At 42.3% G+C, this 575,544-nt stretch overlaps 15 protein-coding genes across 31 annotated transcripts; 10 read left to right on the top strand and 5 right to left on the bottom strand.

The window, feature by feature from the left end:
- Positions 1–14,967: 14,967 nt before the first annotated feature.
- IREB2 (iron responsive element binding protein 2) lies at positions 14,968–35,698 on the top strand. The gene is made up of 22 exons (XM_058811169.1): positions 14,968–15,163; positions 15,763–15,852; positions 18,854–19,019; positions 20,183–20,320; positions 22,382–22,594; positions 24,171–24,240; positions 25,257–25,440; positions 26,006–26,145; positions 26,517–26,688; positions 27,755–27,855; positions 28,290–28,406; positions 29,562–29,721; positions 30,533–30,668; positions 31,235–31,319; positions 31,919–32,075; positions 32,341–32,465; positions 32,768–32,872; positions 33,131–33,273; positions 33,721–33,868; positions 33,958–34,080; positions 34,597–34,782; positions 35,287–35,698. The coding sequence occupies exons 1-22, from the start codon at positions 15,145–15,147 to the stop codon at positions 35,395–35,397; spliced, it is 2,889 nt and encodes a 962-aa protein (XP_058667152.1). The 5' UTR covers positions 14,968–15,144; the 3' UTR covers positions 35,398–35,698.
- HYKK (hydroxylysine kinase) lies at positions 35,594–45,322 on the top strand. Of its 5 annotated transcripts, XM_058811170.1 has the most exons (7): positions 35,594–35,638; positions 37,085–37,273; positions 40,702–40,781; positions 41,077–41,414; positions 42,143–42,285; positions 44,088–44,271; positions 44,813–45,322. In XM_058811170.1, the coding sequence occupies exons 2-7, from the start codon at positions 37,160–37,162 to the stop codon at positions 45,274–45,276; spliced, it is 1,323 nt and encodes a 440-aa protein (XP_058667153.1). In that variant the 5' UTR covers positions 35,594–35,638; positions 37,085–37,159; the 3' UTR covers positions 45,277–45,322. The 5 variants fall into 5 exon arrangements, with proteins under 5 accessions (XP_058667153.1, XP_058667157.1, XP_058667156.1 ...); XM_058811174.1 differs by lacking the exons at positions 35,594–35,638; positions 37,085–37,273 and adding an exon at positions 38,868–38,909; XM_058811173.1 differs by lacking the exons at positions 35,594–35,638; positions 37,085–37,273 and adding an exon at positions 38,868–38,912.
- A 501-nt stretch (positions 45,323–45,823) lies between these two features.
- Positions 45,824–53,767, top strand: PSMA4 (proteasome 20S subunit alpha 4). 2 transcript variants are annotated; one of them, XM_058811205.1, is made up of 9 exons: positions 45,824–45,954; positions 46,152–46,229; positions 46,439–46,481; positions 47,260–47,422; positions 48,740–48,817; positions 49,049–49,137; positions 49,973–50,103; positions 50,322–50,445; positions 50,881–53,767. In XM_058811205.1, exons 2-9 carry the CDS (start codon positions 46,227–46,229, stop codon positions 51,033–51,035), a joined length of 786 nt encoding a protein of 261 aa, XP_058667188.1. In that variant the 5' UTR covers positions 45,824–45,954; positions 46,152–46,226; the 3' UTR covers positions 51,036–53,767. The 2 variants fall into 2 exon arrangements, with proteins under 2 accessions (XP_058667188.1, XP_058667189.1); XM_058811206.1 differs by lacking the exons at positions 45,824–45,954; positions 46,152–46,229; positions 46,439–46,481 and adding an exon at positions 47,627–47,827.
- A 3,439-nt stretch (positions 53,768–57,206) lies between these two features.
- On the top strand, positions 57,207–74,016 carry CHRNA5 (cholinergic receptor nicotinic alpha 5 subunit). Its single transcript, XM_058811204.1, has 6 exons — positions 57,207–57,312; positions 65,971–66,122; positions 66,412–66,456; positions 67,709–67,818; positions 68,753–69,584; positions 71,555–74,016. The coding sequence occupies exons 1-6, from the start codon at positions 57,207–57,209 to the stop codon at positions 71,714–71,716; spliced, it is 1,407 nt and encodes a 468-aa protein (XP_058667187.1). The 3' UTR covers positions 71,717–74,016.
- A 736-nt stretch (positions 74,017–74,752) lies between these two features.
- CHRNA3 (cholinergic receptor nicotinic alpha 3 subunit) lies at positions 74,753–82,366 on the bottom strand. 2 transcript variants are annotated; one of them, XM_058811276.1, is made up of 6 exons: positions 82,297–82,366; positions 80,142–80,281; positions 80,030–80,074; positions 78,730–78,839; positions 76,662–77,673; positions 74,753–75,220 (listed from the first exon to the last, which is right to left on the bottom strand). In XM_058811276.1, exons 1-6 carry the CDS (start codon positions 82,349–82,351, stop codon positions 75,092–75,094), a joined length of 1,491 nt encoding a protein of 496 aa, XP_058667259.1. In that variant the 5' UTR covers positions 82,352–82,366; the 3' UTR covers positions 74,753–75,091. The 2 variants fall into 2 exon arrangements, with proteins under 2 accessions (XP_058667259.1, XP_058667260.1); XM_058811277.1 differs by lacking the exon at positions 82,297–82,366 and having other exon boundaries at positions 76,662–76,723; positions 76,862–77,673; positions 80,142–80,226.
- Positions 82,367–88,269: 5,903 nt separating this feature from the next.
- CHRNB4 (cholinergic receptor nicotinic beta 4 subunit) lies at positions 88,270–100,744 on the bottom strand. The gene is made up of 6 exons (XM_058811246.1): positions 100,690–100,744; positions 95,966–96,111; positions 94,173–94,217; positions 93,938–94,047; positions 90,507–91,479; positions 88,270–88,476 (listed from the first exon to the last, which is right to left on the bottom strand). Exons 1-6 carry the CDS (start codon positions 100,742–100,744, stop codon positions 88,336–88,338), a joined length of 1,470 nt encoding a protein of 489 aa, XP_058667229.1. The 3' UTR covers positions 88,270–88,335.
- A 63,738-nt stretch (positions 100,745–164,482) lies between these two features.
- UBE2Q2 (ubiquitin conjugating enzyme E2 Q2) lies at positions 164,483–210,457 on the top strand. Its single transcript, XM_058811798.1, has 13 exons — positions 164,483–164,906; positions 180,451–180,555; positions 187,080–187,184; positions 188,764–188,820; positions 190,862–191,002; positions 197,237–197,321; positions 202,601–202,661; positions 204,718–204,808; positions 205,135–205,193; positions 206,456–206,504; positions 207,336–207,431; positions 207,866–207,932; positions 209,676–210,457. The coding sequence occupies exons 1-13, from the start codon at positions 164,721–164,723 to the stop codon at positions 209,705–209,707; spliced, it is 1,134 nt and encodes a 377-aa protein (XP_058667781.1). The 5' UTR covers positions 164,483–164,720; the 3' UTR covers positions 209,708–210,457.
- Positions 210,458–211,419: 962 nt separating this feature from the next.
- Positions 211,420–221,782, top strand: FBXO22 (F-box protein 22). Of its 9 annotated transcripts, none has more exons than XR_009275136.1 (10): positions 211,420–211,561; positions 211,651–211,783; positions 212,547–212,634; positions 213,040–213,135; positions 213,992–214,156; positions 214,485–214,650; positions 216,167–216,236; positions 217,762–217,800; positions 219,408–220,923; positions 221,469–221,782. XR_009275136.1 is itself a non-coding variant. In XM_058811772.1 (10 exons), exons 1-9 carry the CDS (start codon positions 211,458–211,460, stop codon positions 219,453–219,455), a joined length of 909 nt encoding a protein of 302 aa, XP_058667755.1. In that variant the 5' UTR covers positions 211,420–211,457; the 3' UTR covers positions 219,456–219,468; positions 221,469–221,782. The 9 variants fall into 9 exon arrangements, 6 of the variants coding, with proteins under 6 accessions (XP_058667755.1, XP_058667752.1, XP_058667756.1 ...); XR_009275135.1 differs by lacking the exon at positions 217,762–217,800 and adding an exon at positions 215,696–216,077; XM_058811772.1 differs by having other exon boundaries at positions 219,408–219,468.
- On the bottom strand, positions 219,956–266,596 carry NRG4 (neuregulin 4). 2 transcript variants are annotated; one of them, XM_058811776.1, is made up of 7 exons: positions 266,528–266,596; positions 237,109–237,269; positions 236,087–236,141; positions 232,052–232,145; positions 224,387–224,536; positions 220,600–220,679; positions 219,956–220,507 (listed from the first exon to the last, which is right to left on the bottom strand). In XM_058811776.1, exons 3-7 carry the CDS (start codon positions 236,094–236,096, stop codon positions 220,491–220,493), a joined length of 351 nt encoding a protein of 116 aa, XP_058667759.1. In that variant the 5' UTR covers positions 236,097–236,141; positions 237,109–237,269; positions 266,528–266,596; the 3' UTR covers positions 219,956–220,490. The 2 variants fall into 2 exon arrangements, with proteins under 2 accessions (XP_058667759.1, XP_058667760.1); XM_058811777.1 differs by lacking the exon at positions 266,528–266,596 and adding an exon at positions 241,374–241,504.
- TMEM266 (transmembrane protein 266) lies at positions 242,363–323,974 on the top strand. Its single transcript, XM_058811767.1, has 12 exons — positions 242,363–242,502; positions 268,351–268,451; positions 269,416–269,521; positions 271,562–271,750; positions 281,676–281,830; positions 285,936–286,009; positions 295,016–295,072; positions 296,746–296,884; positions 298,328–298,443; positions 305,558–305,744; positions 315,755–315,805; positions 322,967–323,974. The coding sequence occupies exons 3-12, from the start codon at positions 269,508–269,510 to the stop codon at positions 323,524–323,526; spliced, it is 1,542 nt and encodes a 513-aa protein (XP_058667750.1). The 5' UTR covers positions 242,363–242,502; positions 268,351–268,451; positions 269,416–269,507; the 3' UTR covers positions 323,527–323,974.
- A 171-nt stretch (positions 323,975–324,145) lies between these two features.
- ETFA (electron transfer flavoprotein subunit alpha) lies at positions 324,146–353,585 on the bottom strand. The gene is made up of 12 exons (XM_058811775.1): positions 353,531–353,585; positions 347,772–347,921; positions 345,886–345,967; positions 345,696–345,778; positions 344,134–344,233; positions 342,831–342,941; positions 341,196–341,297; positions 340,332–340,400; positions 339,262–339,344; positions 328,490–328,555; positions 325,056–325,136; positions 324,146–324,243 (listed from the first exon to the last, which is right to left on the bottom strand). Exons 1-12 carry the CDS (start codon positions 353,567–353,569, stop codon positions 324,205–324,207), a joined length of 1,005 nt encoding a protein of 334 aa, XP_058667758.1. The 5' UTR covers positions 353,570–353,585; the 3' UTR covers positions 324,146–324,204.
- A 9,103-nt stretch (positions 353,586–362,688) lies between these two features.
- Positions 362,689–365,263, top strand: ISL2 (ISL LIM homeobox 2). The gene is made up of 6 exons (XM_058811239.1): positions 362,689–362,746; positions 363,745–363,934; positions 364,106–364,365; positions 364,476–364,759; positions 364,845–365,015; positions 365,147–365,263. The coding sequence occupies exons 1-6, from the start codon at positions 362,689–362,691 to the stop codon at positions 365,261–365,263; spliced, it is 1,080 nt and encodes a 359-aa protein (XP_058667222.1).
- Positions 365,264–367,527: 2,264 nt separating this feature from the next.
- Positions 367,528–503,864, bottom strand: SCAPER (S-phase cyclin A associated protein in the ER). The gene is made up of 32 exons (XM_058811238.1): positions 503,809–503,864; positions 501,970–502,045; positions 499,453–499,570; positions 493,749–493,819; positions 489,287–489,484; positions 481,547–481,647; positions 480,982–481,098; positions 478,961–479,121; positions 472,667–472,929; positions 472,027–472,245; positions 470,284–470,454; positions 469,750–469,825; positions 468,812–468,929; positions 468,382–468,493; positions 467,800–467,940; positions 465,243–465,398; positions 464,965–465,107; positions 461,400–461,481; positions 461,133–461,285; positions 459,864–459,971; positions 446,654–446,790; positions 443,458–443,523; positions 434,898–435,024; positions 418,194–418,309; positions 410,505–410,628; positions 403,247–403,476; positions 399,477–399,632; positions 390,051–390,288; positions 386,941–387,090; positions 372,030–372,221; positions 369,470–369,521; positions 367,528–367,899 (listed from the first exon to the last, which is right to left on the bottom strand). The coding sequence occupies exons 1-32, from the start codon at positions 503,862–503,864 to the stop codon at positions 367,805–367,807; spliced, it is 4,323 nt and encodes a 1,440-aa protein (XP_058667221.1). The 3' UTR covers positions 367,528–367,804.
- Positions 503,865–508,074: 4,210 nt separating this feature from the next.
- RCN2 (reticulocalbin 2) lies at positions 508,075–519,229 on the top strand. Of its 2 annotated transcripts, none has more exons than XM_058811388.1 (7): positions 508,075–508,212; positions 508,328–508,433; positions 511,184–511,380; positions 513,884–513,985; positions 514,714–514,810; positions 516,478–516,620; positions 518,427–519,229. In XM_058811388.1, exons 1-7 carry the CDS (start codon positions 508,111–508,113, stop codon positions 518,577–518,579), a joined length of 900 nt encoding a protein of 299 aa, XP_058667371.1. In that variant the 5' UTR covers positions 508,075–508,110; the 3' UTR covers positions 518,580–519,229. The 2 variants fall into 2 exon arrangements, with proteins under 2 accessions (XP_058667371.1, XP_058667370.1); XM_058811387.1 differs by having other exon boundaries at positions 513,872–513,985.
- Positions 519,230–525,509: 6,280 nt separating this feature from the next.
- PSTPIP1 (proline-serine-threonine phosphatase interacting protein 1) lies at positions 525,510–574,450 on the top strand. The gene is made up of 15 exons (XM_058811385.1): positions 525,510–525,780; positions 541,662–541,762; positions 545,726–545,800; positions 555,239–555,273; positions 556,212–556,318; positions 558,193–558,255; positions 559,251–559,349; positions 560,994–561,039; positions 561,842–561,921; positions 564,236–564,334; positions 564,824–564,920; positions 568,133–568,214; positions 569,709–569,779; positions 570,988–571,085; positions 572,562–574,450. The coding sequence occupies exons 1-15, from the start codon at positions 525,748–525,750 to the stop codon at positions 572,691–572,693; spliced, it is 1,218 nt and encodes a 405-aa protein (XP_058667368.1). The 5' UTR covers positions 525,510–525,747; the 3' UTR covers positions 572,694–574,450.
- The last annotated feature ends 1,094 nt before the right edge of the window (positions 574,451–575,544 follow it).

Below are 575,544 nucleotides of genomic sequence, written 5' to 3'. Positions count from 1 at the left end.
TCTCTGAAGGAAGCACCTAATAACTCTTTTTGCAGGAGATTTTAACACTGAGCTTAGGCATGTGGCAAGGCTAGAGACTGGGAACATATTGCAGTTATTACAGAGCTTGAAGTCCAAGTTCCTTTTAAGACACGTCACTAGTAATGTGTTTTAATCAGAAGTATTTTAGTGAAGTAAATTGGAAGCATCTGGACCTGACTGGTATCCTGTTCTTTCAAGTGTGATTTACTCCATAATTCTTTTAATGATCTGGATATCAATACTATCTGATGAACAGGAAGAAGAAACAGCAAGGATCTGTAATGTTTTCCATTACAGGTTATACATTTCCAGTACAGGCTATACAGAAATGTTGCTGTTGTTAATTTTGTTGCAGCAACAAAAGAAATCTTTAATACAGGTCACAGGGCAGCTATGGGAATGGTCAGAGTGCTGTAAAAGGATCTTTTTCATGGATAGAGCTTTCTTCCTTGACATTGTTTAAGTAACAAGAGAATTAGTTAATCCACTGGTTTGCTGCCAATGTTTCATTGTGCTGGAACCTAAGAATATACTCCAGGACCTGGGATGGGGGACACCTTGCAATGTTTCTCCTGATCTCATAGTCAGGGTCCCAGGTGGTATGGGCACAAAACTGTGTTTTCAAGAAAGGGAAGGAGGAGGCAAGAGAGGTGTAGTGTGTGTTTGTCTGTGTGAATTAGCCATCATGCCACAGGACCTGATTTTCACACAGCTCTAGTAGCCCTAGCTAACGATGAACCTAGTGCTTGCTTTCTTTATCTTTCAGTTCATTGGAAAGTGACCCATTTTGTTCAAAAGTACCTAGTGCTTGCTTTCTTTATCTTTCAGTTCATTGGAAAGTGACCCATTTTGTTCAAAAGTTACTCACTTCTCCCTGACTGAAAGACAGAGAGATGGCATGACTGAAAGGCCTCCTCCCAGTCTTGAGAAAGTGGGCTGAAATACAATGAGACATGTACAGGTGACACAGTTTTAGTGACAGAAGGAACACTGGACACTCCTGCAGGTAGGGTTAATGGTGCTATGAAATGAATCATTCCATTATTCTCCCAAAGCTTTTTGATTTTGCCGTGGGGGTTGACACTGTGGCACACAAGATTTTCCATGTGAACACAAATAGCTCTTTCCCCTCTCACCAGAGCTAGCACTTAGTGTGTTAGTATGTCAGTGGGGAACTCTCTGCACTGTAATCACAGTCTAATAAATCTCAAATATAATACTTGGAACCATAGAAGGATCTCAGCATAAAGCCCTGTGTCTGTTCCAAGATAGGGAGGAGGAGGAGAGAAAGGGAATTTATAACTTCTTCTATAACTTTTTCCTTCTTGATTTTGTCTGAGAAACAAAATTTAAGAAAGAGTTTGGATACTTTGCCATAATTAAAAGCCTGGGAAGAGCTTCTTTGTAGGCTTTTTAACTTACAAGCATTTGAACAAATTGCTGTATAGCTCCCTAAACTGTTTGACATTTGCTTTTGTTAGGGCAAATTATGGCTACATCTACTTCTGACCCGGATATTTTTTGAAAGAGTAAGTTGCTTTCTACTAAGTTTAAACAATTGGATGTGCTAAATGCTTGTAATAAGTGCAGTGGCCTGTTAAATTAAGCCTGAATTTATTCAGAATATGTTAATTTCATGAATACTTTTGAATAAGTAATTATCATTTTGCCTGAAGCCTGTCATTTGGATGCTGCAATAATTAGGGTGCCCATTAGCTGGATTTCATCATTTAATAACACAAAGTAAATACAGAGGGAAATTGAGGAGAGAAAGTTGGTATGTTGAAGAAGAAGATATTGGGATAAGAATTTAAAATTCATTTCTCTATAAACAAGACAGGAGTTAACTGTTAAGTTTCTGGAGCCGATTCAAGAGAGCCGCAGTGCCAGCGTTCCTGTGGCAGGCAGCAGCGTCACAGCTGGGTGGCTGGAGGCAGGGGCAGCCCCTGGGGATGGCAGGGGGCCACCACTCTTTGTCCTGGGCACAGCACCAGCCTCTGATGGCAGCCCCATAACAGCCAGCTGGTGAAGAGAACAGTTCTCGTAGCTGGTCCTAAACAGGAGATCAAGGAAAAGATAAGAATCTACAAACACCACGGTGCTCAGCAGCTGGGAATAGTGGGAATCTCCCCCTCACTCAGCAGTCCTGGAGGCACATAATCACCCTGTCGTACTGCACTCTGGGCAGCAATTTTGAACTTATTCCTATGAAGTTGCATTGTTGCTTTGCAAGAATTTTATTACCATAGTTACCCACATATATGTAAAGGTGCTTTTTAAAATGAAGTTTTCTCTCTGTAGTTTGGACAGAGGTTCCCAGTGGAATCCACTGAGTTTCTGCACTGTCCAGAGTTAAACAGAAGATGGAAGGAGCTAGCTGGCTTTGGAGGGTTATCCATGGCAACAAAATGTGAGAAGGGCTCATGGAGCAACAGGGATGCAATACACAGAGCCAGTGCCTTTCAGCAGCCCAAAACTTGCTTTTGGTCAAGGAAGCAGCTCTTGCTCCTCCTCTGCCCCTGCCTGATCAGAGTCAAGATATGCCTTTCTGCCTGAGTGGAGGAATGAGGCTCAGGAATGGAGGAGATGAGAGGAAGGTGCATGGTCAGGAATTGCAGCCATGAACAGAGGGTGTTTGTGTGGAATACACTTTTAACCCTTCAAAATAGATGCAAGGGTGTCCTTACATTTAAGGGCGTCTTGCACAGCTTTTTCACTGCACCTAGCTGAGGTTTCAGTCCTGCAAGTTTTGTTCAGTGCTGCTCACCTGAAAGGAAGATGGTTCCTTGCTCAAAGCTGCCCAGCACACACACTTCAGCGCTAGGAGATCTCAGTGCAAGGCTGCTCAGGGAAACCATGGGTGTAGGCATAAAGGATTTCTTTCAAAGTCCATTTGGAGAGTGCCAGCTGCATTTCTAACTCTAAAAATAGCAACAGTGCTTTGTCTTATATATGACTTTTAGGGCATAATTTGTCCTATATTGGTATAACTACTGTCTTCTCATGCATAGTGTTGCAAGAATAGCCAGAAGGCATTCAGCCTGCATGAGCCTTCACCAGAGATGTTTTCTCCACAACACATGGCAAAGTCCTCTATTGTTTCTGGGAATCTTTGTAGCTCGAATGCATTATTCTGCTGTCTTGTCTTCCATGTGCATGATAAACTGGGCATTATTGTTTATTGTTTTATGAAACTGTGGCTAAGAAAATGAAATGGCCTTTTATTTTATTTAGGCAGCAAAGTGATTTATGAAAAAACTCATCCACTTCCCTGATGGAAAGTCCATGTGTGCTTTAAGCCCCCAAATGGACTGGGCTGAGGCCATGCCTTTGCCATAGTTGTTACCATTGGTATTACTGAGTGCACAGGAGGACAGAACCCCTCCACTGCCCCCAACTCCACTGTGCTGTATGCTGAACAAAGATGGTTTGAGGCCCTCCTAAGCTTCAGCCTTTGTAAACACTCATACAATAGTCCTGGGGACAGAAAGACACGCTCCTCTTCCCCATGGGGTTCAAATGACCCACACGGAGGTTGTCATCTCTTGAATTTCAGTGGTGAGCTGGAAGGAAAGGAGGGGGATTTAAGCAGCACAGAAAAATCATTCACACAGCCTTGCTTCAGTGCCTCCCCTCTCAGCTCTCCCCGGAGCAAGGCCTCTCCAGAGCCACACCATTTTCACTTCACCAGGTTTTTGGCCTCAGTCTGTGTCTGGGAAACATTGTCCCATCTGTTGGGGTGTGTGTGTCTCAGGCAAGTCTCACTTGCATGAAATGAAGCTGTGCTCAGCTTTATCTGCAGTTACAGCTGGGTGCACCCACCTTAGCTGAGCAGCCATTGGCTGAGGTTGGCTGAGCCTCTTGGCTTCATCTGGTGAAAGGTAAATGACTGAAAGGATGAAAACAGGGTTTTTAATTGCCAAGCCACTTAAATCAATAGGGAACTCTGCCTGCTTCTACGAGTGGTCTCCATGGACCCCACATGAAAGATGAAGGCAGCTGTGACCGTGCTTCATCACCCTTGCCTCAATCAATAGCTACCAGCTTTTGAGGTCCCAAAAGGTGTGAGTAAATCTCTGCTGCACAAAGTTAGCATTTCCTAGCATATAGCCCATTGTCCTGACTGAAAGGATCTAAAAGCCCTTATTCTGTGAGGGTTAATGACCAGATGTCCCTGCAAGGAACCCCATCAGCCCTGGGCCTCAGTGCCAGAAATTACTACAGCTGATTTCATTTCCCTGTGCATCCATGTTGCAGCTTCAGTGGCAGCATGAAGCATTTCACTGTGGGTGCAGGGATAATCCCAGTGATGTCCTGGGAGAAGACTGGAAAGAGGCTGGTGTTATTCTATTATGTTGCTCAGTCTATGAGAGGATGCTTCAGAGGGATGCAAACTCACATCCTTCCACAGCTGAGGGTGTGGTAGTGCATGGTTCAAATCCATAAGTGTGACACTTTCTCTGCAGCAGTCCCTCTTATGGAGTGAGTGCTTGTGTAAATGTGACAGTGCCAGCAAAGTCTAAATCAGACTGTCCCCTTGTAATAGCAAGGCTTTAATAATGCCTGAACAGGACAATTGCACTGTCTGTGTAAAAACAATAAGGACAAGTTCATGGACTGCTGCAGTAGATGCTTCAGCACCTTTAACAGGAAGGGAATGGGCACTGTAGTTTGGAGAAATAAATAAAGAAAAAGTTGCCTCATAGGGTGTAGGTATATGACACATTTAGGAGACTAATATTGATCCATTGTTCTCAAAGGGCCATTTCAATGTCACCATTGTCACTCAGAAATCTAAGAGTACATTCTTTAACTTAAAAGAGCTCCCTGAGTAGGTGCGTTTCTTGTACTTTTCTTTCACTCTGTCTCATTGTTGATCCCAGAGCTCTGGAGGCTGTGAGGATGCTTCACTTCAAGGAAAACATTCACACTGGTATCCTGCTCTCCACGTGGTGTATTATTGACAGTACAACTGGATAGGGAATTTAGTTAGCACAGTATAACCAGGGTATGTGGTAATTACTGGAGCTTCATTATTAGTCTTTTGGCATGTTTTTAAAGTTACTAATTAAAGCTTTTATCTTCCTTTGCACATTTAGAATTTTGAAAAAATATTCAATACCATTAATAAATCTTTAGTCCTTGTAGCCAGCAGCAGCTTAGCTTTTGGAGAAAGAAAAGCCCTGGAAGTTCCTTCCAGGCTGTTGTGCCTTGCAGGTGAGCCTGTGTGCAAGCACAGATCATTAAGAATTTGCTGCTCTGGGATGGAGGCAGAAATAAACTTACATATGCACCGAATATGGAGCACAGATCAATCCAGCCATGATTCAGTCTGAGTGCAAGATTAGTTTCTTTTGAAATGCCATCAGAAAGCATTTGCTCAAAATGTAGGTCACAGCAACAAAGGCTGTGGGAGGGATTGACTGAAGGCAAAAGGAGTGAAGCTGAAATTGCCTATGTTCAACAGCTGTCTAAGTCTAAGCCAGATGTTTGCAGCATTAAATATTCTGTGGCAACAGAGGTTTGTAGCAATGTAGACCCTATAGTGGGGAAAAATTGAATTGTGCATTTCTATAAGTCCACACAGTGACTTCATAACTCTCTTACTTGTGCTAAAAGTCTCTGCTTCTCTTCATGCTGAAAGTGTGCCAAACACTCATTTTCACAGCTAGCTCATATTAAGTTTTTTCTAGTGCCTCTTTCCTTACCCTGAATAAAATAATTGCTCTTTGAGCTCAGTACCTGAACCAAACATTGAAAGAGATTAAGATGACCAGCCAGTACCTGAACCAAACATTGAAACAGATTAACATGATCAGCAGATGATGGGAAACAGAAAATGCAGCTAGACTCACTCCACATAAACAAATATTTTGAGGTGCACTGCTCAGGCAAACTGATTAGTTTGCCAGCTGTAGGTAGAGCTACAGAGGAAATTAAAAAGGTGGGGTATGCTGACAACTGCAGAGGGAAAGAAACTGCAGCAGGGTACACTGATTCATAATGCAGCAGGGAAAGAATGAGGTTTAGACATGAATCTGCTGGGTTTTAGGATTCTTGCTTCTTTGAGAGACAGTCTGTCTGTGAGACACTTTCTATACTGTCCCGCCAGCAGTGGAGCGGAAACTTCTTTTTTTAACAGGCAGGAGGAAGGGGGAAAGCCCTGCATAAAGCCCAAGCTCCCATAAGTGGAAAATATCATATGTACCTTTTTTAAATCCTTCAGGATGCAGCTGCAGATAATGAAGACAAATGATTCCTTCAAAATAAAGATAATAATGGAAACAGGCTCTGCCTAGAATTCACCTCAGCTTTAGATTCTGATGGCAACAAAGGTAAGAGTATAAAGGAGCCTATTGATACAGTAAGAGCCATAAATAGACAAAAACTGCAAGGATGAAGGGTTACTTAAAATCTCCAAGAGATGTATACAAAAGAGTCTGAGGCAGGAAATCATCACTGAGATCATGAAAGCATGAGCAGTCATGATGAATATCAGAAATACTTTATGACCTACCTTTATTTGCAGATAGAAGGAGTAGCATCTCTAGTGCCCTCTGCAAAATGAGATATTTCAGCAAACAGCATTAAGTGGAAAACAGTAAGAATGTTTTCAGAAACACATTTCTCTTTGTCAAGAAACATCAGTCAGGCCCCAAACTTCTCCTATCAGCAAGGAAGATTTACTATGAAAACTCAGTAGGTTTAGGGTAGTATTTCTACTGAAAAAGCAGCCAATTACAGAAAACATCCCAGTAATTTTGGCACTCAACAGTATTACAACAGACACAGAAAAGTTTGTTCCAAGTTCTCTTCCTGTTTAGATGATGCCATGAGCTTCAGTTGGATGATACAGAAAATGCCTGCATTTGATAAGAGCTTTTTGGCAGCCTGGAGATTCTCCTAATCCCTGAAAGTGATGAAAATGTCTGAGAGAAAGAAATCTAAACTATATGCACTTCTAAAACAGAATACTAGTCACCTTATCAGTTCACACTTAATGCTATCTGATAACACAGCAAGGCTGGAGTGTCTTTTTGTGTTACTTCCTCTGAGTTATAAGAAAATTTGGGACATAATTTAAATTAAACTAAATAGAAAAAAAACCCACATTTTGAGCCAAAAAGGGAACTGAGAAAATTCAAGGATGGGGTGAACCATCTGGGGAAGTAGGAAGCCTGGTTCATTTCTGTGGAACTCCTCACAGCATTCTTGGATGATAAGGCAGGAACCGAGGCCTGGTGAACCCTGAGCTGCAGGGCAGGCCTGCTCTATGTACAAAACATACCAAGCTGTCACTAAGGTCTGGTATAACAAGGCTCTAGGTGTAAGGGACACGCACCATTGGGATAGCTGTACTTAGAGATCAGTGCTGAAGAGCAGCTGGCAGCTTGTATTAATAAGGTTTAATCTGTTATCCAAGGAGAATGTACATATATCACAGGAGCCTGTGACCTCCCAGAGGGAGACCGAGTGCCAACTTCACTAGGATAGTTAGAAATTAGGCCCTTCAAGGTCTCTCCTCTACTGATTAATCATTTTAATCATTTACTTTTGAGAATCTATTTCACACTTGACCTTCAAACCTCAGCCTGCTCCTTTTTAAATTTGCCCTGTTAGCTCTCTTAGACTTTCACACATTTGCAAAGACCCCCAGAGCCACAGTATCACCCATCTTTAGAAAACCTGCCTGTACCAAGCAGTCTCTGACACACTGGGCAGTGCTGTGGAGGCAGAAGGGCTCCTGATGGTCACTGGTACTCTGAGCTCCCTGCCAGGTATCAGATGCTGAGGCCATTGCAGCAGGAGCAGTCTCTGTTCCATGTGCACAGTCCATATTGCAGTGGGCTCTGGGACTGGAGGCAGCAGTACATTTCTGCTAAACAGAAAAATACTGCTACTAAGAGAACAAAGACTTTCAACTGTGATTAAGATTTTATTGCCTGGGTGGTGGGTATCAAAGGGCTTTTTGGCTCTTCTGGAGCCACTTCAGCCCAGTTGGATTAAAATCAGCACAGCTGTTCCCCAACTGACTTTAAAAATGCTTCCAGTAAATGCCACTTCCTGCTGTTGCTGTCCCTCCTTCTGGAAGCTGCATCATCCTGCTTAGCTTAGCTCAAATGCCTGCTCTTCTACTCCCTCCTCCCCCTCCTCTTCCTCCTCCTTCCCTGTGTGTTTGCTTTGGACCCAACAGTCTCCATCCCTATACCCCCTGCACTTCCCAGCAACAACCTTCAGTACAATGATGAGTGGGATGGTGGGGGATACTAATAAGGAAATGGAATTGCTCACAAGAACAAGGGGGCTGTGAGTGTGAGAGATGCCAGGTTACTTCTGCTCTGCTCTCCCCTCTTACACTGGGCTTGGGCACCAGGACTGGATGCTCTCCTTGGCTCTGCCTGCACTGATAGGTGAACTCTGCTGGAGCCAGCAAACCCCCTGTGTGCCAGGGAGCTGCTCAGCAGAGAAAGGACAGCTATTTCCTTGGACATGCCATGTGGAGGTGAAACTTTCAGACAGTGAGGAGAGTAAAACCAGAAATAACAGGTGTTCCTGCTGTGGACAAAGGGGTGCAGAAATCTCTGGCAGCAAAGTAGGGATGAAGAGGGGCAGGAAGACTCTAACTGCACTTGGAAGAGAGTGTAAATTTAAAAGAAAATAGTTCAGAGTGTCTGTGCAGAAGAAGCCAGGCCAGCAGAATTGGAGCAGCTCCTCTTCTGCTAAAGAACTGCAGATGGGTGATCCCAGTGGGATGCTGAACAACAGAGTGACAAAAGTAGGGTTCAGAGTTGTCTAAGCTCCTTTGATATCTCTCTAATGTGCTGCAGCCTAGATTTCACTCCATCCCTAGGATGCAGATGCCATCTGCAGGAGCCACTGGATCCAGCCTCCTACAAGCTCCAATAGCTGTGAAGGGAAGGTCTAATTCTAACAGTCTAGTCTAGGTCTAATAGTCAAAGAGATGACAGAAGAGAGACTCCACCTGCCTCCCTGCCTGCACCCAGGAAGGAAGCACAGCCCCTTTTTGTGAAGAGAACTGCCATGGTGGGTGGCATGAAAACTGCCTCTCTCAGCCAGGGTCCAGGGGTGGGGGAGATCAGTTTGCTCAGGTACCCTGCCTATTTTAAGTGTAAGTTGAAAGTCTCTCCTTGTACAGCTGAGGGCTTCCCACCTCCAGTAAAAGTGTGTTTGACAGTATTTAGGCAGAAAGGTTGGGGTTGTCTGCTCCCACAGCAGATTTCTCTCCCAGTATGCCTCATAGGTCTGTGGGACTCTTACCCAGTGCTGACTTGAGGACCATTTTCTTAGACAGAGGATACAATACCTGGCTCACACTGTTGGCAATTTGTAGGAAGGAGGGGTATGGTTTTGAGTGGTCATTAGCTTCAGGAGTTGGGGATTATCTTGCTAAAAGCCTCAAACACTTCACTATATTAAGAAGTCCTGAGTACACCTCCAACACCTCTCTATGCTTTGGGTCACAATGAATGAGCTCAAAGCACAACTTGCTGCAAGCCACATTCCAGGTCTCCAGAAAACAACCACAGGAAGTGGCTTGTCCTGCTGTGGAGGTTTCCATGGATGACTGAGGACTGTCAGGTGTGGATGAGCTGTCATCATATTAGAAGCAGTTATTAGCAATCAGGAGTTAAAAAGAGTTTTAACACCATCTATACTTCCCTTGTGCACTAGGGAATTGCAGTGCCTGGTGCTGAAGGGTGTTACTTAATTATAGTTCTTGCCAGCTGTCACTAAATTCCCCAAATTTCTTTCTTGTGGATGAATGCAGTGTGCTCCCTGCTGCCATCCCTCCATGAGGGGATGGAGCTCATGGCCTCTGCAGCTGGGATACACCCAACAGTGGTGCCCAGCATTCCACCTCTACTCCAAACCTCGGCCCCCATGTCACCTTCTTCCCTGCAGGTGTGAGAAAAGCCCCTAGTGATACTTGCCTAATGGAGCTTTCTCCTGCAGTGAGTGAGGAAAGAAAGCAATTTGGCTCCCCAGGGCATGTCTGAGCACATGGCAGGTGACCACTACCTTCCTGAGAACGAAAACAATTGTTCCCAGAGGTCAGCAGTGCCTGAGCTTGCAAAAAATCCTGAAGTAAGAAAGCTGAACTGTGCCTCCCATCTCCCTTTCCAGCAGCGTTGGGGAAAGAAGGCAACAGATGCCATCCATTTAAAACAAGCATGTCAGTAACAACCACAGCCTGAACCAAACCAGATGTGATCTCTAGGGCTGTTAAGCCTGATACTGCACAGACTGCTCTAAGAGCTGGGCAGTGTAGCTTGAGGCTCCCCAGTTGCTTGTTGCACTTCCTGAAATGAAGACCTCAGGCTCTCAACTCAGAGTTCAATTGATCTGCCATCAGCACAAAAGAGTCCTTCTTCTTCCTGACATCTCTGGGAAAAGACTTTGCACTCACTTAGACTCTGTTGAGTAACTAGAAAAGGCAAATTTTCAAGCTCCCTAATGACACAGAAGGCCCAACAGTGCTGCAACCTGAAAATAGGTGCCTGGTTTCAGATTAGCAAAGGTTCAGCAAACTATTCCTCTATTCCATGATGTAATTGGAAGTAAGCACGTTTACTGAATTTCACTTTTGGTCCTAATGAACTCTTCACAGCAAGGCTGTTCCCCCAAACACAGTTTCTTCAGGATCCTGTACACAAGCACTTCTCTCACATGTGAAAATCATCTAGAATACCTTTCCTCCACCTGGAGAATAAAATGTACTGAGCTCAAGTAATAAATTTTGAAAAGCAGCTTCCATGATACTTGAACCTGTTCATACATCCAACTTAAGAACAGTTCATGTGCTATCTCTAGATATTCACGAGACAGCATCATCATCTGATTTACTAAGAGTCTGCTGAATGCTAGAGAGGGACTTTTAGAGGGGTGTTAGAGTTGTGTACTTCTGTTTAAATGGCAGCTCTAGTAAAAAAAGACTGATTTTTAAATTTGTGTCAGCATTTTAGTTGAAAAATTATGACAACAACTTGAATTGCCAGCAGTGAATCAATTAGTAAACACCAGTGTGAGATAACAAATAGTCCAGGTATGAGAAATCTAGGTAGTTTTATTTCTTAGTGGAACCTTAGCATGAGTAAGAAACCTGGCTTTTAGTGTCTTTCATGACATGGGCTCAGACAGCACAGACTTGTTGCCATACCCTTGTGTCAAGAAGAAATGCTTTTTCCTCTGGCAAATATGAATCTACTTACTTTGACATAAGGGACAAAAAAGCAAAGCTTACATTCATATTCTTGAAGATAACATGGTAGCACTGAGGATACTGTATTCAAAAAAATTAATTTACAGAAACAAAGATTATATCTCAGACTATGTGGTGTCAAAACTTAATATTCAGTCATGTTCCTACTGAAGTATCCAGTCTGCCATGTTCTCAGTTTACAGCCTAATTCCTGTGGCTTTGCTGCTGTGGCACAAGACACAGGAGAATGTGACCACTTGATTTTCTTCTTACAGATTGTGCAATCTGAATTTTACAAACCCTTTCTTTCAGTTTGTTACTGAAATATGACAAAGTCAAAATATCTTTGTGATCTTTTTAATCAGCTGCCCCAACTTTGATTATGCATAGATTGCTGTGTGTCTTACCCGCTCTGTACCTTCACCTGTGGCTTTTAGACTCAATTGATTGGACTGACCTAAATTTCTTAAGTAAATATTCTAAAGAGGTTTCTCAAATTTTCTTTCTAAACCTCATGTATTCATTCAGTTGGAATAAAACCAGGCTGCTGTGTTATTTTTTCCATCGATGGGTAGTTAGGAACAGTTTTACTCCTTCCTTCTGAAGATCTCTCACTGCCTCACAAGAACAGTGTAAGATTTAGTGCAGCTGAGCTTCAAGTACAGCAGTCATATGGAAGCCAGGATTAGAAGCGATTTTATTCAAAGGGCTGTTTTTCAAACTCCTGAATCAACCTGCTTCTCCTGCAGAGGAATGGATGCTGTGGATGCTGTCTGGTTGTCACTGCTATTGCCTTTCATCTGTCTTTATGGGGAAAACAGAGGAAGACAAAAGAAGGGCACAACTAGAAAAGTGTCTTGCACTGCACTGTGTTCTCTCTGGCTTGCTGTGGAACACAGACCTGAGAGCAATATTTGGCTCAGCTTTTTCCACAGCAAAACTGCCTTCTCTGTTTGAAGCCTGAAATATGGTGAACAGCAGTATTGAAATTCTCTCTATGGAGTGACTGCCTTTCACACAAGTAGCACAACATAATTCCCTCTACTCGCATTCTCTTCTTCACTAAGACTCTGCTTAGCCTGCTTCTGTCAGCTCTAATTACAAACCAGCAATACCCATCCCTGCTTTCTTCTGGATAAGCTCTCCCTTGAATTTGACTTATTTCAGGACATTGGATGCCAGCTGGGAAATGGAAAATACATTCTGGAAACTGCAAAACCATCTTTCTTCCTAGACAGTTACACATTTCCTTAAGGGACTAAATTCTAGAAGAATCACATAAAAAATTAGTAAGCAGAACAGTGCAGTAGCCCAGGTGGTAATAAGCAAAAAGAAAGAAAATGTTCAGTATAAATTGAAAGCCAAACATTGTGTTAAAACCAAATATATATGCAATTTGCTTTCCAAGAATCTGTCTGGTGTGTAGGAAGGGCACAAACCTCTAAATATTTGGGGTTAAAGGATTTTACATGTGAGCAAGAAATACTCCATGCTCCCTAAAATTCCTTTCCCTGGATGTACCTGATACACTGAAGTCAGCCTTCAGCCAGCAAAGGGAGATAACCACCAGCTGTTTATTCACTGGCATCCTGAGGACTGAGCCCTGCAAGACTGGGGTGTCTTTGGCAAAGGAAAACGACCAGTGAGTGATGATGCAGCATATCCCTGGAGATGCTTCTTAGTGGAATTTGTCAAGAGACAGAGCTCCAGCATTTGTCTGCCAACACTTCATTTGCTTGTCACCACAGCTGCCAGCACCAGCCCCAGCCACTCCTGCCCGGTTCCCATGGAGCTCTCATGTGGCCAGCATGAGAGGCAGCCTCGTGTGCTGGGGTCTGGGCTGGGTTCTGTCATGGGAAAGGGCTGCACTGATCCAGCCAGGGTAAGCTACCTCTGAGATGTCACACATGAGTGATCTCTTCAAAGACATTCAGCTTTGGGCACCCTAAACGTGCTTTACACAGCAGAATTTGGGGAGCCCCTCTAGACACATCTTGGCCACATTCTGCACCACCTTCCCACCCATCCCATCTTCCTGCAGTCTGTCAGAGATAGGTCAGGCATCATTGCAACATGGAACAGGAAAAAAGTGGCCAGAGTTAGGGTTGCTCATGTAGTTTTGAGCATAACTATTGCAATCAGTGTGTCAAGTCCCTCTGTCACTATTCAGGAAGGCAGTGGCAGTTTAGGTCAAAAGAGACACAGGCATAAAGGAAAATTGATTGATTAGAGGCTGAGATGGGGACATCTTTTTTGTAATCTTCTTTTCTGCCTGAGCCTGGTGATGAGTTCTGGCTGCATTAGTGTCTAAACCCCAGGTATTATCGATGTCTTACAGCCTGGAGAAATGACTATTGCTTGACTCATTCACCACTGGGAGTGTGGCCTCATGTACTATTGCTGCTGTGCTAAAGATGAAGGCAAAAATAAAATTCCACCATCCAGCAAAGAAAAAACCCTTTTATTTAAGAGAAAGAAAAGAAGAAAGATCACAAAGGAAAAATTATTATGAAGGAATCTAGCATCAGAGACTAAAAGCAAGAGCCAGGTCAGGCTCAGCTGTAGAAGCCTGAGCACACGTTCCTGCTCTCCAGCTCATGGAGACTTCTAACGGCGTGCCCTGGGACAGCTGTGCTAGCACGAGTTTATTTCCTTAAGGACAACCCTTTGCCTTCGGTGCAGGGCGAGGCAGGAGTGCCATGAGCTGTGCCGTGTTCCGGGCGCTGCTGCTGGGCCTGCAGGGCTCTGCTGGGCGCTGCCCACAGCCCCGGCTGCCCTGCCCTCAGTGCTAGGTGCCCACAGCTCCGGCTGCCCTACCCTTAGTGCCCGCTGCCCTTAGTGCCCGCTGCCCATACCCCCGGCTACCCTGCCCTTAGTGCCCGCTGCCCTTAGTGCCCGCTGCCCATACCCCCGGCTACCCTGCCCTTAGTGCCCGCTGCCTATAGCCCCGGCTACCCTGCCCTTAGTGCCCGCTGCCCTGCCCTCAGTGCCCGCTGTGGGCAGCGCCCGAGCTGCTAGAGCAGCTGCGGAGGCGCCACGGGGGCTGGGAAAGCCGCGGCCCGGGAAAGAGAAGGTTGTGTGGGAGCTCGCAACGCGTTCCAGTACCTGAAAGGGCCCTACAGGGAAGGTGGGCAGGAGCTATAGTGATGGGACCAGGGGGAATGGGTACAAATTGAAAGGGGGAAATTTAGATGAGATTAGGAGGACATTCTTCACTGTGAGGGTGGTGAGGCACTGGAACAGGCTGTCTGTCCAGTGTATGCCTCATCCCTGAAAGCGTTCAACGTCAGCTCAGATGGAGCTTAAAAAGGGAGCTTATGATCTTTAGCGCCCATTGCACCCCTCAGCCTCTCACGCTGCGCTGGGCTGCGGAGCCCCTGCGCTGGGGGACCGCGCCCGGGGAGGGGTCAGGCCCGGGCAGGGGTCAGGCTCGGCCCCGGGGGTGCCGCCCGGGCCCGGGACCAAGCCGTGCCACCAGGCGGCGCCACCGCGCGGGCCTACGGCCCCGCCCCCAGCATAGCCCCGCCCCCAGAATAACCCCGCCCCTTACAGCACCGGCCCACCATAGCCCCGCCCCCAGCCCGACCTCGCCCTCAGAGTGGCCACGCCCCATCGTGGTCCCGCCCCCGGCGCGTCCTGACCGGCAGCTCCGCCCGCGCGTCCGTCATTGCTATCGCGAGAGCAGAGGCTGCCCGCTCCTGGCTACTTCCGCCCTCTCCGCCAAGCCTCGCGCGATCTCGTGCCCTTTCCTCCCCGGCAGGGTCCTCGCAGTCTCGCGAGCGCGGCGCGGGGTGCAGTCTCGCGAGAGCCGCGCGGGGGCGGGGCGCGGTGCAGTCTCGCGAGAGCCGCGGGCCCGCCGGCGCTCCCCGGCCCGCTCCCTCACGCTGACATGGTCGCCGGCGATGGACCCTCCCAGGACAGGTCGGTCACTGCGGGGACGGGGCCGGCCCGCCCGCCGGGACACCGCGGCCCGGACACCGCCGAGCCCTGTTCGCCGCCGAACGGCACCGTCCCGGGCCGCGGGAGTTCCTCCGGGAAAGAGCGGCCCCGTCCCCGCCCCGCTGTCCGCTCCCTGCCGGGGGTTATTTATTCCGAGCGCCCAATGGTTGCTACGAGCTTTATTTTGGTGTCTTGTTCCCTTGGCGTTGGCTTGGCAGTCAATGCTTTGTGCTTCCTGCTGTATTTAAAGCCGTGTCTCTTATCTGCGCTGGTGTCTTATCCTGTGTGTAGATGGCAGACTGAGACAACAAAGGTCAGGTGTGTTCGGGCTGTGCTGGCGACCTGCATTGACCTACATGTATTTACTATTAGCGATGCTTTTAAAGTTCACCTTAGTCACACATCTGCATCACGAGATGTCTCAATCCGTTTAGAAACCTTTCCGTGTTGCATCTAATTACAGTCTAGAGGAACGTTATTTCTGGCGGAATCAGAAGTAAAATCTCTTTTTGTGAGTCCTCGGTCAGTGCTGGAAGGACCCGTTGTTTTGTGGCTGTAACTTTGTTTGTTTCGTCCCGCAGGAAGCCCTTACCAGCCCGCCATTGAAGCTTTGGAAAGCCACCCAGAGAAAAAGTTTTACAATGTGTCGAAGCTCGGAGGCGCCAAGTATGGTATGATGCTCTGCGGGGGTGGTCGGGCGGTGCCCGCAGCCGCTGCACCTGCGGAGCCGGGACATGCAGCTGGAATTTCTAATGGATGTGTTGGGAGGCTGATGAGATCCCAATTCCTTAGTGCTTTATGGAGTTTGCAGGGGTAATACTTGTAAGCGTTTTTTACTAAGGGAGAAAGTACAGGTGTTTCTGTAGTTTCCAACAGTGTTCCAAATCAGAAGAATTACTCACTTTTGGAAAAAAAAAATGAAGTGACAAAGAACTCCTATTTAATGCTTCAAAAATAAATACAGCTTTTCCTGTATTTCTGTGCAGCTTCATGGTGTTGTAGCTTCCCCTCCCCAGCAGCCTCACACCGTGGGTGACTGTTTGCCAGAACATGGCTCCTGCTGCAGGCTGAGTGTTTGTGCTGCTCACGCTGTTGCTTAATCTCAGCCTGTCATTAGTATGCGGTGGCTGTCTGTGCCAGGGGACCTTCCTCGGGGCTCTGTCCAAGTGCCTTTCACAACTTGCACGTGTGGTGGGAGGGGAGTGCACGCAGGGGAGGGAGCTTTGCTGGTGCCAGCTGGAACAGCCTTCAGTCTTGCAGGTAATCAAAGCATGCTGGCATTGTTCTCTCCCTTTGTCTTCATGTTCAACTGGAATACTTACATGGGCTACCAAGTAGCCTTGCTTAGTTATGCCTTCCTTAGTAAAAGATTTGGGCTATTTTTTTCAGTTTTGCAAGGTCTGAATTCTTCTGTATTCACAGAATTCGTAGTATGCTTCTTGAATAAAAAAAAATCAGTGGATATTTCACTTTAAACCCATATTTGACCACAATTATTAACTTCATGTTGTTTAAAGAGAAGAGAGAGAGGGGCACAGTGTGTGCTGAAACTGTGCAACGGCTGTGTGCTCTTGCAAATTTCCCCTGCTTGTAGTAACAAAGTCAGTTTTTCAGATAAGCACACAAGGAGGAAACGGTGCTTCTGCTGGTGGGTTGGTCCAGGGAGGAGCAGTGCCCTGCTAGTAACAAGACCAGGCAGTTCTACAGCAGTTTTGTGAAAAACCTTATGACAGGAGTGAAAATAAAACAACAATATACAACTTTCTGCTAAAATGTGCCACAAAGCTTGCAGCAGCAGTGATTTCCTGAACATATTCTCAGGAGTCTAAACAGGCTACACTAAGAGGGTCTTTGTCTTGCAATAGAAACTTCTGTGCAGAGGCTGGAAGCCTCATGTCAACTTCAAGGTAGAAAAATGCTAAATAACATCTAGACAGTCTGGGACAGCACTGGTAGCAAATTGAGCATCTGGAATTGCTCACTGCATTTGTTGCTAGAACAGTTTGAGTTTTACCTGTCTGGCTGTAATTTGATATTAATTGCCAGCTGATATTAATCAGATTACTAATGTAAATGTTCATTGGTTTAGATATCAGTTTCCTAGTGTTTTACTGGGGAAATGAGAAGAGTTCAGAAGGATTTAGGGCAGACTCTAATGTGGAGATTCAGACCAGGCTCTTGCTGGGGCTGGAGCTCATGTGGGGAAACTTCCATGGTGAAGCTGTGGCGGTGTGGGAGGACAGAGATGGCACTGCCTGCCGTGATGCTGTGCTTACCCTGTGAGCTGCTTTCCCCTTGTGCCCAGCCCCGTGTCCCTTCCTGCAGCCTGGGGCATTGCTGAGCCTGGCCTCCCTGGGCTGCAGTGCCCAGGAGGTGCCAGCCCTGCCCAGCCCTGCCCACAGCCCCTGAGGCTCAGGCAGTGCCAGGGGGCCCTGTAGTCTCATTGCTGGAGCTGTCCTGCTCCCTGGAAGCCCCAAACTGCAGATGGGAGCTGCTGGTGCCTCATGGAGAGAAGCAGCTGCTTCTCCAGAGCTGGTGCTAAGCAGCCCCTGCCTGGGGCAGTGAGATTTGTAACCCACAAAGCAAACAAGTTCTTCTCTGGGAATCTGGCTTTTAAATCAAGGGAGTGGTGGCATGAAGGTTCATGAGACCTTTTGGATGACATCTTCATACTCAAATAGTTTATTAAGTTTATTCAAATCTTAAAATAGTGGTTTGTCTAATTAGACAACAGTGGATATTATCTCAGAAAGACAGTGAGAACAGAGTCAGCAAGTTCTGTATTAGTAGTTTGTGAACAAACCACTGGATTTGGTTGAGACCACCAATTTTTTTTATTAAAGCCTGAACTTAATTGTTTCACCTTCCTCCAGCTAACTTTTTTTAGGATTTCTCACTGTTCTTACAAAGCTAGCTGCCTGCTTGAATTATGCTGAAAATAGTGGGAATTGAGCAAGAAATGTCAATCAATCTTGATTTTTTTTTCTTAAGTGGTTATTTTGTTTTGTTTGCAGTTGGGGAGATTTTTCTCTTCCCTCTTATTTAATTCTCATTTCCATTTCCCTTTTTTTTCTGTGAAGGAAACTGCTGCTTGTCTCTACCTTTATTCATATCAGTAGCAAACTAACTCAAGCTGTATTTAATGAAATGTTCTTTATATTTTAGGGAGTGTGTTAATTTTAATTGGGGTGCATGGCAGAATAGTTTCTGGTCTTTGTATCAGTGTTTATTGATAATAATATTCTGGCATTGGTTGCTTTGGCTCGATAGCTTTAGTTATGGAATGGCAAAATTTGCAGTTAAAATGGTTTTCAGTATTCCAGGAGTTGTTGCTTTTGTCCTGCTCTCATCAAGAATCCCAGGTCTATATTCCTGGCATCTCTCCCCTGCCAGGCTCACATCCCTTATTGTCACTGAGCAGTGTACACAGGCCGCTGCCATTTCCCATTAGAATCCCATAGCACAACGCATCAATCTGTACATTTTGCAACTCTCTGTTCCATATTGTGTAGGGAAGATCAAACCCAAAGGCAACTGGAAAACAGGCTCCTGAACCTCTCATCCTTCCAAACCCTAGAAAAGTGGTATTCCTCTGAAATGTGAGATTGTAATTTTAAATCTGTGTAAGCTGCAAGTGCTGCCCTCACGGTGTGTGTCCCTTGCCTCACGCAGATACCCTGCCTTACTCCATCCGCGTGTTGTTTGAGTCCAGTGTCCGCAACTGCGATGGCTTCTTGGTGAAGGAAACGGATGCTATGAACATCTTGGACTGGAAAACAAAACAGAACCATGTTGAAGTGCCCTTCTGTCCTGCCAGAGTTGTTCTTCAAGACTTCACGTGAGTGTGTGGGTGTGTGCAAACCCCCAGAGGAACCCGTGCAAACTCACTGAGTTTGTGTTGAATTCTTTGGCGTGAGAATAAATCACACTTCCCCTCTTGATACCTAGGTAGAAACCTCTGCACTGCCTCTGCTGTGCAGTGGATTTCTCATGATAATTCTGCATGATGTGAGGGTAGGAGTTGTTCCCTAGGGTGCTCTGGCTTCAGGACAGGTTGGTGAGGCTGAAGCTGCTGGCCTGCAAGGAGCATCTTACAGGATAAGAGCCAGAATACAAAGGGAAGTGGTGATGTTTTGGCTGTAGCCACATGGTTGACAGTTCACACTGTCACTGACAGTTCTTCCTTGAGATAATTGAAGATTAGATATTGCTTAGTCCACAATGACTAATCCAGTCGAATCCATGAATGATACTTATGTAGAAAAAGCAGCTCTTTGGATGTTAGCTTTCTTAGTGATTTGACTATGGCATAGCTAAAAGGACAGTCCTTCAGCAATTTGCAAATATTCAATTTAAGCTGTCTTGCTGACTCTGTATATTTGTTGAGATAATTAAGAAGGAATTATGATGATAATAAAAATGAGGTAACATTTGCTTAGCAGGCAAAGCCAATAAGATTTATGTGCTACTGTGTTCCATAAACATTGCCTCTGTTTTGTACAGCAGTATGAATATTGTGAAATGCTGCAAGCTTCAGAAATAGCTCTGTCAGACAAATGATACAGGCTGAGGTGTTAAATGTATAGCACAAGCTTTGATTGCATATCAAGGTTCTGTTGTAAAGGTAAGGAGTACCTAAAGATCACTTCTGTACTGAAGTACCATCACACCTGAGAAGCAAAGCAAGGCACAAGACAAGTGTGGTTATCTTTGAGATAGTCCCATGGTACATGGGACGAGACAAGTGTGGTTATCTTTGAGAGGTCCCATGTTCTTCTTTGGTACATTGCCTTCAGACATGCTGTTGCTCCTTGAGAGGGTATACCAACTCCAGTGGCTTCAAAACTGGTTCAAGTCCTTTAAACTTGAGAGAATAACAGGTATATTTTCTGAAATAGGATATAGCTACTTCTAGACTTGGATAAAATGAAAAAGAAGTTTTTGCCTCTCAGTGAGTTAATGTCTCATGATGTTTTACTATTTTGTTTTTCTGTCCATCAGTGGAATCCCAGCAATGGTGGATTTTGCTGCCATGAGGGAAGCTGTGAGAAATGCTGGAGGAGATCCAGTGAAGGTCAATCCTGCCTGCCCAACTGATCTCACTGTTGACCATTCTCTGCAGATTGATTTCAGCAAATGGTAATGTACTTTTTTTTTTTAATTTTACAAGCCTTACATTTCTGTCTGGCACTGAAGTGTGGATTTGTTCAAGTGTTGTTACTATCCCATCAAATCATTTGCCATATGTGGATCCCTAAAACAAGATGTGGTGGCATATGAAAATGGGCTGGATAAAAATGGATAAGCACTCTTGGGGGAGAGAAAGAATGTTTGTGAGGCCTTAAGGGTGAAGCTGACTGATAATCCAAATTCTGGGCAAGATTTTGCTGAAATAACAGGATCTGGCATGGTTTCCAGAAAATAGCATGTATCAAGAGAATGAGGCAGAGGGCGTTTGTTGTTTTGCTTTGCTCTGATTTCATTGTTCAAGTTAAACAGAACTTTGTTTCCAAACGTGGCTGCCTTGTCACAGCTCCAGAGAAGGGGCCTGCAATTCTCCTAGGCATTTTGAAAGACTGTCATTGCACCCCATGGCTTGTGACTGGTCTGGGTTTTTATGGGCTTTGCTTTAACACCAGATAAATAAAGCTGTGGATATTTTCAGAGAGAGAAGTACACTTGGAGAAGTCTGGAAAAGTAAGGGGACTGGAAAGCTACCAGCATGGTTTTCTTTGTCTGACAGGCAGTGATGTGATTAATACAGCCTGGGGCTGCCTTTGCTAGAAACATAAATACTACACAAGAGGAAAAACTTGGAGCTTTTGTTTAGCGTTTGCTGAAGTAAATACTAAATAATGCAGCCTCCCTTCACCTTCTCCCCTGCCTCTCAATTGTGGAACCTTCCAAAACCCATGCAGAATTGCATAAACTGTTCAGGCTCTTTGAAAATTTTAAAAGTTTATGGAGAAAAAGCCTGTGGTCAAAGGATATGGATGTGTGAGTCATTTCTGTCAGCCTTCCAAATACTCACAGGGTTTCAGTTTACTGAGTGTCAGAAGAGCAAGAAACTGCAGCTGATGTGTTGTGCTGCATATGTGTTGTGTCAGTTCTGTGCTCTGTCCATTCCTGTGTCCAGAGGGACAGCTGATTCCTTTGCAATTAGGCCAGCCTAAAATTATCAGGCAGACCAAGTGCTGGCAAGAGGTCTCTGTGTGCTGCTTTGTAATGATAAATCCGCCTCTGGAGCGTCCCTTTGGAGAGCTGTGGGGGCTCAGCAGCTGCTGGCTGTGATAAGGAGCCCTTGGCTGCAGGGTGGTTTGTGCTGCTTTTGTAGAGAGCTCCCATCTGTGGGTTACAGCCTGCCGTGGGATTTAGACAAGGTATCTGCTCAGGCCAGGCAATACCCTGCCCTTGGGATAGCTGAGGGTCTGGCTGTGCTACTGAGGCAGAAGAAAGCAGTGGCTTTAATTGCAATTTTGTGATTTAATAATTAGAGAGGTGAAAGTCATTCGTTTTTCACAATAAGCTTTTTTTGCTCTCCTGCAGAGACCCAATGTTGTACAAATAGAAGTTAGTGTGCTGTGTGGATTTTATTTTTTAAAAAACCCTGGCTTTTCTCTCTTACTTCTGACTGGCTTGAATAGTGTATACAATTTATCTGTGCCTTCAAGAATTTGTAAAAGAAACCTAATTATGATCAGGTTATGTTTATTCCTTGAGAAAGCTTTGCCTGCAATCATTCCTCTGTGGTTTTAATAGAACATGTACAGCACTGTCTTAAAAAAAAGGAAGTAAATTCAGTCTACCATTTGGATGAGGGTCTACCATTTGGATGAGGGTCTACCATTTGGATGAGGCTGTCCCACAACTTCCAAGTGTAAAACTCAGAGTTCAGCCTTTACAACTCTGTTTAGAAAGATTTCTGGTCTGTTGCAAACAAAGGGAAGGAGTTGTTTGGTGTTAATCTTTCAGACAATCCAGTTCTGGTTACTTCTTACCACACCACACTACATTACTTAACTAAGTTTATCCAGCGACAGTTTACTTTGCAGCAAGGTTGTAATAAACGAATTTTCTTTTTTCAGATGCTATTTTATAATCTGTTGAAGGGGTTGCAAAAAGCACAAGTGGGGGGATGCGGGGCGTGTACACAAAGCACAGTTGGGCAGTGTCTCAGTGGTGCCGTGTTTGATGTTGCAGTGCAATCCAGAACGCTCCCAACCCCGGCGGGGGCGAGCAGAAGCCGCTGGCCCGGCTGTCCCCGCTGAAGCCGCCGCTGCGGAAGCCGCCCCCGTGCCGGGGCCACAGCGGCTGCCGGGGCCCGTGCGAGGCCGGCCGCAGCCCGGGGCCCTTCCCTGCGCAGATCGAGAACACGCCCATCCTCTGCCCCTTCCACCTGCAGCCTGTGCCTGAGTAAGGAAGCGCCTTTGCTGAATTGCCTTGTACCTTTGTGTTGTGGAACGCTGCCTGTGACAGCGCAGGGAAATGGGATTTTTATTTAATAAGCATCCTTCTGTAGTTTTCACCCATGCCATGGATAAGTTGTTTCAGTATCTAGAACAAGGTCAGATGCAGCAGATAAAATTAGTCTACAAATTTTGCTTTTTACACTCTGCAGATGGCCACCTATTGACTCGTGGCTGTGACTTTTAAATTAAATATTGCTACTTCTCTCATTTCTTTACAACAACAACTAAGCATAGGAGTAATTCTCAGTCTGTTGCAAAGCCAGCCTGATTGAGTAACTCAATGAAGCGTTAATTAGTGTCTAAAAATAATTAATAGATTTTTGTAATAACTTTTCAGAAGTCTCTTGCTCTTAAAGAACTAACCTGGACATCATCCCCCAGCCTGTACAGGATCTGACTGTCAATCTGTCAGTGATTTGAAATTCAGTAAATATCCTGCCTGTGTGGTAGCCCAGGGGAGCCTCATGTCTGTGCCTCTCCCAGATTTCTGTGTTACTAACACAGGTCGTTGTGCACTGTTCCACCGGTGCCAATTAGGTGTAATTGTCCTCCTGATTCAGCTGCTGCCTCTTTGTCTGCTGGGCTGTTGAGATCCCTATCTGCCTGTGCTGGACAGGTGGACAATTAAAGAGCTGATCAGATGTGTATGCCCCAGTGATATTGTGTGAATGCTGTGGTATTGTTATGGATGTGGACTGTTCCTGATCAGCACAGGTGTAGGAGTGCAGGAGCAGTGATGTTTCCAGCAGCATTGGTGTTTGACAGCACACCAGCCGTGGAATTTATGAAGCTGCAGGTGAACACTGACTGTCCCTTGGGGCTTGGTGAAGCAGGAGAGCTGCTGACCTGCTGCAGAGAAGAAAGGGAAGGGTCATGACTTCCAAGTGAAATACACTTCTAGGAATTGAGGACTCCCTTTCTGGTATTAAGCAAGTGTGTTCCCTTCCTTGTTAAGCTGCTCAAAGCAGAGGTTATTCCTCTTAAATTATGGATTACTCTGTTACAACAAGTATCACTATCTTAATAAATAACACATGCAAAGAAAAGATAGTTCATTTTATGAGACTGTACTGATGAGTACTGGTGAAGAAAAACTTGTGGCTTGGAGGGAAATACAAAAATGGAGGATAGTTACAATTGAACTAGTGAACATCTTGGTTCTTTAATGTATGGAGTTTTGAGATGTGCAGCCTGTGAGTTAACTGCTAGGGAGCAAAACTTCTGTGTACTGTAGTACATGCTTGGAATAGATCTCTCCAAGTACTTTTGAGATCACACACTTCAGATGAACCATACCTAGAATAAACAGGTTCTCAGACACAGCACATATGAAATCAGCTGTATCTCATTGTTTACAGAAAGCTTGCTGCAGGGAAGCAATTGTCTTTGTTCTAATAAACCTCTTCAAAGAGTTCTGCAGGCTTAAATAAGTCTTTCATCAAACAAACTAAAACTACAACTTGTTCTTCAGTAATTTGAAATAAATTATAACAGTACTTGTAAACTTGTTTTCCTTCTAGGCCTGAGACAGTATTAAAAAATCAAGAGATGGAATTTGGCAGAAATAGAGAGAGGCTTCAATTTTTTAAGGTATGTCTGTGTACCCATAGGTTTTGTGGTTTGAGCTTTTTTAAGAGTCATTTGTATGTATTCAGGTTTTAGATGATAAATGTAATCATTTGGAAATGTCAGGTTTTCAAATCTGAAATTAAACAAAAAAAGAAAATTTGCTTTCTAACTTGAAAAAAGTTTACTCTGATTTGGTTCTTGTCAGTGGGGATTTATGAAGCACTGGTGTTTTTAGTGCCTTTCATGAGCTCAGTGCCTTAGGTCACAGTGAGTTTCTGGCTGAAAGGGTCATTTATCCATAACTGTGTTAACAAAAGTTGCTGAAGTTGGGAGTGTTGAGTGGAGACCAGTGTTCAGCCATGGCTGCTCGCTGACTGGGCAGCAGAAGTCCTGTGGTGAGCATCAGCTTCTGTGCTGCTGGGCAGGGCTCTGCCACATTCCTGTTTGATCCTTATCCTCTGTTTTGGAATTCACTTCAATGATCTAGAACTCTTTTCATGCATATGGACTAGAGGTTTCTTTCTGAAAGTTGCAAATTAGCTTTTACATTATTAAAGAAGGAAATGGCCAGGCTGAACCTTGTTAGAAGTTTCTGTGTCAACTCTGTTAAATGTACCATCCTGAGTTTGCAAGTGGTTTCACCCTGGAGTGTCAAACCTAAACTCAGTTGTGCTATAAATATAAATTCTGCTATAGATACAAGTGCTTAGATTTTGTTGTCTGAATATCAGTCTTAGGTGGGCTTGTAATCAGTTGTGTGAACTGGAAGGTAAGAGATTTCTGCAGCCCTGCTTTTGAAAGGAGCATGAATTACTGATTTCAGTCTCCAGAGGAATTCAGTGAAAGTTTTTGTTGATGACTAAGAATGTATCCAAGGAGATGACACATCTCTGTTTGACAAAGGGACAAAAGCCACTTGGGTAAATAGCAAGGACTCTTTTATTGTGTCTTCATTTTGTCTTTTTAGTTATGTTCTTAGAATTGAATATAGCTTTGAAAAAAATGCAACTTTTATTCTCCTTTTGGAAAAATTACAGTGGAGTTCAAAAGTTTTTGAGAATGTTTCCATAATTCCACCTGAGACTGGAACAGCACATCAAGTGAACTTAGAATATTTGTCCCGAGTGGTTTTTGATGTGAAGGATTTCCTGCACCCTGATAGCGTGGTTGGCACAGACTCACACACAACCATGGTAAATGGCTTGGGTATCTTGGGCTGGGGTAAGTATGCTCACAACTTCATTGCTCTTGGAAAGGCAACTAAAGCTTCACTAAAAAATATTTCTTCCTACTGGGTGTTTGTATCTTAAGCATAACAGACTGTCTTTAATTATTCTTCTGAATCTTTTTTGTCTATTAGTAATCTTGAATAACATTTCTTTCCATTCAGAATTGTAATTAATCCCTCGTAATTTAAAGAGAAACAAAAAAACAGCTGATATTCAAATAGGTGGTTTGTACAGCTGAAATTTATGTGAAGGTTACTTTTCTCGCAGAAGATTAGTTATAGATATAAAATATTTTCTGGTTGACTGTGATGTTTAACTTGAGCAATATTTTGCTTGATTCTATTTTTGATGTGCAAATGTTTAATGGAACTTGTAAATTTCTCACTGTGTCCTTGTTGGAAATGGAGCACTGCCCTTCATTTGGGAGAGAAAAGCAGCAATATGTTTATTGTCATGAGTCTTTAGGCTTTGTGTGAAGGGGTTTATTATTTTTTGGGACCTGAGCACACGGAGGGAGGCTGTGAAGGTGTGACAGGCCTGTCCCCCTGTCCCTGCAGGCGTCGGGGGCATCGAGGCGGAAGCGGCGATGCTGGGAATGCCGCTCACGCTGCCCCTGCCCGAGGTGGTGGGCTGTGAGCTCACAGGCACCGTCAGCCCCTTTGCCACTTCCATAGACATCGTTCTCAGCATCACCAAGGTAAGAGTTCAGTGCCTTTCCAAACAAAAGAGGAGAGATTAATGCAAGTGCTACCAGTGTTGCTTGAGAAATGAATTAAATGAGGGGAGTGTTTTTAGTATACCTTTATTTGTACCTTTCTGCACTGCCACAATTAATCTCTAACTATTTTTATTTGCTAGTCCTTTGAAGTGTTTTTTTTTCTTTCCCCTCTATAATGGTTTGCTTATAGACCCTCTTTAACTAAAAATAATTCATAATAATTTTTTTTTTCCAAACATAGGCATTAGGGTTTCAACTTTGTTTCAAATGCTCGTGACTTGTGAATTATGACAAACACAGCTTGCAATGTACATCTTCATATACCAGGTATTGTGTGTTCTTTCCAACAGCATCTTAGACAAGCTGATGTCGCTGGAAAATTTGTTGAGTTTTTTGGGAGTGGTGTTTCCCAACTGTCCGTAGCAGACCGAACCACAATAGCAAATATGTGTCCTGAATATGGTGCTATTCTGAGTTTTTTCCCTGTTGATAATGTGACATTGAAGCACTTAAAGCATGCAGGTAAATATTAAACTAAAGCAAGGATTTGTTGTAATTGTGGTTTTCAGTTGTGGTAATAGATGTTTTTTACTCTGCAGAAAAGCCCAGTGCAAGAACTACTGAGTTTTTGCTTAAAGCTCCTTAATTCTTATCTGGTGCTTTTCTTCAGAGTTCTGATGTGGATTTAACATGTAATTAGACTTGTGCTTGAGGTTTGTGTCCAGTCTGGCCCATTTGTCTAATGCCTCATTTACCAACATGACACTGCTTTTCAGCGTCCAGAGTCTGGTTTTTGGAAGCATATGTAAGCCTATAAAATACTAAGGAAGTTTTCATTTATTTTGAAATATGTATGGAATATAACTCTTCTTGATTTGAAATTAATCCCATAACCACCTGGAGATTCCCTACAAAATCAAAACTAGAAATAAGTGAAACTGCAGAACAAATCTGAACATGTCTCTGATTTTTCCCAGTGGTTTATGTTTCCCTTTGAAGTGCATGATTTCACTGGCATCTCAAGCTAAGCAAGGAGATGTCAGTTCCTAATCAACCTACTGCAAACAGGAAACCACAGGGTGACAGATGCCAAAAAAAGCTCATTCATGAGTGAGACTTTCTGAAACCTGTCACTTTCAAATAAGAGTTAAATGCTTTCAATAGCAAATGTTTTTGTCTGATCAGTGCAGAGCAGATGAATGGGTTTGGAAGAGTAGCCAGCAGTACTGCCTATTGTCAGCTAAGCACAGGGTCTGTATTACACAAGGAACCCTAACACAGAAAAGCCTTATGGACTTCAGGGACACAACTGTCAATTTAGTAAGTTACCACTGCTAGAGTTGGAATAGCTTATTTTATTCCTTGACATAAGAAGACAAGATAATTTAGGAAAAAATGTGATGATTTATAAATGTTTTAATTAGTGTGTCATTCCTGAATAGAAGTTGGGATATGGAAGTGGTGTACTTGGAAAAAAAAGTACTTTAGATATTACACTTAAAACAATCTGAGTGTCTGTGAGTTGTGTGATTTATTTTATTTATGTCTTTACTGTGACTCCTTTCATGTTTGACATGACTTTCCTTAGGTTTTGATAAGGCCAAGCTTGAAGTCACAGAAGCATATCTTAAAGCTGTGAAGTTATTTAGAAATTATGAGAGTTCTTCCAGAGAGCCTGAGTATTCCCAGGTATGCTTGAAAGGAGTTGTTTGATTCTCATAAATAACTGCTGATGATTTCACAGTCTTATCTCCCACTGTAGCTTTCATTGCTTTCAGCAAAGTTGTTTTTATTAATTCAGAGTTTCGAGAAAGCAGAGTTTGTAAAACATAGAGGGGGTGGGATAAGAAGGGAAGCACAGTAACATTATGCCAGTACAGAGACTGAATTCCAGTCATCCCAAGGACTGTGAATGGTAGAAAAGTTGTGGATTATGTTAAAACATTTAGAATAAGAGGAATGGCCTCTTGAGTGAGTGGTGTTGAAAATGGAATCCCAATGTTCTAGATGTCTGAGAGCATTCAAATTTGGAGCAAGAGTTCCTGGGTGTCTTGGGAATAAATTCCATGCACTGCTGGGCTGGGGTTGTAATGCCTGCACTTTTTGTTTCTTTGTTTCTTTAGGTAGTGCAAGTTAGTCTAAGTTCTATAATTCCATATGTCAGTGGCCCCAAGAGATCCCAAGATAGAGTGGCTGTTAATAACATGAAAAGTGACTTCCAAGCCTGCTTAAATGAAAAGGTTTGTATTGCTGATGCTTGCTTCAAAAGATATTTCCTGTCATTCACATGAATAAATAATATTGTGTTACCTATTCCTTGTGTACCTACTGAGACCTCCTTATTGCTACACAGCTGCTTATCCAGGGTGTTCTGGGCTTGCTTGACAGGCATCCCAAGAGTAAATCATAGGTGTCTTTGGCAGGAGCATGAGCTTCCCAAAGTCCTTGATTTCACAGTTTAGATTGCTAGGGAGAAGGAACTTTAGGTAATCCATAGTGTGAGCTTAGCAAACATTTTCACTTTTTCAGGGTTTTTTTAAACAGTTTTATATTACTTTATTTCTGAAACAGAATTTATCCTAGGAAGACTCATCAACCCTTAAAGGAGATGCAGAAAGACTGCCAAGATTTGTAGCTGAGTGTTCTGAGTTCTTACATTAGCAAATGATTTTTCCTTACGGCTTAATTTGTCTTCACAGAGTGAATGTTTTTACTCTGAAGGTTCTGGTTTTGGTTAGGGGTATCCATGGGTATCTGAAGAGTGCAGCTAATGTAGAAATGTACCTTCATTTTCATTTCATTTATCATCAATGTTCAAGACTTACAGCAGTATTCAAAACAGCTTCTAATGAGGCCTGTGGTACCCTGTGTTCAGTCTCATCTGTGGTACTGTGGTTCACTTGTGCTGGAGGGAAATCATAGCTGATGGTGGAAGAGAAAGGGTGAGGTTGAAAGGGACCTCTGGAGGATGTTTGAGTGCTGAAGAGCACTCAGGTGAGTGGGGAAACTGCTAATGGACCTACTCTGGTTTAGTTACCACGCTCTTGCAATTAAAATCTTGGACATGCTTCTAATTCAGGAACAAGTATTGTGTAGACTAGACATGTATGCTTAAGGAGATGTTCTTCCATATATACAAGGAAGGTGAGCTGTGCAACAGCCACACACAGACTGACCTTTGTTCACAACTGCTGCAGAGTTAAAGCAGTTGTGAAGGAAGAGGGCTGAGACCCATGTACAGACAAGGACATGAACTGAGTGCTGCTTTTAAAATCATGTAAGAGTTCCTAGTGGCACAGCTGAGTATTATTTGAAAACCAGTGTTCACTTGGTCTTGTTGTAATGTCATCCTTTCTGTACTCTAACAACTGCTAACATGAATTTTTGTCATCCAGTCTGGTGTTAAAGGGTTTCAGATTGCAGCTGAGAAGCAGAATGACATTGTGCCTGTTCAGTATGAAGGAAATGAATACAAGCTGTCCCACGGCTGCGTTGTCATTGCTGCAGTCATCAGCTGTACAAACAATTGCAATCCATCTGTCATGCTTGCTGCAGGTATGTTGGGACCAGAGAGCTCAGCGCCTTAATGGTGCTCCCATGCTTCACAGCCCTCACCTTCACTTTTGTAGGCTCTCCTTACAGGTTTGAAACTGCAGACTTGTAGCCTTAGCTTGTAGGTTCTGGCTAGGTTATGTAGGGAAAGTTGCTTTTCCATAATACATTTTGAGTTTGTCCCCTAAAGCAGTATTAAGGAGAGCAATTATAAAATCTTTACACTTGGTAGTATGACAGCAAGTAGCCAGTTCTAGGGCTCCTGTCAGTGCACAGTGCCATAGTGCTGCAGGAGATGGGCTTTAGCTTCAGGCCTGTCCTGGATGATGAGCTGTCATCCCCAGCCAGCACAGGAACTCTGTATTGCTGAGCAGTCCTTCTGTCATTGCTTGGGGGTATCTGCCACACCTTTGCCAGCTGCAGATGGTTTTGCTGGAACAGCTCATCTGTCAGACCTTGCTCTCCTCTTTTTAAGATCCTCTGTGGCCAAGGTGAGCATCCTCTTAGGGCTGTGTGGCCTGTCTGTGGAGGCTGAATGGATTGGCACTGTGAGCTAGAACATGGTAAAGAGATTTGTCTTAGAGAAAGTAAAATGGGTGTCTACCTGCCAGGAATGGGAATAAAATAATGGTATTGTTCTGCATTAAGAAACTTTATTCAGGCCAGTGATTGCTTGAATACTTTAATAAACTGAAAGTTGTCTAATCCTCAGGGGGTTTTTATGCTTGATTTAACTAAGGTAGAACCATACAGATGTCCTATGAAGGGATATACAAATCATAATCTGTGTCCTTTTTTCCTTTTTGTTTGGTAGGACTGCTGGCCAAAAAAGCTGTTGAGGCTGGCCTCGAGGTGAAGCCCTACATCAGAACAAGTTTATCCCCTGGCAGTGGCATGGTCACACATTACCTCAGTTCCAGTGGAGTATTGCCATACCTCAGCAAGCTTGGGTGAGTCTGGGCAGGTGCTGCATACAGGGGTTGTATGGGCTGATCAATAGGATTGCTGTTCATTTGGGGCTGGCTAGTTCCTAACTTCATAGATTGCTGGTTTGCTTCCTTGCTGACTTAAAATTATTCTGCTTCATTGTATTCCCACTTCAGAATTTATTACATGTAGCTCTAATACATCAGAGCTGTTTTTCCAGTCACAAATTACTTCATTTTAAGTGATTTACAGGACAGGATGTACTTGATGATGTATTCTGAAAGTGGAAGCTGGATGCAAATTTGTCAGGACAGTCTGTATTTGTCTTCTGTTATCATTGCTGCTGTCAGGGGTTGTTTAGTTAATGGTTTTGGTTGCTCTGTAGCAGTGACAGAATATGTTCAATATTCTGTAACAGTGCCCAGCTGTGGTTTGCATCAGTGACATATAGTGCCTGTTGTTAATTTTCTAAAAAGTCTTAACTATCAAGGGACAAAAAAATTCTTGGAGATTGTTAATAAAAGGAAAAGCAGTTATGTTAACAGATTCCCCATGACCATGTGTGACTTGATTGGTTTTTCCCATGCAGGTTTGAGGTTGTTGGTTATGGGTGTTCCACCTGTGTTGGGAACACGGCCCCTTTGCCAGAAGCCATCAGGAATGCAATAAAACAGGTAAAGTTCTGGCTGGCTTGTTGAACACAGAAATGTATTTCTCACCCAGTTAAGCAATCAAGAAATACAGCAATCCATGCAAAGTACACTTCAATTTTGGTTTGGGCTTAACATGATTGTGTTGGTGTATTTGCTTGTTAGAGGGAGACCATGCCAATTCATTGCTGTGTAAAATAAATGTAATAAGTGGTATTTCTAAAATACAGTTATAAATTACAAGATAAGTTCATATGATCTAATCTTGCAGAAGATGCATTGTGTAGATTTTGTATCATAAGTGGAGGGTTTTAGAGACCTATTTGCTTGAATAATTTTAACCAGCACTTTCTAAACAGCTACAGCTTTTTCTCTTCTGAAGCAGAAGGAAAATAAATAAATGGCAGGAGAGGAGTTGAATGAAGTGACAGGAGAGCACATCAGAGGGTCAAAAAAGAAAATGAGAAGGGTAGTGAGAGAGAGCAAAATGCCTTTCAGTTGTTGTGTCAGAGTAAATATTTGAAGTGCAGTGCTAAAAGCACATCTGACCTAGTCAATAGAAATAGCATAAGCTGTTGAAGCACTCCAAGCTCTGGAGCAGTGTGTGTGGGTCTGCCTTTCAGGGAGATCTGGTTGCCTGTGGGGTGTTGTCTGGCACCAAGAACTTTGAGGGCCGCCTGTGTGACTGTGTCCGTGCCAACTACCTGGCGTCCCCGCCGCTGGTCGTGGCCTACGCCATCGCGGGCACCGTGCACATCGACTTCGACACGGAGCCCTTGGGTGAGTGTTCTCCTACAGCTTCTGCTTCTGCAGCTGCTGCACATGGGCACACATTTCTGCACATGATTCCAGCACCCAGAGCCAATACATTTGAAGAGAAAGCACAGCCATATTTGGTTTGCTCATGGCTAAAGCAAAGCATTCACTTAACCGATCAAATTCTTTGCCTATCTGGTACCATCTCTGCAGGCCTGAATATATACACATCTATATCCTAATACAAATCTCAAGTCTAATAGCTTATTGTGTTTAAAATCTTACTCAGGCACTGGCTTTAATGGCAAGAGTATTTACTTACGAGATATTTGGCCCACAAGACAAGAACTTCACACAGTGGAGGAAGAGCGAGTGATATCATCCATGTTTAAGGAATTGAAAGAAAAGATGGAGGTAAGGGTGGTCTGTTCTACATAATTTAAATGTTGCATTTCATTGTAGCTGTAATATCTTGCAGTTGAATGTGATTGGTTTGCCATTTATTTGTTATAGTAATGGAGGACTTAACTGAAATGGGTACTTGTATTTAAAAGCAATTCCTAAGTAATGCCCAGTGATGTAACCTGTAATAAGTAATAGAAAATTATTTACTAAATAATAGTAATTAATAGAATCACCAGTATGTCTTTAGTTTTTGACTGTAAAAATACAATAAACTAACTTCTGTTCTTCTTTATTAATTTTCTTTCTTGTAGAAAGGAAACAAACGATGGAATTTACTGGAAGCACCAGAGTCGACTTTATTTCCCTGGGATTTAAAATCTACTTATATTAGATGTCCTTCCTTTTTTGATAAACTTGTAAGTTGAGTGGATCTATCCACTAGATTGTATGCATTGCATTTAAGTAAAGGAATAGCTATTACATCAAAGCTTCAATGTTGAACTAACAAATTTAATTATTGCTCATATTTCTCAGTTTTTTTGAATATTTGTGTCTCTGGAATGAGTGGGGCCTGTCCATCCAGGGGCCTTCCTATACTGCAGATATGTTTTATGTCTGTAGTTCCTGGAAGAAACTGTTTAATGTTCCTTTTGTTGTTCCCTCCCACCTGCCAGGCCAAAGAAGCAGCTCCCCCGCGGGCGGTTGAGAACGCGCACGTGCTGCTGTTCCTGGGGGACTCTGTCACCACGGATCACATTTCCCCTGCTGGGAGCATTGCCAGGAGCAGTGCTGCTGCCAAGTATCTGACCAGCAAAGGGTGAGCCCTGCTGAATAACTGACCAGCATTGCCATCTTCTCTAGAAAGGCCTGTCTGCAGAAAGGGGAGACTGCACGTGGAAAAGCAAAATACTTAATCAATGTTAATAAATATGCTAGTAATGGTAAGAGGATTAGTAAAGTGGGTTGTTTCCTACAGCAGTCTCCCAATAATTCTTCTGTAAGTACCACACTGCTTGCAGCACTTCATAAAAAATAGTAGAAAATTAATTAAAAATTGTGGCTTTCCTCATGAATAACCTAGCAGTGATTTGCACATCGTTCATGATTTTGTTGGAGGTCCAGTTCAACATTTGTTGGAGGTCCAGTTCTTTACATCTTCCACTGAAGACTTTGATATGCTGCAATAATTATAAGAAAAAATCATAATATCCTTTTAAATCAGTTCATCTTTAACTGATTTCTTTCAATTTTCTTTTTATTTCAGACTCACACCTCGTGAATTCAACTCTTATGGGGCTCGAAGAGGTAATGATGCTGTGATGACAAGAGGTACCTTTGCAAATATCAAGCTTCTCAATAAGTTCATAGGAAAACCAGCTCCTAAAACAATTCACTTCCCATCAGGACAAACGGTAGGAATATATTTGTTTGCACAGCTATTCTTGAATGGGGAGTGCAGGTTTAGAACTCACTCAAAATGTGTCATTTTATCATTCCACAGCTAGATGTGTTTGAAGCAGCAGAGCTGTACCAGAAGGAAGGCATTCCTGTCATTATTCTAGCAGGAAAGAAGTATGGACTGGGTAGCTCAAGAGACTGGGCTGCAAAAGGACCTTTTCTACTGGTACTGCTGGTTTGTTTGGGTTTGGGGGTGGTTTTGTTTTTTCTGGAAATACCTAAAAACACATTGTATGATTTCTTTGTTGGAATCTTCATGGGACAGAATCACTAGTCAGGATAGGTCAGAATTTCCTCATTATGTAATTTACTGTCTTGGATACCAGACTTTGAGACAAATCAGGCATTTGTCTATGCTGACCTACCTCTGTTGGGCCTCAAAGGGGTGTTCAGTATCTCATTGTTGGAGGCTAATTTCCACTAATACTGAGAATATATTCCAAGTCAGCCTCTGATTCATGTCCCCTTAACCCCAGCATGGTCACTGTAACAAACTCCATTTCACACTGCATGGGCCTGCTCTGGCTTGTTTGCTTCCATCTAGCTGGGAAACTACTAAATGATGTTACCAAGGTACTTAAAGGACTCAGTGCAAAGCACTCTTGAGTTTGAATTGTGAGATGTTGGACATATCTGTGTTTGAAGGTTCCTGCTGTGTTTCACTGTGCTTGTATCCTTGCAGGGTGTTAAAGCTGTCCTAGCAGAGAGCTATGAGAAGGTTCACAGGAGTCAGCTGATTGGAATTGGCATTGCTCCACTTCAGTTTCGTCCTGGGGAAAATCCAAGTACTCTGGGACTCACTGGCAGAGAGCAATTTTCTATATTGTTCCCTCCAGACTTGTTGCCCAGAATGACATTGGATGTTAAGGTATCTTTGCAGTGTTTTAAATTTCTCTGTTGAATGTTCTGATGCAGAGAAAAAAACTTTAATTCTGATGATAGAAAGCACAGCGAGAAAAGACAGAACTAAATTCTCTTGGAAGGTAAGCTTATAGTCCTGCCTGAAGTTTGTCATGGCTGTTGGAGTTTCCCAAAGTAGATAGACATGTGTTCTTTGTACACAACTTTGTATGCAGCCTGATATTCTTGATCATTCTTAGGGTAGAATTGAGTTTGTCTCTCATAAGTGTGATGATTTGAGAGAGGCTTCAGCTCTCCATGCTCTGTAAACAAGCCCATAACACAATTTGTGCTGTGCTCCCAGCTGCACCACAACAAGCCTGCCTTCCATCTCAGCAGGCTTGGGGCACATCAGAGGGCTGAATTTGCTTGTGTTCAACACTACTTGGGGTTAGAATGTTGGCTGAGAAATAAGCACGGGGAAGTGAAAGCAAAGCTTAATTGGTTTCTCTTTTTTGCTTTTCTTTTGAAGACAAGCACTGGAAAAGTATTCAGCGTGATTGCCTTGTTTGAAAACAGTATGGAGATAACTTTATACAAGAATGGTGGAAGTCTGAACTTTGTGGCTCGAAGATTCTTATAGTAGCTACTGACTCTCTGGGTACCCTACATAACTGGTAACTCAGCAAAGGCCTTGTGTGAACCCAGGAATCTGTACTGTGGAACTGCAAACAGTCCTAGTGTGCTCAAAGTTACTTCGTCCATGGATGTAAAAGATTGTGAATCATTGTAACTGCAACGAGATCCTTTCTGATTTTAAATAATATTCTAATGGTGCTATTAAACATTGCTAAAATCAACATGTGTATTGTGACAAGAGAGCTGTAAGTATGGAGGGGATGTTTTATCAGACCATTTTGTAAATAAACTATGCGAAATTGAAACTGATTGTGCTGAAGATTATTATGTAAGAAGATTTTCTGCAGTTGTTTCCACTCATTTTTTGCAACTGTAAATCTGTGTACTGCTGTTTGTTGGTTTAAGAGTAGCAGATGGCATAGAATTTTAAAGGCCAAACAGATTTTTTATTTTCCTCAACCAGAGCTTAAAAAAGATACCGAGTTTTCAATTTCTTGAGGTTATGGGCTGAATAAAAAGCAGTCCACATGAGGCTCATGGTATCCTGTATCACAGATGTTGACTTCCTTACCTTTATGGGATTATATTTCCTCTGGATCCAGATTTAAACTGCTCAAGCTATGAAATATGTGAAATTCTGTGTGCTTAGAAATATGGGAAACATTTCTGCATTTAAAGACAAATCTCCCAGTTGTATCATTCATGCAGGTTAAGCTATGTTTCTTCATGCTCTTCAATTGAAGTTTGTCACATCTGCTTCAAGGGATGCACTTGTCATTTGTGACATCTGTTTTTATTGTGCTCTCTGCAATATCATCAAAGTACCTCCTTGTAATGTTTTAACCTTTAAAGCCTTTTAAAACATTTGCTAGGGCTGTTTAAATTCCTCTGCTTTAAATACAACCTGTCTAATACATGACACGTGTCAGATGTCCAAGAGCCAGATGGCCACGCTGCCTTTGAGTGCTTTCTCCTGTGCTGGCAGCTCCCAGCTCTCACAGAGCATCCCCTCCTGAGGAGGAGCCTGGAGCACTGAACAAACCTGGCTCTCATGGCACTGCAGTAGCTGTGGCTGGGATTGTCAGCCCCTGTTCACAGCCCTTATTGGAGGAGCTGCAGCATGGCTTGTGCTCCCACTTGCCAGAGCTTTGGTGCTGTCTGAGCTGTGCAGTGAGTGCAGCTCCAGCGGGCTCTTCCTGTGCTCCTGTCTTGAAAAGCTTCATAACTCCACTTACAGTTTGTGTAGAGTTTAATTTCTGCTGAAGAACAAAACTGCAATATTTGCCTATAAATTGTCAAGATTTTGCTTTAAGGATTTTTGTTGTTGATAAATATTGTCTTAAATATCAAAACATTCAAGAGGACTATATTAGCTTTATTTACATGTACTTTTAATTTATAACCAGATACTGAAATAGTTGACTTGTGAACTAACAGATGAACTGTTCAAATCTTTAAATAGTATGTTTGACATTCCTTTAAAATAAGCCCTGAACCCAAAATACCCCAAACCTCTTGCATAATTATATCAATACAGTGTATTAATTTTTTGACATTTCAAAAGCCAAACTAATTTGATTGACATAAATTTAATACCTATTTTTCTGTTTTGTTAGACAAAGTTCACTAAAGTTTGAAGTTCTGTTTAATCTGTTTTTATATTTCACTAGTTTGATGTGATTTTCTTTTAGGTAAGATGAGAACCATTCCGGTGACTCCTACCACTCCTAAGGGGGGATAAATCAATGAATATTCTATTCAACTGAATGCTGAACGAGTTCCTGTTCTGTGGTACACTTCCATTGATTCTATCCAGAGTGACTGGGCAGATCCTACTTCTTGTACAACAGTGTCTAATGCTATTTTATCCCAGCTCAAAGGTATATTCTTGATTTAGTTCAAGGAAATGTTACTGGGGAGAAAATGGAAATTTAGTGCTGATACATAATGGTGCCTCATGCAGATAATACAACTGCAACTCCATGCCTATTTACTAATGCTTGAAGGAAACATAGCCCCCTGCCCTTTCTCCATGCTTCAGGAGACAGGAATCCAAGCCATGTCAAGGCAGATTGATGAGGTGAAATACAATTTCAGGGCACGTGACTTACCTGCAAGTTGTCACCAGTAAAGCAGGTCAGTTCCTTTTAGAGAAATGGGGCTTCATTACCTTAGCAGCTGCTTTGATTCTGCTGCACTAATGTCTTGTAGTCCATGAGAGAGAAGTTCTGAGCTGTGCCTGGGCACAGGGGCTGCCCAGCTGGAGGCTCCTGTTGTAGCTGCAGCAGGTGCAGCTCTCCACAAGCCCAAGTCTGGCTTCTCTGAGGTGTGCAGGCTGGCTCCTACCCTTGGGCCCGTTCCCTGTGGGGCGGGGGGGCTCTGTGGGACAGCTCTGCCCATGCCCCATCTGCTGTGAGCCGTGGGAACAGCCCTGCTCCCTGTCCCCTGTGCAGAGTGCAGCTCAGGGGGCCAGCAGCCAATGAGGACATTTAACTCTGGACACATTGCTGGGACCCTGAGGGCCAGAGCTGGGCAGGAGCCCTCTGGCAGGGCCTGGGACAGTCAGGATTGCTGTGCTCACACACCAAACGTTCACTTAGACCTCTCTTTAGTATCCTGAAGTGTAGGAGGATGTGTACCTGTTTGAGAAGTGACTCAGTGTGTTAGATGTATTTAACCTAGACCTCTCTCCATTTGGATTTGGGGGGAGAATCTTGTTGAAATTTTTGTAAATGTTTTCTCTTCTTGCTTCCCTCTTCCTCCCCATCCCAAACTACAAAGCTTTGGGATAGTGTTGATGTTTATACATTTTACACCTAAGTATGAGGACAAGAAGCTATGTATATTAATCCTATTTAAGCAACTGCAAATCATTGTCTGCTGTTTAAAGCCAACAGAACAGTCTGTTTTAAGTTCAGTAAGTATTGCATAGATATATCTTAAGTTTAATTGATGAAAATTGTGCATACAATGTTACCAATGTTGTAAATTATTTTTAATAAAGAAAATTATATGACAGTTGTTGTATGTTACTGTCTATTTTGAATAGATAGTAAGAAATACACTTAAAAGGGTACTGTATGTGAAGGGGCAGGGTGAATAAAAGAGGGATAATATTGTGTGTTATATCATAATGCATGTTCCATTTACTTGTTAGGAGTGAGTGTGGGCTCACAAGCACAAAGCATGCTTAGCTGCTGTAGGAGGATGTTCTCTGGCTTAGCTGTGCTCTGGACACCCCTCTGGATGTTATATCAAATGCTTTTTAAATAAATTTTTGTAGGGGAATACAGTATGGGTAAATGAATGTGGTACAGAATGTAATCTTGTCTCCTAAAGAGTTGCAGCTGAACTAATTACCAAAGATTAGGAGCAGGCCTGATGTTAACAGGCCACACCTGTAGCCAATAAGAGCAGTGGTATAAAAGAGTGGGTTGGTGGCATCTGCAGTCAGTTGGCTGCTGTAAGGACAGGAACAGTCCCTGCTTAGAGGAGGTGCCTACGAGAAACATCGAGGTGGTATGAAACTGGTGATATGGAATCCTTGCACCATAATGATAATAGACCTCTTGCTATATAAGACAACAACTTTTCCTTTCCCTTCTGAAAAATGTCTCATTTAGAATCTAGATTAAATTCTGTATTAAAGCAAGCTGTTGCCCAAGGTTGCAACTCTGATAAGATCCTCACAAGCGATTTGGGGTTGTCCACCACTAACCTACTTCAACCCTCACTTTCAGCACAGGCATTAGACTGTGGAGTTCAACTCATGGATGCTAAATTATTCTTTCTTCAGATAATAAGACAGGCCAAAGTACAACCTTCAAACCCTGCCTTGCCTCACAACCACAGTGAGCTCCCCCAGAGTACCAGGCAGGCAGGAGAAGCACAGAAGTTTATGGGTCTTTGCTTTTGCAGTTTAGGCTGGCAACTGAAGCAAGAGTCAGGAGTACAGCTCTGCAAAGTGCATTGTTATCTTGTTTGCAGAGCTCAGGAGTGCATTTCTGTAACCAGCTATGTTAAACACAGCAAGAATGCTTTCCCGCTGTATGGATTTTACTCCAATGAGCTAAAGCTTCAGGGCCTCAGATATCAGGAGAGGGAACCCTAAATGTTTTACAGAGCTCTATTCTTTGTGGAAAAAAACCCCTTAATTTTGTGATCTCTGGTGAGAAGGGTTGGTCAATTACTTTTAACATCTGTTCCGAAATTGCAGAGAAAAAAAATTGTTTCTTGGGAAAATAGTTTCTGTTTTCTAAATTCCCTATTTGATTAAAATAAGCATTTGATGAAGATAATGTTTTCAATTGGGGGTCCCTAATATTACAAACAATACTGAAATTTTGTGATAGAGGCTTTTTAACTGATTTACCTAAGATACCTTAGGTGTTGTTTGGGTTTTGGGGGGAGGCGGTTTGTTGGGTGTTCTTCAGCATGTCTTTCCTAAATTCCCTTTTCTTTAGGTTCCTGATTCTGTCACAGCAGGACATCAAATATAGCAGATTACCTTTGTTTTTTAGGAGTTTCAGAAGATATTTCTATATTAATCTTAAGGTTTGTCATTATTTTCATTAAGGGTCAAATTTTCTAGGAGTAGACCTATTGCCCCAGTAAAAACTTTCTCTGGGACAGTACAAAGGACATCCTGAGCAAGATGCCTCAGGTTTGTTATATATATTTATATGTAGTCGTCAGTCTAAGCATTTGGCAGAGATTTTGATGTGGTGTGATGATAAAAGGGTTTAAAGAAGAATAAAGCGGACGTCTTCCCTCCTGCCCGCTGCGGATACAGGATTTTTTAAGCGTTTCGCCTTTGTGACAGGAAGTCGTAGCTTTCCTCCTCTCTCGTGCCGTGGAGACAAACAAAGCTCACGGCCTGGGGCGGCGCTCCGGCGCTGCGGGGACGCTCCGGTGCCGCCGGGAGGCGCGGCCGGGCCCGGGTGCAGCGCGGGAGCCCCGGGCGCGCTCGGAGCGGGCGCAGCCCCGCGTTCCGCGGAGCACGGGGCGCTCCGGAGCCAGCGGGGCAGGCGGGGGCCGGCCCGGTCGGGCCCCGCTGCTGACGGCGGCTGCTGCAGCCCCTCGGCCTCCCCGGGCTGGGCAAAGGTTGGCGCGGCTCACAAGGAGTCCAAGGGTTGCGCTCGTCTGGGGAGACTCGAGATTCCTGCAGCTGGGCAGGCGAGAGACGAGCGAGCGTCTGCAGGTTTGTGCTGCCTGTCTCAGCACAGGAATTTGCAAGGCCGTGACCAAGCAGAAAGATTTAATCAGCTTTAACGGTATGATTTACTAAAATAATTCTTGCCTTTTGCAGGCACGAATTGAAGACCGCCTGATCAGGGATTCAGCAACTCTGCTCCTGAGGGAGTCATTCCTAACCATCAACAATACCAGGTTAGGCTGCTGCTAGAAATGAGAATAAAAGCTTGGTTAATAAGCACTTCATGTCTGCTATTCTGAACAGATTGAGTGCATCTCTCTAGCAGTCTTTCTTTGGAGGGGTTGCAGCCTAAGTATTTGATAAGCTATGATGTAAGAAACCTGAGCTGGCACAGGAGGTTGGTTTTCTTTGCTTGTTTAATAAATGAAGGAAAGTCTTCCCCAGTGGCTGAATGCATTTTGTTACAGTAATTACTGCTTCTGGTGTCAGAATACAGATCAGATCATCCAGCTTTTCTTTTTGTCCTAGAGACACAATGTCTTCTGGAAATGACTGTCAGCCCCAGACCTTGACCAAGCCCACGTTTGATGAGAGAGGGGCAGCTGAATTGGTTGACAGGGTGTTTGGCTTGAAGGTATCTTGGATCAGCTCACTCCCCAGCTATGACGATCAGAACTTCCACGTGCGTGTCTCAGCTGGAGGTGCTGATGAGTATGTCCTCAAAATCACCAATTCAGAAGACAGCCAGGAGCCTGAGCTCATTGAAGTGCAGACCCAGGCCATGATGTTTCTCAATGCTCAAGGCTTCCCTTCAGCTACTCCTTATCTGACAAAAGATGGTCAAATAATGTCTCTGGAATCGGGAGGTGAGCCACCGTGGGCACCTGTACTGCCCCACTCTCACCCTTAGCTGGCTGTAGCTTGTCATATGGCACACCTTGTGTATGCTAAAGGGAACTCTGGGCTTGTGTTTGAATACCAGGGATATGCATCAGGTGACCTGGATTCCAGCCATAACAGTCCAAAGTTAAATACCTGAAGCAAAGTAACTCAGAGAGAATAATAATTAACTAGGAGAACACTTAGGAAAACACTTCAGCTTAAGGAATTGGAGAAAACATTTATCTGACATGTGTCCATGCACAGGAAAAGTTAAAAATGCCTCATTAACTACATGCTGCTTGAAATTATTAGCATTCAGAGTGGTGTAAAATACAGTTCTAGCCCACCTCTGAAGCCAGAATAAATTGCTTAAATAGTGCTTGGAAGAAAAATTGTGTTGGCATTTAGCTTTTACTGTCACTGTAACTTCTGAGCAACATTTGGGATTCCTGAGACCTGTTCTGCTGCAAAACTTTATGTGGGAGTGTGCAGGCACTGGAGCAACCCTGCTTGGTGCTGAGTTTTTCTCAGCATAGATTTTCTAAGTGTGTTAAGGTTTGTACATTATTACACAACATTCTGGTAAATGAAATCTTTGCATTTTTATGAGTTACATCTGACAACTTCTACACTGGGGTACACCTTTTTTGCCTCTTGCATTAACTGTTACTCAGCACACAGCAGAGTGACTAACTGCATCTCTCCTTGTCAGGTACTGGACTTGGGAGCAAGAAGTACATGGTCAGACTGCTGACTTACCTGCCAGGCACACCAGTAGCAAAAATCACTACCAATGCTCAGATTCTGTATGAGATTGGGAGGCTTGCTGCCAGTGTGGATAAAGTGCTCTCAGAGGTGAGTTCTCGTGCTTTAGCCTCACACTTCTCTCTCAATCCCTGTCTCTGCAGCATTTGCTCACGTGCTTGCTGCCTGCCTTCAGACCTGCAAAATGCAAGTTGGTGACTGCAGGTGTCAGTGACCCATGGCTCAGCCTCCAAGCTGGCTAAAGCCTTTCCCCAAGTACATGACAAGTGACTGGTACTGGTGATCCTCCTGCAGTGCATTTTTGTACCACGAATAGGGAGATAAGGAGTTGTTTTTATATATGCAGAGCTCACCTGTTAATGTTTCAAACCTGGCAAATAAAGGAGAATAACCCTAGGGTGTTTGAATTAGAAGAACAGAACACCAAGCTTGTGTTAAAGGATGTTTGTGTAGTGCTCAGCTGGCTGGCTGATCTATTATTCTGAATTCCTTTTGACTTGCTGACTTTCTTCTCTTCGTTAGCACTGTGACTGTTTCACATTGGTACCCTTCCTACAGTGCCAGCAGAGATCTGTGACACTTCTCATTTGCATCACTTCCACTCAGTCTTAATGCAAACTAAGTTATTTACTCTGTAGTTACACAGGATAATAAAGCTGATCAATCAGCCAGTACTGAGTTTGATACATGAAAGACCTCGCATTACTTATTAACCTTTCATTAACCTTTCCTTCTCATGTTCTGGCTGCCAGCTTCAGACAGTTATGAAATGTGAATTGCCAGTTTTACTAAGCACATTCTTAAATTACAAGAGCATTTTCAATTGTGATAGATAACTTACTGTTGCCTTCTGACACACTGGTCACACTCTTAAAATGTGGTTAAATGAGCTAGTCTCAAAATATGCTGTGACTGATCCTGCTAAGGAGGAAGTAGTTAATAAGAAGAAATTCTGATAGAAAAGGCTCTTTATTCTCTTAACACATGGATTATCATCCACCAAGGTGGTTTAGGCTTAGTCTTGTTCTTTACTTGTTCATACACCATCAACTTTTGACTGTCATTTAGTGATCTTTAAGAGCTCTAATTTCAAACATAGTTATTGTAGTTTTTTTCTTAAAAGGAAGCCAGCTACTCTTGTGGGAATTATTTTTTTAATTTGCCCTATGCACTGATGCAGCCTGGCCCAGGGTCATCTTAATAAGCATTTGAGGAGTCCAAGATAAGCATGGCGTGGGAGAGATGCTTTTCCTCTTTGAATGTCATGTTCCAAACCATTTGCTAGGGAGATGGGGTTAAGGACCTTGTATGTTTAAAGTAGTGAGGCCTGGATGTACAAAAGCAAATTTTCATGAGCATAAAGCCATGGTCAGTGTCTCCATAAACTGCTGTGCTCAGGATTTTCCACACACCAGCTGTTCCCAAGGCTTGTGCCCCAAAGGTCCCACCTTAAAGCACAGAGTGTGCCTGCTCCCAGCATGCTGGCAGGTTTTGTGTCTCTGCTGCTCCCACAGCTTTCTGCAGCACCAGCTGTGCAGGCTGAGCACAGCTGAGTGGGACTCTGGCCTTGAGAGAGTCTCAAAGTTGCCACTCTTACGTCACCCTATGGACAGTTAACAGCAGTTTTACATTATTCAAATTACTTTAGATAACCTTTATACCTAAACCATGGGGAAAAACCATCCAGGCTGTATGTAGATATTGAGATGCTTGCTTTAATCATTCTTCAGGTTATTCTTTTACTTGATAAAAAACAACAGTCCAACTCATGGTGCTTTTCAGTGAGTCTTACTAGAAACCTGTTAAAATTAACAGAGGTTTTGAATCAAGCCCTTTAATCATATAGTCTGCAATTTTTCTTATGCCTATATTATTGTGTGCTTTTTCCAAAGAAATTCCAGCATCCATCAGTAAAAAGTCTGCATCGAGGTCAGTTCATTTGGAATCTGGCAAATGTTCCTCTTCTAGATCAGTACATTTATGCCCTGGGCCAGAACAAATACCGTGCAGTGGTGGAGCAAGTTATTGAGCAGTTCAAAGGCAAAGTAATACCCAAGCTCAGCAGTTTCCGAGCATGTGAGTATTTTATTCTCCTTGTAATTATGTTGAACGGAGACACAGAAATTTCATACAGGAGTTTGGCTCTGTAGAGAAGGAAAACAAAAACAGCAAAAAAAGTAAATCTCTTTTCCCTAGCCTTGACATGGACACAGCACAGAGTAAGCCAAGAGGAATGTTCTGTCCAGTCAGGGTCAGTTCTTTATTTTTCTGATGAGTTTCCTCCCAGTTAAGTTTATGGTTTTCATGCTGTCATATCAGCTTACTAAATATATTTGGAGTACAGTGCTACCTTTCATAAAGGCCCACTTAATCAAAATTTTGGAATTCAAATGACATTGATACTGATGATGATGTGACAGTTTTTCTAGTTGCTGCTGTCGGTTATCTGGCAGTGCAGGAGTGCTTCATGGGAAGCAGTAAATGTGTGACAGGCAGCACTTGCTGCAGGGGACTAGTGTGGTTTTGTAGCTGAGTGTTAGTTTGACATGCATCTTCCCAAAGCTGTTTCAGCTGTTTAATAATTATTAAATACTGTTTCTGTTTCTTCTGTGTTTAGGTATCAATCATGGAGACCTTAATGACCACAACATTCTAGTAGACTCCTGTTCTGCTTCCCTGGAGAATCCCCAGTACAGAGTGTCTGGCATCCTGGACTTCAGCGACATGAGTTATGGTTGTTACGTGTTTGAGGTTGCAATAGCCATCATGTACATGATGATTGAGAGCCCAGACCCTCTGAGTGTTGGGGGACATGTTCTCGCAGGGTTTGAAAGCATCCTGCCGCTCACTGCTGAGGAGAGAGGTGCCCTCTTTCTCCTGGTGAGTGGGAGGTTTGCACAGTCCCTCGTCATCGCTGCCCACACAGCTCTTCTGTACCCAGAGAACAAGGCGTACCTCACAATCACGGCAAAAACTGGCTGGAAACACTTAATGACAATGTTCGAGGTGGGCCAGGAAGCTGTGGAGAAGAAGTGGTTTGAGACTGCCCAGGCGTACACGCACCACGCACCTGCCCCGTAGGTCCGAGGCTGCTGAGGTTCTGGGGATAAATAAAGCAATAAAGGCGGCGCTGTCTGAGCTGGATGTCCGCGGGCAGGGCGGGACTCCGGGAGAGAAAGCCCCGCCTCTTTTCCCCGGGAGAGAAAACCATTACCGCCCCCACGGCGGGCGCAGGGCTGTGGCCATTACCGCCCTCACAGCGTGGGGAGGGTATGTGGCCATTGTGCACCCTCATGGCAGGAGCCGGGCTCTTTCCCGCCTTCGGGCAGGGGTGCGGTGTGGCCATTACCTGCCATCACGGCACGGATGCGGCGTGACCGCTACCGGCCCTCACGGCAGGAATGTGCTGTAACCGTTACCGGCCCTCTTGCCGGAGGGGCGGTGTGACCGTTACCGGCCCTCACCATCGTGCGGTGTCACCGTTACCTGCCCTCGCACGGCGGGCGGGGCCGTTTCCCGCCCCTTTCGGCGGAGACCGGGCACGCGCACGTGACACTGCGGGCTGCGCGCGCCAGCGCCGCCCCCGGCGGCAGGAAAGGGCGCGGGCCCCGCCCCGGGCCGGCAGGCGGCACCGCGCAGGCGCGGCGGCCATTTCCGACGCAGCGGTGAAGGTTCGGGCGCGGCCGCAGCGCCCGGTTCTTGCCCGCCGGCCGGGCCTCGCCGCCCCCCGCCCGGCCCAGCGGCTGCCTCCGGCCCGCCGTGAGTGAGGACGGGCGGCGGGTGGGCGGTGGGGCGCGGGACGCGTCTCTGCGCGGCGCGGGAGGCGGCGCGGCCCTCGCTTTGTGCCGCCCTGAGGATGACTGTGCAGTGCGGGCGCGGGCGGCAGCGCCCCCTGGGGCCGTGTCGGGTGCGCTCGGTGCCGGTTCCCGGTTCACGTGCCCTGTGCTCTGTTGCAGGCCCGGTGCCGGTTCCCGTGCCCTGTGCTCTCCTGTCGGCGCGCTGCCCTCTGCCCCTGGCGCGTCCCCGGCATCATGGTGAGTGAGCCGCCTTCCCCGGAGCTTTGCTGAGCCGCGGGTGCTGCCGAGTCACGGCCCGGGCGGGGGCGGCGGTCACACTGCAGGGGCCGGGCTGCGGGCACCAGTGACCAGCCCGCGGTCACCGGATGGCTGGGTCTGTTATATAGGGGCTTTATGGCGTTGGTGACAAGAGACTGGTGATACTTACTGAGCTATTCCTTTTACAGTCTCGAAGATATGACTCCAGAACTACCATATTTTCTCCGGAAGGTATTTTTTTAACCCGACACTTTCAAGTCAACTCTGACTGTTCTGTCTTCTCAAAACTATGAAAACATTTGCACAAAGGGTGGTTGTTAGTAGCATGCTTCTCTCTGAATATGAATTACAGATACCATATTTGCCCACACCCAGTTCTGTATGGACAGCAAGGGTCCAAAGTGGACACTTTCAAATTCATTCTGATGGAAGCAATAATGAGACTGAGTCCCACTAGTGAGTAGTATCACGTGCCATGTTTTTGAAATAACCATTTGTCTCTCGTTTGAGCATGGTTAGATTTTGTCACTGTCCCCTGAGAATGGATAATGTCCTGCACGTGCAGTCACGCCTTTCCTTGTTATTCTTGCACATGCTGAAACAAGTATGTACAAACCATGTTTTCTTACTTCTTAGATGGGAAGAACCCAAGAAATCCAGTATAAAATATTTTCTTTGTTTATTGAAAATTTGTCTTGGGTTATTCTACTGCAGCACAGACTTCTTTAATTTTTTTTCTTTTTTTTATTAGAAAGGTGTGTTTTTATTTTATAGAAAGGGCTTTTTTTCCCCCAGTGGCCATGTCCAGTATTACCTTATTTTCCTTCTTTGATTCCTTGCTCCTTTCAGCCAGTTAATTTACAATTGACTGGTAAGAGACTGAAGGAGTCGGTGGGACAATGAGCACTTGTAACTGATTCTTGTACAGATTCTTGTAACTGTCAGTCACCTTGTGCAGTTGGTGTTGTTCAGTGTCACTTTGATGACAGGAGCTCCAATCCTTTCCCAGGTCGCCTGTACCAGGTTGAGTATGCCATGGAGGCCATTGGCCATGCAGGCACCTGCCTGGGGATTCTAGCAAACGATGGAGTCCTGCTGGCAGCAGAGCGGCGCAACATTCACAAGCTTCTGGATGAAGTGTTTTTCTCAGAGAAGATATACAAACTTAATGAGTAAGTTGAAATGGTGATTAAATGTCCTGTGATGTAATTAACAGCAAAGTACTGATTAGCATATAACCTGGTCTTATTTTATTTGAAGTGTTAATCTTTTTGTTTGGTGTTTTAGACAAGTATGACTATTCTGTCATTGTTCATTTTAGTAGTTCCCCTTCTAAAGTAGAAGTATTGCTGATTTGGTTTTTTTTTAATCCCCAGGAGAATTTTCTAGGTGGAATAGCCTGTTTGTTGGTACTACACTATACAAGATAATGGTACTGTAGCAATTAAGGAAACTGGGAAGTCTCAGCTTTACAAAATACCATTGGAGGGCAGAATAAAGAGTGCACACAAAAATTACCAGGCTATTTCAGCTCCTTTTCCACATCTGTTTTTCTTTGGTGGCTTGAAAAGTCTCAGGTAACTGGGTAAAATGTGCCTTAGGCTTCTTTGTCACAGCTGTAGCAGAGATAATATCTGTCTATTATCATTTTCATTCTAGCTCTTGGAAGTTAAATTTGTGATGTCAGAGCAAAGAGTTTTAAGGATTATGCTTTTTTGTTGCAAGGGAGGTAGAGCTTCATCTATGACAAAAGCTGCAAAGGAACACATAGTTTTTTATCCTGTCTTCCTCCCATGCCATGTTGATCTTGAAAGCACCTGGAATGGTAGGAAGTACTGGATTTTCAAGGAGGCAGTGTAACAGCACACTGGAGTAGTCACCTAGAACAGTGCTTCCATCTTTTGAAAAATTGCTAATTTCACAAATCTTTTTTTGTGTAGCAAAAGGTTTGTAGCACATCAGATTGAGCTAAAGAGATACTAAATTAAGATCCAACAAAACAATCAAGGATTAAAGTGCTTATTTTTGTTAGGGCCCTACCAAGACCATGAAGTTTCAGTTACTCAGATGGCACGTGTCAGCCAGCAGCCCCCACTGAAGGCCTGTCACATCTGTGTGCCTCCTTCTGAGGTGTGCTGTGGCAGGTGGCCTCCTGAGAGACACCTGTGTGGATGTGCCTAATGGCTCTTGTAAAACCTCTCAGAGCTGAATCATCCTGGCATGGCCCTCTTCTCAGAACTGTATGTACAACTAACATACTGATTTACTGACTTTGGCTGTCTACCTCTGCTCTTAGCAAATGGTTACTGATATTTTTGGTGCACCCTGAAGGCAGGAGCTGAGGAGCCCATTTTGTATGGCAGCTGTGTAGCTTTGATGAGAAAAGCCCAACAGCAGGTGCTCTGCTTGAACCTCTGTATGAAGATGTGAGTTGGTTGCTTAGTTGGAGATTGACAGGAATTCAGTTAATTTGTATGCTTTTCTTGCAGGGATATGGCATGCAGCGTGGCAGGAATAACTTCAGATGCCAATGTTCTAACAAATGAGCTGAGACTGATTGCACAGAGGTGGGTCTGCTGACAGCTAACATGGTTTTACTCACCTGTGCTGCCACATTCAGCTCTCTTCATGCATTATATCAGAATGAACATGCATTTAGTAGATCTGAAATAGGTTGAAATAGAACAGCTAGAGCACAGATACTCTTAACTTGAGAACTTGTTTCCTCTTAAATGTTGTGCAGGATATGGTCAGCAAAACAAGTTTTGAAAACTGTTTTTTTTCCTCTTTGATATTAGGTATTTGTTACAGTATCAAGAGCCCATTCCTTGTGAACAACTAGTAACAGCACTGTGTGATATCAAGCAGGCTTACACACAGTTTGGAGGTAATGAAGTGTGATGAATCATTGTGTTACTAAATGTCTCAAGAACAATTCTCTTACATAATGTGAAGGATCTAAGTCTGTGGACAGTTCTACTGAATTCTCTTAAAAAGTTATACTTAGGAAAAAAAAATTCTAATTTAAGAGGGGAATGGGTAGTCATGGTTACTGTTTTTTGCTTCTGAGGCTTCTCCTTTTTATGGCTTGGGAAGTTGATGGCTGAGATGCTGGCTCATTGCATAGAATGCCTTGAGTGCTCTTGCATTGAATAAAAGCCATCAAAAGACCAGCCAAAAATTGTTTAGGCAACCTTTCAACATTTTGGGCCCATCCAGCATAATGGCACAATGAATCAAAAACAAGGCTGTGTGTAGGGGTATCAGTGGCTCAAGCAACATGTTAGAAAATGATATTGTGAGTAGTGTTCCTTAGTATGTGAACTGATGATTGTGTTGTTTTATTGTTTTACATATATGTAGTGAGAGAGAATTACCTTTTAAATTACCTGGCTTTTGACTTTGCTAAGTTAAATGCTTTAACAGCTAAGCTACATACTTGAAATACTACATTTTGATTTAAAGTTCTGAGATAGTAAATTACAATCTGTGGAGACACAAATGAACTGCTTTTAAGATTAAATGGAATAAACCTCTGCTGCCTTCCACCCCATGACTTAGGAGGAAATGCTGGCGTGCTTATCTCAAGCAACAGAAGTGCAGAACTGTGTTAAATCCTAATTCACAGGAATAGATTGAAAAATTAAATCAAAGAAAATAATTGTAACTTGTGACCAATCTTGTTACTAAATTTAGGTTGCTAATAGCCTTCTTTTCAACAGGAAAACGTCCTTTTGGTGTTTCATTGCTCTATATTGGCTGGGATAAGCATTATGGATTTCAGCTGTACCAAAGTGATCCTAGTGGAAATTATGGAGGGTGGAAAGCCACATGCATTGGGAATAATAGTGCTGTAAGTTCTGGTTTTTTTCTTCTCAAAAAGACAAGTTAAAAAGTGTAAATTGTACTGTATTAATTAAGCTGAGTTGTTGATTATTAATGCAGGAGAGATTTACAGGTAATTGTAGGAATGCTGCTGTCAGCTCAACTCATGTGTTATTATCTGGCAAAACCCCACACCCTGGCTGTGTGGTTGATGGCCCAAAGTTTTAATTTCTGTGAAATTTACAGGCAGCTGTGTCAATGCTGAAGCAAGACTACAAAGAAGGGGAAATGACCTTAAAAACTGCCCTGGCATTGGCCATTAAGGTTCTAAACAAGACCATGGATGTCAGCAAGCTCTCTGCTGAGAAAGGTGAGCGTTCTCCACACGGGACGGCACCTGCTTAAACAAAGGGAGTGGTGAGTGCACATATTTCAGATGTGGCTCACTGGAGTGTCAGTTGTCACAAAAAAGTGTTTTCAGAAGATGCAGCAGTTGTCAGCCTTAGCCCAAGAGGCATTCAGCTAGCTCAGTCCAGGCTGATGGGCCCTGTTGGGCAGCTCCCGAGGCGAGGCTGCAGCTTGGGGATTGGAACGCCTGCGTGTCTGGGGGCAGAGCCCTGAGAGGAGCTGCCCTGCTGCTGTGCTGTGCTGAGCTGAGCTGTGCTGCAGCAGGAGCTGGGGTGCTGCCTCCAGCCAGGCTGCCTGGCACACAGAGCTTTGGAGCCTTCTGTCACTTGTCATCTCAAACCTTGCCCTGCTGATGATTGCTCTGCCTAAACGCTGCTGTCTGTTCCATGTGTTTCAGTTGAAATTGCAACACTGACAAGAGAGAACGGAAAGACAGTAATAAGGGTTCTGAAGCAAAAGGAGGTGGAACAATTGATAAAACAACATGAGGAGGAGGAAGCAAAAGCTGAACGTGAAAAGAAGGAGAAAGAACAAAAAGAGAAGGATAAATAGAATATGAAATCAAGTGTTCTCTAGATAATAAAGGACCTGCTTCAGCAAAAGATAATCTGGATTTTTGTGCTGTAGAAGCCTTACAGCCATGCCATGGAGGACCCAGAAGTACTTTTGATGAACCAGGTCCTTAGTCATCATTTAGATAATTAGTTTACTGCTCCTTACATCGACCAATAATTGCTTTAATTCTTGAACACTCTTTCTTTCATCTTCTATTTTTTATTATGGAATAAAAGTTAAGAAGAATAGTGATGGGTGTCTTTATTTCCTCAGTAATGCCTGGATATGCACAATCTTGAGGAATTTAATCGCTTTAAACCATTAAAACAAGGTATATGCTAGTTGGTAAAGAACAAATATGGTGTTAGAATTGTTAGAATTTTGTGTGTATGTGTGGGTTTTCCTTTAAAGGTAGTGAAAAGAGCTCCTAAGTTTGACAAAAGTCATTTCACAAATACAGAATTAAAGTGTGCTGGCATGCCAAGTTTTAGTTTTGGCCTATTTTGTTCTATAGCAGGCTCTGTCAAACTGATGGTCTTGCAAGCAGTAGTGTTTTAAAAATGCCCTGTAGCAAATGTGTTCAGTTTATCATAGCCTTCACAAGTGCATGTGTTTTCTAAGGAATTAATCATACAACACTAGTTATATTCACACAAACTAGAAAGACATTTTACAAAGGCCATGTGAAAATGCTTTATCTTGTCAAAGTACAAATAGGTAAGTAAAATAGTGCATGATTTTTAGGCCATGTTGACTACTTCACATTTTATCCTGAAAGGAAATTAAGATGTTTTATGTTTAGTTGAGTGTTGCTGATACTTCCCCAGTGAATTTGATTCCTTTCTCTGACACACCAGTCAAAAAAACTAACCAGTTAACCACCAATTAATTGGGCATTAATTAGGAATCAGTCATTTTTGTCAAGCTTGCCCCTGTACTGAACGCAAAAAAGTATGATTGTCAGATTAGCAAAAATCTCTTCTACTTCTGAAAAAAAAACTGATCTGAAGTGAACAAAGGAAATTAAAGTTACTGAAAATTGCTGTGCACCCATTCAGATATCAAAAGCAAAGTGAAAAGCCTGAGTGCTTAAAAGTGAGGCCTTGCTGAATTTCAAACCATAGCAGCAGTGATCCAGCCCATTTGTGCCCACCCTGGATTGTATTGATCTTGTAAAGTCGGTTTGATTTTCTTACCCCAAAGGATAACTGATGTATACAGGATTTCATATGACCATTTAAAGAAACAGTGTTTTGTTGGTTTATTCCATCTCAGACATTTTTTACTAAAATGTACTTTGTCAACATGGCCAGAAATGACCCTTCCTCCTGACTAAACCCATTTTTGAGTTCACTGCTGTAAGAGTCACTGTGGAGAACAGAGGGAAGGAATCTGACTCAAGATGTCTGTGCTGCAGTTTGTGTAGTTGTCCTGCACTCACTCTGGCAGCCTCTGTTCAGAGAGGGGGGAGGCTGTGGGTTCTCTGCAGGACCTGCTTGCTCATTCTCTGAGCCTTGGTGCAGCCCAACTGCTTCAGTCTTTAGCACTGAACTTGGATAGCACTTTGTTAATACACAAATTTTATAGCTAATGAAAGTTCTACTGACTTATTTACACCTTGTGCTACAGTAGGTCTTCCAAATGACAACATGGGAATGGTATTTCATGTAACAATTCCTGAATAGTTACAGACAACATGCAATGGGTAATATTTAATCTCCATTATAAAGGATTGTATAAATACCTCAAGCTCCATTTTATGTAAAAAATCAGTGCTCAATCTTTCTATTTTTTGATACCATGAATGCAATATATCAGCATCTTTTGCAGATTTCTGGATTGCTGATGATGGTTATACAAGTACTTGGAAAATGCTCTAAAAGCAGCAATGCCAAAATGGAGTTTTTTCTCACTTCTCAAAGATTACTTGCAACAATAGGTGATAGATTCCAGCAATGCTTTCTGTCTTCTGGGAAAGTGTTAGTGCATCTGAGATTGTGTTCATCAATGTATATAGTTCATAAAAGGCAGTTTGTTTGTGTAATAGTGTAAGCATTATCAGGTATCTTAGAATATAGACTAGGTAAAATATTTTTCTTAGAAGCATTTTTTCTAAAAAAATGGGGATAACTCATATATGCATATTTTGGTTGAAAGAATTACCAACATCATTTTCTTGCCAAACATGGCATCATTTGCTGGTAAAGGAGAACTTTTTAGATACTGTAATAATAAAAAGTTGGAATGACTTTAATAAATGTATTGAAGCATTGTAATAAGTTTTAAAAGATCTATTTATTTAAAGGTTTTGTTTGCACAAAGTGGAAGAAGTATTGTCTAATACTTCTTGAGTATAATCTTTGAACAGTAATTACCAATTTCATTTCAAAAACCATTATCTCTCCTGAGTGCCATTAATAGCTGATTGTGAGCTGAGCCTCACTACTGCCTTGGAATGGGCAAGTAACTCTAGCTGGCAGTCATGTCCAAGATGTACAGCCAAGTTCTCCTAACCAAAATTTAATTTGGGATTAGTTTCTGCATTTGAGCCTAGGGCAGTAAGCAGATGCTGGAGATCTTTCTTTATTAGAATCTTCCTGAGCCATCTGGACACTAATGCAAGTTTCTTTCCTGTTCTTCCTAGAAATAAGAGCAGTGTTTGACTGCATTGGCCTGTTGTATTGATTCTGGCTTTGTGTGTTTAAAAAAAAAAAAAAAAAAAATCACCACCAACTGTGCCTTCTCTGGGAGTGGTTTGGGGATAAGTCGTAAGAACAGAAAAATGATTCTGGCGATACATTTGAGGTATCTTTGCTAATCAAAATGATCTTCCTGTTCTTTGTATGTTTTTTTTTTTTGTGTATGTAGTGTTTACATAGAGTTTACAGTGTAATACATAAGTATTTAAAATATTTAGCTATTGCTGTGGATTTAATGTTATTTTAAAACAAGATTTTCATGTGGTGCTGTGGAAGGTGACAGATTTTTCCAGTTAGGTAAAAGTATTTACTTAATATTGTTTGCATAATAGGATGTTTGTAAACTTAAAAAACTGGTTAGCTTATATCTCACTTGAGTGCATGATAGAACTTGTTAGGGCAAATATGCAAATATACACAAATAGATTGTCCTAAGAAATTGTAATGTGGTTTGTTATTCTAAGTAGTTTAGGAGATAATGAAACTACTGCTTCTCCAATAATTACCTGTGCTGTCTCTTGCATCTGTCAGTGTTTAACAATAGTTAGCTTGTTTTCTAGGTGACTGTATTCTGTTCAAATAAAGTCAAATTAACTTCCAAGACTGCTTCTTATATGACCTCCTTTAGGTATGCTTCCCTCTTCATCCAAATATTTTACTTGTCAGTTACAAAAGCATCTGAATTAAGAGACAACAAAAAACTCCTGATGTTAAATTTGACAGCTGCTTCTGCTTTCGTATGTATTTCCAAGGTAATTATTTATTCTTTCTCTTCATAACCTTAGAATTAGGAAAATTTAAATAAAGTGTGTGAAGATTTAATAAAATGTGTTGTGAAAATGAATATAATTATTGAAAGGTGTTCAGTGGTTTCAGAGGCCTCAGGACTGTGATACATGGATAACACAGCTCAGTATACAAGACATGTAAGTCCAAGAAGCTGGTGCACTCAAATACTTCATACATGAGAGAAATTGTTCCATTTTAGACTGGTGGAGATCCTAAGACTTATTTAAACGTCTTTCATTTTCTTTAGAGAGTGTTTTCTGCTATGTTCTTCTGCAGTAAAAATGATCCTAATTTTCACATTTTAATTGCAGTTATTTCTACTACAATATGAAAACCCACTGAAGTTTACCCACTCTGGATCTAAGAGTACCATTCACTGGCTTTAATCTGGAGAAAATTCAGCTTCACTAAGTTTTTAGAATGTTTCTCATTTTACAAATAGAATTGAACAGCTGGCTATTTTTATCCGGGTTTAATTTGGCATTTGGCTTTCCAGTTAAACTACTCTTCAGTGCACAGTAAAAGCTGCCATCAGCCAATTTATTGCAGATTCTCAGAGTGTACTTTAGCAGGGACCTTCAGATGTCACCTCCTGCTGACAAGGGTCCTTTGAAAGGCAGCATTACTCATGTAATTGTTTAGGCTTTCATTTAATGGTAAATAATAAACTTAACATGCTGCTGATACTATTGACATTCTGCTCCAAGTTCAAAGCAGCAGGAAAAACATCTACGTATTTACAACTAGTGTTTTCTAAACAGTAATAATACAACATAATTAACATGTGCCAGATGATGCTACATAAAATATTTAGCAAAATGTTAGGCATGTAACCCAGACAGTTTAATCCTTTTATATCCCACAGCATCTGTTTTGCCTAGTTAGGACCCAGCTGCACACAAATCCACAGTTATGTAATAAAACCAGTTTCCTATGTCCTGCACGTTCTAGTGGCAGCTATGTTCAACATTGGTAACAACACATTATGGCTCTAAAATGCATCAGCTGCACTGCTCAGAAATACAAATTTCACCTGATAATCTCATGTTAGGAACACCAGGTGCAGTGTGGTAGTGAACCAGCTTCCATCAAAACTACAGAGTTGCAATTTTAGTGCAAATATTGCCCAGTAATTCTTGAAGCCCTCAGAAAACAGCAGAACTGGAGTGTCACCAAAAAAAAAAAAAAGTGGGTGTCAGTGCCCTGTTTTTTGGCTAAAATATATTTTTCATTTACTATAAAGTCTTGAGTTGACAACTGCATATACATTAAGCATTTCAAAAAAAGAGCATGCTGCATCCTTTATATGAATACTTTGACTGTAGAAGATATGCCATATACAAATGGATTCTTAATATATAAAATGACCATATTTACTGCAGAGCATTCAAATCAATACAGCCTGTCACTAGAAGTGTGCTGGGAGAAACTCCTGTGTAAGCAGCCTTTTGTGTGTGCTTGTGCAGCCTGCATTATGTCTTGCACAGACATGCACAACCCAAATATGGCTGCAGGAAAAGATAATACACAAAAACATGAGGCTAAAAATTAAGAGAGGGATTGAAATGCTCCAGTATTCTGTTTTGGACATTGAAAAGATTCACTGTTTACAGAGAGATGCAGTTTTTCTGTAAAATAAACAACTGGTATAAAAGAATTTTGAAAATCAACAACATTATTAATGAAATTGCTGTTTGGGTAGTGCTCATTTTAGAAAGGTATAAAGTTGCTAAAATTATTTGAATTAAATAAGGGATATTTTTCTGAGGAATGCGGTATCTAGCACTTTTCATGTACAAGCTGATTAACACACTAAAGTCATTTAGCCCTTCTTTCCACGTCTTTTCTCTCTATGAACTACTAAACACTGTCTTAGATGTAAAAAATGTGTTATTGCCAGCTGCTTCTATTTTTTTGGCAATGTGTACACTATACATTTCCATTAAGACGATTTAGGAAAAATCACTGATTAAATTCCACCGTGTGTGTGTTGGAAGTTGTCTTCTGTAACAGAATTTATTTACCTGATACAGAAAAATTTATTATATATGTTATATATCTGTAATATACCTAAAGATGTGGAAATATCCTATGTCTTTTTAGCCTGCATTAGTTCATCTATTTTAGATTAAAAGTTCCAAAACATTCTAAATTAGAAACTTCTAAAAATCGTACTGATTTAGAAACTTAAAAAAAAAAAAACCTACCGAGTGTTTCAAATGCAATGGAAATTAAAAGATTATTTTCTCGCCAGAGTCACTTACGCTCGCACCCTCCCAGCAGCACAGAGCAGACGCAGCAGGCGCTGCCCGGGCGGCTGTGCCGGGGTTACCGAGCGCGGGTGCTGCTGCAGCGGCCGCGCCGCGCTGGGCGCGCACCTGCTCGGCCCCGCCAGGAGCCGCTCCCGGGCGGCGGGACGGGCACGAGGAGCGAGCCTGAGGGCGCAGCGCTGCCGCCTCCTCCCCGCGGCACTGCCGGCAGCTCCTCCGGCCGCACCGGGGCCGAGAGCGGCTCCCGAGGCCGGGGGGCGGCCGGCGGTGGCGCCGGGCCCGCGCGGTCCGAGGCTCCCGCCCCCCGCGCCTCCTCACGGCCCCCGCGGGGCGGGGCCAGCGCCGCCCGGCCCCAGCGGCTCCCGGCTCCCGCCGCGGGGCTGGGAGCGAGCGGGGGCCGTGCCCAAGCCATGGCCGGGCGCGGAGCGTGGCCGTGCTGCGGCCGTCCTCCGGCCGTGCTCCTCCTCACCTGGCTCTGCGCGCCCCTGCTCGGCCAGCCCGGAGCCTCACACGCGGGTAAGGCGGCTCGGGGCGGCCCCAGGGGTGAGGGTCGGCCGCTGGGAAGAAGAGTGAAGGGTGAAAAGCGCTCCGGTGAGGAGCCAGGAGGGTGGCGGAGGGGAAGGCTCAGCCGGCCGGGGGTTCCGAGCCCTCCTGGCGCTGTGTGGGGCCGCCGGGGACGGGGCGGGCGGTACCGTGGCCCGGGGGTCTGCGGGCGCCGCTGCCCTGCCCGGCTGGGAGCCGCGGGCAGCGGGAGCGCTCCGTGAGGGGAGGGCGTGAGGCGGGATTGTGCGGGGAGGGGGGAAGCTGTCGGAGATGGGCTCTCTGCGCCAAAGCTTCGTTTTCCGCGCCGTCAACTTTTTCCCGGCCGAGGTTAAGGTAAGTCTGGTGCCGGGTGCGGTGGCGGCTGCTGAGGGAGGATCGCGGGGCTGCGCTGCCTTTGGGAGAACGAGCGGGACCTGCGGGGAGCGCTGTCAGACGGGCTCACCAGGGCTGTCCCCTCACCGGAGAGGGGGAAAATGCCTTTGCTAAACTATAGCTTTTCAGGTGTGTTATCAGTCCCGAATGCCTCACATTTCATTACCTTACATTACGTACACTTGCTAAATGTGCATGTATATAACGCTTTAAAGATCTCAGCTGCCGCAGCTTTCAGGTTTTTATCTGCTCACTTTGTGAGGGGAGGTGCAGTTGTAGGTTTGTGGTGCATCCTCTGCATCTGGTACAGAGGTAAACTTGCAGAATATGTTTTAATAACTGTAATTTCGCATAGGGATGTGTCTGCCCATGAAAACAACCCTCTTAAGAATTTATAAGACAACTGAAGAATTTATAAGACAACTGTCTTTAGTTTAGTCATGCATCATTTCTTTGACTTCAAAAGAGGCAGTCTCATAATTCAATCAGGATTTAACTTTCCGAGTTGAAGGATGTAAAACAGCATGTGAAGCTGGATTGTTTATAGAATTATACAAAGATTAAAGGAGCAAAATCACCGCTCTTCCGCAGATTTATTTAGAAACAGTTGCTTCAAAATGTTGCACATACATAATTTGTAAGTACATTCCCAAGAGTCTTGCAGAATGTCTTGAAAACATAACTACAACAATTAAAGGCAGACAGAAAATTAATGAAAGATAAATTTGAACTTTTTTTATACTAACTGAAAATTGAAAAAGTGATTGTAAATATAGTTTATTGAAAGTTGATTGTATCAACATCTAGGTTTTAATTCAGCCTACAAATACTCAGTCTGTTATTGCTGAATGTGATTTAAAAGACTATTCTTTGTCCCAAAATTTGGAAAAGGAGTGTTTTTCCTGTTCTTCATGACAGAAGATGCAAAATCATTATGTGACATTACATGATTTATATGACTGCATGGAATTACCTGCAGTCAGGGTAAGCCAGGTTTTGCCTTTTGGCACAAGCCAGCAGTTTTGACTTCACTGATAACCAGTTTTATACAGTGAGGCTAAAGTTTCTTTTCATAACTTGTTTTTTCTAAAATGAAATGAAATTTGCTATAAAAGTGCTTGTAAATTAATTTAGTGTTTCCTTCAACTAATAGTGAACGAGTATTTTATCTTGGCTAACTCTGAATTGTCAGGAGAAAATACTTGCTAATTTAAAATACAGTCAAAGTATGTCTTGTTCTTGCTCTGAATTTTTAGTTAACAGGTGAGACTCGAATGCCCAAATGGAGCTGAGGTTAACAACAACCTCTAGCCTAGCCCTGCTGTGCTGCAGACCTGTGATGGTGTTTCCCTGGCACTTCAGGCACCCAAGCATTTTCCACTCAGTTTAACGGATCAAATCTTTCTCCCTACCCAACAGAAAGCTGCAAACCTTTCTGCCTGTATGGGTTTCTTGTGATTTTTCTCTTAAAATATTTTGAGAACCTTAAAATATTTTAAGAACCTCTTTCCTTAGAGGTTCTTAAGGGGATAAATGTGAGCATTGATTCGTGGAGAAGTGCCTGTGTTGATTTGTAGAAGGAACTGTGGAAGGAAACACTTGCATAGTTTCCCACTTTTTAGAAGGGTAAAACACAGGGTTTGTGTGATATTATAGGTTTTGAAATCTCCCCATCTGGTTTTGAGCAATGTAGCTGATTTCTGTGAGCTGTAGGATTCTGTGTTCCAGTGTATCCAAGACTGGAATGGAGCTGAGTGTGCAAAACCCTCCTGAGGCAGAAGGTAAGGCTGGTGCCCAAAGCCTGCAGCACCCAGGGCTGCACTGGCAGCTTGTGAGAAGCACTGGCCTGTTTCTTATTTCCATAAGGAATTTTTAATGTACATTTCAGATTTGTGTTTAATTTCATGACACACAGCCTCTAAATTTATAAATGGTTCTACTTATCAGGTTCTACATCTTGTTCTTCCTTGTGCTATCTGCACTTCTGCACACCCTTTTTGCTGCTTGCTTTCAGCATTCCTCGAGGCTGACTTCACAGTCCATCCTCAGTGTCAGCAATCAGTGGAAATGATGGAATGATTAAAAGGGGTACAAAAAGAGATGACAAAATCCTGGATCTGTTACAGGAATGTCCTCCTGCCTTCAGCAGGACAGGGTTTTCCCTGATGTGAAAATCCTGGGAGGAGGATCCCAGTTGTGGCTGTGGAGCTGAGTGGAGCAGGCTGGTGTCAGTGAGCTGGGCAGGAGGGGCTGGGCAGGCACAGGCTGCAGTCACTGCTGCAGGGCACTGTCACTGCTGCAGGGCACTGTCACTGCTGCAGGGCACTGTCACTGCTGTGCCAGCCGTGTCACCAGGGGCGTCAGGAAGCTCTTTGGCACCTGGTGTGGACTTGCCCTAGAATCCATAGCACAGAAAGGAATGGTTGGTGGTCCAATTAGCTCTTAATCTAAAGACTGACTGTCAGTTCACATCTGTTTCTGGTTAGTTTACAAACTACATGGTCTGTTACAGTTATTAACCAAACTTGTAGGTGTATTCAGAAATATGTGCCATAGTTATACCTTGTTGCTAAGCTGTTAGGGGGTAGTTTCATTCTCCTTTACAACCATCAAGTTGTACCTTTAACATTGTAAATTTGAATTGAATGTGAGAAACAGCTTCCCTACTTTCTGTGAGCAGCTCTAGTACCTCTGTGCATATTGGTAAGTACTAAGCAGTATTGCAGTTCAAAATTCCTCACACTTTCATGTCCATTATATGTTGTTTTATTTTGCTCCTGTTTGGCTGGAGGTTGATGTGCTAGGTAAAAGAGAAGGCACATATCTTCCCAGTAACTCTAAAGCCACCTTTTCCATGCTTGTAGGTGTGGTGATAGGGTTTGCCTTTATTTTTTAAACAGGGGAGGAAAAGATAATTCTGGAAAGTTCAGAATGTAATCATTGGCTTTTCCGACTTCTATTCAGTAAATAGAATAAAGTTAGTATTGCTGCTTTGACTTACATCCTAGTTAAGATGATTGTGATCTTTCTGAATGCTTGTTGTTAATTAAATGCTTGACTGTGATTGGATTCTGGGCAATTGCTAATGCATAGAAGGAAAAGTAGGCCAAAAAATTAAAGAGCATGCAGGAAGTGTAACTCATGATCTTTTTCAAAGGGTCAGAGGAATCAATATCAAATAAAACTTCAATTTGATACATTACACCTGTCTTTTCCACCTAATGAAGTAATGATGGGAGATCATCTCAATAGATATACTAGAGTACTGAAGGCAGGGATACTGTGTATATTCCTTCACCTTCCAGATTTTTAAGGAAATTATTAGTTGTTAGATTTGTGGATAAGTTTGTGTTATATACCCCAGAGTTAAAGAATATAAGGTTAACTGCAAAGTATGGATATTTTGCAGCGTTTATTGTCCTTAGTAGTGTTGTGTTTGTTTTTTTTTTTGCTGTAATGGTGGATGATTAAAAATATGCATTAGTAATATGTATTACTTCTGAAAATGCATGTTAGCATTACACTTCTAGAAAGTGACCCTTCCCCTTTCCCCATGGGCCTCCTTTTGCACCCAGTAGTGATGTAAAGAAAACCTGAAATCATTAACACTCAATTCTGTCAATTAGAAAATGCTTTGAGTTACACTGTTTAAATTAGAAAATGCTTTGAACTGCGCTGTTTAATGTCTAAGGACCAGTGTTACACCTGCACTGCCAATCTGGCTCTTAGACTCTCTATCTGAGGAGGTGCAGAGGAATACAGAGTTCAAAGGAAGCTTGTTATTTGGAGAAACATGGACTGTGGTGTTCCCCTATTTAAAAACAAAGATTTATGAAAATACCTCTGGGATCAAGCCTGTAACACTAAGTATTTCCCTGGTAATTCTTATAAAAGGAATAATGTTGCTAAATCATATTAAGATGCTAGGGAATTTAATCCCATAATGATACAGTAAATTACAAGAGTGTTATTCTTTTTTAAAACCCATCTTTTGTTTCTTATCTACAACATTTAAAAAGTTAGCCATTAGCAGCCCACGTGAAATTATGACTTGAGAACGTTATCAAGATAAATGGACATGTACATGTTTCATCATGCTACTCATGCATCTGAGGCCCATGTAATGTTTCACCCTATTTTCTAAATAGTTCTTCCAAAGTACTTTAATAAAAAAGTTTGTTAAATACCTATGAAGGAAATGGTAGAACTGAATTTTTAAATACAATGTTTTCAAGGTCAAGCGTTTCATTAGAATTTTTACTTAACCTTTGTCCTCCAGCTACTTCAGAGTTAAAAAAAAATGGAATAACTTGTGCATAAACATTTGTCTCCTTTGTGCAGAATTAAAATTTAGGCCATCCAACCTCATATGTGATTTAGGTGTAGGTTTTTTGGGGTTTTTTTGTTGCTAAATGTGGACTTACACTGAGGGGCAGTGAGAAGAATTTAAGGTGCAGATAATAAAGCAAATGCTGTCATTGGGAGTTGCCACTGACCAGCAGAGAGCTGCCTTTGGTTCAGCCTGCAGGGGTTCCCTGGCCTCAATAGAAATGGAGCCACACAAATACAGGCCAGCTCAGAACTGCCCTTCAGAGGCTACAGATCTTTTCAGTATTTTTTAGTACTCTGAGCTGGTGGCAGGGGGGAGTGTTGCCATAATCTCTTGCCATCTGATTTAGGATGAGATTGTACTCTGAGTTGTTTGTTTGCTAATCTTGCTAGTCATAGGTTTTAACCTCTTTCTGCTTTTCCCCAGCCAGCAGAGCTACTCTGCTGCCTTAAGCCACTGAAACTGTTTTACTTGTTTTCCTCTCTTTACATTTTTTCCACTTGTCACCAGCTCTTCACAATTTTTGTACTGATGTTAATACAAGGAGTGACTAAGAATCACAGCCCCTTGTTGTAATCTTAAAATCATAGATCCATGGAAAAGAGATACAAAACATACGCAGTCTGTGTAACAAATTGTTTGAATGGCCATGTTAAATAAAATGTACAAGGTAGGGGTGATTACTTATTTTGTCTTTGCCAAGTCTTAATATACTCATACCATTCCCAGCCCCTCATGGAGCTCTCCTTTGTTCAAGAAGTCTTTTCTAGACCAGTTTGCCCCAACGTGTTAATAAAGAGAATAAACTAGAAATATTGAAAATTGTGGATACATCTGTGATCAGACAAAGAAAGAAAGAAAGAATTGAACTATATTGTTAGTAAATAATGGTCGTTGTAATAGATCAGTGAGTATACTATAGGTCTGAGTACAAAATGTTTGAAAAATAATCTAAGTATAGAAAAGCAGTAAAGGAACATGTCCCCTTTGAGCAGAGCAGAGGAGATGCTGTGTTTTAAGAGAAGCTTGATCTGGAAACAACACGTACCCTGAGGATGCTGTGTCGTTGCACAGGAGCTTGTCTTACAGGAACACAGAAATGGTGAAAGTGCAACTTTGCCTCTGCATTGCTTCAAGGTCAATTAATTGAGAGGTAATATCCAGCTGCATAGTCAGTCTTAAATTCAGTTGAGAGTTGTAACTGGAGGAGGGAAATGTAATTAATGCTAATATAAAAATCAAGTATTTATGAAATATTAGGCTGAAATATACACAAAACCTTTCATAATTCAGGAAATAGGGATATAGAAATAGAGAAATTAGATTGTGTCTTCAGGAAGCATTCTTTTGGATGCCTGTAAAATGTAGGGCTTGGCAAATCTGGCTATAGTTACAAATAAGAAAAAATCCTTGGCCAATGAGAATATACTGGACCAGTTAAATATATTTTTGGCACTCGTACATTTACAAGATAACTTGTACATGTGCAGCATTCTGTTGCTGGATCCTTTTTGGCAGCAATTCTTATGTCCTGTGAGTTTTTCTGTATCCACGTGAGCTGTCTCAGTGGTATAGTGCAAGTTGCCCATCAGTTCTTTGCACATCCCACAAGTCAGAAAGATTTGTATTTTGAAACAGAAGGGTGACCTGTCTTAAAACCCAAATGTTGATTTGGCCCACAGCAAGAACCATTCAGCAGCACATTAGTGTGGGGTAAGATTTGTAGGAAAAAGTGTGATGGTGTTCACAGGGGTCTGAGGAAGAGGGAAGGGATGAGGATCTGACTCCATGTTTCAGAAGGCTTGATTTATTATTTTATGGTATATATTATATTAAAACTATACTAAAAGAATAGAAGAAAGGATTTCATCAGAAGGCTAGCTAAGAATAGAAAAAGAATGGAATGATAACAAAAGCTTGTGTCTGGGACAGAGAGTCCGAGCCAGCTGACTGTGATTGGCCATTAATTAGAAACAACCACATGAGACCAATCACAGACCCACCTGTTGCATTCCACAGCAGCAGATAATCATTGTTTGCATTTTGTTCCTGAGGCCTCTCAGCTTCTCAGGAGAAAAAATCCTAAGGAAAGGATTTTTCATAAAATGTGTCTGTGACAAAAAAGGAGTCCTGCTCCCACTGTGCTGATCCTATTTCTTAGGCTACATTCTGCTTTTGCTGCTCCTATGGCACTTCAGAGAAATCTGGTTAGTGTGTAAAATAATGATATTCCTACGGGACTTCCCCACAGCTGCAGTGCCAAAGGCAGGGGCCTGCCTTGCTGAGCTCTGCAGTGCTTTGGCTGCTTTCACCAAAGGACCTGTACATGGAGCCTTTTGTAGCACAGCAGTCACACTTCAATGAATGCAAGGGAACTTAAAACTTGGGCTGCCCATCTCGGTTTGTCTGGGCTGCAGTCATGTGGGACTGGGTTAGGTCAGTTCAGTTAATGGCTGAAGTGGGGTCAGCCTGGCCTCTGCCACCAATGCCAAGTCATGGAAGTGTTGGTCACACTCTGAGGGAGCTTTATCCAGTGTTGTGGGAACGAGAGCTCCTGCCCCGTGCAGGTGTGACACTGCCTGGCATACAGTGTAGTCATCCCAGGCAATTCTAAAATCCTAGTCCTCTTCAGTACCTATGAATTGCTGATTTACTGAATGTTGATGGTAATGAACTTCAAGCAGACATTATTTATGCTGCCTTTAATTGATACTTTGTTTCCTTTAGCTTATTTTATGAGAAAGATTAGATACTACCAATGTTTTTTCTGCTTGTATCATTCCTAGTTGATCTACTTCTGTTATGTTGAGTAAATTCACCTCCTCTCCAAACAAAGTAATGTTAATCTTTTAAATCTCTCCTTGTATGGATGACTGTCTCTGGTTTTAATCTGTTTATGTCATTCTCTGGTGATTTTCTGCTTCTGATACATCTTTTTTTAGATGGATGCTGTTAGTGAGCACATGATTTCTAGAGAGGTTGTGCCATAGATTTATGTAATAGCATAATATTATAAGTCTGCATTTAAAAGAGATGGTGGTGAGCTCCTTTCTTTTGGTTATGCTGTCCCTTAAACTGATAACAGTTGCTAGGTCTTTTTTTTGGCATAGTTCCCTTTTAAATTTCATTGGTAAGTAGTAAAAATCTTTATCTAGAACATGTCTGGTGGTCATTCTAACTTATGTCTGGGGATTGGAGACCCTTCCATGCAAGGTGATGTGTGTAGTTTGTGCTTCTCGAGGCAGCAGCCATCTTGAGGTCTTTCACAACACCTTTGAAAGCTGTTCTTATTCAAGTTCTTTAGCTAGACTCTGATCTTCCCTTTTTTTCCTCCCCTCTCTGTTAATCTTCCCCAAAATGATCCCTTGAGAGCTGTGAAAAAGAACTGGAAAGGTGCATCCCAGTCAGTGTAACATTAGAATGGGTAGAGAGTCAACTGGTAAATAGTTTAGGAAAGTGCTCTACAAGTGCAGCAAAATATATACATGGTAAATGTGCCCAAACATTAGAAGAGATACATTAAACAAAGAGACTGAAGTTTCAAACTGAATTGCAAGTTATGCAGTATTGCACAGGTGTGTAATGTGGATGTAGGTTGACAGAACTTCAGTCCCTCATGATCAGCTTTCTGTTTTAGAGGAGTTCCATAGTTGCATGGCATTGGGTAAATGATATAAGAGCTTTTTGCCTGCTGAGATTATCTTAATGTTCTTGAGTCATCAATTTTAGAAGCGTGATAATGGTATGAGGATGCCAATAAAAACAGATAACTTCATAAAATTCTACTTCCATGACCTTGGTCATGCTTCTAGAGAGAAGGGGATGAGATGAGAAATTGAACTCTGCATAAAAAAACTGTGACTGTTTGGACATAAGAATGCAGATGTACACTGCTCATTTGAATCAATGTTAATATTTTTTTATTTTAGCTGTATCTGAACCTTCTTTTATTGCTAAAAGTGAAGATCGTTTGTTCAAGCATTTATTTGAAGACTATCAAAGATGGGTTCGTCCAGTGGAACGCTTGAATGACACAATAAAAATCAAGTTTGGCCTTGCAATCTCTCAGCTAGTAGATGTGGTATGTATTGCAAATAAGTTGGTTTTCTTTTCCACTAACTTTAAAAGGAACATAATTTCATGTGAAATAATTGAGCCTGTTAAACATAATAGATTAAACATCTTAAATTATTATCTGTGTAATAAAAAATGCCCTGTAGATGAATATATAATGTTCTCATATAAACATACTTAGTGATTAGAATGCTTTCAGCAGTGTGTTTTGTATTTTAAGTTACAGACCTCTGTGAACTAAAGCAGCTATTTCCTATGGATCGATTGTTTTTTGTGATATATGCATTATTTTACAGGATGAAAAAAATCAATTGATGACAACAAATGTATGGTTGAAACAGGTATGTGTAAATATTTATGAAAATTTCTGAAGATTTATAACTGCAAATCAACATTTAGGAGAAACTTTTCTAGTTAATTGTATATTCAAAAAACTGAGCTCTTGCAAGAAATTTTATTTCACATAGTATCTTTATAGAATGTCCCTGAAAATGCTTTAAAGGATTAATTGTGACAAACCTCTTAAGAAAACCATAACAAGGTAAATAAAAGTTCACCAAATTAAAAGTAATATGATATGGCATTGCATGACCATTTAATATACCAAGGTGTATATAACCAACCATAAATTACTGCTTCAGTATGTAAGTTTTTATACAAAAGCTTTATCAAGAAAAGTATGGTTGGTGTATTATTCTGTATAATATTTTTGAGGTCTTTTTCCTGTAGGATATTTGAAATTATTGGATATACATTACTGTGAAATTCCAGTTTCAAAGTTAAATATGCTTGCTAGAAGGAAACACTTTTTTCTCTTAAGAATATTTGGGTTTGGGCAGGAAAAAGCCTCCAGCTTTGTAATTGTCAGAGTCCAGTACTAAACTTAATTGCCACTATTTACTCAGCTAATGCTGCTCACAAATCATTCTTGATTTAACTGAGAAGAATCTTTGCAGATGCTGGGTATACTTACTAGCTTATGGAATTATTTTTGTTTGGGCTAATTCTTTTCTGTTTGTTTATTTGAGTTTTTTTCCTTTTGCTTCCCATTTTTTTTCTTTTTGGTAACTGTAATTTTAGGCCAAGTTTTTATTTTTAGGAAAACTTTGAGATTAGTCAGCAAATATGAGATGGCCACGTGAGCTGATGATTCTTTGTGTCCTCTTTAATAGTTTCTGCAGGTCTTCTTGAAGTTTTAAGAGTTGGAACATGATGAGGTTTTTTTTGTATAATGAAAATGTTTAAATTGCTTCTGATTAGCTTCCAGTCATTGGTATTCATCCAGAACAAGCTTTTTTTCAAATTTAATTTATACAATTAAATTACATTAGAATAGCTCTTACTTATAAATGCATGCTCTGAAAAAGGAACATCATATCTTAAGTTCTGTACAGAAACATTGTCAAGCAGCTCTTAAAACAGAAAACAAATACTGAATGAGGTAACCACGTGCCTGTTCAGCAACTTCATTGTTTGATGCAAATTTTAGTTCACTTTGATTGTTGTTAATTGCCCTGTTATCTGTTTTCATCTGCTATCACCCTGCTGAAATCCACTTCCCAATAATGATTTTTATGTCTCACATATCCACAGGAATGGATAGATGTAAAATTGAGGTGGAATCCTGACGACTATGCAGGAATCACATCTATCCGTGTCCCCTCAGATTCTATCTGGATTCCAGATATTGTGCTGTATGACAAGTAAGGTTTGAATCTTTTCATACAAAATGCATTTACTTCATAACTTCTCTGCCCAAACTGCTTCTGGGAGGCTTATTTAATGGACACAATGTGTACATTTAGTGGGCTAAAGAACCTGTGGAAGAACCTGCCTCTGAATGCAGATAGACTTTGTTGCCATGTTAAGTGCTCAGATGTTTTGCTTTACTTCCAAATGGAATTTCTAGTCCCTTTGAAAAGATTATTTCCATTTTGTTGTGTGAACTTTTTTCTTTATTGGAGAAAAATGTCTTGCACAGTGCTGGGTATAAATAGTGTAGTGTGATGGGAGGGAAGCAACTAATTTATGCTGTTGTAGATCATATTCAGCATGGAATTAAAGTCAGGCACATATAACTGTAAGGGGAGGTTGGATCGGTTTTGACTTTTTTCTTTTGAAAATTAACAGATCTCAGAAACAAGAACTTTTGAATTAACCTTTGTGCACAACCCAGGTGCACATACAGTGCTTTTACATTTCAAGACTTGTTGAGTCAGGAAAAAAGGCTGTAGCAGTGATTGTAAATTCAAGTTTGGGCACAAGTATTATTTTACCTGTTTAGTGACTCTTTTTCTTCAATAATTATAGTTTGGCTGAATTTAAAAGTACTTATTCTGTCTTACTAATAGAAACACCAGAGCTGAGTCATGCTGTTAAAGATTAGGATTTTACAATCTTTTCATAAGATTGGGACCATAGAAAGTTGCACAGATCTTTTCAGGACTTGAAAATATTCTTCAGTCTTCCAAAGCTGTTTACCTATGTTAGCTTCAGATTTGAGGGGGAAAAGTTGACTATGAAGACAATACAAAATTTTGGCTATCAAGGGATAGACAGCTGAAATGACAATAACAAATTCTTTAAATACATCCCCACAGCCCATTGTAATTGGCTGTAATTTATCTCTTCTTTCAGTGCAGATGGACGTTTTGAGGGAACATCTACAAAAACTGTGGTAAAATATGATGGCACCATTGCTTGGACTCCACCAGCAAACTACAAAAGTTCTTGTACTATTGATGTAACATTCTTCCCCTTTGACCTTCAGAATTGCTCAATGAAATTTGGTTCCTGGACTTATGATGGCTCACAGGTTGATCTAATTCTTGAAGATTATGATGTTGACAAAAGAGATTTTTTTGATAACGGAGAATGGGAAATAGTGACTGCAACAGGGAGCAAAGGAAACAGGACTGATGGATGCTGCTGGTATCCTTTTGTTACATATTCATTTATAATTAGACGTTTGCCCCTTTTTTACACTTTGTTTCTCATTATTCCTTGTATTGGGCTTTCATTTCTAACTGTCCTTGTCTTCTATCTTCCTTCAAATGAAGGTGAAAAAATTTCACTCTGCACTTCAGTACTGGTATCTTTGACTGTTTTTCTTCTTGTTATTGAAGAAATTATTCCATCATCTTCTAAAGTGATCCCACTCATAGGAGAGTACCTGGTGTTCACCATGATATTTGTGACCCTGTCCATTGTGATCACTGTGTTTGCCATCAACATCCACCACCGCTCCTCGTCCACGCACAACGCCATGGCGCCCTGGGTTCGCAAGATCTTCCTGCACAAGCTGCCCAAGCTGCTGTGCATGAGGAGCCATGTGGATAGGTACTTTGCTCAGAAGGAGGAAACAGCCACTGTGAATGGCTCAGAGTCATCCAGGAACACCTTGGAAGCAGCTCTGGATTCCATCCGTTACATTACGAGGCACGTGATGAAGGAGAATGAGGTCCGTGAGGTGGGTGTGTCAGTCCTGCTGCCCTCATTTTGTACAAGTGCAAACTAGAAAACCAAGGGCTTTACTGGGCAGCTGCATTTTAAAGATGTGCTGCAGATTTCCAGCTTTTGTACTTCGCTGAAAGTTGTGGAGTTATTTCCACTGGAAAAAAAGTGCAAATATGGTACAATACTGAGACTGTTTGGCTGATACAGTGCAGTACTTGGGGTCTTCAAAAGTCTTTTGCTGTTTTCTATTAGCTCTTATCATTAGTTACACATTGTGAGACACTTGTCTGTGACAAGAGCATGTACTGTAACTGTTCCCTACAGCACTGCTGAGATTACAGAAGGAGCTCTTTTCCACTTTAATGTTGTACCCAAAAGGCTGTCTTGAAAAATGCATTTGCCTTATATTTTCCAAATAAATACTGCCAAGACTTGTCTTGCAGCTTTCAATTTCAAATAAAAACAGTTTGAGTGCTCTAACTTATATTAATTTAAATACAGGCTATAGCCATATGTTGACCATTTTGTGCTCAGATGAAACGTGGACTCAATGACTTCCTAAGTGTTATCTTCTATCCTTACTATTATTTGTCCCTAAGTTTATCAAAAGATGTCAGAGGCTTTTTTTCAGTGTCAGAGTGCATTTTCACTCTGAATTATCCTTCATGAATGTTTACAACATTTCTGTAAGAGCATTAAAATCTGTTTTCTTTACATGCTCTTTAAGCTAGCACCATTGGTACATCAGAGATTTAAATGCTATTTCCAGTCTAACACAGAACTTTGTAGAAGTATAGAAGTCTGTGGTGTACTGTCTGTTCCTGATGGCAAAGGCTGGGGTTCTTCCAGTCTGGGAATTGCTGTCTTCAGAAGGCTCTGGTTGCTGAGAGTGTGTTCTCCCATAGGAGACTAGGAGTAATGTGCCTCCTCTGCTGTGCCTTCTCAGGACTTGATTCTGACATTGTCACAAGGGATGTGGCCTAGATTTATAGTAAATGTATCTGCTGTACTGTTACAGCAGCATCTGCATTGTATGAACAACAGAAATAGAATAGTTTGCTGTTAAATACATAATTTCCTGTAAAGGATTCACTGTGAGAGACAAGTAGTAAGTATTTTGTTTTCCAAGTGTAATTTTGTTACTATAAACCTTGGAAATTAATATACAGCTGACTGGGGATTCAGTTGTTTTGTTATTACTGGGCTCCAGAGAATGCAAGCTTTAATTGTAAAAGTTCTTAATAAACACTAGACAGCTGGTGCTATCATGGCCTTACATCTTAGGAAACATTAGGCTTGGGAAACATGGATAGCTCCAGTTCAAATCCAAGACAATTGTTTGGCAGGGTTTTAATTTGCTTGCACAATTATATCTGCAATACTTGCAAAACTGTGTATAGATAAAAATAATTTTATCAAAAAAGAAAAAGTAGTCTTGAAACTCCTGTGAGTATTCTCCCCAGTGTATAATTCTTTGCAGCTTTCAGCAATTGTTTGTAACAAGACAGCTGCTCTGTACTAACAATTTAATTTTTTTTTTTTTTTATTTACTGCTTGGGAGGTTTGGTTTTGGTTTTCTGGTTAGTTTTTAGTTTTGGGTTGGTGGTTTTGGTTGTTGGGAGTTTTTTTACAACTTTTGCTTCCAACTCCTGCTTGGGAATTCCACGTTATGGTGTCATGTGCCATGTATCCTGCAGTATGTTAGAAAATGGCAGGCCAGTCTCATCTCTATAGATGAGGATATTTGGTGCTTCTCAGGGTCAATTTCTGCATCAAAATCTACATAGCTTATCCATCTTCACAGAGGGAAGCTTGCTTCACTTCTAACTCCCAGTGTAATTATAAAACATTGCTCCAGAGGGTTTTCTAGGGACATGGTTGGATAAAGCCTATCTTGAATTAACTAATAATTGCAGGATTTGGTGCTGTGTTTTTACCTGTTCTTGCACTCACTGACCAACTCATGTGCTCTCTGTGTTTTAGGTTGTTGAAGACTGGAAATACATTGCTCAGGTGCTTGATCGAATGTTCTTGTGGGCTTTTCTTCTGGTTTCCATAATTGGATCACTTGTGTTATTTATTCCTGTTATTCATAAATGGGCAAGTATAATAGTCCCTACCCATATAGGCAGTACAAATGCATAAAATATTTTTGGAGCTATCTCCTACTGATCTGGCTCTAAGTTTTGCAGTAACTCTGTTTCCATGCATGTTCTTTCTAGGCATGTTTCTGGTAGAGTGAAAAAAAAAAATAAATCCAGAACTAGAAAATTAGGTTTATTTAAAGCATGGCATTCCCAGGACACACAGAAGTCAGTCTGCTTATTGCCAGTCTAATGAGTTACTGCCAAGCCAGGTCAGAATTAAAAGAACCTTTTCTAGCCATGGCATGTATGATTTATTAAAAAAGCAGACACTGACAGCTACTGTGATATAGAAGGATTTCAATTTTTAATGATAATCACTGTAGTCCAATTATTAAATTACTATATAAATCATTATACTGAATATTAAATAATTGCATTTACACAGTAGAGTTGCTTATTTCAATTTAGTGCACAAAGGTGAATTTTCATCAGTTTCTCTTCAGTGTGTTGCAGAAGTCTGAAATTTCACCAGAATAATTTAAAATAATAAAAATATAAGTTAAAGCTCCTGTATATATAATATACAACTAAGAACAGAAATTTGGCCGTGTTTGACCTTTATAAATTTTCACTGGAATTTGCTGCTAAATTTTAAAGCTTGTTAATTCTGTGATACCAAGATGAGCATTTAATAAGCCTTAAAATGCCTAAAGGATGTGTGTATATTGATGTCTCCATCAGCTTTGGAAAGGAAGCCAAAGGCAGTTATTCTAATGGGCTGGAGCATTCAGATTTCTTTACTCTTGATGAAGAATTTGATACAGTGTGTGAGTTTGCAGACAGGTTCATTATTTTCTGTGTCTGGATGTTTCTCAGAATTAAGATTTTAAGCACAGGCAGAAGGAATTTGTGGAGCATCTTTCTGAAGGAAATGGATTATAAATTACTATGCTGTGGAACCAAACAGAGATGATAAATGATTTTTACATTTGTTTAATTGAACTTGAGAGCTGCCTTGGATTAGTTCTTTCACTTTAAATACCATATGTAACTCTAAGCAGCAAGGGCTTAGAGTTTTCTGAAATTCTTTTTTCCTAAGATCATTGAAAATGACCTTGCAATTTTTCAATTATTCCATTAAAATGCATTCTTTACACTGATTCCAATGCCACCTCTCTTCCTTTCTTAATAGTTTTATTTCTGGAAAAGACTCTAAAATAGTTGGGTGTTTTCCTACATTAAAGTTTTTTCAGTGTTGTTCATAATATAATTGCATCCTGTAGGCCTAATACAGGAGTAGAGCAAATCTTAGGAAGTTTTTATTTGCTTGAATTACTACATGAATAATAACATGCTTAGGTGAGAAATTTTAATGTAAACTGTGGTATCTTTGATAATTTTAAGTTTTTCTAGTGATTATAAATTTGAACAATGGATACATATTTCTCCCACGCTCCCTCCCAGATCTCCTTTAGAAAATCCCTGCACTAATTATAATAGTGATTACTTATGTCATAATTTATTTATAATTGAATATTTATTTCAAAATGTTTTAATCTGCAGGACATTCTTGGTTTTGTGTAACATCTAAAGGCTCACAGGTAGGGAAATGATATCAGGCAGACCTTTTTTTTCTTTTTTTTTTTTAATAATAGCAGTTAGGGAATTACTCTTCTTCAGTTGCACAATTACATCTGATATTGGATTTCCATTTTTCCTCTATTCCCATCATAACTTTCAAGGTGAATTTGCAAAGATTATCTGTTTTAATTCATTAATATAAGAGCTTTAATTTCTCAGCATTACTGAGGTTAAACAATGCATCAGTGACTTTCTCTGTGTGCAAGTTGCAGAAATACTTCAGATAGCTTGTTTCCTCTTCAAATACAACATTTCTTTTTAAAGTCTTCCATAGGTTTGAATTATTGAAATTTACATTTACCTGTAGAGAAAGCAAAGTGAGTACAACTATACATTAGATATCTGTCTTATTTTTTTAACTCTCCATTTCATCTCTTTCCCCTTGTTGAATGATGTCTCCAGGCTGCCCAGTTACATCATGATGGGCAGCAAGCACATTGTCCAGTGGAGTCACTCCCTTTATTATAGTAGCTCACAGTTTTTGCAAATGCATGAATTTCTTTTAGGGACTTCTAGTCTGATCATGATAGATTCAGGTAACACAGCTGACACTGGAATCCTTGGGGTCTTCTGCTTATCAGGTGTGTCTGAAACAAAAGAATGTTACTGTACTCAGAAGCATGGACTTTTACTTCTGTAACTTACTGCTGAATGTATTGAACTGTAGGTAATACTACCTTATATAGATCTGTCACTCACTCACAATAAATGAAAAAAAGGCACAATTTTCAACAGTTTGATTCTCTTTATTTTCATAAATGTTACATCACTTGATACATTGTATTTCCACAAATCTTTTGGTTTGCTACAGAGAGAACAGTTCGTATTTTTACAAAATATCATCCAATGACAGTGTTTTGTTGCATTCTTTATTCATGCTCTTAAATAATCTGCAGTTACTGATCAAAAAAAAAGAGAGAAGATATATATGCCTAAGCAACAATTTTAGCACACTTTACAGGACTATTTTTGTCTACCTGCCTTACCTTGGCATCAAACACTTCACTACAGCAGGATGCCTCTGTATCCAAACTATCCTGTCTGAGTTTTTGATTCTTTGCATCACTTGCAGACTGTCTTATTGTGTGTTTTACTTGTACACAATTCTGAACATCATCAGGTTTGAGCAGGTTTTTTTCCTGACAGCCTTCACATACATTGCAGTCTAGGGATACACAGAGTTTACTTTATGGCTGCTTTATTACCACCATCTATTATTTACCTGTTTGTTCTCCTTTTGTACTAAAGCCCTCCTCAGTCCTTTCTTGCATTGTGTGGGTCAGTTTGTACAGCAGGTGGCAATGCCTGCACTCCAGCTGTTTGGTACTTGTGCTTCCCACCCTTCTGTCCTTGTGAGGGTATTCATGGAACTCCCTGTGAACTCCTTCCAGAAGATCCTGGCATGCTCTGAGGAAGCTTGGGACCAGACTACAAAACAAACCTAATAGCCCAAAGCATTCAACTCATCGTGACGTTCCAAATACTCATGTAATTTTCCATTTCTTTATTAACCCCTTCCTAAATCACTCCTATAAAATTTCACATACTGCCTCCATCTTCTCCAGTTATTGCAGGAAGTAGCTGTAGAGCATAGCTTGTATTACTTTGAGATTAGCTGTCATAAAGGTTCCAAATTCCTTTTTCTGCATTTTGAACAAAGCTGCCTTGGTCAAGTGAAGTTGAAGCCAAGAGAGATTCTTGTTCTACTACATGGAAGAGACAGGAGGTGCTGGGAGAGGGATGCAGAGTTGATTGGCAGTTTTATTTGATTTCACCATGTTTTAGTTAATTTTTACATTTCATCTCCAGCCATCAGAGGTTGTAAAAACAATCCTGCTGTTCCTAGAATACATACCAGGATGAAAACCCATAGAAAAATACGATCAATTACCATGGCAACATATTTCCAATCATCCTGAATCTGAAAAGAAAAAAGAGAATAGCAAGTTGGCATGTTTATTAGGTGAATAAGTTGCATTAGCAGTAATACCATTTCATATAAGAAGCACAGTTTTTTCTCTAGGTAGATATCCTTATGAATACAGAACTTACACATATGTTTTCACTGACAAATGAATTCATCTTGAAGAAGCTTTATTTGAATATGCTCTTTGGAGCAAAGCCAAAAGCTGCTGCTTCAAATCCAAAAGGTTTGGATTTGAAGACACTGGACTTGAGGAGACACAACTTCTCTATTCCAAAAATGAAAGTGTAAAGCTTTACTTTCTTAGATGAACAGGTTTGTCCAGAAAATGTTCCTGAAACAGACTGATCCTACTGGCCTTTAGGTAGTATGTAAAAAACAAAGATTAATTGGTATATAATTATTTGGTACTTTGTTATGTTGTACTGAAATTTGACCATTTTCATGCATGATGTAAAATGCATCTCTGTACCTTTCATGTAAAGAGGGAACCACATTTCAAAAAAACCCTGATTTTTCTAATTTTCTTTTCTTGCAGTGAATTTTATAGCAAGAGTGACAATGAAGTATTATATTTGTTATATATTAATAGTAATCGGTGATAATTTTTAGTTATTATTGAGATTACAATTCAATTTGTTTTGTTTTTCTTCAAGAATGATAAGAAATGAATTTGTTGGTTTTAAAATTTGTTCTTTTTAGCTTAGAACTTATTTGTTAAGGGAAACTTAAAAACCCAAAGCAACCCTTTATTTTCTGTACCAACTAAATCTAAACCTAAATAGAGTTCTGATTTAAGTATAAACAAAGTGAAGTTAGAATGAAGTGTATAGTTTGGGATTGTAAAAACTGTGATGGTGTGGCTACTGCTCATAGTATGTTTGAGGAATGTGGTAGAAAAAAACCTTTTTATTTTTTTTTCTCCTTTATTGTATTAAGATGCAGCTTTATGAAAGATGCCAGTCCCTGTCTTGCAGCAGTTTCCTCATTTAGCTACAGCACTTTACTCTGCAGCAGCAACAGAGTGAGCACCATCATCACTGTAAGGGACATTCACTCAAATTTCTGTTGGTGATGGTAAGCTGTGGGAGGGAGAATGTAACTTTCTAAAGGCCATAGGGTCAGCAAATTCCACTATTAAGATTACAACTTGAAAAATCCTAACTTCAGCTCTCATGGGATGGGTGCTTTGGTGTGTTCCCTTTAATGTGCCTCACTCAGTATATATATTGTCAATAAAGAGATCACTGTGCAGCAGAACTGCTTCTCAATTATATAAGTTAAAAATTGCACATATTTGTAATACAGCTTGTGTAATTTACTTGCAAAAAATAATGGTTTCTTTTATCTTTTTTGTCTGTTTGAGATCTTTTTCTTACCAAACACTCTAATGACAAAAGGTATCTGCAGTTTGAGTAACAGTAAAATATGTTCTTACCTCTTTTGCTTCATTCTGCATTTTCATATTTTCTGCAATGTATTTCACACTTTCAATAGCATCTCTCATTTCTGGTGACAGAACTGAAAATGAAAGCATAGGATCTACAGACTCAGAGCTTGAACTTCTAGTGAGATTGCCACTGAAATCCGAAAACTTGGTGTGCTGATACTGACAGCAGCTGCAGGCCATGTCTTGACAAGCAAAGCCATCTTTGCAGCATTTGCTTTCAGAGCCGTTGATGCAATTTAAGTTTGAAAACTCAGAAGTGAATAATGGTTTTGGCTTCTGATTATTCTCTTCATCATTGGCGGGCCTTGTCATGAACATGATCCGGGGAAGTAAGTTCAAGAAAATGGTTCTCACCCACACGGGCATTGTGTGTGTCTTGGGTGTTCTGTAGTGCACATTCAGTACAAATACTGTGATGACAATCGAGAGAGTTACAAATATCATGGTGAAAAGGAGGTATTCCCCAATAAGGGGAATTACCAGGGAAGTAGAAGGTATGGTTTCTGTGATAACAAGAAGGAACACTGTTAAAGAGAGAAGCACTGATATGCAGAGTGTCACCTTCTCACCACAGTCTGAGGGCAAATAGAAAACTAATACAGTCAGAAAAGAAATCAGCAGACAGGGAATAATCATATTGATAGTGTAAAATAAAGGTAAACGCCTGATGTAAAGAGAATATGTGATGTCTGGATATATCTCTTCGCAGCAGTTGTATTTGATATCGTGTTTATACCCAGGAGCTTTAATTATAGCCCATTCTCCACTCTCCCAGTAATCTTTGAGGTTCATTGTCGAGCCAATTAGAACTAAGTCAATTTTGGCTTTGTCGTAAGACCAGGAACCAAACTTCATGGTGCAGTTCTGATAGTCAAACGGGAAGTAGGTTACATCTATTTTACATGAACTCTTAAATATAGCTGGAGGTATCCAGGTCACATCACCTGTGTATTTTAAAAGGGCCTTTGTCTTGTCATCAACCTGGAAATCCCCAACTGCACTGTAAAGCAAGTAAAAATAGCAAAAATTAGAATTATCTACTCCAGGTAGTTTCATACATTCAGATCATACACATGAACTCTTTTATCTTTTTTGGGGAAGTCAGCCATTACTTGTTTACTTGGAGCTGAATTGCTCATGCAAGACTGGCTCAGTGACCATCATAAATTCGTGTGGTTAAACTGAAACAAACAGCTCTATAAACTCACCAGGAGGAGTTGAAAGCAAATACTCTCCCTTATTAATAGCATGGCTTGGTGCAATCAATATTCAAAATGGCAAATAACAGTCTGACTAGATGAGTCTTGTAGGGCCCTTCCAACTGAATTATTTCATTCTATTCTATTCTAGATTGATCAAGCACATCAGAACTCAAGGGCTGATAAGAATATTGCTGGTATTTCCACCTCTTCCATGGACAGTGCAGGTAGTAACTATGGAAGGAGGGATTAGGGTTGGGGTGTATCTTTGCATAAGGAGTGTATTTGGTAAGAGGTTATTTTAAGTCCCACTTTGCTAACTTATATGATCCAGCTGAGTATATGAAAAAGTAAAATTAAAGGGTAATTTGAAGTTTTAAGGCCCCAGTTAGGAAAGGAGTGGCATCACTGTTGATCCATAGACCTGAGTTTTGAATCTGTGTAGCTGAGTCTATTTCTATGAGAATTGCATTCTTACAGATCCATTTAGTTATGGTTTGTCTCTTTACAGTCTCAGAAATTGACATCTAAAGTAAACTTTATCTGTGGCTTTTATTTGTCAAAGGTGTCAAATTGTGAATTTGACTGCTAAAAAGCTAGAATTTGCACTCCTTTCAGTTAAAGTTGTGACTCGCAGGGGCTTGTGGAGGCGAAAAGCCAAGTTTACTTTGCCTGCTCACTTGCAGCTCCAGGTTAGAGCTGGCATGAAGGTGAGAACAGCAATGGAGGGAGGCAGGACATGTGTGTTGAAAAGCAGCTTTTCAGTGCATTCTGTGAACTTGCTGCTGATTTTTTTAGAGCTGGTAACATCACCCCTCTCTCCCTGAATTAAGAAGTTAAATACACAAGAGCCTTACTTGTTGTATAAAACAATATCTGGCTTCCAGATCTGGCCAGATGGAACTCGGATGAATTCAGCACCTCCATAGTCTGCTGGATTCCACCGAAGCTTGTAATCATTCCAGATCTAATTATGGTAGAAATGAGTCCATGTTAGGTTTGTGAAGAAACTGAAATTCATTGGACTAGATCTGAACCATGTGCTGTCATATCACTTCTTGGGTTGATTTATTTTGGACACTACAGTGTTTAGATGTTTCTTTAACAAACACCATATGTGTGGTGTTTGTTCATATGCAGATTGTAGGGGGGCTTAGATATCTAGATGTTATATACATTTATGACTTAAATATATGTGGCTGTCCCAGGAATGCCTACCTAGTAGCTGGAACAAGCTGAAAGAAAGAATAAGACACTCTCTTTTCAGAGAGTGTAGGATTGTAATAATAATTTTGATCTCAAAAAAACAGGTATCTATGGGACAGTGAAAATAAGTTCCTGGAGGCCAGTGGCACAAGTTGTGAGCATCAGTTGAGGGTCAGAGAGCTCAGGTAACAGCCTTTGTCACTAGCGCTTGTTAAACCCCATTATGAAGAACTTGAGTATCAAGCTAAAGGTGGGAACTAAGTTGGTTACTAAGCTGACTGCAACAGTGAGTAACTGCATTTTTAAAAAGCCTTTTTAACATGAAGTACACATTTTTCGTTTGTTGTCACTTTACGGGAGCTAACCAGCACCAAGTGGCGCTGTGCGCGACCTCCGAGCCGCGGTGCTTCCTTTGCTTTGTTATCTGCCAAGGCAGCGATTTGGCATCTCTGAGCAAAAATCTTGTATTTAGCGACTGCAGCAAGTGTACCAGCCTTGCTCTCCTCCCGTCCCGTCCCGTCCCTTCCCTCCCCGTCCCCGCTGCTCCGCTCCCGTTCTGTCCCCGCCTGCCGGGCGGGGCGGCGGCCGCTGGGCGGCAGCAGCGCCCCGGGGAAGGGCTCGGGCGGTGCCAGCGGAGCGGGGCAGCCGGGTCTGCTCTGCCGGCATCCTGTGAGGGCTGCTGTGCAGGGATCCTGCCTAAGGATGCTCTCCCGGCCTCCTGTCCAGGGATCCTCCCTAAGGATGCTCTCCTGGCATCCTGTGCAGGGCGGCTGTCCCGGGGATGCGTCTGTGCCCTGAGGGAGCCGAGCCTGGCGCCGACCCCTCAGGCCCGGTGCTGCCGGAGCCCGCGGAGGCCTCGCTGGGCGGGCGGCTCCTGTGGCCCCGGGAACACTCCCGCGGCGGAGGGGCGGTGAGCTGGTGCCCTCTGGGCTGTCACTGAGCGCTACTTACGTGCTTCAGCCACAAGTTGGTTTCCATTATCTGGTTGACTTCGTCCTGGAAAAGAGAGGTGTGTCGGGAGAAGCGCCGGCCCTGCCGCGATGCCCGGCGGGGCGGTACTCACCACCTTCACCAGCTGCGACATGGACACCTCGAACTGGATGATGACGGGGTCTGAGACGTTCTTGACGGGGCGCACGAACTGGTTGTAGCTCTCGAACAGGGCCGCGTAGAGCCGGTGCTCGGCCTCGGAGCCGCCGCAGCCTGCGGATGGCACGGGGTGAGCTCGGGGCCAGCCCTGTGCGGGGCAGGGCTGTCCCGGTCCTGCCCTGGGTGCTCCCAGCCCCGAGCGGGGCAGGGCTGTCCCGGTACTGCCCTTGCTGCTCCCAGCCCCGAGCGGGGCAGGGCTGTCCCGGTACTGCCCTGGGTGCTCAGCAGAGCCTCAGCCCCTCCTGAGCGGGCAGCACTGTGCCATGAGGGCATTCGCTTGGACTGCGAGGAGGAGAGCAGTGAAAGGTAATGCTACGGCGCAGGTTTTCTAACACACGTCTGCAAATGAGTTAAAGTAACAGTTTGGGGTAATTACTAAGGAACTGGGAATGCAAAAGCACTTTCCCCTCACAGTCCCAGTCCCCCAGACCTGGCAAAGCCACAGGGATGTGAGGAAAGTGTAGCCCAACAGACCAGGCCTCTGGTAAGGGGTAAGGAGCATTGCAGTAGGAAATGAGAAGTTTGCTTTCTAGTCTGAGTCATGATTGCGTGAGTACAGTGAGGATAACAGCCTTCTTCTTGAAATATATTTTTAAAAGGATTAAAATTTGATTAACTGGTACATTCAAGGACTTTTCAGCACACTCAAAGAAATCTGCTATTTACCCCTTTATTATTCTAGGTAGTTTTTATTTATAATAGATTCCTATTTGTCCTTTTGCCACTCATAAATTCTGTTCATCCTACCCCGTGGCCAACAAAAAAGCTGCAAACTGAAATTCTTAAACAACAAGGCGCTTGACCTGTTTCAGGATGAGGTGTGAGAACCTGTAGTTTACACTGCAATTTTACTATCAATCTAGGCAATAACTGTCCCGACACTATTAGAAGCCAGTGGCCTTTTATTTTTAGAGGGCTATCTCTTAAACTCTCTTCTGGACAACACATGCTCATGAATTCCAACTGAAACACCAGAAAAAGTGTTTTGTAATTAATGTCATCATGCAAATTTGACGAAGGCACAAACTGAAGTCTGTTGAACATATTCTACAGTTCCTTTGAAACAGAAATATGGATATATATATGAAATATGAATATTTGCAAGGACACATTTATTTTCTACACGTTGTTTTTTAGTAGAGAAAGAGGGGAGGCAGAATTATCTGCAGGTGACAGACTACACAAAGCAGGTGTTACTTTTGAATCTGAGACCTCACGTCATCTCACCCTAAGACAAGGGTTTCCCTCATGTTAAACTATTCAGCTAAAAGGTCTTTTGTTTGCTTTTGGTTTTGTTTGGTTGATTTTAACCCCTTGTGCTTTCCCTTGTTCACTTGGAATACAATTTTGTTTTCAGATTAGTGAAATCATTCAAGACAACTTGCTAACTAAAAAATGAACACTTTTAAACTGCCAGTCTTGCCCATGTTACTTCTTGATATCTTCTATCTCTTAGATGGAGATCTCCTGGAATAAATACCCCCCAATCTTTTAAGTAAATAATTTTAAATCTAGGTCTTAACAACTATTATAGTCAATCCCAAACTGCCAGCCTTTTTACATGGTACCAGCACTCTAATTAAATCTAGCCTCTGCTGTTTCTAGAGAAGAAACAGTGCATTCATGTGGGGTTTTTTGTTTAACTATTTTGTGCTTTCCATATCTGCAGAGATGTGCTGTTTGCAGCACATGCTTAAAGCTCTTTAATGTTGTCACTTTCTTGTCTTCTCTGCAATATGTGAAACCACACCTTTATGTGTGAGGTGTGGTTTCACATATTGCAGAGAACATTTTAACATTTCCTTCATGTTAAAATGGCTTTATGTGTCCTGTTTGGCATTTTTAATCAGGACTACTTAACTACTTTGCAAGGATAAACTTAAACACCCCCTCCCACTGAACAACAAGCTATGTTGTTGAAAGAGCTGTACCACAATTCTGTACATTTGCCCCTTAGGCTGGAGAGCGCTTCTGCACTTCTTAAAAATAATTTGCACCAAAACCATCTCCTGCTCCCCTTTTCAACCCTCCCTTCACCATCAAAGAATAACAGATGAAGGATCACTCACCTTGCCAGAGAAAGCAAACAGCAGCAGTTAGAAGGAGAGTGTTCAGGCTCTTCATGGTGTAGTGAATGACTGCCTGTGGACAGAGGCTGTTGAGGATGAGCTGCACTGCCAGGACTGGAGGAGCAGAGGCAGCAGGGAGGGCTCGGCTCCCCCGATGCATGAAATGCCTGCAAGCAGCAGCCAGCAGGACCCTGAGCACAGCTCTGCGCACTGAGCTCCCATTAGCTTTGCTGTGCTGCCCCCTTTCAAGCTGCCCAGGCTGTCAGAGCTTTGGGAACAGCAAATAAAGTGCAGGAAAAACAGATGTTATTGTAGGCAAAGAGCAGCCTTCTGGCACAGATAGTGGGCGAGAGTCCTTAAAATGGTGCATAAATGAGCTTGGTAATCTGACAACACTGGAGAGTTTTCCAGCCAGCTGCTATACAGGATCTTAATCTAGCAGAAGATCATGCCAACCTGCTAGGGGAAGTTTAATTAATACAAATCTTGTAATTGAATTGTTCTGAAATGAATATTGGCATTAGGGATGCCTGATTTAGCAGTGAATTGAGATCATGGGACCTGATTTCCAATTAGGCTGTTGACGTTTTTTTCCTGCTTGTGTCTCATCTTGCAAGAGGATGTGCTGGGTGCCTGACCATGTGAAAAGGATGTGCTATTCCCAAGAGTAATTAAAGGCATGTACAATTGGTGAGATCTGATCCCAGAGTGGTAAACAGCAGCTGGGATCTGGCAAGAATCTGGGGGCTCTGAATGGAAGTCAAACTTGACCAAACCCTTGAGAGTAACTCTCTTTGGACCATTCCTATTTTGTAGATTAGAAAAGTGAAATTTGAGAAGAGGAATACAAGCACAGGATCCCAACTTTATCCCACAAGACCTTATTGTTCATGGGAAAGGACACTAGAAAGAAGGAGCTGTTTGAAGTTCCATAAAATCACGATTTGCAAAGTGAGGCATTTCCCAGGTGCCCATCATCTTCCTTGTTAACTTACAGGTCACCTTTTGCACTGCCCTCCCTATCTGAAATGGCCAGGGGATGGAAGCTCATGCAGTGGCTGTTGCATGCATCTGTGTGAAAGGAAAAAGCAGGGAGACAACAATATGGGATTCTACCCCCATTTTTAGAACCGTTGGGAAGCTCTGTGGACAAGAGCTGCAGCTATAGGTGCTTCACTGTGTGCCCCTAGGGAAGGATAAGCAATGACCCTGCTTGGTGCTGTGTTAAGAGGAACCAGACTGGGTTCAGTTCTTGGCACTGAGCTTGTTTATCCTGTTAGCCCTATCTCTCAGAGCATCATTCACTTTGTCCCCAGACACATGCTCTTATGATAATTTCTGTAATTCTGTTAGTGTGGAGGAAATAGGCTTTACTGTCCATTTGATTTTATTTCTTTTTTTTTTTTTTTTCTGAGAACTCAGCTGCTTGGTCTTTTAGCTTAACCCTTTGTGGATACTTTTGGTTTTGCATTTCCAGGGCATTGAGGCTAAATGGTTTCCCTTTCTGTCTCCTTGCTATAAGCATCATTATAACTGAGAATTTTGTTTGTTCTTTTTAATGCCAACAAGAAATGAGTTAAAGCTTCAAAGATCAGACCATAATTGGTGTTCTCCAAAAGTCGATGTTTAACCTGAATAATTTGGAAACACTGGTCTGCAGAGGACACGAAGAGCCATAGCATCAAGAGATACAGATATTTTAGCTTAATTTGCCTCGTTACTGACACTTTCAGTGGTATTCTTATGGCACAGATATTTTGTTTCTAACATCTCATGCTGTATCTCCTGGTGAAATCAGCTAGAATTGTGGTAGAATTTTTTTTAGGACTGGGGAGGGAGATGTGATGAGAACACCATGACTGCATTGCAGAACTACACAGAAAAAGAATTTGTCTGGGTAGGGGGAAGCTGATCTACCAGGAAGATCTGAAACAATAACCTATGAAGCCTTTGTTCTTTGACAAACATGCTGCTATTAGGGGGGTTTTGCTAAGATTTGTTAACATCAAATCTTAATCAGTTCAGATGATGAAAAAAAGAACATTTTCCCACCTTTGGTCTAGGGTATCAATGCTCCCAGTTGTTCCCAGTTTGCTGTGGCTGCAGGGGTGCAGAAAGAGTCCCCAGTAAACGTATCTGAGTGCAGGTGGTGCGTGGTGGTGTTGGAATTTCTACATGTTCTGATGGAAGGCAAGATAGGTTCAGGATTAAAGAGTTTTGTAATGGTAGGGAATGGAGAGAAACTAAACAGAGATTTTTCCTCACTTGTAGGGAAGCAAAGACTGGTTGCACAATACCATTAAAAATTTTAGTGTAAAATACATTTTGAATGTCCACTTTTTTTTTTTTTAAATGGAAAGCATTATGGTAAAACCCCTAAAAAGTAGAAATGTTGAAGTTTATTTTGTTCAATGAACTGGGACATTATCATATTCATATTTGCCTGCAAGACATTTTTGATATTTCCTTTTCTCTAGTCTTTTAGTTTTAAAATCTTGCCAAAAAATAAAAGCAGAAAACCCTGTAATTCCTTGACAAGTTAAACTGGGAGCAGTTCTATCTATTATGTAGGTGGTGCTGTCGAGAGTTAGGCAAAAATAGGATTTGCCAGTTGGAAAATGCATTTTTAGGAGGTCAGTTTTTCAGAATTTTAGGAGTTTGGGGGAATTTTTTCATTCTGAAGTTTGCTATGGATTAAATTAGATCTGGAAATGCTAAACCTACAGAGGTGGTTCCCATGAACATAACTAGGAAAGAGTATATTGTTTCACTCATGGTTAAAAAGGAGTAAGCTGGCCACAGTGTATGAAAAGCACCAGAGCCCACCATTTCCTGGATGAGGAGCTTTGGTTCTGCAGGGATCTCCCTGGGGCCAGTGATGTGCCTCTTGAAAGCTTTTTCTGGGTTTGTCAAGTCTGAGGACTTCATCTGCCTGGACTCTGTGATAGCTGCTAACTGAGCTGCCAAATCCTTTCTAAAACTTTTGTCCATGCTGAGGATAATTTAGCTGAAGGCTGCAGTTACAGAGCCAAGCATTTTCAGTCTTTGCTGCTCATAGAGATAAGGGCAGTTCTGAGATGGGAGCACCTGGGGCCTCATCTCAGATGCATTCAGGCAGTGAGGGGGAGGATAGGAGGGAGCTGGCTAGGAGAGTAATGGGGTAAGAGTGGGACAGAGCCCAAGTGCTGTTGGTGCTGAAAACAACAGAAAGGGGTCTGTGCTTTGCAGGGGGGGGGCTGCAGCTGCTTTGCTGCATCCATGGCTGCTTGGCTGGGTGAGTCCCTCTCCCTCCTGCCCTGAGGGAGTGTGCAGCAGCTCTTGCAGTGTTTAAGTCTGCACTGCCTCTTTCAGAGTCCCTGTTCAGCATTGGTTTGATATTTAAAGGGCTTTCACCTTTACACTGCCTGCACAGTGCTGGCAGCTTCTCTGGCTCCCCAGGTGCTTTCTCTGTAAGCAGAAAAAGCTGTTCAGCAGCTGGGGCATGTGTGCACCTGTGGTTGGGATGTAACCTAACATACAGCAGCATCTCCTTGCCTGGGGAAAGCAGCACTCTGCTCCTGGGGCTGTCTGTGCCCCATCTCACCTCACAGCTGTTGTTACAGCTGCCTGCAGAGCAGCAACTCTACTCTCCAGGTCTGAAAAGGAGAAGGAAACATTTGAGGTGGGGAAATGCCGTTTGACCCATTTAAACTTTGCACCACCCAGTGGCCATCATGGGAGTGTCCAGAATAGTTCATGTTTGGGGAGATGCCAGGGGGCTGCCCCCCTGTGCCAGGAGGATCTGGTGATCCCAGGGTGTTCCTGCATCACTGGGGCAGGCAGTCCTACAGTTATCCCTCACCTCCCTGCCCTGTCTGTGTGAGTGACACAGTGCTTAGAGGAAGGGGAATGGAAGGGAGGGTGACAGTGTGAACCCTTCCTCCTTCTAACTTGGGGCTGAAGACAGCCTCACCCACCCCACTTGTGATCCTTCTCCCCATCTGTCCTGGATTGCCAAACAAATTGTATTCTATTTACCATCTGTATGGCAGTTCTCTTCTGTTAAATGGGCAGTTTTCCTTATCTCTTCCACACCCACTCCTCCCTTTCACTGCATGTGAAACACTGCATGGCTGATCAGAACTACAGAATCCCATTGGGAGATGTAAGTCCAGAGGAAGGAGCCAAGCATTGCTACCTGGATATAATCTGGAGATTCTGGAATACCAGCACAGCTTTTCTCCTCTGGATTTCCCAGAGGAACAGCTGCCTCTTCCACTACACCTTTCTACAGGATCCCTGGTCCAACCAACCACCCCTGACACTGCAGGAGGGCTGCAGCCACAATTCCAATTGGACTGCTACCAACACCCTGACCCACAGGGTGTCAGGTTGCGTTCTGACTCTGTCAGGGTTGCTTTGGTTTATTGCATTGTTCATTTTATCTTTTTATTTTCTTCCTAGTAAAGAACTGTTATTCCTGCTCTCATATATTTTGCCCACGAGCCCCTTAATTTAAAATTTGTAGCAATTCGGAGGGGGGGTTAACATTTTCCATTTCAGGGGAGGCCTCTGCCTTCCTTAGCACAAAGCTGGCTTCCAAACCAAGACACCATCTTCTCAGACTGCCAGGCACCCAGCCCTGCTGAAGTGCTCCAAGGGACCCTCCCAGGCCTCAGGGATGGGGTGTGCCACTGGTGCAGGAGGGGTTCAGCCACTTTGGGAGGGAGTGAATGCAGCCCTGCAGCTGCTCAGAGAAATTGCAAAGGTGTGAATACACAGCTAAATCTTTGTACTTATCTGAGGCTGCCTGGGAATGGCAATTCTAGGTAGAAAATGTGGCTTGGTCTTGATGAAGTCAAGTAGGGCTGGAACTGTCTTCAGCTGTGGCTTGTTGAAGAACACAGGTTTAGGTGTCAACTAATTCCCCTGGGACAGGTGAGCCTCAAATCCCCTTCACAAGTAATAGTGGATTTCAAGTTCGTTTACCAGGTGTTAGTTGTACTTACCAATGGTGATACAATTGTTGTGTGTCCACAGCACCCCAAGGAAAAACTGAGATTGATTTCACTTGAAAAGTGCAAGGAGCCCACTTTTCTTTTTGTAGGTTACCTGGAACAAACTGTGGTGGGATTGTCCTGTGATGGGGGTCTAGGGCCTCAATCTGTCCTTTGCCAAAAACTTTACGACTCTTTGTGCTTCCCTAGCTGATTTGTTGAGGGTTATACTTAAATCCACATTAAAATCTCTCCAGAAGAGCACACAGGTCTGTGTGTGCTCACATATCCTCTCATTCTTGCTGCCTTTCACCATTGTCTTCTCCCATTGCTTTCCTGTGCTCGTAGCCTTAGACTCATTAAAGTGTGCTTGTGCCCCAGATACATGAGCTGTTAAACTTGCAGGCAATTTGAGGACTAAATCTATATAAAGGAAAATTTTATGGTTTATTTCTATTTCATCACCAAACAGAGTGTTATATACGTTTGTTTATCATACATTAATTCGGCCTTTGTTAATCCATCAGGTACCAGAGATGGCAACCAGAGAAACCTTTCAGGGCTACCTCAAAAGTGTTTCTGTTTCTCAGTTCAGTTGTAAGTATCAAACCCACTTGCAAGCTCTTTATAAATCAGACAGAAATAACTTTGATGCATTTGAAGAAATTTCATAGCAGTACCTTCTTTGTAATATGGAACTTGCAGTATTCTAAGGAAAGAAAATATCCTTCCTAAGGCAATGTATTTAAAATACATAATAATGTGATGATGATAATGCCAGGATGACATCTTGTACAGCAAAAATCTCTCACTGTAATGTTCAGACTTCAAATAATTGAAAAAAGGGCAAGATATCACCAGAAGTACTGGACTCACTGAAAAAAAAAAGTTTTTTATTTGTTTTGGTTTTTTCCTATCCCAGTAAGTCAAGTTCTATGTTCCTTTTCCCTACTCTAAGGGATGTAAGTGCAACTCACTGGGCACCTTTGTGGAGTTAACAAAGGGGAACTGAGAGCAGAATGAGACCAAATGTCTGTGTAAGTATTGACATTTAAAATAATAGCTAAGGGTTTATGGCAGCAGTGTGGTTTTGAAAAAGTGGTTGCAGAAATAATCCAACAGTCCCCAGGACACAAACAAGGACAAATATCCAGAGAAACAGCCTGTCCACTACCATGGCAACATATTTCCAATCTTCAATGACCTGGAAGAAAAAGCCAATTAAAGATATTAGTAATTTGTCATATTCTTTTGGTCTTCCTCTCGCTAATGCTGAGTTTTTGTTTATCAAAATAAAAGGAAATTATCTCAAAGTTCAGGGAATAAACTGGCTTTAGGCTTGCTAAAGGATTTTTCTCCTACAACACATCTGAGCAGTGGAGAAAAATACAGTAAATATTTCTTAGCTTTCTTGGATGCATCAGATACTGAGTGTGTCTGCCTGGTGTGGTGCCAGCCCTGAAGGACCCACACTATAATCCAATTAAGGAATTTTTTTTCTTCAATTTTAGATTGTAAATGCTATTAATCTGAGTGGGCAAAAATAGATGGTGTTTACTGCTGTTAAACAAGGTTAGCTTCAGAGTTCTTTTCTTATCAGCAGTCATCTTATTCATGGGGTTTAATGCATATTAATACTGTTGCTTTTTTTAAAATGCCTTTTTGCCCTGCATGTCATGGCCTTAGATTCTGCCTCAGACTGAAGTGACCAACTGAGGGAAATATATCAATCTTCATTTGGAATAATTTTTCCTCTCTCATTGATTCTGGTTACACAGGGAATGTCTTCACATCAGTGACTTTATCCTCCTTGTCAGTTGAATCATGTCTGATATTAGACCATTACATATTTTTCCTTCAGTGCACACTTTTAATTCCCACTGCTGCTAATGGGAATTGAATGCTTCTGCAATCAGACCATATAAATGTATATGAACAGTTGTTATCACACCATTGTGATGAGGCAAGGAAGCAGAGAATAAAGTTATGAATCTAGAAAAATTGTATGTAATATCAGAGGACCCCATATGAAAAGTAGTAAGTGGATTTTCAATATATAAAATGCTCTTGAAAATTGTTCTTACTACCAAGTGAAAGCTTTGTAGATCCTTTAGTGTGCAATACATCCTTGCAAGAATTTCTGAGCTACTAGAAAACCTTTTCCTGCACTATGAGTCGGCTTCTGTTCAGTCAGTTTCAATGTTTACAAGCTCATGTCTAATGTTAATAGCTGAACTTCTTTATTTATATTGACAGTAATTTCAGTTAATAGAAAACATGAACTACTCAGCAGCATGCTCCTCTAGGGACTGCTGCAAGATCAGAAACCAGACTTTATTTAATCTGTTTGGCTGAGGGAGGGGAAGCACAACAGGAATAGAGAACCTGGAGTCTCACTGTGGTCTGGATTAGAGAGAGGACAATGGTAAGTATGAGGATGATTTTTCCCAACTGTGGGTGCTTGTCTAAATAAAACCTGTGACCCACCTGAATTTTCCAAGTGTTATTCAGTGTTTCTATCCACTCTATTGTGCTAGTTACAGGCCTGTGAGTAGGGCAGGGGAATAGAGCAGCAGCACAGCTTAAATAAAGCACGGCTTAAAAATAAATTTCTCCTAACCTAATGAGTCTGGTATATATATAAATAATGAAAGAAGTATCAGCTCTGTTGAGGCTTTTAATCCTACCCATGGTGTTTGCCATACACAGGCAGGTATCTTAGTCTAGAGAGGGTGTTTGCAAAGGGCTTCTACCAATTTTGCTAAATTCTCCTTCTGTGCATTCATTAGGTAAATGAATGCATGAGCTGCAGGAACATTGAACATTGTTTTCGGTTAGCTTGGCCTGGCCATGGATCGAATCACAGTCTTACTGATTCACAATGTTGAAAAATGGTCTATTTCTAACCTGGAACTGAATATTGTTTTCTTCCTCTGCCAATCACCACTTGAATGTGACAACAAAGCTTTTTTAAGAGTGTTTCATGACTTACTGGGCAATCAGCAAGCTCTTTTTGTAGAAATAGCCATGTTATTTATCAGGAGACTATTTGCAGTTATCAAATTGCTTTTCATTAATTGCATAAATTATTTCCTCTTATGAGCTATATCTAGAATCTCTCTAAAATCTTGACAATAGCTAGAGGGTTCAAATATGCTTTCTGAGGAATAGCATGTTACAGAGGAGGACAGAAGATGAACTTTGGAAGGACAAGGATTTCTCATTTTTACTTACACTCTGGTCGTTGTCATCGCTTTTCATGTGCTCTGCTATAAAACTGACTCCATCGATTGCTTCTCGCACTTCAGGAGAAAATTTCGCACCTGTTCTTAACCTAAAATCCCGATGACTGCTGACATTGTCGGGTGTCTCAGAGAGTTTCATATCATATCTTTTGGCAGAAGCTGTATTCAAAAAATAGGTAGAGTTCTTGTAGAAGTCAGATGGCTCCATACAAGGATTCTCTGCTTTTGTCTTTTTGCAGTTGCATGGCTTTTGCCGTGGAGAATGATTTTCTGGGCGCTTCATGAACAGGTAGGCCGGGAGCCTTTCAAGGAAAACCAGCTTTACCCAAGGGGGCATAGTGTGAGTACTTGGAGATCTGTGGTGGACATTGAGCACACAGACACTGGTCACTATTGAGAAGGTCACCAGCACCATTGTAAACATGAGATACTTGCCAATCAGCGGAACATCTAGAGATGTTGGAGGGACAATTTTGGAGATCAGCAGCAAGAACACAGTCAAGGCAAGCAACACAGATATGCATAAAGTCATTTTTTCACCACAGTCTGAAGGCAAGTAGAATACTAGGATGGCTAAGGATGTAATTAGCACACAGGGAATGATAAGATTGATGGTATAAAAAAGTGGTTTCCTTTTAATAATGAAGTCATATGTCACATCGACATAATTGGGGTCCAGAGGGTTTACAGTCCTTCTTCCTGGCAGTGCTACAATGTCCCACTCTCCGCTTGGTGTGAAGTCGTCCATGCTCGCCGTGGAAGTCTTAAGCACCATATCAATTTCTGTGTGGTCGTAGGTCCAGGAGCGGAACTTGAGGGTGCAGTTCTGTTGGTCAAATGGGAAATGCTTCACCTCAATCTTGCAGGCACTCTTGTAAATGGCTGGTGGCAGCCAGCGAATGCTTCCATTGTTCAGTACAATGGCATTTGTGTACAGAGAGACCTCGTACGTGCCGTCTGCACTAAGGAGGGGAGAAAAGAGAAAGGGGAGAAAGTGGTAAAATATTAGGAGGAAAAACAGTTCAAACCAGAAAAGGTCTGACATTCTTGATCTTGTGGGCCCCAGTTGTTCTGAGAATCAAAGTTTAGTAATACTATTATTCTGAAATCTATGCTGTAAGGAGCTATAACTTGATAGGGAGATTAATGTATGCATTTCTCCCAATCAGATAGTTGATTTTTGATCCATTACTTACAGAAAAAAACTTATAAAATTATTATTCAATACCAAATATACACCTCTGTTTCATCCAAAGAAATCAATGTGTTTTGTAAATGTTTGCTCAAATAATTAAAGCTTCCTACATGTCTGAAGGCTAAGCAAAAATGAGATCATCCTATGTGAAAACAGAGGTACCTTCGATTTGGAGTGTTGCTGCTGCTAAGAACACAGAACAACATTCCTAAATGACTTGGACAAGGAAATAAGGATGAGCTGCATTAGTTAGAAATGCAGGGAGAGTGTAGGCAGAGGAAATGTAATTATATGGCTTATTTATTACATCACTCCAGTTAATGTTTACTTATTACAAAACCAGAACAGACAAGCCACAGCGTTATTAGTGCCCACAAATAATCTTGGCTTTGTATCTCTTCCAACTGCTGAATTTCCACCAGGGGAGTCTTCTATGTACTGATGGGCCCTTTAACTTAGGGAGAAGATCATTATCAATCAGAAGTATCTTCTGCCCAACAGTGTGGGCCAACAAGGTAGAGCTGTTTAAGCCATTAAGTATCCTGGGGTAGTGTTTGTTGACAAGGCATCATGGAAAATCGTTATTTCAGTGCTAAGGGTGATTTTTTTTTTTTCCTAAGGAGGGAAATGCTACAAATATCTAAGGCTTGGCACATGTGTCTGAGTCAGTTAGGTTTGACTCTGGAAAGGGCTCACCTGGGTGAGGCAGTGAGAGCCTGGCACTGAGCTGAGACCTTTGCAGCTAATTCATGCAGACAGTGAAACAACCAGATGTGGAAGTGAGTGGCTACAGCCACTAATAGGGGTCATTAGTTCATTGCCAATGAGATAGCTGTTTTTTGAGAAATGAATTGTGTCTTAGTTCTGACATATCTGTACTCCCTGAGTTACCTTTGCCATCATGCCATGCCATAGGCTGGGCAGAGTCCTGGGCTGGGAGTATGTGAGTTGTGGTGCTGACTGTCCTGTCTCAGTGGTGGGAAGAGGCTGGGCTGCACCCCCAGAGCCCTCTGCACAGGCCCCAGACAGAGCTGTGGGCATGGGGAGCTTTGTGTTTTCCTGAGCACCTCAAACTGTCTGATGCCTGTGAAACTGTGCTCCAGCAGCAGGAAGTTACATGGGGCTGTCCTTCAGCTAAAATTTAATTGAAGCTTTGTACTAATGTAGAAATCCAATACAATGAGGCTTGTTCCTGTGCATTTAAGAAACCTTTTGAAACTATTCCTTTCTATTTTTACAAGCTATTAAACGGTATCAGTTGGCCAGTAGGAAAAAGAAGCAGAGGGCAGAGGCACAATTTACCAGAACAAGCTTTGAGCAGGCAGAGTACATCCTAATCCACTGGCTGAATTATTTTGTGACTCATACATTAGATTTAAGTGTTCATCAAATCTGGTTTCCAGTAGTAGGATTCCAAGGACTTAACTCAGTTATATATAAACTTCCTGAGTTTCCCATCTGTATATGTTCATAAATCATCGTGTGCTCATGAATTCGTTGGTTTTCAAAGTATTATAAAAGTATAAATTTTGATTATTTAAAAAAAAAAAGTTTATTATCCACTTCAAGGTTTTGCTAGAACTTAAACCAAAGCAAAACAAAATTGTCAGTTCCTTTGTTTGAAAGAGGAACTGAAGTATGATATTTTTCTCAGTACTATAAAGCAACAGGGTCAAATGTTGACAGATTTATTATGCATTCATATAATGGATTTTTTCAATGCTTTACGAAAATGGAATATAATTTGGGTTTTCTACATGAATATGAACTCCTGGAGTTATGGTATGTATGAACTTTGTAACAGATGTGTGTCCTGGGGTCTGTGGTAGAAGAAGGAGTGGGGAAAGAAGAAAACAAAACTGTATCTCAGCCCCTAAGATGTCTGATAGGATTCCAGATGTCTTCTTGCAACTGCACTTATACCTACAATTTATTCTTTCCATACAGTCTATTTTCATAGAAATCTGTCTCAGTTGCGAGCCTTGGCATGGATCCTGTGCTGTAACTGCTCATGTTGCAGACATCTTCCAGCTCTGCTGGAATTTCTTTAACCAGAGCGCTGATGTTGAAAATTATCTTTGAGCCCAGTAGCCCAGTCAGATACACTTGCTACTATCTAAAATTCAGTTTTAAAATTTTACCAGACCTGCTTCATCATTTCTGATGTTTGTTCCTTGGTTAAAATTTTGTTCATTGTCTGTGTAAACCACACCAGTTTTACTTACTTATTGTAAAGCACAATGTCTGGCAGCCAGATGTGCTTTGCAGGTATTCTCAGCTTATTTATTCCTTCATAGTCAGAGGGCTTCCAAGCCAGCCGATAATCAATCCACTCCTAAGAGAAGAATTGGACAGTAGTGATGGGAGTGTCCAGAGCAGCACTAACAAAACAATCATGTGGTGGAGTGAGAGCAGTTGTATTTGTGCTTTGCAAGAGCCATTTCTCTGTGGGTTTGTTACCTGGTTCAGCCAGACGTTCGTAGTCATGATCTGCTCCCGTTCATTCTGCAGGGAAAAAACAGAGACAAAAACTGGCCTCTAAAATGTTTCACTTCATTGCAGTAATAAGATTTATTCAGTGGGTTTTTAAGCATGATTTTGTCTAGTGTATTTCAAGACAGACATTTCTCTGAGGAACGATGGCCAGTCTTGTACACATACTGATGATAAGTAGTAACCCCATAAATGCAGAATTCCACATGCCTTTTAACAACAACAGTTATGGCAGGAGTGCAGTTATTTGGAAACAATAACCACCACCTTGCTAAGCTGGTTTCCTATCCCACCCCACCCCTCTTCTCCACCCTTGATTTGAAGCAGAAGGGACAGTTTAACATCGGGGAGGCCTATATGAGGTTGTGTGAGGTTGGTGTAAGGTTTGCCATGTATACCATGTCTCTAGACAGCAGTCCAGAAGAGAAACCTCTCTGTAGAAGATCTGTCAGGATGATTTCTGCAGGAAAATGAGTTAATTCTCTGATCCTGAAAATGCTGGAGGTTGTTGGAGCCAACAAGATGCCTAATTTTATTCTGCTCAAAGAGTGAGGCTATAGAGGGATAGGGACTGAGCTGTGCTGGTCTTGGTCTTTGCCCATTCATCCACCTTGCTTAGGCTGTTGATCACCAGGGCCTCTGGAACAAGACACCTCCCTTTTTATGCCCAGAATCTGCAGTCTGAGGGGACACTGTGCTCATGGTGGTAGTGCAGGATGTAAGGTGTCCTGTCTGTGTCCAGATGGAGCTCCTCAGGAGAGAGAGCACTTAACTAGATTCATCTGGTATACATGGCATTGAATCCTGAGTGTATATGTATTTACATCTATGACTATCTATATATATTATATCCAGTCTGCATGGGTGTATGAAACTTCAGCTATTTGTACAGTTTCCCTTACCTTCCAACAGAGTCTTTCTCATTTCCTTTTGAATTTCAGAATATGCATTCTTTATGTCTCTAAAAGTTTGCAGCAGCCCAGTCACAAGCCCTTACACAAATTCTGACAGGAGGCAGTCATCTGTATCTTCTCTGTCTCTCTCAGGGAGAGCAGCAGAGTTGAAAGCCCAGTTCAGGAAATTATTCCCACTTATATACTGGCTCTCATTCCCACTGCAGTTAATGCTAACTTCTCTTAGTAAAGATGTGTTTATACCTTGTAATAACTGTCAAACACATACTAACCTTGTGGGTGAAAATGTCTTTTAGACCCACTGAAGTAATTGTTATTGAATATGAGGAGTTGCTTTCATGAGGATTACTTTAACCATGTGAAGCTGTTCCAGCCAGAACTAATGTGTGTTTTTCTTTACAACACTCCAGTGTTCTTTATTAATATGCCTGATATGTCATGTGATTTGGATGTGGCTTTGTAGCTTGTTTTCAGGCCATTGAAGCACTTCAGTAGAAGATGGATTAGCATTCCATGATGGTGGATGGTGAGCACTGTCCAGGATAGGTCCTGACCTGGGGTAACTTAGAGTAGCTGTACTGAAATCAGTGTAATGATTTTGAATTTAGCTAGATGGAATTCTATTGGATGAAGGTCTGGGACTTCAAAGCTTAGGCACAGACTGATTTCCCCATTGTAGCTCCATTGTGAGGTCTAAAACCAGGAAATTGTGTGTATGGGCTCTGCCTATTAATAGTGTTACACAAATGAGAAAAGAGCAGAGATGTAGCAATGCCAGTATAACTATTAATTAGAGAGCTGTGCAGGTAGTATTGAATGTAAAGGCATAGCCTAATTTGAACTTACCACACTGATGAGCTGTGCCAGGGAAACCTGCAGTTCTATGGATACCAACTGGGAGGAGTTGACAGCTGGTCGAATTAACTTATTGTACCTGTCAGGACTCAGCAGGTGGTTCATTAGTTTTTCTTCAGCATCTGCTGCCATGCTTCCTGTAAAGCATCACAAAACAGGATTATGGAAGGGACACTAAAGTGACATGAGGAAGGGCTCACAGAATATCTGTGCATCAGATCATCTTTGGGAAATAATGACAGCTTTTGATTTTCTAAAGACTTGTGTGAACAGGAGGATACAGTGCTTGCACTGATATCTGTTCTGCTGAAGTTGACTGTCTTTCACAGAGCACAGATCAAAGCAGATCCCTTTCAGGGTTTTTTGTAATAAAATGTGGAGCTCAAATTGGTAGATCCTTTTGGGATTACACTCAGAAATAGAAACTGGCAGCAAACTACCCTCTGGATAGCAGGGGAAGAATTATTCTATGATCCAAAGGGGGGATCCAGCTGTGACTTCTCTCTTTAGTGCTGTAGGAGACTGAGTTGCAGGTGCACATACAAATTTAAAGACTCTGCTTTATGTAGAGAAAACCAGGGGATAAGCTTTAGGAGTCATAAAGAACTTTTTAATGTCTGGGGACTCTCTAGTAGCTAGTGATGTTTCTGTTTCAAAATCTGAAAACCCTAGGCAGTATATTAGACTTACTTTGTGTGGAAGTAAAACCTGATTTGTGGACCAGCACAAATACTGTAAATCCTTGCCAAAGCTGGAGTCCAGTGACTACAAAATACAGTATCTACAGTTTACTATCAAACAAGCTTGAACATTCCCTGTGGAGCAGAGCAGCTTCTGGCACAACCCCAGGGTCATTTATTCTGTTCTCATGTTCTTTGTGTGCTTTTTAAAGTCACCCCAGTGGACTTTCAAACCGCTGTTGACCTCCTGACCATGCTGATGAGCAAGGTCCTGGTGACATCCTGCTGACAGAGCTGAGACAGACACCCTGTGCTCTGTGTTGGGCAGGTCTGGGTTGTGATGCTGATGAAATTACTGTGTTAGTGCACACAGGTTCCAATACAATGGATAGAATACCTCTTCCATAGAAAAGGTCACCTAATTCAGCTCACCTAATTCACCTCTAGACATTGTAGAAATCAGGGCAGTGTCCTTACAGCATACATGCTTCATTATTTCCCAAAGCAATTTCACACAGTAAAAAACACTGGCTATGCAAGTATTTTAAATTTGTGGTACATTAATTTGTTTTGGGTTTTTTTTGTGTTGTAGCATATCCATGAAATCTGGGGAAGGGCAGACACCAAAAAATCGGGATCAAATAAGCAGCCAAAGTTGTGTGCATGTCTAGAAGGTGCCACATTTCCTTGAGAACTGGGCTGCAAGTTGAGAGGCTGAACAAGTCTCTCTTTAAACTTCAAATTCTTCTGAATCCAACCTGGGTTCAGAACCTAAATACCCTAAGACCTTCTTGTTTCTGATCCAGTGAGAGAGTGGAGTGAGGCAAAAGGAAAGATTATCAGAGATTTCACGTCTAAGCACAACTTTGACTCAAGCTTTGTGGAAAGGTTGAGGTTAACACCAGGCTTGATTTAATTCTTGTAAGACCAGCATGGACTGTGGCCTGGTAGCCCAAATTCTTCATCTATACTTAACTCTAACATGGTTCTTCAGAATAGGTTTTTCAAGTACTTTCCAAGGCATTTGGGAAAACAAATTTGGATGAATGTATCTGTGTTTGCTAGGTCAGTTTGTTTTTTGATTTATACTTGCTTTGTACCTCCCTGCAAGTCATTATAAAAGCCCTATACCACGTGATATTTTAATATGACATTTGTTCTCAGTGCAAGGTGCCTAATCAAAAGCTTATCAGGCTAGAGCTATGCTGAATCTTGCTAAGCTTCAGATTCTGGGGTGGTTTCCTTGTGTGTAGCAATCAAGAAAAAGCTAAATTTGATACTGTGAAGAAAAGAGGGCCATGTTCTAGGAATGAATCTTGTGGTTATAAGGATAGGTTAGAAATCCTATGGTAGTTCAAGAGAGAATCCCTGTAAAAGTTTTTTTATTGCGTTCTTTGGTGGAGTTTTATGTTGGATTTATTTATAGTAGATTTTTTTTTATTAGACATTCCCACTGTTGCATATGTAAGTGATGCAAACATAAGGCTATAATTCAAATATAAATTGTCAGTTGGTTTGTTTCATTCAGTGGTCACTGAATACTGTCAGCAAAGATGTGAGTTCTTGTTTGAATTGCTAACTGTGTTTTCACTGCATTGCTGCCTTTGTCTGGATATTCCAGCACAGACAGTGTTTGCTAAATGGGGAGTAAGGAGTAGGAACTGTAGAATATTTGCAGAAAGCTAATTCTGGATTTGTAATTAGTTTTTACTCTGAAACGTGCTTTTAGCAATCACAGTCATCTGGTCTACAAATCCAAACATGGTGTGGGGTCTGCATGTCTGATGAGAACAGCTTAGATTTCCAAGTACTCACTGTTAATAAACTTTGTGTGGGTTAATGACAAACCATGACTTTAGTTATAAAAAATATTTATTCAACAATGAATCCCTTTGAGAAATTATTATCTGCTCTTAGTGAAGGCATTCCTTCTCTAGGGATGATCCTCTATAAAATTCCAGCCTTTGTAACTTAGTAATCAGAAATAAAGGGGCTGCTGTCACCTGTATCATACACCACTAGATGTCAGCCCTGCACTGCCTTGAAACGTGTTAAAACCAATCTCTGTAAATACTGGCGAAAAATGAGTGTTTCTTGTCTAATTTTTACAGTCTACTTTCCATTAACAATCTACATATAAACCAGATGGCAATTAATGAGAACAAAATTACCAGGCATCCAGTTTCATCTTTATGTGCATTGTGTGTCAGTAGCCAGGCCTTTGAAACGTCTCTTTTTCCTCTCAGGGTTGGAAGAAATGGAAGTGCAGTTTTCCCCACAAACTGGTTTTATTTCTTTTTTTTCCAAATAGCAGTAATCACCAGAGATGGTGCAGATGGTAGACTGATGCTTTTAGAGAAATTATTTTAACAACAATGATCAAGCAGTCCTAATTTGGGAGTGGAGCATCTTTGTGTACTGAAAGCACTAATAAATAAAGCCCATTGGGGTGAATCCTGAGCTGTGGAAATGATTTTAGCTTCACTGAAGCCACTACACATCTGCTCTGTTTCAGGGAGAGCAATCACCACATACCTTGCAGTACACATTCCTCAGTAAGTTTGTTTGCTCTGTGGGACTATGAGCATTAAAAAAAATTGCACCAAGATGCTTCCAATTTCACAGCAAAAGAAACTAAACTTGTGGAGACTTTCCTTTTTACATAGTCTGATTTTAATACATAAAATGAAATAACTAGACATCCTGTTTGATTCTAGCATAATAACACATTCATTGGAGTGATTTCCAGAGAAAAGAATAAGGAGCAATGCTGAGAGATATAGGCAAGTTCACTGTTGTTACTGTCTACATTTCAAAATGTAACATAAGACGTATTTCTAGTGTTTCTCTGAAGTCAGTTCTCATAATAAATGTTGAAATAATATTTGTTTAGAAATAACACTGTAGCATGTGTTACCATTTTAATCCTTTACTCTCTCACACATAAGTGACATACCAAGTTCCCATCTGTAATTAGTAAAGAACAAGTAAGAAGCAGCAATGAAGCAGTCCCATTATCTTCTCTGAAATAACTTCATGATGTTGTTACTTCTCAACATACTGTCAAGCAAAAAGATTTTCATAATCTCTTAGAAGAACACATGCTGATTTGAAATATTTTTGTTCCAATGGAAGTAGCAGTGAATTTACTGTATTTTAAAGGTTTTTAATTTTTACACTGCAATTAATGCAAATAAAAAAGGAAATACTTAGGGGTTTAGAAATGTATAATTTAAAAATCTAAAGTGGGTCCTCACTCTTCTTTTGTCACAAAGCAGAGGTTTTCTGAAGTTGCCTTTCAGAGACAGAAGAAACAAAACAAGTGTGGAATGAATAGACAAAAATTGGAAGGGTGTGATCTGAGGATCTTGGTTTAGTTTCAGCCAGTTTCTCTCAGAGCACTTCAGAGGAGCCTCTCCATGGGAAGAAGCTCCCATGCTAAATGCACTATTTCATGCTGCTGTCAGGCTGTTGTGTTGGCTAAAACATATCAAAGAAATCCTGACAGACTGAGGGAAATATTCTTGTTTAAAAGGCATAACTATTATATTTTTTGTAGCATATATTTACATATGACAACTTAAACTGTTTCCATTCTAATTTTAAAAATTAGGAAGTATGATCTTGGCAAAATATATGAACTTGAGAAAATAATGGTAGAAGGATGAGATCTGTCATATTTACGGATCATGTCATGGTTCATTTTTTCACCTTCAGTACAATATGCTGCTTTTCCTATCACAGATGATCCTGGGAGCATCTAAAGGGATATTATTTAGTCATTATCATTGTCATGTCCTACAGTTATGTCATTTTATATCCAACCTTTCTGTCCATATTTGTCATAGTGCATGTGCTGATACCAAACAAGCCCAAAACAGCACTAAAATAATCAATTTTATACATCCTCTTAAAGTCAGCAACCTCCTGAGGTGATGGTTATGAATTGTCTGTGAGCTCATGCCACTGCCCTGCCTGTTACCCCCAAAAGCTCTGACTGTTCTGAAACTGTAGGAGAAAGAAAAGGTCACTTACCGTTCAGACAAAAGGAGCCCACCACAAAGAGAACGAGGCTGTACATTTTCCTCATGGCAGTAAGAAGAACTGGATTACTGTTCTTCAGCTTAGACAGCTGGCAATAGGCTCTGTTGGCAGAGATGCACAGGCAAGAGATGTAGAAGCAAACCTGAATCTTGGAGGTATGAAATGCCTGGAAAGAGACAGACAGTAGGACCTGACAGAAGCATTCTGCAAAGTGCAATTTTCGTGAGCATAGTGGTCCCTCCCCCTTTGCAGCTGTTTAAAGAGCTTTGTGAAGAGGAAAAGCAAATAAGAAGAGTGAACATAATGTGATAATGTTGAAAAAGGGGAAATGAAAGAGCAAGCTGAGGGACGTGATGTGCAAAACACAACTGCTTAATTCTTGCTACTAGGTAACATTTAAAAGGCTTTCTGATTAATGAGTGCAGTGGGTGAGAATAGCTGTGTGGGAAGAACTGGTTAAACTTCGTGCCATAAAACCTCTTAGTGTCAATGAATTATAGCCCCAGCAGAGGGTTATTTTCTGTGTCAAGAGAGAAAGTTTAGTACCTACTGCCAGCCCTTTTTGACTCCAAGGCCCACACATGTGATCTCTTTAAACTAGAGCTCCAAAAAGTTTTTGGGAGCACCGGGAGAGGAACAGAAAACTTGTTGTCATTTGCATGCGATATGATTTTTAAAAGAAAGCTAAAGCAATCTGTGGTGAAGTAGCAGTAGGGATAAAGACACTCCAGAGGAGCATTAGAGAAATTCTGTGGAATTAATCTTTTAGAGCTAAAGGGTTTAGGACTATAGAGTGTCATGTATTTTGGGACTTGCAATGGGAAGATTTGGGTAGAAGGAGGGGGCAAGAAGATCTTATGTGCCCTTTGCAAGCACTGTAGGACAGGCTGAAACCCCATGGGATAGAAAAAAAACCAAACCAACTTTGATCCCCTGTAACTTCTAAACTTTTCTATATGTACATGTAATCAATTTTGTTTAGAGGTGCATTTGTTGTATTTATGCTGTGCAAATATCTCAGATGATAAAAAGTTCTGTGGATTATATAGTGGAATTGATGATTGATGACTTCTGTGCACTCAAAAGATTTCTCAGCACATTGTTGCCTTATTGTTAAACATCCCAACATTAATGTGCTGGGTTTGCTGCAGATCTTAGTTAGTAAGTTGAGCCTCGTATCAGGGGTCACCTGATACCAGGTGCAAGTTCCAGCCTTTATTTTCAGTCTTTTTTTCTGCTTTCATCGCTCCCTTTTCTCTCTTATTGACCATCCATTAGCTAGAATTGGTTTAAACTGGGACTGTTTAGCCTGGAGAAGAGAAGGCTCTGGGAGACCTTAATGTGGCCTTTGATACTTAAAGGGGCTTATAAGAAAGATGAGGACAGATGTTTCAATAGGACAAGGGATGATGTTTTTAAACTAAAAGAAGTGGATTCAGTCTAGATATAAGGAATTTTTTACAATGAGGATGTTGAAACACTGGAACTGGCTGCCCACAGAACTGGTAGATGGTAGAGCCCCCATCCAAGGAAATCAAGTCAGACTGGACGAGGCTCTGAGCAATTTGGTCTAGCTGAAGATGTCCCTGCTCATTGCAGGGTGGAGTTGGACTTGATGACCTTTAAAGATCCCTTCCAACTGAAATTATTCTATGATTCTAAATAGTGTGAGACCTAAGAGGGATTGTGAATGGTTTCAGTAAGACAAACAGAACAGTCACGGTGAGGAAATCTACTTGACTTTAAAAAAAAAGTGCAGTCCTAATAAGTACCTGTAAATGGACTAACTGCATGAAAATTTGACACCATTTCTCTATTTTTCTCGTGTTTAATCAACAGCATGTAAAAAGAGGCTATAGAAAATTCTTCTCTTGCAACAGTCAAAAAACCTAGGAGGTGTGTCCCAAGCAAAGTCTTTATGCTGAGCCTTCCACTTTGCTTCTCCCGACAGTGTGCTTGTCAGGTATCTTGTCAGAGGCTTGTGTATCAGAGACATGGCTGCACTCCTGAGCCTGCTGGGCAAGATTGTCTCTCCTAAGGTACAGGGAATTGCTTTCACAGAGCTGAACCTTCACTTAATAAGGGTGTGTTTGAGCAAAGCACCAGTGTGATGGGGAAGAAAGTCTGCATCTGTTTCTGTGTTGTTACATTCTGATACCTGACCTGTTTCTCCCCAAAGGCAAATCTTCCATCTGCCAGCACAGCCTCTGTGCTTTGCAGTGGCTGTAGAAGGAACAGATGTGTGGCCCCTGAAGTCACCATGCTTGTACCATCTTACACTGCTTGGTGCTTGAGAGCTGAGTAGCAGTTCAGGGTACAGCCAAACAGGATTGCTTCTCCAAAGAGCCAAAGGGTCACAGACCATGCACTGATTGCTCGGGTTATCCTGCCGAAGCTGAGGTGGAAGGCAGGAATTACCACAGCTGGTTTTCACACACCTCCCTTTGCCATCCCCTTTCAGTCATTCATTCTGACAGAGCACTCAAGGCCTTCCTTCACCACTCGTGCTCTGCTATTGTTTTCCCCACAGTGATGCTGCAGGATTCCAGTTGTTCATTAAGCTGAGGTCCCGAAATGAAATGCCTTTTTAGCAGGCATTAGCATACGTGCTATTGTGGATTTGCATGTTAATGCACTGTGAAAGCGTGGGAATGGCGGGCGGGGAGCCACCCCCGAATTGGCCGGGGGCTGCTGGTGATGCTTTGCATGCCGTGGGTATTAGAGCTCTCAGATGCATCAGGAATGCAAGATGTTCAAGTGTCCCGGGAAACTGGCAGTCCCCTCATGGGGATTTATCGTGGTGATTTCCAGCTGCTGTTTGCATTAGGAAAGAACCTGTCAGAAATGCTGGAGCTTTCAAAGTGGAAGCAACCTAGGGTAGAGCCAGCTTCCTTAATGACACAAGTACAGGTACAGGGAGTTTGCTGCAAAAATAAATGCTGCTGGGTGGAAGGGCACAGGTATTTTCAACTAGTTATGATGCTGAGATGAAGCTTCAGAAAACATAGAACTGACTTAATGTTGCACTAACAGAACAGCTGTCACTTTCTGCTTGAAAATTACTACAGAAAATGTCAACTAATGGCAATTTCCCCCCCTAGCCCCTTTTAGGTGTGAAGGTAAATGATATCTGCCAAAGTCCTGGCTCATGTCATCAGCAGCAAGGGTTACGTTGCTCTCTGTTTGGTTGAAACATGGAACTTTTTACAGGTAACTTCTGCAAATACCCTTACCTGCAGAGGGTTCTGCAGGTAAAATCCTGGTTTTCCCTACTCACTACTACCTAGATGAGCTCATTAGAACAGCTGTACTGGAGCTAACATTTTGCATTTCTGGAATTTTTTTCATTACAAGTGCACTTACAGTCCCATTAGAAAAGTGGGATGCCTCAGTCATTCTGGTGCTGATGTTTTTGGGTTAAATTGTACTGCTGCAGCTTTGTTTCACAGTGCTGTAGTGTAGCCTGATTTAAAATCTGCAAGGCAAAACAAAACCGTGGCACTGTAGTTCCAGTAACTGTCAGCTGGATGAGCTTAGCTAGGTCCTCACAACTGTTAGTAGAAATTAGTGGGAAGGGCACGGGTATGTGAAACATTTAGTCTTCTGTAATCTAAAGCTTTGGAATTTAGGAAGCTTTTTTTGGATTAGTAGATGCTTTATACTGGAGAACTAGTTTTCATCCAGAGGCTTACTCTACAGTGATGGACTCTGTCTATGTGGGTAATTGTGTCACAAAGTCTGTTTCCCACAGCATTTCTGTTGATGCATTTGCCTTCCCAGATGAGGTCTAACCATTTTGTACAGATATTTGTAATAAGCTGCCTTCAGGCAATACAAAACTCCATCAGGATTTTGCAAAGGGCAGTGCAAAACAGCTGTGGATGATACCAAATGATCAGGTAAATAACACTCCTTTAGGATTTCAAATTATGATACTATATGTTATCCCATCAGAATCTGCTCCAAACCCCAAAATATTCCAGAGAATTGCCATTTATAGCACAGGATGATGTTACTAACAGGAACAACTCAGTAGCAATAGATGCAATTCCAGCTTTCATGGTTAAAATACAAATTATTATGGATAAATGAAAAGCCACCTTTCTGCTCTGGAATATGCCTGATGGCAGACAAGTCACTCCTGAAAAGCAGTGCTTTCCTTTCCTGGTTAATTTTGGAAGTTGTTACCATGTACTGTGTGAGCTACAGGTGTGTTGGGTTGGTAGAGTACTTAGGCAATAATATTAAGCCTCTGTCATTCACTGATTACCTTCACCATTTTAACCTTCAAAGTGTACAAGTGTAACAAGTCCAGAGAGCTCTCCAAAGCAGTGCAGAAGCATCAGCTGGAGGTGGTTATGCTATTTTGGAGCTGATATTCTTATTTTTATTAGTCTTCTTTTTCTTCCTCTTACTTGCTTTGAGATTTACTGCAGGAAAAGCTGCTGAGTGCCCACAACATGACTGGCCAGCAGTCATGAATTCTTTGAAAACATTGGAAATGAAGCTGCAGCTTTTCTTGCAATGTCTGTATTTTGTATGAAGTTAATTAAAAGGGGCTAAATATTTGCACATCTTTGGCAATATCAGTGTGTTCTATATACAGCATAAGCATTTTTGTGTGTTCTTACTTTCTAAAGTAAAAACTCTAAATGTAGGTTCCAGGGAAACTGTGCTTGTTTACCTGCCAAATCAATGTAGTTGCTGTGCAGTTTCCAGCTTTGGTGTAACCACAGAGTGTATTACATCTCTTGGTAAGGTCCATTTATAAGTTTTTAGTATTCACAGTGTTTTCTAGATTCAGTAGAATTGCCTCTTTTAATCCTCATCACTTTCTTTATCAAAGCCTAAGAATCAGTTACTAAGAATTTATTTCCAGCTTTTTTAGTATTTACACCTTTCTACTGAAATATGTGGAAAGCCCTATAGCAAAAACCTACAGCAAAAAACTATTTACCATGGGTGTCAAAAATTGTAATACATATAACATTGCTGTGAAATAGGACATCATGATCCCAAAAGTAAAGAGTAAGCAGCCTGTGCTAAGGCAAATGCACAGTCAACTATGCAGATTGAAATTTTAGTACCCTTTACTACTGTGTTTTCTGCAGTAATTGGTAAGCTATTGAGAAAAGCTCTACTGTCTACCAGAAATAGATTCTATGAATAAATCAAACATGATATTTTCAAGCTATTGTGAATTTATTGTTGCAGGGCCAGACCTGCACATCTGCTTGGACTGTAGAGTGATGTAAATTTTATCCATGAGGTTGGCAGATTTTGTACTGGCCAGACTTGTATTAGAAGGGTAACTTTTTTGGCGGTAAAATGATTTTCCTTCTCAAGATGCCTCTCTGTGCTGCAGGATGTTAATAGCAATAGATAAGTACATACCTGGTCATCTGGAAAAGCCAGCAGTGCTATGGTGCAGAACACATTCACTGCAAAATTGGGCAGAGTTTTACTTGAATTCCTACCACTGCTCTTCAGTGAGACAGACCTGCCCACTGCTGCCTCCTTCCTTGCTTTCATGTTGGGCCCCTGCCAGGGTAGTAATGGCTCTTCTGTACACTGGGCTTTTAGGATGAGACATGGGCTTTTGTGGATTAATCTCCTGTTACTGAGATCACTTGTGTGCCAGGAAAAAAAAGAAACTCTCAGCTGTTTGTGGCACAGTGCAAAGGTTTCTCTCTTGCACCCATGGTGGAGGGAATCATAACTTCTGTATCAGCATATCCCTTCAAATGGAGAAGGAGCAGGAGAGTGAAGGGCAGTTGTACTGGTTTGAGCTTGACCTTTCTATTTAGAACTGCTACATTTCAAAATGAGAAAATAGAAAAAGTGCACTGAAAAAAAGAGGGCTTTAGGATACAAGATTGAGAGCCAAAAGACATGGGCTTTGCTCTCAGCTCTACCATGAGTCTCTGGGGCTGTGTTTAATCAAGTGCCATCCTTGCTCAGAGCTTCATTGTCCCCAGGTGTAAAGCAAAGATAAGGATTTCCAGAGAATTAACTAATGTTTGTAAAGAGCTTGGATGGCAAGGAATGAAAAAGAATCATGAAAACACAGAAAAGCTGTGTAGTAATTTGGCTTTCACACTTCTACTACTAAAGAGGCTTTTGCTTTTCTTAACAAGCAAATGAAATGGACACTGGGCTTGTCTGTTGTGAAGTTAATTTGGTGTCTCTAAACTGATTAATTAAACATGTTAAGTGTAAAGAAATGTGGCTGGGACAGATTATCAGGGCATGTGGTTCTGTGGGAGGCCATTGTACATAAAATATGGCCATTGTACATAAAATATGGCCATTATACATAAAATTACATAAAGTTTTCAATATGAGAGACTTTCCTCAAGGTCACTTGAAAGTGTTTGGGTACAAGTCAGATTGTTCCTGCTGCACTGCAGAGAAGCATGGAACTGAAAACACTGGTGGAAAAGGTCTCACAGCTGGAGAGGCAGGTGCAGCCCTAATTTCTGTCTAGAGAGAAACGCCCAAATTAATTCTTTAAATTTAGAGCTTTTGTACCCTCTCAGTTTGGGAAGCAGAAGGCACTGGGAGAACTGGAACCCAGAGGTCTGATACCAGAGCAGATAGCTGGGAGATGGAACTCTGTGTTGGGTGCAGAGGGTAGTGGTGCAGAGCTGGAGTGGAAGTGCAAGCAGGATCTTTTTAGTTCTGTGCACAGCCAGGTCCAGGACAGGAGCAGGGAGTGCTGCAGTCACAGTGATGGCAAGCACAGGGCTGGCCACCAGGGAAGCAGCCCTGGCAAGGGAGGTTTCATACAATGCCCTGGGCACCAAAGGATCCACAGCCAGTCCCATGGATCTGCTGCTGCCAACCTGCACTGGCCACTCGTGCTGTGCCCTGGGGTTTGGGAGGGCACAGGTTGCTGTCCCTGTGAGCAGCTGGGCCCAGGCTGTGTTGGGGCAGCAGCTGTGCCTGCTCCTCACAGCCCTTGCAGGCTCCTTGCCTGGCCCAGCCTTGCTGGCAGAAGTGGAGACGTGCAGGAGCAGGAACAGCAGATGGCAAGCAAGAGCTTGGCTGCTGGTGCATGCAGGGCAGTAATGGAAGCATAATAAAGGGATATTATACAGGATAACAAAGCAATGCCCAGGTCCTGGATTTGGAAATTCAGTATCTCTATCTCAAGTAACAAAAAAATGTATAAAGTCATATGTCTGACAATGTGTTGGATTTTTTTTGTTTTTGTGGTTGTATCACTTGATCTAGTAAAAGATCTTATTATTGCCTGCAAACTTTGCAATGTATGGAACTTGTGAACCTGCCCTTCCTTCAAGTGTGGTATACTAAGAAAAATTAAAAGAATAGGAGGCTGTGGGGGGATAGAATGTAAGAAAATAAAGATAGTGCAGGAGGCAGTCTCACCTCTGAGGAGTTGCAGCTGTACTCATCACCAAAGATTAGGAACAGGCCTGTCCTTAATAGGCCACAGCTGTGTCCAGTGAGAAGAAGAGTGCTACAAAAGAGTGGGGTAGAGGGGAGGGGTGCTACAAAAGAGGGGTGAGGGGAGAGTTGGAGTTTGTTGGCTGAGCTGTGAAGGAGTTAGTGCTGTGAGGAACTGTCCATGAGAAATCACCAGGAAAGCATGGGACCTTTGCAATAAGATTACAACAATCTAGAAAAACACTCTAATTGCATATTCATTGTTTTTCAAAGCTGGAAATAGAGCTCCTTGGTTTGCTAGATAATACCCCAGTCTGAGTATTACACATCAATATACATTTCATGGAGAGACATGAGAATTAAGCATAGGCACTTCCAATTGATGGGGATTTTGTTGTAATTTAGAGCAAGAATCCAAACTAAATTTTTAAGTATGTAAAGCTTTTGAAGCTCCATCAGTGTCCCAAATTAAAGGTTTTTTCTTTTGCCTTATCCCTCATACCACAGCAGAATTTGTTATTTCCAAGTCAAAGGAAGCAGTTCCTTCTCTCTCTTCACATTTGGCTTTTGTGAGTTTCTTTAATGCCTCTGGTTCTATCATCTGCACTATGTGTAAAGCAGTAATTTGTGCTGACATCATCTAACTGCCCTGAAGAAAAAAATATGTTGCATATCACCAAGGAAAAGGAAAAATTTATCCATAATTTAGGGCAGTAATGGTGTTTAATTCATGGAGTCTCATAGCCTCTCACATACTGACAGACTCTACTATCATTAGCAATGTCTTGGGATGCTGTTGTATGGATTTAATCAGTTATGACTGAAAGGAAATCATTACAAGGGCCTCTGTCTTGTAACCACTTCTGGGCACGTTATTATTCTTTGTAGCAGTTATGCTTATGAGAACTCAGGAGATGTTTATTTTTCCAAGCAAGGAAACCCACATAAATTGTTGATGTTTGAGGGGGCTGGTGGCAGTGAGATGCTGGTGCTGAATAAAAAGCTGGCTCCTCCTCCCCAGCCACAAACTCCTGTGACAGCCCAGATGGATGGATGGACATTTGTTGGTTATTTATAGTTCTTAACCTGCCAGGGCTGTGCTGCTGGCCCTGCCCAGCACACCAGCGTGCCAAGCAGCAGCTGCAGTGCCCGAGGGGGGCACCCTCCTCTCTGTGTGCTGTCCCTGAGCTACATAGAGCTCACTCACCCAGGCAGCTCCACCCTGCAGCATCTGTGACCTTATCCTCACCTTCCATGTGCACCTCATGGCTTTTGTGGCTTTTCTCAGTGGGTGGAAGTCATGGTATATGACATGCAAGGCAATATGTTGCCTCTAGTTTAAGAAACTGTTTCTGTTTGAAGAGATGAGGGGTCTCATCGAGTAGTAAAACATTTGATTCAGCAGGTAATAGATCTGACTCACTGGGTCATTTATTTGTTTCCTAAGTAGTCATATAAAGTGGTTAACAAAACATCTGGCTTACTACGTGTTCTGGTTTTCTTTTTTTTAATCCTGCATAATTAACTTATCTATGTCTGTGTGATTCCTCTCCTCTCTAGCAGTCCATAAAATCTCTGTCAAATTGGGTTTGAGGACATGCCTACTCCAGTGTGTGGTCAAAAACAATAGTGGCCCTGTTGTGACATACAACTCACCAGCAGTCACTCTGAATGTGGCCATGAGCTAAATATAAACATGGGATACATTTGCTTGTCAGTAAAGGTGGGGTATTTTTAGAATTCAACTGGAACCTTACAATTTCTTATATATTATGAGAGGCTTCAGAGGCGACTGTGTCTTCCATAGCCAAAAACCTATTTTGAGTTGTACCCAGTGCAGTCTGTATTCCATCTGCTCCTTATTTATGGCACTCTGAAGCATGCCAGCATGCAAGGGACAGAAGCCATCCTGTTTTGACTAGGCTGGAAGTGTGTCTGTGATATTCTTGTTACAGTCCCATTTGAGGCAGTAGGAGTAATTGATTCAGTGGGACTGGCACAAAACCAGACAGATCAGGTCAGATCAACACTGAACTAATTTTGTGAGGATTTCTCTTGCTGAAAATGTTTTTAAAAATATTTTGTGTTGTCATCATTCCAATCAAAATGTTCTGATTTTGAATAAGCTGTAAATATTGCAGGCACTGAACTGGAGATACCCTGAGGTGAAATGCTTCTGTCTCTGACTGCCACTTTCCCAGAGTCTTAAAAATACTGACATTCCTCTTTTTAAAATTCTTTTCATTTCAATGGCCACTTTCCACTGGGAGCAGGAAGATGCTTGGTTTGAAGCATGTGCACTCATTTGAAATTCTGAGCTAGGTTGGATATTTCTGCCTGCCCCTACCTTGTGTCTGACAAATGTGTCTTGACTTCTTATGCTTTATGTGACTCTTTTCTGCCTAAATACCATTTTGTTAAGATTTCAGTTAGTTCTAAGACCAATTAATTTTTGTAATAGCTGTCAGTGAGGAATTTTCACCTGAAGACAGCTGCTGAATGTGAGCACCTGAGAGAAAGCTGAATCCTTTGTCATTGGAGCTGAGAGATTTGTCCAAAAGAGGACATCCTCCCAGTGACCTGAGTTTCTTTATCCCTGCATTTTGAGAGGATTATGTCCCTGAGGCTGCTGGCATTGAAACAGAGGTAAAGAAGTCTTAGAATGTGCCATGAAAGCAGTTGGAAGTCAAGATGTTGGAAAACAGCTTCTTCAGGGTTCAGTTCCACTGGCTGAGGAAGGGGGACAAACTGCTCAGAGAGCTTTAATGCTTGATCTTTATAAAGGCTAAATAAGGGACAAAGAAATTTGAATTGCTGTTTGTTAAAGATTTATCATAATCCCTTAGGCCTGTGGCCTCTTTATTAACCATTCCCATACACTTTCATAGTGTCTTTAGCAACATCAAGGGAAGATAGCTTTGATAAAGTGTATCATCCCAAGATCCAGAAACTTCTCTTTCAGAGGAATCTCTTGGGTTTTGCCTAATTCTCTCAAGAAAAAGCTCTTTTTTAACATACAAAATTTATGATCCCCTTATAATTAAACTGTCTTGTGTTTCTCTGAGCCTAGTGGCTCTTTCAGGGTTGGGCTCCCAACACTGGGATCAGGGAAGCTGCAGAAAGGGAGTGACTGGCACAGGAGAGCAGAAATGTGTGGATTATGAAGATAGGAATATCTGTGCTGGGAATGAAATTGGATTTTCAAGCAAACAGGATTTCCCCACTGCTCTCAAAGCAGATCTCTAGGGGTTTGTTAACTGGAGCTGAGGGGAGAGAGAGGAAGGAGCTGTTCATTAGTGCACAAGGCTTTCAAGAGGTGGCTTTGGGAAACTCATGGTGTATGGAACTGTTCTCTGCCTACAGAGGAATCAGAGAAATTGTTCCAGACTTTCTGTCACCAGCTGGTTCCCTTGGTAAAACAGTTGCAGAGAAGGGTGATCATGAGGGAGCACAGAATATTTGCATGCCGTGTATTAGCTTTTTTTTCTCTCCTTACATTCCTCTCTGTCTGACTGTAGTCAGCTGCTGTGTGGTGGGTAGGAGGAAATGTCACATCCCCCAGCTTTCCCAAGTTCTGCCTCTGCCAACTTCTGTTCAAAGGACTCTCCTGCCTGATGTCTTACTTCCCACTACCCATCCCATGTCTGAGTGGGTTCCCTTGCCAGGGACACCTCCAAAGGTGGAGCAGTAGAATTGATTTGAGCACACACACCGTTGGTGTGGAGTGCTGCTTGCTTTAAACCAAGAGCCAGGCTGTTTATGTTCCAGTTATACTTTCCACAGCACAGTTGTACTGGAAATGTCAGTGCAGCCCATTTGTCCTGGCTCTTGTATGGTGTTTGAGCAGAGGGGAGCATGAATGTGAGCCTGTAGGAAACTGCAGATCCCACAGGTCTTTTTCTGCCTTATGCTTTGCCAAGTAATTATTGAAGTTTATGTTGGCTTCAGTGCTTTTTAAAAAAATTATCTTCAGGGTGTTCCATATTACCTTATTGTGTACACTTGGAAAATACTTCAATTAAAGCAGATTAGTATTTTATTAATATGATTTGTACAGGCTGTTTTTAGGCAGCTGCAATAAAGAGATAGAATTTCATAGAAGAGAGATTCCAGAGGATAAACAACTCCCAGCTGGGAAGGCTATGCCTGATACTTCACTTTACATTGCAGTCTTCACAAAAGATAGCTTTGAACTAACTAGGAACCACACTCCAAAACTAGAGATACTCTGGAGTGCATCTGTGTGAATGTGTGGTAAGTGCTGGAAAGGATGCTGCACTTGTAAATCCACTTGAAGGGCTGCTGTGCCACCTGCTCATGGCTAAGCTGCCATCAGGAGCACTTTGAGAAACAGGGATCTAAACCAGAAGTAGAGAGGATTTGGAGCTTGTGCTTAGAGCCCTGCAATGCCACGAGTCAGGCAGGTGTCTGAGGAGACAGGTTCCACCAAAGTGCAGCCAGCTCCTCAAGACAAGGAGGACACTTGTGTAGGTGAGAGCTGGAAGCACTGACTGAATACCAGAATGCCTGGGGGATGTCTGTGTGTGCCAATGGGAGAATCCTTTGTCTGCTGTCTGTCAACTCTTCAAAATATCTGAAAACTTACACACTGCTTTGTCTAAGGTCATGCAAAGAATTAAGGCTGTCTGCCCCCCACAATAGGTGGTGGGAGTTTTATATAGAGTAAGATAAGTATTTTATTTGGAGTTAGCACACAACTACATAAAATGTTATGTTGTGCCGTAATTTAAGCAGCTTCTACAGCCTAAAACCACCAAAAACCCCAGAAACTCTGGTACCCAGCCTTATTCTCTTTAATTGCTTGGGTCATTCAAGAATTGTTTGGAGCCATGACCTAGGAATTTCAGAACTGGCTGAAAATGGAGTCTGGTTTGCAAGGCTGTTTCTAGTACAGGTCCCCTGATTAATCAAGATGAGTATATTGGGATTTCTCTCTGCTGGTGGCTGCCTGTCTGCAGAGGTATTGAAGTGGTTGGAAGCTTTGCCCCTCTGGTCAGCACAGCTTTAATCAGCTGTGAAGCTCCAAAGCAACTGGGGCCAACTGGGCAGGAATTTGACATGAATAAGAGCTCTTGTTTTACCAGGAAGCAAGGCTTCGACTGTAAAGCATGAAGTCACTACCCAGAGGAATTGAGGAGATGGATTTGGAGTTGAGATGGGCTTTTCCTTGTTTTATTTGATTTTTATTTGTAGGGTGTTTTTTCATATTAAGATGGTAGTAACATTGAATCTTATTTCCCCAACGCCTCTGATTTTGCTCCTATAAATCTCTCACAATTTGTTAATCCCAGTGTTTTTGTGAATTAACTATTCACAAGACCTCTTTTACTGTTGAATTTCTAGAGACATTTTTTTCCTTCTCTAACTTGACTCTTTGCACCCTCTTATTCCTTCCTTGCCTTTACCCACCTCCTCCTCTTTTGCTTAACACATCAGCTGGTTCTTCTTCCACTTTTATCACAGCACCAGGGAACTGGCAAGTTGGCAAATGCATGAAACCATTTCACTGATGGTTGTTGCTATGTTTGCCAGTACCAGCTGGAGAACTAAGTGCTGGTAAGCCAGATACAGCCTAATTTCACTGAACTTCCTATTATTGTGAGATTAAAACCACCACTGCTTTCTGTGCATCAGCTGGTTCCTTTCTGTTATGGCTCTGGGAGCAGCACTCGAGCTGGTTTGTGCACACTGGGTAGACAAGAGGGGTGGTGGAACCAAGGGTGCTCACTTGTCATGTTCTGCTGGCACAGAATTACAGGGAAATGTTCTGTGGGAGCTTTTCCCTTCTATTACTCACCTGCAGCTTTACAAGTGCTCTTGTAAAGGAGGAAGGAGGATGGGTTCAGAAAGCAGCAGGTGCAGCAGCTGGTAGCTTTCCGCATGAGGAAGGCTGAATTTTACTTTGCTTTACTATCAGTGATTTCTTCCCCCTCTGAGATCTCTGCAGACCCAGGTCCTAACCTGTGTACAATCAGCATCACCTTAATCAGGTGGGATGAAAAATGAGTGCTCTAAGTCTGGCAAAAAGATATTAGAATTCCTTGTTACTTACTCAGTATTTACTGCTCAGTGTTTAAATACTCAGTATTTATATTAGTTTAAATAATTTTAAAAAGAGAAGTCATGTGTTTAATTTTTACTTCTCTCACCACTTAGAGAACCATTTGGCTCCATCACTAGGTTCTGGCAAAGGGAATTTTCTGGTGACTGCAGCACAGCAATAGTTGATTACTTTTGTCAGGCAAACAACAAATATCCCAGCTCCTGAGCTGCTGAGCCCAGGCCAGCTGTGTGTTCTTCTAGAGAAATTGCTGTTCCTGCACAGCTCCCAGGGGACACGGAATTGAGCTGATTCCTTGGGTTATGTGCTTCTGGGGGAGAATATAATGAGCTTCTCTTGTTTGGCTCATGAGTGTGCACATTATTTTGGAGATTTTTTTTTTTTAATCTTGCAGCAATTAAAAAAATCAAAGTAATATACTATATTAAAAAGTATGATTAAATGACTAGGTCTTATTTTTGATCATTTACTTAATAAGTAAATTAATAAGTAAATTAGCAGGAAGATGGTAGCAACTAAAATGTGAGACAGTTCTTAATGATTTTTTTCTATATCCAGTTTTATCCTAGAAGCATAAGAATTCTTTATAACTGAATGTAACAGGGAATAGAGTTGGTTCAGATCATTGCTTGCTCTTTCATTAAGAGCATTTGGAGTAAGCCTGAGCCTTGCTGAAATCACAGGAGCAGGAACCAGCAGTCAGGGAGGAGAGCCATGAAAAGAAACCTTGGTTTTGCCCATGATGCAGGTTTGTGTGTGATATTTCCTATGGTTCCCCTCATGACTTTTCTTTCTGCATGGAGAGTTCAGCAGGTAGGTTGTGTGGCACACAGAGTTCTGGTTTGTCGAGGTTCAATCCATTCCTCATTCTCCACAATTTCTGTGTGCTTGAACAAAAGTCCCTCAGCTTCTCTGTGCTTTCTCACTGGGATGTTGAGAGGATAAGTGACAAAGCTGGAGGCTGCTAAATCCTATGTTAACAGGGATCATATACGTGCACTATATAATATCTTGATGTGAATTTTACCCATTCAGCTTGATTCATGTGCCAGTTGAGCTTCACTTCACCCAGAATATTCAGTTGCTTTAGAATTGTTTCTAAAAATTGCTCTAGTGTTGTCTGCCTTAGGCTAGATTTATGCAAACTACACTTTCTTACGACCAAAAAGAGCTATTTGCAGCAGCTTGAATAACAAAGCAATGGACTAAAAACGAAGATGTTTTGTATTTGAGGAGAATAGAAGTTCCAAATCCCAGTCCCGCTGGGTTTATTGACAGAAGGTTTTGCCATCCTTTCCTGAATCTATTCTGTCAGGATGTGATTGTTTTCTAACAGAAAAAATCACAAATACAGGCAAAGGAATGGAAAAAGAAGTCTGAATTCTGGACAGTATACTTTTCAGTTATGTTTTTGGATGCCTGCTTTGGTAAAGGCCAATTATTTTGCTCTACATGGTTGAGCTAAACTGACAGAAAAGAGAGATAATTAATTCTAGTAAGGTGAAAATACCCAGTAAGTTACAGTATACAGAGCATGAAAAGTGCATTTATGCATAGAAGTTCCTGAGCCTGAATCTGCATGCAGTCAGCCTCTTAGTAGGTCAATTAGCACCTTACTCTATTTGGGCCGTAATAATCAGCTGGCTTCTACAGAAATTGGAAGTGACATTCCGTGCATGTCCCCTTCAGACATTTAGGAGTTCATTACCAGCATAAGGCAGCAGAGCTCACACTGAGCATCATGACCTCTGAGTAATACCTAGATGCAAACATTTTGGCCAATAGTTATTTATTTCAGACTTAGGAAAAGAGGACATTTTAGATTCCACTCCTTTCTTTTATGCTTGAAAGGCTTGTGTAGGTGGGTACAGCAAGGAAAGCTCCTGCTGAGACCTCCTCAGCCTGAGCAGGGACTTCAGCACCTGAACTCCCAGGCTGTCTCCTTTGGAGGTGGAGCTGCCTAGGAAGTCTGGACAAGGCCATCATATTGTTTATCCAGGTCACTGGAAATATGTTTTGGGGCCTTTTTTGTCATCACACAGTGGTTTTTTTGTTTTAGGGTCTGAGAGAGATGTGTAGTAAAAGACATACTGTGGATTTTTATCAGCCAGTGAGGTCATTCTTGGGGAGCACAGAGAAATACATGACCCTGTGGTGTACACAGGAGAGTGAGGTGGCTGGGGAAGTTACCCTGGTTTTACTTAGGCAGTTCTTGGCAAGGGCTAGGTAAGCAGGAATTATAGCTCAAAATGAGTCCAGCCATGCTTCTGGGGACGGGGTGGTTTGGTTTTTCTTCAGTACTGTCCATGTTCTAACAGGATAAAGTCAGGGAAGCCTCTCTGGGCCTGTACACGCTCCAAGCACCCCTCCTTGTTAGTCTCTTCAATATTTCTCTGGCACAGCCTTTTAAAGCCATCACCATGCTGCCTTTAGAGCAGAATTATCTCTGCTGTAGTTTTCCTGTGGTCAGTGAAAATATGAGACTAAATTTCTGGAAATGGATTTTCTGTCCAATCTGCCTGTATTCATTTCTTCCTCTTGCCTTTGTCCATGAGCTCACTCAGAACCAGCCTGGTTAAGTTGGGAGTATTCTGGGACACTAGATTTGTGCAGCAGATGCCATGGAAGGCACTTAATGCTGGATAGATTGTTTTCTCTAACCAGTGTGTACGTTAAGTACTGGGCTAAATCCTTTTGGATTAGAGAAGTGAGAGAAAAAGAGACTATTTCTAGAGGGAATTTTCCTTCCATGCCCCTGATTTTTGTGTATTTACAATATTGCTCTGAACTGGAATCACTGTATTTGGCACACTTGATCTTTTCAATCTATTCCAATTATTAAGATTTGAAGTAGCATCCCAAAAAAAGTGCTGATTCCTTTAGGATGACACTGAGGAGTCAGCCCAGCACTTTGTCACAGCTCCCTTTGCCAGCATGCTAAGTGCTATTTATATCCTTCATATATTTACATACAGCAAGCTGGAATCTGCAGGCAGACCTCACATGAGCCCTGGTGTTCTCACTCACATGTTGTGTGTCCTGTAATTGCAACAATGTCTTTGACACAAATGAGTTGTCATTCCCAAAACCAGCCTTCTGTAATGCTCATTCACAGGTTTCTGCCTTTCCCCTTAGGAAAAATCTTGTTCTTTTGCAGGAACTAAGGACACATCAAAGGTACAAATATGCACTGGGCTTGAGGCTAGTTCTACCTCTGCAAAAAAGAGTTTATTCTGAAATGTTGGATTGGTCCCTGGCCAACAGGGAGTAAGGAATATCAGTACAGAGTGTCAGGCCAAGTCTCTTCTATTACCTTCTTCCAGATCAGTAAAATCCCAGGAGAACTACAACAATTGCTACACATTTCTAATTTTTTTTTTTTTTTAACAGAAAGAAATACTGCTAGTGAGTAACAAGATACAGGTTTGTGAGTTTACTTTGCTGAGAGTTTATTTAGCTTATTTATTTAGCTCCCTTCTCTATTTCTCCTGCTTTCCTAAACAGTTCTGACATGGTTCTGACAGGGGCTTCAGCTGAGATCTGATGTGGGCACTGTACAGCATCCTGCACGAGCTGCAGGATCAGGAGTGAGTCTGCCCTCCCAAGTTCAGTCCAGCTGAGGCTGGAAGCAGTGTAAAAGCAAGGTGTTTGCCTGCAGAGAGGATGAAAAGTGGGGTTTGGATCATGCTTCACTGCTTGCCCTCAGCTGAGACACAGCTCAGACTCTCATTTCACAGCTGCAGGGTGAGCATAGAAACAACAGCTCCTACAGGAAGGGGCAGAGAAACATAAAGTGTTAGGGCAAAAGCCATTGTGTCCAGAGACATGGATTAAAATCTCCAAAGAATATCATCCATCTCTGGTCTTTACTCCACATACTCAAACAGACCCAGATGTGCACGTGCACTCACTGGGAGCCTTGATGCATGAATAAAAGGAAAAAAAAATCAATATGTTGCCCACATTAGGAAGATAATGATGGGTTATACCTCTAGTCCTGGGATCAGCTCTCTAGTGTGTAGTGAGCAGAGCTGTTTCTGCTTTAGAGGAGTAAAAGCTATTAATATTTAAATATATGTCTCTTCTGTTCCACTTTTGCTGAAGGTGTGCTGTTAAAGATCATGCTATCCCAGAGACCAGTAGGAAAATAGACACACTGAGTGTCATGTTGATGCCTTTTTTTTTTTTTAATTCAGTTTCTTTGTCTTTCCTATCCCAGCATTGCTAGTAGAACTGCAATACTGTCCTTGTAAAATTTCTGGAGTGGAAGAACTGACACCAAGAAAAGGAATTGATATCAGATAATGTTATCTCTATGACTGTGTTGCAAGGTGCAGCAGCAGGGAGGGATGCTCAGCAAACAGTGCTTACTCTGCTGCTGTAGCCATGTAAGGAAATGAATTTGCTTCATCCTGAATTGAATTGGTTGCTCTTTACACAATAACTGATTATTCTCCTTGAATCATCAGGCTTTTTAAACTTTTAAACACATCCTATAGGGCAGGAGGGGCTGGGGCAGGGCAGTCCCATGGGCATTCCCCAGGTGGGGACACTCAGGGGCAGGGCAATGCTGGCTCCTGCCTGCTCTGAGGAACAGTGATAACTGCTCAGCAATTTCTGCCATCACAGCTCAGCTCTATGCAGGGGATTGAAAATAGATAAATAAATAATCAGTTCTAGCTTTTTAAACGTAATCCCACCAAAAATGTGACTAGGGAAAGGTGACTGGTAATTTAAAGATGGATAAGAACAATTGTGCTTGAGCAAACAAAGGTCCTGGCATCCAAATTCCTGATCTCTGCTGATGGTTTGGTAATACACAGAATGCTTAGAGAAGAATAAAAGAAACAGATTGGTGATCAAAACTCAGAGACTTCTGCTAAAAAAACCTTCATGTTTTGTTTATGTATTTTTTTTCTTAAGAATTCCAGACACATCTGCCTTTTTACTGCCTGTGAGTATCAAACACTTTCATAAACCCATTCATGATGACTCTCATATTACTTATTTAGGGATGATGAGTATTCTATTAAGAAGTATATTTAGTTAGCACAGTTTTACCCTTGTGTGTATTACAGTGGTTTAAGAATATTGAATTTGAATGCTTCTTCAGCATTCTTTCTGTAACTCCTTAAGTCACATTTAGATTTAATTGCCTGAAATAACTTTCTATCTTTACCAAACCAATCAAGCAAGTTTCTTATTCAAGTCACTTAATTGTGTGACTGTGAGGCAATTTATCTTTGAGACAGACACTTGGAATGTGTGTATGTTTTGAATACAAATACAGATTTTCATGCTGTCATTATTCTGCTAATGATGGTGTGGCATTGCTAATCCTTTTTTCCAGGTTTAAAAGTCTAAATAAAATGACAACGGCTTAAGTCCAGGCCTTTAAAACATACAAGCTACTCAAACTCTCAATTTCTGTTCTTGTTAGTTAATGCAGTTATTATATTTAGAGATGAGTGCATATTTCCACTGGAAATTGGGAAACAATACTGCAAACATATTTATTTTAGATATTGAAGGACAGAAATTAAGTTGCAGTATTGCTTTTTACATCCATAACTTTAGGTTACTATAATTCAATATGTTCAAGTAATCTAAATATAGTAAATCCTGCTGATTGTGGCAGTAGGAGGGGTTTTGGTAACAGTTGATAATATAGTTGCCCTATAAGTATTTATACTAGTAAAATTTATCCAAAGAATCAAACCAGTGCTGGGAGAGCAATCACAAATGAACCTCACAGGGTAAACTTGAAATTTTTAATTCTTTATGAATTATAAAAAAAAGAAAAGTCTTGTTTAAATCATGAGGAAAGTGAAGTCTCCCCTCTGTAAAGATGCAATAAAATAATAATACAGTAATAAGTAATACAGCATTGATAATTCCTATTTCCTCATGGACTATGACCTTGAAATGCTTTCACCAAGTACAAGGGTTGGATGAAAAAGGCAAACTCTTTGGAGGATGAATGTCCTTAAAGAGAACTAAAGGCTCTTACAGAAGGAAATAACTGATATAAAATGAACAAAACTGGATGGAAGGATGCCCCTTGTGGTTTGTAGCCACCTGTGGGTGCTGTGGGATGCTCAGATATGAATCCTGGGAGCAGCCATCCATCCAGTCATTTGTTTCACGTGAGGGAATGCACTCCAGACATGGTACCTGTACCCCAAACACTCCTGAGTTTGTTTGGTACAACGTACTTAGCTGTGCCACGAGTGAAGTCTCTGAATGCTGAGCAGCTCCTGCTGGTAAAAAGCTGCTTTGTTCTTCCCTGGGGGCTGTGCTTGAAGGGCTGTGCCACTCTGGGGCTGCCTGGAGCTGTGGGGCAGGGCTGGGTCATCCCTACATGACAGGAGTTTGTGCCCTTGGGTGAGTTGTCTGAAGATGAAATTTGCATGTATAATAGCTCTGGGTTTTCTTTTTGCATAGTGAGGTTGTGACCTGAACAAACCCAGGAAGGATTCCTTGTGATCATCAAGTTCTTTTTCACTTGATGTGAGAACAAATCCATTTTCTAGGCTATGAAGTTAATTCCCTAAGTCACTGTCTCTGCTTTGTCCTTTTCAATTACTGCATCTGAAAGTCAGCGGCTATATTAAATAAACTCCTATTAAAGGGGTTTGGAATATCTCCTTTCTAGCACATCCCTGGGGAGATAATTTGAGAAAAATAGAGAGAAGATGACCTGGCAGCACTAATTCACCATTAGCTGCCAATTATATTTGTGGATGGTCAATATCATACCTGAAATAATGCAGGATGACTCAATTATCTGCTTCATGATGCTGGCCTATTTCCCTTTCTGGTTAGCCCTCCTAAGAGCATAAAAAAGGAGAGAAGAGAGGAAGATACTAGCCAGCTCCTGTTATGGTTTGGGGTTTTTTTTAACATTGTATGCTTTAACTTAAGAAGTGGGACTTGATTTTGCCCCTCAGGCCTGGTGCAGGCAAACCACAGGCATTGCCTATCCAGAGGCCTTTGACCCACATGAGACAGGGTTTGTAGATGTTGCTTTTAGCAGTGATGGCAGAGTGACAGTGAACCAAGGGAAACTCATCACTGTTTATCCACAGGACCTCACCTGAACTGCTCCTGTGTGTGCAGGGCTGGGAGCAGCTAAGCTCGCTTGGCTGGAGAGAGCCACGGTTCAGTAGTCAGTGTAAATAAGAACAGGATTAATTTATCACTGTGACATGGCCCTGGCCACAGTTCATTTGCAGGGCTGAGCTTCCTGTCAGCTCACTCTCAGGGCTGACGTGCACTTGGCAGTGCATTAAGCTCAAGGGACAAACCAGCTGTGACCTGGGCACTGCCTCTCCCTGTGCCAGGAGCCCAGGGGGCACAGAGCAGCACAGCCAGGCAGCAATCCTTGGCCTGAAAGGGCACTGGGAGGCAAAACTGAACAGGACCTGCCTTGAAATGCTTGAAAGGGCACTGGGAGGCAAAACTGAACAGGACCTGCCTTGAAATGCCTGAAAGGGCACTGGGAGGCAAAACTGGACAGAACCTGCCTGGAAGTGCAGGATGGAGGAAGGCAGTGGTTTGGGAGCAGGTCCCTGTGGGGAATGTCAGTCTACATGGGCAGGGCAGGCAACAGGGAAAGCAAATGTCTCAAGAATGGCAGCTCGATCCACTGCCAACTGCATGGCATTTTAGATGGCAGGGCAGGGAGTTTCAGTAGGAAAATCAGAGGTTCCTTGCATATGGACTTTCACTGTGTGTCTTAGTTAAGAATAAAAACACATTTCTGTTTCTATGGAAGAGAGTTGAGAGTTTTCAGCTGACTGAACATAAGAACATTTAAGTCACATAATCTTTTACAAAGGTAGTTACATGAGTGCTCACCCTGGTATCTAGACCTGTGCTTTATGGAGTTGATGGCCATAGGATTGAAATGAATGTTTTACTGGTTTTAATTTTGTCCATAAATATGAAAGAGCTGTGTTACTCAATTGCTGTGTTCATACTACAACTCTGTTAATTTTCCTTTTTGCCAGATGTGAAAAGAGCAGACCACCCCTGTTTCTTACTTGTGTAATAAAAGGCAGTGAGAAAGGCACTAATGTTTCTTTTTGCATTACTGGTCTGAATATTGGCTCGTTTATTAGTTTGACTCAGTTGTAGTTTCTTTGTGTGTACCATAATAAGGGTTACTTGAGACATGCAGAAGAGAGAACTTAAGTAATTTCAGATAATTCAGCAGCTCCCTAATCCTGATAACTTGAATCATTTCATGATTAAAGGATTTTAGCTTCTATTATTTTTTCTTTGTACTGTATCTGTGTTATGAAAAAAAGTCATAGAAGTAGTAGAGAAAATAAATAGACACGTAAAAACTTACAGCTTATTGAGTATAGAAAGATGTGTGATACATTTCCAGTGCTGAATTTTTATCCAGGTATATGTGGAAGACATTGGTTATATGAAAAAAAAAAAGGAAAAAATTCATTCAGAAATTGTATGCAAGGTGTTTAGTTTAACCCACACATGACCAGCTGAAGGAGGATTATGCAGTGAGCAGTAGCCCTTCCAGACTGCTTGAGCAGAGTCAGAACACCAATTGTAGAACTGGCTCAGTCTGTAGCATGATTTTGGGCACACTGCCTCCACCGCAACAGCTTTTATTTCCCCTTCCACCTTGGCTATATCTTTTCTATTTAGGATGTAGATGCATTATGAGTCAGATTCCCTTTGATGAAGTGCTTTTGCTGTGCAGTCATGATCTCTACTTCTGAAATAATATTTCATTAACTCTGCCTGGGTGACAAGGCTCTCTCAGACTCCTAATTTAGGAGCCATTTGAGACAAGCAGATTTTTTTTTTCCCCAGTGTCAATGATTTTTTAATTGGAGCTGAATTTTCAATGCAGTCAGAGAAATATTGATTTGCTTTGGGATGTTGTCTCCTCCTTATGGTGTATTAATGCTTCTGAAGTAACTACAGGTGACTGAGGTTCCCCAGCCAGGGGCTCTGAACACTGCTCTGGCCCTGCCATGAGGCAGGGGAAGCTGCTGGTGGTGTTTGTTTTCCCCTAAGCAATTTAGAGTTACTGTTAACAAAGATCCTAAAGGGATGGTGAAAAAATGCCACTGTCAGCCATGTGTTGTACTGGCTTGGTCAGGGGCTGTGGGAGGGGAAGGCACTTGGTAATGAGCAGTGGAAGGAGAAGCAAACAGAGGGTGTCTCTCCATTCTTAAAATCAGGTCAGTCCTCATTAGGCAGATTTTTTATGCCACATAACAGGTAACTCCAGAGTGCAATACATCTTCTCTGAATATAAATGGACTTGTGTTAGTTCTGTGGATATGAGAACCTACACTGGACTACACTCTTATTTTAGCACTAATGTTTGCCCAGCTCCTGCAAAATGCTGGTCATTAACTCATTGGAGAAGTTTATGACATGTCCTTGATTTACTGTCTCAAGCACTGCAATCCTGATTAGGTTTTGCAACAAATATGTGCAAATTATGCTGTGTTTCAAATGGCATTTCTATGCTTATAGCTCCTGGCTGCTAATCAACATGCAGAAATGCCCTTACATTTAAAAAACTTTGGCCAACTTCACCAGAATGACTTGCTAAGAGCAAACTGCAGCATTAAAGCTTCATTTCACTGGAGCTGCAGGCTCTCACATGCCCTTTCAGCCCTGGCATGACCCTTCAGAGCTGGAGCTGCACCTGCTGCTGAGATGCAGACTTTTCATCCTGTGCTGGCTTTGTTCATGCAGTTCACTTGAGGGCAAACCCTTGGAGTGATCTTGAGAAGGAAATGTCAGTAAGGCTGGGGTCCTTATGCTTTTAAGCCAGTAGCAATAGAGCTAGCATCCAATGTGTTTGTCTTCATGTGTATTTGTTTTTTGGGTTTTTTTTTTAAACAGTTGGTTAAAAAAAAGTGGGAAAAAAGGTTAAAAATAAAAGCGAGGTTTTGATTACATTTGCGAGGCTTTGAATCTCATTTGCCAGCCCATTTGGTCACTTAAAGGGAGAGCATATCTTCATTTAAAAAAAAATCCCACTTACAGGTTCAAATGTTCCTTACTGTCAAAGTACCAGTTTAAAAACCTCAGAACCCAAATATATAGGCTTGATAAAGGTTCTAATTTCAAAATACCCTGCAGCTCTACATCTGCTTCTCAGAGACCTGTACAGAAAAGACCACAAATAATTGAGTTGTAAATAAATCTGGATTGGCTACTGGCATTAAAATATTGGTCTGTAATTTACAACTTCCAGTGTGCAGTCAGTCCATAGTAATTTGAGAACATGAATTATAGTGTTGTGATTTGTTCCAGCTTTCCTTCTGGATACATGGTTGAGAAGAAACTATGTACTAGCCCTAAGTGAGTGATCTGTCATTCATTCATTTCAATGTCCGACTGAAATATTTTATATTGTTATATTTACCAAGGCACCATGTCTCAAAACGGCCACCTGAAAATAAGAAATTAAGTAGGGAAATACAGAAGGAGAAATTAATCTTCTCTCAAAAGCCCAAGGCTGAAAACATTTGAGCACTCACAGGAGAGTTCTCTGCCCTGCTGCTTGGTGCAGCAGCTCTTGGATGCCCTGGCTGAGAATTGGGCATGTCTGTGCTGAGCCTTTACTCACACATGTGCAGAGTGTCCTTCCCTCAGCTTCTTCCTTAGAATCCTCAGCCCTGTGCTCACAGTTTGTGATGCTGCCTCAGGGCTTGCCTCCCAGCAGGTTCGCAGGCACAGGGAAGGCAGAAAGAGGCATAAAAGCCCGGGCAGGTCCCTATTGATGAAGTTGCTGCTGCTGTTGTTATTGCAGTTGTTTGTCAAGTGCCAGCAGATTTCTTGATGCTGTGCAGAGGGAGGTTGATGTTTCCTGTTGGCTTGAGTTTAAAATCTAGAAGTGCCACCTCTGTGAGCAGAACAGCCTTTGTTGATGCTTTCAGCTGTTCTTTGCACCTGCAGTAACAGCAAAAACCATTGCAGCATCTGATCCTTACCAAGCAGCTGGATACTAATACATTGCAACACTGAGGAAAAGGACATGATATTAGTGTGCTTTTTTAACTTGGGGCTGATCTGAAAGCATTTTCCTGTGATGTATTTGACATGGTCAGTTAGGAAGAAGAGAGAGTAATGCTGGATTTCAGTAGAGGTGAGAGCTGGAGAATGGAGCATGAAAGGAAGTGAATGATAAGAGGACAGCTTTGGAAGAAAGCTGGAGAGGCTTGTCTTGCAGAAGAAAGAGGGTCATAATTAATATATTACCTATAGGCAGGCCCATGAAATAAAGGAAATAATGGAAAGTTAGAATTGTTAAAGGAGGGAGCTGAGCCATTATGCTTCTTTGTGCCTTTGAGAAATATCTTGCTTCATGAGTATTGGATTCCTTCCAGAAAGAATAATTCTGTTACCCCCCAAAGCCTCAGCTGTGCCTGCACTGCTGTGGTGCCTTGTGAAGCTGTGGCTGCCCTGCTCTGCAGCAGCAGCAGGAATTCTCTTGCCCACAAGATGCTTCCTTTGGTTCTGTTCATCCCAACAGCTCTGTAAATAATGCATCAGGACTGTCCATCTTCAACACAGCAGACACAGTGGAAAGACACTTGAGGAAACTGGAAACTTGCTATTTTTTTCTCTAGATCTTTCCAAATACTTCTGAGACTCATGTGAATGTTGCTTCTCCTGTGTGTACATAGACATTAAGGTGGGGAATGGAGCTGATTATGTTTCAGCCTGGGAAGGGTCTCATCTGATTTCACCCACCAACTGCTGCTGTGTTGGGTCCTGTGCAGTCCTGTGAGATGAAAACAGTAAGCAAAGATGGCATTAAATCAATTGTAATGGCCCTTACTGGGCTTTTAAGAGCTTGGGAACAGATTTTCTGCAGTGTAACTCAGCTAAATTTTACACAATATGTTTGCAAATGATTTACTCCTTTTTGCTCCAGGACTTGGAAATCACATCCTAGGGTCCTGCTCCAGTACATATTGATGTACAGTTATTCCAGGCTGGACAGTTTATACCTGCAGAAAGCTTCTCTGCATTAACTTCATTTAAAAAAACCCCACACAACCACACCAAAAGAAAAAACAAAACAAAACAAAACAAAACAACAAAAACAAACAAACAAACCACCAAATAAAAAAACCCTAATACTTTCAAAAATTTAGTAAATGTAGAACATAGTATTATCAGGTAGTACTCTTACTATTTTTCACAGCAACCTTCATTTGAATGCCTTGTGAATATACTTTTTCTGAGGACTACTACAAAGCAAGGTGCAGAATATGATATTAATTATACATGTAGGGATGTAGGGAGAATCTGAAAAACTTAAGAATGTGGGCCTTGCCCGGTGACACCCCAGGGTCTGTTCAGCTGTGGGTGAGCCAGAGGCTCTGGATGCAGTGTTGAGTGTAATCCTGGTTGTGCAGTGACCCCTAGAGCTGGAGGGATGGCAGAGGCTGCTCTGAACTCTCTGCTGCTCTGTGACTGGCATCTGCAAGTGCAACCCACATGTCAAAACCAATCTGCCTAACTGGTGCAGAGAAACCCAAGGGCTTCCCGAAAAAGTTAAACTTGTAACAACCTGTCCCCATTTTGTTATGAATGACAGTCATGAGATAGCTTACATGTGCCAGTGACATCAATGTAGTAAAAATACCACAGATACATTCTTGACAAAACCCAACAAAGGAAACCTAAAAATGTACAATGATGGCAAATTTCTGTATATTCAACATAGAATTCCAAGCACAATTATTTCCAGAAGTTTAGCTGTGGGTGATTTTACTTGAAATTATTTCTAGTTATTGCTCAATTTTCTTTGTTATGTCTTCTTTTATTTCCTGTGCAAAGGTTCTAGATCATGTCTTCTGGTGGGGATGAGTGCTATTGGTAATGGAGATTTGTCAAACAGAAAATCCCCCATCCAGAGGTGATTGTTTTTATATACACCATGCCCCACACTGCTAGGTTTTAAATGGTTTAAAATCAGAGTCCTGTTGCACTGAGTGTATTCTCTGGAACATCCTCCCCACTGCAAGGAGCATCCATTTGTAGTGTCCCATATGGGGACACCAGCTGGTGAAGGAAGAGTATTCTTCTTTCTCTGCAAGTTGGGCAGTGAGCAGCTTGGCCAGATCTTGCAGGAAGGCTGGGCCAAATACAGTTTTAAATCCAGCTGGTAATCTGCATTGGAGTTGGTAACTTCAGCATTGTCCTCTCTTTCAAACACTAGGTTTGCAATTCTCCTGAATTACAAAGTTGGTGTAAATTAAGCCAGGAAAGATTAACGAGATCCTCAAAGGTTTTAGCAGAATTTCCACCATATCCAAGTGAAGTGTAATTATGTTATGCTTGTGGAATAAGCTTCTCTGTTCCAGGCTAACATACTCACATAGATCCTGGTTACAGAAAAAAGAGGTTGAGGAGTGTTACAAGAAATCCCTACAGTAATGGTCTGACTTTCCTGTACCATTACTGTTCTGTCCTCTCAGCCCCCCCTTCTGTCAAAAGGCCTGGTGATGTTTAGCCACAAATATGCTTCTCCCAATAGGTGTGTTGGCTAAAACTAGATTTTTGCTTCCTCCTTTCTTGTTATCTGATCCATTTTGCATGGTGCTAGTGGCACCTTGGTGCCTTTCCCCATTTCACCATACACAGACTATTGTGGCAATCTTTCTGGCAGCTGAGCTGCAGCAGGAGCTGGGGTTACAGCCAAGTGCAGGCAGTGCCACCAGGGCAGCCATGGAACAGCTCAGCCCTGGGGAGGGCTCTGAGCTGGGGCTGCCACACCTGGCCCAGCCTGCTGTGCTCAGACACTTGTGCCTGTCAGACATTAGCTCTGAGCAGCTGCTTCCTAACATCTTTCAAATCTCTTTGGAACAAAGCCTGCAAGTTCAGCAGCAGAAACATGAATGGCACTTTGAATGGCAACCCTGCTGTTCTGGGCTTCTCTCTGAATGAGTAAAACCCAGTCATGATATGCCGTTAATTAGCACTGACAGAGGGACAAGGAAAGTGTCCCTGTGGGACACGTATTCATCAAGTGAAAACATTCCCTCATTCTGCAGGTGGAATAGCTGAGGTGTGTGGTAGGGTGTGTGCCATGGGTGCTGTACAATCACACAATCCCAAAAGGCCCCAGACTGTGGGTTATTTCCCCAGACTGTGGGTTATTTTCCCAAAAGGCCCCCGACTGTGGGTTATTTCCCCAAGAGCAGCCCTGTGAGCTTTGTAAGGTTCACATGATGCTATGGAGTCAGCCTGGTTCTTTTCTTTCCAAAACCAGAATAATTACTGTTTCAGCACAAACGCTAACTGTTTTTCTGCTTCCAATAAGATTTGCTTAAAAACATTTTGTAAAAAACAAAAGGAGTAGCAAAATAGAAATCCAAAGGTGTTACTTGACATGTATCAAATATTACCTACTTCTGCAGGGCTCCAAGCATGCTCAGCACAGCTCTCCATTTTTCATTCCCTAGAATGAAAACAGCATATTTTTCACAGAGCAAATATAGCAAAAGTAAGCAAGAAAAGGGTCTGGTGAAGCAAATGCTTGATATAGTCAAGGGCTCAATTATGCATCAGTGGATTCAATTTACAGAGTAGAGAGCATCAGTCTTGGACAAAGTCAGTCTCCCACACAAAGCACTAAAGTACACGCTGACAGAATGAATTAAGTAGAGTGCTAGCCAGAAGTCACTTCTTCCAAAAGGTAATTTGATTCACTCCTACAGAAATTAGACTCCAGAAGTGGAATATTTACATCTCTTGCTTGAAATCACTTGGAACGTGCAGGAAAAAAACTCCAGCCACACATGTTTATTGTTGGGTGATTTGTTTTGTGGTGAAAACTTTTCCTTGGATACAAGTGTAACTCTTCCGAAGTAACTGAGTGCGTAGACACCCCTGCACACTTGGTTTACAGAATATTGGACTATGTCAGGGATAAATTTTTCCCCAGATGTATTTTGATACAAGTGAGTAGTTTTGTGACATTTGGATAATGCAGGTAGTATGTAGGACTAAAGAGCATCACAAGCCATCTTTATCTGCTTCTCTTCATTACAGGGCCAAGAAAATCTTATTTGAGAGAGTAATAAAGTTGGTCCTTTTGTTCTTGGTACTGTGTGCACTGCTTTAATGCACAGCATCAAGCATCACAAATGATAAATAAACAGTGTTGAAGGCTCAGAATGAGGTCAGTTGTGTTTCTGTTTGCTTTTGTGTGACAATAAAAGCTCCTGTATGACTGTGCTCTGCCTACATGTGACCCTAGGAAACCAATACACCTTATCCTCTGCTGTTGCAGACAACCAAATCCTGGCTTTCAAGCATTCATCTATGGGCTTGTGCATCTGAGCTGGTTAGGTTTGTTGACATTACTCCTATTGGAAAGAGGATTATCTTCTAGAACTACCAGTCAGATTTGGAGATTTTTTCTTTCCTCTTTGAATGCATCAATGCAGAATACATTCAAGCAGCCAAAACTAGAAGATTTTCATATGCAGAGGACTAGAGAGTTGCAACCAAACTGCCTTAGCCCTTCAGTTTGACCAAGGCCTTGAAGTTCCATCTCAGACCCTGGATGATGGGTTTGCTGCCAAAAGAAGGGAAACTTTGTGTTTATCTCTGGTGTGCTCTGCTAGAAAAGCTGCCATCAGCTTCTATTAACTGACACAGAGGTGAGCAGACACAGAGTGAGTTGTCCTGAAGGACTCTGTGTTCTGTGACCTTTCATAAGCCTCCCCACCCATATATAAAAGGCTTGGAGATGGTTTGGATGGTCTCCAAAACACAGTGCCTCATCATTTTCTACCCCTAGCTTCATTCCATGAATGAGTTAGCAGCTCCACCTGAGGTTGGTAACAATGTGTTGGCATCAGAACTAATTCTTCTGTGGCCTGAGCAATCTGCCTGGTCCATGGTGGGATGTCAGGCTCTTGCAGAGAGCTGTACCCTGTGTTTTGTAGCTATTTTTCACTCCATTGTTGGCAGGGCCCCAGGCTGCTGCAGCTTACTCCATTGACTCTCACTTGCATTTCCAATTTTCTTTCATGAAAGCTCAATCTATCACAGCAGCCTTTCCACTGGCCATTAATTCTCACTGCCTGCCTGATTGACTGGGCTCCCATGCTGCATCACTTTGGAAGTTAATAGGATTACTAGAAATGCAAGAAACAGCTCGCATGGTGACTTTAAAAAAGTGCAAAAGGAAGGAAGGAGGTGATAGCCAATTTGTCAGGATTCATGCAGTGAGGGAGTTCACCTGCTCTGAGTTATCCAAAATTGCATTTGACTGGTGGCAGCCTTAATGGACTGATTGTCATTTTGATTGACAACTCTACAGCAGAGTCTAGTGAAGGTGGTATAAATCAAATGAAGTTGCAATGACAGTGGTGGCTCAGGGCTGTCAGCAGGGTACATCCAAACTGCAGAGCCAGTGTGGGCCCAAGGCTGTGCTGGAGCACAGCCCTGGCAGCAGTGGCACCCTGGGCTGAGTGCCCACCTGCAGGGAGAGCTGGCAGGGCTCACTCTGAGGGCTCAGCCTGCTCTGCAGGCAGCAGAACATCTCTGGGGGTCCTGCACTGTGCAGACAGGCCTGGGAGGCAAACTGAGCCTGGCTGCTCCTGTGATACAGCCCATTTGCTGGCTTACACTGACAACATAGAAGCACAATGAAAGATAAGGATTTACTGGGATACAGGCCATGTTTTAGTCTACACAGCAGTCTAAAGCACTCTTCATGCTGTGTTCTTTTGTCTTTAGATTAACAAACTTAAAAGGTGTGTAAATGGCAGGTATGTTTCCCATCGCATTTCTCTTCTGATTGACAATTGTATTTTGCATCAATTTTTTTACTGGATGCTGAGGAAAACTGAGAAGCAGAGAATGCTTACATATCTTCTACCTGGTATTGGAAAGAACCTTATTATTGAACTTTCCTTTAGCTCATCCTTCTCCCAGTGTCCCATTTCTTCTTTTCCCTACCTGTAAAAGCAGGCTTGGGTACTGTATGGTTATGTGCTCTCTACCTGGTTCATTCTATTAGGAGCCTGAAGAAGGTAATGTAGGGGGATAGAACATAAGTGAATAAAGGTAGTACAGAAAGTAATTTTATCCCCTAAAGAGCTGCAGCTGGGTTAATTATTAAAGATTAGGAGCAGGCCTGACTTTAACAGGCCGCAGCTGTAGCCAATCAGAAGAGTGTTATAAAAGAGTGGATTGGTTGGTTGAGGGGAGCTGGAGTCAGCTGGCTGCTGTGAAGACAAGGAAGAGTCATTGCCTAGAGGAGCTGCCTACAAGAAACATCAAGGAGGTACAAAACTCTAGCAACCTAGAACTCTTGCAATGGAATGACAGTAGAACCTGTGTAATGCAATGGCAACAAGGTAAGAAGTGGGGAGGTGGTCTCCAAGGAGGGTATCTATGAAGTGGTTGTAAATTGAAGAAACTACAAAGTCACTGCTCCTGCAGGTTTGACAAGAGTGATAGTGTCTCCTGTTATGTTTGTCTTCCATAAGGTTCTTCCTAACATTTTAGGTACTCAAACTCTTCAAACACTTCTGTTTTCTTTTTCTAACTCTGTGTACTGTAGTCCTCTCGCAAGGCAAGAATTTTTTTAGAATCTGGTCTTCAGCTTCTGAATTGGTGTTGGTTTGGTTTTCTTTGCTTGGGTTATAATCTTGTTTGAAGTGATTGTGGGGCTCAGTATTGCTGACAATAATTTGGATGTGGTACACAGTCCACATCAAACTTCCCTGTGGCAAACTCTTGAGGGTTTGTGTCCTTTTGGTAACACTGGCATTAAGGTCAAAGAGTAAAGCTGAAAGGCAAAATTGCTCACACCACAGCAGGGATGTGGCTCTGTTGGGAGGTTCAAAAGGAGCAATTTGGGCAAAGAAAGCAGCATCTTCTTGTCTTCTGTTGGGAATAAACCAAGGAAGAATTGCCACTGCCACCTTTTCCTCACAAAACCATTCAGCAGCTGAATTTTTGATGGAGGGGAGAGAAGATTGATTATTTCTTTCTCAGCCTTTCCTGTCAAGGCAAGTGTTCTCTCAAGTTAGCATTACTTTCCTTTCTGCACTTGCAGGACATGTTGCCATCAGCTTTTATATCAGTAAGGCTGCTCTAATTCTTTCCTTCTGATTTTATGAAAACAGTTGTGTGATCCCTATGCTGTAACTTGTGCAATTCCAAAGGCAGCAGTATGTGTGAGATTTCCCACAGCCACAGGAACAGAACTGTTTCCAGATCCATCTATTTGTGTAACTCCACATGCCAGTCCCAGAGGGAGTGCAAGCTCCTGAAACTGTGTATCCTCACATGTAAGAGGAAAAGTGGTCATGAGGATGACAGGTGCAGTCTGAATATGTAGATAAGCAGAACTTCTAAGACTGATAGTGGTAGGGGATAATTTGAGAACTGAATAGATCATTCCTCTCAGAACAGCACTTTCAGACTCTCTATATGCATAGGTTTTCATACTGGGAACAAAGTCTGTAGGCAAAAATATGTTGGTTTATATTTTTACAAATACATATGTATGACAAATTGATAGTTATGAAGTTCATAATTAGCCAAATTAGAATCAGATTTTTCTCTTTATCAGATTGGTTTCCTATGCAGGAATAAGCTTTTCTGATTTAATCCTGTGCATACACATTGGGGACAGTTGTATATGAACAAGATAGCTAAAATGCCAAAGCTTCTGTGTGAGAAAAAGGCTCACACTCCATTTTGAAAGTTCTTCTTGTTTTAGTGGAAGTGCAGCCAGTCAGGCAGTTCAGTGTAGATTCCCCAGAGCTTTTCTTTTCCCCTTGGGTTTATCTAAATGCACTGAGGTCAATACAAACAAACCTCATCTGCTGGAGTAGTAATAAGTCAGCAAATGTCTTCTTTTGCCATGCACAGCACTCACAGGAACCTTGTTCTTTTAATTTATGGATGGGCAGAAAAGGATGGGTTTAGAAAAAATGCATCATCTGTAAGGAAGTGAGAGACTCACAGATGCTGAAACTGAGCTTCATTAATATTTTTGTTAGGCTAAAGAGGCTGCATGTAGAAGTTTATACAGTTTCAGGACAAAATGAGGTTTATATGGTTTTCTTTTACACAGAGCAAAAGAGTGAGCTTTTAGTCTCATTAAGTTAACAATAAAGAGGAAAGAAAAGCTAAATCTCCAGGGGGGCACATAATGTATGTTTGCTGTCTGCAGACATGTGCATCTAGCTGAACAGGTCCCAGGGGCACAGTTAAAGAAAAAAGAGCTACCTCAGCTGTGCAGGTTGTGTGGGGTGATGCATTCCCTTTACACACTGATTTTTCACAACTGCATTTGAAATGGAGGAAAATTCACATGGGTAAACCGAACTTTGGAAGGAAAAAAAGAGCAATCCTTCTAAACTGAAACAAGTCTTCTGCTCAAAGCAATAGCTGCTAGTTCAAGCCAAGCATGGAAATGACATGAGAGATTCAGAGATAGTCTGACATTGCCATTTCTCCTGTGGGCCAGACCTAAGTGGGGGGTGTAGGTGCCCATCAGCCCCAGCTGTGTCTGCAGTGCAGCAGAGCCCTCACAGCAGCTGGCACAGAGCAGAGCTGGTGATGCCAGAGCTTGGCACAGCCCCTCTCCCACATGCTCAGCTACAGGCTGGGCTGGAGCTGCTCTGTGCATTCCCCCAGACAGCAGCTGCAGCCTGAGCACTGCAAACCCAGCTGGCAGTTGGACAGTGTTTCCTTCCACTGCTCCATGTTTCTTTTGTATTTATGTTGTCCTTAAGGACTAATTTCACTGCCAAGGGAATCTGTCTGAGGAACTTTCATATGGAAACCTCTGACAAAAAGGCAGGTATTTAACCAGCCTTGAAATGCACCACATTTTGATTTCTGAGACATTTCTGTCCCTTGAAAATGGATGGGGTTTTATTGGGTGTTTTGGATTATAACTTTCTTGGACTCTCATAATCCATCCAGAAACCAATGGAGTTTACTTTTTTTTTTTTCAATAAACAAAGGAAGGAAATGATAACTGTGTTTGCCTTCCATTTGGTTATGGAGTGGGAAGCAGCTGCAGATCTGAGTACAGTGTTCTAACTTCGCTGATGATGATGATTGTATTATGTCTGGACATGCAAGTCTTGCAAATTTTCTATCTGCAGAGCTTCTGGAAATACTCTAATGACATTTTGTTATTTTCTTTTTGCCTCCTTGGCCTTATGAAATATATGTTAATAGTGTAAGAGGATTTTAAAAGGGTGCATAGCACTTATTTAATATCTCCAAAGACTTGTAGAAAAACAGTTCACCTTGACAATGAAGGTTACTTCTACCAAGAAAAATGTATTTGCTTTTAAAGCTGACAAAGTGATTTCTTGGTGTCTGATTTACAGTGATGACCTGTACTTTGAGTTGCTCTTTGTCTATATACCTGTGTGGGGTTTTTTATAAGAATCTTGACATTTTTCTGAAATGAAAGAAGAGTTATGTAAGAAAGGCATCTGTGTGCTTTACTTCTTTGGTCAAAAAAATAACATGGACAAATCTGTTTCTTGTCAAATACTGAGATTTTCTGAGAGCACTCAAAAACTCTGCTCTCCTGAAAACAGAGCAACAGTGAAGAATTTCACATTTAAAAAATTGTACAGTAAAAGGAGTTTTCCAGTCATGACACATGCTAATAATATCTTGTATGGTTTTGAGCAATTCCTCATGAGGTCCTGAATCATGTAATAAAATCATCCACTAGGAATAATAGTACTAAAGATCTAAAGAGTTTATGAGCCATCTAAAAATCTGTGTCCACTTCAGTACCCAGTTTAACTGAGCCTCAGGGAATGCTGGAGGGTTTTAGCTCAGTAGAGGACAGGGAAGAATCTATTACTTCATTGGGACCATTCCCTTAACTGTCATTGTTTCCATGTCCAGTGCTTCTAAATCTGCCTTTTGTTCCAACAGTAGCTCAGATTAGCAGTGCCTTCCTTTAGGGAGCTTTTATATTGCAAAAATAAATTTCTGGTTTGCTATTTTTGCTGCAGATATAATGTAAGCAGAAAATGATGGGGTTTGCATGGCTGGAGTGAGACTTAACTTAAAAATTGCATTCAGTTACACAAAGAAAATCCCAAATTCCATTTTGCCTGCCCAGACAGGAAAGTGCTTTTGTTAATTCTAGTAATTGTTACATCTTTTATTAGCCTATCAGTTTCATCCAGTCTGGTCTTTCCTATTTTACTCCACAAACTCTATAAGGGATAGAAAAAGAGGCGTGGTTAAATCTTGTGCTTGAATGGAAATTATTTATGTGTGCATGTTCTCCCTCCCTCTTGATCCCTCACTTTTTCTTTATCTGAATTGCTATGTGACTGATCTCACTTCTGCCAAAGTCAAGAAAAGTGCTGCTGTTGGCCTCTCTGTGCATTCAGGGTAGGAATGGTCTCCTTCCACAAAGAAGAGTTTTGTTCTGTTGTGTCAAAATCTCCCCAGCCATAAGCCTCAGGGAAAATAGCACTAGTAGCATTTCTGGATGGGTGATCTGTAGCCACATCAGCTGAACGTGTCCTGATAAGCTTCTCCATGGCCCCAGTGACTCCTACAACTCTTTCCTCCTTGTTCCTCTTTCCCTCCCTTTCTCACTTCAGAGTGGGATACTTCAAAGCACTTAAACTGTGCCTCCTGTGGGTCAAAAATAGGGTCGAGGTTTTTAATATTCCTTCATCCAAGAGCAGGGAGTCCTGTGTGGAGGAGTTTCCTGGGATGCCTTGGGTGTATGAACTCGGCTGTGGTGTGGAGCCCTGGGGCTGTGCTGGCAGTGAGGGAAGGGGACACTGCCAGCTCTGCTCTGCCTGCAGCTTGGGGGAAGGATCCTTGTTCTCAGCTCCTCTGACTGCTTGGGCACGTGTTCCTGGGCAGGAGCTGAGGGCTCTGTGGTGCCTCAAGTGGAGGCTGCAGTTTCTCTTTGACTTGGACCAGGCTTCTGTGATGCTTCCCTCACAGTTTTCCATTCCTGACCATCTGTTTGGTCTGCTCTGAGCTCACCCCTCTGCCATGCTGCTCTGAGCTCAGGTTTCCATTGCCTCCACTGAAGCTGTTCCTGACCACACTCACCTGAGGGGAGAGGCCTCAGTGGCACCAAAGTGGCTTAGTAGGGTCAGGTTTGCTCCAGGGTTCTGAGAACAGGACAACATGACCAGAAGCCTTTCAGACTGTAAAGATGCTTATCTGCTGCTTTCTGTACTGCCCTGGCAGCAGGCAGGCAGAGACACTGCGCTTTTTTCTCATATGCAGGCTTGGTTCAGGTTTTGCTTCTCTCTTTTGCACAATCTCTGAAAGATCCAGAGCAGCTACCAGAACCTAGGTCTCCTTAAGGGGTAAATTACTTTGTCCCTATTTTGCTTCTCATCATATCTTGCAATTTCCTGTTCATTTCTGATCTGTGTTGCTGTCATCTTCTTTGTCTGATCTGTGTTGCTGTCACCTTATCTACTTCTATTCTGAATAACCTGAAAGAAGTTAAAGAAAGTAGCTTTTCATTCTTATATTTTTATGCAGCAGTTCCAGCTAGTGTGCAATAGAGCACTTCTGTATCAAAAATAGGCAGGAATATGAGCAATAAATAGCAATGCTCATTAATGCTATGTGTTCTTCTACTGTGGGCATTCGGTCTCCTCATTATTTTTCCTTCTTCAGAGTCAATTAGCTTAATGTGGTAACAGGAGTTTATGATGGTGCTGCCAAACTGTATGTGTCTCAATCTCCATGGATTCCCAGCATGACTTTTTGTTATGCACTGAGCAGTGACAGATGTGTGACACTGAAAACATTATTCAAACTTCTTCCCCTTTTCTCTGTCTTTGGGCCAGGATCAGTTTACAAAAACACATGGCTAGCAATAACAGTACATGAACTTGTCCTTTCTTGGTCCTGCAGAGATTCCTGTGTGTTCTGGTGTTCAGATGCAAACAGGTCCCATGAAGAAAAACACGGGAGTAAATCCTGCAGGACTGGGACCTTAAACCTGAGCAGAACACAAGGATACAGCAGGGTATAGCCCAGTCGAACCTGGGCTCAGTGTTTCTGAGTGCAGGGTGCTCTACAGGAAATTTTGACACATCCATGATGCTCCTCCCAGCTCCAAATCATCTGGAGGCATTTCTGTAGTGACAAATATTTTTCCTAATCTTCTTCCAGCCTGGGTTCTAATGAGTGGCATCTGAGATTGGGCATGAGGTTTTGAACAGACACAGCACTTACTCTGCAGATTGCTGGAGCTGTGATATGATAGATGTTATTATTTTGGCTGTGCTGCACTGTCAGCACTTCCCATACCACAGATTTTTGTATTGTGACCAAGATGTGCAGTGCCAGCTGAAACTGTTGGCAGCTGAATGGGACACACTTGTGATTTTTTGGCACTTGCTCATGATTTGGGGTTGGGTTTGAGCATTCCAGCTGACCTTCTCAGTACAATATTCAGCTGAGACATTATTTGCAATTTTAAACTTTACATTCAACATTTTTTCTTTTTTTAATGCAATAGTGACTACTCAGAAAGCTCAGAGCTGGTGTCTGAAGCTATCTGGGATGTCTAGAGGAGAACACTGAGTGTGATGACTTGCAGGATTTGTGACAAGGACTGTGCTTGAGTAAATTTGTCATCCAGGGAGGGCATTGTTTATTTTTGCACACCTTCTTGGGTTATGTCTTAGTGTATATATTGTATGCACATAGAAAATTCACCCAGAAAGAGTTTGGAAGAGCAAACCTTCATTCTGGAATAACCATTCAAGCTTCAATTGTGTTTTCTATTTATACACCTGCTGCAGATGTTTTATCTGAAAATGCTCAAAGCATTTTCTTAGCAACATTCACAATGCTGTCCTCTCAGGCCTTTGCTGATGTTCTTTTTCTTTATTGATAGTGCTGCAGCTGGGCATAAGCTACATTTTATGGTTGGATGGAAGATTGTTATCTGGGCATTTATCATTTCACGCAAATCTTCTCTCTCTGTAATGAGTGAAGTGAATGTAGCTTTTACAGGCCCTGCTTTGTGTTAGCACCTCCACCCATTTGTAGCATTTCACAGAACTGTCCCAATTCTGCTCTATTTTGGGCCAATGGACGGTTCTGATACATTAACTGAAAGCTCATCTGAGACCAGAAAGAGGTATTAAGAATTAGGTTTGTTTTCAGCTTTGTCTATCTTTGAGGTTTGTCCATCTAACCCTTCCCTCTGCAGTGGCTTTAGCATGGGTTTATCTTTGAAAAAAATATACAAACAACAGATATAGTGTGTTTTATCCTATAATCATTTTAGAGGATCCCAGCACTGAAGAGGAGAGTAGATTATTTGCAAGATTAGTCAAAGGGTGAATGTTAATCTAATGGAAAACTAGGATGAATATTGGGGAAAAAATATTTTTGCTACTGCAGTCCAGTGGGACAGAGAAGAAATGGAAGGACTATTGATTGGTTTATTTCAAAAGGTCTAAGAAATACATTACATCAATAACAATCTTTTCTTGGTTAAATCATCCAAACATTATTTACCTAATCAGACTGAAGAAATACGTAAATACAGCATTTATTCCATCTGCCTTAGGACCTGGCACAAATGTCCACCCACTTTTGGAAAAGTACTGCCATGTGAATGCATGCTTAGAACAAAACATCTCTTTAGAAATTATGTTGAACTGGGGCCTGAGCCCTGAGGTGGTTCATGAGCAGTTGTGGGTGTTGTCCTGCAGATCATCCTTTCACAAGGGTGCTTTGCCCTGGCAGCCCCAGCTCTGCTCTGAGCTTTGCTGCGTTTCTGTGCTGCTCTCCTTTCCTGTGGACTGCAGGGCTGGGACTCAGGGACTCCATGTGCAGCCATGTGCCCACCTCTTGTATTTACAGGGTTCCCCAGATGGAGGAAGGAGTGATGAATCTGACTCCATGTTCTTAGAAGGCTAATTTATTAAGATACTATATAAAATAATAAATTTATATAAAATAATACTAAACTATTATATAAATAATACTAAATATTATATAAAATAATACTAAACTAAATTACACTAAAAATACAGAAAGGATACAGACAGAAGGCTAAAAAGACAAAGATGAAAACTCATGACTCTTTCTACAGCCCCAACGCAGCCTGACCCTGATTGGTCATTAAGTCAAAACAATTCACATATCCAACCACCAGTTGGATAAACAATCCCCAAACACATTCCAAAGCAGCAAAACACAGGAGAAGCAAACGAGATAGTATTGTTTTCCTTTTTCTCTGAGGCTTCTCAGCTTCCCAGGAGAATAATCCAAGGCAAGGGGATTTTTCCAGAAAATGTGATGGTGGCACCCACCTCACACAAATGGGATTTGCTGTGCTCAGGTGTCATCATGCACTGCAGACCAGACACTGAAATGGTGACACTTGGGCAGGCCCAAAAGAACCAGGTGCAAAAGTACATGGCTTGCATGTTGCTGGGCTTTACTGCCTATAATACAGCATTCATTTGAATTCCAGTCTTTAATTCCTTATGTCCTTTTGAAAAGCTGTACAGGCTGTATTAAAACTGTTCCATTTTCTTTGTGATTTAATCTTCAGAGGAAGCTTGTTATAGTTTCATTCTAAAAGATCATCAGTGGGTCTCCACTGCATTGCACTAAAGTTGTTTTTACATTGTAATCTCATATAATAATGGGATTGTAATGACTTTGCTAATAGACATGCAGGATGCAAATTGTCTGTTTCTCAAATTTATAATATTTTTGGTAGAAGGAGCAGCATAATGGAATCATCAAGAGGGTTTTGAAAAGTTCCTTCTCTGTTTTTCTCTGTGTGCTTGTACTTACAATATGAGATCACTGAGACAGTATTAGGACACGAGATTTAGTGTCACTTTACAGGAGCTGTGTACTTCATAGGCAGTGTAATTTGTGGAGCAGTGGTCTCATCCTAAATGGAAATCCAAATGGAATTATGAGCACTCCTGAACTTTCAAAATTGTACACTTAATGATGATGGAGATTAATTTTATTGTCTGTGCTTTGTGGCTGAAGCTGCAGGGTTGGAAGCAAGCATTAAAATTTGATGAAAGATATTTTCCCATGGGGAAGCTCTGTTTCTCATACTGACCAGTCATCCAGATTTGGCCCTAGATGGATTTTTTAGAGCAAGTACAAGGCTGATGGGTTGGAGGTAAGTAGAGGGGGTTGTTAGAAAATAACAGTGGCTAGAGACCACCAGAAATGCCTTGTGCCAGTGTGCTGGCCTACAGGTTTTAGAATATCTATGCTGGATGTGCCTGTAGCTGCAGTGTAGCTAAAGATGATGTTTTTCTGGTATTTATAGGGGCCAGCTACTCCTATCTACTGTGAGGTAGGTAATCCTCTAGTCTAGGTTATGCTTTGTCTAAATCATCCTTTCTATAAGGAGCTCTCACTCATATCACACTTAAAGGGATTAAAGAATCATGTGACTTCAATGTGTTAAAATCACATTAAGTGATTCCTTACCATGAATTTCAACAGATATTCCCTGTAGCCATTTCTGTGTGAAAGTTGTGCATTGGTTCTCCTTGGAAGTCACATGCTTGCTGTAAATTTTGGGAGTTTTCCCTCTCTGTTTCTACTTATCAGCTTTGGCTGAGAACAGCAGCTGCCAGTGCTCTCTGTCCTTGTAAGGCTATTCAGGTGGAAAAGAAATTGTGCTTTCTTTAGTTCCAGTGTCATTTGACTTTCCCACAGTTACAAGGATTTCCAGGAGATTTGTTTCTTCTGCTTCTCCCTATGCCAAGGATTACCGAGGTGATATTTTTTCCTTGGCTCAAGTCTTTCTATTTATTGTGCAAATCTTTCTATTTATTGTGTGCTTAAACTTGTAAGAGTTGCTGGAATGTTCTTCTGTCTCTGGTGATACTGGCCAAATGCCTGAGGTGTGCTGAAACCTGGCTAGTGAATATCCTAAACTCTGCTTGTTAAATACACATTTAACAATTTGAATTTAACAAATTTAACAATTTGGCAGCTCTTCAAGTTCCAGAGCCACTCTCTGGACACAGCTACAAAGCTGTGGCTGCAGGTAGAAAGAACAAGTAACACAATAATGGCTGAGGCTGGGCTTTTCATTGTCTTTGTTTCTAGAGCTACCAGAAGAGCTTGATCATTAAATAAACAAATTGTATTAAAAGGAGAGAAGGCTGGGAATGTTTTGATCAAAACTTCTCATTGCAAAGTATTGCAGCTGCACCTGACTAGAAACATTTCAGTTTGGTCAAAATCTGTCAGGCAATTTCTCAGGCACAAGACAGAAATGATTATAAAAACAAGCAATATTAAATTTAATTTTCAATCGTGAAAAGTTTGGGCTCAAGATCTTTGTGTTTTAGGAGCAGATATTTAATCTTTCTCTCCCAGATTCCCAGTCTCAGCAACTACTTTTGCAACAGCAATGATGACTTGAGTGAGTGTAATAGATTAACTGCCTGCCTTGCTGTGGGAGTGGTGTAGTTTATAATGCATTTCAGAACTGACTAAAAGGGAGGGATCTCTCAGAAGAAATTTGTACAACATTCCAGAATCCGTCAGAATCAAAGGATTCAGAATCAAAGGTCCAGGTTTCCCAGGTCTCACTACCTGTGCAATATCTTTAACATTCATCAGAATCAATGTCCAGTATTTAGGTTTCTGACTGGAAGAGTTAAGAAAAAATGACAATTAGGAAAGTATATGTACCTGGGGATTGGAACAAGATTATTTTTCTTAAGAGGGTTAGAAAGCCCTTTTCTTTCTTTTGGCTATCATGATGTCATCTTCCACTTATGGCAAACAAACATTCTCCTCAATGCTTTAGATAGATAGAGGCTTGAATAATACTTGTAGCAAATATTTTTGAGGTGCATTTTATTAAAAAAAACCAAACAAGACAGTTAACAAAAAACTCACCAAAAATCCAAACCACATCCACCCATGCAGTTTGCCTTCCTGGCTGCATGCTGTGCTTGTTCCAAGCCTGATTTATGAAAGAACAAATACAGCATGCTCAGCAAGAACCCAGGAGGACCTATTTTACCTGTGACCTCTACTTCCACTTGTAGATGCAACAATTGAAATTACAATTGCTGCTAAATTGCAGTGACTTTGGCAATGCTGGGGTCTGTAGGATATTTGTGCTTTTGGCTTGACCTTTCCACAAAGGGTTGAACCTGAAAAGCATTATCATATTAACCTCCCAATAAACTTGAGAGGAACTGTTTTGTCAGCTGGGGTTTGTGCCTGCTGTGCTCAATACTGAGCCATTTCCCTGCTTGCAAATGTCAGCAGTTCCAGCTTATCTGTTACAATGCTTCGCTGAATTCAAACTACTCTGATGAAGTATGAAACTACTCTGATGAAGTATGAAAATACAAATTTATTTTCAATGTGAAGTAGACCATCTGTGCATTGTTCAACTTCTCACTCCTTAGAGTGCTTAAATAGTGTCACAGATGAGTCATAAAAGTGTGTTGGTTCATGCACTCAGTTCTGTAAAGTGTATTAGTATTCATGGTTTTATTAACACTCCTGCACCTTAAAAATGGAGCTGCTTGAATTTCAGTCCAGCTGTCAGTCAAGCAAATACTCCCATGCTGATGTAGTGATGAACTCAAGTGAGAGATCAAAATGTGGAATGCTATTTAAAAACTTTTGGTGAGTTCACTTCTTGCACAGTGCTGGAGAAGCTGAGTGTGTGTGCATTAGATCCCTGCAGCCTGTTCTAAGGGCTTTCAGGAGACCACAGAGGTGCCTGAGCCAGACACAGAAAGAGAGGGGCTCACCCAGGGGGAGCCACATGTGGTTGTTGAATGGGAGGAGACAAAGGGAGCAGCCAGCAGAAACACCTGAGAAGGAAATTTTCGGTGAGGGTCAAGTGTGGGTACAGCCAAAGCTTCCTGGTCCAGCTCAGTTCTCTCCCAGGTTTGGGGAGGTGTGTCCTGGATGTTAGAGAGCCCAATCCTACAGGCTTATCCCAGGGCTGCCTTTCAGTTCTTCCCTGTGGCTGGGGGTAGGACTGTACTCTGGTGTCTCTCAGGTACTTGGCAGCTTTGTATGGGGCTCTGCAGTGCCAAGGAAGTGTGAAAAATGCAGATTTTATTATTGGCTTTTTACAAATATTAAAATGTGGCTGGAGGTGTGTATTCTATTGCCATCTGTTACAGGTGGGGTAGCTCTCTTCTGTTCATTGGGCAGTTTTCTTTATCTCTTCCACTTCCAATGCTCCCTCCAGGAGATCTGTTCATGGCCAGTGAGTGTCCCTGCATGGCTGATCAAATTCCATCATCCCATGGGGAGATGCTCCTCCCAGGGAAGGAGCCAAGCATTCCTACGTGTATCCAGTCTGAGGTTTGGGACACCCCAGCAGCCTTTGCCCCCTGCATTCCCAGAGGAGCAGCTTTCTGCTGCCCTGCATTGCCAGAGGGAGCCCAGGCCCATCTGCAGCAGCCCTGGAGCTGCAGAGGAAAACTCCCCCGTTGTGCAGGATCCCTGCTGCAGCAGAGCCACAGCTGGCACTGCAGGAGGGCTGAGCCACCATGGTATTTGGGGCTGGTGCTTTCTCTCTTGCCTTCCTCCTGGAGCATCTGGAGATCCAGGATAGTGAGGCCAGAGGTATATTTAGTCCAGCTCTGTATGGCTGGACCTTGCACATTCTCAGCTAGAAGGTGAGAAATTAATTTGTTTGTAAATGTACCTAATTGACCTCTGAAGACTCTGCCTCATAAAAGGCACATGAGATGCATGAATGAGAAGCATTATCATGTCAGTACCACACAGCACAACCTCCCTGTACCTGCAGAGCCTGCTCTGTGGAACATCAGGCTGCAGTTTTGAGTGCTGGCAGTTCAGCACCTCTCGTGAACACCAGATGAATTTTTAAAGTGAAAAAGAGCTGAACCATTGCCAATAGGTTATAAGGCTGGTGAAGGAACATGAGACTGGGGAGGAGATTGCACAAAAAGAGCAATAAGTGAGAGATTCTTCTGGACAAGATTTGTGCTCTGAGCTGTATTAACTGCACTGAACTGGAATGTGTTAAATAATTGAGAGGAGATGGAGGCCCTCTCCAAGCAGCACAGAACCCCAGGGACTGGTAAATAATGAATACAATTCTTCTGCTGTTAGTGGGATGACTCATCACTCACTGTCTGTTCTAAGCACCTGCTGCAGGGGTTGGAGGAGGACTGGGCCTCTTAAACCTGTATTGCAAGGAAAAAGCAGCTCCTGGCTGCTATTAGCTACTTCCTTTATCCACCTGTCTATAAAAGATAGCAGCAGCAGTTACTGATAGAGGGAGCCTAAACAAGGAGGACAAATTGTCCTACTGTGTTGTTTGGCAATGGAGGATCTTGATCCACAAGTTATTGTTTTCCTTGGCTTTCCTAAAACCAGGAAAACTGGAAGGTGGCAGCTGACACGAAGATCTCCAGACCTGTCTTGGCGTTTCTGCTGACGTGCACCAAGGGCTTCCCTGTACACAAAAGCCCAGCAAATTCTGACACAGAGCCATTCTGTCAAGGGAAAGCCCAAAATCACTGACCCAGACACCAACTGCTCTGTGTACATTGCTAGGGGCACCAGCAAAAACCTGATACTGTGTCCCATCATTTGTCCATTTGACCAAACCCAGAATAGTCAAATGTGAGATCTTCAGCTTCTTCCCCCAGCCCTGACATGTGGAAAACCAGAAGCCGTTTCCAGCTGATATTTCCACAGGTGATGTCTCTGTCTAAGTTTGTGTCAGTTCCACTGTGCAGGTTTAGGGGTAGCTCAGAATTTCTCAGCAGTGGCTGTAAAACCATATTTTGTTATAGTAACAGAATTGTATTGCAGGATACCCAGACCAAGGAACAGGTCACAGTGTTCCCTCTTTCATGCACCCATGTCCTTTGCTTCGCTGTTGCTGGTGTCTGTCTTTGCTCACAAATGAAGAAAATGAGTGGAATTGACTTTTTCTTTTAGAGGTCTTTGGAGCCAAGAAGACAACAGTTCCTGGATAAAAAAGAAAAACAGGGCAACAGAGAACATCACTTAAAAAACACTACAAAAATCCCAAATTTCTCACAGGCTGAAGAGGCCACTACTAGAAAATACAAACAAGAATCAGATCCCAAAACAGATATAAATATGTCTCAAATCTCACACAAGAGATTTTTTTTTAACATCTCAGTTCAAAAACTCTGGAACTGTGACTTCTTGCTAGTAGGAGTGCCACCACTTCACACCAATATCCTGCCTCTCTTTTCACATCCAACACTGTTCCATATTTATAACCACTACTTATTACTGTAAGTATTTTTCTCTGACATGTATCTGTTTAACCAAGGGCATTGATCTCCCTGTCTAATCCTCCTTTTTCTGCAAAAACATTTTATTCCTTCCTTTTTAAGAAGGTGGAAACAAAACTCTTTTTAGGTCATTGAGGAACTTAGAACAGCCACTGGTATTTATTCGTTAGATGATTTCAGTGACTACACTGTCTGTTCTCTATCCACAACTGTGTGTATCACATTAGTGTCTGCCTCTTAAGTGAATTTAATAGCTGTAATGTGCACATTCATTTGCTTTTAGACATTCAGATGAGCAATCTTCTTTGTTATGAATTCTGCCCTTGACCCACTCTTTGAGAGTATTTCTTAGGCCTCACCATCCTCATGCTGGGCACAGCTCAGACAATAGCTCAGCTCTGCTTTTGTGCTTCCTATTGTGCTGCAGTTGTGTCTAGAAACCACACCTGTGATGCTGAATGAGTTTGTTGTAAGAAGAAACCCTTGTTCTGCAGAGCTCTGAGTCTAAAGAGAGGAGACAGATGACAGGTGGGAAGGAGAGGGAGGCACCAGCAGGCTCTGTGACTTGCTTGACCTCCTGTGGCAGGTGTGAGGTGCCATGTGCAGGGGGTGTGACAGAGCTGGGGCAGTGATTCAGCTGTCTGTGTCCCCATGGCTTTGACACAGCTTCTAGACCAGCCAGTCTCCAAAGTATAAGGTAGTGAGACCTTACCAAGAGTCCAACAGTGCAGTGTGGGTGTAAATCAAAACAATGCAATGGTTTATCAGCCCAGGAAAAATGATCAGGAATAAGTGTATAATCCGTAGAGCCTTTATGTCTGAAATGTGACTGCTAGAGATTTTTTATAGTGACTTTTTTACAGGGCAGTCTTCATGGAGAAATTGTGGAAATAGCAGAAGTGATGCTTCTACTTCTGTAAAGTATAAGATCATTCCCAGAGGCAGTGGTTTCTGGGAAGACAGCAGTAAAGTTCCAGAAAGATGTCTGTGAAATGAAATAGTCTGTCTGGGGATCAGCGGTGCTGCTCCTGCTAATTCATAGGATCTCAGCAAGAATATTCTTTGGCCAAAGCAGGAAATATTCAACTCAACATTCTTTTTAGGTTTCCATCTCTGCACCCAACTGTGCAGGGCAAGCACAGGAGTGAACAAGCTCAGGTAGGAGAGTCAAAATCCACAAAAAGATGGAATAGCTTCTTTTAGAAAGGGAAAACTTGGGGAGACTTTTGCTTTCATCACCTTTCCCTTAGCCTGGTTTACATACAAGCCTCATAGTCCTGGGTGTGTGAGACTGTGTAATATCAAGAGTACACTTCAGACACTGTGGTATTTCTATTCACCTTGGTTCCTATTCCTAGAGACATGCCTGGAGATCATCAGCTAAGAAGTTTAATTTACAAAACCAGTTTTTTGCAATGCTGACCAAGACATGGCCAGTACCTGGTAAGGAACTGTGAGTTAAACTACTTAGGGTAGTTATTCTTTTGTTGTTAGCATGTTAGGGAAAGGGTAATATGGCAAGGAAATACTAAGAAAGTTGGCCAGAGATATTGCTTTGGATATTTCAATATTGCTTTGAATACTGTTTTTCTAACAGTGTTTTAGTGTGCCAATATACAAAACCTATCTCAAATCTAGTTACAAGGCATTTTCTTACCATCCCGTTGATTTGCTACACTATAAACCAGATCTTATATCAAACTAAGCACTTGCAAACAGCTGCTTATCAGAAGCTGTGCTCAGGGCTGCTGGTACAAGGCAACCCAAGATTTAAGGTACCTTGATGCTGCAGCAGGAGGGGTGTGCCTGGTGCAAGCTGCAAGGATGCACTCTTGTGGCAAAGAGGTGCTGTACAGGGAATAGGAGGAGTTGAAATCACCTTCTGTTTATTAGGAAAGTGAAGATTTTTGTACTCAAATAAGATGAAGAAATTATCAGCTATACTAGGGAATTTTCACTGCCGCATCAGTATTTTTTATTAGCTCTCATTATGTTTTCTCTGCTGGAGGATACATTTGTACTTCTGTTTTCTGAGCTTCTGATAAGCAGGTGCTATTCAGCATGCTGCAGTGTTTGTTCTCCTGGGCACATATTTGTAGCTGCCTGTCAGCCAACTCTTTGTCTGTATGGCTGAGAGGAGGAGGAGAGGAGAGGAGCTGTCCAAGGGCAGACCTGGGGGAGCACTGGTGTCCCTGAGGAGCCCACACCCCACAGAACCCTGGCCCTGCTGCCTTGGCTCTGCAGACAGTAAACCCACCAGAGCTGAGGCATGCAGGATTGTCTCCCAGTCCTGCCTTAAAGCACTTCAAAGGTCAGGTGGGGAGAGTGCCAGGACAGGATGGTGGCTGTGGATGCTGTGTTAACCCCAGAGCAGCAAGGTTGGAGCCATGGCAAGGGCTGTGTGTGTGCAAAACCCAGTGACTGGCCAAGAGCTAGCCTAGAGGAACCAGGGGGTGATTGAGGTGAACTGCTGGAAGACTCTGAGCATGTTTTAAAGGGGCTTAGGTGCCTGCTTATATGGATGGAGTTTTGAACTTCCCCAGAGAACCTCCCAGGAGGCTATTTTCAGTCTTTCCTCTATTGGCAATGGTGAGGGAGATGGGGAGGCTGAGTGGTGATCAGAAGCCAGATTTACTGTTGACTACATGTGCTAGATTCTAGATACTATTCTAGAAAGGCTAGTAATTTTTTACTACAATGTTTAGGTTAATCATCACATAAACAAATTTATACATTTTGCAACATCTCTTCCTTGCAGAAGTTGATTCAATCTTCTTTTCCTGTCAGCCAGTCTTCATTCAATCTTCAGCCAGTCCTGATTCAATCCTCAAAGATCTATTTGTTCTTGACAAGGGATCCTGATTATCAGATCTCTTATGCTAATTCGATCCAAAGTATTCTCTGTCTTGTGTGCCCCAGTATTCCTCTTGGAAACTTTGTTCCTTCTCTGTAGTTCACAGCTGATCATGTGTTTTTTCTCTGCCACTGGTTACCTAAGTTGTGTGCTCAGAGAGGTTCTTTTTTAACTGTTTGCTGGTGTACAACTGGTAAAGCTTTAGCATGAGTCTCCCATGTCCACCTCTGTCATTTAGGAGCCCTGTTCCTACAAATAGATGTGTCTACAAGAGATTCCCTGTGGAGGAAGCCAGGGATATTTGTATACTGTTTATGTAAAGTAGCACTGACAAAACCCCCTTGAAATGGGTGTAGTTTTTTATGTCATTGATAGGGTGTTTTCCAAATATTTCTTACTATGTTCTGCAAAAGAAACCACAGTCAATCAGCAACTAAATCAGTAATGCAAAAGGTTAATAGCAAACAAAAGTGAAGAACATTGAAGCAGCCTGCCAAGCAGTTGGCTCTGTTCTGAGTGTGACAGATGGGTGGCAGGTACCAAAGCCAACATTGCATGTGCAGAGGAAAACACAGTCTGTAACGCTGCCTCACTTCTCACAGAGCCTCTGAGGATGAGTGGCTCTCCCTGTTTCCCAAGAGACCCAAGGCCACCCTGGCAAAGTTACTTGGAGTAGGACTGAGCAGGACCTGCCCTCAGGAGGTGCCATCCCAGTGTCAGATGGCTCAGGAATGACCCAGTGCAGAGCAGGGAGCTCCCAGGGCTGCTGGACTTGTTCCTGCAGGGATCTGGGCACCTCCTCACCTATGTGGCCCTGGAGTTCATGTGCATGACTGAGTGAAGGGCAGGGGTCTGGGACTAACACTAAGGCCACCTGGATCTCTGTGGATGTAGAGGGCCCAGATGGAGCACAAAGCCACTGGATGTTTGGTCAGTAACTGAAGTAGGTGACGTTGAGGATTCTAGTTTAACTGATAATGTGGATTATTCCTATGAAGTCTCTTTATTTTGAGGTTTAGGACATAAGAATATACAAGATAGGAGCATAAGGTTGATCAAGACAGATTTGAACAGTTTCTGGTGTTTCTAGTTGAAAATGGGGTGGGAAAAGTGAAAAAAAAGGAAATTAAAAGGGAAAGAAGTAATGGATAAGTATTGAGCAACACTGCTTCTCCAAACTGAGTTTTTCTCCTGTGAAAATGTGGTAGTTTAATAAGATGGAATAGACTAGCTTTGGAACATTGATGTGAGCATACTTTCCTTTTACACTAATTTGTAACCATTGTCAATGGATCTGCACTGAAAGCTGTTCATCAAACTGTCCTGTGCTGCACTCAGATGGTGAAACTCCATCACAACTCCGGCTATCATACAGAATTAACTCCTGCTTGACTTCAGTCTGAGACAATGTAAATACTGGCAAACAGCTGAAGGCTTTATGAACCTCAGAAAAATATATTTCTTTTCAGAATACAATGTTATAGATTCTCAGGAACACTAAAATTACCAGAAACATTTAATCCATACTGGAAATACCATGTGGTTTTGCCAAGACACTCAATAGTAAAATTACCATGACTTAAAATAATAACAACAGTTGTCTAGAAATAGAACACTTTGCTTGAACTTAATAGTTCAGTTTAATTCAAGGAATATTTTCTGAACTTGCACATCAGCTCAGTAGGACAAAAAAATAACCATGGCAACATATAAGGAATTATCTGTGAATGTCCTTTGAATGTTCTGGATGAACACTGACCCATAGTAGCTCCTGTGCTATCATAAGAATGCTCCAGGTTTACCTGAGTGTCAGTGGTTTCTTGTGTGGAGATATCTGCCAAAGAATGTAGTGTCTGCACAGCCTTCTGAGAAAGAGCCATGATGTCTAAAGAATATTAAGAATTATTTTCTCCCCTTCTGCCTGAAAAAATTTGTAGATGTAATTTCTTTTTTTTTTACTCAGGTTTTACAGATTTTCAGAAAATTTTAGATTTCCAGGGCACACGGGATTTGGAGAGCAGAAATGTTCCTGTAATTAACCAGCTCGATAGCTCTCCATCCATCCCTCCATCCCTCTGTACCGTGGGATGGGTCTGGCCCCTCCTCTGCTTCCAAGGGCCCTGCCGAGGGTCAGGCTCCCGATGTGCTTCCAAAAGTGTTCCTCTGTCTCCATCTTCTGGTCAGCTCTTCGGCCCTGCCTGCACATCCTGCTGCACACAGACAGTGTGCATTTATCAGCGTTAGAAATGGCCTTCTCTGGTGAAGCCATGACCAGGCCCTTTCCCTCTTGTTCCTGCTGCTTTCCCTGCCTTGTGAAGAACAACCTGTACCTGATGGGGATGGCACCTGGCTGAGGAGGTGTGTGAAGAAAGCTGCTGATGTTAACCACCAAGTCTACTCACAGACAGGAAAGTCACAAAACATACTATGTAAATAGGAACTCTACATGTCCTGGATGGTTTTTCTTAAAGCAGCTCTTCTGTGAAAGATATTAGCAGCAAGGAGTGTAACAAGGTGTGATAGATGGATAATGAGATTAAATGCTCTCGCAATTAAGGGATAACTCTTGTGAGAATATTAGGAGAAGCTTTACTGATGTGTAGTTATGTTATTGTAGTTTAGATGTCCTCTGTTCTCCCCATCGTTCCTTTTCCCCCCTGTATTGTTGCCATCAGACAGCCAGGGCTGTCTAGGACAGGTAAAGGAAGGCTGCACAGGTGTCCCTTGCATGGGGCAGGTGGGAATGGAAAAGCTTGGGGGTGCTTAGGGGGTGGGCATGGCAACACCTGAGCTCCAATCCAGTTACAAAGCAGTCTCCACTGATAAATGGCACAGAAGAGCTGACTGACAGACTTTGGAGGGGCCAGGGCTGGCTGATGCCACCCCCAGGGGTATAAAAGACTGAACATCCAGCTTGAAGATGAACTGGCCATGTGGGATGCATGAGTTCCCAGCACTGCAGCTTTTTCCTAATGTAGTCCCAGCACTGCAGCTTTTTCCTAATGTAGTCCTTTGTTGTCTTTTTGTTAAGGTTTAATAAACCTCTTTAAATTTTCCAAGTGAGCAGTTGTCTCTCACAAAGGGAATTGCTCTGAAATTGCTTCCACCGAGGGCCGTGGAGCTTCCTGTGCCTCAGATCTCAGGTGCAGCCTCTTGGATCAGATCAGTGTCCAGAGGAGCAGCTTGAGCTGCTGGGACAGAAAAGCTCAAAGAAGGTGCCCCTTCTTGGAGGGTTGCAGATCTTACCTTTGGGGATTGAAGCCCATAACTGGTTAAACTAACAGAAGTAAAAGTAAAACTAAAGATCTGTAAACAATAGAACTAGTTATTGTTTTCTGGGGAGAAAAAATCCAAAACTTCTGGCTTTCCTGCCTTGATAACTATATACTTTTTTCCCATCCTGAAAAGAGCAATGCATTACTCAGCTCGTGTTTCTCAAAATGTTAGGCAGAAGTTGATCACTGACTTCTTATGCTCATTTAACCTACATAGACATATATAACCCAATCAATAGAGATGAAATCGTGTTTCTTCAGCTGATTTTGAAATTGCCATAGATAGGGATAGGCTGATGACTTGTGCTCTTTTGTTATAGAGAGCGAATATATTTTCTACAGATAACTAGGCATAGGAAATTTGAAATGCATTCACTTTTTTCAACAAGTCAGATGAGTTCTTGGTCCTGCACATCCCCCTGCTGGCTGTTTTAAGCGGATTACAATCACATTTTCCTGGAATTTTTTAAGTGTTTTCCTCTTCTGTGTTGTGTGTGAAAAGTCCACACAAACAACAGGGAAAACTGACTGACAGCCTTGGGGAAACAGTGAAACTCTGCAAAATGCTGCCAGGCACACAGAGCAAACTGACTGAAACACCAGGAAAAAAACAATTCTTTTTAGTCTCTAGATGTTATAATAGGAGCCTAAAAGATTCTAACAGATGTGGGATTTTTGAAACAAGATGGTATCCTCAACACAGATGATGCTGTACTGTGAAAAGTTGAATGTAAATGCTGCTTCTCACTTCACCATGACTGATGTGGTCCACTGGAAATTTCAAAACATCAGGGGGTGATGTAGACTCCAGAAGATCTTTCTCTGGAAGAGGCAGCTATCTTTGGCTCCCTTCCCTGGATGGGAACTCTAAGGTGGAGTTCCACAACTGAAGCAATGTAGAATTCACTGCCTCTGGGCACACCACCCTTTCAAAGTAGGCCTGGTGCTTCTCATGAGCCAAAGCCTTTGTAAACAACCTCCAAAGGGATTTTAAACCAAACCAGCTGACAAAACAGGGTACTAGGACCAGCAGGAATGGTGGAGGGCTAAGGTGGCCAGAGGCAGAGGCAGCCTGGAGAGCTCAGTGCTGCACCCCTGTTCCAGCTGCTCCCCTGCAGCTGTGCCTGGTACATTTGGGGCTCCCTGTCTGGGGCTGGGTGACCCTTCTTATCTGAAGAAGGAGAGAGGAGACCTGGGGCCTGAGCTGCAGCCCAGCAGCTTAAGAATTTTCTTGTGTAGGTGCCATCCTGGTATGAAGAAAACTTCAGGAACCCAGCTTCAGGTTATGTATTCTCAGCTGAATCCCATCTGAGCTGTGTGAGCTGCACAAGTCAAATTAGAAATTCAGACAGATGGGAACCCCTCAAAAAATGTATGCTATTTTGTTTCCTGGAAGGATTTTGACAAGTTGTTTAAAGCTGTGCAGCTTACTACCTATCTCTGCCTGGTCTTTGAGACACAATTCAAAATAAACTTGTTAAAGGTTTGTGTTTCAGCAGGGGAAATGCAGGGTTGCCTCTTTGCATTTCTAGTGGCAGCATCAGCAGCAGATAGCACCAAACAGCTGAAAATCTGTTTAGATCACTGCCTTGCCTCCATAGAGGGATGTATGAATGTGATGACTACTTGATGACTACTCTGAGTATGAAAACTACCTCTTCTGGCTCCTCTAGTGCATGTGCAGCGCCAGCCTCAGTGCTTGGTATGAGGCTGCTGGCAGCAAACCTTGAGCAGAGACTGGGCAGTTGCATTTCACACTGTGAAGGTCTCATGGAATGCTGCAGGGATCAGGAAGAAGTAATTTTTTTTTTTTTTTTTTTTTTTTTTTTTTTTTTTTTTTTTTTTTGCTTCTGCATAGTTATCCACAGCTGCTAAAAACCCTTTATCTCCCCAATGGGGCAAGTGCATGAAGTATGTGAGTCAGAAGAGAGATTGGTAGATGAGTAAGTCTGAAGTTCAAGCATTTGCCTTGTAGCAGTTTAACAAAACTTCGAAAAAGCTTTGGCAGTTCAGTTGGGATTTTTAATTGTAGCCAACAACAAAAGCTCCATGCCCCCTAAAAAATGTGTGCAGGCTTGTCTTCCCCACAGTCCCTGAAGCAGGGCAGGGAGAGGCTGACCTGAGAGATTTGTTTCTTCTGCACCTGCAGCAAAGTAAGGCATTGAGAGAGATTTTCTGTGGCTCCTGAGAATGTTTCTAATCTATCCCAGTGAGCAGGGCAGGAACCTGATGGCTGCACCTACAGCCACACCCTTGCAAAAGGATTCTGTTCTCAGCTGCCCTGGGAGCTGCAGAGCTCTTGGCACCTGCAGCCCAGGGCCTGGGGGCCATGGCACCCACAGGAACAGCAGGACTGGAGCCCCAGCTTGTCTCCAGTGCTGGCTGCAGCGTGGCATGGAGGTGAGATGGGCCCTCCTGGTCACGTTGTTGGGGCTGGATTGAAGTGAGAGCTCCCTGTCTTTGGCTCCTGCCCTGCTGTCCCTCACGGTACATCCTGCTCTGCCAATGTGACTGCACACACAGTCACTCCCTAACCCAGTTCTGTCAGAATGATGCAGGTTAGGTTAGCTATTTTTTTAATATGGGAAAAGTAGCCTCAAGGCCAGGTTCTCTTGCTCAACTTCTATTACCATAATAGCATGCAACATTCATATTGTGCTCTGCTGGAGTGTGTGTGATCAGCTTGTGATTGGACTTAATAGCTCTGTAAATAAAAGAAACACAGAACAAAAAGCATGGTAGTCCTCAGAAATCCAGCTGATTCCTGGAAGAGTTAACTCATTTAGAAACCTTTTAGTGGGCCATATTGATTACATGGATGTGTTCAGAGCAGCTGTGGATATTGCAGTAACAATGAACTGAAGCAGTTTATCAGCACATCAATTATTTTACTGGTATAAAAAGGAGATTTAATTGGAGTAATGATGATGGGCTCAATCTTATGTTGAAGCTATCTGGCTATCACAAAATTATATCTCAATGAGCTCATTTGTTTTGCAAGGAAGAAGCTCATAATCTCATAGGATGGAAGATGTTTTAGCTATTTATAGTCACTGATTTTATTTGCAGGGGATATCATGACTTCACAAGTGCAGTGGCACTAATCTCCCTGGTAAAGCATTTATCCTAATCTAAAGGGAGCTGTTTGCTACAAAGCCAGCCATGTACTTAAAAGGGCCATTGAACACATTTGAAGCACTGGCAGCGATTTGCCTGTAAAAGCAGCAGGTGAATCAGTGTGTCCTGAATGCACAGCAGCCCAGAGCCAGGCTGCTCTGTGACAATGAGGCAGTGAGGCAGAGGAGAAGGTATTCCTACCCAAAATGGCTGAAGTGCCGAGATGAATTGGGCAACAGCACATGAGCAGCTGAGAACGTGCTGCAGCCTTCTGGCTACTGGGGACATGCAGGGATGGGTTTAGGCACTCTCAGTTAAAGAGCAGGCTGCTGTTCTTACACGAAGGACAAGGAGAGAGTTTGCTTTTTCTCAGGTATTTCCTACCCTGTTCCAAACTAGCTAGCCTGAGCTAGCTTTTAGCACTAAGTCATATGGAATTACTTTTGGCACCTGCTGCCAAGGGATGGAAATGCCTCTCTGGTTATGTTTGCAGAGGTCACTGAGGACCATGGAGGTAGCTGGAGTATATCTCCAGGAGATCAAACATGTTCCCTACTGAGACAAATGGAGAATAAGTTAATCAGCAAGCAGGGTGGAAGTGGAGTTTCTGCAGAGCTCAGAGCTGAGAGGAGTAGTGAGCCAGCAGAGATCACTGCTGGGCTGGAGGAGGGCGCCTGTGACCTGCTGGGACCAGGCTTTGGTTAACAATTCCACAGCTCCAGCCTTCAACAGGATGTGGAGCCAAGCCCAGGACAGGCTGGGGTGCAGGAAACCATGTCAGAGCTGTGAAGGGAGGGAGTGTGGGTGCACAGCACCTGCTGCTTTTACCAGGCACTTCATTTCTTGCACTGCTGCTGCAGTATCCTCAGCCATCAGCAAGCCCCTGGGCTGCAGCTGTGCCTGAAAGGACAGTGCAGCCCCAAGTCTGAATTTATTTTTTCTCCTCGAAATCTGCATGAATAGAGTGCACTTCACACACTTTCTGCCTGGTCTGCTGAGGCCTGCCCTTCCTGTTTATGGGCTCAGTGATTCCACAAAGATGAGCAGATTTGTACACAAGGTACGTGCAGGATAAGCTGGGACCACATCAGTGGAAAAGGCCAGATGTGTCTTCCTTTAAATCATAATCCTTCATGTAATATCACACTTAGTTGTCATAGAAACCATGGCATCACTAAGACTTGCAGCTCCTGATCCTGCAAAACAGTTGAGCATTTGCTTTTAATATAAAGTATGTGCTTAAATTCCAACTATTTCTGTGGCACTGCTTGTATGCCTAGAACAAAGCCTACACTTTTTTTCCTGTGTGATAGTGATGTGGCCCAGTAAAACCTCCTGCTTTCTTTAGTTAAGCCCAAACAGTATGCATGTTTCACAATCAGAAAAATTACTAGCACAGGAATGGTCTAAAGAGAGTCCAAACAGAACTTTTAAAAAGATGTGTTGGCAATTGAATGCTTGATTAGGTCACATCACTGTCTCTTCTTCTGCAGCCTGAAAAAGCATTAGAATAATGCTTTTCACAATTTCTTCCAGCACTTAGGACAATGCACAACTCTTAATTCTACTGATTGTGTAAGGAGAATTTTTTTCAATGAGTCTAGAACATATAGAAGTTCAATCACAATTTCTAACAGAAACATTCATGCTCCCAAATTAAATAACCTATTTATTGTAGCTGTTCATGAAACATTTCGTATTTTTCTTTGAAAACTCAGTTTCTGATTTAAATGTTTATCACTTTCTGTTTTAATTTTAAGGTATGTTTTAGCATTCAAAGTACTGAGGAAAGTATGAAAGTATCCCTTGTGTCTCCAAGAAAACAACAAGAAAAGTTCTGGGAGTTTTAAAACATCTTTTAGCTGGGTCTTTGAGCAGGTGTCCATGTTGAATATTTAATTATGTTGCAAATGTGTTTGAATGATATTTCACTCATTTACATTAACATGATATTTCACTAATTTACATTTACTACAGTATTTCCCCCCAGATCACACTACAAATGAAATATTTGGGATGCCTTTTCAGGGACTAAATGTTCCCCTGCAGACAGGGCCTCATTCCAGGCTTGCTGGGCTCAATGGGCAGGTTTCCACTGGAGCTCAGAGGGTTCTTTTCCAGAATTAAGTGGTTTATAGTTCATATTTGATCTCATGATAGACATTGACTAATTTCAGCACTTGATAACTGGGCCTACCCACATCTGTTACAGCTGCTCTATATAAAGTTATACATTTACATTTGTGCCAAGGAAACCTGTTCTGTGGAACTTCAGTAGGTCGAGGTGGTAGCAACTCCACAGTAAATTCAGTGTATTTGTAATGCTTCCTGTCAGCAGAAATAAAAAAAGCAGCAATATCCCAAAGGCATCAGCTTTTGTGGAAATTAAAGCAGAAGGTTAATAAAGGTGGCTGAGTCAGAACTCTCTTCCAATTCAGGGGATGTTTGTGGACAAATCTTCCTGCTATTTACTGAGCTCCACCAGCTGGTAAATGACTGTGTATTTCTAAAAGCCCTTCTTGTCAAAAGTTTAAATTTTGTGAATGGAAAAAGGGTTTAAAAATGTTCCTGACTGATCTCTTTGCCTGGAGAAGAAGGTATCAGCATTTGTATGACTACAAAGGTAAATTGATGAGCATGCTGTTGATTCTGCTGATTTCAGAGTACCTGGACAAAAAGAATCTCATCCATAGAAGCATTTTATGAAATAGCATGATTCACACCAAAAACTGAGTAAGAATTCTTAATAAGTAAGTTCCTCCCTCCGGGCCGGGCCCGAGCCGCCCGGGCCGGGCCAGGAACGCCCGCGGGGCCCTCAGGGAACCGCCCGCCAGGGGGCGCCGTGCGAGCGCAGCGCGGCCGTGAGGGGAGAGTCCGGGACAGAGGGACACGGGGGGACAGAGGGACATGGGGACACCGGGACATGGGGCACCTCCTGGACACACCCGGGATACCGGAACGGGGCAGCTCCGGGGCACGGCCGGCACACCGGGAGCGGGCATAGCGGGACCCGGCAGGGGCAGTGCCCCACGCCTGGCGCTGCCCCTCACTCCGCTTGCTCCAGCCCTCCTCGGCAATGGAAAACCGCAGCCTTTTCTCTTGGCCTTCCCTGCCGTGCTCTCCTTGGGCCACTTTGGTGGCCACTCTTGGCAGCTCTTTCGCCCTATGGCTTTACATCCTCCAGGCAGCAATCCTTCCAGGGTCTCTTATGTCAGAGTGGCAGGAATCTTTGGGACAACATTCAGCTCATGTTTTCCTCTTCCTGGCTTAATTTAACTTTCCTTGCTTCTTCTCTGCATCAGAACGAAATAATCCCTTACACAGTGCTCTCAGCCTACAGATTTGGGGAGCCAGAGCATAAAGGCAGGCCTGTGCTACGACTCTCTGTACTTTTGGTTACATGATACAACCATGTGCTAATGAAGGGAGGGGATGATAAAGGTCCTTTAGCTCCTTCCCTCCATCCCTGTTCCTCTCCCCCCATCCCTGTGGGAAGACAGTGTATTTGATGATTCCTGAGTTAAAACTGTTTATATGAGACTGGTTCTTCAAGCCAGATAAATCTTCAGATAGTAGACAAGTTAAGACTCTTGTCTAGAAAAAAAAAAACGCCTTGGTGAGTACATTGCCATACTACATTCTTGCAGGTGTCACACAGATGTTGTTCTGAGGTTGCTCAGCTGTGCCTGGAGCTAAAGTGAGTGCAAGCCAGGGCTAGGATTGGGGTGTGTAAAGGAGTGTCCTGATGGACATTGGCTGCATTAGAGAATCTAGCTCTGGTTTTTAATGCTATTAGAAATCACTTCAGAAATCTGTCCTCCAAGTCCCACACTCTGCTGTGGTTTTTGATAATTTTCTGCCATGATCACAGTTGCAGTGTTCTAGGTAAAGAGCACAATAGAATGTACCGAGCAGGGTAAATTCTGAAACCAGCAACAGCATCTGCTCTGCCTCCCCGAGCCAAACCAGGCTGTAACTGTGGGTGGAAATATGGAGAATCCTCTGGAAAGTAACAAGTGTGGAGGCATGGGAAGGAACTGGGAAGGCGTGTGTGGAGTGTTATAGAACGGGCCCAAGTGAGATCCAATGTGATGGTGGTATAAAAATGCAGTCTATAGGAGAGCAGGAATCACTAGGTTTGTGGCTTTATAGATCAAGGACATGATTTTTAAAATTGATTTTTCTGCACCTGTTGGAATTATTTTCTTGTCCTTATTGCTATTCAAATGTCTGGCTCTGTCATCTGATAATTTCATCAGTTAGAGTCTCTTCTAAATCACACTGAAAGTCTTGATCTGAACTCTAACACAGCACTACCATGATCCACGTTAAACACATTAAGTACCTTTTCCTGCTCAGTTATTTGCTATTTTTATTCCTTATTCACAATTCTTAAGCCAGTTCTCAAATTATGTGGGTGCTGTTATGTCAAAAGAGATGTGAATGAGTTATATTCAGAATTCTGTGATTCAGTCTTCCAAATGTTGGTTTAAAGCCAAGTATGTTGGTTCTGTTACTTTCCTTTTACTCACTGATGTTGTAAATCTGTATGAAGTTCCCTTCCTTGTAAACTCCAGGGCACATATAATTGTTTGAATCTGTTACCCTTCACTTGTTACTTGTTTCACTACCTTTTTTTTTGGGGGCGGGGGGGGTTGGTTGGTTTTGTGCTGTTGTTGTTGGGTATTTTGGGGGTTTGTTTTTTTTTTTTTTTTTTTACAGTGTTGTATCTACCAAACTCAATTTTGTCCATATCACATTTTAAATTTAGCAGATGCAGATTATGTAAAAATACTGGGGTTTGGTAGACCTTGACTTGTGGCCTGTGGACACTTGTGATTTCCAAATCAGGAAATGGTTGAAAAGCACTGGTTTGGCTCCCCAGTCTGTCCTTCCCCACATATCAAATGAGGCTGCATCCTGTCACACCTGGTTTGGTGTGGCAAATGTGATCTGTCTTTTCCATGCTAGGTGATGTAGTTGCAGAATCTGGAGCAATAACTCTGACCTCCCTGTTCACCCCAGTGTCTGCCAACTCAGATGCCCTGTGCTGATATTTTAAATGTAGACAAAGTTAACTGCCTGTCAAAATAAGAAATCAAAATGAGCATGGAGGGGCTGAGTATTCAGCTGTGGCTATGGTTGCATCTCAGCCCTAGAGCACTTGAGCTGAAGGGAACAGTCTGGCTGTTCCCTTGCCCCCCAATCCAGGCAGAAATGTATTTAGCAGGACTGAGCCTGGCATCCAACCTCTGCTCCTGAACATCCCTTTTAGGCTCTGAGAAGGCAAGGGAAGATGAGCTTGCTGAGCCCTGCAAGGCTTCTGAGCCTGTGGATCCCAAGGAATGGGTGCAGGTCCTAGGGAGTCAGGGAAAGGTTGCTCTGCTCTGAACAGTTCCATGGAACTACTTCTTCCCTCACCCAGCTGAGTTTGGAAAAATGATGCCACATTTTCCTTTTTTTTTCTAGCTTGTTCATTTATTTTATCGAATGGAATGCCTCAGATATGGCTGTATGGCTCCTTATTGCTTTCAGAGATGTGTTTTTAATCTGTTTTCAGGAAGCTGTGTGAGCCATTAAGGAGAGAACTAGGTGTGTTCTCTCACTGTGTGCACAAGGAGTTTGGTTTCTGATGTGGGTACAAAGAGGATTTTAATCCCCATCTGCAGCATTGCAAGACTGTGATTAGCATGGCTTGGCTTTCCTGGGGCACCTTTCTTCTAATAAATGAACTCCACAACTTTCATATAGAACAAGAACATATCATTGACCTTGCTTTGCAGACACCATCCAGCTTTTGAGAGTTCAGAAATATTCACTGTTGAGCTATGGCTGTAAGTACAGCCAGAACTACACAGAAATCCACAAACAGTAGTGTGATCTCCACCAACAGGCTATTGCTGTTTCCTTACAGGATTACAAACACTCCTCAGTGGATGAGCCAAAGCACTCCAAAGAAGGGACCTAAATGACTTCATTGCTGACCACCACAGGGATGGACTCAGAAGAACTGGAATTGAAAACTACTCTGATCATCCTGGGTAAAGTCATGCAACTTGGTTTTTTTTTTAAATGTTAAATTCATGGCCATGGTATTTGAGTGCCTGCAGACATCTCTTTGACCCCTATTACTGAACATCTGGGCAACAGTACCCCTCTCTGTCCCAAGCTGCTCTAGGATAGATTGGTTTTGGAATGCCATTCCTGAACTGTTAGAAGGGAAATTGTGTCTGAGGGCTTAATCAATCCCTTAGCTACTGCAAATGATGCTTCTTGAAACTGGCCATTTAATCAGCTTTCATGCACTGATGTATGTTTTTTTCTCAATGCTTTGAAGGTGACTTCATTATTGAAGCAATGACACTGGCGCTGTGAGCTCAGAATGATGTGAAGCAGGACAGCTTGACTTGTATCATGGTAAAGCAGGAACCTCTTGACTCTTCCTGCCTTTGTCCAAAGTTTCAGGTAAGGTCCCTCTCTTGTCCTTCTCTCTATGGGTGTCAGGTATTATATGTCTTTTCTAGTCTCAGGTTCTGCTGCTATCTGTGAAAAAGTTCAAGAGTCTACCTGGGAATCAACTATTATCAAACTGCATCATCCATCAGTAAAATCAATTTACACTTCCTCCTATTTCATTAACTTTATCCTTTACTTTCTCTGTCTGCTGAGGTTCAGGGATACAAAAGATCTGGGCCTTCCCTATTTCTGAAATGGCAGTTCCTTTTTGGTGCCTGACATTTCTTTTGGGAAGGTGACATCAGAATTAAACAGAAAGACCCCTTTCTAAGTGCTAGGCTGTAAATGAGAGAAGTGAGATCAAAAAACAAAACTATAAACTACTCTCAGAGAAGCAAATCAGTCCTCTGCTAGGTACACTCAACTGAATGTACAGGAGCTTCATTCAGGGGTGAAGCTGGAAATACAGCAGACCTGGAAAAGGCATTCACAGGAAGAAAAGGACTAACACAAACTGAAATTATCTGTGCTCTGGAGTATCCTTTCTTTAGACAGACAACTATTGCTTTCATCAAAGCCCATTCATCCTATATTTTACTTCATTTCTTCCTTAATGGCTCATTCTGAGCTCTTCTTTCCTTCAGTTCCCTTTGCCCCTTGCTGCTGGCCTTCTGTCCTGCCAGGGACATGCCTATCTGATCTGCTGGAAACAGTAAATGCTGAGGGGAAAGACAACTTTGGTCTAAACTGTCTCCTTGTTCCACCCAAGAAGGCAGTGAGGAATCTGCTGGGTTTTTTCTGAAAGTTTCAGTTGAAGATTCTTACAAAATTTCCTATATTTAAATAGAAAGAAGGAAAAAGAAACAAAGGTTATGAAGGTATATTATCTTCAAAACAGGGTTTTGGCCAAAGTTCAGCCTCTGGAAGAGGTAACCTAGCTGTATGGTAGAAAAAGGTAATGGTGATGTTGAAGATGCAAGTTAGAAAACAATGGTGCTTACAGGCAATATAGATCAAGGAACTTAAGAGCAACTGTAACTATTGGAATCTGATAGAATGCTCCTGGGGGCTGTACCAAGATTCATGACCTTTATTAACCTGAAATGTCAGGTCCTGCCCTGTATACAATCATTTTGGTCTTTGGCAAACTCTGGGCTTTCCTGAATCATCTTATGACCAACATGAGATTCATGTCAATGTCCCATGGCAAGTCCTGAAAAAAGAAACAGGATGAGTCACACATGTCTAACAGCTCTTCACACCTCTGAAGCAGCCTCTGAATTCCAGAAGAGGAGACAGCCCCAATGTGTTCTCAAGGTCCTATCGCAGAAACTAATTCAGCTTGCACAATGCCTACTAAATACTGAGAAAGGCAGGAGAATTCAGAGGAGTGGTGGCTGTGCAGCTGCATGCTACTTCTTGAGGCCTGCAACAAAAAGGCAGATTGAGTGAGCTGGGGAAAGTTCTAGAGCAGGTTTGCAGAACACACTTGGCAATTAAACAGTTTGTTTGGCCTGCCAGGTGCTCAGAAGACAGTGTGGCAGGGTGTCCTCCCAGCCAGCACATCCACACATCCCAGCTGTGCAGCTGCCAGAAAAAGTGTGCTGTCACACTCAGTGGAGAGGCAGAGGAGAGGGAAGGTAGGTGAGGAGACAAGGAGGATGGAAGAGCAGAGGGAGTGATAGAGGCAGGTCTGGTGGGGTATGACAGAAGGTGCGGTTTGAACTTGCTAAGCCTACTCGCCTAACTGCTGCAGTGAGGCATTCCAGGCCAGAATCCTATTGTACAAGGGAAATTGGGCTGAGTCACCAAATTCATTCCTCTGCTGTTTCATGCATCACACCATGCAATGCCTGACAAAGTCTGCTTTGTTTGGTTTTGTCTCTGGGGTTCCCATAGGGAGGCTCTTCCAGCTCCTCCCTTTCTAATAGGTATAGTCATTTTCTGCTGCTTATTTATAGCTAGTTTGTCCCTGTACTGAAACCATCCCTTATCTCTCCAAGTTCTTTGCCCTGCCTGTTGGTGCATTGACACACAACAGTTATGTCCACTCTGGCTTCACTTTGCAGGCTGTACAGTCTAAGCAATACCTCAGCCTGTCTAGAGGAGCTGAGTTGCACTCTTCCATATGACAGCTAAAAAATCCTGTGGACTTTCTGGTATCTTTCATTCAGGGTATTTAACCAGTGTCAATGCCTCCTGAGTCCTTTTGCAGCAAAGCATGTTCTTTGCAGCTCTCTTTGCTGGAAGGGTAGGAATCTCAAGCCCACAAATCAGTCAGACTTCCATATGCTTGGAGCTGGGCATGTGCGTAACTGTTCTTCTGGATCAAGATTAGAGTTCTCACCACTTGACAAGATTCAGCTTGTGGTTTGTGAAGTGCTGCCAGTTTGTCTGGAATTAAAGAGCTATAAAAATATCAATTAAAAAAAAGGCAATTCCCTGTTTCAGGTTTATGTGTGCATTAATTAATACCTGGTTGGGAAACATGAAGGACACCGTGCAACAGCATTGCTTGTATCACACTTCTCACCACGTGAGAGCCACTCCATGTTCCCAAAGAACTGACAACTATCTCTATGCAAAATCAAGAGGGGAAGGGACAGATAAAGGTGCAGAGATGGTATTTCCAGTGTCAGGAAGGGGCAGCACCCCTTGATCTCTGAATGTAGCAAGTATTCACTTCACTACCGATGCTTTTCATGCATCGTGATGCTTTTTCTGGGGATAGAACTGTTGTACAAACAATTATAGGGGAGCTTAAATGGAGTAGTAGCAATTTTTCTTGGCCTCTGTATTGCTGATTTCCAGCCTGCAGTGACTGACAGCAGATTTTATGGGTATGGATCCGCCAGAAACGTCAGGACAGGAATTCCTGGCTTAAGTCGAGTGACCCCCGAGGAGTATTGAAGGACTGACGGGACTCTGAGATGACAAGTGCAAACCCAATGCTGCAGATTTTTCTCAGCAAAACAGAATTGCGGTGAGGAAGCAATACCGCGTGCCCTTCCGCAGGGCTGAGCGGTGGGAGAGGAGGAGCAGCAGGGCTGAGCGGTCCCTGCGGTTCGGCACAGGGACCGGAGGGCTGCGAGCCGGGGGCAGAAGGCAGTGCCCGGGCGGGCGGGCAGCGGAGCAGGTGCCGCGGGTCAGCCCTGCCGGGCCAGGAGAGCCGGGCGGCGGCCCCGGGGGAGGAGCGGGGCGCGGGCCGGCCCCGGTGCGCGTGTCCCGGGCGCGGGGCCGGGCTAGAGGGAGGAGGGCAGGGCGAGGGCGGGGCGGTTAGCGCGGCTGGCCCGGCCCGCCGGGGAGGAAGGAAGGGAAGGGGAGCGGGCTGCGCTGTTGCCCTTTTAAGCGAGCGAGCGGGCGCCGGAGGCCGGTACAAAGGGAGCTCCGCCGTGCCCCGCAGGCTGGGGCTGCCCCGGCCCCGCCATCTTCCGCCCCGCAGGCGCGGCCGGGGCCAGGGTCGGGCCGGCTGAGTCGGAGGGAGGCGGCGGCAGCGCAGGCCCGGGCCCGGAGATGAGGCCAGGATGTCGGTGTCAGGGCTCAAGGCCGAGCTGAAGTTCCTCGAGTCCATCTTCGACAAGGACCACGAGCGCTTCCGCATCGTCTCCTGGAAGCTGGACGAGCTCCACTGCCAGTTTGTGCTCCTGCCGCCGCCGCCGGGCTCCAGCCCGCAGCCGCCGCCGCCGCTCACCATCCACTGCAACATCACGGTGCGGGGGCTGCGCGGGGCGGGGAGGGCCGGGCACGGCCCGCCCTCGCCATTGTCCGCGGGGCGCGGGGAAGGGGCGCAACCCCGCCGGGGTGACTCAGCACGGGGGGGCCGCTCCTCAGGGGCTCCGGGCGCTCTCCCCGCTGCCACCATAACAAAAGTTACAGGGGCGGGCGGCCTCGGCCTCTCCTCGTGCGCGGCGGGGACTCCTCCGGGGAACCCGGGCACGGGGGAAGGACGCGGGCCGGGGCCGCCGCCGCCGCTTTGGGGCCGGGAGCCGCGAGCCGGAACAAAGGGCGGCCGGGCCCGGGGCAGCGGGCACAGAGCCCCGGAGGTAGCAGAGGGGCTCCGCTGCCCGGCCCGGCCCTGCGGCGGCTCGCGGGTCGCCGGTAGCGCCGTGCGCGGGGCCCGAGCGGGCGGCGGGCGGGCGCTTTACCGAGTGCGCCACACGGCCGCGGCCTGGGGCGGGCCCGGCCTCCCCCGCGGGGCAGCCCCAGGCGGCCGCAGCCACGGAAACTTGTCGGTGTCGCCGTCGTGGCGGGGTAAGGCCGAGCCCCCCCTCTGCCGCCGAAGGGCCGCTTTATCATAACGGGGCGTTTAAACTTGTCCGGGCTGCGAGCAGCCGTGTCCGAGCTGAGGGTCTGCTCCCTGCCGAGGGCTTTGACGGTTCTCCCTTCTGTGGGTTTTATTTCCCCTTAAATTCGTTTGGCTTAATATTTCTTATATGAGTGGAAGGGAAGCTGAATAAAACGTTCAGTGCTGTGTGACGTGGTAACAATCCTCTGGTTCTTTAGAAGTTTAAGGCCTAAACTTGCAGAAGGATCTGAATATGTTGGCATCTGTGACTCATGTACAGGAAAGTGCTGGAGGTTCATTTCTATTGGGTTGGTTGCAGTTCTAGGTGAATTTACATGTCTTATCAAGATTCAGCTGAACAGTGACATATGGAAACACTTCGGATGAAAACAGCACGTTTGTGTTTAAGGAAGACAAATTCTACTGCCTTTTTTTGTCTTTTTATGTAAGTTTTAAACACCGTGGTGGTCAAAACATTAGTGTAAATGCAAATATTGTAGTTCTGAAAGATGAAAATGTGTGTGCAAACCAGGCAAGTCTAATAATAATCACGACCAGATTCTTACTTGCCTTAAAGTAACTTTATTAAATTAAAGGCAAATTGTTAAGTGGTTCTTTCAGTTTTCACAGTTAACTGTTAGGAAAAGTTGCTTCTGTGGTCATGGGACAGGTCTTTGTTTTACTGCATACTTGTAAGAAATTCTGGGGTTTTATGGTAAAATAAGCAAGAAGCGTTGGTGTTCTTGTTTCCAGACATGACCTATCAGATGATGAATTGTGTGACTTCCTAGAAATATTTTTTATTCAGTAGAGAGTGTTCCATTGCAGAGAAATCTGGCTTTTTATTTCCACATAACGTGATCTACTTCATGAGTCTCACTCTAAACAATAAAATGAAAGGTCTGATGATTGTGTACCCTTGGTTGCCAGTTGAATTTGATGAGTTATTTCTTCTTTGTTAAGTCACAGCTACCACGTAAGCCAGCAGTAAGACCTGAAGTTGTTGTGCTCAGGGTTTGTGCTGTGGTGTTTATCTATTTCTGAGCCTGCTTTCATTGCAATTACTTCCAATAGTAATTCTTACTGCAAAGAAATAACCCACCTTAGCTCTAGGCCTTTGGTTGAGGTGAGCAGGCAAGAAACCACTTAGATCACTGTTGTCATGTTTGTTAATGAGGAAACAGTGTCTGCAATCTGCTGTTACAGTCACTTGTCCCAAAGGTCTCTCACATGCCATTGGACTTGTGGCATATGAAGTTGCAAAAAGAACAGGAAAAGTGCTCTTTGAAACCTCAGAGCTGAGACTTCTGCTTTGATGAAAGGCTGTGTCTGAGCTTCTTGAAAGTTCTGTTTACAGTTGTCTGTGAGCAGCTTGGTGCTTTCTGATGTTGACTAATTTCTTGCTTTTCAAGGCAGGTGGCTACTTTCACCATCTGTTAAAAATAATGGGGTAGGACAACCTGAGATACAGACGTGGCTCCCTTGAAACGAATGGGCAGCAGGTGATAGAGCCAAGAAGAGAAAGCTTATCTCTGGGCTTCCATCCTAGTTCTTTGACATACATTTTAGAATTCTCAAGTGTCACAAAAGTGATTTTTTTTCTCCCCCTTCCCACTGAATGGAGTCCCTTGGCCCTGACTCCTGATTGCCTCCAGATGTTTTTGTGGGTACTGTAAACTAGGAGAACCTAAATCTTTTTTTACTGTGCTTCAGTGGCTCTGCAGGTACTGAGGGAACTAGGACTTCAAATAGCAGTAGTAGCATGCAAAGACTGGTATGGCTGTAAAGTTGTTGGTAAACATGTTTTTTTTGGGGAGGCTCTCTACATCAGAAGCTGCTGTCTTAACATTTTGGATTTGCAGAACAAATATGCAATTTTAACTGTTTGCTTCTTTAACCCCCATGACACTGATCCAGCCAGGGTATTTCCTTTACTCAGCAAAAACACCCAGTGGGTTTGTCTGGGCGTTCAAGGATCCTGTTAAGGGGGAAGAGTAAGCACAGAGCTCAATCACCACTTCTTCTCTTTGTGGTTCTGTTAGCATATCTCAATAGTTTATGTAAAATGACAGCTGTCTAGCAGTGAGTAGAGGTGCTGAGCTTATGGGATGGAGAAATATCTGGTAGGGAAGGAAGCTTTCAGTAGCTAAAAAGTGATCTGATAGCTAAGTTGGCTCTGAAATTCCCAACAAATCTTTTTTCTCTCCAGCCTAGAGGGAAGAGGAAATATTCCTCTGGAGATGTGAGGGAGCATATGTGCTTAGGAACTGTGTAGGTCTCCACAGGTTTTCTAGACTAAAATTCAGAGTTTGAGAAGTCTGCCACTGGCATTTCTCACTGAGATGATTTGTTAATTGTCTCTAGTATAAGTGTGTAGAACTGTCAAAGTTCAGTATTGGCTATAGCATCTCAGGGACACTGTACCTCTGACTCTGAACACTGCTAGAAATTAAAGCAAGGTACATTTTACTTGATAGCTCCTCTGTTTATAAAGTGGCAGCCAAACTTTGTCCAGGTCTGTCCTTTAGTATTTCTGGTAGTGACCTGTATTAGAGTTTACATGGTTAATCTGATTATTTTAAAGGAGGCACTTAAGGGTGGAGTCATCCCTGTCAGAAATACTGCTGCTTATTCCTGAGAACTGTCCAATTATTGAACTTGTTCAGGCTGTGTACTTCCACATTCCCATTTTGTTATGCCAACAGCAGTGTCTCCATTTGAGGTTTTATTTCTGTTTTCCTCAGGTTTCCATTTTAGTTAACAGCACTATTCCAGTTGATCAAGTTCAATAAACCTTGTCCTCTTCCTCATGTGTTTTGAAATAGTATCAAGCCTATGGCCTTACTTAGAGGAGGGTGTTTATTGATCATGACTTTAGGTAAGTGTCCTTCAGTACAATCTCTGGCTTCAGTTTGGTGCCTTATCAGACTTAGGTCATAGAATTGCAAAGGGTGTGTTAGAATTATTCTGCACTGAAGTTTGGATTGCTGTAAAACATTTTGTATTTTTTGTCATCTCTTCAAAGAGAAACTGGGTATTTATATCTCACCACCCATATGCAAAATTCCTGTTGAAATTCTGTATCCTCAAGTGACCCTTGCAGGTAGAATGGGGGTTTGTGCCAATTCCATGTGGGAGCAGGTTTGCCCTAAATGGATCCAGGGCTGTCGTGTGCAGGGATATCCTTCATACTTCAGCAGTTCAGTTCAGGTGATGTGGCTGACTCAGTAAACTCCTGCCTCTCTGTTGGAAAGAAGCATCTTCTGCTTCTGCTGAAAAATACCCTGCTGCTAAATCAGAGTTAGAAGCTGCTATGAAAGACTTGAAAAGGTTGCTGCCTACAGATAACTGCAATTGATGGGAGAAGACTTTATTTTTCCTTAAAACCAGAATGGATGAAAAGATATTACCTGTGAAGCTTTTGACAAGTTGGGTGTATAACAGAGAGTGAGTGTATTGGAACCTGGGACAGTTCTTTAAAGATGTAGGATTTTCATATTGAACTCACTCCTAGCTGGTGCCTAGACAGCTGGTAACCTTTTTAACAGGTTATTTATTTGTACACAGAACTAACCGCATAATGGAGGAGGCATTCTGTTCCAACCATGGATTTTTATTTTTTATTTTTGTACATCATTAGGTATTCTGTAGTGAGGTTGAGACTTTTGTCTCGCAGCATGTGGATGTCAGGACTGTATAAAATCATACATGGCTTTATTTTGATAACATGTACTTTTTAGCTAGGGTTAGATATGCTTGCTGATTTTTAAAAAGGCACTCATGCAACTGTTATCAACCATAATATGCAATAGAAATCGACCAGGCTTAGTATTGTTTTATTTAGCAGACCAAAATTAAGCTAACAAAAAAAAAAAAGAGTAGTGAGGGTTTAGTTTCTCCTTTTATGTCAAAACTGTAATTGGAAAAAGAATATCAAAAAAAGGAGTAGGAGGAATCTTTTGTGTCTGCAAGACAAGACCTTTCTGATGCCACAGTCATGTGATGTGTGAAAGGTTGTAACCAGTACTTCAGGACTTGAAAGATGTTTCTGTCTTCCCTACAAGGTATGAAGTGCTTCTAAAATAGCCTAGAAAGCCACAGTGGTGGGCTTCAAAATGCTGGCATGTGTTTAGGTCTTAATGCACAGTAAGTTGTGCTCTTTTCCAATGGGTTGCTCATGAGTTGATGACAGTAACCTCAGAACTGGGATTGTTGTGGTCCTTGAAAGAGCTCTCTGTGCACTTTGGTAATTAAAAGAAGTTTTGTAGAAAGAATTACATTCTTTTCACTCAACATCCTTCCTCCTGTAAGCTGTTCAGGAGGTTTTGTCTGTTGGTGCCTTGTTGATATCCTCAACATGTACTGAAAATTGGAATTTTTAGTAAGAACAAAGTGTGATGGTAATAGTGCTGTTTCTTGCAGACCAACAGAGGCTGTGTGCCTTGTGGCTGAAATTGAGTTTGCTGCATTAAGGACCTGGCTGGCGTGTAAAAATTCTTATGTTGATCTGGACTGTTTCCCAGTCTGGTTTAGCTGCACAAACATCTGTCCTGTCACAGGAGGGGCACAGCACTGAGTGGGAGCTGCTGCACCCAGCAGTGCTGGCAGAGCCCAGGGTGGCACTTGGGACTGGCCTCTCCTGGGTGCAGTGCCTGGGGTGGCACCAGTGCCTCTGTTCTTACACTGACAGCTGGACCAGACTTAACTGCAAGGTGTTTGTTTACTTGAAAAATCTGGAGACTGCAAGATGCAAAGATAGAGACACTTCTCTAAATAGTGTTATTATTAGATAAGAAAAAGAGAAGGTGAAGTTTCTTGATAGGAGCAAATGTTTGTAGAAGTTGATTAACAGAAATTACTGTTATTTTAGTTATGCCTCAGTGTGGACTACTGTTCAGTACTGTCAGGTTGTTTGCCTTTATGTAGTTTTGAAAGGTTGTAAAGGCCTGAATTCTTGTCTGGAGTATTAGGGTTTTTCTTTTTTTCCTTTAAATGGTAATATCCCTTTTTAAGAGACATGATAATTGATGATTTAGTATGTGTTCTACTGTATTTCTTCAGCTACAACCTATGTAGGAGAAGCAAAAATGACCTTTCACCAGCTCCTAGAAGGCAACTGGAAAATCAAATGACTGATTAAAATGGGATGATGCTATTTAGCATTTAGCTCTTCCATCAGTCTGCCTGTGTGCAGAACAATTGAAGCTAATATGATCACAGTAGTTCTGAGTTGATCTCTGGTGGAATCCAGCACACCAGTATGTCTTATTTATGTCTTGTGTCCAGCTGGAATCTCTAAGCATGGTATAAAAATAATGACCTTACATGTGGGGATTTTTTTCTTTATCTCTTGCTTACAAGACATCTTGGTGTACTAAGTGCTGTAAAACAGCTAATACATGATTTCTGAAGATTTAGTATGAACTGTATTCTCCTTTCTCTCAGACCTTATAATCTTTTGTCCCCTTGCAGCAAAGGAATTCAGTACAGTTGGAGATCCTGCAGTAGCTTCTTCAATGTGTATTCAGGAGGGCAGGAGCATAAGCTCTGTTAGAACTTGTATAGTGGCATTAGAAAAAAATCAAAGCGTTCCTGAGCAGTGGTGTTCAAGATACCACAGGCTTCCTTGAATTTTTGAAGTAGGAAATAACTGTGGTAAGAGTTGTGGTATTAAACTTATTAATGGTAAACACTGGTTGAACTTCGTGGTACTGAAATTTTGCATGTGGGGGACAAAGTTCCATCCAAGTGGCTGCAATCTGTGGCTCAGCAGCATCAGGGCAGCTCTGTACATGTTACTGTGAAAGGAGAACTGGGGAGGCTGCTGAGTGGCAGCTGGAATGCTCTCAGGGGTAAGGGGCAGCAGGACCTCCCTCAGCCATGCATGAGAATAAAAAGTTCTTCTGCCTGCAGGTGTGTCTGGAGTACAGCAATTTTGCAAAGGGAAAAGGTGCAAAAGAGGAAGATGACTCTGAGAGGCGAAGGGGCACAGATAGAAGATGATGCTGAGTGGTTTGAATGCTTAAAGGATGTAAATTCCTGAAGTTAGAAGAAGGGGAAGCCTGGATCTTTTGGGTGACAATAGAGGTGATGCCAGAATTTGCATAGTGTGGGGTAACTGTGTACTGTGATAAAGGTGAGGGCAGGTCTGCAAGAAAACTTTCTGGAGTTAAGCTGGTGAGAGAGGGTTGTGTCACAACTTAGTTATAACCAGTTCTTCTGTTCTAGCCATACTAGAAGCCATTTCTTGTTACTCAGGCTTTGTGACACTCATGCTGATGATAACTGGCCTGTATAGTTCCAGAAGTAAGTAATTAATAACTCTTGGTGATTGGAATGTGTTGATAATTTGTTTCGTGTAACTGGACTTCTGCAGGAATTTGGACACATCAGATTCTGTGCTGGTAGTGAAGAGCATTGCAGAATCAGGTATTTTGTAAATCTTTCTCTTGAGCCCATGTGTGTAGCTGCTCTTGGGTAAAGCACTGCCAGCTTGAGTGTGTGTGTAATGTGTGCATTAAAGAGAACCCCTTGTGTCTGAGGGCTCCCAAACAACCGGCCTCTGACAACTGGCAAGCTGAGGGTATGAGCACACAGTGGGGTTTTGTGTGTGAGGAGCAGGATAGCTTCATCCTGCTGCTGTGAGGTGTAGTAATAAAAGCCTGCACATAGTCTCAGGTCTGCAGACGTGTACCCAGTAAGCAAGGCACTCAGTCTGCAGCAGTGCTGTGTGCTTTGCTCAGTTTTGAGTGTGGAGGATGTTTAACTTTAGTTTTTGCTGTTAACATTGGCAGAGCAATGCTCCTAAACTCCCTTAGGCTGGCCCTCCACGATAGTGTACATATTCAGAGACTGTGTGCTTCTCCAGAACAACCGACTTGCTATGCTGTTAATGGAGTCCTGTAGTGTTGAGTTGTGTTTGAGCAGCAGTTCAGTAACATTTGGTGGATTTTTAGTTTGGGTCTGGACAAAAGTGTGAGGAGTGTTTGGGGTTTTTTTCTGTGAATTTCCTTGAGTGGAGAGATTACATGCTGCATTAGGATGATGTGGAGAGTAAAATGCTGCTTCACAGTGATAAACAGTAATTATGTTTTGTCAGAATAGTGCATTTTTTTTTTCTTTTATGCTCCAAATTCATGCTTTAATTCTGTGTAGTTTAGTTCCACTGGACAAGTACCCTCCTGCCTTTTGCTTGGTATGGAGCGAGAATGAGGTTGTGACAGCTGATAAGAGAATCTGATAAGCCTGTTTTTCCCAGGGTTGTGTGCAATTTCATGTATGGGAATTGGCTGTTGGGACATTTTGCATAGATTAAGTAATTTGAAGAACAGCTGGCCATAAAAACTTGACCACAAGAAATGTAAGAATTATAATGCCACATTTGCATTCATGTTTGTGACCATTTGAAGTCATGTTCTGTGCCTTTTCCACTTTGGTTGTAGATGTTTTGGCTTCTTATCAGGTAGTGATGTTTTGAGCAGTGAGAGATGTGTGTGCCTGGACAGAGAGATATGGAAGTAAAACACTTAAGTATCTTCGATTATTCCACAATCTCTGAAGTTACTGGCCTTTTGGATGTGTCTGAAAGCAGCAGTTGCTGAAGTTCTCAGGATTTTTTTTTTCCTCAAAGTGTTATTTTCTGTCTTGGGTATATAAAAATTTTTAAGAAGTTAAAGATTCCTTAATAATTTCAAGAGAATTGTCAGCTTGGGTTGAACTGGAAATTAGTGCAGATGAAGAAGCAGATTACAAACTGCTTGGATTTTGGAATAATTTGTACACAAGTGAATTGCCATTGAAATACTGTCCCTTAGTTCTGTGGTGGTTGTCAGTGAAGATTGGCTCTTACAGATGCTGCTGGATCTGTATATTGCAAAAAGTGTTCCATGCTCTGAGTTGATTCAGATCCATGCTGTGGTCCCTGTGCACTCGTGCAGAAGGGGCTGGAGAAGGTGCAGTGTGAGAGCAGGACACGTGTGCCTGTGACACCTGATGTGACAGCAGGGCAGTGGCTTTGCTCTCTGAGGGTTTCTCCAGAACCATTCTGTGTGCTCACAACAAACGTTTCCTCCTGATTACTTTTGTGGTAGTCATCTGCAATTGGTACAACTTGTCTGTACAGAAACTGTATTTTTATTTGGGGCAATTTATGGCTGCAGAATGAATCTTACTGGCATCTATAGAGTTATGGTTTGTTATGGTCTTTCTGCTCCATGAGACACGTACCTTTGACCCTCTGGTCTCTAGCATGGCTGTGTTTAACAACGTGAACAATTCCAGAACAATGTCCTCTGCTACCCTTGCCTCCTTCCCTGGAGAGTGTGTGGGAGAGGCCAGCTGTGACCCCGTCAGTTGTGTGGGTTTAATGTGCTCCTGGAGGTTTTGGCTTCTGCAGCACTGAGCGTATTACAGAACTGACATAGAACAGGATTAGGGGATTCTTTCGCCTTCTCCTGCAAAGGTGCAGGGTGATTAAGCTCTTGCAATCCCAGGGATCCTACCAAAGGATGATGCTTCACTGGGATTGTCGTGTATAGGCTGTAGCTGTCAATACAGCCATTAAATTCGAGAGTAGAATTGCAGTAATTTGGGATGTTGTAGAGGGAGATGTGTATTTCAGACAGCTGAACTTGGTGCCTTAGTAAGTGCAGGATTTATAACAAGTGTTCTCACTGAACTGAGGCTGTCAGGCTTTAGGGAGGATGGAAGAAAAGTAAAGCAATACAGGCTGGCTTTTGGGCAAGTGAATAGCATGTTACATACAATTTTAAAATTCAAGTAAAAAGCAAGTTCCTCTTGTTTGGTAGTGATGTTTAAAATTCACTTTGCTTCCTTGCTACCACAGATACTAAACTTAATTTTAAACCCTCCATTGCAAACAGTTTTCTTATCTTTTAGAACTCGGGATCACTGACATATTTGATTCTTTAAGAAATGACAAGTTTTTTCATATCTAAAAGTGCAAATGTTTGAGTATTGTAGTGTTCAATGACTTGATCTACACAACACAGCAAATGGTGGTGTCTGAATATTTGAAAATAAAAATTTGGGGGGTTTAAGTCACAGGAGGTTTCTGGGAAATAGTTTGACTTGGATTCCTTTCAATGACAGTGATTCTTCATGATTTCTTCTTTCTTAGTTATTATAAAGGATTAGTTGAGAGGGCAGATGAAAATCTGCTGGTTTTTAAAGGTTCTTAAGCCTGTGGATTTCACTGGCACTTGAGCTGCTAGTAATAGAAAATGCTTGCTGCTTCTTAAGCTGCCTTTGGAAAATTTGGCCTCTAATAATGGGAAACAATCTGTCAGTTGTGTAATCACAACTAATGCTGTTTTAAGTAGCTGTAAGTACTAGTGTTTTATGGTCACCAAGCTAAACTTTAGCTTTAAGAATATCTTCTGAAATCCTGATATTTTTGTTAATATTAACTCTGTGGGTTTTTTCTCTAAAGGCAGCTTGATGCAGATGGAAAAATAAGTAGTGAATAATTGACTAACAATTGCAAATAACATGTACTAAAGTGTACCTAATTGTTGTTTTTTCTTCAGTATTGAATGTTCGTGTAGGATGTATATATGACTGCTAATAGAGATCTGATTCTGCTGTTTAATTAAATGGACAAAGTTGGAAAGCCATCTGTGATTTGTAATCAATTATTTGGCACGTGTTTATAGCTGCAAATGTATTCACCTTGAGAAGATTGTATTAGGCCTCTGAGATGTCTTGTTCCATTAGGATTTACTTCATTACCAAGATTTGGGTGAGCAAGAATGGTCTCTTTCCAGCCTTCTCTGAGTATTTAAGCAGGTTAAAAGACCTGCTTTTTTGTAAGTAAAGGAGGGTGAAGAAAAATTTTGGGACTGAGAAAATAATATTAGAAGGACTGTTAGGAAAATTCCTTAAGTTTTGGCTGTATCTGGTATGAAAAGAATAGAACTAGGTTCTGTCTGTGATGCGGATTTTGTGAAAACTAACAAACAGAAAAGAAACAAAACTGGTTCAAATTTATTCAGACAGTATGTTAAGGATTTTTAAAAGAAACCACCCCCACACTTTTTCCATCTAGTATTATTGGGAAATTAAAGAAAATTAAGAACTGTCACCATGTCATTATGATTTTAAATCATGATGCAGTAGCCCTGTCTTTAAATGTATGTTCCTGCCATTTAGGTGTGATAAAATGGCTCAGTTGTGTACAAGGAGAGATGAGTACTCTTTTGCCTTGTAGCAGACTGCAAGTACAGGTTGTTCTAATGTTAAGACTGAGAGGAAGATGTTTTGTTTTGATTTAGCAACATCACAATTCTAAAAGCATTGTAGTAATTTAGAAATGTCTCATTTAAAAGTCTCTTGCTGATGTCAAAATCGTGTCACTGTAGCTTTAGAAAGCAGGCTGAAGATTATATAACATGGCAAGGAAACGGCCTTATTGTTAAGGATGAGAAAGCTTAGATAGGATATACTTAGATGACAGATCCTGCCCAGGAAAAGCTGTCTTAATGTGTGTGTTCCTGGAATCTTCTGTCACATTTTGCTGCTTTATTTTTTTTTGTCCTTTGGTTAGCAAAATTAATAAATGTAAGTAGAGCTCTTACAGAGGATGTAATGGAATGTCTGAACAGTGAGATCCCGTGTGTATTCTTCTAACACAGTGGTTTTTCTAAATGATTTTGATCAGTTTTGAAATTGTTCCCATGGCAGGAGTGCAGGGCTTTATCCCCTTTGTATTTTGTGTGTTTATTAGCGGGCTAAATTCTTTCACCGCGTTCTGTCACAGAAGCGTTTGCGTTCACAAAGCTCCCAGTCTGTCCTGCTGCTGATACAAAGAGTCTCTAGAAGTGATGATGCCATGAATTGTAATTGTATGTGTGCTGCTGTAAACATCCTGCCTTTGTCCTGCCTGCAGGGAGGTGTGATGTCACTGTCCTGTCACTGCTGTGCCCACAGCTCTGCCTGGGCAATGAGCCCCTGCCTGCGCTTGTGGAGAGCAGCAAAAAGCAGCAGTTACATAAAACATCTCCAGTGCTGAGTATGGGGAGAGATGTGCAGCTGAGAGAGATTATGGAGACAAAACCACTGCAAGGCAGCTCTCTAATGAAAGACCCACAGTAATGGGGCTTTTTAGCCACTGACAATTAATAGCAAAATAACTGCTATTTTAGGGTTCCTCTCATGAAATGTCTTTGATAAGCCTGTGTTCCTTACATGGCACAACAGCTCAAACCCACCTCTTATCTCTGTAGCATGCAGATACAGAAAAAAAAGCTGCCTTAATTCTCTCAACAGAATTAGCTCATGTGAAGTTCAGTTGTTTGACCTTACAAGCCACAAGCTTAGCTGTAAGTTGCCTGCTGTGGTTATTACAAACTCATGAGCCTTTTTATATCTCAAGTTCAGAATGTTGGAAGTTCATGTGTGAATTCTGTATTTCAAAATATAGTGACTCATATCCGCGTGGAAATCAGCTGTTCCAAAAATATGGATTACTTACAGATCTAAAGAAACTTAATTCCATTTATATTTTTAATTAAATGAATATATTTATAAGTAAGTGTGAAGAATTAAGCGTGGCAACAAAACAGGTTTAATTGAATTTGTATTTTAATATTAATCATTTGTTGTGAAAAAGTTGGAATGTGTAATTAAGTAATTATTTGCCAGAAATCTAAAACTTGAAGTATTTTCTGATACAGCTGAGTAAACGTGCTTGCAGTGTTAAAGATGATCCTTTCTGAGAAGTGCGCTCTTTCATTCATGTTTCAAAAGCTCGATCAGGCTAAAAATTTGAATGGCTAATAATTTTTAGGACCTAGTCATTCATGTGTGCTGTACACTAATAATCCAGGCAGTATCGAGTCCTTGTAGGTTTTCTCACCTGTGGGAGGGCAGGGCAGGGCTTGTTTTCAGGGCACAAAATGGAGAGAGTGTAAACCATGAGTAAGAGCTGTCAGCGAGAGCAGGAGGCAGCAGCACGTTCAAGTAGCCACTGCAGTGTATTTAAACTCACAGTGGGATTGCTTGATCATCAGATCTGCACTGTCAGTCATGTCCCTGGCTGATGACAGACATGCTGCAAGTGTTTTGGACAGGCCCACAGACTGCAACAGATACTGGTTGCAATAAAGAGTGTCCTACTGTGGGGTTGTTCCTTAAATTCTTCAGGGGGAGAAATAAAATTGTCAGAAAAAAGGAATATAGACAGGGAAGAGTTGAGTTCCACTTTCTAAGCAGTCTTTGGATTCCAGATACAGTTTAGGAGAGAGGATTAGCAGGTGTTTGTCTTCTATAAATCTTTGCAATTAATAGCATAATTTTAGAAAAGGACTGGGCTAACATAATTTTAAAAATGCTTGATTAAAAAAAAAGCCAAAAATACCTTTTAACAGAATGGTGCATGCACGCACAGCCCAAATGTGACTCTTTCTGGGGAATATTTTTATTCTGTTGAGTCTGAGGATTTTAAAGAAATGGATGACTTGGTGAATCTTGAAGGGGATGTTGCTTGCTCTTTGTGTTTCTTGATGGGAATGTTGGTGTAATCTAAAGTCATGGTAGTAGTGTTTACCCCACTGCCTTTTTCTTAGCTTCATGAGCTGGACAGAGAAGTTTGGGTCTCAGGAGCAGCTGGGTGAAACAAGCATTCAGGCAGTGGGGCCACAGTTAGCAGAGATTCCCTTGTGCTGTTCCCCCTGCACATCTGGATCAGTGTGCAGTGGCAAAGGCTTGAGGTGAGAAGCCTTTGCTTCGGCACAAGTGCAGAAGACTTCACAGGTAGGCTGCATGTTATTAAAAATGAGCGAGATGTTATCAGTACAAAACCTGAAATATCTGTAATGAAGTTTAGCTCCTAAAAATAACAGTTTAGAAACCCAGTGATGATGGGGAATTCAGCCTTGTTTCTCCCACAGACATAGTGGTTAGTCTGTTAAGTGAAACTGAGGAGAAAATACACTCTTCTGAAGCACTGTGTTATGTAAAGGAGGAGGGTGATTAAACCACATTGGTAAGCCTGCCTTAGCTGTCAATCTTGGCAAGCTGGACTTTCCTGATAGGTCTTTGAGATGTTAGACCTTTGTTAATCAAGAATAGATATTCAAAGGTCTCTGCTTTGTGGGGGAACAGCACAAGGGAATCTCTGCTAACTGTGGCCCCACTGCCTGAATACTTGTTTCACCTGGCTGTTCTTGAGACCCAAACTTCTCTTTCCAACTCATGAATTTAAAAGAAAGGCAGTGGGGTAAACACTACTGCCATGACTTTAGATTACACCAACATTCCCAGAAATACAAAGAGCAAGTGAAGTATAGGATAGTGTGCTTTGAAGTGCAGCTGAAAGATGTCTTTTCATAAAGATACTGGGAATATCATGTATTCCTTTAAGGAATTTTTAGCTGTGATTTAGAAAAAAAAGAAAAAAATGTAAACTTGAGGGGATTGAACTTGTTAAAAAATAAGTTTATGTAGATGCTTCAGTTTACAGGTGGGATTTTAGACCTCTCTATCTAGAACTTCTCTGGAGTATGGTGTCAGTCTGTTTTGCCAAAGCTGGTGCCCTTTAGTCATATGGCTTCATTTATGGGGTTCAGCACTTCATACAGAAGGTCAGTTAGGAAATATGCTTTATTAAAAGCCAGTTCTGACATGCTTTCTTCATGTATTTTTCTCGTTTTCAAACCTTGCCTGTTAACTGTTGAAGAATGAAGCATAATTTATTGTCTCTGGAATGAGAAAGATGGGTTTTTTCCCTTTTCAACTGCAGTGAAGGAAATGAATGAAAATTCCCTCATTATTTTGTAAGACCCGGGGATATGAAGATAATATCTGGGTGATAAAACTGAGGTTCAGCAATTTGTCCTCAGCTACTAAAATTTAATTGAAAGAGTGAGAAGTGGAGAATGCCTTTAATAACTAAAGCAAAACAAGTAAAATCCACACACATCAATGATATGAAGGGACACTTACTGTTGAGTTGGAAGCTACATGGTATTTTCCATCCTCACAATTTTACCAAACCTGCATGAGGAGAAAAATTGAGTTGGTTTTTAGAATGTCTGAGCAAAAGCCAAGGGCTTGCTGTTTACCTTTCTGTAGCAGGGATACAGCTTTGGAAGGGCTGCATGCTCTGGCACCCGTGAGCAGCTGTGGGTCACATCTCTTCCATGGGTTCCATGTGCCCAAACCACGGCTTGTTGTGGAAAATGGAGCACACTTGTAATGCTGTGAGCTCATTTGTGTCACCTGGCTGTGTCCTGCCACCTCCTGCCAGTTGTGGGACTCTGGGTGGAATGGAGTTACTCTGTGAGCTCTCCTGGATTCAGGGTATTGCTTGAGAGATCTTCAACAGTGGAATGTCCTCAGTGAGCCTTGGTGGTACAAAGATAAAATGGCACATTTTATCTGTCAATAAACTGTGATCTACCAGTTAAACTGTCCTCCAGGGTAGGGCATTTAAGGTGCATTGCTTTTGGCTGAGGGTCGGTGCCTGAAGAGTTTCAATAATCCTGTTTGAGGAGGAAGTCTAAAGGCACCAACTTTTATCACTTTCATAACTTTCTTTGCAGGCAGCTGTGTTTTTATGAAAAATCAGCATCAATTTTATTCTTTGACATGTACTACTTGTGATTCCATTTTTTGCTAATTATTACCCATACATTCTTAAATTTATCCCTCCTGCCCTACCTGCCCCCAAGGTTTTAAACATTTCAACACTGTTTCTTATGTATATCCATCATCTGAGAGACAAAAATAGGTCGAAATACTAGAAGAACCAGTTGGCTGGATTTCTTTCAATATCTTTTGCATTAGCTAAAGATATGGTGTTAAAAGCTTCTGTGTTACCTGACGTAGAGTAAGATTAAAGGCAATATTAACACTGTTATGAAATTTTGGGGGTAAATTATTTTTAAAGCTTTGGGATTTTTTGCTTATTTGTTGGGTCTTGTGTTTTGTTTTTTGGTTTTTTTTAACAGGAATCTTACCCCTCTTCATCACCAATATGGTTTGTAGAATCAGATGACCCAAACCTGACTTCAGTCTTAGAGCGTTTAGAAGATATTAAGAAGAGCAATACTCTGGTGAGTGAAGTATTTTGGTTATTTTGGACATTTACTTGGGATTGTGGGCTTACTTGGCTTTGTTACGTTAACAAGCAGATCAGCTAGTTGAGTTTTAGGGTTATTTGGGGGATTTTATAAACACAGCTTTCTCTTCCAAAGAGCTTAGGAGCCAAAAGTAATCCAAAAGATTTGAGGCAAGAAGGAAAAGGTAACTTCTTTTAGAGAGTAAGGTTTCAGTCCCAGTAATTAGTGTGATGTTTTAATTATTTATGAAAATAATTAAACAGTGAAGTGGATGAAAGTGTTAAAACTGCTGAATAAGACAGCTGTTGTAGAGTTTTCTTTGCACAGAAAACTCTAGCAGAGGCAAAACTTTGTGCTCTTGAGAATCTATATTCTCCAAACCATGACTCTAATACCAAGAATTCTTGTTTTTTTTTAATCTTTTCCTTCTTTCAAGGGAAACTTGACCTGAGAGCTTCTGGTTCATCAGAAAGTTTCTTAGGTACTGATACATTTAAGCAGTGTTGTGACTTTGGACAATTGCTACTTAAAGGAAATCTTTGTGTACAGATTCCGATGGCTGTGTTGTATTTCAGAAAACTCAAGCATTGTATCTTACTTAAATGAGATCACTTTCATGTAGTGATGGGAGCTCAGAGGAAAGGCACATTAATATAAAAATTAATTTCTTAGTCTCTCTAGGAAACTGCCCTTGGAAATAAATTTCAGTACAAATGCAGTTTGTGCCTCAAAAAGGAGTATTGCAGCATACTGACAAAGTCAGGTGATCTTTATTAATAGATTATATTAACATTTTGTGTTTATTTTGGTGGACATGAATGTAATTCACACTAAACAATCAGAATACTACTTATTGCATGGATTATGTGCTTTGTATTTATCTGGTTTGGGAAAAATTGGGAATGTTCTTTCTTTGGAAAACCCACTACTTGTTATGTTTCTGGGATAATGTTTACCTAGGATACCCAGCCTTACATAAAAATGTACAAGTGTCCTTTTCTGAAGATAGTTTGCATCTGAAGATAGGTTGTGTTTGACTTCTAGCAAAAATAATTAGGAAACTAATAAAAGTGAGTCTTTATGGGCCTTGCCATAATTAAAAATAATTGTAAAGGGACATTAGGGCTTTCATGCATTTTGTTGGATCTGATTGCACAACGTGTACATCTCTGTATTTTCTACTTCAACCTATGATTTGACTGAACTACATTCAGAAGAATATTATAAATCTTAGTCTTTAAGCTTTGCCTGGAAAGGGGCAGTAGCAGAAAATCTGGCTAAATGAGCTTTTTGCTTAAAGACACTTTCAGAAGATTGTGCAGCTTGAAGCTGGTGTGGCTGATATTCAGCCTAAAGGTTCTGAACAAGGTATTTATTTCCTGTGTGCAGCTGCCTGCAAGAGGCTGCAAAGCTTTGTTGTAAACATGCATGGGACTCGCTGTGCTGAATTGCATATGCACACAGACTGCTTATGAAGCTGGTAGGAAAACAGCTTCTGCTATCAAGATTGTACTTGCCCATGTAAAAAAGCTGCTGGGTTGCTGTAATAGACACCTGTGATGGCCCATTGGTTTCTCAGGAATCCACCCTGCTTTGTGCTGTGCCAAAGTGAAGGCAGATGGGAGTGGTTGAGGAAACAAGTACTTGCACTACAGAATCTGATTTCTTTCTTTGCTCCAAAGACATGGCTTATGACTTTTTAATTTGTTTTTTTTTTTTCTCCTTCAACTCTTCCCCATAGAACTCCGTCCCTTTCAGTGGCATGGAGCACTCACACAGAGACTTTGCAGCAAACTAAGAAGGGATAGAGGACTACAAACCCAAAGGCTTCTTATTTATCACAGTCTCATAAAAATTCACTTAGTTTTAGTTAGAATAATCTAGAATGTTTCAAACTAGCTTTCATTTAATTTACTGCAGGTAAAGGATCATTAGTGCCGTGTTGCTCTAAATTCAGAGTTACTGGAGCAGTCAGATTTTGAATGGAAGGAGGCATAGGACTCTTCCAGGAGCTCAGCTGTGCTAAAAGCAGTGCTAGCACATGTACCCTGGTTTAGCCTTTGGTATTCTACTGCCCTTTCTACCTGCTTTGTAACATGGGACATGTGTCAGCTGTTGGGAAACTGAAGAATATGCTCTTCAGGCATAAATGTTTGACATGTGGAAGCCTTGTCATTTGACATGGTAACACAAAAACTGATTTATGATGTTGAAATCCTACATGTGTTTCCTAGAAAATCTCTGTGGGTCTGGAACTGTGGTAGTTATCTTGCCACCAGCATGTTGCTTTTACTATGAAAATTTGTCAAAACACTAAAAATGTTGAAAGGTTATTAAAAATATATAATCTTGGATATCATCAGGTTTGGACTGCTTAGCTGCTTGGTTGTCGATGTTGGGCAAGTTTCAGTCAGCAGATAAAGAGGCTACAGAGTTCTTTCAGCCCCTAGTCTTCTGAATTTCCTTCTGAAAATCAGCCATGCTTTAGATTTCTGAAGTATGAAACTGCCATCTGCCTTCTAGCGGCTCTGCTATGCAAAAGAGAAATCTTACTGTGCTTTCCCTTGTTCTGTTTAATATGATGGAAGTTACATGATGTGAGTCTGAAGCCTCAAACCTTATTTCATGAGATATTAACTATAACTCTACACTATTTGGAGGTTTGCTTTTTAAAGAGAATAGGGAAATGGGCTGAAATTCAGAGGCAGCTTTAATTCTCACACTCCAGACCTTAAATTTGCATGAAAGATGTCAAAAGTAAGTACACAATTCCTGGCATAAGTATGTTTACAGCTTGGGTAAGCTGCTGTCTTGAAATACACTGCTTCTGTGCTAATATTTTAGATTAATCCCACATGGAGGCATTTCAGGGAAGAATGTTGTCTCTTGCAAACTCCCAGTGTGGCAGCAGCTCTTTCTGCAGTGGGAGTTGAAGAGACAAAATGCAGGACTCAGCTTTGCTTTAGCCTGAAGCTGCCCAGGGCTGCTGAGTGTGGGGAAGGCCAGGCTAGGTACTGTCACTGGTACCTGATAACCAAGTAGTGCCACACTCCAAGTGACAATTACTGCTTCCCTCTGTTTCCATTTAAATCCTTCTTCAGCACTTTCTCGGTGGTAGGCTAAGATTTATTGATGCATTTATTTTTGTATAGATATTGTGGGTGTAGGTAGAGACACACAGAATAATTAAGTCTTTTTATGCTTAAACTGTACTTCTTAATTCATTTTTCTTCATAATCAGGAAACAGGGTGCTTCATAGTGAGCCCAGCAGGATATTAATACCATCAAAGGTATCCTAAAATTGTTAATGCTTTCATACTACATTAGGAAGAAATCTTCATACATAAAAAAGCCTCCTAGTGTAGGCTAGGAATTTTTCAGAAAAAATTGTTTTAAACTGTTTTTGGATGTGCAGGACATTAAGATAGGAAACACAATTCCAAGAGGTGTTTGTGTTCTGAACCAGCATTATGATGTCCAAAAGAACCACCAACTTCTCCGAACTCCCGAAGCATTAAAAATTATGGAGGCTGTGTATTCTACTGGTGTAATTTTTGTTATTTTGATATTAATTATAATAATTTTAACAAATTTAGAAATGTGTTGTGTTTGGTCACTTGTGCAACCTATTGACATCACTCCTTTACCCTGTGGGTTAGGAGTTCTGGTTGCTGTTGACTTTGTGCTCTAAGCAATTTGTGTTCCAGAGCACCCACTGCTGTGTGATAGCTCACTTCAGTAGCCTCCAAGTGTGTGTGTGTGTAAAGCATTCATTTTACATTAGTCAAGCCTGTGAAGTTACCCTGGAAATGCATTTAAATTATTAATACATGACAGAAATCTGCTCTCCCTTTTGATAGTCTGTTCATGTACATACCAACACATACCAGATCTTGCTTAGAGCACAGGGCTGGATCAGATGTCTTCCAGACGTGACTTTCAGCTCAAATTACCCTGTGATTTTTCATACAGATGAGCAGAGGATGAGGGATAAGAGTGATGGTGATCCATGACAGAAAGATCAATGGTATTAAATTAATTCCTGTGGAAGAAAAATGTAGCAATAAGGAAGAAGGGTGGAAAGGTTGTACAGACAGGATCTTGCTCTGCCACCACCTTTGCAAATTGTAGACACTGATTGCAAATAAAGCAGCTGGTCTGTAGAAATGAGCTGCAGTATGAGTTCCATTAAGCTAACCCTGCAGTGTAGAATCCTTCCAAGGAAGGAGATCCCTGCTCTCAGCAGGTCTCTGCCTTCCCCTTCATGATGAAATGGTGCTTGTATGCTGAAGCACGCCAGAATTGATCTGCCACAAGGCTGATGAGCTGCCACAGAGTAGAGTGATCTGTGGTGCAGTGAAAATGAGAAGGTGAAGAGCTGCTGGAGGCCCTTGTCAGGCACAGCTGTAACTCAGCCCAGGCTGTGCCAGCACCTTGTTTTGAGGGTGCTCCTGTTCCTTGCTTGTGATGGTGTGCTCAGAAGCAAGGGAAGCTTACAGTGTGGCAGGTCCTGGCTGCAAAAATTCCTTCTGAATTCCAGTTCAGCTGACAGGACTATTTGTGGGGAGGGGGGGGAGTGAAGGAAGCAGGGCAGGAAGCAATTCTTAACTTTCCAGTCATTACTGTTTCTCTGTCAAGGCACATCTAATACTATATTCATCTTCTTTTCCAAGGCCAGTGCTAATTGACCAGCCCAATGGTGGCAGTCTTCCCTCACTGCTTAGATTTATTTTTGTATGATTCACAGAAGATTTAAACAAATTATTTGCTCTGTGAGAAAAATTACAGCTCCTGGAATTGTATGGTTCATGCTCCAGCTCTCCATGAGGCAATGTTTGTGCAGAGAAAAAGTTTCTCAACAAAATGCATAGCAATGCAATTCTAAGTATCTTGCACATACTGAAAATAATAGTTCTAGGACCTGTGGTTTTATCTGGCAACTAACTTTTTGATTGATTAACCTGATTCCTGTCTGCTGAAAGATTTCATGATGTTCTGGATACCTGGGAAGCTTCAAACAAGTGTAGAGTCTTGATGCTGATGAGAAACATGATTGTTACAGAAGGGTTTTTGCCAAAACCTATCATGTCTCATGTATATACTCCTAAGAAATGTGGTGCTGGTGCCCCAGTCCTTTAGGTGATATCTGCTTTATTTTTGAGTTAGGTTGATTATCTGCTTTATTTTGGGGTTGGGTTGGCTATCATGAATGATGCAGAAACAGCAGACTTGGTGTGATATTGTTCTAATGCAGGCTGGTACCTCAGTTCATGGCCTCAGATGGATAAATAACATTCCTATGAAGCACAATGTGGAATTCTGCTGTAGAAGGGAAAAGCACTGAAGCTTTCAGATAACATAAGGGCAACATTTTCCTAGCACTGCTAGTGGTTAGGGCTTGGAAATGAGCTCTTAACCCTGGACAGACTGAATTTTTCACTTCCATTGGGATAAGGTGAGAGCATCTAAACTGGCCAATAGCAAGGCTTTAGACAAGTACTTTAGATTGTGTGTGCAGAAATGACTGTCTTGCATGCTGCTCTTGACAAGTGGCAGGACAAATTCTCCTTGGTTTTGGGAAGAAAAGTCCATAAATGGCTGTATGATTTCTGCAAGCTTCATCTAGGTTAGTATTTTGCAAATCATGAGATGTTGGCCCTTTTACAAGTAGATTTTGCGGTCCTTTTTTGTTTTCCTGACATAGCTGTGCAAAGACCTTGGAAAGGTAGGAAATGCAGCAGTATCTCATGTCTTGGCCTTAGCTAGGAATCTGAGGCTGTCTAGTGAAAGTGAAGAGCTGTAGAAATCACCTTCATTAGTGTGATGACCAAAGAGCAAACTTAATGTTTGTTTTTGCAGAAGTAAATTATTTTCTGCCTTACATTAGTGAGTGTGAGGTGGTGCATAGTTTGCAGCTAATAGAGCACAATCAGTGGAACAGGTTGGAAACACAGATCAGAGATAGTAACAGATTGTGCCTCACCCTGACACAAGATACAGCAAGCAGAGTGCCTGGGCTCCAGCTCAGAACCCTCCTGGCTCCTGGGACTTGGACAGGGTTGGTGCTGCTTCTGCTGCCTCCCTGGTGTGCCCTGTGAAGGAATTCAGGGTATGGGAAACCAGACTGTTCCTCCTTGGTTATTTAAGCTGGGAAATGGGAGTGGGCCATTTTGTCTCATGGAATGTGACCATTTCCTTATTCAATAGTGATGTGTGGCTCAGACACCTATGCTTGGAATAGATGATGCTGTCAGACCAAAAATGGTTTTTCTGCTCATGGCTTTCTCCTTATACATAGGAAGATGAATGGGAGTCATTGCTAACTTGCCATGTCCTTGAGTTTCTGTTGTGGAGACTTTACTACAAAGATTGCAGAGGAAATTTTATTCCAGCCTTAGCAGATTTAAAGGCTGTACACTGACTTTAAGTTCAATATCAATGTGTGAAGAAAATTCTAAATATACTTCTCTGTGCTTTGGTTTAAATGAACTTATCCATGTGTTTTTGTTGTTTTTAGCTTCTTCAGCAGCTGAAGCGATTAATATGTGACCTCTGCAGATTATATAATCTTCCTCAGCATCCAGATGTTGAAATGTTAGATCAGCCATTGCCAGCTGGACAGGTAAATCAAAAAGCTGGGGACACCTTCTTATGCCCATAAAGGAGTTGGTTTTTTAACTCCAAGAAACAAGACAATGGGAAAGATTGAACCCTGTGTAAACCAGAACTGAGATATGAAGCACTTTCGGATTATGGTGTCTTCAGTGTGAATTTTATTTGCAAAATCCTTTTAATAGTGGTGTGATCATATTACACAATTCCCTTTGAAGTCTCTGTGTCACTGCAAGGTGTGTATGTGACACCAGTGGTGTCAAGTTTAATTCCCTCCTAAACACTATTCAAGCCAATCTCTGTGCACTTGGAGTGCTTCCCAAAGTTACTTTTTCTGAAATATTTGGCTCTTTGTTGAAGAGTATGTGTTTCACAGTATGCACTTGGATGAACTACTGTTGATGTTTTCCTTCTTCAATCCCTTGCAGAGACATGGGATATCCAGGCCATATGTTAACTTTGGGAAGGGAGGTGCCTTGCTTATTTCTTGTGCACTTGAAAAATTAAGAATTGTGAAGGCCTGAGGTAGTCTTCTTAGCCAAAATGTTTTGTATTGTGTTGAAAACAGAACTGGTAACTGACAGTAGCTGTTCTTTTCTGTTTTTTAATAAGATTATGGGATCTTCTTTTTTTTGTACACATTAAGATGACAGGATTGCTAAAATACTCCTTTAGAGTAACAGATGCTTTCCTGAGGTGACAGTGCTATAGTAATGACAAATGACTTGCTTAATTTTTGGTCACATGCCAGATTGTAATCCTATAGGTCCTTTCTCTGAGCCACCCCCTCAGCAGTGCAGCTGTAAGGCAATGGGCTGTGCTGTTAGGGTGTAGCTGTGTGAAGGGTCTCACATGTGCTGTGGAACTCAAAACAAGCTCATGGAAAGTGAGTCTGAGTCTGAGCAGAGACTCATCTGGTCCCATAGATTGTCTAGAGCAGTGTCATTACTTCTTTACCAAAGGAAGAGTGAGCAGAGGACAAGCATATCGGAATACTCCTGAGTATTTCTGCAGCTCAGAGTTCTGAGCTTGGAGTGGTATCCTGAAAGAGAGTCATAAAAATTAATAGAGTTGTGTTGATATTTCCTCAAACAGGCTAATAGCAATGGCTACATGATGATACTAGTGGCTGCATGGAAGTTCCAGGTAGTGAGAAAAAGAATCCATTAAGTTCTAGAGGTCTAAAGTTAATTGAGTTTTTATCTTTCTAGGGGTGTAGCTTGTAGATGGATTCTAGTCAGAGCCATGATCTGATTTCTTGCTTAAGGGATGATGGGTTGTAACCCACTTGATGTTTGTTGCATTTGACAGTGTCTCAGAATAGGATGTTCCTTATCTGAATTTAAAGCTTCTACTTAAAACTTAATTGGAATTAATTGAGACATTCTATTAATTTTGCTTCGTGAAAAAGCTTCTTCACTGTCATATACCAGGAAAGCATCTTTATGCATCTTACCCTTATCTGCAAAGGACTGAAGTTTGACATGTCACTTTTGCATTTACTGCTTCTCTTTGAGAGTAGACTTGATGATTTTGAAAGCAAAAAGTGTATGCAAAACTTATGCAGAACTTTCATTGTTGTATTGCAGAATGGAACAACAGAAGAAGTTACATCAGAGGAGGAGGAAGAAGATGATATGGGTGAAGTATGTCTATAAATGAGATTGTTGTCCTAATCTAGTAGAATTTTGTAATTTTGCTCTGCAATGTCTGGCTAATAATTAAATCAAACTGTAGCATGTAACCTCCCTGGAGTTCAACAGAAAAGATAATTAAAATTTGGATGTTTACCTGAATGTCAGCTTTCCCTTCAACCAGAAACCTAGTGAAATTTTCTTCTTAAACCTAGATCTCAGCTCTGAGGTACTTGGATACAGAGAATTGGACATCTGTTTGTGCTTTAGTCAAACAATACATAGCATTGTTTGCCAAATCAGTAAGTTTTTGCATTGTTAACTCCTATTTCAAGCAGCATGTGAACTGGCTCTGATATAGTTGGAAGTGCCTCCCAAACTAAAGCAGACTTGCTAAGAGTAAATCAGTTTGCTGACTCATTAAATGGGTGAGCAAGTTTTTGACTGTAATAAATTGAAGGGACTGGAAGGACATTGAGGCAGACACACTAAACTTTAATGTCCATGTCTGGCAACATGGGGCTCTCTTTATTGAGCTTTTTAGTTGTAAGAATCACCCTTTTTGCTTGCATCTGCTACATGTTAGAATAGCTCCAAGATTGTTGCTTTCTACACTACTACAGACTGCCTTAGTATAGTAGAACTGTTCTGACTACTTCAAATTTAGATTTTTAATTAAGATTTAGTAAGAATGAACAACTCTCTCTGAATAAATGATCTTGCTTTAGAAAATATCAATGCTACCAAGTTCTTAAATTAATTTGTAGCAGCCTTTCTTTTGCCATATTTAGCCTGATCCAGACTACATCTGCTGGAGCTGGTGTTTCTGTAAAGGTGCTGTGTCCCATGTCCTGCTGGCACAAGGCTCTGATTGCTTGCAGACTGCTAGAGTAGCCTTTTGCATTCTGTTTGGGTTACTTTCTAAAAAAGAGAAGTGATCTGCCATCATTTATCAGCTGTCAGGGGTCATTGTGTGTGGCAGTGATATCTGTAACCTGTAATCTAGTCCCAGTTCTACATGGAGAAGCAGTTTTCAATTCCTCAGCTCTGTCATTGGAGAAACATGAGCATTTTGAAGAATACTCGGTCTGAAGTCTGTTACAGCTGAAGGAAACAGTGTTGTCAGATGCACCAGGTGTATTTCTTGTTACATAGGACATCCTTGAGTGTGGGTTTTCCTGCCATGCAAACTGATGGTGCATGGAGAGCAGCCCCAGGTGTGCCAGAGCTCTGCACACTGGAGTGTATCTGGTGGTTGTGTAACCAAAATCTGCTGGTGTGGCTGCTACAGTGCTTCCTTTTTCGTGTCAAGGTGTTTACATGCTTCCCCTCCTCTCCACAGCCAGCATTTGAATCACCTTCAGACAGTTGTCTGAAGCTCAGGATGCTTCTCTGCCACAAAGATAAGCCCATCTCAGGATACAGAGTGGAGGGGTTTTAGTGCCTTGGTCTGGAACATAGAACTGAAGTGTTGGCTTGGGTGATCAGAATGCTTGACCACAGAATTTTGTCTTATGTCCCAATTCCAAACTTACTGCATCTAATCTCTAGCTGAAATGTTAGCCTTGAATAAAATACACATAGTTTTCTAATATTTAACTTTCTTGAAGGGTTGCTGTAGCCCTGCCAGATAGGTTAATCACAGCTTGTGAAGAGTGCAGTATAGCTAGGATTCTAATTGCAGAAGGGCCTTTTAGAAACATCTTGGAGCTACCCTATCTTGGGGTAATTTTGGATTCTCTAGTCCAGTTTGCTGCCTACTTCAGTGAGCTTATTCTCTACAATCTTTATCTTCTTGCACAGGTAATACTTGTTTCTGTGACCAGAAACATGTTGTGAATTTGGGTTTCATTTGTATTATGAAGGTTCCCTATACTTCCAGTGGTTATGTTGGCTGAGGGTGAAGTTGGAACAAAATAGAAATGGGATCCAACAATCACAAATGCATAGTGCTGTGCAGTATGTGAGTGTATCCCACATGCCTTTGGAGAGGGTTTCATTGAATGAAGAGCACAGGACAGTTATTTACAACTAACTTCTCTCTCTCTCGTAGGACATTGAAGATCTGGATCACTATGATATGAAGGAGGAGGAACCAGTTGATGGGAAGAAATCTGAGGATGAAGGCATTGAAAAAGAGAACCTTGCAATCTTAGAAAAAATCAGAAAAAATCAAAGGCAAGATCACTTAAATGTGAGTTAATGATTCCATGCTATGTCTTTGCAATACTTCTGACTTGAAAATGGAGATGATTTTCTGCAAAGAAAGCCCGCTCCTATACACCTAGACATAAATTAGCCTGTAGCTGACTTTTTACCTGCTCATCTCCAGAGGTATCCAGGGGTTATCCCTTTATTTCTTGCTTGGTGCCTTTGTTACAAGCATTAGTTTTCCTTGCAGAATCAGCAGAATGCCTCCAGGCTTTGAGCTTGACTTTTGTTGCTGAACCCTTATTTAAGTAAAAAAACTAAAGCCATAATTAAAAGTGTGTTAAAAGTCATGGGTGACTTAAAATACTCAGCAAACCTGTGCTTTAAATCCATTTTATGCATGAGTTTATTTTTCAGTGGTAGCTGTGCCACCTGGAAGTTACTGAAGGGTGGTGGATTGTTGTGCAGCTTTTTTATTGCCATGCATAAAGTAAAGGGCCTTCAGCAGCTCTGCAGCTTTGTTGTCAGTTTTCTGTGTGATCTTATCAGCAGGCAGTTGTAGAAAAAGTCCTTGTTCTCCAGAGGCTTAGAAACATTCTGTCCCAAGTGCCAGGCTCCAGAGAGGCTTCTGCTTCTCAGAGGTGCATGTAGGAGGGTGTGATGATGTCATACAGCCTTAATTCTATTTACCCTGACTCCTAAAGAAATCAAAGTGTTTCTTTCATAGAGGCTTAAAATGTATAAACCATGAAATTTAATATTTCTGTTTATGATCTGCTTCATCCACAAGATTTTAGTTTTAACACCTAAACCTGATTGGCATTTCAGGGTTTGAAAGCAGGTAAACATAAGGTCCCCAACTGCTTTGGCTGTATAGTCAAGTCCTGTTCTGAGACTTGAGTAACCATAAGCACAACAGTCACTTACTGGTTTTGTTTAAACTTGAATGTTCACAGTTTGAGACGATGCCTAGTGAGGTTTTGTGTGTTTCTGTATGTATAACTCAAACTCCTAATAGTAAGGAGTCTTTAATTGTAAAAGAAAATATAACCTCTTGCAGCCTGAAAGGCATGGCCTGCTTTACAATCATGTAAAATGTGGTAGAAGAGAAAAAAAGGTTTTTGTGGTGTCAGCATTCTTCCTTGGTGCAGAAAGCCTCTTAAAACTGCAGATTTTCTTTTGCTATCTATTCTTTTCCTATTTGGCCAATACTGCCTTTCCTTTTGCTTTTTCCCTCCACATTTAGTGGAGTTGAAATGAACACTGCTGGTTTTCTGTTTGACAACAGCAGATTCAACTTACATAATAGCTGTTTCTCATGCCAGGACACTCTCGTTGATGCTGGTGCATAAACAAGGTCAGCTGAGTGCAGGGAACAGGGTATTCAGCTGCTGCTGAGGAACTGTGGTATTTTTGTGGGTCACCAGAAATAGCTGTGCTGCTGAAATAATTTCTCCAAGGACTTGTGGAAGTTTACTCCTAGGTGCTGGAGAACCAAAAGCTGTAGCTGTGCTACTGACCTAGGAAAGAGCTATCCCAGGAGCACTTTATTGGTCCTCCATGCTGCCAAACCAGGGGGCTTCTGATAGAATGTGTTAACCATGCTCTAAGAGCAGTTACTTGCTGAGTGTCCTAACACAAAGGAAAATCTAAATCTGTACAGCCCTCACGACTATGTTTCTTAGAGGACTCTGAGTTTCACAAACCTGAATGCGGTGGCTAAATTGGTCTGGTTTTTTAACCCTTTTGAGATACTTTGTTTCCTCAGCAGAGGCCAGTAAAACAAACCCATGCCATTTACATGCTGCTCGTTAGAAATGGGAATGTGCAGCATAAAACAGGGCTTTGACTGGTGCCCAGTGCAGCCAGAAGACTTTTCATTTCCTTTCCATGTTCTTTGGCCCAGGTCCATGGGCTGTCCTCTCTCCCCTTGGCTGCAGTGCTCAAGGCTCCTTCATGGGAAAGCATGCACTGCCACTGTCATTTATTCCTGATAGGTTAAAGACATTTTTCTGCTTCTCAAGATGCTGTCATAGGAGTTTTTAGGGTTTATGTGTGTTGTACAAGTTAAGAATGTGTATTTACTATTTTTGTAAATGAGTTCTGTCTTTGGCAGTATCCTTAATCCCTTTCTTCTTGCTGGCATCAGAAAATAAATTTGGCTTTTGGTACAGTATGTAACTTGGAGCAAGAATTAATCATCCTCTTAACATTGTAATAACTTTAAAGAACCACTTGCTTACCTGTATTTAAAATAGGTCTTTGAACTGGAATCATTAACTTCAAATATTTAACAACTTGCTGCTGCTTGCTTTTCAGAGGTCTCTCCCCACATAGTCATTTCAGAGACTAATGCCTTTCTTATTTAGATAATGCTATTAGCTTTTCCTGTTTCATGCTGAGGAGTTTAAGCACTTCCCTTCAAAAGTCTCCAATGTCTGTACTTTCATCTTCAGATTTTATGAAATCTAAGGTGTCATTTCTATTTTTAGTCTAATCCTTGAAGGAAGTATGAAACTACTTGAACTTCTAGGAGTGATTGTGCTTCTGCTCAAAAATGGAGAATGTTCAGTAACAAATGGAACTTATGTTCTTTAGCTCTTTTTGAGTTACTTTAGATTTCAGTTTATTATCTTGGTGGAGTTTACATGTTTTGTTTCAGCAAGTGATTTTTGGTCTTGTGGCTAAATCTCCTGAAATTTATTGAGTGAAGAGGTTTCCTGTTGCATTCTGATGTGTTCACAGTATTTTTCTGATCAGGCAGAAAACAATCAGATCTTTGGATAAAAAACTGCAGTGAGCTGCACCTCCTATCCCCTATAACTTGGGGGGAGAGCAGGCAGTGGGTGCATTTTGAGGGTTGGAAGGGGAAAAGAAACCCCTGATGTCTCTGTGCCTTAGTACAGCAGGGCAGTGGCAAGTGCTGGTCCCACTGCCCCACGAGGTTCCTGTTTCCAACAGTGGCTCATCCTTGAGGGGAGAGTTTGAGAGCAGGACAGGCTTGTAGTGGTGCATCTTGTGAATATTTTTCATGTCCAGCAGTTTTGGCTGTGAGAATTCCTGCATCAGGTATTTCTGTTATGTGCAGCTCTCAGCAGCTGGCATGTTGTCACATAGATGTTTGCCTCTTGCAGCAGGGATTTCTCCAGCTTACCTGCTCATTGCTCTGGAGAGCCACAGTGTAGTACAGGACAGGATGATTAAGTGAGACTTTTTGTGCCTCTTTGATTACTTATTAGAAAAAAATAGTCACTTGGGTCTGGTCCTGCAGCTCATTTAACTACTTCAGATAAAATGGCTTTGCCTTCCTGCTCTTGGCATCAGCCCCATGTGACAGATACCCATCAGATCCCATGATTGACCACTTATGTCTGAGGCAGTTGCAACTATAAATCTTACTGTCACAATTTGAGAAATGGGAACTTTATCTCCCTTGGAGTGTCAAGTCCCACTTTTCCAGAAGGATACTGTTATTTATATCTGGGTTCAGTCTTTGAAATTATAACTTACATGTACTGAGTTATGGAAAAAGTTTTTAATTTTAGTATCACTGTAGTCAAAACTGACCTCGGTGCTCTGTATGGTGCAGTGGTGGGATGCAAGTTGTGCTCTCTTCTAATCTGCACTTTACAGTGGCTCCAAATCCCACAAGTGACACAGAATGAGGACAGCTTCAGAGCACTGGTGTTTGCCATTAGGCTTACCATCAGGTTTAGCTGTTACCTTCCTCTTCAAGTTCCTCCAAGGGTAGTTCAGAGCACATAAAATAAGCCCCTGTGCTAAACTCCTTAAGTTAAGCTTGCTATCCTCTTTCTCCTGATTGTAGATGACTGGTTTACAGTCCATCGATTCTTTAGAGCAGCAAGTGTAACTATGTTTAGTGCTGCTATATAAGGAGTGAGCAGCCCAGCCAGAAACCCCTGGGGGGAAAAGGGTGAAGACAAAGACAAAGTGTGTTGGGGCTTGCTTACACACACTACAGCTAACTCCTTTAATACCACCTCATTTATCAGCTGTTATAATGGAAGTCAGGGGGATGTGGGTGTGTTAAGCTTTGGTTTTTAAATGTCTCCAGTACAGAAGATACTTAAATTTTCATTTGCCCAGATGAACTTCCAACATTATAGAAATTCAGTAGTTTAATTGGATGGAAATAGAGATGCCATGAGAGAGGTAGTTTTCCACAGGATGTCTTTGACCATCTAATTTGTTCTTAAATTGCCTATATTTATAGGTTGACAATCCGTGGAAAGTGTATGAAAATTCCTTCTTTTAGTAAGAAGTGCAGTGGAAGGGGCAAGGATCTGCACAGCTCTGCTCAGAAGAAAGCCAAAGTCTTGACACTTGTCTATGAAATGTCTTTCCTCCAGACTCCACTTATTGATGAGTCCTAATCTTAATGCTCACAGAGCACAGCAACTATGCAAAGAATGGTGATTAACACTGCTGTGTTAATTGGTGAAGTGTAATGCTTCCTTTTTCAGCTAATCTGTAAATAGTTGGCATAAATAGTAGTAATATGCAGATATTGCATATAAACAACCTTTTTCCATAAAATTTCATGTATTCGGTGTTTGAGAAATCCCTTCTTTGTCTGATACTGCTCTATAGAGAGGAGCACAGTAAGTAGAGAAATTACTTGTCTGAAGCCTTGTTTGAATGTAGCTTTTGTTTAATCAAATGAAAGGAGTTGCCTGTTATTTGCATGTTTAATTACAAGGTTCATCCTTCATACCGGTCTGTTAAGAAAAACTAGTGGAATTTCAGAAATCTGCATAATTAAATCCAAAGGTGTATGAAAATGAATTGCCTTGAAAGAAAAGTCTAAGTGTATTATTTGATACTATTAGACAGAGAAGACAGAGGACTATGTGAAGGCTTTACCATCTACTAACTGTTACTGATACTTAATTTTTATTAAGAAGTAATTAGTTCCTACAATTAAGACCTTGTAGAATATAAAACATCACTGTGGACTTCAGGCAAACAGGGAGGATGTTTTGGGTATTAGGTAATGGTCACAGCTGCTTCGTATTCTTCCAGAAATAGTTTTGACACTTGTGTCCAAAAAGGATATGTTTATAGGTGTTCATGGTGTCTGGAAGGAAACTGAAAAAATAAGAATCTCTGAATTTTTAGATGGAGTTAAAAAGCAGCCTCATCAACTTACTTGTTTAGTACTTGATAGAGACTGGCTGAATTATCCTAGGTGGGTCTTTTTTATTTGGTAGTGGGGCAGTTTTATTGTTTGTCATGCTTTCTTCCCCCAGCCGTGCTTATGAGCTCCATATGTTAGCCTGTGTTTCAGTGGCAGTGACTGAAGTGCAGGAGCAGAAGGGAACTGCCAAGGTCCAATGGAACAATCTGCCTTTGGGAACAGACTGATGGTGGAAGCCCAAGTGTCACAGGGTCAGGGTTGGGGTGGTAACTACCTTAGCTCTTTTGGAGTCCTTGTTCCTATTCTGTATTTTAAATCTTATAATGCTAACTTTTATCTCTCTGTTTTTCAAAACTCTTGAACCTAAAGGGGTATTTTGGGTGGGATAAGCAGAGTAATCACATATAGGAAAATTGGTTTGAGTTTTTCTCTCACTTTGAGGTGCTGAGAAGTACAGAACTGAGCTCTAAAAGAACAGAAGAGATTTTGCCATAGTTGCAAAAATCACAAGAACTATGACAAGTCACAAGAAATATTTTGTATTTTAAGGTTTACATACCTTTGTCTTCCTCTGTGTAGATGTTGATTTTTTTTTTCCACTCAATTGCAATAAATATTGCTTTTGTCGTCTTTTTCCTCAGGAAGCTGCTGTTCTAGAGTGGATGCTTGCCAACCCCTGTACCTTTTTCAATGACCAAATAAAAATATACCTCTGAGAAAGCAATAATAGCTTATGTGTAAAAGCTCACTCTTAGGATTAGGTTTACTTTTCTTCTCAGTGTGTAAAAGCAGGATGTAAAATTAAATATTTCACTCTGAGATGTGCATCCATCTTGGAAATTAAAATGCCAGAGATTTAGGTCCTTTACAGAAAAACACCTGTTGTACCTTGATTTAACAGTTTGTATCACCTATAGCATTTAGCAGTATATATTAATGTTCTTTAGAGGGAGGGCCTTGTTTCTTTGGGATAGACTTCACTCACTAGAATATTTAACTTTTCAGAAACCCAGTTCTCATACAGAAATTAATATATTGTTAATACCTTCTAGTTAGTAATGTAAAGTTGTTTGTAAATACTACTTTTCACTTATTTGGAGTCTTTTTTGTTTGTTTCAGGGTGCAGTCTCTGGGTCAGTTCAGGCTTCAGATCGACTTATGAAAGAACTCAGGGATATATATAGATCACAGAGTTATAAAACAGGTAAATGCCTCAGATTTCCCTTTTTGAAATATACTTTAAATGAATTCTCCTGGGAAATACTTGCTGCTAACTTCTCTGTGTTTTGTTGTCCTGTGTTTGTATATAAGTGCATGTTTGTGTCTGCACATATGTAAAAATACATAGATACATCATGTATACTCTTATTACCTAAAGTAGTTTATTTGTGGAGAAAAGTCAGAACATCTATTCCTTGCAATAATGATGTGAATTACAGTGGAAAACAAGCTTGTGTTTTAAATTAGTTGGAGTAATGAGCAGTGATTATCTTGAGGTAGTGGATGGCTGTATCATTTATTCCTTATAGGAGCTATATCTAAAGTAGCTCAGCAAAGGATTCAGCAAATTGAATTGCCTGAGTGTTAGTGTATGAGAAATAGAAATTACATGGATTTTGGGCAAGTTGTATTCCTCTAGGTCTGCCAAATAGACAACTCCATCACTGCAGCCAGGTGTCAGACCCTGGTGCAGGCCAGGGTGAGAGCAGGAGGAATGCCTAATTAGGGAGTCAGTATAAACTTAAATACATTTTCACTTTTCTGGACTTGTGTCCATATTTATTTCTAGTGGACTTAAACCTCACTTGACGATGCCATTTTGATCATGTATAAAAGAACAGAGGTGAGGAGACAATAGGTTCCTGTTTTGATTTGTCATATTTAACTTTTGGGTCAATTGTTTCATGTGTGGAAGTGCTGGAGACAGTGGTAAAATGTCTGGGGTATAAATTTGATGAGGTGACCTAGTGTTGGTCTAATGCAGCCTCCTTCTTTTAGCTTTGTTGCAATTGTGAGCTTGCCAGTGTGCCCCCGTGACCACTATCTGGGAAGGAATGGGTTAGTGTGTCTAGGGAAGAGCTGCAAGCAGATCTGTGTGAAGTCATGGGGGATGCTTTACTGCCCATTTTGACCTTCAGGATTTGTTTTGGTGATCAGAGCTAAGGCTGGCTGTTAGAGTGCTGTGGGCTGCTCAGGCATGTGTGGTACCACTGGGGTCAGCCAGGGGCCCCTGGCTGGCTGTGGTTTGAGGGGAGGGTTTAGGCTCTCTAATAATGCCACTTCATGGCTTCAGATAAACAAGTCTCAATGAGTTGCAAAAGGCTGATCTTGATGTAGAAAGCGTACTCTGAATTATGAGGAAGAGCAAGTCTTGCTAAACATGACAGAAAGATGAGGTTCTAAAGGGTGAGAGCAGTACCTTAGAGCTTATGACTTTGGAAATATGTAAAAACACTGCAGCTGGATGCCTCATGTAGATCTCTAAAATATGGTGATGAAGTAGTGTCAAGTGGAGGTTGACACTACAAAGATGGTAGCAATTCTGCTTTGAAACACAGTCCTACTGACACATTTATTACATTGTGCCAGTAAATTGATGCTGTTTGTTATAAAACTTGCCTGGATTCATTCCTTATGGTTTCATTTATTCTTCAACCTTGAGTAAATTTATGTTCTTGCTTCTTTGCCTTTGCATAAAACTCCTGCTTTCATAGGCTTGTTCTGCCTTTTGTTAGGTAACTGTCACCACATGCACAGGCTGTGGCAGTAATTGGCTGTTTTAATGTCATTTTTGTTAGAGTACTTGCCCCATGGTCCATTTTACCCTAAATTTAATTTCTTCCTACTAATGCACAAAGGGAACCATTGTGAAACTCCCAGGTTCTTGTAACTGTTGCAAGGTAATTTAATGCTGTTTTCATTTCTTTGTAAGACAAGCCAGAAAGGCTAAGGCTGATTTTTAGTTAGGTAAGGATCACTTTATTTAGTTTTCATGAGGTTACATGTTTTTAGGACTGACTGTAGAACACTGGGAGTTCTGAAGTGAATAATACTTGTAGCAATAGTATTTTAATTTTTTTTCTTCTCTTGGACTGTTTTATAAAAAAATACTATTCAAAGACAGTGGCTTCAACTCTAGCTGTGCATTCAAGGTAGTATCTATTTTAGAAATTAATTTCCTATATGAAATGAAGCAGTGCTGCTGGAGTTCAAGCAGAAGATTACAAACTTGCTCTCAACAGCAAAGTTGCTTATCTACCTGGGAAATCTAGGGGAAGAATTGCCCTTAAAGAAACAAAAAATAATTTTCTTATGAGCTGACAGAAGCAAAAAATACTCCAGAAAATTATGATACTCTGTTGTGAATTAGTTTCATTAGCCTGTTCAGATAATGGGAGCCACAAGTCCTGTAAAACAAGATTATCTTATTTCCACATATCAGATTGGAGATTCACAAATGACTTAATGTAATTTAAGGAATTGAGAAAGGAGGGCAAGAAACAAAGAATTTGGGGACATTAAATGAAATCTTTTCTGTTCATATCTTTAGCATCTGTTTTATTCAGATATAGTTAATATGGACTTCAATTCCCTGGTTTTATCTAAAGACTGCGGGATTTACTTTTTGAGATAGCAATGTTGCCCTAAGTAAGATGTTGCCTTTGTTTTGAAAAGAATTGTTTTTCTTTCTACATTTCAATTTCTTACTTTTTTTGCTTGCTTCACGGTTCTGTGGGTTTCTTTTTATTTCATCACCTTTGAGTAATAAAAACCCCACCCCACCTTGTATTTAAGCAAGAGGAACCTACCTTGATTCCTTTCCTAAATTAAGGACTTCTCCTTAATTTAAAACTGTTGTTAGTAAGTTAAATTATTTTGACAGGAAAAAAAAGCACATAGATTACTTCCAAATAGCATCCCCTTGATTATTCAGAAAACCCCAAACACCCTCTCTCAGCTTTGGATGGTGTGAAGTGGCTTCTGTATCAAGATCTGGAGCCCCCTCGCTGCTGCTCCTGAGGACACAGGTGCTGTTTGGCTCAGAACTCGCTGCCTGAGGCTGCTGGAGTGTCTTGCGCTGGTGTTCTGTCTCTGAGAACCCTCCTGCAGCCTCTGCCTCAGATGCAGTACAACCCTTGGGGTACAGCTCTTCCTGCTGGGGAAGCTGGCAGAGTCTGGGCCTTGGAGCTGGACTGGGACAGGAGCTGTGGCTAAGAACAGGAGGCTCAGGGTGGTGAGAGGAGTGCAGGAGTAGGGCTGAAGGCTTAGTGAGTGAACGAAGGGATGGAAGGTTGGCAGGGTCTCCAGCTGGTCAGAGTAACCCGAGAAAAGTTGGAAAGTCTCTTTTCCCAGCCTGGTGCTTGAAGATGGAGTCAGAGCTCTTCATTTCTTGGTCTCAAGGTTGTTTATTGTTTCTTATCTATAAAATTCTTTCTCCTGCCCTGCTGAGGTCAGCTCAGCAAGACAGGCAGAGGCAGTCTGCCTGCCCCTGGGGTGCTGTTATCTTTTTATACTTAAAAACTACATATACACTACTTACAATTACTTTCCAGTACCTGTCACCTATGTTAGACAGTGAGCTTCTACTCTAAACCAATCCAAAAGTGCCAATATCACAGCAGAAGATGGAGGTCAAGAAGAAGAAGGAGAAAGGCTGGACACACCCAGTTCCCTCCATCTTGCCTCCTGAACCCCCATTCTAGAAACCCCAAATCTACTTTTCCACCCTGTGATAAATTCACTATTATTCTGCCTAAAATGTTATGGCTTGCTGATCTTCATATAAGGTTGGTAACTTGCTCCATGGGTCATAATGAAACCCACAGGTATTTTGGGCTCTGTGCCAGGGCTTCTGAGCCCCCTGGCAGGGGTCCTGGACAGCCAGAGGGATGTTCTGGATTCCCACAGAAAGTCTCTTGTGATCTCACATTGTTTAGCACGGTGTCAGGAGCCTTACTGTAACTTACTGCCTTCTCTGTAAAAAGTATTGTTTGCTCCCACTTGGATGCAGGTGGCAGAAAATATTCTGGATACAACAGTGGAATAGATTTGTCATTAATGGGAGTTGACAATGAGCAGAGTTCTGAATGTCAACTCTTTTGTTATTACATCAGAGCAGTACAAATTGAAATTCTTACAGTTTGTGACTTACACTAAGGTCAGTTCAGAAAATAGTATCCTTGGATCTGGGGAATTGGAAAAAGGCCTTAATAGCTCCTTCGGTTGCTCCTCAAACAGAGATGCCATGTCCCTGAAGTAGCTACTGATTAAAAGGGACGTGGATAGCACAGTGAGTATGTGTTCAGGCCTACATTGTCATTCTAGACATAGAAAAATTAGAAGTTGTGCTCTTGGCTGCAATACCCACTTGTTAGTGGCTCCCAGAAAGGAGAACCAAGCATGGGTGCTTTAACCTGAGTTCCAAGTTTTGAAATGCTTTAGAAATTATGGTGTCTGGACAGCTTGAAATGTCACATGTACTCCAAGTACTAATGCTTATAAGCTTCAACTGTAAGAGTATTTTTATGCTATAATAATAAAACTCAGAAATTAATGTCCCCCATTCCTTGGGAAGAATGTGGTGACTGCAATCTGGTGGCTGTATTGCCTTCAGAAATTCTAGGCAAGCTCCTGATTTGTATATGGCTTCCAAATAATTAGGTCAGCAACAAGGATGCTGTTAAATGTTAGGCCAGCTAACAAGTTTAATAATGGTGGGTTAGCCTATATGCATGAATATTCTGTGAAAGAGGAGGTTTCATTTCTGTACATGACTGATACCATGCTCTAAATCTTGCTGGGTGGTTAAAGATTTATTGCTTTTTCCAGAGCTGCTTGTGAATTTATGCAGAGAGGAAGCTTTGAATATACAAGAAAATGGCAGATAATTTCCATCCTTCCCTGGGAAATGAATTGCACAACTGTTGTTTAACATGCTTAAAACAAACAGGCCACTGAAAGTCACCAGCTGGCTCCCACAGACCATTCCATTCTTTAGGTGCATCTTTCTGGCTTCCTCAGTCAGCTGTTGGGAATGTGCTTCATCCACTGCTGTATCTCCTTTTGTTGGGTTTCTACTGCATACGCTGTCCTGGTCTGTCAGTACTGATGAGAACCTGGGAAACACAGTGCAGCACACTCACACTGCTGTGAAGTGTCTTAAAAACACGTTGGTGGTGTACTGGGTGTAAAATACAGTGAGTAATAAGCAAGCTGGAGTTGTTGTTGTTGTAGAAGGTTTGAAGGTGAAATGGTTAAGTATCAGAAAAAAATTATTAATGTGGAATTTTTTAATAGAAGTGAAAACATTTTTCCTTGTAGCTCCTCAGAAGTGCATCTGCTGCTGGAGGAAGGATGTGCCTCAGTGTCCTGCCCATTGCTTACACCTGCTGACAGTATTCAAATTAAAAGCAAAGAATGGTTTTGCTAAGTTTTCTATCTACACTTTTAGTGCATAATTAATTCCATCTAATATCTCTACAGGGATATATTCAGTGGAACTGGTAAATGACAGCTTGTATGAATGGCATGTTAAGCTTCTCAAGTAAGTTAATAAAGTTTTTACATGTTCTGTACAATCTTGTTTTATTATAGAGAGATTCTTTTTGAAAAATGAGTATCTCTAGCCATAGTATATAAATCTCCATTACATTATGTGCCATAGCATATAATCACCATTACTGTAGTACTACAGTAAGGATAATTGTAGCCACTAAATAGTGGCTGTAATTCTGATACATAGAAATGTGTAGAGATGGACCAGTAGTGATTGAGCTGGCAGAAAGTCAGAGCTGCTTTTCCCTGCCAATGCTGTGTGTATTGCATTAAGTGTCATTACTGTTCAATTCTAAAACTGCTCCAAAAGATACAGCCTTAAATGATGAAAAATCTTTTCAAGAATTTTTGCATTGATTTTATTTTTATTTGTTTTGAATGACAGGAAAATCCAGCTTCTAGTTGCACTTAAGATGTAGGAAAGAACATAACTGAGTGTCATTAGTTGTTTATTTCTACAGTTAGACACACAGGACTGAAACTTTTAGCTATCACAAAAAATGTGAATTATATAATTATATGTACCTTGTCTTCTGTCATTGCCTAGTATACCAAGTGAACAGCAGTACATAACTCACCTTCTTACATCCATAGTCCTGTAACTTAAATCCTAGAGGTGTTAGAGTGGAATTATTCCTGGTAACAGGATCCCTATACAGTACCCTAAAATAAAGGAGGAGCCTACCCACTGTGCTGGGTGGTTGCAGCAGCTGGCAGTGGATGGAGGAGCTTCCCTGGGTTCAGAGATGTCCTGGGGGAAAAGGACAGAGGCTGTTTCAGCACAGGAGTTAACCTGCAATTGTTGCCTTGTCCTAGGGGTGAGACTTGTGCAACCTGGGTCACCAACTGCTGAAATAGTTTTGTTTCCTTCTTAGTGTAATCATGGGCATGTGAAGGTTTTGAGGCTGAAAATGGCAGGAATGACACATCAGAGAAATCTGTGTCATGTTATTGGAGGCCTTTCCTATTGAGTGTGTCTGTAACCAAGTGCTCAAACCAAGTGCAGTGATTTGAAACCTCTGTTCAAGTGCTGTGAACAGGTCTCATTTTCTGCCCTCAGAAAAGAGGAAATTGAGTGCATGCAGCAAATGCCTTCCAGAATGTCTAAGAAAAGAAGTGTTGTGTTTGTTTATTGCAGCAAAAAGTGTCTGGAAACAAATGCACAATGTGCAGAGTAGCTGAGGGGTAGATGTTCAGAGGAAAGAGCCCATGTGAGGAAGGAACAGTATTGTTACGTGGAACAGGTCCCTTTGAACTGGCACAGCAAAAGCCATGCCTTGAAATGAGAGGTTCCTAAGCACTGGAAGATTTTTTTCTGAAATAACTTCACACTGGTAGGATGGGGACTACCTGCCCAAGAAGTTCTGAAATGAGATCTTCAACTTTGTAGTTTCAGCTGTAGTAGGGGATTAGGTTTAAGGGCCTTTCAGTCCCTTTAACATCTACTTTTGGCTTGCTGCAGGTGTTTTTGACTGGTCTCTTCTATTTAAAAGTGGATGAGGTGTCAGATTAACCCATTGGGATTAACCCAGTGGGGTCTGCATTAATGGCCAGGCTGCTAACCACCAGCATTTTGAAACAAACAGTTGTTGAAATTCTGCTGAGCAGAAGCTGCTGGCTTTAGTACTTCTGCTGATGCAGATTACTTTTAACAGCTGATGCAGAAGTACAATTACATATTCCATAAAGGATTCACTAACTATGTGCTGAAAACAAGATTACTACAGTCTTCCTGTTTTTCTCCCCTCTTATCTGAACACAATTGAAGAGAATTAAAATTGCTCTTTTCAAATAAAGAGCTTGTTTTGTGCTATGTTTAAGCAACACTTGATAGCATTGGGAATGTTGTATGTTGCAGCAAGCTTTTATGCTGATCTTGTGGCAAAGTTTTTACTTGGTAAAACGAGCAGTAATTTCTAACATTTCACCTTAAACTGCAATTTGTAAACTACAATTACATAAAGGAAGTATTTAAGAGGAACTACTGTTTACAGGTATTGAAATTAGTAACTTGATCCATGGTCTCCCCCCTGCTGCTTTTACAGGGTTGATCCTGATAGCCCACTGCATAGTGATCTTCAGGTCTTAAAAGAAAAAGAAGGTGTAGAATACATTTTACTCAACTTCTCTTTTAAGGTAAGTGTCTGTAGGACAAAAAGCTGCAGTTAAATTTGAGGCTTACTTTAGAAAATTACTGAAATGACCCTCAGCTGTTACTTGGGTAATAATGGATCGATGGTCTTAAAAAAAGGCTGGGAAAAAAACCCCTAACTTTTAAGTTAATCTCTGAAGCTTCCCCAAAAAAAAGCTTTTTAGCCAATACTATGGAAAGTGAATTTTTACATAACTGAAAAATTGTAGTACTTCAAATCTGATTTGACAAATAAGGCCATTGAAATACTTTCTGTTTGGGAAGCAGTGTCAGAGTATTTTCCTTAACCTGTTTTTTTTATTCTTCTCAGGATAACTTCCCTTTTGATCCTCCCTTTGTGCGAGTGGTGTCTCCTGTGCTCACGGGAGGGTAGGTTTGAGCTGCCCTGCAGAAATTGTGCTTTGTGGTAAAAATGTTAAACTTGAAAAACTCTGTGCCTGCCATATGTGTAAGAACTGACCTCTGTGGGGAGTTAACATTGCTCTTCCTTCTCCTCTTTTAGGGTGCTTTGAATGGGTCTTGATCCCTGTGTTGCCTTAAGTTTGCTGTAAAGTCTTACCTGTCTCTCTCTTGCTGGTAGCAGTGCCATGAAGTTTTTGTTTAAAAATCCCTCGAATGCTAATCCAAAACCACAAAATTTCATTGAAAACACGCTCCAAATGTCATCTAAAGCATGTTTGAAGTGCTGTCTGTGGAACTTGTATATACCCATGGAGAGACAATTTCACCTTCCAAGGTTTTTAGGCATCTCCTGTTGACAGGAAATGGTACCTGCTTTTGAAAATGCAGTCTGTGATAGCTGGTGCTGATTCTTATGTGATTTGAATTGTCATGTATTCTTCTTTAATTCATTAAACGGTTAGTGCAGTTAAATAGGGTTCCTGAGGGGTGCTGCTATCTCAAAATTAAACCAGCAGACCCAAACACCAGAAAATTCATTGGATTCTAATTTGATTCTACTCAGACTTCTTTCTAGAATGAAAAAAGGATGGCTTTTCAGTGGTCATTTCCCTCTGAATGTCATATGGATCTATGAGATAGATACAAATGTCTTGATCATAGAGGAGAATACATTTTGGCAGTGGTAAATTCTCTTCCTTCAGTTGAGGTTTTCTCATGCTCAGATGTTCTGCTGAGTCCCAGTAAGCACAATAGATAAAGTATTTTTGAAATTAAAAAAAGATATTTACATAAAAAGAGCAAGAAAATATCTGGTAATCTCATGTTATTTATAAGTGCACCTGCATTGTTTGAAATGGGGTTAAACTTCTTTACACAATTGAATGTTGTTGGTTTCCTTTAGCTATACATCTGTACCATGTATATGTAGAGTAGCCATAAAAAGTAACTTCCCATTTTCCATGGTCTCTGCAGTTGTGCAGAATAGCTCAGTCAGTGGTTTAACCTAAGTCTAGTTAGCAAACAGCTTTTTTTGTCTCACTATGCTAATATTCTTTGCCCAAGTATGACATGGCTAACTAGTTACAATATATTACTGGTTAAAGGGCATTTCAGCTTTGTGAACAAAGAATTGAGCAAACAAGCTGGCAAGAGCTTAAAGTGCTGTGAGCACTTGTGCCTTTCTACTAACTGCTGATGTCAAGTATATTTTCTTTCACATTTGTTTCTAGGTATGTCCTAGGTGGAGGTGCATTATGCATGGAACTTCTTACTAAACAGGTGAATATGAGCTCTGTTATCTGGATAATAAAACGTGCCTGAAAATAATGAAAATAGGTGCTTCTCTTGAGTTGAAGAATCCTTGTGTGGAATAAACTACACATTCCAAAGGAAACATTAAACCTCAGTCCCACAAGATTTGCCTTGCTGATCTTGTTTGAGATCTTCTTTTCTGCCTTGGGTGGCTTACAGGAGATGTGAGGAAGAGGCAGGCAGTGTGAGCAGGTCGGCTTGGAGCTCTCAGAATCCCTGTGAGGAAGGCAGTGTGGGGAGCAAGACAAGTTGTTTTCTTTTCTAGAAGCCTCTTCAACCACTAAAGTCAGCTCTGGAGAAGTGAGGAGTACAGATGATTATAGTCATAGATGATTTGTGCAGACAGAGTGATTTTCTCTTTAAAATCAGTAAATTAATGAAGTAACTTACTTGCAGGCTCTGGCAGAAACTCTTGTGAGCTCTAGAAGGTAAAACAATGCCAGAGATGAGCAGAATTCTTACAGCTTACTGACTTCATTAGAGATCAGTCTTTTCTACTTCTTGGAAAAAGGAGTTGTAATTTCTGTTGTGACATTGCTGAAAATGTGTCAATGGTGTAAGGATGGAGCTTTTTTTGTTCCTGTCTTGCTGTATTTTGGAAATGTAATTCAGTCTTTGAATCCTTATGAATTCTTAGTACTAGGACTGTATATAATTCTACAGATTTTCTGTGAAAATTAGTAATTGAAACTGGAATGCAGGAAAAAAACTCCCAAAGCAAGTGTTCCAAAACAGATTTGCAAGGTGAGCACAAGAAGTGAGTACATGTTGTATGTTAGCATTCCTTTCCTCCTCCAGGGCTGGAGCAGTGCCTACTCAATAGAATCAGTCATCATGCAGATCAATGCCACTTTAGTCAAAGGAAAAGCCAGAGTACAGTTTGGAGCCAATAAGGTAAATGTGCTGTGTTTGTCAACTACACAAATCACTCTTGGGCTTCTGTTTCCTTGCTGACTTGCATAGAAGATACTTAATGACAGAATTGGTATTGCAAATATATAGATGCATTTCAAATTGTCTGGTGCCAATTTTATTGGCACTTAAATATTTTTTATGTAATTACAAGCATATGAGGTGGATAAAGCCTTGGGATGGGCAGGGTAGGCTTTTGCTATCCTTGTATTGGCAAGGGAGGGGAGGGAAGGACAGTTAGAGTTGGGAGGATTTGGAATTTCTGGTTCTAAGAAGGGAATCTTGAAAGCCAGGAATGTTCTAACGTTGTGCATGGACTTTATTTTTAAGCCTACTGTGGAATTTCCTTGCCAGAACTGGTTTTGAGTCTTGCATGTCTAGATGCAGGTTTTTATATTTTTTTTTTCTCCTTTCAGAATCAATATAATCTAGCAAGAGCACAGCAGTCCTATAAGTCACTAGTACAAATACATGAGAAAAATGGTATGTATGATCTTGCCTCTTTGTTCTTGTCTGCACAGCACCCTGGGAATTGGTGTTTGCCACAGAGAAACCTGAAGTGACAAAGTGTCTTATTTTGGCTTGGGAAGACCATAAATGTTTCTTCCTTCTTTTTTTCTTGCACTAGAAAAACAGTAATGCTTAAATAACTTGACTGTGATCATTGCAACTTTTCCAGTTTACTTGAATGCTGTGTGTGTTCCTGCTGCTTTTGAGAGGCAGCTGCATTTCATGTTCAGCCAGTTCATCTAGGAACCTCACTGTAGCTTTAGGGACTCTTAATATTGGCAGTGTATCTGCTGGGAGTTTATCCCTTCCTCTGAAAGATTTTGTTTCAATGTGCCACGAATCTAGTGGAAATAATCATTAATGAAGAGAGAAAGTGGGGAAAAAGACCTGAGACTAAAAAATACAGTAAGTCCAAGTGAGGTTTACTGCCTGGGAAAGTGTACAACAGAATAGGGAAACACCTGTTTCAGTGTAGGCTTTTTTACTCTATTTAAAGTCTCTTTGCTGCATAAAACAAGTGTACAAGTGCTTCAGGTGTAATTGAATTTACTGTGGCAGTATGAGAAGCCTGAGGCTTTAGAAGGTTTAAGTAGCTTACATGTTACATAAAGGAAGTCAGCAGAATTGGTTCTCTGGTCTTGTGATGTGAGGGAGTCGGTGCAGTTACACTTCTGGGGTGTTCAGGGCTCTGGGTTGGACACAGTGTCCTCCAGGAACTGAGGTTATTGTGAAAGTGTTTGTGTGACTGCAGTGAGCACCTCAGTTTCCCTGCTGCTAACACAGAACAGAACACCTGTACTCTTGGGAGGGAGATCAAAGATAATGACTTCAACATCATCTCCAGTTTTACAGTATTTTGATCTTGCTGTTCACTAAGCCTTTTGCTCTTTTTGTTTGCTACAAAAGCCAGCATGGCTGCTTACTTGTAGTGCTACAAGTGATCAGTGCTGCCTCAGGAGCTGAGCACAAAGCATTCGCAGTACTCAGTGCTGCTGTGAAGGGTGGCTTAAGCTTTGAGCTGCTACATGCTCTCTGGGACAGCACGAATAGGCCTTGTAGTCACTGTACACACATTTAAAGGAAATCTTACAAGAGGGGCTGGGAGAATTAAGATTGGAGCTCTGGAGGTCTCTAGAAAAAGCAGTGCACACCTGATCAGGTATGATTCAGCTGTTAAACGTGCCAAATTATGTCAGGAGACCAGTTATTCCAGTGACATTTCTGAGCTTATTCCTATGGTAAGATTTGCAGAAGTAGGATAAAATGTTTGGTTGCTTGTGTATGCCTAACTCTACACAAAATGGGATTTATACAAGTGTGCCACTGCAGTCATGTTTGTATGTCTATGTTTTAAACAGCTTGAAGACTTTAGGGGTTTTACCTCTCTTCTGTTAAGTTTGGTTTAGAGCAATGTTCCTCCTTCAGCAGCTTCCCCTTGTTGGTGTTCAGCTTGTCCAGCTCAGGGTAGCTGCTGCCACAGAAATCTGTATGTGCACACCCAAATACCAGGGCAGATCCTGCAATGTGCCACATGGTTTGTCTCCCACTGCTGACTTACTCGCATTTAGGGCACTGAGTAAGTGTGCTCAGCTCGTGCTGAGCTGGCCTGCCTTAAGAGGGAAGGACTGAGGCAGGTTAGGTTCCATCTCCCAGGTGAAGAGTGGGATGCTCTGGACACAGTAGTGTTGGTACCTAACATGTCTCTGTTCTCCACAGGCTGGTACACTCCTCCAAAAGAAGATGGCTAACGCTGAGGACTGTTGTATACCTGGACCAATGTCAACAAAACAAGCTCTTTTTTATGTTTTCCAACACACAGACTCAAGCTATGAGTGCCCCTATAACAGCTGTACTGAGGACTTTAGCTATTAGATAAGTTAGTGGATAATCTGTCAACTGACACGTACAGTATAAGTTACAGCCTTACCATTCCGCTCTTCTTAGGCATCTGGACTGAGCAGTTTGGGCCTTTACCATATTTGTTCTTATGGATTAAGCAGATTTGGGCCACGCCCTCCCTTCTCCCTTTTTTTATTTGAAAGCATAAACTCTCCCTGCAGCAGGCTATCAATTTACTAAAGATATACAATAGGAGTGAGTTGTTCACACACTTCTGTGTATTTCTTACTTTTTGCAAAATGCAGACTGCAGAGACTTGCATTGTATTGTTTCATTTAAAGCCAAGAAGTTTAATACGTTGTTTAATACTGTTTTAGGAAATGTCAGGTCTTGCAAATCACAGTAGTTTTTCTGGTCTAAAATGACAGCGTTTGTAGTATTTTCCAAATTAATGATATAGGAAAAACACATGTATGTTAAGTCATTAAACATTTTTCATGGCTGTATGAGAATATGAACTGTTTATTGGAAAAGATGCTCTTTGTTTAGATTATTTTAAATTTTTTGTTTGGTTTTTTTTCTTTTTTATTTTGTTCTGGTTTTTTGTTTTTATGCAGAGCAAGGCTGTGCCAATAAAACCTTGTAACTAGTCACTTCCACTGGGGCGTCAGAACTTGCTGGGCTGTTCCTGCTACTTGTTGGCTCAACCTCTTTAACAAGAAGAGCCACAGTATGAAGCTTGAAGTTATTTAAAATACTAAAAACCGTTTTAGGTGTTCCATTTTATTAACGGGTTGTTGCAATCATTTCTAAACTAATGAACTTATAAAGTGATTGGCACAAATTGAGATGAAAAGTCCATGAATGAAAAATTTTTATATAAAAACTACAATAAAGTACAAAAATATGTCATCCAATTCCGAGGCATAAGAAATGCTGCCATAGTCATGACGGTGGTTTTGTTATTGAAAGACTAATGGGAACTGTTCTTTCTTTATTAGGAGATGAGTCTGGGTTTGTGTACTTACACAATTTCATTGCCTTACCGGAATCTACTCTTATTTTGGTTGTAGTGCTAGTCCTGTGCACTCCTCGGGGCCGAGCGAAGGGTGTGTTCCGTGGATTAAGCACTTTCAGAAGTGCAGAAGCATGTTTTTATGGTTTTTTTTTTTTAGTTGACTATCGAACTTGTGCTCTTTTCTCTATCAGGCGCCCGCGGGTCCTTGTGCATTTGCTTCTAGATCCAGTTTTTAGCTCGAAAGAAGCGACCTGGGCGAGCTTTGGCGGCGCTCCCGGTGCGCGCTGTTGCCGGGGCTGTGCCGCTGGCCGGGCACGGCGGGGCTGCGGCGGCCCCGGCCTCCGCCCTGCGGCGCACGCTTCGGTTTGGGTTCCATTTCTTCTGGCAGAGTTCCTTGGCAATGTACAGTAATTTGTAAACTTGCATCAAGTTTATGAATAAAAAGCATTTTACGAAGCGCTGTGTCCGTGCTGGGGCCTGGGGCGCGAGGGAAGGGGGGAGGTGAGAGCAGGGCGGGTCCTCCCCGCCGCCAGGCGGCGCCACCGTCGGGGTTCGTGCCCGCTCGCGCTGACCGGAAGTTGCCTCAAGCGCGGAGGCGCGCGGGTGACGCAGGGCAACGGGGCCGGGGAGGCGGCGGGGCCATGGAATCCGCGGCGAAGGGCAGCTACGTTCTCGCCAACCTCGCCGAGGTGGTAGAGCGTGTCCTCGGCTTCCTGCCCACCAAGGCGCTGCTGCGCGCCGCCTGGTAAGGGCCGGGGCCGTGGGGTGGGCGGCGGCCGGCTCCGGTTGGCGGGGGCGGTGCGGCCGACGCGGTGTGTCCGTGCTGTGTTGCAGCGTGTGCCGGCTATGGAGGGAGTGTGCCCGGCGGACGCTGCGGACGCGGCAGCGAATCGCGTGGGTGTCGGCGCTGGAGCCGGGCCCCGCCGAGAACCACGCGCTGGTGCGCGCGCTGGCCCGCGAGCTCGAGGTGAGGGGCGCGAGGGGCGGCTCAGGGGGCGCGAGCTCAGGCTGAGGGGGCGCCTGAGGGGCAGGAACTCGGCGCCTTCGTTTAAACGCTGAAGGCGCTTCTTCCAATTACTCGGCAAAAGGGACGTGCTCGGAGGCGTAGGCGATTTTGACAGTTCAAATGTTGCGTGTTAATACACCGATCAAAACGCCGCGGATTTGCAGTTCAGGGCACATCTGTTCATCGCTGCAATCTTGTTAAGAGGTTAACCCTCTTAGGGTTGGACACACTGAGTAAACACTGCAGGACTTCTCTGCCTGGCAGGATTTCTTTCCAGTATTAACCTGGTGCTGGGCCTTCACTACACAAAGATTCATGTCAGGGTCTTTCTCAGTAGACAGGCCTCAGCAGATCAGTGTTAAACCAAGTGGGACAAGAAGCGCCTCTATACTGTTTCCGAGCGTCAGCACTGGTGAACAGTAGATGCCAACAACCATGAATGCAAGGAGTTTAGATAAAAGAAGGAGTAGAGTCATGGACCAATCTGCTGAGCTGTTCTTGCTTCTGTGAGGTTTGGGTCAGCTTCCTGCCTGTGGGCAGAAGTTCGTCTGGGCACTTCTGAGGCTAATGAGAGGTTATCTGCTGGCTGAGGGGAGCCTGGTGAGGGGGGGAGGGCACCGACGTGGGCTGGCAGGGGAGCAGGAGCAGTTTCTCCTCAGTTTCTGCCCCCACTTTCCCTCCACTCTGTCCTGTCCTATGTACTCCTCCGCCCGTGTCTTTGCAGAAGGTGCATGTGCTGCCCCAGACCGTGCTCTACATCGCTGATGCAGAGACCTTCAGCGGGCACGAGGAGTGTCACGAGCAAAAGAAAGGTAAAGGCTGGGCCTAACTCACTTCCATTTAAAGACAGGCTGGGCTGTAAGCAGAGCACAGTCAGCTGAGGGGGAATTCTCTGTGGTTTGATTTTAGTGGACAGGAAATGTTTTGCAAAAGCCATGACTGCGTGATATTGCATTTGTGGTAGGGAGCAGCTCACAGAATCTTGTTAATGTGCACAGATGGGTTCCTTTCCCTTCTGAGGAGGACGCTGAGTGTGTTTGCCTGCCGGCAGCCCCGTGCTCTCAGGGAGCAGCACAGAGCAGCGTGCTGTTACCAGGGCGGCCACTGATGGGCAGCATTGGTTAAACAGGACGGGGTTGGCTCAGAACAGTGGGATTTGCTCAGAACACACTTTTACTGCTCTCTGATGTTTTTTTGGTTTCTTCTTATTTTAACAGCCAGAAAAAGAAACAGCAAAGAAACAGCTCTCGCCCTTGAAAAGTTGTTGCCAAAGCGATGTCAGGTTCTTGGACTGGTCACCCCAGGGATTGTAGGTAGGAACAAAATGTGTGGGTTTTGAGAGGTCAGCTTGAAGGTGTCATCTCCATTGTTCAGCTCTGGCTTCAATTTTAAGGAGTTCAGTGTTGCTGCTAAGGGATGTGGAGCTTACTTCATGTATTGCAGTTATAATTAAAAGGGTTGATTTAATTGGGCAGGCAGCTTTCCCTGGCACCTTAATGCACTTATTGAATGTTGCTTGGATTTATGGCTACATTTCAGTCATATTGTGACTAACTGTAGAGGACATCCTGGTATATACCTTTGTGTAATGGTCTGGCAGTAGGCATATGCAGTAACTGGAAAATTCACAGCCTCCTGTGGCAGGCTTTTTCTCATGCTTCACTTTTATCATTAGAAACTTGTTTTTTTATAGTTTCTCACCTTAAATTCACTTTCCACATTATAAGTAAGGTATTTGATTGTTGTCATTACCATATTTTAATAGTACACTCCCAGTTTTTGTGCCAGTTTTGCTTTATACTGTCATCACATGCTTATAGGACACCTTAAAAACTTGAGTATGTCTGTGTGCCTGCAGAAGTTGGCAGGAAGGCTTGTATTGCACTGGTCTTGTTTTCTTAATGTTTTATATTTGATGTGCCTGGGGAGATACGTGTAAATATATCCATGTCAAAACTGACTTCGGTGGGATCGATAGCCAGCAGGACTTAGACATTTCATCTTTCCAAAACATTAACAAAAAAATCACAGGTTTTTTTAGGTAAGTTGTTACAGAAATAGATTGTCATGCTTAATATCACCTGAGCTGTTCAGCCTCTTTCTGCCTGTGTCATGTAAATGAACGTATTAGAGTCTCTGAACACAAGATGCTTGGTTTTGTCTCTGTAGTTACCCCGATGGGTTCAAGCAGCAATCAGCCTCAAGAAATTGAAGAGGGCGAAGCTGGGTTTGCTCTGTTGTTTCCCAAAATTGATGGGGTGAAAATTCACACCTTCCATTTTTCTAAAGATGTGAAGAACAGGGTCTTTGATGAAAGCAAGTTTGCTGAAGCAGGTATGTTGTTTTTCTCTCCTTTATGTGGGCTTCTGTGAGATGCTGCTCTCTGAGGTGCCAGTGGAGTTCTGAGTAGAACCAGCAGCTTCTGCACTGGCTCCAAGAGCCTCTGTGGGGCTGTAGCTGGTGACTGCATTTCTGCTCCTCCCAGTCCCTGGAGCAGTAAGGAAAAGTTATCCAAGTATCAGTTTCCAGTTCCTTCAGTTACATTTGAAGTGGAGCTGTTCAGAGGGAGGTGTGATGTAATATTTGAGGAGAAACTAGGATGGTTAAACTTCAGAGTTCAGGATTTAAAAATAAGGGGATCAGTGTTGGCTTTTGTTTGTAGGTCTGAAGAATAACCCAGATCTCCGTGTTGTTCTTCTGTTTGGCTACAACTCCTGGAAGACTGGAGCTACTCGATTTCTTCATCAAATAGTCAATCCATTGAATGAGAAAAGTATCATCCTGGCTGGAGGACAAGTGGAGAGCTTTACATCACTGACCTCTGAGAAGTAGGTATTTTTTCCAAGGTAAATGATGAAAAAGATTTAACGTGAGAGAAACATTGCAGATCCACAGCCTTCTAGTTCTATTGAAAATCCCCTTTACCAGTAGTAAAATTACAATTTCTTAAAGGAAAAATGCCACAACTGCTACACTGTGATGTAGCCAGAAAAGCTGGAAGCTTGGTATGGCTGTGTTACAGTTTGGATTCTGGAAACCCAGCTAGGAGAAACCCAATGAAAAGGCAATTTCTAGCTTCAGATACCTTTGTGTGTTTATTGCAGTCAGCATTTCATCTCTGGAGTTCAGGTAAATGAGTTCCTGTTGTGGCAGAGCCCAGGATGTGAACGTGTGTGTGTGTATGTGCCTCAGTTTGGCTCACAGCACGGAGCAGGAGCTGCACACACAGCAAGGCTGTGCCCCAGGAGCTCACCTGAGCTGCCCTGGCTGCTGAAGGACACGGCATTCCGTCCTGTGGAGCACGGTGCAGCCATGCCCATGGCTCCTCTCATCCCACTGTGGGTCTGGAGTCCATACTAATATGAATGTTCTCCTTGCCTCTGATTTGCCAGCTGCACCATTGCCCCAGATAAGAGAGCTGACCTTAAGTAAAGTCACAGCAGATAAAGGTTAAGTATGTAACTACTTGACCCCGTGTGTCCTGGCCAACCAATTTAAAGCAACATGAATCCAAAACCTTTACTGACTGCTGCCCTGCCTTACTGTATAAATCCTCAGTGCCTTTGCTTGTCCTAAGTTTAACTGATGTTTTAGTTGAATTGCAGAGCTGTGACACACACAAACTGCTGAGTGAATGAGTGAAACAAGTTTATGGTTAATACCTAGAAATGGATATGGAAGTTTTTCTTTGTGAAAGGTTGCTACACAAAAACATCGCTGAAATATGAAGTCTTTGGTTTGTTTTTTAACTCTGGTTGGTATCAGAATCACTGCAATGTCAGCTGCTTTGAAGCTAGGTCAGCTGCAGCAGCAGTTCAGCCTGGTGAGGAGTGATCCCCCAGAATGCTCTGACTCGGTGCCGTTGCCTTGCAGTACCCACGCCCAGCCCGGTGACGCCTGCGGTGTGGTTGGGTTGGCTTTCAGCGGCCCCCAGATCCAGAGTGCCACTGTCCTGCTGGACCAGGACGTGGCCGATGAGAGGACGGCAGAGGCGGCCATGCAGCGTCTCAAAGCAGCCAACATCCCCGAGCACAACACCATTGGCTTCATGTTTGCCTGCGTTGGCAGAGGATACCGGCATTACAAAACCAAAAGGAATATGGAAGCAGATGCATTCAGGAAGTTTTTTCCAAATGTGCCCCTCTTTGGCTTTTTCGGACATGGGGAAATAGGATGCGATCGAATAGTTACTGGGAATTTCGTGTTAAGAGAATGTAATGACATAAAGGATGACCTGCTTCATGGTTATACTACTGTAATGACTCTAATTCACCTTGGTTCAACTAAAGCAAACCAAGCATAAGTGAGGTGTAATGCTTCAGTGAGCTGTTTGTTTCATTTCAGAGAGCTGAGAAGTCTGGAAGAGTGGACATCTTGCAGTCAAAGCCCCTTCCAAAACATAAACATCGTTTTGGTAATGTTACTGAGTCTTGTAGTTGCAATAGAGTTTACTGTAATATCTGTGAGAAAACCTTGCATTTTTTGTAATCCCCTGTACACATCAGAATTGCAAGAAATTATATTTGATGGAAGTCTGCATTTGAAGAAAGCCTCTTTCTTCCAAAATGAAAATGATTTCTACACATTGTAGAATACACTGAATTGGAAGGGACCCATCAGGATCGTTGAGTCCAACTCTTGGCCCTGAACAGAACACTCCAAGAATCCCACCCAGTGCCTGAGATTGTTGTCCAGACTCTTGTTGAGCTCAGGCAGAGCTTGGTGCTCTGACTGCTTTCCTGGGGAGCCTGTTCCAGTGTCCAGCCACTCTGGGTGAAAAACTTTTCCTGATATCCAACCTAAACCTCTCTGACTCAGCTTCATGCCACTTACTCGAGTTCTGGCACTGGTCATGAGAGTGAGGAGATATTGATGACCACAATAGGGATTCCCCTCAGTCTCCTCCAGGCTGAGCAAACCAAGTGTTGTCAGCCACTCCTCATAAGGCTTCCCCTCCAGATCCTTCACTTCCTCATGGCATTCCTCTGGACCCCCTCTAAACTTGATGTGTTTTTTATACAGAGGTGCCCCCAACTGCCCCCAGCACTGGAGACTGCCCCAGAGCAGGACAGTCCCTCCCTGGCCTGGCTGGCAGTGCTGGGCCTGATGCCCCAGGACATGATTGGTCCTCCTGGGTGCCAGGGCACGGCTGGCTCAGAGCCAGCTTGGCACTGACCCCAGCTCCCTTCCCAGAGCTGCCCTCCACCCTCCTGCTCCCCAGTCCCTACACACAACCAGGGCTGCCCTGTCCCAGGTGCAGAATCCAGCACTTGCCACTGTTACATTTCATATGGTTGGCGATTGCCCTTTGTCAATGTCTCTGCAGGGCCTCTGTCCTTGAGAGAGTTGACAGCTCCTCCCAATTTAGTGTCAGTGGGAAACCCAAACCCAAATGTAGAAAGAAACTACTTTGATGTGCTCTATTTATGCATATAAAGCACTCTAGAAAAACTACTGATGCATTAAATCTACCATTTCCTGGATTTTATTTCTAGAGAGATGCAGAACTTTCCCAGAGTCCTATTTACAAAACTGAAGTTTTACTAGATAAAATCAATGAAAATCTTTAGAGAAAAGTAACTAAGTACTTGTTAAATAAACACAGAAGTATGTCAAAGTACCTTGCCTTCTATTCTTAGAGAAAAATCTCTTATTTAAAGATGTCCAGCTAAAATTTCAGCTGGGCTCACCACCTTGAACTGAATTTCAGTTGCTCAACTGTGTGACTCAAAATATAGTGGTTGCCTCTTCTCCTGTAGTGTGATTGCAGTCTTTTAAATCCAGAGTGCTTAGAAATGTCTATCTTTCAGTTTCTATAGGAAGTTTTTGCACTTAATTTTGGAATTGTGGGACACACAAGATCTGGCTATATTATATTTATATAGAGACTTTAAGTAAGACTTGTTCTTCTGCATGTTTTTCCCATGCTTTTACATCAGTCACCTGTTTTGATTGCTGCAGCTGGCTTGCAGTACCAAGTAAGTAAATTCAGCATAGTCTCAGTATAGCTAATAATATATTTGCTGCTTTTTAAATTCTTTCCTCCCCTTTATTTTCACGTAGTAATAGAATGACAAGAAAATAAGTTTGATTTTGCACTATATCACCAGATTTCTAAATGCTACATCAAGCAGCTGGCCCATTTTCAGTGTAGTAAAAAGAAAATACCTGTATGTTGTACAACAAAGTAACAAGTTTTGCTTTAAATGTACCAAGGAAGATTTCAGTTACCAGCTTTATTCCCATGTCTAGTTACAACTTTTCCTGAACTTGGCCTAGCAAGCTTTAGTAGGGGTGTATCTGTCGTGTGCATTAACTGTTGGAGTCAGTTGAGCACAGACAGCACTTCCCCATGGCTGTACTGATGATGGGGTTTTTAATTAGAAGATACTGTGAGCTGTGAACTCCCAGTGGCCATCTGTGGATGGAAGATTAGTAAGTGTGGGTGTGACTTGGACAACATTTAGTTATTTCATTTAGAGGGAAACATCTGGGAGTATGGTTCAATTTGCAGAGAAGCCCCTTGCTGGGAGGTGACTGTGTTATTTTAGCATAACCAGAATGTCACATTTGGCCCTTTGTGTGTGCATAACCTTCATGTTTAACAGGACAGAAAGGAAATGTTTCATTTCTGTAATGCAGAAAGGATTCCTGGTGCTGCCAGCCATGCTGAGCAGCCTGGGAGGGTTAACTGGTTGCTGTGTTAGAGCAGTGGAAGGGTGATCAGCCACGTGTCCTCAACAAAGACTCTGCCAGAAGGGCAGAGAATGATGCTGAGCTCAGACAATGGCACAGCTAAACCAGAAGCACCAGAGTGCTCTGCAGGGGAACATAGTGCAGAAAAGGGGGTGGAAGGTGAGGGGGTCTGCATCAGAATCCAGGAATCCTCTCCAGCATCAAGAAGTGTGAGATGAATACCCTGGAGCCATGCTTATAGCTGGAACCACTGGAATGTCTGTCCCAGGCCACACCATGCCTTCCATGTGACAGGGAAATGGTCTAAGTGATAAAATTGCAACATCTGTGATTAAAGTGTTTTGCTATCCAGATTCATTTTGCCTCCATGCTGTTATTTGCTCTTCAACCACAACAACTCCTGAGAGAACCCCAAATATATTTACTTACAAGATGCATGTACCAAAAGGTAGACATAATTGATAGAAAGTTTTGCAGTGCCAAAATTTATACTTCTGTCTCAAAAGAAGCAAGCATGAGGTTTTAAAGTGGGTAAAGTTACTTAAATGAGTATTCAGCTGTTGAGGCAAATGTAAATAGCAGGACTACTCAAAAGATTTTCTCTACACCTGTGTTTTTATACATCTTCAGATTGTTTCTTTTGGAGATAAGAAATCTCTGTTCTGAATTTCCTCTCCTTTCAATTAATGAATTTTCTCAGGTAATCTTCCCTTCAATACAACCTTATAAATCCCATATAATGTCCTGCTAGGTAATGTGCCATTATGGGAACATATCTGATTTTTTGCTGGTTTCTGCCTCCAGTGCTAGAAATAAGTTAAAAAAAAACCTGTTCAGTTCACATTTTCTATGCCTCTGACTAACCAGACATTCTCTTTGTCTTTTGAAGGCAAAAAAAAAAGACATGGACCATGACAGATGGCCTCTTTTTGTCTGAGTAAGAGAATCCTGTAAGAGACCAAAGTGTGGTATATAATATATCAGTGTGATCAACAGATGCTTATGTGAACAAAAGAAATAAATCTTTGGAGAGGGCAGCATTTCCTTCAGCCAAGATACCTGTCTCAATAAGAGTTTGTGTCAAAAATTGACCTGCTGAACAAAATTCCTGATTTCTGCTATCTGAAATGTAACTGGAATAGTCAAGGTAAAGGTTGAGTTTCCCTCAGTAATCAAGAGATTTTCAGAAGAAAGCCACACAGAATTAAAAACCATCAAGGTAGATTGATGTTAGTCTTGTTTAGTGTTACAAATGTACACCAAACTCTGCCTAAAAAATTTTAACCGTTACCAATCTCTTTTCTTAATATTTCCCTTTAATTCTAATTAAAATAGTGTGCCAGGAACCTGGGCAATAAACTCCCAATGGTACCTCCTGCTGATGTTCTGTTACAATAAAAAAAAAAATAATAAAAGTAAGTATTAGCTGGGAGAAAAGTGAGGGTTTTCCCCCTACATGTGGTAAGGGTGTCTGGAACAAGCCAAATTCAGGACATGTATCACAAATACCAATTTTGAAACTACTAAATCAAGATAGGCTTCAGCTCCTCGGGGGAAATCCTGTGAAAAATGAAAAACCCCTATCAAAAATTCATAATATCACCTCACACTAAAATCCTGTGATATCTCATATTACCTGTGCAGTGAAAAAAAATTGTATTTTTTTTATTTCCCATGTAGTAAAACCCAAGATTATCTCATGCATCTCGCTGTGCATTATTGAAAAGCATAAAAAAATCTCACAGAATTCAAACATAAATTATAGTGATTTCTGTATAATTGACAGTTTTAAAAGTACACAGAAACTCCATTAAGTGCAACTGTTTAAGTCTTAAATGTCTTCTCCAATGTGTCAGCCTCCTGTTTCAGACAACTTTCTTCTCTCATCTTGCTTACCATGTCACCCTCTACTATTTAGATTCTTAGGGTTCCTTTGCATGTTGTTTCTCCACCATTCTTCCACTCTAATGCTTTAGGCTGTTGTTATTTCTGAAAAATAAAACGTGTGACTTTTAGTAACAAAAACTTCATCCCCCACTTGCCTTGTGGAGTCCGGTCATTTAATTTTAAACTGTACTCACTGTTGCAGCCATTGCTGCTTGTAGTTTCAACTAGGTTGGCACCACACTCTGAAGAACTTGTCCTTGGAATGGAAATTTTCCTGACCATAAAAAACAAAAAGAAAACAACAGAGAGAGAGAGAAAAAAATACACACAGAGTGAAAAATTTATCAGGGAAGAGACAAATTAATAGAATGATTTTTCCATGGGAAAAAGTGTCATGGATCTTCTCCAATTAGTTTGTAATTAACACTCATTGCTTTTGAGAATCATGTGTTTGAGGGAGAAGAACAGAGATCAGAGGGCAGTACAGCATTTGGAACTACATGGCTTCTCTCCTGAAGGTAACTGTTTGATTTCTTAGGTCTTTATTAAAAAATTTGGTAAATAGCACAGAATTATTTATCAATTCTCTTAGTGTTTGGAAATGATGTGAAATTTTCCATATTTTGTTGAAGAGAAGCAAATCTTGTAAATGGAGCTGATCATTTGCTGTCTAGTTCCCTTTCCTTTAATAGTAATCAGACACCTGCTCTCTTGAGAAGAGTCATGAGCTATTCTCTGTTGTGTCCAGTTTGTGTCCTGTGGTGATGTAACTCCTCCACAAAGTCTGTTGTCTTGGACAGCTTAAATGGCTTTATTCCTAGACCCTGTTGTTTTGGCTGGCTGAGTTCTTGTTCATCAATATTACACTTTACAGGTCATTTGGCACTTTAGCATGCACTTACAGTGAAATATAGAAATTAGTTGCAGATTTATTTTGGTTTTTCCTAGGGTTTGCTCTATTCCTCTGAGCTATATGTGTGGCATTTAGGCTTATCTATTGCTTTTAAAGAAAATCTGGCTTATGTGGCATCTCTTCTCATCACCTTTCTTATTCTTCTTCCAGTAACCCTGGCAAAATATGTTTGTGGAGGAAGAAGACCAGATGGACGTGGTGTGATAGGTGAATTGCTGGAAGCAGAATATGCCATTTGTTCCTCAGTAGCAGTGTAATCATAGCAGGGGGTTTGTACACTTCCCTGTTTTGCCCATGTCAGAAGGACAGGAGGCTTTATCAGCACTGCTTGTTGGAGAGGGTGGGGGGTTGTTTCAAGATGGAGAGCAGCTAGATCTGTGTTTGCCCTGCCTCCATGTGCTCTGCAGACTGGAAAAAATAAATCATGAGCTGATAAAAATGTGATGACTCAGTTAAATGCAAAAGGAGAATTATTTCCCACTGTTCACCCAGAGCTTTCATGTGCAGCCCTACTCTTTTATGGATTACTTTCACTGTAAGTAATGATTTAGTTTTATAAGCAGAGCAATGCAACCTCCACCCTTGTATGTTGAATGGATTTGTTTCTAGGGAGCATGAAATGCACTTGCACATGCTTGGTCCTCAAATCTGCCCCAAATAGCCTGAGAGAAAGAAAACTTGGAAAGGAGGGAGGTACAATGATACAGATAAGAAAACAGAGAAAACAGAGCACTGAGTTCAATATTCCAAATGATTTGATGGATAATTTTAGGAATTCAGTTCCCTTGTCCTGAACTTCAATTAGTATCTCCTTTTCTGCACCCCTCCAGATTACATTACTGTTTATACTAAAACCTCACTAGAACCCTCTGCTGAAAGAGCCATGGAAATGCTCACTAACACGGGATCAGGAAAAAGACTTTCTGCTCTCTGATTGTGGATCAAAAGTCTTTGTTAATAAAGTGGAGCAGAGGAAACTTTAGCACAGTGTGTCTGTTAACATTTTAAACTTAACATATCCTGTCAGGAGGCCAAGTGAGAGATGATGCAAACTCTCAGCTAACCCTTACAAGCCCTAGCTCCACCCTCTCCTAAGATAGAGGTGATAGATGAAGTTTGAGAAAAAAATGGAGATTAATGGCAGCTCTTAGCAATAATACTCATTCACTCAGCTGAAAAGAGGGGAGTAGATTAAAGTATCCACTTGAGACTTCTCATGTGTTGGTCACTTCAGCCAAGAGATAAGGACTTAGTAAAGTGTTTCATTTATAGATGAGTTCTCTTGCAGGTGACCATCCTACATCAGCCTCTGAGGTGTAAAGGTAAGACAATTTTAGCCAGTTAGGTTCTTTTACCTGTACTAAAGAAGTTCATAGTGGTTTTATGAGATTTCCCAAATTAGTCTGGTGTGTAAGATGGGGTTCAAGGACAACTAGGTTATAACTGAGTTGTTGCCCTTTTTATTTTGCTAATAAAGAGGCACTAGTACTTGTTCTGCCAGTCAGGTAAAGTGTGAGTAAAGAGAAGTTGATGTTCTAACTGTCTAATAACAGAATTTTCACAGACCTGTCATTGCTATCACTCTAAGCTTCTGTACTTGGACCATAAAACTCAATAGATTGTCTCCAGCTTTCCCCCAGTTTTACTGTATGTGAAAGAAAAGGGATCTTTAACACATGACTCTCTGAAGACTTTTTTTTTCCTTTTCTCAGAGACAATTTTACTTCTAAAGAAATACTGTCTGTATCTCTATGAGACTTGAATGAATTTTTCTTAAGCTAGTTTAAGCTGTATTTTGTTCTAATAAGTTTATAGTAATTTGCAAATGTTTTTAGCAAACAACTGCTGTGGCATTCCATGGCTAAGCAAAATTAATTTAATTAAAATTGCTAATGTGGGGGGTATCTTTTGCAACAAGGGATTTTTTTGTACCAACTGTTTTATCAAATGCTCTCTATCTCTTCTAAATGCATTCAGCTGTGGGAGAAGCTGGCATTCAGTGGGTTTCCATGACAGCAGCTGAGGTAAAACCAGACCAGCTATTCCAAAGGTCGCTCATTGAAAGGCACAGATCAGAAAAGTTGATTTGGCAATGTGACCATGGGAGCACAAAGAACAGAATTGCAAGAACCTTTGGTTATCATAACCTAGGAGAAATGCAGTATAGGAGCAAAGAAAAGATTGTGCAAGTCTGTGATGGGCAAGAATTACAGGGGCTATAAATTGCCTTATAGAGAGACACAGAGATGCATAAACACATATTGGTATATGGCAAAATGAGTTCTTACAAAAAGTGCTGTACTCTAAAAATAAAGAGGGGACACAGGTGCATTGCACAGGTGCAAAATAGAGAGGGCATTGCAAGTGAAGATGATAAGTTTGTTTGGGTTTGCTTAAGTGTAGTGATATAAGTACAGCATCAAATAGTTGCCTCAATCCCAGTAAATCTTGTGGTTTCATTCCAAGTCCTAACATGCCTAAAATGCTACTAAAACCAACCCTGCAGCACTTCCTGTCTAGCATTGATGTTTGCCTTCTACTCAAACCTGGATCATCCTGGACAAATGAGTAAGCTCTCTGAGTTGTCCTAAATGCTAGTAAACATCTACCTGGAAGTATTCTTCAATGTCATTCTTTGCTTAGTTTTCCTTTTTAGACTGGGAGTGGTAGAAGAATTAGGATCTGGTGGCACCAGCTGCTTCAGTTACCAACTCAGTAGAAACAGTTTCTGATCCCCAAGCACTTTGTTAATTTACCTCTACTTCTCTCTTTGGACTAATGTTTTAAAATGTTAGCACTAACTCTAGATGGACTGCAAAATCTCAGACAGGGGTGTACTATGGGTGTTTTTTACAAAGCAGCTGTAAGTAAGAGCTTAGAACTGAGAAAACTTCAAGCCAGGAGTTGGCAACAAGCAACAAGTTGAGACATCCCCATTCATTATGCTGAATAACCATACAACCTTATGGATAATTCATTACATACTTTACATTCAAATAATTAGTACATGATTACCAGAAGAAATTTCTACTTGATTGAATAGCTTCAGCCTTATGAATCACTTTTACCTGCAAAAGAAGTAGAATGCTCCAATTACAAGAACTCCTAGAAGAAGAAGGGAAGCCAAGAAAGCTGCAAACAGGTCACCTTTTGTTTGGGATTTGATGCTGGGCAGCAAAACTTCCTCACAACGAGCTCCTGTGTAATTCTCAACACACCTGGGAAACCAAGTTGTATTTGGATTAGATGGTAGCTTGTCATCTACAATGAAAAGCACAAAAGGCTTCTTCTGGGTAGAGAATTTGTTATGACTCAATTCAAAGGTTATATTTGCTTCACAGCAAGCTTTCTTACAGAATTTCCTCTCACCTAGTGTTTCTGGAACAAGGGGAATTAGGCATGTTGGGCATCGAGTTTACATTCTGATCCATATTGCTTTTATATATTAACTTTAATGTACTCATCACTGACAGATTTAATTAATTAAGCCTACTTCTTTAGTGTTAACTATGTTCACACAGTAGTCATGCTTTGTCTTCCCTGTTTCAGGTAACTTTCTAGCTTCCTTTGTTGAAAATAGTAGTGTCAGCTAAAGAGATCAAGGAAATGAGAATTCACTGAGGCACAGTACAGCTTAAACTGCAGAAGTGGTTTATGCAGTGTAATATTTCATGCCAGAACATGCTACATGCTTGGTGAATAACCCCCTCTTGGAGAGACCTGCCTAGAAGTCTTCTCTACTATGCTTATTTTCTGTGTTGAGCTTCTGAAAACCTCTTCTGAAGAAAGGATTAAAACAAATATGGTATTTTACCATGGTAAAATGGTATGATATTTTAGTAAAAATAAATAAAATTAATGGCTTAGTAATTAATATTCAGCCAAAAATAGGTAGGTTGAAATTAAACTAATCTTCATTTATTATGTATTTTGCACTTATTCTGCTAAGTTTTCTTAAGGAATTGATTTCATTACAGAAAATGGGAAGCACTTCTTTCAATATCTAGATTCTGTGTGTATTTTTTATACATGTAAATTTGCTTCTCTCTATTTCTATTACTAAAGATCTTGCTCTTTCTTGCTATTTCTGGCACTGAAGTCATAATAATCTGTGACATAAGCAATCTCAGGCTCCAGCTGAGAAAAATGGGCTAAACTCTGCAACATACTTGAAGTTCTCAACTGCCATTGGCAGCTGCAAGGTGTAATTTCAGATGAGGGGTAAGAAGGTGGAGAGGGGAGGAACTGCCAAAAAAGAAGAACGTTTAGCATATCTAACTAAGACCAAAGGATCCCTGTGAGTTTTCTGACATGATGCCTGATCCCACTACACTTTCTGTAGGTTACAGACCAGTATTTCAGTACTGCTGGCCTAAACCACTGCACAAAGAGTTACTACCCTTTTATTTTAATTCTTTGTCTTTGGAAATATAATAGAAGATTTAGGCACTAAAAAAAGACATCTAATTATCATCATATATTAAAGCTCTGCAACTGATCAAACAGACAGCATTTACTAAGGACAATCTGAGGCTTTTCAAAGTCATGATGTTTCACTGCTGGGAGAAGCAAGGGTAGGCAGACTGCTCTGATTGCTTGAGATAATGTTCCAGATATTTATTCTAAGTGTAGTGGCTTTTCAGTGGCCTATTTCTGAAATACTGTAGAATACTTTAAGAATAGAAGTGTAGTTTGAGTGGGGCATTGTTCTCTAGCAAGTGAGAGAGAAATGCTTTGAAGAGCTGAATAGAGTAACAGGGAAAGAAAATGGAATAAGAAATTCATAGGAGTATTCTTGAATAGCAGTGAAAACTGGAGAATAATGCAAGGCTAAAATGATACAGGAAGGGAAAAAATAGGTTTTGGCATCAAATTAAGGCTCATGGAAAAGTTCTAAAGTGTAAAGGGAGTAAGTCAGTAGCCTAAAGAGCAGAATACAGCAGGAGGAAGATAAGGCAGTCACAGCTGCAGAGAGCTGCCCAGAGGATCAGGTAAAGGGTAAGGGTTACTGAACTGCTGTGATGCAGGAGAGTGAGTTGGTGTGAACAGTGCATGGGAGCTGTACTCATGTGCTGCAAAGACAGGAGGAAAAGAACTGGGAATGTGTTGACAGCACAGCAAAAGGGTCACTGAGATCACAGCACTTCCTACAAAACAGAAAACAGAGCCAGATGCTTAAGGTAGTCACAAGTCTTTAAGAGGGAAAAGAGCTTGAAGGCCTAAGATGGTAAGGGGAAAACTATAGTGATACGAATCCAAGGTTACAGCAAAAAGAAAAGCCTATACTAAAGAAGCAAATGCCAAACTTAAGACATCCTGGATGCTGAACCTTTTAATTCTGCATGGTTGTAACAAAAACAAGTTGTAGAAATATGACTAGCTGGTTTGCCAGTATCTGTTTAACTGTGAGCAGTGCATTAGGGATTACAAAACTACCCATCCATTTTCTCTAAACTTGCTGGAAGTTATTCCATGCTACCTAGAAAATGCCGTCATATAACCTAAAAATTATGTAGGGTTTCATAGAAACAGGAAAATTAAGATGAGGTGTCTTTGGGTTACATTTTAATAATAAAATTATAGCTAATGTGACCAAGCTGTGCTACAGTTATGGCATTTCTGAAAATCCAGATATTCAAATATTGGTTTGAATAAGCTTTTATGAAGTTACCCTTCCTGATGTACAAATAGGTAAAGGCCTATGTTAAAGATAGAAGCAACTGATGCTTTAAGACAATCAGGAAAGGTTTCTTCTGCAAGTCCTTTGCTAAAATAGGTAGAAAGAAACTAAGCAGACTTCAGTAATTGGCAGTGGAACTCTCTCAGACCTGCTTATCCTGTTGCACTAGGAAAGCTCCAATAATTTCAGTGGAGTTACACATGCAGTGACTGCAAGCAAGACAGAAACAGTCTCTAAGCAGCATGTGGTCTGTGAACATAGCCCAGAACCTTGGTGTCTGTGCAGCCTCAGTCTTACTGTACACCCCTCAAAAGCCAGGGGCAGCTCTGTTTATCCTGTCTGTAATGGATGCCCAAAGCAGCACAGCAGTTAAGGGCAGCTGCTGACATGGCAGGCACTGCTGCACCTGCCCCTGAATGAGCTGGGGCAAACCCCAGAGGAGCCTGGTGCAGGAGGAGGAGCTGCACTCACTGTGTTTGTGGTCCCTGGCAGGTGTTGCTGGTGCACATCACCTGCAGGCTGTTAACCTGCTCTGCTGCTGCACATGGCCTTTAAATGGCCCTGCTATGCAGCATTCCAGAGTTGATTCTTAAAATGGAAAAAAGGTCTTTCCCCCTCTAAGGAAATTGAATTTCTAATTCAGAGTTGAAAGACAGCAGACTTCAATGTTTGAGGAAAATCTGTGACTGAAACATCCCATTTTCAGCTGGCATCCAGATTTCTGCTCTCCTAGGTGGCTGCACACACGTGCACACACACCCACAGCTCTTGTCAGATAAGATGAGCCAGCCTTAAATGTTGTATACAAATGTCCCATAGGAGCTCCAGACAAAACACCAGCATATGGAAAGAAATCCATAGAATCTTTCAGCACAGGGTATTAATCACATCAGCATCAATGCAAGGGGGAAGAAAATGCACTGCATTGGATAAGATGTCAGGAGATGACCAGCAGGTGTGCAATTCCATTGATCCTTTACAATCTGATTGGTAAGTAAAACATAACAGCCTTGCAGTAACAGGGGCATCACTGCTGTCTCCTTTCAGATGCTGCTCGTTGGACACTGCAATGATCCTGTGGCACTGGGATTTAGCAAGAAGGTGAAGTTTCTTTCTTTGCCAGACTCTAAGGTGGGCATCATAAGGAAGTAGAATTTGAGTCAAATATGCAGATTCTCACTGCTTTGCATTATACTATCAGGGTGTTTACTTTACTTTTCATTTAGTCTTCCTTTAGTCAGAAAAATTTTGGATACTTCTTGGTATAAAAACTATTTCCATGTAAATACAAAGCTCTGAGCAGAAAAAGATGAGAAATTATCTGCTTGTCAATGCAATTCAGATTACATGGCTGATAACTTCAAAATCAACATAATCTTCAGTCTGTAGCAGATTCCTCAAAGTTGTCCTAATACATACAGTCTAAGAACATCTAGTAAGTATGGAAAAGAATTTAGAGCCAAAGTGAATAAGCAACAGCAAAATTAATTGTACACCTGAGCAACTCTTTAAAAATTTTTGCATTTAGAGAAGTTTCAAAACTGTTACTGTCTACACACTGAGAGTAAAAAATAAAATGCTCCTACTGGAGAGAAGTTGAAAGAAAGGGTTATTCTTCTCTAAAACAATGGCTTATTCTCCTCTCCCTTAGCTATGTGTTTATATGGGAAGGTTTCCCTATCTAGCAGTTATATTCATTTGGATTGGTAATTGTTTTCAAACACATAAGAGAGTGTTGCATTTTATATCTTATGTTCCATTTAAAAGAAATCCTAATTACTGACTCTTTTTAGCTATACTTTTGGTGTGTATTCTAACTTTCATTACTACCTTTCAAGCCAAAAGTAGAACTGAGAAATACTTATTGGTCAGGTTGTTTCCAAAGAATCCGAGGTACATTAAAGTGTATTTTTTGGAGGCAGAGAAAGAAGAAAAGCTCAGATGACTGGGAAGCCCTTCCCTGGCAACTTGTAGGGTGCATATTCTGCAGGCTGAAAGCACAGCAAGTGTGTGACTTGTGGGGATGTCTGGAAGGGCCATGGCAGAGAGCCAGGCAAGGAGGGAGCATACAGAAAGTGGGAGAAGGAATTTGCATGGCATTTACTGGATTACTGTAGGAAAGGTGGAGGAGAGATTTCATCAGGATGGAAGCAAAGGAAGGGGAAAAGGAAGAGATATCCCTGAAGATGCACAGGCATTTCAGGAAGGAGATTTGCAAGGCCTGCCTGTGTCTCTTGCAGTACTTAGCCCTGGGCAGAGTAGGATCCATGTCCCAAAATAAGTATTCACTGTTAATTTCTGTGTGTACTGCCCTCTGAAGCAGAGCTCTGTGCATGTTGTCTTATACCATCTGTATTTTGCTTGAAATACAGAAAAAATGCTCTCAGAAATCTGCCAAGTATAAGAAAAAAATGGGAGTACCAGAACTGCCCCTCAGAAACCAAAATCTTCACTTAATTCTGCAGTGCATTAATTGGTGATCATGGGACAGCTGTGCATCAGGTGCTGAGGCAAACAGCTTTCTGCCTTGTGCTTTACAATGCACCTGAGGCAGCTGCTTTTCCATCCTCCTGTCCTGCTGCCAGTTTGTTTACTTCATTGGAGTGTTCATGGTGACAGGTGTGCCTTTTACTGCTGAGAACATGAACTTCTTGTTGAGAAAGCACTGAGGGAAGATGGCAGCTGAGCACCTCATGTTTTAACACGTCAGCTGTATTTAAAATCTGCTACTGTTGCACATGGAGGGGGTCAATTAATGTTCAACAGATATTAAATCTCTGCCTTCTATGTATCTATTTGTGATTGATAAGAACCCCCTGAAATTCCAAAGGTAAACAGCAGCTCTTCATTTTTAGCATGCTACAAAACACGTATTTCTAAAGAATGATGCATTTTTCTGAGTCACATGGTGAAATTATTTCCAGTGATGTTGCATAGGGTGATCTGGACTAACTCTGCTGAGCACAACACATTTGTGTGACCAAGTACCATGGCAAGGCAAATGTGTTTTAAGGTATTTTTACGGTTTGCTAGTCTGTTCTTTCTCCATCTCCTCCTTTTAATTAACAATCATTCAGCCCTTGAGTCTAAAAGTGCTTTGAGTTTCCTTTCAGTAGGACATGACCATTTGAGAGCACTGGGGGGCTTTGGGTGGGATTTGGAAGAAACCTTCATCAAAGAAACTGCGCAACTGTGTGATGATACCAGTCATAAAGTTCCAAAGCACCAAATATTTTCTGAATTCTGCTGAATAGTGATGCATTTTTTCTGTTGTTTCTATTCACATCACTGCTGATTACTAAGATATCTGTGTGTAAACAAAACCTTTCTCATCTATAATTAGCCTTCTCTGACTGATTAAGGAACATGCTTAGAATGATGATGTGCTTAAATAGAATGCTGCTATTTAAACCCATCTAACTTCATAATCAACCACTAGATACAGAAAAAAATAGTTGATAACTTAAATGCAATAAGATTGCCTGAGTGTAACAAAAATGCTCTTAAGATGTTACTTTTCTGCTTCAGCAGATTACAAAATCCTAAAGTACCTGAATTGAAAAAAACTTCATTTGGAGCTGTTAAGGTGGAAATTATCTATGCTGACTGGTTTGTGCTCCTGAAGAATGAATTTTTCTGGGTATTTGTTACTTCATATTTATAGTTATTGCATTGAATACAGATTCCTTGTTACACAGTCCAGTAGTAGTTGAGAGGGTGCTTTGAAATTGTGTAGCAGCTGCTCTTCAGTTTAACCATTCATTTTTCATTTATGTACAATAATACAGGATTCCTTCTAGGAAAAAAACATATATATTTCAAAATGTTTTACTTTTTTTTGTGTAGTATTCATTTTATATTGCATAATCTTGCAAGGTTTAGCACATAGAGTAAATCATCACACAGCACTTCAGAGCTTTAATCTCACTTCTGGATCTGATTCATTGTGACACTGAACAATGACAGTGATATGCTGTGTATATTTTTCAGTGAGCATTTACCACAAAATTGCCTCTTTTCTCCCTGTCTAAGTAAATGAGTTTACGTGCTTGAGTTTAAGTATTTAGATTGAACTGTACCAAACAAAAAGTAATATTTTAATTAGGCATCTGGGAAAAGACGTTGTTTCCTTCTTCACCTGTTTTATCCAGTTATCATTAGTTATAGCTCAAGACAGAAGAGGGAACAAAAGTTGCCATAGAAGAAAAAAGATAATATCCTTAAGTGTATCTAATATTTGTCTGAATGCCTATTTTTTTGTTAAGCAAACCCATTAAATCAACCATAAATGATTTTGATGAATAACTCAGAAATAGTAAATGCAGGACTGTGAACAGTGACAGTTTTATGGAGCCTCTTATGTCTTGTCAATCCAGAGAATAAAAAGATAGGGCAGTATTTATGCAGGAAATGTGTCCACATGCAAAACCAGGCAGTGCTTCTTTTCCAGTTTGCTACATGGGCTTCAGCAGGAAGAATGGTTTTGTCATAGAGTGTTTTAAGAAGTGTCTCTATTTGCTGCCTTGATGTTTCTTTATCAAGCAGTCTTTGGCTGTCACTATAAAGCTGCTCTTTGAGTATTTCAGCATGACTTGAAGAACATAGTAAGTCTTGAATTACATTAATTTTTTCCCTCTTAAAATATTATATTATTTTTTGTGTCTCTGCATTTTGATCAGGTCAGGCCATTTTAAATTATAAAAAATTTTGGGATATAATTAACTTGTTAGAAAAGCTGTACTTTGCCTTTCTGAATGCTTTTCCCACAGCCTATATTCCATGAGGCAAAGGGTATTTTGTTCTTTCTGTATTGTAATAAGGAAATATGGCTCTAATTATAGATATAATCCTGAATGCATATGTAACTGAATACTGTTCCACCTACCAAGCAAGTATACACATTTCTTTTTCTCATATAACCATGTCTCTGTAAACTAGGTAAGTAATAGGTAATTGGTATTTAGAAGTGATTCCTTAAAGAAGGAAAATGGAGAAATAGTCTTTAGACAGCTACTGTCCAATACTTAGACACACAAACTTCAGTTTCACTGACCTGCAGAATGGACTGGATACAGTAGGAATCATATAACAAATCCCTCCATTTAGACAAAAAGATCCATAACTGGTGCCACAGAGTTCTTCATGATCTTAAAAATAAGACCAAAAGAAACACTGAGAAAAACAGACTTCAAACCAAAAGAACCACAAAAATAAACTACCACCCAAATGAAACCAGCCTATGAGCAAAAAAAGGTACAGGTCTTGCCTTCCAGGCCAGCAACACAGAGCACTCTTTTGCTGAACAGTTTCATGTAACAATATGGAGAAAAGATCACAAATTTATCACCATATCAGATGTGAAACAGATAAATGGGATGAATAAATCAAACTTTCTCTTGCAGTGAGAAATTCTCCATTACTTCCCTTGCCTCTCATGAGCACTCATACAGTGAGTGCAGGGGTTCACACCATGACTCAGGTGAAGTCTGGTTTCTCCTGTTCAGTGGCACAAAGCACCTTTAGCTGAACTGGCTCCTGCAACAGAGTCAGTCAGTGCAGAGGCACCCAGTGCCAGCTCAGGGCAGGATATTGTGAGGCTGCTCTGGGCTGCACTAAAACTGAAATGGGACCCTGGGACACCCCTGGGCTTCCCCACCCCAACTCTCAATTTCTCAATGGCCAAACCAGGGCACAGCCTGCAGCACTCACTTATGGACAGGACTGCTGGCTACAGTATCATTAACACAGATCTCAAAAAGGCTTTTTCCTTACTCAGTAGGCTTCTTAGATGAATTCTTAATGTGTTAAACACAACTAGGCATTCTGATAACACCCCAAATACAGGACACTAATGTTGGCACTTGTAGCAGCACTTGTCCATTTTGTGCTTAAAAAGCACATCTAACTGTTCCACTTCACTCTTCCTGAAAGCAATCTAAATTTGGAAGTTGGACTGAATATATTTATGACACAATTAATGCATCAGTAACTCATTTCATATATATGCATCTAATATTTTATATATTTCTTCCATCTTATGAAACCACAGTATCTCAATCAAAACAAAAATAGACCAGTCTTCTGACATCACAAGGGTGATAGTCATGTGTTGCCTCACACTTTAGGTGTTCTTGCTGTTATTTCTCTCAGAAGTTCTGAAAACCAGAATTCTGCTGTGTCACTATTTATGTATAGAAGACATGTACTATACATAACAGAGTTAAGAGGAGTCAAGATTTTAGTTTTCTTATTTGTCCTTCAAGAAAAAGAGTTAGAGTTCCCCTTTATTCCTGCAGAAAAATAAAAAGTAAGAAGTGTGGCTGTAAGACATTCCACCCTAGAGACACCTTCTACAACTTATCTAAAATAAGCCAGGCTTTTCTAAGAGTGGCAGAAATGCTCAGCTACTTCTACTTATGTGCAAAAAATCATTGTGCATCCTCTATCCTCTAGGCCAGCTCTACCAAGTCTACTCTCCCTTCTTCTCCTACATTCTTCCATTTCTATGGCAGCATATTGATGCAGAAGTGTAAGTCCTTACATTACTTTAAGATGAAACAGTTACACCCCAGGGCCCAAGAGGAATTCAGTTTCATGTTCCTGTTACTGAAGTGCCAGCATCCAAATGATAACTGGACCTTCTTGCCTGTGTGCAGATAAATTAGGAAGCTGGAGGAGGGGAGAACAAAGGCTGGAAAGATTGTTCATGTTTGACCTTGTTGCACAGAAATATGTGCTCTGTCCTACCTTGTTAGAAGTTAACTGGAAATTTATTTTAACTCTGAAGCTTTCTGTGCTTGTCTGCTGGCAATTAATTTACTGCAAGTTCACAATTAAAAGACTTTTAAAATTATTTTGTATGGGTAACTGTACAATTGCAATAGGAATAAAATGGGAATGGGAGAAAACAAGGAGGTTTTTTAATAAGAACTACACCTTAGTTGATTTTCATTCTATTCAAACGTAACAGTGGACCTCCTGTGAGAGTTTAATTCAGTTGAAGGCTACATCCTTCCTTAAATCAAGAGAGGGCACTGGACACATCAGCAGTGTATCAGAATATCTATACAATTTTAAGAATCAAGTGAGAAAAACAAAACTCCCAACTTTGACCTGCTCTCAACTCTGTTAAGTGTCTGAGGGAGTTAACTGTTGAAATTCTAGCAGACAGAAAAGGAAGATGATAGAAGGTGGGCCCTGCAGAAAAATCCTTTTGAACAGATCACAGAAAGGTTTCAAAGGAATTCTCATGAGAATTAATGAGAATTTGTTAGCCTCCTTAAAATCCTGCCTCGTTGCTTCTATTTCTTCATCCTTCTGCAGAAATAGACCTGCCTCACCCTGGCACAGGGGCACAGCACTGAAGAATGCTAAATGCCTCCAGTCATTCATGCCTTGGGACATCTGGGAGAATGAACACTGTTAAGGTGTGATCTTTGTATCAAGGACCAGCTCTGCAGCCCAACCAGGCATTTCTGCTCTGGCAAAATACCTCAGGCACTTTCTCTTAGGTCTATTAGAAAAAAGTGAGAGAGGTGGAGAGAGAGAACAAAAAGTGCCTAGGAAGCCTTTGAAACCTTTTTGATTGTAATTACAGACAACTTTTCTATAGGCTATTTCTTTCTAGAAATAGACTTTTCTTCCAGTACTAAGGGGAAAATGGCAACCTTAATTCCAGCAGTAATGAGAAACTTGAAGAAATATCTATGTCCACATTGATCAGATACCCCTTTTTTCCATCCACTTGTGCTTTTCATTAATTCTATTTTGTGTTTTAATACTTTGCTACTGATCACTAAAACTATCTGAGTAACACAGTACAATGTAGACGTTAGAATTATGAAAGACAATCAAAGAAATTCAGGAAGCTTTAACACCAAGAAAAAATATTACTAACAAATTGTAATTTGCTACAACACAAAAATAGGTAGTATTGTACTCCACACCTATGATATTGAAATGCAGTAGCTTGCTGCAAATTTCAAAGTTACAGTTCTGTATTTGTGGACAGGAAAGTGTGAAAGCACCAGTTTACCCCTTTAAATCAATAGTCAGTGATGCAAAAGAGTATACTGGAGAATCAGAGGGGGTTCAATACAAGTCAAAACCCAATTACATTAGCATTGGTGAATGTTTTATGATTTTTCATGAGGTAAGTCAATACATTATATTAATCTAAAAATGCAAATTTCATGCTTTGAAAGTCAAATGCATACTACAGTCAGACTCCATAATGAGACAAGACAAGAGATGATGGGCAATTAAAAAAATACAAAAGATTTAGCTTTAAAATTAATAGAACTCTATCAATGTATGTTGTACATAACATATAAGTATGTATTTTGATACCACCTTCTGTGTGAGAGATTTAAGAGAAGTAGGACACAAAAGCTTCTTCTTTAAAAAACTGGATTTTGGTGGAAGAAGTGAAGAGGAATAAAATGAGGTTGTTTTTTCTAATGCTAGACTGAATACTTAAAACTGACTGAGGTAATAGCAGCCTCTAAATACACTTATGCTTAATTATTCTTTCTGAGGACATGCAGGTGTCCTGGTTTCAGCTGGGATAGAGTTAATTTTCTCCCTAGTAGCTGGTACAGTGGTGTGTCCCTAAACTGTCTTGTCTGTTTGTATTTAAACTTTTGTAACCTGACTGTCCTGACTTTAAAAAATAACTAAATGCAAGCTCAATATAATCTTAACCCCAAAGAGCCAGCCAGACTTGATAATCTACATGTAGACTCAGCTGTCTTGCCTAGTCCAGAGGCTAAAATCCTGGACTGCTAACACAAGAAAGTGAGAGAGAGGAGTGGGAAATGTTGGCAGAAGGTAAAAGGGGGCTGATGCATGCTCACTTGTAAGCAGCTTTACCCTGCACAGTAACCAGTCACACACTGAAATATCAATATTGATCACAGCAAACACCTCCTTACAGGATTTGTACCACTGGCTGGTAAACTCTGGTGAGGGATGGCATCTCTGCAGAGCAGTTGTGACAGTCCCAGTGGCAGCTATCAAAATCAATGCCACTTCAGTGAATTCTAATGTGTAGATGGACATATCCAAGTAAAGACTTGGCAGTAGTTACCTGTTCGCATATTATTCCCACAACAATTTTTGTTCTTGGTCAGAGGCAACAGCACCTAAAGACAAACATGTAAATTAAGCATATAATTTTTGAACCTGGTGTCCTTTCCCCCTGAAGAAATAGCTATTGGAATGCAACTTTCAGTGCTTCTGCTAAGACATCAGTTGCACTCTGTCAGTAATGCACTGTTATATGGAAGTTCCATTAATTCACAGTTAATGGCAAACACTCAAGTCTGCTGTCAAGTTCAGTGAATCCCTGAAGGCAGAATAAAACTAAATTCAGGCTAAAGCATGTTTAAACAATGAATATGTTTTAAAAACTGCCATGCTTATTCAGAATTGTAATACCTGATGCATTTAGGCAGTCTGATTGATTCTGGCTGGCTAATTAGATTGACACTTGCACCTTGAAAGACAGTGCACTCAACTGAACAATTCCTCAGACTGCTAATTAGTCAGGTAAGATCTTGGTGGTAGAACTCTTCCATTCCACAAACAAGAACTTTCTAATTTGTCATTTCTCACAGTCAATATGTGTTTCACTTGAGTGTCCCTCATGTCTGGATGTCAGGTGAAATTGTAATATAAGCTATGAATTTATCAAACTTGTACAATGATTTTTTACATCTTCAATAGAAACCCTCTGCCTGGACAGAAACCAATGTTCACTTCACATTGCTAAAATAATCTTATTCTGTAGACATGCCAACTCTATAACCATCTATCCTAGCTATATTCTGTTTTCTTGTAATATAGCCAAGACTTACTGTACCAAATAGGTTACTGAACAAGTCTAACATAATAGATCATTTTGTCATGTTTGCTTTCTTTCTTCAGAGTGTATGCAAAGTAAATACTTAAGCAAACTGTCCTATATTGGAAGAAAGATTTTTTTTAAACCATTAAATGATCAAATAAACTATCAGCTTTATGATAAATAGTTGCCTATACTGCAGCTTTAACTAACAGCTGACTTTCTGTAGAGGCCCATTTCAAGAGGTGTAATGCATTTGTACTTACTTTGTAAGCAGCTGGTTCTGGTTTTCATGGAACCTCACGTGGCTTCTCTAGCTTTTTACCTGTCCTGTCCATACAGGACAATGAGAACTGGCAGCTCCCTGTGACACTGGGCTGTAACAGCAAGGTCCCCACCCAGAGGTGGCTCACAGCTCCACTTTGCTCTGTGTACAGAAGCAAGAACAATTAACACAGCATGTGGCACTTCAGAACTAAAATCTTTTCAAAAGAAATAAATCAGGAGATTCATTTTTGTAGCAGTCAAGATCTGGATTCTCTATGTGATGTTAAAAAGGTTTCCAGTTTACATACAGTGCAGTGGGGTGAGGTTACAACAAGAACAAACACATGTACAGAACAGGGTAACACCCCTCATGCTCACAGGATTACTTGCATATTTTTCTAGGGTTATCAGTACTAAAGTTTATTGCTGAATTCAAAATACTCACAAAATGTAGTACATGTAAATAGTATCATACATATATTTTACACTGGCATCAAAAATCTGATTTAAATTTGTGTTTTATGGGAGCAAATAGTCTTTGTTCATTTAGTTTCCCTTTTCACAGAAAGCTCCACTAAACTGTATAATATCCAATAACTCTCATAAAATATAAACAGGATATATAAACTAAATTTCATTACTAGCTCCTGTACTAGATTTAATTAGGATATGAATCCTTGAATTGACAAAACAGCTTGAGTTTTGCTACTGCCAAAAGGAGATCTCACATTTCCTCTCCTTCATCTTGCACTCAGTATGTACCTCAGTATCCCTGGTGCTGGTCCTGGTCTAAGTTCAACTTTTTCAGAAGATGCTTAAATCCAATGATCTGGCAGAAAATCCCTTAGGGCAAGCTGATGGTTTTCTCCTGCATCAGTGTGTTAAATGGATGTGCTGTGCAACTCATCAGCTCTTGGGACTAGGACTAAATGTTCCATGTAAGACAAATTGTTTATAAGCTGAGTGTATAGAGCAAGACAGCTTGAGGAAGGCTGTGGGGCTACTAATAATTTATTTTCAAACTCTGTTGCCTGTGTATTCAAGGAAATAGGGGGTGACAAAGAGAAGGAGTGAAAATACTTCCCCACCAATGTGAAAGCATAACTTTATTTTTTAATCCTTGTAATAAGTATCACAATATGGGTCTAAAGATGCCTTTTTAAAGAGGTGTTGCTGACAGCATTCACAGCTTTGACTTTTTTGTTTCTAAGACTGAGAAGTACATCATTAGGTAATGATGTATTTAGATGTTTTTCTCTGAGGTGTTGCACTCTGAACAGAAGTTCAAGTATGTATCAGTGTTCTAAAAAGAATAAACTGGACTATCTCATTAGATAATAAGATGATATATTTAAAGAAAAGAAAGCACTGCAGCAGAAATTGTTGCTAAATTTGATTGTAACTCAGGTCTGTGTGTGCACTGAGTTCATACTAGAAACACAAAGATCATCTGTGCACCTTTCTTGCACTTTCCAAACTGAGTCTTCCTCCAGATGCAGATATAGCCTATGCTCACAGAAGCTAAAAATCCAATTGTATGAATGCTCAAATATTTACCTTCCATGTATCTTGGGAGTTTGTGAAATGTTACTTTGTATATCCAGTTAAGAGTATTTTATTCTGAAATACAAAATATAGCCTGTATTGCTCTGTGCCAGCTTGTTGAAAAATCTTGTCAGTTCTACCCTTTTCCCCTCATCTTTGTCATCTAAACTGATGCTAAGAATAGTAATGCGTTGTTTGAAATGCTTGTACATGAAAGGTAGGTCACCTGTGTATACTGAGATATATTGAAACAAGTCTTGAACTCGTTAGATTTGTCTTTAAATGAACCTGTGTGCTTTACTCCCCATCTATTTACATCAGAATCTGTATTGCCTCTTGGTTTTGTGTACTTTTACTGGTTAGCTGGCCTTAGCATCCACAGTACCTGTAAATCTTAATGAGCATAGGCAGATAAAATCAAGCACTGAATAATGATTTGGGCTTTGGTTTATGGATCTTTGCTATTCAAACACTCTTAAAATTAATCTCTATATAAATGCTCCCCCAAATTAAAGAAGATGGTTTCAGTCATGTGGCTATTTCAAATACACACTGTTTGTACATTCAGATTAAGTTGCACCTTACATCTGTCTTTGAGAATGGGATTTTACTGCATTATGTATTCTTTCTAAAATCAGAAAAGGTAAAATCTCATTCTGCCTCAATATTGAGCTCAAATATTTGGTCATGAAAACAATGAAGGGGAAAAATTTTAAAAATTGCTTATCATGCTGATTAAATATAAATTTCCTTCTGAGATGTCCTTGATACCTGTCAAGCAGTCAGTAGTCCACACCTCATACTTTCTCCAAGAGCCAGGAACTGTCCTGAAGTCTTGTTAAAAGGAGTCTGTATTTTCTCACCTAGGTATAACTCCTCAGACCTTCAGTGACTGATCTGAGCACAGAAAATCATCAGGCATCAGAAAAAATCCATCAAACTGCCTGAAACTGATGCCTTGTGAAGGCTGGCCTAGAACAAAGGCTCAATGGAGTTAAAGGGATTTTTTAAAAGGCCTCCATGGATCCACCTTGGACAGCACAAGAGCCCAGCCAGGGCTGCACCCCAGATGAGCCAAAAGGGACAACTGGTCATGAGGGCTCTCACTTTTGTAAGTTCTGCTCCATTTGCATATTGGGGTTAATTGTCCAGTTATAGCTCTAGGTTACGGAGTCCCATCCTTCTTGTTTTTCTCTCCTCAGTCCATGTTGTTTGTGCTCTTGGGCCTAAGATTTAGGTGCTTGTCCTTGGTCCCAAGCTAGGAAAGGAATTGTTTTGTCTCCCTGCTCTGTGAGGACAGCTCACCATCCCTTAGTATCAAGTTCAGAACTACACACTAGAGCAGTACAGAATCTGAAAAATAGAAAAGCTAAAACCTAAGGCATCAAAACAAATGAGGATCTCTATAAGGAGAAATTCCAGGTGAGATTTTATAACAAATCTGTATAAGAACTCAAATTTATACATTGGAAGTTTCTTTTAGCATGAGATAACCACAATATCAAGAAATTCTGACAAAAGACATGAAGCTAAAGCAGATGACAAATAGCTCACAAATCTCAACGTGCTTTGGTTGACAGGGTAATTTTTTTAGACACAGTTCTTCAAAATTCTTTCCATTGCAGTTTTCTGAAATGACAACAAATGGCTGAGTCCTCTTATCTTAGAAATCCCTACAGCAAATATTTAGGTTTACATTTTCATTTTTATCCACTAAAGTATGTCTAGGATTAATGACATACTAAAACAGGGGTAAAGCTCTCGTCATGGTGTTGAAATTGAAATTTGGGACATTACAGTGAATTTCAGGGGAAACTTCCCATTGCCAAAATTTCTTAAGCAGCTTGCAAACAACTGCAAATTTCCATCTGAAACCCCAGTTCTATTGTATGAGATATTCATACAGACACTGGCAAAGTTGAGGCTTCTGTCCAATGTAACTACTGTAGTCACACAACAGATTTGTAATTTTGAGATAAAGATTCCAGTTTCAAGCCTGTGTGTGCTTATGTGAGGGGAATTATTAAATTTTACAAGACCCCTGCATTCAAAAAAATCACTGTCAGTCCTGGAAAACAACCCCCACCACTATTCTATTATTCTGTGTGCTTACTGGTTTCTTCTGTGGCACTTTTGCTTCCAAGTTTCATCCCTAACTCTTGTAAGAAATCAACTGAAATGAATGCAACTTAAAGTTTGTCTCTGCATGAGACAAACCTCAGTGGCAGATGTAGTGTCCCTCATAATGTCAGGTCTCAAATGTCAATAATCTCAGATCCAGTAATCAGAACTCAAAAATCCATATTACAGGCTGACATACAAGAGACAGTTTAGCACATGGTGACACAATAAAATATACCAGTGCCACTTAAATGATCTTGAGTTACTAGCAATGTATGTCATAAGAGTTTAGATATTTACTTTACATGGCAGCCATCAGGAATCAAGTGTAACCAGTCTTCACAATAAAGATTTTGATTTTTTAAGATTCATCCATCACTAATAGCTGGTTGATGCTAACATCAGCTGTTCCAAAACACAGGGGAGATAACTGGCAAAACCTGAATTTCAGTCTCTATTATTTTGTCCATTTAAGGCACCTTAAATTAAAGGACTAAAGAAGTTCTTAACCTTGGGGCGTTTTACTTCATTTTTTTTTTTTTTTTGCTGCATTTAATTTTGTATTGAGTTAATTTGTTCTAGTTAAACCACGGCTTACCACAGCAAACGGGTATTCTTAACTCTGCTGGTGTAATCTTTCTCAGACATGCACAGGACAATCTGCTGAATCAACGTAATCCCTAATCCGCATGCCGGGATGCTGCAGCTGCTCGCTCCGGTGCCGTTATGTAATGCCGGCCTCCAGGCCCGGGGCAGAGCGGGGCGAGCGCGGCGCTCCGGGCGCTCCCCTCGTGCCGGGCCGGGCCGGGCGCGGCGCGGGGGTCGCGGCGCTGCCGCGGGGCGGGGCCGGGGGCTCGCGGCTCGTAGTACTCCAGCGCGCGCCGCCCGCCGCCGCGATTGGCCCGGCCGCGCCCGCGTGACGCGCGGCGGACGCGCGCGCGCCCCCTCCGCTCCCGCGGACCGACCCCGCGCGCCGGCCCCGCGTTTCCAAGGCGACCCGGCAGGAACGGCGGGAGGCGCGCGCGGGATCGCGCGCGGGCGGTCCCCGGGTTCCTCCCCGCGCGGCCGCGGGTCCCGCGCGGGGCGCGCGCCGGGCGCTGGCGGCGCGGGTGCCGCGGGCAGCAGGTACGTGAGGGGAGCCCCGGGGACGGAGGCGCGAGCGGGGAGCCCCGGTCAGCGCCGTGCCCCGCCGCGGGCAGCGGGTTCTCGGCCGCGCTCGAGCCGCGGGACCGTACCCGCCGCGGGTGCGCGCCGTGCCCCGTCACGGCCGTGCGCGGCTCGGGGATCCCGGTCCCTCAGCCTCCCGGGGCCGCCGCGCGCCCCGCCGTCCCCGCGGTCGGGCTGGGCGGCCCGGCGAGCTCCCCGCGCCGCGGCGGCGGGGGCCCGCTGGCGGGTGAGCCCCTCCGCGGCGGGCGGACAAAGTTTGGCGGCGGGCGCCGCCTCCCGCCAACTTGCCGGCGGTGGGGCCGGGGGCCCGAGGGCGCTGTGCCCCGGGCCGGCCTGCGGCGGGGCCCGAGCCCCCTCACGCGGGGTCAGCCGAGCCGCGGCCCGGCCGGGGAGGTGCGGGGGTCGCTCCGCCTGTACCGCGGGGCCGGAGCCGCGTTCCAGCGGGGCCGGGGGGCTCTGGGCGCTGAGGGGCGCCTCACGCGTCGCGGCCCGGCCCTCGCGCCTCCGGACGGGCCCGGCCGGACAACTTCGGATGTGCGGATCCCGAATACGAACATACGGTAATGCCTGAGCGCGAAAGTTGTTTTTATTATGTGTGTGTGTGCAAACCCACCCAACGGTGATGCCTCAGCAGTGTCCTCACGCAAGAGTACTCTGTATGTGTAAAGTGCTGCATTGCTTCTTGCGAACCCCCTGTCCTGGAGTAGCATCATTGCCTGCCCCAACGAGAAAAGGAATAGTGGTTTCTTTTCTAGAGTCGAAATCCAATTAGAGTGCTCTTTACTAGGGAATTTTCAGTTTGCCTTCCTTAAAATGTAATAAACTTAAGAGGCCTTTTTTGTTAGATTTGTAGAGGTGAAATCTAAATTGTGGGGACTGATGCACTGTAATGGGACAGCATGTCAGAGTAACTTTTCTTAAAAGTAGTAGTACGTGAACATGCATGGTTTCAAAGCTTGTTAGTATTCTGAAGTTAGGAAAAGGCTCTGCTAAGTGTATCTCCAGAATTTCTTGGTTCTTACGTGAAGGTTTAAGAGCAAACCGATCTACAAGCTCTGCATTAGAGCATGCACCTGACACCAGGTGTAACAGCTGCAGAAGATTTTATGTGTAAAAGAAGTAAAATGTGTAATGGTGTGGGGGTATTTACAGCTGTGAATGCAATCAGCAGAGAAGGCTCATTTGTTGGAGCGCAGGGCACCTCTCTGAGGCACATAGTCAGAAACTGCTGCTTTGCTATGTGACTCTTAGGAATCCTGCTATTTTTGCAACACTTATTTCTGGAATTTGAACAAAGAGGGGTAAGCAGCCTCTGTCCTTTTAACATGCTGTAATAACATTGCTAACCAAGCGTGGATTAGATGAAACAGTACTGATAATAATTTTTTGCTAGCTCCTGTGAAGATGCTGAGAGTTCCTGCAGGACACTTGTGAAAGGGTTTTTGCTACCACAGTCGTGTTAGGTGGGGGTTATAAATTAGACTGTACAAAATAGTAGCACATAGGTGCTTTGCAAGGAGATGCTGCAGTTAGCATTGTGCACTGGGTATCCTGTATGGTAAAATGTATGTTTGGTGCTGAGAACAATGTCTGGATTGTGAGGCAGAATACTCTGTGCAGAGAAGGGGAGGAATGCTTCTCATTTACAGAGGATGCAGAATAAGAAGCAAGTGTGTGCTGCTTCAAACGTGTTGTGGTTCCTAAATGCTGGGCAGAGTGTGCCCACAGTCAGTGAGGGGATGGTGTGAGTGAGGAGCCATTCCCAAAGCAATGCATGTACTTACTCATCTCAATTATTTCTCTGTGTTTCTGAACAAAGTGGAGTTTTTGCAGCTCTGTCCTGATGCAAAAGTGTTTAGGGCAAGATGCTGTTTTTGCCTGAAGGGTGAGAAGAGGTGGAAGTTGCACACAAATTGAGATGTGGTTATTGGGTAGTAATTATGCTAAAGACAGCAGAGATGTGAAGCAAGAGTACAGCTCTGCTATTTCAGCCACAAAACTGGAGCAGTAGGTAAGATAAAGATCTGAACTCGCACCGGTTTATGAAAAGGCCAGTAAGAAAATTAAGATGTGAGCTACGTATGCTTGCAGTGTGAGTATAAGTGCAAGCCTGCTACTCAGCTGAAGTGTTTTCAGATCTTGACTGACAGCATAAATGCAGAACATAACAGTAGCTGTCTCCCCTCTCGCTGTGCCTGTTCCCAGAGGTTAGTTGGATGTAAGTGTGATTACAGTTCTGAAGGTGCCCTGTACAAGATGCTTTACAGCTCATTATGCTCTCCTGGCCCCCAGGGCTGTAGTGCTGTTACACCAGGGGGGTTCAGTGGTGGCTGCCCAAACCCGGCTACCTGCAGCTTGCTGTTTGTCCCTGCTGGGCGCTCACTGCGGAGCCTGAGGCTGCAGTGGTGTTGCATCACGGGGGGACAGGACTCACAACGTCTCCAGCAGGATGGAGCACATGGTTTCTGTGTTCCTGCATGTGATCAGCTCCACATTGGGAGGAGAAACTGCACTGCCCTGCGAGATCCTGACATGACTAAAATTTACCTGCATCATCACTATTCGTGTAAATTAGTTGCATTACCTGGCAATAGCACAAGAATTAATTGAATTGTGTTACACAGGACAAAATTGCATCTTTTATTAGAGGAGCAAACGAGGTGTTACTTCAGTTACAGCAGTGCTCAGCTAAACTGCTTCCTGGACAATGGGATTAACTAACAGAAAAAATACTTTATCCCTATGAGCACTGCAGAACCAATATTGACATAGGAGACTGAGCTGGAGTCCTTTCTACTGCATGTGTTAACATCTAAAGTGTTCAATAAGTGCCATTTGAAGAATCTACATTTCTAGTTGGTATATGAGAGGAGGACTGAGGTTTGATTCCTCCTTTTCCTCTCCTCGCTGGTTCTAGACTGATTCTGTATGCTGCTGAAGGGTATTTGCCACACTCTTGTTAGGTTCAGTAAATCTGGAATCAGTGGTGCTGGAAAATGGGGAGTTTTGGATTTTTTGACTTGTAAAAAATTTCTGAACTTTTGGGAGTATTTTTGAAGTAGGTGGATATGAGCATACTTGGTGAAATGCCATTTTCAAGAGAAGAGTAAAAAAATAGTAGAAGGTTGGCTTCTTACTGCTCTGGGGTAGAACTTTGCTGTTGTTCATTCTTTGGCTCTAGAGGTTTCTGTCCAAGGTGAATTGATGTGGAGGGATAGAATGTAAGAGAATAGTGCAGAAGGGAGTCTCAGACCTGAGGAGTTGCAGCTGTACTCATCACCAAAGATTAGGAACAGGCCTGCCCTTAATGGGCCACAGCTGTGTCCAATAAGGAGAGGAGTGCTGCACAGGAGTTGGAGTTTGTTGGCTGAGCTGTGAGGAAGAAGGAGTCAGTGCTGTGAGGAACTGCCCATGAGAAATCACCGAGAAGGTATGGGACTTGTGAAATATGATGACAACAAGTTGAAACCTTTTTTCATCCAAATTTGTAGCTGGTGTGTTGTGGGCAGCAGCAGGGTTACCTCAGTCTGTCATATTTCAGCCCACCCATTAGCTGGGCTTAGGATTTGATGTGGCAAGTTGATGTATTAGGGTTTAATTCTTAGTTTTGTTATAAGGTCCCAGTGAAACCTGTTGCCTCCACGTATTCCCATTGAAATCACCGGGTTTGCATGAATAGACTGAAGTCAGACCTTGTAAATTCAAGTAGCAGTGGAGGTTTTCTGATGATACTTGTCACTAACGTTTATCAAGTAAGCATTATAAAATGCAACATCAGCTTATTTCTTGGCTTATTCCTCTGTCTCACTTGCATTTCATCATGTTCTAGAGTTCAGCATTGCTTTGATGTGTTTCAACCAAGATTTCTTTGGGGCATTTTTTGTATCTTTCCTTACATCTGTAAAGCACCCTGTGTGCCTATAGCATTACACACAAATAAAACTACCTTTGAAAATGAGTGTTCAAATCCATTGGTTGCAGAGTTAGATCTGTAAATCAGCAAATACCTGAATTAGGGTTGTGCAGCTACAGTTCTGTGTTCTGAGCCACCCTGCTCAGTGATTTGCAGGAGTGGTGTGTGATCTTCGTAGTTGAGAGGAGGATTAATGCAAATGGAGCTGAAGTAATAGGCTGTTCTAAACGCGGTGCTTCCGAGTTTTCAAGAGCTTTACTTTCAGCCCAAATAACCTTCTTGCAAATTAGTTTTTAATGTGCAACCTCTTGGTATTGGGAGGCTTAGCCCCTTTTGTGTGTTTGTTTGGTTTGGGTTTTATTTTGTAAAATTACACTACATGGATGTATAAACTTCCTTTGTTGACTTAAAAAAATCCCTAAATGGGATTTGAGCCTTCAGTGGTGATTTCTAATTTGGGTAATTGCCTTATTTGATGAGGCTGTTACTGGATGTATGGGGAAAGGACCTTTGGGTCTGTGCTTTGTGTAGGGGAACAGCAGGTGAAGTCTGACCTGTTTCATCCTCCTTTCTGCTCTGTGTCCTGCCTCTCTACTTTTTAGCCTCAGCAGCCTGCCAGTGCTCACAGCACACCTGCCTCAGTTCTGTCAGAGGTACAGGTGCCCAGCCCTTTGTGCAGGAGTTTGTGTCCATTTGGATTGGCTTTTGAGAGGCCGCCTTTTTCAATACGTGATTTAAAAAGCAAGCAGGCATAGGAAAACAATTCAGTTTAGCTTGAATGGATTGCTGTGAGACAAAAATCATCTCTGCTGTTCCAGGGAGCTTCAAAGGCTGCCTGCAGACAAGGCAAGTGTCAAAGCTTCTCAAAAAAGTTGTGAAAGTCTTTGTAGTGGAAAGTGTTATGTGTCTGATATTTTAGTGTGCCTACCAGGTTTTTCCACTAATAGAAAATGAAAATTCGTGCATAAAAATAGCAAAATACAAGTTTTATTGAAGTTAGTGAGACCTTTACTGTTGAATTATTTTATAATTCTTCCTTCAATGCTTTTGTTCAAGTTTATCAAATAATTTCTTATAGAAAAGCGGTCATTTGGACTACCAGTCAATTTAGTTGATGGTACAAATGTAAAGAAAGCTCTTCTTTGAGTGAACTAAAGAGCTCCTGTCTGTCTGTAATAATTAAAGTTAGCAAACTTACAGGATGTAAACATGAGGCATGTGGTGTGTCTCAGCAAGCAGTGCATAATTTTTCTCTGTATATAATAGCTGCCTGCATTTTGCAACCCAGATGTAGTAAATAATTGCATTTTTATCTGGAATGATAAAAGTAGACAGCTTTGAAAGCAGTTTTTAGCAGGAAAGGGAGATACGGTCAAAGTTCTTGTGTTAATCGCACAAGTGTGTTAAAAAAAGCCAATCTGAATGATTTTTCTTGCATATAATTGTTGCTTTTCTTCTGTTACCAGCTGCCACATCCAGAAATCTGAATGCTCTCTTTTTTTCTTTTTTTTCGGTCATAAGAAGGAGGACTTAGGGAGCAGGGGCAGTAGTGTAATTAAATAGATATGTTTAACTTGGAAAGGTGTTATTTTTAGAACTAGCTCAAAAGGGCAGGTACTCCTTGGAGACATTCTAACATGGCCAGATTGTCTCCTCCAGCTAAAGAGCAGTGCAGGACATGGGCAGCAGCATCAAGGTTTACTTAGAAGTTTTTGATGCATGTTATCTCTGGGCTAAAAAAAAATAAAAACTTGAGAGGAGGCTGCAGAGTGGGTACAAGTTCTGAGCCTCTGGGCTCTTGGTGCTTCATTACAGAGTGCAGGCTCCAGAGAGGCTGCCCATGGGGGACAGTCCTTGTTCTCTTCCTTTCTCAGGGCCATGCAGGTGCTGGTTCCCTTCCCCAGGGGGACTGCAGCTGCTCAGGGTGCCCTGATCCCTGCTGCCCTGAATCCACATCCTCACCTGTGAGGAGCAGGGGACTTGGTGCTTGCTCCTGGTAGGAAGGGCTGTGTGCATGAATTAATGGGCACACTTCAGAGATATTTTTCTCCCTACTCTCTGTTCTTTTTTTGTGGTTCTGTTTGCTCACTTTTCCACCTCTGAGCAAAGGGGAGCATATGGCAGTGTGCTGTCCATCTGGTTGCCACTTACTGTGAAATCATTATGCAGGCAAATTCGGCCCCATCTTGAATTTCTTAGGTAGGAGAAACTGTTACTAGAGTGACAGCTGAAGTGTTTCTGCTGAGCTGTAAATGTGAATTAAGCGCAGAATGAACACAAAGGGCTCTTTCTGAATTTTTTCAGTCTTCTACATTAAATAAACCCCAACTTGTGCTGTTGCTAGTATTTAAAGCAAATAAGGCTGGGATCCTCATTGTAAGCAGTAGACTCTTCAAGTACAGATAAAAGACAAGTCCTGTCCCAGAGGATTTGCAGTCTAAATACATTTTAATGAGAATATAGTGAATGGTGATAGGTGCTTAGGAGCCCTTTAGTTATAGAGATAATACTGTATAAAAATTCCATTGGCATTTTTGCATCCTAGCACAAGCTTGTCACATAGTCTCTTGAAATGCATAGCAGATGTTAATTCAGGTCTGTGCATTTTGGGGATACCCAGGTATTTCTTGTTTACCTGCATATCAAGGATCAACACTGGTAAAGAGAAGTTTTACTGTCTTTGGCACCATAAGCACATGTACATTTTTGTTATCACATTTCACATTGCAAACATTGAAATAGTAATAACCTAGCTTTACTCTAGTTATCTAAAGGAGTACCACTGAAAAAACCAATTAGGTGATGTTTATGCTGTAATATTCTCATACCTTATCTGCCGACAAGAGTAGCTGTGAAAGTAGTTTTTTAATTCAATTTATTTTACAATTAGGAGGGTTAACTTTTGTACATTTTCTATCATGTAAGTTTTTCATGTAGCCCCATGGAAAAGCCTGTATTTTTTAAAATTGGAACAGGTGGCTGCACAAGTAGAAAATAGGTCAAAAGAACGTAATTTATCTGAAACAATCTTCCTTGCTGTTTAGATCAGGGATCCTCACTTTTGATTATTACATGCATATTTATTACATAGTACTGCTGCAGTGATTCCACTGTGATATGAAAGTGCTTATGGACTAGAAAGAAGAGTTTTGTCTTTGTGGAGGACAGTGGCTGGAGTTTCTTCACTGTATTCTTTAAAGTTTTCATTTTGTTTTAAATAGAAGTGCAGTCAAGTTTTTAAATATTGTAAGTATTGAGATTTTTTGCCTTTTTTCCTGCAAGAGCCTATTTAAAGGACTATAGAGAGCTTTCTGAAAAACTTTTGTTCAGTACTGCATCATGCAATGGGAAAAGTTCATTTTAAGTTTCAAAAAAAAAAAAAAAAAAAATCTGAAGTTTGAGATTTACTCCAAAGGAACTGTTTTTGAGCAGATATTCTCTGCATTAATATGTCTTCCAAGTATTTTAAAATGGGAATTCAACCCTCAGTACACAGCAGTGAAACCAGGCTGACGGTGGGAATTTGGGGTAGATTTGGGGAGAGGAAATATTTCATGGCTTCTGTTGGAGTCTGGGACAGAGCTGTGGCCTCTGTGCTGCTGGTCTGCAGCCAGGCCCCTGCTGGAGCAGCGCTGGGGCAGCCAGCTCTGCTCCATCCCTGCTGAGCTGCACCTTGCACTGCCTTGCTGAATGACTCGTGCCCTGCAGAATTCTTCTCTAGTTCAAAAGAAGAAGGAAAAAAAAAAGGTAGGGCTAGCACAGAAAAATTCAAAGCTTTTCTTTTAGCCTCAGTTCTTTAGCTCAGAGCATTGGAGAGTACTTCCTGAGTAGTAGTTGGGGTTTTTAAATGCATGGTGTCATATGACTTGTATTGAAGTTTCCTGAAATATATTTTATTTCAAAGTTCGTTGTGGGATAAATCTGTGATGAATCTAAATGTTACATGCTGAGTGAGATTCATGGACATATTCACCAAACTTGTCTCCCTGCTATTGTTTTTTAATGTGAAAATGAGAGAATTCCTTTAGTAGCTTGCTTCTCATGAGATAGAAGTAACTGGTAAGGCAGTTTCTCTCTGCTTTAGAAGTCAAAATAGTCACCATAGTGACTCCTGAGGCTGACATTTGAAAAAGATTGTATTTAGTTAAAGATTCTGAAGAGTGTGAGTTTAATGGTACTGGCCATCTTCCTGCACCTATTATTCTGCTATAGAAAAAGAAGTAACTGTTGAGCAGGTAAAGAGCCATGGTTCTAGCTGAGGAGGAGACTATAACAGTTAACTATAACAGTGCTGCTTTTAGGCTGGTACCCAGGCTTGGGATCCTGCCAGAAGGCAGCAGTTTGATGTGTAAATGAAGGTATTTGAAATGCTGGGAAGGCTGGAGTGCCAGGCAAAGAGTTCCCTCCAGAGCCCATGGAATAGGAGCTCAGGGATTGTTACAGCCCTTTGAATCTCGAGCTATGGACTGTCCAGTTGTAAGGGTGATGTTTGGTTTATTTTTTAATTACATTCTCTTTTGATTAAAAATGCTCAGCAGCAGCTCCCTTGTGAAATTTGGGAGTGATGGAAAGAAATTTGGAGTTTTTTTCCATTAGCAGTTGGATATTTTACCCAATCTGACTGCAACACTTCATTCTGAAGCATAGATAGGCTTGTTGCTTTTGAAGAACTTCTTTCAGTATAAGATGATTTCCCTTTTTCAGGGGCAAAGGACTGCAGCCCAAGTAGCTGGTAGCCTGCCAAGGCCCAAATCTGAAAGGACAGGGTATAGGAACTAGCAAGCAAAGACTAATTGGTTATTTGTTTGAAGATTTTGCAAATGCAGCCAGGTCTGTGAGTGCCCAGACAACTGCTGGGATGTGACTGATGTTTGCTGGGTTAAATGAAGTAAATGCATCTCTGGTGAGAGAAAGGTTCCACAGTCTCAGCTAAGAGCACTGTACACTCTTGGCTTCCATGGGCTGCCTTGATGGAGAGATTGCATGGGCTGAGTGAGCAGTGAAGTCAGCCAGCTTTCTTCTGCTTCATGCCTCCAGATAAGGATTAAGGTACATGGGACAAATTGACTGGGAAATACAGGTTTGCACAGTGCATTTTGTCAAGAGAGGAAGGACTTTATACCCTAGTGCCTATGTATTTCACAAGCTTCAAAAATCACTTTTAAACATACTCCCTTTTCGTTGGTAGCTGTGTGGGGCAGGAGCTTTCTCTGCTGATGATATCTAATGAAATTAAATACTTATCTTGGTTATAATGCTATCATAAGGCAATGGCAAGTGTTGTTTCCTAGAATGAAGACAGAAAAAAGGGAAGGCCAGTGTTCAAGATATGAAGTTATGAAATGGAGAATTCGATATTGCAAGAAAAACTGATAGCAGTGGTACTTTCCTTCCCTAGATGGACATCTGATCTTGGGGCTTTTACTGGTTGTGTTTAAATGGTTTAGCAAAGCACTTCAGTCTGAAAAGGGCTGTTTTTCCTCTTAGTTTCACTGAGTATATAAGGCATACTGCATGAACAACATTTGGCAGAAGAGAAGCAAAACGTATCTGAAACCTTTAATTATATACTGTAGGCAGCACTGTCTAGGTCAGAAGGCGCCATATTATCAAATAACATATTACAGGTATTCAGAACTTGAACAGTAGCTTGATTATTCAGTGAATAATTGGTCTTTGTTAAGCAGATAATGGTACTGTTTGCATTCAGAGCCTAGATTTGAAGTATATGACATAGAATATTTGTATTTTAAATCATCTGTTATCCAGCTGATGTAAGAACTAAATAGAACAGAGTTCAGTAAAAGCTTCTAGGATGGCAGACTGCCTCTTCTGCTGTGCAGTCTCACTGACTCTATCATGCCTGCAGTTCTGAAGGTGTTGAAGAGATTTTTTTGTTTATTGAATTTAATTTTGTATGGGTGTTTGCAGCAATGGGACCATATAGACTGTTTAAACATAGACAGTATTAAAAACCAAACCGAACAGAAAATGCCCAGAAGAATAAACAGTTTGGAAGCTTTCTGACTTGCTGGTGGGCAGAAAGGGAAATGAGGGAGAACAAGAGTATGATTACAGGCAAGTAGGATTTTTGAGAGAAATGCCATGTCTTTGTGTCACACACCACACCTTATTTTATTTATCTAGAGGAGAGAGAGTATTTCTGCTGTATGAATATTTACTTAGGCTTTTTAATCCTTAACAATCCCAAGGTGTAATATGAAATTATTGACTGCAGTGTCAGTAGCTGGTAATTTTTGTGAGTATGTCAGAATATCAGCTCAAGTAAGTTTGCAGGTTCCTTGGGCGCTCATTTGTGTAAGCTTGTGCTTGGAGGTGACTGTCAGCTTGGGAGAGTCCCCAGTGCTACAGAGCTCTGTGTTGTACAGGCTGGGGCACAGCTGATGGTGACCAGACCTTTCTCGTCTGGGTTTTGTCTTACTTTCTTTTTCCCAAGATAGAGTTTAAAAGAAAAGCAGTAAGGTGATAAAATTACTGCCTTAAAGGACAACAAAAGTAATCAAACCCACCCAAAGTAAGGGTTTTTTTATAAAGTGCAGTGTAGTCAGGTAATGAAAACACATATTCTCTATCTGTGACTGTTTAGCCTGCAGAAGATCAGCCTGCCTTGCAGTAGGGAAATTGTATTTTCCATATGAGCTGAATAGCCATTTGAGCTGTGATCAGCACTCTGCCTTCCCTAAGGAGATGGCAGTGATTGTAGCATTTATCACACATAAAGGAATCTGTCTTGCTCTATATATCTGCCAAAAGACGTGAAAATAGAGACCGAGGCGGCAGCATCCGTGATCTCAGTAACCCCTCAGACAACCAGCCTGATGGTGAGCCAAGGAAATCACTTCTCCCCTGCTCACCTGAGCCCCATATTTAGCCACAGCAATAGTTTTGAGTTGGATTGATTTAGAAGCCTGTCTATAAAGGGATCTGCCAGCAGAATATTGGCTGAAAGGTTTGTGTAGTGCATGAAGCTGTTGACCTGTGCTGCAGACACAGGAACCTCCAGCTGGAAACAAATTCTTGTTCACACCAGAAATGGAGTACCTGGCTAGAGTGCTGTGGTTTACATTAAAGATGGTTACTTAAAATTCAGTGACCTAGTGGGCAAGAGTTGTTGGAATTTTGGTGTTCAAGGAGAAATTGTAGTGCATACAATTGTTTTACTAAAAGCAACGAGTTTGGGTTATTTAGGATTGAAGAAATCCCAGAATGTAATGCATGTTCTGCTATCATTAAGCAGCCCTGTGTCTGAAGCAGAGATATAAAACCAAGGGCAAAAGTTCTATTCAGGGGAGGAAAGATGGAGCAGAGTGAAGTTGCAGAGCACTTTTTTTCATGGAAAAGCACTGAATATTAGAATTTTGCTTTAGTGCTCTGCTCTGTAACATGCTAGCAGAAATGATGGATCGGTGACTCTTCTGACTTGGCAAGATTAGGGCTGCTCCCTGGAAAATGCAGCAGAAGAGCCTCAGAGGCTGCTCTAGGTATGCTCACAGATCTGTGTGCCTTTGCAAGGAAGGGAGAGACAAAAGACTTGATAGCCAAGATCAAAATAAAAAATGGTGTATAAAAGGTGCCATACATGACCTGTTTTTCAATTTCTCTTCTGAGGGCAGTGGAGCTGCATGGTATATAATTTCTTACGATTTTTCCTTGTATCAAGCTAAACATTCCATTCATTTTTCCCTCGAAGGACTGAACTATGAGTGTTCTTGTGACTCCAGCAAGGACAGGTCTCTATGTAGCAGCAGCAGCTACTGGACCTACATGCTGGACCAAGCTGCTTCCCTTGTGCCTCTTGTGTGTGGTGCCAAAGGTGTTCAAGTTGCTAATTGCTGATTTAAAATCCAGGTGAAAGGACGGATGACAACATTTGTATGTCCAAAGCTAGAGTTTGTGTATCCCCTGTGCAAGGAGTATGGCAGTGTTTTCAAGCTTAGATTTTTGTCAGTTCTGATTGTTTCGTGTTTGTTTTGGTGCATGGATAAGCGTGTTTAAATTAGTTTTAATCTTTTTTCTGAGATATAGTTTTGCATTTATATAATAATTTATAACTGATTGTTATATGTTGTACAACTGAAGTGTTAGAGGAAATCATTCAGGCATGGGTTTTTAATGAAATTAGATCTAGTAACACTGTTCACAATTACAATTTATTTACCTAGAAAATCCTACTAAGTTTTATCCTTAAATATGCAGGTAAGCTCTCTTTCCCTTCTCCAGTTTTCACAAATTTCAACACTGTATCTGCTGACAAAGTGAGTAGGTAGGGTTAAGAAAAGCATTTCAGGCAGTGGACTTCTTGTCATTATCTATAATGTGTGTATGCACACGTGGATCCTGTAATTTTTCTGCCTTCGGAGCTCTCATTAAGTTCATTCTGCTGCAGAGCTTTGAGTTTGATTTGTACTTTCCACCAAGTTGTCTTTGGGATAGCCTCTTATCCCATTGATTTGCTGTGATATTTTTATGCTAACTGTAGCAAAAGGAGATGTTTGAGGAGAAATATTTAAAGAATTTCAAATGTGCTTTTCATCTTCTGGACACAAGCTGGTACAACAAAAGGGAGAAAAGTCAGCATGATGTGACCAACCATCTCTGTAAGCTGTCAGTGGAGCAGAGTTTGAGAACATCTGGACTGTGAAACACACCTCTTGAACTTTCATTGATTGGTTCCTTAGGCTGCCAGCCAGGAAGTGTATTTTTAGATACTTGCAGCAAATTTTATTGCATGTGAGCCAATGCCAGATCCATACTTTGTCAGCTGCTGTTGTTCAGTAAGTAGGGAGAATGGATTTGGGTTTAAGTTAAATAGTTAATTTTGTGCTGCATTGCAGAGTGCAGTTTGTACAGCTGTACCTGGGCAGTGGCAACTAGTCACAAAGCCCAGCACAAACTGTGGTAATTCTGAGTGCTAATCCAGAGAGGAAAACTATTGCCCTGGACACAGTAAAGCAATTTTTTCTTTCACTTAGCTGTGGCCTCTGAAAGCAGAGATGGGAAAAATGTGTCTGTGTGTTTCGTTTTTATGGCTCACCATGTTTTCTTCCAGAACAAAGGGAGGCATATTAATTTAATGGGAAATGAATGGGTTGACTCCTTAGATGAGTGAGATGTGATGCTACAGATACACATCACACTGGAGTATAGCATTCCTTGGGATTTTGAAACGAGGCACGTTCTTGTTAATAGCAGGAGAAAATGGTTCTGCCCTGCAGCTGTGTGCTCTGCCTGCAGCAGTGGGCAGGGCAGAGGTGAAATGTAAATAAAGTGTGGGGATGCCTGAACTGATCTAATCCCAGGGGTTGCCTCGGTCCCATCACATTCCTGAAGGATTCTGCTCTTGGTTGAGGGTGAGCTCTGGTTTGGCCTGCCTGTGTTTTTGCCCTTTGGATGCTGCCTGATGCTACTGCTGAGTGGCATCACACTTCCTTTGGACATCTCTGTGTTCTGTGCTCTGTAGAAGAGTGTTTCCAATATTGCTGCCTCTTGAAATCACTTGTTAATGGAGTATCTTGTCAAAACCTTGTTCATCTTCCATTCAAGACAAATTTTCCTGTCCTGAAGCCCTCCCTGTTTCTCATGCTGTCTGTCCTGCAGTTTCTCTCTGTTCAGCATCAGTGTGGTAGGTCCATTAAAGCAGCTTCTGTTGATAAGGTATATAATGTACACTTGTTCAAAAGAGTGTGATCTTATTGCTGCAAACAATGCCTCAGATTAGATTAAGTGCTTTGGAGCAGGGGTTATTTCACTTTAAAAAACCACATCCTAAATCACCTAATGTGTCTCTAAATAGCATGTGAATAACTAAAGTATGGGCTAACTCTCTTGTGTTCATTTCTATGTTTCATTTCTGTTCATTTAAAAACCAGAGGATTCTGGTTGTCCTTTCCCATCTTGGGCTGCAGTGGAGTTTGCAGTGGATTTTGTCAGCTCTCACTGAGAGCAAATGCCTGGGACCATCTGAGAGCTTTCTACCCTGCACTGTTGAAGTGGTGTGAGCTCTGCAGTTCATAACCTGTCAGTTGTCAACATTGCTTTAAAAGTGTGTGTTGAGAGTGAGAATTATACAAGAGAATGTTTTACAAGGACTGGTGTTTTGGAGCTATGAAGATGAGAAATGAAGGCTCACAAGATATTGCCCCTTTAAATCCTGTATTGGTCTTTGCAGCAGATTGTCTCATTTCTAGTGCTTGTTTTTACAGTGACAGGTGCAGTAAATCTCTCACCTGATGCCAGTATCATTTTAATACCTCGCAGATATTCTTGGTTTATTGGAAAATTTGTATGGATTTGGATTTTTATATATTTGTGATTCAAATAAGATTTCAAAAGCAATTAATTTTATTTTTGGAACATTTTCATATGTATCTAAAAAAACCTCAAAAACTTACACTTAAAACACTTGAGGTTTTTCTTTCTATTGGAAAGTGGCAGGATTTTTATCAACAGCATGCTACATCAAAGGTCAGAAACTTGAATACTGATCCAGATATTAGCATCTCTTTCCTATGTTGTCTTGGGCTTTGTGTTTAGTTAGGAAGTATGTTTTCAGTAGCTTATTTAAATGGTATTGAAAGTGCTGGGGAGTCTTCAGCTGAGTTTGATAGATTGTTTAGCAGACAGACAGTGGTTGGTTTGGAGGGGTTAGTGCAATGGTGACACACAAATTATTTCTGAAAATTATCAGAGCTGTTTCACAAGCTCTTAATGATCTTAATCCAGAAAACTAATACAGATGTAGCTTCTTTGCTCTCCTCTGTTTTTAACATGTTTTTGGGTTTCCTATATCCTAAAAATGTTTAATGAATATACTGGTAAAGTAGTTTGGTTTGGTTTTTTTTTTATTTTTCATAAAGATGAAGTGATAAATCTTAACAAAAGTCTGTTTGCAGCTGTAACAGACATGGTTCTGTTACAAGCAGGTGACTGGTACAGGTTGAAGAGCAAAAATGTGTTTTATTTATATCTTGACATTTGTTTACTGTTCTGGGGCTTGCATTGCAGTATGGATCTGTTGCATAACCTTTGCTTGAAAAGCATCCTTTTATCTGCTCAGTGTATTAGACAGAACCTCCTTATTGGATATGGGTCATGGGACTTGAAGCACTAAATAAGATACAGCTGCAGTAGAGCTGAGGAGGGTGCCAGGATGGCCTTGGGTCACACAGTGGCCAAAGCTTTTCTGCCTCTGTGGTGCCACTGAATACTGAAGGACAAAGGGTTTTTTGTGGGGCAGTGTGGTTGGGGTCTCCTGTTTTCTTTATGATCTTCTGTTTTGAAGAAAATAGTTACTAAACAAAGCTTTTTAAGACATGTGTTTTATATACTGCCTGTGCTGAGCTCTAGGGTAGCAGAGTTTGTTGCATAAGCATCCATTGTACATTTCTCCAGCAGACACTGTGATAGAAGTGTTCACAGAAAATTATTGAATCTCCTTTAATAGATATCTGTTATAATTCTTTAATACACTGGCAAAAGCCACTGAAGTCTGATTTGAAGTAAGTGCCAGGCATTTTAAATGAGAATAACTTTTCTCCATCATCTCCCTGACTGCAATTGAACAACTATGGCTGTATATTGAAAGAGAAGCCTAGGAGTTAACATGCATGACTTTTAATTGAAAATACATGAGAGGTTTGTATATGCTATTTGTTTCTTCCCATTTTGCTATGATTTTGCTGTTGGGTAGAACAGTTACTCCAAAGATTACTCGTGGAATTGCTGGAGAAGCTGAGGGCAGGTCCCTCTCTGTGCCAGTCCCTGCCCTTGAGGAAGACGAGCTGCAGGGATCCATGTGCTGCTGGATGCATCAGTTTGCTTTCCCTTATCATTGTGTCTTACCACTACAGTTCCTCTAAATTTATTCCCAAAACTTTTCTAAGGCAGGAAAGTTCCTTTTTTTTTTTTTTTTTTTTTTTTTTTTTGGTTTGGTTTTTTTCCTCTCTCCCTCTCTCCTCATTCTTTTCCTCCTCCATAAAGGAAGAACTGGGGTCCAGCAGCCATGCTCTGGTCCTGTGAAGGCAGCACCTGCTGTGGCATTGAGGCACCAAAGTTCAAGCAGCTGAGACAGCGTCAGAGCATTAACTTCTGTTTGAACCATGGTGCATATTTTATCTGCCTGTAAGATATCACTGTTCTCACTGCTCTGGGCCTCTCTTGCTCGTGTTTTTCTGGGGCTGTAGTTTTACCACGTGTCTTTAGGGCTGTGGTTCAAAGTGCATTGCAGAAGCCTGAGGGAATACTGAGGTAAGTTTTATATCTGAATCCCAGAGTACCATCCTCATGGCTGCACGACATGGATTTCTTAGTGTGTTAGCAGTAGCACCAAATTAGTGTCCCACAGCAAAAGCTGGTTCTAGGCTCACAGTTTTCAATCACAATTAGATTAATTTCCTAGTGAATAGTGAACTTTGTGAGCCTTTAGCAATTGAGAAGTTGATTTTAAGTTTATCTTGATGCTGATGCTATCAGTGGAAGAGCACAAGCTGACAGTTCTGCTCTCTAAATCAAAGGGAGTGCATGGGTGGGTGTTCCTGCATCTTCTTTGAAATTTATTCAGTAGCTTGTGATGCTCTGCATTTCCTCATGTGACAAGAATATCAGTCCCCTCTGTTCTTGCAGAGTTTGAAAAAGATGAGGGCTGGGCAGGGATATGGTGATGTTAGGTATTCTTGAGAGGGGAAGAAGATAAATTGGACATTTCTGCTTTCCATGTGTGGTTTATTTTATTGCCAGTAGCTGAAGGTGTTTTAATACCTATTTATATGAATAAGCAAATAGCTTCATTCTGAAGGAATTCTGCATGCCTGTACAGATCAAATGCTTTTTAACATTTTCAGAAAGTACTTCTCTTGCATACTTCACTGATCCTTTTTGTATTCCATACAAAATAACTAAGGGATCAATTACTTCTAGTAAAAAAGAGCCCTTGCTTCCTATCCCTTTTCCAGCTCCAGTGGGAAGAACTGTTGCCTTCTCTGTTCAGTTTGCAGTGGTCAGACTGGGCAGGCTCCAAACATCTGATGGCCACGGGTGTGTGTAGACTCAGAGCCAAGGGGAAGGCACACTGCAGGGGGATCCTGGCTCTGTGTGTGTGTCCCTGTGATGGAGGGGAAGGCACACTGCAGGGGGATCCTGGCTCTGTGTGTGTGTCCCTGTGATGGAGTCAGAGTGAGGGGAAGGCACAGTGTGCTGCAGGGGAGAATCCCTGGCCGTGTGTGTGTCCCTGTGGTGTGTTCACTCTCACACTGTGCTGCAGGGGATCCCTGGCTCTGTGTGTGTCCCTGTGGTGTGTTCACTGTCACACTCTCCTGCAGGGGATCCCTGGCTCTGTGTGTGTCCCTGTGGTGTGTTCACTGTCACACTCTCCTGCAGGGGATCCCTGGCTCTGTGTGTGTGTCCCTGTGATGTGTTCACTGTCACACTGTGCTGCAGGGGATCCCTGGCTCTGTGTGTGTCCCTGTGGTGTGTTCACTGTCACACTGTGCTGCAGGGGATCCCTGGCCGTGTGTGTGTCCCTGTGATGTGTTCACTGTCACACTCTCCTGCAGGGGATCCCTGGCTCTGTGTGTGTCCCTGTGGTGTGTTCACTGTCACACTCTCCTGCAGGGGATCCCTGGCTCTGTGTGTGTCCCTGTGGTGTGTTCACTGTCACACTCTCCTGCAGGGGATCCCTGGCTCTGTGTGTGTCCCTGTGGTGTGTTCACTCTCACACTCTGCTGTGGGGAATCTGCCCCAGCTGACAGGGCTGCACTGGCTGGGCTTGGCTCCAAGTGCTTCCCAGGACTGCCTGGGCTGGGCCTGCTTGCTCCCAGCTTGGACCCAGTCTCCCACCATCAGTACTTGGTGGCAGAAAGCTGGCCTGTAATTTGCAGTAAGTGCATTCCATCACCTGCTGAGGGAAGCAGGGTGACCTCGTTAAATGCACCAGACATGTATTAAATAATGGCTGTCAGTACTCTGCCTGCTGGAATAAGGTGGTTAAATCTTGCATTTTGGGCTCCTGGTGATCAGGAAAGACTGCCAGCCAAAAGCAGTACAGCTGTTGTGTCCCCATACCTCTGTGAGATAACTTGCCTCTGAAGTACATTACAGATGAGAATTCAAGAATTTTAGTGTTTTTAGAGTGGAGTTTATCCTGTGTACATCACCAGGATTATATGCTGCAACTGCTCATAAATTTGCATTCCAGACAGCTGGGTTGTTTGTTTCCAAAAGCAGAATTACAAAGCATAACACTGTCCAAGAGAAGAGCAATCAATTTCACATCAGTGGGCTAATTGTTATATACTTGCTTTTAAGATACACTGTAAAGCCATAAATTCATATAAATTTATTGCATTTTGTCTGGAAGGTTGCCCATAATACTTTCCAGGAGTGACAAGACAGATATTTCTCACAAATATATTTGTGATTTTGTTGGTTCTTAGAATGAAATCTTTGGTTCCAGATGCCTGTTTTGATTTGCCTAATAACTGGATTTAGTACCAGTCTAGTTTGCTTTCTTTTGGTTCTGTACTGCTAATTATGTGAAAACCAGAACTGGTCTAAAGAACTTACTTCTCACTCTCCTGCCTAGCTAGAAACATCATATTTATGGGCCTTACAGAGTCATAATTGGCAAGATGCATTGAAATCCTCAGCTTCAAGAGATGCCAACAATTTCTTATGAGACTTTTCTCTGTACTTTCTCCCATTCTTATTGTAGTGTTGTGAATCTTTTGTATTTTCATTGACATTACGTTCTCTAGAAAACTAGAGGATACTTTTAAGATTTCTAAAGGCCTTTAATTCCAGAATCCATTAGGCCCAGGATCTGAAGAAAATTAAAATTGGTAGCTTGAGGAAGAGTCTTAAGGTTGAAGGCTAATGACTTAAAGACAATCTCAATGTTACATTAATCTAAGAGTATGATCAGAAACTCAGGCAAGAGTTAAGCTCCAAGTAAGATGGGCAGCACCTATGGTGGATGGAAATTAAAATGTAGTGAGTTTTGTCTGTTCTTCTGACAGGTGGTGACAGACACTGGTGACTTAGACAGATTGCCCTGAACTGACACACACATACCTTGTACTCGGGGTATCTCAAGGATTTGTGTTTTTCTGCTGCTGTTAAAAGCCTGAGTGAATTTCCAGCACTGTCCAAATAAAATTTGCTGTTGGATTCAAATGAACTTCTGTTCTTCCCTCAAAAGCCATCAATAGGCTGCAAAAATTAGGTTCATGTGTGATAAACTCAAATCTAGTCAGAGATGACCTAAATAGACCTAAAAACATTAATTCTGGCATGTTCTAAAGGGTGCATATTTTTTTCTACACTATTCTAAAGAGCAGCTGGATGATCTTTCTTGGCTTGAAAACAAAAAGATGTGGCTGCAGGTTTCTGGTTTGGCTTTTCACTGCACTTCCAGGGAGTGGGAAAAAGAGAACTAAAAACAACATCCAAGTGTTGACTCTTGACAGACTAAAGCAAACCAAACTGCTTTGAAACTAAATTGGTGCTTGATTTGCTTCCTGTAGTAACAATTGGTTTAATGCAACTTGACTGGGTTAGTGTCATTCCCAGAAATGCAGTTGTTTTTAGCCAAGGAAATATAAACCAAATTTTGGGTTTCATATGGGGGGTGTGCATATGTTTTTTTGTTTGAGGGGGTTTGTTTGTGTGTTCTTTTGAGAAACAGAATTTGTGACACAAACAAGTCGTGGTTTGTGGGGGCAGTGCCTGTGTTATGAAATTTATCCAAATGATCACTGGACTCTATGCTGAGTCCATTTAGTTTCCCAGAGCAGACAAAGTCAGATGTTTTCAGTGCAGTGGAGCTGTTGATGCCAGGCTCCTTCCTATCAGCACGTGCAGTGGCACATTTCAAATGCAAACTGATCCCGAGCTGCCAGGGCTGAGCCCAGGAGCAGCACCCACAGGTACCCAAGCCCATGGTGGCCCTTCCATCCCTGAGCTGAGCACAGGACTCATCCCTCTCCCTGGAGCCCTGGCTGGCCCAGGTGCTGCTCTGTGTGTGCAGGTTTGACCTCACACAGCCAAGGTCCCCCAGCTGTGAGCAGAGCAGGGATGCTCAGGTGTGCAGGGAAGTGCTGGGAGCCCTGTGCCCAGTCCTGCTGGGAACAGCCTGCTTGGGGCTCTCCCTGTCTGAGGAGGCCCAGACAAATCTGTGAAGGGACCTTTTAGCTGTGTGATTGTTCTCTTTTGTTTGTTCTCTGCACTCAAGAACTCTGTGGTGTTCTTTTTCCCCTGGGGAATCCCTGTGGGCATTTTTTCTACCACGCACAGGAACTATAGATAACTGTGGGGATCGCCAATTTATTACAGCTAAATACAAGCAGTTTGTAAAATGGAAAGGGAAATGGCATGCTTGGAATTACTCCAGAGAAAGAGATCAAATGAATAATCTGGCTGAAGGAATGCCTTTTATTTATTGAGGAGCTAAGAGCAGGCTTGCTATTTGGATAGCCTTTGTGGATGGACAAGTTTTGCATATCTTTGAGATCCATAGTGCTCTCAGTATTTGCTGTGGTTTTAAACTGAGAACGCCTTTTCTTTGCCCCGTGGCATCTTCTGAACTAGCAGCACTGTGAGTTGCTGCAGTACCTGCCAGACCTGTGCCTTTTCTGGAGAATGCTGGGTGTGTGTGAGAACCATGAATTCCAGCAGTGCCAGTGTGCACCATGGAGCATGAACTGAGTGAGAGCCCAGAAGAGCTGTGGGCAGCTCTTGTGGTGAATTGTGGTGAAAGCCTGTTGATGCTGGAGCATTTGCAGGTCACAGGACCTCTCTGGAGAGCTGCTGCACAATCCCTGCCTCCTCCCCAGCTTCCATGAGAAGAGAGAGCACAAGGAAGAAGCATGAGTGGAGCTTTTTATAACCTTCCAAAACAGAGCAGCTCCTCCTGCTTCTTTTGGTCTGGAAGTGCTGTGTGCTGCACACCTGCAAGCTCCTTGGAAGAGGGTGGGCTTGACTGGGCTCTCCTCAGAGTCTGTTTTGCATTAATCCCCCTCTAAAGCCTTGGTTCCAGCTACTCTTATTTGTTCTGTACTCCAGATTTGCAGTACTGAAATGTTCAGGATTCAGCCAATGATCATATTGCATTTGTGATGAGATTATTAACTGTGCACAAGATAATTTTTCTCTTTTGGCCCATCTAGACTTCTCTCTAGAAAGTGAGAGTCCACTTAGGAATAATGAGGGTTTTTAGTTACATAATTACATGCTGGTTTTTTTTCCTTGAACAGTGTTCTGCTTAATTTCAGCATAGAGTTTGATTCCACAAGGGAATAGAATTGTGACTGCATGAGCAAGTGCAAATCTGCCATTTCCTAATTTGTGAATGCCTGACTTTTTTTTCCCCCCCAATCTAAATACCTTTCCTGCAATGGAGGAGTTTTTCCCTTTTCTTTTTTTTAAGTGTGGTGTATTTAAAATTTTGCTCTCAATCCCTCCATGAACAAGATGCAAAATTTAAATGTCCTTTCTTAGAAATAAAAAAGCTCCTTCTCTTGTGCCTCTTTTCTTTTGGACACTGCATAGGAATGTTAAAGATTAATGAAGTTAATTTGCTTTTTGTTTTCTGTGTGGCATCTCTGCATTCATAATTGACAAATCTAATACCTCATAAAATTCTTGTCTTACATAAAGCATTATGGAAGGTCAGTTTAATCAAAATAGTTTTTTTTTTTTTAATATCATACCCTGTGATTTTTCGTGTTTGGGGGAAAAGGAAGAATCGATTTTGTTTAACCCAAAGTAAAGCAAGGAAGTGCTGGAACCATGCTGACAATTTTGTCAGGTTTTCCCCTTCAGAAATACAAGTTGCTGGATTCCTGAAGGGAACACTTTTGGCATATATGACCAATTAAACTTTCTAAATGCAGATGATTGGAGCCAATTAAAATTCTCAGGACAAAAACAGTCGTGATCCCAGGGGACCTGGGAATTCCAGTTCTTGGGGAAATGCAGCTTGCAGTAGTGGCACTGACTGACCACATCAGGTTTGTGGTGATGCTCAGGATGATATCCATGATATTAATCACCAAAAAAATCTGGCTTGGCTATTTCCCAAGAGCTCAATGTGTAATCACTCTTGCAGTTTCACTTTGAAAGCATCGGGGGTCATGTCTGTTTAGGTGTGTCCCCTACTCTTGTTACTCTTATTTCAAATTATTCCTTTTCTTCCTGTTTTTCTGAATAGCTCCTCACATCTCTGGGATTGCCCAGCTGCCACACCAGTAACCATCATTGGCATTTAGGCTTCAAAGTGTATCAGGCTTTCAACCTATAGACTGAGATAAGAATGTAACTTGTTTGCACAAAGGGAGCAAAATTCTGTTTCTTGATGTGGACTAGATTCAGAGTAAAAAGCTCCAGTGTGACACAAAAGGAGAAAAACCCCCAGAGCAGCCCTCCTCCTCCTGTGCACCCCTCCTGAGTCTCTTCAGTGATTTCATGCTGCATGTTTGCTCCCGTTGGGTATTGCCAATGGCCGGGGCTCTGCACGTCATCTTGGACTATTTCTGATGTGAAATCTTTCTGCTCTGTGTGCTTTGTTTCTTTGGCTGTGCACAGTGCCTTGCCCTGCACTCTCACTTTTGCTGGCACAGCTATTTTTGGAGCTGTACTATGACCTGTATCAGGGAAGCCATCCTGCTTTTTTTTTTTCTTTGATGGATGGGGGTGTGGGCAGAGGAAGGAGATGGAGCTGGTGAGAACACAAGACTCCACCTTGCAGCAACAGCAGTGTCCCCTTGAGTGGGGCCTGTGGCATTTCCTTTGAATGCAAACTCTGAGCCTGTCCAGCTGTTTTAAGCTGCTCTTGGGAGACTTATTACAAGAACATGTCAGAATTTGGTTTTGTGCAAGGGCACAAACTTGGGTGCTCCAGTCAGCATCTGAATTTTGTACGGGAGCTTACAGATTCATGATAATTCGCCTCAGAACATGAGCAAGTGCAGCAAACAGCTCTGAATCATGTCTTGACTTCAGCTCAGCTGAATAGGGTACAAGTTACGAGGGACTTTGGTGCAAAAGGCTTAAATTAAATAATCTTCCTACTCCCCACCCCCAGCTGGGCCCACTACATTGTGACACATATTTTGTAAGACTGTGCTTGAATCAATGCTGAAAGCCATGGTTTTCATGCACCAGTGGAGTATAGATCTTTATTTTTTTTAAGTTTGCTATTGGAGTTTTGTTTTTTGTTTTAGCTTAGTGTATGTATGCCATGTGCTATGCTTCAGCATACGCTTTCCAGACTCTGTTCTATGCTTTTTGTTGTTTCAGCGAGATTTTATCTCCCATTAGCAAGCTCCTGCCAAGGTGTGGTGACTGACAATAGGAGATCGATGTAAACATTAACAAATGAACTGGGGCACGATGTGGCTGGGCAAGGCCAGCAGCAGAACCTTTGCTCCAGCATGACCCCAGCACCTGCACAGGGGGAGCTGAGGGCAGGGGTTTGCCAGGGCCCTGCACAGGAGAGGGGAACAGCACAGCCAGCCCAAAAACTCCTGGCAGGAGCCTTGGGAGCACTGCCATGGGTAGTGAGGGTGCAGGGAACAGAGCAAAGCTGGAGGGCTTGCAAGGCAAGGACAGCACTGGGAAGCAGTTTGAAGATCTTGCCTCAGAAAGAGCTCAGTGGTTGGGCTACAACTCCCTTGAGTGCTAAAGAGGGTGAAGAGCTGTGATCCCACACGTTTGAAGCTGGGCTACCAGTTGCAAGCTTAGATCAGCTTCCCATCAGATTGCACTGTCCTCTTGGTACATACAGGACATCAGTCATTTAGTGCACTGAATGTTTCTGCTTGTTACACTGCTTGCACTAGAAACTAGTGGGACAGTTCTTTCTTTTGTCAGAACTCCCTTCCAAACTGTTTCTGTTAAACTCTGGGAACTGCTCCTGCTGCACCATCTCACCTGGAAAGCCACGGAACAGCAGAATTGCTGAGCTCTCAGGGGTTGGGCATTGCCTGTGCTCACGTGGCAGCTCAGCCAGTGCTGTGTGCTGCCTACTCTCAACTCTGCCAAGTGGGGAAAAAAGCCAAAAACTCTGGACCTGTTAGTAATTCCATCAGATGAGACCATGAGAGATGAGGCATTTTTGTCTACTGAGCATTGAGTATGTTAGGTGGGGAAAGGGCTGCATGGAAAAATTTTCATTCAGGTGATGGATGGAATACCCAAAAGTTGCTCTTTGTTGGCAGGGAGAAGAGCAACGTCATTCTACTCTTTGCTTACAGGAAAATCCTGTAGGAATGCAAGCAGGAGATAAGTTTAAAAGAATAGAATTTCCCCACTGATCCCTGCTGCCTTTAAACACAAGCCAGTTGCAAAGAAATTTCTTGTGGAAATTTCAAGTTGTTTATGTTGCTCTGAAATGTGATTTTTTTTAAAGGAAGTTAAAAACAGATAGATGAGGTGGAGTGGATGGTTTAAAAAAATGGTTTTGCAGAATACCAGTATATATTAAGATACTTCTTTATGTTGCTTGCATGAAGCCTGGAAAGAAGCATGAATCACAGTCATCCATTTAGGAGATAGATAGATACATATACACAACCTATTACATCTCTTTTGTCTTCTTACTGCACTTCCTGACTTGTCTCCTGAGCTAACCCATCAGTAATTTCCCAGTGGTTACTCACGTTTGCACTGTGCGTTCCAGGAGGGCTCCAGGAGCTCCGTCCCCGTCTCTCCCAGTCCCTGTTGGCTCCCTGGGGCACGGAGCGATCCCGGGCTGGCGCTGGACTCTGCTCCCTGTACAGGAGCTGCTCCTGCAGCCCCGGGCTGGGCAAACTCTGCCTGCAGCGCTGCCGGCTCCGGCAGGGGGGGCTGGCCTGCCTGGGGCTGCTGCCTCTGCCCCCAGCCCGTCCCCTACACTGGAAAGCCGTGAATTCATATACATTTATTGCATTTGGTCTGGAAGGTTGCCCATAATACTTTCCAGGAGTGACAAAAGAGAGATTTCTCACAAATATATTTGTGGTTTTGTTGGTTCTTAGAATGAAATCTTTGGTTCCGGATGTTTGATTTGTCTAATAACTGGATTTAGTACCAGTCTAGTTTGCTTTCTTTTGGTTCTGTACTGCTAATTATGTGAAAACCAGAATTGGTCTAAAGAACTTTTCACTCTCCTTCCTAGTTAGAAACATATTTATGGGCCTCACAGAGTTATAATTGGCAAGATACATTGAAATCCTCAGCTTCAAGAGATGCCAACAATTTCTTATGAGACTTTTCTCTGTACTTTCTCCCATTCTTATTGTAGTGTTGTGAATCTTTTGTATTTTCATTGACATTACGTTCTCTAGAAAACTAGAGGATACTTTTAGGATTTCTAAAGGCCTTTAATTCCAGAATCCATTAGGCCCAGGATCTGAAGAAAATTAAAATTGGTAGCTTGAGGAAGAGTCTTAAGGTTGAAGGCTAATGACTTAAAGACAATCTCAATGTTACATGCCAAGCTGGAAACACAATTCTGAGCTGGAAAACACTCTTCTGTTTAAATAAAAATGTGCTCCAGCTTTGGGAAAGCAAGAGAAAGGAGGGACAAATATTTCATGTTTGTGTCCTGGCCCGTTCCCCAGAATCTTAGGATTAATATAAAAAATAAGATTTCTTAAAATCTAGAGGTACAATTTGTGTCGCTGCTTTCTTTTCTAAGTCCCCTTTGGACGTGAGGCTGGGGTTGCCAGCACTGTGCTGTCTCCTGAGCAAATGATGAGGTTCTACAAGGTTAAGAAGCTTTCACATGTACGTTTGTCTGTCCTCTGAGGCCAGTTTCCATCAGTCTTATTCCCATTTCCTAAATCAACTGGATCCCCATGTACTTTTTCCTCCCCAGGCCTGCAAATGCAGTTAGAGCAGGATTCTGTTTTCTCACTCTCAGAAGACAGGTGCACAGTATCTCATGCCTCGACCATTTTCTCATACTGAGTGCTTAGATGAACTGATTTGGGTAAAATTTTTCATTCAGAATTGTTTGGGGTTGTTTTGTGTTGTAAAACTGTCAGCTGAAGGGGAGATGTTAGGGAGCTAATATTGCAAAACAAGTCTGAGTCTTATATTGTAGTTTTGCTGTGCTGGTAGGTGCAAGAGTTTGGATCAGAAAGCTCTGTGTGATTGAAATATTCACAAATTTAGGCAAATGTTTTAGTATTTTGCTGCCTTAGGGGGTATAGTAAATGAAATAATTTAAAGTGTACAAAGACCAGGGAATAGACTCCCATTCAGACTTGAATGGATATGAAATCAAGTTTCTGCTGTGTTAGCAAAGCTTTATCTGAAAAACATTTCCTTCTTACTCTGTCCAAGATTGTAAACAAATGGAAGGTTTGTGTCTTTCTAAAGTATGTGTAGTCTTTTGTTTTAAAGTTGTCCTCTTCATATGAAATTAAGTTTTTGGCTTTCTTATCTACCTGAGGAGGGTGATCACAGTGTAGAACTTTTTTTCTTGCATCTTTTCCAGGCACATTATCTGGAAAATGTGAAAATGCATTGGCTACATTTTGCATTTTTGTAAAATTACAAAACATGGAATAAAGCCTTGGAAATGGCTCTACAAAAGATGTAAGTTCAATTTTACTTTTTTGTATGATGTGATTTTTAAGGATCTTAATGTAGCTACATTTGTATGTCTCCACTGTAAATACTTGACTAACAATTCAGCCTGTAAGTGATGCTAGGGTAAAGTTTAGTATAATAGCATTTTTCATGATTATTTGTGTTATTGTAAGCAATTCCAATTTGCCAATATTTATTTCTGTTTAATCAAAATTAGAGTCTGTTTTTATGTTACTTTTAAAAATTTTGTAGCATCTAATCTTCCTAATAGCTTCACAAGGTCTCTCAAGATTTTTAAGAGCTTTTGTTTGTTGTGTGGTATTCCTTGTTTTTCCTGCTCCCAAAACCTGTGTATCAGTAGGTTTCATTCTCACAGGCTTGTCCTCTTTTGCTCTGGTGGCTGTGCGTTGCTCCAGGTACAGGACAAGTGGAGATCTTGCCTTTTCCAAATGTGTTACTGGGTTTTGTTGATCAGAATACTATCCTGATAACAGCCCATCTAGAATGTTTGATGACGTGATTTAATTTTTGGAAGAGACTGCCTAAGATGGCAAAGGGAGTCAAGAACAGTTCAAACTCAAAAATGGAGAACAAACCCCCAAACTTCACTGACAATATTAATCTAGAATGTGTAAAAATTTGTCTTCCAATAGCATTTATGCTCCTGAAGCTTTCTCTGAAAATCCCCTTCCCCCTCTGATCTTGGTTATTTTCTCAACAATCTAGTGGATTGAAACAAGACCTCGTTCTTATGGAATTATGTATGTGTCAATGTGTAAAAGTAAATGCACTGTAACTTTACAGCTTCCATAATATGGAGGAATTATTCTGGAATAAAAATACTTTGAAAAAGAATCATGGGAGGGGAATGAACCTATTAATCACATTTGCAACATGACAACAGAAGTCAGTGTAGCCCTTTGGATTTCTTTCAGCTGTGTTTCAGATAACCTTGTTTTGCTTCTCACAGAGACCTAATCTTGCCAAGCTAGAACTTTAATGCAGAGCAGCTGGAAGTAGTTAAACATTGGAAGCACTGCTGATCTGGTTGCATCCTCCAACATGACCAATCCTCAGTAAGTACCATGTGACACAAATTACTGTAAATGAAAGGGAACAGGCTGCTACCTGGAGGACAGTGATGTGACATCCTGGAGGTTTTCTATTTGTCTAAAGATTGTGAGTTAGCAGAAACTCCATGGATGATGCTGTAAGCATGTCTGATGTGCATTACTAACAGCAGTGGCTGAAAACTAGTATGTTATGTTATTTTCAGATCTGTTTATTTCTCTTGCCACCAAATCTGTCTGCCAACACCAGTCTGTTTGCTTTTCTTTTCAATCAAATCAGCCTTTATTTGTCATATAGTCTGTCTAAGAATAAGAAACTCAGTATTGTTGGGAGAGGGAAGGTTGCACCAACCCATTTCCCGTTTCTTTTATGCTACTGGAAATTGGATCATTGCATGCTCTTTCATGCAAAACTGAACCAGCTTGGACTTACAAAGGTAGAGGTCCACAGGATGGCATTAAAAGTGAAAAGCAAAGAAAATTTTTGCTAAAATTAGCTTTTACCTCTGTGTTTCTGATTTCAGAATCAGAAGATTCTTGTTTACAGAAGAATGCAGTTCTGTTGGAAGTTAAAGAATCTCATTACTTTCCATTATTAGTTGGACATGAATAAAATAAAAGCTTTTAGGTAGTTCAGATAGTACTTCCTTTTACCTTCTTTTTCTGCCACAGTATGGCACAGCTGCAGCCTTTCCCTGCCAAATACTCTACATATAACAGCATGTTACTTTCTTGGTAACTCTGGCAGCAGTTAGTTCCTTTTAATTCAAGAATAATGTCTTCCATCTGAAAGAATTAGTCTAATGGTAAGACTCAGATCAGTGGAAACTTTCAGCATAGAACTTTACTTCCTTCACCCACATTGTTAAATGAGATCCTTATACAAGATGTACCAGTTAAGTGATCTTCTGAAGTAGCCTCTTATTTTGGGGGGAAAAAAAGGAACTGCTAACTAGGTTGCTTAAATTGCTGGAAGATTTTAATAAGCTTCTTTAAAATAAAATGCAATTTTGGCAGTCAAATAACACAGGGTGCTGAGAACTTTTTAACTATGGAAAAAGAGTATCTTTATACCTGCTGTAAACCTCCGACAGTAGCCTGAGATTTCTTCCAAAGTTACCAGGCTCCCCTAGAAGAAAGCTGGATAAGTTTGTGCTTGCACATCCTTGGAATCAAACAGGGCAAGCAGCTTTGCTGGGTGCTGCAAAGATCAGCCCTTGACATGCAAGCTGTCTCCTGAGCCACGTCATGCTGTGCATGCACTAATGCTAACAGATAAAATTCCTACAGAAGTCGTCTCTTGTTCTAAATGTGGGAGACATACACATTGTCAGACTGTTTTTAGCTGCATGGAGTTCCCATTATTGATAGTGGGCTGCTGTAAGAATACCTGATCAGATTTAGAAGCTGTGCATAAGGTTACTTAAGATAATCTTTATGGAGGAGGCCATAATTCTCCTGAATCACTGTTCCCTTTCAGTACTATTTTGAAATAACTTGTAACAGAATGATCCTTTTTAGGTGAGTGTAAGAAAGCTGCCATCCATCAAAATTGTTTGAATCAGTATTCAAATCTGCTGGAGGAGGGGTCTGACTGCACCTAGTAGCTAACAGTTGGTTTGTATATAGTAATTAAAAGGCCTAGCTATTCACTGCTCACCAATCTAACTTAAAAAGCAGTGAGTTTTTAGTTGGCATAGTTACACGTCTTCTTTCTGTTTTCCATAAATATTTTCCTTTTGGGCTTGTGCATTTTTTCTCTATTTGTTTATACACAGCCATTTCTATTTAGTGCTTCTGAAGCGGATTCAGCAGAGTGAAAGTTGTTCTCCTGTGTGAGGTTTCTGTTGATTACAGTGAGATGTACTGAAATTTGGAGAGATTTGATCTTCCTCTTTAATGACAACACCTCCTCAATGACCTTGCAGAGGCCTTTGAAGTTGTTGGCTCTTTAGGATTCCATGAAGTTCTTGTCTCTAACTGCCTTTTACTTGCTTGCTCATTTCTATTTGTTTCTGTGTGTATGTGTGTTTATTACTTTTCCAGGCCTCCAATTGAAGGCAGTGTTTCAGAAGTTGAGATCATTTCCCAACAAGTGGAAGAAGAGACCAAAAGCATTGCTCCTGTGCAGCTTGTTAATTTTGCTTATCGAGATCTACCTTTAGCTGCACTTGATCTGTCTGTGGCTGGGTCCCAGCTTTTGCCAAATTTGGATGAGGAGTACCAAAGAGAAGGGTAAGTACAAAGGGCAGATTTTTGTCATCTAGTTTTAGGTTACAGGACTTTCATGACCTGTTAAACAGCAAACGTTAAGCTGGATAAGTGCAGCCAGTTGTCCTTAAACTCTATGTAAAATTATTGTCACAGGAGGGAAGAGACCTTTTCTAATATCACTAATCTGGGCTGGTTCAGAGCTGTTTTATTGTTTTAAGTGGTTCATAGGTACTGTTTGACCACAGTCTGGAAGCTTTATCTCAGGAAAAAACAGATGAAATACCTGGCCTGTCAGACAAGCAGAATAGTCTGGTGAAAGCTCCTTGAGAAAGGTGTTTGAGGATGCTGAGAGTTGGCTGCTGTGACTCTTGGAAATAGCTGTGCATCTCCTGACTGAGAGATAATGGCTGGTACTGCTGATTGCAGGGCAGAGAGTGTACTTGCCAGCCAGTAATGTGCATTGTGTCGTTTGCTGATGGGAGAATGTTGTCTTTGGTAATGTGCACAGTATATGCATACTGCTCCTGTTTTCATAGAAAGGTGTTTCCAGGTTCATTGCAATAAAAGATCCTAATCAGTTCATAGCATGTGCCCAAACATAGCCCAGTGTCAGATTATGTAGCACTGATGTCCTACAGGACATTAGAAGTCATCCTTATGCCTGGTTCAGGCTTGAAGTGGCTGTAGGTGCACTGCTGTACTAAATTCTTCATGAAAGATTTGGGTCAGCTGGAGAGAATCCAGAGGAAGGCAGTGAGAATGATTAGAGGCTCAGAAAACCTGCTGTGGAGTACTGATTGGAATAACTGTGTTTCACAAGACAAAGAGACTTTGAGGGGAGCTTCCAAGAGCCTTCAGTGGGGAAGGGAGCAGCCTGGTACTGATCTCCATGATGTTCAGGACAAGAAGTAAAAAGCTTGAAAGCTTGAATTGCAGCAGAGGGCAGTGAGGGCAGCAGAGTGCTGGGGTGGACTTCTGGTGTGTGTGGGAAGGAGGGGATAGAGGTACAATTGCTGGATTGCTGATCAGGAGGGTGCATTTGCCAGGAATGATAACTCTGTGTTTAACATCCCTCGGGACAGAAATGGGCTGGGCACTGGGGCCTGCCCTCCCTGGCTCTGTGCCTGCTGTTCCCCTGGGTGTCACACTGAGCACAGAGCTAATCCTCTGTCACTGAGGTCCTGGGAGAGCCCTTCCCAGTGAGCCATGGAGAATGCTCCCTGCTGAAGGCTTTGAAAGGTTTTATATAAGGCCCCATTTATTAACAGCTCAGTACGTTTCAACCTGTGCTCTGTAATCAGCAGAGACCTGCTTGATCTGAGCTCAGCAGGTATTCTGGGGGGTACTCAGGAAGCAAGATGTGGGGAAGGCTCTTGCTTTTAATTGCTTTCCCAAATTGGACTTTATGAGACTTCTCCAAAAGGCTGTTACTCCAAACAAGGGGAAATACATTTCGAGTAGGTTATATAAGTACGCTACAACTGTAACATAAAATACCCTGCATAGCAAAAGAGGCACTTGAAAATTAATTTAAGTATGCAGGTGTAATCCTCAGGCTATTTTGGTGCTGAGTCAGTACCAGTTTAGTTCAAATATGCATTTTTATAGATTTTTGTGATCTGAAACTCAATTCTTCACTGTGCCAAAGGGCACAGGTCTCTCACTATAACCATTTGAGAAGCTTTGCAGTCTTAAACATGGAAATAGGCCTGTCATTCTTTTCCTCAGCAGAGATCTCTCCCTTCACTCAGACTTCTTTTGTGGCTTTGTCAGTCTGAATGGAAATAAGCAGGTGCCCTCCACACCTCCCAGCTGTAGAGCACATTCTCTGAAGAAAGTTCAGAGCTTAAATTTGGGCATACCAATGCATTTTGGCTAAGTGTGTTCAGCTGCCTTGTGGGAATGGTGGCTTGTTCCTTTTAGAAGCATCCATGAACAACTGATGCCCTGAGAAATTTAGGAGCAGAGCTGGGCTTCATAAGCCCAGCAGCAAAGTAAAATACTATCCCTGTTTACCAAAGTAAAATACTATCCAGCCACCTCCTGGCTTGGTTGGGAATGTGTCTGGTTTTATGGATGTGGTGTCATTTCTTTCTCATGGCCTTGTTCCTTGTGAATGGCTCCAGTCCCAGTGAGGAGGTGGGGCAGGTCAGATCAGTTTGATCCAGGGACTGGCAGCCACATCTGCCTTAGGTGCAAAGAGGGGCATGTGGGGAGGGCAGCACAACAGGTGGCAGAAAATGGCAAAAATCCCTGTAGTTTCTGCCAGCATCCATCTTTGTGACTGAGGCTCTGTTACCCCAGTGCTGCTGTGCAGAGTGCAGGGGGAGATATTCTGGGTGCTCACCAGTGAGTCTCCATTTCCTCTCTCCAAGGGAGACTTCAGGCTAGGGATGAAGGAGAGGGCAGGAAAGGAGTCTTCTATTTAATGGTTTTGCTCTGTGCACCCCAAGGAGCACACAAGGTTTTCCTCAACCTTTTCTTCTTTAAGGCTACAAGGTGTTCAGGGTCCAAGCACAAATCTGACCTGGTTGCTCCCTGGGGGAGCTTTTTGTTTCATCTGAGGGAATATTTCTCCTAATAAAGCTGATATTAATAGGTGATCAGGAATAGGTGGGTCATAACCCTCATTGTGTGCCTGGAAACTCTCACATGACATCACACTAGCAAGAAAAGAGAGAAATGAAAAGGAAAAAGAAAGAAAGTTATGGTTTGTCTAACTTGTTAGACAGACTGTATCTAAGCTGCCATTCCTGTGGCTTTAATACTGGAATAAAGTCTTACTTTGTGCAGTTTGAGAGGTCTTTGTCTTTCATATCAAATTCTCAGGGCAGTCAGTTCCTGTCTGTTGGTGTTGTTGGAGGCATTTTGTGCACAGTTTGAGCTGGTTTTGTCAGACATTGAGATGACAATGCTGATCCCTGTGCTAAGCAAGAAAGAAAGGACTGCAGGTTAGAGGCAAGTTATACCTGTCCCTGATGTACACCTGTAGGTAGTGAAAGGGTAATCAGGCAAGAAAAACCTTTCTGCTCTGCCTGAAACCCTCAAACAAGATACAAAATGTGTTGCCCTGAATTTACTGGAGAGGCTGTGGTTGTATTGAACTCAGTTTGCATGGAAAGAGTGTGCCAGCATTTCTTTAAGGAGACTAATCACCCAGAAAGGTGAGATGATTTTTAAATATTAAGATTGCTTTAAATGCCACTCTTATTTTTTTTTCCAATCAAGTATTCTGTTTTTCAAAAAATAGTTTCTCTCTTCTGCTTTTTTTTTGCATCAAGTCCAATAAAAGTGATGGAGAATAGCAGAAAAATTGACAACATGCAGAAAGTATTACATGGAGAAGGGAAAGCTCTCTTTCCTATAGTTTATATAAGTTCCAGTTAATAGGTATCAATCACAATAAATGATAAAATATTGACAGATATTTGCACTACAGAGTGTATTTATTGTGTGAATATGCAGATAGACAATCAGCCTCTCTCTTGATGAAGATCTGTGTTTATTGGAGTTGAGAAACAAGGGGGAGAGATGTACACCAATTTTTAAATTATTTATTGCATTTGTTTTAAATTGCAGCTCTTGAGTTTTAATGTTAAACAATTGAAACATGAAAGTGTTTTCAAATCCTGTTTTACATCAAAACTGTAAAGTTTGTGACTTCACATTTAATGCAGCTCATTTGACATCAGCTGTAAATAGGCTGTTTTAATTTAATAATTTATGTATGATCATCTGTTCATAGCCTTAGATTTGTATGGTCACAGCTAGAAAGTGCATTAAACAGTGGGAATATCAAAGAAAACCATAAGGAGAGAGAGAGAAAGGAAGGGAAACCAAAACTGAACAGAAGTTTACAGAGATACTGAAGTTAACACAGAGGAGAGTTGGAAACTCTCATTTTAAACTGGTTACAAGATTCTGCTGGTAAATGTATTCACCCATCCTGGGGGAAAAAAGTCTGTTCCTTCAGTGTGTCTTCTGTAATTGTACCAAGTAGGTGCTATTATTTTGCTTTTCAGATTAATCTTTCAGATGTTACTTTGATTTTTTTGAGGTATTTTACTTGTGCTTTCTACAAAACTTAAAGGTGCTTTATCTAAAAGATAACTTATCACATTTCTCTTGTTTTCTGCTTTTCTTGTCTTTATCTGGTGGTGTAATTAAAAATAGTCCATTTTCTGAAAAGTTTTCTGCGCCTCTGCAGATCTTGGATCTGGCATAATGGTGAATAATGAGGTTCAAGCCCAAGATAAAGTGCAGGGGTTGTGGAGGGCACAACTATTTCATGTAGCAAGCAAACTCCTATTTACAAAAGTGAGTTGTAATTTAGTTTTAGCTGCCAGTCATAGTCTGAATCCAGAAAGATGGTGCAATATCCTGCCATGAGGATGCAGTGAATGAGACTGTAGTGCTGATCTGTTCTTTGTGCAGCACTTTGTGACTGCTGCTCTCGGTGCTGTGGTCCAAAACACAGCTGCACTGCAGCAGAAAGGAGCAGTCAGCTCAACAGAACCTGAGGTGCCCAGCTCTTCAGTAGAGAAAACATGAAATTTTGGGCTATGTTAGAGGTGTTCAGTGATTTAGAAAGGTCTGTTTCTGTACAGCCTTGTAAGTGTTTCTCTTGGTAAATTTTGTTTTCCAGAGTAGTTCATTACTGTGTTTATATCAGTGCTCTGAGTATGTCCCCCCCATGTATTTTATCAATTGGAAGAGAGAGCAGTACTGTAAGTAAGACAAAGAATTAATTTTCTAGCTCAGCGATTTTAAGAGTTTTTTGGTTTGGAAATTTTACTGTATTTTTCCAACAGAACTTGCTTTTCCCAGACAGTTTTTGAGGATAGAAATGTAGCATCTGTAACCCACAAATCACTGTTTGCAAAGCTCTTTATTGGAGACTGGAAATGACATGAGTCTAATTTGTCTGGCTTGACAGTGGAATTAATTGTGTAAATTGGGGAAGATATTACTTGGGGCAAATATTGAAATATGGATAAGCCATAGGACAAAGAGGAAATGTGGAAAAGAGGAGTATTTGTCTAGAAGGTAGGTCTGTAAGAAAAAACCAGCAGCTAAATGCTGAACAGCAGTGTAAAAGCAAATCAGATCTTAGGATTGCTTAGGAAAAAGCAGAGAATAAGAGGCTGTTGTTGTGCCTCTCTGTATATCCAAGCTTTGTCCATGTCTTGAGTGCAGTTCTGATCCCTGTCAGAAAGAATATGGTAGCTATAAAAGAGCTGGAAAAGAATCAAAGGAAAGCAGTGATCAAAGATGTGATACATCTTCCATTGGAGATTAATGTAAACTGGGACTCTGCAGGCTGGGTGAGAGAAGGCTGATTGAGATTTGATTGATAATACAAAGTCTGTGACACAGAGAGGTTAAAATAGGTTTGACACCCACACACCCCCCTCCCAATACAGTCTCTAAGGTACATTAATAGATTAAAGCCCAGTTCCAAAGAAACAAAAGGAGTTTGCTCTTGGCACAGAGGGCAATAGATGCCTGAAGCTGCTTCCTGAAGGATGTGTGGCTGAGAGCAGCTTATCCCCACAAGGGGAGGTTGAACAAGTTTGTGGAAGAGAAAGTCACTGAATACAGCCTGAGAAAACACATCTGTCTCAGGAAGTGACGAAATGGAAAAGAGTTGGATTCTGTGAGAATGTTAAGGGGAAGGATTTCTGTTTGCTGTGTTCTGAGACATCTGCTCGTGTCCACTGTTGGAGACAGGGTGCCAAGCCTTGGGTCAGTATATTCTAGTATGGCTGTTCCCATGTTTCTTAAAGGGAGTTTTTGAGGCTGATGCTATATTGCACTAAAGATTTTAGCATAAAAAGGCAAAATCTGACTAGCAGTTTTCTAGTGAGAGGAGTAAAAGGCCAGATAATCACGGGATGAGCAAATGGTGTGATGTACACCTATAAAGAAAGGACAAATGATCCTAGAAAGCTTCAAGTATTTCAAATAGAGCTGAGAAGCATTCATGTAATTAATTAATTAAGCCTATTGTAAAATATTATCTCCTGCTCCAGTTGTCTGTATTCACATGCAGAAGAGGCTGCTAGGGTAGTTACAGAGGCTGAGTGTCTGTTCCACAAAAAGGCAGGGCTTTAATTGAATTACACACGTGGCTGCCACTACTGTGGACAGACTGCCAGCTGGGGAAAAGACCTAATCAAGCAAAGAATAATATTGGCACAAGAATGAGTGTGTATGAACTGGCCTTGGGTGAGTTTGGGGAGAAAAATGGAGGAATCTCTCTTGCCATTTGAGCAGCAGAGTTTTGCAGGTGTCTTCCAAGAAGTCTTCCATGGGGTTTGAAATAGTACAGGTTTTAGGGGTAAAAAGATGAGAGTGTTGTCAATATTTAAAGTTCTGTAGTTCTACCAGGCTTGTAGAAGTCCATAAGAGAGCTGTGTGTGTTCCTTGGAGCTCCTGCTCCAGGGCTCCAGCTGCTCCCTGCAGCCTGCTGTGAGGCTCTGCTGTCTGTGTTGGCTCAGGCACATTTTGGTTTGTTATTTAGCCTGTGTTCCTGCCACTTCCTGACCATGGCCTTTCTGCTCCTTCAGATAGCAATTTGGATCTCATCCATCCTTCTGTTTTCTGATCATAACCATCTTGTGAGGTGCAAACACTTGCTGTTTCGCCAAAAGAAAGGAAAAAAAAAAGACAGGGTAAGGTATAATGCAGATTTTGGGGTATTTGTTTACAATGCCAGAAAATAGAAACAGTGACAGCTGTTAACAGTTTGAAAAAACTGTTTGTAGTGGTTCCTTACCAGACAAATATGTTCAACCTTTACCAGTTTTGCCTTATGTTCTGTATTTCCCAAGCTGTTTATTAGTAAGGCTAACAGGATGATGACAGATTTGTTTTGGATGAAGCCATGTGTGAAAGTATCTTTAAAAAAACTACCCCTGGTAAAATTCCACTAAATATATTTTAATGTCTCAGAACAGAGATTTACAGCTCAATGTCACCAACAATTAAAAATTTCCTGTGCTAGTACATTTATTTACTTCATCCAGGCATTGCAAGAAAGGTAAATGATATTTAAAAAATAGCTGAAATACCTGATTGACCTGTTTGAAATCATGCAGGAATGTTTCCCAAAGTCACACTTGTGTGTGAATTCAAGCAAACACAGTCAGGACACCAATAGAATGTGTGCTTATTCTCTGAACAGAATAGGAGACTTTTTTGCTAGTTTGTGGGTTTTTGGCAATTGGGGTTTTTTTGTTTGGTTTGGGGTTTTTTTGGCTGAAGTGAGGGGAAAAGGTCTTTTACTTATCTATGATTAGTATGAAATCTCTTCATAAATTTGAATTGTGTAAGTTATATTTTGGTTTGTTGGGTTTTTTGAAAATTCTGTGTAGCTGCCTTTCTAATCTGAGCTTAAAATTTCAAGTGTGGCTTTGCAGTGTCACAGGTGAAATGGCCAGAATTTAGAAGGTAAGTTCAAACCCACACTAATTCTGGTAGGGGTTTGTTTTTCTCCACACCCAGATTTCTGTGAATAGATGAGCCCTTGCCCATCAGAGGGGAGAGAGAGGGAGAGAGAGAGAGACTGCACTCCTAGAACAGGTTCCAGAGGTGAAGTGTGTGTGTGTGTTAGGGGTCAGGGTACTGGTTTATGTGCCAGCCTGCAGACAGGGCTGTGCAGGTGGTAACAAGCTCACCTGGGTGTAGCAAGTTAGATACAGAACTGAAGGTGGTTCTCTAGTGCTTAAATTTCAAATCCTTTTGTGTCTTTGAAAACAGTTTATATATTTTATGAGTATGGTAGAGGTGGAAATGAGCACATGAGCTCCACTTGACCTCTTAAGCTGATTGCTTTATCAATTGTAAACTGGTAGTTTCATCCAGAAGCTTTTTAGAATTGGTGTTAATAATATTGAGTAATAATACTGAACAGACAGAATAATGCCACGTTATTTAGGATTCTATAAGTAACTAGCAGCTTGAGTAATAATTATCATGATTATGTGTATTGTATGCTTAGTATTACAGTTGGTTTATTCTTACTGGTGCATTTGGTATATTTCAAAATCTTGACTTTGCAGAGCTTTTAGAGATAGGTACTTGGGCCCTCTACTGATGATTCTGTGAATAGGAAAAGCTGCCCTGCAATATTAAAATACTGGCATAATGGGTCCTTTGGAAAAGGGAACATAAATGTAAGCAGAGACTAGAACTAAAGCCTGTTCTGTTGAAACAGAGCCACCCCCCTCATTGTTTTTAGAAATATCTAAAAAACTTCAGCCCTAAGCCTAAAATCATAGTTGCATTAAAAACAAATTACCCTGTTTTGAGATATGTAAAATAAAAGCCATTAAAAGATCAAGCTGGCAAAAAGGCCCCTATCCTAATGCCTTTTTTTTGCCTTATGTTTTAACACAACCTATTTGAAATCTATTGCATTCTGTATTCAGGCTGGAGCCATAACAAAGTTTAACCTAAGGGCAAGGTGCTGATAGTAACACTTGTCAAATCTTCTCAGAAGCTTTGAGAGTCAATTGAGGAGGTCTTTTACAGTCAGGCAATCAGGCAATCTGACTACAAGTGTTGTTGATGTGCTTAATTCTGAGAAGCTGCTTGAAAGTGTCAAGTCTCTGAGCACTGCTTGGCATCGCTTTCTCCCTCATTTGTGAGTATGTCAGAGAACATTTTGTGATGTTTTTCCAAGTGTTTGATTATAGTGTGAGTTACTGAGTCTAGAGGTGTTTATTAGGAATTGATCAGTATCACCATATCTTCTTGCACACCTCTGATTTCTGTGTTGTGATATTTTAGTCAGACAGTGGGGTTACTGCACCACACTTGCAGCTTTTTAAACCCTGGCTAATAAATCATGTCAGCTTTTCATTACCTAATGGGTATTTACAGTGCTTTGAAAATCTGAAGTGTCAGGCAAACATCCCATTTGAACTTTCTGAGGTGAGCCAGTACAGGAACCTTGCAGAGCAGTGTGATGAGAGATGATGTGATACTCAGGGGAGGAGTTAGGAGATGAACAGAATCGGGATGGACTTCATGCATCTGGAGTCCATGCTACTGTTATTCCTATTACCAGTACTCCTAAAAAAAATTTAACAGCCCTCTTGTAAATGTGTATCTGCATTAGCACAACAGTAGTGCAACGTGTACTGCTTCATCAGCTCCCCTCCTGAGTTCTACTCCTCGGAGCTCAGCCTCCTCACAGCTTCCTGCATCCTGCCTAAACCTTATTTTTCCGCTGAAAAAGGGTGACCTCATCCAAACCAGGCTGTCTCCCAAACTCTGGCAAGGTAATTCTTGGCCTGATCCACAGACAGGCTGATGAGACGTGGACAAGTAACCAAGTGAGAGAGCCTGGCCACTGCCAGACTGTGTGCCTTTGCTGCTGTCAGGTGTAGCTGTGCAGTCACTGAGCTGCTGCTTTGGTGCTTCCCAGATTCCTGTTGTTCTTTTCCATGATGTCATGGACTGATTGTTGCAGCCCCTATCAGATCTGTCTCATAGTAGAGCAGGGAAAAGGTGCATGGCCAGAAAATTCAGTAGCAAAGAAATTATTTTTAAAAACTTTTTAGCTTCTAAACAGCAGAGTCCTGCTGTGCCTTGGTACTCACCGGTAAATGAATGCAGCATGTGTGTCAAAATAAGAGCACATGAGAACTAGTGAGACAGGAGGGGAGCAGAAATGTGTATATGATAATTAGGGCTGCATGACTCAGTACACACCAGTGCACTCCAGAGCTGGGGAGGTCCCAGGCTGAAGGTTTTTCTTACATTTCTCTCAGTAAAAGAATCCAGTGAAAGTGAACTTTGCAGAGTCTTTGTGCATTATTGCTGAGTGTATCCATAACAGCAGAACTTACAATTTTGAGTTCACTGCTCTTTAGCTCTTTTCCTTTTTCACTACTTCTTCTTTTCTTTTCTTGTTTTTCCCTTAATTTTATTTCCTTAGATCTAACTGGCTAAAACCGTGCTGTGGGAGACGAGCAGCTGTGTGGCAGGTATTTTTGCTCAGTGCAAGTCTCAACAGTTTCCTGGTAGCCTGTGTAGTATTGGTGGTGATTCTTCTGACTCTGGAACTCCTAATAGATATAAAGCTTCTCCAGTGTGAGTAGGAGGATTTTTTTAATTTTGATTTTTTTAATTTTTTTTTTTTTAATTTTGATGAAATAAAGGCTTAACTTGCTGGGAGGTTTTTGAAGGGGGAGGACATTGGGAATGGTTTTTCCCTACCATTTAAATGATTACTAGGCTAGGTAAGAAATGTGTTCTTGTGGAATCCTGGTATAGTGAAGTCAGTCTCCTCTATTATTCTGACCAAAGCTAGGTCAAATAACAATTTCAGTACAGGACAAATTTTCAAAGGATACAAGCAGAGTGCACATGCAGAGATTCACATGTGTTGTCGTCAGTACTTGCAAAGCTTTACAGATGTGTTGTACATGCACAGGAGAAAAATCTGTGCATCATTAATCTCTGATACCCACCACATGTGGGGAGACAAAAGTGATGCACATACAAAAATAAATAGGGTGCTTGGTGTTAACCTCTTATTCATTACTTCTGCTTGAAATTACAGCCTTCTAGCTTGTAATGCACTGGAATGAGACAGATTTTCATTCTACTTTGCTGACACACTGTGAGTCAAATCATGGCTTAAATGGAGTTTTGTTTTATCTGAATTCACTCTACATGGGTTCCACAATGGAAATTTTAATGATGCTGTTTTGCTTCTTAATTCATCTTTTTTCCCCCTACTCTTCTTTTCCTCCATTACACCCTTTTTTTCTTTTTTTTTTTCTCTTTTTCATTTATGATATGAAGTTGACATGACCACAGACACCACCAACACTTTCCTCTAAGCTAAATGTTGAGGAGCAGCCTCTAGTATCTCCATGCAATCTCAGATATGTTGAAATGGCAGCTGGGCTTCAGACAATCCCATAAATGCAAGAGTACGTAGCACACAAGAGTGCCTGGTGTCTCCTGTGGCAGCTTTAAACTGAGCAAACCAAATTTTTATTCAGGTTGAAGTCCTTTTACTGTTGGAGTTTGTCAATTGATCATAGTGGCATAAAGATTCAGGTGTTGCAGTTGTATTGAGATGACTTTAGGGGACTTCATTGATAATTGCAGCCATTTCTTAAACTCTGTGAGATGAATGTGAATGACTGTGTGTCATTCCATGCTGTTGCTCCCCGTTCCCACCCATCTGTCCATAACTGTACACACTGTTCAGGGCATGGCCACTCCCTTACAGCTGTTACTTTCTGTGCTCTCTGGTCACTCACCATTTTTGGATGAGGAAACCCAGGATTTGGACAAGTCTGCCACTTTGAAAAAAGGCAGAAATGCGAATTGTGGGTATAAGGCCTTAAGGAAGAAGCTTTCAACAATATTGTTGAGGTGTCACATCTTTCTGTTTATGTAGAGAATTTTCACTTCCTGTAAAGACAAAGGGTTTTAAAGACTACTGATTTCTCTGAGTTTCAACAGTTTTGGTTACTCTCCTCTGGAAGCAGCCATTTTCTCACCATTTATTTTCTGAAGACTCTTCTAAGGAAGGCTTTACTTTAGGAATCATTGCTCCCCTGTGTGCCTGGTGCATATGACACTGCTGAAGGCTCTGCACCTTACACCTTGTGCATGACCTGCAGTTGTTTGGTTGAGCCAGGTGGCTTCACTGTTCAGAGGTGGCCCCTGGCACCAGGATGGATTTTCTCAGGTCCATTCCACTTCTCAGTGTTACTACTTTACATTTTAGCTAATGAATCCTGCCTTGAGGCTTTTTGCCTTGCCAAGTTTGAATACCTTCTATGTTGTTTTAAATCAGATAAAGGCTGTCTCAGTGAGGCTGATCTAAGTATCTAGTTGTGCCTTGTAAGGGATGTGTGTCATTTACACTGAGGTTTTGAAAAGCCATTAGCCCATAACTGTTTTTCTCAAAAATGCAATTACAGTTTTAAAGGGTTCCTTATTCTTTATAAAACCAAGCAGTGCATTAGGATACCTTACAACACATCACTGCCAGTTCTGTCCTTAATAACAACTGCTAGTCCATGCTATAGACTGTAATTGCTTTATTAGAAGAAATCCAAACCCACCAACCGTAAAGAAAAACCACAACAAGAGAAACCTGATGTTTTCTTTGGCTGTGACATTATTAGAGTATAGCTTTTCTGTACTCCATGCATTTTTAGAGTATAACTTTTCTGTACTCTATACATTTTTAGAGTATAGCTTTTCTCTCCTGCTTTCAGTGCAGTCTTTGGTTGCATGATGCATTTCTCCCATGCACAAAGCTGGTGGTTTCATAGGTCGACACCACATTTACAAGCTGTAGGACGCACACATGAAAAGGTCAGAGACCTTTTAGGGTATTTTAGCACAAGTGTATTCATACTGGAATTAGGAATCCCAGAAAGCAAGGGACATATAATAAAAACAAAAGTGTTTTGTTTTAGGTCTCTGTTCTGTAATCAGGTTTTTTAAGTCTGTCTTCAAAGCTCCTCACATGCAATAACAAAATAACATCGCAATACCTTGTGATGTTCTGCAAAAGCAGAAATAGATGAGTATTAATTCACTTGCACCTCCTTTTAAAAATTAAAAATAAAAAAATCTTATGGCAGGTTCCAGTGCCTCGGGAATACAGACCATGCTATTCATTCCTTATCTTCAGCAGTTTTGGGGAAAAGGAGTTGGGGAAATGATGGTGGTACCACCCTCGTTCTGCAGCAGATGCAAGGGTAGAAGGCAGCAGCCCTTCCTGAGCAGTGTGGGGCTGAGGGGCTGTGCCGTGGCAGTGCCCGGCCGTGCCCTGCTGTGCTCAGCTGTGCCCTGTGGAGCCCTGGCTGTGCCCAGCTGTGCCCTGACTGAGCCGTGCCAAGGAATCGCCCCCGGGCTGCAGCAGAGCCTCAGCCCCGCGGGGTCGGGGCTTGCCCGAAGCAGCAGCATCACTCACACCCCTGCAGTGTGCATCTGCCAGGAAATCAGGAACAGCATCCGCTGAGAGCAGGTGCTGCTGCTCCGAGCTCCTGCAGTGCTCGCTCACGGCTTGGCAGGAGGAGTGCTCCCCCCAGTTCGCGGTTGCTGAATGTTTCTGTGTCGCCAGGGGGCAGCCGGAGCCCTGTCAGTCGAGCTCGGTTGGAAAAACTGCATCTCAAGGGTTTCCCGTTCTTCAGGCTGCCCGATAGAGAAGTGCCTTAGGAAACTTTATTCTGTTGTATTCTGCTGATTTGTTTCACCTTTATGTAGTTCCTCTGCTGCAGCGCAGCAAATGCTCTCATCAAGCCCCAAAAGAGCTTCAGCAGTGGGGGTTCCAGTGGCAGAGCATACTCAGTTTTATTTGTATCCTGATTTCTTCTACATCCTTTTCCTCTCCTTCCCATATTAATCGATTCTGATTTTAAAATAAAATTCTTCATTTAGTATGTGCCTGGGATGTTCTTGGGAATTGGTTAAGTCTGCTGCAGCCCTGCACCTCTGTGCACACAGGCACTGCTTGCCTTACACAGTCATCCATCCCCTGACACTGCAAGCCTGCACAGACTGCTCTGCTCTGTCTGCTGTGGAGATGCTGGACTCACAAATAGCCTGCAGGCAGGAGAGAGTGTTTGCTCTCCATTCCCTTAGCCCAAACTTGGCAGCATGTGGGAGTAGGAATCACCAGCAGTTCAGTTAGTGGATCCTGTCAACCTTCTGCATTTTTCTGTCAGCATGAAATGTCTTTTGAAGCCCATTTGGAGGATTAGTCTTTAAGCACCTGTTCCTGATAAATACTGATCATCTGAGATGAATTGTCAAAGACTGAACACAAGGAATAATGTGGGGATAGTAGAGCATTCTGTTTCCTTACTGAGTCCTAGATCTGGGTTTTTAGGTACACAGGAATTAGTCACACATCTCGTACTGGGGTGAGAACATGAAGCAGTGGCAGAGCATCAAAGGCCTGAGCTGTGTCTGCCATTGCTAACCAGCAGCAGGATCTGTTAAAGCTCCAGTGAAGAGCTGCTAACATGGTGACTGAAGGTGAGCAGCTGCCAGGGCTGGAGTTCCATGTCCATTGCATCCCATCCTCTTTCTGGTACTTCATTGCAAAATCTGGCAAAGCAAGCTTTACCATATGTAACTTGTGGCAGTACTAATTATGCTAAACCTAAGTTGCACTCTGCTACTGTAATGACCCTTCGTTGTATTATGTTAATTGCAGTTTCAAGTGCTTCCCAGTTTGCAGGAGTAATTCACTGGATCAGCCTAGTCATCCTCTCTGTTTTCTTTTCAGAGGTATGTATAACCAAAGTCTTTCACCACATTATGTTGTCACTGGAATTAGCAAGAGTTTTACAGGAGTTTGACTGCAAATAACATAGCACAGTGTATTTTAAGGAAAAAACCAAACAAAAGTGTATTGTTGCTACTTCTACTTAGCGAACTAAAAAGTGTTATTTAAATTAGCACTGTATGTCAGGTAAGGAAATGTGGAAGGGAAGATACTGCCTTAAAAATTATAATTGGTAAACTCCAGAAAGAAATAATTATCTCTGAATCTACAGGCACTGGACAGGATAGTTTGATCCATTTGTTACCAGTGTCACTGGGTGTAAAGTATAGGATTTAGTTGAAGGTATGTTCTTCAAGAATAAAGATCCATGGGAGTTTTGTACAAAAAGATCTGTTTTGAGCATGGAGTTATCTCCTCTCACATTTTATTAAGATAGTTTATATATTCTAGGTTGCTGCATGTAGACCTAGTCAGAGAATGAAACAAATGGTGAATTTCTCTGCCAAAATGTGTATGAATGTATGCACTGGAAAAGGTTCTAGTCATGATGTAAAAAATGACCAAACTGAGATAATCTGCCTTTCTGAGCTTTCAGCTATGTTCCAGAAAAAAATCATTGGTATTGAGACAGTTAGACTGCTCCTGAAATATTCCAAAATGCTTTTATTGCTATTTTTTGGGTTTTAATATGTTACTTGTCACAATAACAAATTTTATGTTTACTAATTGGGAGACAACTTGGACTTAAAATATTTTAAAATATTTTTTCAGGTTCCACAGGAGAAAATATAATCCAGAGAGGTTTGTTAATGATATCATTCTGTAGAAGGTTTAGATAGTTACTAGGTGAAGGTTACAAAAAAGCAATAATCAAAAAACAAAGCTATGATATCTGCAAATTATTTAGTGGATCACTTGTATTGAATTCATACTCATCATATATGATGGCAATTTTCATAGTGCTCCTAATGAAAAACATTTACATGTAGCATTTTGTATTTCTCAGCAGGGTTTTTTAGCTGGTGCTCAGTGGGTGCTTTCTGAAAGGGCTGTGTGATGCAGGCAGGGATCTCACACTGCTCTGCATCCCAGCCTTGTGCTGCATGTACACAGGTCCCATTACTGGCCCCATCCTTTTACAGTGCTGCTGGGCTGGAGGTTACATGTAAGATGACTGAAAATAATCTCTAAACAATTACAAGAACTTGTAGTCTTTGTGAATTATTATCCTAAGTCCCAAAGGCTCAGGTTTGCTAGATGGTGTCCATTCCCTTTAAAGAAATACCTTCCTCTCCCTGCCAGAATCTTTCCTCAGTGAGGATTGGAACCCTGGAGCTCCCTGATCCTGAGCTTCCCAGCAGGATGAGCCTGTAGCTGCTGCAGCAGCATGGCAGCACAGGCACGTTCACCCCTTGGCTTTCTGCAGCTGCTCTCCAGAAGCCTCTCCTGTGCTCAGTTCCTGCTCTGCACTGCACTCTGCAGCTCTGGGTCGTTCCCTGCACCACCACACTGCTCACACCTGGGGCAGTGTCTTCTCCTGTGCCTCTCCCTGAGTGCCCAGCTGCTCCTGGGCTGGTTGTGGCACTGCAGGCACTCCTGAGGCCAGGGCTCATCTGGCTCAGGGAAGGAATTGGTTTTTCAGTTCTGCTGGGACAGGGGTACCCTCCAAAGTGGTTGAACTTGTTCAGAAGTATTTTTCAGGAGAAGAGTAACAGAAGTGTTTCACAGAGCCCAAACAGTTTCCCTGACTCACCATCCTCATTTTGGATCTGCATTGGCTTTTCTCTCTTTATTAGTTATTTGGAATTACTTTGTCTACATGCTGTTCTCATTTATTATAACCTTATCACTCACTTCATTATCTACTTCTGTCTTCCAAAGTAGCTTCCTTCAGCTATTTGATTGTGGTTTGAATTTAGATCAAAGAAAAATGAGGCCACAAGACAGCCATGTGAGGTGTGCAGACCAGGGTAGATTTTTGGATATGGGTTCATTTGGCAGCTCAGAGATAGAGGTGGCTCCACAGAGCAGCTGGATGTGCTTCAGAGACCACCAGTCTGGGAAAGAGTTCAGGTGTGCCTTTCCTGCTGGGGTTGGTGTTATGCCAGGTTGAGTTCATACTGAATTGTATCTTAAGAGAGCAAAAACAGAGGGTATAATCTTCTGTCATCCAAATAATTTTTTTTCCAAGAGGTTACAAAATACTGCAAAAATTGCAAATGGCTTTTTTTCCTGAGATTTTAATTTTATTTTCTCCTTTGGTCCCTTCAGGGTTTTTTTTCCCTCTGATTCCCATACCATGAGTCAGCTGGTTTTGGGATCATTTGTTGAGATGATCATATGTTACAGTGAGTGGTTGTTCATGCCAGGATGATATTCCAGGGATCAGCAGGTTTAATTAGTTTACCTGGGTATAACAGGCAACTGCTGAGGATCAATGTGTCCTTCAGTCATTGCTTTTTGACTCAAAGCAAGGATTCAAGGTTTCTGGTGTTCAGAAAAGGTGGTTTCCATAGCCAGTACCCTGTTATAAGTTTGAATGTTTGGTGTTTATTCTATAATTTGGTGCCCATTAGTTGTAAATATAGGCACACAACTCTTCTGGAAGACCTCAACAAAGTTGTCAAATACTTGTTAAGACCCATAAAACTTTCAGCACAAAATCTGAACGTTTTAGAAGAATACAGCTGATTAAAGGTGGTGCTCTCAAAGCATTGCACGTTATTGCAGTGCAGTTGAAGTTAAACAGCCACTGGCTTTCTGCTTGGTTAAAATGAGGGGGCTAAACATGCCAGCACCTGGCAATGCCACCAGAACAGCTGCCAGCAGAGCTGAGTAGCTGCTCTCACAGCATCTTCCTGCTTTCCCTAGGCTTGTCATGCAGCCACAAGCCTTTAAGGTACTTTGTTCATTTTTTACTGTCACTGTCTGTGACTTTCCGGCATTAAAATCATATTCAAGTGAAGTGTACACCAGCTTTGCTTTTTTCCAAGTATTTGAACAGGATTTCCTAGTGGTTTGTCTGTGTTTACATACATCACTGTGATTTGTCTGTGCACCAGATGTTACCCAGACATTAAGACAGAGAGGAGAGAGAGGCACTGGGGGGAAATCCCAGAATCAGCAGCATGGCAAGGCTGGGGTTGTACCCTCTCCAGAGGGCAAACTCAGCCCTGGTATTGTTGGTTGAGAAAAGGAATGGGGAATGCCTCAGAGTTTTGGTAAGTGGACTGAAGTCTGCTCTGAGCAGTTCTATCCCATTGCCACAATTGCCTGGTTCTGGCTCTGCTTTTCCACTGGGACTGATGGGACTGTGCAAGAAGGGATTCCTTGTTATCAGCTGTGTGCACTGCTCTGTGTGCTGCAGCCAGCCCAGCTCTCAGGCACTCTGCTGAAGGGAAGCACCTGCAGGTTTCCCTGGAAGGAACCAAGTTTGTGTACTCGGTCAGGCAAGCATCCAACTGCAGCTTTCTTCTGGCATCTATGTCCCAGAAGTGAGCTCTCCGATTTAGTGGGGTGGGTCTGGGCTCCCAGCTGCTAAACAATGTTTCATTAGCTGTGGCTCACAGGAGGAAAAACTCCAAGGCTTTCCTCATCCTGTATATTTAAAGGAAGTGTTCATAGTTACCTGCCATTTTTCTGCTTGTTAATAGCAACCCTTGAAAGGAATAAAATCTCCAAAGGGAGGCTGCTGTTTAGGTTCTGTTAAAAAAGAAAAACATCCTAAATGGCAAAACTAAGTAAAAACATCTTTCCCTTAAGAAACACATAATTTATATTAGAGAAACTCAGCTGTGTTACTTTTGTTACATTATTTGTGAACTTCAAAGAGCTGAGTGGGAAGATAATAATCTCCCATTAATCTTCTGTAAGCTGTGGTTTCTCTTCTGTGTGTTTACTTTTATTCCATGTACATACAACTTTTCTCACGGTGCATAAATTCACTTCATTGCTGTAAGTTGTTTTCTAAATGGAATGAGTAATGGGGTCTAGGAACATAGATTCAGATTTTATATATTAGTATGATTTATAAAGGTAAATTTAGGCTTCTTTCTTTGCTAGTGTATATGAAATAAATTTTAATATACTGGGAAATTTCTTTACTGAGCAATTTTCTGGCCTCACAAAGTAGTTGCCATGGAGCGTGGTCCCATAAAGTTCTGGGAATCTTGCTGGACATCTGCTTGAATGCCAGTCTGCCCATTTAATTTCCAGTAATATACCTGACTTACAGTGTGCTGTGTCAGTGCCTCATCTGTGCTTTCATCTCCTGATAGTGGCAGCGCAGCAGGTCCTACCCTACTTGTTTCAGAGAGAAGTGTTAGTGCTTGTGTGACCATGCCCAGAGGGAGCTTGTGCTGTAGGGCTGCCCAAGCCCAGTTCCCTGGCCACTCTGCGCCTGTGGTGGAGTCTCTGGTGAGCCATTCCCATGCCTGAAAAGCCCTTTCAAATCTAGACAGAACTGTCAGATGAAAATTCAAATTCAGTGAAAACATTGGTTTTCCGTGTATGCTAAGAATTAAGATTGTGAGAGTATTGGGAGAACACAAGAAGAAATAGAAGTGCAGAGGTTGTGCAAAGGTGCATTTGGGTATGTGATGTCCTGGTGAGAGAGAAGCCAGTGTGTTTGTGTCTGTTCATGGCTCCAGCTTTTGGCAGGGGATGCTTTCTGTGGCACCATGAGCTGATGGAGCCCAGCAGTTCCAGCCAGGACATGGGGTTGGGACATACTGAACAATGGTGATGTGGGGGGTGCAGTTTCAGAGCCTTGGCTGAAGAGAAGCTGTGGGAGGAGGGTGCCTGTGCCCTGGGAGCAGGAGGATGTGTTTGTTTACATGTGCCAGCACGCTCCTCTGGGCTCTGCTGGCCTGGGCACAGCGTGTGCTGGCACAGCTCACGCAGCAGCTCAGTACAGGCACACCAGGAGATGGCAAAAGGGGATTCTGCTAAGGACTGCATGAGCTGAGGCCTCTGGGAATGACCCAGATGAGAAGGGCTCTAAATTACTGATTGGGTACAAGGTGTTCTGGGAAAGCTTTCAATAATTATTTTGTCTTATGAGATACATGCAAAAGGCAAAAGCTTAATTGACAGAGTTTCTGGAGCCTCTGTGACAGAGGATGGAAGGAAGGAAGGACAGACAGACAGACATCCCTTCCAGCCGCCTCCATCCTGTCTGTCCCCTGCCCAAGCTGTGCCCCATCATGAAGTGCAGAGGTGCTCTCCTCTCTCCTTTGCCTGGTGCTGGGCCAAGGTCCCTCCTGTGCTGCCTCCTGCTGATTTCATCCTACACAGGGATTGGACTCAGTGACTCACTGAGCAGTAAATTGTATATTAACTGTGCAAGCAGAAAAGTGCTTAAAATTACTCAATGTACCATGCAGTCAGCTGACAAATGCAGATTATGGGAATTCACACAGCTGCCTCAGCAAAGGGCTTGGCCAAGTTTCCCTACAAAATTAGAAAGAGAACCTGCAGCATCTAAACCTCACTGCAGACAGTTACTGTCGTGCAAACAATTGTGTGTAACCAGGAGACTTTGTCAGTTTTGAAATTGAATTTCTGTCTGAAAATGATCTAAAATTTTATCTGGGTTTACTTTAGTTTAAAGAAATTAACACAACTGTTCATTTAGTCTTTTATTAGTGTACATTAATAAATTAGCTTTAGCAGAAGAAAAATGTATTTCTGATAAAACTAAAAAATATATGTGTTAAGGACTTTCTAATTAAACTATTTCCAGTCAAAAAACATTAAAGCTTTCTTTTTCAAGTACAAAAAAAATCCAATCTGGCAGTACTTTTCCTTTAACAGAAAGTGCTCACATTGATACTTAATGTTTTTTTAAAATCTGTATTCAAAATGCCTGTGGTGTAATGCAAAACTGTTTATGTGTATTTGTACATGCCTGCACATCAGTAGGAAACAACAATGCTGCTCCAGTTTTTCTCTTTTTCTTGCAGATTTTTGTACTTAAAAATGGTAGAATTGGGACTAACATTGCTTTTGTCTGTGATGAATGTTTTGCAGTTCTCTTCTAATTCATATGCATCTTTCAGTTTGGTCCTTGAACAGTAGCTAGAAAGTTTCCTAGATTATTAATTTCTGTCTCTGTGTTTTTTCAGATTCTGCTACAGTTCCTAATTTTTAAAGTTCTGTACAGGGACAGTGTATATTCAAATGCAATATGTATGTATTTGAATGAAACATATTTTTGATTGCTTTGCAAAAAATACTAAAATGTTATATATAAGAAATACCAATGCTTTCATTTGCTGTCAAAGCATTTATTATTCTAAGCAATCAAGGAGGTGCCCAGTAAATCCAAATTTCTTTGGTTCCATTTTTTCTGGGTTAGAGCAGTGGCAGCAGCAGTGGATGTTCTCCCTGCCCTGGGCACACAGAGGCAGAGTGGGGACAGCCAGGGCTGGTTTGGAGCTGTGCTGGCCCAGGGGTGGCCAGGCTGGGGCTCACTCAGGTCACCAAGGGCAGACTGCCTGTCCTGGCTCCTGGCACTTCAGTGGGGATGGGTGTTAGGAGTGGCAGTGCTGGTGCACAGCTTGAAGAGCTTCCATGCAGAATAAATGTTTTCTAAGCTTACCCTCAGTTGTACCCAGCTCTGGGGTGGAGGAGCTGGCTCATCCCACCCTTACTCACCTTCCTCAGTGTCTGCTCGAGCTGAGAGCCAAGGTGCTGATCATCTGGGCAGGCTGTGCTGGACAGCAACACCTAATCCTGCATTAAATGTCTGCCAAGTGGACTTCCAGTCACTGCTGGCTTGTGCTGATTCACAGCAGCAGAGTGGCAATGAAAACATTTGTGTGTGCTTCCAGCCCTTGGAACTGCTCACAGCCATTAGGGTGGCAGTAGCACAGTCTGATTGAAGTGCTACAGTAAGGAATTAAAAGGCAGGAAGGAAAACACCTTTTTATATTCCCTCACCAGCCCAATGCTAAATCATCTTTAGGGTTGTGAGGCAGTGTTTCTGTTTTCTTTGTGCAGATGTGCCTCATTTCAGTGAAAATACCTTTGTGCACACCTGTCCAAAGGGAGGAAGACTTTCACCCTCAGTATCTGTAAAGCTGTGAAGTGCTCAGCCATCCTGTGTTAGTTGCTTAGTGACCTGGCACTTTGTAAGCCCTGCCCAAGCAGAGCAGAGCCTGAGCTGTGCTCTCAGCTGTAGGAGAGGTTCTGTCCCAGGAAGGCTCTGCCTGTCCTCATGTGTTTGCCATGGCTGCCTGCTGTGGAACCTCCATGGATCCCAGGTAACTGATACAGCTGAAGTGACGGGCTCACAGGTCACTTGTGCTTCAGGTGCTGGCAGAGGAGCTGGGATGCTTTTCCTGGCAGAATTGAGCTCAGGAGCTGAGCTGTGGCTGCAGGAGTGCCTTGGCTGCTCAGCAGCACATGTGCTTACACCTTGTGCCTGTGTCAGATCACATTGTGCTGGCCAGTCTGGGGTCATTAAGGGACTTGAGCACCTGCTGTTGTGCATCTCTTCCTCCACAGAATAAATAAACCTTGAGGTTTATTTATAGGTTATTATGGAGAGAGCCTTACTGCCATGCTGCATTTATCAAGTGCTTTGGAAGTACAGTGTTTTTAGGAGTACAGACTGGCAGCATTGGTGGATCTTGCTGTCTCTGTAGAGCATCATAATTTTTTGTCTTCTGGCTTGTGCCTCCCTTTCTCAGCCAGCGTTGGCATGTGCCTCTGCATGCCCCATTTCTAAGGTGTTGGCTGCTTCACTTTCCTGCTCCTTGATGCTGTGGGGCTGGGCCCTGGGAGCACCATGTGCCCCACAGCAGCAGTGTCCCCTGGCAGAGCAGGGGAAGTGCTGTTATCCAGGTTTGCAGTGCCAGGAGAATGGGCACAGTGATCCCCGGCCAGCTGGAGCACTTGGGGGTGGCAGAGCCACACACAGGAGCACAGAACCATTCTGTATTGTTCTGCATTTAGATACTGCTGGTGTGCTTGGCATCAATTCAGAGCTGCCTGGGACTTAAGATTTGTGTTTGTAGTGAAGAGGAGATACATGTATTCATCAGAGTCACTTTTTTCTGCACAGTTCTGGGCATGGTCACCCTCTGACACGTAGGCTTGCTGAGCACCAAGTCATTATGCTGCTCCTCAATGGAGAAAGCAGCATTTTGGTGGCCCTTGTAGGGCTCCAGCTGCAGACTCCTCGTGTCTGTCAAAATCTGACCTTGTTGTTTCTGTTGGCAGGAAACATCCCTACCAATTAGGCTTTTATGTCAGTTCAATATCAATTGCAAGTTGCCTGATAGATTTTTTTCTTTTACTTTGTCTTCTGAAAGCCAAATTAAAAATTAGGAAAGGTGCCATTGGATTTTTAATAGGAATTCACCATTGGTTCATTCTGTGTTTTTTCTTCATTCCTCTTTTTTAGCTGTTGAGGCTACTTATTGCTGTTTTGCTTCACAGAGAAGGATCACAGAGATATTTTTCTCCCTTATCCCATGACTTTCTGGGATCTTACAATAAAGCAACTGCCTTCAACTTCAATGAAGAGCATCTGCTCTTCATGCTGATGAAAAGTCAGTACCTTTAGGCATCAGGACAGGACAGGGCCTCTTGTCTTAGAAAATGAGTAAGCTCTGGCCAGAAAAGAGAATTTTCCCCCATTCTGACTGAGGGAGCCCCATGGTGGATCTTACATAGGCTTGGTCAGGAGGCTGGGGAGGGTTGGTAATTTAAATCACACAAATACGAGAGCAAAATTTTAGGAAGATGGAAAGACTGATGAGCATTTGAACTTGGAACTTGTTTGTGGAGGTTTTGCTCAGTCAGTATACTGGTTGGGAAGCAATATCTGCTTTTTAAATATAGAAGTTTAGCCATTTCTAGAACCTGATTATTATTTAGAAGAAATGTATAATTCTTAAATAAGACAAAAAAATTATTCCCTAAATAGGTAAAGGACTAAATGTTTATCTAAGACTGCAATAACATTCATAATCTTTTTTCCCCCTAATCTATTTTACTAGACTATTTTGAGGATTGTGGTCCTTGGCATTTGGGATTACATTGAAAACAAAATAGAGGTAAGCTCTCTCTCTTGGTACTGTTTTCCAGGCAGCCCCAGTAAGACCATGAAGAACTGCTTTAGATGGCTTTGTTATTAACCTGTGCAATACAATATCTTTTAAGGCAGATAAATACACACATTCTTTTCATTATGTGCATTATCAATAGCTGCGTGCTGTAGTCCCTTTTTCTGTGAGAGACTCAGAAGATTGCAATATTTGAAAATATTTTATGAAGGAAGGGATTTTGATCTTCTTGCTCTTTGTGTGACTTCTGTTGTTAGAACTGTGCTGGTCTGGCAATACTGCTGCCCTGAAATGTAAAAACTGTCACCTGAGTTTTATATCCCCATTGCCATAATTGAATTGAAATTAGTTGAGTTAGTTGAAGAATTGCATGTAGTTTCCTGGTAGTAAATACTAGCTTGGCAAAACCCCCATTTTTATTGTGAAATTGTTTTGATAAACACTGTAATTAGTACCTCAAAATAAAAATTACCTAGAATGTATATACTCTTGTAGAGTAGAGAAAGAAAAGGAAGCTCTTTCTTGATACTGCCTCATAAACCACTACTGTACAGGAAGAACCAGAAGACACTCTGGGTGTTCTTGGAGCATAATCAGTATAGAGACTTGCATATTTTGTAATGAAGTTGTTAACATTTTAACTTGTTTCGCTAAAAAAAATTAATTAAACTTAAATAGTTGATTCAGGGTTTCTTATTATTAAGGCTAAATGGAGCAGTTTCTGGTAATTCATCTTGGTAATTTGGAATAGTGATATTTTTTACTGCCCATTGAGTGGCTGCAGTAAGAAATATTTCTTTTCAGTACACTGGATTGTTATACACAGTTCTGAATATGTAGTTCTTACAAAAATCTGTGCCCTGCCTCTTTATGCAAACAGTTGATCAGTGGGCCCTGGCAGCAGGGGAGGCTTTCAGCAGGGATGAGAACGTGGTGCTGTGTTCTGCTCTGCTGGGCAGCACTGCTGCCACTTTGCTCTGGAGCACATTTACTGCCTCATTTCTGTCTAAAGCTTTGCACTATTGCTTTTTCTGATCTGATCCCAGTGCAGCCAGTGTCAAATGAATCATTCAGAGCAGTCCCAGTTGTCAAACTCCTCACCAGCCTCCTGCTCCGTGGAAGTGAGAGCAGGCACCTTTCTGTCTGGGTGCACAGCCATCCCCACACGTGTGGGGTAGCCAGGACATGGCCAAGAGCCATCAAGTCTCTTGCCTCCATCTTTTTCTACTTGTCTTCTTGATCTCTTCATTTAGACAGTAAGATCTATGGGCAGGGACTCCTTTTTTTTTTTTTTTTTTTTTTTTTTAGATGACATTATGCCAAGTAACAGGTAATAAATACCAGCGATGATAAAACTGGCTGTAATAACATTTAGACTATCGCTTCTCCTTGGGGATTTTGGCCAGTATTTCCAAATACCTTTCTCTCCCCCTTCCCTCCCACCACAGTTTATCTCTCCTCACCTCATAAAAAGCCCTGAGGAATTCTGTTGTGCTACCCAAAAAGGATGCAGCCTTTCTGTGGCTTGGCCACCTCTCATATCCCTTTCAAACAGGTACATAATTGCATTTCTTTTGGACAAAGAGAGACTCCTTCCAGATTTCAAAGAGGAATGGCAGGGATATGGATTTAAGGAAAGGTTTGAAAAGCTGATTTCTCTCCAGGTGTTTGATGGTGCTGTCATAATCTTGTCCTTGGCACCAATGGTGGCCTCAACAGTGGCCAATGGCCCCAGCAGCCCGTGGGATGCCATCAGCCTTATCATCACTCTGAGGATATGGAGAGTGAAGAGGATCATTGATGGTGAGTGGGGACTCACTGGTGACTGCAGCATCACCTGCCAGGCTGGGGAAAAGAGGTTCTAAAAATACAGAAGGATTGCTTGCTGCCACTGTTCCTGTCATTGTCCTTACTCTTACATTTTGCTAGCACTGAACAGAAGAGAGTTATGACTCCCATGGAGCAGAGTAGGTCTGGAGATCTCCTGCTCTCTAGGAGCCTTTATAATTTATTGATTTGTTTTCCTGTTAGGCAGCTTCCTATCCCCTGTCCTGTAAAGTAAATGTCCTTACCTGCTTTATGTCTCTTGCCAGCAGTTGTCATTCCTGATTCTGCAAAATAATTGATTCTCTGCTTTGCTGATATTTGCTGCACCCTCCTCATAACCATACAGCCAGCTCTGTCTTGGGACTTTCTAAGTTTTTGTCAGTAAATAAGTTTTATGTGGGATTCCAGGAGGATTTTCTTGCCCTGGGGGTTCCCAGCAGGAGTTGCTCTCTGCATGCTGTACATCCTGGAAATGAAGTGCATATTGGTGGTGTTTCACAGAAACCTCTGTGGGGATTTGCCAGGGGAGATGAAAAGGCCCCAGCAAGTCAAGGTTGCAGAGAGCAGAGTCTTTGTCTGAGCCTGGAAGCAAGGACTTTAGTGTTACCATGTGCTCAGCAGCTTCAGGCAGCTTAGGGAAAGGAAATAAATGAATAGCCATTTTGCTCATGTGTGAAAAATCAGAGTCAAGTTGTTATTATGGGTTTAAATGCCCAGGAAACTTTGTATTCAGAGATCAGGAGAGGTCATAGACTTCTAAATGAAGTATAAAACAAAATTGCAGGATTTTGTGTAGCTTCAGAAAACATTAATTGCAGTAGGTATTGACCAGCTTTTCTGATCAGTGTGAGTTTGCCATAGTTAAGTCAGGAGCAAAATTTCTAGAGCCATTCAGAAAACATACTGAAAACTGGGCTGTAACTTGAAGCACCATAGAAGATAAATGCCCTTTTTGTTTCTTCAAAATATCTTTCTTAGTCTGCTGTGTCCATTAAGAACTGATGTCTTACCACAAAGTCTAGGAATTAAATGGTTAGGGCTGTGGAATGGTTTTTTTCCTGAGGGAGCTGTGCTGTTCAGGTTTAGAGGGAATGGGACTGACTCTAAAGAGAAAATCCTCCTACCCAGTGGTTCAGGAAGTCTGTGGTAAACCCTGGGGAAGAGCTGTGCTAGCATGGAATCTGGGAAGAGCAGGCAGCAAGCATTTCAGTTCAGCCAGGCAGATGGAGGTCTGACCCTGCATTTCCTATGTTAGAAATCCTTCCCTAAAAATGTACTCTAGTGCTGCTTCTATTGGAAATACTCTGGTTCTCTAGATGCAAGGGAAAGGGATGATGTTCTTTGGCCTGTAAAGGTTTTTTTCCTGCTAAAAAACCAAATCACAGCTGGGTTGTTTTAAGTGCTATTTGTGTTTTCCAGCCTATGTCCTTCCAGTGAAAGTGGAGATGGAGATGATGATTCAGCAATATGAGAAGGCAAAAGTTATTCAAGATGAGCAGCTGGAAAGACTAACCCAGATCTGCCAAGAACAAGGGGTAAAGTTCAGTTCTGTCTTTATTTACGCATATCTTGTCAAGGCAAGTCAAACAGCTCATGTACTTCGCTGCAGGCTGAGCTTTGAGAAGCACCACTGGGACTTGTGCTGGGGGTGACAGGTCTCAGTGCTAAGGAAGCTTTAGCTGCAGCCAGGATATTGTCAGCATGGTATTTGTCAAACAGCAGTCAGCTGCCTCTGCTGCTGGGCTTGTGTTTTCAGAGGTGAGGAAAACAAATGTGAGCAGCAGAAAATAAATGGTTCCAGTATGTCATTTGTTAAATGAGAACAGCTAGCTTGACATAGTACTAACATACAAAAGCCATTGCTGGAGACTGCAGCTAGCATTCCTAGGAAAAGGATGTGCAGTTTAAAAAAATGAATTTCCCTGCTTTAAATGCAAGAGGCAGCTTCCCTGTAGGTCAGTCAGAGACTCCTGGCAAGCTCAAAATGTTGCAGTAGAAGCTTCTAGTTCCTGGAAGCAAGTCAAGATTTAAGACTCTTCCCAGGCCCCCAAATGTTCAGTGATTCAGTCTGGAGGTGAGGGAAGGTGAAGTTTGAAATATCTCAAATGAATATATTTTACATGAAAAAGGTGTAAAACCATTTTTGGGGCAATGAGCCAGAAGTTTTTGCCATTTGTCTTATGCAAATGAGTTCTTGACTAACTTGCTTTAAAGTAGAAAGCAGGGATGGATGTTGAGGCTCGGGATAAGTGAGTGTTGAGGTGACCATCAGACCACAACAGGATGATCCCCAGGTGATTTACTTCTTGTTTCAGTGAAAGGGGAACTATGAGCTATAGTCCAAATAAATCCTGGAGGTTTCTAGCTTCAACTACCATTCCTGGCTTGTGGCAGGTACTTTTGAAATACAAAACCATCAATATTTAGGTCCCCAAATGTATTTTAAGTTTAGGTCCAGATCTCCTGGATGTGAGCCTAGGGTTCTGCGCTGAGCTGCTGCTGGTGGTGAGTTGCTTTGTGTGTGTGATGCACTAGGGAGAGCTGTAGACCCTGTGTCATTTCATAATGCTGGTTTTGAGTCACTCATATTATCTATAACAAGTTCTAAACCTAAGGTTGGCTTCTGCCAAAAATTAGTAAGTGCCAACTATGTTGTCTTGGGTGGCAAAAGTGCAGCCCTCTTCATAAAACCTTTGCACAATGATACTTAGTAATTTGGGCTCTGTCAAGGTTGTGGAATTGCCAGGTAAATGGTATACACCCCATTTTACCAGGGAGAGAAATCAGTGATGTCTTGAGTCCCAGTGCAGTATTTTGTCTGTCAGACCATATTAAAGGTCTTGACAATCATAAATTGTAAACCATTTGTTTTTAGGAACTTTGCTATACAGCCAGATAACACTTTCAATCTGTAAACAGTTTTTGGTGTTACAGTTTCATAGTCTTGATCCCAGCTGGGGTTCAGGAGCAGCTCTTGCTGCTCTTCATTCTGAGCCAGGTACTCCTGAATGTCTGACCAGAGTCACCCGAAATCTGAGCTCTGATGGTCACAATGTGCACAGCAAACAAAGAAATGCTGCACTGGAAGAGGAGTCAGTCTGAGAAAACAGCAGGTTCTCTTGCAGCTTTCAAGTGTCATCTGCTATGGAAAAATACAGTCTACAGAAAGATGACAGCATGCTAAATCCCTCTTACTGCCCTGACTTGCTGCCAAACAACTGTCTCAGCTGTATCATATCAGGTAAATGTACTAATTTGCTGCAGCTAGTAACATAAGACATTGACAGGAGTACTGCATCCTTTATTTGTAAATTACTAGCTTCATAATTCAGTCAAGAAAAAGTTGTCAGCATTATAATATTCCCATTAACATGCTGTTGTGTACAGCATCTGATGGGGAAAATGGCTCCTAATGGTATTTAATGTCTAAATTTCTGCCAGGTTTTTGCTTTTTCGTTTGATCATCTTTCCTGAGCTTTCCAAAGGCTTGCTGGTTCCTGGTGTTTCCTTGTGCTTGTCTGTTTTGGGGGAAGGTTTGCCTGCACAAGGCTGTGCCCAGAGCCGAGCAGCAGCCAGGAGGGTTCCAGGCTGCCCTGTCCCTGTGGTGCCAGCTGTGCCAGGGCAGGGGGTGATGGGGCAGTCACCCTGGTTCCCTGCAGACCAGCAGGGACTCACCCTGTGCTGCCCCTTTGTCACCACACAGGCACTAATAATTGCATTTATTCTGTAGTTACAGGTGGGGCTGAGAACATTCCTGCTGGAAAGGTTTCCCAGCACTTTCTTTTCTGAGTGTTGGGTTCTTTACTGCTTTGCTGCTGCTCAGGCAGTTGGGGTTAGAGTTCTTGGGGTCTGGCTTATTCTGCAGAAGAAATGATCTTGAAAGTTTCAAGCAAAGGAATTGGGAGGAATAGTTAGCCTGTTTTGCTTGGGATTTAAAACAAAAATAATTGGTGGCTGGTTCTCTGAGAAGTCCCATGCTGATTTGGAGCTGGTGCTTAATGCTAGGCAGACAAAACCAGGATTTCTGTTTTAAAAATTAAAAGCAGGAAAGATACAACTTCCCTTCATCTTTTTGAATTCTCTTTCTTTTGTCAGTTGTGGGGTTTTTTGACCAGTGATGGTGTCCCACAGCTCCAAAGTACATTTCCATTCCTGACTGACATTGGAGATGTACTTTTGCAAACGTGTTGCTCTTTCCACATGTTGCTTTTTTGCTAGCTGTAAAAAACAATCTGAAAAACAGAATATATTTATAAATTAAACTTGCACAGACCACCACTTTGTGCTCTGTAGTACCCCACTGCAGCTGTTTGAATAGTTTGCTTTTTATTTATTCTCCATTGGCCAAAAAAAGAGGTTATTAAACAGGAATGGAGAACGAGGGATTTCTAAAAATGAGTAAAGGTAAAAGGAAAAGAAGTCTCACTGCAGTCACTGTCAAGAATGTGCAGAGTATATTGCTGATGGTTTTGCTTTATTAGAATAACTTAAATTGCAAAACAAAGTTCTGAAGTTTCATTAGCTACAAATTCCAGTCAGAGAAGATTGCTCCTTTTCTCTGGAATCACCTGTAAAGGAATTTCCATTTGTGATAATAGATATACTTACCTGATCCTTTCCGCTTAGCTTCCAGAAGAGTCACCCAGCTGAACACAGCCCAGCCAGGAGTGTGTGCTTATCCTTGTAACACCAGAGCTCCTTTTCTGCCAGTTCCTGCACAACTGGGGTTTTCAGCATTCTTACCGGTGCAACAACTATGGGAGCTGTAATTTCTTTTTTTATCTTGGAATATAATTTGTACAACAGCTGCCAGTTTAATGACAGGGCTGTTTAGCTGGTAAAATTACCTATTGGAGAAATAACGTATGCTATCCTCTCACAATAAGTTTAATTTATTTCTAACCACCAGTCATTTTCTTGGTGGATGGAATGCAGCCAAGGTCATCCTATGTTTTATTCTACCCATAAATCATTAGTTTGCAAATGTCTCCTGATTTTTATTGTTACCAACAATGGCTAAACTAATGGAAATAAACATTGGATTGTATCCCAGTGGCAGATGAGTTTTAGGGCAGGGCATTCTGTACAGCCAGCACTAATAGAATTGAGCCAAGTTATTGCTCCTGCATTAGACACAAGTAAGCTTCTGGCTAAAATGTTCATTGATCTCTCAGAAACTATGTCAGTCCTACTCTGTTGTTAGACCATTAAAGGGGAGCACTCCATGATTCACTGCTAAGTCTCTTTTTGAGTCTTACATGTGTATTATAAAATATCAGCTAGGATGGGTGGCCCACTTAATAAAACCAGGCATGTGAAAGGAGATGTTATCTAGAGCTCCAGGTAGGTCTGTCAATTTACCTGCTTAGAAATAATCACCGAAGGCATCATTTGAGTGAGGAAGTGCTCACAAGTTATCTTCTACAGAAGAGCATTTCTTTGCTCACTGGCTCTCTTTGAGATTTGCAAGGTTCTTCCACAGAGCTGATACCTGTGAGTTAATTTAAGCAAATCAAAGCATATGTTGAAGTTTATATGCCTTTTTTTTTTGTCATCTGGTGATATGTACAGTGTGGTCCTGCCCTACAGGCTGAGGAGAGGATGGTGTACCTGAAGTACAGACCATGGTTTCCTCAATCCAGGTGTCTGCTCAGATCACTACATCAGCTCCTACTGCAAATAGAAATTCGACATGTTACCTTGGCCCAGAATTTTACCTTAAAAAGACTGTTATACATACCTCCTAATGATTTATTTTAGCTGCTCTAGACTGCCTGAATCTCAGAGCAATCTCATTAGCTCTTGTACACATTAGAACTGCCTGAGGTCAGTGTGCAATATAATCTCCAGTAGATAGAAGTACCCACAGCCTAATTTGCTCGTGCAGCCTCTCGCTGCATTTCACCTGTGAGGAACACACCCTTAGACTTAACCTTTGGCTTAGGGGCTGACACTGGATTCCAGCACCCGCAGGATCCTGGGATAATGCTTAGGAAGCAATTTCTACCCAACCAATCCTCTCTGTAGATTCCTTATGAACAAAAACTGTTTCTTGTCTGTGACAGAGTCCATCAGTACCTGGATTCGTGTCTGTAACAGGGTGGCACTGGCACTCAGATTTGGTATCTGTGACAGGGTGACACCAGTGCCCAGTTCAGTGCCTGGGACCAGCAGTGCCTCAGTCCGGTGGCTGTGACAGGGTGACACTGGAGCCCAGTTCAGTCCCTGTACCCGCTGTGTCCCTGTCCCGTGCCCGCTGTGCCCGCGGTTGGTGGCGCGGCTGCAGTTCCCGCTGCCCTCGGCAGGTGGCAGCAGCGCCGCGCGGCGGGCCCGGGGCCGGAGTCGAGCGCGGCCCTCACGGACTGGGCCCGGAACCGCTGCCGGCCGTGCGGGCTGAGGGCTGGCAGAAACCTGGCAATACCCTGGCAATAACCTGCAAAAACCTGGCAGTAACCTGGTAATACCCTGGCAAAAGCTTGTGCTCTTCGGAAATGCTGATTCCGTCCCAGGAGCTGTGAGTGTGCAGGAGGCCTCTGAGCTCTCCCCGTTTCTCCTTCACTCCTGTACAACGCAGCGATGCATTCAGGTTCTGATTGCTACAATGCTCAGCAAACCTTTGTAAATGCTGAAGCTCCTTAAATTGGATCTGATGCAGACATTTATTGAGCTGACTTTTAGCTAGTTCTGTCTGTCTGTGTTAAAAAACACCTGCCAGATTTTCTGTCTTGCATGAAAAAAGGAAATCGTTCCATACCTCTAGGCCAGAATTAAGCATTTCAATTTACAGTTATTTATTTTTCTGACACATGTGAATGTTTTTGGAGGGTGAAATGTAGAAAAACAGAAATTATGTTTCAGTTAGACAACATGAAAAAAATCTCAGATTTCTTTTTTGGCTAATTTGTTTGAGTGCATTTTTTCCCTTAAATCAAAGGAGTGTCGGAAAGGGTATCTTTCTCTCTTTAGAGGTGGAATGTAAAGGTATTTCTTGTGATTCCTTTTTTTTTTCAAGTCAAGGATAAAACCTGAAATTCCCTATGTTCATACTGGCACGAGCACCTTGAGTGTCAGGACGCTTCAGGCTGGCTGGGAACAGAGTTAGCAGAGCCAGTTCTTCCCAGCAATAGGTTAGCACAATAACAAGAATCTGCCATGGAGGCTTCATTGCAGGAAATCAGGGAGCAGGGCAGTGTTTTGACATTTGCTGATTCCACCTGACTCCTGACTGCCACTGCCAGAAGAGCTTTGATTAAAAGCAGTGAGCACTTGCAGCCAGCTGTTTGCAGCTGGATTGCAGATGGAGGAAAAGCTGTGTGCTTTGTTAGAGCCCTGGATTAGCTGCTTTAATGGGATCTGGAAAACTTGAGCTGCCCTTTGGCTTTCTAGATTTGAGTCTTGCAATAGCCTTCCAGTTAGTGCAGTTCCTTCCCAGCTGCTCTGGAAAGCAGATAGTGTCCAGGTGTGGCAAACTGGAATCCCTTTTCCTTTTCTGAATCTGTGGAAATTCTGTCTGGTTTCCCCTCCCCAGTGTTTGCACCACGTCTGACTGCAGGGAACAAATAGAGTGTGGTGATGGCTTCCAAAATCTGCCAGTGAAGCAGATCTGAGTCACATCTGAGGGTGAGGCACAGCCAGGTGCACTCAGCCAGGGCTGTTCCACAGCAACTTTTCAGCATGGAGGTGCCAATTCCATGTGTGCTGTGGGCATGGAGTGGCACTGCCATGTCCTCCTGCTCTGCTGGGGCTCTGCAGGCCCTGAGCCAGGGGAGGCTCAGCAATGCCACATTGGAGTGTTTGCCTCTTACTCACCTCATTTGTGTTTCCCTCTCCAACTCTAGAATTAGACATGACTTGGTCACTGCTGTACTACTGATTTTATAGAGTTACCCTTGCAGCCCCACAGCTGTGCTGTTTGGCACAGGGAGTTCCCTGCTTATAAAAGGGTTTAAAGAGTTTCTGCAGCCTCTCCAAAAAAACTGTTTTCCTTCTTGCATTGTAGAAGATACTGTCTATCAGAAACGAAATCTGCTGTATCTACCCTCAGTCAGATTGTACCTGGTGGCTTCTTGTTTTCAGGGGTCTGCTTTATAATACCAGTCATGAGCAAATCCCCTTGTGGCTGTAGAAGTTCTTTAATATGTTCAAGAGGAATGGCCAGAAAAGTGGTGACCTTCCCCAGGGTTTTCTGCACACTGCTGAGTACAGAAGATTTCAAGTCAGAAGAGGACTGTAAGAAGAGGACTGTAGTATTCTCCTCTCCATTGGAGGCCTCATTACAAAGTCTGGTTAGGCATATTTGTCATGAACCTAATTCCCTAAATGCCTGTTAAAAGTGGTCTCTTGCTATAAAGGTTACATGAGGTTTGCAGTAAGAATTGTTTAAATTGTCCAAAATTACCTTCGGGACACAGCTGTGCAAAACAGAGGAGCAGCATGAGGCAGTCAATGTCTTTAGATGTGTGAGCAATGGTCCAGCTCACCTGGGCTCTGGGAGAGCAGCACCAGCTTGGACGCATGTCCTGGCTCACCCCACTGTGTGTTTTCCCAGACCTGCAGTGTTCAGGGATGAGTAACAGGTCCCCAGCTGTAGCAATTCAACTCTGGCTGTGCTCACATGACATCGGTTTGTGGTGTTGTTTTTTCCTCTAGTTTGAAATCAGGCAGCTGAGGGCCCACCTTGCTCAGCAGGACCTGGACCTGGCTGCAGAGAGAGAGGCTGCCCTGCAGGTGCCCCACGTGCTGAACAAGCAGAGCAGCAAGAGGTACAAGGTGGTGGCCACCGAAGACTCGGACGACGAAGGCACCGAGAACATCTCTGAGCTGCGACCTGCACAAGGTGAGAGCACAGCTGGTCCTGCACACGGGATCCCACTGAACTCCTTCACTCCTGCAGGGATTCATTGCTGCATCTGCTCCCAAGTGGCAGGAGCTGTTGTATTTGGGAGCAGGTTCTAAACAGAGCCAAAGCAATGGCTACAATTTACCTTCCCAGTGTCCTCATGGTCACATCCATCAAACACTGCAGAAGCAGCAGCCAAATGGAAGTTGGCCAAGGGATAATCACTCACAGGTAAAAGCAAGGATATTGGGAAGAACATTGAAAAACAGTTTTAGTATTTGGCCACTTGCATTTCTGTGGTTTGGAGAGGACTCCAAACCTCCTGCATCAGCTGTGGGGCTTGCCTTGCCTGGAGGCTGTGCTCTCCCCATGCCCTAAAGCTGCCAGTGTTGGGCAGGGCAGCACTGGTGCCAGGCAAGGAGGGAAGGGCAGTGTGGGCGTCCTGCTTGCATGTGTGAGTGCCACGTGGCCATGGTGAGGAGCACTCTGCTGGGCAGCTCTGTGCCTCAGGGATAACAACACTTACATCTGCTTGGATCACATTGTATTATGTAAGTGCTGGACGTGATTTTTTTTTTCTGGAAAAGACAAAGCTCCTTTCCTGTGATTCACCAGCCCCTTCCAGTGGAGTGCAGAATGTCTCCTGCTTTAATGTAATATTCCAGAGGAGGCAACACTTTCTGCCTTTGTGCTGTGTTAGTATTCCTGGGGCATCTTAGCTTAATTATTGTGGATCTGTTGGAATACAGAGTTTGCACAGTATCTTTATGTTGGTCAAACTCCTTAGAATTCAAGGCACAGATACTTTAAAAGCTGTTAGACACTTTCAAATTATAATCCTTTCCTTTCTCTACAGAGTAGTGAAAGCATGTAGAAAATTGGTTTGGTTTTTTCCACTTTAAAATATCTAAGCACTAACTACAGTAAAGCCATTAATTATTCCTGATATGAAATTGTATTTAAAAGCAGTCAGTTGAGCAGACTGACCCCTAAAATGCATTTCCCTCTTTTTTGTAGTATTTCAGAGGTTTCCCCAGTGGACAGATTATAATTTATGCATGTGTTCCTTGCGGGTTACGTTTGGAACTGAAGAGTGTTGTGCACACTGTAAGGAGGCTTGCTGAAATTTTAGTGCTGTGGAGGTTGGTTTAAAATTCTTCTGTTCAAGGTATTCCCTCCAACATCCAGGTTAACAGAATTACTAATTATTTATAGCTTCCTGTAAAATGCTGCCCACACTTGCAACAAAGTAGAACACCCAATCTTCAGGATTGATTTGTGCACTTAGGTTACATGATTAGAGGGATTTGTGTTTTTCACTGATAAAAAAGACATTGAGCAAATAAGAAAACATGGGTTGCTTCACTTATTGGGTCAGGTGCAGTTACGTTATATTTAAACATTTATAGTGAATTTGCAGAACAAATTTCTAATTCCGGGAGATCATCTAAAAGTACTAGAGGTAAAGTTTGTTGTGCACTGTATTATATTTGCATACAAAGTCTTTGTAGGTGCCTTGAGTGCATGTTTTCAGAGCCTAAATTAGGGTGACAGTATTTGAACAAGTATTTTCTGTGGAATGAGGCAGGAGCTGGACAGGAGAAATTCCCTGTGTTCTGCACCAGTCTGTGGTAGTCTGATATCCCTTGGGACCCAAGTCAGAGTGCCTGAGACACCCCAGAGCAGCAGTGGTGTCAGTGTGCACAGCCCAGGGCACAGGCAGTCCAGGCAGAGGATTTCACACAGCATTTCCAGGATTGTTTTGCAGTGCTGGCTCTGTGTAACTTGGGAATCTCAGCTCACAGCTGGAGAAGGCAGTGAGGATCCTGGGCCAGCCCTGCCTCATTGTTCTCCCTCCCCACCTCGACTGGGGCTTTCTTCTCCAGCTCTCTGGCACCAGCTTTTATTCCCAGTGATGAGCTGGCAGTGGCTGCAGCAGCTTCCACCATCCTCCCTTTGCCATGCTGGCAGTATCTGCTCATTCTGCACCTCCTGAGCAGTGCAGGTGTCAGCCAGAGCTGCCTGTGCTGTGCCAGGGGGCAGCAGGGCATGGCTGAGGTGCCTCCATGTCCTCTGGGTGGGATCTCCCATCTCCCCAGCTGCTGGGGCATGTGAAATGTCAGAGATGTGGCTGTGCAGAGCACAGGCAGACGAGACAACTCCTGTATTCTCCTGCAGTCACACTGGCTGTGCTGCCTTCAGGGCTTCCCACACCCCTTGCTCTGCCTGGAACTTCAGCCACCAATGTTTTAACCTTTGGGTCAAGGGTTACATTTTGCAAGTTACCCTGTGTGTCAGACCACGTTTTCTCTAAGCTGTGTTTTTCATCCTCAAAGATTCCAGAGTGAGGACTGCAGCTAATCATCCTGAGTGCCCCTTGGCACTTGTGAGCTCTGGAACATGCCTGCCATGGCCTCTTGCACTGCTAGGGAGAGGAGAAATGAGGGACCAGGTCACCTCAGTGTGGAGAGGGAGGCAGCAGTTCAAAGCCACCATTCAGATGTTTGGCACAACACGCTCTGATGTGCTGTTCTTTTATGCTCTGGCAGAACATTAGCCCTGCATACAGCACCTGAGGCTGGGGGATGGAATGGAATGCCTGTGTTTTTGCCAAATGAAACTTTGTCAGCCTTCAAAAAAATCACTGTCTTCAGAGAGCTCTGAATTCTGCCAAACCAGCGAGCTTGAGTTGGCTAGAGAACATACTGCATGAGAAAATGGGATATTCCATCCCAAGCTAATCTGATTTCCCCCATCTATATTGAACAATGGAAACATTCAGTGCAGAATTCTTCACCATGAAGGGCTGATGGAATAAGAAAGCATTGAGACTTTTTACTCATTTCCCTACCTGGAAGTTTTATGGGACAGTGCATAAGTTAAAGCTCCTCAGGGGCAGCTGTAGCTTGTCTCTGGTATTTACACAGGATTTTGTGCAACCATTTACTACAGCATTCAGTAAAGTAAGTCAGGTAACCCCAGTATCACATGGTACGTGCAGCACCTCTGCAGATTTGTGTGAGGATACACAGTGACTGCACCAGGGGAGCTCTGTGTGTGCTGGCTGATTTGGCAGTTTTCAATTCCATGTTTTCACCCAGATTTCCTGCAGCTGATGTCCTGCTCTTTGTATTAAAGTGCCTTAATTGCAGGTACGAGACTGGGAGAAGCAAGAGCTCTGGTCAGATGGACAATGGTCTCTGAAGGAGTTCCTTAACTCCCCAGCTTACATTTCATGCCTCCTCCTGGAGGCCAGTCCTGTGCTGATTCTGGGAACCATGAGCTAGGTGCTGCCTCCCACTTCTGTCTCCACAGGGCAGTTCACCAAGAGACCTCCTTACACAGTGGGAACAACACTGTGGAAAATGTATGGATATATGGTATTTCCTAATTAATATGGTAAAGAAGCAGGAATATCTTTCACCTTTAATTTACTTTGAATTGAGGTTTCCATTCTCTTGCCAAGAATTTTATCTCCAGACCAGACAAATGTGAAGGCTGAAAGAGCTTTCAGCCTGCAGGTCAAAGGGGACCAATATCAACAGCAGGAAACAAACAGAGCCCAGAGAAGGGCAGGGCTGGAGGAGCTGCAAACCCAGGGCAGAGCTCTGACATTTGCTGCACTCTCAGAGCACTTCAGCTCTGTTTGTGAAGAGCTTGGGCTGAAAGCTGCTGCCTGTGAGTGCACAGCAGCATCACTAATGATGTTCAGGAGCATTGTGGTCAGCCTTGCTCTGAGAGCAGGGAAATACCCTGAGTGCTCCTTTCTTCTTCCCAGAGATGGTTGCCATTTCACATAATGGCAAATACCATCCTATCTATTAATCTCTAAATTATAAAGGAAGTTCTAAATTATAAGGGAGTTCTTAGCCCATACAGTATGTAACTGGTCATGGTGAGAATAACAGCTAATGTTTTCTTGTGTTACACAAATCATTTTTAGTGTTTGGTATACAAAGTTCCAGGCTTCAGGGAATGCCAGGTTCACAGTGCCCCCTCTAGCCATTAATACTTCCTTCCAAAATTTATTATTCTTTAATCTCTCCCATAACATATGAATTAGAGTCCCTAGTGGAAATTCCTCATTTTCCTGCATATATCATTTCAGTTTTTGAAATCCTACAGTGCTGCCGTATTGTAAGATTAATATACCACCCTTCTGTTCCTCTGAGCAAGAACCGGAACTTCACATGGCCAGAAACCTTTTTTTAACTGTTCTGAGTCAAATTTCCATTTTTATGGGGTTAGCAGTAAGTCTTTTGCTTTGGGGGAATGCTGCAATTTATGATCATGCTTTAAAGAAAAGTAAAGCTTGCCCTCCCCATAGGTACCCACTGTTTTGTAAGTGAAGAAAGTAGGAGATTGGGAGGAGAGCATGAAAACTTTTGGAGCTTCAGAGGGCTTCCCTTAACATTATTCATAAGCTGTGTGAGAAGGCAAAGCAGGGCACTGGGAAGGATTTTGTCAGTTGTTCCTTGCAAGGCAGTCTGTGCTGGTTGGATGCTTTAAACTCTAAGCCAGTTCCTTTGGTGATCATCTGTTAGTGCTCTAAAAGAACCCTGTTAGTGCAAAACAATAGATAAAGAATAGTTTATGGTTATTTTCAAATGCTGAAATGTATCTACTTTGAAGTCTACTCCTGGAAGTGGAGTACCTAAGTGCACACCACTTTAGCTTGACTTGTCTCTAGGTGCCTCTCCCAGGCTTTGTGGTTCTCTGTGCACTGACCAGCCAGGCAGGAATCAAAGGAATGAAACCTTAAGCAACACTTAGAGAAATGTGTGTGCAGTTAGTGGAGTCAGGCTCTTGTATTTCACAGTCACAAATGGGTGGGGTAGGAACTGCTCACTCCCAGAAGGGGTGAGCCCACAGTCACGGCTGTGGGGCTGAAGTTGTCTCTCATCATTACTGTGAAGAGGTGTGAAGACATTGCTGACAGGTAGAGGAGCACAGAGCTGGAATGCTTTCCACTGTCCAAGCATGCAGCCTCTCAGAAGGATCCCTTTCATGAGCAGATGGTGCTCCCCTGCAGCAGTGATTGCTCTGCCCTCTGCTGCCCTGCCAGACGCCTGCCTTCTCAAGTGTCACAAGTCTTCTCCTAATTCTCAGATTACAGTTATTTGTTGCCAGTTGATCACAGTTTGTTCTTGAATACTTTTGCTTATTTTTTTCTTATCTTGATGATTGTTTTGGTGGCAGCCATATTCTGCCTTAGCTTTGTATTTTAGACTCAGCCAATGTTGCTGTTTCACAGAGCCAAACCCAGGTTCCTCTGAGTTGCTTCAGGCTGACTGTACTGACCAGCTCACATGTGGCTCTGCTGGTCCATACTCAGGGAACAAGGTTGAGAAGGGCACTGAGAGTCCCCCAGACAATGCTGTGCCCCCCTGACACAGAGCTGTGCTGCATCCCAGCCCTGCTCCAGCCAGCTCACAGTGCTCTTGCTGCATCATCTGCTCAAGTGAGGCCCAAAGCCCCCATTTGTTGTCAGGATTCTGGGTTTGTGTCCCAGCAGCATCTGCTGATCATGGAGCCTGTTGCATACCCCAGGTTTCCTTCTGCACAATGACTTTCACCACAGAATGATTTCTTACTTAGAACCAGGCTGAAGCTGTTGCTCTGTTTTCTCTGCAAGCTGAGTTTACAGTTGCTCTCAAGATGGAATATCCATGTGCCCAGGCATCCATCCAGCCTCTGCAGGGACTGGATGTGTGTGTGAATTGAGCAGTGGTGTGACTACTGCAGCTTGCAGTAATGTAGCAATCTGTCTTCAAACCAAAGGCAGGGGAAGTCTCCTGCAAAGTGCCAGCTGGCTGCTCTTGGTTCCTGTTGAAACAGATGAAAGATCTGTTTCTTTAGAAACCTCCTAGTAAAGACTTTTCTGGGAGGAAGTTGGGGTGAGACATTACTCTGAGGACTCACTTCCTCAGTGGGAGGCTGCACAACAGAAAAAAGAACCTTCCACTTCAGAAAATTCAGCTTGGGGAGACAGAAGCAGTGCAACCAATGGCAATAAAAATATTAAATAAAATACTCTAATCATTAAATATTTCAAAATAAAAACCCCTTTTTAAGGCCTTTTCTTGTATGCAGGGGAGTTGCAGTTCACTCATGAAGGCATTGATGAAACAATTAAAGATCACTGTTGAGGCATTATAGAACTGAAAGAGCTCTGCCTTGGGTGGAATGTCATTTATATATTTCACCAAATTTATGAGGTTTTTATGGGGCCGAGAGAGAGAGATTGCAATGTTGTCTTTTGGGTCAGATGAGATTATATGGCACTGTACTCTAAGTAGTTTATTACTCCCTGAGCCATTGCAGTGTGTGTTTGGTGTCCTACAGGAAAAGAACAAGCAGATAACTTGGAAACCTTCATCAGACAAAATCCAGTGCTTGTCAGACAGATCCTGACTGAGAGCCACACGTTTTTTCAATAACTGGGGTTTGGGCAGCAGGCAGAGCTGGGACTGCATTGCAGTGAGCAGCCTTGCAGGGGGGCTGGTTACAGTGCAGGCTGGGTTTGTGAGATGGGGCAGAGTCTGAGCAGCCTTCCAGTCAGACATTCCCTCCTGGGGGTGGGATTCTGCTGTTGGAGTCAGCCCCACTGCCCCTCTGTGGTCTCTGCGGCCTCCCCCTTGGAGCTGTCAGCCCACACTGCTTGAGCAAACTCTGCTGTGGCTGCAAAGAACAGCCTGTTCTGCTCCTTCCTTCCTTCCTTCCCTGCTCTGCTCCTTCCTTCCCCTGTTCTGCTCCTTCCTTCCTTCCCTGCTCTGCTCCTTCCTTCCCCTGTTCTGCTCCTTCCTTGCCCTGCTCTGCTCCTTCCTTCCCTGCTCTGCAGAACTCCCAGCTGAATCCCTCCCCAGGCTCTCACGGCCTCCATGCTCCCCCCCTGCAGGGAGGGTTGTAGAGAAATCCTTGTTCACCACAGGTTTTCACATGGGCAAGAGCTGCCACTCTCCTCCTTCTCAGCTCACACCTTTTGGAAGTTCATCACTAAATTTCCTGTCATCCACATTTCCTTGGGGCCATTTGTTAAGGGTGGATGTGGCACAGAGGGACATGGCTTAGTGGCAGTGTTACTGGTTGGCTCAAAGGGCTTTTCCAACAGAAGAGTTTCTGTGGTTCCTGCTGGTACATGTAGCAAGAGGATCCCAGTCACCATCCACTGACATTTTCCTAAGATTGCCATTTTCATGGGAATTAGGATGGGAATGCTTTTCCTTTCTGCTTACTGTAATTTTTTTAGTTTGCTGTAAATACCATTTGGGTATCTGTATAGCTAAAGATGCAAGGTCTATCTACTGGAAAAGGAAGTGTAGGTAACATTTCTGTGTATTGGAGGAGATGGATTTATTTCTAGGAAAGGAGAAAAATTAAATCTGGATCCTGAAAATTCCGAGGTGGTAGAAACAAAATAATAATAATAAAAAAATAATAAGTGCTCAGGCCCCTGTGTAAAAGCTGGTCTTCCCTGCTTGCTCCTACAAACTCCCTGCGTGCCACCAGCTGATCCTGATCCCATGGGAGCCCCACTCCAAGCAGGGACTTCATCTGGGACTCCCCACAATCCCTTCAGCAGTGTTCTGTGGTGCTGGACACAACTGTGGCTTTGGGGGTACATTTTATAAGCACAGATGGGTGCTTTTAGTTGGGTATTTGTTGCATTATTTTGAACTCCTTTTTTCAGCAATGTAGAATATAATGGAAAGTAACTGGAATTGTTCATAACCTTCAATGCCCAAAGCAGCTGAGACTCCCATATGACTCAGATGAGTTTGTTAATTGTCAGATGGCTTTAATGTAATGATTCAGAAACTTAATCTGTTGTTGAAATATTTATTCTGCTGCTGTTATTCCATTACTCTTTATTGGTGTTTATTGTAAGAAACTACTTAAGGTTGAATATATGTATTTTATCTTTACATACACATGCACACATGGATATATCTATACATATATTTTTAATTTATAGCTAAATAGATCAGCAGTGGTGAGCAACAACATTAATAAAGCCATCACAGAATAACATTAAAGTAGACAGATGGGAGTTCCCCAGTCTTGTGTGCCAGTGGTCACACACAGAGCCAGGCCAGGCCAGAGAGAGCAGGGGCAGGGCATTTCTGGAGCCCCTCTCCAGGTGTTTGGCAGTGCCCACTGCTCCATACAGAGCAGCCTGGCTCTGTTAGCTTGGCCTGGACACAGCTGCTTGTTTGGGAGCAGTGCCCTGGTACATTCTGTCAGCTGAGTGTGCAGTCCCAAGGAAGCCTTGGTTTGAGCATTGTCTTTGAGACACAAAAGCAGGTGAGTGACTTCTCCATGCGTTTCCTCCCTTTGATGCAAAGTGTCTTGGCTTTTGGAGAGGCTGTACTGGGAGCACCCAGGCCCCTGTTGGTGGCTTTTGTCAGGTGCCGGGGGGGTGATCCTCATCCTGCCAAAGTGCTGTGCTGTTTTCCTTTGTCTGCTTAGAATTGGACTCCAAGATGCTGAAAGTGCCCTGCCAGAAGTGCAGCTCCAGAGGCATTCTCTGAACCAGAACCTTTGTCTGTAGCTGGCAGATTTGGTGGCACTGAGAGTATCAATTATGCACGACTGAAATGAAGTGTATTTTAGTAGCAGATAGCTGAAAAGCCTTGCAATGTACTCCTAATTCAATGGCATTGCCCTGAGCTACTCTGAGGCCTCTTTTTTAAACTCAGACATTAGCACAAAGCACACCTCTGACTGCAGGCATTTAAAGATCAACAAGGGCCGAAAAAGCTTTTAAGATCCAATGAAACCAGGAAAACAACGACATTTCCTTTCAGTGTCAGGTTAGATTGCCTTCTTATGAGTGCAGCTATTTCAGGTACAGAGTGCTTGGTGGTTTGGGTCTTGTTGTGTGAGGAGAGTGTTCCCCAGAAAACATCTGTTTCTTTCACCTGCAAACCGCAATGTGCTGTGATGAGGCAGGACTGTAGCCACAGGGACCCAGGGGGACGAAGGAAATCTGGCTCAAAGGGATGAGCACGGCTTTCTGAAACATGGTATCAAAAAGAGCACTTAAAAGGAGAGAGTGCTTTTAGAGCACAGATACACCACAAATTGGGCAGGTCAGGTTGCCTGGAAGCCTGAGTTCTCTGGGCCTGCTGATACTGTTTCTTAGCAGCACTGTTTGCCTTCGCTCAGAACAAGAGAACTTTATGGTTTTTTCCACAATGGTAAAATGTCCTGCTTTTCCATAAGATAACAGTAAATCCCCCTGTCATCTATAGCATCTAAAATCTGTACATGCAATAGAGCTGCTGCTTTCCATTCTGTGGTCACATCTTCATTTTTAACTCGCTGTTGAAGTTCAGGTGTAGCTCTCATGCATGTACTACAGGTTTAGTATTACACCCTTGATTAGTAAAACTATTTATAGCAGGTTTTAAGCCAACAGATCGTGTAATGCTAATATTATGCTGTAAACTTATATGCATGTGTTTTATGCACCAAAATAACTCTTCATTCATTCAAAATGGAAAAGAAGTGACATTATCTTAGAAGGTAGGGAATTACACATTGAAATCATACATGGTGCCTCCCTTTCTCCTGTGGGGAAGGAGATGACTTGGGGATGTCAGTGTGCAGCAGCAATGGCTCTGTCTGTGCTGGTGCCCTTGGTTCAGCCTGTCAGGATAAATCCAGGTTCATCTGTGTGCTCTGGCTGACCAGGGAGAGGCCAGAGTTGTGTTTGTCTGCACAGAGCGAGGGGAATGGCCAGCCCTGTGTCAGCCTCTGGAAAGATCACAGAGTGCCTCATTCCCAGGCTGGTGCTGCAGAGGACTGTGACAAAGGATAATCCACTCCCTGTGCTGGCTGTAGCCACAGCGTGGATGGGGTGTGATGCACACAGGCCTTGTGGCCTAAAAATCCAGAGCAAGTGGCTCTGGGCACGCAGGGAGAAGAAAGCTTTCCGTGGGGTGGGATTCAGCCATGTAAATGAAATAAATGCTCTTCTAAGGGCTGCTTTTCTGTTCTTTCAGAGGATGACATGAACAATTACATCAGTCGATACTACAACGAGCCCAGCAGTGGTGAGTGTTGCTCACAAACACAAACGTGAGAGGTTTGTTTGCATTGCCTTGTGTGCTGTGAACCAGGTAAGACTGGGCAGTGCTGTAGATCTGTCCTGGAAATGAAACCCACCACAGGGCCTTCTGCTTTGGTCCATGGAAGTGTGTGCCAACAGTCATGCAAGGCCCCAAGTTTGCTCTTGGAAACTTGTGTATGTAACTCAGGATAGTTCAGAGATCTGGCAGGGGTTAATTCCCTGTAGCTGGGCTGTCCAGCTTACAGAGCACTTCAAATGGATCTGAGGATGAACGGTAGGGACAAAATAAATGAAGAGAAAAGAAGTGGGGAGACAGCTTAGCCCAGCACCACGCTGGGAACCTTTCAGAAAGGTTAAACTGAATGGTGGGAAACCTCAGCAGCTGGGCCTGACCCGAGGGCAGCCTTCAAATGGATGTTCCTGGCAGGAGTCCTGCTGGCAGGGGGGTTCCTGCCGTGCTGGGGGCTCTGCACAGCCCTGCTGGGCAGAATGGGGGCCTCTGCCCATGCTGGGGGCTCTGCAATGCCCCAGCCCTGCCCAGCCGGGGCTGGCCGTGCTCTGGCTGCCAGCCCAGCAGGGCAGGGGAGCTGAGGAAGGCAGGCTCTGACAGGTGGGGGTGTGCACACCCCCCCTTATCAATATAACATTTTGTATATATATTAAAAATGTGTGTGTGCTTAAATATAATGTGTTATAACTGTATATCTCCACATACATACCTCCATATATATATACAGGGTTAGAGGAAAGAAAACTAAGTGTGTGTGCCTGCATATGCATGTAGATAGAATATACACAAGGTATGTGTATATATATATATACATATATATGCATTTATGTGTGTATATATACATAAGTAGAATGTATTACATACTTTATATGTAGTATGCATACACAGTGAAATATATGTGTATATATAGATATATTTCTCTATATAAGGATATGCCTAGTATATATATAATGTATGTGTATGTATATAAATCTATACTATATTCTGTATATCCATATATATAGATATACATATCTGTATACACACACAAACCCAGATACAGATACATGGATAAAGATGTAAGTAAACATACACTTGTTTGTACATGTATATATGTAATATATCATATATGTCTCTCCAAAGATACACACATCCCCATATGGGTATTATGTAAGCAGATTTATACACATATAAAGGTGTTTTTGATTTTGTGTCTACATATAGGTAGAGCTTTATCTAAATATAAAGACGTGGGAAAGACTGTATCTCTGTACATATTGAGATATTTTATTAGAATGCATATATTAAATGTAGAAGGGAGTGTGAGAGGAGAGATGGTCAGAATATATGTGTATATACTATAGAAACGTGTATATATTACAGGGATCACAGGGATGAAAATATCTCTCTGTATAATGTATTATATATCTTTAATCCTGTATATAAACGAAAATAGATTCATATGGAACTGAGGCTACATAAATACTAACCAGAAGGGAGTGTGAGTGTCTGGTTGTAAGCCCAGCTGGCATTCAGTGGGATCCAGGCAGGCTGGAGGGGGAAGCTCCTGAACACTCCCAGCACTCAGTGGGGCCAAGGGGAAGCCTGGCCCTGTCCCCGGGCACTCCCCAGCACGAGCCCCGGCCGGGGATCGAGAGCCGCTCTGAGGAAAAGACCTGGAGCTGCCTGCCCCGCTCTGCCCCACCTGCACAGCCGGCCCCATCAGCATCAGCATCAGCAGGACGTGGAGCTGCTGCAGCGAGTCCGAGGAGGCCCCGGAGCTGCCCTGGGCCAGGATGGCAGCGCTGCGGGGACGAGGCCCTGGCACAGCCCCGTGGCAGTGCCCAGGGCCGGGCTGAGCACCCCGGGATGGTGAAGGTGTCCCTGCCATGGCAGGGGTGGCACTAGGTGGGCTAGAACCACCAACCCAAACCATTCGGTGACTCTATGAGCACAAGGATATTGTATTGAGTATCTACACTGTGTCATTGGGCAGACAGATGTGCTTGCTGAGGATGGCTTCTGTGTATGTTCATCAATCAGAATATGTGCATATGGCTGCAGTATCGTCACGTGTATTTAAAGATCTGTAAAGGCATTTGTACAGGTTTGTGTCTGTAGATTTATGTTTTATATGCATCACATTTATATGCGTGTGCATATAGAGCTGTAATGTACGGTGTATCTGTAGCCACATGCATAGATGGAGAGCTGTGTGCTTGGATGTGACTGTGTAGTCTGTATATACATACATGTAGTCTGTACACAGTCCTTATAAAGATACTTCCAGTGTGGCATACATGTATGTCTATCCCATATATATGGGGATAGACACATATTTATAGATGTGTAAGAGAAACTGTATATTCCAATTTTATATATCTTAGGCCTTATAAATCAAGGGAGTGTGAATGGCTATATACATGTATTTTTAATATGTATCATATGTATGACATAAATATGGATCTATCTCTGTATCATGTATATATATTATATTATTAATTATATCCCCATATATATAAATACCCCACATAGACACAAATGGGAAAAATTGTCTATATATTTTATTTTAAAACATAATTATATATATTTTAGAATGGTGTATAAGACTGTCTGCATATACATCTCTTTTTAATCTATTTTATGCATGTTATGTGTATATCTTACATATAAAAAATATATACTTGTTTTTCTATAATTATATAATCACATGGAATTTTATATAGAGGCTTATCCTATATCTGTATAAATGTATAGAAGCTATTTATGCATATATATGCAGACAGATAGAAAGACAGGTAAAGATCTGTGTACTACTTTAGTATTTTGTATATGTATAAATACAAGTAAAGATACATATATACATACAGGGAGAGATACATGTGGGGTAGGCATGTGAGAGCCTGTTTAAATATGTATATGGTTTATACATTAGAAAGGACATTAGTGTGTATATAGAGACATATGTATTATATATAGAATATGTGTACATATGTAGATATATTATGAAGGGGAAACATAGAGAAACATGCATAGAGATAATTCCCTCTAAAAATATGGATGTCTACATATAAAGCTATGTATATGGGTATATAAAGTCTGTACATATGTATGTGTGAGAGAGAAAGCCTATGAATCCATAGACACATGAATTATATAGAGAGCTATTTAAAAAACGTACACACATGCATATAGAGGTATGAAGTATTGATTTTATTTGTGTCTATCCCTCTACGCACATCCCCAAGCTCTACAGGACTATATAAAAAGATGTATGAATCTATACATAGGTCTAGGATATGTAAAAAGGGAAAGGTGTGAGGGACCATGTCTGTGAATATACATACATAATGTGTGTTCACATATAGCAATGATGTATTTCATATTTGTATCCCTGTATATATACATTCCACATATGCATATATATGAGGCTGTGTGTATGTCAGCATTACAGATATATACACTGTATCCTATGTATGGGGCAGATACACACATATATTCCTCCATCTCTGTGGATAAATGAATATGTAAATTTGGGGGGGGACATCCTGTATATACCTATGTATTTTATTTTTTGTGTGTGTGTGTGTGTACAGAGAGATAGGTACACAGGTGTACGGTAATGTTTATAGATGTATATACCCCAATATACACTGAGAGACATTAAAAGGGGGAGGCAATATAATTTTACATGTACAATATGTATCATTGGTGTTATGTATAATGTACTATATATGTATATCCTTATAGCTGCAGTCGCTGTGTATGTGCACACAAATTTATAGGTGTGTATATGTGTGTGTGTATGTACATATACTGACATATGTGAGGATTTGTGTTCTATTTAAGGAAAGCAGAGGGAGTATTGTGTGTTCCATGTACCAAAAGTCCATATGACTGTATGCTATATTTTACAGGGGACTCTTCATCCATGTACACATTGCCTCTATGATTGTGTACAAGACCCTCTGTGTGTGTGCCTTATATATATATTAAAAAGGTATATACAGACATATCCTATTTATTTACAGATGTGTGTGTATATATACACAGGTCTCTTGATATTAACCCCCATTATACAAATAGCAATAAAGATATATCTAAGTTCCCAAGTAAAGTTACAATGTATTTTTAATACATATTTGTATATAAATGCATGCATCTTATAAATAAATATACACACATAGAGAGGTGGGATCTTTGTTATTTAGTAATAAATAATGATATATATTTAAGGGGTAAGTTATGTATTAGAATGTGTGTGTGTGTGTGTGTGTGTGTGTGTGTATACATACGTGTGTGTAAAATATTCTTTATGGAGCTCATGTATGCACATATTGCCCATATCTGTAAGGAAACATCTAAGGATTATGTGTATAAAAAAGGGAGAGGGGGAGACAGACTGCATGTGTGCAGCTGTGTGTCCTACAGAACATGTATGTGCATGTATGTACAGGTGTACAGCACTGTTAGTGTTTGTGGATTTCCCTGTGTATCCCTGAATTCCTATGTCACTCTCTAACAAGGTGTGTCTGTACCCACATCTCACTGGCTGTGGGTAACATCTATCACATGTAACATGTGTGTCTGGGTGTGCAGGTGTGGCTGCAGTGCATGTCCTGATCTATACATTGTCCTTGTATGTGCACACAGTGACAAGTCTGTGCATTGCTACACAGGCTGTGCAGCTGCCCACAACAACTGGATGGAGTTAAAGAGGGCTACATAGTGCATCTATAAAATGGCTGCATAGACGTAGGAATGATGCATTGTTATGGGGGGGACCATGCACTACAGTGTGTGTGCATCTATATGCAGTTTATTATATATTATGTATTTTATATTGTATATTATACACACACACACTCCCCACATCTGTATGGAGAAGTCTATGCAGGTATAGGTTATACAGATTTAACATGGGGCAGGCATATCTATGTAGGTGCAGATTGTATTATACATAGATATATATGCCTATGTATACATCCCATAATAAATTTTGCTATTAAAGGGTGTTTCTATATAATTTAAAACATGTATAAAGACTGGAGGTGTCATGTAGAGCTATATACATGTGTTATATGTATATATTATTTGATACACGTTTGATATATATTCCTGTATATACATTCCAGATTTATATATACACACCATAAGACATAAATAGTCATACACAAAGGTAAGTATACATGTGTGTAATTGTATACATTCTATTTAAAGTGTAACAATTGCATTTTCAAAGGAGAACAACAACTGTCCTATAGGTAGTACATATATATGGTTTTATATATATCTCTGCTTAAGCATACACACCCAGACACACGGCTATGTATGTAGAAAATGTACATATATGTGTGTATAGGTCTAATGTATTACATATGGGTCTTTTATATATATATATATATATATATATACACACATATATATACACATACATACACACACACACATATATATGTTTGTATATATATATATATATATATATATATATATATATGTATGTATGTATGTATGTGTACAGATGTAGCTCTTCCCCATATCTGTATGCTTTAAAGATTAGGTATGTATAAAATTAAGTGGGTGAGACTGTGTAGATACACCTATGTGTTATATATGGGTGTGTCTGCACATGTGTAGAGAGAGGCATGTATTATTATATATTGATATGTATCGCCAGAGCCCCATAACTTACTTGGAAGGCCGTTAAAAGGTACGTGTGTGTATATATATTCACATAGATGTACATATCAAAAGACTAAAAGGGGGAAGGAGTGTTCATGTATAGGTAAAATGTATTCTGTATGTCTCTTTAACTGTGTTCCCCAGCCATACACACACAGTGAGAAATCTATGTATTTATATTTAAAGGTAAGTATACTTGTGAGTGAAAGCACAGGTGTTTTCTATTTATAGATAATTCTATGTATTTAAAGGGAAGGCATGTATTATTAGTCTATATATTATATGTATATGCAGTGTATTATATATCTCTATATAGTCTAAAGATATAAATAAAAAAATATATCAATAAAATATGTCCATGAAGTTCTGGCATAGTCTGCCCAGCGAGGTGGTGGAGTCACCATCCCTGGATGTGGCCCTGGGTGCCAGGGTTTAGTTGAGATGATTGAGCTGAGTGGACTCCATGATCTTGAAGGTCTCTCCCAGCCTGGTGATTCTGTGATAAACAGCTATGTAACTACAGAGATAGGGTCCTCTACAGGTATCATCTCCTACATATAGATCTAGCCAATAAATATATATACAGAGAAGTATGTACACATTTCTGTAGAAAGGTAGAGGGGCTGTATACATTTTATTTAGTGGTAGACAGCTGTCTGCCTTGCAAGGGGGCACTGTATCTTGTGTGTGTATAACAGAAGGTCTGTATACAATGAATTCCATATGGGGCTCATAGAGATATAATTCCTCATCTCTGTATCTAAAGGCCATGTGTATATAAAATAGGGTAGAGATAGCCTCCATCTCTGCACCTGTGTATTGTATGTAATAAATGTGTATGTTCATGTATGTATGTACCTGTACATGCAGGTATGTGGCATTAGGGATGGCTGTGTATCCCTGCCTGTACAGCCCTAGCATAGATACAGGAGATACATAAAAGGCATGTGTGCATCATTTAAAGACTGGCTTAAGAGAGGAGGGCTGTTGATGTGTAGGTATAAATGTGTGTGTATCTGTATATCCATGTGGGCACACACCCACATACAGAAAAATGAGTACAATTTGGGGGAGGGAGGGGTGGGGGAGTTGCACGCTGTGCAGCAGTAGCTGCTAATTCCAGGAATTTAAGGGAGGTACCTATTGCCTGTCCATGTACACAGGAGGCAAAATGGATGTAGATGCAGTTTCTTATGCACATGTACATACGAGCTATATGACTAAAGCTCTAGGGGTTGGTCTATATACACGCACAGATCTAGGCATACAGTGTATCTCTATAAACAAACAGAAAAGGGCTGCCTTGCTGAGTATCTGTATATAATACATACACATGTATGGCTCAGGGGGTCTGTGTGCTATGTGGGTGTGTCGGATGGCTCTGTGCCCATCCCTGTAGGTACAGAGCGTTGCACATGGCATTGCTCTCGCTCTCTGTACCCTCTCAGCCACCTCTGTGCTCTGTCCCTGCAGACAGCGGAGTCCCCGATGCCGCCATCTGCGTGGTGACCACGGCCGCCATAGACGTGCACCGGCCCAACATCTCGTCAGAGCTGTTCACGGTGGAGGTGCCGCTGCGCCTGGGCAGCACGGGCACCTCGGCCAGCCTCACGTCGGGCAGCGCCTCCCGCTCCACGGCCAGCTCGGGCACGCGGGGCTGCAGCGAGAGCAGCCCAACCCTGGGCTCGTCCCCGGACTGCAGCGCGGTCTGCGAGGAGCCCCGGGCCCCGCTGGCGCCCGCCCGGCAGCGCGCGGTGCAGGAGCTGCTCTCGTCCCTGTCGGAGGAGGCGTGCCTGGCGCAGAAGGGGCTGGATCCCGTCAACCTGAAGCTGCCCAGCCCGGCCGGCTCGGTGGGGGCCAGCCCCGACCTGGGCCACCGGCTCAGTGTCTACAACCGCAGGAACCAGGAGAGCCTTGATGTCTTCCAGCTCAAGCCGCTCCTCGACTGCCCCCAGGGTGCCCCAACGATCGAGGAGAAGTACGGGGCGCTGGGGCCCCCAGAGCCACGGCTGGGCAGGGTTCCCGAGGCATAGGACGCGCCTGGGCCATGGGGACTCCTGCAGGGACACGCTCACCACGCTGGCCATGAGGCTGCCGCAGCTGAGGTGGCGGTGCTGAAGACACCTGTGGCATCTGCTGCAATGGCCACCAGCCTAGGGTGAGGCCAGCATCGCCTCTGCTCCCCTGTGGCTGTGGCACATGACCTACCTGCCCTGCCACGAGCTCTGGGCCAGCTGGGACCTACAGTGGCCATCTGGGAACAGTGGACCCTCCAGCACTCTTAGGGCAGTATGGACCCACAGGGCCTGGAGGGACAAACAGACTGTGCCGGGAACACCGTGGAACTTCCACCGGTCCAGGGCCAGCACGAGCCCCATGGTGCCAGGGGCAGGACAGAGCTGCTGGACAGCTTGGGCCCAGCCTGACCCTGCCCAGGGGCTGAGCGTGACTGGGAGGGGTGTGGAGATGGGAATAAACACTGACAAACCCATGCAGCCTCCTGCCTTGTGGTGCTCTTGCCTTCTTCTCTTACCTGCTTTCCCTGTCTTGCTTTCTTCCAGCCCACCACTCCATGTGCCATGCAACTGACCACCAAAAAAACCCCAACACAAAAAACAACCATCCCAGCACCGCAGTGACCGACCCCACCTCTTTCCAGTAAAATCCTTTATTTGCCCTTACTCCACAGTGCCAGGTCCCGTCACCAGCACTCACTTCTTCTTCAGGAGCTTCGTCATCTCCGGCACCGCCTGCAAACACCAGTGCCAGGGTAGTGCACGTTCCCCTCTGACCCCCACAGAGTGACCCTGTGCAGTTCCCAGCCCTGCACTTACACTGCCCACCCTCCCACCCAGCACAGCACTCCAGGCTCACAGCACTCCCCACTTCTCTCCTGCTGAATAAAGCCTCTTAATTATTTAAGAGAGCTACATTTCCATTAGGTGGAAATAATGCATTCGTACAAAATTTATTAAGGAAATTGTCTACATGGTGTTTCTTCAGAATGTGACTTTGTCTCAGGCTCACAAAGAGGCCCGTGCTCACCACGGAGCCAGTGGGCATCATTTCAGGAATGGCATTAAGTGCTGGCAGAGTTTCTGCCCATGCCTCCACAGAGCCACTCCCGCCACACACACGTGTGGCCACACACAGGCACTGGGACAGGGCTGGCTCAGAGCTCCAGAGGGAACTGCAAGCTCCTCCTGGGCATCAGCCTGTGAGGCAGCAAGCCCAGGCAGAAATAATCACACCTCCTGCCAACTCTCTACTTCCAAACTTTATGAAGCTTAAAAATACATGCAAGCACCTCTGTGTGGTCATTTCCAAAGTGGTTCAACCTCAGGAAACCAGAACTGAGGGAACTGAGGCTGGCTGGCTGTGACACCCCCCCAACACAACCTACTTTCAGGGTTTTGCTTTTAAGCATGCAAATCATGACATCAGAAAGCAAATCTTTAAACAACAACACCCTCACACAGACATGGTTAACACTCATTGGATTATATTATGTAAGCCCCTGTCAGCTCTCCCAAAGTTACCCTTACATGAAATTTAGCCTCACCTGAAATAAATCTGCTACCAGTCCATAGTCTGCCACTTGGAAAATTGGAGCTTCTGGATCCTTGTTAATAGCAACAATGGTCTGCAAGCAAAGTTAAAGCACCATATGAATCTAGATATTGATCATCCTCTGGGGCTGGATTACAGGGCCAGGTCTTAGCCAGGAAATGGGCTGTATTCTCTCCAAGCCCCCAGAAGCAGAACATTTATCTGGGCATTTAATATTTTTCCATCTCAAAAACAAGTACCTCCTTCCCTCCACATACACCACAATCCCCCTGAAAAAAACCCCCACACATCCATCCTTCCCTGCTCATCATACACATCTCTTCTATCCTTCCCTGTAGAAAAGCCTAGAAAAAACATTTACTACAGAGGATTATCTGCACATTCTAAGCTGCACCACTGCAGAACTAACCTGGAGGCAGCAGTTACAACAAGCACAATACAGCCCTGCCCAAAGGTCTCTGTACTTACAATGGGACAGCATTTAGTTTGTCACACAGTAGAAAACAGCACAACAAATCCCCACACAATGATCCAGAAAACGTCTTGGTTTAAACCCTGCCCTACACTGAATCATCCTAACTGCCTGTGACAGCTCCCAGCAAGATCAGCATGGCTGGGTGTCCCCATCAAAACCTGCAACAGGCTGGGAGCACTCTGCAGAGTAAGGGAAAGGAACCCTGAAGCAAAGGCAGCAGCTCCCAGAAGGAGCCTTGCACCAAGCAGGGGCCTGGAGCACAGACTGGGGCAGTGCCAGAGGGACAATGGCTGGGGACAGCTGTGACCCCACAGGCAGCTGAGGCCCTGACTGTCACACCCAGGGAACCACAACTCCCTGCTCTGTTCTACTCCCTCCACTGAAAATCCAACAGAATTATTGGCATGGGAAGCAGGGGCCTAGCGGCACTAACTCAAAGAGAAACGTTTACAAACCCTGTGGTTTTAGGCCCCCAGCAATGTCATTTCTTGGCCATTTGTCCCCTGAGAGTCCCTGCAGAGGACCCCACCACAAATGCAAGTGGGCAGTGCCCAGAGCACTGCCCTGCCCTCTGGCCAAGGACGTGCAAGTGCTGCAGCAATGCTGCCCTTGAAATCTTCTCCCCAGAGCTCTCCTCCTTTACAGTTTTACTGTAGTTACCCCTCTTTGCAAATGCAAGGCTCCCAGACAAGCTGCAGTGCAGGGAGCAAATCCAGGCTGTGATCCCTGAGAAAAGCCTTTCTCTGACCCTTCTGAGGCCCTGCCATTCCTTGCAGAACCATCCACAGGGGCTGATGCTGAAGCCCAGCCAAGGCCAGCACCACAGGGGCTGCCAGCTCTGTCCTTACCACAAAAATCATTAACAAATTGCTTGCAAAACTGTCTGAAGTTTCGGTTTGGCAGCTTAGTCCTTCCTCTGCCTCCTCTAGCTGAAGTAACTTCAGTAAGATTTGGGTCCCTACCTGATTGCTAACTCAGGTGAGCAGCAAAAGCACCACCCTGCTCACAACAGAACTTTGTGAGTTAAATCTCTGAGTAAGAAAAGATAGGGAAACTCTCACGAGGGAATTAGAAATAAGGAAAGCAACAATTCTTCACGTCTCCTCAAAAGCTGCATTTTCTACCTTGCTGTAAAAGAACAAATAAATTATACATCTCACTTGGTAGAAAGCATCTGACTGCTTTGGAAAACATATCCTGAAGTGTGCAAGTTCACAATGCCAGATAATTCAGAGTGCTGAGGGAAGACAGGGGACGCTCCAGAGAGCTCCCTTGGCTGTAGAATTCTTTGTTTGGGAAAACTGGATCTTCTCCATAACTACCCCACCTAAATGTCTAGCTGAAAGGAAGACAGAACACATTCCAAATACCAGTAACTGAATCTGAATTTTACAACAGACACATTAGCTTACGCTAAAAAGCTCAGATATGGGAGAAGTTGAAGGGTTAAATAAGCATCTCATATCAACAAATTTCATCTGTCATTATTTGTTATAGCAGAATACCTCAAAATATCAAACACACCTTTGGAAAAGCCCTAAAAGCAGAGGTTTTGCTGTTACAGTACAGGTGAATATCACTGCTCAGTGTTGTTGTAACAAAGGAAATTCTGGATTTTCAAGTCAGAGGTTCCCAGTGCTGCTGGCAGTCTGAACTGGGCTAAGGTAGCAGATGAACACAGAGGGTCACATCAAGTCTATGCAGCTTCCAACAGGCAGGGGCTGCTGCTCAGCCCACCTGCCCGTGTCCTCACTCAGCCAGGGGCACAGCTGGAGCCTGAACTGCTGCAAACAAAGCTCCAGACAAAGCTCCAGACAAAGCCACCTGTGGCCCAGCAGTGTCACAGGAGCCCAGGTGGCCGTGGCAGCTGTGCTGTGTGTCCAGTGCTGTGCCTGGACTCTCCCTCTGCTGCACTGCAAGCAGGAATATGGCAGAAGCTGTGGCAGTGCTGTTCACCAGAGCCCTTGGGAATACCCTGCCACAATTCCCACTTCTCAAGAGACACCTTCACCTCTGCCCATCACACACCCTTAACATCTTGAATTTTGGTTGGTTTTTCTCCACTGCGTCAGCTAATGCTAACACCACTCATGTCCCTGCTTTTAGAAAGCTTATCATTTCCCCCCCCAGAATATTTATATAATACATGAGAAATAAAAATGGTAAGAAAGCAGAGATCATCCTTCCACACAGGCTGGTTTTGAGGACAATTACCAGTCACAAACTCACTGGTCTGTTGCTGGTTAAATACAAAAAACTACCTGAAAAGTTTTGAAACCCTCTTCCTTAGCTTTATAAACTATTCAAAACTGTGGCTTGGTTAAGGTCATTCTCTGAAAATAGAAAAAAAAAAAAACACATAGCCTTTCTAAAAAATTACTGAGGGAGGCAGGACCTCCAGTTTTTGATGTCTGCCATTTGATAGTATCAATCAGGTAACTCTGCTCCTCTTTTCAAACACTGCACTGTGGGCCAAACTGGCAATTCCAATTTTGGATTATTTGCTCTGGCAGCTAATGAGTTAAACCTTTTAAAGTTTTACTGCCATTTTATTGCAGGTTTCCATTTGAATGGCTAAATGCAGGAATGTCAGAGACATCTTTTACTTTATGGAATAGTAAGTTCATAATTCAAATTGTGCATTGTTATGCATGAATTAATATGTCATAGTCTGGAATTAAGGCAAATGGAACTATTGTATAGAATTCAGGCATTTGTGCTTTGGGTGAGTTTTTTTAAACAAAGTCAATTAGCTGCTTCCACTGATCACTGTGGGTTGTAGTGCAAAGGTTTTGCTGCTGCACGAGATGTTTTGCCACAGTAGCATTTTGTCAAAGAGTGTTTTAAAGCAGCAGGAATACCAAAACCATCTAAAGCACTGATGTAAAAGCAAGGGAGTCAGCTCACTTCCCTCCTCAAAAATCTCTTCTAGTACATCCACCTTCACATACCTTGCTGTCTTTCATTCCAGCCAAGTGTTGGATTGCTCCAGATATTCCCACAGCAATGTAAAGTTCCTGAGAAAAAACAAGAGACAGACATATTTCAGCTCCATACCACAGTCTCACTAAGTTCTCACAAACCTTAATCAAATCAATTACATGCAGCAGTTTTTACATTACAGTAGTTTCCAGTACTAAAGGCAGCTGATGGTTGGTTCCCTTCCCCACCTGGGCATGCAATGTGACTGCAAAAGGAGAATCCCAAAGGAGCACAGATAGATTAGGGAAAAAAAATAAACAAAGTCTGCATCAAAAACATCCACCATGCTCAGCTAAAGACCAGGGCAATCCATGTTCTCCACCACCCTGGAGATTCCCAGTGCAAATATTAGGGAAGAGAACCTACAGATGGGTAATGCAGCTGCCTGAAGAGCAAAGCAGGGCTCTTCAAAGCCCCTCAGAGCCTTTACCTCAGACAGAATGCTCAAAGGTGAAACGAGGTGTGAGGCCTTTGAAAGATTCCCTTTAGAGCAGGATGAACCTCTGAGGAACCCCAGAGGGCTGGTGCCCTGTCCATGCCTACCTGCACTTTGTGTTCCTCACCCAGCCCTCCCAAAGCCTCCCTTCCCCACCCACTGCCCACTCCCACACAGGATGGGTACACAAGGCACACCAGCTACACCAACACCCCTGCACTTTGGGGCTTCCACTTTTATCTCCAAAGAGCCTTACAGTCAAAAGAGATTGCAATTTATAGGTAAATAAATCTGTGTCAGCTGTTTCATTCACAGCTGAAAACTATTACCTCTCCTTGGGCTGGAAGTCATCCATTCTGTCACCCACCCAAACCCATCCATTCCATCATCCACCCAAAACCAAGGGTATTTCAGGGCCCTGGCAGTTCTTCCAGTCAGAGCTGGACTCTTCAGCTAACTAATATTACAGAAGAAAACTAAGTACTTTTCACCAACTCATTCAATAACAGAAAATTAACACCTAAATTTAGTTAGGGGCTCACCTACCAAAAGCAGTCAAAAAGTGGTACGTCACACGTGCTTAGAAAAGACACAGCCCCAAATACTAACATAATTTCTCTTTTAAAAATACCAAGGGTATTCCTTATCTAAGAAAATATAAATCTGATTTAACTCAATAAATAATATTGGGGGGCCACAGGGAGGGTAAGAGGATCAAAACCAATCTTAGCACTGTGCAGCTCCAACTGCCTTACAGTTAAATGGCTTTTAGCATGGCAGAGCCAAGCCCAGCTGTGGGACATGCTCAGAGCTGCACAGGAGTGGCAAACCAAGGTGTTCACACACAGACCCACAGAGGCTTCTGCCATACAGGGCTCAAAGACATTACAGCAATTAAAGAAAAAATGCTTTATTTTGTTTCTCCAACCACAGATTCTGCTCACAATGGTTTTTTAAATAGGAATAGATAAATGAAATTTATGAAGTTCTTCTGTATTTTTTTTAAAAACTCTCTAGTGTAAAAACTGAAGGGGAGGGGGAATAAAGCAGAAATAAGGGAGGGGGAATAAAGCAGAAATAAAGTATTTCCTATCAAAAAGGCTTCCTTTGAATCATGGAATCCAGTCCATGTCCTTCCACAAAACCACACAGCTGGTGAACACACTCAGAAACTCCTTGGCCTCAGCAGGCTTTTACCAAGTGGATTACTATTGGAGGTCAATCCATTTTAACCACAGCTGCAATGTAACCTAATATGTCCACATTAGAACTTATGGTAAGAATGCAATATTTTAATTATACCAAATAAAAGAACAGATGTTACAGGAGAAATTATTCTAACATCATGCTGTCTTTAATACAAGCTCTTTTTAAAGACACATTACTGTAATTTGATTTTTTTTTTAGAGCAATTCATTAAGTGCCAGTCATCCAGACTACCAGATACTCTTATCAGTCTGCTTAACATTGTGAAGTTCAATCTTTGGAAAGAATCCAGCTAACCAGGAGCCAGATGCCGATGAATATATTCTATTAAAATATCTAGGAAAGACAAGGATGTTTCATTAAAAGGACATTTGTAAATCACCAGGCTTGTCTAAAAGCACTTATTATGCATCTAGGCCATGGCCTTGCAGGTTATGTGCTCTGGGCTCCCTGGTTCAGACAAGTGGTGCTGCCAGGCAGCTCCAACCCTGACAGGAGATCACCTCAGCAATGTTTTCACAGAGAGCACACAGGACAGCAGGTTCTTAGCAACACTTCTGTGCTGTCAAAGGGACAGGACTGCTTAAATCTTAATCTATTCTGCAGTTCAGTAGGAGGGACCCAAAGGACCCACAATGTCTAAATGATAAAGCTTCAGGATTGTTCACTGCTGTCCTGAGGAGAATTCAGCTGGTCATCCAGAGATGACATAAAGCATTGAGAAATTCAAATCTTTATTTCTTTTCAGAGTAACAACCTTGTGGTGATGCTTTCCCTGAAATCAGTAACTTCTGTCAGGCCTTTTGCTGAGTCCTGTCATTGCTGTGTCAAAGTTCCCCGGTGAGAAAGGGAAGCAGAAAGGAGCAGGGTACCCCAGGGCAGGGTCACTTGCAGAGGGTACCCCAGGGCTCTGCCATGCTAAAAGCCCTTCACTGTAATGCAGTTTCAGCAGCACACACAGGGCAGCACAGGACAGGCTCTGCAAGGAGCTCCTCTGGGCAGGACACCCAGCAAGGCACAGAGCAGATGAACCCAAGGCTGGGTCACACCTCTCATGGGCCAGATACGGCTTTACACCAACGTCAAGTTCCCGCTTTTTGGAACCCTGGAAGTTGCTCTAATTACTGCTGCCAGGCACAGCCCCCAGTTAGAGGCACTTAGAGCAAAGTCCAGGCCATGGAGCAGCATTTCTCAACTCCCTAGAGCTGGGCACAGGCAGATTTCCACTGAAGGGCTGCTGCCAGCACTGTACCACACGAGAACAGGCAGCAAAACAGCACACACATATTCCAGAGCAAAGGCTTCACAGCACTCTGAACACATGAAGTGCCAAAAGCAACTGAAGTCAAGGAAGTAAACGTTTTGGTGGTATATGGACATGACATCAGCTTAGAAAATTGCCTTGGCTCTCAGGAACTTCATTTCACACAGGAAATACTGTACAAACATCACAGCCATGCCACAAATATTTTTATGAAGTTGCTGGCAGACATCAGCACAGGGAAAGGACACCAGAGAAGAGAGCTGGTGGCAAGGAAGAGCAGATGGAGGGAACACAGTGCACAGGACACTGAATGCACCAAACAGGCAGGACTCTGCAGAGCAGAGCACAGGGAGGCACCATGGGCAGGTACCAAACACTCCAGATGTGCTGCTGGGAGGGCTCAGTACATCAGGAGATGGGAAGCACCCACGAGGCTTCTCCCAAGGGCACAGCAGCAGCCCAAGGTGTCTCTGCCAGCCCAGTGGCCAAGGGGCTTTATCTGCCCTGCCACACGTCCTGCACAGTGCTGGTGCCAGGCAGGACCCTCACCCAGACCTCCAAGTTTATAACCACAGACTTGCATCACAACCACCCTAAAACCCCCACAACTCCAACTCCCAAACTGATCCTATTCAAAGTCAAGATTCCAAATCAAAAATCCACTTTCTCAGTTGCTAGTTAAAGTATTCACCTAGACTTATATTTTTCCAACAGAAATCGCTGTAGTATGTCTTAGAGTCATTACATGCTAATCATTAAAATGAAAAAAAAATCCTCCTTGGCTATTTCCTAAACTCTATTTCTGCCTCAGACATAGCCAATTTATTCACTGGCAGATTTCACATGCACCAATCTGCACACCTGGCCCCAAATCCATACAGCCAGTTACTTGCTGTTTGGACAAATGCACAGGAGTGCTGCATGTGGATGACTGCAATTACCAAAATACCAATGCAGTTATTTTCCTGTGCATACAGAGTCTTGCAATTATTTATAGAATAATTTGTGGCATATGATACTATTTCATTTATACTTATGAGAATATTTAAATATGCCTTAGGCTGCCTTGGGGCAGGTAAGGGACATTTGCTTAAGAGAACTACAAGAACAGTTTTTATTTCAACTCCAGAGCCCCTGAATGGTGCTGTGAGAGCCCACAGGGCAGCCACAGGTGCCCATAAGCTGAGGTAGCTCCTTTGCAAGCATGTTGTCAACTGCCATTGATTTTTATGACAATTTTTGAATTATGCTGAAAACCTCCAACACACACCAATTTATCATCCTACCAATGGCATGCTTTTAAACAGGCCATTTTAATAAACCCCTCTGGCATACACACTGTTTTTAAAGGCAGCTCAGATATTTTATTTTCTTTGCAAGAGTGAAAGGACAATGAAATTAGAAAGAAATCTTTGTGATCAAAATGGCTTTGTACAAGAGATTCCTTCCAATTACAAGCTATTTGGCCAATAAAATATTTTCTGGCTTGACAGTAGTTCATGCCTGCTACACTGTACCTCACACAGGACGTGCAGCTGAAGGCAGTCCATGCAGGAAGCACACATCACTAAACCAGAGCCCAACTGCAGCTTCTTTTTCACTTTAAGAACCTTTGATCAGCCAAGCTGTGTAATTACTCTTAAGCATGGCTAGGGTGTCTGCTGGAGTGCAGGGCCATACAGCATTTTTTTCCCTCTCTCTCCAGGGAAAAGCACATCAATTGCTTTCAGCTAAATGCACTCACATATGAATATTTTAGTACAATTTAATGTTTCTGCACCAACCCCAAAGGAGCAGAGCATCAATTTGTGAACATAGTTTTCTTGGAGTTAAAAGCTACACTGGATAATGCAGGATGAAAGGGGTTGTCAATCCTTAGCTTTTTAGCAAGTCAGAGAAAGACAGTCTGTAAATTCAGTCCCAGCTGCATACAAACAGCTCTCTAAAGTTTGCCACCATAAAGCTACTTTTCAACAACAGAGAATTATCAGAGGAGATATTCCAAAAACAATTTCCCAAGCACAGTTGGTTTTCCCAATGCTATTCCCATCTGCCACCTACCTAAGAGCCCCAGCCATTTATACCATGCAAAGTGCACCTGCTGGGCTGTTAATAACACCCACAAACCTGATGGACAAATAACACATTCCTACAAAGCTGAAGAGAGCAGAAATGATGTACCATGCTTTTGAAGAGAGAAACTTTGCTATCTCAATATTCCCTTGTATGTGCAACAAATGAGGAAGAAATTAAGATCTTATCAAAGAGTAGAACATTTTTTTAAGAAAGTACAATCCAGACAAGAGAAGTGACAATTCTCATGATGCCAAGGGAACGAATTAGTTTGTTCTGTTGTTAGTAATTTTAGGTAAGGGCCAGAGAACAAAAAAAAGAAAAATACTAGAATAAAATATGCCTTGTTTCACTTTCCTTATGCTTCCTCACAAGAGAGTGAAGGGAAACAGCAGATAAGCTAATCTGAACAAGCAAAGGATCCCTAAGAAAATGCTGGGAAGGAATTAACACTCAAGGACAGTTAGCATTCACTTATTACAAAGAAACAGAAAATACAGGAATGATGTCAATGATGTGATACTGTGCCTCTCCCTACCTGCTCCTCCCAAAGCAAGATGACTACTAAGTGCTAAAAAGCAACTCACTACAGTGAAAGGGATGCTCAAGGGGGCACAGAGAGGCTCAGAAAGGATCCCATCCTCTTCTAGAAGGATGGAACAAGAATTCCAGCATTCTTACACAGCTTTGGTGCCTTTCCAGTGAACCAACATCTCACTCCTCAGTGTCCCACCTGAAGCTGCAGCTCTCACATGCCTCTTTTCCTCTCATTACTCCTGTCAATTCCTGACAGCTGTAAACTGCCTCCCTTGTGAAGTTCCTTCCATCTCTTACAGCCAGAGAGCTCTTCCACCATGAAGCCAAGCAGTTTCCTCCTGGCCATCACATCACACCCACACTGAGCTCCCCTCTACCCTGCCCACAGGAGCTTTCTCAGTGCATGCACCCACCTTCTGTGCATCATGCCACATTCTAGCGCAAGCATTTCATCCAGTGGCAATTATTGCTACATCACATATTTCCTAACTTGGGCCTTCCTGAGTTTTCCATCTCAGTTTCTTGCCATCTATTAGTGTTTTCTACCCAATGTTGAAAGTAACAAGACAGCAGCAACTGAACACCTTAAAATACAAAAATAAAATTTAAAAAAGAAAGTAGTTTTGCTAGCTAGGAAATCCTACAGCAGAAACTAAGGCAGTTCTAGAGTTAGACCCTGAAAGAGCACCAATTTTAGAAGAGTGAAGATTTAAACTCTGCAGAGATTAAATTAGAAGGACACCTTTCAGGCAGCAGCTGATCCTTCACAAGGGCAGAGGATAACAAAATACACACACACTTGCCAAGAAAAGCACCTCTCAGTGTCACTGAGGTTCTGGCTGTTCTCTGGGGACAAGAAGCTGAGTGTGAGATAATCCCAGTACAAGCCCACCTTCCTTCAAAACCCAAGGGAAGAATATAATTCATTAGAATAGGCTGCAAGGGAAAGCCTAGGAAAGCATGGAACAGTTTGGGCATTCAGGGACAGCTGCAGGGGCACTGCAGGGCATGATTCCCCACCTGCATCATGGATGCTGCACAACAAGTGTCTTGCTAATTACGCCTTGGGTAAGAAAAGCTAATACTGAACTAATAAATGAAGCATTCTTGTTCCATTTCCAAGTTTTAAATAACTGAAAAAAACCCACTTTTTACTTTCTTTCTTTCTTCTCCACACCTGTTTTGTTCTTGTTTCTTTCTTTATGAACATGAGTGAAAGCACTGGGAAGATTTTTACTGTGGAAAGTGACACCCCTGACTATTTGAAATTTCTTATCTAAAACTAGCAGTTACTCTGAGGTGGTAGGCTTGATTTCTGTAAGAAATTTAATATTTTCTAACTGGATATACTTAACTAGCATTTAGTAGTAAACACTAATAGGAAGGATATTTTTATCCAAAACCAGCTAATTTTAACATTCTTACAAGTGCTTTTTCCTTAAACAGAAAATAACATACAGTACTAAACCTGAGAATCAAATTTCATTTTTCTGCATATAAAAAATAGTGGGAAAAACTGGCTTCTAATTGTAAAAAATATGCTAAAATGGCTGTCACTGATTAAAGACACGGAATATACTAAATTGCTTTTTTTAATTAGGAAGAAAACATTTTATATTTTAATATATCCACTAATGTCTAAAAATTTCCTTCCATCTCATCAAATAATACAAATCAGCCTTCTCTTTCATAAGACATAATGTTCAAATAGGAACTGCAATCACCTGAAAGCAAGAGGTTAAAAAAAAGGTACTAGCAGAAACAAAAATAATACACTGAATATTTTAACAGCTGGACTAAAACTGTACAAAAGAAAAATTGCCAAAGATCCAATCAAAACCCAACAATATGCATAAACACCAACATGAACAAAACCTTGAAGTTTAACAGTCCAAGGCTACTTTGGAAGAGCAGATGTGCTGTGTAGAAGCAGGGCTCAAACAGATACAAGGTGAAATCTGTGCTCTTTAATTAACTGCATTCTCCCATCACCTCAGTGAAATGAACTCCATTGCTCCTGGAGTGGCAGTGTTTGTGTACTGACACCTCAGCCATTTGCAAAGCTGCTGTGCCTGTGAGTTCCTGGGTTCTGTGAGGCACTGTCTGGGCTCTACTCTCAAAAACTGAAGCCAGTCACAGAATTACAAAGGAGCAATGACCAAGACCACCCTTGCTTCCCCAGATGCACAGCTGAAGGCACAAGCAGCCCTCTCAGGCAGTTGTGATATGTTCTCACCCAGGGATGAGCACAGCCACCCCAGCAGGCACAAAGAAAGAGCAGCAGAAGCACCTCCCCTCTTGCTGAGCTTGGAACTAACCCTTGTCCCTCTGCAGTCTCAAACTGACCCAGTTCCAGAGTCCTGGAAAACAATGCATTCCACTCCTCCACTGAGACTGGGCAGGCTATTAATAGAGTGCAAGAGCACACTCTGAGATACTTTCCCAGCAGAAGCTGCACAGGAGAACAAGCGTGCCTCAGACTCCAGAGCTTCTTGGATCCAAGACTCTTCCCCTGCTTAAAACCCACACACCCAGAGGGCACACACCATGTCAGCTCAGAACTGAGCACAAAACTCAGCTCTCAGCTGCCTGCCCAGCGTCCAAACCTGCCTTGCAATTCCCCAGACAGGGTATCAGAATATCACAAGCTCTCCCTGAACCGATACACAGCTCACACAGGGAGAAAGCATCTTCTGAGAACTGCTAAAATAGCCAGTGTCATCCTGACCTGACCAAAAGAGCTCAGCTCTTCAAGTCAACTCTATTTTCCACTTCTAGCTGAAGTACCAAAAAGATGGTGAAGTAGAATTAGGAATGTTAAATTAAAAATTTGCAGCTTTCAACTGCTTCACATTTAAGGTGCCTACCCAACACACAGAAAAATTCAAATCTCTAGTCAGCAACTCTGTGGACTTAATATCAATTCAATTTGCACTTCCATTACAATTAACATTCCATATTTTCTATATTTCTAAGGCACTGAATGCTATCCTTGCATGTATTTGAAGATTCACACTAAATATCTGAAATTTCAAAGAAGAGGCATGTAATTTCCAGTACTCAGCACAACTCACTTTTTAACAAACACTTGTTAAGAAGTGAAATGAGAGAAAAATGCATCAGCCTGCAGACAAACAGAGCACCACACAAGTGTGTCAGTTCAGATCATTTATGACACCAGAGTTTAACATTCATCCATTACTCCTGACTAAAGGCTATTTAACAATCCTCTAGAAGAGGACAATGACAACACTGATGTGATCCTATGATGTGGCTTTATGTTCTTACTACGCTCACATGTTGCTATGTGCCATCTGTGGCAAAATACAGCATTGTATCATCATCAAAAACCAGCCTTTTTTGTTTCAACATAATTGTTTATATGCCCTTGACTCTGGAAAGAATGTCCATTGTTGAGCTTTAATACACAAACCAGAGCTGAGCTGTCTTCAAATTCATATTCTCCACCTCATTAATGGATATTTAGGTAGAGAAGAACTAAGGATAGTTAGTCCCATCTCATGCCCTTTCAAAATACACACTTAAATGACACTTAGCTTATACCCTGGTAAGCAGACAGAGTTGGGGTTGCATTTGTAACCCACAGAACCTCCCAATTTCCTTACACAGCAGAGGTTAATATCACTGCTTTCAAGATTTTGGAATTACCTTAGTCTTATCAATAGGCCTACTTCTCAGAAGGAGTGTTTAGTAGCAGTTGGTTATCACATAGATTTACAGGTTTACACATTAGCATGTCTGGAAATAGCTCAACTCAAGCCCACAGGGTCATCATCAGATGGCCTCTGATGAGGACTTCAAAAAAAGTAGCAAACATCCCTATCCACAACTCAAGACAGAAGAAATCAGAAGCATGGAACATCTTGTTCCATGAAAATCAAGAAAATCCAGCAGACAGAGCTGACGACAGAATCACAATTTCCTGTCTTTGACATCGAAGTATTACTCTATCCTGCTGGATTTATTACTAGAAAAATAATGGTCATGGTTCGCTTAAATTTGCAGCAATGGCAAAGGCAAAACATTTCAGGATGCTATCAAGGCTCTGAACATGCATGGCTTTTTAGTATTATTTAAATGGTTATGATTTGGTAAATGCAGCAATTGAAATACGATGAGTTTTCCTACTAAGTTTCAGCTCACTCTGCCCTTCTGGTCTCATTAAGGCACTAACAAGTAAAAAGCTGCTCCTGGGTGCCTTCTGTGTCATACACAAAGAGCTGTTTACTGAGAGGCAAAACCTTTACTCCAGTAAAGGAGCTCAGGGTACCCCTGACAGACCATCACATCTCATGTGGGCTCTGCCCCACCAGGTGAGCTACAATTGTACCTTCCTGTTCACAAACACTCAAATGTGCTACAATTGTACCTTCCTGTTCACAAACACTCAAATGTGCTACAATTGTACCTTCCTGTTCACAAACACTCAAATGTGCTACAATTGTACCTTCCTGTTCACAAACACTCAAATGTGCCTCATCTGGCTGCAGCTTTCCTTGCATGTCCTCAGGTCATAAAGAACAATAAAAGAAGTCTCAGACTTCGGGACAGAAAGGTCCACACAGACACAAAAAGACACAGAAATCAGTTCCCTGTGATACAGGGATGCAGAAATAGCAGAAAAATATGTGCAGCATGTTATTGCCCAGTACTGAGCCGCTCAGAGTACGTCCTTGGTATTCCACTCTACAGCAGCCAATCTGCAGATTATTCCTCTCTTAAATTTCTTGCACTTTCATTTCTCACAAAAATTTTGCTTTGACTGTACTGCAATAATTCAGTGACAGTTACTAAAAGTTTTTTAATAATCATCACCTGAAAAAACCCAGAACACACAATTGCAAGAGATCAAGCCACGGATTGATGTAATTTTGAGTTTACATCAGTAATGACATCTCTTAGCATATCAATGCCAGCTGCTAGGAAGCTAAGGAAGGTTCAGGCAGCTATGAAAGAATGCAGCATGCAAACCCCTGACAAAGCTGTGTTAGAACACATCCCATTCACCCAAAGCAGAGGTTTCATCCAAGCTTGCTTCTGTCATTTTGTAAGCGCATCGTCGAGTGACAGCATCACAGCAGGCACACTGATGCTCCTGTCAGGCCTGGAATTAAGACTCAGCTCATCTCTAAGTGCTTGCTCTGAAGGAAAATGCAGGCTAGAAACTATCCCAGCCCTAGGATGAGAGATATTTCCATACTTACTGGTGCTACTATTTTGCCCGTCTGTCCGACCTGCAAGTCATTAGGAACAAAGCCAGCATCAACAGCTGCACGGGAAGCTCCAACTAGTTGAAAGAAAATATTTTCAATGTTTTCTTTTAAAATACTTGCAAGCCAAATTTATATCACCATAAAAGCCCATGTATTTTACTGAAGAGTCCCACACTCTTAAGGGCACATATTTAAAAACTTCCCTCTTAAAAGCTCTTACGGTAATCCCTCTCTATACCACTAGTTAAAAACCTCCAAATACTAAGTGCTAATGCACTTCATAAGCAACAGGAAATCCCTACTCCCGGCACCAAAGGGCCATATATTTAAACCAAGGATTTCAATCTGGCATATTTCCATGATTTTTTTTCTTGTTCCTTTGTCAAAAGAAGATTTTCCCATAAATGCCTTCCCAAAATGTTCCTTCAAGTCCGAATGTAACATATGTGCTAACTTGTATTGCTGTGAACCTCAAAAATCAGGCATGGTAAAAAAAAATATAGTAAACTCAGAAATGCCATATGGACATTTAGTTAGCAAAAACACCACTTTAAAAACAAGCCAATCATGTGAATGCTGAAATTAATGGAACTAAAACATTAGAGCACACAGTTTCTCCTTCTTCCCCAGCCTTTATAGAAAAAACTTCACTGAGACATTGTATATAGTTGATTTTCTCCTGTTAATACAAAAGCACAGCAAAAGGGCAGAGCCACTCAAACTACAACAATGTGAGTGGAATTCTGTATAGAAGCACTAGAAAAGGATGTATGCAGAGAGTATCAGCTCTTCAAAATGAGCTAAGACTGCTTCACTTTTTGTTTGCAAGCTTCTGTTCTGGAGATTTTAGAAGCACAGGGAATATTACAGGTTAATATTTTGCTTCATACACAGGCATTTAAGTATTATTGACAAAACTTTATCTATTACTAAACTAAGAGCATTTTAACCATTTGATAGAGACATGAAAATAAAAGACTTAAGATGAATTCTGGTTTTAATGTGACCTGTTTAAATATAATAAACAGGGTTAAAAAAAATAAGGAGGAAAACAAGTTTACCTGCAGCATTCAACTGATCCGCAAGTTCATACAACAACTTAAAGTTTTCACCACTCTTCAAGCCCCTCCCTTAAAAGTTAAGAACAAAAGAAGATCAAGAAAGAAGAACATGGTGCTTTAATTTTTTTTGCCTATGTAAACTTTCTGTATGAGTATTAGCGTTTGTAAAGACTCAAAGTTATGGCTGCACAGGGTATTTCTGGATACATTACTAACCAGTATTTAATATCTGGACATTTAGCTTTTTTCTTTGCCATTAATATTTCATATGTATAAACCAACACCACTCTGTCTTGTTTACTTCCTGCACACAGCACCATCAAGGTCATTCTCCAAAACCAGGGAAACAGAATTTTTTAAACTAATTTGTGCTCCCTCTGCTGGCTTCAGGAACAAAACACTGTAGTGGGATTAGTAAGACATCATTTTAGCTGTAGGTATATAGTAAAAATCACAGACCATCACTTGATACCTAAGGAGCAGAATACAATCAATACAGGTTTTTAAATCATTAAGGTCATTACATAATAATGTTCAGACTGACTGAAATGATCAGCAGTAATTTTGAAACATGATAAAACATGATAAATTTCCATCTAAAAAACAATTGATATTGCTAAAATTTTAAAGAGGCTCATCAAATATGAAAATGTTCTAACAAAGCCTCCCAGCATATGCTAAACTCATGTATTACCTCTTTACACAATATACATGTTGGGTGCTTCCCCAGTAGCTCCCATGGAATATTTGAGAATTACATCATAATTTCTTTTTTTTTCCTAATATATCCCATTACAGACATGATTTACCAAGAGGTCCCATTAGTGCAGTGCAGCATCAGCCAGTTTCTCTGTGATCACTCACCCCCTGACACAACCACCTTGGCACTGGTGAGCTCCGGCCGGTCGCTCTTCGTCAGCTTCTGCTCAATCCACTCCGACATCCCCACGGGCGGCGGGGGCGTCACTGCATCCACCACAGCAGCAAACCCCACAAGGAAAAGGAGAAAGCATGGGTTTGCAAGCTGCAACCTGAGCTCAAGCTTGTGTTTTCAAACTGAAACCTAAGCTCAAGCTCAATTCAGAGTTCATTCTAGAACCAATTCTGCTGTGAGCTTTTGCAGTTGCTGCTGGCACTGAGGAACGAGCCTCGTTCACCAGCTGTGTTCAGGGAACTACAGTACCAACTGCACCACAAGGAATTCTGTCATGTTCAGGGAACTACAGTACCAACTGCACCATGAGGGATTCTGCTGTGTTCAGGGAACTACAGTACAAACTGCACCATGAGGGATTCTGCTGTGTTCAGGGAACTACAGTACAAACTGCACCATGAGGGATTCTGCTGTGTTCAGGGAACTACAGTACAAACTGCACCATGAGGGATTCTGCTGTGTTCAGGGAACTACAGTACAAACTGCACCATGAGGGATTCTGCTGTGTTCAGGGAACTACAGTACAAACTGCACCATGAGGGATTCTGCTGTGTTCAGGGAACTACAGTACAAACTGCACCATGAGGGATTCTGCTGTGTTCAGGGAACTACAGTACAAACTGCACCATGAGGGATTCTGCTGTGTTCAGGGAACTACAGTACAAACTGCAGCACAAGGAATTCTGCTCTACAGGTGCCCCACACTGATACCAACCCAGCACAAGTGTGAGCCTCACTATCACAGGCAGACAAGTCAATCAGGCAACACCAACAGTGCAACACGCTCATTCAGGAACATTTGACTCCTGCCAACCACAGATGTTAGGAAATACAGGATGGGTCACAGGCAGGGACTAAGGCCCACAGTGAAAAACAGCAGAGGTCACAAAAATGGAACAGGTTAGCCAGAGTAGTTGTGAAGTCTCCACCTGTGGACATTCTCAAAGCCTGACTGGACACAGTCCTGGGCAACCTGTTCCATGGGGCTGGACTAGATGATCTCTAGAGATCCCTTCCAACCTCAACCACTTTGTCATTCTTGACTGGATTTCTCAATTATCTGAGCTACACTGGCTTCATTAAATTGTAAATTGAACTGATACAGTTAAAACTGATCTAAAACTCTGTATTCTCAAATCAATTTAAACTGCCACTAATTTAGCTTGATGATGTAATGACTTATCTCAATTGCAATATGATTAAACCAAAACTTCTATTTTTTCTCAGTCTTGTTTTGAAAACCAATCTGGTTATTCAAACAGCTGTGTCCTTCCTTAGTTTCAAGACTGCAGTGGCAGACATTTAGGCAACGAGTGGAACAAGCATGGATTTCAGCACAGATCATCTCCCTTTCTGGTCAAAGAAAAGGAAGTAACTGTGCACATAATCTCTATCTTCTCTTATCAGACATCACTAAAAAAGTGCAAGCACCTGTAATTAGAAATATAAAGCTTACATGATGACAATCACTTTGCTTTGACAAATCCTTCTACAAAACATCAGCAGGCAGTGAGCAAAACTAACTCTATTAAACAAAACAACAGCACCCCAGAACCAATACTCACACTTTTCTACACTGGCACTGCCCCCACTCGCTGGTGCAGCCTCAAATGAAGTTCCCCGTACAGTAAACACTTTGACTGCTTCATCACACTGCACAGTGCAAATAATATTTCCTAAAAAAAGGGACATTAAAAATTTAAATATTATCAGACACATTGTGCTTTTAAAAAAAACCCAAAATTAATATCAAAACCACATTAGCAGTTGTACTGGAATATGCAACATCCAGCAAGGTACTTCCCAAAAATGCAGTTTTAGATGACTAAAACTTAGCACTTTATAAACAGAGATTAAAAATACTTTAACTGATGTTTTAGCCCCGTGTTTCTAAAGTATGAATACAAATCCTCTATTTTTAAAGGATACAAAGCATTCAAACCATCTCTTATGAATGAGATTTTAAATTTCAGAAGGGATGAAAAAAACAACTTTGAAAATGCCATTCTTACACATAAAGAATGTCTATAACTCAAAGTAGATCTTTTATCCTGTTGCATGAATTCATCAGAACTGAAGACAATAAGGCCTCCCCCATCTGTGGGACTGTGTTTCTCTCTATAATATAATACAATACTTCACACTGGAGGCTGCAGGGAATGCTAAAAGAAAACTAGCTGCAACATTCATAAACATTCAGCTATTCACAAACAAAGTCATATTGAAACTGTGAATTACTGGAAAGTAACTTAAAGTGCAGCACTAAACCACATTCCAGGACCATAACTCAAAATATAATACCCTGCTGGTACATGTGGTACAACTTTACAGTAAAATTAAGAAACACAAGCTAATGAGCTAATATCTAAAATAAAACAGTGTCAGCCAAGCATTAAAGAAACAAGACTGAAAAAATAATTACAAATTAAGGTAATTAAATATTAGAAATAATTCACTCAATGTCTTCGTAATTAGAAAAAATAACCCTGTGGTATCTTAAATCAGAGCTAATGCAAGTCCTATTAAATAAAGCTGGACAATTAACCTATGTCTTATGCTGTCCAGAACCTGATCAGAAGGGTATTAACAAACACAGCACATGGAAAGGATGGAACCAAATTCTGTTCCTTAGGGTGACAGACATGGGTCTGACATGCTTCCACCAAAGCCCTTGGAATTACCTCCTTTCTCACACAGGGAGCATCCTGTCCATCCCCAGGCTTCATTTTTTATGAATCACAGCAACTGAGATTGTAAAGGGAAAATTCCTATCATATTCCAAGGTTTTAACATTAGGGTCATGTAGAAAAATTAGCACTACTGGATTCTTCACTGGACAAATACCACACAGCTTTTGTGATTACCCACCTGCATAGATAGTTCTCACAAAAGTATCTGGGGACTTAATTTCAATAATGTCAGAAACAGGGGCAACATCAAGCTTGCCAGCCACTCTGGGAATAAGATTCTAGAAATTAAGAGATGAAAAGTTAGCAAAGTAAGCTAACTAAAATGTACACAGTCAGTAAAAGAACACTGCTGACCTGATTTCATATAAGGCTGTCTCTGAGACATATAGAATTAAGATTTTTGAAGGGCTACTCATGTAGCCTTAGCAGCCAAATAAAACCCCATTACTGTAATAGCATTAGACATTTTATGAGACTTACTGTAAGTAAACCCATAATTCAATATCTTAAATTAGGAGACTTATTTGCTTCAAATATTCTAAAACTGAATATAGATGCCACTTACTCAGAAAATTGACAGTTATAGATTGTTGAGCTCTTGGCACTTCAAAGAAAAAAAATGGTGCTTTTGGAAGTTAGATGCCAGAAATTATAGGAAAAAAACCCTGCACTCTTCCCTCCAGAAAAAAAAAAAATTAAATTTAATATTAAAGTACATATTCTCTTGCTCCAAAACTTACTCTAGAAAATTACTTAGCACCTTTAGGAGTGGGAAAAAGGATAAAAAGAGCATCAGAAATTATGAAGAAATCAATGATAAGATGATTATTTGCTTTTTGTCTGCCTCCTAATCTGGTACAAGAAAAAAAGGCCCAGGTCTGAAATCTTCACTCACATGAAGCACTCAAAAATGGCAGTGTAAGCTTTAAAGCAAAAGCCATTAACTCCTATGACACTGCAGTTAAAAAAAAAAAGAAAAAAAAAGAAAAAAAAATTTAAAACCTAAGGCTTAATTTCTCCTAGCAAAAACACAAGCATATGGATTGCTATTGATTGGAAGTGAAAGCAGGCAGATGGAAGGCCAATGTCTGCCCGTCCTACAGCGGCACGATTTCTGAAGGATCCCTTCCTTCTAATTTACTGCACCACAATGCTGCCCAGATTCTTAGTACTGAGCTTCTCCATGTACTTATAAACACAATTTTAAAAAAAGTTTTGAAAAATAAAAATTGTATTTTCATTACAAACCATCCTGGCTGGAACTTAGCTCTGCGTTATTTATGTATGTTTACAGACATTTTAATGCACATAACTTCTACCACAGATGCAAATCCCACTGCAAAAAAAAGTTTGCTTCCAATAGGTTTGCTCACTCTCATTTCAACATGCAAATAACAGATTTTTCATCCCAATTTGGTGTGATTTTCCTAACAATTTTCATGCTTTCAGATCACTTAATCTGGTTCGCCTTATTGCACATTTTGCCTTGTGTCCATAGGATTGGCAGGTTACCACAGATCATTTCTTCTACACTATTTTTTTCACATCAGATCATAAAAGAACTCAAACTTGAATCATGAAATCTAACTAATGACTTCTTAAGCAAACTACTGTAAAATAGTTTGCAAATGCAGAACTGTCCATGGCTGATCTCTCTCAGGCCTTTGATTCACACTCTTACATACAGCATTGTCTGTCTCTTTTCTACAAAAACTTTTTGATGCTCTTTGATCTACTCACCTTCCCAAAGGCAGATGCTCCGGCACAAATGTGGGTGTAATTGAATTTTTTATGAGTTTCCACAATCAAGGGAGTCAGCTCCTCTGAGAATAAAAATACATTGCTCAGAATTTACAACCATCTTATTTTCAATCACAAACACAAATGCATCAATAAATTTCTTTTGTGAATAGGTAAGAACAACTCTCACCTGCTAGAAATCCCTTGTACACATCATGCTGAGCCACGAGAACTTTTGCAACACCCTGCACTTTGCTGAGCTCTGATGCTACCTGTGATTACAAGTGAATTATTATTAGTTTGTGTTTTAACAGGCACCACAAACATATAACTAGGGAGTCCCCGCTGCTCATAGCCTACAGATTCATAAAACCAGAACCAAAAGCACATGAATTTCAAAATCAGAACAGACCTGAACAGAATAAAATGCAGGTCTTCTGATCCACAGCACAGCTCCTTATGGGATAATGAAAATGAATTTGTGAATCAGAGAACTACGGAGTAAATCAGCCTCAGGAAAACTTGCCTGAACCTTGCCTCCTGCATGCAGGGCTCCACAGCAATCCCAGCATTTCTTAGAGCAGCCAACAACAGCCACACTTGAGGATTACTGCTCTGTATTCCAACACAATCACCAAGAAACAAATCCTACTTTAAGTTCAGTCAGTATCTACCACACAAACAAATACAAATGTACAATGCTGCTATGATTTTTGTCCAAATTCTAGGAGCAACCCTTTGTTTGCATCTGACTTTTTGCCCACTGAAGCAATGTGTATTTTCAATTTATATTTATGCATTTTTTTCGTTTGAATTGGCACAAGTGAAGTTCAAATGATAAAAGGGTTACTACAGATCAGAGAGAAGAGGACTGACAGCAAGGTCTGGAGACCACATGCATCGTTCAGGAACAGAGTAGTTTTACTGAGTTTGATGAGTATCAGTTTACCCTCAAAAATTAACAAAAGGAAATAAAGAAAAAAAATCCCTAGTAGCTGCTGCAGAGTATCTGGCTCTTAAATAAAAATCTCTAAACCTTCATTTTTTATAAAATACTTTTTCCCACCATAACACACAGACTCCATATATTTAGCATTAAAACAAACAAACAAAACATTCACAATCATTTTTGTCCTGTGCACGTGCATAGAAAAAGGAAAATTAAAGACACACATGTCAGGCAATTATGTCCTTTTTTTTCTTTTTAATTTTCTTGATTTAAATAAATATTTGCTTCATGTCCACCTCAAACACCTGAATAGCTACTAAGGTTTCTCCACCTATGTGTGAATAAGCTGCTCTAAGTATGCCTTCTTCATGAGATACTACATGTTGCTTTCAAAGTAACAGTGCATAAACAGTATGTAAATATTAGGCATAGCTTTTTGTGCTTCTCCTGTTCACACAACACAAAGTGATGTTGGAATAAAAGTGCCACTAATGTACTAACTATATTGTCTCTAGAATTGGCACATCAAAATTACACTAAAAATGCACAGCTAATGTACAAGGAACTTTTTACATACATGAGCTGTGTGATGAAGTCAAGAAGCTCTAATTTCAGAATTTCAGGTTGCAAACACTCTCTGCACAACAATTTCAGGTTGCAAACACTCTCTGCACATCACAAGTTGTGCAGAGAGTATTTGCAACCTGAAATTCTGAAATTAGCAACTTGCTCAAAAGCCCAATTTATCACTGCTGTTTCACTTCTGCTGGTTTCCATTTAAACAAGCAAAAGCTTCTTTCCAAATTCTTAGCACTGCAGTATTTGTCATTTAAACTTTACAGAGATATATCTTGTTTTAAAAGTTAATTGTCCTCTAGTCCCATAAAAATTTGCTTGCTCAAGCATGTAACACCCATTATTGATACCGTCCCCTGTGAAATGAAATCTATATCCATATTTTCTCTTTAGAAGAGAAGCAGTTCCAAGTGCAGGACTTTTCTGGCAGATTAGCAACTCCTGGCACGGTTTCTCCTGACTACAGATTATTTTTCAGGCTGCCCGAGATGCTGCCAAGTGTTGTTTCACTACATTCTTTATTTCATTGATATGAAAATAGCATTTCCTACCTTGTCACAGCTGGTACCAGCCACCAGGCAGGACACCTCCCCTCCCAGGCTCTTTGCTGCAGTGATGGTGTTGAGGGTGATGCCTGAGAGGGACTCATTGTTATGCTCTGCCACCACCAAGGTGCTCTTCGACCTCCGCAGCACCGACGCCTGCAAAGTGAGGGAGAAACTTGCATTGAAATAAAACCAGTGGGAAACCTGGCATTGAAATAAAAACCTGCTCCTCTGGGCTTCACAGAAATCCATCACTCATACAAGTCACAAAACACTGCCAGGCTCATTCTAGATAATTTTTATTAAGTAAAGAGAATCCATAGGGTGATACAAAAAGGAAAAGACAAATCTGCTGGGCTTCAGCCTGTCTGTAACATGTTGTGCTTAAACTGAAACTCCACGGGAAAATACTGAACAAAATTAAGAAAAACATTTTAACACATTACATTCAAGCTCAGTTGATCAACTTAACCAAGTGCCTTAAAGAGTGAGGATTAGACAAGGAAATAAACAGTTGCAAATAAATATTTACTTGGTTTTCTAGGGTGGTTCTCTGGCAGCGTTTTATTATAAGTTTTAAACAAAATCTAGCTACAGAACCCACTTTTATATTTAGAGGTAAAATTTTATGCCGTGGCTGAATGAAAATTAAGCAGCAGCAGCTGACAGCCTGAAAACACACTAGGAGAAATCTTTACAGGCATCAGGTTCACTTTTCCCTCTTTTCCTTCAAAACATCTGCGCACTTATTCTACCACCACAATTTAATGGTCCTTAAATAACAGCTCTGACCAATTCACCATCCATACACAAATCTGACCTTCTAAAGCAAAAATGAAAGAAACAAAAAAAGGCAAAAACTGTCACAAAACCAAACCAAAATATTCTAAATTCTGGGACCTTCCTCTCTAATATTCAGGTGTGAAAAGACTAATACTAGAGAAGGGAAAACATTTTGGATAGGAACAGGAAAATTGTCCCTCAAGTGTTTGTTTACCCTACAGAAAGCCCAACTGAAGACTGTGTAGGATGGAACACACACAAAGCCAAGTAAATTCATCAATATAACCAAGGAACAAACACAATGCTGAAGCCACACAGCCAAACATTACTTTTTAAAATTTACATTCCAACCCCATGTCCCCTCATGCCAAACACTCACTTGCTACAACTTCAAATATAAAAAGCTTCAGAAAATATGAGAGGCTAAAATTTGCATCTGGACTTCAACCCCACAAAGCCTACCAACACACTGAATTTCAAACACAGAAAGCAAATCTCAAGGACTTCCCTGAAGCTAATCACAGTGCACAAATAAAAAAATACCAAGATAAGTTTTTGCAGAACCTGGATCATAATTTGTCCTTTTGATTAAAACAACAAGGATTCTTGTAGAAGTGCCCTGCATTTAATCTCTTATGCTTAAGGTTAAGCATAATGCTTATGGCTTGCTGTCATTAAATATTCTAAGCTCCTTTGAAACCAATTGCCAATAACAAAATATTTACTGCCACTATAGATCAGATGCTGTATTTTTGATTGTGTTTCACACATCACCTGCAATAAAAGTTATGAAATTTTAGTCACCATTTGAAGAATAAATCCATGCCTTTGTGGCAAAAAGCCCGCTCTCCAATGATTTACAGTTGTGCCATGAGGTAAAATGGACCATACTCCTGGAAAATCCTCAAGTTTTCATATTTTCAAATGGAGACAGAGGCATTTTAAACATACACTTATTTCTGCCTATATTATCATTTTTTCCCTAATAAGCACTGCATCAGCACCATCATTCTGTCAAACCATTCTAGAATAAACTGAGAAATAATTGGTTTTTAACTAAAAATGAGCAATGAAAATTGCTTAAGCAGGCTATTACAGCATTAATCAGGTATTATTTCTAAACCAATAATCCTACATTTTATATTTGTAGGACTATACACAATATGCACTCCAAAAGGTCACTTCATGGATGACACTTCTGAACATAAAGACAAGACCAGATTCAAAATAAATTTAAAGTCACATTATATATTATGAGTAAAAATCTAGATGACAAATGAGATTTCTATGTGAGTCTGAATTTTACATACTGGGACACATTAAATAATTTTCTCTATAAACAAAACCAAACCAAACTGACTTTTGTTCATTATAATAAAGAATCTGCAGTAAAACCAGAGGGTAATTCATCCAGTCATATGGTCCTGAAAACGAAGAAGCTGCAATGAGTCAGTGATAGGACAAGTGGGTATTTTGATGAAGTTACTGCACGTGTGGGAGAACAGCCCATCACTTCACTGACATCACTGCTGCTCTTGGGCAGGATGCCTACCTAGGAGGCCTAAATAAAACAGGAAGGTAGAGAATAAACCAGCTGGCGGCAAGGAAGGAAAGCACAACAAATAAGACACACAGATCAAACTGTTGAAAACAATGCCTTAAGAAGGAACAGCACTCAGTGCTTGTGCCACAGAAGGTTCCTGGTGAAAACCAAGCTCTGGAAAATGAGACTACCCACAGAAATCACCTCCAGATAAACATCCCACCAGCTTGGGCACCTGAGTAGCTTCTGCAGCATGACAGCAGGTAATGACACCCCAGCAAAAGGGAGGTAGAACTGAGAAGTTTCTTTTCCTCAGGTTTAAGTACAAATCACAGCTACACACCTTATGTTTCCTCTACAGCAGAAACATCTGCACCTCCTCTCTGGTGGAACTCTGGACAGTGACTCAGTTGATACCAAAACTAACATTTGTGAATGAAAACCACCCAGAATTTCCAACTTCCCCTTCCCTCCCAATATTTAATGCAGAGCCAACATGGCCTCTGATTTCCAGATGTTTAAAAGTTGCTAAGATTAACTCAGATGTGCAGTAGTGATCAATTAATCCACTTGCAAAATAGCCACAGATTCACTGCACTGATTGTCTCCCCAAAGCACTGTATTGTTCCCCACTGAGGAATCCATCAATATTTCCCAACCAGAGCACAAAAAACTCCAAGTACAATATGTGGATTTCTAGACTGCAGACAAAATACCAGATATTGGTCCCTGCTACTGCCACAGTGGAACATCAGCAATGTGGGCACACCCAGAACAGGTGCACAGTGAAGCCAACAGCACACACATCCAGGACCCACTGAATGGGCACAGGGGATCTGCTCTCCACACAAAGCCACTGCAAACTGAGCATCTCTTGGTCTGCCAGCACACACACACAGGCCACCTGAACAGCACATGTGCCCAGCACCTCTTACACACAGATTTGCTGCTTGTATGCTAAAAAACCAGCTGCATCAAGAGCTGGAAAACCCAGAAGGAGGTGTGGTAAATCTGTGCTTGCTGCTTTGTGAGATGGGTGTGCAGCAGCCGTGGCCTCTGCTGGCAGCCTGCTCCAAGGACACTCATTAACAACACCGGGATTGGGAAAGCAGCTCCAGCCGAAGCATGTGGCAGGCACAGCAACATGAGATGAGTCAGCCAAAAAGTTGTTCCAAGGAATGCCAGAGATGGAGCAGGTGAATTCTACATGGCCCCATGCTCCAAGTATGCATCAATAAGACACAGGGTGCTAGAAACTTCACGTGGGAAAATGAAGGTTGTTTCTCTTTAGGAGAGCCACTGGAAGTTACAGGAACAAAACCAAAACAGACATTCACAAGGCAGAGCACCTAAACAACCAGACCTAAAAGGTGTCTCTAGAGTTGATTTTCTTAGCTGTAAAAGCAAACTGGCCAGAACCTAAATTTTAAAACTGCTTATTAGGAATTGTGGATCTCATGGAGAACCAATTAACACAGGGCAAACTTCCCAAGAAAGAACTCCAGAAACTAGGAAATGGAGTATTACTAAAGATAAAGGCCACATTCCTAAACCACAAAGCAATGCCTAATTCTATTGAGACACAATCCTGTAGCTGTAAAACTTTAACTAAATAAATCTGGAAAACTCAGAGAGAGAAGGAAACTCAAGCATATACTTACATAACCTGAGGTGTAAAAGACAGCTCTATAACTCCAGGAAACACTAAAGGCATCTGAATTAAAAAGGAGCTATAACTGCAGCAAAGAACAACGATAAAAAAATAAAACCACTTTGCAAAAAGGATTTGGCAATCATAATAAAGATTTAATATTACAAAGGGATTGAAGCAGCAAGAGAAAGATGAAATACACAATAAACTTTTCCAAATACACCCCTTGCAAACCAATAATAAAAATCAACAAAGCTATTTTGAAATACAACACTGTGTTTCAACACAGGGAAGTCCCTAAATCGCTTATTCCCACCTCTACACCATGTTTTTGTGCACTTGCAGTCTCATTGCTCCTCAGTACTCCTATCTTTAAGTTGCAGAGAAATTAAACTTTCCTTCCTGCTCATACTTCACAGGTTTCTCTCATCTTTTTCTCTTAACTACACTCACCATTGAGCTGAGTCAGCAGGGCTAAACTTTGCACTTTAGAAAAGTAAACAAAAACAATCTGTGAGTTTGTTTCACTTCTGTCACAGACTACATTGTTACACACACACTAAAGATGCCCACGATGTTTTACTGGCTTTATTCTATAAAGTTACTAGTTTAGATGTGTATGGCTGAAAACCAAGCAGCTGAACTCACACGTCCAGGCACAGAACTGAACTGTGCAGTGAGCATGTGGGTAAAGTACTATTTACACAGCAGTACCATATGATTCAGAGATCACTGAGACCTTTGCTCTACAAAGCCTGCAGCCTAACAACTGAAACATGCCCGTGATTACAACAGTAAGAATTTTCTGATTAATTCAATCATGTCTGACCTCTCTACCTTTGCTCTTCTTTTGAGAGATTTTTATCACCTGACACCACTTAATATATGCATAACTACTATTTTAGAGCTATACTGAACTGTAGTACGTGTAAAAGCCTTGAAGAGGTCAAAAAGAGACTTGCAAGACTTAAAGTTGTTTACAAGGACTATTTATACACAGTTCTAGTGGAGGGGCTATCTCCTAATGCATAGTGAGAGACTGAACAGATATTCGGGGACATCTCATCAATCATCTACCCCAATTAACCTTGAGTTCACCTCGACCTTGGTAACACAGCCACGATGACACACCAAGCAGCAAATGGCCTTCCAACAGCCCAGCACTCCTCCCAGCTGAGCAATATGAAGGTCAAACCGGAGAAGCAACAGGTGCTTTGCATTAGCTTCATCCACAAGTTGTGATCATTAAGGCAATCACATTTCTGCACAGGTGTGACTGAAAACGGTGGATTAACTGCAATACTGCAGAAAGCCTCTCATTGAGCCACTAATATTCTTCTACTATTCTTAAGAGTTTACAGTAACAAACTTTAGAAGTCTTGTCCACCTGTTGCTCAGCTTGTGCTGCTCAAGGGTGGATGAGAGCGAGCACTGCCAGAAGTTCAGGTTTTCCCCGACACCTACGTTAGCTTTCCACACGGGACAGCAATCCGCAACTCCTGCCTACCGGGACCGCTGGAAGGCCTTGTGGAACACCCTGTGTCCACTCGGAAACTTTATTTTTAACAGACGGAGTGGGAGGGGAGTCCAGCCGAGAAGTCCGAGCCCGGAGCGCGGGGCGCTCGCCTCTCAGAGACCCCCTCGACCACCGCTGCCGGGCGGGAGGAGCTCGGCCCGCGCCCCGCCCCGCGCCCCCTTCGCCCCACAGGGCAGGGCCCGCCCGGCCGGGGCGGCGGGAAGGCCCCGCCCGGTGCTCGGTGCGCGGCCCGGGGCTCGCCCCGCACTCACCGCCCGCCGCAGCCGCTGCGCCGCCACCGCCCGCAACATGGTTCCGCCGGCCCGCACAGCGCCGCTCTCGCGAGAGCCGCGCCGGCCCCGCCCCGCCGCCCCATTGGACCGAGCGCCGGGCCAGTGCGCGGCGGCGGCGGCGCGGGCGGAACGGAGCGGAGAGCGCGGAGCGGGGCGCGCTGAGCCCCGCACGGCCCGCACCGCTCGGCTGTCCTGTCCCGCTGTCCTCCCCCGCTCCGCCCGGCACGGTCCGCTGACACCCGTACTGCCGACTGCGTTCCCTCGCACTAATGGCTGTGCCCCCAGCACCGCCCGCTGTCCCCCCGCACCGCTCCCCGGTACAGCCGGCTCTGTTCCGCGGCGGGGCTGGCTGTATCCGCCCGCCCCGCACGGTCCCGGCCGTACTGGAGTGCAAGAGCGGAGTTGCCGCTGCCGTAGGGGGCCCGTCCCGCTCCCGCCGAGCGCCTCGAGGGGAGCGGAGCCCTTCCAGCCTAAACTGACCTGGTACCAGCGCCGGCCTCCCCCGGCCGCCTTTGAGCGGGTCCCCCGCACTGTTTCCGCACAGGGTTACGGCCTTGAAAGAGAAGAAAACATCAGAGAGCAGAGTTATGCCTTCAAAAGCCGGTGCTCCTTGCCAGATCCTATCCTAAGCCAATGAAATGTGCCTTGCGAGGAGAAAGGAGAAGTCTTATTTAATTTACGGCTGTGGAGCCAACAGCAGCCGGGAGACTCCGGCCCCGCCTGTGGCTGCCCGTGCGCTGCCAGATCCCCCGGCCGCGCTCCCCACACCGCGGGCGCAGCAAAGGCAGGACGGATCATGTAGGGACGGAGTGCGGGGCACGCTCGAAAGGCCAGATGTCACCGTGCTTCCCAAATGTCGCGCCCCACCAGCTGTCCAAACCACACCTAAACTTCAAAGACCAGTCAGGTACCATGAGCCCCGGATGGCATCTTCTCACCACGACAGATTTCTGGCTGCCTCACCCACACCCCTGTGCTTGGCCCCAAGCAACATTAGGCAATAGCTCATGAGCTCTGAATAATTTATAGATCTATTTTATTATTATTCTGATTTCCCAGAACCAAGGCAAGACATCTTGTGCCTGCCCCTTACATGGCAGCAGGGTGCTCCAGGGACCAGACTGAGACTTGCTGTTTTTCCATGCGTCTGTACTTTTTTCTGGGTGGTAAGGAGAGGGATTTAAAAATCAATGAAGCAAAATGTTTCAGACCAAATTCACTGTGCTGTGCACTATGGCTCTCTGAAAACCTGATGTCCTGGAGAAGCTGGCAGGAGCTGCCACACTGGAGCAACTGGTCCTGCCAGCCCAGGAGCCCCAAGCACACATGGATTTGGGATGGTCCAGGATGGAATTCCCATCCCAGAAATCACAAGATAGTGGGCCACTAATGCAGTTTCTTCCCATCCTGAAGTGGTTTAGAGTGTAAAAAAACCCCAAACATCCCCCCTGCCCCCAGCAATTATGGCCATCGGATTGCTCCTCCAAGAATCAGCAGTGATCTTCAGCACATCAGTGATTCGTTCTGCATTGCTGGGTCGCTGCATAAGAAGGCAAAAGGCAGACAGATCAAAAAGGCTCTTCGACTTTGCCACAGTCTTGGCACAGGATCACCTTTTAAATTTATTCTGCCATGTGATTTTTCACATCAGATGCCAAAAAGTGCTGCTTTACAGCAAATGCTAACCAGGTCCAGCAACTCAAGCATCTAAATGGACCATTTACTTCGTCTCAAATGTCTCTAGAACAGAAGAAAAGCAGCTGTCCTGCATATTACAGCTCCCTGGCCCCAGAGCAGAACCTTAACTCCTCAAGCCCCAAAGGAGGGCTGTGAAGGGAAGAGCTAAAGGAGGTGGCAAACCTCCTTTGGAGCCTGTGCCCGATTATATGGATTAAAGTAGCTCCAGGGCTGCTCTGACTTCTGCCTGGTCTGGCTCCACCCTTCAGTCCCCAAAAAAGGAAGAAAACAAAATGAGTGTTTGGAGCTGCCTGTGCATCGTCTGTCTGTGCAAATGACCAAGTGAATAGAAAAATTGTTTATATAAGGATGAGGGGGGGAATGGTTTTGCAGAAACCACAGTACCCTGGGAGGGGTTTAAAAAGAAGATTAATATTTGCTGTAGCTCTTTATCACCAGTTTGAATAATGGTTAAGGTGAAGTGTAACTCTTCAGAGATGTGGAGTTTTACACATATAGAAATCCCTTCCTGTACCCTAGGTAATCCAACAAATGCAACAGCAAAGGCACAATAAGAACATCCTAGGCAACCTTAATTTGCCCATTATGTCTTTTTAATTGGGGTGTTTTACTCATTAAAAGCATGGCATGTAATTTCATAATCCTATTTTAGGCTCCAAAACTAAGCTTCCAACCTGCACATCTCATGTGGATGAAATCTTTACAACAAACATACACCTAAAAACCCCAAACCAAAATAAAACAAGAATAAACAAGGTGATCTTGTTCAAGTTGGGGCTTTACCGCCTCACACTAAAACAAAAGTGAGCTACTATCAAAATTAACTAAATGCATCATAGCCAATAATAAATTGATCCATTTGTGTGTCTGGCTTCATAGCACACACATCATATTTTCATGAGCAGAGTGATATTGCTGTTCTTCAGGTCAGATTTCAGGGGTAGCATCCCCAATTCAGAGACATGACAGGCTTTTTATTATATTTTCTGTTTATAATTTTGATTCCAATCCTCAGCAACACTTCAGATGCACAAATCCTTATTGAAACTGGCTTGATGCAGATTACAGCTTAAAGCACAAAGGAAGTCTTTATCACTTATGGCCAGTGTTTTAGGAGCTTATAACTGTAATCAGGTAGGGATTATATCAGCATGATCCATACAAGCTGAACCATGGCAAAAAGCTTTTTTCTATTTGACCTTCCCATGACAATAATAGAAATGGAAAACATGCAACAAACAGATGCCACTGAAGAAGAATCACTGTCCACTACAGGCAGAAGTTAGTACTTTGTATTTTGAAAGAAAAATTAGTCATTAATTAGTGGAAGCAGATCCTTGTATGGTGCATTGTTATCCAGGATTATTTCATTAGGATCTGCTGACCTAATTTCTGCATTGGAAAGAGAATTACATTTTTTCACACTATTGGGATTGGGGAAAAGAAAAAAGTAATAACATAGATTATTCAAACTTTTAAAAATATGGTCGCAAACAAGTAGAGGTACCTGTACTGATAGCTCTACAGATGCCAAATGAACCAAGGACCATTACAAATATGTAATGATGTCTTCCCTGGAATCGGATTTTGGTTTTCTTAAAATACATAATTCCTAATTAAAACATATGGAATCCAGCTAATACAGCCTCATGACTAAGGGATTTAGTGAAGAGCAGGAATTTTTTTTTATTACTGCTATGATGGTCCCCTCTGTCACAGGTCATCCTTAGCTTACTCCTCCTGCAATCACCCTGGGGATAGCTGACTCAGATAAATTAAAAGAGCTTCATTTGGGAAGCTTCCCCAGCACACGAAAGGATTCACCTCCTAATCTGTCAAAATCCAATAACGTTAAAGCAACTGCAACCTGCTGACAGCTCAGCAGGGCCCCCAAACCAATAGACAGGACCCACATCCCAGCACTGGACAGGACTAACACCCACCTTGGAAGCAGCAGCAGCAGAGGTTTCTGCTGCTGAAATATTTTGTGCCCAAGTGCTGTGAGCTCCCAGGGTCCGAGTGGTTCAGCCACCCCAGGATGTTGCCAATGACCCCTCACCCCCTCAGGAGCTGCACACAAGGAGGGACGTGTGTCCCCAGAGCCCTGCCCTCTGCCCCTCATCAGCACTGGCACAAAGGCTCATCTCCACATCTGACATTGAAGGTCCTTGCTAATAGCCCACCACAGGTGTGCTCAGTGCTCTGCTCAGATCACCTTACAGCCACTCACCTGCATGGCTCAGAGCAGCAGCTGCTCTTTCATGAGGCCTTATGGAAACCTTTGGAAAGGGACAACGCCACAAGCCCTGTTTACAAAGTGTAGGACAGAGGAAAGAGCTCCCCCAAAGGTACCCCATAGCAGGGACAACCTTCTAATACTGAGCCTACAAAACCACAGACAGGTATTTTATCTTTTTTATTAACTACTCTCCCTTGCTAATGATTTCCATGTACCAGTTGAGTAAGAAAGGAACCTGGAAGTAACATCAGTCTGCATGTTCCTAAAGAACAAGATCACCCGAGAAGTTCAAGAAACCCTTTCTACCAAGCTCACAGGCAAGATGGGACCCTCATAACTTTCTGAAAGCAAAGGCTCAGGTTACCTTGGAAGGCAACGTGTCCTGCCCAGGAGTGATGGTGGTTTGTGGAGGACAAGAGAAACAGTGCTGTTGAGAAGAGCTCTGCTGCCCTCTCAGTGCAGACCCCTGGATGGGGTTTTATGACCTGCCAAGCTCCTTCTGCCATGAAGCTCACCTTGTTTTTAATGGCAGATATATGTAAAATTCTCTGACAGGTTGTACCAGCAATATTTTTAAAGGGGTAGCTGTGTTTTTTGCCCATTACACTGCTGGTAAGGAATCCAGATGCCACTGTATTGCCACTCACACCAGCCCAAGCCATTCCTGCAGCAGCAGGAACAGTCACTCCAGGGGAAAAGCTCTTCCCCTGCCTCTAAGGACTTTTCAAGGAAAGCTGCTTTTTCCTTTTTTCTTTCTGTTTCAGCTCAGTCAATTGCACTTTTGTGTAAGCACAGAGTTGCAGCAGGCCTTGTTTTCAGTGTTTTGGAACCTGCTTGATTTTTGATATTTTTATTGATGTTTTTATTGTGGAGCCCCTTAGGGAGGAGAACCTTCTGGTGAGTTACCTGCCACTTCTAGCACCTGGTGACAAAGGGTAATGTACCTTCTGCTTGCCCTATCACGAAGTCTAAGATGAAGTCTACAAAGTCTGCAATTTACCCACTGCCTTTAATCCTGCAGATAACAGCATAACAAGATCCACTGTCTGGGGGTTGAACCTAAACTATACACTTAGGCGTCCATTCCAGTGAAAGTAGTTAACAGGCAGGATGTGAGAGCAAGGCAGCCTCTCCTGCACTGGCAGGTGACACCAAAACCAGATGCATCTCTGGAAGAGATGACTGAGGTCAACCATAAATTAACAGGCTCATTTTGAGGGGAAAAAAAGAATGATTCTGTGTCCAATTGCATGGTCTGGTATGAAGGAGACCAGAGGAGATGGGCCAATAAGTCTTTTCTGCACTCATGAACTTTCTGAATCTTTCTTATCCGGAGGGGAAAAATGGCAAGGGCTCCCTTTGCCATGTTACCATGGCTGACTCTTAATCACTAGCAGGGCTGGCAGTAGCTGTTGTGCAACACCACTTTCCCCAGCGCTGGGCCCTGTTCCCCTGCAATGCTCCCAACCCCTGCTGGTCTCAGAAGAATTGAGCCCAAAGCTCCACATAGCAATTCAAATGCATCACCAGACATTAGGCCACCGGGTTAACCACTGTTTAATTTCGTCACATTTGTTTGTGAGTTATGTACGTGCCTTTCTTTTGTCAACATCTCTTTTTAGAAAGGATATTGATTTTGTTTTCAAAGGCTCTCGAAAATAAAATGAATGACTACATTCTAAGGAAGAGTCATTTTCTCAACAGCTGTAAATAATTTATTGTTCGCAACCCACCCAGATCAAAAGATACTTCATCAACTGATGTGGCAAAATCTGGTGCAAGCTGCATTTCTATTATCTCAGATCCAATTAACCATTTGGAGCAGACTAAAACATAACTAGATCAATCCAGAATCAGATTAATATCCAATCCATAATCACATTAATCACAATCTGTCCATAATTAGCCATCAGATAATCCCATTGGACAGGAGGTGACATGCAGTATCCCATTATCTCATTAATTATCTATTTTCAGTATCAGACATTGTGCCCAAACACAAGGAAATGTTTTTTAAAGGAAAATGGATAGGGAATTCTCATTTTGCTACATCTTCCCCATCGAAGATCCCAGTGTCTCAGTCTTGGAGTTTTACAACATTTCTTTGTTTTGTCATATTCTGCTAGGACCAAGGGAGGTTTTTTGAGAGACATCGTCTTTTTAATAAAATATGACCATCTTAGGAAGATGGATAAATAAAACATTTGTTTCATGTGAAGAAGTTTGTGAAAGAAAGAAAACTCTTCATCAAAGGTTTTAATGGTAACATGATAACAATAGCTTTGCAATGCTAAATCTTATTGCAGATGGTTTCTGTCCTTTTTTGTAATGTAAGTGAAATTGCGTTCCATCTGTTTTAATTTTATAATGGACTTAATCCATGGTTGGCTCTGAAAGAATCACCATTTACTGCCTTTGCAATCTGCTGCAACCAAAAAAAAATTTGTTACCATTTCCCCCTTCTAGAGGGAACTTGTACATCTATTTGGGAGCAAACCCCAGAGCTGCTCTGTAGAGAGAGGGGAGCACCCTTGGGCAGGCTCAGCCTGTAGCCAGCAGCCCCTGCCAGCTCTCACACCAAAGCCAACCAGAGCTGCTGCAGAAGAGGCTGGAATCTCTGGCACTGAGTGGAGAGCAAGGAGTGATCGGTGTGACAGGAGAGATCGCACTTGGTTCTGACTAGAAAATGCTTCCAGCACTTCCAAGTTACCTGAACACGGTGGTCCAGAGGTGCCTCCTGGACTGAATTATTCCATCATTTTGTGATGTGCTTTCCCTTACCTTCCCTCAGATGAATCAACAATCAACCTGTTTGTAAAACATGCAGTATCAAGCTGGTTCAATGCCTCAGGGCATTACCTGTAGTAATTTTAAAGCTTTTTGTATATCACATAGAGGAGATGCAGGGCTTTCAACACTTTCCTAGCAAGTAAATTTTTTTTGTTTTTCTACTAAACTGCCTGCGCAGCACTGCTACCCTGCTCCTACCTGCCTTGTTGGGAAGTGAGTCCAGTCCAACCACACCTGCCTGGTGTGAGCACATTGCTCCGTTCAGATACAGGTGTGACTGCAGCACAGCTTTCCATAGGTTTGGAAAAGATTGGTTGGTTCAGCTGTAACTTTACAAATTCCTAAACTGGTGGGAGATTTGGGAGAGCAGACAGGATCCTGCCCTCGAGTGGGAAAAGGGTGATGCAACACAGAGCATCCCTGCCAAGCTGCTGTATTCTTAGACATGTCTCATTCTCCTATCACTCCGACATTTTTGCATTTTATTGTTAACACATGCAGATAGTGACTCACCAGGAACCTGAATTCTGGCTCAGGCTGAAGTCACCCTCCTGTACCCTCTTTTCTGCAGGTGCCCAGGCACGGACCTGTGGTGCCCCACAGTGCTGTAGAGGTTCCCATCACCTATCCCTCGGAGTGACCCCAGTTTGAAGAACCAACCAAACTTTTCCAAATGCCTTCATACCTCTCACCCCCCACCCAGCTCTGCCGCTGGCCAGCGAGCCGCGCTAGCGGCAGGCAGCAGTCAGAGCGCAGCCCCGAGCAGGGTACACAGGCAGGAACACACGGGCTCACCCTGCCCTGAGGATGTCACTGCTGCACCGCCCCTCTGCACCTCCGCACACGCAGGGGCAGGCAGGGATACCAAATCTCCCTTGGTGACATGCGTGCCTGCTGAAGCGGGGGCTTCAAATGCCATCCACCCTCCTTTCCCTGCAGCTATGGTACAAATTTAAGAGCTTGCTTTCAACATTTGGGGCGCTCAAAGGGGTAGCAGGGGCTGTGACCAGGCTGGGAGAGCGGGTCAAATAGTGAGGCACTTTATCCAAAGAGTCCTCTCCCCCTCCCCAGCTTCTGGGGCTTCATACCTGCAGGGTGCCTGACTAGCACAAGAGACAAGTGCTTCAGCTGGAAAACCCATCCCGCCTCCCTCCTCTGAGGAAAACGAGCGCAGCCTGCCTTCCTGAGCCAACATCTAAAGTCATCATGTCCTCCCCGAGCCATATAGGTTGGCAAATGCCTGTCAAATTCCACGTATAAAATTAAAAAGGTGATTACATGGAAGTGAAGGAAAGGACCAAAGCCCTAAGACAGCAGCAATCTCAATGCCCGCATATTTAAGCCTTCCTGGACCTTATGAGACACTCGTGTTGCTGTGCTGCAAAGTCTTTGGGAATTTAACGCTGAGTCAAAGGCCACGGAAGTGCTTTCCCTATTTTTTTGCTAATGCACGGGAAGCCCATGGTGACTGGGGGGAAAGAAGGAAGAGAAAAGAACAGAAGGAAGAAAAAAGCAACAGGAGAGGTCCGGCTGCGGGAACAGCATGGAACCAGGCGCATGAAAATGCGGTAAAATACTATTTTTCTCCTCTAATTTCAACTCGTCACAGGGCTGCTGCCCGGCACGGCCGCCCCGACGATGCGGTCGGTTCTGTTCGGGTCCGTAGGGGCGGCTCTCCCGCACACGGGCCTCAGCAGGGAACTGCTCCGCGGGTGCGCAGCGTCGAGCCGGCGTCCACCGCGCAGCCCCTTCCCGTCTGCCGCGGAGGTGCGCCTGTGCGCAGCGCCGGAACTGTCCCGCCGAGCCCGCCCGCGGGCACCTGCCAGCGGCACGCCGAAACGCGGGGGAAAGAACAACGAAATAAAATGCAAAAGAGAAGAGAAAGAGAAGGAAGAGGGAAATCAAAGGAGAAAAAATTAGGCGAACTAAAAGTCAAGAAGAATAACAGGGAAAACAGAGGAGGGGAAAAAGCTACAATGCATCTCCTCCTCGGGCTGCCGATGCCGCCGTTCCCCGAGCGCGCAGGGCCGAGGCGCAGTACGGCGGGCGGGGCAGAGGGTCCCGGAGCGCGGGGCGCGGAGGAGCTTCTCCCGCGGGGCGCGGGGCCGCGCGTCCCGTCAGTGCCGGCGTCGTGCGGCTCCGGGCCGGGTCCCGCGGGGCGTGCGCCCCGCTCCGCGCCCGCCGCGCGCCCATTGTTCGGCAGCGCCAATCCGCGGGCTCTCCCCGCGGCCGCCAATCGCCTCCGGGGGCCGCGCGGTGAGGTCAGCGCCTCTGCGCGCTGACATCACGGCGCGGCCCGGCGGGGCGGGCCCGGGGGGGCGGGCGCGGCCCCCGCCCCGCGCCGCGCGGGTAGTGGTGGAGCGGCGGCTCCGCATCCCGCATCGCTGCCGGTGCGCAGGGGGCCGCCCGCATGGTGGACATCCTCCTCCCGCGGCCGCTCCCGGGCGCCATGGGGGAGCCCTCCAAGAGTAAGTGCGCGCAGCGCAGCGGAACGCGGGGCCGGGGCGGGCGGGCGTGCGCGGGACCCTGCGGGTCGAGCTCCTCGCCGCCGCTGCCGTCGGGCGGACCGGCGGCCCCGGGCGCGCTGACAGCGCCGGGAAGGGCTGCGGCCCCTCGGAGGGCGCGGGCGACTGCGGGCTCGGCCCGTGTCAACTCCGGTGCCGCTATTCCCGTTCGTGCCCGGCGCTTCTCGGCCCCTCTGTCCTTTCTGCTGTCCGCGCCGCTGAGCTCATTTCTTTCGACTGTTTCCATTTCTTTCTCTGCTGCCCTCTGCTCTTCCTTTATTTCTTTCTTTCTTTGGTCGTGTTACCGTTTTTCTTTCTTTATTTCTTTCGTGTTTGTTTGTCTTTTTTTGAAATTCTCTCTTCGTTTAAAAAAAATATTTTCTTTCTGTTCTTGTTTAGTTTTATTTCTCTTTCTATCTCTTTGATTCCATGTCTCTTACTGTTTTCATTTGTCCATGTTCCCATTTTAATCGTCTCTGGGTTTTCGATGCTTTTGTATCTCCTTCCGTCATTCTGTTTTAATTTCTTTTTCCTTCTTTCTTTCCTTTCTTCTTTCTTTGTTTCTTTCCTTATTTCTTTCAAGTTTTCCTCAACCGTTGTTTTAATGGTTTTGTATCTCTGCTTTTATATTCCTTTTCCAAAATTCTGCTTTTACGTCTCTGTCTTTCTGCATTTATTTGCCTTGCTCAAGCTTCTGTCTTTTTTTTCTTTCTCTCTTTCTTTTTTTTTTTCCCCTTTTTCCTGGCCGTATTAATTTGTCTCCTTTCATGTTTCCATCCTTTCCAGTCCGTGTGTCTGTCTTTATTTCTCTTTCTTCCTCTTTTGGAAAAAAAAAATAAACCAAAAAAATCAGAATAAGAAACAAGGATGAAGTGTAAAAAAGAAAAAGTGCTTTTCCCTCATTGCTGACCTCTGCTCTGGCACATTGCTGGCTCTGACCGTACCCCGCTCGCTCCCGGCAGGGCGGCCGGGGCTGGCCCTGTGCGCGGGCTGCGGGGGCCGCATCCAGGACCCCTTCCTGCTGCGGGTGTCGCCGGACCTGGAGTGGCACGTCGCCTGCCTCAAGTGCGCCGAGTGCGGGCAGCCCCTGGACGAGACCTGCACATGCTTCCTGCGCGACGGCAAGGCCTACTGCAAACGGGATTACAGCAGGTGACCCCGAACGCGCCGGCGCTCGTTAGAAAAAAAAATAACCTAGACCCGAAAAAGCACTAAAGCCCCTTAAACTCCCCGAATTTCCCCCAACGAAAGCCCGACTCTGGCACCGCCTGGAGCCGCCCCGACGGTGCGGCCGCGGGCCCTGACGGCGTCGCGTCCCCGCAGGCTCTTCGGCATCAAGTGCGCCCAGTGCCGGGCGGCGTTCAGCAGCAGCGACCTGGTGATGCGCGCCCGCGACCACGTCTACCACCTGGAGTGCTTCCGCTGCGCCGCCTGCGGCCGCCAGCTCCTGCCCGGCGACCAGTTCTGCCTGCGGGAGCGCGACCTGCTCTGCCGCGCCGACCACGGGCCGCCCCCCGACGGCGCCGCAGCCCGCGGACCGCGCAGCCCCGCGCTGCCGCCGGCCGCCGCCGCGCACCTCGCAGGTACCGGCTCCCCGGCGGGGCGGGCGGCGGGGCGGGGAGGGTGTCGGGAGGGCTGCGGCGGGCGAGCGGGCGGCGGCGCTGACGGTGCGCGCCCTCCCCGCCCGTCGCAGAGCCGGTGCCCGGGCGGCCGCCCGCCCCGCGGCCGCCGGCGCACAAGGCGGCGGAGAAGACCACCCGCGTGCGGACGGTGCTGAACGAGAAGCAGCTGCACACGCTGCGGACCTGCTACGCCGCCAACCCGCGCCCCGACGCCCTGATGAAGGAGCAGCTAGTGGAAATGACGGGGCTCAGTCCCCGCGTCATCCGCGTCTGGTTCCAGAACAAGCGCTGCAAGGACAAGAAAAAGTCCATTCTCATGAAGCAGCTCCAGCAGCAGCAGCACAGCGACAAGACGGTGAGCGCCCGTCCTCTCCGGCGGGGAGGGAGATGTGGGTGGGGGGCTCGGGCGGCGGTCGCGCTGAATCCCCGTGTGCCCGCAGAGCCTGCAGGGCCTCACCGGGACTCCGCTCGTGGCCGGCAGCCCCATCCGCCACGAGAGCGCCGTGCAGGGCACCGCCGTGGAGGTCCAGACCTACCAGCCGCCCTGGAAGGCGCTCAGCGAGTTCGCCCTGCAAAGCGACCTGGAGCAGCCCGCCGCCTTCCAGCAGCTGGTGAGCCGCGCCGGGCCGTCCGCCGGGCCGCAGGGGACGGGCAGATGCCGGCCCGCCGGGCCCGGCTGCTGAGGGAGGGGGACGGGGCAGGGGGCGACCTTGCCAGGCCCTCACAGACGCTGCTCCCCCAGGTCTCCTTCTCCGAGTCCGGCTCCTTGGGCACCTCCTCCGGCAGCGACGTGACCTCGCTGTCCTCCCAGCTCCCCGACACCCCCAACAGCATGGTACCCAGCCCGGCCGAGACGTGAAGCGGCCGGTCCGCCCCGCCGCGGGACCTCCGCATGCCTGCGCTCCCTGCATGAGACACCCGGCCCCGGGCCGCTCCCAGAGCGCCGGACAAACGCCTTTGTTTTTTAATTATTCTTATTTAAAAACAAACAAAAAATATGTTACTGTCGGCCAAAAAAGCACCGGGATCCTCGCTGCCTTCACCAGACCGGAGAGAGAGCCCCCGCCCTGGTTTTTTTCGTGGTTTTGGTTTGGTTTTTTTTCTGCCCTGCGGATTTCGGTGTTTCTTTTCCCCAAAGAAACTCGGATTTCCCCGCCGAAGCCCGGCACAGTGACAGGCTTCCTCGCCCGCTGTTTGAGCTGGGGACGGCTTTTCTTTCCTTTTTGAAAGGAAAAAATAAATAGTAAAACCAATATCTACAAAATGGGGAGAGACTCCTCCGGCGTGCGGCCGCGGAGCTGGCCTGGACCTTCCTCCGCGGAGCCGCGCCGTTCCAGCCTCATCTCACACCGATGCCTCACTCGGGCCACGCTGCCCGGCCCCCCACGATCGCTGGAAAAAAGGGACACGGGAACGAGACTTTAACGGGAAAACCAGTACTAATAATGTTAAGTTATCAATGGACGAAGGACGGATTGTTTGCGCCTTTAACGATCAAAAGTAAGTTATTGTTATTTATTGTCAGAGTCAGCGGTTGAATAGTGGGATTAAATATTTTGGACTTAATAAAAAAAAAAAAAAACAAAAACAAAAATGGTTTTAAACGAAAAGACCAAAACGAACTAAAAAAAGTCGCGTAAGTGTGGCGAAGGGGTACCCCAGGTGCCGAGCGGCGCTGCCATACAGATCGGGAGCGGAACAGAGCGGGTCGGGACGGGCACAGCCCCTGCTTCTCCCCCACGGCCTCACCGCACGGCGCTAATCGGCTTTCAGAACCGGGGCCGCTTATTTATAGCCGGGGAGGCGGAGCGCAGGTTTCCCTTTCGGAGTAGCCCCCAGGCTCGCCCGGCCGTGCCCGCACCTGCCGCGGTGCGGGGCTGCCTCGCCTCCTCCCGGGGGTGGCGGGGCTGGGCGGCGGGGCTCCCCCGGGGCGGCGAGGCGAGCCATACATTCAGCTTCTCCATCCCCCCGTCCAGACCCAGGCGGCGACTCCTTATCTGCCTCTGGCATCACCTGGGAGCGCGGCAGGGCCGCTCCAGCTCCCGCGCCCTCCCCCTTACCCGCGCGGAGCCGCTCAGGGCCAGCTCCCCGTGGGACCGCAGGCCCGGCCAAGCTCAAACCACGGCGAGCCGCTCCCTTATCCCATCCCCGGGCAGGGGGCGAGAGCCGGGCCCTACCGGAGCCCTCCGGGCTGCAGGGGATGGGCAGCGCGGCGCCGCGGCGGCTCCACCACCCCGACAGACTGCGGAGCGAGTGCAGGGACCGGGCTCCCAGGGCGAGCTGCCCTCGGGGGGCACGGAGCCGTGCGGGCTGCGGGCCCACCTCAGCCCGGGGCTGCTCTGCACCGCCGGGACGAGCTGTCCCGGCTGGGGACAGGTGGGGATGGGCATCCTGCCGCCCTCCCAGCCCTACCGCGGGGCCCCCGCCGTTACCTGGCTCCGTCCGGGTCGGGCTGGAGCTCGGTGCGTTCTCTCGGGGCCGGGCTGGAGCTCGGCGCGTGGCTCGCCTCAGGGCCGGGCCGGGCCGGGCCGCTACGGGCGGCGCTGGGGCCGCCGAGAAGGGACCGTTCCGCTGCCGGTGGCGATCACGGTGCTGGTCTTCGCTCGGGCACCGGTCTCGGTCCCCGTCCTGCCCGGGCCGAGCTGCCGGTGCCCGCGGGCCGGGATCGGCGCAGCGCAGGGCAGGGCCGGGGTGCCGCGCGCCCCCTCAGCGCCGCCGCGCGCCCCCTCAGCGCCGCCGCGTGCGGGAGCGGCCCCGGGCGGAGGCGGCGCGCGGAGCCCCCGCGCGCACGGAGCCGTGAGGGCTCCGCGGGCCCCGCTCGATCCGAGCGAGGCGTTAAAAATGCATGAGCTCTAAAATATCTGTCCTAGGTGACGTATCCCCAATCACCCAAAAAATTATAAGCAAACTTTCCCCGGGGCCAGATCTGACGAATTACTTTGATTTGATTCTGATTGACTCTTGATTACCGAGCAAAACATCTTATCAGGTTTTTTTTCTCTCTTTCTGAACCGTATTGCTTATGGTAACTCAAACATACTGATGATTTTAACACAGGAATCACACAAGACAGAATAAGTTATTTTATTACAAGATATATAGAACATATTTTCTCTATTTGCAACCTTATTTCAGCAGTTCTGCAGTGCAAGTCCCACCACAGGGCAGAAAACACCAAAATCATGACATTGGATACAAGAACGAAATAAACTCAAATTATCAAAATTATAAAACAGAACTTGGAAGTATCTACAGTACTTATATAAATAGTGCAAATTATATATCTATAGGATAAGTATTTAGAGTATCAAAACCATTTTGGAACAGCGTTTTAAAGAAGGTAGTCAGCAGGAACTGGTCAGTGTGACGATGTTAGGGATTTAAAAGCTAAATACAACTCTTATTTTTTCAAGAAGAACTGTCGAGCTTCTTCCCAGGACTGCCGGGGGAATCTGTTGGAGAGCTCAAGATAATCTTGAGAACTGAAAAATTTTTCTGTTGAAGACAGAACATAAAATTACCAAGTTATTCCCTCTTAAGATAAGAACGCAGTAAAACAAGAATAATGAATGTGCAGCCAATTTGGGCGATTTACTCCCCTCCCCGTATCCAAATCTCCTCAGACCGTGGGGTGACACTTCTGTGGAGCTCAGGGCATCTACGCTTGGCTTTAAGAATGGGAGCAGAGGCTCTGATGAGCAAAGGCTTCCATGCGTTAGCTGCTCAGGCTCTCTGTCCTGTGCAGAGAACATTTTATATCTTTGCACACTTCATGTTCTCGGGCACACCACTCAGCCTCGTTATACTCTGGGCAGCCTCAGTGGCATTTTCTGCCCAGCAGTTTCTTTTTTTTACTACAAAGGGCTGCAGAAGAGTTGTGTTCCTGACTCCCCAGAGCTCAGAGCACAAGCACAAATGCAGCTTTCACTCCTGAGAGTGTGCAGTGACGTGGACAGGACTTCACTGTGCCAGGTTTGAGGGTCTGACCCTCCACACAGCACCCAACTGCGAAGTTTGTGCTTTCAGATTTTATTCTCATCAGTGTTACTATTCCCATTTTTTTGGGGGACACCATCCTTCACATTCAAGTGATATAAGAGATAAAAATAACCCTGCCTACACTACTATTAACTTTTTTGAACTGGGGAATGTTTAGAAATCACATTCAAATGTTACCACATTTTTGTTTAAAAGTTCCTCCAGTTTGAATAGCGAAAATAAAAAGCAAGTTTTCCACTTGGATTTTAGATGTTTCTTGAGAAGAATCTCATGGAAATACAATCCTGGAAAGTAGGTGCTGCAGACACTGCACGAGTCTGCTTCAGACTGAGATGTCTGATGTTGACAGTAACAACGTCCATAAAGTTACTTTCATTTTATAGTTTATTTTTAAACAAAAACTTGACGCTTTAGACCTAGAACCACTCAACTCCTAGCAAATGCTTAAGAAATGGTGGTGGATTTCTACTTATGAGGGAGAAATGACTGTCTGAGCATTGCATTTTATGCACAATTCTCAAGACCAGATGCCCATCAACACTTGAATTTCAGATGTGTTTAGCAAGTAACAGCCACCTCAGCTAAGAATCTTTCAAATGTTTAGCCTAGAAAGGTTGACTGCATTTAAAATAATATTTATAATAACTGAGGAGGAAAAAAAAATCCCGACTCTTCTGCAAACTGACAGACTTTAAAGGACAATTACAGGACAGTATTTTAGAGATTTTTGGCTCCCTGAGTGTATTGGCATGGCTGTGTAACTTCTGCAACCTAAAACTTTTGAAGGCAGCCTTTGTGTCAGCTAATTAAATATGTGCAGGTACAGTATCACATTTAAGACACGACACCACATAGCACTGAATAAAGATTAACAGCCTGAATCCCTGACAGAGGAGCAGTGGGCTGGAACACACGGATGTGCAGGTCAGGATGTGAGGCAGGGAGCTCACCCCAAACTGTACATTTACTGTATTCCCCCTCAGCCACACCGATTCAAGGAACTTAAATCACAGTATCTACACATTTTGCTACCCAGTTGTACTCTGTTGCACTGCAGGGAACGTACCCCTCTGCTGAGATAACTGATTTTCCATTTGGCCTGAGCTCTGTGCAAAATCCTGTGGGGGAAAACAAACAAAAAAAAGACATCAGGTATTCAGATCTTACATCTGAGGAATTAAAACAACATTCAAAAGTCTTCACAGTCATTCAAAAATACTAATACTTCATGTAATCTGTAAATTAACAAACTCTGGCTTGTTTTCTACATATCATAACACAGTACTATCAGCATTTAAATTCTGTAATTTACAGTGGATTTTTACACATTTATTTGTATCTGTTTTCAAAAAATATATTTTTAGTGAATGTCTTCTTAGGAAATAGTTAATTATTATGATTTTTATTTAGCCATTTAACCATAGGAATGTTTCTGTAAAACAAATGGTGTTTCAGACCTTTGCTCTCTACTCCAAATACACTCTTACAAAATTCATGACTGATCCCAATTGCAATGGCCGTGCTTCCCAGCAACCTGGGAGCCTGAGGTGCTGATCTCCTGGGAGAAGGTGGAGTTGCTGCCCAGTGCTGCTGTCCCTGGCAGCCAGCTGTGCCCCCAGCTGTGTCCCAGCTGTGCCCCCAGCATTGAGCACTATGTGGTCCCACTGCTGTGGGGTGTTGGGGTGCAGCATTCTCGGAGCCAGTACGGACACCAACCTGGCCTGGAACCAGCCAGCTCCCCACTACAGATCCTGCCCTTTGCTGCAGTCTCCACCCAGCAGAATAGTGAAGAAGGGATTATCCGAGATAAGATACAGCACAGCAAATCGTGGATACTCCTGAATGTTTCTACTTATTCCTGCACATCTCCAAACAGAAGTAACAAAAATAAACAGGCTGATGCAAACTTCAGCTGATGGAAATAAATCTATTGGTAGGGAGAGCGCTGTAAAATGCAGAAATGCTCTTCCTTTGATTTTGGCCGCACATTTAACACACTGTATTTAAGTGTTATATTCGTACACACCACCAAACTTCTGCGCAAACAGGATTTCTTTTGGCGTTCCCTGGCAAAGGAAGAATCTCATTTTCTAGTCACAGGCCAACATTTAACAGTCTTTCCCAAACCTTCTACCGAAGCAAATGAGAGATTTGCTTGACAAACAGCAGCGAGTTGAAATAGAAGTAGAGCAGCGAGTCCCTCCTGCGTGCGCGGGATCTCTGCATTCCTTGGGTCCTGCCAGCACCGCGCTCCGTGTGTGTGTGTGCAACATCGGGATTGCACTGAAAATGGGCAAAATACTGAAGGACCACCAAAGCCAGCAGTGCCAGGACCCTTCACAGCACACACAGCTCTTCCCTATTTTAATAGAACACCTTTTTTTAAAAGCCTGCAGGCATAGTACACGAACTTGCCACCTGGGATATAACTAACTGGAAATCGTATTAGTGACGCTGACCCTTATAAATGTACTTACATCTTACCGTAGCTACTGGGGATTTTAGTGCCATTCCATCTCTTACAGAACAGAAATCAACGTAAACAACCTTAATTATTCATATAGGGAACATTTTCCTCCACTCTCCTGTTTTTTAGCTGAAGAAAACCCAAACTAAACTTGCTGCACTTACTAATAATGCATAAATTATATTTTTCAGTTTCACTATAAGAAAGCCACAGAAGATGAATTATAGCTGTGTATTTAACCAGAAGTTCATTACTATATGGCAAATGCTTTTAATACAAAGTTCCAAACTTCTTTGAAAAGAACTGCTGTGCAATATTTTAGTATTAAAAGGATAAAAAGTAGCTGCACTCATAAGTTTGATGTTATGCAAAGACTTTTAGTAAATATTTAGTTCTTGTACTTTCTCTCTGAAATGTATGTAGCCTATTATTGGATTAGCTGTAAAGCATTAGAAAAAGGACTTTGATTAAAATTTCTTTATCAACAGCAGTAACTTTCAGGTGACTGATACAGGGTTACAGACTCCCAAGAGAGTATTATTTTTAACAGTACCACGTTTATGAAAACCGCATTTATTCACTGGAAACAGTCAATAAAATGCTTGAAAACCACGAGGCAGGCAAAAAATCTGATGGATAAAACAATATATAAATTTAAACAAAGGGAAGAAAAACAATGCAAATCTTTATTCAAAACAGTATTTGTAATGACTTTGGTGGCTTACTGTCAAAAATAAAGATGGCAAGATTAGACTGGTAACATATGTTTTGTGTATTTTCTGCAGAAAATGCATACACTTACCCAGCTCTCTGTAAATCTATGGTACACAGTATACAACTGTACATTTATGTGTAAACACATTAATATACTGATTTCAGATATGCTATATGGGAAAGAATTCTTTTAAAAATAAATATTTTAAGATCTACATCACATCTTCCCAGTACATCCAGAAACTTGGATGCAACCTGGATTCTGCACGAACAGTGAGAACCTGAACTACTCAGTAACCTTTCAGTGTGATAAAATGCCTCAAGTACAGGCATCATCTGTGGTTTGAGAAGAGCTGCAGAGAGTCTGGAAGCACTTCAGTGCTGTTTGCTTGTCCTAGTGCAGTGAAGATCCCCACCCTGAGAGCAAAGGCGAGCCCAGCCGTACCTGGATGAAGGTGGCCAGTAAAACACAGCTCATCTCCTGCTCCAGGATGATCTTGTTCTGAGGGTTATTGTAACACGCAGCTATGAGTGAAGGGAAGAGCACTTTGATTAAACGAGGATCACTGAAATACTGGAAAGGCAACTGGCAGAGCTTCTGCAGCACCGTGGGGTGACGGCCAGACTGTACAATGATCTGAAAATACAAACAGAGCAAAATTCAACCACGTGATCTATCCGTTCTTCTCTTCCTCTTAACCACCAAGGGTGCTGAAGTCATGCTAAAAAAATGAGCATGGATGAGGAGTAAGTACTAAAAGTAAAGCCCATAAAATTTACTTCAAATAACTTCTGTTTCAGTGTGCAAGTACTATTTTTACTGCGGAGTAATACAAAAAATACAAAGCTCTGAAAATTCTTTTTTCTGTACCACCCAAAAAGACAGCAAATAACCAAGGGATTAATTAATTTACAGATTACAGTAAAATCAATCATTTAATACCTTAATTCAAAAGACAAAGAATTACAGCTCAGGGACTATTCTAAGATAGAGCTATGAAAGACAAAACGCTGACCCCTGCCATTTGAACGCACTAAGCACGGGGAAAGAAAAATCCAGGATTTTAAAAACCCTCCCGAAGCCTGACCATCCTTCCTGGGGCTGGCAATTCGAGAGGACTGTGTTTCAGGGGAGATGTCTGCCACGAATTCTCAGGCACCAAAAAGAAAAGGGGATTGTGAGCTGCCCAGGGAGGAGTTTCTGTAAGGAGAGACTCAGAGAGATCCTCCCATCTGTGCTCCTTATCTCGGTTTCTATCAGTGCCATTGGCTCTAAAAGGAGAATTGTTTAGATAAATGGGACTGTTGTCATGAAGAAGGCTAAGTTTACAACTGTATACATCTGAAGAAATAAGGCAATGCTATCACTGGTCTCCTACAAAGGAACCTTTCCATTTCACTTGATATTCTTATAAAATCTTTGCCATAAACTAAAAAATGTCCAAATCGGATCTGTTCCAAGTAATCTTGATTAGACAATTACAATATGAAAGAGCTGTTTGACCCAAAGTTGGCTTTTCAGCATAGGAGGAAGCTCCTATAAGGCTGGAACACTGTAAAACTGAGGGTCATGACTGTAAATTGTACTTGGAAAAACACAATTTTACAGGTACATACCCAGACAAGACTGCATTCAAATTAAAACCAGAAGGACAGAAAGAAGCAGTTGAGACTACAGGAACATAAATTACAGGGATTTACAAGTTTTCAAAGCACTTTTAACAATACCTTCAGAGCACACACTAAGTTGATAATGCAGTTCAGTTTAAAAACAAGATGAACAAAATAATAGTTTGCATTTTTTTTTCCAGTTCGCCAGTCAAAAAAGACATTGAAAAACCTTTCAAAATACTGGTAGCAATGTCTTAATGCCCTTAAAGACAGGAGCAATTTTTAAAAGACAGCCAAAAAAGTGACAATTAAGCACACATTCAGACATTGTTTTGAGGAAAATATCACTGAAGCATTTGGATGATTCTAAACTCTCAGCTCCCACCCTGTAAGCAAGAGGTGCCCCCAAGTTTGGGAGTACTGCTGAAATTTTAAATTAACCAGAGTGGCTATTATATTGTTCTATTTTTCTGTGGTAAATTCTATAATCAGAAAAGTATTTAAAGTCAATCATAATTGGTACTAAAATAACTACAATTGGCATTTCTGATCCAGGACAGAACAAGAGAACTCTTGATTTCTTTTTCATGGCCACCATACCCTTGATGAATAGGCAGAGGAAAAGAAGTTTTTGGGATTTTTTATTTTTCATTTCACAGTTCACTTCCTTTACCTGTCCTAAAAATGCCATGGATAGTTAGTGAAGTCCTGCCACACTCACAGTGCAGATACCAAATAGCTTCCATGGAATTATTATTTCATTTTCTTTTTATTTTCAACAGCTTTACTACTATGATGTTATCAACATTAAAGATAGGAAGGGATATAGAGGGGTTGCTGGCTGTTTTAATCTGGTATTTATCACATGTGGAATCAATTTAATGATTTCAGCTCATTGTACTAATGCATCTACTAAACCTGATACACCATATTATGTACTCTGAAGAAGAAAACCATGAGTCACCCCTTACTGGAAAAAAAGCCAATCAAATAAACCTGCAGCAGAGCACATACTCCTTGCTTCACTGTCACTGGGTGGAGGAAGTGAAGGCCAGCACTTGACTGAGCAGATGAACATCAAAGAAAACAAATGCAAACCTCACACTTCTCTTCCTTGATTTTTTTTTTTTTCTTTTGGAATAGTCACTTGGCTTAACAATCCCAGGGACTTTTGCAGGCCTGAAATATAGAATGCTCATCTTATAAACTTCTCTCATACAAGAGATACAAGCTCCTTACTGAAATGCAGCTTGCCTCTCCTCCTGCCACAGACTGGGATCCAGATGCATTTACCTAGAATTAGCTTTTCTTGTTGCTCTCTCTCTCTAGCCTGCAAATCAGATACGCCTGTCAAATGTAACAAGATCCTAATTAAATCACTGCATTTCTGTACAGCCAAGCATTTAAGCACCTGCTTAACCTCACCTATGTGCCTATGTTCCATTAATATTTCCTTGTGGTTTTCTTTTTCTGAACTGAGACCTATCAAATTAGTCCAAGCTACTACAATTATTTTTTTTAAATCAGAGCAGGAAACTCGCATTAATGTTTTCTGTATTTCCTTTTAAAACCTTGCTTATTTTCAAAACTTACAGGTTATTATATAATAATAAATCTGTATATAATACAACTTTATTGGTTTTGTCTGTGCTTAGCTGGAATAAATCCCAGCTTAGTTTATCTTATTTATGGCCCAACATGTACCAAATGCTGGAACAATCCTGTGAAGACCCAAACAACACAAAGGTAGGAGACACAGCAAATAGGTTTCTGAAATGCTATTTCATGAATGAAGGGAGTTTTCCTTTGTGCCACCAGTCAAACTCCAGGCCCTGGTCCATCCTGGAGGTGGAGCCCCTGTTACAGGGTGGGTGAGAATTCAGGTTCAGCACAGCAGAAAGCACTGGCCAACACTGCTCTCAGTGTGAAAGGCTGCTGAGGAGAGACTGGAGCAACTCAGATCCTCACTTGCAGGACTGCAGCCCTGCCTGGTTGGTGTCTGTCTGCACGTCCAGGTCTCCCACACCACGCAGGCTGCGCCCACAGCCAACTGTCCAGCACCATGAGTGATGTGGTGACCTGTGGGAACTTTCCACTGAGCAACACCTTGCAGGGCTGCCTATCAGTTATCTTCTGTCACTCCCACCACTTTATAGCCCTCTGCAGGTCCTGCTAATTGGCTTAATCTCCAATAGCCAGCAGGTCAGGCTCTCTCCCCTGCCCTAGCAGCAATCCCTGCTCCCGTGTGACTCTGGGAAATGCACTCTGCTCTTACAAGTGCAATCATCATCCTCCTCCACTGCACTGGTATTTCTGAAGTTTATCACTTAGGAAAGCATGATTCATGATTTCTGAAGTCTCTAGATGGAATCCATGTTTTCCTCACGTTTACTCGGGCCAATATTCACTGTAAAGTGTATTGCTTGGCCATTTGCTGCACTTCTCACTGTGAAAGCCTGAAGCAGTATAAAAGTCAGTCTTTCAAAACAGACTCCAATGACAAAAGCCAGCAATATGCCACACAGCACTTGAGCAATAAAATAGGACAATCAATCAAAAAAATTAAAAGCACCATGTGCTATGAAACAGTAATAAAGTAGTGAGGGGAACTCATCATTCTCTGGGAGATAAGGCTTCCCCTGTCACTCAGGTAGGGTCTGGCTCCAGACCTGATGTGGAAGGAAGGAAGGATATTCCAGAAGGGTATTCCATCCTGGATACTCACTCCTTCCCAGTATGTCCCCCAGGACAGCAGCCTGGCACTGCTGCCACAGCTTCCTGGCACCTTGCAGAGGAGAACTTCCCAGGACTGAATGCCTTTGCTAAGGAGCTAACAGACCATAGGAATCCAAAAAACTTGGGCACAATTTTCTTCTGGGTAGCAAAGGGAAACGCTGCAGCTCATTTAATTTCTCAGTCAGCTCCAAGGGCCACAGAATTAATGTTCTGATGCTGCTGCAGGAATGAGAATCATAAAAGTGCAGCTCCTTTCCTTCCTTGCAGGGAGACAATGAGTAGCACACATAGGGACAACCTTTGCTCAATAATTAGCAAAGGAAAGATGTTTTGCTGAACACCTCCTAATTCTATTTATATACTGCAAATATATATTTGTTCTTCACTTCACCTTTCTCTGTATTCATTTTATCAGTGAAAACTACCATTACTTTAAAATGCATATATATGTATTTTTGTCAAAGGAGGGTAATAAAATCCTCATACCTAACAGGATCCAGAATTTTGGAATAGTACAGCAATGACACAGAATGTCTCAGCAGTTACATGTCAAATCAGATGTAAAATCTTACCAATTCAATAGTTAATTTTACAGAAAACTAAAATAAGGATCCTTTTGCCTTTGAAACTAGATTTTCATAATCAGGTAACTGAGTGTACAAACAAGATTTTCATCAACAAAACTAAAATGCCATTTAGAAAGTTGAAGAATGTCTCTATGTAAAATACTGAACAAATATTAGTTACATTGAAGTGAATTGATAATTCATAGATTCATATCATTCATATATTCATATCTTCTGAATAGACATGTAATGGAGATTCATGCTAGTAATTTATCAAGAACTAACAGTTCAATTAAACTGCCCTGTGAAGATTTATTATGGAGTAGCATTTTTGGGGACAATCTGAGTTTCTTTTTCCAAGTTGTAACTGCATTCAAAAAAGAGGAACTAACTGAATATAAAACTCTGCTTGCAATCTTCCAGAGATTTAAAGAAGATTATGATCCCAGATTGTTTTCCAATGGTTCTATGTGTGTATGTTAAATATTGTCAAAATTTTACTACAAATAACAAAATAAAAGGTTCAGTGTCAGACCAAGAACTTTTTCACCAGTTGTGTACCACACAAGGTTAGCCCAGGATTACTGAAGACTGGAAATGCTGATTTTTAGAGCAATATTTAGTCTAGTTCTACTGGTGGATTTAGGTTTTCTTGCTTCACTTGGACATTTGCAGCTCTGTAAAAACATCATTCATGTGAGTTATTTCTGTCAGTATATACAATAAACCCACCAGAATGATCTTTTAAAGAAGCTAATTAATTTTGTAGTCAGGTAGAAGAGTAAGCCAGCAGCAAACTTTTTTGTCTGTGGAAGGGCAAAACAAAGAACTGAAATGATTCACTTTGGGAAGAAACTTTGGGAGCAAAGGCACAGCTGGCAGCAGTGGCACTGCTGGGGCACATGGCAGCCACAGGGGCATGGCCAAGGCAAAAGGAGACAACACCCGGTAGCTGTGCTGCCATCTGAGGCCTGGCAGTGCCTCCCAGCACCATTTCCAGCCAGGCCACGGGAACCATGCCTGCCTTCTGCAGCCCATCAGCTCCCTTCATCCACACAGGAAGGGGAAAATGGGCAGCAGAGAAAGGAAAAAGATTGCCAAGGAGAGAAGTGAAATCTGTAGGCACAAACCCAAATGTGGAGTTTTGAACAAAACCTTACAAGCCATCCAAGTGCCCTGCTCTTGTGTGACTGACTCTGCCTGAAAATGCCGCGGTCTTCGTAGTCTACAGTCAAGCTGATGGGTTTTGTGAGTTTTGACCAAATATTAGGAGTTGTAGCTCTTTTCTCAAGTGGAAACTGAGACAGAGTTCTCCTAATGTGGATACAGGAACAAGCAGCTGGAAAGTTCAGAACTTCCTGAAGCAAAACCTTCCTTGGTTCTTGCAGACAAACCTGGCAGTGACACGGGGTGTTCCACAGGTACTGAGAAACAAATACCGTGCTTATTAGCAGGAGCTGAATTCACTTGCTAGAAAAACATCCTTCCCAACAGAATTTCCTTTCATTTTTATGAAACCAAGCATTAAAATGTGCCTTTTACTTGTCTGTGCTCTTCTGCTCTAATGTGGTTCACGTTCAGATGCAATTTGCTTAGAACAGCTCAGTTTAAAAAGTGAATGGTTCTCTGAGGGGCACTCCCTGCCTTCTCTGCTATCTCAGATGACCTGTGCTGCCAAACTTCAACATGGCCATGATAAACATTAGCATCTTAAAATGGTGCTTGCTATGGGAACCACTAATGTTTCTTATCCATGTATTTTTCATTTATATAAATGCCAATTCTAATTTGTACTAACAAGTAGTAACTTCATTGAACAGGAACTGTGCATCTAATTCCTGTAACAGCATTCCATCAAACAGTTAAATCCCTTTGTTTGATGTCAGGTTATTTACAACTTTGTAAAAGAAATAAGTCTTTATATTAGTAGTCCAGAGTTTCTCTTCAAAGTCAGATCTGCATTATTTCTTTGCCTCTATATAAACAGATCTCATACTGCTAGTATTTAATCAGCAGAATATGTCACCACTTAGGCTCTTCTTCTGTTTTAAGGTCAAGCTCTTTTCTTTCCATTTTGCAAACTCCACTATTGGCAAAGCTCTGAGCAAAGAATGTTCTAAATTCCTCCTGGCATTTCTCAGGAATCAGAGCACAATTTCCATGCAAAAAGAAAGTTCCAGAATGCTACACTGAAATTTAAAAATAAGAATTTTGTCTATTTGAAAAATTCCAGTGTTTATTTTCTTAGTGTCACATGTAAGCCTTCAGAGGGAAGATAAGAGTGGTTCAGGAATAACATCAGCCTTCCTATAAAGCACATTCTAAGCACTGTCCTATTAGAGCTCTATGGTTTAAGCAGATTCAAGGGTGCTCTGTGTGTACCTCACAGAAAAAAACTGTTGCATCAGTTTTTGTGTAACCATCCTAAGACATATGAACATTTAAGATAGGACAAGGGCCAACCACCAGGAAAATGATGCACTGAAAATGTAAAAATGTTTATCAAAAGTGATGCTAGTGGAAAATCTAACAAAAGGTCATTATACAAAGCTTTTGAAAAAATGCAGCCCAAAATGACAACTAACAAGTCCTCTTAGTTATAACACAACAAATGAAGTATACATAAGATTAAATTCAACAACAAATAAATAACATTAAACAAATATTGTAAAATATAAACTTCATTACAATGTGATGAAAGGAAAACGGAAGCAATTCTAATATGCATTGAGGTTACTTGTGAATTTAATACTTGTCTAAGCTGCAGGAGAAAATAATAATCTAATATCTGACCAGGAGAAGGTATTAAGGAAAAGCCTAACTGCTGGAGTGATAGCATTTTAGCATTTATTAACATAAAAATAAATATTTAAATGTGAGATTGTTCTCACACTTCATGTTAATGATATACTTAAGGACTCTGTTAAACCAAAGGGTATCACTGCTTTCTAGAAATTTCTAAGCTTCATTGTTTCCACAATAATGTAACACAAGATTCATATGTTCAAGTGTTGGCCTAATAATTTTTAATCAGAAAGTATTATTATAGATCCAATGTATGAGAAATACCTATCTTCTGTCAGATAAAATAAATAACTCATCACAACACATCCCAAATCCTCAGGGGTTATTCTGAGCCCTGAAGTGATCAGAATTAGCCTTTGTAGCCCTGCACTGTTTTTGAAGAATCATCTTCACACTCAGATAACATCCCCAGCTTCCATGATGAACCCCTTTAACCTCAGGCTGCTGCTTTGGGCACGGCTCTGCAGTCATTTACTCTGAATGAAATGCAACTGATCTGAATAAAGATGATTTAAAGGGTAGAGAAGAAACAGGACCAGTCAACAGAAGTTCAGGCAAACTGTTGGCTGAGGTTTCTGCCAGCACCCTTGGAAACAGCCAGTTTGGGTCAAAATCCCCAGAAGGTGTGAATAATTCCAACATTACAAGCTAAAACACATAAAATCTTCTTGTGTGTTTCAGAGCATTTTCTCTCTTCAAAAGCAAGTATTTCCTGTCACACTCTGGAACTCTAGTCACAAGTAAGCTATATAGTCTTGGAATTATTATTCCTAGCACGTTTTGTCCTATGGTTTCTACAAGAAATGTAAAGGCTTTGTGAAAGCACCCAATCATCAACTAAAAAGCTTGTGAAACACTGAGCCACTGGACATATTACAGAGCTGTCTGAGACAAAGCTTCAAAGAGAGAGCAAGAAAATGTGCTTTTCTGCCACGAAAAACCAGCTCCAATTTACCCTTTACTAAGGGGAGAGGAAAACAGCAACATTTTCCATAGTACTCCATTAATGCATTTTGTTCTTTATGTTTCAGTATCGCTTCAAACAAGTGTGGCTGGAGCTGAACACGACCCAAAGGGCTGGGGAGACTCCTCGGGGGCTCTCCAGGCTGCCAGCCTGGAGCAGCATCCGAGGAAGAGCTGTCAGCTCCGGGACACAGAGCAGCCGCTGCCTCGCCATGGGGCCGCGACAGCCGAGACTTTATGAGAGAGGCACAGGGAGTTCCCTCACACATCAGGCGAGACAGACAATAGCTCGCAAGGCTGATTAAAGATCTGCAGGCTTTAGACTCTAATGTTTAAAGTGTCCGTGTGAAAAGCGGTTCCCAAGCGAGCGAAGGGCGAGCGCCGCGCTGGGCGGGAGCGGCAGCGGGAGTTGCGCAAGCTCTGCCTCCGTCCGAGCCCAGCTCCGAGCGGGAACGAACCGCGGGTGCAGCAGGACTGTGCCAAACTCCGCGGTGTTCTCCCGATGGGGACCAAGTTCCACCGGGGATTAAGCTGAGACCACCGAACTCCTTTTCTCCTGACCCAGGAGTAAGATTAGAACGCGGCTCTGCGGAGGCAGCAGCAGCAGCTCCCTCTCTTTAAGCCTCAGTTAGGGACTGTACTGAAGGCTGTTGAAATTACTGGCATTTATGACATCGAGAGATAAGTTTATCCTTCCGTGTTTACAGTTTGAGAGGAAGACAGTAAGATAAATCCAAATGCATTAATTTCTCACACTAATTCCTATACACTCTCTCTTCTCCTCCCGACAGAACGAGCCAGTCATCATGAACTGAAACTAAATACACTTTACTTCATGCTAAGTCTTTGCTCATATTAAATTACCTTCCCCACCTCCTCTCAAAACCCCCCAAAAATCCAGGATGTATTTTGGAATGTCAGAAATACAATGAGGATGTGACACATGAAATGGGCAGTCCCAAATGCTTCTGACATACTTGATTTGCTTTGTCATAGATCATTCTTTAAAAGAAAAAGTTCATCAGGAAGCTCAAACAACAACAAAGGTGTCTGACAAATTACCTAAAAGGCATCCCCACTTTTGCCTGACTGCTCAGACAGGAATGCCATGTCTCCTGAAGACATCGGTTCACTTAAGTGAATTTATGTGGCTGAGGATGTAAGGCTGTGAGAGCCAAGGCATACATTACAGAGCTGCCTTAATGTACTCAGCTCTAACTCGGGCACTTTAATCCTCAGGGGATTTCTGTTCACAGGCTCAAGTGCTTCTAAATGTGAGCCAAGACTACAACTTCACATGAATCACTCACTTGCCAAAATCAGCTATTCCACAAAATTTACCAGGTATTTCTTGTTCAAACCTATAAAGCTTTAAAACATCAGAGTGTGGGGCTTTTAAAAGAAGTTTTAACGAAAAGCCCATAACCTCAACATGAAATCTATACTCCTAAAAATCCCTGTTTGAGAAGAAACCAACAAAATCAGAACTAAGTAAATTCAGATCTTATTTACTTACAGATAGGGATGTTAACTGCATGGTAACTACCAATTCCTGCCTCTTTGCTCTTTGGGCTGTATTTTCAGAAAGTCCACCTACCAGATCAAAATTGTTCCAGTTCCTCCACAGCCCCAAAAGCAACATAAACTATGAAAGTTTAGTGATGGCCTCTAGTAAACAACCCATATGGAAACTCTACATATTTTTATAACTTGCAAGTTTTCCTGTTGACTTCTGATTTTCACAATTTTTCCATTTTAGAAGTATTTTTCTTCCTTCCCGCTAACACTAGAGAAAACTGGCCCTATCCTAAAACTCAATATGTACTACATCTGTAAAAAGCACAAAATAATTTCTCTCCAGAAGGTCACTTTTAATCTTAAATCCCTTTGTAAGTGTCCCTTGCAGCCCAGTACTTGCAACCACAGCTAGGATGTGTCATACAGATAAATATTTGTGATACACACCGTGGGAAAAAAGCCCCTGCTACTTTATGATAAAAGAAGGACTTACCACACAGAAGAAATTAGAAGAAAATATGACCACAAGTAAATAATTTAACAAAAAATGGAAAATAATCTTGGGATGAAACCTTTATTGGAGACTAACTAGCACGCTTTGGGTGCCACAAGTGAGCCCTAAATTTCAAGGTCCTTTCAGAGCTATGGCTATCATACAATATTTCTATTTCTTTACACATTATATTTTTACCTGTGATACTGCTGTGTGATATTTAACATATTTAACATGGGAGAAATTCCCTCCCAAAATATCCTATAATCTCACTGCTTCTTACTCCTTTACCTGGAGTTAGCTGGGATGCCTGAAACATGTTTTGCAACAAATTTTACACACCTGTATAGCAAGGAGTGATTTCTAGTAGGTGACTGATACTATTAAATCTAATTCCATGTGCTTCTATTTTCAGCATATGGATCATTAGATATTAACATTTCAATTATTTATGAGTTTATAGTAACAGTCCTTGTTATGGACACAAATGTCTGGGGACAGAGGGTTTGGACAGAGAAGTAAGTGAGACTTACGCAGCTGGAAGATTCTGGGAATGAAATCCCTCCTTCAAGGACACATTGTGTGCATGAAAATTTTTGAAAAACTTATGAGAGAACTTTTTACTTCTATCTACAAACTTATTTTTATAACCAAGTTCTGAAAAGCTTCATACATCTTTTCCTAACTCTTTCTGCAGAGATTTTATTTTGCAGTCTAGCAACTGTATCTTCTAGAAGCATCCAATTCATATCTTACAAACCCTTAAAGTTGGTGGGATTCTTCTAGAGCACTCTAAATACACTGTGTACCAAAGACTGGCAGAACAGAAGCTATTTTTATTTAAATAAAGGCATAGCAATGCAACTGCTTTTGGAGCCTATCAGCAAGATCCTGAGTCTGAGGATCTGATTTGTGAGGACTTTCCAGATGAAAAATATTCCCTAACTGCAATGAATATGGAAAGATTTCTATTCCCAATGCAGCAATGTGAAAGAAAGCAAATCATCTGTCATTCCTGTTAATTTAATTACAGGACCTCATTCAATTATTCAATATAATATGCAAATAAGGCCAGTTGACAGCACATGATAATTATATTCATTATACTAATTAAATCAAACAATAAAAGGGAATAAAAATGTAATGAAATAGAAGGATAATTTAAATTAACAAGAATATTTTAATTAGAAACTGTAATTCTAGTCCGATATAGCAGGGCTGGCTATTGAAAGATTGGACATTATTTTTATTACACAGTTTAGCTTTAATGTCCATCCTTGGTATCATGGGACCAGTTTTTGTATAGCAGCAGATTAAATGGTGGCCAGAACAAGAGAATCCCTTTTCCCTGCTGGTCCCTCCCGGGAGCAGATGCCCAGGGAAGCTGTGAGCAGGGGCTGTCTGGCTCTGCAGTAAACAGAGCTCACGTGTGGATACAGAACAGACAGGGCAGCTCAGGCTCACCACTGGCTTTGCAGAGCTTCAAATATTAAAGAAACACTCCTTGCCTTCTGCAGTTTGCACTTCCATAACTGATTTATTTCTTCAGTGACAGCAGCTGCCCTGGAAAAGCTTTATGAATGTTAAAACAAAATAGGAACGAAGGAAGGGAATATTACTAATATATTATATGTGGGCAGAGTCAGCAAAATCACAGCCTTTTTAAAATAAACAGAGCAAGCACTATCAAAACACTGAGGAATGTGTTCCTCAGGAATCCATTGTCCTCAGTGCTCCTGACAGAATCACTTGGGGCTGCCCAAAGCCAGGCGTGGTGCAAACACCAAGTGGGAGCCCAGGCAGAGCCTCTGGGTGGGACCCAGCAGGGGCTGGGGGAAATCTCAGGCTCCAAACTGCACAAGAGAAAAGCACTTTCCTCCTTCCTTCTTCATTTGCTACTCAGCTAACTCTAAAGACTTCTACAGACAGCATAACAAATGAAGCCAAACCTGTATTATATTAAATGACTGGCATATGATGCTCTTGGAAGATTTTGTTCTATGAATGTGAAATGTTTAGGAAATTGCCCTCTTATGATTTTGACTGCATAGTGGTAGTAGTTCACTTAAATCACAGTACTACTACAGAAGGTCAGTGCTGAGGTTGACAGGCTGTAAAATTTCTGTTTTAGAAATCTATCTATTCTCCAAACTGGGGAACTGCTTCACTTTTTTTTTTTTCCCCTTCTTCCAGTATGCTGCTTTGGATATTTATCTCTCGATGTGGATAGAAAAAGGAACAACAAAAAGGGATGCTGAAAACTCCAAACAACTGTTTGTCCTTTTCTGTTTAGAGTACTGAAAGGAATGAAAACATACCTCCGTTTGTAATAAGAAATACAAATGTAGAGAGGAAAGGACTTTAAACTACAAACATTTCCAAACAAATGCACATTTGACTGCAAGAAGAACCTGAATCTGCCTTGAAATACATCACTTATGGACTCAGTTAAAGTTGATTCAAATACTAAATAGAGCTTTCTGGCTTTACAGAAATTTATTTTCATAGCTCAAATCTAGAGTATCTATTTTTATTACACTGTACTTGCCAGGACTTCAAGCCTACTATTTGAAAACTTTCACTGTGAGACCAATTTTTTATTTTTAGTAGGACTCCCCAGATGATCAACAACGGAAGAAAAAATTGGAAGCTCTTAACATAATAAAAAATTAAACCATAACTGAATGAATAGAAAGCACTTCCCTCTTCATGAAAAGCAGCCTGTCTAGTAGAAGTCACAACACAAAGAGCACCTTAAAATAATGACCATAAGCAAGTCATACTGCTTTGCCTGGTAGTAAAAGAAAATTTACTTCTTTTCACTAAAAATCCTTCTCAGTATTTTTCAAGTACCTGAGTGAGGAAAGCTTCAGTTTTTCAAAATGCCTTTTTAAACAAAAAAGCCAAACCCAAATGCCTCAGACAAAATCTTATTAACGAGGAATATTAGAAATTACATTCAAAGTTAAGCATATCATGACATGTGACATCGGTTCCCTCAAAACAAAGCACCCTAAAAGAGAGCTTTAAGTGTATGAGAAGGACTGACACAGCATGGCTGTCTGCCTGAAACCCTAAACCTGACACTGAGGGCTGCAGAGGCCACCCTCAGCCCCAAGAGCACAAGCTGAAGGCTCCAGGATCCAGCCCCAGCCCAAGGCTCCCCCCAGGGCCCAGTGCCCACGGTCCCTGGATGGAGCTTCCTGCTGGCACTGCTGGCATGGCAGGGTGGCACTGCTGGCACTGCTGCAGGAGCCCTGTGCTGGAGGAAATCCCTGTTCTGTAGGGAACCCTCTCTGCTGCAGGGAACCCTGTGCTGCAGGAACCCCCTCTGCTGCACTGCTCCTGCAGTGCCAAGTCCTGCATGCAATGAATCCCATCTGTCTGGACTTTGTGCCAGAACAGAAATCCTTGAGCTGCAGAGAGAAGATGACAGGGTTTGCTGGCACTGCTGGGGCCAGCTCGACCCTGGGGCAGCAGAGGGACTCAAAATGGCAGCAGCACCACACAGGGTTAAAAATGACCACTCTGAAGTGCTGCCAACAGGCAGCTGCAGATCCTGAGTGGGATTTTGGTCACACAGGGTAGGGAGGCTGCAGCATCCTCCCTCCAGGCCAATCCTACAGGAGCATCACTGAATAATTATATAATACTTGTGACAGCATTGTCAGCTTTAAGATATTGCAGTGTTCCAATTACAGTCAATAACTGCAAGAATGTTATAGAACAGCTTCTCTCTAAAACCTTTCCTGACAAGTTTTAACACTTCCTCCAGCTCATCAGCTGAACTGAGGGGACTGAGCTCCTCACCCTGAACCCCTACCCCAAAAGCTGTGCAAAAAAGGGGAGCAAGCATAGAGAGAGAACACAGTAAGCACCTTCCCAAATGCAGCATTCAGCTGGATTGTACCCAACACGTGGGTACTGTAATGCAGTACCCACACACTCAGTCAAACTTCTCAACTCCAAGAGTCAGTGCCAAGCCCTGCCCTGCCCAATACACCCTGAGATGTTACAGATAAGCTGAGGAAACCAGGAGATTTTTAACACCAATAAATTTGAAATATTTTTTGAGTTTTGTGTCTGTTTTACTTTATAAGCCAGTAAGGGAAGTCACAGAGTCCAGTGGCAAAAGTGGACAACAATTAAGGAAGCTAAAGGGGAATTTCCACTGTTTCTTGAATAGGGCATTTAGTTTATGACTGAAAAGACTCATGGAGAAGAATGGCTTAGACCTTAACACTGGCAAGCAGGGAGACACCTACACTGGCATCCAAGGACAAGTTTTCATGGGAAGAGTACCTTAGTTGGCTTTAAAAAGGTTTAACTTGGGTACCACAACCATCTGATTAAGCTGATGTGAAGCTAACTTAGAATTAAAAATATCAGTAGCAAGTATGGTTTGGCAGGGTGCAAGGCCAGTTCAAATCAATGCAATGGGAGCACAGGAACTACAAATGGACTTTGCTTATGGACACACAAAATCCATGTCTTTGTCTTAACACACAACTTCAGTGTCTCTTTACCAAACACATCCCTTTGTGCTCACAGAATCCCAAGTGCTTCAAAAGCAATGCTGAGGGGATGAATTTCCTGACCAAATGAGAGATCCATGACTAAATGTGCCCTTGATAACTTCTGAGCCCCTTTTCCATTTGCCTTACCTGGTTATCTGGGTTGTTTACAGTGAAGTAGCCCACACAAATGATGACTTCATGCAGCAATCCCTCACAGGTATGCTGAGAGCAGTACCACAGCAGGGAGCTGATAATGTGCCTGAAGGCCAGGGACAGCCCCTCAGCTCCCACAATCGACTGAAAAATAGACCAAGAAACAGAAATCACACTCCAGCAGCATGCTCTAGAACTTGTGTGAATTGCATACACATCAACTGCACCCTTCTGGGGTGTTTTTGCAAAGTACAGACTATGTTCTTCCTTGTGAAAGGCCACAATCAGATCTCTTTTTTCAGCTACTTACTGTTCACAACTGGAATATAATATTAAAAGCCACAGAAGCAAGAATAAATTCAAATTTTCAAGGGACACAGGAAAAACTGGATTCTGCTTATTTGACATGCAGTGTAGCATTAGGTTGACCATTTCATTTGACATACATTACATGTACCAGGAATATTTAGTAATATCTCTGAGAAATAAGCAAAAGAAACCAAATCATCTTCATTTCTGCAACAGAGCAAAATGCATTTCTCATTAATAACTCACACTCTGAATGGAATACAATGATTAATAACAAATAATGACTTTTCAAACATTACAAAAAGTTAGAAACATCCAAAAGGAGAGAACAGTCAGCTGCAAAGCTTCTTGGGATGTTTTTAAAAAGTAGGCAAATAGCTGTACCGTGGAGATTCAGAATTAGATTTTATCTGTGCAGCCTACAGCCTCTATTTAATAAACATGTCAAGCAGACAGAGCGACACAGGGTCAAAGGGGAAAACTAAAGCACAAGGAATGAGCATGACAGTCTCCTAACTCTAATGAAACAGCAATGCAGGCCTGAGAAAATCTCTTTCATTTCAGAGTTTTCTTCATTTTCTACCTTGTAGCCTGTGGTAAACACATATACATAAATCCCAGACTGTGGCACAGTTTAGTCCTGCTGAATTCCAAATACACCCAGAAAAGCAGGATCCTTGACAGTGGAAGCAGGCTCAGCTGTGGATGCTTTCGATCTTGAACTTCAAGCATTCTGGTAAGTCAGTGGATTTTCAAAATTTAATGCCCAATACAGCTACCTTTTACTGCTTTATGTCATGTGAATGCCATGTTCTCAGGTCCATCCTTATTTAATTAGTGCTGTCTGTGCATGCTGTGACCCAGTGCTCTGGGTTTGACCTCCTCTGATAACAACAGGTCAAAGGGCACCTGAGTTTGTGTATAAAAGTTAAACTAATTTTTCAAGGAAACTATGCTTCCTTTTTAGCCAGAATTAATATCAGCTCAGGACCCTGTGCTGTTTCTCACTACCATCTTTCAATTGTTTATACTGTCAAATTAAATGAAATATATACCCATGAGCCATCTGTGCTAATACAAACTTGAGAATGCCAGACCTCTTTTGCTAATCAGAACCCCCTATTCCACAGTCCTACCAATTTGTGATAAAACTATTCCTTAGAGATAATGATGACACAGGAGGCTCTTCCCTCTTCTGTCTGCCAGCCTGACATGGCCCACGGGGTCAGTGTCCAGCAAACTGCCTCAGGTGGATGTTATTTCTAACAGTACAGAAACAAATCCCATTAATGCATGGGAAGGAGAGCTGCTGAGCTAGCCCAGTGTGCCTGTCCATCACACACAACAGCATGCCCACAGTCCAGGACACCTCCTGAGCAGGGCCCTGTGCCCCTGAGCTGAGAGAAGCAGCTCCCACTGCTGGGGTCTGGCCACCCTTCAGGCAAGAGTTACTGACTTGCACCATTTTGGGTAGAACAGACTAACACAGACCGTGGGGTTTGGAGGTTAATGCTGACTGTTTGTTACAAATGCTGGGATGTAACAGTGTGGGTAGAGGGATAAATACAGACAGGGTAAGCAAGAGATGGTGTTTTAAAAATGAACAGTGATTTCTTGGGACAGCAGGGAGCAGCCCTGCAGCCAGTGGGATCTGCTACAGCTCCTCCGCCAAGTGTACCTGCTCCAGTCAAGGCTGACTCTGGCACACACCTGTAACACCTACAGCAACACACAAACAGCCAGTCTGTCACACACCCAGAGTGCTGAACCAAGGTCAGGAGGGAACTGCCTTGACTGACAGAAAGGAATGGAGTCAGTAGTGTGCAATCAAACTGCAGTCAGTATCCTGCTTCTGTCCCTGCAAAAAACCCTGACTGGATTGGCGCTGCAGCTGCAGATGAACTCTGCTGCACACACAAGTCTTGCTGCTGTTGTTACAGATGATACCAAACTGAAAGTCCATGGCAAGAAACACCAACTGAAGGAGCCACACTAAATTCTTCATTTGTGAAAAGCTCTCGCTGAGTTTAATGCACTTCAGACGGAGAGTGTGGTACAGCACACTAAAAATTACAAATTAAAAGAAAAAGAAACCTGTTCTGTTGAATTGTTTAAGATTGATGCTGCTAAATGTGTCTTCAAAGCAATGCCTTCTGAAAGGTTTTACATTAACAATACAACTTTACTAACTTACCTGAGAAATATACCACTATTTGTATGGCAAAATCATTCATTTTTCTGTTCATAGACAAAGGTAAATATTCCTTCTCAGGACTCATTTTTTTTTTAGTTTAATAAAAATTATGAAAATATATTTTCCAATTTTTGGTTAACAAAATTTTACTTGCTAAAGAAATTATATCAAGCGATTATTAGTTTCAGCTGCACAATCTTAAATCAAGTGGCCCCCGAAAGCACTGGAAAATATAATATGTGGTTATAATACAAGCAAATCCTTTCACATAAAAGAAACCGTTATTTTGTCCTTTGGACTAAGATTTTTCTTTTTACACTTTTGGGGCTTAATAAATATAAAAAGCACTATGTTAGAAACAAGTAAAAAATAAATTGGAGAACATAATGGATTTGATTCAGTATTCTAAATTTTCACTTTTTGGTTAAAGTCATCAGCCACAGCTACATGGCAGACATAACAACAGTTAGAAATTTCATGCACAAAATCTAACATTTAAAAGCTCCTTCAATAACTAAGACCTTAAAGACAAAACTTAGTCCAAAGATATAATCAATAACGAACATCATCCCGCTAAGAAAAGTTTTAAACCATCGGTTACCTGGAAGGCAGGCAGGTCAAGAACAGCAAAGCTGTTGAAGAACCGTAAGCTCTGGATGGCCACCTGCACGGTGCTGGCAGCGTAGCTGTCCTTGGGGCTGGCAGGGCTGGGCTCGGAGCTGGTGCCGTGGAACAGGACGCAGTAGAGCATGTGCAGCACCCCCACCAGGTCCGTGGCCTGCAGGGCTGCGCTCAGCCCCGTGGGCTCCTGCCGCCCGCTGTCAAACACGCTGCAGCACCTGCCAGGGAACAGCCAGGTCACACACTGAGCTGGGAGCAAGGGGAAACCACAGCATTCCAGAAAGTACTGCAATGATTAGGGCACTGTCTCATGCTCTCTGTAACTGCAGTGCAGCTGTATCATTCGGGATCCTGCTTCACATCCTGCCAGCGCCGAGCCCGGGGACACTGGGAGCACAGAGGGGCTCCAAGCAAGCCCTGCCTCGGGTCAGCAGCCTGCTCTCACCTTTGCTGCTTGCAATAGCAGCCAGCAGCAGTGGGAGAACTCCCTGGAGCCTCTCCTGCCACAGTGATGGGCTGCAGGCACTGGAACAAACTGCCTACCTAAGTAGCGAAATAAGTTACTGGGAACAGATGATTTTAATCAAATGGGTCTGCAGGAATTTAAGAATGAAGTGTGGAGCAGTAGGAAAACATACTGCTCCTTACTTCAGAGGCTGTTAGGGGAGAGTGCAGCAGGGCAGCAAAGCACAGGCAAGCACAAACCAGCACAGCTTGTGCACATGGGAACTGGGTCCCTTTGCCACCTTCTGGGTGTGCACATAAAATAATGGAGAAGGTTTTTGGTTATCTTGGACATCAGCACAGACAGGCAAATAACTCAGGACTGCCCTTTCCATTCTCACATCCAGACTTCCAAAAACACTTCACATAATCCTTCATGATTTTTACTACTCAGTTTTTTCATATTATTAATAATCCAGAAGATGATGCAGGACAACTACTAAGGAAGACTAAGAGTATCACTACCCTGGAGGCTAAATAATGTGTGCAGGGTAGGCTAGCACAAAGTGAAGCCCTAAAATAATTCAGCAAGTTTTATATTCTCCAAAGTCTAATTCAAACCCATAACATAAATTACCTGAATTTCATTGTGGAAACATATTTGGTCAATATTGGTAATCAAAGGAAACACTAAAATAATAAAACACAGCAAACAGTAACAATGAAAATATGCTACATCAAGGACTGTTTTTTACCTCATCTACTATATTTCCATCTTAAAAAAAAAGAAAAAAAAAAAAGGAAAAAGAAAAGAAGGAAGTTTCAATATCAAAGAGACTACAAAGATTGAGTTTATATATGATTCCTTGCTGTAATTAAAGGAAAATATGACAGACTATATGAGAAAATATTATAAAAGGACAACTTAAATGAGGGCATTTTCCCCTTTTATAACTTCTAAAAGCAAAGGAAATGGAAGTGAAAATAAGAACCACTTTCTAAAATAATCTGTAAGTCAGAAAACTTCAGTTTAAGAAAGCAAAGACCAGACACTCAGAGGGCTCAGAATATTCCTGTTGAGCAGAATCAGAAAGGAGCTTTACCTTGACTAGAGCAGCTCTCAATAATCTCTCTGGATCTGTACCACGAGCACCCTGCACTCCTCTGCTACAAACACTGGCTCCAGTGACATTTCCAACACAGATTCTAGGCAGGATGACTAATCCTGCTTTTTACAATTGCAGACAGACTTCTTCAACAGAGAAACTAAACCATGAGCTCAGCAACAACCACGTTTTGGCAACCATCATCTTGTTCTGTCATTTTCGCTTTTCCCAGTGAAGCAAATAAAGCAGGCAAGAAAGCACCACCTTACCCAAACCAGTGTCTGTCCATGAGAATTCTGTCTGTCAGCAGCACTCCATCCCTTCCTTGGACCGCAGGGAGGGAAAGAGGCAGAGCAGGATGAGGAACCTGCTTTCCTCAGGTGCCAGAGCAGCCCTGGGCTCAGCTGACAGGACAGTATTTGGGCTGTACACAACTTGCTGTACTGGCACCCATCTGTTTCCACCACTGTCCCCTCACATCTTTACCTTTACCTTACCAGATGATGTAAAGGAGTGCTCTCATCTGAAATTGGCACTAATGGTACCATTTCTGAGTTATTTCTATTTACAATCTGTGAATATTCAGTGCTGCTGAAAAAGCTGTTCAGTGCTGCACCCTTTGCTGCTACCCCAGGACCAATGTCCCAAGGACACCTGTGCTGCACAAAAACCACCCCACACTGCATGAGTAGTCCACAAGCCTGTGACACAAGAATCAGATCTTTAGCAAAACATGGTAAGAACAAAAGCAACATAGTTGTGTCTGCTCTCCTTAAGACCCTAAGATTTACTCCACAAAAAAAAAAAAAAAAAAGTGGAAAAAACTCTTAGAGTTCTAAGTGTGCTAAGTGTGTTTGGGTGGGGCTACGCTGCACAACAATTTATGGCAGGGCTTTGCTTTCCCTATGCCTGGAATCCATGCCCCAAATCTTCATTTTGAAGCTCTGTGGTCTCTAAGTGAGTGTGTGTGAATGGAGTCAGCAGAGACACTTCCTGAGCCACCACCTGCCTGTGCCAGCTGTGCCTTTGGAGATCCCTGCTGCAAAGTTCCAGGTGCGCTGGCACATCAGCCTGGCAGGGAGGGAGGCACAGATGACGAGGGTCCCTCCCTGAGGAGGGAGAGCTGGCAGCTCTGGGACCACCCTGAGCACAGCCCTGCTCTGTCTGGGCTCCCTGGTATCCCAGGATTTATTCTGCAGGATGCAGTAGCCAAAATGTGCTAACCATCACTTAGTTACACTCAACTAACTAGAATGTTTATTGCCACAGGATCACATGAGAGCACAGCTCCTCCTGCCAACCCAACTTCACTCTTAGCTTTTTCAGCTGTACAAAACAGAAAAGTACACTCACAGTCAAATGATAACCCCAAATTAATTACTGCATATGATACCTCACAGAATTTTTTTCTGACTCTGTGCAATCAGAAGATTGACCAATTTTACCAAAGGTTAAAGTTAGCTTGCTTTCAACTCTCACTCCATCATTATTTTTAAACAATTCCATATGAGAAAGCTTACATTGCTGGATGAAATCCTTTTACAATTTTGTGCTGCTCTGGGGCAGAGAATGAATTAAAATATACATTAAAAAGTCAATAGTAAAATAACTAAATGCAAGCATTAGATTTTTCACAGAAAAGATGAAAAATTTTGAAGTTTGTACAGCACAAAACTGTTAAAGAAAAATTAAAAATCTCTGCTAGATTTGATGGATTGAAGGAACTGCCAGAAAAAATTCATTTCGGACGTTGCCTGTACTACAGCTAACGTATATGTGATCAGAACACTGGCTCCTGTTGAACTGAACTGTTGGTTCCACCACTTTAATCCTAAATGTTTACAATACAAAAGTAAAATAAGTTACTTGTACTTGCTGTGGGCTTTAGAATGCAAAAAACCCTATATGTAATTATGTAAAATAAAGCATGAACCTCTGCCTCTACTGCTCTAAGTGATTTTTGTCACCTCTGCACAACACTGGGGTTTCATACATTTAGCAGATTTTTAGTTCACCTCAGAACATGAGCCCAATGAAAATTCAGTTCTGTTGGGACAGACTGAAGCAAAAACCCCCCAAAACCTTCATAACATAAGATGACAACGTCACACCAGAAAATCAGACTTTACATAACTGAAGTTAAGAGATCAGATTCCTAGAGCTGCAATTCTTAATTCTCCTATTTAAAGGAATTTTGTCTCTGAGTCTGTAACAGCTGCAAAAGTAAAATAGTCACTATGGACAAAACCTCTTCAATTAATCCCTGAAGGGAAGCACGACCCACTGGATTTTTTACACTGGGTGACAGAGCTGGGAAAACAAACAGGCTTTCAAACTTTACTGGTCACAATTATTATGTCTTAAATATAAATACAGAAGAACAGACAAATATTTATATTGTGGTCAAACAACCTGCACTATCTTAAAATAAAAAAAAAAGGTTTAATGAAATGCACAGAATTTTCATTATGGGCTGCCACTGTGATTTTCAGCTTGGCCATCAAGAGCTTTCAGGAACTGGTATGTGATCTATGACTTACAAAAAGAATTTAAGAATTAAAAAATGTGGATATATCCATCACAAGAAAGAAAGATATTAAGCAGTGTTACTTTGTTGCTTAAAATACACTACTATTTATTAAAAACAGGAATTCAATACAGCTTGATAAGAAACAGCATACTCTGCAGAACAAGTATAAAACTACAATTTCTCCAAGCTTCAATATGAGCAAACTGTTTATATCTGAAAATATATTGTTTTAAAAACTGGCTGAGCTAACAAGCAGACAAGCCCCTCTAAGGGTATACATTATAATGTTTGTATATTTGAAATATATACTCCTGATTAAAAACACTGAGTGAAATGAAAACATGAGTTTCCAAGAGGCTTAGAATATAATCTGTTGGGGTTTCTTATTATTAGGATTTAAAAACTGTCATCAGTACTTTTTGCTTCTAAATTATTTTATTTAGAAAAAGATGTCAAAATAAAGAGGCCAAATAATAATAAAAGAAGAACAAGGAAGTATTTAGCACCTGTCAGACCTTGCTGCAATTCCCACTGCCAAGCAGGGACTGCAGTGCTGCACAGAGGTGATGAAATGAAGCCTTCAGACACAAGTTAGAGTTAGTTTAACAGCACTTGCTGGAGCTGGGGTCCCTTGGAAGTGGTGAGAAGCAAAACCAAGGTTCAGACAGACTTGCATCTGATTCCCCATGCAGCAGCCAAAGCAGACATTATCTTAATGACTGCAATAAAAGTGAGCCCAGGCCACTTCCATGTGCATCTGGGGCAGGACAGGCAGGGTTTCCCTGGGCCTGACCTGCATCTGCAGCTTTCTGCCTCTGCAGCTGGTAACCACAGCTTCATCAGCTGCTGACACACATTTATACACCCCACCACTGCTCTGGGATAGAACAGCAGCTATTTCACTACTGCTCTGCTCTGGCACTGCATTTTCCTGGGGTAATGAGAAAGCTTGAAGGCAATTCTTAAATAGAGAAGACAGCAAAATTTTTGAACAGCTGGAGCTCCAAAGGATCTACATAATTTGAGGGACTATTATTTGCAATACTCCCTTATGCACAATGCAGTATCCTCCTTGGATATTGTTATTGCTCTCTGCTGTGCTGCCCCAGTGACTGACCCTTACCCTGCAGTGCTGCACTGCTTTCCCCTGCTCCCTGCAGTAACTCTGGGACACTGTGACTTTATTCACTCACACTCATGGGCAAAAGTGACACAAGGCATTGACTCCAGCCCTCCACAGAGCAGCAACTTCTGGGACAGCAACCTCAGGTCCAGAGAACTAGGGAAAGGGGATCTAGGCTGGATGAACTCTGGGCAGTACAGGAGAAGACAGGAACACAGCAGAACCTTTGCTATGCTGACAAAAGATCTGCCATGGAGATCCTCACTCACTCAGTGTTCCCCCTGCTCTTAGGGAAGGCTGGGCTGAGGTTGCAGGGTCATGCCTTCATTAATGCTCCTTGCATTCCAGGCCTGCTCATTGTTTTCTGTCCTGTGGGTACAAGCCAAGCACATTCCAGATGTGTAGTCAGGACCTGAGGGCCCAAAAGAGGCCTTGAATCTGTCATACTTCCAACGATACACTTGGAAATCAGGGCTGTCATCTTGAACATTGCTACTGGACATCTGCAATTGCACACAGATTCCAAGAGGTCTATATGGCCACACAATGTTGTTATTCCATACAAAGTGTATTTAATATTTTGTTTTATTTCAGGTTAGTAAAAATGTCTCTGTTTTCAATTCTGGCTACTGTTACTCGTAATGGTGAGCAAAAGTCAGTTAAGCATTACCAGGGTCACAATTTTCAAGCCTAAGTATCAAATGCCAGGTTCACCTGCTCAGCAGAGAGAGCTCAATATTCAGACCTGCTGCATTTTCTGATTTTCCCTACAAACAATAAGGGACAATGCCCTGTTTTCAGCTCTCATACACCTTTTTTTAAAAAAACTCATCAGGGAGGAAGGAGCTCTCACCTCCACTGTTAGCTATAGATGCAAAACAGCATCAGAAAATTGGGACTTCCAGTTAGAGGTCTCAAGTCACCCTCAATGATTCTCTCTGTGTAAGAGAATAGGACAAAAAGTATCAAAACAAGCTTGAAACAGGATAACAAGTTATTAAGGTTTTCAACAATTGTTCTTTTGGAAAATCTGCTATTCCATTCACAGCAAAATTTCAATTAAAAGAATCAATCAAGCATTTATTGGCCAGTATCAAAAATGATAATTTGAAAAGTAAGATCAATATCAAAGTTAAATCTTTTTTAAAGACCTTGATCATTAATGGAAAGAAAATGCCTCTCTTATAATAGGGTATGTTTATAACATATGTTCAGAATATATTCCCTTATTTCAATAACATTTTATGATTTTAAAATTGAAAATCCTCCAATTTATGCTTCTACATTAGTAAGACTTTTCTTTACTGTATCTAACTCCATGATTTTGGACTTTTTTTTCCTTATAAGTCTACCACAGTAATAAAAGTAGTCTCTTAATTCATGTCTTAAAATTTTACCATCTACATTATATCAACCACAGACCTCATTTAAAAAGATAATGTTGATTTATATATATATATAAAAAATCATTTGAGGCTATTCTCTAATAATCACTATTGTTGTGACACCTTGCCTGAGGTAGAGGCACGTGCAGAGAGGGACCTGGCTGAGATCTCTTCAATGCCTACAGAATTCTTTCCCTGAAGGAACTGTCCAAATACACACTGGGTGTCAATCCAGAGCTTGGTTTAGAAATACTCTGCTGAATTTGCAGTTTCATGAGATGTGCTTTTGAGGAAGGCAGGAAAGTCAGATTGACAGCTCTTCCTACCTCAGAGCTCCAGAAATGGCCCAACATACTTTGTACCCACAGGACTGGATCTTTTAATTGTTTCAAACCTGAGTTTTGAACAAGAACTTCTGGCCCTCTGGGGATACAGCAATTACAGCTGCAGTACAGTTCCCAACAACCTGCTGGGATCTGAATGCACAGGAGAAGGATCCCACAGCTCATTGGGCATTTCCCAGTTGTGCTGGGCTGGTTTGAGCCCTGGGGTGGTCCTGGTACCCCACCCAGCATTTACTGTCCTGTGTCAGCTTCCCACTGTGCCACTCACTGCTGAGTGCTGAGATCTGCACACAGCCAGACAGCACCACCACAGGGCTCTCATGGATTACATATGGAATGACAACTTCCTATGTGACAGGTAACAGCCTGAAAATCTCCATGAAAAACAAAAAAAACCAGATTAATTTATATCCCCATCCCCTGGTTACCAATGAGGAGCATAAAGAAATTTCCAACCTGGAACCACTTTATACAGGAGGATATATGAAAAGAACATTTCAAATTTGCTCTTGCAACAATGGTGAAAGCCTGCCATTATTTTGGCAAAACTTCTTTTCATGCTACAGTGTCAGAGCACTTGAAATACTTGCTGGGCTCCTCAAACGTCAGTAACAAGCTCAGCCCTTGGCTGATCAGAGGGCTGGGATGCACAGAGGGCTGTGACAGGCAGGCTGCTGTCACAAACCTGTATCAGCTGAGCTGAGTGAGAAAAGCTCACAGCAAAGGCTGCAGTGCCACCACCCCATTCACCAGGAATGAAAGAGGCATCTGTCCTTCTCACAGAGGGGCTGCCTTTTGTGCTGCAAACAGGTATCACACATCATGTATTACTGTAGTGTGTCATATTTAAGAATTCAATAAATTTGAGCTCTGTTCCCGCCACCTTAATCTGTGTTTGGCAGTACCTTTTTCCACTTAAATCACCTCCAGCACTGAGGACTGCTGTGACAAGACAGAATTACACTGCTTAAATGACAGGGGCTCAGGTGATGAAAGACATGTGATTTAAATTGCCCTTCTAATCAGTTACATCAAGGCTTTTGATCTTGAAGTGAAAGACAACAGTTTTGAAATCTCCAGGTTCATTCCTCTCATTTCTTCTCATGCTCAAATGAACAATGTAACCTGGAATCAGGAACAACCAGCACCTTTGGATAAAATCCAGAGCATTGCTGCTTATGGACATGGTAGGATCAGATACTTCTTGGTGTAACTGTGAAGAAAAACACTCAACCCCCAAAATTATCCTGGTGCTACAAAGAACAGATGTTCTTGATGGATGTATGTGTGCAGTGCTGTACTATTTTGGGGTGCAAAGATCTCTAATATTTTGGTGAAGTGTGTGCCTGCTACAGAAATTGCAAATATTGTATTACTCACTCTCAGCTAGAGCTATTATTCCACTAACAGAAGGGTGATATTTTTATTATTTTATTTAGTGAGTATTTGACTTCTGGCAGTGCTCTGCTGGAGTTTAAAATGCCAAGTTGGCAGCTTTCAGAAAGGGAAATTTCAGTAAGTTGGGATGGTCTCTTTGGGCTCATATTTCTTGCAGTTCTTTTTCCATGTGTTTGTGTCCCTGGCTACCAGCAACAGCTTTTACCTAAAGCTTTGTTTCTTATCCTATGTTTTATTAGCTCTTCTTTTTCAACCCTAGCATCATTTTACCCTTCAGGAATGCATTGTGAAATCCTGCCAGCCTTGATTTTTCCTGAAATGTGTAACAGTAATGGTGTGGTAGGTTCTAGGAAGTGCAGCCCAAAGCTCTGAAATTGTGACTCCCACATGAGTGTCAAGCTGTCCTACACTGCAGACCACAGAAGTCCAGATTTGCTGGCAGGCACAAACCCTCATGCACACTTCCCACAGCCTTGGTTAGGTTACAACAACAAGCATTTTGCATTAGAAAATTCCCTGACAAATCTAGTAATAGCTTTCTTTATGGAAAATAGAGTTCCCTTACTGACAGTGGTATTTTAAAGAGCAAGAGCTGAACTAGGCTGCTCTAGAGATAAATCATAGAGACAAATCAATTAACAGTTGATTTTAGCCCATAATAAAGTACCTCTTGAAGTCTTTGAGACTGGACATTCAAACTATCAGTGATAAAAGTCTGTGGGGAATGATGAGTAAAGGAGGCAAAGTTTGCAATTCTGATAGGTGGCTTATAAGAAGCAGGCTCAGTGCAAGATTACAGATTGCTGGCAAGAGGCTGAACAGAGGCAATTTCCAGCACTGTTTCTGTCCCTGTGTGTCTCACAGTTCTGGCTGGCAGCCTCAGCAGGAGGCCCCTGCCTGAGCACCATGGCACCCACCTTCCACTGAGAGCCAGGCACAGCTGGCACACACCATGGAGCACTGTACCCACCTTCCACTGAGAGCCAGGCACAGCTGGCACACACCATGGAGCACTGTACCCACCTTCCCCTGAGAGCCAGGCACAGCTGGCACACACCATGGAGCACTGTACCCACCTTCCACTGAGAGCCCAGCACAGCTGGCACATGCCATGCAGCACTGCTGTGGCACTCTGCAGGAAACTTGCTACATTGGGGTTCTCATCCACAGGGCCTTGCACAGAAAGGAAACAGCAGCACAGTTTGTCCACCAGTCCCATGTTCACCACGTAACTACAAACACAGGAAAAAGTGTATTACAAAAAATAGTTCCACAACAGTTTTGGTAACTTTGCAAAAGAAATAATTTTTGCTTCTCTGCTATCAAACCACTCAAAAAGCAGGTTGTGATCACTTAAATACTCCTTCTGAAAGGGTTCAATAAAACAATTTTGATTACAATAACTTCAGGTCTGGCTCTCTGTGACTATCAGTAGTTTTTGTTACGAGATCTGAGAGTTGTAGGATAATTTGTATTATACTGTACAAGAAAGATGAGTATAAATGTTTATTTTAGCATACTGCTAGGAGGACAATGGAATTTTGCCATAGTTAGATGATTTATAATAATCTTGATAGCTCTGCAACAACACAATTTCTTTTTAGCATGAAGAGGTAAACTCTGTAGAACACACTAATTCAAGAAGACAATGATGTTGCCCAGATAATGTTTTATAGCAATTCATACATCATAGCAACCACTGGCCAATTGCTGGGCTTTGTTCCCCTCTTATAAAAACATATATGCAACAGCTCAGGGACTAATAGAATATTAACAACCTTCTACCATCAGTATAGAAGGATCAATATAAAAAAATCTCCACAGGACACAATCAAATTCAATATAGAGAAAACCATGTAGTGCTTTTTTTAAAAAACTGAAAACTGCCTTCTTTTTTATTAGGGTTAACCAGATCATCATTACTGATCCTCAGATCACAGCTGCTGAAGTTCCTTCTTTGAATTTCTAATAGCTTGGAAATATATGTCCACAAAATCTGCTCTTCATCCTTGTACCAAGATCTCTCTGTCCACAGCAGGTTCTCTTACACCTTGATCATTATCAACTCCACTCAAACCATGCACAGATGTATTTTTCCACATCACTTTGCTGATATCACCTCACTTTACCTACTTTGCTTTTCTACCACAAACATCCAGCTTCTCAGGCTTTAGCCCTTCTCAACCACCATATTCTGCTGACTTAGGTGAGATCAACTCTCTTTGTGGACACAAAGGTCCACTATAATCATCTCCCTTTCTTTCCCCTCTAATTTTCTTTCTATTTTCCTCCACTCCTACGAAGCAGGAGAAACCTTTTGTCAAAACCAGAAGAACTGCAGTTCTATCCTGTGCTGAAAAGACATGGGGAAGTCATTGCCTTCAGACACCAACAAATGATCCCCTGTTCCTACCCTGCCTACACCAACCCCCCTGAGATCACTGTCTCAGCAGCTGCTCCTAAAGGGAACTTGGCAGAGATGGCTCCAAGGACAGAGCTCCTAGAGAAGGGAACACCACTGGCTTTAACTTTGCCAGACTTGACCAGACCACCCTAACTTGACTCAACAGGGAACATTATTAAATAACACTGATTCTATCAATAAAGACTATTGATTAGATAATGCTTCTCACAGAAGTACAACTGTTTATTAAAGATAACTATTCCCTCACAACATGTCCTACAGTCTAATTTTGAAAGAACAGGGATTTTGACACTAGAGAAGAAAACCTCCTACTTTTCAGACACTGCTGTTGCTCAAAGACAGATTTCTCTGCCAATGTCCACCCTAGTGACACAGAGCTTTTGGAAGAAGTGAAGGAATTAAGAATAAAAATACACTGGATATAATGCAAGAAGTTGAACTGCAGCATGGAAGATTTTTAAAGCTGCTGAAGTACAGCAGTTAAAAACACCTAAAGATGCACAAAGATTATTAAGTGCACACTCATTGTGCTGGTAAATTTGTCTGTTCTATTTAGCAACATGAAAGGTTACTAGCATTAAGTTTCTTGCCAATTTTGATCTAAGCAATCCACCTGATCACACAGGTGATAAACAAGTTCTCCTGCATTAGTGGAATAATTCCAGGAACAGAGCTGGGTGTTAGATACATCACAGTCACAGAGAAATGCTGAGTGCTGGAAACAGCTCTGAGAAATAGGAGGGAAGAGGAAGAACTAAATAAACCAGAGCTAATGCTGATAGATGGTGGCTCACAAAAAGGCACAACCTTTCTCATCAGCATTCTCTTCCCCAGCAGCATCTCTACAGTGTGACACCTGCAAACTGTGTCCACTGTCCCCCTCCTTCCCACCCACACCTGGGCACAGAGCAGCTGCTCCTCTGGCAGAGAGGAAATGGATGAGAGCTTTCAGTCTGCTGGGACTATTCCTCCCTGGCACCCGGAGACATCAGGAAGATGCATGGAGCTCTCCCTTCCTCGAGGAGCTGAGCACACACACAAGTGGAATGTCAAAGCTCTCTAATCTATTGCCTCCATCTCTTTTTACCCACAGGAGCACAGCTGAAATAACCTGGCTACCCTTTTGATACCCAGACAGCACATAGATAATTGGTGTTTATGCACCAGGTCTAATAGTCCCAAATAGGAAAAAAAAAAAAAAAAAAAATTCAGTGCTCCTCTTTCTTCACCCATCTTCCTAAAACTCTCACTTAATCAACTCCCCATGACATATGATACAATGACCTGGAGGTGAAAGATTCTCATTAATGACAGAATTTGTCTGTTTTTGACTGGTTTAAAATGCCCTCTCTCTTTTTGTCCTAATTGCACCATTACCTTGTCATCATGCCTTTCATTCCCCATTTATAACCAGATCCTCTAAAGTGCCTCAGGTGAGGGACCTGCTCAGATTCTCATGTCTCTCCTTATCTTGAGGGTCTGCCTGTGCTGGGCCCAGCCAGTGTCAGATGTCTGCTCAGCACAGACCTCCCACCCTCCCATTCATAAATTGCAGAATACAACATCCTGAAATTTCACACTCTATCAAAACCTGTTTGGGGAGAAGGAGAGTTACATGAGAACACAGAAGTTTTAGAGGTCACTGGTATCTATGACAACTACTTGTTTTGCTTTTCTCCTCCAGATGTCCTCTTTGTCTCCATCAGCATCACACCAGACTTTGAAACGTCTGAGGGCTCACTGTGACATATTTTCAGTAGCATATAAAGAAGAACTTCATTTCTTCAGAGGGCTGAAGACACACTGGTGACTATTAATATAACAATTTATTGATAACTATTTATATAGCTTACCAGTGAAACTGTGCACTTTTAGCAAGTCTAGTATACTGCTGGATATATATTAGTTTCATATATTTAAAACATGTATTAATTATGCATGTACTAATATATTTCGGTTCAGCTATTAAAATAAGATCAGATCAGGATCAGATAAGATCGGATTCTAGGAATGACTGGGTGATTTTTATAATAGGAAATGTATTTTTTTGGACCAGCTTATATGAATGCAGGTATGACATGAGAGCCCATAGGCAATGGGCACACACGGTTGGCATAGAGAGCTGAGAGAAAAATGCATGGAAACTAGCTCCTACATAATCAGGAGAGAAAATTAATGGAAAGAACATTAAAAACAAGTCCAAAAATAAAAAAATCTTGGGTTTCTGTATTTCTTTGTCTGCAGTTTTTTTAAGAACATTTTTGATTGAGAATATAGTATTTCAGTAGTCTTCTTGACTACCCACACAAACTACTCTCACTGCATCAAGGTTAAAGCAGTTTGTTCCTCTCTTAAATCGATGCAATTTGCTTTCTCTCTCATAAGGAATACTTTAAAAAGTTTCATTATAGTTTTTTAAACCTGATTAGGTCTTGGACTCTGCTGCTGAAGGCTTCCACTTGTGAGGATTTACTTTTCACTTCCTGTAATATCTTCAGGGCAGTAGAGTGGCTGTTTCCATCTGGGAAGCTGGAGATGAGACATCTGAAAATCACAGCAGCTACCCTCAGAAGTCCTGTTGTTAAACCTTCAAATACCTGCTTATTTACACTTCTGCCTGCAGTGGCATTATGGTCATCTGGAACACTAACCTGAGTAAAGAGAAAAAAACCACAACCAGAATTCAGTAAAACTAACCAAAGTTTGTAGAGAAACATTTACAAATTCGCATAGGCCTACACTGAAAGTAATAATAAGGTAACATTCTAGCAGTGCTGATGGACATGAAACCATTGCAGGTACAAGGTAAGGTAAAGCACATAATCCAAGCTGGACCAGAATAAATCAAGTCACAAGAATGCCATGTCTGAGAAGCAAGGAGGCCTGACAGCAGCAGTGTTCCATTAGCAGGATTGTGTTCTTATGCATAAAACACCACCAGTGACCACTGCACTTGTCCATCAGAGGTCACCCACCTGCCAATCATGTCAGAAGCACAACACCCAGTTCTCTCTGAGCAGACCTCAGAGAAATCTCATTTTTCTAAATCATTTAACTGGATTCCACTCCTAAAAAGGTGAAGTTGAGCTGGACAACACGTAAATCTGATGACAAATCTATATGCAGGATACAGATCTGGAAGGAGATTAGTACTCATGGAGAGCATAAATTTTTAAAAATTCTTTTCATTTTTCCATTTCTGCAGCCCAAGGTAATGAATCCAGCTGAAATCCTGCCCTGTTACCATCACACAGTAAGTGGAGTGTGTGTAAAGTCCTGCAGTGCTCAAGGCAGACACTGGCAGCACTCAAGACACTGGAACATCCCCATGGCTGATGCTGCTGGGCCAAACCCACATCCCCCTGCTCTGCCACAGCCTGAGGCTGACACAGGCACCAGGGATCAATACTGGCCTCAATGCCATTTTCCTTCCAGGTTAAAATCATTTACACTCAGTAATGCAAGCGTGGCCAGAGAAAAGCATTCCTCCTCCTACAGGTATCAGGAGGGATTTGGTGACACTTGGTGACAAAGAACAACATGCACATTTCTTTATTATTCATTAGCTCTGAGCCTTGTGCTGGTACTTAAAACTCATTGTAATGGTCTGTTTCTGGTGCTGAGCCAAGAGAGCAAGTGAGAAGTCTTTAGCTGCTTATTCAAGTTCAATAGGAAAAGCAATGCTACATGGCTCCAGTACCATTTGTTGATAATAATTAAAATAATTCAGGCCTAATGACACCAATTGCTCACTGAAACAGACACACTGAGCTTTGCCACATAGAAATCAACTTAAATGCGGCTTTGTGCTCTGAACACCAAGTTTTAAAAACTGCTAATAAATGCTACTTACTGCTTTTTTTCACCTTAGATAAAAAATTATCTGTGCTATTTTTAAAAGATATTATAATATCTTGCAGCACAACCTTTGGTTTGCTGTCATGAGCAGTACTATGAGTGGATAACGTCTGTTTTTGTCAAATGTCATTGAACATTTTGTTCAATGTACATAGGAGAAATATATTTTCTAAGTATATAGTCCTTAGCTCTGAAAGTTCATGCTTTGAAATAAAACTGCTCTTCCTAATTTGTAAAATAAATAGATCTGGCACTTACTAGAGTAATTTACTGCACAGATTATTTCATGTTCAATTTTTTTTGGAAAATGTGTGTGTGTTAATTAATATAAAGTGAGACCAAATGTGGTTTTTTACACAGGGTTATGTCAAACAACAGATAGAAGGAAATACTGCTTAACAGAAAATAGGTAAATTTGAACTGAATTCCTTGAAGAGTCTCCTTTTACACTAACTCAAATGAGTGACAACAGATCAGCTCTTTTTCTGAAGAAATAATTAATGGGATAGTGTGAAAGTGTGCTGAGATTTATGTTCAAAATTAATTGGTGTGCTTGCAGAAGCAAAATTAATTGGGGTGCTTGCTTGTTGATTATTACATCAAGCAAAGGGGTAAGAAATCTTAAGATTTAATAGTGTAATTATGAAAGCTTTCAAGCTCTGGTTTCTTTGTGTCAATTACACAAGGAGTTAATGATATTCAGAGAAACTGTGTTGAACATGAGCTTTGAATGGGTAAATGTAACAACACTCCATATTCCTGAGGTTTAACAATTTCTCTGACACAAATCTACAGGTGGGATTACACACTTAAATTGATTTGTTGAGTAATTGGTATAAAACATTTTTAAATCACAAGGGGGATCAGGAAATTGTAACTACTGTCCAAATATCTGCCACATCCAACATCTCAATGCTATTTTAGCTTTTCTGATGGCTGACTTTGCTGGGCCTAATCAGGAGTCCTACTTTCTTTAGGTTGGATTTTGAATTGGAACACTCTGGTGACCTGACTCTCAGCTCTGGTACAGACCCCACACAAGTCATAAATTATTCCTTGGAAAATTCACCCTGGGCAGGGGTTCCCATGCTTGTGCAGAGCTGCCATAAGCTCTACAGCTCTGCCCAGCATCTTGGGCTTAATCCTGTAAGATGCTGCAGAATATGGCCCCAATCCAGTAAAGCACTTAGGCACACATTTAATATAGCTGAAAATGCTCCTCTGTTCTGACTCACATCACCAAAATACCTCTGCAGATCAGAGCACATTCTCCTTCTGTGCTAACAAAAACCACCAAACAATTCCCAGTTAGCAATGCAGAGGTCCAGCACTGACAACTCATTCATATTTTTATTTCATAAAAGACATAGTCCTCCACAGCCAGGAAGAATTTCAAATGTAGAGTTGGTAAACCTAAATGGAAGGACTTCAGACCTTTAGAAGCACACAATTTCTCTTCATTTGGTGAATTATTTCATATAATTCTCCCATTACCAAGAGTGATTTTGTGCTTTTTGCATGTATAGTCATTGAGCTTGCCTCAAAAACACTGAAAGTATACCTCAGAAGTCTCAGTAGGATGTCAGACTCTCTATGGAGTAACTAGTGAACCAAAGAAATGGAAGTGGCTCAGGAAGGGCATGGCCTTGAGATGGTGCAGGTGGAGGTTTCAATTCTAAATTCCCCACCCCTAAATCCTTCAGCATGTCATTACCTCTTCTATTCCAGCCCTGTTTCCAGGATTTACTACTCTCCACATGGGCTTATGTCCTGGTTTAGGGAAAATGTGGGAGAAAACCTCTAAAGGGGTTTCCTCTGGAAAGCAAATTCAAGAGGCTCCCTCCCCCATCTGGTTTGGGAAGAGATTTCCTTGGAGAAAAGTGGAAAAAACCTGTTTATTTAACAGGCGAAGCATTCACCAGCACAAAAGAAGAGAAATATTAACCAATAAAACTTGTTGTTGCTCTGAAGAGATGACACACTCAGCAAGTCCCTCTGAGGGCTGTGCTCAGCTCACTCAGTCTCTGATCAGTCCCTCTGGTGCTGGAAATGCCTCAGCCCAGGCCTGGCCCAGAGGCCACAGGTGGGAGCTGAACCCCTGCTGGTGTTCAGTCCAGAGCAGGTTTGAACAGCTCCAAAGAAAAGAGAAAAAAGAAAAAAATAACCACAGTCCAGGGAACTTCTTTGCCTCAGCTAGCTAAAACTAACTAAAAGCAAAGGAGAGCTCTGTCCTGCTGTCTGTCTGTCTGCAGACAATGCAGTCCAGGAGCAGGAATGTGGAGGAGTGAGTGCAGTGTCTGAAAACAAACTGTGCACTTCTTCTCTCCCCTCTCTGCTCTCAGAACCAGTCTTAAAAAAGGTGCAAAACTTTTTTTCTGGCCAGACCAATGGGGATAGGAGCATCATAAAGTCATCCCTGGTCAGGTTGTTATTAGGGACTGAGGGAACTGCAGTGCCACACAGCTGAACCCTGTGGGGACAGATGTAATTTCAAAATGGACTGGAAAAGCCCAGCAGCACAGATGTACCTTGGATTTCACAGCTCTTGCCATCATCAGTGCTAACATGGAGCTGCTTTATTTCATGCAGCACAGAAGACTAAAACAAAAACTGGCCACGAGTGGTGAAGAAACTGCAATAGGATGTATACTGTCATTCTGAAGAACCCAAACTACATGGCAGCACATTCCAGGCAAGAAGTGGAGGAGAAAAATTACTTTCCTGTGACTAGATAGCCAGATTATCTTAAACCCAGTAAAATGTCATAGGACACTAAACTCAAATATGGTCCAAATTTAAGCACTGTATTTTGGAGAAGAAAAAAGTAACCAGCAACTGAGTTTTGGTCCCTGCATTTGTTTGATGGCTACATCATCTAACATTCATTGCACATTCACTAATGATGTCTTAGAATTTTCAGATACTATTCCTTTAAAGATTGCCTTAAAAAACAATCACAGGGATGTGCCATGGTATCTCACAGACAGGTATGGTTTAGGTGCATGGCTTCTCAGATATCTTTTGGAAAGTACATGACTGCTGTCACTTGACTGGAAATAAGACCCCAAAGTATTAAATGATTCTTACATGCCTATAGCTCCATTAATTACTTGGTTGTGTTGGTATGAAACCTTCCAAAACACACAACTAGAAAAGCTACAATTATTGTACAACAATATTCTGGCTACAGTAGACAAAGAAGAGCAGAGACAGCAGTAAATAAATGAAGCTCCAACTCCAGCACAAGAGCTGTAGGAATGTAGGTGGAAAGGTTTGATCCATTAATCATGGAAATCAGGAAACAGCCCTGCTGTCCTCAACAGACACTGATTTAGGCATTACCAGAGCTAAGGAGGCTGAGGAAGGTAACAGGGTAAGTCAGGCTACAGAAGGTTTCCTACCAGTGCCTTAAGGCAGGAGGCAAAGAAAGGTCTGAACAGGATACTTCAAACTATTAACCTGGACAGGCTGGATGACACACACACACACAAAAAACCCAAAACAAAACTAAATCCACATGAAACTGGCTGCAAATAAGGTTCATACTGAATGTATTCAAGATTATATTGAAATGTTTCTCAAAACAGTACTGTTTCTGTGTTCAGCAAATATTGGTGTACTTGTTTAATAATTTGTTAAAACCTTGCAAATATATATTCTCATTTATTACTCCTGGTATTACTTTGGGTTTTATTTTCCAACAGTAATTGGAAATACACATGACATAGGCAAAGACTGCATCACATGGCTCATCCAACCAGGAAAAGTGGAGGCAGTTAAAAGTCTCTGGGGGTATATTTTAGTATTTTGGTATTCAGAGCTGCTCTCAGTTTGTACATTTCTTTTTTGTAAAAAAAAAAAAGAAAATTCAAACTTGATCTGATTTATTATATTTTCAAGAGAGAAAAATCAGGGTTAGAAAAGCAGCACTGTTTTTGGGTTTTGTACTCAAATATGCACTTCATGGAACTCTGAAGATATCCCAGTTTAAGGGCCAATTCTGCATGAAGAGAACATAAGAGACTTTCTGTATAGGAAAGAAAAGTCCACTGTGGATCATGGGAAACATTAAGCTTTAATTACAGTTTTGCTGCAATTCAAGGGTAGTATTTGGCAACAGACTGAAAAGAGCTCTAAGTGCAGTAAATTTTCCTTCTGCAGTATCTCTGAGCTCTAGGTGGCCTGAGAAATGCCCTCTGTGCTCCTGCAGGAGGTGCAGGTCTCTGTGCAGTGCTCCCTGTGAGGGCAGGCAGGCTCTGGCAGCACAGCAGCCCCGGGCACAGGGAGGTGCTGGGGGATTCCCCAGCCAGGGGTGATTCCCCAGCCTGACCCCCAAGAGCACCCTTTCAATAAAACTGTTTTACTCACCTTTATTTACAATAGGACAACACAAATAGAAAGGTACTTTTTCTTTCAAGTTGTCTCGGGTCTGGTACAGTTACATTTCTTTGCTCTATGTTCAGGTACTCATTCTAAATAACTTTAACTGGTACTGTGTCAAATTAACTTCTTTAATTAACTTGGTTTCTTTATTTTTTCTCACATAAACTTTTTGTGCTCCTTTTAACAATTTTTGCACTCTCCTTTTTTCTCTTAATCCTTTCTCATCTAACTTCTCAAGCTCTCTTTCTTTCTCTAATCTTTTCTCTTGCCCATCATTCAACTTTTTAAATTTTTTCTTTACATCTCCTGGTTAAAGGGGAGCATTAACAAACTTAACAATTCCTGACGTGGTTCCCTCAGTAAAAGTGGGTGGTGTTTTCTGCTCTCATTTTTATTACTCTCACTATTGATATTTTCTTTGCTTTACTCTGTGTAAAAGGAGAAAAATAGGAGGCTTTAGAAGGAGCAGCTGGTCTTACAGCTTCCTCTACAGGCTGAGGCAGAGGAGGTAAATTGTCACAGGACTCCCAAGCCTTATTCTTGATTGTCAACTTGAACTCTTGATTCTGACTCATCTCTCATAATTTTATAACTTCAAATTTGTTCAATTTTTTTTTTAAACTTAATCTCCAGAGTGCTGTCTGGGCCCTGGAAATCCATCCTGGGGGGTTATTCCCAACTATTCCCACTGCCCCGCCCCTTCCAGTGACACCTGACACCCCACGGCAGAGTGCACAGCCCGCACTCTGCTTTGTGCCACAGACCTCGGACCATCCTTTCCAAGTGTTCATCAACAGCCCTATGGCTTGTTGATTCTAACAGCGTGGCTTAAATTATTCAAAGTATGTACATAACTTTTCAATTAACAAACTGCTTGGCTCATGAAAACACATACACACAATTTATAAGTAAAAAACCAGGACTAAATATCTTATGATGAGCAGGTCACTATGAATTAAAAATGAGTTTTCAAATAAAATATTTAATGACATTTCAAATTAAATGAAACATTGGAAAATTAAAACTTTCATTGCTAAAGAGTCCTATTTAAGCACTTCAGCAAATCAGACTCTGGCAATGCATTGACCTGACTTAAGATTCGTGACACACAAGTAAGAATCAAACACACAGTCACAACTCATTGTGGTCTATACTCTAAATATTCCTATAGGGTGAATTAAAGAAAACAACCTCAGAAAAAGATAGAATATCCACTCACAGGGCCCCTGGTACACATGCTTTTGCAGAAGTCATTAGTAGAAGCAAATACATCAATTTCTACAGAGTACAGTAGATACAGCCACCAAATACAAACAACAAATGAATTTTAATCTTTCAAGCCTTTATTCTTTACCTCCTGGTGTTCTTATACTCTAAATACTTTAACATGTTTGTGAAGCATGCAAAAATTTACAAATTAAAGAAGTTATTTACCTACCGTAAACTGGTGTATCAACAGGTCCATCAGAAAAGTGATCTTATTACTAAAGAGAACATAGGTGCAGTTTTCTATGCAGTTGCTGCAGGTTAGGCTGTAAACATTTACTGTACTGCACAGTGACCTAAAAAGTCAGAAGGGAAGAAAAATTAGAATTTTACTTACTTAAGTAAATTAAAACCAAATAAATGGCAGCATCAAAAAATAAGCTTGCAGGAATTCACACTTATTTTCTTCAAATAATACCTTAAATGAAATCAATTCAATAACTTTAAAACAGTAAAGCCATACTTATCAGAAGCCACACACTCTATAGGTACTGCAATCTCCTGTAACCAAAACTCTGACCAGAACTGACACAGAATATCAGCCAATTTCACACCTGGATAGGTAACCTTTCTCTCTGTGTGGCTTACAGCTACAGAACACACTGACCTCAAGCCCTGCGGGAAGTACCTGACAGCAGCTCCCAGCTCAGCAGGGCCTGGGCTCAGCACAAGGGACAGGGATGCCCAGGGAGCTGGAAAAGCCACCAGGTGCTGGCCCAGGTGCTCTGGGGTCACATTGACCCCTCTCCTCAGAGCCTGCAGTGCTGCTGTGCAGCTCCACTGTCCCCTCCTCAGAGCCTGCAGTGCTGCTGTGCAGCTCCATTGTCCCCCCAGAGCCTGCAGTGCTGCTGTGCAGCTCCATTGTCCCCTCCTCAAAGCCTGCAGTGCTGCTGTGCAGCTCTATTTCCCCTCTCCTCACAGCCTGCAGTGCTGATGTGCAGCTCCACTGTCCCCTCCTCAGAGCCTGCAGTGCTGCTGTGCAGCTCCATTGTCCCCTCAGAGCCTGCAGTGCTGCTGCGCAGCTCCACTGTCCCTCAGAGCCTGCAGTGCTGCTGTGCAACTCCATTGTCCCCTCAGAGCCTGCAGTGCTGCTGTGCAGCTCCACTGTCCCCTCAGAGCCTGCAGTGCTGCTGTGCAGCTCCACTGTCCCTCAGAGCCTGCAGTGCTGCTGTGCAGCTCCACTGTCCCTCAGAGCCTGCAGTGCTGCTGTGCAGCTCCATTGTCCCTCAGAGCCTGCAGTGCTGCTGTGCAGCTCCACTGTCCCTCAGAGCCTGCAGTGCTGCTGTGCAGCTCCATTGTCCCCTCAGAGCCTGCAGTGCTGCTGTGCAGCTCCACTGTCCCTCAGAGCCTGCAGTGCTGCTGCGCAGCTCCAGCAGCACTGGGGAGCCCCACCTGTGGCTGGGGGAGAGGGCACAGCTTTGCAAGGGGAACAACACAAAACAAGCACATGCACAACTGCTCTCTGCACCATGGGCAGTGACTTCCATTTGCTCCAAATCAAAGTGTTCTCCTCAAAACAGGCCCTGCAGGGAAGCTGGGACCAGTCCTAGAGAATATTCTCACAGAGAAGATTAATCTTACCAAAGAGAACCCTATTTCAGAGTAAACAAAAAGTTTGTTTCTTGAGCTCTGCTTATCACAAAAGCCATCACTGTTACTTCACAAACACACACACAACACAAATGCATCATGAATACATCCAATATAAATACAGATGGCTAGACACTCAAACTGTTTCTCTAAAGTAAACCAAAATAAAAAGAACTTTCACTTTGTTGAGTTTTTCTCAACATATGAAAAAATGTGACTAAGTTCAAATAAGCTTCAAAGGAGAAAATAAATTATGAGCACTGCTGAAAGGTCATACAAAAGTGGGGCTGCAACAAACACCAAGTTACTGCACTGAAACCATCAAAGCTGGTATTTAACAGAACAAGCTGCAGACTAATTCAGAATACTTTTGGAGCTGAGTTTTAGGCTTTATCTTTCTCCTAAAACACTTTTTGGAACAACAAAATGATTTACACAATAAGGACTGTGGCTTTGCTGATGCTGGGCTCATTGCTGTGGCATCTGGTCCTTCAGCCTGGCTCCCCAGAGCTGAACTGGAAACCTCTCACATACATTGTATTTCTCAAGCAAAGGAAAGCTGGAAATGCTCAGAGGCCAGAAAAAGTGGAGTAAAATTCTTTAATTTGTATGGCTGGATTGTATTCTCTTCAGCTGGAGAATTTAGAAAATAAGTGAATGAACATTTATACTTTCCCTCCTTTTCTGACAATCATCATATTACTAGTTATATTAATCTAACTGTACTGGCAATTAATTTTACTGCCTAATTAAATCAATTTCAATCTGCAGCTTACATGACGTGAAAACAATATTAAATAAGGACTTATTGACCAAAGGCAGGTTAATTTTCATCTATTTCACCTAATTTTTACCATACAAGGATAACACCTAGAGATAATTGAAGCAGGACGCTTCATATGCATTTTCACAAATCTGTCTGCAACACTATTCTCTCTTCCTCTCCTGACATATAAAGGGATTTAGTTCCCCTTCTCTCAGTACTGCTGAAAAACATTTTCATTAGGCACCTCCTTCTATCTTTCATTAAGATTATTCCCTTGTGTAGGTATGTTTAGAGGGGGAGAGAAGAAACTACATTGGTAGTATCTATTTTCTGTTGAGAAGATGCTTTAAATCAGCTTCTGTCATTTTATCAGCTATTCTAAAACAAAGATCAATTCTATTTAAATATAAACATTATAATTCATCCAAAGTGTCAAATATGAACTTGTAGGTTAATTCTGACAGCATTTCAGAGTTCTGAGGTGATTTAGTTAATTCACTGCAATAAATGCTTTTTGATATATGGGATTCCTAATTCCTAAGAGGATAATTTATTTTACACTTGAAAACACAAAAACTTCTCACTTCATCTAAAGACCAAGTTCCACTGTACGAATGCATCACGCTTTCTTATTTCCCAAGTGACCCTCACGTCACAAAGAGTACTGCTGCTTCCAGAGACTCTGATAATGCCTTTGAAAAGGTGCTGGAAGCAAATGGATGTCAAATGAATTTTTCACAGCAATAAAGAGGGTTCCCTTAACTGATACCATAGGCTTGCTACCAGCAGCTCGTCTGAACACATTCTGATCACAGCGCGCTCAGCTCTGCCGCGGCTCCACGGCCTGACTGCAATCCAGCACCACGAGTGTCACACAGAAGTGTCCCCAGGTGGTTGGCAGTGTTAAATGGCAGATTAGAGACAGCACAACTAATTTCTTTACTTTAATCTTATTAAGAGAACAACAGCTGTCAACTGTCACCATTTCTGCACAAGGCCGCCGAGACAAGCGAGGGGCTGCGAACGGCAGAGCCACAACTTTATTCACCCACACCTTCAACTGGCTGGCATGGAAAACCCAATGCACTTTCCACCCTCTTCATCCCTTCTGGAGGAAAATAACTGCTCTGAATTGCAAAGGTGTTATCTCCAGAGATGCCAGAGGCAGCTGAAGGGCTGGAGCAGGAGGCTCTGCAAAGCAGGTGGTTATTGATTACGGCTATTGCTCTGAACTTTGTATCACAGCCACAAATCAGCTTTCAGCTCTGGCCCCTGCACGTTCACTCCAGCCCACGGCCAGGCTGCCCTCAGATGCAAAGCTTTCCTCCAGAGTAAATCCAATTATAAAAACCTCCTTATGGTACACAAGCTTGGAGCCAAAAAAGAAATCTGTCTTTAAACTAGAAAAAAATACGCATCTGTATGTTATGTTTATTTTACATGAATATGAAGGAGGAGGAGAGGAGGATTCATTTTAATAAATCTAGATCTCAACAGTTTATATATCTGCACGTGATTATTTTTTAATGTTAGCTCATCTTCATTTCCTCAATTTGCCTGATATAAACAAGTTGACAAACTTATATTAAAAATACTGAGGCATTAACAACATGCAATCATGGAAAACTAATCCATGATAGTGCATCAGGATACAGAGGCAAGAACTCAACTTATGCTTTACAAAACCCAGGGCATCATCAACATACAACAATTTACCTGTTTAAAGTGTAAAGCTCTTCCTTATTCTTACAACTTCTGATGTTACAAATGAACATATTTTGATTATCAATGAATAACCCTAAAAGCTCAGTTTGACAGTGCAATAATACAACACTAAAAACACTATCAAATTCAGGATGTGTTAATTCAGTAGAAAACTGCTCATTTTTAACCAGTTTGAATGTTATGCAGCAGTCTGATGGGGAAGGGGATCTTTATTGGAAGTTACCTGCTGAGTTGCAATGAATTGGGAAGTGAAATATTACTGAAAATGGTGCAAAGAATGACTGTAGAGTGGAATGGGTAAGGAACCATCAAGGTAAAAATATGGACTGAAACAACAATAAAACTTCATGAACAGCAACACCACAGCTTAAAAAGTGTATGTTCCTAAACACAAGTAAAAATTACACAGAACAAGATACAAAACCAGCTCTTAGCTTAAAATAGTTCTTAGTGAAAAATGTCATTCGTATCAATGCTATCCAAAATATTATGAGGACACTAATTTCTTCTTTTTATGTATGTAATTATGGTTTGAGCTTTTTTACCCTGATAATATTTGCTTTAAATATATGATGCAAGAAAGTGTATGAAAACAGAAGATATATTAAACTTGACTTCAATCCCATCTTAACTTGTAAAGGTCCAACCTTGTTCCTTACACAATTACTGCCAATTTCTCTTTTAAAATACTCATCACTCAAGGAAGTCAAAGCATTTCCCAAATGCTAATTAAACAAACCCTACAAGCCTCATTTGTTAGCAGGTTTGTTACCAACATGTCATGGTAAATGAGCTGCACATTGCAAGGCAACCCAGGGGAGGAGACTCATCTCCTGCTCCTCATCTGAAGGCATTCAATTGTTCTGCTGTGCAGCTCCCATTTGCTTTTCTGTACAAGAAGAATATCATAGGGCTCCAAAATCCTTACAAATTCTGCTGACTGTGTCTTGTTTTGTGGAGAAGTGGACAAATCCTGGAACACTACAAAATGCTGCTTTGAGAAATAATATGGCTGGACATTAATCTTTATGTTAACACCAAAAACAAAACTTACTATAACCCACTGTTTTCTCTTTCCCTTTTCCAGTGATTTATTTGAAGGGGAGGAAAATTGCCCCAACACCAAATGTATCATCTGTCTCATAAATGTCATGTCCTCCTCACAGCATTTCCCATCCTGCTGCTCTGACTACTGAGCTGGACAGTGGTACAAAACAACAGGCATATTGTTAAATCTTCTGATAATAAAGCTTTATCTTGTAGACATGGGATTAAAGTTCTGAGCTGCACCATACAGCCAGGATTTTGGGGAAAGAGAGATGTAGATAATAGCCCATGTAATCTCCTCACCTACTTGTAAATAGCTTATCCTCATCACAAAGCAACAGACGAATTCTCAATTTAAGATGAGTACAAATGGTTAAACATTGCAAGAACCCACAAACAATCTGAAGTACAGCAGTGTCCTTTAGCAAAGCATATTTGGCTGGGGGAAGACTGGAGGGCAATTCATGGAAGATCTTCATTCAACTTCCCTCCACAGGGCTTTGCTTTGTCTTTAAACAGAGAAAATTGCTAGAGAAAACTGCTCCTTCACTAGATTCAAAGTTCAAGAAATCAGGATGTAAATGACATTTGCACAAAAGAAAGAAAAGTAACTTCAAACTTGTTTCAACATTAAATGAGAAATGTGATCTGAATTTTCTTCCTCGTTTAAAGAATTAAACATATTCGGTGATTGCCCTTTGTTCTGAACCTCCCTTGAACACTCTGTATGCGAAAAATTTCTTCAATCCTTTCAGTGAGACCCTAGCAATACCTGTGAAAATGGTTTGTGCCTGGTTCAAACTGCTCATAGCAAGTCTCACCCTCTGGAACTATTGTTGCTTTCAACAGTTGAGGTGCAGATTGCACAGAACATTCTTCCCCACCAAAAAGGCCACAGAAATACCAAGAGAGGAGCCTCTGCATCCCAGGCAGCAAGACCAAGATCCTTGGGCCACTTCCAGCTGACTCCAGACTCCCTAAGCCAGACTCTCACAGACCAAGCCTGCAAGAGCAGTTTGCTTTAGAGAGCAGGATCCTGTGTCAAATGACGTGCAAGCTGATGGATAACTTCCCAACTGCCATACTTTCAGGTGCTTACAAACTGGAAACTGCAATTTGCTGTGAAGTTGAATGAAATGCTGTATTTCAGGAGTGGAGCAAAGCTCTTCAGAAGATGTTTTTAACACACAATGCTGTCAGAACAGTTTATATGAATCTCTTTTCTGCCCCTGTACTTCCTTCGGAAATACAGCTAGTGGAAAATCTGTCTTAATAAAACAATGTTTAGAGAATTTTTCAAAGATGCAAAAATTATTTTTATAATTCAGTCATGAACAGGCTCAGGAATCTGAGTGATCACTGGTCTGAAAGGGCTGTGAGATAGACAGTGACTGTTAGAGAAAGGAGAACCTCTCATCGACTGCTGGGATGTGATTTCTGTTACACAAATGTGGCTGACATGGGGCTTTATTTGTCAGCACAAAAGTACATCCTCAAAATGCCTCACAAACTTCAAACACAATGTTTTCAGCAATGTAAACACAATGTTCTCAAACCTTCTCAACAAAGGTTACCAAAACAAGACTATTCTTAAAAGGAAAGAACAAAAATCAAAGATGTATGGGTTGTGCACATTCTAAGAATTTAAACTCAATTTAAACTAGGCTTTATGGGGGCATATAGTGCAATCCTGTCCCTAGTGAAGTTTATCCCACACTGATGAGATCACTCAAAATTAGAGACTCTGAAGATGAAGAAGATCCAGGGCTGTCCATGAGCTGCTCCCCACAGGCCCAGCTCAGGATTGCACACCAGAGGAGCTGGCTGGACCTGCAGCAAGTGCATTTGGCACGACTGCAAAGGCAGGGATTTTATTTATTCTCTTAGAAGTGCAAAGTCAAGATATCTAAAAATGTTTTTTCCTTAGTGGTCTTTCCTAGCACTTCACACTTATGTATGTCCCATAATGCATTATCAGCCAGTTTTCATCCAAACTCTCACACTACATTACAGCAGTGCCTAAATTACAATTACACCAATATTACAAAATATCTACAAACTATGACAATGGTACACACCAGGATATTATGGGTTTGCACTAAGACCATGCCCAGCTGTGCTCTGAAAGCACCTATGTGCTCTTGACTGTATAAAACCTACAGTTAGAGATTAGGGAAAAGAGCATGCTTTTGAGGTACCAGGCTTTGCAGGAATTCTGTATAGTCACCACCTTCTTTTTTAGGGATTAGGCATTTAAAGCCTTCCATTCTTCTGTTCTGTAAAGAGGAATTTCTCTAATCCACAAGAATTTTGATTTACCTGTTTGTAGACGCCCTTTCAGCTAGCAGTATCTTGCAACTATTTAATTTTGAAAGCAGACAGATTCCTGTGAATTACAACCCTTTAAAAAATTCCCCTGCTTCCCACTAGAGATCTCTGCAGACTAACTTCAAAAGATATGGATCTCCTCCTCTGTTAAAACACAGTTTTGTCTTTTCTCTTTTTACACAATTAGCTGCTGTTCAAATATATCACAGCTCAAACTAAAACCACCAAGTTAGTAAACCAGTGGCTGAGTGGAAATGTCTTTCCCCTTCCATGGCACATAGAACAGCACAGTTTTTTGCTCTAAAGTCCCACCCAGGACTAGGAGAAGAAGAAGCAGTGAAGCAGCAGATATGAAATGAATATTCCAGTGATTCTAAGTGCAGGTGAAAGACCCATCAAACTCACTTAAAGGGAACCCTGGCAGCTGCATTCAGGTTGGTGGGAGAAGTCACCATCTGAAGAACATTTTCCAGAGCAGTCAGTCCTCCTGCAGCCCGGAATGCAATTTTATCTGCTGCGTTCTGGAGAAACACAAACATAGAAGAGAACCAACAGAAATTAAAGAAATGTTTACATAAAGGGTACATCTGACACTTGTGGATTCTGCCAGAGTAGAAAGTCCTTAATACATTCATTTAACATGTTGGACACTTTTGAAAAAGAGCATTTCACTGCCCACGTAGAGCAGGAATTGAAACTCTCAGGTGTTATGTTCTCAATTATCACATATACATACCCAGCACTACACAGGTAATACACTTCAATACCATATTTTCTGTAATGACATTGAATTACAGGGACTTTAATAAAGTTCACCTTTATCTGTTGCCATTACCTTTGGAGCTATGCTGCTTTGTATGATTTTAAAAATACAGACAATTTCCAGATGGGTAATTCCTCCTTTTTACAAACTTTTTCAACAGAAGACAACCTCCAGGCTTGGTTTATGAAAATGCATAAAATAGCTTAGGCAGATCCCTTTTCCGAGGTATCCACTTGGAACTTGCACATACCAGAATTTTGCACTTAATTCCCATCCTATCGTTATTGTCACAGTTTGCAAATGACTGGGGTTTTGCTGCAGCAGATCCAGTATTTTAGAACTTATACTCTTGTCCTTTCCTACAAAATTGGTTTAGTGTCCTCTGTTTACAATAAAGCAAGTAAAATCTTCTTATTCTCTACTTCTAAGCTGCTAATTTTGTAGATTTTTGGCAGTTTGTATTTGATCATTCTGATTTTGTCAGATGATGATATACTAGTTAATAAGAAATAATTTCTTCTTTTTTCCGCCAGCGTTGCAAGCACTTCACATACAGGGAAAAAATGGGAAATCCTCTATGAACACGATTATTACTAGTCTATAAAGAATGTATTCTACTGTAACAGACTGCCTAACAGTCTGTTAAAAAACCCTAATAACTCTGACAATAAAATATTTATTTGAACAACTACAAAAATAATTAAAGAGCTCTAATATGATTTAGATGGGCAACATTTTTCCCTATGAGATCAGACACTGCACACAGAAGTACATCTTACTTTTTATTTAAATCATGTAACTTTCTCTCCATTAAGTTTCTGTCAAGCAAACAGCTACATTGTATTTAATTTACAAGCTACAGAAAAGCTATTCACAGAAGGCAGATATTCAAAAGGGAAGCATTTTTCCACAATTAATATGAACTGCGTTTAGATTTTTAAACAACCAAAAGATTTATCTTCCAAGGAATACCTGGCCTCCAATGAGTGGAAATCTGTGTGCCAACTCACCAAGCAGCTAAGAAAATCAACCAGTGATTTCCTACTGGCTAGTTGATAAGTAAAATTTCTAGCAGTTAATTTTAGCCCAGTGAGCCCAATAAGTGTGCCTTAACTGCAGAGTTATTTTTGAGTTTCACTCATATATTCTTCCTCTGCTTCCTTTTCCTCCCATCTAAAAAAATCCCAAGCCCCTGCCTCCTTAAGCTCCCTTGGCTCCCAATAACACTTTCCACTAACTCCTGGTAGAGCCATAAAGAAAAGACCCAAACAGCAAAGGACCAGTCCTGCCATAAATCATCCTTATGGACTTCATGTGAGCACCTTGGCCTACAGCCACAGCTCCCAGACCTCCTCCTGCCCTGCTCCCCCAGGGCTCACAGCCCCAGACACAGCCCAGGGCTTTCTAACCCTCCCTGCTCCCTTCAGCTGCCCCCCCAGGTGTCAGAGATGCTGCTGTGTGCACAGTGCCTTTCCCTGGGATGGGCAGAGCCTGGCAGGGCAGGGCAGAGCACACAGAGAGCTCAGAGGGGGCTGTGCAGCACAGCAGCGAGGGCTCTGACACTGCTCATTTATCTGTCACTGCTCCTCCAGCTCCAAATGTGCCCAGCACTTGCCACTTCTCACTTTCCCTATTTCTCATGGGATATTATGCCACAACCTATTAGCTCTTGAGGCAAGAAGTCTTTCCTGTCATTCAGACCAAATATGCCCTTTCTCTATTTCATCCCATTACTCTGAGTTATATCCAATTTATTGCATTCATTTTGTTTGTCCCCTCAGCAACTGCTCCATTCTTGAACTCGTACCCTGCTTCCTTTTCCTAATCTGCTTGTTTCTCAACTCCATGTTCTCTTTAATGCTAAACTTTTTCTATTTTTTCATGTGAACTTTTCTTACCTGTCATTCTTTTTTCCAGAACTCTTCTTTTCTCCAAAAGTACCCAGTAATGAAGTGTCCAGAAAGGAACTTGCCCCTATCCCAGATCAGTCACTAGAGCCACTCTGAAAGAAGCAACAACGTCTCCCTATTCTGAGGAGAGGTTTTCACATCTCTATTCTAAATATATATAAATCTTTTGAAGCTGTTTCATTTCCTATGGGTTCTCCTTCCATTTCAACCTGGAGCATCACTTGTTTTATAGACAGACTTTTTTCAGAGTGCCTGGTTCACTTTTGTCTAATACTTTACTAAAATAAAAATCTACTTGTCAAAATACTAATTTGCCTTTGAAAAACATGTGCTACTACTACAGTTTTCTACCAAGCAGAAAGGGAGTCTGCAATTTCTTCTGATTTGATATGATTTAGCTACATGTCCTATCCCTCCTCTTTCTTTCTAGATTACTCATAAAAATTCATTAGCATTTTGATGCTTATGAATGGAAATAAATTCCTAATGATGTGCATGGAAGAGAGGGAGAAGTTTCAGTAAAAGGAAGATACAACCAGCAGCAAAACTGGGTTAGATCCATGAGTGCTGTATTTGTTACCTGTGCTCACAGAGGTCTGTACAACTGCTCAGCAGATTAGGCATCATTTGAGTATGGAAACTGATAGATCCTACAGGGAATAAATTTTAAATCCCTATTTGAAAAGAGCATAAACCAATATTGCATGTTTTTGCTGCTTGAAAGGAGCCTCCAAACTTCTAACTTGGCCTCCCAAATGATTTAGCTCTTCTGTTTAGGAAACCTCTTTCATAATTTCACAGTTCTTTGAGTAGCTGCACACTTAGATTGGAGGGTTATTCTGCAATTGATACTGTGTGATTCATGTTCCTTGAACAAGAGAAAATATACAAACATGTTTTTATAAATTGTTTTTAAAGTGTGTAAAAATTTGATTTGCTACATGTATTTTCAGAAATACACAACTATTCAAATAACATAAGCAATTTGATTTTTAAACACAATAGGATTTCTGTGCTCTGAAGTCACCTGGTGACACAGGAGAGCAGAGACAAATGAACAAGTAGGCAAAAATGATTATTACTCTCATCTCTGCATTTTTTAACAGAGATGAGGAGGCAGAAAAACCTTGGGAGGGTACCTAGATGTTTCTTAAACATTAGGAAAATAAAAACAGAGATGCAACTCCTGAGAGCAGCAGACACAGCACTCAAACCCAGGCCATGAAAAGAGCCTGTTTTCCTTATCCCTCCCAAGTCCATCGTTGGGAACTGCAGTGGTCATGTTTGCACAGGAGAAAAGCCAACTCAGCTGATGTGACAGGAAGCATGTATTTAATCTCTGGACCATTATAAACTTGTCATTTGAAGCCCACAGTCACTAATTTAGGCAGAACAGTGCATGAATCAAGTAACTTAGTGGGAAGTGTGTGTACACTAATGCATGTGGCACAGTAAACAGAAACTGTGATAAATTAGACAAACCATGTAACCATTTTGTGGATTAATTATGAATTAAACATACTTAAAAATGTAAGATTAATCCTTAAAAAAGGACAAACAATCAAGACAGCTCCCTGCACAGTGGGCAAGCATGGCTGACTTATTTACCTACCTGTTACAACACCTTAATGGATCTGAATTTGCCTTCTTTCCTATGGCTTGAGTGACAACTGACTAATAGGATTACAGGCTCTGTTCCAATAATACAGCTCAGCTACATGCCAGCAAAAAATGACAGCCTAAACCTGAATTACATGGCCTGGGAATCCATCCAATTATTAACTAAAGTAACTGTTATTACCTAACCTAATCAAAGGAGAAGCAGCTGTTAATCTTTGGTGGCCTGCAGTGTAGTAGCGGTCAGACTGGATGGACTGTCTTTGTACTTGACTCCTCTACAGACAATAATTATGTCCTTTGTGATCAAGAAGGAAGGGCTTCCTAACCTTTCAGACAGAGGCAGCAGATGGGGGACAACTGTTTGTGTGTTCATTAACAAGATAGGCTAGATTTTATCAGGGTTTGGCATCTGTGGCACCCTTGGAAGCACCACTTACCCGAAGACACAAGTATGTTTGGCAAATTCGAAAATGAGTAGACTAAATAGAAAGTTCAATATAAAGTTTTCATCTCATTATCTGACATTTGGTACAGAAAAATACACACAGCTCAAAAAGAGCGATTTACACATATGCCCCATCCTATCCAACAAAGAAACACAAGAAAAGGCCAACTGGCCTGTGCTGGTACTTGGCTGGCTTTTGTTGCACTCATTAAAGCAGTCACACCATGTGAACTGTGTGCTTCAGAAATGAAACCAAACTGGGGGGAAAATGCTGCTCCATTTATACAAGGCAGTGGGTAACACTAAGTAACACAGGGAAATAAAGCCAGCACTGTTTTGCAACAGCTTTTGGGTTGTGTGTTCAATATTCCAGGAGAGAAGGGAGAGCAAAGCCTGCCCTGCACAGGGCACTGGCAAACCACAGCACTTGTGGAGCAGCACAGGTCAGGAAATCTGTCTCACCAGAAGCACAATACAAGTGCCACTTGGTTTATGCTGGGGAAAGTAAAAAAATGCTGGGGTAACATTGTGGAAGGACCTGAATGGGAAGATGTCTGATAATACACAGGAACAACCAATATTTGGAAGCTGAAACTGAATGAATTCAGGTGAGAATAAAATGGGGGTTTTTAATGCCAGGAGCAATTAATGATGAACATAATATACTTAGCATATATAGTCGACTCTCAATCATTTAAAGTTTTTAAATCAAACCTGATTATCTTCTAGAAAAATATGATCCCAGTTAAATCATAATTTATTAATTTGGTGCAAGAGTTATTGGGTGAAATCCAATGTCCTGGACCAAAGTACTCCCTTCCATACATTTCTCCTGTTAAAGTATTATTATTAGTTAATAAGTAGAGCAGAATCAGAAATAATGCTGAGCTTCAACAGCTGAAATGATTTAATGCCAGCTTTGCTATCTCTGCTCTATGTGACTTTAGCCCATTTTGACTATCTGAAATATTTTGAACTAACTGAAATACTCTGGTGCAGACCCTCTCTCAAAGGCAAACCTCCAAAATAAATATTTTCATGAAGACTAAAAAGGAAATTTAGAAAAATTATTTTTCCTTCATTAACCCAAAGAAGGTTTTCTGCTGGTCCTGCAGAATGTCCAAATCAGAAGCTGATCTGGAGAGCCTGTTTGAACAGACTTCAGGAACTGAAGTATTTCAGAAGAAATTATTTCTGAATGGAACCAAATACTTTGAAACATGCTGACTTCTATTTCTGAAAGAACACACTTGTGCAACTCTATTTTAAACTCATGGAAGAAATAATAACTAATTAGTAAAATACAGTAAAATCCATCTTAAGAATTTTTTTCTTTCCTTTTATCTAGTGTTTGAAGATTCTATCTAAAATGCCAGGGGCTAAGAAATGCAATTCAAAGCTTGCTTAGAAAAACAAACCAGACAACCGAATATTGTGCTGGCTTCTCCTTTTATTCCCACCTTTCCTCTCCCTTTAAATAAATTCACAAGTATATCTACATGCACAGACACACCCACGGACACATTTCTGACTGTAGAAAACCTACACTCTTTGAGTAGTTCTCCAGACTTTATACAGTGCAAATCCCTGGAGAGTACACCAAAGGAGTCTTCTCTATTAAAATAAGCAATTTTGCTCCCTGCAACACTTCTCTGTAGTGAAATTAGTATTAAAATAATCCCCCACTCCAGGTGTAAACCTCAAATGGGTTTTCAAACATAAATGAATTCACCTGCAATAAAATTTCAACCACTGAATATCAATGAACAACTAGTTTAGGAGTAAAACATGAGCCAGAACTGGCTGAGTGTTGTTTGAATTGGAGGGAGGCATTATTCCCATCAAGGAGTATCTCTCTTGTATTTGTATCCATTCCTTCCTCCTGCACTGCTTATGGGTTAAAGCCCCAGCAGGGAGGCCTTGACAAACAGTCCATCCCACCTTGTCCTGCTCAGCCAGGTGCACATTCTGAGCCTGAAAGGTGATTTTGGGGCCTTTGGGAAAGACAGCTGCTGTGTCTGTGTGTCCTCAGGCAGGAGAGAGGATCCCTGGCACCTCACAGCCATGCAGAGGTGCCTCTGGCTGCTGAGCCATCTGGGTGACACTGGTTTGTCACCTCCACAGCCCAGCTGTGCCAGCTGCAACTTCAGAGCCTGCATTTAGCACACAGCAAGAGAAATATCTAAGAACCAAAAGGATGAAAAAGCAAGCACTTGATACAGCATCCAAATGCAATATAAAAAATGAGGCGTACCTTACTTTTTAACTGTACCAAAAATAAAAGAAGAAGAGGCATTTTGGACTATCCTCTCTGAAAGTCTACCATTGACAAGCAACCCAAAATTTGTTCAGGCCTAGGGACAATATCAATACTGAAAAAATTATTCTTAAGCCTGTCCTGAAAACACTAAGCATCCTGTGCACATAAACCTAATTTCTGTCTATGCCATCATATAATTAACTCATTTTTCTGCTTGCTAACATCTGCCCACATTGTCAGATCAAACCAAATTCAATAGGACTCCTTACTGACTCACTGAATGATCTAATTGAACAGGATGAGCCTTATTTACACAATCTCTTTCCAAGTTCTGCTGTGGCTTTTCAGTTTGGCAGTGAAGTCCCAGAGAGGCACCCTGCTGTACTTCTGTTGATGAGGACAGGACCCTCACAATCATAATTGTGAAAGCCATAAAGGAAAGACAGGTAAAGGTAAACCAGGGAATTCCATGCTCTCTTTTCATCTGCTTTCAGCCATGCCAAGCAGCATTACAGAAAACACACAGCACTGCTTGGGAAAGTAAGAATTACTCTCATGGATACCCTGAGAGACAGCACTGAGCATTGCAGCACTTGTGCTTATTAAAAATACATGTCTGGTCTATTTATAAATAACAGAGCCTCTAGTAAGTGCATCAATTAGAGGAGGAAAGCAACAACAGAGCTTTAATAAGAGGAACAATAATAAGAGAGCTCCTGGATCTCCACAGATGGTTCCATTAGCTGAGGCTAATTTGACTTTTTCTGATTAATCACAAAAATAAAAGTTCCCAAACAGGTAAATAGAAAGCAAAATTACATAATATTGTCCTGTCCTCTCTCAAAATTTATTGGACAATGAATTGCCCAGCGAGCAGGCAAGTCAGGTCTCTGAACACTGAATCTGACAGGTCACTGCTGAGAGCTGGCAGCCACTAGAAAGCAGTTTATTTCTCTGAACCCAGACTGTGCAAGCCAGAGCAACCCAGCCAAAGCAAAGATACTAAAATTATGTGGGAGAGGACACATGGAGAGGGAGCAGTGGCTGTTTAAAGTCAGGAGCACTTAAACCCTGAACAGAGCTTTCCCCTGATTGCCTTGGGTGCTCTCTTGTGACCAACCTGTCAGACCATGAGCCCATCTCCAGGACAGCCACAAAGGACTGTGGGGCATAGGAACAGGGTGGGTTTGTGAGGTGCTGCAACATCAGAACAGACCATGAAGGCCTCTGGGTGATGTGTTCTCAGGTCAGAAGTGATGGTCTCAAATCACTGTTGAACCTAAAAATACTTCAAAGAAAATATATGTATATTTATACCATGACACTAAAAGAAACAAAAAACTTTTCTTTAGAAACCATACTAATCATTATTTTATTATGATTTCTAAACTGGCCTCTGCTATTGGCAGAAATGTGCCTGGCAGGCAGCTCTCCTCACTGAGAAATCAGTGCCTGGGCTTTAACAACACTAAAACATTTCTCTTGTCTTGTAGTGGAGGAACTTTGCATACCCTGGAATGTATAAATATCCATTATACCCAGTCTGATATGATGTATTAGCTCTAAACTGGCGTAGAAGCCTGATCTGACAGCAAAAAGCCACAATTAGCACAACACTGGAAGCTGACAGCATTTAATTACATCCTGCAGCAGTTCTCAACTACACCCACTGGGCACAGAAATTAACCTCCCAATAATCTTGGAATAAGAACACTGCAGAGCTTATCTGTGAACTCAACTTGCCTTATAATACCATTTCCAGCAAACAAGTTAAAAAATATTCTGTGAATGACCCCTAGTAACAAGTTCCTATTTATATGTTCATCTTGGGTAAAAGGTTAATCCACAGATTACAGAAACTCTGGGCAAAGGAATTATTGATGAGATAAAGCTGCCTTGCCCAACCTGCAGCACATGACACACACCTGACCTGTTGACTTCTTCCAGGCAGTGACAGGAAAAGGCTGTTGGGGTGGGAAATGCTGTCCACAGAGCTCCTGCTGTGTTTGCCCACTGCCTCTGTGCTGGCACTATCAAATCTGCTGCTGCAGCTGATACAGAAGAGGATTTTTCTGCTCCAGCAGCAGCTTGGACTATCTGCAGATAAACTGGTGCTTGCAGGACAATCCTGATAGTTTTGAACACTGCTGAACCTTCTTCAAGCTGTGTTTGAGCGGCACTGTGCATCACTGGCACTCAGTGATGATCACCTAGACATTAAAATTGTCTAATTCTCACTGTTACAGGCTTTAAAGAAGTGAATTAACTTTCAGGAGGGTTACTTACATCTCATCTTTTCCAACAATTCTATCTGCTTTATCCTTTTTGGAGTTCATGTTCTGATTGAGGTTCTGTACTTAACACTTGCAACAAAGGAAGCATAAATACAGAATTCCCTATGTTACTTTCTGTATTTGCAAAATTATTAGATTTTCAGTGGCAATATACAAAGTTCCAAGGGTCTCTACTTTTAGCTGGTAAAACTTCTTAGTTTAAACTTATTTGGTTTTTACTTTTAAAAAAATTATGTTTTAAAACTTACTTTTATGTTTTGTAATTCAATACCCTTCCTAATGTTTGGATTTTGAACTTTAAATTGTTTTTTAAACAGTTATAATTCAACTTTACATTTGATTAATTACTTCCCTTCATGTGACATCACTGCAGCTCTGGAACTGGCTACTGCAGGAGTATCCTGAGTTGAAAAATTAATGGATGGATTTAAATATGAATCCACTATTTGCATAGAAATACATCATATGTTTAGCTAAAATGAACCTTAAAGTTTTAACTGCTCATTGTAACAAATAAGAGTATCAATTACTTTCCCAGAGAACAAAACCTGTAAGGATGAAAGCACAGTTAAGGTGGCATGTGGGTGTTTGTTTTGTTTTTTAAAACTTTAACTAGGAACGGTCCCCTGCCTGATAGAAAAGAAGGCTTTTTGGTGTGAACCAGTGCACTGTGCAAGAAAATCTCCACGTGGCCGAAAGCCAGGGGAGAGAAAGGCAGAGGCTGCCCTGACAGCCCCAGGGCTCCCAGGGGATGGGGAGAGAGCAGCCTCGGGACCCTGCAGCTGATCCCAGCCCAGCTCTGGGTGTGCCCCCAGCTGTGGCACAGCTCAGCCCTTGCCCTGGCAGTGCTGCAGACAGACGGACAGATGGACAGCCTGATGTGCTCACCGACCCTGCCATGCCAGGACAGCACCAACAGCCCTGGCTCCCCAGGGTGCCCTTGGACTGTGGGCACACAGCTGTTTCCTTTTGAAATGAGAGCTGTGCATAGCTGTGCTTCCCCTTTTCCTGCAGAATGAACTCGGTGTGAGTGCAGGTTTGGGTTTTGTCAGGATATGCAGCGATTATCCAGGTAATTCCCCTGGGCACCACACCACGAGACAGCTGCTGTAAGCAGCTTAGCAGGAGAAAGAGCTGTGTGATTTCCAAGCACTGTGGTGTCTGAACCTAGTGTCAGAGAGAAATTCTACTTCTAAATAGATTTATGAGTTGTAAGGATTCAAAGGCTTCTGCCGGTGGTGTCCCCTAGTGGAGAGCGGCAGATGCCGAGGGCACGGGGACAGGAACGGGCTGGCCCAGAGCCACCCTGCCGGGCACAGCCCTGCTCACAAACCTGCCGGGCACAGCCCTGCTCACAAACCTGCCGGGAGCAGCCCTGCTCACAAACCTGCCGGGCACAGCCCTGCTCACAAACCTGCCGGGCGCAGCCCTGCTCACAAACCTGCCGGGAGCAGCCCTGCTCACAAACCTGCCGGGCACAGCCCTGCTCACAAACCTGCCGGGCGCAGCCCTGCTCACAAACCTGCCGGGAGCAGCCCTGCTCACAAACCTGCCATGAACACCCCTGCTCACAAACCTGCCATGAACACCCCTGCTCACAAACCTGCCAGGCACAGCCCTGCTCACAAACCTGCCAGGAGCAGCCCTGCTCACAAACCTGCCAGGCACAGCCCTGCTCACAAACCTGCCAGGCACAGCCCTGCTCACAAACCTGCCAAGAGCAGCTCTGCTCACAAACCTGCCAGGCACAGCCCTGCTCACAAACCTGCCGGGCACAGCCCTGCTCACAAACCTGCCAGGCACAGCCCTGCTCACAAACCTGCCAGGAGCAGCCCTGCTCACAAACCTGCCAGGAGCAGCCCTGCTCACAAACCTGCCAGGAGCAGCCCTGCTCACAAACCTGCCAGGAGCAGCCCTGCTCACAAACCTGCCAGGAGCAGCCCTGCTCACAAACCTGCCAGGAGCAGCCCTGCTCACAAACCTGCCAGGCACACTGCTCACAAACCTGCCAGGCACAGCTCTGCTCACAAACCTGCCAGACACGCTGCTCATGGCTACAATAATGCCCAAAGGTCAATTTCTGAAATTCTCAGTCAGCTAAGAAATGAATTCACTGTGAGGCTCTAGAGAATGATGTAAGTTAAATTACATACAGGAACGGTGCCTCTGCGCACGTGCATGGAGATAGGCAAAATCCCAAAATACAGTGAGGGTCAAGCCACTGCTTCATGCTTAAGGTAAATTCACTATGACTGCAATTTTCATAATGCTTTTTTTTGACTTATGTAAGATGGCGACAGACAGGATGGCAATTCACTCTTTGAAGGCCATACCTGCTATACTAGGAACACACAGTTTCTTGGGTGCAAATAACTGCAGCACCAAAATTCAATGTGCAAGAGTTTGGGAATCACAATTCTCACTGTATTCTTCAATATACTTTAAGCAACAATACTGAGTCTTTATAACAGAGTATTTGCTTCTCAAATCTATTTTGTCTGTATATATATGTCATATATATGTTTATATACACATACTCACACATATACATACTCAGGGTAATTTTAAATTTCTGTAGAGATATTTGAAGAACCTTATCCCATGTTCCATTTAACAGTGCTTTTGCTCCATACATTAGTTCTTCAACAGTTTTTAATTTTATTGTTTCTGTTTCTGATGATGAAGAGTTTGTATTATTGGGGGGATTGTCCCTCTTCACCCTGGCTATGGTCACCATCCCCAAGGGGCCCAAGAGTTTAGAGAATAAAACATAAATATAGGGCCCGAGTGTGTTGTTAGAGCCAGCCATTTCTGACAGTCTTTACAATGGGATAAACACTGTCTGTCTACAGCTCCCATGTATTTGAAAGCTACGACAAACATTTTACTGAAATGTAAATAACTGACATCACCACTGCTCAAACAGGAGGCTGAAAAATCTCTCTAAAAATCCCAAACCCAAAAACATTGCCTGACACAAAACAAACCATTGATGGTCACTGAGAGAGCATGTCTTAGAGATCATGAGCATTGAGACCCTTTTTTTAGAAAATGGATTAAACCACTGCAGTCAATATTCACACATTTTTCAGTTACAAAATTATACCCTTCTCTAAGGAAGTATATTTTCCCTCTGAAATCTGTTTCCAGTATATTATTCCAGTATATATTCCAGAATATTATTCTGAATTAGTAATGTAAATAATCATACTTAAACTTAGACTATTCAGAGGCAGCTGCTTCTAGATTTGCATGAAGAGAGCTGGCAATAACTATAAGCACTGTGGCCCAGTTTATCAAAAGCCTCCTGTTTTATTTTGTGGTTCCATGTTAATTGCACACTTTAACACTTTATTTTGCACTCACTGTTATTTGCTGAGATTTTTACAGCACACACAGAGCCTGAAGGAGATCGGGGACACAGCTATCCTCAAACCCATCCAAAATCACAGTAAATTTTATGAGCAGAAGCAGTGAAATCTTCTTTGTAGGATTTTGTGCCTTGTGAGTATATGGGAGAGCCTCAGCTGTCCTGTTTGTGCTGGGCATGGATCAAGCCTGCACCCTGCTCTGCAGCCCTCTCCCAAAGCAGAGCTGGGAGAGCTGCACTCAAACCACTCACTTAAAGGAACCTTATCACTCCTCTTGTGGTGGAGATCTTTTTCAAACCAGTAATCAGCAAGAAGCACCATATAAAAGCAATTCTGGTTAAGCAGATTAACTGTAGCCCTTGAATTCCAAAAATCATGAGGTTCCCTCAGAATCCTACTGAATCTGTGTACCATATTCCCAGTCAGATGGAGAACAGACACATTAAGGGCTTGCCTAAATGTCACATGTAAGTGTTGTACAAATGTAGCTGCAGTGATTTAACTGCAGTGTTTTAGCTGCAGCTGAGCCAGGTGAAAAGGCCACTGCCCTCAGCTGCTGTCACCAGCCTTTGAATGGCAGCAGAATAAGTGTCTGCCAATCCTGCCCAGCACAGACCCATCCCAAACCACACAGGACACTTCTAACATTTAAAAGCAGGACTTTTAAAACCTGAAGACACACCAACCCTCTATGAACAAATATTAGGAAGAGCTTTAGGGAAGGGATGTTCTGTTGGCAAGTGTAAGGATGACCATCTGAGAGGCAGCAACCTCTGACCCAGGTCAAGGTCACAACCTTAGAAATGTATGTACTTCTGTCAGGTCAGGGCCTCATGTGTATGCAGCAGACATTTTTCAATCAGTTGATCTTTTCAATCAGGAAAGTTTTAAATCAGGGAATATCACCTCTTTACATAATAGGGAAATAAATGATATAAGCAGAAGAAAGTTAAAAGTGTAGCTGCAGTCCCACTAACAGGTCACACAGCTCTCAGTAGCCTGGCTCCTAAGAGTTCCCACATTTCTGTGGGACTGCTGAAGGCAGGCTCCAGCACTCACTGTGGGATTCCTTGTGCATCTGAAACACACAGCTGCCCTCAGTGATGGATGGGTAAAATTAGTCCTTCAAGGAATGAACATGCATAAAATCAAAAGAATCATGGCAGGACGAGTGCTCTAGCCCTGCCACTTCAAACATCAGCTCTGCCTTCTGGAAGAGTTTTTCTTTTAGCATCAAAGACCCATTCATAGGGGATGTTAAACTGAGGGTTATCAGATCTTACTAAGAGCTTGAAGAGTCCCATATGACATCTGCCAACCTCAGGCTGGGGCTTTCTGGAAATATTTGCATGCATCCTGCTGTTGTGGCTCTGTGTGTGTTTGTTTTCCTAATGTCCTTTTAAACAAAGCAGAGGTGAAAGTGAATACAGCTTTCTTCCATGATTTCTGCCAGACAGGGTGAGATACACAAACCCAAGGACTGCCTTCCAATAACCCAGAGCACACCCAGAGCAGCAGCACCACTGGTTGGACACACCTGGGGAACAGCACTCCAGGCATACACAACATCAGGATTTGTGCTCCTTGCCTCCTACCAACATGTGGCTGGAGGGGCACAAACCTATAGAAAACTGGAAGCATATGGTGGTTTATGACTTTAGAGTACCTCTTATGCATATTTAATTTAAAGGCACGTGAGCCACATGTTTCACGAAGCTAATGGCCACACTCCAAGTCAGATCCTCAAAACCTGCACTTCAATTTCCTTATTCTTCACAAATCCTTTCCCAGCATTGGACACAAAGCTCCTGCTTTTTGTAGAGCTTAGAGCTTCATCCAACTAAACCAATGTGGCCACATCAGGAAGTGATGGAGATCTAACAACCACTTGAAGCAAAGCAAAGCACATCTCTTTCATCTGTTAGCACTCAAACATGCTGTGTTTCCCAGGGATCCAGCAGCAGTGAATGAGGAGCAGGTAAAGTGCTGCAATAAACAGCCAGGACTCCAAAATACACAGTGCTTAAGATGCATCTTTGCCTGAGAGAGCTTTCTCAAATCTGAGTATCTAGAGGATATATAAACCTTTCAAATTGCATTAAACAAGCACTTCTTGCTGTATTAGTGGGATCACTTGGCCCCAGGTGCAGAATGTGCTGTGTCCAGCAGAGCAGGAAGGCAGAAACAAGAGGAAGTGTAACCACAATAAGCATGCAGGCATGCAGCAGCCTAGAATGTTCTCACACCATGGAAGAGGTTCAGAAGTGAGAGAAAGCCTTATTCAGTACAGTGGAACACATCAGGCTAAGTCCAAACAGAAATTGTTAGTGTGATCTGCTTGTACCTGGAGGCAAATCCCATTGAAACAGGGCTGCAAATCTTTTGTGTGTGGCTTTTTTTGTGATTCAAGTTTGCATAAATATTACACCCCACCCTTTCAGGCTGTTTTAGCACAGTCATGGAATTTCTAATGAGCTGAATAGCCCTTTCTTCTGTTGAGAAATTTAATGGTATATATTTTTCTTATTTACTGTTACAAACACCAGCTCAGCAATTCATTTCATGATCTGTAAAACCAATCCTTTAATTCCTGTTGAGCCTGAATACATAAATTTCTCTGGCAATGCAAACTATTAACAAAAGAAAAACCCATTGTTTCACAGCATGAATGAAAAGAGGGGTTTTGGATCAATTATATTTTGTAATAGTTTTGCAGGACTTCTTGTGAGTAAGAAGAATTTCTAGTAAGTGGCAAGGATCTATTGTAGTGAACCCTGTCCTCCCTCAGGGCAATTCTTTATTCAAGCCAGGCCATTAGCAAGGGTAAATCAATGTTATCAGCTCACATACCCTGACAGCTTGTGTGGTTCCCACTCCCCCTTCCTCCCCCCACATTAGGTTATATTTTTATGCTCTCCAGGGAAATTCAATTAACAGTGTCAGTCTCCTCCTCTCAGCCCACAACTGACACCATCAGGGCTCTTTCTGTGCCCACTGACATGTAAGATGTGGCTGTGCATTTCTGACTCCCAGGTTAACAAGAGAATTCCCATCCCTTCCTGCAAATGGCCATGTATGATCTGTGCTGTGAACACTGAAATCAATCCCTCCTGACCCTATTGATCAGGACACTCAGACAGAAAAATACTTCTCCAGAGGGAGGTACATGTTTTGGGGGGAAAAACCCCAAATCAACAACAAAATAACCCACATCTATTAATACTATCAAACTTAGTTTTTAATTCCCCACTGCAGACTCAACAACCAGCAAAACCATGTAAACAATTAATGAGTAAACTTAGCTGCAATTCACATCTCATTTTAAAAAAATCTCAGCAGATGACTGCTAGTGAAAAGGCTGGATACAACTCCACATTCCAAAGAACTTCCAAGGATTATTTAGATAACTTTCACACAGATTCATCTTTTCATCACTGTCATGCAACAACATGATTTCTGTATTTTGAAATCAATAAAAAATGAGTTTTTCAATAATTAATGGAAGTCTGTACAATGTGAAAATGGCACAAGTCTTTCAAACACACTCTTAAGCTTGATGAGCAGCTCCAAGGCACCCCCAGAACACAGTGAGGAGCCCGTGCATCCCAGGCAGCCTCCAGCACTGAAAAACATGTGCCATTAACAATTGTCTTCTCCACACTGACCAAGCTGTGAAAAGCATCAAGCAGAGCTCTCATTTTCACAAACATCAAGTCTGAACCACAATGATGCAATCTCCTCCTCAGATTTTATTAATTTGGTTTCTTCCAGAACTAATTTTCATTATGTCTTGATTACAGATAAGAAAGAGAAGTATTTTCTAGTGGTTGCAGAGAGAACAGAACATAATGTTCCAGCTGAAAACCCAAATACTGTGCTCCTAATGGAGCAAAAAACCACATTACAAGTCAGAAAGCACTGTGGCAGCAGACTGACAATGAGGAAATAGGAAAAAAGATGCAAATATGGTGCTATGAATTTAAAAAAAAAATCCAACATTTACCATAAAGCAAATGGTATGGATTGCTCTGCAATCATATCACTTTAAAAAAGTAAAAAATGTAGGAATATCCCACATATATGCACATCATACCTTCCTCCTCCAGTGAAGACGCACTGACTTTGTTGAACTCTGGCAAAACTCATCAGATTGGTGTTCCAGCAAACCTGGATCCAATTCTTTCCTCTGTTTTCTGCTAATTGCTTTGGGCCCTTATTGTGAAAGCTGTTTGTGGGTAAGCACTACAAGCTAGATGACTGAAATGACCCAGGTTAAAAACAATCCTCATGAAAATACAGGGGAAAAAAGTGAAAAGTGTTATAGCAGACACTGCTTGTTACATAGAGGTCATTTATTCTTCAACATCTGACATTAAAAATTCCCAAATCCACCCTGATGAGACTTGAGGGCAAACCAATTTCTAGGTCAGTCAGAAGTCACAATACCTCTTTCTCCAGAATCCGAGAGATCTCTCCCAAAGTCCTGTCCAGACCAGGAACTTTGTGGTTCCCCAAGGAACAGCCATCCTGCATTTGGAGGTGCTTCAGAAGGTCTTTTGCTAATCTCTGTAACCTTCAACAGAAAACAAAGAGCAGTTAAAGCAAAAACTGCCTTATTAACCTACATCTTTGTAATGAACCTCTGGCACCAATGAAGAAATCATGAAAATCTATGTTAAATATTTTTCTTGTTATCATCCATTCTGTACAGGATGCTAAACATCCAAGGAGATACTGTCAACTTGGAGTGACATTTCAATATCTGCTTTTTCAAGGAAACAGCACAGCTATAGAGTGAACAGTACAGCCATAAAGGTGCTTCATGAGCTACATTTGTTTCTGCTGTTTCCCTATTCCCCTTCCACAGCTTAATCATGGTAGCTTTTGCCATCCTCATTTTCAAATGGTTTCACCCTATTTAAGATGAGTAAGGGAAATGGAACAGCAGGGCCACTTGGCTGATTTCTTATAGGCATCATAAAAGAAATGGCTCTTCAGGGCTATTTGAATAAGAGAAAAGCAATGGCTTTGCAGCCTACCTCAGAAAGGGCATTTTATTAACAAGGGTCAGTAATGAAGCCAAACTGCAGAGGTGGGAGTGATGGTGACACACATGGGTTGGGTTCCATTTCAGTTTTACACATATGCATCTGGGCTATTCACCTGTGCTCTGCTGCTCAGCACTGAGGGGCACACCCAGTGCCAGGGCACAAAATACAGAATACAGCAGTGAAAACAGCCAGAGTTTATTTATCCTGCTGTGCCCAGAGTGTGAGGGTGCAGTGGGAGCAGCAAGGCAGAGGAGACAAGGCTGCCAGAGTCTCTTAGCTGCAGACTGAGAGCAGTCAGGAGGAGGTGTCACTCTGTCCCTGCCTGCATTTGGTGGCACTGCCTCAGCATCCCCTCCTGCTGCTCTCAGTGACAAGGCTCAGGGCTTGCTGGACTTTGCTTTCATCTACTGGCACCTGCACTGAGTGGGACAGAGCTGGCAACTGAGCAGGAGGAGGGGCAGACACTGCTGGGACTGCCAGCCTACACACAGAATTCTAGAGGAAGGAAAAAGAGGGGAAGGGTAAGAGTGCTCATCATAAAATGGAGATGTCAGGGTTAAAGGGCCAGAAGGCATTCACAAGTGACCACAGAGTATTGGAAAAGAAAAAGATTACATTAACCAGACTCCCAGAAGTGAGACAGGAGATGGAATGGCTGGAGAATGTACCACAATAGTCACACTATATTAAAAAAAAAATTCCCCAAAATCAGAGTATTAATTTATAGAAGAATAGTTTCCACTTAATCAAGAGACAACAGGTACTCTGTGTCTTCTCTTTGAAAAAAATAGGAGCTTCATTAATAGCTTTCAAGAAATGCTGAAGATACATATATGTTCCTGAAGTACAAATAAAAATGATTTGTAGAATTTTGAGTCTTGGACTTCTTATCATCTGGTCAGCTGAGCCCACTAATATACAACCAGGATTTTTGCATGACAAGAAAAATAAAAGGAGATTACATCCTGATGAGATTCTTTTCACTGCTATTTCCTCTGTGGAAAATGAGGTTGGAGGAAACCTCTGTCTATCTCCACAAGCCACAAGCTAAAATGGGAAACAAAACTAAAAGCCAAAGCCCAAATAACTGCAGGACTTGGACAGTAAATCAAAAGACCACAGCACCAATGAGAAGTGGAACTGCTGCAGTCCACAAGCAGAGTTTTTTCACAGTGGGATTTAGAATGCCTATTGCCTTGGCAATATCCTAGCACATTAAGCAAAAAATATTTTATTTCTTTGGTATATTTACCCAAATTCCACTATTAAAGCCTATATAAAGCCCACCACCCTATATTGTAACTTCATCTGACAAAAGACAGCAAGAAATGTTTCCATTTGCTTAATTTAACATCACAGGAATGGAATTCCACCAGGATTAACCACAGAGGCTGAAGAAAGGCACTTCCCTAATCTCCATCAGCATACAAAATGTGTAAGGTTTATCAAAACACTGCTCACAGGGACTCCAAGAGAACATAATCATATTACACAGCCTTCAGCTGACACAGCTAACACAAGAGTCCTTCTCTTCAGTCTGTTAAGATGCTCCTTAGGTTCAGTTTCTGTCCTCACTTTAAAAACAAAACAGTACTACTGTACAGTAGTAACTCCCTAGGGAAAGCTTCCAGCTTTCCATTTCTTCTGAAAGTCTTTCTGGATACTTTTAGCAAAATTCAAACTTTCTAAGCATGTGTTCAGCATCACAGAGTAAGAAACTGGAAGAATGAATTTCCAATTCTGCCACATTGAAGAATTACCTCTTACATCCTCATATCCTACTGCAGAGGGAGTTTTCTACCAAAACCAGTCAAAGGTGCTGTGTGATCACATGGGGAGGAGAGGGGAAATAAAACCTGCCTCCTCCCACCAGTGAGCCTTGGAGGAATTATTTAAATATCCTTCATACTGACTTCTTGGCCATGTTAGGGAAATAAGAATAATTTTTGGACTGCTTCAAAGGACTGGAAATCTATGCTAGAGGACTTGTACTTGGATGCAGAATTTGCCATTGCTATGAATGGATTTGGAAAGAGAGAGCTCTTTGTACACACTGGACTCCTGGCACACTCTTGGTATGCACTGGGGATTACTGGGACATGGCATCCACACCTGATCCAGTGATTCTGGAAAAATACCATTGAATCCAAATCCAAACATCTCAGGACAATTAATTAGTCTTCTTTCTGTCCCCCAATTTTTATTCCTCCAATGCTTACTAAGCCATACATAGAATGATAAATAATTGAAACTTTGCTGTGCAGGATAATAGAGAAAGTTAATGTTTTTTCCCCTTAAATTATTTACATCTCACTTATTAAGGTTTTAGTATTCCTCACAAATGGATAATTCAGAATGCAGAACACGTATCAGAAGGATGTAAAGCTCTGATTTGTCTTGGAACACCACCATAATGTAAACTAATAAATTGTATGTTCAGCAAATACAAATAGAGTATCTGATCTTTTTTCCACTGCAAATGGGAAAACAAGGGCTATTCATATCAAAGGATCCTAACATGGGCTAAATACTTTTAGCAGGTTTAATATATTTTATAGGCCAAAGGAAAAAGATCTGTCAGTATTTCTAGGCCACATTTCATCTCCAGAAAGAAGCCAAAAAGCCTTGAAACAGCAGCATCAATGTACCCAGCACTTGGGGGTTTAACCCTATGTCTGGGCTGGGCACTGATGCCCAGGGAAGGATGGGTGTGTTTCTGAATCCATTTATTTGCATTCCCATGAGAATATTTTAGGTATTTTCTGAAGAGGAAATCCACTGCCTGCCCAATCATACCTGTTATTTTTCTTGTTTTAAAGTTTACCTGAATTTTATTTTATTTACACTCTAGCTCTTCCACAGTTTCCACAACATTTTGGAAATTAAATTTTGTACAAGTACTTCCAGTTTCAGAGATTGTCTGGTTTTTTCCTCAGTAATCAGTATTTTGGTATAATATCTTATAACTGGACTCTAAGCCTTCTACACCAGGAAAACCTGCAAGGTAAGTTTATCCTGTGACTACAATGATATATTATAATGAAGGAAAGAAAGTATTGTATCAGCTAAAGGCTTTTAGCTTTGGGCTTCTGAAAGAACAAACTTCACACTACATTCCCATCTCATCTGCAGCAGACTCTCACAGGAAATAATATTTCTTTTTCTACCTCTTCTTTTTGTGTTGCAGTCTGTTTCCAATATCCATACTATCTGAAGTATCCCTTTGCAATTAAAAACAAAAGGTAAATAAAAAGAATACATGAAAACAATTCCTTGTTATGTGAAGAGAGACTAGTTAAAATATTAGAACAAAACTTCTCCCCCTGAAACCTGCTAATTCCCTTCAGGCACAAAGCAATCTTTCATTACTTTAGTTTCCCTGTTGTATTGAAGGATGACAATTATACTTTACTGCTTGGATATTTAACACTGAAATACATGGTCCTGCCTCTGCATTAGAAAATATTAAATAGATCTAAATAACCCTCTAACTTTGTGAAAATGTTTTCCTTCCCTTTTCAAACTGTGCTCTGATGGACACCTGAGAATGCTCCAATGGACACCTGACACACCAAAGGACACCTGACACACCTTTTGCCACGTTATCCCAGTACACTGGACACTAAATAATTGCTCAGATCAGTTCCCAGAGAATATGAATTAATACTACAAACCCACCAAGAGTCCACCAGCACTTACAGAATTACCTAAGTGCCACCAGGGGCCAACCAGCAAATACACTTGAGAAAGGCAGGGAGCAATACTTGGCTTCTCCAGGTGACAATGTCCACACTCCTTCCCTTGAATGTCCCTCTTGGTACGTGACACAGTTCAGAGACCAAAATACTGACCCAACAAGGCAATATTTGGAATTATCCCACCCCTCTCCCTAATGCACACCATTTTTTAACAGATACTAAAACCCCAACTGTCCCAGCTATATTTAGAAGTCATTTCTGTGGAAGAACTCAGAGTCACTGACAATCCCAGCCATGAATCAGTGCTGTACCACTGAGCAAGGGACACCCACTGTCTATCACAGCAGGATAAAGCCTGTCAGCTCATTGCTGTTAGTGTAGTACCAGAGTAGAGCTTAGAAAGCACTTGGATCAGTGCTTCCTTAGTGCACAAGGTTTTATAAATCTGCAAACCTTCAACTAATAAGACCCACTGAAACAGTCTATCAGTTGCATCAGCAAATCAGTGGTCTCATAATATTAAAGTGGCCTAATCTTAAAGGTGATCTAAAAAGGCTTTTTACCTGCCAAAGAGTAACTCTGGTTTCTGTCTTTCTTCTGTAACAACTGACAACATGACTAAGAACTAAAATCAGATAAGAACTTCCATTCCATAAGTGGTTCTGGTTGTGAAGACACTCAGTTTGGGGGTAGAGAGAGGAGTGGATAAAGAAATGTGGCATAAGAAAGGAAGCATAAAAGAATTTAATTCTAAAACACATTGCTTCTGTTAAGCAAATAAATAAACCTACCAATTGTGTCCCACTTTAAAAAGATTTTAAAAAGGAACTTATCCATTTTTAAGCTCCACAGCCCACTAAGTCAAAAGATATTTTCTGTTCATTGGTACACTTCCACTCCAATCTGAGTACCTCAAACCTTCCCTTGGGAAAGACAAAAACTCTTCCCATTTGTTTTGACCCAAAGACTGCATTTAGCACTCAGAGGTGTTATTTTTACCCCCTTCATTCTGTGGTGGGACTTTTCTCAGTAACTGTGCAGCTCTCCTGAGAGCTGTGCAGACTCCCAGCTGGCAGCAGAGTGCACCCAGCCAGGTACAGGCACAGCATCCCTGGCACACAGTGTCCTCTGACTGCCCACACAGCTTCTCAAGGTAACAATGCTTCCTTCAGACCTACTGCTCTTTGTTTCTTTGGGCTGACTCCTCTTCCTGCTGGCCTTGCTGAAGTAGGATCCCCTCCTTAGTTCTGTGTTTTCCTCTTATTTTTCTCTATACTAAGACTAAGTTGTCCCATGTTAATAGATACAGTCTAGGCTAAAACTCTTGCCTCATAAAATTTCTTGCCCTCTTATCCTTTCTCCTACAGAAAGAGATAATACTTCCCTATTCTTCCATTTTCTAATATGTGATGTGCAAAGTAAACACATTTTAACAGAAATAAATGGGCTTCTGTCTGACTTACTGACACTCCTCTACTTAAAAAGCCAGTTCAGACTTGAGTTTCCATTTTTAACCTGCTTGATTTCAAGAAGCTCACACATACTTAAGCCCTCATCGCAGGTAAAAAGTTGTGTAATTTGGAAATAACAATAACTATGGCTCCTGAAACGATATTTTAAACATTTAGATGAAGGCAGCTGATAGATCTCTAGATTTTTACATGAACACTGCAAAGAGACCCCCCCTAGACTATGATGGAAGTGAGCTACACAGTGGCCATCACCAGCTCACACCTGAAAGGAGGCAATGAAGGAAGAAACTAAAAGAGCAGATGGAACAGAAGATTTTGTCTGAAAGTAAATAAACAATTAATTACATAAAGAGAAATGAAAATGGTAAATTCAGGATCAGTCAAAAGATTTGAGAACATTTTTAAAAAATTTAAAATCTGAGTTTCTCTAGCGCTACAATTGAGACAGAACTGACCAAGTTACATCACTGATAATCTCAAAATTTAACACAGAGACACAAGAGCTTATGAATATCTTCAGAGTCAAATGCAGACATTTCTACTTTCTGATGACTAGAACCTAATTTTTTATTTTCTAGCAGCAAAGAAAAGCAAAACACAAAAGCTACAAATCTAAAAGTCTCAATATACCAAGAAATTCATCTTGCAAAAAGTGCTGATGGCCAAGAAACTAAGCCAACTCTTTCCCATGTGTTTATGCAGGTGTGCCATCTGCTGGAGATGGGTCATTTTCTTGTGTCAAACCTCAGTGATGGATTTTTATTATTTCAAAATACATCTAAGATTCAGCAGCAGTTTTCAAGCTTTTGAAAAGGCTGTGTGAAATATACTTGCATACAGGCTGGTTGCATGTACATCAAGGAGGTCTAACTGCAAGGATCTGAACTGCTTAACCACCAGCAATTGTACAAAAGGCCACCTTCCTCAGCAGTTTAGGAGTGATGGAAACAACCACAAAACAGGCAGGATCTGGTACAAGTTATTAGACAAATATCCCCAATCTGAAAGTTGTTGCAACTTCAGGATGAGGGTTTTTGACTCCAGCTCTTGAGACCCCACAGCCCTTTGACTGATGCTACAGACTCCCAGAGCCCAGCTCCCAGTGAGGCACACTCCCCATCTGCCCACTGGCAGAGGATGTCTCAGGAACACTAAGAACAGCCCAGGCTGCATAATCCTCTTTACTAATCTGTTTGTTTCCCCACTTCTGGCTTAGGAGTCTCTGAGGCTGGCTGTGCTTTCCTAGAGCTGCAGGAATGCAGGGAAGCTGTCAGTGAGCACCTGTGGGAGCTCCCCACTTCTCCCTCATGCTGCATTGAGAACACTGGGTCTGGTTTCTCTAGAACCTGGCTCAGCTTTCCCCTGTGCTCCCTTGTCCTGGTACCAAGGAGACAGCCAACAATCCCCATCCATCTTTGCCATGCTGTCTGTAACACTGCAGATCTCTAGAACATAACCCCAGAGGAACCTCTCCCCATTATCATATTTTCCTGCAGGAGTAGTACTAATTTACCTATTTCCTGATACATAAGACATACCTGAAATCATTACATCTTTCCCTTTCTGCTATCTCTGAACCTTTAGCAATTGTAGCTTATCTGTTCAGAGACAAAGAACACATCCTATTCAAAAGATGTAAATCACCCAGGTATTTGTACCTGATGACATTACTTGTTCTGGTTTTGCTTGTTTCTAAGTAATTTTACTGAAGGATTTTTATGAGTTGCTGAGTACTGAGCTGATATTTTCCAGGTACTACCTATCCCATCTGCTAATTCAAGGCCCACACTTTTAATGTGAAGATATAATTGAGTTCTGTCTTCCCCTCCCATTGGGTAGCACTCAATATACACTAGATTTCACCTGCCATTTTACTGCCTGCTCACTCACTCTCTTCAAAATTAGTATTCAGCACCAATTCTTGTCTCTACTGTCCTGAATCTCTGCATTTTCCAAGTCATTTGAGAATGTGTTGACCATCACAAAACTGCACAACTCTACTGGTATCCTCCCTGTCCTGCCAAGGACTGATGAAACTCCACATCTTTTCAATTTCTTAACTGTTTTGCATTTAAACTACAGCTGTATAGCCTCTTTTAAAATCTTAGGTAATAGAACTTATCAAAATCATCTTGGAAATCCAAATATTTTGCATCTTTTCCCAACTGGTTTCAATGGAATCCGAAAACAAAAGCTGAGCAATTTTCACTTTCAAACTAAGCAGAAGGAATTTGTCAGTGATCACAGATCTTGTTTTCATCTACCATCCAGCTGTTTTCATGTGTGCCTTATCCTTGATAATAAAAAGGTCCATTTTTTAAAAAGCCCAATGTCAGCCTAAGACATCTGTGCATTAAAACATCTCTGTTTCCACCACAAGTACCTTTGTCTCTGACCAAATGGAGGTCAAACATAAGATTTCCAATTCCAGAATTGCAGCTGAATTTCCACCCATCAGCCTTAAAGTACAAGACTGGAACCCTCTTGTTTCCAGGTAAGAAAAAGAGAAGTGTATGTTCTCTTTACCACTGCAGGATGATACAGAGGTATGATATACAGGTTAAGATATACAGTATCTTCAGAAAAAAAGACACATATATTGTCTTTATTGCATTTATTGAAGTCTGACCTTTTGTATCAGGGACTGATCTGTAATTCAGGATGGAAACATGCCCCAAACTGGGGGAAACCTTCCACACCTCCTCCACCAGAAATTTCAGGGGCACTTCTGTGAGAGACAGGGGGAAAAAGCCTATGTCTAAAATATATAGAGATAAATGCTTACTTGGCTTTAAATGGTGAGTCAGACACAGCATTTTTTGCTTCCATCAAGCTCTCATATTCCTTTGCCCTGGAGGAGAAAATATTCATTATTATTGACTATTGTCTAAAGTGTCCAGGATGCAAGAGCAGCAAGAGAGTTCAAGCCTTTGGGTTTTTCTGCTTCATAGTAAAGCCCAGCATTTCTGTCAATGCTGCCCTGTCATAATCCATATTCCACTGCTGCTTAACTACTGGCCATTGGCCCGTAACTATTTATGATTAACACCACTACTTTAAAATAGCACCAGTACACAAAAGTTATATTTAAGTTGACTTTTCAAATGGTAGAAAATTTCACAAGTGATATATACAACTGTAGTAATCTACTGCATATTATAAAATGATTAGTGAAATAATGCAATATAATATTATGAAAAATTTATAAATAATATTATTATATAAAATATAAATGACAGACATGTAGTGCAGACCAGATTAGTACATCAGAGAGATGACAATTAACATGCAAATAATTGGCTGTATTTGCAGGCACAGAAGCATTTTTTCTGTAACTACTGACTGGAGTGTAACATAATAAATGTTAGGTGAGCAGCACAGAAACACCTCCACCAAGGACTCCTTTACTGCTGGAAAGAGAAACACGACCTCTTTAGTGCCTTAAAAGTATTGTTTACACTGGCCATGTGCCAAAAAGCAGGAAGAGGGAGACACAACCTTTTCCCACTGCTTGTTTTCACTCCAGCCAGCCTGTGCCAACAGGTGAAATCCCTGAGTCATTCCTGGAGCAAGGCAAGACCCACAGCAACAATCCTGCACCCCATTTCTACCAGCACACATGTAAAGCAAAACTAACCCAGGCACTGCAGTGATGCAGATGCATTTCTCTCAGATACATATATTAAACCTTTCTTTATATTTTCTGTTCACCCTAATGGTTCAAGTTTCCCAAAGCTACTCAGATTTTCCTTTCGTTTGCTTCGCCATTCCAAGTTAAGCTCCACACAAATATTGTTACATCACCACCAGCTCTGATTTGTGGGTCATTAATAAAGCCATTAATCACAGCTGAATTTAGTATTAAACATAAAGGTGAAATTCCTTTATTAACCTTTTGCCTTCTTCACCAGAAACAACACATTTCAGCTTCTGTACAGACAAGTCAGTCAAACCTGAATTATCACCCCAAACCCCTGTTACTAAATGCACATGGCTGGAATGCTTTAAGTCCCCTGCAAAGCCTGGACCAAGTTCCTGCTAAGCACAGTTCTGATGCTTCCACTCAGCTTTCACCAACCCTGCTTCTCCTGTGTCACTATGCAAACATTTTCCTGCTAGCAGCACATACATGAAAACCTGAGCTAATTTACTTATCTATGTATCAGTTGTTACTGATAGCACCAGTTAAATGGCTTAGGGTTATAAATATAATTAATAAGACTAGTGAAACTTCTCAACACATCTAATATCCCACTGATCACCATTTGTCCCCTCATTCACCTCTGCCCTTCATTGCTTTGATACTGCAAGAGTGATTTAAGATCTGGAAACTCAGGAGTGTAACAGGACCTATTTGGTTGCAGTTATTATTTTTTTCCAGTTTAAAATACCACAGCTTCCTAGAAACTGAAATGAATGTGACATTTCAAGTGCTGGGGCACAAGGCATTCATTGTTACTATTTATTTTCCCGGAGAAGAGCTGCAAATATGTACTAAAACATGGTGTGTGATAATCTGATAACATCTATGAAATTCTAAATTAGCAACATCAAAATACCTCTGCTTTATATTGCTACTGGACATTTTTATTAGTAAGTCTTTTGTGTTAACATCAGAAAATCTTCTGTTTAACTCTGAGTTATCTTCAAGAACAGCAAAGCCACTGAAAACTCTAGCCAGCCTTTTACAGTAAAACCAAGCTTAATAAACATGAACTTCACAGCTCCTCAGTGTAACTTAGATTTTGAAACTTTCACTGTATTTTTCAATAGCACATCACCATTGTAAAATGATGGTCCTTTATTACTTATTACTGTTTTAATCACAATTTTTGATGACAAATATGCTGACTCACACAGCAGTCTGACACATACAAACTCAAAATGTTCTGAAAGCTTTCTCTTATTTGTGCCAACAATAAATTATTATGTCAACTTGCATTCCAGGGTCTGACAAATCTTTGCCTAAATTCAACAGAAGTCTCCCTGGAGAAATAATTAAAACTGGACCCAGGTACTGCATTAAATCAACAGGTCATATGAATAACTCTGCATCCTGAAACTTGAAGAACATTATCCAGTTCCAACAGTGACATTCAGCAAGTGGATCTGCTCAGCCAAAGAGGAAAGCAGTCAGAACAATAATACACTCTAAGAGTGTTGTGGTTTTGAAGGCTGATGTGCCTGCTAGGAGTTAATGAAACATCTCACTTTACTGTAGTTCTAAAAATCTGTGCATGCTTTTTTCTCTTATTTGAAACCCTTCATGCTTTAAAAAGGCAGAGAAAATGTGTAACAATGACTCTTACCTCGGTGAGAAGTATTTTTAGAGAGAAATGCAAAAATATGCTACAATATTCAGCAGAGCATTAACCTGAGCTGGGACCATTCAGCCATGAGGAGTGACACTGCCAGTTCATGATATAATGATGTCCTGCACATCACACTGATTTGCAGATGTCACTTTTTAGACTAAGAACAAATTGCACGTCTGCCAACTCACTTTCCACTTGAAGATATTTTTAACTTTCTTCTTGTTGTGACAGGCAAAAAAAATGATTAAATTTAGTCATGGGATTTGACACTACAGCAGGCTAACTTCTATTTGTTGATTACTATTGATTTTCTTTGATACTTCATTTAAAAATCAATAGCTAGAAAGAAAAATAGGCATGGTTTACACAAATTTAAACATGCTATTGTATGCTAGAAGAGGCTACAGTTTTGGCAGGGCACTGGCATCCAATTATGAGAAAAGCTCTTAACAGGTGAAACCAAGGGCTCCAGATCGATATTCAGTTTTCTTTCTCAATCAGAGAAAGTGGCCATAAATTAGGCTCATCAGTGTTATTTTCAAGACACTCCCAAAGCAAATAATTTTACATTTTTTCAGCCTTCCACTGCATTCACACTAGAGGACAGAAGGTAAAGTTTAGAACAAAACTTAGAAAAAAATAAAAATAAAAAGAAATTGGTACTACCTGGAGTTCATCCGTGCCTTCAGCTTTTTAGCTTTCTTTTTAATTTTCTGTTTCTCCTCTCCATCTTTTAATGGTTCCACAGGAACAGAACTCTCAATCACAATGTCCACAATGTACTTTTTTAATGACAGGTGCTCCTGCAGAAAATAACAGAATAATATTTAATGGTATAGTATGTGATGGAGATCACAGATTATCTTCCCAGGAAAAAAGAACAGTGGTGAATATTTAACTGAAGGTTATGAAAATGAAGCCCTAATTTTAAAAAAAATCTTGGCAAAGAGATTATTTCACACTAGAGAGAACAAGCTGTGCATTTTCTAAAAAGGAAGAAAAATTATTAAAAGAAGAACAATAAATAGTGTGCCTTCTTTTCAAGAAATTGTTACCTAACAAGTATGGACTCCAAGCTGACATCCTTTCTCTCCTCCAATCTGCCTTTTACAGCTACAGAAAACCTGCCCCACCAACATAACTCATTACATGAAATAAGCTAGATTTGGTTTTTATATTAACTCTTCATCAAAATCTAAACATGTCCTAATCTTCATTAAAATATATGGAAATATATGTTACTCTTCACTACTTACAACGTTACCATTTATTAATGGGACTATTACTTTTCCTCTCACATAAAAAAATTTGAATTTAGGCAAAATATTGGTAAAATTTCAGTTCCCCACAGAAGAAATGCTAAACAACCAGTTCAATGCCAGTTATTAGAACAATTTACACAATTTTTAATATCCTGAAGTTTGTATCAGTTTTCTTACAAAATACCAAATTTATTATGAAGTACAGGTGACCAGAGCTTATTAGGATAATTTATCCTTGCATATAATTATGGCCACAATCAGATGTGGCTGTTCTTTCCCTTTTGCTAAGTCCCCTTAAAATTCAAAGTAAATGGTGACGTGCTACAAAAATTTATAGTCAGTATTTTCCAAAAAACAACCTCTATGTTCTTTCATTGATCAGGAAAATACTGTGCCTGCTGAAAACAAAATAAATCTCAGTGAAATTTCCTGGAAAAAGAGCATTTAGTTTTTGGAAAGCAGTGCTGCCCTAGGAATATATATCTGGTGGAAACAGTAAATATCAATTTTAAATCATAGGAATGCAAAATGAATACTGAATTAGCAGGTCTAATTCTACTGAATGAATACTGGACATAAGAAATCCAACATTATCCTCTAAGCAAATTCTAAAGGTAATGCTGACTTTCTCTTTGCTCCTCTGCCTACCTTGGATAGGTCCCAGCACACCTGCAGAGTCTTCCTCAATGAACTGTCCACATTGTTTAAACCATACACACTGACACAGATTGCTAGAGTGGCTTGTAAGGTAATTTTACCAGCTTTTGTAGGCATTTTCCCTGTCCTTAATAGTCTCCATTTAGTTTTAGCAAGAAGGGCTCAAAAGGAAACCTTCTCAGGGTACCTCTAGAGGTTGTGCCCTTGGAGCATCACTGCAATGAGTGACTTCTCCACCAAGCTGCTGCAGTGCAGAATGAACCATCCCTGTCCTGGTTATGAACCTGCAGCTCAATTCTGTCTCATCAAAGAGATGTATCCCTTAACACCCACTTAAAAATATCTTTTGTACTAATTTTCTTTTTAAAACCAGAAATCCAGTCCTTAGGTTCAAACTGCACAGGAAACATGTGGGTTGGAGTTTGATAGTGTTAAGAAAAGGAAGGGCTTCCTCAGAAGAGACCATGCCACTGCTGCTTTGCTACAGCCTTCAGGGTACCTGTGACATCTACTGAGCAAGGGTTTTATGAATGATTCCATGGGATTTAGGATGAACATCCCTGATTTCCAAAGGGTACAGCCCAGCACCTCCAGAAGCCCGCCTCAGGTCTCTGCAGTGAGGTAACACAAAACTAACCAGGGCTGCTACTGCACTTCTGCATCTTCCTTCAACAGTGCCACTGGCATTCTGCTTCATCACATCTGTCACTGCCCCAGAGTGACAGCAGAGTGGAATAAAGCTCCCACTGCACTCTGAGATGGCCCCCACACCACCCCAGGGCAGCCACAGCAGCCACCCCAGGGCAGCTGTGACCGTGGGGTCACACTTGTGCTGGGCACAAAGCAAGGAGACAAAGCTTTGCACCCCCTGCAGACACTCATCTCTTTTTTCATCATCTTATCTGTGATTAGCTGCTGACTTTTAGAGAACTGCAGGGTTCAACAAGCACATTCATGCCCCAGGCTGTGGGGCCAGGAGAGCAGCCATGATGGTTGCACACATTTGTTCACAGGAACTCGAGCAGCTCTGTGCACCATGGTTCTCAGCGTTCTCAGCTTTCACACGGGGCACTGTGGATTAATATCAGACTTCATCCACACAGCTCATTACAGTCAGACCAGAGTAATAATACCTTGTGTCACAAAAACAATCTCCCTCTGAAGGTACAGATCAAAGCCTGGGATTATCACCGTGGGCAGACTGACACCATTCAGGTGTGAAACAAAAATAACAAATAACTTGGGATTGGGTGACAACTGGCACCTGAGGAGAACTGCTGCTACACCACCCTCCAGAGCAGGGAAAAATATTTATCAGTGTGTTTTACTGAGCTCCTACCAGTTACCTGAAAGAATTGAGGTTTTAGAATCCACCGAGTCACACTGAAGTACAGGAAGTGCAATCCTTTAAATAATTAAACTCATGAGTAATTTTACCTGCACAGCCATAGCTGGGCAGGGGAACACACCCCAAAAATAACAACCATCAGAGCATAAAAGGGAGTAAGGCCAGTGCAGTGTTTTCAAAGCAAACTTTTGCCATCCCTTCATTTAAATAAGAATGAAACTCATTCGTTTGGGGTGGGTGTATTTCTAATAAATGTTATGCAGGATAAAGGGGTAATCTGCACCTTCTGAAAGCCTTTCACTTCTTTGTAATTATTATTTTTATATAAATAAATGCTAAGTGCAGTCAGAATTTCTAAAATTAAATTAATTTATCCTCCCCCTTAAAAGCACTCTGGATTTCTTCTTATGGCAACGTGAGGGGCCATCACTGGTCTGGTCCTGCACTAGGCTGAGCACATTCTGGCCCCAAATCCTCAGATACTGGGAAAACACCAGATCTTTGGAGAATTTAGGCTTTTATAAATGCAAAACATTATAAGTAGAGGCTCTTTTTTAAGGGAAGCTGCTGTCATTATGATCTGTATTCAGCCTACCAAAACTTTTCAGCGCAGTTTTAGTTTCAGCTACGTCAATTTTAGCTGTGCAATTTCTCCAAAACCCTGTTTTAAAGGCTTATGTACAATATACTAATTTTGCTAGTTCTGTCCTAACAGAACACTTTTGATCTCAGGATTAAACCAGAGCCAGCAATGATGGTCATTCTGTACTTCTGCCATCATTTTTCATACTTGATACTCATCCTCTGAGCTGAGATCAGCAACATCACAAAGCAAGGGCTCAGCTCCTGTGAAGGTGACAGAATCTGTGCCACAAAGAGCAGGCACTGCTCTGTGCTGGGAGGTACAGCTGCAAGATACAGAAACAAAACAAGAACTGAATGCTGGCATGGATTTCCTCATGGGCACCTGTGAATGTTCCTCTCTGCTCATGTGATGATGGCTCAGTGACCCATCAGAGCAGAAATACCCCTGCTCCTTCTCTCCTGTGTTATTGCCATGCATTCTCCAAAGCTAAGAACCACTGATAAAAATCCCAAGGAATCCTGTACCTGTCTCAGGGAGAGACCCTCAGTCTCTAGCTGAAAAAGCCATGAAGTAAAATGAAGGTAGTAAACATCCACCATGGGATATTTAAGGGCATTTTGTACAGACACATGTTATTATTTAAATTTTTACAGAACACTGAAGTAATTTTTAGAACATCTGAGATAAATTTCTGTAGAAGTTTCAATAGTTTATTTACAAACAAGGTGATAAAGACTGATATTATTGCCCATGTAAAACTGCAGTCACCACAAAGCAGACAGAAATTAGATTATTTACAAAAATGTCTTTGCTATTCCTTCCTTCTCCCTCCATTCTCAACTGTTCTCACTTTTGGTCAAGTCATTGAAAATTCTGAAGCTTTCCAAATGCAACAGATGGGCCTCATCTACAAACTACATGAGAAATTGAGTTGCCAAAAGCATTAAAGCTAAAGCTAATAAGGTCACCCCTGAAGTCACATTCTTGCTGGTTATTCCTAGTCCCCTTCAACTGCCTCAACCAGACAATCTACCCTGTTAGTCTGATATCTTGAAGTTGAGAATTTTAGTTGACTAAGCACTTCTTATAACCAATGTTTTCTGTTTCTTAAATTACATGTTTACACTACAAGGATAACAGCATTATAATCAATATCCCCTGAAATAAAAGTAATTTTTTTCAGACTCCAGAACAAACATAATTGCAGTTTTCCATGGACAGTGCAGCAAATGCTACAGAATGCTGAAATGCTATATAGCTGAGCAGGGCCCAGTTCTGCTTGGATGAGGAAAACCATACCTTAAACTGGATGCTGAACCTCAGTAATTTGTATAAAATACAGCTGCACAAGAAATTTCCCAACAGCCATTCACAAGACAAATATTCTTCAGCAGCTCTCCCCATTTAGTGTCATAATTACAACAGCAGCACCCATGGATGTGTCCCTGGCAGGTGAAACCTTGGATATGTGTTTATCAAAGCAGAACACAACTGCAAAATTATGTTCCTACCCCATTTTATTTCACTGTGACACTTGGCTCTCTGTATTACATATAAGTTATTATTCATTTCACTACTAAGAAAATATTAATAGGAACTTTATTAAATTGTGAAGTGTGCCAAAGAGAATTCTTCCTAACAAAATTCCCTCCTTCTAAAATTAGAGGCAACCATAACACAAATACTTATTTCCTGTTCCTTTCTTTTTAAGTAAGTGTTGCCTTTTTATGAATTCTGCCTGGGGCATGCCTGCACAGGCAGGACAATATTGCAGCAAAGCCAGGAAAGAACACAAAAATAACAGAATAAGCAGCCTTACAGTATTTTGGCAGTGCTGGTGCAGGGCAGCCCCAGTGCAGATGATCTGAGTTATTTATCCCTGGCCTCCCTAAGCACTGAGTTCCCTGAGCACAGGCAGGGCCAGGAGGCTCTGGGATCCCTGGAGCAGGAGCAGCAGGGTGCCCAGGGGCCAAGGAGGCTCTGGGATCCCTGGAGCAGAGAAGGCAGGAGCAGCAGGGTGCCCAGGGGCCAAGGAGGCTCTGGGATCCCTGGAGCAGAGAAGGCAGGAGCAGCAGGGTGCCCAGGGGCCAAGGAGGCTCTGGGATCCCTGGAGCAGAGAAGGCAGGAGCAGCAGGGTGCCCAGGGCACTGCTGGCACCTGCTCCAAGCTCAGGAGGCAGCTCTGCAGGGGGATCCTTGGCCAGAGGGGCAGGGCAAGGCTGGCAGTGCCAAGGCCACCCAGGGCTCCTGGCCTGAGCTCCATCATTCACAAACTCACCAAGCCACAGATCTGCAAAACCTTCCTGACCATTGGACTTTCACCCAAAAAACCAAGCCAAAATGACCTTGCTGAATCTTAGAGTTTGTAGGTTTTTTCCCCGCTCTGTTATTTTTTCATTTTCATTCCCTTCTATATTTCTGGATTCTGTCCAGAACTGAAGCAGAAGTGCCAAAATACTGGAAGGCTGGTTATTCTGTTATTTTTGTATTCTTTCCAACCTTGAATCCCTAAGTTCTGAAAGAAAAGGCATTCTTATAAGTGTACTAACCCAGTTCTGCAGGCCAAGGCAACTTGAAAAACATCTGTCTCCAGCTATTGATCTAAACTGAGGCTTCAGAACTTCCAAATACTTGTTATTACTTGCCCCCTCACATCAGCATTAAAATATAAACATGAGGAAGACTATAAAGAAACACTTGTAGTAGCTTATATCACATAATAATAGCTGTCATTCATTTACCATTTTAATATAGAAAATACATATATCAAACAGAGTATTTTCCATAAAGGTAATGTACATAAGGAATATATTCTAGCAAATCAATAGGTAACTGTTCTGAAGCCTACATATATCTTTTGGATTTACATCTCTACCTGTTTCAAAATAAACAATATCCTGCAACTGCAAAAAATCATTAAAAAGTTTTTTCACAATTTATTACCAACGTCAGAAATAATTGTTTCTTACTTGTGTATATAATCACTTAAGGGATATATTTGCCAACTTTTGAAGGGTTTTTAGGGTTCACTTCTAAATCACACTACCACAGGAATATTTGTTCACGATTTTACTACATGTTTCAACAGAATTCCTCACTATTTTATTTTTTCCTAATAATCTAGGACAATATTTAATATGGAAAACAGATGCTGAAGCAGACTATGAGTTATATCAAAAGCACACTTCAATTTCAAACAATGACAGCCTGAAACACAAATGATCAGTAATTCTTCATCATAAAGAGATCAAATACTATTATAGGACCACAAGTGATGATCCACTCCAAAATATGAAGAATCATAGCAAGGAAGGTATTCCTTATTAATATGAATTAACACATGTTACTAGAGGTGCTACATGTATAAGAAACAGCTTATAATGCAATGAATTTTCAAATGTTATTTTCTCAAAACCAAGATTTTAACTATTCCCATTTCTATGCTAGACTGTACTTTAGAAGATGAGTTGAGAGCACTAAAAAACTTTTATTATTCATTCAAAACCGAAGAGTGACCTTTCTTTGTACAACTAGGCTTTCCTTGACATCTCGGATTAAGTTTTTTTTCAATGAGGGATTAATCCTGCTTTTTTCAGCATGCCCAATGGAAAACTGTTTTTACTGCTGATAGTGACTGCACATCCAGCCACCTTGCTTGTCCATGGATTCACTGACACAACAGTGTGCCACTGAGATAAATAACAAATAATATTCTTAATAGGAACTTTAAGTATTTCTTCAGATTTTTAATACCACTCCCACTTGGAACTCTAAAATGCAGGAACAGAAAGTGAAATGAAGGTGTCTGCTCTGTGTGATGAGAACTCTGCATCCTGGCCATGGGAAGCCTCCCTGCAGAGGTGGGAGGAAGGCTGGGAGGCTCTGACTTTATCATCTGGCTGCAAGGACAGATCAAGCTGAGGGGAAGGGGAGATCAGAGTCCAGCTGGACTGCCAGCAGCAGTTTCTTTTACTGGCTGTGGATATTGGAGATGCCCAAGCCAAAACCAGGAAGGGTGCAGCTGCTGGCAGTGATCTATCCCAATTAAAGGCACAGCCAATGCACGATTAATCACAGACATTTTTGCCAAGAAAAACAATACTTTATAATAAATTAAAGGTAAGAAGCTATTGCTCTGCAAAGTACAAAAAACTAGAATTGATGTATGGGGTACTGAGAGACCTTCTGCAAGCTGCAACATGGATTAGACTTTATAATCATTGATTTTTATAACAATGTCTTCCAGGACAGAATTATTCACAGCAGAATGACATGGCCAGAGCTCCAGGACTGAAAGGACCACAGGTACCATGAGGTATGAAATACCCATAAACAAAAATGAACCACAGATGCCTGGCATAATTCCACTCCTCTAGCAACACAACTCTGCTCTAAAAGACATCCTTCCTTCCTCAGGAAAAAAAAAATAATTGAGTAAAGCCAACTCAACCAGAACCTGAGGCTTTACTGGGATGGGAAGTTCTTGTTTGCAACTGATTTACAGATTGTTTCCCCTGAGCAACAGAGAAGAAAAATGGGCTACTGTTGGAGAACTATAATAAGATGCCAAGAAAAAAACTGAATCTACTATGAAGTCTGTGGATAAAGCAAACAGGAATATTGTTCTACATATGACCAAACCACATGCAGCACCATAGAGCCCAGAAATGGCTGCAACACCAGCAGGGCTGGGCCAGGGCCATCTCCCTGAGCTGGAATGGTCACAATGGAGCAGCCAAAAGCCAGGAGAGATGGAGGCAAACACCAGGGCAAGAGCAAGGCTGGGCACACTGGGCACTGACCCCCCTGTGGCTGCCCCTGGATCCCTGGCAACGCCCCAGGCCAGGCTGGATGGGGCTTGGAGCAGCCTGGGACAGTGGAAGGTGTCCCTGCCATGGCAGGGGTGGCACTGGAGGAGCTCTAGGATCCCTTCCACCCAAACCAGTCTGATTCTGTGAACACAGGTAGACATGTAACATCCATCTGAATGCTCCAGAATAAAAAAGAAAACTATTAATTGTCTATAATGGTTTTTAAAAGCCACATACCCAAAGGTATAAACCTGTCCAACTCCTCTATTAGATGAAACTAAAAATGTGACCCTGCTTAGTATTATTACTTTGCATTTTGTTTAATCATATCTTTTAGACAGGCTACCAAAGGAGTCCATAAAACACCACTCTTCATTTAAATACAAGAACTTGAAAACACTCTGAATCAGAAACAAAAACAAAAGCATTTTTTCAATACTGCAAAGGCTAAAGCAACATAACAATAGTGATATATAATTTAATTGGAATGAAAACATAGAGTATTCAAAAAAAAAATTAGCAAAATCCTGGCACCACCATGTGTCTGGACAAGAAAAATCCTTGTAAATACAGACGAAGAGAACAAGGGTCAGACATTAAGCTATTGCCACATTGCCACATCCTCCCTCAGTAGTTTCATCTGCAAGAAATAATGGGAGCAGCACACACCTCTAGGAAAACAGCTCCTTGCTCCTAAAATCTAAAAACCTTTCAGAACTTCCAAGTGCTGTGAACAGGAGCTGTGGCTGTGGGTGGTGCTGGCTGCAAAGCTCACCTGGCTGGCACAGCACAGCTCCCAGCACCCCCAGCCAGGGCTCAGGGCTTTACGTGGGGCATGGCCAGCACAGGAGGCACTCTGTAAATCAGAGCTGGGCACAGCTGGGCCAGGACAGCTCCCACTGCAGCCCCAGCCACTCTCCACAGGCAGCTTTAGTCACTGGCCAGCAGCTTTTTTTAAAGGAACCTGTGTGTGGGCTCCAGCAACCAGGTCTTTATATAAATCCCCAGATTTTAACACTGTCAGTCTTCAGACAACAATCACCTCTCTGCTCCATCATGGGATTATGTTCTCATTTGATCTAAATGCACCTCTTAGAAGTCCTTTGTTGCCTTTATATAATGACAAAAGAATCAGTTTTCTCTCCTGATAAGAAAAAGCACATTTTTCACATAGGCAAACAACAGTTCATTAATATTCCTCCATCCTTCTTTGGAATACATAAAATTGTAGCATGCACCTTATATAAATTAACCAAACCCTGCCAAGTTATCTATGGCATCTGGTTTTTAGAAGAGCTTTTCACTTATTAGAAACATTCATAGACCACATGGAATGACATGATTTATATTCTGAAAGTCCCTTTAAACCATGGCATTTAAAGGCCAGGAGATACAGAGAGAGCTGGGACAATGGTTCAAAGGGAGCTCTTGGGTGTATTTCTCCAAACAAACCAGGAGGCACAAGAAAGGCAAAGGCAAAAGGGAAAGCAGAGGGGCATTAAAGTGCCTAAAAAGTGCCTGTAGCTCCTAAAATCTGTAGAAGAAAACGTCTAGAAGGTCCTTGCAGAGACTCCTCAGCATAATGAAATCACCAGGTGTTGTCCTGTGGCTTTTGCAGGCACCTTTTCAGTGAGGCCTTTGTGCCACACAGGCTTTCATTCAGCAAAGCAATTAGTCAGGACTACCAACATCCTAATTGATTCCAGTGAAGTCAATGAAAGCAAATTGCTTACACTGTTTACATCCTTTGCTGGACTAAAAGCAAGGTGGATGTTGAGAGAGGGGACGGGAAATCAATAGCACAGAAAATGGCACTGCAGAAGCAGGAGAAGCTGAGAGTTTGATGGAAGCAGCCAGGCACTTATCAGAGAGATAATGTAGGCAGCAGGCTCTTACTGCACTGGAGATAATGCTGAAAGGATGTGGGCCAGTGGGAGCTCTGAGAGCTTCGGAAATACACTGAAGATGATTTTCAGCCTGCTGCCAGTTTTACCACCTAGGTGAATTAATGTATCTGCAAGAGGCCAGACAAAAGCAAAGTTACAAAGAAGTAACCAATGTGAACAGAACTTAATTTGCTTCCACAGGATAACACTTTTAGAAAACCAAGAGCTGCTTGCTGTAAGAGAAAGCTACAAATGTTTCAGCTGCAGAGTAATAAAGCCCCAAATAAAAAAAACCCAAAAGGCTGACGTGCAATGAAGCTGCCACACAATCTGAGAATGAACTCCATGCTTTTTTCTATTTTGTATCTTCATTCACAGCAAAACTATTTTCTTTTCACATCCACAAATGAATTCACCTTCCTGACAGTGTAATCCCAGTTGTCAGCCTCTGCACCAGACATGCTGGAATTAAGCACAATAAGCACTTAATGCCAAACCAGGGGGACATTGCTCCAACATGAAGTCTGCTTTTACTTCTGAAAATGTCTCTAAAATTACAGAATTTATAGACATTACAGCAAAGAGAAAACCCCTAGAATACAGCAGCTTCTTTTTATTTCTGGCAAGATCAACTCCTACCACCCAACTGGCCCAGAGGAATCAGTGTCCATGACCATTAAGAAGTTTTTAACTTTTTGCTTACAGTCAAATTAACCAAGAAAAATCCTTACTGTGTGAAGAAAAATTATACAATCATTTGCTTCAATCAGCTTCCAAAGCCTTGAGGACACACCTAAATCTGAGGTACCAATATGGACAAAATTAAAGTATTTCAAATCTTGTGATTTCCCAAGTAATAGTAAAGAAATTCTATTATCAGATTAAAATTTTATAAAAGCTTTCTTTCAGGCAGCTACCTAATATACTGAAGAGGCTGAACACAAAATGAGTCAAAGATCAAGAGTAAGTTATCTGAGGTGTCAAGTGCATAAGGTTAAAGGTGAAATTTTATTAGGTCAAAGGTGATATAAATAAAATGTTTTATGTCAAAGAAGAAGGGTCATACACAAGACATATATAATCTAAAGACATCACAGATGACAAGTAATAATTTTAAGTAGCACAAGTGTGTTCTCACTAGAGTTACCTTCACTGACTGAAAAATTGAAATGAGTGATAAACAAGTAACTGTGACTATTACAAAGCTCCCTGGAGTATGGGTTCACTTCTGTATAAAACTTGGGAATTTTTTTCTCAAGTATTTTAAAACTTGAGGAGTTACTGAATGCTTTAGTTGTGATGTTGGCATTAACTATGCTTGCTGAATAAAGGGATTCCCAAGCAGATTGCTCTGGTTAGTAAAACTGCTTTCCTCCTCCACACTGCCAGATCTATAAGGAGCATCTTACTACTGCTCTTTCAACAGAAAAAAAAAAAAAAAAGGTAATAAAAAGCAGAGAAGGCCTCAGACCTGGAAAATTTCAGGTTACAATAATATAGCTCAGAATTTTATACTTGAACTAAGTGAAATTTAGCCATGAATAATATATAAAATACCTAAGAATGGAGGCATCCATACATTGCCAGTATGCCAAATACTATGCACCATCCTGATGAAGGATACTGGAATCTGCTGTAGTAACTCTCAAGCTGTTCATTCAGTTAGAATTGTTCTCTCCTTTCTCTCTTGCACTATGCATTATTCAAGAAATACATACATTTAACCTTCATTCTTAAATGCTCATCAAAATGTTTTGCTGAGAAACCCTGGATTTAGGCACAAAAATCAGGATCTTTGTGCCCTCTAGTGGAACTTCTGTTTCCCCAGCTGGGTGCAAAGGCAGCTGTCAGTACCTGACTGTTCTCCAGAAACTGGAATTGTTCAGCTACCCAATGAGATGTGGAGAGTGTGGAATGCCCAGTCACAAGGAAATCCAGTCCAGTGTTCCTCCAGACTCCTCTGAGCCAGCTGCCCAGCAAGAACCACACTACAGTGGCCAGACAGGTACCAGCAAAGGCCAGAGAGATCCCAGAAAAGGTCAATCCATACCTGGGAGTGCCCACAACAGGACAGATTCTGGGAAAGCTCACTGCTGGTATCTCCAGGCAAACAGGTGCAGTATGGAAATTTCTCACATATATACACCAGCAAGTCTGGTACCTAAAATCCAAATACAAAACCACACAACTCCCACTAACCACTGTCCAAGAGGAAGAAAGAAACTGAGAAATCAGTTTAGGTACTTTCACTATAGCTGGGAAGGGGCAGGAAAGTGCAACTCCACAAATATTTATTCCTCCAGACTACTGTGCCTCTCCAGTTATCTTTTTCTGCTTTTTCAGTGATAATCACCTCTGTGCATTCCAGTACTTCAGAGACCTAAACTCTCCAAAGCTTTTTAAAAAGGAAAACATGTTACAATGAGATGTAAGAAGTTGAAAATGAAGAGAAGATTTCAGTAAATAAAAATAGTAAAAGACATGTGAAATAAAGTGAAAAATCAGAACTACTGGACAGTGCCATCTGAATCAGCCTGGCTAGAAACAGATTTCCAAATACAAGTTCAATCTGAATCGGGGCTGAAGAACTGGCTTGCACACTATTTCCTCCTAAAACCTGACAGATATAACAGAGGGGCATTAATAAATTTTTTGGATGTGGCAGAACCCAAATTCTCATTAAAAAGCCCTTGACTTAATCCTGTAGTTGAATTCTGGCAGCAGCAACAAAAAATTACATGAGACAACTATGCAGATGCCCTTTCTACAGAGGAGGAGCCTCTTGGTAAAGCATAAAATCCTCAGTGCTTCCTCAAAATCACTCTACATGCCAACTCTTCTAAAGAAGCTACTGAAAAACTATTACTCCTCTTAGCAACATTAATACTTCCAAAACGTTTCAAATCTTACATTTTGAAGTAATTTAGCACTACAGTTTTCAGCATTATGGACCTTGATGCACAGGATAGCACACCTGCTCACCTAGAAAAGGACTAAGAGATTTTCAGCAACAAGAAGGAACAAAGAAAATAGCAGGATGGTGTCAACTGTAATGTATACGATTTTTAGGATGAAAAGATAAATGTAGTGACATGAAAAATGCCTTAGATTAATTGAAAAGCAATTTCATAAACAATCAACTTCAAATGGCAATTGCCTGCAGTATGTCAATGCACTGTTTCTTTCACTGCTTTTCATTGGTAGTCTGCCTTGATCCCCAAGCTAACAGAAACACTTTTGTTCAACTCCTTTTCCAAGACTTGCATAGCCTACTGAGCTGAATGGCATTTAAAAGTAGTAATACAGATAAAATAGCAGAAAACTCACCACTTCTTCATCTGAAAGCTCTCGTCCTTGTATGCTACTGTTTTCTCTCACAGCTTGTTGGTGCTTTTTCCCTTTAATGTGGCTGAAAAGATACACTTCTGATGAAATCTGTAATGATAATAATTTAATAGTTATTTTTCCTTTGCAAATTCAATAATATTTAAATAACAGCACTTTAAACATAATATAAAACACGCCAATTTGTCAGGGGTGTATTCAGAAATTCAAGTACAGTACTTTACTCCTTTACTCCTCAAGCTAATTTATATAAACATCTTTTATGCAAGAGTTAACAGTAAATTACAGAATGATTTGCTAGCCAGCAGTGTAATAATAGATAAATAAATATGTTAGGCTCTGCTTTCATTTTCACTTCAATCTAATTTTATATATTGGAGTTTCATCCTGAAATGCAAGCTCAGTGAATACACTAGACTCCAGCCTGCTGAGCCCGAGTTTCTGTTCCAGCACTGCCTGAGGTGATCCCATGCAATCTCGCCTAATGCAGCAATTACAGAGAAATAATGCTCAGTGGCATGTAGGACTCTGATAATGCACAGACTCTGCAAAGCAGTGACAGAGTTATCAGCAGGAGATCTCCCAGCTCTGGCCCAGTGGCTGTGTGGCTTCTCTCCCCCACCATTCCTGGGACAGGGAGGGCAGCACAGGCAGAGAGCCCCAGCTGAGGTTGGGACACTGCCAAGCAATGTCCTTGGCTTCCAACAGAGACCAAAAAATCAGACACCAAAGGGAGAGAGGAGACAAAGAGAACACTCCTTTTCCTGTCCAACACTTTCAAGCGCCCAACCAAACTCAATTCAAGAACTTCTTGAGCTTGATGTGGTTTCTCTGTGAATTTCAGTCCAACTACACTTAACCAATCAGCCCCTGAACTCACAGGGAATGCAAATACCCATAGCATCTCACAACAAGGTGTTCCAGCTCAGCTGCCTGCTATGTAAAGAATCACATTCTTTACTTTGCTTTAATCTATCTTTACCTCCTTCCATCTGATGCTCCTGAGTTCTTGCTTCTCTCAGCAGACAGCCAATAACTGAACACTGCCCAGAGTCTCCATTCTACCCACAACTCTACAGCTCTTTGAAATCTTCCCTAACCCACCTGACTCATGGACAGAAGAATAAGATGTACTTTTTACAAAAGCAGAGCAGGGATACAGTAAATGTGCAAGTGAGTGAAGCAGAACTTGTAGCTTCATGCCTTGGGTTTGTCCTGCAATTCCAGCAGTGTCCCCTCTGCCCAACTCACCATGACATTGCACAATGAGCACTGCTTCTTTCGCTCATAGGGGGTGAGCTTTGGTGCATAGTCAGTATTAGCATGCCTTCCACTACTGAGTTCAGCTGCTTTCTCTTTTCTCTGTTCAATTTGTTCCATGTGCCTTCTAATACTTTCATCATGCTGAATGGAAAATAAACAAAGCAATGAAGAGAAAATACATTGAATGACAGCAAATGGAATTGAACTGTGCAAAGAAATATTGATGTATTTTTCAACTAATGTATCTTTTTATACCTTCAGTTGAATCTTCTTCTGCAGTTCTTCCATGGCTTCTTGCTGAGCTGCAGTAAGAGCTGCCAACCTCTCTTCTCGATCTCTAACCAAAGGATAGTAAGTACAGGGAGAATTTGTATCAGAGTAAAGCATGAGTAATACTGACACATTTATGGCTGGAATGCAGAACAAGAAAACCCAAACATGAAATTGAACATGATTCAGTAGAAAAGAAAAACAACAAAAAACAACTTAGAGAATGTGGATGTTTTCATTTGAAAGACTTAATAACACTTGAATCTTTGCAGCAGAACCAGGATCACAGCTCAGTCCCAACCAGAGCAGTGATAGCCAAGAAGATGCCACAAAAGAGTGATGACTGTGATACCTTGTCACCACTTGCATTCTTCAGCCAAGGGCTGCAGCCACTGAATCAATGAGGAAGAGCAGATGACACTGTGAAAAGCCCCCTTTGCAACACTCAGGGCAGTGCTCTATAAATTGGTACAAATTTAAATATAGAAACTCCCAGAGAAAACTCTGACCAACAGCATCACCCTGTTGAACAGATTGAGATTTTTTTTTTTTCTAAGAAAAGAACAAGGGGTGTAACTTGACTTGTAACCATGACCATTAAGCAAAAACCCACAGGCAGAAGTTTCATCAAGAACAACTTTCCAGTAGTCAGTAAGCCAAGGGAGCAACTAAATCCTAAAGGGGAAGAAAGTCAGCTACTCGTGCTGTTTATACAAACAAAATTTGTAAAATGTGATGGGAGAGAAGCCTGGCAGCTCTAAAGTGCCAAAGACATAATGAAGGCTCTGGGTAAAACTGAGCTATGCAGGAATGAACCAAAGCCATCAGCCATCTTTTCAAAAAGCATTCCAAAATTAAAGGAGCCTGAGTGCCAAAACTAGAGAGCCTGACATAAGGACTATTATCCAAACAGCAATGGATTTTGTCATGTGTGGATTCCTGTTTGTCTGGCTTTTTAAACAGAAATCTGACAGAAAGAAACAAGATCAGCTCCATAAATGCAGAAGTAACATTTTTAAAACAAAAAGCCACAGGAAATATAAAAGTGGATAGGAAAGAAGACAGCACAGGAAGTAAATCAAATGATAAACACTAAAAATTGTTCTTTCAGAGAGAAAAAGTGAACTCTTCCAATCACTGTGGGTGTGGGAAGGGTGGGGAGGAGATTATGAATGAGAAGCATTAGGTACTTTATGTGTTATCATCCCTGAGGTACAGAAGGGAAACCTGAACCACAAGCTAATTTGAGTTGTTTCTTTCAGTCTGCATTTTTACATATTTGCTTAATGCTACAAACTACAACAGATTATCACCATTTCACACTTTGGGCTAATAATGTTTTGTCTTTGAAACAAAATTTTCAAGTTTCCATTTATAGAGCATCAACACAACTCCTGCACAAGCCTTTCTGAAAAGCATTCTTTTTCCATGGTTAGGATATACATTCTATGTGGTTTATACAGTTTTATGATTTCTATTGACAAGAACAACAATTACTGTATTGTGGATTTCAACTCTCTGGAACATATAATACTTTCAAATTACAACTAAAGCTTTACTGGAAACAAGTTAAAGGCAGAGGGGCTTTTGAAGTCAGTTTTAAGTACACTATTCCATTCATACAGATGTTTTAATCACCCCCAGATGCACATGGTAAAACTTATACTGAAGGAACTTTAAGCAGATATTGCAAAAATCACTCATTCCAGCCAGTATTAAATCTTCAGGATACAAGCCAAATCCTAGCTGCAGGAAAAAACCCAACAAAACACCAAGTGGTATCTCCAAGGTTCCACCAAATCATTCTACAATCCAGGACAGAAGGGACAGGACAGCCAGATTCCTGTCAAGCTCATCCCTCCCTGAGCTCCTAACCCAGGACCCTGAGTCCTCCCCTCACTCTGCTATGGCAGAGAAACCTCAGAACTGTTATTAGGGGATGTAATGACTGACAGAGCAGAATCACCACAGTGTAAGGCACCACATGCATTCCTTCCTACTCTTTCCCAAAAGTATTTAAAAAAAAAAAGGAATAGAAAAAAAGAAAAAAAATCTCTCATGTCATCAGTATCTGGGCAAAGAAAACAAAAGAAAAACAAGTGCAAGCGCGGTACTGCAATTTTAAGTACAAAGGGTTAAAAATTGAGTGTAAGAGCAACAAGCAGAGATTTGCTGACACAATAGCAACAGAAGGCAAATGGAAACTGCTTCTCCTTACAAGTCATAAGGAAATTAATGGGGTGTAACAGATGGATGGGGCAGATTTAACACTGATTAAACTCAAAGAGCAAGGAATTTTCTGCTCGAAGATTTTCAACAGGATCTAACTGTGGAAAGCCTTAAAAGACAAAGATGTCAGTAGGGCAACTATCAGCCATTTGCTTACTTTGAGGGTTTCTTCAAATTTCAGAAAGATGTAGAAGCCTTACACATGCAGGGTCTATCTTCCCAAAACAGCATAACCAAATTCTCCATTAGTCCTAATCTTCCTAAGTATTTGTAAATGAGCGTAAGATCCTGAAGGATCCCTTGCAACCCACTCAACCTCAGGTGATTTTGGCTCAATACACTGAGGAAAGCTCCATCAAGTCCCAGCAAAGGCTACAGAGCCTGCCCAGAATTCATTACACTTTTAATGGAAAGCTGAATCTCTTTATGATGTTGCTCAGGATTTCAGAAGATGAAAGCTGGTCAATACATTTCTGAATATTTTACTTAGGGGAAAAAATCCTCTTTGTGACAATTTTGAAGAAAACAAGCCATGACATTAAAAATGTATCAAGAACCATTAGTAAACACCCATCATAGAAAAGACCTTAACTTTTACCAAGGTTTTAAGGAATGCTTGCAGCAGGGGAACTGCAGGAAAAGAGGGAGAAATAGGAGGTGAATACAAAGAGAATTTGGTAAATCAAACAAGTAGAAATTATCAGACTGCATCAGATTGGAAAGTAAACCTGTCTTGCACACGAACATTCATTCTCCCTGCACCTAAAAAGGAAGAGAGAGAAGAGCCCGTGTGAAGTCCCCTTTATGAACTTTTAATTATGGGCAAAACTATAAACCAAGTAGTTCACAGGCAGCAGAATCAATGAAGCATGATTTCCTGGCTGTGTGCTTCACAAATGCAATCTTTGGTGTCTACAACAATGTGAAATCAAATTGATGCCAGTAAGCCCAAAAGTTTCTGGAGAGCGGAGGAAATGGAGAACATGGGTACATAAATCTTGTTTCCTTTGAAAACTAAGGTGAAATATGAAAAAGGCAAATTCTTACAAGGTCTTGTCTGCAATAAAACTAAGATGAATATAATAAAATACAGTCTTACAACTTATATTGTGCATGTATGTAAGGAATACAAAAACATAATGCAGAATTTATGATGACTGACCTGATTTCTTCTTTCAAGCCATTTATCAAGCATCCTTATTAAAGATACTTTTTAAAATCCTAAGCCTGACACCCCAGGAAGGTATTGCTGTTGCAGAGAAGGTGCAGTTTCTGGGGAGGACAATGGTGAAGGGAACCAAAGAAACAATTGCAAAGTTACCTGGCTCTCTCCCGTGCTGCATCTTCTCGTGCCTTTTCCTTCTCCTGCCTCTGCTGCTCAATCCGTGCCTCCTGCTCCTTCCTCTTCATCAGCAGCTCCTCCACCCGGGCCTGCCGCTCCGCTTCCAGGGCTCTCTTGCGCTCCTAGCCAGGGAAAAGCGAATTTTTTACTCATGAAACACACAGGAATTAGGAGAAGCTGTACTTGAATGTCTGCAGAGCCAAAGTGAAACACAGAGCTGTATTTCACTGTGCCCTGCAGCTCCAGACCTGTCCTACCTGCACTGCCTCGTCCCGTGCCTGCTTCTCCTCCTGCCTGCGCTGCCGCTCCTCCTGCAGCTCGTTCAGGCGCTGCTCGTACTCCTTCAGCTTGTTCAGCACGTCGTGCCGCTTGTTCTGAGCCTCCAGGGTGTTTATAAAAGCAATTTCATTGACCTGAAAACAAGCAGAAAGGGTCAGAAAACACCCCAAAAGTTGAAATAGGTTTCATCTTGGGGAATTTCATCCATTTGTTAACTATTCACTTGATAATTAAACTGTAAACTATAAGTAGTAAACTGGAGGGACATTTCTCCAGAATGAGTTGGAAAACTTGAGAATACGTCTTTAGGCTTTGTAATGATTTTTTACTGTTTTGTTTGTTTTAACCAAGACAGCCCATGGATTATAAAAAGAAAATTTGAATTGTATCAGAGAAACAAGAAACTTTGGGTAAAATACAGAAAATTTCTCTCAATTCTGTTAGCATCGAGACTTCATCAGTCCATTCTCTCAGTCAACAGGGCCTGAATCTTCTAATCCTTGAAGCTTTCTTCACTGTAATAAATGTGTAATATTAAAACCCAGATAGATTAATCAGTAAAATACACAAGTGCTAGTAGAATCCAACGGGGCTTTTGAGCTAACTTTAAATACATGTGAACTTACTGATCAAAAAAGTGTAAGTATACATAGTGTGAATAATAAGAAAAAACCAAACAGGCTCATGGTCTAATATTTCTTATCCATATAGCCTGTTTCATGAACATGTATTATGTTTTTCAACCACAGGACAGTGCAGTACATAAGAACAAAAAAATAGTAAGAAAAGGTCAGCTAAAAAGAACTTCAATGTGTACACTAAATAAAACAGGTAAAGAGAACACATATGGTCAGACAAAAACAGATCATGAAAAAGAGTGGTAGGATTATGTTTGTAACTTTGTTTACTGACTAGAATCCATTTACAGGATGGCTTTTACAGGTCAGTAAACAAGCAAGCACTGGGTATTTAGATAACCAACTGGGCAGCAACAGTTACCATGGTCTGCAGCTATCCTACCCAGCAGCTATTTCTCTAAAGCCTTCTGGCCCAATTAACCTTGATTTCCAGAAAACAAGAACCTCATGAGCCAGCAGATCCCACACAGTTAAACACACAATATTTGAAACATCTGCTTATCTGGGGAACTATGGCAAGTGTGATTTAGTTAGCACAATTACAGAAGTCACACTGGTGTAATGGAATAGTAATCAATGTATGGCAGACTGAATTAGGTAGTCTAGAAATCCTTTTAATCCAAGAGAGAAACAGCAACCAAGTAAAAAAGTGCAATCAGTTTTGTTGTGCTTATCTTGAAACACAAATGAACAGCTGCATCAATCACAGCTGAGACAGATGCTCATCATATAATGAAACAGTTTCATGTATCTTCACTTGGGAAAAACAGACTTTAAAATAAAATACTTCATTTCTGTTATGCTGCTTTTGGCTGGGATAGAGTTAATTCTCTTTGCAGTAGCTAGGATGAGACTATGTTTTGGATTTGTGCTGGAAACTGTGCTGACAACACAGGGATATTTTAATTACTGTTGAGCAGGGCTTGCACAGTATCAAGGCCAAGGGACCAAAAGGATATCTGAGACCACAGGACATCAGCACAGCAACAAAACTGGGGAGAGGTTGGTGTGGGGCCACTGCTCAGGGACTGGCAGTTGTTTCTTTTGGCATCACTTGTCCTTCTTTATCATTTATCCCTCTCTTTTTTATATTCCTTTTTCTTTGAACTGATTTTTTCCCATCCAGTTATTAAACTGTTTCTGTATCAACCCATGAGATTTCTTACCTTTACACTTCTGATTCTCTCTTCCCCCACCAATCCCATGGGACAGGAGGCAGAATAAGTGTGTGGTTGTGTGGTGCTTAGCTGCTAGCTGGAGTTAAACCACTAAAAATTTCAGCAAAGTAGTATGAAGGAAGCAAACCAAAAAGCATCCCTCTAGTGACTGCCTTATGGCATTATGTATTAAGTCAGAAGAGCACTAAATATACTTAATTTAGAATAGCTGCCACATACTAACTACAGGTCTCTGTCTATTCCCAGCTGCTCAACAACATCAGTGGTACAAAACACAGCAACACAACTACTGTTCAAGGACACAGAATGCTGGATCTGGAAAGGCTTTTTAATAAATGAGAAGAAAAACGAGCTCCCCCATGGAGCTGGAAAAGCAGAGAATTGATCATCAGATCTTCCAGTCCTTCCAGGACTAGGTATCACCAAAAATGCTGCCACACTCTGTGAGGAACAAAAGCAGCAAGATAATGATCAGCTCTTTCTTTCAACCCATCTTTTCTCCCACACCAACCCACCATGATGTCTAACAACAGCTAATTAATTTTAAGTTGTATTAGAGAAAAGTGCACCATTTAGACATCAGCATTTATCTGCTTCATGGCTCACAGGATTCGTGTCTAAACTGCACTGTCCTTCACAAACTACTTCAAAGCACTCTGAGTACAACATTTACAAGAGCATAACTATTAAATAGTTCCTTTGAAAACAAAGTCACTCACCTTAGCTTCTTCCTCTTGTGCTTTTTTCACAATTGCTTGTAGCTGCACTTCACGTTTGAATTCTGCATGGAGTAACTTCTCCTCCATCATCCTGCGCCTTTGATCCAACAATTCTTCTTTCCATTTCCTCACATCTTTCTCCTACACATAAGGAGTCAATTCATTACTAACACAATATCTGACAACAGGGCCTGAATCTTCTAATCCTTGAAGCTTTCTTCACAGTAATAAAGTATTTTCATGCCCTACACAAAGCCTGCCTTAAGTTTAACTCCAAGTACACTGCTTCAGTTTGGTGAGTTTTACCATTTCTGTTGAATACATGCAACACATTTCTCCTCCTGTCATACCCTCCCTGAATCTGAGATTGTCTCCTATAAAATAGTCAAGAAGTTCATGATTTGAAATAATGCTTTCTTCACTTGCTGTGATGCACAAGTCAGCTGTGAAAACTATGTAAACTCAGATGCAGATGACAACTTCATTTCACCACTAGTTTGAATCTCTAATATGTCTACTATGTGGAAAAAAAACCTTTCCTGCAAGGCAGCAGAGCAGCCCTTTATATCACAGAAAGCTTACCCTCTCCATTAATTTCTGAAGCTTCAGTGTCTTTTCTTCACGTAACTTTTCTCTCAGCTGTTGAGCTTTCATTTGTTTCTCCTCATGCTTCTTTTTGGATTCTGCTATTGTTCTTTTAATAAAACCAAAGAAGAATAAAATCAAGTTAGACAATATTAACTGACAGCGTAGCAAACATTTCTATGCCATTTCACTAAGAGAAAACAAACAGGCCACTGGAGGGCAATTATTTCCCGTAAATGTGAATACTGTTCTTCTAGACTTTAGTTAGTGGACAATGAAGTACGAGCCTATTCATGAAAAAATACAGATTTCTGTAGCACTTTCCACCCAGAGACTCCAAGAGAGCAGATTTGTGGAGAGTTTCCAGCAGCCATGAGTTGGGCTGCCTGTTTTCCCTGGCTGAGCCAGGCAGCAGCCAGGGCAGCACCTCTTGCGTGAGGGTGAGGAGAGTTTCTCGTGCATGTGGATGCCGTGCCCGGGGGGGCGCGCGGGCTCCTCCTCCACTCGGTCTCCCCACGAGTTGCTCTGGCGCCACGACTCACGAGCTGCACAGGTGAAAACAAAGGCAGGGGGGTGTCACAGACATGTTTTATGAAAAATTGTTTTGCTAAGATTTTTTTCTCCTGAGAAGCTGAGAGGCCTCAGGAATAAAATGTAAACAATGGTTATCTGCTGCTGTGGAATGCAACAGGTGCATCTGGGATTGGTCTCATGTGGTTGTTCTTAATTAATGGCCAATCACAGTCTGGCTGTCTCAGACTCTCTGGTCAGTCACAAGATTTTATTATAATTCCATTCTTTTCCTTTCCTTGCTAGCCTTCCGATGAAATCCTTTCTTCTATTCTTTCAGTATAGTTTTAATATACTATATATCGTAAAATAATAAATCAGCCTTCTGAAACACAGAGTCAGATCCTCATCTCTTCCCTTGTCCTGGGACCCCTCTGAACACCACCACAGTGGGGATAATTTAAACACACAAGAAATGCCAGTAACAAAGGATTACTCTCTCTAGTTCTCTCTCAGATGGGTTTTCTTGGGCCTAGGTGCAAACACAGACTGAAGCATCTTTAATATGTGTCCTTTTTTAATGCTTAATGATTTTATTGCACTTTGATCCAGATGATAATATAAATCTGGATTAAAAACCATAAAATTCTAATAGAGAGAAGCAGAAAGAGAACTGAAGAACAATGAGACACAGTCTGAACACAAAGGCCATCTTTCCTCAGGAAACAGCAGAGAAGATAACATTACTTGGAATGTGTTGGGCAAACTTCTGAAACCTTAACTGGCCATGAATAAAAAAGGGATTTTTCTAAATTTTAGATTTCCATGTAAGCACAGTAATATACAAAAATTTACCTTCATAATCTGCCAGAACATCATTCCAGTCCATAGACAAACCACAGAAGGATATGCTTCCATTGCCCATATTAGCCTGAAATTTAACATGAACCAGAGTAAAAACAAACTTTAACTCACAGGTGCACACACACATTAAACAGTGCCAACTCAGCAATATTCAGCAATGTTTCCAAACAGAACTGGCCTCCCCAAAGGTCAGTGCTGTTCCCAGTCTGACAGTAAAAATGAAGACTTCTGCTTCGTCTACTCTTCCACAGTAGCAATGAATGTAACAAGTCTCAGCTCCCCCTGTTTTGCACCCAGAAATCAGCAGCAGGACACTGACTGCAAGCTCAGAGGGCTCTGCATCACACAGCAGCACAGTGCTGCTGAGTTTAGTAAGACAAAATATCCCTCAGTATGGGACAATTATTACATGGCACATGTCAAACAGGTTACTTCAATGCCAAAAAAACCACTAAAAATTCTATATTCATTCTCCACTGACAACACAGCTTTACCAGGGCACAGTACAATGAACTGGACACTCACAGAGAAGTCACTGTCATTGTCAGTCTCGATGTTAATGTCATTGTTCTCCTCTGCCTCAATCTCCCTGGTTAACTGCTCCTCCTCTGCAATAGCACTGGCAATGGCTTCTTCATTGGCCTTCTCCAGCCGATCTGCTAACTCCTCTTTCTTAGCCAGGACTTCTGCCATGGACTGGAGCAAACATGACACCAGAAAAATAACCAAAATCAGTAGCAGGCACAAAAAGGAGGATTCTACATAGCTAATGTGAATTGTATGGTATTTTGCTCAACTTCTCTTTACTTACAGTTTTTTTACTGGTATATTTTGTGAAAGTAGCTGAAAATACAAACCCCACTAAAAAGTGTTAGCAACTATTAACTCACTTAGTAACTACATGGAACACGAAATTAATTATTCACCTAATTTAAAAACTTGTTCTGCCAACCCTGACATTAAAAGCACAAAGACAGTTCTCCTGCAATTACTGCTTTAAATACTTACTCTTGGGGACTAAGCAAGGCATACTCTGAGACGTGAGTGCATGCCATGCTGTCACCTCTACAAAAGGAACCGTGCTCCAAAGTATTATTTAAAGATGGAAATTATCTGCATGAGCCGTATCTGGAAATTTCACTATAGTTAATACAATGGAATCTCAGGTTGTACTTGTTTTCCAACATGAATGACAAAAGAATGGGGCAAAAATGTAAGCCTGGATATGCTGATTGTGTTTCCTTCTCTAGTGTCCAGCATTAACCAGACCACTCCCACTCCAGTATCAGACAGTGCACCACAATACACAAACTGGGGCTTAAAGCAGGCTAATCTAGGGCAGTAAAATGCTTCCAAGAGACACAGATCCCACCAACCTGGCAGCATCCTGAACTGCTAAGAACTGAGCATCTGAAACAATGTCAGTGGGTGAGATGCTTGAAATCTGTTCTAAAAGCAAACAGGTACATGGCTTGGAAATTACCTAGCAGGACTACAGCTTGCAAAAGTTAAGGGGAAAGTGATTTACAGGAAAACTTCTGCAAATCAGATTTTTAATCTAGTTTCTGACAAAACAAAACCAAACCAAAATGAACACAAACCCCTAAAAATCCAAAACAAAACAAAGCACCTGAAAGTATAACCTGGATTTTATGTAACATTACTGTAACTCTCCACTCAGAGAATCCCAGTGAAGCAAACACACCCTGAGACCTGCAGAATTCTCCGGGCAGGAAAGCACACTCTTTCTGGGAAACCAGACAAAAACAGAAAACTGACTTCATGCTTTTTGCTTTAAGAATGGCATTCCTCCAAATTGCTTGTTGTAAAGGAAGACCCAGCAGAGCAGCTCAGCAAGACTTAAAAGGCAGAGGTCTGACTCTGTTTCTAACAGAATTTTGATATCCCACGTGCTTCCAGTTTGAATGATGAGCAAAACTGAAGTAAGACTTTAATGAGAGTGTGACTTAAATGAAAAATTAGCACAAACATTATTAAAATAAGTAATGAGAGCAAAGATCTATCTACTCCAAGTAACACACTTCTATCTTTCTAGTTTAAGTTCCCAAACTTTACCAGAATTGAATTTTACAAGAAAAGAATCTGTGCAACTATTTATTTTTCCTTCAGTAGGTACCTCATAGATTTCTCTACAGTTTTTACATAAGGCTAACAGAAAACACTGTGCAACACAGACCAAGAAAATTGAGGTTTAGATTATTCACTCACAAATCTTATGAGGTTTCTTACCAATCTGGCAGCACTCACATTTGAAATATCTGCAGGATCCATTTCAGTTTCAGATTTAGCTTTTTCTGTTTGATGCAAGTCTGCACAGCCAGGGCTCTGGGGGGAAGCATCATTCATCTGCAGAATTTTTGAACTGCAGTCCGGGCTGCTGAGAACTGGAGGCATCTCAGGAGCTGGTTCTAAGGAATCCCCTTGCAATGCTGTGCCAGTGCTCCCATTGGCTTCCGAGGCTGGGAACTAACAAGAGGCATTTGCAAAATTAACAAAATGGATCATACTGATTTTTAAAGTCAGAGTCAAATTTTAAGGAAATAACTGGGAACAACAGTGAGTGATGCAAATAACTTCACTTCTTTCAGGTGCTCATTACCTTGCAAAAGTTGGATCTTTCTACCTGAAATGTATGTATGAGATGTGTTGAATGCTGACTGGTTGGAAAACATGGAAAAGCTGTCCACAGCATCATAATTTTAATTAGTCTACTTGTGCTGACATTCTACTGCATTTCCATAAATGTAACTGCAATAACCATTATTTGAACAGCCTTTCCTGATCTGGTAAGTTCACAAAAGCTCTAGCCAACACCACCTTTAGAAAATGCTCTGAAGTAAAGTTGCAAGATTTAAGGTTAGAAAACAGCTCAAAATGATGGACTGACCTGAGTCTTCTCAGTAAGGAGATCCTCAGAGTGATGCAAAGGATCCTTCTGTACCAGCTCTGTGCTTTCAGATGCAGCACTGCCAGTGACTGAGCTCCCATGCTTGTCTTCTGCTGGTGGTGAAATGACATTTTCCTTGTCACTGTCACCTCTGGACTTCAGTGATTCTGCAGCTGCAGGAGCTTTTGCTGCCGAAGCAGTGGAGCGAGATCGAACGGGCCTCCCACGCTGAACCGTCTCCCAGCCCTCCGCGTCCTTCCGATCTACGTGAGAAAAACACCCTCCTCTCAGACAGGAACACTGCTAACAGGAGCACTAGAAACAACTGCTTTATTACAGGATTACACAAGTTGTGGAGAAAAATGTTCTCTTTAAAAATCAATACCAAAAAAATCAATGACATACTCTTCAGCAAAGCCTTTTACTTGAAGGAATGCTCTTGGTATTACAGACACTGAACTCCATTCATGGGACACGTTCTGTTACTGCAGAGTGAAGTAGCTCAGGCACAAAAAGCTCTGGGAAATGGCAAGGTGTACTTAAGCTTGCCATGTTTTTCCTTGCTATTTCATGAGATGGTAAAGCACAACAAAGAAACAGCATCTGCTCTTCTCTGCAGCAACAGTAACATTAGAGGCCTTTTGTGGAAGTGCGAGTACAGACAAAACAGCTCAACTCAGCATGGAAAGCAGAAATGTGGCTCACTATCCTTACTATTCTGCCAGTGCTTTCTTTACTTCTTTTTCTATTTGTTTCACTTTGGCAACAAAAATATACTAATTGGTGTCAGCTTCTAGAAAACTGCTTTTCCTGGATTCCAGGAAATAGCAAAATATTGCTAGAATAGGACTGCAAGCAGAAGGAGAAAATAGAAAAGCAGTTTTCTTCAATTACTTTGATTTCTGTACAGCTGTTACATACAACTTTCTGATCAATATTTCTGATGGTGGTAGGTACTTGAAAACCATTTAAAGTTACATTTGTCTGCCTGAAGCATCAGGTCCTAGGTGTGAGCAGATTTCACGGTGAACTCCTTCTCCATATGTAACATTTTTGTGGCCAGCAATTAAGAGCAGCATTTAATTTCTCACACATCTTGAAACAACTGTAAGATATTTTTTGAAGCCTGACAGTACAATTCACAAGTGTGAAAGGTAAGCTCAGGCCTGTCTATTTGCTGAACAAAAATTCTTGCAAAAAAACACAAGAATTAACTATGTATATATATTCCTGGCAAAAGCTGCTTTCAAGATTGTTCACATGAAAAGAGGAAAAGGGTGTAGGAGATGATTTTTACCTGGAGGAGTAGACATGCAAAAAATCCCAACATTGTTTTACAGAGGGTAATAATCTAGAATACAACTTGTCTAAACAATTAATCCTCTGGGTATTTCTAAGGGTTTTACTAACAAAGATAGTCATATAGCTCAGGCATAAAGACCAGAGCTGGAGCTCAAATGTTAAGGTTTAACATATCAACTGGACTAAGCAGCCTTTAGGTGCACTTGAACTGCTGTCCAACAGCAGCAGTAACCAGAAAACTGGAAATGAGCCAAAACCAGAACTGATGGCACGTTTATCCTTTGCTGCCCTTGGCATCCAGCATTTTACAAACACTGCTATTTAACTGTGAGGTTCTTTTAACATCTCAGGATGAAACACAGCAGCCTGGCCCAACAGCTGGTGTAACTCCTGAGTTACCAGGGAATTTGACAGGACTGTACTGGAATTTATCTTTGCTGAGCAGCTCATGCAACAGCTGGTTTTACATAACTATATAACTGTTCACAAATCTCAATGATAGATGCAAAAAAATAATTTGGTATTTTACTGTTGAGACAGTTTCATTCCAGAAAAATTACTGTGTATTTTTAAGTAAACAAAATTCCCAAACTGTCTGAGTGAATACGGCTGATCTCTTCAGATCACTGCTGGTACCAGAGTCTGCAAAAAGCCTTCCTGTGTTCCTTCTCCTCATGTGCATTTGCATACATTTCAGTGTGTCCCACGGACCAGAACAGCAGTCAAAAAAAACACCAATTACATTTTCCTTTGCCACAGACTGCCCACTTGACCCCTGTAGGCAACTTTGGCCTTCTTTAATTTCTTCATCTTCATATAGAAAAAATATTACCTACAGGACCTAGTGATGGGAACATATTGCCCTCTCAGGGACAATCTCAACTGCAGCCATTCCCCAGGGAACAGGGTTTAATTCCCCAGGAATCACAACCAGATTTACTGCAGAAAGCTCCCAGCCTGTGCAGCACCTGGCTCTGCACCTGTGGGACAAGGACTGCCCAGGCACCTTGTCTCCCACCCCATCCATTTTAGTATCCAGTGGGACCACAGAGACTCTGCTGTATCTGGCTTAGGACACAATCTGGCCAAGAAATTTCTCTGACAAGTAAGAGCAGAGATTGGTCAGAACTACTAATATCAACCAAAAAAACGCCACTGCTTTACTGCAGCAACCTTTGGGCTGCAATTCTTTCTGCTTGTCTTTGCAAAACAAGATTGTTGAAACACTTCACTGCTATTTGTTCTGAAAATTGAAGTTACCTTTTACATAAAAGCATCTTTTCTACATTCAAAGGATCAGAAGATACCCTTTTGTTATATCTACTACCTAAACATCATTTTACTAACATCTAGATAATAAGATATATTAATCATATAAATGTATCTTAACAATCATACTAGTATCTTTTACTAATATCTACTAAAGCTTATTCTACCAAAAAAGAATATTCTTGCCTGTCTTGCCTAGTTGTTCTTTGTCTCGTGGCATATTTCTTAGTAGTCTAAAATGACAGAATGAATCAGAATAAAATTATTCAGAGAAATAGAAAACCATAACCATACTTACTAAAGTAAGAACAAATCTTTTCATAAAAGCCATACATGTTCAATTTTTAATTTGCATTTGTTCACTGTCAGATTCATATTTATTACCCAAGCCTCAACCAAGCATTTTAACCCAGAAATACCTGCATTTGAAAGAATATTGTTTGGTGACTTCTTTAAAGACAAAGCAGTTTTTAATTCATGGATGTATTCAGACTCCTGACCTACCTGGAGTCAGTTTAACAGTGTCATGCCACCTGACAATTACAGTGCACCAGAAGATTCTGTTCATTTTAATTCACCAAGCAGTTCAGGGTTCAGTCACTTCCAGGCACGTTTTTAAATAAGAGTTTGCAAAGCTAAAATGTTTATTGACATTAAGTCGCATCTAATGAGAGACAAAGTTAGCACTCAGTGAGGCACCAATCTTCCTCCATGTTTTTTCCCTCTGTGTGGAATTCTTACAGCCCAGTAGCCATCTCCACAGGCTACATATCACATGCTGGGTTTGATTACTCCCAGAGCTTTGTAAATGAATAATTCATTTGCCTGCCCTGATCATTCTCCAGTTTCATGTGAACTTGGCTGTCCCTGCCTGCTCTTGTGTTACATGGATGTGACAAGCCATCTGTCATCCCAGCCTCCAGGCTCTTGGGAAGTTGCTCCATCTGGAAGAACTGCCCAAGGAGCTCACTGGAAACACCACAAACAGAAATGCAGGCACCTGTGTGCAAGCTCCAGGGGGTCCTACCGCAGGAGATGCACAGCCCCTCTAAAAAATTTACTTGCTAGTGACTTCATGCCCAAAGCCCCACATAAATAAACTCCAGCCCCATCTGAGCCCCAACCAGGAGAGCTGCCTGGGAGGGCTGGACATGCTGCAAGGTCTCCAGTCTTAGGTACATTACAGAGAACATCTATTCACAGCTATGGACATGAGCAATTCATACAAGAAAGATGATAATGATAGTAATAACAATAAAAACCAACCAGATTTCAAATATGGCAGGAGAAAAAAAAAAAATTAGTGCTTCTGAGATGTTCACATGTTCTAGATTGTTCTTTGTCCTAAATCCTGTCATAACATTATTTTAATTGTAAGCACCTATTCCATTTCTAATACACACTCTAAACTTGCATAACTCATTTCACTTTTTACCACAAGCACCAGGGAATTCACAAGCAGAATTGCTCAGACAGCAAGAACAGACTACATTCCATATTGTTAAAGACACTCAAGCATGAAAGACAATTTTTTAAAATTCATTAAAATATTGAGGGTAACAGTAAGTTTAATGAGGGAAATGAGATAAGATGATTTAACCTCATTTAATTATGCATTCAGAAAAGGAAAGATTAAAGAACTATATGGAAAAATAATGCATTTTCCTTCTCCCTGAGGGCTTACTTAGTTAAATTTGGAAATTGCATCAACCATGAAACAGATACAGTATCATACCACTCATCCACATCAGAAAACCACTGTGAGACCTAATGATAATGCTGTTGGAAATCACTGGAGAAAAAGTGTCTGGGGAAATCCTGTGGCTGTAAGCCCCAGCTGGGCTCTGGGTGGGCAGGGGAGCATTACAGGAGGCAGGGGAACCCTTCCCCCAAGGCCCACATGCCCCAAACAGCTGTTTGGGGAGTGCATTAGCTGGGCAAGGGCAGAGCAGATACACGAGCCTCAGAGCTGCTCCAATAATGCATGTGAAGAGGCCCTGTGGCTCCCTTCACAGAAACTTCAGAGATTTTCTTCTGTTTTCATCACTGGGGATAACTGGATCTTACCCAAGTGATTCCACCTCCCACACACAGGACAACATGCTCCTACAGAGAACTTAATTTGTTAAAAACAAAACAATTCAGCCACGAGCAAATCACTGAAATTCTCCAATGCTCAATGTCAGCAATTAGAGATTCCTAAGAATAAACAAAGTCTAGAGGAATGACTGTTATTTCTTAAAATGAAATGTTTCAAGTCTGGATTGCATCCTCCATTTGATTTGAAGATTACTGAACACTTGTAGCCAGTACTACACGACCTAAGGGGCTTCTCTCTATTTGAAGCTTATCAGCTGAAAGTAACATTCAATAAAACACTGTACAACACTGATTCTTCAGCCCTATAAAAGCCTCTGAAAGTAACATAAAGTATTTTGTTTTCCTCTTAGCCTATTAAAATGCATTATCCATATTGAAATACAGATCACTTTTATTCCCTGTGTAGCTAACAACATTCTCCCTATGCACAAGAACACCTAATAAAGGAATTTTAGCAACAGCTTGGAGCCCTGTCCCTCTATTACGAGCAGCAATCACCAGAAAATCTTTTGTTACAAGTAACTTCAACTAGTGGTTTATCTCAAAAGTGGAATTATAAATCAGCTACAGTGCTGAAAACTCAGCCACACAGCTCCTGCTCTCTAAGCAGCTCACTGCAACTGTACACAGGCAGCAGCCATGGATCCCTGTCAGCCAGCACCCTTGGAGCATGGCTGTGATGGTTCTGCTCCAAACAGAGGAACCCACTCCTGAACTCATTCACGTTACATGCCAGACCCCTGGACAAGGTGCTTTACTTCCATAATATACCACAAGTCTTCAAGTCACCACACATGGCTTCTACTGCTCCCAGGTTAACATACAACTATCTTAAATTGATACATGTACTTCCTGAAACTTAAAAAAAATAAGTAAATAAAGCATTGCACTTTTAATTTTCTTTCAGAATATCCATTTCTACATCCTGCCTGATGGTTTTGTAGAAAGTAGAAAGTCATCTGAGACCACACATGAAGAAAATAAATGAAAAAGAATGCAATTCTGAAGACAACCTCAGAGATTCAGTGCAAAGGAACTAATTTTATAAACCAAATGGTAGTTTTTTATGTCTGCAACTAAACCAATCTTTTCTAGAACCAAAGATCCTGAATTAATCATTCTCCAAAGAGCATCTTTAGAAAAAACAATTCATAACTAAATGTGGTAATTCTTGTCTTCCAAAAAACCATCAATTGTTACTTCAGCATAGGTCTAATAGCATGTTCTCCCAGGACATACAAAACTATCTTGAGCTCTTCCCAGATTCCTGGACATGCATTATTCTTTATAGTGTTAAGCCATCCCAACTTGCAGTCAGTTAGATTGGCAGTTTGTAACCAAAGACCTTTTGCTTCTTGGGATGTTATGAACTGGTTTTAACAGATCAAATTCTAGTTTGTGAAAATACAGCAGAATTTTACCTTCACATGAAAACACACTTTTGGCTCAAACTTAACTATTGCAATAAAAGGCTGCATGAATCTTTTGTCTCCACATTGAATTTAAACGTTGTACTTTCCAAAACTAGGTTTAATTTTGCTTAGAACCCAGGTCATCACATTCTGAATTCACTTCATCCCACAGAGTTTGTGAAAACAACTTAGGCCACAGAAGGGGACTTGCCATTTTTCCGCAGTGCCTTCTGTGCAGGGGGTGCCAGGCAGGCTTGTGCAGTGGCCAGCTCAGGATTGGCAGCTTTAGTTCCATGGTTGGCTTTTACCTTATCGGCCCAACTTACACCCGAGGGAGCCAGGCGTGTTGCAGAAATGGTCACTGCAGGGTTCCTAAATGAAAGTCACAGCTCTTTTTAGTGTCTGGGCAAGTAACAGAATGGTTTGTTAGAAAGCTTTATGAGACCATCACAACAGTGCTGAACAGAACCACCTCTCCTTTGGCAAACTCTCCAGCTTGCAGCAATTTACACTGAAAAGTTGTTGGAATTTGCTCAACTAGTCGCTGTTTTTAATAAACAAGATTAAATTTAATCATTGTGATACTAATTTCTGAAGGCATTAATATTTTTGGCAACCAAAGCAATGCATCATAAATTCTACATACTAAATCTTGAAAAATACTCCTGTCATTTCAAACCTGGCATTTGACCATTTAGCACTCCCAATTCCTTTGAATTAAAAATAACTAACAGATTTTCCTACTCATCTTCCACATAAGTGATTTTATTTATCACACCCTTCTTGCTATCTCTTCTCCAAATTCTTTTCTTTTTGCATCAATGCTGTTGGATACCTCTGACTGTCCCTGTTTCCAGTTTCTGTACTTTTCTGAAGATGTGAAGATGACTACAGGTATGAATCATTAATTTCTACAGAGGTACACCACTACCTTCTCTCCTATCCCCTATTTCTTTCCTAGTAATTCCTAGCATTCTGCCAAAAATTTCTGTAGCACCAAGTAAGTCTCAGCCCTTATTTTCCATCCTATTTTCTCTCACACACAAAATATTGTAGCCCTCTGGGGTTGCCTTGCTGTGAGACACAGACTAAGAAGAAAAAAATTTGCAAGTGTGAAGGATAGAAAACTCATCTTGCTGTTCCTTGCTCTAACACACACAGTTTCTCATCATGCTCCTGTGATTGTGCATAAAACAGCTCCAGCAGCAATAGCAACAGGTTATTACAGCCAAATAAGACTGGCTGAAAGACTAATTGTGCTGAGCTGTTATGTTCTAATAAATATAAAAATAAAAGAGCATTGATTTCCACCAGATTCAAGTGTTTCATTTGAGTGCTTGTGCATATTTTCTCCCCACCACCAGGCATTTCAGCAGACACCTTTCAGATGTTTCAGGTAGGTATCAACAGGTTCCTCTACACAGGGCCTAAACCAAACACACTTTGTAGTATTTTTGTAGAAATACCTGATTTTCAGAGAGCTCATTCCTCAGAGGTGCTGACCAAACAGCCCAGTATCACATCTCTGCTGAGGACAATGCAAGCACTCAGGCCACTGGGCAGTGTGTTCCTGAGATCCCAAAAACCTGAAGGTTGCTGTTTTTCAGCACATACCCTGAGAAAGATCCCAACTGCACACATCTGTGCTCTCCAGACTGAGACAGCACCAGGCAGTGCTGCTCTAAATCTATGCACATTTTTGTTGAACTGCTTTCAGATACTTTCATTTCAACAAGTAAAAGATGCTCTACTGTAGTATACAACATGCTCTACATTTGAACTAGTATCAGTTCTGCCACACATCAGAATCATCATAATCTCACTTTACACTCACTCTTTCTGACCTGTGTTTACTTCTGCTTACTCAGCTGGCCATTCACATTGCACACACTGGCCATTTTAAAATGCCAGTTACAGACATTCTGACCTTTGTTTTGTAGAGAGAAGAGAGTACTAAACAGATCACATGAAATACACTGACAGTATTTTATCTTCAGGTCTTTGTAATTACCAGTTATTAAATGTATTACCAAGTCATAAATAAATAAGTCCTTGATAGGATTTTCCTTTAGAGATCATGGGCTTTTTGTTAAGGAATGCAAAAAATTGCTTATATGATTTAATAACAACAAAACAATACATTGGTTACTACAGAAAAATAGTGCATTCATGAGCTTTGCTTCAAATTAATCTTTATTTTAGCTTCAATAAACTTCTGAGTTGGTTTCATACCCAAAATTTAAACTCCTTCGAGCATTTGATGTCACACTAATCCTGTCTGTGGAGGGACTTGGGATCACGTGGCGTCCTGGAGACATTTTCTTTACTTCCCAAGCCAGTGAAGTCGGTCTGCAAACCCAGGAAAGAAAAGTTTAAAAATACAATTCACAATAAGTCTCCCTCTATCACCTTAAAGCAAAGCTAGAACCAACAAACACTCAGTATATTAACAAATCCTGCTGAATTTGATCATTTATCTCAGCAATTGTTTCTACTCTAACTACAAACCCTATCAGCAAGACCCATATCCAAAATAATGTCTCCTCTCAAGACTACAATGTTTATTTCCAATTCCAGTATAGAGCAAAGCATCAAACCACCATTCAAAAGGAAAAGATGAGGGAAGGACTGGAAACATCCTCTACTTCTACGTGACAGTGACAATGCACATAAAATGTCCTCACACCCATTTTGTCCAAAAGGAAAATTGGTTCTATTTGCTGAAGCTCTGCTAGAAAATGAAGTTTACTGTGAACTTTACTCTCTCTGTAGATTAAAAAAATATAAATCTAATTACCTGCTTTGAGCATCAGCTTTTTCTAGCTTCTCCTGTAGCTGTATCCAATCAATCAATGCTTTGAAGTCCCTTACATAGTTATCAAGCATCATCAGGACTTCCTGAAAAGCAACCATCACATCAATCTTTCTATTTAAAAACAATCCCCCACCCCAATAAAGGAACTGAAAAGAAAGGAGGACATTTACAATTTAGCTTTCTCATTAAACATAAACCCAGGAAAACCCCTGAAAACAAGAAAGCCCAGATAATAAAGATTTTTATGTGAACAATCATTAAAACATTTATCCTAAAAAAAAGGTGCATATTATTCAAGATCTGTTTCAGCACTAATGTGTAAGGACAAAATGGTAACATTTTCAGGAAAATAATTCTTAACTCACATAAGGATACCTGTTTCATTATTAATATCCCTTTTTTGGTCAGAGTTATCTTTTGAAATATGCTGAACATACATCACCAAGAAGGCAAAACTGCATAAAACCTAACAGGTCTGTGGAAAACGAAAATATCACAATTAATCTGTTTGTGAAGTAAAAGTAGACAAAACTACACAAAGGCAGCAGCATCAGAACCTGGGTGGGATTAAAACATTCACTGTCAGAAACTGTGTGGGCATGCTGCAGATTTACTCAGAATATGCAAAACCTTGATGAAGCAGTTTGAATCTGGAACCATATGTTGGTCTCCAACAAATAAAATTAATTGTTACAAAAGGACATATCAATTAACTTCACACTACTCCAGGAAGAAAATCACAGACAAAATGGCAGTGGCTGAAGAGTCTTGTTTCTGATTAAAATACCCTTAACTTTGAGAAATTATTGAGTGTGTCTACTGATGCCCAGTTGGCACAAATGTGTGAGTGTGGTGCCTATGGTATGGTCAGATTACATCAAGAAACAATGAAAAATTCAAGGGAAGTTGCCTCTACTCAGTTAATGGCACCAGTTTTTCCCTGCAAGGTAGAGCAAACATAGTAATGGAACTCTCAGTTGTGTTACCTGGGCAAACTACAAACTTCTGCTGCCACTGGCAGGGAAAGGAGCAATTCTTCATATTCCACGTATAAACTCAAAAATCACTGACTGAACATGACAAAACACAGACCTAAGGCACCTCCTCAGCAAAGCTGAATTTCACCAACACAGCACATGAATGCCTCTCTCAGGGACAGAGTCTGAGCTCATGGCAGCCAGAAAGAGCAGCTTTCATAACTACTCTGTCCCAGACAAGAAAAATGTGTCCTGTACTCTGTCGTGACAACATGCTGAAAATAGTCAAAATCCATGAATGAAGCTTGAATATGAAACTTAAATGAGCTTCACATGCAGAATGTAAAGTACAGACATAACTTTATGGTATAAGGAAAAACACTAATGACAAAATGCTGCTGTTTCACAAGTTCTTTACTGTGCCAATGTCATTCCTGCTGGTAATAAGATAAATTTTCTGCTCAAAGTAATTATTACTTACAAATTTTGGGAACAATTACAAATGAGAAGGTATTGGTTCTTAAGTGTATAACTACAAATTTTAACAGTAAAACCTTTGACAGCAAAACCAGTAAAAACACTCTCCTACAGTCCAGGTAACTAATGCACATTTTTGCAACATCAATCCCATACATATTTACTTTTAATTGTCCTTTTAACAGAAAAAAGACCTCTAACACATGAAAAATGCTTTTTCATATAAAATCATATGGATTATTATCCATTTTGTTTAACATTGAAATTCAGCTTCAGTTTTGACATGAGCATCCTTTTAACTACTCCTTATGACACACACAGATCATATGCTGGTTGCTGTAAGGGAAAGGCACCAAAGTCACACACCAGGAAGGGAAATCAAACAGAATCCCACTGCTGCTGCAGAAGTTGCTCTTTGTTTTGAAATATTCCTCAAAAATGCTAACAAAAATCTTTCTTACAAAGCAGTTGGTTTACAGCACCAAAATAATTAAGTAAAGTCTGCTACAAGAAATGAACAACTCAAGTGTCTCAACCAGTTATTTTTTTCTGTTCCACTAATAAAATTTCAGCTTTCTAATCCAATTCATGTCCATTTAGGTTAGCTCATGCTAAGTTGTGCTGACTGTTACTAACAATGAGAGCATAGAAACCAAAATTTAATTCTGAATCATTTATTTTTCAAGTCAGCCATTTACATATTCCTCAGGAAAAAAAAAAAAAAAGAATTAACGTGAATATGACTTATATTTCTGAAGTTAGCTAGCACAGGAAAAAACCACAATAAATGGTTTAACCTATTTTAAGGAATGTTTAGCTCCACATTATCAGAAATGATCAGAGCAGACCCATGCAGCTGTAACCCGAGCCATGTTTTATGAACAAGGGAATACAAACAAGACAAGCAGCTGGAGCGGCCCCACACTCACTGATGCACATCTCTCTCCCTAAAGCCATGAGGGCCATTTTGTCAAGCAGAATGGAGCAGAACAAAAGTGGCTCAGAAAGCGCCGTTGCAGGCATGCAGATAACTCCATATAGATGTCCAGCTAAAATTACCAATTAGCTCCCCGATGGGCCGCGGCGGCTTCGATTGGTGTGCGAGGGAGCCGGGGCTGGCGCGGGGCAGGCGGGCCGGCGCCGTCCCTTTGTCCTCTGACACAGGATCCGGCCGGGGCTCCGAGCCAGCCCCGCTACCTGCGCACTGCCACCGCCCTGCGGAGCCAGGCAAAGCTGCACCACCCGAGAAGCTGCTGACAAAAAGGAACCTCCATGGGCCACTGTGCTGCGGCTGCACTGGAGCCAGAACAGTTTTATATCGCATTATTTCTCAAGGTCACATCCAGTCTGTACGGTTCTTAAAGACAGTTGGAGCTAAGTAAGAAAGCAATACTGCTGAAAACAACTCTTCAAGGAAAATCAGCGACATGAAACTCAAACCAGACACAATGTAACTCCTGTTACCTTCTCCTCTCTGTTCTGCATGTTTCTTTTTTGTTTTCCCTTCTTTTCTCCAGCTTTCATTGATCACTCTGCTTGCCATGTATTTATCTCAAAGCAGGACTTCTAGTTTCTTCAGCTGGGTGACTGTCAGAACCCAGGGCATCCCTCTGGCTGTCCTGAGCAGCCAAGACCCTTGTCAGGGGGCTCAGAAGCCCTGGCACACAGCTCAAAACACCTGTGGGTTTGATTATGATCCATGGAGCAAATTACCAACCTTATATGAAGATCAGCAAGCCATAACAGTTTAGGCAGAATAATAGTGAATTTATCACAGGGTGGAAAAGTAGATTTGGGGTTTCTAGAATGGGGGTTCAGGAGGCAAGATGGAGGGAACTGGGTGTGTCCAGCCTTTCTTCTTCTTCTTGGCCTCCATCTTCTGCTGTGATGTTGGCACTTACAGACTGGTTTAGAGTAGAAGCTCACTAACATAGGTGACAGGTATTGGAAAGTAATTGTAAATATTGTACAGGTAGTTTTTAGTATAAAGACATAACACAGCCCTGGGGACAGGCAGAGTGCCTCTGGTGCCTCTGTCTGTCCTGCTGAGCTGACCTCAGCAGGACAGGAGAAAGAATTTTATAGATAAGATACAATAAACAACCTTGAGACCAAGAAATGAAGAGCTCTGACTCCATCTTCAAGCACCAGGCTGGGAAAAGAGACTTTCTAAGGTATCTCAGGTTCACTCTGACAAGTCAGAGATCCCTACAGGAGATCCTATAAATGACTTTGTAACCAACAAAGACCTTCAAGAGCAGCTACACGGGAACCATCCTCAGTCAGGACTCAGGTCCTAGATAGGCCCATTGAAATCCCATTTTACAGAATGGAAGTGCACTTCAGGAAGCCCTTAACCACTTTGAAATGTCCCTTCCTGCATTTATTCTCCCATTCTCAAAAAAGGAAGAGGCAAACATGGAAGTACCAAAGACTATAGGATTTTAAGGTTACTCCAACTCAAAACAGTAGTACATGCATCAGGGAAATTAATTCAGTCACCACATCTGTACTTTAGCTTATTAGACAAGCTAATGGGTTCTATTTTATAAACCATGTCTACCTTATGCTGCTTCATTATTTATACTGAATATTTTAGTTTATGTATTTACCAAAATAAACTCAATTTTTTTTATACTGGAACATGCTTTTAGCACACAAACTATGTTCCTTCCTTCTTTTTTTAAATGTATGTTTTCAAGGTTAACTGGGTGTTTCAGTAATTTGACACAAAAATTGCTTCTAAAAATTCCTTGCAGCCTTTTCATACAGTTAAATTACAGATAATTAAAGCCAGCTCTGGGGTTGGTTCAACCACTGTGATTGTCAAAGTGATTCTTACAGCTCTGGGAAAGGATGAAAGGAAGCAGCTCCTCTAGACAAAGGACTCTCCTTATATCAACTTCAGTATGTGACAAACAATATTTTAAGCAAGCACACAGTCTCCTACACCCAAGTGTTAAATCACCACATCTGGCCTCAGCTGCTCCTCACTGATGCACCTTCAGCATGGCAGCCACAATCCCCTGCCTGACAAGGATGTGCTCCAAAGGGCCACAACCATTTCCAAAGGAAATTTTCTCCAGAAGAATTAATGCAGTGGCACATGCAAGGACTCAATCACACCAAACTTAAATACACACATACACATATATACACACATATGTGTCTGGTGCAAAGGATGGAGAGGCAGAACAGGGATACCCAGACTAAAAGACATGCTGGCTTTTCTGAGTAGACCTCCAGAAACTAATCTCAGGTGAAAAGACAAGAGATTGTACAGACTCTAAGTAATGCTAAACAGCAATGTAAAAAGAATATAGAACAAATTTTTTAAATTATAAAATTCAGCATTTTTGAAAGGAAAAGAACAGCTGTGTAGACATGGATTCTTACACAGCTGAAGCAGTTAATTCATTCTAGGAGGAAGATACCTCCAAAATTAAATTAAAGGTAGTTTGATGTTCTTATATACTTGCTGTATCATTAGTTGTTGGATCCAGTTGCTCAAGCTCTATCAAAAAAGGGCTTACCTGAGTGTGTAGTGTTTCTGTTTATATATACATACACACACACATAAATACAAACTCAGTTGCTGAGACACCTGAAAACACCAGAGAAGAACAGCAGCTGAAGACATCTGCTGCATTAACCAAAACTGACTACAGAATCTGCCTTCTATCCATCTACAGATCTTTTGGTCTTAATACCTTTTATCATACAGCAGGGGATTTAAAGGCATTACCATTTCTGCTCTGCCTACACTTGCCACCCAAACCTAGAAAACAGCAGGTAAAATATTCATATAAACACAAAAAACCTCAGCTAATATAGACAATATCCACACAATTTGCATTTCAAATGTTGAAGGTTACAGCCATATCTACTAGGACATATTTAATCTTTTATCACTATTGCACAAGCTGATTTATGTACAGTGAGATGACGCTTAAACTTGAGAACTATTTCAGAAATAATTCAGCCATGTTCATTACACCTTTCCACACAAAGCATCCAAGCCATATCTATATATCTACATACATGATTTGAGAGTTCTCAGTTCCAAATCAATAGCAGAATACCAACTTCAGCAGAGCCCAAAGCTGAGGAAATACACACAAGCACTGATCCTCTTACACACATTGCCACTGTTTGGATCCTCACCACAACCCTTCTGTCTGCAGTTTCAACCACAAACAGCCACCAGAGGCCTCTCCCACTGGGGAGCATCAAACATCTTCAGTGACAACACAATCGATAAAACTGCAGCAGCTCCTAGGACAGGGGACAGAAAAGGCACAAAATACCAAAAAAGCCCAACTAACACTTCTATACCAGGTTAAACAGAAGGTATAAAATGCCAGAAGTTGTTATATTTCATTTTTACATGGGTCCTCTTAGAAAACAACTTTTATACAACTACAATGGTTAAATGGAATAGCACCTGCCCATTTGACTGAGCCAGAAGTTTAAAGAGTCAAAATTAAGGAAGTTTTTGATAATGTGAATTTATCTTAATTGAAAGGATTTTTCAAAATACCACTTTAAAAAATGAAAGAAAGGTTAGCAGTGGGACCATTTTGGTTTCTTATTTAATATTATTTCCCACCTATGTCCAACAGTCAAAATGGGAGAAACTCAACTGTCTGTCAAAACCACCATAAAATAATGACAAATAATAGAATTTATAGAAGAGAAACATTATTAGTAAAAATTCTTTGCAAGACTAAGCAGTTTCACACTTCATAACTTAATTAACAGAAATGATAGTAATTTATGAAAAGAATAGTCATAATTTAACAGTAACCTGGAAAAGAAAATCCCAGACAAAAGACCACAGCACAAACACATATTCCAGCTGCTTAGGTAAGGCACACTTGTGCTGAGAAAAAAGATCTTTTGAAAGGTAAGAGTGACATGAACATTACATAAGTTTCACAGCATTTGACACTGGACTGCCCTGTTTGCTCATTTTTGTTTTTTTTCACCTCTGTTTTGCAAACAAGTAACCTGAGCCACACAGATACATACATCATTGTCAAGAGTCTGCTGAAATGAAGACTTTTCACTCAGGCTACGTCTGTCCCCATCCTAAAGCAGATCAAGTAGCCCGATTAAAATGTTGAACAGTATCTAACCCCCAAAAGATGTGATAATGACACAAATAGGCTTCTGTTCTTTCAGTCACAAAAGTTTAAAATGCTAATTTAATTACAGTGCAAGGTTGGCTGACTTTCTTAAACCAAAAAATTCTACAGAAAGTTTCCTGAGCAGGAAGACAGTTCAGTAACAAAATGTTAAATTGTGTTAGACCAACGAGAGATTTGGAAGCCTCTGAGCTACTGTTCAGTTCTCAAAGCTGCTTTCAATGAAATGTATTTGTACACTAATCTCAATAGCAATTTGGCTGTGTCTGATTACAGCAGAGAATGAGATGCATAAGATAAGAAAAAAGTTTACTTAAATTGATATATGAATTTTTTTACAGTGATTAGATAATCATTTCCAGAATGTGTTGAGTTTCCAGCCATGTTTAATACAAAAACAAAGTCATCACTTTAACATTTCTTGTATAATGTATTCTGACTTCTCTTAATGCTTGTGATAAATTCCATTGCCAAAGCATGAGTGATTTTTATTAAATGACAAGGGTATTTCTAAAAATCTACTGGAAAATCACAATAAAATGTGAAACAGATGCACAAGCCATTACAAATCCAGGTTGTTTGAAACTGGAAGTGTCTTACAGTGACATCCCAACCAGACATTGCTTACACTCAACCACCAATCACTTTCTTAACAAAGGGAGAATGAGAAGAGTGATAACTATCACTGCAGAAAGGGAGGAGAGTGTAATTAAGCCGCTTAACAGCAAGCAAATGAATGTGAAAAAGGCTGAACTACAACAGTGCCACCTACAGTAAAGGACATTACTGGGAAAAAGAAATCAATCAGTGCTTAGTCACAAAAATAACAAAATCAGAACTCAATTAACAAAGTCTGATTTCACCAAAAAGCTGAGCTCTAATAATATAATGTACAGCATGACAAGTTTTATATAATTTAAAGATTAGTCCTTGCTCAAGATGAAAGCATTTTCTTAAATATGAATATATATGTCCTCAGCTTTTCTATCTAAAAGCCTGTACAAAATGCAAATGAAAACGTAACATGTTTCTGAAGCTCTAATTCCTCATTTACCCCGTTTCTAAAATATAAAAAAAAGCCAGCTAGAAGGCAGGTAGGCAAAGGAGAGCTGGGGCATTACCTTGCACTCCACCACACTCTGGTCTGACTCGCAGGTGACGTAGATTTCATCCACGGCCCGCCGCAGGTTGTCGAACAGGAACGCCCAGTAGCGAGCCCGCAGATCCACCTTCCGAGGCTGCCTGGCTTTTGTTGGGCTTTTGTCAAAGCTTTTGTCTCCAGCTCCTGCTGCTGCTAATTTACAGTCCAAGGTACTGTTCTGAGAACAAGAAGGTACAAGGGGAAAGGAGAACAGCAAACAGAAGTGTGGTAAGGAGTTGGGTTTCTGTGCAACACACCTTTCACCAACATATTGAAACACCCATAAACAGGCACATCTTCACTGAAGACAACTACATCACTGCACTCACTTGAGGTTTTCAACACACACTCTCTTAAATACAGGCAGCACTTATGATCAACCAGATTCTGTTTCTTTGACAGTTATAATATTTGCATTCCACACAGTATGAGATACTCTGCCTCTCAGCACACTGGAAAGATACATTTTCTAATTACATAACCTGTATTACTTTTTCTGACAGATGTGCATATCCAGAGGTGAAAATAGCATTTTACTAAAAAACATACCAGCAATATTCCACCACAGGGAAATTCTATTACCAAGACATTACATATGACATGACTGTTTTTAAACCCTCATGGCAAAACGTGTTCATGTCAGTGAAATGCACCCTAAAACACAGATTTAACTGACCCAGCACTGCTTTGCTGCACAGGTGCAGGGGACAGCCAACATGTGTGGAAACCCAGGGCACCAGGAATATTTCTCTGTCTGCTCTGGAGTGTCCTGATCCCCAGGAGAGCACTGACTTTGACTCTCATTCCTGGAGAAAGTTTCCTAGACTTCAAGATAGACTGGAATCCACAAAAGTGTGCAATAGATTATAGAGAGTAGTGTAGGTGTATCACTTGGTGAGAAATTTAGGTTTTGGGATTTTTAAAATGTGAACAGAGTCGTGGATGGAAGCAAGATGGAGGGCACAGGGCATTGTCCTGGGTTTGTTCTTCTTGCTTCTTCTTCCTTCCTCATAGGTTTGGGTGGCATTTTGTAATTGGACAGAAAAGTCTGCACTGGGGGCTCTTTGGGATCAGTTATTGGGTTAAAAGGGAAAATAATCTAGGTGTCAGTTCTTAATTGGATAGTTTAGTCTTAAAAGCCCTTGTAACAAGAGATTGTGGGCCATTTTGTGCCTTCTAATGAAAAGCTGAACTCACAGCAGTGAGACTGTTTTACTGACAAGAAATAAGCACTTGATTCCAACACAAATTACTGTCTCAAGCGCCTTCAATCCAGACCCAGAAAAACCAATGACTGGTACCCCCACAAACATGCTAGTGCTTATGCTCTCATCTGCTTTTGTGGTGAGATGCTAATTTTTCTGTAAGTTGCAGAAGAATGGGCACCTGATTTACTACAATCACACCAACATCTCTGCTACCCTTACATATATCTCCAAGTGCTTCAACAGTACTCCAGATGAACTCCAGTTAATGTATGCATGAGAGTCATGCTCAGAAAGATGCATGGCATAAACAACCAATGAAAAGCAATTTCAGAAGGGTTTCATATTTTTTCTTCCATTACATAAGTCACCTTTTAACAAACTGCTAGGAAAAAAGATGCTCCTAGGCTGAGGCCTTGTGTAAAAACATTTAAAGCAAAGCTTATATTCTGGCTAATTTATAGCTCCTTGAAACTACTGTTTATAATGAAGCAAGTTCAACTCCAGAATCATAAATAGCTACATTAAAATAACAGTGCTACCCGTTGCTGTCTGTATTTATAAAATGTGACCTCAGCAAAGTGATTAGGTTTACAGTCATTCAGATAATACTGCTGATAAAAAGGATCAGTTTTGGAATGGGAAACCTGCATAATTCCCACTCTTTGATACTGTTCAAACCTATCTTTAAAAGACAATGTCACCGAATATATTTTGTATTTAGCAACAAATGTATCCATCTGCTGTATTTGGCATCCATTTATCTTCTCCCTTATATGTCAGCCATATTTTAATGAGAAAGACACCTTGTGTAGGCTCTGTAAGCCACAGCAGCTCCATCGTTATCCTGTAAACAGACTTTCAGGGTCTCAGTAAAACCCAAGCAACATTTACTGCTACCAATGGTCCAGCAAAACACCTTTGAAAGGACAAAAGCCTCTGATTTCTTGTAGACACTATCACACAAGCAGGCTAGCATTAAATCAGCATTAAAGAGAAAAAGCATTTTAACTTGCAGCAATAGTTCAAACCTTCAAGTGCAGAAGATGCAAAGCTGATGCACCTTTGAAGTTAACAGACATGGAAACACCACTTCTTACATCCCGAGTAACCCAGCATGGATGATCAAAGTGGTATTAAACTGAATCTCTTGGTGTTTTTTATTTTGTTTCTTTCCCTCCTAATAGTTTCAGTAACTTGCCTTGGAATTGTGGAAAGTATGCAATGTATATTTATACTCCTGGGATGCCAAAATTTATTGAATGTTTATTTGCCAGCACCCTACTGAAAGGAAGATGAGATTGGTAAGACCATACGAAACAGCTCTTGTAAGTTTATTTTCTTGATATTAGTGGCCCATTTATATGCAAAGGAAAAGTGAAAGCTCAACAAAACTAAGCCAAAAAAGAAAAAGCCACCAATTACAGCAGTATCCAGTGTCTGAAAAGCAGCAGCAATGAAGGTGCTGAATGCCAAATTGAGATGTCAAGCTGCACAGACACTCAGCAGTGCTCAAACCTCAACTGAAGCCACCAGGAATGCACTGTGTCAGTGACAGGAGCTTCAGCACAGCAATCCCACACTGGGTAGCAACCAAACATTCCCCTGAAAACTCAGGGTTCACATAACCCCAGGTGAGACAGAACCCACACTGCACATTGCTCTCCACCTCCCTCTTCTGGGGCACACCCTGAGAGGGAGCCCCAAGCACACCAGGGACACCCCCTGGCACACCAGGGACACCTCCCTGGCACACCAAGGGAGCCCCAGGCACACCAAGAGGACACCCTGTGCCACACCAAGGGAACCCCAGGCACACCAGTGACACCCTGTGCCACACCAAGGGAGCCCCAGGCACACCAGGGACACCCTGTGCCACACCAAGGGAACCCCAGGCACACCAGTGACACCCTGTGCCACACCAAGGGAGCCCCAGGCACACCAGGGACACCCTGTGCCACACCAAGGGAACCCCAGGCACACCAGTGACACCCTGTGCCACACCAAGGGAACCCCAGGCACACCAGTGACACCCTGTGCCACACCAAGGGAACCCCAGGCACACCAGGGACACCCTGTGCCACACCAAGGGAACCCCAGGCACACCAGTGACACCCTGTGCCACACCAAGGGAACCCCAGGCACACCAGGGACACCCCCCTGGCACACCAGGGACACTCCCCTGGCACACCAGGGACACCCTGTGCCACTCCAAGGGAACCCCAGGCACACCAGGGACACCCCCCTGGCACACCAGTGACACCCTGTGCCACACCAAGGGAGCCCCAGGCACACCAGGGACACCCCCCTGGCACACCAGGGACACCCTGTGCCACACCAAGGGAACCCCAGGCACACCAGGGACACCCCCCTGGCACACCAGGGACACCCCCTGGCACACCAGGGGAACCAGCACACACCGTGTCTGTAATGCAGCAGTGTGTGAGCAGAGAACACAGCTGCCAAACTGAACTGGGAAAGCAATGCCTGGGTTTGAAAGATGCAAATACATCTCTATGGAAGCAGAACATTTTTCTTTTTTCAAAAAATAATATTTTCCATATGCTTTATTATCAAATTCTGACAGGCTGCCTCAAAACATTAAATGGTTAAAGCTGTACTAATGGCTAAATCCATGAATCAAAGAAAAACAGTGGTTAAAAATATTAAACATGAGGAAAGATTGAGGTATTACTTTATTAATGTAATAAAGGTTGTCATTCACAGAGAGAAAAAAAACCTGAATAAAAATAGGAGCAGTATCTTCTTTACAAGTCTCATTCAAACTTACTTTCCAGTCCTAACTCTTAGAAATTTTACTCACTTGGACTCTTCTCCAAATTAAGATATACTGACTTGAGCCACTAACACATGAGGTAAAGAAATTTCCTTTAACTAGGAACTGGGAAGAAAGGCAGCCCTTGTATAAGCAGCATACTTACAGCAAGACTATCCTATATCATTTTATTGAACAGCCCTTTCCTTAAAATTGCCTCAGTGCCAATAAGTCAAGTGTGCCAGGGGCTGGGAAGTGCCAAAAGGAAAGGCTGAGCAAGATAACCTAAATTCTGGCAATTTTAACTTCTGAATACTTGACTTCGAAATTCAGATGCTTTGAAAATACAATGTATGCACAGTTTTAGAAAAGTATTAATCAGCCACCAATATACCAGTGATCTCACAGAAAAACAGTGTTGTGTCATCTATTTTATGTCACAGTAAGAAATGAGCAGATACCTGTTTTGCAGTCTTGTGTGTTCCTTGAGTCACCCTTTTTGTTTTTCCCCCAGATTGCCATTTCGATTTTCCTGTGGGAGAAGCAACTGTTTTAATCAACAATAATGATTTTAATTAAATAGAGCACTCTAAAATGCACATATCTCATCTTGCAATGTACTGAGAGGGGCACAATTTCTGAGTTAAGAGGTTTGGCAAATTTTATATTCAAAATATATATTCCAGTGTTTAGAATGTGGATGATGCCAGAAAACACTAGAGAATGAAAAAAATACAAGAAAGGCAAGACACACAAACTTCATTAAACAAAGGTAAGCTTTGAGTTTTAAGTGCCTTTAAAAATCATACAATTACAATCTACATGTCAAACATTATTCTAGCTTTCTATATAAATTTTAAGAAGTCTGCTTTTGATTGATTGCTCAATCAGCTATTATAGAATTAAAACAAGAAATACATTTATTAGGAAAACCAAATGTAATGATTTAGTTCTTCTGGAGCTGCTCTGCCAAGAAAGATGGCAAAAAACAGAACTTAGGTCAGGATTTAGTTCATCAACATTTAGACAGCCAAAGGAAGAGAGAAAAACACTCACAGAACACAAGTCATCCTCCTTTAGACATGAAATCCCTTCCTTCTCAAACATACCTGTCTTCCTCCACTGTTTATACAAAGTGACTTTAGCAACTATGCTTCCAAAATCAGTTTAAATTCCCCCAGTCAGAGGGGGTGATCCCAGGTCTCAGTGCTGCACTGGTGGCAATTAACTGATTCAGAGTTATCTTTGCATAGAAAAATCTGTGTTAGCCTAGACCAACCTGATCTGTGTGCACTTAATCTTTGAGATTTGCTATAGGGTAATGTGAAAAGAATTATTCCTCCAAGTATCTAAACTTGCTCAACACAGAAATCATAGGATCCAGTTACCAAAAATGTAAGCAAGTTAAGAAAAAACAGTAACTATGGCCAGAGTTTTCTCTAGCAAAGATTAAATCCAAAGAGAAGTTTCAAGATTATTTAGCTGGATGAAGCCAAGCAAAGCAATGCATTAGTTGAATACAGTCCTCCCTAGACCATGGAGATATTCTTAAATTTCAGAATTGTCCAGTTGAGTTTTTAACAGTTGAGGCCAAATTCCCAAATGCAGCCCAGCTGTTTTACTTTGCTCTGGTTATGTAAAGTAGCTGCAAACCTGTCCTAATCAAGCAATGGTACAGATGGTTTGCACAGCTGGTTTGGATCACTGGCTATTCCAGGCAACAAGGTTTTTAATTTAAAACAAATTAAAAATTATTTGCTTGATAATTCATTTTTTAAATGCTACATTAGCCAAAAAACTAATATATTGAACTCAATTTAGCAGCATTTAGGGGAAAAAAAAATCATTCAGGCACTACCTGTATAAAACCTTCCTAGTCACTAAAAAGCTTGAACTGGGGAACAGTTCTATGGCAGACTTCTGATAACAGAACTATTTCAAACTTCTGATTGAAATCTCTCTTCTGATGTGATTTACATTCTGCAAAGACAAGGTTTTGAAGGCAATGGCAGACAGGACTTGCACAGTGAAAAGGTTTGCCACAAATAAGGGTTCACTAAAATTAAAAAGGGGCAGAGAACACATCAAGTTGCAGAATTTTTAGATTCTATAAAATCCAGAATAACAATTCATCATCTAAGATCTGTAAAAATGTCTGAGCAAGTCATTGCATTTCAGCAGCAGCCACATTTTCAAGCTTTCTTGTTCCTTGTTCATTATTTTACAATAATGGCTCTGGTAATGAGAAGATTATTTCTGCTTTTGTCTCTCTATACTCCCAAGCAGTGGCAGCAGTGCCCAATGGCTGTTTGTATGTTCAGGGTGACTGGTGTGTAACTGGTGTGTAACTGGTGTGTAGCTACACCTTGCTGGCATTGCTAAGAGAGGCCCAGACTTCACTGACACCTGAAGGGCAGCCCCTGCTAGCAACTGACTGAAGTGTAAGGAGAGAACAATGGTGACACAAGATCATCTCCTTTAGTTATTAAGTTGCCCATGTGAAATATATAAAGTATCAAAGTTCTGCAGCATTGGAGGAGCTATAGCCATATTTTACACTAGAAGTTCATTTCCTCCCTGTCTGCTGTTTAAATATGAAGCACACAGGGCTTATGATTTGTGAAGTCTTCCTGTCCAAAAAGCAGAGGTGCCAATACCTGCCAAAAACCCCCAGTGATAACCTATTTTCAAAAGCTATCTTTCACCTAACAACCTCAATAACCATCCTGCTCACCTCTCTCTTTTGGATAGTTTTACTGGTATGGGACATGTGGGAATTGCCTTCACATCTAGGAGTTAATTGCTGCCTTCATTTCTGTCCTGGCTATGGCAGAAATCAACTGCACACATTGTTTCAATGCCTTTGACACTGCTCATCATCACACCCTCAGCAGAAATGGTAATTTTATACTGAGGAAGCACACTGAAGTTTCTAATCCTATTATGGACCACATCTTCTTACAAGTTTGTAGAGCAGCAGTAGATGCTATTTTTCTAACTGTACTGTGCTAAGGATCTGGAGAAATGACTGCCTTCAAGCACAAAATTCTTGTAACCAAAATTCTTCGTGTTTTCCCACCTCTAAATTGAATTACAGCAATAATTTTGCACAAAATTAATTTTATATATTACTGTAAGGGTCTCACCCAGAATATAATGGCCCTGTATTCACCTACCTGCACTAGACTGGATTCCCATTATTGCTTCCAGTGAAATTCAAGGCTTGGAACTGATGAGCCTTTAAGAGTCCCCTTCCCTGCACACTTATTTTCTGCAGCAGTCTCCTGCTAAAACAGTGGAATATGCTGCAAGCTCCCCAAAGTGTGCCAGGTACCTTTCAACCACTAAAATATGTTTCCTTACCCTGAATGCTTAATCTGCAAATGAATTCTGTATGGCAAGAGCCCAAGTGATTTTAAACAAATAGGGAATAGGAAGAGAACAGTCACAAATATCAGATTTTCCAATTTTTCTACACATCTCAAGGTTTCAAAGGTATCTTACCATCTATTAACATTTACATGTCAAGCCTCTGCAATTTTTACCTGTTGCTAATTAGTGTGTAGTTGCGTATCTGCATTCAGTGCCTCAAACTTAACTCTAGGCATGTGAAATAATTACAAAGGAAAAAATTCTGAAACCCTTGATTGGAATTATCACAGCTTTCCAAGGTGGGCAAAAGCAATGTGACTGCAATTGGTGACTGCTGGCTGCAGGTTTGGAATGCAAATTCCATTCTGGAGACAGAAGACCAGAAGAGTGAATTTTTCTCTTTCAAGACTCCTCCTGAGACACCAAGCTGACAATAGGGTTGATTAGTTTATCCAGCAGAATCTGCTGTGTACTACTGAATTCTGTGAAGGAGTATCTGAATTTCAGTGGTTGGAAAGTGTTACAGTCACTCTCTCTCCTAGACCATCACCACTGTGTCTGGGATTCTGTCATGGCATTGATCTGTATTCAGAATTTCAGATCTGACATAACTGGGGTGCACACTGCTCCAAAACACACAACAGACCTATCACCTGCCAGTCCAGAAATCTCTTTCCTTTTTAAGGAAATACTGCTTACTGGCTGGAGCTATGTATTTACAGAATGGAATCAGGAGGTTTTGATTTCTCTTTTATCTATGTATGCTATATAAATTACACAAGTCTTTCAGAGCAAGAGGAAAAAAATGGGAAGAACACAAGCACACAATTTTTAAAGGAAATAGAAAAAGGATACAAATGGAAAAGGTGAATTCAGTATTTTAATTAATCAATGCTCTATAAAACCCTCTATAACCCTAGTAATAAAAAGTGCTCATACCTTCACTGTGTCTGGAAAAAAAATCTCATTATGAATAACAGTATATAATTTAAAATGTTAAATCACCCACTGGTGCTGCCAAATCAATACCTCTGAACATTATGAGCAGAAGAAACTGTCCAAACACAAAATTCTGCTTTGTACAGGAGAGTGGCAGGATTGGCTCAGGCACCCTGAACCTTTGGCCTGATTTACACAACCCTTGAACAAGTCAGAACTGTCCTAATCCATAATGTTGTTGTGCCATCCCTCAGGGACACAGCACACATGGAAGGAGCAGTAAAAAATGAACCAGAGCTCAGTGACACCGACATAAACACCCCCCATGCCAGGCAAGGGCCAAGAGATAAAGGATTGGCTCTGCCAGGCTTTCACTAACCACAAGTTCCTTTTCGCAGGGAAATTTTCCATCAGGCAATAATCATCAGATCCTTTGCATTGTGCAAAAAGGTCACTTATAATTTAAGAAACATTAAAAAGAAAGCACCACTGACAAAGTTTTAAAACTAAAATGGGGCTAATATGACCAAAAGAGGAAAGGAAAATATGACCAAAGGAAATTAATACAGCTACTTGGATTTTAATTACTGTACATAACTACTATTCAATGAAAGCTAAAAATTCACTTTTACATTCATTTATCATGGTTTAGCAGAATTTGTTAGAGCAAACATTCATCTACAACTCAGAGACATTTTGAAGGAAAAAGCGTTAAAGTTTCTAAAATAATATTACAAGCAAGGTAGTATTCAAAAATAACAAATCTTTACACAGAAAGTGAATCAACCCACAAGTTGCTCAAAAATACTACTGGAAATACACTGCATGTTCCCTTACCACACACATATTCACATCACTACCTTCCCCAATTGGGAATCTGGAAATACTTTGGGCCCCAATTCTACTCTGCTTTCAGACAGTTGAAACTTTGCATCAGACATAGGGTGAATTATCTTGCACCTTGAGACATAACATTTGTTAGAAATGTCTTTTCCACTGGCAGAATCACAGAGCAGCTGAGTTGGAAGGAACCTCTAGAGATGGTTTAACTCAACCTCCAGGCTGCCCAGAGCTATGTCCAGGGGGGTTTTGAGCATCTCCAAGGAAGATGATGCCCACAGTTTTTCAAGGCAACTGGTTCCCATGTTCAACCATCTCCACAGCATAAAAAAATTTACTTTTAGACACTTAAAATCTGCAGCACCTGGACAGGGACATGCAGCTACAAGAATATTTGAGATGAAGTTCTCAAAACCAGCATTCAGACATCTGGAACAGCTTGAGTAGGATAAAAATAAAAGTCAGTTCCTGGCTCCTTAAGTCATCATACCACAAGAGAGTATTACAGCAGTAATAAAACTGTTCTGAGGACTTGCATTACAGAAAGCTGTCCTCACATATCCCCTTCTTTAGAGAGTCTTCATTGGCATCTACCAAAGCTGAAGTTATCCCAAAAGAAACTTCCAAACTTCTTTGTTTTACAACACAGAGAGAAATTTGTTAGATTGTTCTAAGTAATCCCTACAATTCTGAATTCCCCAGTTACAAGAGAGCACTTTAGGACAACATCATTGTGTTACACAACTATCTTGACAACATCAGCAGAAGGAAACAGTCTTAGATGTCACTTGTAGATAAATTAAAACAGTTTTGAATCTGCCACTGGAAGGTTTTACAAAGTGATCTGCCAACTGCAAGGCACATTTTGTCAAAAAACTTCTAAATTACACTATGTATGCTAAACAGAATATTTTTAATAGAGAAATTTTATGTAAAGAAAATATTTCCAGATGAGGAACTCCAGCTGACAGAGGGATGGAAGTGCAAAGACCTGGAAGACTGTTAAACACATACCATCATCCTCCTTGTTTTCCAGTGGGACACTCCAGGCTATCAGGTTCCTTGCTGTCCGTCCCTCCTCTGCCACTATTTTCCTCACTTTGTCATGGCTGTTGGAGCGTTGGAAAGAAGCCTGAAAACAAGAAATACATGGATGGGCACACAAGAAAGAAATCTTTGGTCTGACATGTTGATTTCATCCAGTATGTGGCTACACCATCCAATGTGGTGCTGAATTTTCCTCAAATATCTGAAACAGGTGGATGCATTCATTTTCATTGCCATTCTTCTGCACAGAAGCAGATTTACTCATCAGCATGGCATGGGAGTTACCACCCAGCCCTCAGGATGGATGGGTACCTTCAGACCACATCACTTTCATTTAATTGCTTGACAATGCTGCTGGGACATCACAGCAGACTTCACAAATGTTTTAATTACCCTGTGTCAATTAGAACTAATTATACAAGCTAAAGGGAGCATGAGACCAAAATACACATGTTGGCTGACTGGTGAGAGCCTGGAGAAAGGCATGAGCTGTATGGGAACCATCTGAAGCATGAATAAAATCCCAGCTCTCTCACTAAGACAAGAACCTAGAAAGTATTTCCTGGCAACTGTGATGGGCTGTTACTGCAAAGCTGCAACCACTCACAGACAGAATAAGAGACCCTGGGATGCTCTCCATTTACCTAATAAACAGTTCTTTGCACTTGGGAGGTGCTCCATCACAAGACATCTGAAAACAAGTACTTTAAAAGTATTTATATCAACTGACAGATGTCAATCAGATAAAGTCTTGCCTCTTCTACAGTGTAGGAAAGTTAGTCCTCACACAATAAATTGCAACAAAGCCAAAAGATGTATGGTGATGATAAACTTATGTACCATGATAGCACAAACTGCTGACCAGGTTAGCTTTAAACACTGGCCAACTTAACCATAAAGGAGTTAAACAAACCTAAGAATTATTTTAGGCACAAACAGACTGATTTTCTGTAGAACTAATCAGGAGGTATATTTTTCCTCTTTTCATTTTTACCATCATATGGCTCAAGCCTGCAACCACTTCTACATCTTTAGAAAGAAAATACAGTAAAGTTACACTAAAAACAAATATAGAAGATGAGTGGCTAGAATTTTTTAAGGCAGCAGGAAAATAACACAAACAAGAAACTCCTTTTACTTTAATGCTGATCTAATAGTTTTTAACTTGGGTTTCTCTCATGCAGATGTCCTCAGTTGCCTTTCTGAAGTCACAGTGTGCCATCTAGTGCCTCACAGACTGCCCAGAGACACTACCAGGCAACACAACACAGGAAAAAAACAGCACTGCTGAATCTGTGAAGTTGTGGAAAACAGAGTAAAATTACAGACCTTGGCCCTAAGCAACTCAAGTAAAGCACATAAAATCCCCAGAACCTGTACAGAACTGGCTCTAATCTATTCTTATTCTATACAACTAATTGCCTATTCTTGCTGGGAATTTTTAGTAAGAGTGACCATTTCTGCTGCAGCAAATTTGGTTTGGGTTTTTAATCCCTTATTGCTTAATGAAGTGAGTCTAAAACTTTGCATTAGTCCACAACAAACTAACTTCCCAAATTATTTATTTTTATACAAGCCAGAAAAGCTTAAAAGGGAACAATAAGAATCTCATCATGACATTTCAAGGTATTTTGTAGAGCCTAACTTAAAATTCTCATCTCTGTAACCTGGACATCAGTCAAAAGGGAGGCCCAAGCAGGAGTCAGCAATGAGGAACTGCACAGCCAGAAGTGAGAATCACTGTGCCAAAGGCAGGAGTGGCCAGGAACAGCCTTTCCATCTGACAAGAGCTCACTGCAGTCCCCTCCCTCTCACACTGACCCCTGGCTTTGAGTGCCCCCTCACCTGAAGCCCTGCTATTTGCCACTCAGCTACCCAGAGCAGTTTCCTTCTGCCACATGCTCTGCATACACTCAGCCCTCAGGCCAAAGGAGGGACCAGAAACTGCTCAGCCTCAAACAGCAAATGCTTATCATTTAATCTGTACTGCTTCTTGTCATGGCTACAAATACTAAAGGACCTTTTGTGAGGAATCTTCTTTAAATGATGCTCATAGATAAAAATACATTGATGTAAACAAACTGAGCAGTTTCATCCACTGCATTCCCAAGGAAAAGTCATTCAGCTCTAAGCTCAGCCCCTTCTAAGAACACCACAAACATTGAGGTCTTACACTGCGGCACAGCTTGGATGAAAGCAGCTTAAAATGGGAGTCAGCTGAAAAAAAAGGAATGCAAAACCCCCACATACTAACACAACTAGAAATTATGCAAAACAGAAAAAATGCTCAGATTTATTCTACTGTAAAATTCCTTTTTGAAGGTGCTTCTCTACAGTGTTAATGAATAATATTTATTTAGCTCCTAGAATCAATACTTTCATAGAAGGTACAAATGAACTGATTAATTAATCTCAACATGAAAAATTAGTTTTTCTTGCTGTTGAAAAAACACCATACAGTGTAATAGTTACTGAATGTCTTACCATCATGTTATAGCCTTCCTCTGCATCAACAGGCTCACTTATTACATTTTTGGATGACCCCATTGAGTTTTCATACCTGTGTCAAAAAAATGCAATTAATAATTTTACCTTCAACCAGTTCTAAACTACTTTTAGCTTTCTGGCAGCATTTAGGTCATGTACATCAGATGAGCACAGTAATGTTGTCAGAAGATAATTTTATTGTAAAGTGTTTGCATTGCTCCTTACTAAAAACAGCCAAAAGTCCAAGAAGCAAACAAAAAGAGACTGACATTACAGAAAAATGTAATTTTATATGTGGTTAGACAGTAAACAGTACAAAAACTATCAAAACTTTCAAACAAATCACTGCATGGACTGCTCTACAACAGTGATGCAAGTAGAACAATCTTTCCTGGGACAGAGAACTGGGACAGAGTTGGTGATCAGTTCAGAAAGAAAAACAAATCAGAGATGCACTAACAATCAGCATCAGCTAATTAATGATCAAGCAAAATCAAACTGAAACTTCTGTTCTCATGGAACTCAAGATGTGAAGGCTGCTGTACAAGTGAGCTCTGGCAAAGTGAATACTTTATGCAGCTGTAACAGAACCATTGCCACAAATGAAGAAAGTCCACAGGTGCAATTATTTAGAGGTTTATCAAGAATTTCCAAAACAGTGCTAGCAATTCTGAAATAAAGTTAAATCCTTGGCTTTAAGGTTGATAAATTCTAAACAGCTGAGTGCAGTCTATTTTGAGTGCAGTCTAATCTTACTTATCTGAAGAATCAGACACTAAATGGAAATTAAAGACACTTCTAAATTATGCAAGGTCAGGTAAAAAGACAGTATTAACCTTTAATCAGGTCCAAAGTCAGATTTTGTTGGCCTTTACCATGGCCTTTAAGCAGACTGTTCAACTGTTCTCACATTACAGAAATAGCTGAATTTTCTATAGGGATTTAGCCCAGCCTGAGCCAACAAGCCCACCGATCTCTGTATGGCTTAAGACAACCTAGTAAACCCATACAAACCAAAATGTAATGCAGTTGGATGGAGTTTTTGAAAACAAAGATTGTACTTCTGCATCACTTCAGCCATCAGAACAGATCCACCACTGAGTCTTCAAAAAAAAGCATCTTAGAAAACATCTCTTGTACAGCAAACTTGATTGTACTCGAGGGATAATAAAAGCAGATTAAACTGACATATATATTTTAGGAGAGAATACGAGGATCCACGTATTTTCCCAGTAGTGCAGTTCACTTGCAAATAATGCAGAAATAGGAATTTGTATTTAGAGAACTGCAGAGAGAAGGCAGACCCTGAGTACACTGCGAGACCTCCTGTGCTGCCAGCCGTGATTTTGTCTCTGACAGCAAAGGAAGAGCAGGGCTTTACACTAGGAACGACATTAGCAGTTTCTAAGATGCAAACAGCCATACAGCATGTGGCATTTGACACGGGTTCACAGCGAATTTCCTCAGCGAGGGTGCCTCTCCCCCCACGCACAACCCCCGCTGAGGACAGGGGGGCCTGAAGGACCGGCGGGGTCCCAAGCACCGGGACCCCCCTCAGGCTGAGCCCGAGTCTCCCCACGGGCAGTGCGGGAACGCCGCGAGGGGCTGGCTCAGACGGACAGCCCCTTTCTCCCTCAAGGCGCGGCCCGACCCACACCCACCGCTCCCGGTCGCCTGTAGCAACCAGGCTATCCGCGCCCCGCCTGGCCGGGCCGTGCGGCGGAGCCGCCCGCCGGGGCTGTGGGGCTGAGGGGGGGTGAGGCGGGCCCGCCGCCATCTTGCCCGCGCCTCCCGCGCGCTGCCCGCTCGCGCCGGGCCCGCGCGCCGGCCACTCACGCTCTCCGCCGCGCCGCGCCGTCCCGCCCGCGCGCGTCCCGCCGCGCTGACGTCATCGCACCCCGCCGCCACCGCCCGCCCGCTGCCGTGCCGGCCCCGCCCGGCCGGCCTGCGCATGCGCGGCGCCTGCCGGTGAGGCGATGCCCTCACCTGGCCCCACACCTTCCACCCGCCCCGCCCGACGCATGCCCGGCCCGCGCCGGGTGCAAGCGGTGCCCTCACCTGGCTGCACACCTGGCCACACACCTTCCACCCGCCCCGCCCGATGCATGCCCGGCCCGCGCCGGCGAGGCGGTGCCCTCGCCTTGCCCGCGCCTCGCCCCACCCTGAGGAGGCCACTGAGGAGGTTCCCGCGGCCCCTCGGGCAAGGCCAAGCTCGGGGCTGCCCTCAGCCCCTGAGGAAACGCTGGGGTGCGGTCACAGAATCGATCTGCTTGGGAAAGGCCTCTGAGACCACTGAGTCCCATCTGTGACCGAGCACCACCTTGTCACCTAGACCATAGCACCAAGTGCCATGGCTAAACACCTTAAACACCTCCAGGGACAGTGGCTCCATCACCTCCCTGGGCATCCTGTTCCAATGTCTAATCACTGCTTCTGCAAAGAAATTCCTGCAGATGTCCAACCTAAATCTTCACTGGTGTAGTTTGAGGCCATTGCCTCTCATCCTGTCACCATTGCCTGGCAGGAGACCAGCCCTTACCTCCTGTTGGTAAACTGTGGAGAGCAAGAGTCTTCCCGGGCCTCCTTTCCTCCACGCTGAGCCCCTGCAGCTCCCTTGGCTGCTCCTGATACTCCAGACCCTTCCCCAGCTCTGTTCCCTCCTCTGGACATGCTGGAGCTCCTCCATGTTTTCCTTGTTGTGAGGGGCCCCCATGTGAGGTGTGGCCTCAGCAGAGCCCAGCACAGGGGGATGGATGGTCCCTGCCCTGCTCCTGCTGCCACAGCGCTGCTGGCACTGCCCAGGGGCCATTGGCCTTGTTGCCTGCCTGGGCTCGTGTTCAGCTGCTGTCAGCCTGATGTGGCTTCCTGTGCCAGTGTGATCACTGAGTCATGGCAGTCAGCCCCTCAGCACCCAGCCCCTCCCCACTGCTGGGAGCAGAGAAAAGGGGGACAGTAAATAACTGTGTGCAATACATGGGGTACAGGTATAAAACAGGCACCTAATCCTGGGGTGTAACACTGAAGTGTGGTTTGGGCTACTGTGTCCAGCGTGCCCACCTGGGGATGGGTGGGGCTTGTGAAGAGTCCCGCATTCCTCCTGGGGTCTGAGGCCTGGGAAATGTGATTTGTGAAGAAACACCAGACAAGTGGAATCTGATAAGACAAAAGGGGATGTGGTAGGAGTGTTCAAGCATGTAAAAGCATGATGTGAAAAGAATAATCCATTTCCCTGTGTTTGACAGGAATAGCAAGAAGAAAGAGGCCTAAATGATAACCTGGACAGCTCGGGCTGTCATCTCTAAAACATTAAAAGTCCTGCAAGGATGGCAATAGATGGCTTGGGAGATCATACACGCTTCAGTTGGATCTGCAGCAGCAACAACACCTCTCAGAAAGGATACATCACTCACCTGGGAGCAGAGAGCTGAGCCTTGAAGATTTCATCCAAATCCCTCACAGTGCCATCCTTTGACAATGCACTTATTATTTATCAGCTGCCTCCTCAATGTGTGGCTGAGCTGAGTGCCCTGATACTGTGTTGCATCAAATCCTGCTGTTCTGGTTTGATGCCAAATCAGATACAGCATCAGAAGAATCTCCTCTCATAACCTATTTCCTCAGATATTAATAACTGCACTAAATGCAAAGAACTAGAAAAACAGGTCAGTAATGTCTGCAGAGTATAAAATACTTCCTGCAAAGTCTTATGAAACAATTGGAACATTCAAGAAGTTATATTTGGGTAGTACCAAAGCAAATTACTGTCACTTTGAAATCCAAACACAGGGTATTTAAATGTTGATGATCTTCATAAACTGCTGCTCAGTTTTTTCCCTTATTTAAACCTAAAATCAACAACTTTTATAATGGAAAAAGGAAGGATAATCTTTGCATGCAGGTCTTAGATAAATGGCCTCATGCAGCTTAAAATGTTGATGTGATAATAACAAAATATGTCAAAATGGAAGCCTATCTAAATTAAGCTACTGTCAATCAATTCTGTCAGTACATACATTAGAATAAAATGAATTAAGGCTTATTCAAGTCAAGCAGTGATTTATAAAACTGAAATGTAGAAATGTCAAAAACTTACAGTGAACACCAGATGGATAACTTGACTTGTTAGAAATAACTGCTCAGGAACTGGTGCTTGTGCTGCTGGACTGCTGGTCTTGTGCTGACAGTCCAACAGACCCAATTTACACTTGCAGATCTCACAGAGAAGTTGAACATGACCTTTTAACATTCTCTTTTTCTTTGTGACCAAAAGAAGGGCTCCAAATAGATTTGTGACACACTGCATGTGATTTGGCTTGAAGGAAGGGCAGATTCTCCAGAAAAGTCAGGAAGTTCACCACATAAAAAAATTTTTATATAGCATGACTGATATTCTGATTTAAAAATAGCTTCACTGATACTCCCTTCTAACTTACAATAGTGATGCATTTGCTATGCAAGTGGTTAAAATAATGGAGGGAACAGAAAAACCTCTCTCTTCCCCCCCCTCCCCCGCATTCATACCAGAATGGTCTTGAATTTTATTACACAACTGGTTTAACTGTGTGCTGGGAAGGGTCTGTTGTATTTTGACATGGAGAAGAATATGATTTTCTCTGTTTTTTTCTCTGATTTTTTTGCCTTTTCTCTGATTTTTTTCCTAATATATATGATATAATGAATTCAATAATAATAAATGTGGTTTTGCAGGTTGTGTACTGAAATGTCCAGTCTGATACACTTGTCAACCCTTGAGATACACAGCAAAGAGGTTTTTTGTAGTGTTACTAATGCATCAGACAAAGAAAACAAAGCATCCTGAGTGCTATTTCAGAATCTAATCAAATCATATTTCTGACTTGATTGCTCATAGGATTTGCTTTGTCTACACATGCCGCAAATAGTAGGACTCAATTCACATTTTGTACATGTGATTTATTAAATACTGATGGGAAATTTGACATTTAAACCAATAAAAGATATTAGACTTAACTCACTATTAGATTTTTTAATGGAAAGACATTTCTTATACAGGCAGGAAATTGCAATAACACATTTACTGATTTATTGCAATATTTTACTCTCGGATCTTCAAAATGAACTGTCGTAGCTCTTCACAGTTAATAGAATTGGGGGTGAACTGGGATCAGCCATAGAAGGGACTGGACAGTGCAGCAATTTCCATTACCTTGGGGCTTTGCCTAAACAATGGTGTTCATGGAAACACAGGTAGGTTAAACTCACCTCTTTCTGGCTAAAGGAAGAATTTTGAAAAGACTCTTATATTGAAAAGAGAAAAAACAAATCTAACAATGGTCCTACATAAATCTCAACCCAGTAACAACGATTAATTTGACACAGTGGGGTCGGGATCAGAGCAATCCCAATTTCATGTGACAGCTGTTAGGAATTATATTCTTGGGGAGGCCCCTGCTCATTTACACGATGTATTTTCAGTTTGTCTGAGTGGTCAATGAGGCTAAATTTATTTTACAGCTTTCTATTATCTGTGTTGAACAGTTATTAAAACTTGCATTGATCCAATTATTAATAACTCTTACAAAGCCTCGCTTCCCTTTCTCTTTGCCTCAGAAGCGTTACTTGTGAGTTGCGCCCTTAAGCAAGACTAATGCTCGTTCCTTTTTGGTATAAAGCTTTGGCACACCTCATTTCCTGATCATCTTCCCCTTGCAGGGTTTGTTGATGCTTGCCTCAAATTCTGGTAACACAGAATCACAGAATATGCCGAGGTGGAGGGGACCCATCAGGATCATTCAGCCCAACTCTGTGTCCTGTGCAGGGCATCTCGAATAGTCACTCCTACCATGTCCAAACGCTCCTCGAACTCAGACCGTAGTAAATCACTTCATCTGACAGGCCTCACTGATATTTAACAGTTGGATAATTCTCAGTATATCCTGACGGTATTTGGTACCTCTCGCTGGTAGACCAAAAAAGCCTTGGCGAGAGAGGCCCGTTCCCGTTCCCGAACGGCCGCCACTGTGCGCAAGTGACACCCCCGGCCGCCTCCGCCCGCCGGCCCGACCCTCCGCCCGCCGGCCCGACCCTCCGCCGCGCCCCCCGCCCGCCCCCGGCCCTCTCCCCGCCCCTCGCCGCGGATCGCTCTGGGCGGGCGGCGCGATGCGGCCGGTGCTGCTGGCGCTGGGCCTGGCGCTGGCGCTGGCGGCGGCGAGCGGGCAGCACCGTGCCGAGTACGACCGGGAGGCGCTGCTCGGCGGGCAGGTGGGCCGGGGGCGGGCGGGGCCGGCCGCCGCTCCGGCGGGGCCGCGGGGCGGGCGCGCTCCCCGGGCCGGGCCGGGCCGGGCCGCTGACGGGGCGTGTTGCTGCTGTGCCGCAGGAGGAAGCGGAGGAGTACGCGCGGCTCAGCCCGGAGGAGCAGCAGCGGCGGCTGAGGAACATCGTGAAGAAAATCGACGCGGACGAGGACGGGCTGCTCAGCGAGGGTAACGGCGGGGGCCGGGCGGGCCGGGCTGCTCCGGGAGGAGAACGCGCTCTACCCGTGACACAGCCCGTGGCTCTTGTGCTGGGGAGAATCCCTGTGGAAAACATCACGATCCCTTGCACAATGAGTTAGAAACACTGACAGGCTCACACAGAGGCTATCTCTGTGCCTAAGGTTTCTGTTTGACTCCAGAAGTGACCACTGAGAGGGGACCTCGCTGATATGTGTAAATACCTAAAGGAAGGGTGCCAAGAGGATGGAGCATGGCTCTGCTCGGTGGTGCCAGCTTCTTGGACAGGAGGCAATGAACAGAAACTCATGCTCAGGAAATTCCACCGCGATATGAGAAAGAGCTTCTTTCCTGTGCAGAGATTGTGCATTGGCACAGAGTGCCCAGAGAGGTTGTGGAGTCTCCTCAGTGGAGGTACTCCAGAACTTTCTGGACACAATCCTGTGCCATGTGCTCTGGGATGACCCTGCTTCAGCAGGGAGGTTGGACCAGATGACCACCGTGGTTGCTTCCAGCCTGACCCATTCTGTGATGGAAGGAGTGTGGCCAGCAAGAGTCAGTGTAGGTCAGAGCAGTATGAAGTTGAAGGTACCTCCTTTGCACTGGTACCTGCTTCTTGCATGTCTGAAGCTACTTGGAATCAAGTGGGTCTCCATGCTTGTAATCCTGTTATGTGCAATCAGAGAGCGGGTGTAAGATGGAAAGTACTGCAGCCATAATACTACGTAGGTGTGCTTCAGTACCTGGTGACACCAAGTGACATTGAAGGATGATATTGCATCATAGAACACTATCAAATGGCTCTTTCCAGACAGGTTTTTGTCAGTCAGACTTAGGAGCTCCATGGTAAACTCAGGCCCTTTCAGTACATCATTATGATAATCTAAATTTAATTTTAAACTTCATTATGAACTTTTTTTGCTCTGCTGTGATTTTGACAAAAAAGTCTCTTATGTGCACACACAAAGCAAGCAGAATCCTTGGTCAATTGCCAGAACATGATTTCATTAAAATGACACTAAACATGCAGGAAGCTTTCTAGGTGAGAGAACAAAATGCAGTTTTAAAGACAAGACCGAGTGTCTTTTGAATGCTTCTCACTTTATACACTAAATTTAATAAACTGCACCCTTATTTCAGTGTTCCTGCAAGACTGTGTAGAGGTGAGATAGTCTGTAACTTCAGTGGGATGGCTAATCCCTGTCATACACCACAAGCAGCTCACAACATGAAGGCTTTAAGGAAAAAAGTATTATATAAAAGGATAGGAATTCCAGCCATACTCTGTCCTCATAGTGTATTTACTGCATCTGATTCTCAGTCTAATGAAAACTTGCCTTCCTTTCACTTCCCAAAGGTAAAACTCACAGTGGAATGTGTTTTTACAGTAAGAAACTTATGGTACTGAAGCTTTTTGAGCTCAGTTATTCCTCACTGTATTGCAAAACTCTTGAGAACATCTTCCTTACTAGTGCCTCCATTTGGTGAGAAGAAGATGAAATATCTTAATGCTGCTTCTCTAGTGTTGGAATATTAAGTATTTCCGATTCATGGCACTGGACATTATGTGGATATCACATGGCTGTGCCTCACACCTTCAGTGCTGGGAAATAAACCATTAATTAATGGTGCCCATCTTTGAGAAATGTTGCAGTTTCTTGGAAGGCAGTGCTGGTTTGTGCACAAGCCCTGCTGGCACACACACCTCTGCACGTTCAGTCGATTCACAGAATCTGTTAGCAAGCTGGTCCCTTTGCTAATATAAATTCAGTACTCAAAATGTATTTTTAAAAATCCCTTGTTGCTTTTCAAGGATATTTAAATAAACCTAATAAAGTTGTATTGATGCCTCTGCCAAGAAGGAGAGGATAAGATACTTTCGTATTTAATAAATGCTGTAAGATTTTTCTGCGTCAAAGTAGTGATTTCTGTAGGACTCTTTTTTAGTCATCATGACTCTTCAGAGCAGGATTTCAGTTGAGTTGATTAGGATGTATAATTTTTGCAATGCAGAGGGAGATGTTTTTCCCTTCCAGGCACCTGAAAATAACTGAGAGATACTGGGAGAATATGTTCTCCCAGTCTTCTCTAAATGAAGTAACTTTAATGTATTTCTGTCAGTTCATTGGTATATTAAGTTTTATTTCTTTTAGCTACATTTGTATAAAAACAAGCAGCTAAAAAACCTTTCCAAACTATGTGAGGCTTGATTTCAGCCCCAAGTAAAGGGAAAGTAGCACTACAAAAGTAGTTAATATTTTATTTTGGGTAATTAAGGCAATGACACAAAATAAAGTGGTTTTTGATTTCAGTTTGTGGATTTTTCTAAAGAAACCCCAGAGTGATGGGAACAATGGTTTTTTAGGATACCAAATGAGATTTAGAGTTGTGTGTCTAAACTATATTCAGCATCATTTTCATAAAACTCTGGAGAAGAAATAAGTGAGAAATGATGGTATAGTGTTGATTTCTTTCAGACTAGAAAAGACTAGGCCACATAATCATTAACAAACCCCCTGAAGTCTGTAGCTGTGATCTATTCCCTCATTCAGTTACCTTGGAAAAAGCCACAGCATGGAGCAAACAGACTGGTTTGCTTTAAGTAACCTCTTGCCTGCATGCTTTCATCTGAATTGCAAAGTATATTCCAGACAGAATAGATCTGTGTCATCTTCACAATTTTTATGGTGCAGATGATTCTGATTCTCTTTCTTTTGTTATATTTTTAATGGTTTCCACAGATGAGCTGAGCTCCTGGATACAGCAGTCTTTTAAGCATTATGTTACACAAGAAGCCAAGCAGCACTTCAGTGACTATGACAAAGATGGTGACGGACTGGTGTCCTGGAAGGAGTATAACTTGCAAATGTATGATCGTGTAATTGATTTTGATGAGAACACTGTCCTGGAGGATCAAGAAGAAGAATCATTTCGCCAGGTAAAATGTTTCAGCAGCAGCTCCTGGAAGCTGTTGGCCAAAGGCAGCAATATTTGTTTATTGTGACAGAACGAGATGGGTAGAGAAAGCAGAGCAGCTGGCATATGGTTAACATGTTATGCTATCTGAGATAGGGGAGTAATTAAAGGAAAGTAGTGGAGTATTAAAGCTGCTACTGACAAAATAAAGACACAGTGAAATGGCACCTCCTGAGTGTATTTTTCTGGCTGAGTGGAGCATAAGTCTTATAGCAGAGCATGGTCTCCAGCCACCATCTTTAACCCAGGATGCAATCCATTGGGTGAAGTCTGAGCCTGACACAGTCCTGCCCTCAGCAGGGCCAGCAGCACTGGGGCTGGAGCAGAAGGAAGCTCTTTAACCCCTTAGTTGCACTGTTACAGCCCTTCTTTCAGTTACTGCTCAGGCACTCAGTGTGGGCTGTCAGTATTGCCTGCTGTAACATTGCCTGTCCATTAGAGAGAGATCCACAGAGAAAGCAACAGCCATTCAAACAAACAGTTTTAAGCAATGAAAATGCAGCTCCCACAGCTAAAAATGGATGTTTAAACACAGAAGTTGTGTGTGAGTCACGTCTATGGAAGCAGATGCTTAAGCAGGGAGAGAGGCAGGGTGAACAGGTTCACAAGAACCATCACATAGCAAAACTTGTTTCCTTTCAAGTTCCACATTTGTAAGTACATGTAAATGTTTCCCAGAAAGAGAATAAGTGTGTTTTTAGACTATTCTAGTCAGAGGTTTATTTTTTTCTGTGAGGATTGCTTTGTCGGCTTTTAGTAAAGTAGTAGTAGGTAATTTAGGATGTTAGCAGAAGTTAAACTAATATAGTGAACAAAGGATTTTACACATTGAAGAAACAAACTGTAAAGCATAGTATGTCGCATAACTGAATAATTACATAGCTTTTAAATACCACAAGACTTTCAGAGGAACTTCCAGTCAAAATATTGATACCATTTTTGGGACATTGGCATCACAGATACATAGGGAGCTATGAATCTATAAGCTGGGATAGAACTGCTTGCTCATGTTATGACTTGACTGCTTGCTGCATTTTCCTGCCTGCTGGCTTCTCCAACGTAGATTGTAAATGAGCAGCATTGTACAAGCATCACAGGTCAGGCACCTTCAGCATTTTCCTTAGGTTTTCAGATTAGTATAGTGGTCCTGCTCTGATCAAGGTGAAAGAGTAAGATACAGTTTGGAAGTGACATCAGGTAAGAGCAGGAGTTTACCAGGAGATGGCAGCCTTGCTCATCATTTCCCAAAAAACTCTGGAAAACTTTCTTTCTCCCTCAATGGTTCAAGCTTACATTGCAGTATAGGCAGTATAGTGCTTTCTGTAATCCTTCTGGATTGCCTTCCTAGTTAAACTCCCAGCTAAAGTCAGCTTTTCTCTAAGAGGACATTTCACTATTTTGCAGAATAGTTAAGATCTTGCACTTCACTTGTTACATGTAATGCTCTGTGTTCATCAGCTTAGCCTGATTTTGAGAGAAGTGTCAATAGGTGAGATATAAACCAAAAGTACAATTTCAAATGGTTATTTGTAAAATGTTTATGATCTCTTATTTGCTGGCTACTCCTGTACCCAGATCACTCACGCTGATAACACAGCACACCTTAGGATGGGATTCCAAGATTTTTATATTTCACATGATCTGCAGTTTGAGCAGAGATTGGTTGTCAACGATGTGGGTCTGTATTTTGTATAAAGAGATTGTACAAAACAGAACAAGAAAAAAATAGGAAATCTTTGCACATCTGGAAGACAGAAAGTGCAAGACATTCAGAAATTATAACTTGCCTGCTTATATCAGATATTATTTCTTTTTAAATGGCATGCTAATATGTATACTTAAAACAGGTTAGAGAAGTGACTTTTAAAATGATCACATAAAATATAAACAATAACACAAAAATGTTTAAAATGATCACATTTAAAGGACAGCAGTCCTGTAGTAAAGGAATCTGGCCTTAAAATGGCTTCAGAAAAGACATTTTACATACATGATCTTTCACGACCTTCTCTGAACTACAGACAGCCCTTGACATAAATAAGATGTAGAGCTATTACAAAGTTAAGTGTCTTTAAAATGTAAATTTTGGAATTTGCAATGGATGCCATTAATTATAATAATGGTTCTCCAGTTTGTTATTTTAGAAATTGGTGACTTTTAGAAGAGGATGCACATATCAAAATGAGAATCCTTGGTCTTTTTATTATCTCTCTTTGGTTCATTTTAAATGTCTCCTTAAATTGGAAAAAACAGGGGTTTTTGTGATTCTTAGAATAAAACCACCTCAATCAAAAGTGTTGTTCTTATTGCTCTCAGTGAGCTGTTTTTAGTGAAAATTTATCATCAGGATAGTATGAGTAGGTAATGTGAAACAATTAATATGCTAATGAGCCAGCTACTATTATGTTGTTTTTCCTTTCCAGTAAGGGCTCTAACTAAATCTATTTTCTAAGCTTCATTTAAAGGAGAAAAAACGTTTTGAGAAAGCTAATAGAGATGATGTTCCTGCTCTGAATGTGGATGAATATATTGCATTTGAGCATCCTGAAGAGGTGGAGTACATGACGGTAAGGTTTATAGGGGAAAACCTTTATCAGCCTGTGTGTGGGGGTCTTTTCAATGTGTGTCCTTAGCCTCAGTGCCACAGGAGGTGGAGCAGTTATGGATATGGTTTGGACAGCCCAAATTAAAATTGGGTGATGTCTCATGGATCCAGTGCTGGAGGTCAGGAGCTGGAGCAGGAGTTCAGTGCTTTCTTTGAAATCTGTTCCCAGAGTTAGGATTGCATAAGTATCCCCAGCTTTGGGGACTGCACTGTCTTAGCCACCTTAGCCACCTCACAGCTCTGTTAGGCTGCAAATCCATCAGTGAGGTTTTAGCTTTTGGTTTTGGCTCTCTGGTGGACAAAAGACCAGCCAGTTCTAACAGTTCAATTAAGTTGCAAGAATGCAAATTAGTGAATCCACCAGATAATCAAAGTGAAATTGGATGATAGAGCTTTGTACATATTAATGTTTCTGAGCTGCTTTTGCAGTTCTGAACTGTGTTGAAGGATTCCAGCTCTATAGACACCTTTCAGATTTGGTTTTCATGAAATCTGACATTCTAAACTCTTAAGAACAGATCTGGTTTATTTCACAGGAACCAATTACTGCACTAGTCTGCATAAAGCACAAAAAGAGATTTGAAATGAGGGAGTCTTTCATTTAAGGAATACGTCATTGCTCCAAAATGATTCAGTGCTGTTTCTCTTGATCATGGGTTGCTAATTTTGCTCTTTGTATGTATACAAAAGGACTTTGTCATTCAGGAGGCTTTAGAAGAACATGATAAAGATGGTGATGGATTTGTTAGCCTGGAAGAATTCCTTGGTGATTACAGAAGAGACCCAAGTAAGGAATAATGGGAAGGGACATGAAAGAGGGAACTAAAAAAACTTTTGGTATGGGGGGAATTGGATGCACCTTTATTTTCAGCTTTTCACATTAGACCTACAGATTCTGAGGAAGATTTTCTGTCTTAGAATAATTCTGTTTTCTGGAACTGGGCATAGTAGACTCCTTATTTCAGTTGCCCCATGTGTACTTGGTGGTGGTTTGTGTGTAGCCCATTCCACAGTTTCCTTGCAAGTTGCTTCTTGTTTTCTGAAAGACTGAAATGAATTCCTGACCACAGAGGATACAGCTGAAACAAGGTGCAGCCATATTTGCCAGCTGAGCACATCTGCAGATCCAGCTAGCAGGAATGTGAGGGTAAACTGCCTTGGCCTTGGTCAGCCTGAGCAGGCACTGCCAGCCTTGCTTTGGGAGGACTGAGCTGAGAGTTTTGTGAGTGGGGTGAAGTGTGAGGAGTCACTGAGCTGTTCCAGCTATCAGTGCAGCGATTGCTGCCTTCACTCTTTGGTTTGTTTGGGTTTGCTTTTTTCAATCTTGCCCTTCCTTAAACTTGATCTGTTCCTTCTTTTACGAGAAGAAGGACACTTAGCTGATGCTTATCAACATTTCTCAATGAATATTTTACACACTGTATTTGATTTGCTAAAAGCTAGGGCAAATAATTCTTCCCATTCCAGAAAGCTCAGTTTTGTGGAAAGTCTGCTTGTCCCAAAGCAGTGCTAATTTTGAATTGCATCCTAGCTGGGGAGAGTTGTGTAAGCCACATGAGGATATGGAGAACCAGGGGAATAATCTGTTTTTCTTCACTCTAATCAGCCACCTGGAATTTCACATTTTATAACCATCTTTGTTTGTCAGAGCCAGTAAAAACAACCAATCTCTGATGCAGCTACAGAATTCTTTATCTTTTCCCTGCTCTAACATGAAAGAAAGCTTTTCCAAGCCAGTCTATAAAAAGTTTGTTGGAAAGGAGTGAAATTGTTGTAGTAATAAAGAAGATAACAGCCTTGTCTTACAACTTGTTAGCAAGACTTGAGAATCAGCTGTGATTGTACAAACTACTTCAGCTTTTCTCTCCTGCAGACTGTTCCTGCAGCACTCTTTAAAATGACTAATAGGCTGCATGGGGGCTCTGATTCATAATTAGCTCATGGTTTGGGGCAACTCTGTATGGTGAATTGTGACATAAAGGGAAAATCTCCTTGCAAAACCAAATGTTAGAAAGGAAGGAGAGACTTCATTCTTTCTTCTTTAATAGTGAAATTGTAATTATTTTGAAACTGTTACTTACCTGCTTGTGATACCTGCTGCTTTTGACTTTCATAAGGCTTAGAAAGCCAGTTTATGCTTGTCTGCAGTGTTTATAATTTTGATGAATTACTTCTCAATTACATGAAGAGTTAAGGACAAGTCTAAGATTGCTGTAGGCTGCAGGATGCAATACCTGTACATTGGGTAAGTATAAAACAAGTATGCAAATAAATACTGACAGTACATGAAATTGCTTTCCCTACTTTCCTCTGCCCCTTATGGTTTGTTTTTGTTTAGTGACATCACTTTTAGGTAATGTTTTATAGAATAAGTGTATCTGCTTAGGAGAAAAGATGAAAACCTCTGCTTTAAAGTGTAGAGTAGCTTTAAACTTTACACTTGTGTCTTACCAGCTGCAAGGGAAGATCCAGAATGGATCCTGGTTGAGAAGGATCGGTTTGTGAATGACTATGACAAGGATCATGATGGAAAACTCAACCCTCAAGAGCTGCTGTCTTGGATAGTACCCAACAATCAGGGTATTGCACAAGAGGAGGTTCGTGGTTTCACTGCTGGTTACATTTTAATTACTGCAGGGGAATTTTGAAGAATCACAGTGAAATGAGAGAAGCATTCAGATTTATCATGTCTTAGTTATTGAAAAAAAATATATCAGTAGATCTTTGCATATATTTTTAATTTCTTTTCATTTTGACAAGGAGTGCAGGTCCTTTAACTGCAAATGTGAAGTTCCTATTAATTGTGTAAATGTTTGTAAATTAACAAAGTGGTTTTGTACATGTTTAAATAGCTTATCTGCTTTGACTCATGGGTACAGAATTTTAATAAGTCATTTTTAGTTGTTGTAGGTAAGTCTAATGAGATGCACTACCTAAAGGAACAGCATAATTTTGAAATAAGAAACTGATTGTAATTCTTCTAACTGGATAAATCATCATAATTGTAGAACTAAAAACTGGTTTTGAGTACAAGAAAATGGAAATACTCTGTGATTCAAGATGGTGTAAAACTTTGATGATGCTAATTAAAATGGTTTAATCAGGGATAGAACAGCATAATAGCTTTTAAGTGGATTCTCATTTTAGCTTTTTTTTTTTTTTTTTTTGTGGCAGTTTCCAGTCCCTGACTGCAGTAGAGAGGATTTCTGCCTTTCTTCTAGTAACTTCTCAGCTAACTTTTCCATGTCTTTGCTTTACCCTGGAGGATTTTGGTGTTCAAAATGGCAGGAACGCCAGGTCTTCCCATGGTCTCATATTCCTGGGGAAGAGAGGCACCTCGCTGTGTCAGACACACAGACACACAGACACACAGCCCATGAGCTGCCCCCTGTGCCCTGCTGGGCTCTGGGGCCAGGAGCAGCCCTGTGGTGGCAGCAGCAGCAGCAGCAGCAGCAGCAGCAGCAGCCCTGGGTGCTGCTGTGTGGGACCTGTGGGATGCTGAGCTGTTCTGGGAGTGCTGCTGTAAATGGGGATCTGAGAGCCTTTGCATGGCCTGTTCTGGCTGTGCTCAGTTCTTAGTTCACAGAAATAGCACTGTTCTAACATGAGCTCTGTGCTGCTGGGGCTGCTCATATCTGTGTTAGCTTCCTTGGTTTGGGTTTTTTTTAGCTCTTCTTAGCAATCTTTCAGATTTTGGCTTACAGCAATAGCTCCATTCTGTAATAGTAATAGCTCCATTCTGCAACTAATAATTTGTTTTACTTGTTTTTCTAATTTGCTAGTTTTTTCCTTTGGGTAATACAAAGGCTTAGCAAAGTCACCTGTCCTTAAGAGAAGGTAGCATTGATTCAGTCATAAACTGCTGTTTGAAGTCAGAGTATCACACTTCTATTTCAGCATTTCAAAATTACTTGAGAAACCCGGTAGTTAAATGACATAAAAATAGAAAAATTACAATCTATTCCATTTTCAGGAATTGACATGCGTTGGCCAAGATGTTTGTCATATTAATCTTTCAGCTTTTGCCATGCAGAGTGCTTTTAAAATCCCCTTAGCTGACGTTTGTGCCCGTTATTTTTGGCTCAGTTTCATTGAGCCAAACCAATCAGGAAAAGCAGGAACAGAAGGATTCTCTAAATCACTGCATTTGTAGATGTTCAGCAAATGAAAACAAAGGCCATGTAATACCAGGACTCCATTTCTCAGAAATAAGTGGTCCAGTAGAGCTGCTGCACAGCCTGTTAGCTTTGAGCTATGAAATTCTGGTGAATGAGCTACAAATAAAATACTCTGCATTTGGTTTTTCATCTTACTGCTAAACTTCCCTCTTTTTATAATATATAAATAAGCACAAACCAGATTTGTTTTAACTTGGTGCATGTGGTGGTCTGGTTTTTTTACAGGCTCTGCACCTCATTGAAGAGATGGATTTGAATGATGATAAAAAGCTTTCTGAAGCAGAGATTCTTAAGAACCAAGATTTGTTTCTTAACAGTGAAGCAACAGATTATGGTAGGCAGCTTCATGATGAACGTTTCTACCATGAAGAACTTTAGATTATTTATTTTGTAATCTTTTTTTCTTCCCTTTCTTTCATTTGAAGCTTTTGTTAAAAGCACTCATCAGCTGCATTGCAAGTTTCATGCTGTAATTACAGTACACTAATGTTTGTGTAAATAATTTGCATTCAAAATTAAATTGCCCTCCTGCAAACTTCCTGGGCCTCTTGTAGCCTTCACAATTAATTTGAAATACTTGCTGTCAGAATTCTGTAGTGTTGGGAAATAAATTACTTCAGGGTAGTACTGTATTGTGATGAGTTGTTCTACTGTACTTGAAGAAAATGGAGAATCTAGATGGTTCTGAAAGAATGCAAAATATACTAGCTGAGACTACTATTTTTCTAATCAATAAATTAGGGCAGAGTGTGGGGAAGGTGGGGGGATGTTTAGAGTTAGTATTAACTGTGTTTTGTTTAATACCTTTGGAGAAATACTTACATAAATGCCTCAGTTGTTTAAGAGGTTTCTACTTGATTTTGAATGGTTTCTATACTGTGTTTTACTCTATCATAAAACTTGCTATTTTTACATCAATAGACAAGAATTATTTTTAATGTACAGTTGTAGAGCATTAGCAATGCAGTGGTATTTTACTGTGTCGAGACCTTCTTCATTTGTTGGATTAAAACTTAAAATGTTCTATCTTTCTGTGTTTTGTACATCTGTTTCTCACCTTGGGTCACCCATAGCAGCTCCTGGAGATGTGAGCCATGTGCATAATGTCCAGTGGCAGCATTCTTGGCTTTATTAACCAGAGATGTGTCATCTTATCTGGCTGCTAAAGAAGATTCAAAAAAAAGCAAGATGTGCATTTTGCATTTTCTGGACAAGTTTGCAAAAGCAATTGTGTTTATTTTTTGATTTGCAGTATATGGAAGGTTAAAGCATCAAGGCATTACATAAATAATATTTGTAGTACTAACATCTAAAAGTTAACCTTATCTGAAAACTCCACAGGTGAGTGCTGTCCCATTTTGTGATTATTTGAAATAAGAGTTAATGGCTACTACAGGTAGTAGGAAATGGCTACTACAGGTTCAGTGTAGGAAAGTCCAGATATTCCCTTCTGTCTCCTGGAAAGAAATGAGCTGAGTATTCCAGACAAAGACAAAGCCTCACAGAAGAGCTTGTGTGGAATGTGTTAGGGTTTTTAGTTCCTTTATAAATAACTGGTAATGCTCTCACAGTGTTCTCCTTGACCAATGTTTTCCTTCCTCCCAGCTCTGTTGAGTACAAGCAGCTAGTTCTGCCTTGTTTTTTTCCCAGGATACCACCTCTTAATTATGCTCAGAACAAATGGAATTCCTTTTGGGGTAAGTGCTGTGTCAGTAGAAGGTTAGAAATTTTGATTCAAAGCAAAACCACATACACTATATTCTTAGATATCATAGCAATAGAAATTCAAAACACTTCTCCAGTTTTAGTGGTTGGATGTTTTTCTACCCATATTTTTTTATGTCACTTCCTTGGGAATATGAGTACAGCTCCTGCTATAGTGGTGGTGAGATCTGATTTTTTAAAAAATGAAGTCTAATAAGTCCAGTGCCCAGGAATATTAAAACAAACAAAAAAATATATTATGGTGATGTTTCTAAATGAGCACATATGCAGAGTATTGGCTAAAATATGCTAAAGGAAGCTGAAGTGTTGCCTCCCACGATGCTAAAACAAGTCACTGCTGCTGAAGAAGGGGCATTTGGTCCAGAGGCTGACCTGCTGCTGATAGGTTTGGGACACAGATCCAAGGGTCCTTTTGAGACATAGAAACCTCCTCAGCAGCACCAGCATTGCCTGCTTGGCTAATGAATGTGCAGTACTTGCAAATGAGCAGTGATTTGCTTTGAATTAAGGCATGGAGAAAGCCAGTGTGTTGATAAAGCATTCAAAAGGTGTCAGAGATATTAAAAACATCTTTCAGAAGGTACCTGAATTTATAACAACAAGAGGGGGATAAAAACCCAAATAATTTCATTTTCTCATTCACAAAGTACTTCTACTTTTCCCCCAAGAACAACCCAGTCCTGTTTGTGCTATTCAAGGCTCCAATGACATTACACTTCTCCACAGTTCCCTTTTTCCTTTGTCTGTCTTTGAAACAACTTCAGGGGTAATGATAGCTTAAACCCATAGGGTTTAACCTGTGGGTTAAACCCCACATTTCTATGATACAAACAATTTTATTATATACAAAGTATCACTATTTAATTCTAGAGGAATCCATTCATGTTTTTTATGATTATGGCAGAGGCTGATGATCTTTCTCTTGGGTAAAACAGCAGAACAGGGTCCGGCTTTCAGTGATGGTCTCTATTACAAACTGCTGTGAAATGTTAGATAAGAGGTAAGAACAGAGCCTGTGCAATCAATCTTTCTATCAGTTATGGATTTTTACTGAAGCAGAAGGCCAGCAGGACTGTCTTGCACTGTGAGAGTGCTTTTGGAAGGCTGTTCCAGCAGTTCCCTCTAACAGGAGCAGAGGGAGTTGGGTTTCATGGCTGAACAGAGCCTGGGGTGGGGTCTGGGCCATGCTGGAGCCTCCAGCCACAGCCACGATGGCCCAGAGCAGCTGGAACAAACCAAGGCAGGTGTTCAGAGGCTGCAGTTTCACTTTCCATGGGAACACAGACTGGCTCCTCACAGAAGGCACAGTGATTTCAACATTTTTAATGGGTATGATTTGGGATAATTTGCAAGGCCCTGACATTGCCTCCATGGAAATTCGGAGATCATTCGCATGGAATGAGAACAGCGGGCACAGCTCAGTGGCTGAATTGTGTCCATTTTAGGAGAACCATTCCCATGGTTCTCCTCTGGCAGTGGTTCCCTTGCTGCTGCTGTCCCCAGGCTGTGGGGCTCAGATGGACATGGGGCTGCGCTGTTGTGGGCATGTTTGGAAGCTGTATCTCATATGTAAAGTTCTGGAGGCTGGGAAGGACTGCACCAGTGCCTTCAGTCTCCATTGGCATTTCCTAAACACCATTCCAAGGGACCACAATACACCCAAGGACTTCTGACAATTACAGCCATCTCAACACTGGGATTATCTGAGTATTCAGCATTTCTTTGTCTTCTGCCTTAATGCTTTTCATGGACTCCCTCTTCCTCTTGCTATGTAGAATAAAAGGTTTACTTTCTACTTGATCAAACTCCCCAAAATCAGAAACATTTCTTGCTTGGCGTCCTGGATGAGCACAAAAATGTTTGTAGATGCTATTTTCATATTTTGCCTACTTTCAAATCCAAACCTGCCACCCAAATCCCTGATAAAAAGCTTTGCTTAAAGTAGTATATAATTTAAAATTAAATGAAACTTCCATTCTCAAGAATAAGAAAATTTGAGGGCTTTTAAAACAATGTTTTTGAAGAATTAATGTTTTTATCCTCAATTTTTACTACGGAATGAATTTAAATGGTACCATTCATAATAGTAATAGTAATAGTTCAATTCTATTGCCAAACAATTTAATTACTGGGGGAAAAAACCCTCAGGAATTGTGGTTTTGGTGCTATCAAACAGTACACCTCTGAGAGCAGGGGTGGAAGGAGGTGCAGTGGCTGTCAGGGAAGAGTTCCACTTCAGGCTCCTTGTTGGCACTGCTGGATTTCTGAGTGAGCCTGTCAGGTCAGGCTGAGATCCCTTTAATGCTGGAGCCAGGAACACCACAAAGCTCCCCAGATTGGAGGCCCAGCAGCCGGCTTGGCTGGAGCCGTTCTCCAATATGGCGCTGGCGGTCTGTGCGCTTAATCCTGATTGGCTGATCCTGTCACCACCCACCCGGCCAGCCAATCACTGCTCGTGTCCTCAGCGGCCCACAGCGCTCTGGGTACATCATGAACGTCATTTTCAGTTTGTGAAAATCACCAATCACTTGTTTATAAAATTGTAGAAGTTTAATACTAATAAAATGGTTATAAAAATAGCAATATAATTAATGATAATCTGGACAATTTGGATTAGGACCATATGAGACAATAGAAACAAAGAGTTATGGACGTCTGGGTACCTTTTCTGAGCAACATAAGCCTGGAAAAGGATACACATTAACAGAGGATTAACCCTTAAAAACAATAACCTGTTGCATATTCATACACCTCATACATGATGCATAAATTCCATTCAAACACAGGATGCTGTCTGATCAGTGTCAGCTTCTTCCTCTGAATCCTAACGGCATGTTCATGGCTGAGCAAGGCAGGAAGAAGTTAATTTCTTGTGATAAGAGAGCAATAAACTCTTTTCTCTGAAAGATTTAGGTGCCCTGTGGCTGCTATCTCACTGCAAGTCCTTTCTTTAAAAAAGTATCTTACTTTTTTTACATAGTTACATAGTTTCTATTTTAACATTATGTTATAAAACTATATTTAACACACTACTTAAGAAAATTAATACAGCATAACTTTCTAACATAACACATAGAATATTCATTTTAATATTTGCGAAAAGCCAATCATAAAATAGGCATTTTTCACAAGTTATAATATTGGGATCATATAATTGTGAGGCCTGCAAGCCAGCTGTTAGCCACCCCAGCCTTGATGTCCTGTTCCTGTTTAGAGTAGAGGGGATACAGAATTGTGTCCCCTTGTAAAGCCCTGCAAAGTCTGGCTACCCCTGCACAGCGCAGCACCCCATGAACATAACCCAGCACCACCAGGGCCTGGGCCAGAGACCCAAATCAACCCAAATGTGCTTCATCACAGCCAGGGCTGGGACTCACACCAGCTGCTCTGACAGCTCATCAAAGTTCCCAGCCTGGGGATCTGCTTTGGGCTGCTCTGAGGAGCTCACCCACTGTGGGATTCACATTCTCTGAACCTGAGAGAAGCAGTGAGAGAAGCAGAGAACAGAATGATCAAAACAATTCTTATCTCATTGGCTGCTCCTGTGTTGTGCCTGAGTAGAATGCACTATGGAGATTGTTCACCCACAGTGATGGTGGTTTGGTTCCTTGGCCTGTCAGTGCCAGGTGTGTGTGTGTGTCAGGACTGTCGGCTGACAGTCACGAGATTCTGTACTGTTGAGTGCTTGGCAGATTCAGTTTAGATGTAATCTAATATAGTGTAATACAATATAGAATAATATAGTATAATAAAGTAATTAATTAGCCTTCTGATAAGATGGAGTCCTCATCATCATTCTTCCTGGACATCAGACAAAAATATCAGCTATAACCCACAGCACAGTGAACTGCCCATGCTGATGGTGTTGGAGAGAGAGAGCTGGGAGCTGCTGGGAGGTGACTGTGCTGCACCAGAGCTCTTGGGTGGGATGGATGCAGGCTCAGCCCAGTGTGAGGTTCAGTCAAATAATTGGCTTTGTGGCTGGAGGCCAAACTAAAAATAACAGGAAAGTAGCGTAACATTTTAGAGGGCTAAAACACACTCAGTTTATTTTTATGAACCCAAACAGCAGCAAAGATGGTTTCAAAACACAGCTGTAACTTGGAAATAGTAACAGGAAACATTTGAGTTTGGAAGGACTGAGATAAAACACTCTAAAAAGATCCTTTTCTTTTTGGATACAGATCAAGTATGACTAGTGCCCATGCCCTCAAAATACATTTTTTCAAGGAATTTTTCCTTCTGGAAGAAAGCAAGTGAATCCTCACATTTCTTCTCCCACTCCCATGCAATGACGCTTTCTTCCTGCTACACCTCTGACCCTGCAGACTCTCGTCTGCCCGCCTCTGCTTGCACTTCATTTTCCCTCACTAAGTCCCTGCACATTCCCTGTCTTCCTCAGACCATCAGGAAGGGACATTGCAAATTCTTTTAAACAGCAGCTACAGATTGCCCATGGAACGAGATGGGGGAACTGCAGCCCCCAGCTGCTGCAGAGCTCTCTGAGCAGAGCCCTGAGTCCTGCTGGAGCCCAGGGAAGCTGCAAGAGTTCCTCACTTGGAAATTATCTGCCCAGGGCTGCTGCTGGGAGCAGCAGGGGACAGCAGCACCCAGAGCAGTGTCAGTCAGTCAGTTGGAAATCAGTCAGTCCTGATGTGTTCTTGGTGGGGACAGACAGCTTTCACACAGGCAACCACCACAGGACTATTTTTCTTTTCTTTTCCTACACCCCAAAAATGCAGGTGAGTATTTAAGAATGCTTAAAACATCCTAAGGAGGTGAACAGAGGCAACCTCACCTGGAGGGCAGGTGCTTTGGAGAGGGTTTCAGGGAAGCTTTAGAAGTGTTACCCTGTGCTCAGGTATTTGCAGCTGTGTTATAAGAACTGGAGGAGCTGATTTGAGGAGCTGCCTGCAATACCTGGTGTCAGCAGTGTGCTGAGTGTGGTCTGCTCCTTCACTGGTCTGTGAGGCTGCACTCAGGTCCTGGTGCTAACAAACTCTTAGCTCTCTTCTTTTTCAAGACTTTGGGTTTTACTTCTAAATTCCACATATCTTGCATATTCATATGAACATTTATGTGAGGGCATGCAAATCAGGACTGTTCTCTACATCGACATCCAGGTATCTAAATGTGTGCAGACACCTGCACAATTCTCAGGTTCTTAATTTAACCTGAGTCCTGAAAAGCCTTTCCAGCTGCAAAATGCAGCTTTGAGCTAAGCTTCCCATGTGCATGGGCTTCTGCCAGCCCCAGAAGGTGCTGCAGAAATGGGGCACCCATGTTTCTTTTGCTTCTTTTTCTTTGCAAGACCACAGCATTAGAGAAGAGCTTGTCTCTTTGTATTGTGCTGGTTTCTTCTGCACTGTAATTGTCCTCTCTCTTCCTGCAGCTGATCAAATCATATTGCTGAACTTAGTGCCTTTTTTTTTCCCCTCTATTTTTTTCCTGTCCGCTCACACACACCCATGGCAAGGAGCAGCCTGACACCATTTGACATCTCCTTGCTTCCTCATTTCAATATTAACTGTTTACCAGAAGAGAAACAGGTTTGGGGTGCGGGTGCTGAGCCTGTCTGTGTGTGTGAGCCACAGCTCTTTTGGCCTCTGTCCCTCACAGCCACAGGTCATTTCTCTGAGCTGCCTGGGACAGCCCCATGCTATTGGCACCAGCCTGGCCTCAGGAGGGACAGGTCTGTGGATGTGCTGCACACTCTGCTTGGGCTGGGCTGCAGTGACAAGGCTCAGAGCTCTGCCTGCTGCCACTCTCACCCCACAAAGGACTTGCTGGAGGATTCCTACCCCTCCACAGAGCAATAATAATGACCCAGCTGCAGTTTAAAGATGCTTTTTGGGTAAGTCAGCATTTACTATGTGTTTCCTATATTCAATGTATCTGTATTTTTAAATTTTTAAAAAATCCAACTTGGTTCTATATATAGTTTAAAACTAATTTAATGCTGTTCTATGTTCTCAATTTAGTTTAGTAAAAGTCCAAACTTGTCTCCAAGCAAAAACATGGTGTTTAGTGGTGTGTTTGATCCTGGGCAGAAGGATGCAGTGTAAAGACTATATCCAGTCCCCATAAAACCACTGACATTCCCAGTTCCTGTGCTAGGGCCAGAAGCCTCTTTTGAAAGGGACATGGATTTGTCTGTGTCCCAGTGCTAAAAACCTGCTTGCCGTGAGTGTCCTTAGCTCTACAAGTGGCTCCCAGGTGAACTGTTGTTAATTATAGGCTGAGTTCCCTCCTGTTTGGTGAAGAGCAGAGCCAGCAGCTGTGAGCACAATGCTCCTGCTCAGCTCCCTGCAGACTCCCACCAGCATTCCCAGGCATGCAGAGCCCAGGAGCTGTGAGGCAGCACAGGTCAGAAAGGACCAGCAGTGACACTCCACAGCTCAGCCCAAACCCTCACAGCTAAAACCAGCAAATACTGAAACAAGGAGATCTGCTTCATACCAGTTATTTAACTTTCGTTTGAGAATCCTTTTGGTCTCCTGTTTGCAAGCTCTTTCCCTGCAGTTACAAGGTAAAAGGACTTTAGTAATTTCTCTGTGATAATCTGAGTTTCTCTTGCAATTGGAGAATGAAAGTTCAAAATCAAAATTCTATCATTGCACAAGTTGAGTAAACAGGATGTTATGTGGTTGCCCCTTTTCTGGGCAATCAGTTATCCAGCATCAAGGACTGACTCAAAGAAAGACATTAAGCTACATGAATTCTTTCTGCCATTGCCTGGCTGTTCTTTCTGTTTGTGCTCTCTTCTCTCCACCCACACTTCAGGGTAAACCCTCTCTTGGTAGAAAACAGAAGGGCAGAGGCAAAAACACATTTCAGTGAACTCCCATCTTCTGGGCACTTCCAGGAAGCCCTCCCCACCCCCACTGCAAGGCTAGATTTAAACAGTTAAAAAGAATAAAAATACAATGAGGAAATACGAAAGTCGCTGTTGATGTTGGGACTAACTGTGCATGACCACACCTATGTGAGATTCTCCTCATTTCTGCACCCTCTGACTGCACAGGGTGGGACAGCTGGGGGCCAGGGCTGCCCTGGGAGCTCCAGCTCTTGCATTGCTGAGCTTCCCAGGAAAACAATCCACCTGACTTTTAGAGCTGGGACTTTTGCTGTAGTTACTTTTCAATGCCGTGGTCTTCAGGGAGAATCAATTAAGCTATGGCCGTAGTGTGAGGGTGATTAATGCCAGCTGACAATCTGGCCAGGCTGGTTCTTCATGGCTCTTCTTCCCTAAACTTCTGCCCTGTGCTTAGTCACATTACCATGACTCAAATCCTTGCTTAGCTTTGAAGCTAACACCTTATTTAAAGGAAAGCATCTTTGGATTTCGTATTTTTTGGCTGGAAATGTACTGCTCAGCTTGATTAGGAGGGCAAAAATCTATCAGCTTGCAGGATAGAAGCTATAGCTATCCAGTGAGTCTTTAAAAGTGAAAACTTACAGGATATTGCACAACACAGCACAAGCATGCAGCATGCCCCCCAGATCACAAGATCAGCAAATATTTCTGCATTCATAAGGTTCTGTTGTGAGAGGAAAATGTATTCATGTGGTTTGCTTCAGCGAGCAATGATCTCCTGTATTTGGTCTGTACAGTGGACAGAAGCTCTCTGATGGACACCCAGAAGGTTTTTGGCCCTGGTGGGCGCCTGAGCACAGAGCCCTGAGCTCTGATCGCTGCACCCTCCCTGTGCCTCACCCTGCCGAGCTGTCCCTGAGCCACTGCCCCCTGCTCCACCAGCAGGGAACTTTTGGGTAAGCAGGGAGTTCCTCAGGACCTGCCTCAATGTCAAATATGGAAAGAAACCCTAAAAGCAGGAGATCTTCCCCAGCTAGCAGAGAATCCCTCCCCAAAGTTCACCCTGTTCACAGAACTGTCTTCCAGGAAAATGCAACTTTTTCCTCATTAAATTTTATCCTCTCTTTTCCAACTAAGTGTAGCAGTGATAGTCCTATACTAAAACTTCCACACTTAGTTCATTTTTATTTTCTTTGTAGCATGGCCCGAGCAAAAAACCTGTGTATTTTTAAATTACACTTTTTATTTCTATATACTCCACACTGTAATGGTTTAAGGGACAGTTGCTCAAAGTCTGCACTAAAATGTGCTTCTTAGCAGAAGTTTTCTATCCTCTGATATTATTTTTTGGAAAATGTTAATGAGATGGAAATTCAGATGGGGTTTGATAGCCAGTGCAGGGCAGTTGCTGATGGATTTATATTCTGCTGGGCTGCTGTACAAGCCTGGCAGATGTTACCTGTCTTCTCTAGCATTACATGAGACAGGTGAGGAAATTCCCATGCAAAAGGGGAGTGTGTGTGTGGCACCAGCATGTTCCATGTTAATGGGGTTATGTTAGCAGGCAGAGCAACAGTAATTTTGTTTGTTACAAAAACCACTATCCCAGAAAATCTTTCCCCCTCAGTCACAGAGTGGCCTTCTGAGTCTCATTCTCTGGTCTCACACTCATTGTTGCTTTTCCTTTGCAATTTCTGTCATTGCCTTTTCCTTCTCCCTCCAACCTGCTGCTCAAACCTGCAGCTGCAGCCCCTGAAATGCACCCAATTCTGGCCAAGAGATAGGAAGGTACTGGCACCACTTCCTGCTTTGCCATACCCACCTGGGAACAGGGAATGAGGGAAACTTCCAGAGGAGCTGGTTGGTTTTGGGGCAGGCTCCAAAGTGCCCAGAGTTGAGTGGGAGCAAATCTGTTCCTTCATACAACTTTGAATCAAACTCAAGCAGCCCAGTCAATTCTGAAAATGTGTCATGGGCTCCTAAGGTACTTAGGATTTAAAAATAAGTGCTTGAAGTGTGAAATGCTTGCTCCTTCTCAGCTGTGGGATGAGCTTGGGGCTTGTGAATTCTCACAGCTCACACATAAAAGTGTGGGGGAGATGCAGGCCAGCAAACATGAAGCAGGCCTTGAACATGAGCTGGGGGGATTTGCTGCCCTGCTGTGGGCTGCTCCTTTCATATCCCTGCCTGTGGAGCTGTGGCTGTGGTCAGACACTGCAGTGGGAGCCATGGGAGTGCTCCAGGAGCAGGGACCCTTACAAAGATGCTCAGTGTCTCTGGCTTTGACTTCAGGCCATGTTCAACCTCAGATTCAGTGTGAAGCTGACTTCCTAGATGAGCCTCTCAACTCCCACTGTAGCTTTTTCACACAATGGTCTGTTATATATGCAAAAAAGATGTAATTAGCTTCACAAATAATTTAGCTTCTGATGAGACTCTTAACTGTGGAACGAGAGGTCTTTGGTGATAAAAGTCACAGTAAAGCTATTTCCTAAACTTATTAGGCAACATGCTGAAGAAATACAGCATCAATTGTTTTACTCAATATGGGAAGTGTTTTTATAGCAGGAGCTGCCCTGCTTTCCTGTAGAGGCTGAGCTTTGCAGGGCCCATTGTTTGCAGCAGGTATGTGAGGAGGAAGTGATACTGGGCAGGTTTGTTGGGAGGAACTGGAGCTGGGGAGGCTCCACCAGCCCAGCACCCTGAGGCTGAGCTTGGGCAGGCAGGGATGAGGCTGGCAAGCCTTCCAGCCTGGCACCCCTGCTTTGCAAGAGGGTCCCACCCAGTTTGATTTGAATGGCATGGCACCAGTTGCATCTGACCCTACTGACACAAGGCAGGTTAAGATAAATCAGCTCCCGGCACAACAGCACACAGGTGGGATCTGCTGTCAGCATGTCCTGCACTCCCTGAGCTCCAGAGGCACAGGCATGGCCCTGCACTCCCTGAGCTCCAGAGGCACAGGCATGGCCCTGCACTCCCTGAGCTCCAGAGGCACAGGCATGGCCCTGCACTCCCTGCGCTCCAGAAGTGTGGTCACAGTGCTGGTCACATCCAGGCCAACTCATTGCTGCAGGATGTGTGGAAACGGGGAATAAAGGGGGAACCAGCTTGGAAAAGTTGGTCTGGTTGCCCAGCTGATGTCTGTGTTTGTTGTAAAGTCGACTTCATCTCCACAGAAGAGGCTGCTCTACTCTTTTTTTTACATGCAAGTTCTTCCTCCATTTCCCCAGCTGCTCAGGGACATTGGCTCCCTGAGGCAATGAGAACCCGTGGAGGGTGGAGGGGGAGCAATCACAACAGTCATTGAAACCAGAAGAAATTACAAGCAGAAAACCTGAGCAGTCATTGTGGCTATGGAAACACTGGTGCTTCACAAGTCACTTCTGAGCAGCACAACAGCTAAAATGAAGCTCAAATGAACTAACGCTAGATGAATGGACTAACAGAGAGTTCATTTTGGGTCAATGACTGAAATAATTAGACAGTTAAGTACACTTTATTATAATTTTCTGATGACCAAGTTACAACTGAGAGGTTTGAATATTAAAATTGGTTGATTGATGAATTAAGTCACTGTGACAACTTCATTAATATTTTTACACAGCTGTATCTGGTTTGTTTTGATCCATTCTGCTCTGCAAAAGTTGGTTGATTTTACTTAGGCTCAGGGAAGGGGAGGATTCTTATTTCTGCCAATTTTAAGTGTGCCATGAGTCTGTATTTTAAATATGGAATAGGTGAGTCATGGACTCTGCCCGCATGTACACAGCTACATCTAACCACCACCACTTAAAGAGTGTTTGTCACACCTACCTTGAAATGGAGCCTCACTCAGAGATCAGAGGGTATCCTGTGGCCTGTTAGAGCAGCCCACTGAGTGCATTTTCTGAGGCAGAGTCACAGAGTGGCCAAGGCTGAAAGGGGCCTCTGGGCATCTCCAGCCTCACCTCACCCAGCACAGGGCCAGTCACAGCAGAGCTCTGAGCATCTCCACAGGTGGAGACTCCACAGCTTCTCTGGGCAAACTGACACTGTGTCTCACCACCTCCTGTTATCTTATATATCAAGAGATCTATTATCATTATAGTATTATAGTGCAAGGATTCCATATCACCAGAGTTTCATACCTCCTCAATGTCCCCACAGGCAGCTCCTCTAAGCAGTGACTGTTCATGGTCCTTGCAGCAGCCATCTGACTGCAGATCCCACCAATCCACTCTTTTATACCACTGCTCTTATTGGCTACAGGTGTGGCCTGTTAACATCAGGCCTGCTCCTAATCTTTAGTAATTGGTCCAGCTGCAATTTGTTGGGGGATAAGATTACATTCTATACCACCTTCATTTACCCATGCTGTATCCCCCTACAACCTCTCAGCAAAAACCTTCCTGTGCTTAAACAGGACTTCTTGAATTTCCACAGGTGCTCGTTTCCTCTTCCCCTGTCACTGAGTGCCCCTGCACTGGCTCCATCTCCCCTGCTGCCTCCCACAGGAATTTAAACACAGTGAGCCCCTTTCTGCATGCTGAGCAGTGCCACCCCTCAGCCTCTCCTCCCGCCACAGCTTCTCCAGGGTGAATCTCAGAGTGTCCCTAGGAATCTCATTTCAACAGGACTGGGTGATTCACAGCCTGTCCCTTTCCTCTGTCTGGGCTGACACTCCTGCCACTCCTGCAGAGCTGCCTCTCTTTCTTCACTGACTGCAGACACTGAACTTGGGCTGCTTCCTAGGCACAAGGGAACACTTGGAATTTCAATCCAGTAGCACTCATTGCATACTTGTATGGAAGGCAAGTCAGGCTGCTTGGTTATATTTCAGCTCCTTTAGCTCAAGAAGACCTTTATCTGATTTCATTTTCCAGTGGGAATTTAGCACAGAAAACACTGGTTTCATCTCCAGTTTAATCTAGGTTTTGTAATAAAACTTTTCTCAGCAGCCAGAGTTCAATATTGTACAAAGCTTGCTGTGTTGTTCAGTAGGAGTTTGGGGATTTGGGGCTGAGATGAGGTGAGGGCTAGGGGAACAGCTCTGCATGGAGATCACTCAACCTTGCTCAGGGTGTCAAGGTGAAGAAAAAAGCCCACATTGAAAATACACATCTGGATCCCAATAGCTTTTCAGTTCCCCAGAGAATTATTCCCTCACTGTACATAGAGTTTAGTACTTCTTTAAAGTGGTGGGAAAATGTCACTGAACAAGACTGAGGAACTGAAAAGTTCCATAGCTCCTCATGCAACTTTATCTTTGCTTGAAATGAAAGGTAACAGTCTTGGAATTAAGTGAAAATGTACCAGCTCAGGCTAGCTTAGAGATACCAACTCCTGTGGTTCCATTCAGAGCAAATGAATAAATAAACACAAGCTTTTTTTCCTTTAATGTATGAGCTTTTCAAATCCAGAAGCTATTTTGTGCTGCTCTCAATTTGTCCAGGCCTAATGCATTCCTAATATGAAAGAAAAATAAAAATAAAGGGTGGGGACAAAGACAAAAAAGGAAAATAGGTGGTCAGCAGCTCTGAGGTGTGAGTCTCATCACTTGATGCTCCTTGCAGTAGGTGCTGTAATTACTGAAGGGTTATGAACAAACCAGGACTGACAAAGAGCCCCAGGAGCACCAGGAGAAGGAAAGGAGGGCCCTGCCATTGCAAGAGCCTGGATGAACATTTGGTTAGGATGTGGGTTTCTGATAGAATCTTTTTTTGGGGGAAACACAGCTTTACTGGAAGTAGGGGTGCTGTTTTGGAAGATGAAGCTGGGCTTTGATGAAAAACTTCTCACCTGGTAAAGGCTTTCTCTGGAGATGGAGAATGAAGGTGCATTTGCTAAGCAGAGAGGAGGAGGAGGAGGAGGAGAAGAGTCTCCTAAAGCCCTGTGGTTCTGGTAGCTCTGCAGGGGAAGGCACTCTGGAACAAGAACTGGAGCTTTCCCTGCCCACAGCCACTGCCTGCAGCCTGGAGTCCTCGTGCCACCAGGTTCAGCCCCACATAAAGCAGCTGGAGAAAGAGATTCAAATGCAATCCCCGTTCCCTGTACAGGCAGCACATGGGAGGTGGTGTGGAGCTGTGGCAGGGGTGTCTCAATCAGACACTAATGGAGTGTAAGAATGTTGCATCATGTTGAGTAATAGGATATGTTGAAAATTGTCATTTAGGTGGCAAAGATCTCTTGTGAAATGGAATTGGTAACATGTAGATATTGAAATAATCTTTACTAAGAAGTGAAGTCAATCTTTGATTCATTCCCCTTCTATAGCAAGACTCTGGGAATATTTCTTGAAGTTTTACCCTTCCCCATGTGCCAGGTGACCAGTAACAAAGGGAGCATAGGTTCAGCAGTGACTTTTATGAAGTGCCTTTTTCAGAATTGACAGGAAACAATTCTAAGCATTTTAAGACAAGGAGGAGGAAGACAAATAGATTTTTTAAATAAATTAATGTACTAACTAAGCAGGTCTGGTTCCAGTGGCTCTGTAAGACCTGGTGGACAGTTATCTGTGTGCTTGAGCAAGTCAGGGCTGTTTCAGTTTCACTCACCGTGGTCTGGGACTGAGCTCACAGTGCTTGTAGAAGGTGAGGAGACCTCTTATAACAGAGAAGGAAACTGGAAGTGGATGAACCAAAGAGGAATAGAAACAAAAGTAATCTCAGACCATTATTTTGTGTAAAACAGAAGTATCCTCTACTTGTAAGATTCTATTTCTCCTCATTTTTCTTCCAGTTTCTCTTGTGAAGGTAATGTTGCTCAGTAGGAGACTGGAGGAACATCTGATCTTACCATTGACAGGTTTATCTGTCATGTTTCAGAAGGACCATGGCAACAGTGCTGTGCCTTCTGAAAGACAGATGCAAATCCTCGCTTGGGCCTCTCTGTTGGCTCCCAAGGAGAAGCCACTTTAATTTATGGATTTAGCTGCTGTCTGAAGTCATATGGAGAAAATACAAAGGGATGCTGCCACCTCAAACCTGTGTCATGTAACCACATCAAGCTCCCATTAAAAACTGGTGAGGGATTCTGCTGCCTCCTGTCCCATTTCTTATTATCCCCATCACAGAGGTGTTCCAGAAGTTTGTTCTATATGGATTTCCTGAATGGATGCCTAGTTTTCTGTCATGGTTTTTCTTGTGATGCATATCTGTCTGCTGGCTCCTTTCTCCTTCTGCTAGCACAGGAGCACTGGGGCTCTGAACTGCACTCAGAACAATGTTTAATCAAATTATTAAGAAGACAACATAAAACAGAGGTAATAAGCACAAGCAGAGTCCTTTTAGTAGACTGGAATTGAGACTTTCCAAGGCTGTTCCCTGTGTGCCATGAGTCTGCCAGCCAGCAAACCACCTGCAAAAGTGAGGCAGGCTCTTGTGCAGCCATCACTTTGGATCTGTGCAATCGGGGGGGTGGGGCATTAAAACATGAAGAGAGCCAAACAATATGCTGTGACTGTAAGAATGCCTAATACATAACACATGAGCAGTCCAGGATGCCAGGGAGGAGGGTGAGTAGAGTATTTGCAGGACAGCCCTGATCAAGGAGGGAATGATATCAGAAGGCTAATTAATTACTTTATTATACTATATTATTCTATTCTATATTACACTATATTAGATTACATCTAAATTGAATCTGCCAAGCACTCAAGTCTGCACACAACTGCCCAGAATCTCATGACCAACAGTCCACACACACACACCCACACACACACACCCACACACACACACACCCACACACACACATTTGGCCCTGGAAGGCCAAGGAAACAAAACCCCATCACCTTGGGTAAACAATCACCATATTGCATTCTACTTTGGCACAAACACAGGCACAGCAAATGATAAGAATTGTTTTTCCTTTCTCTGAGGTTCAGAGAATGTGAAACCCAGAAATACTCTTGGGAAGAATTGTGCCTTGCTTTTCCCTGTGAAGAGAAATGTGGCTACAGGCAAGGGCTCAGGAAGCTGAGGAGCAAATTCCTATGTCAGCAGAACTTGAAATCGACCATTTCCTTCTCAGAGAAAACCCACAGGGTCAAGAGCAAAAGACCACTGGGGAGTTACTGTTCTGCTCAGTGTCACTTGCACTGCTCCTGTGTAGTTTGTGGATCTCAATTTCAGTTTTACCTCTGACCATCCTGGCTGCTGCAGGGTGGAAGTCTGGTGAGAATCTCCCTGCAGGAGGAGTGGCAGAGGCAGCCCAGCAGCCCAGCAATTGGAATGCTGCAGAGGCAGTGGTTTTCCCTTTAATTTTTGAAGGTCCCATTCAAGGTTCACCTCTCTGCTATTTTCTGACAATAAATACCATTTGCTGCCCATGAAAGGTACGGCATGTCAGATTTAGGTAACAGACTGCAGCAAAACTGCAAACTAAGCTCAAGCTGTGGAAAATGCCCAAGTCAACTTGTGGAATTATCACCGAAATGCCCCTGCCTACATCCTGAGCAAACATTTATGTTTCTGATACACAAAGAGTGAATTTACAAGAAGTGACAGAAATCTTGTACAGCCAGCTTCAACCCACCTACTCTTCCTTGCTTTTTCTGCTTATGTGGGGGAAAAAAAATTAATACTTTAAAAAAATAGATTTTTTTAAGCTCATATAAATTCTGCAGTCAGTCTTGGAAAGCGCAAGCACCCATCACATTCCCATCCATTCCAACTGATTTCAGCCAGTAGGAAGAAGGAACTCTTACACAGTACAGTATGAGCAAATGCTTTTAAACCCACTAAGCAGTTGATTATGACATGGCCATGTGTGAAAAAGGCCTCATATCACACCAGCACTGGTCAGGGGAGAAGGTTTTGGTCAGAGGTTTCCGATGTGACCCCGCTCTGTTCTGGGCATGGTGACCTTCCCCCACGAGTGAGCTCAGCTCAGAGTGGGGATGCTGAGCTGCCCTTTCAGCTGCTGGGTCCAGGCAGAGGAGGGCCAGGCTGCAAAGCTGGGGTTGGTTTTGCAAAGGGCTCTTTGAGTGCCCCTGTGGTGCAGCAGAGCTGGGAGGCAGACCTGGAAGAGGAACAGGAACAGGAAGCAGCAGCAAAGCAGCTCGTATCACAGCAGGGCACACCGAGATAAGAGCTGCACTGGGGACTGCAGCACACACACAGCACTGTGCTCACTGCTGTCCTGTTCATTCCAGGTGAGCACGTGCACAAAGGCAGCAGGAAACTTCCCAAAACACTTTGTATCAGGAGCATATTTCTAAAAACACTAGGAAATTTTAAAGTATACCAGGGGAAAACCACCAAACATAAAACAAGTGATTGAATTACAGTGAAAGGCCATGCCATGACAGGAAATACCCAGCCCAAGGTACTTGGAGATTCTAAGTCATGTTTAGGTCTGTTTGCTGCTGCTCTACACGTACAGAACCCTTGGCAGAGCTTGACAAGGAGACTGGCAGATCAAGGGAACAAGATTTGAAACACTCAGGGTCAGTACCCAGTGGTATGATGCAAGAATACAATTAATTGATTTAACTCAGTCAGAACAACTTACTTTCAGTCCAGGACTGAGATATCATGTGTGATACCACTGTAGATAGAAAGGATTTCTTTCTGACAGTTGAAAAAGATATTGTCAAAATGATGCTTGTTCAAAACTTCACTGTGCCCTGTTCTCTCTAAACTTCCTCCTCACACCAGTAGTTATTTCCTTTTTAAACTCTGGAAAAGTGGATCTGAAGTTTTTATTTTACTAAAACTGTTACAACTAAAGAAGATACGAATGCAAAACCATTTTGATTTAGAGAAAAATTCCAAACATACCCATAAAAGATTCAGTTATTTTTCTCTTTGAAAATTCTGTACTAATAGTTTATTTGGATCAGGTAGCAGCATTTAGCACTTTCAGTCCACAACCATGTGAGAACACTTCTGATACAAGCTTTGGAAAAATATCATTAGGAACCAAGAAGAGGAATGAACTTTAATAACTAAATACTTTGAAACGTAGGAGAAAGTGGAGGGGGTTTAAAAGACTTTTTTTTTTAATATTAGCAGATAATACATTTCAAATAATTCCTAAATGAGGGCAGATTAGGCTGAAGGAAGCCCTGAGAGCTCTGCTGTGGCTGTCATTGCTCGTGCCAGCCCCCCAGAGAGGCAGAGCAGGTACTGGGGGTGGATTCTGCTCTGTTTAGCACCACAACAGCTCAGCACTGTCCTGCTGGGTACTGAGCAATGCACCCAGTGTCTGCTGTGGAGATTTTCCTATTCCAGCCCTTCCTGCCCATCAGGGGGGTGCCACTGCCCAGCTGTACCCTGGGGTTACTGTCCCTCACCTCCTGGTTCCCTACAGGAAGCAGCTGAGCAGGTGCTGCAGCTGGAGGTGCTGGGATGAGCCCTTTCCTGCTGAGAGGCAGAGCTCCCAGCGCCCTGCAGCAAGCCCAGGTGGAGCCTGGCACTCCCCAGACAGGACACACAGCCTCAGCAGCTCAGGCTGCCCTGGGGAGATGCTGAGGTGCTGCCAAGCTGGCTCATCCTGCAGGAGCAGGGAGAGCTCTGAGCTGGGCTGTGTAAAACACCTCTGAACAAAGCCCTGGGTGGGCAAGGCAGGTGCCAGCATGGTTAGGAATGCTCCAAGGAGAGCAGCCATAACAGAAAAGCCCAGAGTTGCCTCACCATGGCCACAATGGCCTGATGAGCTCATGTCACTGTGACCATCACCAGCTGGACGTGCAGGGTGTGCCATGAGTGCTTTGTGCATGGGTTTGGTTGGTTTTGCTTCAGACCATCACCAGCTGGACATGCAGGGTGTGCCATGAGTACTTTGTACCTGAGTTTGGATCATTTTGCTTCAGTTCAGTCCATTGGAAAAGCTACTGAGAGCTGCTTCAGTAATGAGCACAGCATTTTAGGCTTTCCTCCTTGATATTATTACAATAGGAGCCTTTTCACTTCAAAATGTAAACTCTTGTACTTCAAAAAGCCTTGCATGCAGTTCCCTCTGAGCACCCAGCAGCACGAGGCTCAAAGGAATGTTCTGGAATAAGGCTGATCCTTAGGGAGTAAAAGACACAAGATTACTCAGCTTGGTGCCACCAGAAGAAGCAATTCTGTCACCCCCCAGCAATCCTGGTGCTTCCTACCCTCTGGGCAGGGAACTGACACTGCCAGCCTTCCCTTGCAGCAAAATCCTCAGAGCCTCTCCTTGATGGCTGCAGGAACCAGCTCAGAAAATAATCTCTGCCACAGTTAACTCCCAGCATTTGCCTGGGTGGTTACCCATGGAAAAACCTCTACCAGGAGGGACAGGGCACAGTCCCAAGGCACAGATCTCACAGAAAATGCTGATGGGAGGGAGCAGCATTGTTCATCCTCAGAAGGAAAAAGAAGTGGAAAGAAGAATGGGTATCCCAGTGTGCTCACTGTCATCAACTCTGCTTGCAGGCTTCCATGCCTCCTTTCAAGTGTTCTGGGAAAAACTGTTCTGCTTAAACTACAGCACAGGAGTTGTAATTTACAGGGGTTTATAGGGTATTTTATAGGGTTTCCGTCCTATAATCCTCTCCACATTTCTTTTGTCTCTGAAGGAACAGTGCTGCTCGTTGCACTGGAGGGAAGCAACTTCTATCACTGGGCAGAGGGGAGGAAAGGCTGCCCCTCCTTTACTGGGGATTTCCAGGAAGAAAACAAGAAGAAAATCCCCAGACAGAGAGCAGAGCACACATGCAGAGTTAGGGGGTGAATTTCAGGACAACACAACTCTGCTCACAACACTGAAATCCCTCTCAAGCACTTTCTTGTTGGTAATTATAGGCCTGTTGGACAACAAGGAATAACTAATCTTTTTTAGCAACAAGGATTAAATCCTCTTTCACAGCCACACACGCTTTGACTAAGCAGAATCCCTTTATTGGCCATGAGAGAAATTACTGGTGGTGAGTCAAATCACTCTCTTCCAACCAACTAGATTTTAGTATAAGCAAATGAGGTTTTACACATTTAATGCCTATATTTACTATCTAATTAAAGCATTTTTCTAATTTCTAAAAAATACAAAATAGTTCTTTGAGTATTCATTAGTTCTTAGAATCATAACAAAATCCTTTCTGAGAAGTACCAAGCACTGCCTGACTAGTGCAGCTTAACAGCTTTTGCAAAACCACTCAATGAGAGTGCTAATTATAACACAAAATGGTAAATGGAAAATAGAATAGAGGCGAGACAGCTTAGCAAGGCTAGACAGTTGTTTAATGAGATCCAATCTTGCTGTCTGATTGTCTTGACAAAGAAAATGTGGGGTCAGTTATGGTGCTGCACAGGAAATCCTTAAGACACTAGATAAAAACAAAACAGGACTGAACAGACAGAGCAGGGGAAGAACTCTAAAATGGGCAAAGAGACTGATCTGGGGGAGGTGCTGGATCCTGCCATAAGACCTGAAGAATGGGCTGGAAATAGCTGTGCTTGAAACAAAGAGGTAGAATGAAATATTGTACAGGAGGTATCTGATAACCTTCAAGCGTGGGGTAACAGAACACAGATAAAAATCAAAGTTTCAAAGTACAAAATGGGAGTAAGAGATCAGTAGTGAAAAAATCCAATATACTCTGAGACCTTGTTGAATAAAATACCAGGAGAGGGGAGAATTGCAGGTATATCTGTAGATCATAGCTCATTTAAGTGCCACTGCTATGATTTGATAGTGAAAGAAGGCAAATACAATCCTCTGATGGATCAAAAGTGTTTCTTTGAGAGCTGACATTAATGCCATGGTTCAAAGCATCACTTGGTCTTTACTGGAGTGGTAAAGCATCATCCTTGTCCAACAGGGATTTATTCAGCCTTGAACAGGTGCTATAACAACACATGGGAATCAATGATGACAAAGCAGAATGTCAGGAAAGGGCAGAGGAGGTTTGTTTGGATGCAAGGAGAGGCTGAGAGAGGCTGCAGTTGTACAACACGTGAAAAAATAGAGCTGTTGAAATGAAAGGGAAACATTTGTGCAAGTAAGCTGAGGCCTGAGTGACTCATGGCTCCCTTGTGGTTGGAAATTAAGAAGCAGTGCTGCAGGGTGAGTGACCAGAGCTGCTCACATTTGTGTCACCCTGGCTGTGGTGTTTCCTGTCCCTCTGCAGGTGACACGAGCTGCTCAGGGCACAGCCAGAGCTGCTCCCTTTGAGTCCTGCTCTTCATTTCTGACCCTGCTGCTTCTGAAACAGGGCCTCCACATTCTTTGGGAACACAGAGGAGGACAAGAAAGCAAATTTTGAGATGGATGGCCCCCAAAATGAAGATAGATTAAATGAGTGTCTGTAGTAGGAGTTCTCCTTAGGAGCCAAATCTCTCTGCAAGGGCCAGCAAAGCCCAGAGGAGCCTGGCAGGCAGTGATGCTTCCAGGGGCCTGGGGAAATTCCCAGTGGACTCAGCCCATCAGGCTGCCCCAGCACACTGCTGTGCATGGTTTTGGGTTGATAACAAGTTAGGGTTGTATTCTGTGTTTAGGCAATTTAATAAACATTCTCTCAGACATAAAGAATTTGTCATCCTTTCAGTGTAACTGTGCCAGTTTAAAAGAGGTGGGGAAAGGCACCAGTTGAGTTTTGGCATTTACTGAACAAAGAGAGATATTGAACAGAAAGGCAGAGTAACTTCACAGTGAGCTTATCACTGCCTTTGTTGCCTGTGGCAGTGGCTGACTGCTGTGGTGACACCAACCCACAGGATATTGTCACTTACCTCATGGGCAGCATTTCTGGGACAAGAAAGCTGTGTACACAGCTATGAGATATAGCTGATTGCATCTGAAAATGTACAATTAAAATGCTGGGGGTGTGAGCTGGTTGTGGAGCATCTGATCAGAGTTTCTGCCAGGCAGAGGGAGCCATTTATAGTAATTTTTTTACAGCAGTGATGCCTTCTGCTATTGGAATGTCCTCAAAAAAAAGAGAGAGGGGGGAAGTGCTAAGTCCATTGCCAGGGTATTATCAAGAACCTTTCCTACTTTTCTCTCTGAATGGCAAAACTTGATGCTTCTCATTTATTTCACAGCAAGATCCCTTCCTGTGATGTGTGTGTAAATTGCCCTTGGAAACATTAGGAAAACTAATGTTTTGGGCTTGAGATCCTGTTTCTTCAGGGGTGATGGCTTTAACAATGGACTGTAGCACTGGAAATGTTACTACAGCCTGTAGGTTTACAGGGATTGTCTGCAGAAATTTATCCTAGCTCTCGAAGAACCAAAAAAATTGTTCCTAAATCTGCAAATCTCCCCTGTGTGAGCAGCATGTCACCTGGTGGAGCTGCCATCAACCACCTCCATTCATCCCCAGAGCTCCCCTGCTCCTCTCCAGCCCCAGCAGCAAGGAAGCAAAGACACAAGCTCAAGTGCCCAGCAGTTGCTTGCCAGAGGATCTTTTCCAAGTACCAAAACTTCAACAGCTGTCTTCTTCACAGTGGTGGTGGAAAGCAATAAAGTAACCCATTTATTAAATGGTAACTGCTTAGGGGGCAGTGGATGGATGTATAAACTGCATTCAGTTCATATGGAAGGGCTTGTATTGTAGATAAACTGCTTGAGGGAAGGAACACACTCATTCTCTTTATGGTTTCACAGCCCGTGATTTTACCATAATGCTGTAACATAAAGCTCAGAAAACATTCACCACTACATTTCCAATAGCATTATCACTCTGTACTGGTTAACTCAGGCTCCCTGTGGGAAAATGGCTTGTCCTGATCCTGTTGGGAGGCAGTAGGAGGAGCAGGAGCAGAACACAGAAATCCTGTCTGCCTGTGCTATGAAAACACCACTGACCAGGTGGCACAGACACTGCCCCACAGGCTGACATTGGTACTGGGCTGACTCTGACCTTTCTTTTTAGAAACAGGGTAAGAGGAATTAAGAAATAAGAATTAGAATTAAGGTAAGAGGAACTGATGTGCTGAACAGCTATTACTTTTTCTTTCTGACTTCAGTGCAAGGAGTTCACTTTCCACACTGGCTACGAGGTGCTCGTTCAGCGGCTGCTGGAGGGGAAGAAGATGTGCAAAGATGTGGAGGATTTGCTCAAGCAGAGGTATGAAAATCAGAGTGAAAAAAGTGTGAACAGCCTCCTTTTTTTGTCTCATTTGGCATCCAGAAGAGAATAGCAGGCTGTTTCTCAGTTTGGTGTTGTTATGAGCTTACATAGAAAAGCCTGAGTAATTTGAATCCCAGCCTTGTGATGTGAAGGTAGATCAATAGAAATCTCAAAGACCTGAGAAGGGAAGAGAAGGTTGAAGAGTCAGAAACCCAGAGCTCCACTAAGACCCCTCATTATGGGTCCAGAAGTACACAGTAGCACCTACATTCACAAGTAACATTTTTAAGTTTCCCCTTTTGCAGGGCAAAAATGACTTGCACATTTTTGTTTCTCTTTGAACATGCTGTTGCCACAGGCACTGTTTCAGTTTCCTGCCAAAAATGAGACCTTTTTTCAAATACAAAGCTACATAAAATGCTACCTGAAGCCTTACCCAGACACCCAAACCAGCCCCTGTTTTACACCAACCTTATCAGGCTTTGAGTAACAATGTTGTAGTTCATGCTCCTGATTATGTGCTTCTTGGTGCTTCTCAACAGCAACTATGGACAGCTGACAATTTTATGGGTGAAAAAATAGGCATCACACTGCTGCTTTTGCTCCTTTGCCATTCATTTTGTAGTTGTGACTTAGAAAAACAGCTCTGAAATTTGGTTCTGTTTTTAGGTGGCTTCAGCAGTTTCAGCATGTAGCATGAAGCACACAGGTGCTCAGGTGTGACATGTAGGGAAGACCACACAAATATGGATTATTTATCCAGCAGGCAATCTCAGAGCAGCTCATCTCAGCACTGTCAACTTATGAATATTGCTCTGCCTTCCTGCTTTTTCTTCCCATGCTGTCCCCATCTACTTTTTTGGGTTTAGGGTGGTTTTCTGAAGGCTGATTTTAAAGCCCTGGTACTTTCAAGGGTGTGTGAGTTGTCAGACTCAAAAGTGGCCATTTCACCACCTGTGAAGTCTCCCATCAAAACCTGAAGCTATTTAAGTTGCTTTTCTCAACCATCAGTGGAAGACTGTGGTATTGGCACACACCACACCATCCTGAAGTCACATCTGCCTGATGGCAGCTTAGCTGCAAGTGTTTAAAATAGCTCCTTTGGGCCTCATACTGTGGCATTCACATCCTCTGAGAAACCCCTTTGCCCAGGATTTTTCTCCTGGGAAGCTAAGAAGCCTCAGAGAAAAAGGAAAACAATAATTATCTCATTTGCTTCTCCTGTGCTGTGCTCATTTGGAATGTGTTTGGAGATTGTTTACCCACAGGTGATTGTTCCATTGCATTCTGCTCTGAGTTGTTTTCACTCATTGGCCAATCATGGTCAGGCTGTGTTGGGACTCTGTCAAGAGTCATGAGTTTTCATTATTATCTTTTTAGCCTTCTGTAAGTACCCTTTCTGTATTCTTTAGTATAGTTTAGTTTAGTATTCTTTAATATAATATAGACGATAAAATAATAAATTAGCCTTCTGAGAACATGGAGTCAGATTCATCATTCCTCCCTGCCACAGGGCTCCCTGCAAATACAGCATCAAACCAAAGCTCAGAACTGCACTGCAGGCCTTGGGCAGTGCAGTTCTGCATCAGATGCTGCACACACCTGTGCTCCTGGCAAAATATTGCAGAGGCTTCTCAAAGTGGCAGGATGAGGTTTTTCCTGGTTAATGGTGGAGGCACCATTAACCAAGTTCTTTCTGTAAAGAAGAAAAAATACATGCACAGTCATTTTGCAAGTGTTTCCATGAGGTTTTTCACACCCCAGGACACTGCAGAGATCGTGTGTGCATGTGTGTGCCCATGTGGGTATGTGCCTGATGGGGGGAGGAACAGGAGACGAGAAGCGGGCACTGAGTCAAAGATGTGATTTCCAATTTATGGCTGGCAGATGTCTGTTTCAGCTGGTCCTCACGTCACTCATAGGAATGACCCAGCAGAAGATCAAAGGATGGGATGAATCTCTCTTCTAGAGGCTGCCCATACCATGTGGTTCACCTTGGAATTTCAGTAAGGACTCCTGCAGCCCTGAAGCCAGCTGCCCTGGGCTTGGCCACACTAGCAGTCCATCAGTTTTCCAACCACAAATCCCCTAACTGGCCCAGAGAAAGGCCTAAGAGGTTTGGGAGTGAGAAAGCAATTGTATTCTAGAACAAAGCCCAGGGTTAAAACACAAAGTGTTTTCTATCTCTGAATGACTGCAGGGAAACATAGAAGCTGTGTGCAGGAGTGTTGTAAAGTGGGAAAAGCAGCACACAGATGTGAAGAGATAGTGTCAGCTCCTGTGAAATTCCTCTGACCCTGGGCTAGTCCAGTCCCATCTGTGCTGAGGTTTCAGGAGCTGGGACTGGCTTAGAAGCTGGCCATGCTTTTTCCCATGAGATACTTGTGTACTGAGCAAGCAAAGTGGGAGTAATTACTGGAGTAATTTTCATTGCTGCACAGGCACTGGCACTAAGCAAAGCCTCTGACTCAGAAGTGTTTCTTGATACTGAAATCAGAAGAAAATTAATCTATTCTTCTTCTGCAACATTATGTGTCTGGAGCATATTTCCATTTTGATGAAATTTCATTCATCTAACATGAAAAAGAAATGGTGCCTCTGCATGGCCTGTCACCATTTTGCACCCTGTTCCTCTAACAGGAATGCCAGCAGTGGTGTAGGAACACCCCAGTGAAACTCAGCAGTTCTGAGAGCAGGAGGGCAGCACCTGTAGTGGGAGCCATGGGCAGAGGCCAGGAGCACTCTGCTCCTGCTGCAGGGCCAGCACTGCTGCTCCAGTGCCTGACACATCTCCTTGGGCTGGGGAGAGCCTTGGATGAGCCTGGTTCAGACCCCAGGAGATGTGGGTTTGCTCCCAGAGCCCAGGGGCAGCAGAGGGGCTGTGGGACCCTCTCAGAGATCCACCCCAGCAGCTGCAGGAGCAGCTTCAAACTGCTGGAACTCAGCAAAGACACACCAAGCACCTCCTGGCCAGGTGGGAAGACTGATGGAACTAAAACCCAGCAGGGTTGTAGGGCCTCGCACCCACATCAAATTAACTTTTTGAACAAAGAGTACGTTTCTCTAACGTGCCAAGTTTCAGGCTAAAACAGTTTGAAATGCTTTGAAACTGTCTTGAGAACTGGACCCTAAACAAAATCATCCCTCCCCCCAGGTGCCAGCACCAGGCTATCTGTTCATTATTTATTATTGACCATTCCATAGTTTTTAGCAGCTACTCAAAGACTGACAACTTGGTTCCACCCTGGTCTTGCACCCAGGAGAAAGGAAGTAACACATTTAGTACAAATACTTTTTAAAAAGAGAATAGAAGTTTCCTCCAGTGCTGGGGGAAGGGAAAGCAAAGGAAATATTTGTATTTCTTTATTAACCATAGAAACAGAGCCACTGTCCTGAGTCACCAGTTACAGTTCCCCATTAGGTGAGGTTGTCCCTTCCACAGAGCTGCCCCAGCCTCACCACACAACCACTCGGGCTCCTTTGCCTTTCCAGCAGTGCCTCATATTTCCAGTGGATGGAAATACTCCTGCTACCCCATTTATGGCTCCCATTTATTCCCAGCATCTCTTGAATGGATTCTTCGGAACCACTGCCCTCACAGCTGGTGTTTCATGCACTGAGCCAGCCATCATTTTTAGGTTCCTTTTGTTCTGTTCTGAACACCTTCATCTCCTCTCTGTTCACCTTCTCCTTCCCATGAACCCAAGTTCTGGGGGCAGAGCTGAACATGGCATTCCACAGCAATCAAAGCCATGAAGAGGAGCTTCATTTTTATCTCATTTCTTCCAGAAATAACTTACCCAGAGTATTCCAGAGGTTAACTAACAGCACTAGGATTGAGGAGATAGAGAAATCAAATAAGTTGCATTTCTGTTTTGCACCTCAAATACAATTAGAGGATTTGTGTTAATGTGATCCTAGTACCACTAAGAGAAATTGAATAAATTTTTCTTTTAACAGAGCACAAGCAGAAGAGAGATATGGGAAAGAGCTGGTTCAAATAGCCCGAAAAGCAGGAGGACAAACAGAAATCAAGTAAGGAATTATTTTATTATTACTACAAACAAAATGATTTTGGAAGAAATAGCAGACTCTTGTGTTTTGCCTGTGGATGAGGTCACAACCACTCATTTCAGTGCATTACACAGCTCTTCACAATGTGTAGGGAAGTGGGGAAACACCACAGTCCTTCACAGTGGGATTCACTGTTTGTGAATAGTCTCTATTTAGAAACTGCCAGTAGGTCCTTTCCTGAGATTTTTTTTTTATTTCAAGATTCTTAATGTTTAATATTTGCTTCCAAAAGCAGACCCAGTAATGGGGAAAAAAGAGAATGGAAAAGGTTGTGAAATGTTTAGGGTGGTGGCATGACAGTTCTGGAAAGCTGGTGAACACTGAGAGATGTGACAGAACAAATACAAAGACCCCAAAAATCAGCTTCTGCAGCAGGAAAAAAGGCTTACCTTAGGAATACAGAATGTAAATCTCTTTGAAGGGACCTAATTTGAAATAACTCAATGGAACTACTGAAATACACTAAGATGACATATATATTTTTCTCTGTCTCCTCCATTACTATCTTAAATTATGTATAAATTGTGTTGGGAGGGAAGATAGATATTGGTATGGAATTTAACTTAATAAACACTGCTGATAAACTGCTGCTATTATTGATGGCAGCAGCAATAATGAGACATTTTGTCATTATTGTAACAAGTAATAATACAGTAATAAGGTGGCAGAGGATGAAGATGAGGGGTCACAGAAGACAATCCTGAAAGAGGAGACCTCAATCTAAACACAAACCAGCTCTATTGATCCCTGGGGCCTGCTCCCCTCCTCCATCTCATAGCTCATTCCTTAATGGCAGTCTCCTTTTCACCTGGATTTATCACTCCCAGTGCAAGTGGTTTCTGGCCATGTTTTATGGGAGATCTTGACCCCAGGCAGTGCCACAGCAAGGCTGGCACAGACACAAGTGCTGGGAATGCCAGGGGATGTGCAAGGCTTTCCCTGCCAGTGCTCCAGCTCTGCCTGGCCCCTGAGCAGCACCGAGGGATGCCTCAGTGCCAGAGATGCCTTCTGCCCTCCTGGTGCCTCAGTGCACTGACCTCAGAAGTGAAAAGGAAGGAAAAGAAGAAATATTCTGAAATTAAAGCATCAGGTTAAGGATGGATGGGTTTTTCTCAACCCAAAGACTAAGATCAGCATTCCAGGATCAAAGAAAGGCTTCACCTCTACTCCTTTAGTGGCAACACAGGGCAGGCAGAGCAAATGTGTTCAGCAACAAGCAGCTTTGGCTGCCCTTCAGTAGCTCAGTGACAATTCATGGGTCTGCCTTTTCTCAAGAGATTGTGAGAGTTTGATTGAGAAGCAGAGCCAAGTCCCAGTGTGAGGATATGGATCCAAGTTCCCCTCAAGGTGGGGGAAGTTTGGGCTTGGGCCCAGCTCCACTTTGATCCAGCAATTTTATAGCTTGGCATGGAGGGAAGCTGAGCACACAAACAAAGCTGTGGAGCTGATTTACTGTTTCCATAAGCCACACCTAGCCAGGGAGAGACCAGCTCTGCACTGATGCTTTTATCAGAGCAAGTGTCTCACTGTGCCTGGCCTGAAGCAGAGAGGACACTTTCCCTCACCCAGCATCCTCTATTGTTTCAGGAATTACACAGATAGTGAAGGGCATTTGTCCAGGGCAAACAAAAAATCAGAGAAAACTAAAGTCTGTCCAGGGCTGGAACAACACAAGAAAATGCAGTGTTTGGTTTTGATGCCTTAAAATTGTTGAATTTTCTGTGTCTGTGTGTTCTCCTCAGTGTGAAATTTCTGTTTGTATGCCATTGATTGCTGGCAGCAGCTCTGCCCTCAAGGTCAGTCCTCCAGGGAGACTTGAGGGAGAGAATCTATGTACTCCTTATAATAAGAAAAGCTTGAAAGGACTACGCTGCAACTGTGCCAGTGCATTTTCCCAAGTGTTTCCTCTTTATAGGACTCCCTATTTTCATCTGATAGAACTACAAGTACTTGATAGGCTGAGCAGGGCTGTTCACACCTTCAAATGCAGCTCTGGGTAGCAGTATTTCCTAAAGTCTAATGTATTTGTACCTAAAACTTCCATCTGACAAACACCAGGACAAAAGCAGCTTCCAGGGTGTTTCTGCAGACTCTCCTGTGCCATGCTATGTATGGAAGAGGAGCAGGAATTACTAATTTTAAGTCACTCAGTCATTTTCTTGCTAATACAAAATTATTATCCTCTAATCTTAAATTTAGCCACCTTTTAAATATCTCAGATACTGAGGCTTTCTGTCACTTCTCCTGGGAAATTCACACCACAGGAGTTCCTAATATCAGGATACCTGATACCCTTTCAAAAAAATCTATAAAAGGAACATAAAAATTGCATCCACAACAAAAACCGAAAAGCTTCCAGTATGAAAATTCCCAGCAGACCTTAAGAGAAACAACTTCAAGACTGAGGTTGATATTTCAGCACAGTCAGGATAGCACAAAACAAGGTGCAGGGAATAAGCAAATGAGTGAATGGCAAACACCAGAGCAGCCTGGAGAAGGGATGGCACACTGCACCAGGGAGTGGCCACTGCTGCAGAAAACACTTCTCTCCCAAGCCTCCCCTATATCTTAGGAGCTTTTATGTTTGAATCAAAGAAAAAAACAATTTCAACATTTTTTCAGGCTTGCTCCTTCTCTCCCCAAATTCTGCTTCAGCTGGAGCAATTGCTGAACTCAGCTAAATGTATAAATAGATTCTACTGCCCATTTTTGTTCACCAGAGACACAGCTGAAGGAATATGCTGCTGACTCCAAAGATGGTAGGCAGGGCTCACTGGAATGTAACAGCAACTCTGAGACCACTCTCTCTTGATTGGAGAAGGCTCCAGGTGACAGCAGCCATCAGGATGCCCTCCTGTATCCCTGGGATATCCCTGTATCCTCCTGCATCCCTGGCTGTTCCCATGGCTCCTGCTCCTCTGTCCCAAGCCTGGCAGGGACAGCCCCAGGCCAGGCACACAGGGCCAGCCCAGCAGTGACAGCAGTGACCAGGGAAAGAGAGGGGCTGTGTGCTCTGATGAGTCCCAGGGCAGGAATGTGAGAGCACTCTGAGCTCAGGGCCAGCAGGGACAGGGTCTGATGCTGCTGGGTGTCAGCAGCAGTGACAGAGCCAGGGCCCCACTGCTCCTGTGCACAGCAGGGTCAGGATTGGCCCTGGGAGCCCCCAGCTCAGAATGTGTCTGACAGCACCAAAACCAGCAGGGCAGACACACTGCACCTTTTCTTATTTCAGAAAAAGCCAGGATGGGGTTTCTAAAACCTGGATACCACTGACAGAGCAAACAAATCCAGCTCAGGAAGTCAAAGTTCCCTCCATGGGCTGACAGCCAAAGGGCAGCAGCACTGCACAGGCACTGCAGTGGCACAAACTCCTTCCCTCTTCCCACCCAGGGCACAGCTCCCACTCAGCACCTGCCACTGCCCTTGGCCCATTCCAAGGCACACAAGGATGCACACACTTCAATCTAAGGCTCACACAAGCTCAGACCAACCCCTTCAGCTTCATATTCTTCCCCCAACACTGGATCCCAAGGGAAGGGTAGAACAACAGGGCAAACATATAAAAATATTTCTTCTAAATAATCTCCTAGCCATAGCAATCAGTAAGTTCACAGGATGCCACACCAGTAGCAGCTTTCTAAGGAATAGCCTCCACTGTTTTCTTGTTTTTCTTATTTGAAGCCCTGAAATATTTTGGTATCCACTGAGTCAATAGGTAAAGCAATGTATGCCTGTTATCTCACTTTTTAAACTAAAAAAATTAAATCTGCATCACCATTTCCTAGTCTCTGCTCATAAAATAAATTATAAAAAGGTGATGACAAACCTACAGCCATGTTTTCTTGGCAAATGACAGCTTATACCATATCCAGCAGGGCAGAAAGGACTACAGCTTTTGAAGTTTAAAGGGCAGTATTTGTACTCTCAGTGGTGCACACATGGGAGGGGATGTACAGAAATTGGGATTTTCAGCCAAGCTACAGACTGAGATCACAGCTGCAGTTGCTTGCTGGGGATGTGCACAGCAGTGATGCCTCTCACACTGGAGATGATTTTCAGCAGAGCTTTAAGTGCCTTTAAGAGGAATCGCCCTCCTGGCTGCAAGGGAATCTCCATGCAGTGGCTTTGGGCAGCTCCTCAGCACAGCAACATGAAAGCAGAAAATGCTCCAGAGCCCAGCTCTGAGCTGCAAGCTCAGCCTCAGCCAAACCAGGGCCTCTGGGAACTCTGTTCTTCTCTAAAATAACTGATGCAAACACACATGAGCTGGTTAAACTCTGCCTAGGCTGACAACAGCTATTTTTGTCATTTTCTCTGCTTGTCTCTTCTCATGTATATGATTTCCTACATTTTTCATCCCTTTTTTCCACTAGCACCTCCTTAGGACCTCAGGAAAGGGTAGTTCCTTCAAGCCCATGTGTGCTCTGCTCTGCTCTTCTCTGTGGTGCCTGAAATAGAACATTTCAGTGAGTGGGAGGTGAGGGCAGCTGTAATGAAATGCCAATTGCTGTTTCCTGTGGATAAAAATAGTGCATCTGTCACTTAATATACAAAATCCTCTGTATTACTCCACACAAAGCAGGCATTTTTGAACTGAAGCTAAAAGTCAGTGGGGAAGGTCACATCCTTCCATGGCTGCTTATTCTCCACCCAAATGTTCTGAACCCACCCAGAATTGATACACCAGCACTTTGAACTTTCAGGACTCTGAAAATGGACCTGAACCTCTGCTCAGTCCCTGTTCAATTTGATCTAGATAAGCTCTCTGCTGATGAGGACAGGCATTTCTGAGCAGTGCTGCTCTCTTTCTGAGAGATGTGAAGAAATTCAGTCTTATGTTAAAGGCACAAAATTTGTTTTGACTGTTTTAACCTTTGATTTGGATGGCACAGCTCATTCTGGAGCCACAAGGGATCTAATTTGATGTCAAGTTTACAGGGTGGAGAAGGAACATGGAGATGTTTCCTGTTTGCTCCCCTACCCCAGGGGGGTCTGGGGTGATGTGAGTGCTCCCAGTGCCCAGCCCTGGAGTGAGTGAGGACACAGCCCCTTCCCCTGAGCTCAGGGCACTCCTGACACACACCTGGGAATGTCCAAGCAGCAGAAGGTGGAGGTGAACCCCCAGAGCAGGAGGGGAGCCCTGCACAGAGGCTGCTGGATGAAAGCCACAAAATGTCCCTGAGCCCAGCCTGGTGCCCAGTGCAGCCTCTGAGCAGCTGAGAACAGCTCCTGAGGCTCCACATCACAGGCCAGCTGGGAGCTGACACAAACCCTTCCAGCTGCACCCAGGGCTGCTGCCTTTCTGTTTAGAGCTCCTCTGAGAACAAGAAAACCTCCTGGCAAAATTCATTCTTCAGTGGTTTTGCCATGTGCCCACTAAAGAAGGTCAGACAGTGCTGTGAGCCTGGCCTGGGACTGGGCTGTGACTCAGGTAAAGAGCAAAGAGCACAACTCCCCTCCTTCATTTCTGTTCTGCAGGGCAGACACAGCCCCAGGTGGGAATGATTTGAGAGCAGATGATTTCAGACTCATCTCCCCACACTTTTCTACCCCCACTGGGCTTCACAGAAGGAATTGTTGGTAAAACAACAATTTTGGGGTGTTCCCTGTGTGGCAGGAGGAAAGGCAGATGTTGAGGGTGGCCTCAGAGGGGACTGTCACTGCTGGGAACTCTCTGTAGGGCTTATCTGACACAGACTCCTCTCACTTTCAGAAAAGGTATTTTTGAAAATTGCAAGAACAACTGAACGTTGTAGATCGTACCAATGTCAAAATAGAAACCTCCCAGAAAGGAGGGTGGGGTTATTTCACACTTCTATTCACCAAGCAAAGGTAGCAAAGAAAGAAAATGAAAAACCATCAGTGGTTTTCCTGTTAGAAGAACCTGTTTTACCTTCCTGTGTGCAAAGGGACTCTCTGAATGACTCAGTTAACCCAGGGTCTAAAGGCAAAGAACTGGGGAAAAAATGCCCAAACTTGCAAGCTTAAGGTTGAAAAAATTGAAACAGATGAAACCCAAGCCCTGCCAGTAACAGAGCCCTGCTGATTACACTCAGGTGAAACAAAACTCTGCTTGTGATGGCTGTGAAGCAGATCAGAGCAATTCCTGATGCACAGAGGACTGCCCAGCACAGCTCAGGGTTTCAGCCTAAACAAGGTCCACAAACAAACAAAGAGCGAAAGCACAAAAAAAAAAAAAAAAAAAAAAAAAAAAAAAAAAAAGAGGAAAATCACAAAAAAGCACAAAAAAGCCTAAAAGCCTAAGCAAGACTAAGAACATTGTAAGAACATTGCAGCCACTAGATGGCAAACCCCGCCCAGGCTGCTGCACAGGCTCTGCCTGCTCCCTCCCTCTCCAGGCAGGCACTCCTGCTTCCTCCAGAATTAATTTTGACAAATCCAATCTTTAAATGTACAACAGGGAGTCGTTTAACAAACACACAGAGTGAATTTGTGTGCAGCCTTATTTTCAAGGAGACACCTGCGGGATTCTCCACGAGGGGGTGACCAAAGGGAAGGCTGGAGCTCTGTCTTTAGTCTTCCAGGATGTATGTGAAAATCTCAGAAGTGAACAACTTTAAACAAAAAAAAAAACAAAAAAAAAAACAAAAAAAAAAAAAAAATCAAAAATCAAATTTTCAGTGGTGCTTGAATTGTTTTCAATCCTAGGTTTTCTAATTTAGCCACAAGACAAACTCCAAAAAGTCAATTAGCACCAGAATGCTAAGCAGCAGCATCTAAGCATCTACTGAGGGTGAAAGACTTTCAGTGTGTCCAGGAAAATGAGACATCCTCACATCCACACCAGCATAGACAGAATTAAAACTCATTCATAGATCAGCTACAGGAGTCACTTCCATTAAACCCTGTGAAGCACTGAAATATTTTACTGATATAATCAGAACATCCAGGAGCAAATCTATAGCACTGCTGCTGCAGCCCAGGAGTCATAAAGGGAGTCCTGATGGATCCACAGGTCAAAATGTGATTGATTTATTCTCACCCAAGTGTATAATTTGGCATGATGACATATTTGCTGGCTCTTTAAGCCCTGTAAGAATCCAATTAACTGATTTTAGAAAATTATTATAAAAATAAGGAAGGAAATGGCTTAAGTCTATCTCAACCTAGTTGCACCAGCTATGGAATTGGCTGGACAAATCCTTCACACAAGGAAGAAAAGGCCAGAGATTTCTGAAAAGGCCACTAGAGACCATGCAGGGGAGAAATGGATCCCTGTTTGGGTCACAGGTGCATTATCACACCAGAGACCCCCTGGCCCTACAGAGAGCCAGCAAAAGGAAAAAGCTCCATGGGTGCCTTGTGCTCATGAACTGCTCTGGGAACTCAGGGGCCTGGAAACCAAAAAAGCAGCAAATTGCCTTTGTCCTTGGTATAAACTGTGAAAGTGCTATTTTTCATTATCTACTACAGCAATTTTGTCAGTTTTTGCATAACTTGAATCACCAACAATAAAGGGAAAAAAATGTCTGAGAAAGAGAAATCAACACAGAGTGCAAACAGTATGTCCAATTTGCAACTGCTGTCTGTTTTTTTTTAATTCCAGTATTTACCTGTTTCAGGCATGAAGTTGTTAATACATTCCCCATCTCCTACTGGAAATTACTCACTGGAAAAGAAAATTTTATTCCTTGTATATATTTAGTTTTTCAAAATAATCCATTATAAAAAGTTATCTCTGCTGCTGATATTTAGCTTGTCTTTTACTGCCAAGCTTTTCATTAGCTGAAACTAATACCGCTTGTTTCCTTTGTGGTGTGAAAATTTAGTTTCCATCAAAATTTCACACCAGACTAAATTTTACAAAACAAACTTCAAATGTATAAGTATTGTTAGGAAACCATTTAAAAATATTCAAAATAGAATGTTCTCCCTGGCTTATCTCAGGAGATTCACCACAATCTAATTGAAATATGATAAAAAATCAAGCAGCTCTTCTTTTCTGTTTGAAAGTCTTCCTTATATTTCTACAAACTTAGATCTGGAATGGGTTTCCAGGCAGTTTTTGCTTAGGACAGGCCCAACCTTTCCCCTCATTTGTGCATTTTTCTTCTGCCTGGCAAGGCAGCCTCCCTGCTGGGAGAATGTTTGATCAGCAAACAGATGCCCAGCCACAATTAACACAGGGCAATTGGGATCCTTCCTGTGCCTGTGGGGCTCCCAGAATGGCCCCGGAGATGCAGATTTCCCTGCCCAGCTATGGGTGCACATGGCTGGGAGGTGATAGCAGCCTCTCCTGGGCTCTCCAGGTACAGAGATTTGGGGAGATTTGGGGCTCTTCATTCACCAGCTCTTCCCTGCTGGCTCCATGGAGAGCCCAGCACTGATTCCTTCCAGGAACAACTCTGGGCCTTGCAGAGATCATTTCCAGATCTGAAAAGCTTCCAAGTCACACCCAGCCCTGGCTGCTGTGTGTGCAAAGGCCCTGCCAGCCTGCACATTCAGAGCTGGAGGAATCTGTTCAGTGGGAAACGCCTCTCACACACTTTGTGCCCTCTCATCACATCTGTGCCGGTGTCTCTGGTGCCTCTAGAGGTGGGTCTGCCCTGGCCACAGGCAGGACATCGGTCTGGGACACTCTCTCGTGTCCCTGGGGATGTGTGGCTGCATCCCGCAGCTCCGTGCGGAGCCGGCCTGGGGTGGTGCTCTGCCGGGCGTGGGGCGCGGCAGGAGCGGGGCTGGAGCGGGACAGGAGCGGTCACACGAGGATGGATGGGAGGCAGCAGCCGGGATTGTGTGCGGGAAGCAGGACCGGTGCACAGGGGATGGATGGGAAGCAGCAGCGGTGCCGCACGGGGGTGCTCGGCAGACGCGCTGCGGGCGCTGCTGCGGCGCAGGACCGGGCACCGAGGACGGGAATGGGGCCGCACGCAGCGCTCCACCCTTCAGGCTACTTCACCTTTAGGGTTCCTTCACCCTTCAGGCTACTTCACCTTTCAGGTTACTTCACCTTCAGGTTACTTCACCCTTCAGGCTACTTCACCCTTCACGCTATTTCACCTTTTAGGCTACTTCACCCTTCAGGTTACTGCTCCAAAAACCCCCATTCCCCCCGGCCGCCGGCGCTTCATTCGTATCTACCTGCGAGGTGCAGAGAGAAAGGGCTGTAACCACTCACGGTCACAGAGTATGACTGAGGAAGAGGGTGCACAGAAGGAGAGGTGCAATTCCCTGCTTCATGGAGCATTTTATTGCGTTTCCTGATGGTAGCAGACTGATGCTATTGTGATTGTTAGCATGGTCAGCTTTTATTACGAGGCCATTACAGGTTTTATCTCTATGTGGATCTTTGAGGTTCTGAGGGAAAGTTTTTTCCCTGGATTCCCAATCCACCCTTAGAAGCCAGCACTAATAAAGTGTCTTGTTTCTGCCCCACAGCACACTGAAGGAAGCATTTGAGATGCTCAAGCAACGTAAGTATTTCCTGTTCCCTTCTGACCTGGGAAACACAGGCACCCAATGTGTCCATCCTGCTTCCCACACCATTCCCAGCTTTTCTTTCACAGCCTGTGGTGCAAGGAGGGGAGAAAAAGGGTGCCTACTCAATCTGGTGGCAAAGAAAATGGCTTGTTCTTCAAGTAAATTTTATCTGGATCAAGTCACAAGATATGAACTCTGTCCCCTCTTCTGCAAACCACTGACACCAAACCAGCTTCCTAAATGTGCACAAGGCTCAATGAAACCCTTTTACACACACAAAACACAGCACCTGAGAGCCAATAGGACACTGTACCTGGTCACTGGCACCTGCTGTTCACACCAAAACTCCCTCTTGAAAAGCAGCTGCTGGGCTGAGATATTTTTAGGGCCTGGGTGGGGGAGTTCAGCATTTCTGGAAAATGCAGGGTTCCATTTCAGAGGCACTGAAGCTGAGAAATGCAGAACAGTTCCCAGCCATTTCAAACAGCACCAGCCAGGTGCTCTGAAATTCAATCCATCTTAGTTAATCCTTGGAAATTCTCAGCATGCAACCATCTAATGACTGGCCACTGCTGGCAGCAGCTCCAAGAGCAGGGACAGCCCAGCAGCACAGCCAGGGCAAAGCACAGCCAGGGCAAAGCACAGCCAGGGATGGTGGAGGCCAGAGATCCTTCCCCACTCTGCACCACAACTCCTGACCCTCAGTCCCAAAGAAGGGGGGCAGCTGGGGAAAATGGGGCCATGAAGAAACTCACTCTGCTCTTGAGCCCTCAGCAATGTCAGGGCATGCAGAAACACAAAAACCTTTTTAAGGCTGCCCTGCTTGTGACAACTCATAGGACAGTCACATCACAGAAACATCTCCTAAAAAATGTGACTTTATCTTTAAAGACTTTCCCACTGACTGAATATGAATTCTGATTTGCTTTAGAAATTGAAAGTGTTGGAAACTCTCATATCCAGCTGGCAGTAATGCTGAAGGAAGAACTGAAAGGAATAGAGGAGTTCCGAGAAAGGCAGAAGGAGCAAAGAAAAAAGGTGAGAAACTGGAGAAATGTTGAAAGAGATTGGGTCAGTGGGCTGTGCTGATGACCTGCCTCCAGCCATAGGCTGGGAGTTGTGCAGAAGATCATAAAGCATTACCAGCATGCCCTGCTCCCTCTATAGACCAACGGTGGAACAAAAATCTCCTTCTGATCCCAGCTGGAAACAAAGTAGTGCTCTGAACTCAGGAGCCAGAGGCTTTAGTCCCTTTTCCTCTCTCTGGTGTAACTGCAGAAGCTGTTGTTATTATTTCTGTAAGAACTTAATCCTTCCTTTTCTCTTTTTTATACCCTTGCTAATGTTTTTCTTTGATATGACCCTGAACAATCTCCAACACACACTAAAGGTGTAACACAAATGTTTAAAAACATGAAAGCAAATTAATGTCATGCTGGATGCAACAGCAATATATGCTGAATGGAAAATACATGGAATAAGTAGCATCTAGTTGATGTTGTATAATAAAAAAATTGAGTATATTTATGGCCATTTCATCCCCTTTGACCTCATCAAGCCCTTAGTCTATTGAAAAATAGCTCTCAATAGAGACAGCAGGGACTGCTCTCACACCTTCTCTGGGTCTTTGGGGTTGAAGACAAAAACAGGAGCATCCCTTCACTCTGACAGCACTGAGTGATGGAGGAGTAAAATAAATATTCCTTTCTTTGCTAATTTTAAACAGGTGAAAATGCATATAACCAGTACCCAGTGCCACAAAATTGTGTGTCTACAAGCCCCTGACACACAGGAACTTGGAATAGCAAAGAACTCTCAATATGAAAGTGGGTGAAACCAATGCTGCTACTGAGATCTGAGGTTGACAGTGATCTGATGAACTACATGAGGCATTAAAAGACAGACAGTGGGCACCAGGTTCATCAGTGTTTGTCCCCCATTCCCTTTGCCACTGGGATGTGCAGAGAGGCTCCCTCCTGCTGACAACTGTAAGCCTGTAACTCAACTGGGAACAGTTAGAGGGGCCTGGGAAAATAAAAAAAAAAAAAAAAGGAAAAACTGCTTTGGAGTCTTAGATAAGATTTTTTCCTCTGTCCAGCATGTGAGGAAGCCAACATTAGAGATGCTGGGTGGTGTCAGCAGTTTTGGTAGCCTCCCAAAATGAATGCTGTGATTTGTGTTGTGCTGTAGCTGTCTCAGGACTGTGCCCAGTGTGAAACAAGCATCTGGGCAGCCTTGGAGAGAGTTTTGCCTGAGCAGAATGGAAAGATTAAAGGACCAAAAGTCCCCCTGAAGAAAGCCATCCCCTGCCAGTAGGAGCATATCTCATTGTCACATAAAGCTGGACATCTCCCAGCTAAAACCTGGAAGAGAATCCAACACTGTCCTTCCAACCCTGCCCAGATGACTCCAGCATGGAAATCAAATCCCACTCAGCATAAAGGTGCCAGAAGCAGTGGAATATACAAGAGACAGGAATTGTTTGGATTGAAAATGGACAGCTACCTGTGCTGCTGTGGGTGAGACAGGGGTTTGGTCTGCAGAGAGAGGGATCAAGCTCTGGCAGCAGCAAAGGAGCCCTGCTGGCAGAGCCCACTGTGACTGGGTGTTGCAGTATTTCATCTCCTCAAGAAAACAAAAAAAAAAGCAAGGAAGACAATGAAGATCTACATCCTCTCTGCTATTAATGGAAACCACCGAGGCAGAATTATCTGGGATTATTTTTTACCTGGCACTTTGATGCTCTCTGTATCACTGAGAAACCTGTCATTTATAAAAGCAGACTGAAGTAATTTTGCCCACAGGAAGATGGCTTATAGAAAGGCCTTGACTGTGGTTCTCCTAATCCTGCTGCTAGAAAGGGAAGGAAAAGTCCAAAGCAAGAAATGCTGACCTGAATGTGTTTCTTACAGTACGAGTCTGCAATGGAGAGGATGCAGAAGAGCAAACTGTCCCATTATAAGAAAACTATGGAGGTAAGCAGGGAGGGCTTGGGCAGCTTTCCTGGTGCAAACTGGCTCCACTAAAATCTGTATCACATGTACCTCTATTTAAAGAAAGGTCAAAGCTGTGTAAGTGTGCAAGGGTATGTGAGGGAGGGAAGATGTCATTCCTGCTGTGAGGAGGAAGCTGATCTGCCCTGCTGCACCCACTGAAAAGTCTCCAGAAGGTTAATGCAGGATGAATGGTGCCCCAGGTCAAACAGGATTTCATTCTCTCTAGGCAAGGGTGCTTAGAGGAGTAAATGTAATTTTTCAGTGAGGACAATTTTAAGAACAGTGAGGGAATCTTGTAGGCAGGAGGAATCCTCTCCATCTGGAAAGCTTGCAGGTACAGAAACTACAGGCAGCTGGCTTTGGTTTCCATTGGGCAACTGCCTCTAAAGGAAAGTAGCTGCAGACCTGTTAGTGCTACAGCTGGAGGTGTACTAATGGGGTTTTTTTGGAAATGTGCTGGTTCTAAGTGCACCTCTAAGATACAGAGATGTTTGGTGCAAATTAAGATTTCTCCTGCTTCTGAGAACTACCCCAAGACTGTTGCCTATGGTGTGCTTGCTCTGCCTCACAGCTTGGAGCAATGGCCAAGGCAGCACCTGACAACCACCCCACAGCCATCCTGGGAATGTGGGATCCCAAATTCATGCCTCCTTGGCTCCTGGGCAGACACCTGGGGCACCACTGCTGGTAGAGCAGCCTGTGCACTCCTGACCCCTGCAGGGAGTTGCAGTTGTACAAAGTAAACAATTTCAGGGCTGCAGGAAAAGGATTCAATCTGTGCTGTCAGCCCCACTCCAATGTTTCAGTTTATTTTTCTGCCTGCTTACGGTGCCATTGGGATTTTTCTCTATTGCCCACCCTGGGCACTGATTTGCTGTCCTGGACTGCAGAGGAGGAGGTGGCTGGAACAGCTCTGGGGGGAATCCAGTCTTGCTGCCCCAGGCAGAGCCTGATGTGTGATCTCTTTGCCCCAGTCCAAGAGGAGCTACGAGCAGAAGTGCAGGGAGGCGGACGAGGCCGAGCAATCCTTCGAACGCACCAGTGCCGCAGGCAACCCCAAGCAAACAGAAAAGGTACTGACAGGACACAGCTCTCCAGGGGGAAAACTGGGGGGTTTACCCTCTCCAGGTACAAGAGAATACAATTAATCCATTCTACAGGATGCCAGGGGCTTTGTTTTGAAATTAACCCCAAAGAATCCTCTGGGAAGGGATGAAGTTATCTAATTAATTTATGCCAGGCTGTGCTCCAATTGCTCTGTGAATCCTGCAAGGAAACTGAATGGGATTTTTCTCTGAAATTACTCATTACAAAAAATAAACAAGTCAAAAATATGTCATGCAGTTAGTTTTGCCTTTTGGTCTCTTACACTTAGTAAGTGTAGCATCTTACATTAAAATGCATCTTTTTCCTCAACATTTTCCTGCTCATGGTGAGTTTAATTTCAACTAAATTTACAGACTCAAAAATAAATCGTTGGAAATTAAGGCACTGCAGTCCTTCATTGCATCGTCTTAATACTTGCAGCTGACAATCCACTAACTTTTAATGGGAACATTTTACAGTGAAACAGATGGAGAAAACAAAATAAATGAACTCCCTTTGGCTCGATAAAAATCAGTGCAGTGTAAGCAAAAAGGATCAAAAATCATCTCAAGGAGAGGGGGATGGTGGTGTGGAGACTCTAAAAACAGCATCAGAACTTTATATTTTATTTCCAGCATTCCCTAATCTTTGAGAAGCAAACCCCTGCAGCTTAGCTGCAAAGAGGGGATGGAATCCTGGCCCTGCCAAAATGACACCAAACATTTCACAGCTCCAATGGCAGCTAAACCTGACCCAGCTCCTTCCATGCAGAAGGAGCCCAGGGTGCTCCATTGCCAGCTCTTCCCTGGATGTACCAGCACGTGGGGAATGCACAGAGGCAGCTCAAGCTGTTTAATTCTGCTCAGCATTTGCAAACAGTTTGGGCCAGGAAGCAAATAAGAATGAAACTTCTATTTCCAGCTTACTCCACATTTCCCAGCCAGCTGTGAGGAGGAATAGAGCCCCTACCTGAGCCTTGTCTTCAAGGGCAGGGGGAAGAATGCATGACACTGATGCCCAGAGCAGTGCATTACTGTGCTGTCACCCCCATCTGTGCAGAAGGACCTGAGAGTATAGAGCTGTCACTGATGGCTGTTCTCTCATTTGCTAAAAGCTGCAGGTTTTTAAAACAGAGGACTTCTACTTAGAGTGAATTTAATTTTTAGGCTTCTGAGTTGTTATGGGAAATAATCTGGCATTTGCAAAGTATTTTAAAAGCTGTGTGCTTTTCATCTGAGTATTACATGAGGAGCTTGAAAGATGAAGAATTTTCACTGCCATTTATTTCTGCTTATAAATATCTATTAGAGAAGCACATCAAACAATTGAGAAAAACCAGCTCAGCCAGCAGGCACAGCTTCAGGCTGAATCACCCTGGCTCTGAGCTCCTCTGGCAGGGATGTCTGAATGGAAGGATTTCCCTTGAAGTCATTGCACCTGTGGCTGCACCTGGGAAGTTCTGGTCCCTTCTCCATTCAGCAGAGCTGTGCATGAAGGGGGGACAGCCAGGAAGTTCTTCTAAGTTAGAGCCTTTCCCCTAGAGGGGAAAAGAGAGGAGGCAGCACAACAAACTGAGGCAGAAGGAAAAATATGTCAGAAGTTAATTTGGGGTGTTTCTTTTCCTGTTTCAGAGCCAGAACAAAGCCAAGCAGTGCAGAGATGCAGCAAATGAAGCAGGTGATGCTGTTTGCAGCTGAACTGAGTCTTCTCAGCAAAGACCTACCAGCACAGGATTTTGATAGAACACATCCAAATCATCCAGGCTGCCAGGGTTCCCAGAGGCACCCACCCAAATATTAATGAAGAAGCCTCTAAAGAGCAGCAGCCTGACAGTCACTGGCAATCACTCCCCTCTGTGAAAATGCCAGTGTCCTGCTTGCATTAAAGAATTTACAGAAGACTTCCTTTAGGGACTTCACCCAGAGCAGAAAAGCTCTTCTTGAAGCAAGTCTGAAAGCACAGTAGAGCTCAAATTGCCCTGAGAGAGCCCAAATCCCATCCCCCATCCCAATGGGCATGAGCACAGCAGTGATCTCCAGCCACAAACGTGTGTATGGCCAGCAGGACAGACCAGCACGACCTGAGCTGACTCTGGAGCTCAGGCTTGTGCCTCCCTCCCCATGGAACAGCTTCCACCAAATCACAGGGCCCAGCTGGCTGGGAATGGGAAGAGCCTCAGGATGCTCAGTGCCCAAGCAAGGTCCAGGCTCTTCATCTCTGAATTGTTATCCCTACCATAAAGTTTATACCTGACCTGCAAACCACACAGAGAGAATCCTTACTCTAGTACATAGCTACAAAGAAAAAATCCAATAATTATTGTGCCCCACCTGTCCCAAACTCACATACCCTTGTGATACTCAAGCAAACCACAGGAAGTATAGGATACCACAGGAAAGGCCCAATAGGAGGAAAGAGAGAAAGGCTGTAGCACTTTTCCCCTGACTGTTGGGTTTGTGTTCTGTGCCTGTGTTTACAGAGAACGTTTACAAGCAGAACATCGAACAGCTGGACAAGGTCAGGACAGAGTGGGAGCAGGAACACATCAAAACCTGTGAGGTAAACATTGACTTCTGCAGAGGTGTTTGCACACTCTTTATTTTATTCCATTGGAAGATCTCAGTTTAAGGCCTGAAATGCCATCCCAAGGGTTTTGCTGTTTGTTTTATGTGGAGTTCCAACAGATGTCTTTGCAAAATTACTGCAAAACTAGAGTTTACTTAGACATAGCTGCTCCTGTATCACTGACATTCTCCTTGCTTGGTCAGCACAGCTATGTAAAAACAAAGGAGGGGAATAAGTGCAGAGGTGGGAGAGGTGGAGCAATATATGAACTGGTACATACCCCAGACACTATGTTCACAGCACTTTCAATTCACCTGCAAGAATATTTGTCCTCTGCAATGAAATAATCTTTCTGTTGAAAGGCAGTGGTAGAAAAGTCTCTGTCTCCAGATCCTTTTACTGAGGATGGACAAGGAGATTTGCACTTGGCTATTAAGTTTTGCACAACAATTTACAGGAACTGGCTGGCATCCAAATCAGGCACTCATTTGATCACAGTAATCCTTCAAGTACATTTGCCCATCTGCTAAAGTCTGATTTTGCTATATTTACTTGTTGCAGGCTTTATTTCCACATAAAATAAAATGCCAGGAGGATACATTTCCAGTTATTTGCTTCCTCTTAAATATTCCCTCTCTGAGAGGGCTGAAAAGCCCCACAACTGGCACAGACATTTCCACAGATATTATGCCAAGCCTTAGTCTTCCAAAGATGCATATTTTCTCTCTTCTTAAAAAGCCAACAAACCAGTGAAGCATTCCACAACCTCACACTCTTTTGTGTCCCATATAGCTAAATCCTGGCCAGCCCACAGAGCTTGTGACCACTGCTTAATCCAAACAGGCTCTCAAAAAGCAAGGGCATCTTTTGTGCCTTCTTTTAAAAGTGCTTGTAGAGAGAAGAACTGATACTCTTTGGGGTTTTTTTAAACTAGCAATTAGTACAAAAAGCAGCTTAAAATCCTACACTTGTGGCTGCATAGTGGGGAATCTGGAGGTGCTGGGGTTGCCTGGGTCTGTAACTGAGTGCTGGACAGCCACAGCCTGAAAGTATTGGCTGGCAAGTGGCAGCTCTGGGGTGGCCTTTGTCACAGGGGCTGTGCCACATTGTCCTGGACTGCCCTGGTTCTCCAGCAGCACCAGGGATGTGTCAAACACAGCACCCAGCTGTGCTTTTCTGGCTTTTCTGGGTGCTGACAAGGGCTTGAAAGGCCAGAGTCACTACAGTTCCTCCGTGGATTAACAGCATTTCCTGACAGGACACCATTTATCTGGAAAATTCCCTGCTGGCTCTGGTGCTGTTTCAGCAGCCTCAAGGGCCACAGGCTTTCTGTTGAGAACGAGCATCCAGATACTCATTCTCCACCTTGCAGGCTCTCTTTAAAACCTTTACTCTCAGAAACCAGTCCCTACAGCAGCTTGCTCCCCTGACAGATTCCTTTTTCTGGGTTTCTTTAGTTGGTAAGTCATTAGATAGCAGGAAGCATACCCAACTGAGCGTTCTGCTGAATGCTGTGTACATTTGTGGTGTTCTGGACATAATTGCTAGCAAATAGAGATGGAGACAGATGGCTGGAAGCATCTGAGATGTTCACACCTCATAGAAAACCAAAACTTTGTTCTACTTTTAACAGTACAACGTAGAGATCAGGGTGATTTGGTTTTTTTCAAGTTTTTAAAGAAAGAGCTTATCTGCCTCTTCCCCCAAATCGGTTCACACTTTTTTCTCTGCCCCCTTCCTTCTCCCTAAGCAGTGCAGCAACTTGAGGAAGCCAGACAGATGAAGGAAGGGAATAACTCCAAAGACAGAAAATTGCCTTCTCTTTACCACAAAAGTAACCTTTGATATGCAGAGTCAACTCCAGAGAGTCTCAAGTACTTTCAAAAGAGAGAAATTTTAGATGAGGCATTTTAGATGGCAGAGGTGGATAGTTTTGAGTTTTGCCTCTAACATAAATACAACCCTTTCATGCCAGTACTCTACTGGTCTGTTAAACATTCAGATTTCAGTGTGATGGGCAGACAGGACCCTGACTCTGAAATCCTCAACAGCAGAGGTAGCAGTCAAATCCAGGTCTGGATTCCTCTCCCCTGCTTTGCTTTTGTCTTTAAAATAGAACTTCAATTTGGTGCAAGCAATTAGAACAAATTTTTGATCACAAACAGTAGATGTAGCTTCTCCACCAACTGAAAAAACATCCTTTACCAGGGTGCCCTCAGCACAGGTTTGCATCCCCAGCACTGTCCCAGCCTGCAGAGCCAAGAACTCAATACCACAATGCTCCATCACATTTCCTGTTTGGTTTTAGGTCTTCCAGCTGCAGGAGTGCGACCGCATCACGATCCTGCGCAACTCGCTGTGGGTGCACTGCAACCAGCTCTCCCTGCAGTGTGTGAAGGATGACGAGGTACAGCCTGCCCTGCCCGCAGGGAAATGTCCACTCCTGCTCTCCCAGATGCCATCCAGATGCAAGTCTGCATGCAGGCAGGCTGTGTCACTTGGTGGCACTCCTTGCTGTGCTGGGGAATGCTCCCAAAACTCTGCTGAGTATACTTGAGCTTTGACTCAATTTCAAAAAAGGCACCCAGTCATGGCCTCAAAAGTGGAAGATGTAAAGAATACACTAGATTTGACTTTGAATGGTTGTTTCCTGCTAGTAATTTCTCTATTGAAAAGTTTTGGACTGCCTTTGTCCTGGTGTCTTTAAAGACTACCCAGAGCACAAACAGGGATATTACAAGAACATTGGTACAGGGGGCAGGCTGAAGAGCAGCCAGGTCAGACAACTACCAAGTATAAGGTGTTTCTGAAGGGGACAATTACTACAAGAGCATTGTTTGTTAATTCAACGTGAAATGTTAAAAGTTAAAATAAACTCTTGGATTCTGTTTTGTAGATGTATGAAGAGGTTCGGGTCAGCTTGGAGAACTGTGTTGTAGAGTCAGACATAGACTACTTCATTAAGACAAAAATGACAGGAACACAACCTCCAGGTAATTATTCCTACTGGTCTTGTCAGATGCTTGTGCAGTACACATCCTTTGGAGGTGAAACCAGCTGGAGGAATTCCTGCTCCAACTTTTCATTCCCACCTGCCATGGCTCACTTCTCCCACACTGTGCTGCCATTGCTGCCTGAGTGATGCTCCAAGTGGGATAGCAGAATGATCCAGCTTAAAAATAACCCTCCAAGGAAGAAAAAACTTGTTTTGGCTTTGCAGCCAGGCTCATTTCACAGTACAGCTGAATTGACACTGCTAAGGAGGTGGCAAATTGCCTTGCAGGAATGGCAACTTCAGCTTCCTGCAGTGTGACAAGACAGAGCCACCTCACCAGTAACTGCACCCCAGTGTCCCCTTGGCAGAGGTGCTGCCTCCTCATTTGCAGCACAGAGAAGTTTTCTATTCTGTTCCACATGCCCAATGGGGAATAACAAATCTTCTGCTCTCAGGAAGTTTGCATAAGCCACGACTTTGGCTGGGAGAAATTCTGAATGAAATTGGCTTTGTCCCAGCACCCAGAACTACTGTCAGGTTCACAGGCTCTGCCCATTCAAGGCAAAGCTGCTTTTTCGTGGACTTCAGTGCTCAAAAACCTCTGGTCTGAAATGGAGATTGACCCAGCATGGGGCAAGAGCAGGTGGAGAATGAAAACCTGCTGCTGCAGGGCAGGAGTTCTCCAAACACCCTGCAGGAAAGGAGTTGTCTGATGTGTCACATGGCCAGACACAAACCACACCTGTACTTCAACAGGCAGCACAAGACAGTTCCATAAAACCCTTCATGCTAGGAGTTGTACAGATACAAAATCAGAGCCTGGTCCCTGGGGATAATTATCTCCTACAAGAACAAGTTCCACCCCTTTGATTTCACTGCAGAGCTCAAAGCTGACAGGGATTGCACCCCAGGCCCTTCTTCAGCAGAGCTGGGTGCTGCCACTAACTCAGCACTGAGCTATCTGAGGCCTGCTTTTCACTCAGCCTTTTTGCCATTACTTACAGTGGCTAAAAATTGGGATTTTGGAAATTTTTGAAACTAGTATATAGATACTGGTGCATTGGATGCCATTTTGCTGCCATAGTTTATTCTTCACATAGGGGATTTAAATTCACTGATAAGGAGAATTTACCCAGGAAAAATTACATTTTCAGTGGCAGAAAGGAGAACTGTGCCTTGCAACAGTGTAAAACCACTTCTGTATACTAAGAAATGTGTAATTCTTAGCTGGTGTTTCTTGGTTTAGGTTTTTGGGGTTTTTTTCCTATTTAAGATTTGCCATTCTTCAGTCACCTAGGAAATTTCTACAAAAAGCTCTTGGCCATGTCAGAGTCATTTCTAATAAGAACTAGGTGGAAAAAACCCTTGAGAGCTTTATGAAAGGCAAAGAAAAACCTGACTTGATTTTTTGTTGTTTATTTTTGTCACCTTCTAGAAAAGGACAGAAAATGTTCTGGAAGCAATAGCCTCGTTTATCCACAGCTCTGGCTAATGAGTGTGCACTGTAGCACATGGTGAGCTGCTGATCTGTGCTATTATTTGCAAAAGGCAGGAGGAAACCCAGGTGTCATTTGCATTGTGTGGCAGTAGACCTTCACCCTGACCAAACCTTCCTGATGGTCTTGCTTGCTTCCTTTTCTACCCAGTCTTACAGTGCCCTCTAGGCTGGAAACTGCACCAAGGTGACAGTGCACAAGGGCAACAGGAGACCCTTAAATTGATCAGAAAACTCCATAATTACTGTGAGTCTCATTTGTAGGGATTCTTCACACTCTAGGTCTGTGTGCCTGCTCTGCTCAGTGTCCTGGCTGACGCAGTGTGAGAATGTCAACAGAACCTTTAGCCCCAGTCTGATGTCTTTGTTAACGTGCTGCTATCAGGGCTGAGATAAAACACTATCACAGACTTCACTCGTGTTTGCTTGGCTCTCACTGGAGCAGGCTGTGTGGCCACCAGCTGTAAAAATGCACTGGGAGCTCTGAGCTGACAAAGAAATCCATCTGTAACTATTTCATCTGTAAAGTTACACTTGGAAACGGTCTGAATTTCACCCTTAACGACACCATAGGGGAGAGCAAAGGAACTGCAACCTAAATGTGTTTGAGAGAATAAAACCCAAATATCTCTGGGTAAACAGCAAATAAGCTCTCAGGAGGCGGATGGGGGAGGTATGAAAGGTGGGGAAACACACAAGCAAACACCAGGAAATTGCTCGTTATTGCTGCAGGCAATAACACTCAGAAACATCCCCAGCTCTGGCAAAAATTCCTGACTGAGGAAAGAAGAAACAAAATGTGCTGCAGCAAATTCTGTCATGAACATGGTTTAGGGCACCCAGTGACCATACTCTGCCCCCTTAAATCCTCAGCTTTGAGGCCACAGAAGAAACAGCCATGGAGGAAAGTGCCTTCCTCATTAGGGCAGTCACAGCTCCTGGAATGGGCCTCAGGCCGAGGGTGCCTGGCCACCAGTGCCATGGCTGTTCACAGCACTGGAATGGCTCTGTCAAACTCCCAGGTTCCCCTGAGCTGCTCCAGCCTCATTCCAGGTGTGACAGACAACTGCTCACTTTGAAAATTTAGAGGTTTGTTAAACCTCAACAAAAAGACAACAAAGGACTACATAAGGGAAAAGCTGCAGTGCTGGGAACTGTCCCTCATGGATACCACATAGCTCATTCCCTTCAAGATGGATATTCAGTCTTTTATACCCCTGGGGGTGGCATCAGCCAGCTCTGGCCCCTCCAAAGTCTGTCAGTCAGCTCTTCTGTGCCATTTATCAGTGGAGACTGCTTTGTAACTGGATTGGAGCTCAGGTGTTGCCATGCCCACCCCCTAAGCACCCCCAAGCTTTTCCATTCCCACCTGCCCCATGCAAGGGACACCTGTGCAGCCTTCCTTTACCTGTCCTAGACAGCCCTGGCTGTCTGATGGCAACAATACAGGGGGGAAAGGGAACGATGGGGAGAACAGAGGACATCTAAACTACAATAACATAACTACACATCAGTAAAGCTTCTCCTAATATTCACACAATAATTATCTTTTAACTGTGAGAGCCAATAATCGCATTATCCATCTAAAACAGGTGAGGGCAGGCAGGTGCTGCCCTGAGTTTGCTCCAGCAGCCCCAGGGCACATTGTGGCAGGGTGCAAACAGAGTTTTCTCAGTGGTTCCTGTTTGAACATCTGTTTTTCTTGCCCTGTGCAGATGCCATAGGCTACGAGAGCTACTACAGCCGGGAGCGCAGCAGCAGCCCCAGCCCCAGCCCGGCCTGTGGCATGATCAAGAGGTGAGGCCAGAGCTCCCTCCCCACAGCAGCAGCCCTGCCTGGGCACAGAACTCCCCTGGGAAGCCATTGCAGCCTTCAGTGTAGCAAGAGGCAGCAGGTAGCAGTGAGTGTGACTTGAGAGAAGAGGGGAAGGTATTGAAATGCAGTGAGAGTGATCTTGGTGTGCCCCAGTGGGAGGAGGGACAGGGGATGAGTTCATCATTACTGGGCCAGCAGTGGGGAGGGAGCAGCCAGAGTTTCCTCTTTCCTATTGAGTCAGGGCACGTAGCAACACAACCAGTTTGTTCCAGGGAGGGTGAAGGTGAATGTGGCTGGGAGCAGAGGCTGGAGGAGCCTTCCTTTGGGGCCATTCCTCCATGCTTACAGCACCAACCAGCTAAGCAGAACAAAGAGCTGCTCTGTCTGGATCCAAGGGTGGAAAAACTGTGATGATCAGGGAGGCAATTTTCCTCATTCTGATCCCTTTCTGCTGGTAAATGTTAGAACATGGATGCAGTCATAACAGCAGAAGAGTGTGGTGCCTCTATTGGTTTAAATATCTTATACTAAAATGGCAAATTCACAGTGGGGAGGGCATCACAGTTAAAGCAGAAGAGATTTAAAATTTAACAAGCCCTATGACATGGCAAGGACAAGGAGCAGGCAGTGATCTCCCATTTGGAATGTGGTCCAGGCTTGCCAGGGAGCTGCTCAAGGTTACACACAAGGCTTTGTTTTTCAGTTGGAAACTGGATCTTCTCTAATAATGAATTCAGTGCTGCATCCTGTGCAGTTACATAAGACAATTGTCCTGCCATTCAGAGCACAACTGTGAGCAGCATGGGCAAGGAGCCTGGAGAGACTCAGCCTGAGTCTTTCAGGAACTCTTGAGAGAGGAAATCCATTTTCCAGAAAAACTGAATGTTCACTAGCTAAAAAATCAGACCCTTTAAATATGCCTTAAGCATGCAATGCTATTTCTATCTCTGCTTGAGAACCCTAACCCATTTTCTCACTTTGCTTAGTCTTCAGTACCCAGCTGTGATATAGGAAATAACTAGGGATAGATTAAAATAAAAATTCACTTAAACTCACAGCTTTTAGAAAGGCTTGTTACAAAAGCTCTGTATTTTAAATTGTATCAGGGTTTTCCTTAAACACAAAGAGATGTTAATCTCTTATAAGCAACTGACAATTTTCATCATTTTAACATTGTGGAATAATTGGAGTTTCACACCATGAGCCTTTGATTCTACAAAAAAAATACTATCTGCTGCATTTCATGCACAATTTAGTGAAGGCTGATGGTTCAATAGTCTGCTGCATTTTTAAAAACACATTTTTAATGGAAGATAAATGTATCTATAGCATAAAAGAAAATAGAAGGGCATGGGAAGAGATGACATCTACTCTGTGAAGCAGATGGAGGGAAGGCTGAGTCAGAGCTGAGATGAAGGAATGCTCATACCCAGGCCTGTTCACTCATTTTGGTTTTGGCTTTTCTTGGTTCTGCAGATTCTCTGGACTACTGCATGGGAGCAGCAAAAACAACACGTTAACTGCCACTCCTTCAGCCCCTCCTCTGGGTATGCTCTGCAGGAAATCAGTTTACCAGATGTGTTTGTTTTAGATTGTGTTGCTAAACCAGGCTCTGACTTGGGGCAGAAGTCTACAGCAGATATTCACATGTTGGCAGGCAAGAGTAGTCTGGAAATTAATTTTGCTTGGATATGTATTAACAAATTTCCCCATTTAAAGTGCCAAATAATCCAGAGAGTCTTCAAAACCTCCATCTAGGCAGGGGAGGGCTGTACATTCAGAGCAGCAGTCTGGCATAGATATTAGTTTTCTCCTTGTGTACCACAACTACCGCTAAAAAATTCCACAGAACAAATACAATTTTTAACACACCAAGCATGTGGTGTGTTAATACAAATATCCATCTCACCTCACAGTTCCACTGCTGTCTTGTAATCCTTATAACTAGGAATTGATCAGATGATATTTAAAACACAGTGTTTTGACTATGTAAGAGGTAACGGTTTTTTACATTTTTACTGATTGGATAGTAAACAAAAGCATTTTAACTGTAGTTCTTACCAAAAGAAAAGTTGTTTTCAAACAGCTTTAAAATGAACTGCCTCTGCCAGCCCTGCCTGCTTGGGCACCCAGAAACACAGCCCAGGGTCTCTCTTGCTGCACTTGGTGCTCAGCAGGGGAAGCCCCCAGACAGATGCTGGGAAGAAATGAGAAATTTCCCTAATTACAACAAGCTGTATTAAAACAAAACATCTGCAAAAAAAAGTGATGTCCATGACCAATAGCTATGTGAGAACTGTATAAACCCCTGGAAAATGTCTGGTGACCCATTGGCACAGTATTTTCCATTTTTCTCAAGGGGAAAAGGAAAGTCTTATGTGAGCCAGGGAACTGCTAGAATTTTATAACCCCAGTAGCAACTTGTTAAACCATTTTAATCAGTGTTTCCCTCCTTGGATGACTTGGATTGTGTTTTACCAGGGGAAAACTTTTTCCCAACCTGAGGCTGAAGCTCGTTTCTGACCTCCCACAAAGTTCAATGGGTTCATTGTCATCCCTTCAATGAGGGACAGTTTTTGTGCAAGATTTACCTACAGCTCACAGCAGCTTTTCTATATGTGTGCATCTCCAGGCAGAGAGAGAACAGAAAGCCTTGTATTTGTGAACTCTTGCATATGATCCCATGCTTTTATAAGCAACTGAACTCTTTGTTTCTGTGCTGGGTATTTCTTCCTTATTTTTCCCCCCCTTGCAGAGAGAACAGAAGGAGTCTATGCATCCATTTTTGTAAATGAACAAGCTGAGATCACATCATCACAGGACTACAGAGTGCTTTATGACTACACAGCACAGGTAAAGGGTTCAAAATAAACACTCCAGAGAATCACATTTAAAATAATTGATGCTGATTGAAACATCCTGGAAGTGTAAATTCTGTGAAGGAGATGTTACTGTCATCTCACAGCCAGGGACATGTCCTGCTCCAGTTTAGGTTCTCCACTGGAGCAGGAGTTCCTGAATCAAGGACATTCCTTCCTGTACTTCCATGGTGCAAGCTGCAGAATCACAATAGATGTGGTTCATCTGCCAGCTTAAAGAGAACAATCTACATCCTGACTCCAGTCCTAACTAGGCAGAATACCGTTAGTAAAAGGTTGTGAATGGACTGGTTATAAATATTTGCTAATTCAGATGGACTCCAGAACCTGGACTCCAACCCCTCCTGTTTTACATGTCAGTTTAAAGGTTCCTTTTATCAGCTTTAGATTAGCAGAAGAAACAGCATCCAGGATGTTTTATGTCTCAGTGCACAGCCTCACACCAAGGGACCTGCCACCAACAGCCAACATTGAAGAAATGTGACAGTGACAAAATAGATAAATGCCAGATAAATCATGAAAACAGAAAAAAAGCTCAAAAGGAGCACTTTCCCTTAGGTACAGCAGTATTCCAACACCTTTTATTCGGCGTTGGGGGTTTTTTTGCTTCATTTTAAACTTTCTTTTATTATTTACATGAAATTTCATGCAAGCACAATTGAAAGCACCTCACTGTTAATGGCAGTTTCCCTAAGGACACTACTAGATCACCTCATTTCTCCAGGACTCCCTTAAAACTGCCACACAGGGATATTCCCTGCTGAGAAAAGAGCCTGTTACTACCTTTAGTATATTGCACATTGAGGCCTCTCATTTTTTGAGTCCATTCTTACCAACTCAGGTGCATTAAATTCAGTTTTAGCTGACACCTCAAACATCTCTGGAAGCCTCCCTTATGCTGTTTTCTATTTACTACACTGTGGGCAGCAAAGTGGTTTCCTATGGAAAACAGGACAGCACCACTGAACATTGATGGCTGCCTGGGAGCTCAGGGAGAGCTTATTTGCAACTACTGCATTTGTCAGGGGATGAAAGTCACTGCTGTCCCAGAGTCACTGTCCCCCACTGGTCACTGCTGTCCCCTGCTAAAAGAACTGAGACCTATTTCAGGCATGGATTAGCAGAGGCACTGTTATCCCCCTTAGGAATTAAGCTCTGCTCTATTTAGCAACACCTGCATACTATGCAGGTCATGGTGAGCTGCTTTAGGAGAGTGGTGTTTAACCCTTTCTGGACTTCCCCAGTGATAAAACCATCAGGTTGTGCAGGAGGAGGCACCCTGGAGGCTGGGGAAATCTGAGCCAAAATGCTTAATCCCTCACTATGTGGTGTGGTGTGGTGTTTCAGAACCAGGAAAGTTGAAGAGCAGGATTTAAAAAACTCCACCAGATACTTCTTGGGCCCCCCTGTGCTGTCAGGCTGCCCCATTTCTCTCCCTGTCTCCTTTCAGAACGTGGATGAGCTGGACATCAGTGAGGGGGACACCGTGGTTGTCATCGCGGAGAACGAGGACGGCTGGTGGACAGCAGAAAGGAACGGCCAGAGGGGCTTCGTGCCAGGCTCCTACCTTGAGAAGCTTTGATGAAAAGGAGCCCCAGTACTCAGACTTTACAAATATTCTATTACTGAAAACAATCAGCACACAAGGTCTGCTTCAGCTGACCAACAGCATCCCAATAATAATGTTTTCTACAACCACCAGTCAGGAAATAACCAACTGACCATGCTTTTCTCTCCCTTGCTCCTGCTTCATCCCATTGTTCTCCTGGCCTACACTCTCTGAAAAACCTCCTGAGAGATTAGGACTTGCCTGTTTTGGCACTCAGCACACTGTGCTGCCAGCAGTGTTTCAAAGCTTGGAGATCCTGGGAGGAAAATCCCACCCAGATCTCAGCTGCACAAAGGGAAAGATCACAGAAGCAAGTGCAGTTTCTGCAGGCTGGAGAACTGTCCCCAGGCAGCCTGGGAGCCACCCTTATGGTCATGGCAGCCATGTTCTCTGCCATGGATCCCTTTCTCCCCATGCACAGGCCATGCTGGCATTTCTGACAGAGAATGGTTTATCAGTCATGGATGAAAATACAAAAAAACAGCACCCAGAGAGGAGCACCTGAAGGACCAGGACACATCCCCAGTAGGAAAACTTGAGGCACTCCCCATCACAACCATCTCCTAACACAATGGAATCCATGCTAGCCATGGGCTCTGCTTTGCTCTGCATTCTGGGACAGATGATGGGCCCAAGGCTTGCTTTGGCCTTAGCTGGAAGGTTTCCCTAATGCCTCTGGGACTATGAAGTCTAAAAATCCAACAACACAAACAGCAGCTAAGCCAAGCCCCCAGCAGTGCTGCACTGCCCTGATTCCTCTCCTGTGAGCCCCAGAGAATTGCAGTCACCTCCCCTCCACTGCTCAGCCCCTCCTGCCCAGGCTGCCCTGGCTCCCTGTGCAGCCTCAGCCTCTGCACCTCTGTGATTGCACCACAGGGACACCCTGGGCCCTTTCCAGCCACCCCTAATGTGCTCATTCTGCAACAAAACCTCTTCAGAGGTGTTGCACTGTGCAGGTTCACTGTATTTCACAGATTTCAGCTCTATCAGTCTTTCTAGTTTAATATTTAAGAATGTTTCCAGCTGTTACTGTACAAGGATTGATGGATAGTTTCTGCCATTCTTCCCTTTTCAGTATTTCAAGGTAGTTTAAAAATTTTAAACCTGGTGACTTAATTTGAATAGAATAAACTATTTCTGGGGGCAGAATGACCATTTGCCAAGGTTTCAGGCCTTAAAACTGACACTGAAAATTAATCCTATTGCTACCTGAAAGGCATGGAGGAGAGAGGGACTGTTAGCTCAGACACACAAAAAGGACAAGAGAAATCAGGACAAAAGGAAAAGGTGTAATAAAGGTGTAATGGTCATTGCAATCTTTTCTTAAATGAAACACAGTGAAGGTCAGAGGCACTTGCAATAAGTATCTTATTTGAATTCTGCCATCAAGGATGGAACAGAAGTTCCAGGCCCTTCCCTATGGCTGCCTGCAGTGCTTTGCACAGGCCCTTGTCCTTCTCCCCAGCTCCCCCAGCACATCCACAGCAGGGCTGGAGGGCCCTGAGCCCCTGGCACCAGCACAGGGCTGGGATGGCACTGAAGGCAGCAGAGTGAGAGCAGCAGCACTGCCCAGGCTGAAGGAGAAGCCTCTGTGACACACCTCAGGTGACACAAAGGACAGCACTGGTGGAGGCTGCCCAACAACCACAGCATCCCTTCTTAGCTACAGCAGGAGAGGAAACCAAAAGCACAAGAGATTTAATGTATTCACTTCTTGAACACTCAATCTTCCACAAAGAAGACTGTAATGAACCAATAAATAAATAAATTTAGATAGATACTTTGCAGATTATCTTAATTAAACAGAAAAAAAAAAAAAAACCCAAACCACTCAGATGCACCTTCCCTACTGATGTGGGACACAGATTTTGTAGGACTGCTCATTTCCCTGGGGGCCCAATTTCACACAAGGCACTGCAGGGCCTGCTCTTGATTGTCCTGAGACCCAACTGCAGATCATCTTTGCTTCCATGGACCTCATGGTCTGCATCACCAACAGACAGCTGGTGCAATGGTGGCTGCTCTTTCTCTCCCATCAAATCATTCCATATTTTTGCTGTTAAAGTCAGGATACCAATTTCCTTTCTACCAATCTCTTCTTCTATCAAGTAACCACTGTTGAATGGCAAGAGGCTATAGGTAGTTCAAAATCTCCCCAGTGTCACAGCATTTGGGTTCCACATGATAACTCCAGACTGTTCAGGAAATGAAAAAGCAGCAGCAGTGTTTTCTCATGAATCCTCTGCTTCACATTGTTTAGATATGGCTTGGAACTACTTATCAGCCAAATGCTTCAGTTAGCCCTATCTGCATGGCAGCACTTGTCACAAATAGAACAGAGATATCAAGGAATACCCACACCCTCTGAGAACAGCCACATTTTAGGTGTCATCCATCTACCCCTATCAGTAGGAAAAGCAGGAAGGTCAGTTGTAGGTTACTGCCTTAATAACATTGCCCTTATTAACATTTCCTCTCCAGTTTGGTAACACTTGGGCAATAAAACTGACACAATCAAGTTGTTATTCAATTTTCAGCTAAGGTGGGAAGCTGATATGGGCTCTTTCCAGTGGCATTCTTATACTAAAGTCAAAATGTGTATTGTTTTCTTTTACCATTTACTACCAATTAAGGAGAAGAACAGGAAAACCTGTATGAAATAACATTTAACCAATGACAACCACACATAATTAGGAAATGTCTGCAAGTGTAGGGTGAGGTCCATCTCTGCACAGAACAGATTTTTGCATATTAAGAGCCCACAAGCCAGTAATAACAACAAAGTAATATCAGACTAGAAACAGAGATCCAAGAGACCCAGCTC

This window comes from Ammospiza caudacuta, chromosome 10 (genome assembly GCF_027887145.1).
Source record: "Ammospiza caudacuta isolate bAmmCau1 chromosome 10, bAmmCau1.pri, whole genome shotgun sequence".
Classification (NCBI taxonomy): Eukaryota; Metazoa; Chordata; class Aves; order Passeriformes; family Passerellidae; genus Ammospiza; species Ammospiza caudacuta.
The sequence above is the reverse complement of the archived record's forward strand: the minus strand, read 5'-3'. Positions and strand labels throughout refer to the sequence as shown.

What these genes read in the sequence shown, in the direction of transcription:
- IREB2 (XM_058811169.1), top strand. An exon ending in GCTCGGAGGCGCCAAGTATG is followed by an intron (nt 15,853 to 18,853) that starts GTATGATGCTCT and finishes TGCCTCACGCAG; the next exon opens with ATACCCTGCCTTACTCCATC. An exon ending in AAGCCTGCTTAAATGAAAAG is followed by an intron (nt 28,407 to 29,561) that starts GTTTGTATTGCT and finishes TTTGTCATCCAG; the next exon opens with TCTGGTGTTAAAGGGTTTCA.
- HYKK (XM_058811170.1), top strand. Translation starts at nt 37,160, where the DNA reads ATGCTGAACGAGTTCCTGTTCTGTGGTACACTTCCATTGATTCTATCC. An exon ending in TATTTTATCCCAGCTCAAAG is followed by an intron (nt 37,274 to 40,701) that starts GTATATTCTTGA and finishes TGCCTTTTGCAG; the next exon opens with GCACGAATTGAAGACCGCCT. An exon ending in CTAACCATCAACAATACCAG is followed by an intron (nt 40,782 to 41,076) that starts GTTAGGCTGCTG and finishes TTTTTGTCCTAG; the next exon opens with AGACACAATGTCTTCTGGAA.
- PSMA4 (XM_058811205.1), top strand. An exon ending in GGCTTACACACAGTTTGGAG is followed by an intron (nt 49,138 to 49,972) that starts GTAATGAAGTGT and finishes TCTTTTCAACAG; the next exon opens with GAAAACGTCCTTTTGGTGTT. An exon ending in CAAGCTCTCTGCTGAGAAAG is followed by an intron (nt 50,446 to 50,880) that starts GTGAGCGTTCTC and finishes CATGTGTTTCAG; the next exon opens with TTGAAATTGCAACACTGACA.
- CHRNA5 (XM_058811204.1), top strand. Translation starts at nt 57,207, where the DNA reads ATGGCCGGGCGCGGAGCGTGGCCGTGCTGCGGCCGTCCTCCGGCCGTG. An exon ending in TCTCTCAGCTAGTAGATGTG is followed by an intron (nt 66,123 to 66,411) that starts GTATGTATTGCA and finishes ATTATTTTACAG; the next exon opens with GATGAAAAAAATCAATTGAT. An exon ending in CAAATGTATGGTTGAAACAG is followed by an intron (nt 66,457 to 67,708) that starts GTATGTGTAAAT and finishes ACATATCCACAG; the next exon opens with GAATGGATAGATGTAAAATT.
- CHRNA3 (XM_058811276.1), bottom strand. Translation starts at nt 82,351, where the DNA reads ATGAAGAGCCTGAACACTCTCCTTCTAACTGCTGCTGTTTGCTTTCTC. An exon ending in TGTCGCAGCTGGTGAAGGTG is followed by an intron (nt 80,075 to 80,141) that starts GTGAGTACCGCC and finishes TCTCTTTTCCAG; the next exon opens with GACGAAGTCAACCAGATAAT. An exon ending in CCAACTTGTGGCTGAAGCAC is followed by an intron (nt 78,840 to 80,029) that starts GTAAGTAGCGCT and finishes TACCATAATTAG; the next exon opens with ATCTGGAATGATTACAAGCT.
- CHRNB4 (XM_058811246.1), bottom strand. Translation starts at nt 100,744, where the DNA reads ATGAGGAAAATGTACAGCCTCGTTCTCTTTGTGGTGGGCTCCTTTTGT. An exon ending in CGAACGTCTGGCTGAACCAG is followed by an intron (nt 94,048 to 94,172) that starts GTAACAAACCCA and finishes TTCTTCTCTTAG; the next exon opens with GAGTGGATTGATTATCGGCT. An exon ending in GACATTGTGCTTTACAATAA is followed by an intron (nt 91,480 to 93,937) that starts GTAAGTAAAACT and finishes TCCCCTCCTTAG; the next exon opens with TGCAGACGGCACGTACGAGG.
- UBE2Q2 (XM_058811798.1), top strand. Translation starts at nt 164,721, where the DNA reads ATGTCGGTGTCAGGGCTCAAGGCCGAGCTGAAGTTCCTCGAGTCCATC. An exon ending in AGCCATTGCCAGCTGGACAG is followed by an intron (nt 187,185 to 188,763) that starts GTAAATCAAAAA and finishes GTTGTATTGCAG; the next exon opens with AATGGAACAACAGAAGAAGT. An exon ending in TGGAACTTCTTACTAAACAG is followed by an intron (nt 206,505 to 207,335) that starts GTGAATATGAGC and finishes TTCCTCCTCCAG; the next exon opens with GGCTGGAGCAGTGCCTACTC.
- FBXO22 (XM_058811768.1), top strand. Translation starts at nt 211,458, where the DNA reads ATGGAATCCGCGGCGAAGGGCAGCTACGTTCTCGCCAACCTCGCCGAG. An exon ending in CGCTGGCCCGCGAGCTCGAG is followed by an intron (nt 211,784 to 212,546) that starts GTGAGGGGCGCG and finishes GTGTCTTTGCAG; the next exon opens with AAGGTGCATGTGCTGCCCCA. An exon ending in GGTCACCCCAGGGATTGTAG is followed by an intron (nt 213,136 to 213,991) that starts GTAGGAACAAAA and finishes TTGTCTCTGTAG; the next exon opens with TTACCCCGATGGGTTCAAGC.
- NRG4 (XM_058811776.1), bottom strand. An exon ending in GTATCCAGTCCATTCTGCAG is followed by an intron (nt 224,537 to 232,051) that starts GTCAGTGAAACT and finishes TTGGTTTCCCAG; the next exon opens with GTGTGTTGAGAATTACACAG. An exon ending in GCATTCTACTTCTTTTGCAG is followed by an intron (nt 220,680 to 224,386) that starts GTAAAAGTGATT and finishes TTTTATGGTCAG; the next exon opens with GAAAATTTCCATTCCAAGGA.
- TMEM266 (XM_058811767.1), top strand. An exon ending in AGATATAAAGCTTCTCCAGT is followed by an intron (nt 281,831 to 285,935) that starts GTGAGTAGGAGG and finishes TGTTAATTGCAG; the next exon opens with TTTCAAGTGCTTCCCAGTTT. An exon ending in CTACAACGAGCCCAGCAGTG is followed by an intron (nt 315,806 to 322,966) that starts GTGAGTGTTGCT and finishes CTGTCCCTGCAG; the next exon opens with ACAGCGGAGTCCCCGATGCC.
- ETFA (XM_058811775.1), bottom strand. Translation starts at nt 353,569, where the DNA reads ATGTTGCGGGCGGTGGCGGCGCAGCGGCTGCGGCGGGCG. An exon ending in CGGGCAAAATAGTAGCACCA is followed by an intron (nt 328,556 to 339,261) that starts GTAAGTATGGAA and finishes GTTTTTTCTCAG; the next exon opens with GAACTTTACATTGCTGTGGG. An exon ending in TGGTAGCAGATTTATTTCAG is followed by an intron (nt 324,244 to 325,055) that starts GTGAGGCTAAAT and finishes TGGTGTTTGCAG; the next exon opens with GCGGTGCCGGAGATGACGAA.
- ISL2 (XM_058811239.1), top strand. Translation starts at nt 362,689, where the DNA reads ATGGTGGACATCCTCCTCCCGCGGCCGCTCCCGGGCGCCATGGGGGAG. An exon ending in AGCAGCACAGCGACAAGACG is followed by an intron (nt 364,760 to 364,844) that starts GTGAGCGCCCGT and finishes GTGTGCCCGCAG; the next exon opens with AGCCTGCAGGGCCTCACCGG. An exon ending in CCGCCGCCTTCCAGCAGCTG is followed by an intron (nt 365,016 to 365,146) that starts GTGAGCCGCGCC and finishes CTGCTCCCCCAG; the next exon opens with GTCTCCTTCTCCGAGTCCGG.
- SCAPER (XM_058811238.1), bottom strand. Translation starts at nt 503,864, where the DNA reads ATGACGTCAGCGCGGCGGGACGCGCGCGGGCGGGACGGCGCGGCGCGG. An exon ending in AGGAAGGCTATAACATGATG is followed by an intron (nt 499,571 to 501,969) that starts GTAAGACATTCA and finishes TCTTGTTTTCAG; the next exon opens with GCTTCTTTCCAACGCTCCAA. An exon ending in TTGACCTGCCTGCCTTCCAG is followed by an intron (nt 387,091 to 390,050) that starts GTAACCGATGGT and finishes TCTATTTTTCAG; the next exon opens with TCGATTGTGGGAGCTGAGGG.
- RCN2 (XM_058811387.1), top strand. Translation starts at nt 508,111, where the DNA reads ATGCGGCCGGTGCTGCTGGCGCTGGGCCTGGCGCTGGCGCTGGCGGCG. An exon ending in AAGAAGAATCATTTCGCCAG is followed by an intron (nt 511,381 to 513,871) that starts GTAAAATGTTTC and finishes CTATTTTCTAAG; the next exon opens with CTTCATTTAAAGGAGAAAAA. An exon ending in TGATTACAGAAGAGACCCAA is followed by an intron (nt 514,811 to 516,477) that starts GTAAGGAATAAT and finishes GTGTCTTACCAG; the next exon opens with CTGCAAGGGAAGATCCAGAA.
- PSTPIP1 (XM_058811385.1), top strand. Translation starts at nt 525,748, where the DNA reads ATGACCCAGCTGCAGTTTAAAGATGCTTTTTGG. An exon ending in GGAGGACAAACAGAAATCAA is followed by an intron (nt 545,801 to 555,238) that starts GTAAGGAATTAT and finishes TCTGCCCCACAG; the next exon opens with CACACTGAAGGAAGCATTTG. An exon ending in AACACATCAAAACCTGTGAG is followed by an intron (nt 561,922 to 564,235) that starts GTAAACATTGAC and finishes GTTTGGTTTTAG; the next exon opens with GTCTTCCAGCTGCAGGAGTG.